General features: G+C 33.1%; 3 protein-coding genes across 15 annotated transcripts; 2 read left to right on the top strand and 1 right to left on the bottom strand.

The window, feature by feature from the left end:
- Positions 1-60,773: 60,773 nt before the first annotated feature.
- On the top strand, positions 60,774-271,739 carry LOC149780859 (uncharacterized). Its single transcript, XM_089937960.1, has 7 exons — positions 60,774-61,135; positions 70,658-70,833; positions 77,533-77,599; positions 247,052-247,116; positions 254,933-255,154; positions 257,972-258,172; positions 262,774-271,739. Exons 1-7 carry the CDS (start codon positions 61,108-61,110, stop codon positions 263,035-263,037), a joined length of 1,023 nt encoding a protein of 340 aa, XP_089794086.1. The 5' UTR covers positions 60,774-61,107; the 3' UTR covers positions 263,038-271,739.
- Positions 271,740-282,773: 11,034 nt separating this feature from the next.
- Positions 282,774-366,786, top strand: LOC149780858 (uncharacterized protein C18orf63-like). 7 transcript variants are annotated; one of them, XM_089937955.1, is made up of 17 exons: positions 282,774-282,961; positions 285,944-285,972; positions 292,666-292,844; positions 294,495-294,573; positions 306,906-306,962; positions 314,661-314,775; positions 319,470-319,511; positions 324,862-324,938; positions 329,973-330,082; positions 332,210-332,306; positions 339,627-339,709; positions 343,197-343,377; positions 347,773-348,432; positions 350,420-350,497; positions 353,361-353,457; positions 355,081-355,217; positions 358,291-358,513. In XM_089937955.1, the coding sequence occupies exons 3-17, from the start codon at positions 292,681-292,683 to the stop codon at positions 358,294-358,296; spliced, it is 1,983 nt and encodes a 660-aa protein (XP_089794081.1). In that variant the 5' UTR covers positions 282,774-282,961; positions 285,944-285,972; positions 292,666-292,680; the 3' UTR covers positions 358,297-358,513. The 7 variants fall into 7 exon arrangements, with proteins under 7 accessions (XP_089794081.1, XP_089794080.1, XP_089794078.1 ...); XM_089937954.1 differs by lacking the exon at positions 358,291-358,513 and having other exon boundaries at positions 314,661-314,772; positions 355,081-355,746; XM_089937952.1 differs by lacking the exon at positions 358,291-358,513 and having other exon boundaries at positions 355,081-355,746.
- Positions 366,787-368,289: 1,503 nt separating this feature from the next.
- On the bottom strand, positions 368,290-541,282 carry LOC149780857 (maestro heat-like repeat-containing protein family member 1). 7 transcript variants are annotated; one of them, XM_089937944.1, is made up of 42 exons: positions 541,118-541,282; positions 534,569-534,714; positions 529,901-530,032; positions 526,563-526,725; positions 523,187-523,285; positions 520,335-520,486; positions 518,220-518,360; positions 516,482-516,574; positions 514,263-514,341; positions 511,490-511,603; positions 510,401-510,474; positions 508,083-508,205; positions 502,841-502,945; positions 499,271-499,415; positions 497,896-497,936; positions 496,321-496,462; positions 494,274-494,291; positions 481,706-481,872; positions 481,046-481,165; positions 479,479-479,601; positions 477,103-477,252; positions 471,009-471,131; positions 464,691-464,770; positions 452,588-452,828; positions 445,249-445,356; positions 442,009-442,144; positions 437,111-437,223; positions 436,365-436,517; positions 432,005-432,159; positions 431,513-431,675; positions 426,499-426,636; positions 420,840-420,919; positions 415,678-415,815; positions 405,268-405,388; positions 402,670-402,816; positions 399,825-399,860; positions 390,644-390,832; positions 387,027-387,182; positions 384,349-384,483; positions 377,623-377,725; positions 374,936-375,001; positions 368,290-371,427 (listed from the first exon to the last, which is right to left on the bottom strand). In XM_089937944.1, the coding sequence occupies exons 1-42, from the start codon at positions 541,167-541,169 to the stop codon at positions 371,345-371,347; spliced, it is 5,043 nt and encodes a 1,680-aa protein (XP_089794070.1). In that variant the 5' UTR covers positions 541,170-541,282; the 3' UTR covers positions 368,290-371,344. The 7 variants fall into 7 exon arrangements, with proteins under 7 accessions (XP_089794070.1, XP_089794071.1, XP_089794073.1 ...); XM_089937945.1 differs by having other exon boundaries at positions 420,840-420,916; XM_089937947.1 differs by lacking the exon at positions 399,825-399,860.
- Positions 541,283-542,857: the final 1,575 nt, after the last annotated feature.

Below are 542,857 nucleotides of genomic sequence, written 5' to 3'. Positions count from 1 at the left end.
TAGACCACTCGGCCACATAAGAGTTAATAAAAGTGGGATATAACATGGGCTTCGTAGAGAAAAAAGAATGAATTAATATTGCTCTTTATGCAGTAGCTAAATATATGTAGCTTGAGACTGCAGATTTGAACTGTTTTGAAGATGAATTCACCCGAGCTTTAGATCTTGATACACAAATATCGCCAATCAAAATGGAATTTTCACCTTTGTGTGGTTTTTATTATCCTTTTGTTGGCTCATTTTCATCATGCCTGTTTTCTGATCAACCAAAACAGATGTTGATTTATTTGTACAAATTAAGTTAAACATACTTTTCTGCACTTTTTTAAACAGTCTTTACTGATACTGCAGTGCCCTGTAGCAGTTACAAGTAGTTAAATAGCAGTGACTATTATTATTATGTTTTATTTTATGCTAAGCAGTGAATTACTTGATTTTCTAATTAAAATAATATTGATATTTCACTAGTGAAAAAATAATATTTTTTCACTACTGGAACTACTTTTTTGGGTCAGAACATACTTACCTCCCTTTGATTTTGCACCTTAGCAAATTAATAATTAATTATTAGCAGATTAATAATCCCTGTCTGTTATCCTTGTAGTTTGTTATTCTGGAAATATCAGTTAATTTTTATCAATCTGATTGGACCTAATTTTGTGCACAGGTGCACATAGCACAGCAGAACATGTACATGTACGGTAAACAGCTGACATTACCATAAGAAACCTGCTAATTCACTGTGTCACAAACTTTAGGTAGCCAATGTATGTGAGCATAAAATAAAGAGAATATTTGCTTGAAATGAGTGAATAACGGATACAAACTCATCTCGTGGGTGAAAAACTCTAGATTTGCCACTCGTGAAAATATTGAGATTTTCATCCACTTGAAATATATCCTTTATTCATTCGTTTCAAGCAAATATGCTCTATATATCCGTAATTTAACAGTATTTATATTCGCATCATCACCAATTCAAATACCATTATAACAAAATAGGGCATTGTTTATTTGCCAATCAATTGATTGGTGCTTACATACATACTCAATAGAACACTGTTTTTATGAATTATGTCAAAATGGCATTTTTATGAATTATGCCAAAATGGAATTCAGAGGAGCAGTCCATTTCACAAGATAATTGCAATGATAAGGATTTACTGTTAATTAGTCACACTGGCTTCATGCCTCTTTCTGCAAGTCTAGCTTGTTGCTATTTCTGCAGACTGGCCACTGCTAACCAGAATATGCAAAGGGGATTATCCTGTGGACAAATCAGGCATGTTGCAGGAATGCATCACAGGGAGAAATGGTGTGTCCTTTGAGAATTTCATGCATATTTGACCTGAAGCTCTAGGTCCCTGACAGCCCTGATGACTGCTAGATCAAACATAGTTGTCCATATGTTCAGTTGTCTGTCTCGGTTCAGTTAAATTTCTAGATCATTTGGAATTAGTACCATATTATACATATTAGAAAAAAAAAATGTATTGCAGTAATGGTCTCATCAGTGTTAGCACCAGAAATCATTGACTTTTAATTTTCCCCAAATGGCTATTAAATTTTACTGCTTTTTTCATTCTTGAACAATTACTCTGAGACTATTGACATAATTTTGCCTACTGCTAGAAAGCTTTAGTGGGAATGTAACAGAAAGTTCTCGTGTACATTTTTCTCTCATACTAATTATTTGAACCATCTTCAGGGTCTATGAAATTCGGAGACTTGTGAACTAATCAAAATTTGGCTTAAGAATCGGAATATTATTTTAAAAAATTATAGGGATGCTTATACATGAACAAATCTAATCTGCATATTGCATATTAAGTCCAGGAATAAAGGTTGACATGTAAAAATGCAAACAGACTCTGTAAATTTAATACATATTGAAGCCTGCAAATTAAAAGCGCTCCTTGGCTGACAAAATTTATCCTTAATACAAAAGTTGCATTTTATAATTGCATATAGAAAGGTTCCATCTGCAATCTGCATTGACCCATATATGAGTAATTCAATGATTGGATCAATCAGTAGAAAAAACGTGTGATGACAGATCAGGGTCATTGCAGTTTGACCCACCTTATAAACAAACATATATGGTAACTGAAAACAAAGACTAGTAAATTTTATCCTCAATGAACATGCCCCTTCATTATAAAAAAATTTGACTCAACTGCAAATCTTGAAAATATTCTGACCAATCAAAAGGTGGCAGTGGTACATTCATATCATCATTTGCAAGCATATGTAACAGTTCTTACTCGAAAGTCTCAGCATTGTTTTATGACTAAGTTGTCAGCAATATTGTATGTCTAAGGAGCCTTATTGTATGGATGTGTACCCTAACACGTTTTAATGTAATTGTTAATGATGCATAGTGAAGATTCATTACAAGGTTGTATGTCTAAGGGGCTTTGTTCCCTTTATTATATGGATATGTGCCCTAACACAAATATTCATTACAAGATTGTATTTTTTAAGGGGCTTTGTGCCCGTTATATGGATGTGTGCCCTAACGCACGTTTTAATGTAATTGATTATGATGCAGTGTGAAGATTAATTACAAGGTTGGATGTCTAAGGGGCCTTGTACCCTTTATATAGATGTGTGCCTTAACACAAAGTTTGATGTATTTGATAATGAAAAAAAGCAAACATAAAGTTACTTGAAATCAGGCCAGTAGCATAGTATTCTTATTAGTAAAAAGTTAACAGTTAACATTTGTGGAGACCTTTTGGTTAAGGCGAGGGAGAATCTCAAAATGGACGGCCATTTAATGTGAAGGTAAACAAAAAAAAAATCCAGGGCAAAGTCGATTTCCCATTCCTAACAGAAGAAGGCAAAGTTTACATTTTTAAAGCGACTTAGTCCCCCATTTTGCCTGGTAGCGTGACCCATGCAGTCACTGGAAAGAAGAAATAGATAAAGAAAGTGGACCATCTTTGGTCATTTTATAGGTGGAGTATGCATTTTTGACTTTCGGGGCATATTTGTAATAGATGATCTAACTAGACAGGGAACACTGAGGCATCATGCCGCAGACATGTAGCATATGTCTCACCCAGTCACATTATCCTGACACCAGGCCGACCCGTCCGAATACTAACCTCTTAATGCTGAGCACCAAGCAAGGCAGCTGTTAGTACCATTTTGATAAGTCTGGTATGACTCAGCCGGGGTTCGAACCTGCTACCTCCCGCATCTGAGGCGGACGCTATTTCTGCTAGGCCACCATTCAATGCAATGTGTTCTCTTTATGGCACCAATGTTTTAAGCTGTGGTACCTCTGGGCTATAAGAGCTTTCGTTGTTTTGAAAATTTTCAAACGGACATACATTCATCAACTACCCACTAATCAGAAAAGTTGGGATGCTACGACTTCATTGGACAAGGTAGCTGAATTAGAGGGTTTAATAAAAAAGTATACATGAAGTATCGCGTCAAGGGACTTCCTCACAGCACGTAGTGTGCAGCTTACTGACTCATCATGATCAATATCATTCACCATCAGATAACTTGGGGCAAACGTATGGATATTTCCTCCAAAAGAAAGATATTACTGAGAATTATTAGTTTAGAAGAGCACATTCAGAATTCACCTTTGGAGCTGTGAGAACACATTTACAGAGATTCAAGTGAGACACAAATTCAGAATCATATCTCTATTTTTAACTATTTTTATTCCCAAACTATTCAATGACTAATTATTGGAAGACTCTATTTCAAGCACAAAACGTGATGTGGGTATAAAAGCTTGCCTCCATGCCATGCCCTTTATAAATAATGTTGCAACAGATTCCGTGAAAGGAAGTCAATGACAGTATTCAGACATCGGAGGATTATCTCTACCTTGTAGAATAAATGCTTGCATTGAATTTTGGAAGACATCTTGTGTGCTCGTGACTACTTTTTTCGGAGTTTGTTTACCAGTAGATTCACTGTGGACAATTTATGAACAGTACCTGCAAAGAGATCATCATGGTTACTCCTCCCTCTTTGAATGTGTACAAGACACTTATTCTCTTAAAATTATTGCGATTTCTGATCGATACTTCCCTATCTCTATGTGAAGAAAAGATTTGTGCTTATTGGCTGTTTACCAAAAAGTGTGTGTAGCTTGTTACCTACACGAATGTTGAAAAGATGTTCATGACTGGATGAATCTGCCAAAGATTTGTGACTCTGCCAAATTTTTGTATCACTGAAATTGATGTAAGAAAAAATGTTCATTTAGAACAAATGCCAGAAGTGAACACGACCATGTTATGCATTTGTAGAAGAACCCGACACAGAAGTAAACCTGTTACAAGTTCAGGACAATACTGTCGTACACAACAAAATGAATGAGGCAGAAAGACAGGAGGAGAAATCAGATTATTCTTGGTTTAGAGAGAAGAATGTTAGAATGTGTGCCTAAATTTCCTGAGGCACACTTCGATCGAGTATTTTGTACATTGACTTGTTTGTGTCTTTGGCGAATCTGATTCGTGTTTTCTTGACGTACAGAGTCCTTTGTCTCTTATATATTTTTGTATTTCAAATTCTTGACATGTAAAGTTATTTGAAAACACACTAAACGTGTCTCCAAACTATAAGAGTCAGTATCAAAATCAGCAGTTGTTGGTTAAAGTCAAAAGGAAAAAAAATGTGTGCTTACAATCCAATCTTTTTTAGTTAGATGCATTGTATTATGTTCCAATACATTAAAAACATCAAAAATGACAACTTGTTGGCCCTTTTTTGAAACCTTTCAAGCAGTCCTAACATCCTTCACAATTCAAAATGTTCTTCATGTAACAATATTTAATTTTGATCAAAAACATGGAAATGTTTATATTTACCATAATAGGTATAATGATTGGAAAAATTGCAGATAGTGTATTTCATGTAATGAAAACCAAACTGTTCTCAGATAAGGGTCCTTTCAATAAATATGAACATTTACTAATTGTAATTCGTAAACCCCATTATATTCATGTAAGAACATAACAATTAGATATCAGTTATCACATTTGATTTCATCAGAAGGCTATATTAGTAACAAATATGGACATTTTGAATTAAACTATTCGCATATCATATAGATGTGCTCAACTATCTGTAATCAAAATTTGCAACTGTTGCAGGAAGGAAAACTCGGTTACAGGAGAGACATATTTTGGACAGTTTAGACATTTCATTCAGTTTTCATAAAAATGATTCAAATACAAATTCAGTCATTATGTAGCATTATGAAATTCTTGATATTTATATTGATATACATGTATCTGTATTACTATTTTACATTCTGAAATGTTGACATGTTTTATACAATTACGTTATGGTATTTTAAAACTGTTACAGGATGGACAGTTGTTAGGGGAATGACTTAACATATCATTACAGATTACTAAACCGTAAATTAGTTCTTATTGTAAAGTTTATTATTAGTATACATATGTCTACTGATTGAAAGGATGTAGGATGTAAATTACAAATGAGCCCTCACCTCCAACACTCTTGTAAGATTCCATATAATAAATCCGTGCAGCATATAAACTGTTCTTGCTCGTTTTATTTCATTTTAATACACTTATGGACTGCCATACTCCATTGTCAAATTCATAATGTGATGATGAACCTTCTATTCGTTGAGGTTCAGGTATAATGGCCAAAATATCTTTCATAATTGTACCAGCATTTATCTTTAATTTTTCTTGGCCAAAAAGAGAAATTTTGATTTTTTCCCCAATCTGGTGCCTCAATCAACATAGAGATCTTCCTCCTCAGCATCCTTAACATAACGTGGTTAAGCTCTTTTACAATGATATATTTCCCACATATAAAGCAGGTTCAGGTATATGTTTCCATGTGCCTACATTCTTACTGATCTTTTCCTCTATCTTCTAGCCTGTATGTTCCATCACGTTCTCATCTGTCTGAACCTCATCCATCTTTCCATTACCTATCTTACTATCCTCCAGCCTTTCTTTACATGTTTTATCCTCCTCCATCTTTTCTTCATCTGTCTTACTCTCCATCTTTTCAGCACCCATCTGACTCTTTTCCCTCCTTACTTCACCCACCTGAACCTCTTCTTTCTTTGTTTCAACTATCTTATTGCCTGTCATTTTATCGTCACGTATCTTACCATCCTCAATCATTGCATTACTTTCTTCCTTTTCTTCACCTGTATCACCCTCCTACATCTTTTCTACACCTGTATTACCGTCTTCGTTCTTTTCTTTACCTCTGCCTCCCCCCTTCGTATTTTCTTCACCTGTATTACCCTCCATCTTTTCTTCACCCCTCTTACTATCCTCCATATTTTATTCAACCACCGTTACCTTTACCAGTTTGTTTACACCTGTCTTAGTATCTTCTATCTTTTCTTTCATTTTGCTATCCTCCACATTTTCTTCACCTGTATTACACTCCTCTACATTTTCTTCATTTGTCATACACTCATTTATCTTATTTGCTTCTGGCTTAGTCTCTTTCACTTCTTCCGGGGCCCCGAGTGGCCGAGTGGTCTAAAGCTCTCTTCGTTACGGATCACTGCCATCTCACCTCTGTCTGCGGCGGTTCGAGTCTAAGATTCAGCCAATGTGGGCATGTGAGAAAGCCTGCCAGTAGCTTCTCTTGGGTCGGTGGTTCTTTCCGGGGTTTTCCGGGTTCTTCCTCCACCATTAATACTGGCCGCCATGTATAGCCTATCGTGCTGAAAAATGGCGTTAAACCCCACAACAACAACAACTTTTTCTTCCCCGTCTTGTTCACCTTGCACATTTCTTTACCCATCTTACCTTTCTTCATGTTTTCGTCACTTTACTTCTGTCTTTTTGTCACCTGACTCTTCTCCAGCGTTTCTTCACATATCTTGCCGATCTTTTCTTCCAGATAAGACTTTTCTTCCATAGTCGTATCGTCCTTGAACTTTTCTTCACCCATCTTACCTTGCTTCATCTTTTCTGCGTTATTCCCGCTTATTGTCCATATATCCTCCTCGTACTTTGCTTTTATCTCTGCATCTTGACATGTAATGGGCAAAACAAAAAACAAAATGATTAGGAATCCAATGTTCCTTTCTTAGTTCATCATTTCTTGTACTGGTCTATAGTATATGAACTGGATGTGATGACAGATAATTTGATTTTGGAATGATTAGTCTGTTCAGATCCTTTCTAATATTTGGTTTTGCAAACTTTGGATAAATTGAATAGATTTGTGTTTTTAGAATACTTGCTAGTGCATGCAACTGCTAAATGCCATATAAGACTTGTGAATTTTTATTGATAAGACCTCTTTATGAAAAATATTTCTCAACTGTATTATCTAATGCCATTCCTGGAAGGAAAATAAACATGTCTGAAAAATGCGCATAAGTGTTTGGTAAATTTCGTCTCTTCTCCGCATGTTCTAATCCTTGTTCTAAAACTGTATTATTAAGGTAGGTGTCCTCGTTCAATACAAGTTCAGTCACTATTCGAACTCGCATTTCTATTGTCTTGTCCGTTGTCTCATAGGCATAAACACTTGCAGTAGAGGGAAGACAATTTCCATGTTCTCTAACCTCACAAGGATATAGAATCGTTTTATCTGGAAGATCTTCAAGTATCACATCCAAAGCATCAACATCTACTTCCATGTTGTACTCTGTAATATTTACTGAACCTGGATTAGAGTGAAAGTCAGTGAGATGTTCTGAAACTTCACTGCATTTCGTTTTCAAACTTTTGAAGCTTCGACACACTTTCACGTCTCTCAAGCACTTTTCTTAATCTATCTCGGCTGATTTTGGCTCGTTTGGTTCTTTTTTGCTGCTATTTTTTTGTAATTTCATTGCATGCCTTTTGTTTGATGTATTTGCATTAATTAGACTTCTTGGTAACTTTTTCGTCAATGAATATAAACATATTCAATTCACGACCAATGCATTCATTTCCCATTTTACAAAACACAGCTTACATTCCTATACAAAATCACACCTGGAGAATGTGTAATGAATTGGTTGAGTTTCATTCTGCCTTTGATTGATTTTAACGTAGCTTTGTCTACCTTAATTTGTTAGGACATAATTTCTTTTTGTGTGATCACTGTGTAGATTGCCTCACTATCTTTCATGCTGTCCACAAATATTTCTGCTGATGTTATATCATGTCCATATTTAACTTTTCTGTCTGCATTTCTTTCCGGCACCACCAAAAGCATCCGGTATTCAGGCATTGGACATTGTCATTTTACCTGTGAGCGTATCTTATCAACAATTCAATAACATTACATGGCATAACGTTCACGTTTTGTTAATGAGTTTCACTTAATATTATTACTAGTATAATGAACTTGGAATTTACTAACAATTATTCGCAAAACAACAAATATTGAACGTAATTCTAAAAATTCTAAATTGCGCCAAATGTCTAAAGAAGGGACACAGTAAATACAAGAGTGATATGATACGGTAAACATAATAATGTGAATCTTGTATAAATTTAACTTTTATTGCCGATATTTAGCAACATTATGACATGTTCTATCATATTTAAATCAAATGTTATATAATAGTTCCCTTTTTTATGCTTTCACGATGAAGACCCAATTATTGACATATTTTGATATTGACTCATTAAATGTCTTGTGTTTTAGATGCTATTCTCAGAATTCTCAACACCGCTGCTATGGTTACATCATCCTTCTACGTCTACTCTCAAAGTGATTGACTAAAAGTGGTTCAGGCAAAACGTGTTATCAAACAAGTCTCATTGTTTAATTGTTTTCGCTATTAACACACCTTATGGCATGTTTCCAATCAGAACAAACGTTCAGAACAGATACAAAGTGATGTATATGAACAGAATGTCCCCACTGGGGTGAGGCTTTAAACAAATTACAGGGTGTTCGAACTTGAAGGGAGCTTGATGAAAGCCCTTGATTTTATGTCCCTGCCCTGAAGCAAAGTATCTCACATGTGTAAACCATAGTATGCGTTACCAGAGTTATCGGTCACGGAGGAGTTGCACGAGGTGCCAAGAGTGATTGAACTCATCTGAGCCACAGGTACCCAGAAAGGATGGAATTCCAGCAGAAGTGCTCAAGTGTGGAACGTCCAAGACGCTAACACACGTGTATGGCATCATTCTCCTCTGTTGGAAGGAGTTATCAGTAACACGGTATATGTGCGAAGCCTGCATCATCACGTCATGCATGATTACGGCAACCATGGTGACTGCGACAACTATTGTGGCATGGTGACTGCAGCAACTACTATGGTATTTTTCTCTTCAGTATTGCAGGGAAGACCTTTGCAACCGTTATCTTTAAGAGACTCCAACAGCTCGCAGACCGAGTGACTCGGGAGGCGTAGCGTGGCTTCAGAGCAGGTCGATCAAGAATGGATGTGTTATTCATATGCCAGCTGTAAAACAAATGCATAGGAGAAACCACTCTACTTATCCTTCATCAATCTTATCCCCGAAACACCTCAGTCTGATCCATTCATTCAGCAGCTTGGAGATCAGTAGTGGAGTGAAACGAGGCTGCGTCCTGACGTCATATATATATATATATATATATATATATATATATATATATATATATATATATATATATATATATATATTCTTCTCTGTACTCCTTACCATGCTATCAACGCTGAAATGGAAGGTGTCTAAGTAAACACAATATCCGATGGAAAATTTGTACAGTAGTGAATGGGGGCCGTTTACGGACAATGGGAAAATACATTACAGACCCCCCTTGGCACGTTTACGGACAAGCTTTTTCAGCACACCCTGGGCACGTTTACGGACAAGATTTTTCAGACCCCCCACCCCACCCGGGCACATTTATGGACAATGGGAATTTAACAAGGTGAATATTAGGACTGTATAGCGACAAGAGAAAGTTGGGTTTAATAAGAATGGAACAGGCAGAGATATATATATAACACACGCATAGATTGATTCTATCATACCGAAACGATAAAATCGACTACAACATTTTTAGGCAAGAGAATAAATGTTTTGGAGGCAAACCTAAAATATAAAATCGACTAAAAAAAATGTAGGCAAGAGAATAAATATTTTTTCGAGACAGTGGAGTGGCCCTGAAAAGGGCCTCTGGTTTTTGTTTTGTTCTTCTAGTTTCTTCTTTTTCTCCACCATCTTCTTAGTTATTTTTATCATATCACTGTTGTCTTCTTTTTTCCCCATTTTTTCCTCCCCCTGTTTTTACTTCTCTTCCTCTTTCTTCCTTTCATTTTCTTCTTCTTTTTCTATTTTATTATTCCATTCTCTCATCCTCTTTATGTCCTCTTCATCCTCCTGCTCCTTTTCTTTTTTAAGTACCCGGTAGCTCCATTTATCATATCCTTAAAAAGGTAATGGGCCACTATAGCGTCAAGGGGAATTTAACATGGCGAAATCAAATGGGTCACTATAGCGTCAAGGGGACTTGAACATGGGAAATTGAAGGGCCAATTTGACGTCAAGGGGAATTGAACATGGAAATATTGGGGTTGTATAGTCGTTATGTGTTAGCTTAAAATGTAAGAGAAGGAGATAAAATCTCATAAAATAGACTAACTCATACACTGTCAAAAATATTAAGTGGAAAATGTTATTATCTATGTATAGTCACCACTGGTAGGAAATTCCTTTGGAAAAACCAAGTATTTATGTTTAGCTACAACTTATGCGAAATTTCTTTGGACAAACCCACTATCTATTTATAACCTCAACTTGTGTGACATTCCTGTTTAAAAGCCCTAGTATCTTTTTATAGCTACAACCTGTGGAAAAACCTAAGTCTACATTCATATTCCAGATTCAATGACGTCACTGTACTGTATACTGTGTTGGAAGTGGCTGACCTGAATATACGTTACTGTAGGTAGGTAGGTGAAATAATTTGATAGGGATAAAGGGAGTTTTATAGGGATAAACAAAGACCAATACATGAACACAAACAAACGTACGCACTCACACATACACAGAAACACACAAACCAAACTTACGCGTGCACAAAAACACATACACACACAAACGTACGAGTGCACACACACCACAGAGGGCAGAAGAAAAAACAAACGCAAAATATACTATCCACACAGATGGAAGAGGGGAAAAAACACAAATATAATAACCACACAAACGTACGCGAACGCATACAAACCCTAAATATACAATCCACACAAACCTATGAGAATGCATACAAACCCAAAATATACTATGCACACAAACGTACGCGAACGCATACAAACACAGTATCTACTATCCACACAAACGTACTCGAACGCGTACAAACACACACACACACACATCAGGAATGGAGTGAGTGTTTATAAATCACACTACTCCACACACATACCAATTGGCAACTTGAATAGTCTCTTCTAGAGATTTGTTTAGGCCTGAGAAGGGCTTTTCTTTCGTTTGAACTCCAAACACACCTGGTTAATGGTGACATTTCCAAGGCCTAGCACCACAGACACCACGACGGAGCCAGTCGTTGTCCCAATTGACTCTAACTGTTAGGAATGCGGAGGCAGCTTGAGTGGCCTCGTGATCCCAATATTCAGTTTGCGGGACCCTGAAGACTCTCTCCCTTACAATCCTTCGTCTTGCTTGTGGATGCTGCTGTGGTCTCCTTACTTGTGGCAGGCGCTGCTGTCTTTCCAACTTCTCCCAGTTTTCCATCTGGGGGATCATGACTCTTGGTAGTGGTTGTGGCAGTTGATGTAGCTGACATAGTTGTGGTGGTGCTGCTTATGTCTGTGGAGGTGCCCTCACCACAGGCTTGACCTCACACAGAGGTCTCAGCATGAGGTGAGGCAGGATCCCTCTCTTCTTATGCTTCTCCTTTTCTTTCCCTCTCTCCTCTTCCTCCTCCTCTATCCTGGTATTGTCTGCTATGGCCTCCATAGTCAGCTCATTTAGTAGGCGCCTGGCATACACCAAGTGCATTTGGAGTTCCACTAGTTTCGCTATTCTGTTTCTAATTCCTCGTAGTTCACGAACCAATGATGGGTAGCCAGACTGACAAACGCTTCCCTTTATATTTATGAAGCATGGACGTGAATGAAAACATACCCCTGATACCAAAACTTACAAGACTGATATTATTATCCATCACATGGAACGCGCGGACCTAAAAGAAACACTCACTTACTTTATTAACTACAAACACTAACTACAAAGAAAAACACAGACTATTAGACAAGCTACTGAAACGTGGTTTCAGACACACTTCTATTTTTTTATATACATAAAACAAAGAAACGCTTAAGTGCTTATGGACACACTTATATTTTTTTAAAGTACAGACAAAAACAAACGCACAAATGTTTGGCAACTGAACTCGCATGTCTTTTCTAGAGCATTGGGGTAGCCATGAAAATGGCTATTTTTGTGGACGGGGATTATGGCAATCTTTTATCGTCTAAGATAGCGTCCCCATCTGGTGGCATGCTTACCCACAGGATAGGGTCTGCTTCTTCGGAAAGAGAAGGAAAACTCTTTCGTGTCCACACGACAATCAACAAAACCTCTGTCTGGCTCCTGTTGTTGCTGCTACTGCTGTTGCTGCTGCTGCTGCTCTCTCTCTCTGCTTCTGAAGTCTGTACTTCTCCGTCCATTCATCTTTCTCCTTCTTTATTTCCTCTCTGATGACCTCTTTTATCGGGTCTTTGGCCACTTTTAGCATCCGGACATTCTCTATCTCTTCAGGCTTGAGTATCAGGCTTTGCCTGACACGATGCAAATGCACGTAGGCTTCGTTTAGTTTAGCTAAATTAGAAAGCATCTTCATAGTTGAACGAGTCAACAATGGATGGACAGACTGAAACTGAACTGGAAAAAAAACATTAAAAAACATTGGTTTTGTTTTTTCTTGTTTTTTTTTACAGGTAATGATAAGTCATCAATTCAACCCTGAATTTTTTCTTAAAAATCTCTGACAAATGGAGGAGAGGAATGATCACGCAAGTCTTTATACCACTGATGCAACACTGCTTCTTCTGAGACGAGACCCCAAGCGTCGTCCAGATACTCGTCCAATTTTTCTTCATGAATCATCATTATACATTTATCTTGTTGAAAATGACTGGGATGATCTTTTTAACATCCATTGCAATCTTTCTTGATCAATTCCGTATTTTTTCTGCCAGGTGTTTGGCAAAACAGGAGACTAAATGTTGTTCTTGTTCTGGCCATCTGGACCTAATCAGTATGCCCTCCACGGCTCCTTTGTCTTCAACGATTTTCATATCATTCCATTCCATTTCCAAAGAGTCTCCATCATTCAAAGAGGGATAAGAGTCTCCCATAGTTTCTAATAGTCTAGAATGACTTCTCTCAAACTGTTAATTTTTATGGTATTATCGAATTAGGCATATAGGATGACGTTCCCGTCTTATGTAGAGCTTTAATAAACTGAAGTTTCACACGAATCTGAATTGATTTTAAAGGGCGGAAATGTCCCTCGTCGCTGCTTTGGTCTGGAGTGAAATCAAAAGCCTACAAAACATCGCCTTCTGTATAATCCTCGTACGTAATGCTGACTGATGTTTGTCCCTAACTGTATGGTGGCTTTGTTTTGGGATAAGTACGACCTTCTTTTAATTCATCTTGGCATTAAAGTCAAGTTTGAAGGGTCTGGTACACAAGGTCTTGCCATAGCGACTGACATTCATCTTCGACACGTTGTAGTGCTGAAACTCGAAAGGATTTTGATTGTGGGCTCCGTTGAAGGACGGATCGCTAACGATAGCAACCATTAATCGCTTGGGTAACTGTCCTTGGAACAGATGAGCTTCGATCTTGGATCGGAGTCCAGTGGCAATGGTGAACGTTTTCACTTCCACGCGTAGTATCGGACACATGGCGGTTGTTCTGCTCAACGTGTGACTGATGTCGTTTCCCACTTTAGGTAATACTTCCACGCGTCACACGTAGAGTCTTGCTTTGTCAGTATAGGTTTTGTAATTGGCGGCACCAGCCGTGAAACGGAAAGCGGTACTGCTGAGATTCAGACTCAGACGAACATCACTTCTCTTATAACCACATGTCCATATGCAAGCGGTCCATCGGTTTTAAACTTCGGCTTTCAGCAGTTTTCTTTTGACGTGCGACGAAGCCCTTACTGGTGCAATATTTATCTGCCAGCTCATCGAACTTGCCCGCTATGTCAAGTTTCCATACCACCCAAGCATCCTGATGGGTATTTTTGGCTTCTTTTCCGTACGTCAAGAGATTATCCAGGTACGCTCGATAAGGGTAAATGCTGCTGCTTACTAGTTTGTTATTCAAGTACAAATCCACTTCGCTGAAGAAGGAATGCATGAAATTGTTGACGGAAGCTACTGCCTCATCGGCATCTAGATCGTTGTCACCCGTATCGTTCACTTTGACTTTCTGATACAAGTATCTACTGTTCGGATCGATATAATCTTCGGGCTGTCCTTTGATTTCAAATTCGATGGGATTTGAGGCCGTCAAAGAGGAGATGTAATTAAATTCTACCCATTGGGATTCTCGCATCGTCATCATAATGGGCGGTATGGCAAACAGATCCAGTTCTGACTTGGAACAGGCGCAAGACTCTTGATGCATAATTTTCCTTCTTTCTCTCTGTGATTTTGCTAATAATCAAAAACGTCTAAGTCTAGATCATTTTTTTTTATTTCTTAGTCTTTCTAACTTTATGAATGTGAAGTCATCTGGAGGGGTGTCTTTGCCGTCTCTTTCTGCCTTGTCCTTGCTGTGGTGTCAGGGAAGCTGGAATACCTGACTTAGCAGCGTCCATGGCATTTATAGCAATTTCTCGCCGACCCAAAATCTCTTTACCCTTTTTATGCAAGACGTTTTTGCCTGCTCTCAAGAAAGCTGTTTGGGGTTTTGTTAGTCGTTGATGACATTTTGAGAAATGTTTTACCTTGCGACAACGCGGCATCTTTCAACGCGTGCAATCTTTGTGTCACTATGAAAACGGGGGCCAACGAACGAAAGGCCAATTTCAACATACATCCTAAGTCCTGTCCTCGCTGTCGAGCGACGCCTCGGTACACTTGATACATGACTTACAACTCGTTACAGAATGTTTTCGAAAAAGGAGTTTTACCGTGACTTTTTCTTTAAAGAATGGAATATTTTGTCCCACATCTACTTTTATAACAATGTTGACAGTGTCTAAATACGACTTACTGACGGGCAAATAGTAAAGCTGTACAAATTCGCGGTGAACATGATATGTGTTTCCATCTTCCTCGTCAGTGTCTCTGGTAGAATCCACTTTGAAAGGAATTACACGCAGTAATGGTACGGAAGTGTGTCCAACCCCGTTGTACTCCACCACATCGGAGTACACAAACATCAAATTGAGTCCCTCTTTCAGTTCTACAGAGGATCCAAAAGCCCTGTAAAAAAAATCCATATTACTGTTGATCTTCGGGATCAGATTCTGTGCTACCATCTGAGAATGTCCACCCATAATTTCAAACAAACTACCATTAAACCTGATAGACAACTTTTCGGTATCCTGAAATCTCATCATTAGACGACGAGCCACTTTATGGTACTCAATCCTAACACTTTTTGGCTCTGTCCAGGGCTTTGCCAAACGCTGCCTGGAACCTGTCAGCAATCATGTCCACTAAATTTTCAACGCTAGAATAATAGCCTGCCGAAATTTTCACGTTATATATACTTAATAATGCATTGCATGCTGACTTTCTGTCACCTGAAAACCCGATTTTATTCATCTCTTTGATGCACTTGCTCGTTCAGGATTTCGACGTGGGAAGTGTTTTCAGTTTGATTGATGTTTTGGATTTGTGCAGGGTAAATCATTTCCACCAAAGCCACTTCCCAATGGGCTTCGTGATTCAATTTGATGGCCTGAAGTAATTTCGCCGGGAAACAGCACAAGGTGTTTTTGGGAGAACACCTCCTGGGTAACGTTAAGTAAACTTGGTTGTTGTTATTCATAATTCCAGAGTTCTGGAAGTGAGAGGATTGTCTAAAAGGGGATTGTTGGAGTGTTGACTGATGGGAGGATGACTGATGTTGGACACAAGGCTCCCATTGTTCCCGTTCGAGGAGTATTTCAGAGAAGGATTAGAAAGAAGGTAACCGATGAAACTGCTCAGTAAAATGGTCTACATTTGGTTGTCTCCTTGTTACAAACTTAAATTGGCAATGGCAGCACCGATGACACAATACACCAGAAAGATTTAGCAGAAAAAGACGATTTGCGTTTTAGGCACACATTCTCCAAAACACACACACAAGGGTTGCTTTTGTAGATCACGGCGGTAATGACAGCTCAGGCTGTGTTATAAGGTATGATGGTCACTTCTTTTTGTAGTTGATGACTTGCAGACCGTTGATCCAAGAATCAAAACTGGGAGGATATCCTTTCCAACGTACTTTGACTTCTTTGACAGGTCATTTTCCCACTATTCGGGTTCTTCCTGCGAGAATGCTTTCGATGTTGTACACTTCGTCTTCTTTTTTGATCACGCGTTGCAACTTCCGCAAGTAAAACGTTCCTTTTAACAAGTCTTCGTTCATGACTTACAATTTATAAACGGCAGGAGGAGGGCCACGCACTCATCCAGTGACACGAAAACAATTAAGTGGTCCAGTTGGGTAACTAACCTTTGTCGAAAGTGCGTTTAGTTTTGCCAATGCGCATCCAATCTCCTACTGCCAACACTCCACCTTTCTTCTGGACAGCCACCGTCAGGGACGTACCAAACAGGCGCTCAGAAAGAGTCACTTCCTTGGCGGGAGTCACTTCTTGTGGTCCGATGGTAAGATTGGTTGTACGCTTGTACCAGGTGCGGTAAGACGTCGATGTACTTGAGAGTGTGTTGATGCGTAAAATATTTCCACATGCTTTCTTTCAAGGTGCGTTGAAAACTTTCGACGATGTTGGCTTTAGTTGCGCGATTCTTGATGGAGAAAACAATTAATGTCACATTTCTTTAATTCTTTTAGGAAAGCTTGGTTCAGAAATTCGGTGCCTTTGTCGCTTTGCCATCGAAGAGGGTGACGACCACTTTGTTTCAACACCAGTTTTAAGCCTCGCACTAACTCACTTTTCGATTAGGAAGTCAATGGCACGACCCAGGCAGATTTGGAAAAGATGTCGAGGACACAAGCAGCAGAGGGGGCGAATCGGACATTTTGTCCAATCGTTATTTTGCTTAATTATTACTTTCTGCACTCAACGATCTAGTGTCGTCAGCGCCTGGTAAAAAAAAAACGACGACGACGTTGGGGGATTGTCGCGTCGTCATTTGGTTTAATTAACACCTTCTGCGCGCCGATCCCCAGCGTCATCAGCGTCCGGTAAGCACATCGACGACCGCGTCGATGTCATCGCCCCCTCTGCTGCTAAGTGGTTATTTACAATGATCTTACAAACAGAGTGATCACTAACTCCTCCTCCTGCAGATCAATTAGGTTATTTGACTGATCGGTGAGTTTAAAATTAATTCTCGTTAAAAACCGATCATGGCATCGCATATAGACCGGATTAATCGGATTCTCAACGATTAAAAATCCCGGAGGGGCTGTTGGTGAAAATGAATAAAGGATATATCCCTGTTGAGCTTGATTTGATTGATTGGTATCTACCTGGTAACTCCCTTCGATAACATCACACACTAGATTGATTGCTATCACCGATGCGATATTTACGTTGTATGGAGCAATATGCCTACCATCATCCCCGTTATCGTGTCTGAGGATATAAGTTGATGGACTGATAAAATCATTAAGAGACTTTCTTAGTTCTGGCGCGTTGTATCTTGGAAACTTAAAATCGGGTAAATCGGCTTCTGCGATATTATACTCGGTTAGGAATTTTTGTTTATCATTAGTTCTGCTAGCGGATATTACCCCGACGATTCGTTCATTGATATATTCCATGTCTGATATAAGTTGATTTAACACCTCAACGTGTTTTTGTGCTTTTGTTTCCCGTAGCTGTTCTAGTTGTGATTGGTAAATACGATTAATCTCGATAAAAAACCTATCGATATCATTTAAATTAATTTCGGCCGTCGAGACCGATCCAGGAGTTTTCTCGTCCCTAAAATACCAATACATGGTATTCCTGTCTTGAAATGTAAACCAGTCGGGGGGTGACGCGTTTTTCATAATAAACAAAACATCTCGATAACTGGGATTAATCTCATGATACGATTGCTTGTCCGCGGGGTTTTCATGAGGTGGGTTCTTAGGCCAACCTAGTATGGTTCTTATTGAACTGTTATAAATATCAACCATATACCCCGGTGTGCTTATTTCAATCGTCGACGATAACGTCGGTTCATGAACCGTAATAGCGATTTTTGATTCCTTTCCTGTGATCGATTTTATCCTGCGTTGAAATTCTTTATTGATTTGCTCTATTTGGTATGACCCAGTTGGTATTGTAACCTCCTCCCAGTCTGGGGTCCCATCGGGTTTATTTGTCCGTGCAAAAACCAGCGAGTTATTAGGTTGTTGTCCGTTAAATGCGTCCGCTCGGATATTAGGCCAACTGTGATATACTCGCAATTTTGCCAGCGCTATTTCCTTTACTGGAACCGGTGATGGAAAGTTTACACTGAATTCGGGTTTCGTTGATGTTATCGATATCATATTTGTTTGTACCGGAGTGGTATTCTCCGCGATCCGCTGAAGTAATTGAGACCCTTCGGGGTTCAGCGACATTATTATTATTCGTTGTTTTTAGTGTCTAATTTTAACAACCAGGTGGTTTCGGCTTCCAGTTGAAAATCCTCGATTTTTGACATCGCGGAGCTATATAACTGGACCATCGTGGAGAATTCAACATCGGATACGAACAAATTATCAATTGACAACGAGATCAACCCGGATAATTTCGAGTACGCGTCGGATACTATTTGATGTTTTACTGTATACTCGTTGAGTTTTTTCTGAAAACACGATGATATCTTCCTAGTGATTGCGTTGGCGACTCCAGCAATTGTTGTCATCGCGGAGACGGCGATTGGAACAGCGATCGGGGCTATCGTGGTCACCGTGGATAAAACGACGCCGGTACCGGCCACTATACCCGACACCGAGTACACGACCGTGTCGATGGCGGTTATTTTTCGGCGGTATTTTTTTATTTTTGCACGGTATTGTTCGGAAAGTGTTTTCAAGTTCGCGGAAAATTCTTTTGCGGTATCGAATCGATATTGATGTGACGTAGGTGATACCTCTGATTCAATTTTCTTGGTGGTCATTTTTATTTTAAAAGAGCTAGTGTTTTTAATTACTTAGATTCGCTACAAATTCCACATACCATGTAATGTTTGCCCTGGTTAAATTTCCATCAACGGCATAAATTGTAAACGGTTCAGTTGCGTCCTTGTCTATAATTGTTGATATTGTATTGTTAAACCCGGATGAACTCGACGATAATATATTAAACTGCATCATTGAAACCAGTGTCAGTCGATAAATGCCCTTAACAGTTGCGGTGATATTTACTGTATTCTGTGTAGGAGTCCAATCGAATGATCCATGCCGAATTGTGTATACTGTGTTAATGATGTTCTCATGAGGGGTTTTTATTTTTTCGAGTTGCTCTGCCATTCTCGGTAGTCTGTCTTTAATCGCTTCAACATCAGTTATAACTATTCCTACTCCCCGCCAACTCGCGTCTATATTATTCTTGTTCGCTGCAACATTAGTTTTGATTATTTCTATTTCCCGTGTATTCTCGGTCATACTTTTTTTGTTCGCTGCAACATCAAGTTTGATTGTTTCTATTTCATATGTATGCACGTCTATACCTTTTTTGTTCGCTGCAACATCAGTTTTGATTAATCCTATTCCCCGCCAATACGCGTCTACATTTTTTTTGTTCGCTTCAATATCAGTTTTGATTATTCCTATTTCCTGTGTATGCGCGTCCACACCCTTTTTGTTCGCTTCAATATCAGTTTTGATTGTTCCTATTTCCTGTGTATGCGCGCTCATATTATTTATGATCGTTGTAACATCAGTTTTGATTGTTTCTATTTTCCGTCCATGCGAGTCTACATTATTTATGATCGTTGCAACATTAGCGCCGATTATTCCTATTTCCCGTTCATGCACGTCTACACTCCTTTTGTTCGTTGCAACATCAGTTTTGATTGTTTCTATTCTCTGTCCATACGCAGTGATATCATTTATAGTTATTGTAATCTCATCCGGTTTGGTATTTTTTTTGCCAAGGAATTTATCAAAGTTGTCATCGATCCTGTTAACATTTTTTCGTAACGTGTAAAATTGGCCCGACAGCGTTGTAAACTCCGAAATAGTATTTTTTATTGTTGCAAGATTTGGTTCGGTTACCGTCGGGGTCCCAAAAAAACTAGCAGTAGTGAGTTGTATATCGGTGACAGATTTTTTCACCTGCGTGTCGAGTTTGATCACCAATTCATTCAACCTTATAAAACCGTTCTGGGCTAATATTACCCTATCCATCACATCCAATATATTTTCACCCGGTTTGAGTCGTCCGTCGACGGTATACAACGCGATAGTGCCCTCGCCGGCATCACGCTGTCGTGTTAAAACATCATTCAGTGACACATTACCGGATTTCAATTTACCCTGGCGGTCTTGAAATACAACTATTTCGCCCGGGTCAACACTTGTTAGATTCAACATATCAGCGATTTCATCCTCAATTAGTTTTTTTATGTCATCGGTGGCGGCCGTTTCCGTGGGCTTTTTCAGCGCCGAAACCGGTCGTCCCCAGATATCAATCATTATTATTGTAAATGTTATTCTCTAAAATCCGTTGAGCTTCTACGACCCCACTAGTGTATTCGTTTACAACCACATGAGGTGGTTTTCGCGATGATGAAATCGCCGCAAGTACGTTCAATACCTCGCGGCCACATATCGGTGGGTCACTTAACTGCTGTGTTGGCAGCGTGGAATAAAAAACCCGGGCCGAACACGCCCGGGCTGAACACGCCCGGATATACCGCATGAACTCTTTCGGCGGGGCTAACCCGTATGAATCAAAATAGACGATCGCACGCGGATCAATCGCGTATGCAACCCAATGAGTTCCCGCTCCGGAGGACCCATCGAGGTTAATTATGCCTGTTTCAATATTCCTTGGTGCCGCCGGTAATTGATCCCTCATAAAAACACCTCTGAAGTTTTTTATCGCTAGCGCGTTCGCGGCGTCTATTAAATCAAAATTAGACATAGGAGTCATTGACTCAGGAGTCATTGACTCCTGCGTTAATAAACGGTTCCCGGTAGTCTTAGACCCTTTCCCGAGTACCATGAATACGGGGTTCCCGGTAGTCTTAGACCCTTTCCGGCCACGGGTCGTTTTTTTTTGTAGCCTTTCCCGGTTGCCTTCTTCAATGCCATCCCCGCCGCGGTACCAACGGCTCCTAACGCCGCCGCCTTAGCCACTGCTGGTGCGGCCGCGGCAATCAATGCCGGAATCGCAGCTAACAGCGGAAATATCCCACCGGTCTTTTCCATGTTTTTAATTGCTGCGGCTGAAAAATCTATTTGAACACCCTTTTTATTCTTCATCGCATCATTGAAATGTTTTATTTGACGCGCCGTCAACGATATCTTATGATTACCACCCGCCATCTGTGACGGCTTCAGCGTTATTGTGATCCCGCATTGTTTAGCCGACTTTGATCGTAATTTCTTGACTTGACCATCAGTCAACTCTACATTGACGACACTATACGACATTTTATTGTAAACGCGTTTTGTGCTTTCAATTACATGTTTTCCACTGGCGCATCAACGATTCTCATTCGTCCACCAACACCTTCTAGCAGCATTGATTTATCGCTGAGAATGACAGCAACCGCTCTATAATTAACACCACCCGGGGCTATACGAGCTCGGAAGTGTATATCAACGACGGATTGTCTCGTTAAATCAAGATGTTCCAACGAAAAGTAATAAATCGGATACAGGTTTTTAAAATCAAGTTGTGATATTTGCAAACCAGTGTCGACGTTTTGATCACGACCCATATATGACAGCAATCGATGATACACACGTGCGACATGGTTATCACCGTAATTAAGCTGTATATCCTCGGATGGTTCCTGTTGTCCGTTTATTCTCAGCGAAACCTCCATGACTCCTAATCGATCAAATATCATATGGCTGCGTTCTTGACTACCCAATCGTTCCCTATTCTGCAGCGCTATGAATATATGACGCGGGGCTGAAACACCCTGTTTTGATGCTAGGTGCCATGTAAACGTATCGGCGACGTTATCCTCTTTAGCATCAGTTGTTACCGCTAGCCAACTCAACAACGATTTCCCTCCCTGTTCCATAAATGCTAACAATCGTGCTTCCGTGGTAACTGATGGAGTCAGCACCGGCATCCACAATGCCATTTTAGTTAAAATGACTTTACCAGCAGCGACGCCAGCAGCATGCCATATTGCATTGTTATCATCGCCCCTTCGCGTCAGCGCGATTGTATGCTTAGCCCCATAGACAACTTTTCTGACATTTCTGCAGAATCCAAATATGTGATGGAGTGGAATCGCGCATGAAAACTGTCGGCGTGGTCCTTGCAACATTCCTACTCGTGCTGCGAATCCTAGATTGTAATCATTGTTGGTGCTTTTTATAATATTAAAATTAGCACCTGGTCTTGCTCTGCGGTCTGGATTGGCTGCTTCAGCCTGTGGGTCAGTTGCGGTATCTCTTTCCGCCAGCACGTTGATGTACTGAATATGGTCAGCGTTATTGGTGGTGTCCTTCGCAAACATCATAGATGGGCCCGCCGATCTTGTATAATCATCCGAGTATCTCGCCAACCCAATTATCGTCGTTGCAACATCAACCTCGCGTTCTATTGATTCAATTTCTCGCCCGTCAATAAGATATCTGGCGCTCTCAAATAACGCCATGATACCGTTGTTGACGAAGCCAACTCGAACACGATGGTCATCTGCGTACGGTGCATTATCGGCGGCATTTGTCACGAGTTCTCCCTCAATTTCGATAAACGCTTCACACGGCAGAAAGTATTTACTGGTATCTTGGACCTGAAGTTCAATTCGCGATCGTAGGTCGGGTTGCGCTGCATAATAAGAATAATATTGATAATCACGGACAGAATCATCCCTGCGCACTGGGGCATCCATATCAAACGCGGGATCAGCGGTACGCGCAAACATTCTATTATTTATCATGTTGATGTTTTCAATTGCGATTTTTTCGTCGTAAATTCTTTGAATTTAAACCACTCCCCGCTATCGCGTTCATGAGCGCGTTGGTTGCCGCATCGGCGGATGGCGAAGTCGCCAACGACTGAGTCGTCGCCAACGACTCTAATTTTTCTTCCACGGCGTTATTTATTACTTTACTGACATTTGCAGGCATCACTGTCGTTGATGGCATCACCGGTGGTTTCTGTTTTTTTCTCCTGGATTTCACCAACGACATTAGTTTGTCTCGCGCGGCAGAAAGCGCCTTTCCGGCAACATCTCCAATAGCACTAATACCCTTATCACGAATAACATCAATAGCCTTCATTCCTAATTGTTTGGCTAACGGCGCTACTTTTGGAGCCATTCTTGTAAATAACCCCGCAATGGTGCTACCGAGACCATCTCCATAGTACGCGCGGTAAACAGGCAATCGCGAGTTTACCACGTAGACGAGTACTGGTTTATCATGGTTGTAGTGTATGATCATCCTTATTAAAAACACCAGTTTTCCAATTAATCATCCACGAGCTCGTCTATGAGCGTTCGATATGCATTAATGTCCATAATACCGCCTGCAAATAAACGCTTGCAAATATCAGCGGCCTCATTGATTATTTCCGTAGAGTTATTTCCGGCTCGTTTTCCTCCGATTAGTACTTCCAGCCGTGATATATCACTGAGAACACTATTAGGGCAGGTAACGCCGTAGGATTCTTTACCAACAGGGTATCCTTTTCCTTTTTTTGGTGTTATACTCTTAACTTCCTTGTGGAATGCGTCGTAATCGGATTTACTACGATGTGGTAATGCATCTTTATGTTTACTTGCTAAATACACTATTCTTGCCCAGTCTTTTAACGACTTTATATTTTTCTCGTAACCGCTATTGATATGCTTCTTATCTCGTATGTTCTTAGCAAAATTGTTGGCAGTAAAATTAATTAATTCTTCCCTGTTGCTGAAGCCTCTAATTTGATCTATTGTGCTCTTCTTGAGTACAATACGGGGTATATTCCCCTCTTTTTCTTCCGGTATTTCTTCTTCTGGTGTTTCTTCGGGTATTTCTTCTTCTGGTTCTCTTGCGGTGGCGCCTGGTTCTTCTTCGTCGGCCATTGTAACATAAGGTTCTTGTGGTTCGGTTATAGCGAGTGGTGGTGGCCTCCGTGTTGTAGCAGCCGCTATTTTTGCAGGGAGTGTTTCTAAAGACCTTTTTGTTTGTTCTGTCTGAGTTGCTATCTTTTCAAGCGCACCAAGAACGGGTACAGTTGCCGCCGTAACATCCTTAGTCGCTTTAGTTACCGGGGCAAATAACTGTTCACTTCCAACAGCAAAATCAGTTTGCATTTGTTGTCGCGTTTGAAGTTTCTCTCTCACTCTGTCTCGTAACGGTATAAACTTTCTAAGCGCTGCTAGCCGCTCTCTGGCTAGCCGAGTAGTAAGTGATTCACCTACCATTATTGTAAATTGATCCGCAATTTTCTAATTTTCCGCCGAGTGTACCATCGGGGGCTCCACGGAGTTTTCGTCTATAATCCTTCTAATGTTTTTGATCTTACTAGAAATCTCCCGGCGTCGTTCATAAACACGTCCGAGTTTTTTTCGTATTATTTCAACGGCAGTAAATAGTCCAATGAATGCATTTGCGTCATTGTGGTACAGGTTCTCATTAATCGTATGTTGTAATCGTTTTATAAAAAAATACTCGCGGGCCAGGGTAAAACGCCCCCGTTTCGACTGTTCGTTAATAATCTCATAATCGGATAATATTTTTTCACTGTCGAGACCATCAGATAATTCAATTCCTTGATTTTTTAATTTTGAAATCTCAGTTAATATATTATTGATGTCTTCGATATTCATTATTCTTATAAAACATCTTATTTCTAATATCAAAAATTTTAATAAAATTATTGGGCCATTTTTGACCCCGTTTTTTGTATGGACAGTACAATGCCGTAGATCTCCACTCGAGTGTTGTGGCAGATTGCAGGCATACATGGACAGTACAATGCCGTAGATCTCCACTCGAGTGTTGTGGCAGATTGCAGGCATATACATATACTTAATTAAGGACATTCACATCTTGGAACCCCAAAGCATACATCTCCGGGAGGGAGGCCTAGGGTGACAAACGTCATCGTAGACCGCCCAGAAGATATGCTTGGGGGACATCACTACATGTACTTAATTAAGGATGAATATATTTACAATGAAATGATTGATGGATGATGGGACGGCACAAGACAGCACAAACATAAAACGGCGGGGCGGAACTCTACGGCCAATTCAACCAATCAAAAGCAACCCAATTAAATTAACCCGGTTGCATGATTGTGAACAAAAGACAACCACACGCCCGGGTCAAGAGCGTGGGTTAGTTTTGATTAGTTGAATTGGCTTTCGAAAGCCCCAGGCTTATAACGAGTCATCTTGTATATAAAGTGACTAATACAGCGGCGTCAGTCACAAGGTGTGTGTTAATTTGAATTCCCTTGAATCGTTTGAATCCTTAAATACTTATTAATGGTGTTTCACGGCATTTAAATGAAACCAAATACTTGAATAAAACATTAAAAAAAAGAATACACTGTTAGATAATAGCGTGTATTTCATTAGTTTTCATCGTAAAATGATTAATTAATCGCAACATTAATTGGACTTGAAGGGACGCAACATTAATTAGACTTCAAGGGACGTAACTCTTGTCATGCGACGCTATCACAAAACGAGTTATCTCCCTTTGATGTTATATATGAAAATCGAATTCTATGACCCGTCTTTTTTGAGATCGCTGTTTGATATATTCGTTCTGCAACAAATTGTATTGAGGCGATACAAATGTCAAAATATTTTCCTGCCTCATTCATCGACTGAAATATTTTTTCCTCGTGAGTTGTTGTATCAAATGACTTTACGGGTTTTGCTTTCTTTGAGTATTTACCAGTTTGGCCTTTTTTACTATTTTCACTCTGAGAGATGGCTTGCAGATTACACAGTCTATTATTTTGATAATTAGAATCAATGTGATCAATAACGAGACTATCTTTGATCAATCCGTGGAAACATTCATAGATGATTCTGTGACAGAGATATTTTTTCCCTCCAGCAGTAAACATCAAATACCCGTGATTGTTTTTCCATCCAACCGGCTTCTTCAGTCTACGATTTCTAACAATACCGTCGCGAGATGCCTCGTAATTGACGAGCAGGGGATGCGGCTGAAATTCTTGGTCCATTTGTATAATAATACTACTTGTCTAATTTATTATTTGGTTTAATTATGAATCTTTCAACGTAGTCTTGGGGGGTTTTGATGACGAAGTCGGCGGTGGGGTTGATGACGGCGTTTTTAATTCGCTTGTCATAATAGCGTTTTAGTTCCCTGTATCGCTTTCCGCCACAATTGATACACAACTGTGATTTTCCTCTTACACCGACGTGGCAAACCAAGCACGGGAGGGGGCCAAGAGAACCATTACGAACGCTTTGTAAATGATACCCGCAGAATTCACCTCTACATGATTTATTGCACGGGGTTGTCGACCCAATCATCAACCATTTGCAGTGATTCATTATACTATATTCTTTCATTTAAATACTTGTTTTAATTATATGGATGAGTTCGAGAGATTGGCAGCAATTAAACCCCGGAAAAATATTAGGTTTAATCTCGATAGAGTCCTCAAGGACACACCAAAAGCGTTAATAAACGATAAAACCCTGTTGAGTAAAATACGCGATTGTATCAATGAATTCAAGCGTGATGGCGCATCTCACAGTTGGTCAACATTTCGAATTGATGGCATTGTTGATGCTACCATGAACGACAACCGCGCAGCAATGATAATATCACAACTTGACGGTAAAAGGTATTTCTTCAGAGTAAAATTCATTGTCCGGGTGGAATCAGGCGATTGGATCATACGTGATAAATTTGAACCAGTTTTCAGCGACAAGAAAACAGTCACTGTCAGCCGCGACTCCAAGCCGGGGTTGTTAACCGGAATTGACAGACCATACTATGAACGAGCGTATCCTGAAACAGCAGTTGTTTATGGAATATACCCGTTAAATAAGAAACCTGATATCGGAAAACTGAAACCGATGAAACAGTCAACGGGGATAAATTGTGTAGCAGAACGAATAATAGAGCATTTTACAAATGCATGTCGAGGAAACAAATTGACTGATTTACGACGTAGCAAAATCAACCAGTGGGAACTAACCGTAAAAGAGCGTGGAGCAACCATCAGCGACATAGCGAGATTAGAAACGTCGTTGAGATTTCCAATAACCGTTACAACGATAACCGGTGAAGTATTATACGAATCGAAGTATAAATCGAAGGGAGCCCCAATCAAAATTATTGATCATAACGAACACGCATGGACGCCCGCGATCACAATATTTCCACGGGATAGAACAGTAAAGTATATACCCGAAGAATTCCTGGGAGAACAATTCTCCAGGGATGGTTTTCTCGCGGAGAGGAAACTATTTGATGCTATTGCCTACTTGTGTAAAAACGACCCTGTATCAGTGTGGTTACTTCGCAGCGCTGAAAACGATGCGGATACCTTTGATCAGTTTGTAAGACCAAACGGTGAATTATATCGCACTGAAGCGTTTCACAACAGGATGAAAAAAACCGCCATGGAATTTGAAGAGCATGATGAACAACTGCTAACAAATTGTTTTACGATTCCATCGGTTGCGGCTCATGTTGCAGCAAGGAAAAATGCGTGGAGACCAACGCGCAAGGAATTTCTGCCGGATGTACAATCCAGTTGTTTGGAATACTATCACGGTGGACTATGGAACACTGAATACAGCCGCGACGCTATGATCTCGGTTGATATGGTTGCCTGTTATCCAGCGAGTTTTCTCGGGTATGGATCCGCCGCTGAGTACTTTAGACGATTTGGACACCCCAGTCATGAAATGATTCGTGTTGCTATTAATGGACCACTGCCTGATTTTGATTTAACCGGATTCGCTCGCATAGTATCATTTGAATTCGCGGCAGGACTCCATCGCTGTTGCTATATTTGGATCGGTAGACACATGGCTGAAAAGAGATGGCTGCCAATAGCGCTGCTACGGTATATGATTGATTGTAGCATGCTAGTTTCGTTGATTGTCAGTGACGCGATTATATCATACCGGGCACAGACTGAAGTCTGGTTACCAGAACCGGAGCGTCTAGATAGCATAATTGACGAGTCCAGAAAAAACATTGATGCCGACGAGGAATATATCATCGAATGGTCCAGGAGGATATTTAACCAACGAAACCGCGAGGCAAAAGATCTCGGTAGAAGAATAATTGGTAAGTTTACACAAGGTGGAAAAAACCACGACTACAAACGATATTGCTCACGGCTGATTATAGATGACGCAGAATATGATTTCGTAATCAAGGACGCAGTGGCGAAAAATAGATACGTGAACTGCAAAACAGCTTTCTTGTCCAATGGAACAAGGTTGGGTACAGTTGTTACCTACAGCGATGGAGACAGCCCGGCATACCCGCATTTGAGGGCGTCTATGCTGGGTTATGCCGCTATTAATTTATTCTCGATGATAAATAGATTTCCTGACACCGCGGTTAGAGTAGCCGTTGATTCATTTTATATTGACGTAGCGTATAAGGGAAACGTAGCCGAGTTTACTAGTCCGGACGAGAGTTGGGGTACATGGAGAATTAAAAATGAAATACGACGCGATTATTCCCCGTCAGCAGATGTCACCGTTGAGAACGACTACTTACGCGGTGATAAATTGTCAGAATGGTCTAATGCACCATCGTGTTCTGATCCAATTTGTAGACACAAGACGGTTTATTTAAGCGGCTGTGGCGGGTCAGGAAAGACGACTCGGGCAATTGAATTATTTCGAACGCGGGCAAGTATAATCGTGCTTACACCGACCCATAGACTAGCGCGAGAAATAAAACAACGAAATGTTGACGCCGTTACTTATCACAGCTTTTTTCGATACAGCGGCGGTGAGTGGACTCCTGATCGAATGGGTGAAAAATTTATTCCCGACATTATCATCTGGGATGAGATATGTACTGTTTCGTTAGATACTTTACAAATGTTTCTTGAGTGGTTGCTGCGCGCGAATACAGCGGTAATCATGTGTGGGGACCATGGCCAACCACCACCATTTGTCGGCGAGGGTCCACATGATTGGTTAAGGGGTTTTGTGGACTATTATGAAGAAACCGATACTGATTACCGAGCACTTGATGAACAACTGCGCGAGGTTAAGAAATTAATCAGATTACAGCCGGATAGAATTCAATGTGAAATAATTCGCGAGGTGATTCCGGAAACGCCGTTAAATGAATTCTGGGAAACATGGAGACCAAACGATTTGATTGTAGCGAGTAGAAAGATAGTCAGAGACACACTTCAGCGGAAGTTGTTTACGTTGCATAAGGAAAAGTTTCCAACGCGTCCAGTGCCGTTATGTTATAGACCCGCGGACACACGGCGGCAGAACATTGAAGTTGAAATTCCAGGCCGGACAGAAAAACAAATTCTCGTGCTGAATGATATCGTGCTCGTTGATATCAGCGTCGTCGAGGACGCGCTACGTGCTGATAAATCCCCGTGGACGCTAGGATACGCAACAACAATACATTCCTCGCAGGGACTAACCATCACGGACACAATTGTTTGGATAGTTGATAATCGCATCGAATGGTCGAATCTAGTCTATCTTGCAGTGTCCAGAGTACGAAGGATAAATCAGCTTCGAAGAATTGTTATTGACGAAGCCACCGACGAAGCCGGCGACAAAGTCACCATCGATGCAAGCGTCATTGATAGAAAACTCTCGGGTTACCGCCAACAGGATAAAAAAAAACAGCGGCGTTTTGATATTGATGCCGAATTAATAATCTCGCTACGACAACAACAGAATAATCACTGCGCGAGTTGCAATTGTATAATGAGTTGGCGTTATTCGGATAAAGACACTCGCCAATTTACCGTGGATAGGATCGATAACAGTCTCGGTCATGTCAAAAACAATGTGAGGTTGACCTGTCTTGAGTGTAATAGACGCAACGGCGCTAGTTAAGACCACGCGGGGGTAATTGAGTATCGTTAGGTATCACTTGTAGTTGCTCGCGTGTAAATCCGCGCTGAGGAGCAGTTGAATCCAGTCTATAGATCGGTGGTCTACCAGTTGATCGTGTTATCGTTGATATGTTATGTGTGGTAACACTCCAAATAGGATCGGTAGCCCTTTTTTTACCGCCTTCAAGCTCTCCTGGTTCATATAGATATCTAACAGTGACATCGCCAAGAATCGGCTTAGAAACGCTATTTATTTTTAATTTTCCGGGTATATACTCGTATTTAATCGCGTCGCTGGGCTTCATGTTGATTATTCGGGTAATCTCGTTATTTAACGCTGCAATTACACCTGGCAACCTTTTAACCCATTCACGAGATCGTTTTTCTTGGATGAATTCCTTCGCGTATTGATATCCAAATAACCGTTCAGCGAGAGTCCGATTGAATCGTTCAACAATTGCCTGATCACGATGTAGCGCAGTATGACCTCGTCGTATCGCGACGCTATGATGTTTCAGCGTTGATAAAACAGCGCCGCGAAATTCACTACCAGGATCAACTTGTAATAGATTTGGCCAGCGCAGAGGACCTCTTCGATAAATCCGCTCAAACGCATCGGCTACTTCAGTTGCTGACTTTGTTTTCAACGGTTCCGCTTGTTTGTATCGACTCGCAACATCAACTACGGTTAGCGCGTATTTGTAACCGTTGTCATGCGGCAGAAATAGTATATCAGCCTGATGAACTTCATTAGGTACGCTGACATCAAAGCGCGAGAAGTTGATTTGTTTAGGCGGTGGTAGATAGATTTGCCATATAGCCTGTTTGGATAACCAATTAGCCGCAGTGGTCTTTGTTACCTTTGCAGCGCTTGCAAGCTTACCAATTGCGGCCTTCCCCTTCCAGTATCCTCTCGGAGAATAATAGATGGAATCCATCGTTTTTCTTGGATGATTGTTATTAATTACCAGCGCCAATCATTAATTTACCTTTCATAGCCGATTTTACCAACCATGAGGCCAATTTTTCTTTGACGGATTTATCAGGAATAGCATTTAGCGCGTGAATTAATTTTACATCCGCGATATGACGCTGTTGCAGATCGCTACTTTTGTAAGCAACATCATGAGCATGACACGCCTTATCAATAGCATTTATCGGATACTCACCTGGATTGGGCTGATCCTGAGCATCGAGTCTAATATCTAATCGTGTTCCGGGGCCACAGTAGTTATATCCTGGGAGGTGTTTTTCTCCTGGATACTTTGCCCACGGTGTTCCGGGGAGTTTTGCCAATTTGGCTGCGATGTCACCTCCTCGCTTTTTTTTAAAACATCTCCGGGTCTAATAGAAATAAATCTAAATTTCTTTGTACCGCATTGTACACACTTACCAGTAAGCGCCGATCTGTTATTTCTTGTCGTAACGGTTGTCATATCATTTGTGCCAGTACGCACTCTACACTTCACACAATATAGATCCATAATTTATGTATAGAGATATGAATATAATTGATTTTTCGGCGACTAAAACAAGAGAACCAGTTAAGCATGTTGCAGCGTTACCAAACTCGATCCGGATGATTATCATCGGACCATCTGGATCCGGCAAGACGCAATTGTTACTCAATTTAATAATGAGATGGATGAAGTGGGATAAGTTGTATTTGGTTGCTCCTAGCGTAGATGATCAACGATGCTACGAGGTGTTGAAAGATTTCAACGAGAATGCATCAGCGATCGCTAAAAAGAATGTTATTGAGTTTATTACGGATATCAATGATGCACCGGGTATTGATGATATTGATGGCGACGTTAACAATCTAGTCGTGTACGATGATGTTATGTTAGACAATCAAAAGAACCCAGCTAGGATATTTTCCAGAGGCAGGCATAAAAACACTGACGTGATATATGTCACTCAACGATACACTCAGATTCCAAAAGTAATCAGAGATAACTGCAATATTCTTGCTGTATTCAACGGCGTTGATACACACACGCTACGAAATATTTGGCAGACATGGTGCGGCGGTGACATGGACTTTAATGTTTTTCGAAACTTTTTTAGTCATGCTCAGTCGACCCCACATGGATTCATAACGATAAATTTACATGATCCTCGGACACGATATCGTATCGGACTTGACCAAATATTCGGTTAGTTGTAAATAATTTTCATTGTAAATAACCACTTAGCAGCAGAGGGGGCGATGACATCGACGCGGTCGTCGATGTGCTTACCGGACGCTGATGACGCTGGGGATCGGCGCGCAGAAGGTGTTAATTAAACCAAATGACGACGCGACGATCCCCCAACGTCGTCGTCGTTTTTTTTTTACCAGGCGCTGACGACACTAGATCGTTGAGTGCAGAAAGTAATAATTAAGCAAAATAACGATTGGACAAAATGTCCGATTCGCCCCCTCTGCTGCTACACAAAACAAATATTTGTAGCCACGGTTATAGGTGGCCAAATGAAAGACATCGGCTTAATCTGCTTGCCATTGGTGCTCAATGCCCTCCACTCAGGTGCGACATCTGGAAAATTTAGGTCGAATGGGTTTGTGTAAAGTGTACGTGGCTTGTTCTTATAACCATCGTTGCACTTGAAGTAAACGGAGACTTTTCAGTCGAATTTTGGCAGCACGATACAAGTTCTGAACTACTCCGTATTCCACAGGATGGGCTGGATCGTAGCAAATACTGGCTAACACCTTCTCCAATTTTGTTAATAAGTCATCCACTCTTCACTGATGCTACTATTTTGTTTTTTGTGTGTATTTTCTTGGATTGTAATGCTTGCTTTGAGTGTCCTGCGAGCAATATGTGTCCAGGAGGAAGATGTTTGAACAGGAGTAATCGGTTCTTGTTTCACTTATGTCTTCATCTTCCTTTTCTCTTCTGTGGAAGAAGGGGTGGCCATTATCTTTTTTACCCATTCAATTCTGGATGTAGATGGTATTGTTAACCTGCGTACTTTTTCTGTTGAAGTATGATACTCTTCTTCTCATTTTTCTGTCTTGGCCACTGGTGGTAGCGATAGTGCTGGTAATGGACTTTTCATCAGAGTCTAAAATCTTTCAGTTTTGGTTTAAAGCTTTCTGGTGAAAGAGTGAAAGAGACACAGTTGACCGTACCGTTGCGATTTTTCTGTTTCTGACAAATCAATGCAATGCATCAACGAATGAAATTCGTGTTTCAACTGGGACATCTTGGTCAAACGAGGATTGGGAGGTAAATGTGGGGTCAGCTGTTCTTGCCAACGATGGCATTCCATCCATCGTTTGTAAGGCACTAAAACCAGTTTTCGTTCTTCTACCGAATTTTAATGGTCACGTCTGAGATCTTTTGACTCTAGAGGTCCCTTTTATCTTCAGGACCCTTGTTATCTTGGACCCATGGGTAAAACACCTAACTGGAGTCCTTCCAGCATGGCTCTCGCTATATCTTTGACAAGAGGTCCTAAAAAAATCCTCCGCGTTGCATTATCATCTTTTTCCTTTGACGGATGGGTATTTTCTTTTGGACCATTTGACAAAGAAAGTGTCGATGTTTGGCTAAGCATTCTTTCTGGTGTTTAGACAAAGGTATCGTTCCTTTCAAGACATTCAAACAAAATTCGCTCACGGTAGCAATGCCATATTTGGAGGCTGTTTGAATAATTTGTTTTTGCATGGATGAAGGAGCTTTGGACATGTCTCAATTCTTGGCTACACGAGGAGGTAGCCTTTCCTTTCCTTTTTTACCCAGAGAGTATTGTGCACTTCTTTTAGGATACACCTGTTTGGTTCAGGAGCAAAAATTGCACTGAAATGCATCCTTTGACATGCGTACTTTTATTTAATTTGTCTAATAAGTTCGAAAGACAAAATCCTCCTTTTTGGTTGCTTCTCTTTTTCTTAGACGACTGCATCTTTTCTGGGGGGGGGGGGGTGATGACGATGCTTGGCTAAGTGGTTTATTTTCTCCAGATGACGAGAGTGTCCTGTTCTCCTTTTCGGATAGAAGAACGACGATGGTAACAGTGTACGCTTGTTTTAGGGGACATCTTTGAGCGTTCAGGAGCACAAAAACACTGAATCCCATTCTTTATCCCATGTCTTTTTTTATTCTGGAATGCGTCATCACTGATTATCTATACGTCGTATCAACCTGATGACAGGTATCACGCGTCGTGGAGGGGTTCGCAACGGACTAAATCGGGACAGTTCTTGCTTGGATAAATCCAGTAAACTCTCCAACATGCCCAATCTCTCTTAGACTTTGATTCTGGGGGCAGATAATTTATGAGCAGCTGCTACTTCAGCTAAAGAGGAAGAGGGTGTCACCGCTGGAGGTGAAGTTCTTGGAGTCGCGGGGTTCCATTATTTCATCAAATGAGGAAGACCGGTTGTCAAATTGGATTCGGCAGGCATCACCAGCAACGGAGAAGTGGAAGAACCTGAGATTACTGGAGATACGGTCACCGTCGCTGCAGGTCGTAGTTTGCGAATGTAAGGTTGCGTCCTGGCCGAAGTGCCTCTCTTGCAGGCAGAAACTGTTTTCTGGGGACATTTCTTTTTCTGTGGCTGTGACCTGGTCTTGACACCGTTGCTCGTTTTCTTCTTCTGGGTCAGGTTGCCTTTCAAAATGATTTGCTTTTTAGTTTGAGTGTCGATATGGCGATCGGCCAGTTGCGTCAAGGCAATATTGTTTCCATCAAACAAGCATTTGGTTTGATGTGGAATGTGAATGATGCCTTGCAGTAATTTGCGTGCTGTCACCGTAAACCATCCTAAGACTTCCTTGAGACTCACTTCTAAGACACGAGCACGTATTTGTGTCAGACCCAAAATGTCCGAGGTTTTAATAGATTTTTGTTGTTGTTGTTGTTAATTTGACTACGGGTACATGTAAACGACATGCACTTTGTCTTGGCACCAGTGGTGAATCAGATGGGTACGAAATCACAAATAATCGAGGGTAGTGGTTTGAGTGGCATCGTCCTACGCATGAGTCAGCCTAGGCGTTCCTAACTGTTTGGCTAAGACTTGCAATTGCGATTTATCTCTAGGGCTTTTAAACAAGACCACGTAGTGAGCATTGAGACTGATAGTGCGATGGGCTTTACTTTGTTGAAATAAATTTTGGGTAATGATGCCCTTGCGCGTAAACCATTTTAATAGCCCATTTCATACCGAATTTAACCGAGTTGCTCCGTAATTATCCGAATAACCTCCCGAGGTACTTTATAATCCAGCCAATCAAACGCTGGTGGGCACATGTACATAACAAAATGGCGTCCATTGTTGTTTATAAATATTTCAGAAATAAAATTAATTAAAAGGTTTAAATTTATATGTAAATTATCCACAGCCTTTCAAAAACAAATCTGATAAACTCATATGAAACGCATTTTATTATAGTGACATTTCGGATGCACAGAAATAGTTTGAACAACTTGCTCTTTGCCTGTCAGGATTAAATTTGTTTATTTCGACACCGTTTCCTTACTTAATGTACATGTCCAGATGTAAACAGCTCAAAGCTACTCTCTCGTATGGGTTTGAAATCCGCCCTAGCTTCCAGAAAATAAGACAGAATGGTTCCAATATTAAATTTCGTCAATATCTGCGGTAGCATCGCTGTTGAATATGCATTTTTCAACTCGATAAACGATGTTGAAGTAGTTACAGAAGTTGATGTTGATGCTGAAGCGTCCGCCATATTTTGCATACCACCTATCGAGTGCCTATTACGGTCAGCTGACCACCCGCCACGTAATCAAAATTCCGAGCAAATTACGAAGTTCACCGAAGTCTGCATGAAATAGGCTATTTCTTCTTCGTCTTCTCCTAACCTGTCGTCGAAGATGACCAGATTGGTTTGACTGGGGTCAGACACGATCCCGTCGTCTTCGCCAGGAATGCCTTCGACAAACAGGACGGAATCGCTTTGACTTTCTCGCAAGAGGCTCTACTCCGATTGCCACTCTATGTAACACTCACCACACGATCCGTTAAAATGGAAGATCGATCAAATGATGTGTTTGTTCGATCAAACGTTTGACAAATGCGGTTTTGCCTGAACCGCTAGGTCCGGCAATTAACACGTTAGAGGGATGGCGAGGATACAAGGCATCCCAACTAGCACGATCTAAGTTTTCGTCGATGACTTTTGTTATGTATATTTGATTTAATTATATCTGATTTAATATATATATATATATATATATATATATATATATATATATATATATATATATATATATATATATATATATATATATATATATATATATATATATATATATATATACTTTAATTTAATTTTTATTTGTCATTTGGTTTTTTTAATAAATATTTTTCATTACATGCTATTGTAATGTAAATTTATTCACTGGAGATGATATTTTCAAGAAAATCAGTTGACCTGAATCATTCTTTCGTAAACAACCAAATTTTGATATAGATCCAGACCTTGGTTCAAAATTAGTAGCAGCCACGTAAATAAGTTCTTTTTTATTTTAAAATGATTGGTTGTTTTTGAGGTCATGATGGGACTACGTGATTTAAGAGTAAACCATTTTTAAAAAAAATTATTTCTTAGAGTAAAATGATTGGTTTTCGCGAGGGTCATGTTAGGCGCACATGATATAAACCCTATCACGTGACCCCCTTTTGGATTTCGCAGTTAGGGGATTTTCCAAACTGCGTTTTAGAGTACTATATAACCTTTGTTTTAGATAAATAATCTCAGCTGGGCTTTTTTCTTTACACTGGAAAGTGTCAGTCGTGTCGTTTGAAGTTATTTCAAATTATTTGGATTCAAAAGGATTAATTTTTTTCCTGGAGATATACAATTGCTCATACGAAATTCTCGAGAAAAAAACATCTTGGATTCTTCCTCGGGAATAGAACATGAATTCATTAGAACATTTTATTATTAGGACTTCTAAACTTTTATTCGTAGATTATTCTTGGATTATTTTTTAATTTGATTCTTAAAACCGTAAGTTCATATTTTTATTTTCATTTTTACAGTATTTTTCAGGGAAAAAAATTATTATATTTTTCGAAGCTTGTTGTTTTCACTCTTTCCTGTGCTGCTGTTTATTCGAGCCTAAACATGCAACATACGACTTTGAAAGCGGAGGAAGATGGATCAGAGACAATAGAGGTAGCCATAGTGCAGGGAATGTCACTTTTGACACGAAGACATAAAATACAAGATTTTTTAAATACTTTTTTTCAGGACATGTTTATTGCAAGTTAAAATGGAACAACACAAAAGACAAAAATACATAAAAGCCAACGGGTTAAGTGCATCATTAAAATACACATCACAATTATCTAAGTGGAATATAAACAAGTCTCTGTACAACACGTTTTGAGTGATAAAGGTGTCTTGTGGACAGTGTGTAATGTTCTTAACTTCTTTACACTGGATACCGTCACTCAAGTGTCCTCTCCCGGAATGATCTTTCGGGAATGTCCATGACAGTCCTGTCCTGAAGGGAGTGGTTCTCCTCGGTGTCGGCTTGTTCTTCTGACACTGTCGCTAACACAGCTTTAAAAGTTACATTTTGCACTAGACGTTTGAATTTAGGATCACAAATCTTGAGTATAATTGGCCACTTCTTTAGTCCAAGCCTCGAACCCCCAACTTTTCCAGTCACGTACATCTGCCCAGTGAAGGTGTAAGTCACAAGCTACACACACATCGTCGTACACATCTTCAGTACCTAAAAGTTGACAAATCTTTTCTTCCTGTAGAGGTAGCGATGTATCCAGATGCGCAAGGCTTTTAACAGAATTAGTCTCTCGTATACATTTAAAGGTACCACTTTCATGGTTGTTTGGTGGCAAGTACTGTTCGTAAAGAGCCCACTAGGAATCGGCAGGTAAACGAAATCCCAGAAAGGAAGTCACTAAGACACACACCACACGTCGGCCCCAATTCATGGGACACATTTCTCGTAATCAGTGTTGGTAATCCTCCACAGTTTGAGTACTCTAATTTATTTCCTTCCACGGAATCTGTTGCATCACGAGTGATAAAGGTCGTGGCATGGTAATCAGTTTTATACCCTCTTTTTTCGGAAGCAATAAGTGTACTTTCTACAAAGAGATAATCGTATTCCAGAAGTGAATCTAAATGGTTCGGTCACTAACAAGCACATCACACGCCATTCAGAAGATTCCTCTTGAGCTAAGTTTACATTGTGTAAAAGATTTTGACAACCCTCTAACTCTTCCTCTGGAATTCGTTGCAGTATGTCTACCTTGTAGTAAAAAAAAATCACTCACAACAATCCAATCCTTCTTGTCCTTGAGTAGCTGATCAATGTCTGGAACATTTTCATCTGAATCAGTCCTCTTATAACATTCAGATACCAGTGGTTTAAATATCGGTGACGTAACGGATGCAATTGTTCCTTGCGTTGAACTTGTATTTTGACCAACTCTCAGTAAATGCGTTCTCTCAACTCCTCAGGTAAACCACGAATTTTCTCTTGTAAAGTATCCATGACAATGTCAGGCAGTGTTTATACCCACGTTGAGGGTCACTTCTGACTGCCCCTTAGTTTTATTCAAATTTCCTTTATTGGATGAATTTGACAAACAAAAGGGTATAGTTTCTTCTGATGCACTTTCACCCTATAGCCTATTCTTACACAGACAGTATTTGTTGATACATCTAACATACGTTCACAAAAGGCTTCTCGTACAGGTGTGATGTCCGCTGGTTGATCCCACACATACCATGGTAAATTTAAACAGTCTTTGAAATTCTGTTCCGGTTCTTTGCCGTCTGGAACTTAACAATTTTTTTAAATGTTGAAATATATACATCGATATCCATTAATTAGCTGTTGAATTTCCGAAACACTTTCAAACGAATCAAGTCTCTTATGGCATTCAGATACCATGGATAAATTAAAAGTTGATGATTGTTAGGATGCAATTGTTTTTTGCTTTTCATTTCTATCTTGACGAACTATCGGTAAATGCGTTCTCTCAACTCCACGTGCAAACCACGAATGTTCTCTTGTAAGGTATCCATCCAGAGATTACTGAGGTAGTCCCACTGAAGGTAGGCAATGACAGTCCAGAGACCATGGAACATGTTCCAAGTAAGGGGAACCTTTCTGCTCCCACTCATGAAATGATGCAACTGAAGCACTTGACTTTATCCCCTTCGCCCAAGTAGATAAATCCGGCTCTGGCTAATTCTTCGGGGATAGGTCCTCACGGATATTTAGGCCATTTTCCTTTGAAGTTTTGGAATCGACTTTCAAAGTTGCAGTATTCAGGAAAACGCACAGGGAACGAATATTCGTCTTTCACAGGTTCATTTCGATGAGGGTACGGTGAAATCCACAGGAGTTTAGTTATTGTTGGATGACATATGTAGGGTGGTAGACGCATGGTTCACGTGGAGGATGACATCCACCATGAAAACCAATAAAGAGTCCACGATAACGAGTAGCATCGCTTTTGCATCCGTCAGGTTGGACACGCACAGCATCACTTCCCATGGTAGGTGAAGTGGTAGTAGTCATTGCAAAGTTCCAATGACGCCCCGCTGAAGTAGTCATAACAAAATTCACATGATGTGGTACTGAATCGCTGCGGTCAGAGCGTACGGCATCCCTGTCATTGCAAGGTACAGCATCGTACTCCACTTGCGAATCCCCGAACTTGAATTGTGCCTGTCTAAACTTGTTTCGTGCTTCTCTAAAAGTATTCATCTTTCTTCCTTGGCCTTGGCAGTTACAATGACTATCGGTCTTGGATGTTTTTCCTTTTTATACTATCCGTAATGAAGTCTCCTGCTTGTAAATCTTTCCTTTTTTATGCCTAATTTTTTGGAAGTCTTCCTTTTTTTCTTCCTGGAGAACGGTACTACCTTCTCTAATGTAACATCATACCTATACCATAGTGTGATGGGTGGAAAGATCATAGAAAGGTAAGGACAGCGTGGAGACCATTGAGTGTGTTCCAGAATAGCTGAATCTTTATGGATACGTCGATCCAGTCGCAACTTCAGACCACAAGAGAGGGGTTAAGAATAAGAAGAAATTGATGATGAGGAAGAACATGTGCCAGTAAAGAGATGGAAATGGAAAAATTGACAATTTGAGCCGATGTGTTGGCCCTAGGGTGAAATTTCATACTAACTTTTAAAAGAGAATATACCAGAAAGAAAACGTAAGTGTCTCTTGGTCTTGGCTTTTATACTATGGATGGTGTGTTTTGTTCTTATTGGCATTGCATGAATATGTGCTTTTTCACCTCTCTCTATCCCTCTGAGTCATTATTTTTAGTTAGAATCAAAGTGGAAAGGATGTTTTCCTTCACGCACGCACTTTAGGCATGCAAGTGGGTAAAAAAAATTAGTCATTCTGTTCATTCATCATCTTGTGTCTTGATTTTTTCTAAAATCACACACTGACGCCATAGAATGACGGGTTAAATGGGTTTTGCAGTATCTGTGTCGGTGTGCGTGTTTGGTAGAGTTGGGTATTGAAATTGAGGGCTTAGGTGCTTTAAAACAAAACATTTTCTTCTTCACTCTGTATTGATCGTATATAATGGATTCTTTTATTCACTCTGTGTTGATTATATATATATATATATATATATATATATATATATATATATATATATATATATATATATATATATAATGGGTTATTTCTTCTCTCTGTGTGGAAAGTATATATGGGGTTTCCATTTTACTTCTCGCCTCTGTGTGGATAGTATATTAAGTTTTTCTCCTTTTCCCGTGTGTGGATAGTATATTTGGGGCTAGATTTTTGTCCTCTTCCATGTGTGGATAGTAGAGTGTGCGTTTGCATGCGTTCGCGTACGTTTGTGCGGATAGTAGATCTTGTGTTTGTAGGCGTTCGCGTACGTTTGTGTGGACAGTATATTTGGGTTTGTTTTTTCTTCGTCCCTCTGCGTGGATAGTATATTCTGGGTTTGTTTTTTCTTCTTCTGTGTGTGTGTGTGCGCGCGTGTGTATGTGTGTGTGTGTGTGCTCACTCGTACGTTTGTGTGTGTATGTTTTTGTATACATGCGTACGTTTGGTTTGTGTGTTTGTGTGTATGTGTGAGTGCGTACGTTTGGTTGTGTGTAAGTATTGGTCTTTCTTTGTCCCTATAAAACTCCTTTTGTCCCTTACAATATCCCTAACAATATCATTTCACCTACCTACCAACCTACAGTAGCGTATATTCAGGTCAGCCACTTGCAACACTGTTGCCATTACGCCCCTAGTGTCCAGTACAGTGAGATATTGAAGCTGGAAATGTTGAGGCTATAAATATAGACTCGGGTTCTTCCACGCTTGTAGTTATAAATAGATACTAGGGTTTTTAAAAAGGAACGTCACACGAGTTGAGGCTATAAACAGAGAGTGGGTTTTTCCAAAGGAATTTCCCACATGTTGTACCATAAAATAAATATTAGGTTTATCCAATAGAATTTCCTACCAGTGGCGAGTATATATACGAGCGTTTTTCCAGATAATGTTTTTGGCAGTGTAACAGTTAATTTATTTTGTGTGGTTTTATCTCCTCTTACATTTTAAGCTACCACATAACGACTATACATCCCCAATATTCCCATTTTCAATTCCCCTGACACCAACGTCCCCATGTTCAAGTCCCCTTGACGCTATAGTGGTCCATTCAATTTCCCCAAGTTAAATTCCCCATGACGCTAGAGTGGCCCACTACCTTTTTAAGGATAATTTAAGAGAGCTGATTGAAGAAGAAAAGGAGGAGAAGGAAGCTGAAGAGGACATAAAGATAATTAGAGAATGGAACAATACATTAGAAAAGGAAGAAGAAAATAAAAGGAAGAAAGAGGAAGAGGCGAAGAAAAAACAGGAGGAGGAAAAAATGAAAAATTAAAAGAAGACAACAGTGATAACAAAACTAAGAAGATGGTGGAGGAAAAGAAGAAACTTGAATAACAAGAAAAAATCAAAGGCCCTTTTCAGGGCCACTCTACTGTCTCGAAAAGAAATTATCTTGCCTAAAAAAAATCATTTTTATTCGATTTTATACTTTAAGTTTGCCTCCAAAACATTTATTCTCTTGCTGAATTTTTTTTAAAGTCGATTTTATCGTTTCGGTGTGATAGAATAATGTTCATCACTCTATGTATGTGTTATATATGTATATGTCTCTACCTGTTCCATTCCTTTTAAACCCAACTTTCTCTTGTCCGTATACAGTCCCAATATTCCCTATGCTAAATCCCCATTGTCCTTAAACGTGTCCGAGGGGGTTCTGAAAAATCTTGTCCGTAAACGTGCCCAGGGTGTGCTGAAAAGGCTTGTCAGTAAACGTGCCCAAGCGGGGGGGGGGGGTCTTTTGTTCGCAGACTATACAGCATGGTTGCCCACGCAGAAAACCGGCCCCAGAACCGTAGAGACTGTCTCTCTGATGCAAGCTCCATCTTCTTCTGCACCATCAGCATCAAGAGATTGGTAGACATTGGGGCAAGGCGTTGCACGGTAGCCAACGATCACATTTGCTAGCATTCCCATCGAAATACTTGGCAAGTTATGGTACCTATAATTTACAGTGACGGACAACTTGTCATTTGACTATGAGATACCGTCTGCATGAAAGGTGGCAACCACCTTCGGCAGATTCACGTAACGGGCCCGAGATAACAACTCACTTAACATCAAGACTAAGATGCAAATCTATCAAACCTTCGTCCTCAGTATCCTGTTGTACAGCAGCGAAAGAAGGACTACCTATAGTCGCCGAAAGAAGAAACTCAACAACTTCCATCTCTGCTATATGCATTGCATCCTTGGTACCCCCACAGAAGGAGAAGATCACCAACACTGATATCCTTGCCTAGGACAAACTATCAAGTATCATGGCACTCATTAAATGAAGACGGCTGTGCTGGCTACAGTATGTGCACAGGATGCAAGACGGACGCATCCCAAAGGATTGCTCTACAGAGAAGTTGCCAATGCCCACAGACCAGCAGTGTTTTGGCTGGAGTGCGTAATCATGACAAATAGCTGAGTCAACTACACAAAAAGCTCCAAGTCTGGAAACAGTGCGCTAACTCTACTTATCACAGATACATCGTTTTGTAACTTGCGGCAGGCCCGGTAGTTCTACGATAGGACCTTTTAGCCACCAAATAAAATGCAGCAAGAACAAAAAAGTCATCACCAATGGCTACTGTATATCTATCGCCTTACGCAGAAGGACAGATATAAATTTTATACGGCAGAGAGGGTGGTGACATACAGGGTTGCTTGAATTGCATAGCAATTAAAGGGCCCATGTAATAAACCAAATTATTGCTTCTGGTGAGCTTTCCTCCTGGTTTTAATATTGTAACGTAACTGAGCTTGATGTATTGATTCGTTTTCCAGTATACTGTGTATGTCTGAACTTTGATACACGAACTAACATTATGTTTCGTCACTCCAAATAATGTGTAACATAACATTATTTCAGATATCGACAACAGAAGAAATACCTTGTCCTATTTATTTTCTCTTTTCTGGAAGAAATTAATACGTACCAGTATTAGATATCGCACTATATGAATTGATTTCAACGTATTAGTAAATTAAGTAACTGAAATTTACAAAACACTGCAGAAACTATGTGCAAGAAAACGTACACACGTTTGGTCGACTCACAAACCTGCCTGGTGGGACAACGAATGTGAAGAGCTCACCCCCACACTCCATCAATAATATGCATTGCTGAGAAATTTTCACCAAACAAAGTTTCTTAATCTTGTTCAAAAGATGATAGAGAGGATTCAGTTTAACAAATAGTAACGTGATATTAGAAGCAAAACAAGCAACTTTCTAAATGTGAGCAAACATTCATCCCCAATTTGGCAGCTCATACAGAATCCTGTGTATGTTATACATAACAAATCAAACACCAGAAAAACTATCTTATAGGTTTTCTTTTTACATTCAATAAATTTGTTATAAGCTTTTGTTAGAGTTTTATACCTGGGTTAAGACACCAACAAAAAAAAAAAAGATAGACAGAGCCGAAGGTCGATTTCCTGGAGGATATACTGTCGTAGGTACTATTTGCTTACTATAAGCAATGAATAATAAATAGAAGCCACGAAAGAACGAATGTTTCTATATTTGCTCACTAGAAGCAATACGCAAAAAATAAATCTCACGAAAGAAGGAATGTTTTTATATCTGCTCACTAAAAGCAATGCACAAAAATATATGCTACGAAAGAAGGAGCAATTTCCATATTAGCTCACTAGAAGCAATGCACAAAAAATAAATATCACGAAAGAAGGAGCAGTTTCCATATTAGCTCACTAGAAGCAATGCACAAGAAATAAATATCACGAAAGAAGGAGTAGTTTCTATATTTGCTCACTAAATGTAATGCACAAAAATAGATGTCAGAACAGAAGTAGTTTCTTTTGTCTATACGGCGATACTTGCGAGGCTTTTGATAAGGCTAAACATGACAGTTTAATCCAAAACAGAATTAATAAAGGTGTTCCTGATATATTGTTTTACTATTTGTAATGCAATATATACAAGTCTGAAATCACGTTTGCGAACAAGGCAGGGCTTGATCGATCTGTTCGAAACAAAACGAAGGAACATAAGCAATCCAATACTATAAAGTCCCTATTTATTTATAATTTATGTACCATGTTGAGGAAATCCTTGTGGATTGGAGGTTTTTTTCCAATTAAAGATGTATCGGCCATATTTTGTTAAATCTTTTAAAGGAAGTCTGTGATAATACTAGCTTGAAAGAAAAGAGAAATAATTTTTTAAACAAAAAGTCATCTTCACTAAAAATATGAAAAAGTAAAAAGGTACTTGATAAGGTGTGAATATTAAAGCGATTTTGGTTTATAAATAAATAGGTCTTCTTTTCGCTCAAAAGTGTCACAAATGCCAATTTCATCTTTAACTTCGATTGAGAGTTAGTTTAACAAATAATCAAATGGATTTTTTTCTTCAAATAAAACAAACGCATTAAAAATTATTATTTTTGGTACTGTGATAAGCCCTGTCTTTTGTTACGGGTCAGAAATCTTGGTTGACGAATATTATGATACTATTGAGACACAGATTGCTGACATCTATGCATATTTCCTGTGTGTTAACGGATCTTTCAACAATGATGTAGTATTAACAGAGCGTGGAAGACTGCCGCTTTGTATTAATTATGCAGCATGTGTAAAATATTGGCATAAACTTTTGAAAATGTCCAATTACTTAAAATCACTTGACAAAAGTGGATGCGAAGCATGGGTATCACATTTTTAATGATAACTGTTTAAATATGGTTATCCTTTTATCTAGGTATTGAAGAACTTGGTGATATAAAATTGACTATAAAAAGAAAATGTTGATGAGTTTCGGAGTGTTGTCAGCATGTGTTACTTGCCAGTGGCGTCACTAGGGGGGTGCGGGGGTGCTGACCACACTGGGTGACACCATCAGAGGAGGGTGACACCAAAATGAATGTCTATAAAAATTTTGATTTTTTGTGCAGGAAGGACGTCCATGGGGGTGACACCATGATTTACCGCATTGGGTGACACTGTTCCTTGCTATTGTCAGTGAATGTAGTAGACGTGAGTAAAATAAATAGCTTGAATGTTGCAAGATAGCATATATTAATGCCATTCTATTTCAGGAAAACACAAAACGTAGAATAGCAACAAACCTATATGAAAGATTATTATAGGGAAGACGGTGTTTGTTTTTATTGCTTCAAGCACGAAAATATATACATGCAAGAAAGCAATGAATTTGCTTTTGTCCAAAACATAACGATCTTGGAGAACGGTATTTATATCTCGGGAATATTTATCTGGACCCTACAACAGATTTTTACTTGCTTATGGGAAATGGTGAACCTACAAGTATTAAAAATTATGTAATTCTACATATTCATCATATTTTAGAAGAAAAAAAGAGAGAATGAAAAAGGAGTACATCTACTAATCAGAAGGAATTTATAATAAAATATTTCTCATTGATTCAGTGTACAACTATTATTATTAGGCTTGCTATATGAATGCTTTGTCTGTTTTGTATGTTTATATTTGGCCATTGAATTTAACAATAAAGAATTTGTTCCTTGAATCTGATGAATATTTATTGGTACAATGTATGTTTTAGACATAAAATCGTTATATTAACATTATTATTGTTGCTTGGAGAGGCCGGACTGTATACCAAACATGGCCATTTGCAAAACATGTATTTTAGAATACAATATATATATATATATATATATATATATATATATATATATATATATATATATATATATATATATATATAGTTTTATCAATATCTGTATTATGCATAATGCAACTTATTAAAGATATGGAAAATAAATAAATTTTAAAAAAATGTATTGAAAAAAATATATATCTTGATATTCTGGATAAATGTTAAATAGTTTATCAGAACTCAATTTATATAATAAAAAATTATGGTGTGCCAAATGCTTACTATCAAATGTTTTATAAATAATTAATCATATTATATTGAGAATTAATTTAGAAATGCACTTTCATTTTTAAAAAAATTAGTAAACTTATTTTAATGATATTAGATTATACTTTTACCAATTAAGTTTTTCTGCAAAGTAGAATAATATAAAAATATTCTTATCTAATTGTAAACAGGGGACATAATTCTTAAAAAAGAAGACAAAAGAAGAAGAAAAAAAGAAAAGAAAAACAGAATTAATGAATGTCATATAGTGTTGTTGAATTTAGACCTTTTGGATAAATCGTGTTAAGACGGTGAATCTAATAGGTTTCCTTTAGCAGACGTTCCATTTCAGAATCAGCTTTAACAATAGGTTGGAAGGAGAAATATTGCAAGGTATGGGAAATTTTGTTAAAACGTGCGGCAACATGAGATGAAAATGATTGATCGATATAATTTTTTAGATATTTGTTGACTGGTTTGTCCAATATACTGGATGCCACATTTTTTGCATGTTATCAAATAAGTAACATTTGATGTTGCCCAATTAGTATCACAACGCATATTAAAAGTTTCTTTCGTATTATTAGTGTGATGTTTTACCCCAACCCCTTGTATTATACATGTATTTATAAGTCTGTAAGTGGAGCCAGGTAAGCTTTGTTTTTCCAAGTACCTAAGTTGGCTGATCCTCTTACGTAACCCAGTCTTTGTTTGAGCTCTTGAGTGGAAATCTGGCGGGAATCTTTGTACATGGGAACACGTGACGTAGACAACTTCAAAGAGCCGGAAGCCGACAATGGTAGGCTGGACAGTACATGGGGACACACAGACTGACATTTTTATGATTGACAGTTCGATCAAATGACCAGAGTCCGTCGCCATCCAATCGGGATGCGCTGTAGGTGGGACTTGATTCGAGAAACTGGCATAAGACTTGTACAAGCCTGAAATTCGTCAGTTGGTGTTTAAGAGTCGCAGTGACACACACTCCGTTAGCCATTCGTAAAAATTGGCGGAATTTAGGAAATTCATGAAATAGCTTCGATCAGGAAGCTTTCAGGGGACGAAAGAATTTCAGAGAATTTCGGGGGACGAGAGAAGTTCAGAGAATTTCGGGTGACGGTGAGAGATACCGAGTGAATTTCGGGTGACCTCAAGGGATACCGTCAAGGGTTCCGGATACTAGAAGAGAAACCGGAAGTCAAGATAACGGCAAGGAACAAGGATTATAGAAGAGGAAGCGGAAGTGGAGATCACGAAAGGAGAGAAAGACAAGGGAACGAAGAGATTTAGATGAGTAGCACTCAAGAAGGGAAAAATCTCCTCACACTGTGAACTTAAATGATGATCAAAGGGATCATTGGGTGAAAGAGAGACATTGATTACTTTAAATTCTTTTAAATTTCATTTATTAAATTGTTATTGTTTAAATTTCATCTTTGTATTTCTTTTAATTTAACTGTCGGCATTGCTGACTGGGGGCTCGTAGCCATAAATATATTTAGTCAATAAATAATATAGTGTCCAGAATTAACCTTCTGAATAAGGACCAGGGGAACTTCTCATAACTCGTTAAAGTCTATAAGAAGAACCCCACCCCTAGACAACCAGGACACCCCCACAGTGGGCGCTTCGTCCGGGATATGAATTAGACATATATATTATTTTGGGACTTAAAGTTATTGGTAGAAGTATTAGTGAACAGTGTGAGATATTTTCCATTCTTTGTATTTGAAATTTTGTGATTTTCTCATCTTGTATTTTATTGTCATATGTGCAGGCTTTGTAGATCTTCCATTCATAGCAGTACGTGTGAAGCAGATATCGAACAAATATCTTACCTGAACGAAGCTAGTTGTTGTCGACAGGTAAGTATTTAAACTGGTATTACAAATATCTGTATATTGTTTGAATTTTGAGACAAGGTATCACTTTACATTAGTATAATGGCTACCGAACGACAAATGATAAAGGAATACCGCGCCATGGGGTCGGAAGATCTGGGATACGAGGGAGATCGCCTGGCAACCTTTATAGAAGAAAGGATCAAGGAATGGAAGGCCGAAAAAGCAGCGGAAAGAGAAGCCCAGAGAGAACTAGCCAAGATGGCAGCGGACCAAGAGTTAGCCAAGATAGCAGCGGACCAAGAGTTAGCCAAGATAGCAGCGGACCGAGACGCCCAGAAAGAGCTGGAGCTAGCCAGACTCGCTCACACTCTGGAGATGGAAAGGGTCAGAGTTGAAGCTAGGACCAACGGACGGGACGACGCCAGTACAAGCTCTGGAACAACCGGCCGACCTTTCACCGACCACCGGATAGTCCAGATCAACATGTCACGCTTCAATGATAGGGAGGAGGCTATTGACGATTTTCTCGTCCAGTTTGAGAAACTCGCACGCGCTCATCAGGTCCCTGAACAGCACTGGGCCATTAATGTCTCAGCCTTTTTGCAAGGTGCAGCTCGGGAAGTCTACCACGGCTTAACTGTAGAAGAGGCTGATGACTACACTGCCCTCAAGAAGGCGCTTCTCTGCCATTACCGGCTGACCGCCGAGACTTACCGGAAACTTTTCCGGGACTCGGTGAAAAAGGTAACAGAGACCCACTCTCAATTCCACAACCGTGTTCGAGGTTTATTTGAGAAGTGGATGAAAATGGCCGAAGTCGAACGCACGTACGAAGGGCTACGCGAGGTAATACTCAAGGAACATGTCCTGGGTACTTACCGTCGCGAGTTGACAGTTTTCTTAGCAGAAAGAGAACACCGGACGCTCGAAGAGATCGCTAACATGGCGGAGCAATACGAGCAGGCGCACTCGAAGAGTGGAGGTTCCGGGGTTGCTGACCGACCCCGACCCTCTGAGTCGCGTCGTATGGGGGAGGTTGAGCCGGCTGTCCGTAACCGTCAGGGCGACGGGAAGGTCGGAGGGGCACCTACAGGTAGGGCTGCCGCCTATCGACCTGGACAGGCCTCACCCACGAAACCAGGACTTGCAAGTCGGCGAGGGCCGCCGACATGTTTTAATTGCAAGCGCCTGGGGCATTTTTCCAGGGACTGTCCCAAGGGCAGGCAGACCCAGGTGAATGTCGTAGCTAAGAAGGAATGTGTGCCGGAAGCGAGTCGCAACCCAGCCAACCTTGCGGCCGCAACTGTCAATGGTGAAGGCGCCACCATCTTGTATGACACTGGGTGTAGCGTCCCCGCGCTTGTCGACAAGAAATATGTCAAGCCGGAGGACTATACAGGGGAGGTGATAGAAGTTCAGTACGCGAACTGCGCGCGTGACTCATTACCAGTAGCTGTCATTGACCTCGACTCACCATACGTGAAGGGGAAAATTGAAGCTGCTTGCTTGGAGGGGCTATCACATGACGTCATATTGGGTTGCCGTTATGTGTTACCCCAGCCGAACCCCGAAACCTGCACACCTATGCCAGTGAGTGCTGTTGAAACCAGGGCCATGAGTCGACAGCCGAAACAAAAGCGAATCCCAGTTACATCGACACCGGTTAGTAATGTTATTCCAGCGGAGTTAAGGAAGCTGCAACAGGAGGACGCAACTCTGGCGCAGTTGCACAAACACGCAGAAGCGGGAACAGAAAGGGAAACTCCGAACGGCGCGGTGAAGTTTGTCTACAAGAAGGGAATCTTGTATCGCCACGCAAGGAAACACAACGAACACTTCAAGCAAGTCGTCGTGCCAAAGGAAAAGCGTTGCGAAGTACTGAAACTTGCACACGAGAGTCTCATGGGTGGACACATGGGAATTGCTAAGACGCGTGACCGTCTTGTAAAAGAGTTTTACTGGCCAGGGGTCCAGGGAGACGTAAAACGGTTCTGTCTCTCCTGTGACAAATGCCAGAGAATGGCACCGAAAACGGATCAGCGACCCATCCCTTTGGGGAGTACGCCCCTTATCGATGAACCATTTAGACGTGTTGCCATGGATTTAATCGGACCGATAAAACCCGCGTCTGCGCACGGAAATCGATATATTTTAACGGTTGTCGATTATGCTACACGCTATCCGGAGGCCGTTGCGTTGCGTAACATTGACACGGAAACCGTCGCGGAAGCTCTGTTTGCGATCTGGTCAAGAGTCGGAGTGCCCGACGAGATCTTGACCGATCAAGGAACACAATTTATGAGTCGTGTGATGGCGGAGGTGAATCGTCTCATGTCGATTAAACACCTCACGACTACACCGTATCACCCCCAATGTAACGGATTGGTCGAACGGTTTAATGGGACCTTGAAAAACACGCTCAAGAAATTGTGCGAAGGCCGCCCCAAGGATTGGGACCGGTATATTCCGGCCATGCTTTTTGCATACCGGGAAGTACCGCAAGCGAGTTTGGGGTTCTCTCCCTTTGAACTCTTGTACGGGAGAACCGTACGCGGCCCAATCGCCGTACTGAGACAGCTGTGGACAGACGACCACGCTGTAGAGGAAGTACGCACTACCTACCAGTACGTCGCGGACTTGCGCAACAAACTGGAAGAGGTTTGTTCTCTCGCGCAAGAAAATCTCAAACGAGCTAAGGCGCAACAGGCGAAAAATTACAATAAGCGCGCAAAACCACGTCAGTTTGAGGTAGGGGACAAAGTGTTGTTGTTGTTGCCCCAGGAACACAACAAGTTGCAAGTTTCCTGGAGGGGTCCATACGTCGTCACCAAGAAGGTCGGAGGTCAAACCTACCGGATACAGCTACCGACGAAAGAGAAATTGTACCATGCCAATTTGCTCAAGAGGTACCGGGAAAGGGAGACCGCCAGCGATTTTGTTGTCGCAGCGATAGTCACCGAGGATATCGAAGGCGATACGGAAGGTGCTAACACTGTCCCGAGCTGTCCATTAACGAGGGCCGAGACTCCGTCGGACGTGGAGTGTGACCCCATGTTAACTGAAGGGCAGCGGAACGAGATAGAGACCTTGCTGGCCGGCTATTCCGACGTGCTAACAGAAAAACCCGGGAGGACGACGCTTGTCGAGTTCGGGTTAAAGATGGTGGACGACCGACCAGTTCAGCGTAAACCCTACCCCTTGCCCCACGCGAAACGACAAGTTGTAAGGGAAGAAATCGAGCAGATGATTGCTCTGGGAGTAATCGAACCTGCCGACTCTCCGTACAGCTCACCAGTAGTCTTAGTGCAGAAGAAGGACGGCACCCATCGGTTCTGCGTCGACTACCGGAAGCTGAATCAGGTGACAGAATTTCAAGTTGAAATGCTACCTGACCCCGAACATATCTTCGCTTCGGTCTCGAAAGCGAAATATTTTTCCAAACTGGATTTGTCCAAGGGGTATTGGCAAATTCCGGTAAGGAAAGAAGACCGACCGAAGCTTGCTTTTGCTACTCCCGACGGGACATACCAATGGTTGGTGATGCCGTTCGGGGTACAAAACGCGCCCAGCGTCTTTACCAGAATGATGCGGAAGTTGTTGGAGCCCTTGCGCGATAAGGGTGTCCACAACTTCATGGATGACCTCTTGTTAGCTACAGAGACATGGGGTGAACACCTCGCTCTGTTAGCTGACGTTTTGGAGCGGCTACGTAAGGAGGGCTTGACAGCCCGCCCTTCCAAATGTCACCTTGGTTTCAGGACATTAGACTATTTAGGACATACCCTGAGCCAAGGCACGCTGTCTCCAGAGAAGTCGAAGGTGGAGCAGTTGAGAAACGCCGCACGCCCCACCACGAAAACGGAAGTGAGGTCATTCCTGGGACTGGCCGGATATTACCGGAGGTATGTCGCTAATTTCAGCGCGATTGCGGGCCCGTTGTCTGACCTAACCAAGAAACGGACCCCGAGTAAGTTCGTTTGGACAGATGCGTGTGAGCACGCATTCCAAACGCTAAAGGATAGACTTACATCCGACGCAGTTGTTCGTCTACCGGACTTGGATAAAGAATTCGTTCTGCGCACCGATGCATGCGACACGGGACTGGGAGCAGTACTGCTCCAGGAGCATGACAAGACGCTTTTTCCTGTCGCATACGGCAGCCGGAAGTTGTCTGCTGCCGAGAAGAATTACTCAGTATCGGAGAGGGAATGTCTCGGAATCGTGTTCGGCATATCACGGTTCGAGCGATACCTATATGGACGTAAGTTCATATTGGAGACCGACCACCAACCACTCGCCTATCTGACGCAGGCAAAGTTGTCCAATGGTCGATTGATGCGATGGTCGCTGTTTTTACAGCAGTACCAGATGCAGATCAGATACGTGAAAGGATCTGAAAACGTAGGCGCAGATTTCATGAGTAGAAGCGCCGAAATGATATAGATCATTTGTTATATTTTCGTGTTCATACTCAGTTTAGCATTTAGTTCATTTTGCTGATTTTGTTCTTTATATCGTGTAACACTTTTGCTTTTTTAGTTTGAGTGAATAAAATCCTGATTTTATTCTCAAGCGTGGGGGGATGTGATGTTTTACCCCAACCCCTTGTATTATACATGTATTTATAAGTCTGTAAGTGGAGCCAGGTAAACTTTGTTTTTCCAAGTACCTAAGTTGGCTGATCCTCTTACGTAACCCAGTCTTTGTTTGAGCTCTTGAGTGGAAATCTGGCGGGAATCTTTGTACATGGGAACACGTGACGTAGACAACTTCAAAGAGCCGGAAGCCGACAATGGTAGGCTGGACAGTACATGGGGACACACAGACTGACATTTTTATGATTGACAGTTCGATCAAATGACCAGAGTCCGTCGCCATCCAATCGGGATGCGCTGTAGGTGGGACTTGATTCGAGAAACTGGCATAAGACTTGTACAAGCCTGAAATTCGTCAGTTGGTGTTTAAGAGTCGCAGTGACACACACTCCGTTAGCCATTCGTAAAAATTGGCGGAATTTAGGAAATTCATGAAATAGCTTCGATCAGGAAGCTTTCGGGGGACGAAAGAATTTCAGAGAATTTCGGGGGACGAGAGAAGTTCAGAGAATTTCGGGTGACGGTGAGAGATACCGAGTGAATTTCGGGTGACCTCAAGGGATACCGTCAAGGGTTCCGGATACTAGAAGAGAAACCGGAAGTCAAGATAACGGCAAGGAACAAGGATTATAGAAGAGGAAGCGGAAGTGGAGATCACGAAAGGAGAGAAAGACAAGGGAACGAAGAGATTTAGATGAGTAGCACTCAAGAAGGGAAAAATCTCCTCACACTGTGAACTTAAATGATGATCAAAGGGATCATTGGGTGAAAGAGAGACATTGATTACTTTAAATTCTTTTAAATTTCATTTATTAAATTGTTATTGTTTAAATTTCATCTTTGTATTTCTTTTAATTTAACTGTCGGCATTGCTGACTGGGGGCTCGTAGCCATAAATATATTTAGTCAATAAATAATATAGTGTCCAGAATTAACCTTCTGAATAAGGACCAGGGGAACTTCTCATAACTCGTTAAAGTCTATAAGAAGAACCCCACCCCTAGACAACCAGGACACCGCCACAATTAGTATTGAAAGAAGTATTTTCATTAATAAATGAACATTGTGAACATCTAGATCTATTACATTTAGTTGATGATCCTATTTTATATGATGTTTTTTTTTCTAATTTAGAATTAGTAAATCTTTACGATTTTTAGTCTTTTTATAAGCAAGTGTGGGTTTGCTTAGTGTAGCGATTTAACACTTGCTTTACATGATAAGTTTAATAAATCCCAATATTTATTGATAATCTTACCTATATTAGGCAAACTTGGATTATATTCAATAACAAAAGGAATGATATCTTCATTTCTACTTTTGATTTTACATTGTAAAGATTCAAGTTCTGTAAGAGAAGATACTTTTTGGAAAGCAGTATTAATTATGCCAATAGGGTAATTTCTATTTAAAAAATCCTGACCTAACTCTGTCAAAGATGATTTAAAAACAGCGTCATCCGAAATAATTCTTCTATACCTTTTTGCTTGACTATATGGTATCCCATTTTTACATGATTTAGGATGGCATGAAGAATATTGAACATATTGATAAATATTTGTGTTTTTAACATGAACCAACGTAATCATGTCATTATTTTCATTTTTCACGACATCTACGTCCAAAAATGACACTTTTATATATAATATGCTGATTTTTTTTCTCCGTTCACTTTACATTGTCAGAATCGTGCAATATTACCCGATACTGAACTCGCGTGCAAATACACACACTGCATTCACGAGCATAAAGGAACTACTTTCTTTTGTAAACAAACAATGGACGCAGACGCCAGCAATTTTGATTTGTAAACAAATCATGTATACTAGCGTAGTAGGCGCTTTACGTTGTGGTTGTTTAAATTTGTTTCTCAATGAAGTAAAGCGGATGTTTCGTGGACTGCCGCTTACCAGCTGCTTTGACACATTCCGCGCTAATTATTTTGATATAATGTTTTGGATTTAGGATAGCTATACAACAGACGCAAGAAAGGGTCCTTACAAATAACATACAAGTGACAAGGCATATACTGTCTTCTTTAGTTGGTGATAAGAATGGCAAAAAAATATACTTACAGTTTTACATCATGAATTTCCTCAAAATGTACTTTCTTAGTTCTGCAAATCCGAATTACATGAACCATATCATAGGTTCTTAATCTTGATTACACATTTCGAAATTGTACTGTAATTTCGAACATAAGTGCAATTACATCCTCCTTACTGCACTCAAAATGAAATAAGCATTAAATTCCATAGCGTCTTTTTGATAATTGCAACTGAAAGACTTCATATTTTTTTCCCACATTACGATTTCAAACATTCAATGACAGAAACAGAAACACATTTGCAGATGTCAACATACTTATCCCTCGCTTCTTAAATCCGATGTATTTCATGTGGAATTGTCAAATATAAATCCAATCTATAATTGCGAAATTTTGTAGAATCGACAAAAACACCAAACTCTATTCATTCCAGATCAAACGGAAAAGTTGTTGCAATGAGCATTCATTCACAATATGACTCCAAATTTCAATTGTAACCAGACACGCCATTTTCTTTCGAAAGTTATGTCCAGCGCGCGACTAAGTTCAAATTTATCTGGGCGGAGTTATGTGCGCAGTAATAATATTGTTGTTGTGTAATGATGAATCTGCGCTTGTGTATTTAGTTTGCAATACGGCATACATTCAGTTACTTTGTTTCTTGTAGTGTATTTTGTTAATATAATTAAGCATTAGGTAGAACAAAAAAAATGAGCATATAATAAAAAGGCTACTGCATTTGTATGGGAAAATATGAACTCGTTTTGTTGGATGGTCGTGCAGTATTCCCATTCGAAAAACTCGTTCATATTTTCCCATACAAATGCCAGTAACCTATATATATATATATATATATATATATATATATATATATATATATATATATATATATATATATATATATATAGTTACGATACTATTGTCATAAACTAAGTAAAAGAAAAAAGCAAAACTCACAAATTTTGTAAAACTTAACAAACAATATAATTATCAAAGTTATAAAACAAAAATATATGAGGAACTTAAAGTATTGTGAAATGAATCCAAAATAATCCTGAAAAAGTTCTATTATAGTCCAAAAGAATGAAATGTTCCGTAAAAATTTCAGATCCAAGAATATACTGGTCCACCAACAGTTCCGACATGTCAAAATGACCTTGTCCAGAACTCCTTTGAATAATTTGCATAGTTCCAAAATAATATTAAAGTCCAATGAGCACTTGCTATTTCCAATGAATAATACAAACCCATATTTTTCCTCTCCAAAAATATCTGAATGCCACACAGAATACGTCTGCAGACGCGAGGTTAAAACAAGAACACAAAAAATAAGAACAATAAAACTGCCCATTCCCAACAATTTATATTTTGGCGAAAAAGCTAAAACAAGCACATCATGAATATTCCAAAGTGAAAAATTGCAAATTTCCAACATTGTAAAAGAACTCACATTATTTAATCCATCCAATGGGAATTAACTTAATTTTTCTAATATATATAAGATACCACCTGACCGACCTGTCCAACGGGAAAAACGCCCGAATCTTATAAACATATTTACTAATAACTTTATTATTAGCAACTGTTAACACGTATATAAGCATCTATACATACATCCTATGCAATTTTGGCTCTTTAATATTTTAAAACAGAACCTATGCTCGTACGAAATTTCAGCATAAGAGGATAATCACTACAATTTACAGCCATGAATATATATATATATATATATATATATATATATATATATATATATATATATATATATATATATATATATATATATATATATATATATGTAGGGGGGGTGGGGGTGGGGGGTGTATTTATATTATATCCTAAAATGCATGTTTTGTTTGCAATCTAGCCTCTCCAAACAATCATAGGTTGGAAGTGCAGTATTATTCTGAAAAAAACGAGTTCATCTTGATAGTTTACTGCATTTATATTGGAAAATATAAACGATTTTTTCTGAATAATACAGCACGACAGTGGGAGTGAAGTATAATTCCGAAGGAAAAAAAGATTTCATATTTCCCTCATATAAATGCAGTAACCATTTTAGTATACATTCATTTCGTTTTCCTAACATGCTTAGTAATATAGGAATACTCAAGAAGAAAAAATAACTGAATTTATGCTGTATTTCAGTATACACAGTCAAAATATTAATGCGCACATAGCACCACCCAGGGACCTTTGAACTTCGTCGTGCGCTCGACATTAGTTTAAAAATTCTCAGTCTGTTCTGCTTAAAATTGAAATTTAGAGTCATATATTTAATGAATGTGCATTGAAAAAACTTTCGAAGTTGGTCTGGAATGGATGGAGTTAGTTTTTCTGTCGATCCAACTTAATTCTGCTTTTCTGATAAAGATGGACTGGATTTATTGAGTCAATTCAATGCACTAGGGAGAATGTTATTTCAGTTGGAAATGTAATCGAAATTAAAAAACAATTTCGGCATCATGTTTTCCATGACATGGGTCATCACATTCAGATTTGCAGAACTAAGAAATCAAATTTTAAGGAAATTCAAGATGTATAAATGTTAGTATATATGTTACCATTCTTATCGCCGACTAAAGAACACATGTTTATGCCCTGTCACTTGCACGCTCGCTTTTAGAGGGACCGCAGCTATACATGTAACATAAATTGTATGTATTCTATCGCAAGCCTAACATTATATAAAAACAGTTAAACGGGGAAAATCGCGAAGCAACTGTAGTGTGACAGTCTATTTAGCCAGCGGAAATAATACCTTTTTGTTGTCTTGGCTTTTTAACTCTGAGGTTCTTAGCTTCCGACCAAAATCTTCAGTTGCATTTTTTCTCGAATTTAGTGTTTTGAGTGATTCGTAATATTGTACTTCTCTGACAGATATACTATAGCCTTGGGTTCAGTATTCTTTTCTGTGCTATTTTTATAGACCCTAGAGGGCACTGGCCATAGTCTGAGCCATTCTATTTGCGAAAAGTTACGAATATTTCTCCTAAATAACTGCTTAAATTTTCAGAATGGTATTTTCAGTTACTGCGTCTTTCACATTTGTTGTTGAAACTGCGAATATCACGGTCAATCGTTTGCTGTTTGAAAGTTTTATTTGTGATCCAGTGAACTCGTCCACATCGTTAACTTCATGATCTCCATTTTAAAATGGACGAAACAGCTTGTTAAGTTCATCCACAAACAAATCTAATAAACCAAAAGCTAAAGCGTGTACTAAATGGGCGTACATTGTTGGTTTACAAACAAGTTCCTAAATCATTTATACACTATACTAGTTTTAGTCACACGTGTCGTACAGTATTAACAAATATGGAAAACTACTGCACGATTCTGAAAATGTAAAGTTAACGGAGGGAAAAAAATGAGTATATAATAATTTCCCATACAGATGCATTAACCTTTATATTATAAACCCGTTTTGTTACTGCATTTGCATGGAAAAATAATAATTTTTTTGAGTAATACAGCACGACTTTGGGAATACAGTATTATTCCGGGGGGAAAAACCTAGTTTATATTTTCCATACAAATTCAGTAACCTTTGTACTTTATACCCATTTCGTTTTCCTACCTATGGCTTAATAATAAAGAAATACACTACAAGAATCAAAGTAATTGAATTAATGTTGTAGTGACAAGTAAATAAAAATCCGTAGATGCATCAATACACAGTAAAAATATTAATGCGCACATAGCACCGCCCAGCGACCTTTGAACTTCGTCGTGCGCTCGACATTAATTTAAAAATTCTCATTTTGTTCTGCTTAAAATTGAAATTTAGAGTCATATATTTAATGAATGAAAAAACTTTTTTGAAGTTGGTCTGGAATGGATGGATTTTGTTTTTCTGTTGATCCAACTTAATTCTGCTTTACTGCTAATGATGGATTGGATTTATTAGGTCAATTCATTTTTAAAAAAAAAGTGAAATGGACAGTAACCAGTGCCAGTAATTCTCCATTAATGTCAAAAATGGACAGTAAACAGTCCATTGAGCTTATAATGGTGTCCATGCACAAATTAGCACTGATCGGTACATATCCTTTTGCTAATTTTTAAGGTCTGGATCACATAATTGGGGCCGTCATGGGGGTTGGTCGCTGTTGGAGGGACCCCAGTTATAACCTGTATCATACATTTTGTTTTCTATTGCTAGCCTAGCACTGTGTCATAATAGTTAAATGGGGAAAATTGCATAGCAGCTGATGTGTTACAGTCCATTTAGCCAGCTGAAATAATATTCGTCATCTTGGCTTATTGGCTCTAAGCTCTAAGTTTCCTACCGAAAGCTTCAGCTACATTTCTCAAATTTAGTGTTTTCACTGACAAGTAAAATGGTACGTCTCTGATAGATATACGATAGCCCTTCAGACCATTATGCTTTTCTCTGCTATTTTTATAGACCTAGAGAGCACTGTTCAAAGTCTGACCCAGTCTATTGCGAAAAGTTACGAGTATTTCTCCAAAATAACAATATAAATGATCACAGTGGTATTTTCAATTACTGCGTCTCTTGCATTTTTGTTGTTGACATTAGGAATATCTCATTGGTTTATTCGTTTGCTTGTGGCTTAGTGGTTAGAGCGTAGGATGCGGGAGGTCGCAAGTTCGAACCCCAGCCAAGTCATAACAAAGACTTACAAAAATAATACTAACAGCTGCCTCGTTAGGCGCTCAGCCTTAAGAGGTTAGTGTTAAGGCTGGTTGGCCTGGTGTCAGGATAATGTGACTGGGTGGGACATCATGCTACATGTCTGTGGCATGATGCCCCAGTGCCAAACATCACTATAAACTGTCACATTGCAGCCATCGTAGCGATACGACTGAAAAATTGTTAAAGCTACGTTAAAAATCTAAATCACACACGCGTTTGTTTGAAAGTTTCATTTGTGATTCAATGAACTCGTCCACATTGTTAACTTCATGATCTCTACTTTCAAATGGACGAAATCATCCTTGAAAATACCTTATATTAATATGTGATTTATAAGGATTTGGACACACTGGAAAGTTCATTTGGCTCCACAGAGAAGGAGTGCACAATCCACGGCCCGCGAGCGTGTTCTGTCCGGCCCTCAGGGCATATTAAAACAACAGTTATTATATTAAATAAATTAGTGTTTGCGGCCCTCTAGTGGTCTTAGAACATTCAGTCTGGCCCTTGGCCAAAAACGATGTGCACCCCTGCCATAGACGACATACTATTTTACAGAATAACAGTGATCCAATCTATCAATGGTGAACATAAAATAGAGATGTATCAATTTGTGGGTCCATGATTGGTTAATAATTACAAGTAGAACTTTAGTATAAAAAAAATTCTATTGAGAGCTTAACCTAGCTGTAATTAAAAAATGTATTGATGCAATTTTAGTATTTTTACAAACTTTACTTAAGAGCACTGAAGAACGAAAGGTGCACCCGATTCAATACGGTGCAGAATGGATAACACATTTCATGCACATGTAGATGAACAGATGCTGTGGCTCAAAACACAGAAGCTACCACCAACGATACATGTGCACTGAGAAATATAGGTCTTTTGAACACACATATATTTAACTTAGTTAATTTCTGAATATCACGGTGTTTCCATGTGTTTACTGTGTGCACTGAATTAGCACCACGAGTCCTTGAGGACAGTGACAACACGTCTAGCTGAACCTGAAAGTCTTTATCAAACAGCAACTTTGTGCGTCTTAGCAACCCTGATATGAGGACTTTTGAACTGGACTTCAGAAGGTTGAAATTTAATACGTTCGAATACAGAAGACAAATTACGGACAAATAGGAGTAAGGCGCCATGGCAGCGGATGACATTTTACGAAATGGTAGTTACTGCGACTTAAAAACCTCGGGATATTAATATCTGATTTTGATTTTTATAATTCCGCATTGTTTAAAACCAAGACCGGCCTTAGGTCGGCGCTCACAGGTATGGAGGGGCATTGCTGCCATACTTGTATGCGTGCATTTCCTAATCTTCTTTGATGCATTATTGTAATGGCTGCTTGCAAGTGCTACTTTCATAATTCTATCAATCCAGCCGCGTCGCTAGGGTTGGTGTCACCCAGTGCGGTAAACTCATGGTGTCACCCCTCCAGACTTCCACCATGGATTTCTTAAAATAAGTCCACAGTATAATATAAAAATAAGTACCAGACGCTCTGCAGACTGCATGGTGGCACCCTGTGCCTGCTAGTCATGTATTTAACTATGATCAGTTATCCGCTTATGAAATCCGACTAGATCGAGCAGTGTGTGCTCTGTAAAATTTGAAATTTTTCATTTTGGTGTCACCCCTCTGAGATGGTGTCACCCGGTACGGTCCGCACCCCCCTAGCGATGCCACTGTATAATCGATCTATATTGTATTTTCATTGATGCAAATTGTACGTGGCAGTTTTCAAGTGCTACATTCATAATTCTAGTCATGAATTTGCTATTTTCCATTGATCCCAGTTGTAAATGGTTGCTTGCATGTTTTTTGATCTACTTTCCTTCTGCGTCATTGTATCTTGCAATTTGCCAACTACTGAATTGATTCTCTAGTTTGTCGTATGACAAACGCTATGTCAGTTATTACAAGTTTTGTATATTCTCTTTATAAACTTTACAATTACATCACTCCAACTGCTGTTTTCATACAGATTTGGCCTCGCAACAATGTAAATACCAAGTTTTATCAGTATCATCTTTGTTGACCAACTCATGTCGCCAACTGTTATCATAATGGCATACTAGAGATTAGCATGGCATAATGACAACAGATAGTGCTCTAAATTTCTAAAGCTTTTCCTTTACCAGAAATAATGAATGCTCCCCATGACACTTAACGGCATTCATTTTGTGTCAATAACTATTCCAGTCCATTTTATAAGGTGTATGTTAGCAACAAAGTTCTAATCATCTTTAAAACCATATGCTTTCTCGAAGATCTAAGTGATTTATAGCACCTTACAAAAACAAAAACACATACACTACAGTAGGATGGTCCATCTTTTAATCCCCAGTTTTGATGCACTTAAGTATTTACCTTCACTGTTTAAGAAATCTACTTCTTAGTGATATCTCTCATTACTTTGGAAATATTAGTTATTTTGAGCAAAGTAAGGATCAGGAATGACAATGATATATTCCCTCGTACTCTTCTTAACGAGCTTTCATCAGACGCACCCTGGTTGTAAGGATTGTATTTTATGTCACCCATTTTGAGGCACCTCACAGACATCTATCTTTTCCTGTGATACTCTTGTACATAAGCTCCCATGAAAATAAAATATTTCAGCAACATCAATAGCACATACAAAAAGTTTATAGGTAAAATGACCTTTAAAATTATTTAGCATTCCTTAAAGATGTTCTCATTTATGAGTATCACGATCTTAATTTTGGAACATATTTTGCAGCAAAAACCAAAATAATCATGTTCGTATCATGATAAAAATGTTTACTTGCAATTAGAAGTATTAGATTTATTTTACAATTGTTTTCCAGTACTTAATCTGCATTGTTAATGTACAGAACCTCAATCTTTGAATGTATTTATGAATTATTTTTTTTAAAAACCAAACTTTAAAACTGGTTTGCATCCTTTAAAACTTTTGTCTCTAAAAGTGGAAATAATCAGAGACGAAAGATGTTACAGGAGATTTTACTTTATTTATTGTAATTCTTACCATTATCAAAACCGCTCCAGTGGCCTAGTGGTTAGAGCGTCCGCCTCGGAAGTGGTAGGTAGTGGGTTTGAACACCGGCCGAGTCATACCAAAGACTTACAAAAATGGTACTAACAGCTTCCTCGCTAGGCGCTCAGCATTGAAAGGTTAGTGTTAGGACTGGTTGGCCTGGTATCAGGATAATGTGACTGGGTGGGACATCATGCTACATGTCTGCAGCATGATGCCCCAGTGCTAGACATCACTATAAACTGCCACACTGCAGACATTGTAGCGATATGACTGAAAAATTGTTAAAGCTACATTAAATATCCTAATTACACACACACACCATTATCAAACTATTTAAAATTAATAATTTGGTTCAAGAATTTTAAAAATATAAATATAGCACCCTTTGGTTCTAATTGTTCAGCTGCTCTTTGTCACATTAAAAATTTTTAAAAAGCTTTAAAGAATTTTTGAAATATGCATGTAGTGATGCATGATTCTGACTTTTTAATTGTGCTGCTCTTTGCAATATGAAAGTAGTTTAGTGAATTATCTATGATCAAAGAAAGAGAGAGAAAGAAAGAAAGAGAGAATGCAGCAGAACTGCATATTTCATTAAGTTGTTGTAATTGTAAACATGTATCCTGGGTTGATGAGTGTGTTTTGGGACAGTCTTCAGCATGTATCAACAAAAGAATAAACTCTACTGATCTTACTCGATAATTATACAGGGTAGAATTTTACAGATCTCTGTCTTTTTATTTGGTTTTATTCTATTTAATTGCCTACATGTATCCTGGGTAGTTGAGGGTGTTTTGGGACAGTCTTTTGTTGTCTTAGGGTAGTCATTGGGTCTTTCATTTGGTGATAAATACCATTATGGGGGGAAAAACCTCTCCTGATCTTACTTGATAATTATACAATGCAGGATTTTACTGATAACTGTCTTTTTAAGGTTTGATTCAATATAATGGTATACATGTATCCTGGGCAGGTGAGACTGTTTTCGGACAGTCTTGAGCTAGCCCCATTACTTTCAGGGTGACAGATAGAAAAATTAAACTGTTGGATGTCTCATTCATACATAAGTTGTTGGAAATAATCAAACATAAAATTTGCTGGACAGATTTGGGGAGGCAAACAGGTGTTAATAACATTGCTGAACTTTTAGAACAGTTTTTGCTTTAATATTCTTCAAAGGAATAGACTATGGAAATCTTGAGGATGCACACATTATGGTCAACAAGTATTAGTTGCTTGACTTGGTATTAGGTAAAGAACCAACAGTCTACCATTTTTCACTTAAATGGCTTGTCAAATGGTCAAATGCAGGAATATGTTGCAGATGTTCCTTAGATAACTTCTGATTGGGATTTCCTACCATTTGACAAGAGTGATAAGATCTATGGTACTTATAAACATCACTTTTAAATTTTGGCAAATAAAAATGATTCAGGATCTTGTGATAAGTCTTATTGACACCAAAATGACCAGCTTAAGGAGTTTTATGGGCTAGACTATGGATTTCCTGTCTTTATGACTTAGGAACAATAATTTGATTGCTCACTGAGCACTCATCACCAGTAGCTACATCAGGTGTCTCCATTTTCTCATAATGACCCCATTTTTCACAAAGTAACAAACTGGTACTTGTGTGGCTTTAATTTATAAAACCCCGTCTTGTGTCTTTTTTGAGGAGTAGTACTTGGGGGCCTATAACTCACATTAAAATGACTTGCATGTTTAAAAAGTGGCTGTTACTTTTTGCTCAGATATGTTACAACTGCAGTCAAAAATTGGCTTGTGGTTTCTATTATGCTGTGAAGAGAATAACTCTCTCTCTCTCTCTCTCTCTCTCTCTCTCTGTTATCCATTGTTTCAAGGCACATACATTAGGGATATGAGGCCAGATTTAAAATTTCATCTCAGGTTCATAAATATAATAGTTTTGTGAAGGTCAGAGTATCAGAAATAACAAATTAGCAAATAAAATATAATCCTTTTCATGGTTTTTGCTCATAGCAAGTGCAAACAAATTTATTATTGCCCGCAAAATAAATTCTCCAAAAAGTGAGCAGTTTTGTACAGTGTATATATTTAATACAGATCCAGTAATAGAAAGTTTTTGGGGATTAATTCTTGAAACAGACACTAGGGAATATAACTTGACTGTTCTTGAGTCATAATTTACAAATGTATGTGGTATACAAAAGGTAATGTGTCTTGGCCAATCCAGAATTTACGGTTTTAATTCCTCAGAATTTACAGTATTGAGTGTATGTCCAATCCAAAAACCAGATTGTGTGAAAAGCTTGTCTCGTTCATGTTTTATTCATATGAAAGGGAAAAACAAAAGGGATTGGCAAAAAAATCTATAAGAGCAATGTAACGAGACAATCCAGGTATTTGTTCCTTATAATTGCCTACCTGTATGATAATTTTTGTTTCAGACTAATTTATCTTACAATATTGTTTTTATGAATGCCACTTTAAATTAAACTTTTTTTCTCTTATATTTTCTATGAAAAGTTAAACATAGGACTATATTGTTTTTATTTATTTATTTTGCTTTATTGCATAGTTGTATTGTGCTGATATTTTTTGTGTCATGACAATATTAACTTATATTTTAACCTGGGTAAAATAATGATAAAATCACAGACAAATGAAGATGTTTATGTGGGGGTGGGGGTGGTTGATGCTATAACAGCCTGAGCTGTGAGTAGCCTTAAAAACTTAACAAGTTTTTTAGAAAATTATGTAGGGGTATCTTACTCTTCTGACAGAAAACAATCCCATCTGTAGATGATAGATATAAAAATTTGTATTAATCATTTTAACTACGACAATAATTTCATATGCAGATGTATAAAGCACTTTTAGTACTGTATTGTAGCAGTAATAATACAAACAAATTGAGCTGGTTACTGGTAGTGGTAGCAATGTTATTTATATTCAGTATATTATATTTTTATAATTGCTACCAGAAGAGTATGATGTTTTATCAATGAGGTACCATACAATCAGTCATCTTATCTGTACTATACATATCGCTTCATATATGGATGAGTATATTTTGTATCCAATTATCTAACAAAATTTACACTAACTATAATCTAAAGATTTAAGTCGGTGATGTGTCCCATGAATATTGGAGTTAACAAAGAGGATTATCTGGGCCCATTATAACATGTCTGTTAAACACAATAAGACTTTCAGAGAACACAACAGATATTACACTGCATCATTGTATATCATATGCATGGTAACATTAGAACCAGAGATATTCATTGCTTCTTACATTTTTAATGAAAAGGTGTTCAAATTTAATTGCATATTCAACTTTAAACCTGAGTTAAAATTTTGAAATCAGGATGTTTTTAATCACAGGGCTAGTGATTATAAGTAGAGAAGAAAAACATGATTCGTTATTGTCTTTGATGAAAATTTGTTATCCTTTACATATTTTCATATATTGTATATTTATTATATGTTATAGGAACGGTAATGAGGAAAATGGCATAAAGAAGTCTGAAATCTGTCCCATATCATGGCATAAAGAAGTCTGAAATCTGTCCCATATCATGGCATATTTTATTTGGATTATAAGGAGTAGGAATACAAATGTGATGATGAAACACCTGTGTACTTCTTAGACCTATCTGTTTTCGGACTTAACTATTCCAAAACATATGTAAGCAAATTTAGTACAACTACATCCAGTGCACATGAATTTAATGTTGTGTCCTTATTTGTTTTTGTACACGCTCTGTTCCCATGTATGATAATTAATATTGTACATATTTTTAATGTTTGAAGACAAATATAGTATGATGCATTCAACTGAGTTGTTGCAAAGACTGCAGAATTAGCAAAGTATATACTTGTTAAAATCAATGTAAATAAGGCCATTCAACATTTAATGAATATAAACTGTTTTGACAACAGCTGTATTGGGGCTACTGCATCTTTCTGTCAGGTCCTATTTTCAAGACATGTTGTGAGCCCCACTGCACTTAACTGATGATTACCAATTATACCTTTATTTTCATCAGTCAGACATTTTGAAAAAATTTCATCATGCCACAGAATTTTTTCTTTTAAGACAAAATTTCTCCATACTGTTAATTTTTTGTTTTTCTAAGACAAATGATAATCATTTAAAAATAAAAATTAATTTAACATGAAAACATTTTCTCCATTTATAAACAATACTTTTATTTATTTTAATTATAAAATGTATTTTTCTGCAATTAAACCACCACATCTTGTATGTTTACAACTTGTTATGACTCTGTGGTCTTAAACTAAGTAACAGAAAGAATCAAAACAAAGAAGTTTTGTAAAATCAACAAATAATTTAATTCTCTAAGTTATAAAATGAGAATTTAAGAGGAATTTTCAGTATTATGAATTAAATTCCAAATACATGTATTATGAAAAGTTCTATGACAAGTCCAAAAGTATAGTGTTCTAAATGAATTCCAATCTTGAATGTGCTGATGTACCATCTGTCTTGATATATTACAACATTAGAATGTCTTTGAACGAATTCACAGTAATCCCAAAATAGTATTAATCCAGTAATGAACACTTTAGTGATCAGTGAACGTTAAGTAATGATTCCTCTCAAATTATATCTGAACACCACTACAAGTGATTCCACTAGACTGATATCAAAATAGGAAAGAATACTTTGTTGACAAAGATATAAATCCCCACTTGACCTATGTTGCAAATAGCATTTTCTGTTTTTAAAAATCATCTTAATGGAAAATTACAACAAACAGTAAGTAAGTTCACTTCCAGAACCTTCTAAGGTCATAATAAAAACGTCTTGAACTAAAATTCAGTTAATCATCTTTAAAAAGAATGATATTAGTCAGGTAGGCCTGGAATATTTCCCCCAGTTGTAGACAAAGGTCAAGCAATAAAAATGATGTTAGGTCATATCTGTGTTGGATGAGTCAGTAAACCAGGGAGTGTTCCACTTCCAACACATGTGCTCTGATGTGTGCTTGGTTTTTCCACATGCTTAGAAAATTCATGCAATTAGAAATTACTATCGAAACTGGCCACTATTTTTGTACCAAAATATGTATAAAACTATAATGCATCAAATTCATTGTGGTTGATGGAATTATCTTAATTATGGATTAGATCTCTTATAGACCACTCCGGTAGCCTAGTGGTTAAAACATCCGCCTCAGATGCGGGAAGTCATGGGTTCATTCCCTGGCCAAGTCATACAAAAGACTTTTTTAAAAAATGGTACTAACAGCTGCCTCGCTTTGCACTTAGCATTAAGAGGTTACTCTTAGGATTGGTCGGCCTGGTGTCAGGATAATGTGACTGTGTGGGACATCATGCTACATGTCTGCGGCATGATGCCCCTGTGCTAGACATCACTATAAACTGCCTCACCACAGACATCATAGCCATATGACTGAAAAATTCTTAATGCTAGCTTAAAAATCAAAATCAAAATCACTTCACAGATCTCTTATTCCAGACATTGTACTGGAAATACTAAAATTAAAGGTCTGTCCACCTGGTAAATTCATTTTTAAAATTTATGATTTTCAATCAAAAATGAAAAATGTTGCTATAAGCTCATTTCAGTTGCCACAACCTCGATACTGTATTATAAATAATACTGATCAACTACGGTATTATAAATAATACTGCAGAAGGTGTGCATTAAAATTTAATGACTCACTAGCCCCCAGTCAGCAGTTCTGACTCGCTAAATACATATAACAACTCAAGGTTGGATAAATAATAATTTTATCAAATATACGAATGCAAGAATTTCATGGACATAAATCTTCAGCTCAATATATCATAATACAGTAATGGCCAGGTTGATCAAATGCCCTTTACTCTTTACTTTGTCATATAGAAATTACTGTCCTATTGTGACTATGTGAGAGAGTCTCTGCCCAAGTACTCATCTAATTTCTCTTCTTTCCTCCTTCCTTCCTCTTCCTCCTTCTGTACTCTGTGCGTCCTGTGTACACACTGGAAGTCTCCACAGCTTTCTTCTTATTCTCTTGGTGTCGTCACTTCGTACACCCTGGAATATCTCAGCACTGACTATCACGGCATCCTGGGAACTTCCTTTGAGAAGCTTGTTTACCCAGCTCAATTCCCTTCTTTTTATGAGTTAAGTCTCAGAGTGGCTTTTAGCTAAAATTCCCTCCTCAACATAAGCTTCCTGCTTTACTAAACAATAAGTCTCTCTCCCCCGAGAATTTGCAGCTCACTGACGGGTCTGTGCGCATTTATGAATAAGAATGAAGCCTTTTCCCACCTAAAGTATTAGCCCCTCTCAGCGGAAGATCTAGCTTCTCTCATCCCTACTCTGCTCTTTGAAATTAACCACTCTCTCACGGACCTTCCATCAGACTGATGGGGGAACAGTTTTACCAGGCCCTATGTACATATAAATTTCCATTTATCGGATTCATGCATTGCACTCTACGCACGAATAGCATTACTCAGTGAATTTGTATAACATACTCATACTGTATATACCCATCGTTATTATGTAATCATTCCTACTGCATGTGTCCTAAGAATTACAGAATTATACATATAAATATATATGCATATAAATCCAACTCCTTCTAATTTCGTATAGTGCTCAATCTACATTCTGATAGATGTTAAGTACATGTCATAATTCAATTATTTAATAAATTCAACAATATGATGCGATTAAATATTCTAATAAATGCGACTAGACGTCATTATTCAGTATTCTAATATATTCAACTATCTACTCAAATCAAGCACAAAGACTTGGCCAAGATACCGTCTTACCTTTGAAGCTAATTTAGAGATCCAAAATTATGTAACTCCTAGTAAGACATCTGGCCAATATGCTCTGATTCTGCAAAATTCTGCCTTCAGTTTGTTACATCAATAAATGAAATCATGGTTTAATGAAACTTTTTTGTCTCATCAGTAAATAGTGCTATGATGTGTTTGTTATACAACTTTATGCCATCTGGGCCTGAAGTATATTTCTACATTTTTAAGGTGACTAATGGAGCCAGCATTTTTGTCCTGGATGAATCAGATGACCCCACATAGAATGTTTCAATAAATATGTGTGATACATAAATATCCATGAATAAAGATAGTTGATAAAGATCTAGTTGTTTACCTTCATTACCGGGGTGGGTGGGTATTCATTCAGCTTAAAAGTGATTTGCATGGGTGGCTAAAATTGTGTGATGTGACAGTAACACTATATTGAATGCATTAGAAACGGGAGTTCAGGCAGTTTACTTGATGTATACAGAATAGGCCTGATGTGTCTTCTTGCATGTCATTGGAGATGACTAATGGAACCAGCCTTTGGATCATGATTATGGTGCGTGATTATGGGATTCATGCAAATTTCTGAAAAGTTGATTAGAACGATGAATCAAATGCATGAAAAATTATGTACCATATTTTCAAGTACTGTTGTGTCTGCAGTAAAATTGATGTTATGTTTAGAAAGTTTCAAGCTTCTTGTGTTCAAAATTATGGGGAGGCGGGAGATTATTAGTCTGTTTTATTGTCTTTTTGGGAATACCCAAACTTACTTGGCATTGTATGACCAAAATTGTGCTGACGTACCTACCTACCCACCTACCTAGATGCATGTAAAAAATTAATTGTCATTAATAGGAGTACGCCAGAATTTGGATGCCTGGATCAAAAAGCTAGAGTGTGATGGAGATATTGAAAAACAACATGCTTTCAAAAAGAAGTTTCTGGAAAGACTGAAGACCTCTCCCATTGCCATAGAGACCGATAAAGCTAATGAGCAGCACTATGAGGTTCCAACAGAATTCTTCAAAATTGTGAGTTTTATTTTTGAATCAATACCCAAGTTAAGTGTTGATTGATAATTCAGATGTGTCAGAGCTGGGGTGGCCATTGCTGCCCTAATAATTCAGCAAGATAAAATATATATTTTTAAAATCCACTATTTATCTGGTACAATAAAACAGGAAATGTGCATAAATATGCCATGTTATTTGTCACATTGATGATGTCAGTTGTTTTTGGAAAACGGCCAGTGCATTAGGTCTGTGTGAAACAATGCATGACCAGTTATTGGATAATTCAAAGCGATTAGTGCACATGAGTAGATAACATTGACCGCCAGTAAGTAAGGTGAGTAAAACATCATTGTTCTGATAAAATGACAACCACCTGTCCTTTGTTTTTGAGACAAAAAGAAAGTAGTACCATCCTTACATAAATGACTACTTTGATCATGCTTTACTTGATACGACAATCTAAAGTTAATATTATGTAAATTACACTTTCTTTGAAATGGTAAAGTACTCTGAGACGTGCACACATACTCAGTGTGCAAACCCAAGTGAGCAGCTTTGACTTTCTGTTTGGTGTGAGCATTGGCTATGAAATACTTTGTCACACAGACAATCTAAGTAAAACTGCAAGACAAAGACATTAGCATCTGAAGGTCGGTGACCAGCACAGCTCACTGTTGTGACATTGAAAACCATGAGAGATGATGATGATTATGATAAGTTATGGGACTTTGTTGCTGGAAAATTTGATAACTTAGTTGTCAACAAGCCTACCTTGCCATGCCGCCGAAAGATGCCAAAACTATATGAGACAGGAGACATGCCTAACAAATACACAGCAACAGAGAAAGATCTGTACTGGCAGAAATACTTTGAGGTGATTGATCTGTCAGTTGTGTGAAAGACAGATTGACCGGCCAGAGTATCAGTCTTACCGGCATCCTCAAGGCATGCCTCTCAAATGTGTTAACAACAATGCAACATTCCAATAGTCAGGTTTTTTGTATGCAAGGTTTTTATTTTGCAGAATTTTCTTTTCTTCGATCGGTTTCTAGAAAAGCAAGTACAGTGTATCAGTTATATTGTGGTTATTGTGGCTTATCGGAGATGTAAAGGGATTAGTGGTCACATAAGCCAGGTCTTAGCAGGTAATGACACTAAGATGCTTGTTAATTGATTATCAGTGCCTTATCATCACACTGATGAAAAGACTTACACTCAGCTTAAGACTTAACTTTACCTACTTTCTTTGGTGCCAAGTACAAGGCTGCAGACATGTTGGATTCTTGAGAGACTGGCCAGCTGAAAGTAGTTTATATTGTAATATAATTTTGATAAAGAAAACAGAACACCCAAGAGCCCAAGTGATTTGTGGAATGAGTCTTGGAAATCAGTTACCATATGTACTGGCTTATAAGGGGAGTCAGAGTACAAACAACAGAGATCCTGATCTGCTGTATTACAATGTGCCTTCTGGATCAGTGTCTATGTTGTTTGTTCTACTGATTGCACTTAACAAACTGCACAGACCTAGATTGGCCAGCGCATTATGTGCCAGCAGATCTGGGTCTGTTTAGTTTGCAGTTGGACTCATAAGTGAGTTGAGATGGTATATGTTTTCACAACTGTGGAAGGAAATATTCAGTGGCAGGCCATGATACACCATACTTGTAAAGGTTAACATTAACTAGGCGTGAGGTCATAAATGGTCATTTATTTGTCATTTTGATTAGAAATCTGCAGTGTAATTTAATTTTTTATTTAAGACAATCTAGAATGTAGTATAATGTGTTTCATAAATATCAAACAAAAAAGTGTATGGAATATTGTCATATTTTTATCCTGGCAATTTTATTCAAATTGAAATTGTTTTAAGTGAATTAAATTAATTAACATCTTCCTTGAACCATGCCACATACAGAATTTAAGAATGATAAGCTCAAGCCATTGAAATTTGTAATATAGTTTTAACATCACAAACAATAACTTGTATAACTTCTCTTTGCCTTGGATTTTCATTCTTTCATAATAATTCTAAATATTTTACAGTGAATTGGCAGTCTGCTGATATTTATATGGTGTTGCAATAACATGTACAAAATGCTCTGAATTCTTGCAAGAAAAAAGGGTATTGTTATTGGAACTCCTGTTTTTAGGAAGGGCTTTCAACTTTATTCAGCAAATGAGTCCTGGACTCCAACTACCAAGAACCCAAGATTAAATTTACCTTCTTGGTTTTTGCATAGGTTGTTAAGGAAGCCACGTATAATTTGGCCAGTTCCAGAAAGGTTGCTCTAAAAATTCTAGTCATGTTATTCATATGCAACTATTTCCAGACAATACAACATAAATAGCTTTTTTATGTTGTGTCCTAGTTTGTGCCCAGCACTAGTATTTCTTGATGCATCTAAATGCAAAGCTAATCCACGCAACTTCATTAAAATTTTTTTTTAGAAAAATGAAGGAAATATAAAGTTTAGTGATACCTTTTTTATCTCAGACAATTGAATTTAATGAAAGATGTGGGAAGAGTATTGAATATTTTTTTTGTGCATATTGGTGCATAACAAAGAATAATTTGAAGCATGCTTCATATTTATCAATGAAAATAACAATTTTAGAATATGCTTTATTATTACCCTAGATTTTGTAGATCCAGACTATTGCTAGTTCTGTTCAGACTGACTGTTCGGTTGTCCTAATGATACAACCAGGCTTCATAGCCAAGAACAGGTTGTCATATGTGGTCAGCCAGAATGCAGCCATTCACTCTGCTGGATTCATATTACACTGGACAACAAATTTTTACAAAAGTCATGTTACTGAAATAAAATTAGTCAATTCTTATCAATTTTTATGTGCTGAACACGAATATGACAGTCAAATTGCAAAATTGGCTCTAGTTTTTTTGTAATCTGCAAGAAATTAATGTTTACATAACGAAATGCATTCCAATAGTAAAAGGTCAACTGTAATAGCCTACCTATAAAAAATCAAGTCATTGACTACATCTTAGATTTCTTCGCCTGTCTCTTGTACAGCTGTTCGGGAGCATCTCTGAGGAGTGTCCAGCAGTAGTCAGCCAGCATTGTAGTGGACCATTTTCCCTGGTATCTTTGTTCCATTGTTGCGATATCTTGATGAAAACGTTCGCCGTGTTCATCACTAACAATACCACAGTTGCTAGGAAAGAAATCCAAATGGGAATGAAGGAAGTGAATCTTTAGAGACATATTGCAGCCAAGTTTCTTATACTTCATCAACATGTCTTCTACTAGTTCCTTATAGTTTTCTGCCCTAACATTTCCGAGGAAGTTTGTAGAAACTAGGCGAAAAGCATTCCATGCTTGTTTCGCGTCACCTTCCAGCAAGTTGTTGAACCGGTCATCTTTGAAAAGCTCTCGAATCTGAGGACCCACAAAAACTCCCTCTTTAATCTTTGCTTCCCTGAGTCGAGGGAATTTTTCATGCAGGTATCGGAATGCTGGCAAAGTCCGGTCAATGGCTTTCACGAAGTTCTTCATCAAACCTAGTTTGATGTGAAGGGGTGGTAGCAAGATTTTCTGAGCCTCAACCAGAGCTGGGTGTTGGATATTCTTCTCTCCAATGGCTACATTCTGCCTGTGAGTCCATTCCTTCCTCATGTAGTGCATTTCCCTTGCTCGGCTATCCCACTCGCATAAGAAACACATGTATTTTGTATATCCTTGCTGCAGTCCCATTAAAAGGGCAACTACCTTCAAATCACCACAGAGGTGCCAGCTGTACTTGTTATACTCAATGGAATTCAGTAGCTGCCTTAAGTTATCGTATGTCTCTTTCATGTGGACAGCATACGCTACTGGAATAGATGGAAGAATGTTTCCATTGTGCAAAAGCACAGCCTTGAGACTCAGTTTCGAAGAGTCCACAAATAGTCTCCATTCTTGTGGGTCATGAGTGATTTTTAAAGCATTCATGAGGCCCTCAATATCGGAACAGAATATCAGATTACTTTCCTTTCTGAAGAAAGGCTCCAATTGCTGGTGGCGCTTTCGATATGCAGTAATTGTGACATCTTCTTCTAGAAGATTCCATTGTTGGAGTCTTGATCCTAGCAATTCTGCCTTGTTCTTTGATAAGTCCAAATCACGAATCAGGTCATTTAGTTCTTCCTGTGTTATTCTGTGTGGGGTTGATGATGCACCACAGTGAAAATCTGGATCACTGCATGCTGATGGACCAGGAGAAGAACAGGTCGACTCACCTTTGTCTTCGTCAGATGAATCAAGAGAATATTCTGCTGGAGGTTCTGGAATAGGAAGTCCCTCACCATGTGGAACTGGTCTCAATGCAGACGGAATGTTTGGGTAGACTATTCTCGACTTCTTTCGCTTCGTTATTCCGCCGGAAAGAGGAGGAACCAAGCAGAAGTAACAGTCATTTAGGTGGTTGCTTGGCTCTCTCCACACCATTGGGACTGCAAACGGCATTGATGACCTTTTGCAATTCAACCACTGTGAAAGCTGTGTTGTACATGTAGCACAGCATATATGCGGAGCCCAAGGCTTGTCTTGGTCACCAACCTTGCATCCGAAGTAAAGATGATATGCCTTCTTCACTTGAGAATTGATACTTTTCTTCTGGTTGGCAAATGTCACTTCCCCACAAATATAGCAAAAATTGTCCGCAGTATTAACACACTTTCGAGGCATTACTGTTCTTTATTGTACGTAAATGGATAAAATAATAAGTTTTATGTAACAGTAGCTTGAACTGTCTCGCACAACGTCTAAAATATTTTAAATGCTGAACCTATCTGATTGGGCTTTATATAGTACACTGCTTACGTCAGCTTCAGCAGCCGCCTGGCATTAGTATAATAGGCCTACACATGTATAGTACACTGCTGACGTCAACTTACTTCAGCAGCCGCATGGCATTAGTATTGCATTGCATCAGAAAATGATGCAATCAACTGTGGATGATGTGAGCATGATGGTATTATGCAATGTTACATCATTATTCCGGATGTTGCTGCAGTCCTACTGGAGAAATTTACACAGTGAAACATAGAAAATGAGGTATATGAATATCTTCAAAACGAGAGCCAATACAAATTTTTCACGGTTATATTCGTGTTCGGCACACCAAAATACTACAGATTAGGGCCTTTTCAAGTCAGTAATGATTTCACTGTTGACCAGTGTTACATGCTCTTGGTCACTGCTCAAAGTGCATTGAAAACAGTTATGTGGCCTCCAAAAAATATATAGAAACGTGACATAAACCCTCAAGCTTTGGCATCATGCCTTAAGTGAGTGGTACACTCAGTGTACATTTTACAAAACCTGATATACCTCATGAACATTTCAGCACATGAATTCAAGTGATGTCTGTGATCCTCACATTTGAACGTGTTGTTTTCACACTGACACCATCATCTTTCTGAAGTTTCAATCTTTGAGATCAAGTGTTCCTGAGAAGAAAGTTGAATCTGGCAAGTCCTGTGGTTGTAATCCAGATAACCACTAGACCCCCTCAGCAACTACCCAACTTCCTCATGCATGTTTGTTTATAATAATAATAATGATAACAATAATAATAAAAATATTGCTTTATTTAAAGTAGGTGACACAGTTAGTTGCTTGAACTAATCCTCCTTGTGGCCATCTATTACATGCATATTTACATACAGTTACATGTACACAATTGCACATGCAATAATAATAATAATAATAATACCAGACTAATGACAGAAAATTTTGTAAGAATGTGCTTCAACTATGTACATTGTGGATATACAGTACAAAGATAGTGAAACAACAAAGTTGAAGGTTTTAGAATTTGTTCTTTAAGTTGTAAGTTGTAATATTTTTGTTAAATCAAACAGGTTACACTTTTCATATGGCTTTTGCTGGATTTGCCCAGAATTTTTCTTGGGAAAAACTGCCATTTGTTTTTCATTTGTTATAAATGTGACATGTCAATGATCTTCTGCTACCTTTACATTAGTATTGTGGTTTTATTGTTCACATATGTAATCAAGTGATATTTCCTGCAAAAGGTCTCTGTGCTAGAGTTTGAATGTTCATGTATTTCTCCCTCCTATCCCTATTCTCCAAACATTAAAGTAATTTGATGATGTATTCCATGGTCAAAGGAATTTTATAATAAATGATTTTTACTGATATACTTCCCTGAACTTATTGCTATGAAACCCTCCCCACATGTCCCAACAAATACAAGCATTCTTATGATGTATCTCTCAAGCTAAACTAGATAACAATCAGTATATGGATGGACATCTAATTATAATGATATCTGGAAAGATAAAGATTATTTCCAAATGATAAATGTGATTGGGTAAGTACATGTATTTTTGGAGAAACATAAAGTACCATTTAAAAAATGCCAGATAAAAAAGCAAATATTCAGTTTAAATGGAAGATAGCATAAATAAATTTTGGCTTCATTTCTGTTTCACTACATTCCACATTGCTTCAGATGCTTATGTATGTCACTAAAATCCCATATGACACTATTGTTACTGTTTTTATTAAAAAAAATGTTTTCTAAATACAATAATTGTGCATACAGAGGAAGGAGATTACAAAAAAAATTTCCAAGGAAAGAGGGCAGATTTAGAAGACAGAATAGCTCATCCCCCTCCTTTTAATTAAATGGTTTGTGTCTAAGTATTAGCTGCAAGGTGTTATGATTATTTTATCATCTTTTTAGGTATTAGGACCCAGAATGAAATACAGTTGCTGTTACTGGCCACATGGAGTAAAGACTTTAGATAAAGGTCAGTCTGTCCCTCTCTGTTGTTAGGACATTTGTCTGTTATGTTCATGTGTCTTTAAACATATCCCCAAATTCTAAACTCTGAATTCATTTATTTCCATGGGTATACTATTTTAGGGTTTTTATTAGAGTGTCATTTTCCATGGTATGTAAATGTTTTGATCTACATTCATCCAGAATTTCTCTTCAAATCTAAGATAAATCATAGACTCTCAGAATTTAGTTGTGACTTTCCTTTTTAGAGATTTATCTTAAATATACATGTAACAGTTGTGGACTTAATTCTTTCTCAAATATACAAGCTATTTGGTTGTTTTTCAGTTGACATCTTTATTTTGTTTTGTTTTTTTCTTTCCTGTGTATGATGCTTAATCTCGTAAGTCGATAGAAATAAATTTTTCTTGCTCAGGCTTCTCTGAGAAACTGAAAATAACACACAACAAAATTGTTATAAAACAAATGTTAGATGTCCTAATTTGTGAATACATGTATTACATAACATTTTTACCATGTAATACTTTGTCATTAAAAAAATGCCTCTTCCCCACCCCCAAAAAATCCCATGCCGATTCTAGCAGGATACAAAGTTGCATATGGGAATGTTGTTGGCATGATGTGGTCAAAGATAGTCCGTAAATAGTAATAACAATATTTACTCCACAATTTTTCAAAGAATTGCTTATTTTACAACTAAAACATTCTTTTTCTTTTAGTTGTTGCCATGATTAATGATTTTAAAATTGTGTAAAATGTGAAATGAATGTCAGAAGGACCCAGTTTCTCAATAATTTAGGCTTGCTTACATTGTCAAAACTTTAAAAATTTTTATCTTTAATTTTAATAAAGTTACACTTGCAGGATCATTTTAACTTTGCATGTATATGAGCATAATAAACTTCAGTGATGTTGATATACTTCACTGATGTTCATATACTTCACTGATGTTGATATACTTCACTGATGTTGATATACTTCTGTGATGTTGATATACTTCAGTGATGTTGATATACTTCAGTGATGTTCATATACTTCTGTGATGTTGATATACTTCTGTGATGTTGATATACTTCAGTGATGTTGATATACTTCACTGATGCTGATATACTTCTGTGATGTTGATATACTTCAGTGATGTTAATATACTTCTGTGATGTTGATATACTTCAGTGATGTTGATATACTTCACTGATGTTGATATACTTCAGTGATGTTGATATACTTCACTGATGTTGATATACTTCAGTGATGTTGATATACTTCAGTGATGTTGATATACTTCAGTGATGTTGATATACTTCACTGATGTTGATCTACTTCACTGATGTTCATATACTTCAGTGATGTTGATATACTTCACTGATGTTCATATACTTCAGTGATGTTGATATACTTCAGTGATGTTGATATACTTCACTGATGTTGATATACTTCTGTGATGTTCATATACTTCTGTGATGTTGATATACTTCAGTGATGTTCATATACTTCAGTGATGTTGATATACTTCACTGATGTTCATATACTTCACTGATGTTGATATACTTCACTGATGTTGATATACTTCAGTGATGTTGATATACTTCAGTGATGTTGGTATACTTCAGTGATGTTGATATACTTCAGTGATGTTCATATACTTCAGTGATGTTGATATACTTCAGTGATGTTCATATTCTTCAGTGATGTTGATATACTTCAGTGAAGTTGATATACTTCAGTGATGTTGATATACTTCAGTGATGTTGATATACTTCACTGATTTTGATATACTTCACTGATGTTGATATACTTCAGTGATGTTCATATACTTCAGTGATGTTGATATACTTCACTGATGTTCATATACTTCACTGATGTTGATATACTTCACTGATGTTGATATACTTCAGTGATGTTGATATACTTCAGTGATGTTGGTATACTTCAGTGATGTTGATATACTTCAGTGATGTTCATATACTTCAGTGATGTTGATATACTTCAGTGATGTTCATATTCTTCAGTGATGTTGATATACTTCAGTGATGTTGATATACTTCAGTGATGTTGATATACTTCACTGATTTTGATATACTTCACTGATGTTGATATACTTCAGTGATGTTCATATACTTCAGTGATGTTGATATACTTCACTGATGTTCACATACTTCACTGATGTTGATATACTTCACTGATGTTGATATACTTCACTGATGTTGATATACTTCAGTGATGTTGATATACTTCTGTGATGTTGATATACTTCAGTGATGTTGATATACTTCAGTGATGTTGATATACTTCTGTGATGTTGATATACTTCAGTGATGTTCATATACTTCTGTGATGTTGATATACTTCACTGATGTTCATATACTTCAGTGATGTTGATATACTTCTGTGATGTTGGTATACTTCAGTGATGTTCATATACTTCACTTATGTTGGTATACTTCAGTGATGTTGATATACTTCACTGATGTTGATATACTTCAGTGATGTTGGTATACTTCAGTGATGTTGGTATACTTCAGTGATGTTCATATACTTCAGTGATGTTCATATACTTCAGTGATGTTGATATACTTCAGTGATGTTCATATTCTTCAGTGATGTTGATATACTTCTGTGATGTTCATATACTTCAGTGATGTTCATATACTTCTGTGATGTTGATATACTTCAGTGATGTTGATATACTTCAGTGATGTTCATATACTTCACTGATGTTGATATACTTCACTGATGTTGATATACTTCACTGATGTTGATATACTTCAGTGATGTTCATATACTTCAGTGATGTTGATATACTTCTGTGATGTTGATATACTTCAGTGATGTTCATATACTTCAGTGATGTTGATATACTTCTGTGATGTTGATATACTTCAGTGATGTTCATATACTTCAGTGATGTTGAAATACTTCTGTGATGTTGATATACTTCTGTGATGTTCATATACTTCTGTGATGTTGATATACTTCAGTGATGTTGATATACTTCAGTGATGTTGATATACTTCTGTGATGTTGATATACTTCAGCGATGTTCATATACTTCAGTGATGTTGATATACTTCTGTGATGTTGATATACTTCAGTGATGTTGATATACTTCAGTGATGTTGAAATACTTCTGTGATGTTGATATACTTCTGTGATGTTCATATACTTCTGTGATGTTGATATACTTCAGTGATGTTGATATACTTCAGTGATGTTGATATACTTCAGTGATGTTGATATACTTCACTGATGTTGATATACTTCAGTGATGTTGATATACTTCAGTGATGTTGATATACTTCTGTGATGTTGATATACTTCTGTGATGTTGATATACTTCAGTGATGTTCATATACTTCTGTGATGTTGATATACTTCAGTGATGTTGAAATACTTCTGTGATGTTCATATACTTCTGTGATGTTCATATACTTATGTGATGTTGATATACTTCAGTGATGTTGATATACTTCACTGATGTTGATATACTTCACTGATGTTCATATACTTCAGTGATGTTCATATACTTCAGTGATGTTCATATACTTCTGTGATGTTGATATACTTCTGTGATGTTGATATACTTCTGTGATGTTCATATACTTCAGTGATGTTGATATACTTCTGTGATGTTGATATACTTCACTGATGTTGATATACTTCACTGATGTTCATATACTTCACTGATGTTGATATACTTAACTGATGTTGATATACTTCAGTGATGTTCATATACTTCAGTGATGTTCATATACTTCTGTGATGTTGATATACTTCAGTGATGTTCATATACTTCAGTGATGTTGATATACTTCTGTGATGTTGATATACTTCAGTGATGTTCATATACTTCAGTGATGTTGAAATACTTCTGTGATGTTGATATACTTCTGTGATGTTCATATACTTCTGTGATGTTGATATACTTCAGTGATGTTGATATACTTCAGTGATGTTGATATACTTCTGTGATGTTGATATACTTCACTGATGTTGATATACTTCAGTGATGTTGATATACTTCACTGATGTTGATATACTTCAGTGATGTTCATATACTTCAGTGATGTTCATATACTTCTGTGATGTTGATATACTTCTGTGATGTTGATATACTTCACTGATGTTGATATACTTCAGTGATGTTGATATACTTCAGTGATGTTGATATACTTCAGTGATGTTGATATACTTCTGTGATGTTGATATACTTCTGTGATGTTGATATACTTCAGTGATGTTCATATACTTCTGTGATGTTGATATACTTCAGTGATGTTGAAATACTTCTGTGATGTTGATATACTTCTGTGATGTTCATATACTTCAGTGATGTTGATATACTTCAGTGATGTTGATATACTTCACTGATGTTGATATACTTCACTGATGTTGATATACTTCACTGATGTTGATATACTTCACTGATGTTGATATACTTCAGTGATGTTCATATACTTCAGTGATGTTGATATACTTCTGTGATGTTGATATACTTCAGTGATGTTGATATACTTCAGTGATGTTGATATACTTCTGTGATGTTGATATACTTCAGTGATGTTCATATACTTCAGTGATGTTCATATACTTCAGTGATGTTGATATACTTCTGTGATGTTGATATACTTCTGTGATGTTGATATACTTCAGTGATGTTCATATACTTCTGTGATGTTCATATACTTCACTTATGTTGGTATACTTCAGTGATGTTGGTATACTTCAGTGATGTTCATATACTTCACTTATGTTGGTATACTTCAGTGATGTTGATATACTTCACTGATGTTGATATACTTAAGTGATGTTGGTATACTTCAGTGATGTTGGTATACTTCAGTGATGTTGGTATACTTCAGTGATGTTCATATACTTCAGTGATGTTCATATACTTCAGTGATGTTGATATACTTCAGTGATGTTCATATTCTTCAGTGATGTTGATATACTTCTGTGATGTTGATATACTTCAGTGATGTTCATATACTTCTGTGATGTTGATATACTTCAGTGATGTTGATATACTTCAGTGATGTTCATATACTTCACTGATATTGATATACTTCACTGATGTTGATATACTTCAGTGATGTTCATATACTTCAGTGATGTTGATATACTTCTATGATGTTGATATACTTCAGTGATGTTCATATACTTCTGTGATGTTGATATACTTCAGTGATGTTGATATACTTCAGTGATGTTGAAATACTTCTGTGATGTTGATATACTTCTGTGATGTTCATATACTTCTGTGATGTTGATATACTTCAGTGATGTTCATATACTTCAGTGATGTTGATATACTTCAGTGATGTTGATATACTTCAGTGATGTTGATATACTTCTGTGATGTTCATATACTTCTGTGATGTTGATATACTTCAGTGATGTTGATATACTTCTGTGATGTTCATATACTTCTGTGATGTTGATATACTTCAGTGATGCTCATATACTTCTGTGATGTTGATATACTTCAGTGATGTTGATATACTTCTGTGATGTTGATATACTTCAGTGATGTTGATATACTTCTGTGATGTTGATATACTTCAGTGATGTTGATATACTTCTGTGATGTTGATATACTTCAGTGATGTTGATATACTTCAGTGATGTTGATATACTTCAGTGATGTTCATATACTTCTGTGATGTTCATATACTTCACTGATGTTGATATACTTCACTGATGTTGATATACTTTAGTGGGAGTTTCATGGTTTAGAAAATGTTTCGAGAATACTCTATCTGATCTATGGTGGCATCAGGGGAATTAAATTCACGTCAATGATTTACTTGGTTATTTATATATCCAGGAAAGATGCAAGTACATTGTATCTCAAAAATTAATTCCCCTGAAACTGAAATAGTTTTCTTGTCCCAGATTTACAAGGCTTTAAAGATGATGGCTTTGTGAAGTACATGTATTTAACTTAAATGTTCATATTTTTCAGTGGCTAAAGCTCAAGTACACCAGGATCAGTTAAATATGTACATGTTGATTTGCATTTTCTTTCACTGATCTTCATTGGATATCCCCAAGTAAGGATCATAACACAGAAAATTTTGTTGAAACTTTAACCTGTCACTTATTGTCCATTAAATTGTAGCAGAGTGAATCTTAAAAGTTCACCAAATTTCCACAGGTTGAAGATAATAGACTTTTTTAATCAAATAAATAAAGAAAAGGGTATATTTTTGAGTAAATATTTTTCATTATGACGCAGTTAAGGAGATCACATCAGATTTTCACAACTAAAACATTGTGCAACTGATTTATAGCAGCAGAAGCAATGACTTTCCAAATCTTGTTTACTCATTTTACATCCAGTCTCTAGCAGAGGTCACAGAACAATGATACACTGAAGTATAACATGATACCATATCAATGATTTCATAATGTACACCTTGGTATAACATGATACCATATCAGTGATTTCATAACATGATAATACACCTAGGTATAATGTGATACCATATCAATGATCTCATAATGTACACCTTGGTATAACATGATACCATATTGATGATTTCATAATGTACACCTTGGTATAACATGATACCATATCAATGATTTCATAACATGATAATACACCTAGGTATAATGTGATACCATATCAATGATTTCATAATGTACACCTTGGTATAACATGTTACCATATCAATGATTTCATAACATAATAATACACCTAGGTATAATGTGATACCATATCAATGATTTCATAATGTACACCTTGGTATAACATGATACCATATCAATGATTTCATAACATGATAATACACCTAGGTATAATGTGATACCATATCAATGATCTCATAATGTACGCCTTGGTATAACATGATACCATATCAATGATTTCATAACATGATAATACACCTAGGTATAATGTGATACCATATTGATGATTTCATAATGTACACCTTGGTATAACATGATACCATATCAATGATTTCATAATAATACACGTTGGTATAACATGATACCATATCAATGATTTCATAATATACACCTTGGTATAACATGATACCATATTGATGATTTCATAATGTACAACTTGGTATAACATGATACCATATCAGTGATTTCATAACATAATAATACACCTAGGTATAATGTGATACCATATGAATGATTTCATAATGTACACCTTGGTATAACATGATACCATATCAATCATTTCATAACATAATAATACACCTAGGTATAATGTGATACCATATCAATGATTTCATAATGTACACCTTGGTATAACATGATACCATATCAATGATTTCATAACATAATAATACACCTAGGTATAATGTGATACCATATTGATGATTTCATAATGTACACCTTGGTATAACATGATACCATATCAATGATTTCATAACATAATAATACACCTAGGTATAATGTGATACCATATCAGTGATTTCATAATGTACACCTTGGTATAACATGATACCATATCAATGATTTCATAACATAATAATACACCTAGGTATAATGTGATACCATATCAATGATTTCATAATGTACACCTTGGTATAACATGATACCATATCAATGATTTCATAACATGATAATACACCTAGGTATAATGTGATACCATATCAATGATTTCATAATGTACACCTTGGTATAACATGATACCATATTGATGATTTCATAACATAATAATACACCTAGGTATAATGTGATACCATATCAATGATTTCATAATGTACACCTTGGTATAACATGATACCATATTGATGATTTCATAACATAATAATACACCTAGGTATAATGTGATACCATATCAATGATTTCATAATGTACACCTTGGTATAACATGATACCATATCAATGATTTCATAGCATGATAATACACCTAGGTATAATGTGATACCATATCAATGATTTCATAATGTACACCTTGGTATAACATGATACCATATCAATGATTTCATAACATAATAATACACCTAGGTATAATGTGATACCATATCAATGATTTCATAACATAATAATAGACCTAGGTATAATGTGATACCATATCAATGATTTCATAACATAATAATAGACCTAGGTATAATGTGATACCATATCAATGATTTCATAATGTACACCTTTGTATAACATGATACCATATCAATGATTTCATAACATAATAATACACCTAGGTATAATGTGATACCATATCAATGATTTCATAATGTACACCTTGGTATAACATGATACCATATTGATGATTTCATAACATAATAATACACCTAGGTATAATGTGATACCATATCAATGATTTCATAATGTACACCTAGGTATAATATGATACCATATCAATGATTTCATAATGTACACCTTGGTATAACATGATACCATATCAGTGATTTCATAACATGATAATACACCTTGGTATAACATGATACCATATCAATGATTTCATAACATAATAATACACCTAGGTATAATGTGATACCATATCAATGATTTCATGACATAATAATACACCTAGGTATAACATGATACCATATCAATGATTTCATAACATGATCATACACCTTGGTATAACATGATACCAAATCAATGATTTCATAACATACTATTACACCTAGGTATAATATGATACCATATCAATGATTTCATAACATAATAATACACCTAGGTATAACATGATACCATATCAATGAGTTCATAACATAATAATACACCTAGGTATAATGTGATACCATATCAATGATTTCATAATGTACACCTTGGTATAACATGATACCATATCAATGATTTCATAACATAATAATACACCTTGGTATAACATGATACCATATCAATGATTTCATAACATAATAATACACCTAGGTATAATGTGATACGATATCAATGATTTCATAACATAATAATACACCTTGGTATAATGTGAAACCATATCAATGATTTCATAACATAATAATACACCTTGGTATAACATGATACCATATCAATGATTTCATAACATAATAATACACCTAGGTATAAGGTGATACCATATCAATGATTTCATAACATAATAATACACCTAGGTATAATGTGATACCATATCAATGATTTCATAACATAATAATACACCTTGGTATAATGTGATACCATATCAATGATTTCATAACATAATAATACACCTTGGTATAATGTGATACCATATCAATGATTTCATAACATAATAATACACCTTGGTATAACATGATACCATAGCAATGATTTCATAAAAAAATAATACACCTAGGTATAATGTGATACCATAGCAATGATTTAATAACATAATAATACACCTAGGTATAATGTGATACCATATCAATGATTTCATAACATAATAATACACCTAGGTATAATGTGATACCATATCAATGATTTCATAACATAATAATACACCTAGGTATAATGTGATACCATATCAATGATTTCATAACATAATAATACACCTAGGTATAATGTGATACCAAATCAATGATTTCATAACATAATAATACACCTAGGTATAATGTGATACCATATCAATGATTTCATAACATAATAATACACCTAGGTATAATGTGATGCCATATCAATGATTTCATAATGTACACCTTGGTATAATGTGATACTATATCAATGATTTCATAACATAATAATACACCTTGATATAACATGATACCATATCAATGATTTCATAATGTACACCTTGGTATAACATGATACCATATCAATGATTTCACAACATAATAATACACCTTGGTATAACATGATACCATATCAATGATTTCATAACAGAATAATACACCTAGGTATAATGTGATACCATATCAATGATTTCATAACATAATAATACACCTTGGTATAATGTGATACCATATCAATGATTTCATAACATAATAATACACCTTGGGATAACATGATACCATATCAATGATTTCATAACATAATAATACACCTAGGTATAATGTGATACCATATCAATGATTTCATAACATAATAATACACCTAGGTATAATGTGATACCATATCAATGATTTCATAACATAATAATACACCTATGTATAATGTGATACCATATCAATGATTTCATAACATTATAATACACCTAGGTATAATGTGATACCATATCAATGATTTCATAACATAATAATACACCTAGGGATAATGTGATACCATATCAATCATTTCATAACATAATAATACACCTAGGTATAATGTGATACCATATCAATCATTTCATAACATAATAATACACCTAGGTATAATGTGATACCATATCAATGATTTCATAACATAATAATACACCTAGATATAATGTGATACCATATCAATGATTTCATAACATAATAATACACCTTGGTATAACATGATACCATTTCAATGATTTCATAACATGATAATACACCTTGGTATAACATGATACCATATCAATAATTTCATAACATGATAATACACCTTGGTATAACATGATACCATATCAATGATTTCATAACATGATAATACACCTAGGTATAATGTGATACCATATCAGTGATTTCATAACGTAATAATACACCTTGGTATAACATGATACCATATCAATGATTTCATAACATGATAATACACCTTGGTATAACATGACACCATATCAATGATTTCATAACATGGTAATACACCTTGGTATAACATGATACCATATCAATGATTTCATAATGTACACCTAGGTATAACATGATACCATATCAATGATTTCATAATGTACACCTTGGTATAACATGATACCATATCAATGATTTCATAACATGATAATACACCTTGGTATAACATGATACCATATCAATGATTTCATAACATAATAATACACCTAGGTATAATGTGATACCATATCAATGATTTCATGACATAATAATACACCTAGGTATAACATGATACCATAACAATGATTTCATAACATGATCATACACCTTGGTATAACATGATACCATATCAATGATTTCATAACATAATAATACACCTAGGTATAATGTGATACCATACCAATGATTTCATAACATAATAATAGACCTAGGTATAATGTGATACCATATCAATGATTTCATAATGTACACCTTGGTATAACATGATACCATATCAATGATTTCATAACATGATAATACACCTAGGTATAATGTGATACCATATCAATGATTTCATAACATGATAATACACCTAGGTATAATGTGATACCATATCAATGATTTCATAACATGATAATACACCTAGGTATAATGTGATACCATATCAATGATTTCATAACATAATAATACACCTAGGTATAATGTGATACCATGTCAATGATTTCATAACATAATAACACACCTAGGTATAATGTGATACCATATCAATGATTTCATAACATGATAATACACGTAGGTATAATGTGATACCATATCAATGATTTCATAACATGATAATACACCTAGGTATAATGTGATACCATATCAATGATTTCATAACATGATAATACACCTAGATATAATGTGATACCATATCAATGATTTCATAACATAATAATACACCTAGGTATAATGTGATACCATATCAATGATTTCATAATGTGCACCTTGGTGTAACATGATACCATATTGATGATTTCATAACATAATAATACACCTAGGTATAATGTGATACCATATCAATGATTTCATAATGTACACCTAGGTATAATATGATACCATATCAATGATTTCATAATGTACACCTTGGTATAACATGATACCATATCAATGATTTCATAACATGATAATACACCTTGGTATAACATGATACCATATCAATGATTTCATAACATAATAATACACCTAGGTATAATGTGATACCATATCAATGATTTCATGACATAATGATACACCTAGGTATAACATGATACCATATCAGTGATTTCATAACATGATCATACACCTTGGTATAACATGATATCATATCAATGATTTCATAACTTAATAATACACCTAGGTATAATGTGATACCATATCAATGATTTCATAACATAATAATACACCTAGGTATAACATGATACCATATCAATGATTTCATAACATAATAATACACCTAGGTATAATGTTATACCATATCAATGATTTCATAACATGATAATACACCTTGGTATGACATGATACCATATCAATGATTTCATAACATGATAGTACACTTTGGTATAACATGATACCATATCAATGATTTTATAACATGATAATACACCTTGGTTTAACATGATACCATATCAATGATTTCATAACATGATAATGCACCTAGGTATAATGTGATACCATATCAATGATTTCATAACATAATAATACACCTTGGTATAACATGATACCATATCAATGATTTCATAACATGATAATACACCTTGGTATAACATGATACCATATCAATGATTTCATAACATGATAATACACCTTGGTGTAAGATGATACCATATCAATGATTTCATAATGTACACCTAGGTATAACATGATACCATACCAATGGTTTCATAATGTACACCTTGGTATAACATGATACCATATCAATGATTTCATAACATGATAATACACCTTGGTATAACATGATACCATATCAATGATTTCATAACATAATAATACACCTAGGTGTAATGTGATACCATATCAATGATTTCATAACATAATAATACACCTAGGTATAACATGATACCATATCAATGATTTCATAACATGATAATACACCTTGGTATAACATGATACCATATCAATGATTTCATAACATAATAATACACCTAGGTATAATATGATACCATATCAATGATTTCATAACATAATAATACACCTAGGTATAACATGATACCATATCAATGATTTCATAACATAATAATACACCTAGGTATAATGTGATACCATATCAATGATTTCATAACATAATAATACACCTAGGTATAAAATGATACCATATCAATGATTTCATAATGTACACCTAGGTATAACATGATACCATATCAATGATTTCATAACATTATAATACACCTAGGTATAATGTGATACCATATCAATGATTTCATAATGTACACCTAGGTATAACATGATACGATATCAATGCTTTCATAACATGATAATACACCTAGGTATAACATGATACCATATCAGTGATTTCATAACATGTTAATTCACCTAGGTATAATGTTATACCTTATCAATGATTTCATAACATGATAATACACCTAGGTATAATGTGATACCATATCAATGATTTCATGACATGATAATACACCTAGGTATAATGTGATACCATATCAATGATTTCATAACATGATAATTCACCTAGGTATAATGTGATACCATATCAATGATTTCATAACATGATAATACACCTTGGTATAATGTGATACCATATCAATTATTTCATAACATGATAATACACCTAGGTATAATGTGATACCATATGAATGATTTCATAACATGATAATACACCTTGGTATAATGTGATACCATATCAATGATTTCATAATGTACACCAGGTATAACATGATACCATATCAATGATTTCATAATAATACACCTTGGTATAACATGATACCATATCAATGATTTCATAATAATACACCTTGGTATAACATGATACCATATCAATGATTTCATAATAATACACCTAGGTATAATGTGATACCATATCAATGATTTCATAATGTACACCTTGGTATAACATGATACCATATCAATGATTTCATAACATAATAATACACCTAGGTATAATGTGATACCATATCAATGATTTCATAACATAATAATACACCTAGGTATAATGTGATACCATATCAATGATTTCATAATGTACACCTTGGTATAACATCATACCATATTGATGATTTCATAACATAATAATACACCTAGGTATAATGTGATACCATATCAATGATTTCATAATGTACACCTTGGTATAACATGATACCATATCAATGATTTCATAACATAATAATACACCTAGGTATAATGTGATACCATATCAATGATTTCATAATGTACACCTTGGTATAACATGATACCATATCAATGATTTCATAACATAATAATACACCTAGGTATAATGTGATACCATATCAATGATTTCATAATGTACACCTTGGTATAATGTGATACTATATCAATCATTTCATAACATAATAATACACCTTGATCTAACATGATACCATATCAATGATTTCATAATGTACACCTTGGTATAACATGATACCATATCAATGATTTCATAACATAATAATACACCTTGGTATAACATGATACCATATCAATGATTTCATAACATAATAATACACCTAGGTATAATGTGATACGATATCAATGATTTCATAACATAATAATACACCTTGGTATAATGTGATACCATATCAATGATTTCATAACATAATAATACACCTTGGTATAACATGATACCATATCAATGATTTCATAACATAATAATACACCTAGGTATAATGTGATACCATATCAATGATTTCATAACATAATAATACACCTAGGTATAAGGTGATACCATATCAATGATTTCATAACATAATAATACACCTAGGTATAAGGTGATACCATATCAATGATTTCATAACATAATAATACACCTAGGTATAATGTGATACCATATCAATGATTTCATAACATAATAATACACCTTGGTATAATGTGATACCATATCAATGATTTCATAACATAATAATACACCTTGGGATAACATGATACCATATCAATGATTTCATAACATAATAATACACCTAGGTATAATGTGATACCATATCAATGATTTCATAACATAATAATACACCTAGGTATAATGTGATACCATATCAATGATTTCATAACATAATAATACACCTATGTATAATGTGATACCATATCAATGATTTCATAACATAATAATACACCTAGGTATAATGTTATACCATATCAATGATTTCATAACATAATAATACACCTAGGTATAATGTGATACCATATCAATGATTTCATAACATAATAATACACCTAGGTATAATGTGATACCATATCAATGATTTCATAACATAATAATACACCTAGGTATAATGTGATACCATATCAATGATTTCATAACATAATAATACACCTAGGTATAATGTGATACCATATCAATGATTTCATAACATAATAATACACCTAGGTATAATGTGATACCATATCAATGATTTCATAACATGATAATACACCTTCGTATGACATGATACCATATCAATGATTTCATAACATGATAGTACACCTTGGTATAACATGATACCATATCAATGATTTCATAACATGATAATGCACCTAGGTATAATGTGATACCATATCAATGATTTCATAACACAATAATACACCTTGGTATAACATGATACCATATCAATGATTTCATAACATGATAATACACCTTGGTATAACATGATACCATATCAATGATTTCATAACATGATAATACACCTTGGTATAACATGATACCATATCAATTATTTCATAATGTACACCTAGGTATAACATGATACCATATCAATGATTTCATAATGTACACCTTGGTATAACATGATACCATATCAATGATTTCATAACATGATAATACACCTTGGTATTACATGATACCATATCAATGATTTCATAACATAATAATACACCTAGGTATAATGTGATACCATATCAATGATTTCATGACATAATAATACACCTAGGTATAACATGATACCATATCAATGATTTCATAACATGATAATACACCTTGGTATAACATGATACCATATCAATGATTTCATAACATAATAATACACCTAGGTATAATATGATACCATATCAATGATTTCATAACATAATAATACACCTAGGTATAACGTGATACCATATCAATGATTTCATAACATAATAATACACCTAGGTATAATGTGATACCATATCAATGATTTCATAACATAATAATACACCTAGGTATAAAATGATACCATATCAATGATTTCATAATGTACACCTAGGTATAATATGATACCATATCAATGATTTCATAACATGATAATACACCTAGGTATAATGTGATACCATATCAATGATTTCATAATGTACACCTAGGTATAACATGATACGATATCAATGCTTTCATAACATGATAATACACCTAGGTATAACATGATACCATATCAGTGATTTCATAACATGATAATACACCTAGGTATAATGTTATACCTTATCAATGATTTCATAACATGATAATACACCTAGGTATAATGTGATACCATATCAATGATTTCATGACATGGTAATACACCTAGGTATAATGTGATACCATATCAATGATTTCATAACATGATAATTCACCTAGGTATAATGTGATACCATATCAATGATTTCATAACATGATAATACACCTTGGTATAATGTGATACCATATCAATGATTTCATAACATGATAATACACCTAGGTATAATGTGATACCATATGAATGATTTCATAACATTATAATACACCTTGGTATAATGTGATACCATATCAATGATTTCATAATGTACACCAGGTATAACATGATACCATATCAATGATTTCATAAGAATACACCTTGGTATAACATGATACCATATCAATGATTTCATAATAATACACCTTGGTATAACATGATACCATATCAATGATTTCATAATAATACACCTAGGTATAATGTGATACCATATCAATGATTTCATAACATGATAATACACCTTGGTATAATGTGATACCATATCAATGATTTCATAATGTACACCTAGGTATACCATGATACCATATCAATGATTTCATAATAATACACCTAGGTATAATGTGATACCATATCAATGATTTCATAATGTACACCTAGGTATAACATGATACGATATCAATGCATTCATAACATGATAATACACCTAGGTATAACATGATACCATATCAATGATTTCATAACATAATAATACACCTAGGTATAATGTGATACCATATCAATGATTTCATAACATAATAATACACCTAGGTATAACATGATACCATATCAATGATTTCATAACATAATAATACACCTAGGTATAATGTGATACCATATCAATGATTTCATAATGTACACCTTGGTATAACATGATACCATATCAATGATTTCATAACATAATAATACACCTAGGTATAATGTGATGCCATATCAATGATTTCATAATAATACACCTTGGTATAACATGATACCATATCAATGATTTCATAAAAATACACATAGGTATAATGTGATACCATATCAATGATTTCATAATGTACACCTTGTTATAACATGATACCATATCAGTGGTTTATAACATGATAATACACCTTGGTATAACATGATACCATATCAATGATTTCATAATGTACACCTAGGTATAGCATGATACCATATCAATGATTTCATAATGTACACCTTGGTATAACATGATACCATATCAATGATTTCATAATAATACACCTAGGTATAATGTGATACCATATCAATGATTTCATAATGTACACCTTGGTATAACATGATACCATATCAATGATTTCATGACATAATAATACACCTAGGTATAATGTGATACCATATCAATGATTTCATAACATAATAATACACCTAGGTATAATGTGATACCATATCAATGATTTCATAATGTACACCTTGGTATAACATGATACCATATTGATGATTTCATGACATAATAATACACCTAGGTATAATGTGATACCATATCAATGATTTCATAATGTACACCTTCGTATAACATGATACCATATTGATGATTTCATGACATAATAATACACCTAGGTATAATGTGATACCATATCAATGATTTCATAACATAATAATACACCTAGGTGTAATGTGATACCATATCAATGATTTCATAACATAATAATACACCTAGGTATAACATGATACCATATCAATGATTTCATAACATGATAATACACCTTGGTATAACATGATGCCATATCAATGATTTCATAACATAATAATACACCTAGGTATAATATGATACCATATCAATGATTTCATAACATAATAATACACCTAGGTATAACATGATACCATATCAATGATTTCATAACATAATAATACACCTAGGTATAACATGATACCATATCAATGATTTCATAACATGATAATACACCTTGGTATAACATGATGCCATATCAATGATTTCATAACATAATAATACACCTAGGTATAATATGATACCATATCAATGATTTCATAACATAATAATACACCTAGGTATAACATGATACCATATCAATGATTTCATAACATAATAATACACCTAGGTATAATGTAATACCATATCAATGATTTCATAACATAATAATACACCTAGGTATAAAATGATACCATATCAATGATTTCATAATGTACACCTAGGTATAACATGATACCATATCAATGATTTCATAACATGATAATACACCTAGGTATAATGTGATACCATATCAATGATTTCATAATGTACACCTAGGTATAACATGATACGATATCAATGCTTTCATAACATGATAATACACCTAGGTATAACATGATACCATATCAGTGATTTCATAAGATGATAATTCACCTAGGTATAATGTTATACCTTATCAATGATTTCATAACATGATAATACACCTAGGTATAATGTGATACCATATCAATGATTTCATAACATAATAATACACCTAGGTATAATGTGATACCATATCAATGATTTGATGACATAATAATACACCTAGGTATAACATGATACCATATCACTGATTTCATAAGATGATCATACACCTTGGTATAACATGATACCAAATCAATGATTTCATAACATACTAATACACCTAGGTATAATATGATACCATATCAATGATTTCATAACATAATAATACACCTAGGTATAACATGATACCATATCAATGAGTTCATAACATAATAATACACCTAGGTATAATGTGATACCATATCAATGATTTCATAATGTACACCTTGGTATAACATGATACCATATCAATGATTTCATAACATAATAATACACCTAGGTATAATGTGATGCCATATCAATGATTTCATTATGTACACCTTGGTATAATGTGATACTATATCAATGATTTCATAACATAATAATACACCTTGATATAACATGATACCATATCAATGATTTCATAATGTACACCTTGGTATAACATGATACCATATCAATGATTTCATAACATAATAATACACCTTGGTATAACATGATACCATATCAATGATTTCATAACATAATAATACACCTAGGTATAATGTGATACGATATCAATGATTTCATAACATAATAATACACCTTGGTATAATGTGAAACCATATCAATGATTTCATAACATAATAATACACCTTGGTATAACATGATACCATATCAATGATTTCATAACATAATAATACACCTAGGTATAAGGTGATACCATATCAATGATTTCATAACATAATAATACACCTATGTATAATGTGATACCATATCAATGATTTCATAACATAATAATACACCTTGGTATAATGTGATACCATATCAATGATTTCATAACATAATAATACACCTTGGTATAATGTGATACCATATCAATGATTTCATAACATAATAATACATCTTGGTATAACATGATACCATATCAATGATTTCATAACAAAGTAATACACCTAGGTGTAATGTGATACCATATCAATGATTTAATAACATAATAATACACCTAGGTATAATGTGATACCATATCAATGATTTCATAACATAATAATACACCTAGGTATAATGTGATATCATATCAATGATTTCATAACATAATAATACACCTAGGTATAATGTGATACCATATCAATGATTTCATAACATAATAATACACCTAGGTATAATGTGATACCATATCAATGATTTCATAACATAATAATACACCTAGGTATAATGTGATACCATATCAATGATTTCATAACATAATAATACACCTAGGTATAATGTGATACCATATCAATGATTTCATAACATGATAATACACCTTGGTATGACATGATACCATATCAATGATTTCATAACATGATAGTACACCTTGTATAACATGATACCATATCAGTGATTTCATAACATGATAATACACCTTGGTTTAACATGATACCATATCAATGATTTCATAACATGATAATGCACCTAGGTATAATGTGATACCATATCAATGATTTCATAACATAATAATACAACTTGATATAACATGATACCATATCAATGATTTCATAACATGATAATACACCTTGGTATAACATGATACCATATCAATGATTTCATAACATGATAATACACCTTGGTATAACATGATACCATATCAATGATTTCATAATGTACACCTAGGTATAACATGATACCATATCAATGATTTGATAATGTACACCTTGGTATAACATGATACCATATCAATGATTTCATAACATGATAATACACCTTGGTATAACATGATACCATATCAATGATTTCATAAGATAATAATACACCTAGGTATAATGTGATACCATATCAATGATTTCATGACATAATAATACACCTAGGTATAACATGATACCATATCAATGATTTCATAACATGATAATACACCTTGGTGTAACATGATACCATATCAATGATTTCATAACATAATAATACACCTAGGTATAATATGATACCATATCAATGATTTCATCACATAATAATACACCTAGGTATAACATGATACCATATCAATGATTTCATAACATAATAATACACCTAGGTATAATGTGATACCATATCAATGATTTCATAACATAATAATACACCTAGGTATAAAATGATACCATATCAATGATTTCATAATGTACACCTAGGTATAACATGATACCATATCAATGATTTCATAACATGATAATACACCTAGGTATAATGTGATACCATATCAATGATTTCATAATGTACACCTAGGTATAACATGATACGATATCAATGCATTCATAACATGATAATACACCTAGGTATAACATGATACCATATCAGTGATTTCATAACATGATAATACACCTAGGTATAATGTTATACCTTATCAATGATTTCATAACATGATAATACACCTAGGTATAATGTGATACCATATCAATGATTTCATGACATGATAATACACCTAGGTATAATGTGATACCATATCAATGATTTCATAACATGATAGTTCACCTACGTATAATGTGATACCATATCAATGATTTCATAACATGATAATACACCTTGGTATAATGTGATACCATATCAATGATTTCATAACATGATAATACACCTAGGTATAATGTGATACCATATGAATGATTTCAGCACATGATAATACACCTTGGTATAATGTGATACCATATCAATGATTTCATAATGTACACCAGGTATAACATGATACCATATCAATGATTTCATAATAATACACCTTGGTATAACATGATACCATATCAATGATTTCATAATAATACACCTTGGTATAACATGATACCATATCAATGATTTCATAATAATACACCTAGGTATAATGTGATACCATATCAATGATTTCATAAATGATAATACACCTTGGTATAATGTGATACCATATCAATGATTTCATAATGTACACCTAGGTATAACATGATACCATATCAATGATTTCATAATAATACACCTTGGTATAACATGATACCATATCAATGATTTCATAATAATACACCTTGGTATAACATGATACCATATCAATGATTTCATAACAATACACATAGGTATAATGTGATACCATATCAATGATTTCATAATGTACACCTTGTTATAACATGATACCATATCAGTGATTTATAACATGATAATACACCTTGGTATAACATGATACCATATCAATGATTTCATAATGTACACCTAGGTATAGCATGATACCATATCAATGATTTCATAATGTACACCTTGGTATAACATGATACCATATCAATGATTTCATAATAATACACCTAGGTATAATGTGATACCATATCAATGATTTCATAATGTACACCTTGGTATAACATGATACCATATCAATGATTTCATGACATAATAATACACCTAGGTATAATGTGATACCATATCAATGATTTCATAACATAATAATGCACCTAGGTATAATGTGATACCATATCAATGATTTCATAATGTACACCTTGGTATAACATGATACCATATTGATGATTTCATGACATAATAATACACCTAGGTATAATGTGATACCATATCAATGAGTTCATAATGTACACCTTCGTATAACATGATACCATATCAATGATTTCATAACATAATAATACACCTAGGTATAATGTGATACCATATCAATGATTTCATAATGTACACCGTGGTATAACATGATACCATATCAATGATTTCATAACATAATAATACACCTAGGTATAATGTGATACCATATCAATGATTTCATAATGTACACCTTGGTATAATGTGATACTATATCAATCATTTCATAATATAATAATACACCTTGATATAACATGATACCATATCAATGATTTCATAATGTACACCTTGGTATAACATGATACCATATCAATGATTTCATAACATAATAATACACCTTGGTATAACATGATACCATATCAATGATTTCATAACATAATAATACACCTAGGTATAATGTGATAAGATATCAATGATTTCATAACATAATAATCCACCTTGGTATAATGTGATACCATATCAATGATTTCATAACATAATAATACACCTTGGTATAACATGATACCATGTCAATGATTTCATAACATAATAATACACCTAGGTATAATGTGATACCATATCAATGATTTCATAACATAATAATACACCTAGGTATAATGTGATACCATATCAATGATTTCATAACATAATAATACACCTATGTATAATGTGATACCATATCAATGATTTCATAACATAATAATACACCTAGGTATAATGTGATACCATATCAATGATTTCATAACATAATAATACACCTTGGTATAATGTGATACCATATCAATGATTTCATAACATAATAATACACCTTGGGATAACATGATACCATTTCAATGATTTCATAACATAATAATACACCTAGGTATAATGTGATACCATATCAATGATTTCATAACATAATAATACACCTAGGGATAAGGTGATACCATATCAATGATTTCATAACATAATAATACACCTATGTATAATGTGATACCATATCCATGATTTCATAACATTATAATACACCTAGGTATAATGTGATACCATATCAATGATTTCATAACATAATAATACACCTAGGGATAATGTGATACCATATCAATCATTTCATAACATAATAATACACCTAGGTATAATGTGATACCATATCAATCATTTCATAACATAATAATACACCTAGGTATAATGTGATACCATATCAATGATTTCATAACATAATAATACACCTAGATATAATGTGATACCATATCAATGATTTCATAACATAATAATACACCTTGGTATAACATGATACCATTTCAATGATTTCATAACATGATAATACACCTTGGTATAACATGATACCATATCAATAATTTCATAACATGATAATACACCTTGGTATAACATGATACCATATCAATGATTTCATAACATGATAATACACCTAGGTATAATGTGATACCATATCAGTGATTTCATAACGTAATAATACACCTTGGTATAACATGATACCATATCAATGATTTCATAACATGATAATACACCTTGGTATAACATGATACCATATCAATGATTTCATAACATGGTAATACACCTTGGTATAACATGATACCATGTCAATGATTTCATAATGTACACCTAGGTATAACATGATACCATATCAATGATTTCATAATGTACACCTTGGTATAACATGATACCATATCAATGATTTCATAACATGATAATACACCTTGGTATAACATGATACCATATCAATGATTTCATAACATAATGATACACCTAGGTATAATGTGATACCATATCAATGATTTCATGACATAATAATACACCTAGGTATAACATGATACCATGTCAATGATTTCATAACATGATCATACACCTTGGTATAACATGATACCATATCAATGATTTCATAACATAATAATACACCTAGGTATAATGTGATACCATATCAATGATTTCATAACATAATAATACACCTAGGTATAACATGATACCATATCAATGATTTCATAACATAATAATACACCTAGGTATAATGTGATACCATATCAATGATTTCATAATGTACACCTTGGTATAACATGATACCATATCAATGATTTCATAACATAATAATACACCTAGGTATAATGTGATGCCATATCAATGATTTCATAATGTACACCTTGGTATAATGTGATACTATATCAATGATTTCATAACATAATAATACACCTTGATATAACATGATACCATATCAATGATTTCATAATGTACACCTTGGTATAACATGAAACCATATCAATGATTTCATAACATAATAATACACCTTGGTATAACATGATACCATATCAATGATTTCATAACAGAATAATACACCTAGGTATAATGTGATACCATATCAATGATTTCATAACATAATAATACACCTTGATATAACATGATACCATATCAATGATTTCATAATGTACACCTTGGTATAACATGATACCATATCAATGATTTCATAACATAATAATACACCTTGGTATAACATGATACCATATCAATGATTTCATAACAGAATAATACACCTAGGTATAATGTGATACCATATCAATGATTTCATAACATAATAATACACCTTGGTATAATGTGAAACCATATCAATGATTTCATAACATAATAATACACCTTGGTATAACATGATACCATATCAATGATTTCATAACATAATAATACACCTAGGTATAAGGTGATACCATATCAATGATTTCATAACATAATAATACACCTAGGTATAATGTGATACCATATCAATGATTTCATAACATAATAATACACCTATGTATAATGTGATACCATATCAGTGATTTCATAACATAATAATACACCTAGGTATAATGTGATACCATATCAATGATTTCATAACATAATAATACACCTTGGTATAATGTGATACCATATCAATGATTTCATGACATAATAATACACCTTGGTATAATGTGATACCATGTCAATGATTTCATAACATAATAATACACCTTGGTATAACATGATACCATATCAATGATTTCATAACATAATAATACACCTAGGTATAATGTGATACCATATCAATGATTTCATAACATAATAATACACCTAGGTATAATGTGATACCATATCAATGATTTCATAACATAATAATACACCTAGGTATAATGTGATACCATATCAATGATTTCATAACATAATAATACACCTAGGTATAATGTGATACCATATCAATGATTTCATAACATAATAATACACCTAGGTATAATGTGATACCATATCAATGATTTCATAACATAATAATACACCTAGGTATAATGTGATACCATATCAATGATTTCATAACATGATAATACACCTTGGTATGACATGATACCATATCAATGATTTCATAACATGATAGTACACCTTGGTATAACATGATACCATATCAATGATTTCATAACATGATAATACACCTTGGTTTAACATGATACCATATCAATGATTTCATAACATGATAATGCACCTAGGTATAATGTGATACCATATCAATGATTTCATAACATAATAATACACCTTGGTATAACATGATACCATATCAATGATTTCATAACATGATAATACACCTTGGTATAACATGATACCATGTCAATGATTTCATAACATAATAATACACCTAGGTATAATGTGATACCATATCAATGATTTCATGACATAATAATACACCTAGGTATAACATGATACCATATCAATGATTTCATAGCATGATAATACACCTAGGTATAATGTGATACCATATCAATGATTTCCTAATGTACACCTTGGTATAAGATGATACCATATCAATGATTTCATAACATAATAATACAGCTAGGTATAATGTGATACCATATCAATGATTTCATAACATAATAATACACCTAGGTATAATGTGATACCATATCAATGATTTCATAACATAATAATAGACCTAGGTATAATGTGATACCATATCAATGATTTCATAATGTACACCTTGGTATAACATGATACCATATCAATGATTTCATAACATGATAATACACCTAGGTATAATGTGATACCATATCAATGATTTCATAACATGATAATACACCTAGGTATAATGTGATACCATATCAATGATTTTATAACATGATAATACACCTAGGTATAATGTGATACCATATCAATGATTTCATAACATAATAATACACCTAGGTATAATGTGATACCATGTCAATGATTTCATAACATAATAACACACCTAGGTATAATGTGATACCATATCAATGATTTCATAACATGATAATACACCTAGGTATAATGTGATACCATATCAATGATTTCATAACATGATAATACACCTAGGTATAATGTGATACCATATCAATGATTTCATAACATGATAATACACCTAGATATAATGTGATACCATATCAATGATTTCATAACATAATAATACACCTAGGTATAATGTGATACCATATCAATGATTTCATAATGTGCACCTTGGTGTAACATGATACCATATTGATGATTTCATAACATAATAATACACCTAGGTATAATGTGATACCATATCAATGATTTCATAATGTACACCTAGGTATAATATGATACCATATCAATGATTTCATAATGTACACCTTGGTATAACATGATACCATATCAATGATTTCATAACATGATAATACACCTTGGTATAACATGATACCATATCAATGATTTCATAACATAATAATACACCTAGGTATAATGTGATACCATATCAATGATTTCATGACATAATAATACACCTAGGTATAACATGATACCATATCAATGATTTCATAACATGATCATACACCTTGGTATAACATGATACCATATCAATGATTTCATAACATAATAATACACCTAGGTATAATGTGATACCATATCAATGATTTCATAACATAATAATACACCTAGGTATAACATGATACCATATCAATGATTTCATAACATAATAATACACCTAGGTATAATGTGATACCATATCAATGATTTCATAACATGATAATACACCTTGGTATGACATGATACCATATCAATGATTTCATAATATGATAGTACACCTTGGTATAACATGATACCATATCAATGATTTTATAACATGATAATACACCTTGGTTTAACATGATACCATATCAATGATTTCATAACATGATAATGCACCTAGGTATAATGTGATACCATATCAATGATTTCATAACATAATAATACACCTAGGTATAATGTGATACCATATCAATGATTTCATAACATGATAATACACCTTGGTATAACATGATACCATATCAATGATTTCATAACATGATAATACACCTTGGTGTAAGATGATACCATATCAATGATTTCATAATGTACACCTAGGTATAACATGATACCATACCAATGGTTTGATAATGTACACCTTGGTATAACATGATACCATATCAATGATTTCATAACATGATAATACACCTTGGTATAACATGATACCATATCAATGATTTCATAACATAATAATACACCTAGGTGTAATGTGATACCATATCAATGATTTCATAACATAATAATACACCTAGGTATAACATGATACCATATCAATGATTTCATAACATAATAATACACCTTGGTATAACATGATACCATATCAATGATTTCATAACATAATAATACACCTAGGTATAATATGATACCATATCAATGATTTCATAACATAATAATACACCTAGGTATAACATGATACCATATCAATGATTTCATAACATAATAATACACCTAGGTATAATGTGATACCATATCAATGATTTCATAACATAATAATACACCTAGGTATAAAATGATACCATATCAATGATTTCATAATGTACACCTAGGTATAACATGATACCATATCAATGATTTCATAACATTATAATACACCTAGGTATAATGTGATACCATATCAATTATTTCATAATGTACACCTAGGTATAACATGATACGATATCAGTGCTTTCATAACATGATAATACACCTAGGTATAACATGATACCATATCAGTGATTTCATAACATGATAATTCACCTAGGTATAATGTTATACCTTATCAATGATTTCATAACATGATAATACACCTAGGTATAATGTGATACCATATCAATGATTTCATGACATGATAATACACCTAGGTATAATGTGATACCATATCAATGATTTCATAACATGATAATTCACCTAGGTATAATGTGATACCATATCAATGATTTCATAACATGATAATACACCTTGGTATAATGTGATACCATATCAATTATTTCATAACATGATAATACACCTAGGTATAATGTGATACCATATGAATGATTTCATAACATGATAATACACCTTGGTATAATGTGATACCATATCAATGATTTCATAATGTACACCAGGTATAACATGATACCATATCAATGATTTCATAATAATACACCTTGGTATAACATGATACCATATCAATGATTTCATAATAATACACCTTGGTATAACATGATACCATATCAATGATTTCATAATAATACACCTAGGTATAATGTGATACCATATCAATGATTTCATAATGTACACCTTGGTATAACATGATACCATATCAATGATTTCATAACATAATAATACACCTAGGTATAATGTGATACCATATCAATGATTTCATAACATAATAATACACCTAGGTATAATGTGATACCATATCAATGATTTCGTAATGTACACCTTGGTATAACATCATACCATATTGATGATTTCATAACATAATAATACACCTAGGTATAATGTGATACCATATCAATGATTTCATAATGTACACCTTGGTATAACATGATACCATATCAATGATTTCATAACATAATAATACACCTAGGTATAATGTGATACCATATCAATGATTTCATAATGTACACCTTGGTATAACATGATACCATATCAATGATTTCATAACATAAAAATACACCTAGGTATAATGTGATACCATATCAATGATTTCATAATGTACACCTTGGTATAATGTGATACTATATCAATCATTTCATAACATAATAATACACCTTGATATAACATGATACCATATCAATGATTTCATAATGTACACCTTGGTATAACATGATACCATATCAATGATTTCATAACATAATAATACACCTTGGTATAACATGATACCATATCAATGATTTCATAACATAATAATACACCTAGGTATAATGTGATACGATATCAATGATTTCATAACATAATAATACACCTTGGTATAATGTGATACCATATCAATGATTTCATAACATAATAATACACCTTGGTATAACATGATACCATGTCAATGATTTCATAACATAATAATACACCTAGGTATAATGTGATACCATATCAATGATTTCATAACATAATAATACACCTAGGTATAATGTGATACCATATCAATGATTTCATAACATAATAATACACCTATGTATAATGTGATACCATATCAATGATTTGATAACATAATAATACACCTAGGTATAATGTGATACCATATCAATGATTTCATAACATAATAATACACCTAGGGATAATGTGATACCATATCAATGATTTCATAACATAATAATACACCTAGGTATAATGTGATACCATATCAATGATTTCATAACATAATAATACACCTAGGTATAATGTGATACCATATCAATGATTTCATAACATAATAATACACCTAGATATAATGTGATACCATATCAATGATTTCATAACATAATAATACACCTTGGTATAACATGATACCATTTCAATGATTTCATAACATGATAATACACCTTGGGATAACATGATACCATATCAATGATTTCATAACATGATAATACACCTTGGTATAACATGATACCATATCAATGATTTCATAACATGATAATACACCTAGGTATAATGTGATACCATATCAGTGATTTCATAACATAATAATACACCTTGGTATAACATGATACCATATCAATGATTTCATAACATGATAATACACCTTGGTATAACATGATACCATATCAATGATTTCATAACATGATAATACACCTTGGTATAACATGATACCATATCAATGATTTCATAATGTACACCTAGGTATAACATGATACCATATCAATGATTTCATAATGTACACCTTGGTATAACATGATACCATATCAATGATTTCATAACATGATAATACACCTTGGTATAACATGATACCATATCAATGATTTCATAACATAATAATACACCTAGGTATAATGTGATACCATATCAATGATTTCATGACATAATAATACACCTAGGTATAACATGATACCATATCAATGATTTCATAACATGATCATACACCTTGGTATAACATGATACCATATCAATGATTTCATAACATAATAATACACCTAGGTATAATGTGATACCATATCAATGATTTCATAACATAATAATACACCTAGGTATAACATGATACCATATCAATGATTTCATAACATAATAATACACCTAGGTATAATGTGATACCATTTCAATGATTTCATAATGTACACCTTGGTATAACATGATACCATATCAATGATTTCATAACATAATAATACACCTAGGTATAATGTGATGCCATATCAATGATTTCATAATGTACACCTTGGTATAATGTGATACTATATGAATGATTTCATAACATAATAATACACCTTGATTTAACATGATACCATATCAATGATTTCATAATGTACACCTTGGTATAACATGATACCATATCAATGATTTCATAACATAATAATACACCTTGGTATAACATGATACCATATCAATGATTTCATAACATAATAATACACCTAGGTGTAAGGTGATACCATATCAATGATTTCATAACATAATAATACACCTAGGTATAATGTGATACCATATCAATGATTTCATAACATAATAATACACCTATGTATAATGTGATACCATATCAATGATTTCATAACATAATAATACACCTAGGTATAATGTGATACCATATCAATGATTTCATAAGATAATAATACACCTTGGTATAATGTGATACCATATCAATGATTTCATAACATAATAATACACCTTGGTATAACGTGATACCATATCAATGATTTCATAACATAATAATACACCTAGGTATAATGTGATACCATATCAATGATTTCATAACATAATAATACACCTAGGTATAATGTGATACCATATCAATGATTTCATAACATAATAATACACCTATGTATAATGTGATACCATATCAATGATTTCATAACATAATAATACACCTAGGTATAATGTGATACCATATCAATGATTTCATAACATAATAATACACCTAGGTATAATGTGATACCATATCAATGATTTCATAACATAATAATACACCTAGGTATAATGTGATACCATATCAATGATTTCATAACATGATAATACACCTTGGTATGACATGATACCATATCAATGATTTCATAACATGATAGTACACCTTGGTATAACATGATACCATATCAATGATTTCATAACATGATAATGCACCTAGGTATAATGTGATACCATATCAATGATTTCATAACATAATAATACACCTTGGTATAACATGATACCATATCAATGATTTCATAACATGATAATACACCTTGGTATAACATGATACCATATCAATAATTTCATAACATGATAATACACCTTGGTATAACATGATACCATATCAATTATTTCATAATGTACACCTAGGTATAACATGATACCATATCAATGATTTCATAATGTACACCTTGGTATAACATGATACCATATCAATGATTTCATAACATGATAATACACCTTGGTATTACATGATACCATATCAATGATTTCATAACATAATAATTCACCTAGGTATAATGTGATACCATATCAATGATTTCATGACATAATAATACACCTAGGTATAACATGATACCATATCAATGATTTCATAACATGATAATACACCTTGGTATAACATGATACCATATCAATGATTTCATAACATAATAATACACCTAGGTATAATATGATACCATATCAATGATTTCATAACATAATAATACACCTAGGTATAACGTGATACCATATCAATGATTTCATAACATAATAATACACCTAGGTATAATGTGATACCATATCAATGATTTCATAACATAATAATACACCTAGGTATAAAATGATACCATATCAATGATTTCATAATGTACACCTAGGTATAACATGATACCATATGAATGATTTCATAACATGATAATACACCTAGGTATAATGTGATACCATATCAATGATTTCATAATGTACACCTAGGTATAACATGATATGATATCAATGCTTTCATAACATGATAATACACCTAGGTATAACATGATACCATATCAGTGATTTCATAACATGATAATACACCTAGGTATAATGTTATACCTTATCAATGATTTCATAACATGATAATACACCTAGGTATAATGTGATACCATATCAATGATTTCATGACATGGTAATACACCTAGGTATAATGTGATACCATATCAATGATTTCATAACATGATAATTCACCTAGGTATAATGTGATACCATATCAATGATTTCATAACATGATAATACACCTTGGTATAATGTGATACCATATCAATGATTTCATAACATGATAATACACCTAGGTATAATGTGATACCATATGAATGATTTCATAACATTATAATACACCTTGGTATAATGTGATACCATATCAATGATTTCATAATGTACACCTTGGTATAACATGATACCATATCAATGATTTCATAACATAATAATACACCTAGGTATAATGTGATACCATATCAATGATTTCATAATGTACACCTTGGTATAACATGATACCATATTGATGATTTCATAACATAATAATACACCTAGGTATAATGTGATACCATATCAATGATTTCATAATGTACACCTAGGTATAATATGATACCATATCAATGATTTCATAATGTACACCTTGGTATAACATGATACCATATCAGTGATTTCATAACATGATAATACACCTTGGTATAACATGATACCATATCAATGATTTCATAACATAATAATACACCTAGGTATAATGTGATACCATATCAATGATTTCATGACATAATAATACACCTAGGTATAACATGATACCATATCAATGATTTCATAACATTATCATACACCTTGGTATAACATGATACCAAATCAATGATTTCATAACATACTAATACACCTAGGTATAATATGATACCATATCAATGATTTCATAACATAATAATACACCTAGGTATAACATGATACCATATCAATGAGTTCATAACATAATAATACACCTAGGTATAATGTGATACCATATCAATTATTTCATAATGTACACCTTGGTATAACATGATACCATATCAATGATTTCATAACATAATAATACACCTTGGTATAACATGATACCATATCAATGATTTCATAACATAATAATACACCTAGGTATAATGTGATACGATATCAATGATTTCATAACATAATAATACACCTTGGTATAATGTGAAACCATATCAATGATTTCATAACATAATAATACACCTTGGTATAACATGATACCATATCAATGATTTCATAACATAATAATACACCTAGGTATAAGGTGATACCATATCAATGATTTCATAACATAATAATACACCTAGGTATAATGTGATACCATATCAATGATTTCATAACATAATAATACACCTATGTATAATGTGATACCATATCAATGATTTCATAACATAATAATACACCTTGGTATAATGTGATACCATATCAATGATTTCATAACATAATAATACACCTTGGTATAATGTGATACCATATCAATGATTTCATAACATAATAATACATCTTGGTATAACATGATACCATATCAATGATTTCATAACAAAATAATACACCTAGGTATAATGTGATACCATATCAATGATTTAATAACATAATAATACACCTAGGTATAATGTGATACCATATCAATGATTTCATAACATAATAATACACCTAGGTATAATGTGATACCATATCAATGATTTCATAACATAATAATACACCTAGGTATAATGTGATACCATATCAATGATTTCATAACATAATAATACACCTAGGTATAATGTGATACCATATCAATGATTTCATAACATAATAATACACCTAGGTATAATGTGATACCATATCAATGATTTCATAACATAATAATACACCTAGGTATAATGTGATGCCATATCAATGATTTCATAATGTACACCTTGGTATAATGTGATACTATATCAATGATTTCATAACATAATAATACACCTTGATATAACATGATACCATATCAATGATTTCATAATGTACACCTTGGTATAACATGATACCATATCAATGATTTCATAACATAATAATACACCTTGGTATAACATGATATCATATCAATGATTTCATAACAGAATAATACACCTAGGTATAATGTGATACCATATCAATGATTTCATAACATAATAATACACCTTGGTATAATGTGATACCATATCAATGATTTCATAACATAATAATACACCTTGGGATAACATGATACCATATCAATGATTTCATAACATAATAATACACCTAGGTATAATGTGATACCATATCAATGATTTCAAAACATAATAATACACCTAGGTATAATGTGATACCATATCAATGATTTCATAACATAATAATACACCTATGTATAATGTGATACCATATCAATGATTTCATAACATTATAATACACCTAGGTATAATGTGATACCATATCAATGATTTCATAACATAATAATACACCTAGGGATAATGTGATACCATATCAATGATTTCATAACATAATAATACACCTAGGTATAATGTGATACCATATCAATCATTTCATAACATAATAATACACCTAGGTATAATGTGATACCATATCAATGATTTCATAACATAATAATACACCTAGATATAATGTGATACCATATCAATGATTTCATAACATAATAATACACCTTGGTATAACATGATACCATTTCAATGATTTCATAACATGATAATACACCTTGGTATAACATGATACCATATCAATAATTTCATAACATGATAATACACCTTGGTATAACATCATACCATATCAATGATTTCATAACATGATAATACACCTAGGTATAATGTGATACCATATCAGTGATTTCATAACGTAATAATACACCTTGGTATAACATGATACCATATCAATGATTTCATAACATGATAATACACCTTGGTATAACATGATACCATATCAATGATTTCATAACATGGTAATACACCTTGGTATAACATGATACCATATCAATGATTTCATAATGTACACCTAGGTATAACATGATACCATATCAATGATTTCATAATGTACACCTTGGTATAACATGATACCATATCAATGATTTCATAACATGATAATACACCTTTTTATAACATGATACCATATCAATGATTTCATAGCATGATAATACACCTAGGTATAATGTGATATCATATCAATGATTTCATAATGTACACCTTGGTATAACATGATACCATATCAATGATTTCATAACATAATAATACAGCTAGGTATAATGTGATACCATATCAATGATTTCATAACATAATAATACACCTAGGTATAATGTGATACCATATCAATGATTTCATAACATAATAATAGACCTAGGTATAATGTGATACCATATCAATGATTTCATAATGTACACCTTGGTATAACATGATACCATATCAATGATTTCATAACATGATAATACACCTAGGTATAATGTGATACCATATCAATGATTTCGTAACATGATAATACACCTAGGTATAATGTGATACCATATCAATGATTTCATAACATGATAATACACCTAGGTATAATGTGATACCATATCAATGATTTCATAACATAATAATACACCTAGGTATAATGTGATACCATGTCAATGATTTCATAACATAATAACACACCTAGGTATAATGTGATACCATATCAATGATTTCATAACATGATAATACACCTAGGTATAATGTGATACCATATCAATGATTTCATAACATGATAATACACCTAGGTATAATGTGATACCATATCAATGATTTCATAACATGATAATACACCTAGATATAATGTGATACCATATCAATGATTTCATAACATAATAATACACCTAGGTATAATGTGATACCATATCAATGATTTCATAATGTGCACCTTGGTGTAACATGATACCATGTTGATGATTTCATAACATAATAATACACCTAGGTATAATGTGATACCATATCAATGATTTCATAATGTACACCTAGGTATAATATGATACCATATCAATGATTTCATAATGTACACCTTGGTATAACATGATACCATATCAATGATTTCATAACATGATAATACACCTTGGTATAACATGATACCATATCAATGATTTCATAACATAATAATACACCTAGGTATAATGTGATACCATATCAATGATTTCATGACATAATAATACACCTAGGTATAACATGATACCATATCAATGATTTCATAACATGATCATACACCTTGGTATAACATGATACCATATCAATGATTTCATAACATAATAATACACCTAGGTATAATGTGATACCATATCAATGATTTCATAACATAATAATACATCTAGGTATAACATGATACCATATCAATGATTTCATAACATAATAATACACCTAGGTATAATGTGATACCATATCAATGATTTCATAACATGATAATACACCTTGGTATGACATGATACCATATCAATGATTTCATAACATGATAGTACACCTTGGTATAACATGATACCATATCAATGATTTTATAACATGATAATACACCTTGGTTTAACCTGATACCATATCAATGATTTCATAACATGATAATACACCTTGGTGTAAGATGATACCATATCAATGATTTCATAATGTACACCTAGGTATAACATGATACCATACCAATGGTTTCATAATGTACACCTTGGTATAACATGATACCATATCAATGATTTCATAACATGATAATACACCTTGGTATAACATGATACCATATCAATGATTTCATAACATAATAATACACCTAGGTGTAATGTGATACCATATCAATGATTTCATAACATAATAATACACCTAGGTATAACATGATACCATATCAATGATTTCATAACATAATAATACACCTTGGTATAACATGATACCATATCAATGATTTCATAACATAATAATACACCTAGGTATAATATGATACCATATCAATGATTTCATAACATAATAATACACCTAGGTATAACATGATACCATATCAATGATTTCATAACATAATAATACACCTAGGTATAATGTGATACCATATCAATGATTTCATAACATAATAATACACCTAGGTATAAAATGATACCATATCAATGATTTCATAATGTACACCTAGGTATAACATGATACCATATCAATGATTTCATAACATTATAATACACCTAGGTATAATGTGATACCATATCAATGATTTCATAATGTACACCTAGGTATAACATGATACGATATCAGTGCTTTCATAACATGATAATACACCTAGGTATAACATGATACCATATCAGTGATTTCATAACATGATAATTCACCTAGGTATAATGTTATTCCTTATCAATGATTTCATAACATGATAATACACCTAGGTATAATGTGATACCATATCAATGATTTCATGACAGGATAATACACCTAGGTATAATGTGATACCATATCAATGATTTCATAACATGATAATTCACCTAGGTATAATGTGATACCATATCAATGATTTCATAACATGATAATACACCTTGGTATAATGTGATACCATATCAATTATTTCATAACATGATAATACACCTAGGTATAATGTGATACCATATGAATGATTTCATAACATGATAATACACCTTGGTATAATGTGATACCATATCAATGATTTCATAATGTACACCAGGTATAACATGATACCATATCAATGATTTCATAATAATACACCTTGGTATAACATGATACCATATCAATGATTTCATAATAATACACCTTGGTATAACATGATACCATATCAATGATTTCATAATAATACACCTAGGTATAATGTGATACCATATCAATGATTTCATAATGTACACCTTGGTATAACATGATACCATATCAATGATTTCATAACATAATAATACACCTAGGTATAATGTGATACCATATCAATGATTTCATAACATAATAATACACCTAGGTATAATGTGATACCATATCAATGATTTCATAATGTACACCTTGGTATAACATCATACCATATTGATGATTTCATAACATAATAATACACCTAGGTATAATGTGATACCATATCAATGATTTCATAATGTACACCTTGGTATAACATGATACCATATCAATGATTTCATAACATAATAATACACCTAGGTATAATGTGATACCATATCAATGATTTCATAATGTACACCTTGGTATAACATGATACCATATCAATGATTTCATAACATAAAAATACACCTAGGTATAATGTGATACCATATCAATGATTTCATAATGTACACTTTGGTATAATGTGATACTATATCAATCATTTCATAACATAATAATACACCTTGATATAACATGATACCATATCAATGATTTCATAATGTACACCTTGGTATAACATGATACCATATCAATGATTTCATAAGATAATAATACACCTTGGTATAACATGATACCATATCAATGATTTCATAACATAATAATACACCTAGGTATAATGTGATACGATATCAATGATTTCATAACATAATAATACACCTTGGTATAATGTGATACCATATCAATGATTTCATAACATAATAATACACCTTGGTATAACATGATACCATGTCAATGATTTCATAACATAATAATACACCTAGGTATAATGTGATACCATATCAATGATTTCATAACATAATAATACACCTAGGTATAATGTGATACCATATCAATGATTTGATAACATAATAATACACCTAGGTATAATGTGATACCATATCAATGATTTCATAACATAATAATACACCTAGGTATAATGTGATACCATATCAATGATTTCATAACATAATAATACACCTTGGTATAATGTGATACCATATCAATGATTTCATAACATAATAATACACCTTGGTATAACATGATACCATGTCAATGATTTCATAACATAATAATACTCCTAGGTATAATGTGATACCATATCAATGATTTCATAACATAATAATACACCTAGGTATAATGTGATACCATATCAATGATTTCATAACATAATAATACACCTATGTATAATGTGATACCATATCAATGATTTCATAACATAATAATACACCTAGGTATAATGTGATACCATATCAATGATTTCATAACATAATAATACACCTAGGGATAATGTGATACCATATCAATGATTTCATAACATAATAATACACCTAGGTATAATGTGATACCATATCAATGATTTCATAACATAATAATACACCTAGGTATAATGTGATACCATATCAATGATTTCATAACATAATAATACACCTAGATATAATGTGATACCATATCAATGATTTCATAACATAATAATACACCTTGGTATAACATGATACCATTTCAATGATTTCATAACATGATAATACACCTTGGGATAACATGATACCATATCAATGATTTCATAACATGATAATACACCTTGGTATAACATGATACCATATCAATGATTTCATAACATGATAATACACCTAGGTATAATGTGATACCATATCAGTGATTTCATAACATAATAATACACCTTGGTATAACATGATACCATATCAATGATTTCATAACATGATAATACACCTTGGTATAACATGATACCATATCAATGATTTCATAATGTACACCTAGGTATAACATGATACCATATCAATGATTTCATAATGTACACCTTGGTATAACATGATACCATATCAATGATTTCATAACATGATAATACACCTTGGTATAACATGATACCATATCAATGATTTCATAACATAATAATACACCTAGGTATAATGTGATACCATATCAATGATTTCATAACATAATAATACACCTAGGTATAACATGATACCATATCAATGATTTCATAACATAATAATACACCTAGGTATAATGTGATACCATTTCAATGATTTCATAACATAATAATACACCTAGGTATAACATGATACCATATCAATGATTTCATAACATAATAATACACCTAGGTATAATGTGATGCCATATCAATGATTTCATAATGTACACCTTGGTATAATGTGATACTATATGAATGATTTCATATCATAATAATACACCTTGATTTAACATGATACCATATCAATGATTTCATAATGTACACCTTGGTATAACATGATACCATATCAATGATTTCATAACATAATAATACACCTTGGTATAACATGATACCATATCAATGATTTCATAACATAATAATACACCTAGGTGTAAAGTGATACCATATCAATGATTTCATAACATAATAATACACCTAGGTATAATGTGATACCATATCAATGATTTCATAACATAATAATACACCTATGTATAATGTGATACCATATCAATGATTTCATAACATAATAATACACCTAGGTATAATGTGATACCATATCAATGATTTCATAAGATAATAATACACCTTGGTATAATGTGATACCATATCAATGATTTCATAACATAATAATACACCTTGGTATAACGTGATACCATATCAATGATTTCATAACATAATAATACACCTAGGTATAATGTGATACCATATCAATGATTTCATAACATAATAATACACCTAGGTATAATGTGATACCATATCAATGATTTCATAACATAATAATACACCTATGTATAATGTGATACCATATCAATGATTTCATAACATAATAATACACCTAGGTATAATGTGATACCATATCAATGATTTCATAACATAATAATACACCTAGGTATAATGTGATACCATTTCAATGATTTCATAACATAATAATACACCTAGGTATAATGTGATACCATATCAATGATTTCATAACATAATAATACACCTAGGTATAATGTGATACCATATCAATGATTTCATAACATGATAATACACCTTGGTATGACATGATACCATATCAATGATTTCATAACATGATAGTACACCTTGGTATAACATGATACCATATCAATGATTTCATAACATGATAATGCACCTAGGTATAATGTGATACCATATCAATGATTTCATAACATAATAATACACCTTGGTATAACATGATACCATATCAATGATTTCATAACATGATAATACACCTTGGTATAACATGATACCATATCAATGATTTCATAACATGATAATACACCTTGGTATAACATGATACCATATCAATTATTTCATAATGTACACCTAGGTATAACATGATACCATATCAATGATTTCATAATGTACACCTTGGTATAACATGATACCATATGAATGATTTCATAACATGATAATACACCTTGGTATTACATGATACCATATCAATGATTTCATAACATAATAATTCACCTAGGTATAATGTGATACCATATCAATGATTTCATGACATAATAATACACCTAGGTATAACATGATACCATATCAATGATTTCATAACATGATAATACACCTTGGTATAACATGATACCATATCAATGATTTCATAACATAATAATACACCTAGGTATAATATGATACCATATCAATGATTTCATAACATAATAATACACCTAGGTATAACGTGATACCATATCAATGATTTCATAACATAATAATACACCTAGGTATAATGTGATACCATATCAATGATTTCATAACATAATAATACACCTAGGTATAAAATGATACCATATCAATGATTTCATAATGTACACCTAGGTATAACATGATACCATATGAATGATTTCATAACATGATAATACACCTAGGTATAATGTGATACCATATCAATGATTTCATAATGTACACCTAGGTATAACATGATACGATATCAATGCTTTCATAACATGATAATACACCTAGGTATAACATGATACCATATCAGTGATTTCATAACATGATAATACACCTAGGTATAATGTTATACCTTATCAATGATTTCATAACATGATAATACACCTAGGTATAATGTGATACCATATCAATGATTTCATGACATGGTAATACACCTAGGTATAATGTGATACCATATCAATGATTTCATAACATGATAATTCACCTAGGTATAATGTGATACCATATCAATGATTTCATAACATGATAATACACCTTGGTATAATGTGATACCATATCAATGATTTCATAACATGATAATACACCTAGGTATAATGTGATACCATATGAATGATTTCATAACATTATAATACACCTTGGTATAATGTGATACCATATCAATGATTTCATAATGTACACCTTGGTATAACATGATACCATATCAATGATTTCATAACATAATAATACACCTAGGTATAATGTGATACCATATCAATGATTTCATAATGTACACCTTGGTATAACATGATACCATATTGATGATTTCATAACATAATAATACACCTAGGTATAATGTGATACCATATCAATGATTTCATAATGTACACCTAGGTATAATATGATACCATATCAATGATTTCATAATGTACACCTTGGTATAACATGATACCATAACAGTGATTTCATAACATGATAATACACCTTGGTATAACATGATACCATATCAATGATTTCATAACATAATAATACATCTAGGTATAATGTGATACCATATCAATGATTTCATGACATAATAATACACCTAGGTATAACATGATACCATATCAATGATTTCATAACATTATCATACACCTTGGTATAACATGATACCAAATCAATGATTTCATAACATACTAATACACCTAGGTATAATATGATACCATATCAATGATTTCATAACATAATAATACACCTAGGTATAACATGATACCATATCAATGAGTTCATAACATAATAATACACCTAGGTATAATGTGATACCATATCAATTATTTCATAATGTACACCTTGGTATAACATGATACCATATCAATGATTTCATAACATAATAATACACCTTGGTATAACATGATACCATATCAATGATTTCATAACATAATAATACACCTAGGTATAATGTGATACGATATCAATGATTTCATAACATAATAATACACCTTGGTATAATGTGAAACCATATCAATGATTTCATAACATAATAATACACCTTGGTATAACATGATACCATATCAATGATTTCATAACATAATAATACACCTAGGTATAAGGTGATACCATATCAATGATTTCATAACATAATAATACACCTAGGTATAATGTGATACCATATCAATGATTTCATAACATAATAATACACCTATGTATAATGTGATACCATATCAATGATTTCATAACATAATAATACACCTTGGTATAATGTGATACCATATCAATGATTTCATAACATAATAATACACCTTGGTATAATGTGATACCATATCAATGATTTCATAACATAATAATACATCTTGGTATAACATGATACCATATCAATGATTTCATAACAAAATAATACACCTAGGTATAATGTGATACCATATCAATGATTTAATAACATAATAATACACCTAGGTATAATGTGATACCATATCAATGATTTCATAACATAATAATACACCTAGGTATAATGTGATACCATATCAATGATTTCATAACATAATAATACACCTAGGTATAATGTGATACCATATCAATGATTTCATAACATAATAATACACCTAGGTATAATGTGATACCATATCAATGATTTCATAACATAATAATACACCTAGGTATAATGTGATACCATATCAATGATTTCATAACATAATAATACACCTAGGTATAATGTGATGCCATATCAATGATTTCATAATGTACACCTTGGTATAATGTGATACTATATCAATGATTTCATAACATAATAATACACCTTGATATAACATGATACCATATCAATGATTTCATAATGTACACCTTGGTATAACATGATACCATATCAATGATTTCATAACATAATAATACACCTTGGTATAACATGATATCATATCAATGATTTCATAACAGAATAATACACCTAGGTATAATGTGATACCATATCAATGATTTCATAACATAATAATACACCTTGGTATAATGTGATACCATATCAATGATTTCATAACATAATAATACACCTTGGGATAACATGATACCATATCAATGATTTCATAACATAATAATACACCTAGGTATAATGTGATACCATATCAATGATTTCAAAACATAATAATACACCTAGGTATAATGTGATACCATATCAATGATTTCATAACATAATAATACACCTATGTATAATGTGATACCATATCAATGATTTCATAACATTATAATACACCTAGGTATAATGTGATACCATATCAATGATTTCATAACATAATAATACACCTAGGGATAATGTGATACCATATCAATGATTTCATAACATAATAATACACCTAGGTATAATGTGATACCATATCAATCATTTCATAACATAATAATACACCTAGGTATAATGTGATACCATATCAATGATTTCATAACATAATAATACACCTAGATATAATGTGATACCATATCAATGATTTCATAACATAATAATACACCTTGGTATAACATGATACCATTTCAATGATTTCATAACATGATAATACACCTTGGTATAACATGATACCATATCAATAATTTCATAACATGATAATACACCTTGGTATAACATCATACCATATCAATGATTTCATAACATGATAATACACCTAGGTATAATGTGATACCATATCAGTGATTTCATAACGTAATAATACACCTTGGTATAACATGATACCATATCAATGATTTCATAACATGATAATACACCTTGGTATAACATGATACCATATCAATGATTTCATAACATGGTAATACACCTTGGTATAACATGATACCATATCAATGATTTCATAATGTACACCTAGGTATAACATGATACCATATCAATGATTTCATAATGTACACCTTGGTATAACATGATACCATATCAATGATTTCATAACATGATAATACACCTTTTTATAACATGATACCATATCAATGATTTCATAGCATGATAATACACCTAGGTATAATGTGATATCATATCAATGATTTCATAATGTACACCTTGGTATAACATGATACCATATCAATGATTTCATAACATAATAATACAGCTAGGTATAATGTGATACCATATCAATGATTTCATAACATAATAATACACCTAGGTATAATGTGATACCATATCAATGATTTCATAACATAATAATAGACCTAGGTATAATGTGATACCATATCAATGATTTCATAATGTACACCTTGGTATAACATGATACCATATCAATGATTTCATAACATGATAATACACCTAGGTATAATGTGATACCATATCAATGATTTCGTAACATGATAATACACCTAGGTATAATGTGATACCATATCAATGATTTCATAACATGATAATACACCTAGGTATAATGTGATACCATATCAATGATTTCATAACATAATAATACACCTAGGTATAATGTGATACCATGTCAATGATTTCATAACATAATAACACACCTAGGTATAATGTGATACCATATCAATGATTTCATAACATGATAATACACCTAGGTATAATGTGATACCATATCAATGATTTCATAACATGATAATACACCTAGGTATAATGTGATACCATATCAATGATTTCATAACATGATAATACACCTAGATATAATGTGATACCATATCAATGATTTCATAACATAATAATACACCTAGGTATAATGTGATACCATATCAATGATTTCATAATGTGCACCTTGGTGTAACATGATACCATGTTGATGATTTCATAACATAATAATACACCTAGGTATAATGTGATACCATATCAATGATTTCATAATGTACACCTAGGTATAATATGATACCATATCAATGATTTCATAATGTACACCTTGGTATAACATGATACCATATCAATGATTTCATAACATGATAATACACCTTGGTATAACATGATACCATATCAATGATTTCATAACATAATAATACACCTAGGTATAATGTGATACCATATCAATGATTTCATGACATAATAATACACCTAGGTATAACATGATACCATATCAATGATTTCATAACATGATCATACACCTTGGTATAACATGATACCATATCAATGATTTCATAACATAATAATACACCTAGGTATAATGTGATACCATATCAATGATTTCATAACATAATAATACATCTAGGTATAACATGATACCATATCAATGATTTCATAACATAATAATACACCTAGGTATAATGTGATACCATATCAATGATTTCATAACATGATAATACACCTTGGTATGACATGATACCATATCAATGATTTCATAACATGATAGTACACCTTGGTATAACATGATACCATATCAATGATTTTATAACATGATAATACACCTTGGTTTAACATGATACCATATCAATGATTTCATAACATGATAATGCACCTAGGTATAATGTGATACCATATCAATGATTTCATTACATAATAATACACCTTGGTATAACATGATACCATATCAATGATTTCATAACATGATAATACACCTTGGTATAACATGATACCATATCAATGATTTCATAACATGATAATACACCTTGGTGTAAGATGATACCATATCAATGATTTCATAATGTACACCTAGGTATAACATGATACCATACCAATGGTTTCATAATGTACACCTTGGTATAACATGATACCATATCAATGATTTCATAACATGATAATACACCTTGGTATAACATGATACCATATCAATGATTTCATAACATAATAATACACCTAGGTGTAATGTGATACCATATCAATGATTTCATAACATAATAATACACCTAGGTATAACATGATACCATATCAATGATTTCATAACATAATAATACACCTTGGTATAACATGATACCATATCAATGATTTCATAACATAATAATACACCTAGGTATAATATGATACCATATCAATGATTTCATAACATAATAATACACCTAGGTATAACATGATACCATATCAATGATTTCATAACATAATAATACACCTAGGTATAATGTGATACCATATCAATGATTTCATAACATAATAATACACCTAGGTGTAAAATGATACCATATCAATGATTTCATAATGTACACCTAGGTATAACATGATACCATATCAATGATTTCATAACATTATAATACACCTAGGTATAATGTGATACCATATCAATGATTTCATAATGTACACCTAGGTATAACATGATACGATATCAGTGCTTTCATAACATGATAATACACCTAGGTATAACATGATACCATATCAGTGATTTCATAACATGATAATTCACCTAGGTATAATGTTATTCCTTATCAATGATTTCATAACATGATAATACACCTAGGTATAATGTGATACCATATCAATGATTTCATGACAGGATAATACACCTAGGTATAATGTGATACCATATCAATGATTTCATAACATGATAATTCACCTAGGTATAATGTGATACCATATCAATGATTTCATAACATGATAATACACCTTGGTATAATGTGATACCATATCAATTATTTCATAACATGATAATACACCTAGGTATAATGTGATACCATATGAATGATTTCATAACATGATAATACACCTTGGTATAATGTGATACCATATCAATGATTTCATAATGTACACCAGGTATAACATGATACCATATCAATGATTTCATAATAATACACCTTGGTATAACATGATACCATATCAATGATTTCATAATAATACACCTTGGTATAACATGATACCATATCAATGATTTCATAATAATACACCTAGGTATAATGTGATACCATATCAATGATTTCATAATGTACACCTTGGTATAACATGATACCATATCAATGATTTCATAACATAATAATACACCTAGGTATAATGTGATACCATATCAATGATTTCATAACATAATAATACACCTAGGTATAATGTGATACCATATCAATGATTTCATAATGTACACCTTGGTATAACATCATACCATATTGATGATTTCATAACATAATAATACACCTAGGTATAATGTGATACCATATCAATGATTTCATAATGTACACCTTGGTATAACATGATACCATATCAATGATTTCATAACATAATAATACACCTAGGTATAATGTGATACCATATCAATGATTTCATAATGTACACCTTGGTATAACATGATACCATATCAATGATTTCATAACATAAAAATACACCTAGGTATAATGTGATACCATATCAATGATTTCATAATGTACACTTTGGTATAATGTGATACTATATCAATCATTTCATAACATAATAATACACCTTGATATAACATGATACCATATCAATGATTTCATAATGTACACCTTGGTATAACATGATACCATATCAATGATTTCATAAGATAATAATACACCTTGGTATAACATGATACCATATCAATGATTTCATAACATAATAATACACCTAGGTATAATGTGATACGATATCAATGATTTCATAACATAATAATACACCTTGGTATAATGTGATACCATATCAATGATTTCATAACATAATAATACACCTTGGTATAACATGATACCATGTCAATGATTTCATAACATAATAATACACCTAGGTATAATGTGATACCATATCAATGATTTCATAACATAATAATACACCTAGGTATAATGTGATACCATATCAATGATTTGATAACATAATAATACACCTAGGTATAATGTGATACCATATCAATGATTTCATAACATAATAATACACCTAGGTATAATGTGATACCATATCAATGATTTCATAACATAATAATACACCTTGGTATAATGTGATACCATATCAATGATTTCATAACATAATAATACACCTTGGTATAACATGATACCATGTCAATGATTTCATAACATAATAATACTCCTAGGTATAATGTGATACCATATCAATGATTTCATAACATAATAATACACCTAGGTATAATGTGATACCATATCAATGATTTCATAACATAATAATACACCTATGTATAATGTGATACCATATCAATGATTTCATAACATAATAATACACCTAGGTATAATGTGATACCATATCAATGATTTCATAACATAATAATACACCTAGGGATAATGTGATACCATATCAATGATTTCATAACATAATAATACACCTAGGTATAATGTGATACCATATCAATGATTTCATAACATAATAATACACCTAGGTATAATGTGATACCATATCAATGATTTCATAACATAATAATACACCTAGATATAATGTGATACCATATCAATGATTTCATAACATAATAATACACCTTGGTATAACATGATACCATTTCAATGATTTCATAACATGATAATACACCTTGGGATAACATGATACCATATCAATGATTTCATAACATGATAATACACCTTGGTATAACATGATACCATATCAATGATTTCATAACATGATAATACACCTAGGTATAATGTGATACCATATCAGTGATTTCATAACATAATAATACACCTTGGTATAACATGATACCATATCAATGATTTCATAACATGATAATACACCTTGGTATAACATGATACCATATCAATGATTTCATAATGTACACCTAGGTATAACATGATACCATATCAATGATTTCATAATGTACACCTTGGTATAACATGATACCATATCAATGATTTCATAACATGATAATACACCTTGGTATAACATGATACCATATCAATGATTTCATAACATAATAATACACCTAGGTATAATGTGATACCATATCAATGATTTCATAACATAATAATACACCTAGGTATAACATGATACCATATCAATGATTTCATAACATAATAATACACCTAGGTATAATGTGATACCATTTCAATGATTTCATAACATAATAATACACCTAGGTATAACATGATACCATATCAATGATTTCATAACATAATAATACACCTAGGTATAATGTGATGCCATATCAATGATTTCATAATGTACACCTTGGCATAATGTGATACTATATGAATGATTTCATAACATAATAATACACCTTGATTTAACATGATACCATATCAATGATTTCATAATGTACACCTTGGTATAACATGATACCATATCAATGATTTCATAACATAATAATACACCTTGGTATAACATGATACCATATCAATGATTTCATAACATAATAATACACCTAGGTGTAAAGTGATACCATATCAATGATTTCATAACATAATAATACACCTAGGTATAATGTGATACCATATCAATGATTTCATAACATAATAATACACCTATGTATAATGTGATACCATATCAATGATTTCATAACATAATAATACACCTAGGTATAATGTGATACCATATCAATGATTTCATAAGATAATAATACACCTTGGTATAATGTGATACCATATCAATGATTTCATAACATAATAATACACCTTGGTATAACGTGATACCATATCAATGATTTCATAACATAATAATACACCTAGGTATAATGTGATACCATATCAATGATTTCATAACATAATAATACACCTAGGTATAATGTGATACCATATCAATGATTTCATAACATAATAATACACCTATGTATAATGTGATACCATATCAATGATTTCATAACATAATAATACACCTAGGTATAATGTGATACCATATCAATGATTTCATAACATAATAATACACCTAGGTATAATGTGATACCATTTCAATGATTTCATAACATAATAATACACCTAGGTATAATGTGATACCATATCAATGATTTCATAACATAATAATACACCTAGGTATAATGTGATACCATATCAATGATTTCATAACATGATAATACACCTTGGTATGACATGATACCATATCAATGATTTCATAACATGATAGTACACCTTGGTATAACATGATACCATATCAATGATTTCATAACATGATAATGCACCTAGGTATAATGTGATACCATATCAATGATTTCATAACATAATAATACACCTTGGTATAACATGATACCATATCAATGATTTCATAACATGATAATACACCTTGGTATAACATGATACCATATCAATGATTTCATAACATGATAATACACCTTGGTATAACATGATACCATATCAATTATTTCATAATGTACACCTAGGTATAACATGATACCATATCAATGATTTCATAATGTACACCTTGGTATAACATGATACCATATGAATGATTTCATAACATGATAATACACCTTGGTATTACATGATACCATATCAATGATTTCATAACATAATAATTCACCTAGGTATAATGTGATACCATATCAATGATTTCATGACATAATAATACACCTAGGTATAACATGATACCATATCAATGATTTCATAACATGATAATACACCTTGGTATAACATGATACCATATCAATGATTTCATAACATAATAATACACCTAGGTATAATATGATACCATATCAATGATTTCATAACATAATAATACACCTAGGTATAACGTGATACCATATCAATGATTTCATAACATAATAATACACCTAGGTATAATGTGATACCATATCAATGATTTCATAACATAATAATACACCTAGGTATAAAATGATACCATATCAATGATTTCATAATGTACACCTAGGTATAACATGATACCATATGAATGATTTCATAACATGATAATACACCTAGGTATAATGTGATACCATATCAATGATTTCATAATGTACACCTAGGTATAACATGATACGATATCAATGCTTTCATAACATGATAATACACCTAGGTATAACATGATACCATATCAGTGATTTCATAACATGATAATACACCTAGGTATAATGTTATACCTTATCAATGATTTCATAACATGATAATACACCTAGGTATAATGTGATACCATATCAATGATTTCATGACATGGTAATACACCTAGGTATAATGTGATACCATATCAATGATTTCATAACATGATAATTCACCTAGGTATAATGTGATACCATATCAATGATTTCATAACATGATAATACACCTTGGTATAATGTGATACCATATCAATGATTTCATAACATGATAATACACCTAGGTATAATGTGATACCATATGAATGATTTCATAACATTATAATACACCTTGGTATAATGTGATACCATATCAATGATTTCATAATGTACACCTTGGTATAACATGATACCATATCAATGATTTCATAACATAATAATACACCTAGGTATAATGTGATACCATATCAATGATTTCATAATGTACACCTTGGTATAACATGATACCATATTGATGATTTCATAACATAATAATACACCTAGGTATAATGTGATACCATATCAATGATTTCATAATGTACACCTTGGTATAACATGATACCATATTGATGATTTCATAACATAATAATACACCTAGGTATAATGTGATACCATATCAATGATTTCATAATGTACACCTAGGTATAATATGATACCATATCAATGATTTCATAATGTACACCTTGGTATAACATGATACCATAACAGTGATTTCATAACATGATAATACACCTTGGTATAACATGATACCATATCAATGATTTCATAACATAATAATACATCTAGGTATAATGTGATACCATATCAATGATTTCATGACATAATAATACACCTAGGTATAACATGATACCATATCAATGATTTCATAACATTATCATACACCTTGGTATAACATGATACCAAATCAATGATTTCATAACATACTAATACACCTAGGTATAATATGATACCATATCAATGATTTCATAACATAATAATACACCTAGGTATAACATGATACCATATCAATGAGTTCATAACATAATAATACACCTAGGTATAATGTGATACCATATCAATTATTTCATAATGTACACCTTGGTATAACATGATACCATATCAATGATTTCATAACATAATAATACACCTTGGTATAACATGATACCATATCAATGATTTCATAACATAATAATACACCTAGGTATAATGTGATACGATATCAATGATTTCATAACATAATAATACACCTTGGTATAATGTGAAACCATATCAATGATTTCATAACATAATAATACACCTTGGTATAACATGATACCATATCAATGATTTCATAACATAATAATACACCTAGGTATAAGGTGATACCATGTCAATGATTTCATAACATAATAATACACCTAGGTATAATGTGATACCATATCAATGATTTCATAACATAATAATACACCTAGGTATAATGTGATACCATATCAATGATTTCATAACATAATAATACACCTTGGTATAATGTGATACCATATCAATGATTTCATAACATAATAATACACCTTGGTATAATGTGATACCATATCAATGATTTCATAACATAATAATACATCTTGGTATAACATGATACCATATCAATGATTTCATAACAAAATAATACACCTAGGTATAATGTGATACCATATCAATGATTTAATAACATAATAATACACCTAGGTATAATGTGATACCATATCAATGATTTCATAACATAATAATACACCTAGGTATAATGTGATACCATATCAATGATTTCATAACATAATAATACACCTAGGTATAATGTGATACCATATCAATGATTTCATAACATAATAATACACCTAGGTATAATGTGATACCATATCAATGATTTCATAACATAATAATACACCTAGGTATAATGTGATACCATATCAATGATTTCATAACATAATAATACACCTAGGTATAATGTGATGCCATATCAATGATTTCATAATGTACACCTTGGTATAATGTGATACTATATCAATGATTTCATAACATAATAATACACCTTGATATAACATGATACCATATCAATGATTTCATAATGTACACCTTGGTATAACATGATACCATATCAATTATTTCATAACATAATAATACACCTTGGTATAACATGATATCATATCAATGATTTCATAACAGAATAATACACCTAGGTATAATGTGATACCATATCAATGATTTCATAACATAATAATACACCTTGGTATAATGTGATACCATATCAATGATTTCATAACATAATAATACACCTTGGGATAACATGATACCATATCAATGATTTCATAACATAATAATACACCTAGGTATAATGTGATACCATATCAATGATTTCAAAACATAATAATACACCTAGGTATAATCTGATACCATATCAATGATTTCATAACATAATAATACACCTATGTATAATGTGATACCATATCAATGATTTCATAACATTATAATACACCTAGGTATAATGTGATACCATATCAATGATTTCATAACATAATAATACACCTAGGGATAATGTGATACCATATCAATGATTTCATAACATAATAATACACCTAGGTATAATGTGATACCATATCAATCATTTCATAACATAATAATACACCTAGGTATAATGTGATACCATATCAATGATTTCATAACATAATAATACACCTAGATATAATGTGATACCATATCAATGATTTCATAACATAATAATACACCTTGGTATAACATGATACCATTTCAATGATTTCATAACATGATAATACACCTTGGTATAACATGATACCATATCAATAATTTCATAACATGATAATACACCTTGGTATAACATGATACCATATCAATGATTTCATAACATGATAATACACCTAGGTATAATGTGATACCATATCAGTGATTTCATAACGTAATAATACACCTTGGTATAACATGATACCATATCAATGATTTCATAACATGATAATACACCTTGGTATAACATGATACCATATCAATGATTTCATAACGTGGTAATACACCTTGGTATAACATGATACCATATCAATGATTTCATAATGTACACCTAGGTATAACATGATACCATATCAATGATTTCATAATGTACACCTTGGTATAACATGATACCATATCAATGATTTCATAACATAATAATACACCTTGGTATAACATGATACCATATCAATGATTTCATAACATAATAATACACCTAGGTGTAAGGTGATACCATATCAATGATTTCATAACATAATAATACACCTAGGTATAATGTGATACCATTTCAATGATTTCATAACATAATAATACACCTATGTATAATGTGATACCATATCAATGATTTCATAACATAATAATACACCTAGGTATAATGTGATACCATATCAATGATTTCATAAGATAATAATACACCTTGGTATAATGTGATACCATATCAATGATTTCATAACATAATAATACACCTTGGTATAACGTGATACCATATCAATGATTTCATAACATAATAATACACCTAGGTATAATGTGATACCATATCAATGATTTCATAACATAATAATACACCTAGGTATAATGTGATACCATATCAATGATTTCATAACATAATAATACACCTATGTATAATGTGATACCATATCAATGATTTCATAACATAATAATACACCTAGGTATAATGTGATACCATATCAATGATTTCATAACATAATAATACACCTAGGTATAATGTGATACCATTTCAATGATTTCATAACATAATAATACACCTAGGTATAATGTGATACCATATCAATGATTTCATAACATAATAATACACCTAGGTATAATGTGATACCATATCAATGATTTCATAACATGATAATACACCTTGGTATGACATGATACCATATCAATGATTTCATAACATGATAGTACACCTTGGTATAACATGATACCATATCAATGATTTCATAACATGATAATGCACCTAGGTATAATGTGATACCATATCAATGATTTCATAACATAATAATACACCTAGGTATAATGTGATGCCATATCAATGATTTCATAATGTACACCTTGGTATAATGTGATACTATATGAATGATTTCATAACATAATAATACACCTTGATTTAACATGATACCATATCAATGATTTCATAATGTACACCTTGGTATAACATGATACCATATCAATGATTTCATAACATAATAATACACCTTGGTATAACATGATACCATATCAATGATTTCATAACATAATAATACACCTAGGTGTAAGATGATATCCTATCAATGATTTCATAACATAATAATACACCTAGGTATAATGTGATACCATATCAATGATTTCATAACATAATAATACACCTATGTATAATGTGATACCATATCAATGATTTCATAACATAATAATACACCTAGGTATAATGTGATACCATATCAATGATTTCATAAGATAATAATACACCTTGGTATAATGTGATACCATATCAATGATTTCATAACATAATAATACACCTTGGTATAACGTGATACCATATCAATGATTTCATAACATAATAATACACCTAGGTATAATGTGATACCATATCAATGATTTCATAACATAATAATACACCTAGGTATAATGTGATACCATATCAATGATTTCATAACATAATAATACACCTATGTATAATGTGATACCATATCAATGATTTCATAACATAATAATACACCTAGGTATAATGTGATACCATATCAATGATTTCATAACATAATAATACACCTAGGTATAATGTGATACCATTTCAATGATTTCATAACATAATAATACACCTAGGTATAATGTGATACCATATCAATGATTTCATAACATAATAATACACCTAGGTATAATGTGATACCATATCAATGATTTCATAACATGATAATACACCTTGGTATGACATGATACCATATCAATGATTTCATAACATTATAGTACACCTTGGTATAACATGATACCATATCAATGATTTCATAACATGATAATGCACCTAGGTATAATGTGATACCATATCAATGATTTCATAACATAATAATACACCTTGGTATAACATGATACCATATCAATGATTTCATAACATGATAATACACCTTGGTATAACATGATACCATATCAATGATTTCATAACATGATAATACACCTTGGTATAACATGATACCATATCAATTATTTCATAATGTACACCTAGGTATAACATGATACCATATCAATGATTTCATAATGTACACCTTGGTATAACATGATACCATATCAATGATTTCATAACATGATAATACACCTTGGTATTACATGATACCATATCAATGATTTCATAACATAATAATTCACCTAGGTATAATGTGATACCATATCAATGATTTCATGAGATAATAATACACCTAGGTATAACATGATACCATATCAATGATTTCATAACATGATAATACACCTTGGTATAACATGATACCATATCAATGATTTCATAACATAATAATACACCTAGGTATAATATGATACCATATCAATGATTTCATAACATAATAATACACCTAGGTATAACGTGATACCATATCAATGATTTCATAACATAATAATACACCTAGGTATAATGTGATACCATATCAATGATTTCATAACATAATAATACACCTAGGTATAAAATGATACCATCTCAATGATTTCATAATGTACACCTAGGTATAACATGATACCATATGAATGATTTCATAACATGATAATACACCTAGGTATAATGTGATACCATATCAATGATTTCATAATGTACACCTAGGTATAACATGATACGATATCAATGCTTTCATAACATGATAATACACCTAGGTATAACATGATACCATATCAGTGATTTCATAACATGATAATACACCTAGGTATAATGTTATACCTTATCAATGATTTCATAACATGATAATACACCTAGGTATAATGTGATACCATATCAATGATTTCATGACATGGTAATACACCTAGGTATAATGTGATACCATATCAATGATTTCATAACATGATAATTCACCTAGGTATAATGTGATACCATATCAATGATTTCATAACATGATAATACACCTTGGTATAATGTGATACCATATCAATGATTTCATAACATGATAATACACCTAGGTATAATGTGATACCATATGAATGATTTCATAACATTATAATACACCTTGGTATAATGTGATACCATATCAATGATTTCATAATGTACACCTTGGTATAACATGATACCATATCAATGATTTCATAACATAATAATACACCTAGGTATAATGTGATACCATATCAATGATTTCATAATGTACACCTTGGTATAACATGATACCATATTGATGATTTCATAACATAATAATACACCTAGGTATAATGTGATACCATATCAATGATTTCATAATGTACACCTAGGTATAATATGATACCATATCAATGATTTCATAATGTACACCTTGGTATAACATCATACCATATCAGTGATTTCATAACATGATAATACACCTTGGTATAACATGATACCATATCAATGATTTCATAACATAATAATACACCTAGGTATAATGTGATACCATATCAATGATTTCATGACATAATAATACACCTAGGTATAACATGATACCATATCAATGATTTCATAACATTATCATACACCTTGGTATAACATGATACCAAATCAATGATTTCATAACATACTAATACACCTAGGTATAATATGATACCATATCAATGATTTCATAACATAATAATACACCTAGGTATAACATGATACCATATCAATGAGTTCATAACATAATAATACACCTAGGTATAATGTGATACCATATCAATTATTTCATAATGTACACCTTGGTATAACATGATACCATATCAATGATTTCATAACATAATAATACACCTTGGTATAACATGATACCATATCAATGATTTCATAACATAATAATACACCTAGGTATAATGTGATACGATATCAATGATTTCATAACATAATAATACACCTTGGTATAATGTGAAACCATATCAATGATTTCATAACATAATAATACACCTTGGTATAACATGATACCATATCAATGATTTCATAACATAATAATACACCTAGGTATAAGGTGATACCATATCAATGATTTCATAACATAATAATACACCTAGGTATAATGTGATACCATATCAATGATTTCATAACATAATAATACACCTATGTATAATGTGATACCATATCAATGATTTCATAACATAATAATACACCTTGGTATAATGTGATACCATATCAATGATTTCATAACATAATAATACACCTTGGTATAATGTGATACCATATCAATGATTTCATAACATAATAATACATCTTGGTATAACATGATACCATATCAATGATTTCATAACAAAATAATACACCTAGGTATAATGTGATACCATATCAATGATTTAATAACATAATAATACACCTAGGTATAATGTGATACCATATCAATGATTTCATAACATAATAATACACCTAGGTATAATGTGATACCATATCAATGATTTCATAACATAATAATACACCTAGGTATAATGTGATACCATATCAATGATTTCATAACATAATAATACACCTAGGTATAATGTGATACCATATCAATGATTTCATAACATAATAATACACCTAGGTATAATGTGATACCATATCAATGATTTCATAACATAATAATACACCTAGGTATAATGTGATGCCATATCAATGATTTCATAATGTACACCTTGGTATAATGTGATACTATATCAATGATTTCATAACATAATAATACACCTTGATATAACATGATACCATATCAATGATTTCATAATGTACACCTTGGTATAACATGATACCATATCAATGATTTCATAACATAATAATACACCTTGGTATAACATGATATCATATCAATGATTTCATAACAGAATAATACACCTAGGTATAATGTGATACCATATCAATGATTTCATAACATAATAATACACCTTGGTATAATGTGATAGCATATCAATGATTTCATAACATAATAATACACCTTGGGATAACATGATACCATATCAATGATTTCATAACATAATAATACACCTAGGTATAATGTGATACCATATCAATGATTTCAAAACATAATAATACACCTAGGTATAATGTGATACCATATCAATGATTTCATAACATAATAATACACCTATGTATAATGTGATACCATATCAATGATTTCATAACATTATAAAACACCTAGGTATAATGTGATACCATATCAATGATTTCATAACATAATAATACACCTAGGGATAATGTGATACCATATCAATGATTTCATAACATAATAATACACCTAGGTATAATGTGATACCATATCAATCATTTCATAACATAATAATACACCTAGGTATAATGTGATACCATATCAATGATTTCATAACATAATAATACACCTAGATATAATGTGATACCATATCAATGATTTCATAACATAATAATACACCTTTGTATAACATGATACCATTTCAATGATTTCATAACATGATAATACACCTTGGTATAACATGATACCATATCAATAATTTCATAACATGATAATACACCTTGGTATAACATCATACCATATCAATGATTTCATAACATGATAATACACCTAGGTATAATGTGATACCATATCAGTGATTTCATAACGTAATAATACACCTTGGTATAACATGATACCATATCAATGATTTCATAACATGATAATACACCTTGGTATAACATGATACCATATCAATGATTTCATAACATGGTAATACACCTTGGTATAACATGATACCATATCAATGATTTCATAATGTACACCTAGGTATAACATGATACCATATCAATGATTTCATAATGTACACCTTGGTATAACATGATACCATATCAATGATTTCATAACATGATAATACACCTTGGTATAACATGATACCATATCAATGATTTCATAGCATGATAATACACCTAGGTATAATGTGATACCATATCAATGATTTCATAATGTACACCTTGGTATAACATGATACCATATCAATGATTTCATAACATAATAATACAGCTAGGTATAATGTGATACCATATCAATGATTTCATAACATAATAATACACCTAGGTATAATGTGATACCATATCAATGATTTCATAACATAATAATAGACCTAGGTATAATGTGATACCATATCAATGATTTCATAATGTACACCTTGGTATAACATGATACCATATCAATGATTTCATAACATGATAATACACCTAGGTATAATGTGATACCATATCAATGATTTCATAACATGATAATACACCTAGGTATAATGTGATACCATATCAATGATTTCATAACATGATAATACACCTAGGTATAATGTGATACCATATCAATGATTTCATAACATAATAATACACCTAGGTATAATGTGATACCATGTCAATGATTTCATAACATAATAACACACCTAGGTATAATGTGATACCATATCAATGATTTCATAACATGATAATACACCTAGGTATAATGTGATACCATATCAATGATTTCATAACATGATAATACACCTAGGTATAATGTGATACCATATCAATGATTTCATAACATGATAATACACCTAGATATAATGTGATACCATATCAATGATTTCATAACATAATAATACACCTAGGTATAATGTGATACCATATCAATGATTTCATAATGTGCACCTTGGTGTAACATGATACCATATTGATGATTTCATAACATAATAATACACCTAGGTATAATGTGATACCATATCAATGATTTCATAATGTACACCTAGGTATAATATGATACCATATCAATGATTTCATAATGTACACCTTGGTATAACATGATACCATATCAATGATGTCATAACATGATAATACACCTTGGTATAACATGATACCATATCAATGATTTCATAACATAATAATACACCTAGGTATAATGTGATACCATATCAATGATTTCATGACATAATAATACACCTAGGTATAACATGATACCATATCAATGATTTCATAACATGATCATACACCTTGGTATAACATGATACCATATCAATGATTTCATAACATAATAATACACCTAGGTATAATGTGATACCATATCAATGATTTCATAACATAATAATACACCTAGGTATAACATGATATCATATCAATGATTTCATAACATAATAATACACCTAGGTATAATGTGATACCATATCAATGATTTCATAACATGATAATACACCTTGGTATGACATGATACCATATCAATGATTTCATAACATGATAGTACACCTTGGTATAACATGATACCATATCAATGATTTTATAACATGATAATACACCTTGGTTTAACATGATACCATATCAATGATTTCATAACATGATAATGCACCTAGGTATAATGTGATACCATATCAATGATTTCATTACATAATAATACACCTTGGTATAACATGATACCATATCAATGATTTCATAACATGATAATACACCTTGGTATAACATGATACCATATCAATGATTTCATAACATGATAATACACCTTGGTGTAAGATGATACCATATCAATGATTTCATCATGTACACCTAGGTATAACATGATACCATACCAATGGTTTCATAATGTACACCTTGGTATAACATGATACCATATCAATGATTTCATAACATGATAATACACCTTGGTATAACATGATACCATATCAATGATTTCATAACATAATAATACACCTAGGTGTAATGTGATACCATATCAATGATTTCATAACATAATAATACACCTAGGTATAACATGATACCATATCAATGATTTCATAACATAATAATACACCTTGGTATAACATGATACCATATCAATGATTTCATAACATAATAATACACCTAGGTATAATATGATACCATATCAATGATTTCATAACATAATAATACACCTAGGTATAACATGATACCATATCAATGATTTCATAACATAATAATACACCTAGGTATAATGTGATACCATATCAATGATTTCATAACATAATAATACACCTAGGTATAAAATGATACCATATCAATGATTTCATAATGTACACCTAGGTATAACATGATACCATATCAATGATTTCATAACATTATAATACACCTAGGTATAATGTGATACCATATCAATGATTTCATAATGTACACCTAGGTATAACATGATACGATATCAGTGCTTTCATAACATGATAATACACCTAGGTATAACATGATACCATATCAGTGATTTCATAACATGATAATTCACCTAGGTATAATGTTATACCTTATCAATGATTTCATAACATGATAATACACCTAGGTATAATGTGATACCATATCAATGATTTCATGACAGGATAATACACCTAGGTATAATGTGATACCATATCAATGATTTCATAACATGATAATTCACCTAGGTATAATGTGATACCATATCAATGATTTCATAACATGATAATACACCTTGGTATAATGTGATACCATATCAATTATTTCATAACATGATAATACACCTAGGTATAATGTGATACCATATGAATGATTTCATAACATGATAATACACCTTGGTATAATGTGATACCATATCAATGATTTCATAATGTACACCAGGTATAACATGATACCATATCAATGATTTCATAATAATACACCTTGGTACAACATGATACCATATCAATGATTTCATAATAATTCACCTAGGTATAATGTGATACCATATCAATGATTTCATAATGTACACCTTGGTATAACATGATACCATATCAATGATTTCATAACATAATAATACACCTAGGTATAATGTGATACCATATCAATGATTTCATAACATAACAATACACCTAGGTATAATGTGATACCATATCAATGATTTCATAATGTACACCTTGGTATAACATCATACCATATTGATGATTTCATAACATAATAATACACCTAGGTATAATGTGATACCATATCAATGATTTCATAATGTACACCTTGGTATAACATGATACCATATCAATGATTTCATAACATAATAATACACCTAGGTATAATGTGATACCATATCAATGATTTCATAATGTACACCTTGGTATAACATGATACCAAATCAATGATTTCATAACATAAAAATACACCTAGGTATAATGTGATACCATATCAATGATTTCATAATGTACACCTTGGTATAATGTGATACTATATCAATCATTTCATAACATAATAATACACCTTGATATAACATGATACCATATCAATGATTTCATAATGTACACCTTGGTATAACATGATACCATATCAATGATTTCATAACATAATAATACACCTTGGTATAACATGATACCATATCAATGATTTCATAACATAATAATACACCTGGGTATAATGTGATACGATATCAATGATTTCATAACATAATAATACACCTTGGTATAATGTGATACCATATCAATGATTTCATAACATAATAATACACCTTGGTATAACATGATACCATATCAATGATTTCATAACATAATAATACACCTAGGTATAATGTGATACCATATCAATGATTTCATAACATAATAATACACCTAGGTATAATGTGATACCATATCAATGATTTCATAACATAATAATACACCTAGGTATAATGTGATACCATATCAATGATTTCATAACATAATAATACACCTAGGTATAATGTGATACCATATCAATGATTTCATAACATAATAATACACCTAGGTATAATGTGATACCATTTCAATGATTTCATAACATAATAATACACCTTGGTATAATGTGATACCATATCAATGATTTCATAACATAATAATACACCTTGGTATAACATGATACCATGTCAATGATTTCATAACATAATAATACACCTAGGTATAATGTGATACCATATCAATGATTTCATAACATAATAATACACCTAGGTATAATGTGATACCATATCAATGATTTCATAACATAATAATACACCTATGTATAATGTGATACCATATCAATGATTTCATAACATAATAATACACCTAGGTATAATGTGATACCATATCAATGATTTCATAACATAATAATACACCTAGGGATAATGTGATACCATATCAATGATTTCATAACATAATAATACACCTAGGTATAATGTGATACCATATCAATGATTTCATAACATAATAATACACCTAGGTATAATGTGATACCATATCAATGATTTCATAACATAATAATACACCTAGATATAATGTGATACCATATCAATGATTTCATAACATAATAATACACCTTGGTATAACATGATACCATTTCAATGATTTCATAACATGATAATACACCTTGGGATAACATGATACCATATCAATGATTTCATAACATGATAATACACCTTGGTATAACATGATACCATATCAATGATTTCATAACATGATAATACACCTAGGTATAATGTGATACCATATCAGTGATTTCATAACATAATAATACACCTTGGTATAACATGATACCATATCAATGATTTCATAACATGATAATACACCTTGGTATAACATGATACCATATCAATGATTTCATAACATGATAATACACCTTGGTATAACATGATACCATATCAATGATTTCATAATGTACACCTAGGTATAACATGATACCATATCAATGATTTCATAATGTACACCTTGGTATAACATGATACCATATCAATGATTTCATAACATGATAATACACCTTGGTATAACATGATACCATATCAATGATTTCATAACATAATAATACACCTAGGTATAATGTGATACCATATCAATGATTTCATGACATAATAATACACCTAGGTATAACATGATACCATATCAATGATTTCATAACATGATCATACACCTTGGTATAACATGATACCATATCAATGATTTCATAACATAATAATACACCTAGGTATAATGTGATACCATATCAATGATTTCATAACATAATAATACACCTAGGTATAACATGATACCATATCAATGATTTCATAACATAATAATACACCTAGGTATAATGTGATACCATTTCAATGATTTCATAATGTACACCTTGGTATAACATGATACCATATCAATGATTTCATAACATAATAATACACCTAGGTATAATGTGATGCCATATCAATGATTTCATAATGTACACCTTGGTATAATGTGATACTATATGAATGATTTCATAACATAATAATACACCTTGATTTAACATGATACCATATCAATGATTTCATAATGTACACCTTGGTATAACATGATACCATATCAATGATTTCATAACATAATAATACACCTTGGTATAACATGATACCATATAAATGATTTCATAACATAATAATACACCTAGGTGTAAGGTGATACCATATCAATGATTTCATAACATAATAATACACCTAGGTATAATGTGATACCATATCAATGATTTCATAACATAATAATACACCTAGGTATAATGTGATACCATATCAATGATTTCATAACATAATAATACACCTAGGTATAATGTGATACCATATCAATGATTTCATAAGATAATAATACACCTTGGTATAATGTGATACCATATCAATGATTTCATAACATAATAATACACCTTGGTATAACGTGATACCATATCAATGATTTCATAACATAATAATACACCTAGGTATAATGTGATACCATATCAATGATTTCATAACATAATAATACACCTAGGTATAATGTGATACCATATCAATGATTTCATAACATAATAATACACCTAGGTATAATGTGATACCATATCAATGATTTCATAACATAATAATACACCTAGGTATAATGTGATACCATATCAATGATTTCATAACATAATAATACACCTAGGTATAATGTGATACCATTTCAATGATTTCATAACATAATAATACACCTAGGTATAATGTGATACCATATCAATGATTTCATAACATAATAATACACCTAGGTATAATGTGATACCATATCAATGATTTCATAACATAATAATACACCTAGGTATAATGTGATACCATATCAATGATTTCATAACATAATAATACACCTAGGTATAATGTGATACCATATCAATGATTTCATAACATAATAATACACCTTGGTATAACATGATACCATATCAATGATTTCATAACATGATAATACACCTTGGTATAACATGATACCATATCAATGATTTCATAACATGATAATACACCTTGGTATAACATGATACCATATCAATTATTTCATAATGTACACCTAGGTATAACATGATACCATATCAATGATTTCATAATGTACACCTTGGTATAACATGATACCATATCAATGATTTCATAACATGATAATACACCTTGGTATAACATGATACCATATCAATGATTTCATAACATGATAATACACCTAGGTATAATGTGATACCATATCAGTGATTTCATAACGTAATAATACACCTTGGTATAACATGATACCATATCAATGATTTCATAACATGATAATACACCTTGGTATAACATGATACCATATCAATGATTTCATAACATGGTAATACACCTTGGTATAACATGATACCATATCAATGATTTCATAATGTACACCTAGGTATAACATGATACCATATCAATGATTTCATAATGTACACCTTGGTATAACATGATACCATATCAATGATTTCATAACATAATAATACACCTTGGTATAACATGATACCATATCAATGATTTCATAACATAATAATACACCTAGGTGTAAGGTGATACCATATCAATGATTTCATAACATAATAATACACCTAGGTATAATGTGATACCATATCAATGATTTCATAACATAATAATACACCTATGTATAATGTGATACCATATCAATGATTTCATAACATAATAATACACCTAGGTATAATGTGATACCATATCAATGATTTCATAAGATAATAATACACCTTGGTATAATGTGATACCATATCAATGATTTCATAACATAATAATACACCTTGGTATAACGTGATACCATATCAATGATTTCATAACATAATAATACACCTAGGTATAATGTGATACCATATCAATGATTTCATAACATAATAATACACCTAGGTATAATGTGATACCATATCAATGATTTCATAACATAATAATACACCTATGTATAATGTGATACCATATCAATGATTTCATAACATAATAATACACCTAGGTATAATGTGATACCATATCAATGATTTCATAACATAATAATACACCTAGGTATAATGTGATACCATTTCAATGATTTCATAACATAATAATACACCTAGGTATAATGTGATACCATATCAATGATTTCATAACATAATAATACACCTAGGTATAATGTGATACCATATCAATGATTTCATAACATGATAATACACCTTGGTATGACATGATACCATATCAATGATTTCATAACATGATAGTACACCTTGGTATAACATGATACCATATCAATGATTTCATAACATGATAATGCACCTAGGTATAATGTGATACCATATCAATGATTTCATAACATAATAATACACCTAGGTATAATGTGATGCCATATCAATGATTTCATAATGTACACCTTGGTATAATGTGATACTATATGAATGATTTCATAACATAATAATACACCTTGATTTAACATGATACCATATCAATGATTTCATAATGTACACCTTGGTATAACATGATACCATATCAATGATTTCATAACATAATAATACACCTTGGTATAACATGATACCATATCAATGATTTCATAACATAATAATACACCTAGGTGTAAGGTGATACCATATCAATGATTTCATAACATAATAATACACCTAGGTATAATGTGATACCATATCAATGATTTCATAACATAATAATACACCTATGTATAATGTGATACCATATCAATGATTTCATAACATAATAATACACCTAGGTATAATGTGATACCATATCAATGATTTCATAAGATAATAATACACCTTGGTATAATGTGATACCATATCAATGATTTCATAACATAATAATACACCTTGGTATAACGTGATACCATATCAATGATTTCATAACATAATAATACACCTAGGTATAATGTGATACCATATCAATGATTTCATAACATAATAATACACCTAGGTATAATGTGATACCATATCAATGATTTCATAACATAATAATACACCTATGTATAATGTGATACCATATCAATGATTTCATAACATAATAATACACCTAGGTATAATGTGATACCATATCAATGATTTCATAACATAATAATACACCTAGGTATAATGTGATACCATTTCAATGATTTCATAACATAATAATACACCTAGGTATAATGTGATACCATATCAATGATTTCATAACATAATAACACACCTAGGTATAATGTGATACCATATCACTGATTTCATAACATGATAATACACCTTGGTATGACATGATACCATATCAATGATTTCATAACATGATAGTACACCTTGGTATAACATGATACCATATCAATGATTTCATAACATGATAATGCACCTAGGTATAATGTGATACCATATCAATGATTTCATAACATAATAATACACCTTGGTATAACATGATACCATATCAATGATTTCATAACATGATAATACACCTTGGTATAACATGATACCATATCAATGATTTCATAACATGATAATACACCTTGGTATAACATGATACCATATCAATTATTTCATAATGTACACCTAGGTATAACATGATACCATATCAATGATTTCATAATGTACACCTTGGTATAACATGATACCATATCAATGATTTCATAACATGATAATACACCTTGGTATTACATGATACCATATCAATGATTTCATAACATAATAATTCACCTAGGTATAATGTGATACCATATCAATGATTTCATGAGATAATAATACACCTAGGTATAACATGATACCATATCAATGATTTCATAACATGATAATACACCTTGGTATAACATGATACCATATCAATGATTTCATAACATAATAATACACCTAGGTATAATATGATACCATATCAATGATTTCATAACATAATAATACACCTAGGTATAACGTGATACCATATCAATGATTTCATAACATAATAATACACCTAGGTATAATGTGATACCATATCAATGATTTCATAACATAATAATACACCTAGGTATAAAATGATACCATATCAATGATTTCATAATGTACACCTAGGTATAACATGATACCATATGAATGATTTCATAACATGATAATACACCTAGGTATAATGTGATACCATATCAATGATTTCATAATGTACACCTAGGTATAACATGATACGATATCAATGCTTTCATAACATGATAATACACCTAGGTATAACATGATACCATATCAGTGATTTCATAACATGATAATACACCTAGGTATAATGTTATACCTTATCAATGATTTCATAACATGATAATACACCTAGGTATAATGTGATACCATATCAATGATTTCATGACATGGTAATACACCTAGGTATAATGTGATACCATATCAATGATTTCATAACATGATAATTCACCTAGGTATAATGTGATACCATATCAATGATTTCATAACATGATAATACACCTTGGTATAATGTGATACCATATCAATGATTTCATAACATGATAATACACCTAGGTATAATGTGATACCATATGAATGATTTCATAACATTATAATACACCTTGGTATAATGTGATACCATATCAATGATTTCATAATGTACACCTTGGTATAACATGATACCATATCAATGATTTCATAACATAATAATACACCTAGGTATAATGTGATACCATATCAATGATTTCATAATGTACACCTTGGTATAACATGATACCATATTGATGATTTCATAACATAATAATACACCTAGGTATAATGTGATACCATATCAATGATTTCATAATGTACACCTAGGTATAATATGATACCATATCAATGATTTCATAATGTACACCTTGGTATAACATGATACCATATCAGTGATTTCATAACATGATAATACACCTTGGTATAACATGATACCATATCAATGATTTCATAACATAATAATACACCTAGGTATAATGTGATACCATATCAATGATTTCATGACATAATAATACACCTAGGTATAACATGATACCATATCAATGATTTCATAACATTATCATACACCTTGGTATAACATGATACCAAATCAATGATTTCATAACATACTAATACACCTAGGTATAATATGATACCATATCAATGATTTCATAACATAATAATACACCTAGGTATAACATGATACCATATCAATGAGTTCATAACATAATAATACACCTAGGTATAATGTGATACCATATCAATTATTTCATAATGTACACCTTGGTATAACATGATACCATATCAATGATTTCATAACATAATAATACACCTTGGTATAACATGATACCATATCAATGATTTCATAACATAATAATACACCTAGGTATAATGTGATACGATATCAATGATTTCATAACATAATAATACACCTTGGTATAATGTGAAACCATATCAATGATTTCATAACATAATAATACACCTTGGTATAACATGATACCATATCAATGATTTCATAACATAATAATACACCTAGGTATAATGTGATACCATATCAATGATTTCATAACATAATAATACACCTTGGTATAATGTGATACCATATCAATGATTTCATAACATAATAATACACCTTGGTATAATGTGATACCATATCAATGATTTCATAACATAATAATACATCTTGGTATAACATGATACCATATCAATGATTTCATAACAAAATAATACACCTAGGTATAATGTGATACCATATCAATGATTTAATAACATAATAATACACCTAGGTATAATGTGATACCATATCAATGATTTCATAACATAATAATACACCTAGGTATAATGTGATACCATATCAATGATTTCATAACATAATAATACACCTAGGTATAATGTGATACCATATCAATGATTTCATAACATAATAATACACCTAGGTATAATGTGATACCATATCAATGATTTCATAACATAATAATACACCTAGGTATAATGTGATACCATATCAATGATTTCATAACATAATAATACACCTAGGTATAATGTGATGCCATATCAATGATTTCATAATGTACACCTTGGTATAATGTGATACTATATCAATGATTTCATAACATAATAATACACCTTGATATAACATGATACCATATCAATGATTTCATAATGTACACCTTGGTATAACATGATACCATATCAATGATTTCATAACATAATAATACACCTTGGTATAACATGATATCATATCAATGATTTCATAACAGAATAATACACCTAGGTATAATGTGATACCATATCAATGATTTCATAACATAATAATACACCTTGGTATAATGTGATAGCATATCAATGATTTCATAACATAATAATACACCTTGGGATAACATGATACCATATCAATGATTTCATAACATAATAATACACCTAGGTATAATGTGATACCATATCAATGATTTCAAAACATAATAATACACCTAGGTATAATGTGATACCATATCAATGATTTCATAACATAATAATACACCTATGTATAATGTGATACCATATCAATGATTTCATAACATTATAATACACCTAGGTATAATGTGATACCATATCAATGATTTCATAACATAATAATACACCTAGGGATAATGTGATACCATATCAATGATTTCATAACATAATAATACACCTAGGTATAATGTGATACCATATCAATCATTTCATAACATAATAATACACCTAGGTATAATGTGATACCATATCAATGATTTCATAACATAATAATACACCTAGATATAATGTGATACCATATCAATGATTTCATAACGTAATAATACACCTTGGTATAACATGATACCATATCAATGATTTCATAACATGATAATACACCTTGGTATAACATGATACCATATCAATGATTTCATAACATGGTAATACACCTTGGTATAACATGATACCATATCAATGATTTCATAATGTACACCTAGGTATAACATGATACCATATCAATGATTTCATAATGTACACCTTGGTATAACATGATACCATATCAATGATTTCATAACATGATAATACACCTTGGTATAACATGATACCATATCAATGATTTCATAGCATGATAATACACCTAGGTATAATGTGATACCATATCAATGATTTCATAATGTACACCTTGGTATAACATGATACCATATCAATGATTTCATAACATTATCATACACCTTGGTATAACATGATACCAAATCAATGATTTCATAACATACTAATACACCTAGGTATAATATGATACCATATCAATGATTTCATAACATAATAATACACCTAGGTATAACATGATACCATATCAATGAGTTCATAACATAATAATACACCTAGGTATAATGTGATACCATATCAATTATTTCATAATGTACACCTTGGTATAACATGATACCATATCAATGATTTCATAACATAATAATACACCTTGGTATAACATGATACCATATCAATGATTTCATAACATAATAATACACCTAGGTATAATGTGATACGATATCAATGATTTCATAACATAATAATACACCTTGGTATAATGTGAAACCATATCAATGATTTCATAACATAATAATACACCTTGGTATAACATGATACCATATCAATGATTTCATAACATAATAATACACCTAGGTATAATGTGATACCATATCAATGATTTCATAACATAATAATACACCTTGGTATAATGTGATACCATATCAATGATTTCATAACATAATAATACACCTTGGTATAATGTGATACCATATCAATGATTTCATAACATAATAATACATCTTGGTATAACATGATACCATATCAATGATTTCATAACAAAATAATACACCTAGGTATAATGTGATACCATATCAATGATTTAATAACATAATAATACACCTAGGTATAATGTGATACCATATCAATGATTTCATAACATAATAATACACCTAGGTATAATGTGATACCATATCAATGATTTCATAACATAATAATACACCTAGGTATAATGTGATACCATATCAATGATTTCATAACATAATAATACACCTAGGTATAATGTGATACCATATCAATGATTTCATAACATAATAATACACCTAGGTATAATGTGATACCATATCAATGATTTCATAACATAATAATACACCTAGGTATAATGTGATGCCATATCAATGATTTCATAATGTACACCTTGGTATAATGTGATACTATATCAATGATTTCATAACATAATAATACACCTTGATATAACATGATACCATATCAATGATTTCATAATGTACACCTTGGTATAACATGATACCATATCAATGATTTCATAACATAATAATACACCTTGGTATAACATGATATCATATCAATGATTTCATAACAGAATAATACACCTAGGTATAATGTGATACCATATCAATGATTTCATAACATAATAATACACCTTGGTATAATGTGATAGCATATCAATGATTTCATAACATAATAATACACCTTGGGATAACATGATACCATATCAATGATTTCATAACATAATAATACACCTAGGTATAATGTGATACCATATCAATGATTTCAAAACATAATAATACACCTAGGTATAATGTGATACCATATCAATGATTTCATAACATAATAATACACCTATGTATAATGTGATACCATATCAATGATTTCATAACATTATAATACACCTAGGTATAATGTGATACCATATCAATGATTTCATAACATAATAATACACCTAGGGATAATGTGATACCATATCAATGATTTCATAACATAATAATACACCTAGGTATAATGTGATACCATATCAATCATTTCATAACATAATAATACACCTAGGTATAATGTGATACCATATCAATGATTTCATAACATAATAATACACCTAGATATAATGTGATACCATATCAATGATTTCATAACGTAATAATACACCTTGGTATAACATGATACCATATCAATGATTTCATAACATGATAATACACCTTGGTATAACATGATACCATATCAATGATTTCATAACATGGTAATACACCTTGGTATAACATGATACCATATCAATGATTTCATAATGTACACCTAGGTATAACATGATACCATATCAATGATTTCATAATGTACACCTTGGTATAACATGATACCATATCAATGATTTCATAACATGATAATACACCTTGGTATAACATGATACCATATCAATGATTTCATAGCATGATAATACACCTAGGTATAATGTGATACCATATCAATGATTTCATAATGTACACCTTGGTATAACATGATACCATATCAATGATTTCATAACATAATAATACAGCTAGGTATAATGTGATACCATATCAATGATTTCATAACATAATAATACACCTAGGTATAATGTGATACCATATCAATGATTTCATAACATAATAATAGACCTAGGTATAATGTGATACCATATCAATGATTTCATAATGTACACCTTGGTATAACATGATACCATATCAATGATTTCATAACATGATAATACACCTAGGTATAATGTGATACCATATCAATGATTTCATAACATAATAATACACCTAGGTATAATGTGATACCATGTCAATGATTTCATAACATAATAACACACCTAGGTATAATGTGATACCATATCAATGATTTCATAACATGATAATACACCTAGGTATAATGTGATACCATATCAATGATTTCATAATGTACACCTTGGTATAACATGATACCATATCAATGATTTCATAACATGATAATACACCTAGGTATAATGTGATACCATATCAATGATTTCATAACATAATAATACACCTAGGTATAATGTGATACCATGTCAATGATTTCATAACATAATAACACACCTAGGTATAATGTGATACCATATCAATGATTTCATAACATGATAATACACCTAGGTATAATGTGATACCATATCAATGATTTCATAACATGATAATACACCTAGGTATAATGTGATACCATATCAATGATTTCATAACATGATAATACACCTAGATATAATGTGATACCATATCAATGATTTCATAACATAATAATACACCTAGGTATAATGTGATACCATATCAATGATTTCATAATGTGCACCTTGGTGTAACATGATACCATATTGATGATTTCATAACATAATAATACACCTAGGTATAATGTGATACCATATCAATGATTTCATAATGTACACCTAGGTATAATATGATACCATATCAATGATTTCATAATGTACACCTTGGTATAACATGATACCATATCAATGATTTCATAACATGATAATACACCTTGGTATAACATGATACCATATCAATGATTTCATAACATAATAATACACCTAGGTATAATGTGATACCATATCAATGATTTCATGACATAATAATACACCTAGGTATAACATGATACCATATCAATGATTTCATAACATGATCATACACCTTGGTATAACATGATACCATATCAATGATTTCATAACATAATAATACACCTAGGTATAATGTGATACCATATCAATGATTTCATAACATAATAATACACCTAGGTATAACATGATACCATATCAATGATTTCATAACATAATAATACACCTAGGTATAATGTGATACCATATCAATGATTTCATAACATGATAATACACCTTGGTATGACATGATACCATATCAATGATTTCATAACATGATAGTACACCTTGGTATAACATGATACCATATCAATGATTTTATAACATGATAATACACCTTGGTTTAACATGATACCATATCAATGATTTCATAACATGATAATGCACCTAGGTATAATGTGATACCATATCAATGATTTCATTACATAATAATACACCTTGGTATAACATGATACCATATCAATGATTTCATAACATGATAATACACCTTGGTATAACATGATACCATATCAATGATTTCATAACATGATAATACACCTTGGTGTAAGATGATACCATATCAATGATTTCATAATGTACACCTAGGTATAACATGATACCATACCAATGGTTTCATAATGTACACCTTGGTATAACATGATACCATATCAATGATTTCATAACATGATAATACACCTTGGTATAACATGATACCATATCAATGATTTCATAACATAATAATACACCTAGGTGTAATGTGATACCATATCAATGATTTCATAACATAATAATACACCTAGGTATAACATGATACCATATCAATGATTTCATAACATAATAATACACCTTGGTATAACATGATACCATATCAATGATTTCATAACATAATAATACACCTAGGTATAATATGATACCATATCAATGATTTCATAACATAATAATACACCTAGGTATAACATGATACCATATCAATGATTTCATAACATAATAATACACCTAGGTATAATGTGATACCATATCAATGATTTCATAACATAATAATACACCTAGGTATAAAATGATACCATATCAATGATTTCATAATGTACACCTAGGTATAACATGATACCATATCAATGATTTCATAACATTATAATACACCTAGGTATAATGTGATACCATATCAATGATTTCATAATGTACACCTAGGTATAACATGATACGATATCAGTGCTTTCATAACATGATAATACACCTAGGTATAACATGATACCATATCAGTGATTTCATAACATGATAATTCACCTAGGTATAATGTTATACCTTATCAATGATTTCATAACATGATAATACACCTAGGTATAATGTGATACCATATCAATGATTTCATGACAGGATAATACACCTAGGTATAATGTGATACCATATCAATGATTTCATAACATGATAATTCACCTAGGTATAATGTGATACCATATCAATGATTTCATAACATGATAATACACCTTGGTATAATGTGATACCATATCAATTATTTCATAACATGATAATACACCTAGGTATAATGTGATACCATATGAATGATTTCATAACATGATAATACACCTTGGTATAATGTGATACCATATCAATGATTTCATAATGTACACCAGGTATAACATGATACCATATCAATGATTTCATAATAATACACCTTGGTATAACATGATACCATATCAATGATTTCATAATAATACACCTTGGTATAACATGATACCATATCAATGATTTCATAATAATACACCTAGGTATAATGTGATACCATATCAATGATTTCATAATGTACACCTTGGTATAACATGATACCATATCAATGATTTCATAACATAATAATACACCTAGGTATAATGTGATACCATATCAATGATATCATAACATAACAATACACCTAGGTATAATGTGATACCATATCAATGATTTCATAATGTACACCTTGGTATAACATCATACCATATTGATGATTTCATAACATAATAATACACCTAGGTATAATGTGATACCATATCAATGATTTCATAATGTACACCTTGGTATAACATGATACCATATCAATGATTTCATAACATAATAATACACCTAGGTATAATGTGATACCATATGAATGATTTCATAATGTACACCTTGGTATAACATGATACCATATCAATGATTTCATAACATAAAAATACACCTAGGTATAATGTGATACCATATCAATGATTTCATAATGTACACCTTGGTATAATGTGATACTATATCAATCATTTCATAACATAATAATACACCTTGATATAACATGATACCATATCAATGATTTCATAATGTACACCTTGGTATAACATGATACCATATCAATGATTTCATAACATAATAATACACCTTGGTATAACATGATACCATATCAATGATTTCATAACATAATAATACACCTGGGTATAATGTGATACGATATCAATGATTTCATAACATAATAATACACCTTGGTATAATGTGATACCATATCAATGATTTCATAACATAATAATACACCTTGGTATAACATGATACCATATCAATGATTTCATAACATAATAATACACCTAGGTATAATGTGATACCATATCAATGATTTCATAACATAATAATACACCTAGGTATAATGTGATACCATATCAATGATTTCATAACATAATAATACACCTAGGTATAATGTGATACCATATCAATGATTTCATAACATAATAATACACCTAGGTATAATGTGATACCATATCAATGATTTCATAACATAATAATACACCTTGGTATAATGTGATACCATATCAATGATTTCATAACATAATAATACACCTTGGTATAACATGATACCATGTCAATGATTTCATAACATAATAATACACCTAGGTATAATGTGATACCATATCAATGATTTCATAACATAATAATACACCTAGGTATAATGTGATACCATATCAATGATTTCATAACATAATAATACACCTATGTATAATGTGATACCATATCAATGATTTCATAACATAATAATACACATAGGTATAATGTGATACCATATCAATGATTTCATAACATAATAATACACCTAGGGATAATGTGATACCATATCAATGATTTCATAACATAATAATACACCTAGGTATAATGTGATACCATATCAATGATTTCATAACATAATAATACACCTAGGTATAATGTGATACCATATCAATGATTTCATAACATAATAATACACCTAGATATAATGTGATACCATATCAATGATTTCATAACATAATAATACACCTTGGTATAACATGATACCATTTCAATGATTTCATAACATGATAATACACCTTGGGATAACATGATACCATATCAATGATTTCATAACATGATAATACACCTTGGTATAACATGATACCATATCAATGATTTCATAACATGATAATACACCTAGGTATAATGTGATACCATATCAGTGATTTCATAACATAATAATACACCTTGGTATAACATGATACCATATCAATGATTTCATAACATGATAATACACCTTGGTATAACATGATACCATATCAATGATTTCATAACATGATAATACACCTTGGTATAACATGATACCATATCAATGATTTCATAATGTACACCTAGGTATAACATGATACCATATCAATGATTTCATAATGTACACCTTGGTATAACATGATACCATATCAATGATTTCATAACATGATAATACACCTTGGTATAACATGATACCATATCAATGATTTCATAACATAATAATACACCTAGGTATAATGTGATACCATATCAATGATTTCATGACATAATAATACACCTAGGTATAACATGATACCATATCAATGATTTCATAACATGATCATACACCTTGGTATAACATGATACCATATCAATGATTTCATAACATAATAATACACCTAGGTATAATGTGATACCATATCAATGATTTCATAACATAATAATACACCTAGGTATAACATGATACCATATCAATGATTTCATAACATAATAATACACCTAGGTATAATGTGATACCATTTCAATGATTTCATAATGTACACCTTGGTATAACATGATACCATATCAATGATTTCATAACATAATAATACACCTAGGTATAATGTGATGCCATATCAATGATTTCATAATGTACACCTTGGTATAATGTGATACTATATGAATGATTTCATAACATAATAATACACCTTGAATTAACATGATACCATATCAATGATTTCATAATGTACACCTTGGTATAACATGATACCATATCAATGATTTCATAACATAATAATACACCTTGGTATAACATGATACCATATCAATGATTTCATAACATAATAATACACCTAGGTGTAAGGTGATACCATATCAATGATTTCATAACATAATAATACACCTAGGTATAATGTGATACCATATCAATGATTTCATAACATAATAATACACCTATGTATAATGTGATACCATGTCAATGATTTCATAACATAATAATACACCTAGGTATAATGTGATACCATATCAATGATTTCATAAGATAATAATACACCTTGGTATAATGTGATACCATATCAATGATTTCATAACATAATAATACACCTTGGTATAACGTGATACCATATCAATGATTTCATAACATAATAATACACCTAGGTATAATGTGATACCATATCAATGATTTCATAACATAATAATACACCTAGGTATAATGTGATACCATATCAATGATTTCATAACATAATAATACACCTATGTATAATGTGATACCATATCAATGATTTCATAACATAATAATACACCTAGGTATAATGTGATACCATATCAATGATTTCATAACATAATAATACACCTAGGTATAATGTGATACCATTTCAATGATTTCATAACATAATAATACACCTAGGTATAATGTGATACCATATCAATGATTTCATAACATAATAATACACCTAGGTATAATGTGATACCATATCAATGATTTCATAACATGATAATACACCTTGGTATGACATGATACCATATCAATGATTTCATAACATGATAGTACACCTTGGTATAACATGATACCATATCAATGATTTCATAACATGATAATGCACCTAGGTATAATGTGATACCATATCAATGATTTCATAACATAATAATACACCTAGGTATAATGTGATGCCATATCAATGATTTCATAATGTACACCTTGGTATAATGTGATACTATATGAATGATTTCATAACATAATAATACACCTTGATTTAACATGATACCATATCAATGATTTCATAATGTACACCTTGGTATAACATGATACCATATCAATGATTTCATAACATAATAATACACCTTGGTATAACATGATACCATATCAATGATTTCATAACATAATAATACACCTAGGTGTAAGGTGATACCATATCAATGATTTCATAACATAATAATACACCTAGGTATAATGTGATACCATATCAATGATTTCATAACATAATAATACACCTATGTATAATGTGATACCATGTCAATGATTTCATAACATAATAATACACCTAGGTATAATGTGATACCATATCAATGATTTCATAAGATAATAATACACCTTGGTATAATGTGATACCATATCAATGATTTCATAACATAATAATACACCTTGGTATAACGTGATACCATATCAATGATTTCATAACATAATAATACACCTAGGTATAATGTGATACCATATCAATGATTTCATAACATAATAATACACCTAGGTATAATGTGATACCATATCAATGATTTCATAACATGATAATACACCTTGGTATGACATGATACCATATCAATGATTTCATAACATGATAGTACACCTTGGTATAACATGATACCATATCAATGATTTCATAACATGATAATGCACCTAGGTATAATGTGATACCATATCAATGATTTCATAACATAATAATACACCTTGGTATAACATGATACCATATCAATGATTTCATAACATGATAATACACCTTGGTATAACATGATACCATATCAATGATTTCATAACATGATAATACACCTTGGTATAACATGATACCATATCAATTATTTCATAATGTACACCTAGGTATAACATGATACCATATCAATGATTTCATAATGTACACCTTGGTATAACATGATACCATATCAATGATTTCATAACATGATAATACACCTTGGTATTACATGATACCATATCAATGATTTCATAACATAATAATTCACCTAGGTATAATGTGATACCATATCAATGATTTCATGACATAATAATACACCTAGGTATAATATCATACCATATCAATGATTTCATAACATAATAATACACCTAGGTATAACGTGATACCATATCAATGATTTCATAACATAATAATACACCTAGGTATAATGTGATGCCATATCAATGATTTCATAACATAATAATACACCTAGTTATAAAATCATACCATATCAATGATTTCATAATGTACACCTAGGTATAACATGATACCATATGAATGATTTCATAACATGATAATACACCTAGGTATAATGTGATACCATATCAATGATTTCATAATGTACACCTAGGTATAACATGATACGATATCAATGCTTTCATAACATGATAATACACCTAGGTATAACATGATACCATATCAGTGATTTCATAACATGATAATACACCTAGGTATAATGTTATACCTTATCAATGATTTCATAACATGATAATACACCTAGGTATAATGTGATACCATATCAATGATTTCATGACATGGTAATACACCTAGGTATAATGTGATACCATATCAATGATTTCATAACATGATAATTCACCTAGGTATAATGTGATACCATATCAATGATTTCATAACATGATAATACACCTTGGTATAATGTGATACCATATCAATGATTTCATAACATGATAATACACCTAGGTATAATGTGATACCATATGAATGATTTCATAACATTATAATACACCTTGGTATAATGTGATACCATATCAATGATTTCATAATGTACACCTTGGTATAACATGATACCATATCAATGATTTCATAACATAATAATACACCTAGGTATAATGTGATACCATATCAATGATTTCATAATGTACACCTTGGTATAACATGATACCATATTGATGATTTCATAACATAATAATACACCTAGGTATAATGTGATACCATATCAATGATTTCATAATGTACACCTAGGTATAATATGATACCATATCAATGATTTCATAATGTACACCTTGGTATAACATGATACCATATCAGTGATTTCATAACATGATAATACACCTTGGTATAACATGATACCATATCAATGATTTCATAACATAATAATACACCTAGGTATAATGTGATACCATATCAATGATTTCATGACATAATAATACACCTAGGTATAACATGATACCATATCAATGATTTCATAACATTATCATACACCTTGGTATAACATGATACCAAATCAATGATTTCATAACATACTAATACACCTAGGTATAATATGATACCATATCAATGATTTCATAACATAATAATACACCTAGGTATAACATGATACCATATCAATGAGTTCATAACATAATAATACACCTAGGTATAATGTGATACCATATCAATTATTTCATAATGTACACCTTGGTATAACATGATACCATATCAATGATTTCATAACATAATAATACACCTTGGTATAACATGATACCATATCAATGATTTCATAACATAATAATACACCTAGGTATAATGTGATACGATATCAATGATTTCATAACATAATAATACACCTTGGTATAATGTGAAACCATATCAATGATTTCATAACATAATAATACACCTTGGTATAACATGATACCATATCAATGATTTCATAACATAATAATACACCTAGGTATAAGGTGATACCATATCAATGATTTCATAACATAATAATACACCTAGGTATAATGTGATACCATATCAATGATTTCATAACATAATAATACACCTAGGTATAATGTGATACCATATCAATGATTTCATAACATAATAATACACCTTGGTATAATGTGATACCATATCAATGATTTCATAACATAATAATACACCTTGGTATAATGTGATACCATATCAATGATTTCATAACATAATAATACATCTTGGTATAACATGATACCATATCAATGATTTCATAACAAAATAATACACCTAGGTATAATGTGATACCATATCAATGATTTAATAACATAATAATACACCTAGGTATAATGTGATACCATATCAATGATTTCATAACATAATAATACACCTAGGTATAATGTGATACCATATCAATGATTTCATAACATAATAATACACCTAGGTATAATGTGATACCATATCAATGATTTCATAACATAATAATACACCTAGGTATAATGTGATACCATATCAATGATTTCATAACATAATAATACACCTAGGTATAATGTGATACCATATCAATGATTTCATAACATAATAATACACCTAGGTATAATGTGATGCCATATCAATGATTTCATAATGTACACCTTGGTATAATGTGATACTATATCAATGATTTCATAACATAATAATACACCTTGATATAACATGATACCATATCAATGATTTCATAATGTACACCTTGGTATAACATGATACCATATCAATGATTTCATAACATAATAATACACCTTGGTATAACATGATATCATATCAATGATTTCATAACAGAATAATACACCTAGGTATAATGTGATACCATATCAATGATTTCATAACATAATAATACACCTTGGTATAATGTGATACCATATCAATGATTTCATAACATAATAATACACCTTGGGAAAACATGATACCATATCAATGATTTCATAACATAATAATACACCTAGGTATAATGTGATACCATATCAATGATTTCAAAACATAATAATACACCTAGGTATAATGTGATACCATATCAATGATTTCATAACATAATAATACACCTATGTATAATGTGATACCATATCAATGATTTCATAACATTATAATACACCTAGGTATAATGTGATACCATATCAATGATTTCATAACATAATAATACACCTAGGGATAATGTGATACCATATCAATGATTTCATAACATAATAATACACCTAGGTATAATGTGATACCATATCAATCATTTCATAACATAATAATACACCTAGGTATAATGTGATACCATATCAATGATTTCATAACATAATAATACACCTAGATATAATGTGATACCATATCAATGATTTCATAACATAATAATACACCTTGGTATAACATGATACCATTTCAATGATTTCATAACATGATAATACACCTTGGTATAACATGATACCATATCAATAATTTCATAACATGATAATACACCTTGGTATAACATGATACCATATCAATGATTTCATAACATGATAATACACCTAGGTATAATGTGATACCATATCAGTGATTTCATAACGTAATAATACACCTTGGTATAACATGATACCATATCAATGATTTCATAACATGATAATACACCTTGGTATAACATGATACCATATCAATGATTTCATAACATGGTAATACACCTTGGTATAACATGATACCATATCAATGATTTCATAATGTACACCTAGGTATAACATGATACCATATCAATGATTTCATAATGTACACCTTGGTATAACATGATACCATATCAATGATTTCATAACATAATAATACACCTTGGTATAACATGATACCATATCAATGATTTCATAACATAATAATACACCTAGGTGTAAGGTGATACCATATCAATGATTTCATAACATAATAATACACCTAGGTATAATGTGATACCATATCAATGATTTCATAACATAATAATACACCTATGTATAATGTGATACCATATCAATGATTTCATAACATAATAATACACCTAGGTATAATGTGATACCATATCAATGATTTCATAAGATAATAATACACCTTGGTATAATGTGATACCATATCAATGATTTCATAACATAATAATACACCTTGGTATAACGTGATACCATATCAATGATTTCATAACATAATAATACACCTAGGTATAATGTGATACCATATCAATGATTTCATAACATAATAATACACCTAGGTATAATGTGATACCATATCAATGATTTCATAACATAATAATACACCTATGTATAATGTGATACCATATCAATGATTTCATGACATAATAATACACCTAGGTATAATGTGATACCATATCAATGATTTCATAACATAATAATACACCTAGGTATAATGTGATACCATTTCAATGATTTCATAACATAATAATACACCTAGGTATAATGTGATACCATATCAATGATTTCATAACATAATAATACACCTAGGTATAATGTGATACCATATCAATGATTTCATAACATGATAATACACCTTGGTATGACATGATACCATATCAATGATTTCATAACATGATAGTACACCTTGGTATAACATGATACCATATCAATGATTTCATAACATGATAATGCACCTAGGTATAATGTGATACCATATCAATGATTTCATAACATAATAATACACCTAGGTATAATGTGATGCCATATCAATGATTTCATAATGTAGACCTTGGTATAATGTGATACTATATGAATGATTTCATAACATAATAATACACCTTGATTTAACATGATACCATATCAATGATTTCATAATGTACACCTTGGTATAACATGATACCATATCAATGATTTCATAACATAATAATACACCTTGGTATAACATGATACCATATCAATGATTTCATAACATAATAATACACCTAGGTGTAAGGTGATACCATGTCAATGATTTCATAACATAATAATACACCTAGGTATAATGTGATACCATATCAATGATTTCATAACATAATAATACACCTATGTATAATGTGATACCATATCAATGATTTCATAACATAATAATACACCTAGGTATAATGTGATACCATATCAATGATTTCATAAGATAATAATACACCTTGGTATAATGTGATACCATATCAATGATTTCATAACATAATAATACACCTTGGTATAACGTGATACCATATCAATGATTTCATAACATAATAATACACCTAGGTATAATGTGATACCATATCAATGATTTCATAACATAATAATACACCTAGGTATAATGTGATACCATATCAATGATTTCATAACATAATAATACACCTATGTATAATGTGATACCATATCAATGATTTCATAACATAATAATACACCTAGGTATAATGTGATACCATATCAATGATTTCATAACATAATAATACACCTAGGTATAATGTGATACCATTTCAATGATTTCATAACATAATAATACACCTAGGTATAATGTGATACCATATCAATGATTTCATAACATAATAATACACCTAGGTATAATGTGATACCATATCAATGATTTCATAACATGATAATACACCTTGGTATGACATGATACCATATCAATGATTTCATAACATGATAGTACACCTAGGTATAACATGATACCATATCAATGATTTCATAACATGATAATGCACCTAGGTATAATGTGATACCATATCAATGATTTCATAACATAATAATACACCTTGGTATAACATGATACCATATCAATGATTTCATAACATGATAATACACCTTGGTATAACATGATACCATATCAATGATTTCATAACATGATAATACACCTTGGTATAACATGATACCATATCAATTATTTCATAATGTACACCTAGGTATAACATGATACCATATCAATGATTTCATAATGTACACCTTGGTATAACATGATACCATATCAATGATTTCATAACATGATAATACACCTTGGTATTACATGATACCATATCAATGATTTCATAACATAATAATACACCTAGGTATAATGTGATACCATATCAATGATTTCATAACATAATAATACACCTATGTATAATGTGATACCATATCAATGATTTCATAACATAATAATACACCTAGGTATAATGTGATACCATATCAATGATTTCATAAGATAATAATACACCTTGGTATAATGTGATACCATATCAATGATTTCATAACATAATAATACACCTTGGTATAACGTGATACCATATCAATGATTTCATAACATAATAATACACCTAGGTATAATGTGATACCATATCAATGATTTCATAACATAATAATACACCTAGGTATAATGTGATACCATATCAATGATTTCATAACATAATAATACACCTATGTATAATGTGATACCATATCAATGATTTCATAACATAATAATACACCTAGGTATAATGTGATACCATATCAATGATTTCATAACATAATAATACACCTAGGTATAATGTGATACCATTTCAATGATTTCATAAAATAATAATACACCTAGGTATAATGTGATACCATATCAATGATTTCATAACATAATAATACACCTGGGTATAATGTGATACCATATCAATGATTTCATAACATGATAATACACCTTGGTATGACATGATACCATATCAATGATTTCATAACATGATAGTACACCTTGGTATAACATGATACCATATCAATGATTTCATAACATGATAATGCACCTAGGTATAATGTGATACCATATCAATGATTTCATAACATAATAATACACCTAGGTATAATGTGATGCCATATCAATGATTTCATAATGTACACCTTGGTATAATGTGATACTATATGAATGATTTCATAACATAATAATACACCTTGATTTAACATGATACCATATCAATGATTTCATAATGTACACCTTGGTATAACATGATACCATATCAATGATTTCATAACATAATAATACACCTTGGTATAACATGATACCATATCAATGATTTCATAACATAATAATACACCTAGGTGTAAGGTGATACCATATCAATGATTTCATAACATAATAATACACCTAGGTATAATGTGATACCATATCAATGATTTCATAACATAATAATACACCTATGTATAATGTGATACCATATCAATGATTTCATAACATAATAATACACCTAGGTATAATGTGATACCATATCAATGATTTCATAAGATAATAATACACCTTGGTATAATGTGATACCATATCAATGATTTCATAACATAATAATACACCTTGGTATAACGTGATACCATATCAATGATTTCATAACATAATAATACACCTAGGTATAATGTGATACCATATCAATGATTTCATAACATAATAATACACCTAGGTATAATGTGATACCATATCAATGATTTCATAACATAATAATACACCTATGTATAATGTGATACCATATCAATGATTTCATAACATAATAATACACCTAGGTATAATGTGATACCATATCAATGATTTCATAACATAATAATACACCTAGGTATAATGTGATACCATTTCAATGATTTCATAACATAATAATACACCTAGGTATAATGTGATACCATATCAATGATTTCATAACATAATAATACACCTAGGTATAATGTGATACCATATCAATGATTTCATAACATGATAATACACCTTGGTATGACATGATACCATATCAATGATTTCATAACATGATAGTACACCTTGGTATAACATGATACCATATCAATGATTTCATAACATGATAATGCACCTAGGTATAATGTGATACCATATCAATGATTTCATAACATAATAATACACCTTGGTATAACATGATACCATATCAATGATTTCATAACATGATAATACACCTTGGTATAACATGATACCATATCAATGATTTCATAACATGATAATACACCTTGGTATAACATGATACCATATCAATTATTTCATAATGTACACCTAGGTATAACATGATACCATATCAATGATTTCATAATGTACACCTTGGTATAACATGATACCATATCAATGATTTCATAACATGATAATACACCTTGGTATTACATGATACCATATCAATGATTTCATAACATAATAATTCACCTAGGTATAATGTGATACCATATCAATGATTTCATGACATAATAATACACCTAGGTATAATATGATACCATATCAATGATTTCATAACATAATAATACACCTAGGTATAACGTGATACCATATCAATGATTTCATAACATAATAATACACCTAGGTATAATGTGATACCATATCAATGATTTCATAACATAATAATACACCTAGGTATAAAATGATACCATATCAATGATTTCATAATGTACACCTAGGTATAACATGATACCATATGAATGATTTCATAACATGATAATACACCTAGGTATAATGTGATACCATATCAATGATTTCATAATGTACACCTAGGTATAACATGATACGATATCAATGCTTTCATAACATGATAATACACCTAGGTATAACATGATACCATATCAGTGATTTCATAACATGATAATACACCTAGGTATAATGTTATACCTTATCAATGATTTCATAACATGATAATACACCTAGGTATAATGTGATACCATATCAATGATTTCATGACATGGTAATACACCTAGGTATAATGTGATACCATATCAATGATTTCATAACATGATAATTCACCTAGGTATAATGTGATACCATATCAATGATTTCATAACATGATAATACACCTTGGTATAATGTGATACCATATCAATGATTTCATAACATGATAATACACCTAGGTATAATGTGATACCATATGAATGATTTCATAACATTATAATACACCTTGGTATAATGTGATACCATATCAATGATTTCATAATGTACACCTTGGTATAACATGATACCATATCAATGATTTCATAACATAATAATACACCTAGGTATAATGTGATACCATATCAATGATTTCATAATGTACACCTTGGTATAACATGATACCATATTGATGATTTCATAACATAATAATACACCTAGGTATAATGTGATACCATATCAATGATTTCATAATGTACACCTAGGTATAATATGATACCATATCAATGATTTCATAATGTACACCTTGGTATAACATGATACCATATCAGTGATTTCATAACATGATAATACACCTTGGTATAACATGATACCATATCAATGATTTCATAACATAATAATACACCTAGGTATAATGTGATACCATATCAATGATTTCATGACATAATAATACACCTAGGTATAACATGATACCATATCAATGATTTCATAACATTATCATACACCTTGGTATAACATGATACCAAATCAATGATTTCATAACATACTAATACACCTAGGTATAATATGATACCATATCAATGATTTCATAACATAATAATACACCTAGGTATAACATGATACCATATCAATGAGTTCATAACATAATAATACACCTAGGTATAATGTGATACCATATCAATTATTTCATAATGTACACCTTGGTATAACATGATACCATATCAATGATTTCATAACATAATAATACACCTTGGTATAACATGATACCATATCAATGATTTCATAACATAATAATACACCTAGGTATAATGTGATACGATATCAATGATTTCATAACATAATAATACACCTTGGTATAATGTGAAACCATATCAATGATTTCATAACATAATAATACACCTTGGTATAACATGATACCATATCAATGATTTCATGACATAATAATACACCTAGGTATAAGGTGATACCATATCAATGATTTCATAACATAATAATACACCTAGGTATAATGTGATACCATATCAATGATTTCATAACATAATAATACACCTAGGTATAATGTGATACCATATCAATGATTTCATAACATAATAATACACCTTGGTATAATGTGATACCATATCAATGATTTCATAACATAATAATACACCTTGGTATAATGTGATACCATATCAATGATTTCATAACATAATAATACATCTTGGTATAACATGATACCATATCAATGATTTCATAACAAAATAATACACCTAGGTATAATGTGATACCATATCAATGATTTAATAACATAATAATACACCTAGGTATAATGTGATACCATATCAATGATTTCATAACATAATAATACACCTAGGTATAATGTGATACCATATCAATGATTTCATAACATAATAATACACCTAGGTATAATGTGATACCATATCAATGATTTCATAACATAATAATACACCTAGGTATAATGTGATACCATATCAATGATTTCATAACATAATAATACACCTAGGTATAATGTGATACCATATCAATGATTTCATAACATAATAATACACCTAGGTATAATGTGATGCCATATCAATGATTTCATAATGTACACCTTGGTATAATGTGATACTATATCAATGATTTCATAACATAATAATACACCTTGATATAACATGATACCATATCAATGATTTCATAATGTACACCTTGGTATAACATGATACCATATCAATGATTTCATAACATAATAATACACCTTGGTATAACATGATATCATATCAATGATTTCATAACAGAATAATACACCTAGGTATAATGTGATACCATATCAATGATTTCATAACATAATAATACACCTTGGTATAATGTGATACCATATCAATGATTTCATAACATAATAATACACCTTGGGATAACATGATACCATATCAATGATTTCATAACATAATAATACACCTAGGTATAATGTGATACCATATCAATGATTTCAAAACATAATAATACACCTAGGTATAATGTGATACCATATCAATGATTTCATAACATAATAATACACCTATGTATAATGTGATACCATATCAATGATTTCATAACATTATAATACACCTAGGTATAATGTGATACCATATCAATGATTTCATAACATAATAATACACCTAGGGATAATGTGATACCATATCAATGATTTCATAACATAATAATACACCTAGGTATAATGTGATACCATATCAATCATTTCATAACATAATAATACACCTAGGTATAATGTGATACCATATCAATGATTTCATAACATAATAATACACCTAGATATAATGTGATACCATATCAATGATTTCATAACATAATAATACACCTTGGTATAACATGATACCATTTCAATGATTTCATAACATGATAATACACCTTGGTATAACATGATACCATATCAATAATTTCATAACATGATAATACACCTTGGTATAACATGATACCATATCAATGATTTCATAACATGATAATACACCTAGGTATAATGTGATACCATATCAGTGATTTCATAACGTAATAATACACCTTGGTATAACATGATACCATATCAATGATTTCATAACATGATAATACACCTTGGTATAACATGATACCATATCAATGATTTCATAACATGGTAATACACCTTGGTATAACATGATACCATATCAATGATTTCATAATGTACACCTAGGTATAACATGATACCATATCAATGATTTCATAATGTACACCTTGGTATAACATGATACCATATCAATGATTTCATAACATAATAATACACCTTGGTATAACATGATACCATATCAATGATTTCATAACATAATAATACACCTAGGTGTAAGGTGATACCATATCAATGATTTCATAACATAATAATACACCTAGGTATAATGTGATACCATATCAATGATTTCATAACATAATAATACACCTATGTATAATGTGGTACCATATCAATGATTTCATAACATAATAATACACCTAGGTATAATGTGATACCATATCAATGATTTCATAAGATAATAATACACCTTGGTATAATGTGATACCATATCAATGATTTCATAACATAATAATACACCTTGGTATAACGTGATACCATATCAATGATTTCATAACATAATAATACACCTAGGTATAATGTGATACCATATCAATGATTTCATAACATAATAATACACCTAGGTATAATGTGATACCATATCAATGATTTCATAACATAATAATACACCTATGTATAATGTGATACCATATCAATGATTTCATAACATAATAATACACCTAGGTATAATGTGATACCATATCAATGATTTCATAACATAATAATACACCTAGGTATAATGTGATACCATTTCAATGATTTCATAACATAATAATACACCTAGGTATAATGTGATACCATATCAATGATTTCATAACATAATAATACACCTAGGTATAATGTGATACCATATCAATGATTTCATAACATGATAATACACCTTGGTATGACATGATACCATATCAATGATTTCATAACATGATAGTACACCTAGGTATAACATGATACCATATCAATGATTTCATAACATGATAATGCACCTAGGTATAATGTGATACCATATCAATGATTTCATAACATAATAATACACCTTGGTATAACATGATACCATATCAATGATTTCATAACATGATAATACACCTTGGTATAACATGATACCATATCAATGATTTCATAACATGATAATACACCTTGGTATAACATGATACCATATCAATTATTTCATAATGTACACCTAGGTATAACATGATACCATATCAATGATTTCATAATGTACACCTTGGTATAACATGATACCATATCAATGATTTCATAACATGATAATACACCTTGGTATTACATGATACCATATCAATGATTTCATAACATAATAATACACCTAGGTATAATGTGATACCATATCAATGATTTCATAACATAATAATACACCTATGTATAATGTGATACCATATCAATGATTTCATAACATAATAATACACCTAGGTATAATGTGATACCATATCAATGATTTCATAAGATAATAATACACCTTGGTATAATGTGATACCATATCAATGATTTCATAACATAATAATACACCTTGGTATAACGTGATACCATATCAATGATTTCATAACATAATAATACACCTAGGTATAATGTGATACCATATCAATGATTTCATAACATAATAATACACCTAGGTATAATGTGATACCATATCAATGATTTCATAACATAATAATACACCTATGTATAATGTGATACCATATCAATGATTTCATAACATAATAATACACCTAGGTATAATGTGATACCATATCAATGATTTCATAACATAATAATACACCTAGGTATAATGTGATACCATTTCAATGATTTCATAAAATAATAATACACCTAGGTATAATGTGATACCATATCAATGATTTCATAACATAATAATACACCTGGGTATAATGTGATACCATATCAATGATTTCATAACATGATAATACACCTTGGTATGACATGATACCATATCAATGATTTCATAACATGATAGTACACCTTGGTATAACATGATACCATATCAATGATTTCATAACATGATAATGCACCTAGGTATAATGTGATACCATATCAATGATTTCATAACATAATAATACACCTAGGTATAATGTGATGCCATATCAATGATTTCATAATGTACACCTTGGTATAATGTGATACTATATGAATGATTTCATAACATAATAATACACCTTGATTTAACATGATACCATATCAATGATTTCATAATGTACACCTTGGTATAACATGATACCATATCAATGATTTCATAACATAATAATACACCTTGGTATAACATGATACCATATCAATGATTTCATAACATAATAATACACCTAGGTGTAAGGTGATACCATATCAATGATTTCATAACATAATAATACACCTAGGTATAATGTGATACCATATCAATGATTTCATAACATAATAATACACCTATGTATAATGTGATACCATATCAATGATTTCATAACATAATAATACACCTAGGTATAATGTGATACCATATCAATGATTTCATAAGATAATAATACACCTTGGTATAATGTGATACCATATCAATGATTTCATAACATAATAATACACCTTGGTATAACGTGATACCATATCAATGATTTCATAACATAATAATACACCTAGGTATAATGTGATACCATATCAATGATTTCATAACATAATAATACACCTAGGTATAATGTGATACCATATCAATGATTTCATAACATAATAATCCACCTATGTATAATGTGATACCATATCAATGATTTCATAACATAATAATACACCTAGGTATAATGTGATACCATATCAATGATTTCATAACATAATAATACACCTAGGTATAATGTGATACCATTTCAATGATTTCATAACATAATAATACACCTAGGTATAATGTGATACCATATCAATGATTTCATAACATAATAATACACCTAGGTATAATGTGATACCATATCAATGATTTCATAACATGATAATACACCTTGGTATGACATGATACCATATCAATGATTTCATAACATGATAGTACACCTTGGTATAACATGATACCATATCAATGATTTCATAACATGATAATGCACCTAGGTATAATGTGATACCATATCAATGATTTCATAACATAATAATACACCTTGGTATAACATGATACCATATCAATGATTTCATAACATGATAATACACCTTGGTATAACATGATACCATATCAATGATTTCATAACATGATAATACACCTTGGTATAACATGATACCATTTCAATTATTTCATAATGTACACCTAGGTATAACATGATACCATATCAATGATTTCATAATGTACACCTTGGTATAACATGATACCATATCAATGATTTCATAACATGATAATACACCTTGGTATTACATGATACCATATCAATGATTTCATAACATAATAATTCACCTAGGTATAATGTGATACCATATCAATGATTTCATGACATAATAATACACCTAGGTATAATATGATACCATATCAATGATTTCATAACATAATAATACACCTAGGTATAACGTGATACCATATCAATGATTTCATAACATAATAATACACCTAGGTATAATGTGATACCATATCAATGATTTCATAACATAATAATACACCTAGGTATAAAATGATACCATATCAATGATTTCATAATGTACACCTAGGTATAACATGATACCATATGAATGATTTCATAACATGATAATACACCTAGGTATAATGTGATACCATATCAATGATTTCATAATGTACACCTAGGTATAACATGATACGATATCAATGCTTTCATAACATGATAATACACCTAGGTATAACATGATACCATATCAGTGATTTCATAACATGATAATACACCTAGGTATAATGTTATACCTTATCAATGATTTCATAACATGATAATACACCTAGGTATAATGTGATACCATATCAATGATTTCATGACATGGTAATACACCTAGGTATAATGTGATACCATATCAATGATTTCATAACATGATAATTCACCTAGGTATAATGTGATACCATATCAATGATTTCATAACATGATAATACACCTTGGTATAATGTGATACCATATCAATGATTTCATAACATGATAATACACCTAGGTATAATGTGATACCATATGAATGATTTCATAACATTATAATACACCTTGGTATAATGTGATACCATATCAATGATTTCATAATGTACACCTTGGTATAACATGATACCATATCAATGATTTCATAACATAATAATACACCTAGGTATAATGTGATACCATATCAATGATTTCATAATGTACACCTTGGTATAACATGATACCATATTGATGATTTCATAACATAATAATACACCTAGGTATAATGTGATACCATATCAATGATTTCATAATGTACACCTAGGTATAATATGATACCATATCAATGATTTCATAATGTACACCTTGGTATAACATGATACCATATCAGTGATTTCATAACATGATAATACACCTTGGTATAACATGATACCATATCAATGATTTCATAACATAATAATACACCTAGGTATAATGTGATACCATATCAATGATTTCATGACATAATAATACACCTAGGTATAACATGATACCATATCAATGATTTCATAACATTATCATACACCTTGGTATAACATGATACCAAATCAATGATTTCATAACATACTAATACACCTAGGTATAATATGATACCATATCAATGATTTCATAACATAATAATACACCTAGGTATAACATGATACCATATCAATGAGTTCATAACATAATAATACACCTAGGTATAATGTGATACCATATCAATTATTTCATAATGTACACCTTGGTATAACATGATACCATATCAATGATTTCATAACATAATAATACACCTTGGTATAACATGATACCATATCAATGATTTCATAACATAATAATACACCTAGGTATAATGTGATACGATATCAATGATTTCATAACATAATAATACACCTTGGTATAATGTGAAACCATATCAATGATTTCATAACATAATAATACACCTTGGTATAACATGATACCATATCAATGATTTCATGACATAATAATACACCTAGGTATAAGGTGATACCATATCAATGATTTCATAACATAATAATACACCTAGGTATAATGTGATACCATATCAATCATTTCATAACATAATAATACACCTAGGTATAATGTGATACCATATCAATGATTTCATAACATAATAATACACCTTGGTATAATGTGATACCATATCAATGATTTCATAACATAATAATACACCTTGGTATAATGTGATACCATATCAATGATTTCATAACATAATAATACATCTTGGTATAACATGATACCATATCAATGATTTCATAACAAAATAATACACCTAGGTATAATGTGATACCATATCAATGATTTAATAACATAATAATACACCTAGGTATAATGTGATACCATATCAATGATTTCATAACATAATAATACACCTAGGTATAGTGTGATACCATATCAATGATTTCATAACATAATAATACACCTAGGTATAATGTGATACCATATCAATGATTTCATAACATAATAATACACCTAGGTATAATGTGATACCATATCAATGATTTCATAACATAATAATACACCTAGGTATAATGTGATACCATATCAATGATTTCATAACATAATAATACACCTAGGTATAATGTGATGCCATATCAATGATTTCATAATGTACACCTTGGTATAATGTGATACTATATCAATGATTTCATAACATAATAATACACCTTGATATAACATGATACCATATCAATGATTTCATAATGTACACCTTGGTATAACATGATACCATATCAATGATTTCATAACATAATAATACACCTTGGTATAACATGATATCATATCAATGATTTCATAACAGAATAATACACCTAGGTATAATGTGATACCATATCAATGATTTCATAACATAATAATACACCTTGGTATAATGTGATACCATATCAATGATTTCATAACATAATAATACACCTTGGGATAACATGATACCATATCAATGATTTCATAACATAATAATACACCTAGGTATAATGTGATACCATATCAATGATTTCAAAACATAATAATACACCTAGGTATAATGTGATACCATATCAATGATTTCATAACATAATAATACACCTATGTATAATGTGATACCATATCAATGATTTCATAACATTATAATACACCTAGGTATAATGTGATACCATATCAATGATTTCATAACATAATAATACACCTAGGGATAATGTGATACCATATCAATGATTTCATAACATAATAATACACCTAGGTATAATGTGATACCATATCAATCATTTCATAACATAATAATACACCTAGGTATAATGTGATACCATATCAATGATTTCATAACATAATAATACACCTAGATATAATGTGATACCATATCAATGATTTCATAACATAATAATACACCTTGGTATAACATGATACCATTTCAATGATTTCATAACATGATAATACACCTTGGTATAACATGATACCATATCAATAATTTCATAACATGATAATACACCTTGGTATAACATGATACCATATCAATGATTTCATAACATGATAATACACCTAGGTATAATGTGATACCATATCAGTGATTTCATAACGTAATAATACACCTTGGTATAACATGATACCATATCAATGATTTCATAACATGATAATACACCTTGGTATAACATGATACCATATCAATGATTTCATAACATGGTAATACACCTTGGTATAACATGATACCATATCAATGATTTCATAATGTACACCTAGGTATAACATGATACCATATCAATGATTTCATAATGTACACCTTGGTATAACATGATACCATATCAATGATTTCATAACATAATAATACACCTTGGTATAACATGATACCATATCAATGATTTCATAACATAATAATACACCTAGGTGTAAGGTGATACCATATCAATGATTTCATAACATAATAATACACCTAGGTATAATGTGATACCATATCAATGATTTCATAACATAATAATACACCTATGTATAATGTGGTACCATATCAATGATTTCATAACATAATAATACACCTAGGTATAATGTGATACCATATCAATGATTTCATAAGATAATAATACACCTTGGTATAATGTGATACCATATCAATGATTTCATAAGATAATAATACACCTTGGTATAATGTGATACCATATCAATGATTTCATAACATAATAATACACCTAGGTATAATGTGATACCATATCAATGATTTCATAACATAATAATACACCTAGGTATAATGTGATACCATATCAATGATTTCATAACATAATAATACACCTAGGTATAATGTGATACCATATCAATGATTTCATAACATAATAATACACCTAGGTATAATGTGATACCATATCAATGATTTCATAACATAATAATACACCTAGGTATAATGTGATACCATTTCAATGATTTCATAACATAATAATACACCTAGGTATAATGTGATACCATATCAATGATTTCATAACATAATAATACACCTAGGTATAATGTGATACCATATCAATGATTTCATAACATGATAATACACCTTGGTATGACATGATACCATATCAATGATTTCATAACATGATAGTACACCTTGGTATAACATGATACCATATCAATGATTTCATCACATGATAATGCACCTAGGTATAATGTGATACCATATCAATGATTTCATAACATAATAATACACCTAGGTATAATGTGATGCCATATCAATGATTTCATAATGTACACCTTGGTATAATGTGATACTATATGAATGATTTCATAACATAATAATACACCTTGATTTAACATGATACCATATCAATGATTTCATAATGTACACCTTGGTATAACATGATACCATATCAATGATTTCATAACATAATAATACACCTTGGTATAACATGATACCATATCAATGATTTCATAACATAATAATACACCTAGGTGTAAGGTGATACCATGTCAATGATTTCATAACATAATAATACACCTAGGTATAATGTGATACCATATCAATGATTTCATAACATAATAATACACCTATGTATAATGTGATACCATATCAATGATTTCATAACATAATAATACACCTAGGTATAATGTGATACCATATCAATGATTTCATAAGATAATAATACACCTTGGTATAATGTGATACCATATCAATGATTTCATAACATAATAATACACCTTGGTATAACGTGATACCATATCAATGATTTCATAACATAATAATACACCTAGGTATAATGTGATACCATATCAATGATTTCATAACATAATAATACACCTAGGTATAATGTGATACCATATCAATGATTTCATAACATAATAATACACCTATGTATAATGTGATACCATATCAATGATTTCATAACATAATAATACACCTAGGTATAATGTGATACCATATCAATGATTTCATAACATAATAATACACCTAGGTATAATGTGATACCATTTCAATGATTTCATAACATAATAATACACCTAGGTATAATGTGATACCATATCAATGATTTCATAACATAATAATACACCTAGGTATAATGTGATACCATATCAATGATTTCATAACATGATAATACACCTTGGTATGACATGATACCATATCAATGATTTCATAACATGATAGTACACCTTGGTATAACATGATACCATATCAATGATTTCATAACATGATAATGCACCTAGGTATAATGTGATACCATATCAATGATTTCATAACATAATAATACACCTTGGTATAACATGATACCATATCAATGATTTCATAACATGATAATACACCTTGGTATAACATGATACCATATCAATGATTTCATAACATGATAATACACCTTGGTATAACATGATACCATATCAATTATTTCATAATGTACACCTAGGTATAACATGATACCATATCAATGATTTCATAATGTACACCTTGGTATAACATGATACCATATCAATGATTTCATAACATGATAATACACCTTGGTATTACATGATACCATATCAATGATTTCATAACATAATAATTCACCTAGGTATAATGTGATACCATATCAATGATTTCATGACATAATAATACACCTAGGTATAACATGATACCATATCAATGATTTCATAACATGATAATACACCTTGGTATAACATGATACCATATCAATGATTTCATAACATAATAATACACCTAGGTATAATATGATACCATATCAATGATTTCATAACATAATAATACACCTAGGTATAACGTGATACCATATCAATGATTTCATAACATAATAATACACCTAGGTATAATGTGATACCATATCAATGATTTCATAACATAATAATACACCTAGGTATAAAATGATACCATATCAATGATTTCATAATGTACACCTAGGTATAACATGATACCATATGAATGATTTCATAACATGATAATACACCTAGGTATAATGTGATACCATATCAATGATTTCATAATGTACACCTAGGTATAACATGATACGATATCAATGCTTTCATAACATGATAATACACCTAGGTATAACATGATACCATATCAGTGATTTCATAACATGATAATACACCTAGGTATAATGTTATACCTTATCAATGATTTCATAACATGATAATACACCTAGGTATAATGTGATACCATATCAATGATTTCATGACATGGTAATACACCTAGGTATAATGTGATACCATATCAATGATTTCATAACATGATAATTCACCTAGGTATAATGTGATACCATATCAATGATTTCATAACATGATAATACACCTTGGTATAATGTGATACCATATCAATGATTTCATAACATGATGATACACCTAGGTATAATGTGATACCATATGAATGATTTCATAACATTATAATACACCTTGGTATAATGTGATACCATATCAATGATTTCATAATGTACACCTTGGTATAACATGATACCATATCAATGATTTCATAACATAATAATACACCTAGGTATAATGTGATACCATATCAATGATTTCATAATGTACACCTTGGTATAACATGATACCATATTGATGATTTCATAACATAATAATACACCTAGGTATAATGTGATACCATATCAATCATTTCATAATGTACACCTAGGTATAATATGATACCATATCAATGATTTCATAATGTACACCTTGGTATAACATGATACCATATCAGTGATTTCATAACATGATAATACACCTTGGTATAACATGATACCATATCAATGATTTCATAACATAATAATACACCTAGGTATAATGTGATACCATATCAATGATTTCATGACATAATAATACACCTAGGTATAACATGATACCATATCAATGATTTCATAACATTATCATACACCTTGGTATAACATGATACCAAATCAATGATTTCATAACATACTAATACACCTAGGTATAATATGATACCATATCAATGATTTCATAACATAATAATACACCTAGGTATAACATGATACCATATCAATGAGTTCATAACATAATAATACACCTAGGTATAATGTGATACCATATCAATTATTTCATAATGTACACCTTGGTATAACATGATACCATATCAATGATTTCATAACATAATAATACACCTTGGTATAACATGATACCATATCAATGATTTCATAACATAATAATACACCTAGGTATAATGTGATACGATATCAATGATTTCATAACATAATAATACACCTTGGTATAATGTGAAACCATATCAATGATTTCATAACATAATAATACACCTTGGTATAACATGATACCATATCAATGATTTCATAACATAATAATACACCTAGGTATAAGGTGATACCATATCAATGATTTCATAACATAATAATACACCTAGGTATAATGTGATACCATATCAATGATTTCATAACATAATAATACACCTATGTATAATGTGATACCATATCAATGATTTCATAACATAATAATACACCTTGGTATAATGTGATACCATATCAATGATTTCATAACATAATAATACACCTTGGTATAATGTGATACCATATCAATGATTTCATAACATAATAATACATCTTGGTATAACATGATACCATATCAATGATTTCATAACAAAATAATACACCTAGGTATAATGTGATACCATGTCAATGATTTAATAACATAATAATACACCTAGGTATAATGTGATACCATATCAATGATTTCATAACATAATAATACACCTAGGTATAATGTGATACCATATCAATGATTTCATAACATAATAATACACCTAGGTATAATGTGATACCATATCAATGATTTCATAACATAATAATACACCTAGGTATAATGTGATACCATATCAATGATTTCATAACATAATAATACACCTAGGTATAATGTGATACCATATCAATGATTTCATAACATAATAATACACCTAGGTATAATGTGATGCCATATCAATGATTTCATAATGTACACCTTGGTATAATGTGATACTATATCAATGATTTCATAACATAATAATACACCTTGATATAACATGATACCATATCAATGATTTCATAATGTACACCTTGGTATAACATGATACCATATCAATGATTTCATAACATAATAATACACCTAGGTATAATGTGATACCATATCAATGATTTCAAAACATAATAATACACCTAGGTATAATGTGATACCATATCAATGATTTCATAACATAATAATACACCTATGTATAATGTGATACCATATCAATGATTTCATAACATTATAATACACCTAGGTATAATGTGATACCATATCAATGATTTCATAACATAATAATACACCTAGGGATAATGTGATACCATATCAATGATTTCATAACATAATAATACACCTAGGTATAATGTGATACCATATCAATCATTTCATAACATAATAATACACCTAGGTATAATGTGATACCATATCAATGATTTCATAACATAATAATACACCTAGATATAATGTGATACCATATCAATGATTTCATAACATAATAATACACCTTGGTATAACATGATACCATTTCAATGATTTCATAACATGATAATACACCTTGGTATAACATGATACCATATCAATAATTTCATAACATGATAATACACCTTGGTATAACATCATACCATATCAATGATTTCATAACATGATAATACACCTAGGTATAATGTGATACCATATCAGTGATTTCATAACGTAATAATACACCTTGGTATAACATGATACCATATCAATGATTTCATAACATGAAAATACACCTTGGTATAACATGATACCATATCAATGATTTCATAACATGGTAATACACCTTGGTATAACATGATACCATATCAATGATTTCATAATGTACACCTAGGTATAACATGATACCATATCAATGATTTCATAATGTACACCTTGGTATAACATGATACCATATCAATGATTTCATAACATGATAATACACCTTGGTATAACATGATACCATATCAATGATTTCATAGCATGATAATACACCTAGGTATAATGTGATACCATATCAATGATTTCATAATGTACACCTTGGTATAACATGATACCATATCAATGATTTCATAACATAATAATACAGCTAGGTATAATGTGATACCATATCAATGATTTCATAACATAATAATACACCTAGGTATAATGTGATACCATATCAATGATTTCATAACATAATAATAGACCTAGGTATAATGTGATACCATATCAATGATTTCATAATGTACACCTTGGTATAACATGATACCATATCAATGATTTCATAACATGATAATACACCTAGGTATAATGTGATACCATATCAATGATTTCATAACATGATAATACACCTAGGTATAATGTGATACCATATCAATGATTTCATAACATGATAATACACCTAGGTATAATGTGATACCATATCAATGATTTCATAACATAATAATACACCTAGGTATAATGTGATACCATGTCAATGATTTCATAACATAATAACACACCTAGGTATAATGTGATACCATATCAATGATTTCATAACATGATAATACACCTAGGTATAATGTGATACCATATCAATGATTTCATAACATGATAATACACCTAGGTATAATGTGATACCATATCAATGATTTCATAACATGATAATACACCTAGATATAATGTGATACCATATCAATGATTTCATAACATAATAATACACCTAGGTATAATGTGATACCATATCAATGATTTCATAATGTGCACCTTGGTGTAACATGATACCATATTGATGATTTCATAACATAATAATACACCTAGGTATAATGTGATACCATATCAATGATTTCATAATGTACACCTAGGTATAATATGATACCATATCAATGATTTCATAATGTACACCTTGGTATAACATGATACCATATCAATGATTTCATAACATGATAATACACCTTGGTATAACATGATACCATATCAATGATTTCATAACATAATAATACACCTAGGTATAATGTGATACCATATCAATGATTTCATGACATAATAATACACCTAGGTATAACATGATACCATATCAATGATTTCATAACATGATCATATTCCTTGGTATAACATGATACCATATCAATGATTTCATAACATAATAATACACCTAGGTATAATGTGATACCATGTCAATGATTTCATAACATAATAATACACCTAGGTATAACATGATACCATATCAATGATTTCATAACATAATAATACACCTAGGTATAATGTGATACCATATCAATGATTTCATAACATGATAATACACCTTGGTATGACATGATACCATATCAATGATTTCATAACATGATAGTACACCTTGGTATAACATGATACCATATCAATGATTTTATAACATGATAATACACCTTGGTTTAACATGATACCATATCAATGATTTCATAACATGATAATGCACCTAGGTATAATGTGATACCATATCAATGATTTCATTACATAATAATACACCTTGGTATAACATGATACCATATCAATGATTTCATAACATGATAATACACCTTGGTATAACATGATACCATATCAATGATTTCATAACATGATAATACACCTTGGTGTAAGATGATACCATATCAATGATTTCATAATGTACACCTAGGTATAACATGATACCATACCAATGGTTTCATAATGTACACCTTGGTATAACATGATACCATATCAATGATTTCATAACATGATAATACACCTTGGTATAACATGATACCATATCAATGATTTCATAACATAATAATACACCTAGGTGTAATGTGATACCATATCAATGATTTCATAACATAATAATACACCTAGGTATAACATGATACCATATCAATGATTTCATAACATAATAATACACCTTGGTATAACATGATACCATATCAATGATTTCATAACATAATAATACACCTAGGTATAATATGATACCATATCAATGATTTCATAACATAATAATACACCTAGGTATAACATGATACCATATCAATGATTTCATAACATAATAATACACCTAGGTATAATGTGATACCATATCAATGATTTCATAACATAATAATACACCTAGGTATAAAATGATACCATATCAATGATTTCATAATGTACACCTAGGTATAACATGATACCATATCAATGATTTCATAGCATTATAATACACCTAGGTATAATGTGATACCATATCAATGATTTCATAATGTACACCTAGGTATAACATGATACGATATCAGTGCTTTCATAACATGATAATACACCTAGGTATAACATGATACCATATCAGTGATTTCATAACATGATAATTCACCTAGGTATAATGTTATACCTTATCAATGATTTCATAACATGATAATACACCTAGGTATAATGTGATACCATATCAATGATTTCATGACAGGATAATACACCTAGGTATAATGTGATACCATATCAATGATTTCATAACATGATAATTCACCTAGGTATAATGTGATACCATATCAATGATTTCATAACATGATAATACACCTTGGTATAATGTGATACCATATCAATTATTTCATAACATGATAATACACCTAGGTATAATGTGATACCATATGAATGATTTCATAACATGATAATACACCTTGGTATAATGTGATACCATATCAATGATTTCATAATGTACACCAGGTATAACATGATACCATATCAATGATTTCATAATAATACACCTTGGTATAACATGATACCATATCAATGATTTCATAATAATACACCTTGGTATAACATGATACCATATCAATGATTTCATAATAATACACCTAGGTATAATGTGATACCATATCAATGATTTCATAATGTACACCTTGGTATAACATGATACCATATCAATGATTTCATAACATAATAATACACCTAGGTATAATGTGATACCATATCAATGATTTCATAACATAATAATACACCTAGGTATAATGTGATACCATATCAATGATTTCATAATGTACACCTTGGTATAACATGATACCATATTGATGATTTCATAACATAATAATACACCTAGGTATAATGTGATACCATATCAATGATTTCATAATGTACACCTTGGTATAACATGATACCATATCAATGATTTCATAACATAATAATACACCTAGGTATAATGTGATACCATATCAATGATTTCATAATGTACACCTTGGTATAACATGATACCATATCAATGATTTCATAACATAAAAATACACCTAGGTATAATGTGATACCATATCAATTATTTCATAATGTACACCTTGGTATAATGTGATACTATATCAATCATTTCATAACATAATAATACACCTTGATATAACATGATACCATATCAATGATTTCATAATGTACACCTTGGTATAACATGATACCATATCAATGATTTCATAACATAATAATACACCTTGGTATAACATGATACCATATCAATGATTTCATTACATAATAATACACCTAGGTATAATGTGATACGATATCAATGATTTCATAACATAATAATACACCTTGGTATAATGTGATACCATATCAATGATTTCATAACATAATAATACACCTTGGTATAACATGATACCATATCAATGATTTCATAACATAATAATACACCTAGGTATAATGTGATACCATATCAATGATTTCATAACATAATAATACACCTAGGTATAATGTGATACCATATCAATGATTTCATAACATAATAATACACCTAGGTATAATGTGATACCATATCAATGATTTCATAACATAATAATACACCTAGGTATAATGTGATACCATATCAATGATTTCATAACATAATAATACACCTTGGTATAATGTGATACCATATCAATGATTTCATAACATAATAATACACCTTGGTATAACATGATACCATGTCAATGATTTCATAACATAATAATACACCTAGGTATAATGTGATACCATATCAATGATTTCATAACATAATAATACACCTAGGTATAATGTGATACCATATCAATGATTTCATAACATAATAATACACCTATGTATAATGTGATACCATATCAATGATTTCATAACATAATAATACACCTAGGTATAATGTGATACCATATCAATGATTTCATAACATAATAATACACCTAGGGATAATGTGATACCATATCAATGATTTCATAACATAATAATACACCTAGGTATAATGTGATACCATATCAATGATTTCATAACATAATAATACACCTAGGTATAATGTGATACCATATCAATGATTTCATAACATAATAATACACCTAGATATAATGTGATACCATATCAATGATTTCATAACATAATAATACACCTTGGTATAACATGATACCATTTCAATGATTTCATAACATGATAATACACCTTGGGATAACATGATACCATATCAATGATTTCATAACATGATAATACACCTTGGTATAACATGATACCATATCAATGATTTCATAACATGATAATACACCTAGGTATAATGTGATACCATATCAGTGATTTCATAACATAATAATACACCTTGGTATAACATGATACCATATCAATGATTTCATAACATGATAATACACCTTGGTATAACATGATACCATATCAATGATTTCATAATGTACACCTAGGTATAACATGATACCATATCAATGATTTCATAATGTACACCTTGGTATAACATGATACCATATCAATGATTTCATAACATGATAATACACCTTGGTATAACATGATACCATATCAATGATTTCATAACATAATAATACACCTAGGTATAATGTGATACCATATCAATGATTTCATAACATAATAATACACCTTGGTATAACATGATACCATTTCAATGATTTCATAACATGATAATACACCTTGGGATAACATGATACCATATCAATGATTTCATAACATGATAATACACCTTGGTATAACATGATACCATATCAATGATTTCATAACATGATAATACACCTAGGTATAATGTGATACCATATCAGTGATTTCATAACATAATAATACACCTTGGTATAACATGATACCATATCAATGATTTCATAACATGATAATACACCTTGGTATAACATGATACCATATCAATGATTTCATAATGTACACCTAGGTATAACATGATACCATATCAATGATTTCATAATGTACACCTTGGTATAACATGATACCATATCAATGATTTCATAACATGATAATACACCTTGGTATAACATGATACCATATCAATGATTTCATAACATAATAATACACCTAGGTATAATGTGATACCATATCAATGATTTCATGACATAATAATACACCTAGGTATAACATGATACCATATCAATGATTTCATAACATGATCATACACCTTGGTATAACATGATACCATATCAATGATTTCATAACATAATAATACACCTAGGTATAATGTGATACCATATCAATGATTTCATAACATAATAATACACCTAGGTATAACATGATACCATATCAATGATTTCATAACATAATAATACACCTAGGTATAATGTGATACCATTTCAATGATTTCATAATGTACACCTTGGTATAACATGATACCATATCAATGATTTCATAACATAATAATACATCTAGGTATAATGTGATGCCATATCAATGATTTCATAATGTACACCTTGGTATAATGTGATACTATATGAATGATTTCATAACATAATAATACACCTTGATTTAACATGATACCATATCAATGATTTCATAATGTACACCTTGGTATAACATGATACCATATCAATGATTTCATAACATAATAATACACCTTGGTATAACATGATACCATATCAATGATTTCATAACATAATAATACACCTAGGTGTAAGGTGATACCATATCAATGATTTCATAACATAATAATACACCTAGGTATAATGTGATACCATATCAATGATTTCATAACATAATAATACACCTATGTATAATGTGATACCATATCAATGATTTCATAACATAATAATACACCTAGGTATAATGTGATACCATATCAATGATTTCATAAGATAATAATACACCTTGGTATAATGTGATACCATATCAATGATTTCATAACATAATAATACACCTTGGTATAACGTGATACCATATCAATGATTTCATAACATAATAATACACCTAGGTATAATCTGATACCATATCAATGATTTCATAACATAATAATACACCTAGGTATAATGTGATACCATATCAATGATTTCATAACATAATAATACACCTATATATAATGTGATACCATATCAATGATTTCATAACATAATAATACACCTAGGTATAATGTGATACCATATCAATGATTTCATAACATAATAATACACCTAGGTATAATGTGATACCATTTCAATGATTTCATAACATAATAATACACCTAGGTATAATGTGATACCATATCAATGATTTCATAACATAATAATACACCTAGGTATAATGTGATACCATATCAATGATTTCATAACATGATAATACACCTTGGTATGACATGATACCATATCAATGATTTCATAACATGATAGTACACCTTGGTATAACATGATACCATATCAATGATTTCATAACATGATAATGCACCTAGGTATAATGTGATACCATATCAATGATTTCATAACATAATAATACACCTTGGTATAACATGATACCATATCAATGATTTCATAACATGATAATACACCTTGGTATAACATGATACCATATCAATGATTTCATAACATGATAATACACCTTGGTATAACATGATACCATATCAATTATTTCATAATGTACACCTAGGTATAACATGATACCATATCAATGATTTCATAATGTACACCTTGGTATAACATGATACCATATCAATGACTTCATAACATGATAATACACCTTGGTATTACATGATACCATATCAATGATTTCATAACATAATAATTCACCTAGGTATAATGTTATACCTTATCAATGATTTCATGACATAATAATACACCTAGGTATAACATGATACCATATCAATGATTTCATAACATGATAATACACCTTGGTATAACATGATACCATATCAATGATTTCATAACATAATAATACACCTAGGTATAATATGATACCATATCAATGATTTCATAACATAATAATACACCTAGGTATAACGTGATACCATATCAATGATTTCATAACATAATAATACACCTAGGTATAATGTGATACCATATCAATGATTTCATAACATAATAATACACCTAGGTATAAAATGATACCATATCAATGATTTCATAATGTACACCTAGGTATAACATGATACCATATGAATGATTTCATAACATGATAATACACCTAGGTATAATGTGATACCATATCAATGATTTCATAATGTACACCTAGGTATAACATGATACGATATCAATGCTTTCATAACATGATAATACACCTAGGTATAACATGATACCATATCAGTGATTTCATAACATGATAATACACCTAGGTATAATGTTATACCTTATCAATGATTTCATAACATGATAATACACCTAGGTATAATGTGATACCATATCAATGATTTCATGACATGGTAATACACCTAGGTATAATGTGATACCATATCAATGATTTCATAACATGATAATTCACCTAGGTATAATGTGATACCATATCAATGATTTCATAACATGATAATACACCTTGGTATAATGTGATACCATATCAATGATTTCATAACATGATAATACACCTAGGTATAATGTGATACCATATGAATGATTTCATAACATTATAATACACCTTGGTATAATGTGATACCATATCAATGATTTCATAATGTACACCTTGGTATAACATGATACCGTATCAATGATTTCATAACATAATAATACACCTAGGTATAATGTGATACCATATCAATGATTTCATAATGTACACCTTGGTATAACATGATACCATATTGATGATTTCATAACATAATAATACACCTAGGTATAATGTGATACCATATCAATGATTTCATAATGTACACCTAGGTATAATATGATACCATATCAATGATTTCATAATGTACACCTTGGTATAACATGATACCATATCAGTGATTTCATAACATGATAATACACCTTGGTATAACATGATACCATATCAATGATTTCATAACATAATAATACACCTAGGTATAATGTGATACCATATCAATGATTTCATGACATAATAATACACCTAGGTATAACATGATACCATATCAATGATTTCATAACATTATCATACACCTTGGTATAACATGATACCAAATCAATGATTTCATAACATACTAATACACCTAGGTATAATATGATACCATATCAATGATTTCATAACATAATAATACACCTAGGTATAACATGATACCATATCAATGAGTTCATAACATAATAATACACCTTGGTATAATGTGATACCACATCAATTATTTCATAATGTACACCTTGGTATAACATGATACCATATCAATGATTTCATAACATAATAATACACCTTGGTATAACATGATACCATATCAATGATTTCATAACATAATAATACACCTAGGTATAATGTGATACGATATCAATGATTTCATAACATAATAATACACCTTGGTATAATGTGAAACCATATCAATGATTTCATAACATAATAATACACCTTGGTATAACATGATACCATATCAATGATTTCATAACATAATAATACACCTAGGTATAAGGTGATACCATATCAATGATTTCATAACATAATAATACACCTAGGTATAATGTGATACCATATCAATGATTTCATAACATAATAATACACCTAGGTATAATGTGATACCATATCAATGATTTCATAACATAATAATACACCTTGGTATAATGTGATACCATATCAATGATTTCATAACATAATAATACACCTTGGTATAATGTGATACCATATCAATGATTTCATAACATAATAATACATCTTGGTATAACATGATACCATATCAATGATTTCATAACAAAATAATACACCTAGGTATAATGTGATACCATATCAATGATTTAATAACATAATAATACACCTAGGTATAATGTGAAACCATATCAATGATTTCATAACATAATAATACACCTAGGTATAATGTGATACCATATCAATGATTTCATAACATAATAATACACCTAGGTATAATGTGATACCATATCAATGATTTCATAACATAATAATACACCTAGGTATAATGTGATACCATATCAATGATTTCATAACATAATAATACACCTAGGTATAATGTGATACCATATCAATGATTTCATAACATAATAATACACCTAGGTATAATGTGATGCCATATCAATGATTTCATAATGTACACCTTGGTATAATGTGATACTATATCAATGATTTCATAACATAATAATACACCTTGATATAACATGATACCATATCAATGATTTCATAATGTACACCTTGGTATAACATGATACCATATCAATGATTTCATAACATAATAATACACCTTGGTATAACATGATATCATATCAATGATTTCATAACAGAATAATACACCTAGGTATAATGTGATACCATATCAATGATTTCATAACATAATAATACACCTTGGTATAATGTGATACCATATCAATGATTTCATAACATAATAATACACCTTGGGATAACATGATACCATATCAATGATTTCGTAACATAATAATACACCTAGGTATAATGTGATACCATATCAATGATTTCAAAACATAATAATACACCTAGGTATAATGTGATACCATATCAATGATTTCATAACATAATAATACACCTATGTATAATGTGATACCATATCAATGATTTCATAACATTATAATACACCTAGGTATAATGTGATACCATATCAATGATTTCATAACATAATAATACACCTAGGGATAATGTGATACCATATCAATGATTTCATAACATAATAATACACCTAGGTATAATGTGATACCATATCAATCATTTCATAACATAATAATACACCTAGGTATAATGTGATACCATATCAATGATTTCATAACATAATAATACACCTAGATATAATGTGATACCATATCAATGATTTCATAACATAATAATACACCTTGGTATAACATGATACCATTTCAATGATTTCATAACATGATAATACACTTGGTATAACATGATACCATATCAATAATTTCATAACATGATAATACACCTTGGTATAACATGATACCATATCAATGATTTCATAACATGATAATACACCTAGGTATAATGTGATACCATATCAGTGATTTCATAACGTAATAATACACCTTGGTATAACATGATACCATATCAATGATTTCATAACATGATAATACACCTTGGTATAACATGATACCATATCAATGATTTCATAACATGGTAATACACCTTGGTATAACATGATACCATATCAATGATTTCATAATGTACACCTAGGTATAACATGATACCATATCAATGATTTCATAATGTACACCTTGGTATAACATGATACCATATCAATGATTTCATAACATGATAATACACCTTGGTATAACATGATACCATATCAATGATTTCATAACATAATAATACACCTAGGTATAATGTGATACCATATCAATGATTTCATGACATAATAATACACCTAGGTATAACATGATACCATAACAATGATTTCATAACATGATCATACACCTTGGTATAACATGATACCATATCAATGATTTCATAACATAATAATACACCTAGGTATAATGTGATACCATACCAATGATTTCATAACATAATAATAGACCTAGGTATAATGTGATACCATATCAATGATTTCATAATGTACACCTTGGTATAACATGATACCATATCAATGATTTCATAACATGATAATACACCTAGGTATAATGTCATACCATATCAATGATTTCATAACATGATAATACACCTAGGTATAATGTGATACCATATCAATGATTTCATAACATGATAATACACCTAGGTATAATGTGATACCATATCAATGATTTCATAACATAATAATACACCTAGGTATAATGTGATACCATGTCAATGATTTCATAACATAATAACACACCTAGGTATAATGTGATACCATATCAATGATTTCATAACATGATAATACACCTAGGTATAATGTGATACCATATCAATGATTTCATAACATGATAATACACCTAGGTATAATGTGATACCATATCAATGATTTCATAACATGATAATACACCTAGATATAATGTGATACCATATCAATGATTTCATAACATAATAATACACCTAGGTATAATGTGATACCATATCAATGATTTCATAATGTGCACCTTGGTGTAACATGATACCATATTGATGATTTCATAACATAATAATACACCTAGGTATAATGTGATACCATATCAATGATTTCATAATGTACACCTAGGTATAATATGATACCATATCAATGATTTCATAATGTACACCTTGGTATAATATGATACCATATCAATGATTTCATAACATGATAATACACCTTGGTATAACATGATACCATATCAATGATTTCATAACATAATAATACACCTAGGTATAATGTGATACCATATCAATGATTTCATGACATAATAATACACCTAGGTATAACATGATACCATATCAATGATTTCATAACATGATCATACACCTTGGTATAACATGATACCATATCAATGATTTCATAACATAATAATACACCTAGGTATAATGTGATACCATATCAATGATTTCATAACATAATAATACACCTAGGTATAACATGATACCATATCAATGATTTCATAACATAATAATACACCTAGGTATAATGTGATACCATATCAATGATTTCATAACATGATAATACACCTTGGTATGACATGATACCATATCAATGATTTCATAACATGATAGTACACCTTGGTATAACATGATACCATATCAATGATTTTATAACATGATAATACTCCTTGGTTTAACATGATACCATATCAATGATTTCATAACATGATAATGCACCTAGGTATAATGTGATACCATATCAATGATTTCATAACATAATAATACACCTTGGTATAACATGATACCATATCAATGATTTCATAACATGATAATACACCTTGGTATAACATGATACCATATCAATGATTTCATAACATGATAATACACCTTGGTGTAAGATGATACCATATCAATGATTTCATAATGTACACCTAGGTATAACATGATACCATACCAATGGTTTCATAATGTACACCTTGGTATAACATGATACCATATCAATGATTTCATAACATGATAATACACCTTGGTATAACATGATACCATATCAATGATTTCATAACATAATAATACACCTAGGTGTAATGTGATACCATATCAATGATTTCATAACATAATAATACACCTAGGTATAACATGATACCATATCAATGATTTCATAACATGATAATACACCTTGGTATAACATGATACCATATCAATGATTTCATAACATAATAATACACCTAGGTATAATATGATACCATATCAATGATTTCATAACATAATAATACACCTAGGTATAACATGATACCATATCAATGATTTCATAACATAATAATACACCTAGGTATAATGTGATACCATATCAATGATTTCATAACATAATAATACACCTAGGTATAAAATGATACCATATCAATGATTTCATAATGTACACCTAGGTATAACATGATACCATATCAATGATTTCATAACATTATAATACACCTAGGTATAATGTGATACCATATCAATGATTTCATAATGTACACCTAGGTATAACATGATACGATATCAATGCTTTCATAACATGATAATACACCTAGGTATAACATGATACCATATCAGTGATTTCATAACATGATAATTCACCTAGGTATAATGTTATACCTTATCAATGATTTCATAACATGATAATACACCTAGGTATAATGTGATACCATATCAATGATTTCATGACATGATAATACACCTAGGTATAATGTGATACCATATCAATGATTTCATAACATGATAATTCACCTAGGTATAATGTGATACCATATGAATGATTTCATAACATGATAATACACCTTGGCATAATGTGATACCATATCAATGATTTCATAATGTACACCAGGTATAACATGATACCATATCAATGATTTCATAATAATACACCTTGGTATAACATGATACCATATCAATGATTTCATAATAATACACCTTGGTATAACATGATACCATATCAATGATTTCATAATAATACACCTAGGTATAATGTGATACCATATCAATGATTTCATAATGTACACCTTGGTATAACATGATACCATATCAATGATTTCATAACATAATAATACACCTAGGTATAATGTGATACCATATCAATGATTTCATAACATAATAATACACCTAGGTATAATGTGATACCATATCAATGATTTCATAATGTACACCTTGGTATAACATCATACCATATTGATGATTTCATAACATAATAATACACCTAGGTATAATGTGATACCATATCAATGATTTCATAATGTACACCTTGGTATAACATGATACCATATCAATGATTTCATAACATAATAATACACCTAGGTATAATGTGATACCATATCAATGATTTCATAATGTACACCTTGGTATAACATGATACCATATCAATGATTTCATAACATAATAATACACCTAGGTATAATGTGATACCATATCAATGATTTCATAATGTACACCTTGGTATAATGTGATACTATATCAATCATTTCATAACATAATAATACACCTTGATCTAACATGATACCATATCAATGATTTCATAATGTACACCTTGGTATAACATGATACCATATCAATGATTTCATAACATAATAATACACCTTGGTATAACATGATACCATATCAATGATTTCATAACATAATAATACACCTAGGTATAATGTGATACGATATCAATGATTTCATAACATAATAATACACCTTGGTATAATGTGATACCATATCAATGATTTCATAACATAATAATACACCTTGGTATAACATGATACCATATCAATGATTTCATAACATAATAATACACCTAGGTATAATGTGATACCATATCAATGATTTCATAACATAATAATACACCTAGGTATAATGTGATACCATATCAATGATTTCATAACATAATAAGACACCTAGGTATAAGGTGATACCATATCAATGATTTCATAACATAATAATACACCTAGGTATAATGTGATACCATATCAATGATTTCATAACATAATAATACACCTTGGTATAATGTGATACCATATCAATGATTTCATAACATAATAATACACCTTGGGATAACATGATACCATATCAATGATTTCATAACATAATAATACACCTAGGTATAATGTGATACCATATCAATGATTTCATAACATAATAATACACCTAGGTATAATGTGATACCATATCAATGATTTCATAACATAATAATACACCTATGTATAATGTGATACCATATCAATGATTTCATAACATAATAATACACCTAGGTATAATGTTATACCATATCAATGATTTCATAACATAATAATACACCTAGGTATAATGTGATACCATATCAATGATTTCATAACATAATAATAGACCTAGGTATAATGTGATACCATATCAATGATTTCATAACATAATAATACACCTAGGTATAATGTGATACCATATCAATGATTTCATAACATAATAATACACCTAGGTATAATGTGATACCATATCAATGATTTCATAACATAATAATACACCTAGGTATAATGTGATACCATATCAATGATTTCATAACATGATAATACACCTTGGTATGACATGATACCATATCAATGATTTCATAACATGATAGTACACCTTGGTATAACATGATACCATATCAATGATTTCATAACATGATAATGCACCTAGGTATAATGTGATACCATATCAATGATTTCATAACATAATAATACACCTTGGTATAACATGATACCATATCAATGATTTCATAACATGATAATACACCTTGGTATAACATGATACCATATCAATGATTTCATAACATGATAATACACCTTGGTATAACATGATACCATATCAATTATTTCATAATGTACACCTAGGTATAACATGATACCATATCAATGATTTCATAATGTACACCTTGGTATAACATGATACCATATCAATGATTTCATAACATGATAATACACCTTGGTATTACATGATACCATATCAATGATTTCATAACATAATAATACACCTAGGTATAATGTGATACCATGTCAATGATTTCATGACATAATAATACACCTAGGTATAACATGATACCATATCAATGATTTCATAACATGATAATACACCTTGGTATAACATGATACCATATCAATGATTTCATAACATAATAATACACCTAGGTATAATATGATACCATATCAATGATTTCATAACATAATAATACACCTAGGTATAACGTGATACCATATCAATGATTTCATAACATAATAATACACCTAGGTATAATGTGATACCATATCAATGATTTCATAACATAATAATACACCTAGGTATAAAATGATACCATATCAATGATTTCATAATGTACACCTAGGTATAATATGATACCATATCAATGATTTCATAACATGATAATACACCTAGGTATAATGTGATACCATATCAATGATTTCATAATGTACACCTAGGTATAACATGATATGATATCAATGCTTTCATAACATGATAATACACCTAGGTATAACATGATACCATATCAGTGATTTCATAACATGATAATACACCTAGGTATAATGTTATACCTTATCAATGATTTCATAACATGATAATACACCTAGGTATAATGTGATACCATATCAATGATTTCATGACATGGTAATACACCTAGGTATAATGTGATACCATATCAATGATTTCATAACATGATAATTCACCTAGGTATAATGTGATACCATATCAATGATTTCATAACATGATAATACACCTTGGTATAATGTGATACCATATCAATGATTTCATAACATGATAATACACCTAGGTATAATGTGATACCATATGAATGATTTCATAACATTATAATACACCTAGGTATAATGTGATACCATATCAATGATTTCATAATGTACACCAGGTATAACATGATACCATATCAATGATTTCATGATAATACACCTTGGTATAACATGATACCATATCAATGATTTCATAATAATACACCTTGGTATAACATGATACCATATCAATGATTTCATAATAATACACCTAGGTATAATATGATACCATATCAATGATTTCATAACATGATAATACACCTTGGTATAATGTGATACCATATCAATGATTTCATAATGTACACCTAGGTATACCATGATACCATATCAATGATTTCATAATAATACACCTAGGTATAATGTGATACCATATCAATGATTTCATAATGTACACCTAGGTATAACATGATACGATATCAATGCATTCATAACATGATAATACACCTAGGTATAACATGATACCATATCAATGATTTCATAACATAATAATACACCTAGGTATAATGTGATACCATATCAATGATTTCATAACATAATAATACACCTAGGTATAACATGATACCATATCAATGATTTCATAACATAATAATACACCTAGGTATAATGTGATACCATATCAATGATTTCATAATGTACACCTTGGTATAACATGATACCATATCAATGATTTCATAACATAATAATACACCTAGGTATAATGTGATGCCATATCAATGATTTCATAATAATACACCTTGGTATAACATGATACCATATCAATGATTTCATAAAAATACACATAGGTATAATGTGATACCATATCAATGATTTCATAATGTACACCTTGTTATAACATGATACCATATCAGTGATTTATAACATGATAATACACCTTGGTATAACATGATACCATATCAATGATTTCATAATGTACACCTAGGTATAGCATGATACCATATCAATGATTTCATAATGTACACCTTGGTATAACATGATACCATATCAATGATTTCATAATAATACACCTAGGTATAATGTGATACCATATCAATGATTTCATAATGTACACCTTGGTATAACATGATACCATATCAATGATTTCATGACATAATAATACACCTAGGTATAATGTGATACGATATCAATGATTTCATAACATAATAATACACCTAGGTATAATGTGATACCATATCAATGATTTCATAATGTACACCTTGCTATAACATGATACCATATTGATGATTTCATGACATCATAATACACCTAGGTATAATGTGATACCATATCAATGATTTCATAATGTACACCTTCGTATAACATGATACCATATCAATGATTTCATAACATAATAATACACCTAGGTATAATGTGATACCATATCAATGATTTCATAATGTACACCGTGGTATAACATGATGCCATATCAATGATTTCATAACATAATAATACACCTAGGTATAATGTGATACCATATCAATGATTTCATAATGTACACCTTGGTATAATGTGATACTATATCAATCATTTCATAAGATAATAATACACCTTGATATAACATGATACCATATCAATGATTTCATAATGTACACCTTGGTATAACATGATACCATATCAATGATTTCATAACATAATAATACACCTTGGTATAACATGATACCATATCAATGATTTCATAACATAATAATACACCTAGGTATAATGTGATACGATATCAATGATTTCATAACATAATAATCCACCTTGGTATAATGTGATACCATATCAATGATTTCATAACATAATAATACACCTTGGTATAACATGATACCATGTCAATGATTTCATAACATAATAATACACCTAGGTATAATGTGATACCATATCAATGATTTCATAACATAATAATACACCTAGGTATAATGTGATACCATATCAATGATTTCATGACATAATAATACACCTATGTATAATGTGATACCATATCAATGATTTCATAACATAATAATACACCTAGGTATAATGTGATACCATATCAATGATTTCATAACATAATAATACACCTTGGTATAATGTGATACCATATCAATGATTTCATAACATAATAATACACCTTGGGATAACATGATACCATATCAATGATTTCATAACATAATAATACACCTAGGTATAATGTGATACCATATCAATGATTTCATAACATAATAATACACCTAGGTATAATGTGATACCATATCAATGATTTCATAACATAATAATACACCTATGTATAATGTGATACCATATCAATGATTTCATAACATTATAATACACCTAGGTATAATGTGATACCATATCAATGATTTCATAACATAATAATACACCTAGGGATAATGTGATACCATATCAATGATTTCATAACATAATAATACACCTAGGTATAATGTGATACCATATCAATCATTTCATAACATAATAATACACCTAGGTATAATGTGATACCATATCAATGATTTCATAACATAATAATACACCTAGATATAATGTGATACCATATCAATGATTTCATAACATAATAATACACCTTGGTATAACATGATACCATTTCAATGATTTCATAACATGATAATACACCTTGGTATAACATGATACCATATCAATAATTTCATAACATGATAATACACCTTGGTATAACATGATACCATATCAATGATTTCATAACATGATAATACACCTAGGTATAATGTGATACCATATCAGTGATTTCATAACGTAATAATACACCTTGGTATAACATGATACCATATCAATGATTTCATAACATGATAATACACCTTGGTATAACATGATACCATATCAATGATTTCATAACATGGTAATACACCTTGGTATAACATGATACCACATCAATGATTTCATAATGTACACCTAGGTATAACATGATACCATATCAATGATTTCATAATGTACACCTTGGTATAACATGATACCATATCAATGATTTCATAACATGATAATACACCTTGGTATAACATGATACCATATCAATGATTTCATAACATAATAATACACCTAGGTATAATGTGATACCATATCAATGATTTCATGACATAATAATACACCTAGGTATAACATGATACCATATCAATGATTTCATAACATGATCATACACCTTGGTATAACATGATACCATATCAATGATTTCATAACATAATAATACACCTAGGTATAATGTGATACCATATCAATGATTTCATAACATAATAATACACCTAGGTATAACATGATACCATATCAATGATTTCATAACATAATAATACACCTAGGTATAATGTGATACCATATCAATGATTTCATAATGTACACCTTGGTATAACATGATACCATATCAATGATTTCATAACATAATAATACACCTAGGTATAATGTGATGCCATATCAATGATTTCATAATGTACACCTTGGTATAATGTGATACTATATCAATGATTTCATAACATAATAATACACCTTGATATAACATGATACCATATCAATGATTTCATAATGTACACCTTGGTATAACATGATACCATATCAATGATTTCATAACATAATAATACACCTTGGTATAACATGATACCATATCAATGATTTCATAACAGAATAATACACGTAGGTATAATGTGATACCATATCAATGATTTCATAACATAATAATACACCTTGGTATAATGTGAAACCATATCAATGATTTCATAACATAATAATACACCTTGGTATAACATGATACCATATCAATGATTTCATAACATCATAATACACCTAGGTATAAGGTGATACCACATCAATGATTTCATAACATAATAATACACCTAGGTATAATGTGATACCATATCAATGATTTCATAACATAATAATACACCTATGTATAATGTGATACCATATCAGTGATTTCATAACATAATAATACACCTAGGTATAAGGTGATACCATATCAATGATTTCATAACATAATAATACACCTTGGTATAATGTGATACCATATCAATGATTTCATGACATAATAATACACCTTGATATAATGTGATACCATGTCAATGATTTCATAACATAATAATACACCTTGGTATAACATGATACCATATCAATGATTTCATAACATAATGATACACCTAGGTATAATGTGCTACCATATCAATGATTTCATAACATAATAATACACCTAGGTATAATGTGATACCATATCAATGATTTCATAACATAATAATACACCTAGATATAATGTGATACCATATCAATGATTTCATAACATAATAATACACCTAGGTATAATGTGATACCATATCAATGATTTCATAACATAATAATACACCTAGGTATAATGTGATACCATATCAATGATTTCATAACATAATAATACACCTAGGTATAATGTGATACCATATCAATGATTTCATAACATGATAATACACCTTGGTATGACATGATACCATATCAATGATTTCATAACATGATAGTACACCTTCGTATAACATGATACCATATCAATGATTTCATAGCATGATAATACACCTTGGTATAACATGATACCATATCAATGATTTCATAACATGATAATACACCTTGGTATAACATGATACCATGTCAATGATTTCATAACATAATAATACACCTAGGTATAATGTGATACCATATCAATGATTTCATGACATAATAATACACCTAGGTATAACATGATACCATATCAATGATTTCATAGCATGATAATACACCTAGGTATAATGTGATACCATATCAATGATTTCATAATGTACACCTTGGTATAACATGATACCATATCAATGATTTCATAACATAATAATACACCTAGGTATAATGTGATACCATATCAATGATTTCATAACATAATAATACACCTAGGTATAATGTGATACCATATCAATGATTTCATAACATAATAATAGACCTAGGTATAATGTGATACCATATCAATGATTTCATAATGTACACCTTGGTATAACATGATACCATATCAATGATTTCATAACATGATAATACACCTAGGTATAATGTGATACCATATCAATGATTTCATAACATGATAATACACCTAGGTATAATGTGATACCATATCAATGATTTCATAACATGATAATACACCTAGGTATAATGTGATACCATATCAATGATTTCATAACATAATAATACACCTAGGTATAATGTGATACCATGTCAATGATTTCATAACATAATAACACACCTAGGTATAATGTGATACCATATCAATGATTTCATAACATGATAATACACCTAGGTATAATGTGATACCATATCAATGATTTCATAACATGATAATACACCTAGGTATAATGTAATACCATATCAATGATTTCATAACATAATAATACACCTAGATATAATGTGATACCATATCAATGATTTCATAACATAATAATACACCTAGGTATAATGTGATACCATATCAATGATTTCATAATGTGCACCTTGGTGTAACATGATACCATATTGATGATTTCATAACATAATAATACACCTAGGTATAATGTGATACCATATCAATGATTTCATAATGTACACCTAGGTATAATATGATACCATAGCAATGATTTCATAATGTACACCTTGGTATAACATGATACCATATCAATGATTTCATAACATGATAATACACCTTGGTATAACATGATACCATATCAATGATTTCATAACATAATAATACACCTAGGTATAATGTGATACCATATCAATGATTTCATGACATAATAATACACCTAGGTATAACATGATACCATATCAATGATTTCATAACATGATCATACACCTTGGTATAACATGATACCATATCAATGATTTCATAACATAATAATACACCTAGGTATAATGTGATACCATATCAATGATTTCATAATGTACACCTTGGTATAACATGATACCATATCAATGATTTCATAACATAATAATACACCTAGGTATAATGTGATGCCATATCAATGATTTCATAATGTACACCTTGGTATAATGTGATACTATATCAATGATTTCATAACATAATAATACACCTTGATATAACATGATACCATATCAATGATTTCATAATGTACACCTTGGTATAACATGATACCATATCAATGATTTCATAACATAATAATACACCTTGGTATAACATGATACCATATCAATGATTTCATAACAGAATAATACACGTAGGTATAATGTGATACCATATCAATGATTTCATAACATAATAATACACCTTGGTATAATGTGAAACCATATCAATGATTTCATAACATAATAATACACCTTGGTATAACATGATACCATATCAATGATTTCATAACATCATAATACACCTAGGTATAAGGTGATACCACATCAATGATTTCATAACATAATAATACACCTAGGTATAATGTGATACCATATCAATGATTTCATAACATAATAATACACCTATGTATAATGTGATACCATATCAGTGATTTCATAACATAATAATACACCTAGGTATAAGGTGATACCATATCAATGATTTCATAACATAATAATACACCTTGGTATAATGTGATACCATATCAATGATTTCATGACATAATAATACACCTTGGTATAATGTGATACCATGTCAATGATTTCATAACATAATAATACACCTTGGTATAACATGATACCATATCAATGATTTCATAACATAATAATACACCTAGGTATAATGTGGTACCATATCAATGATTTCATAACATAATAATACACCTAGGTATAATGTGATACCATATCAATGATTTCATAACATAATAATACACCTAGATATAATGTGATACCATATCAATGATTTCATAACATAATAATACACCTAGGTATAATGTGATACCATATCAATGATTTCATAACATAATAATACACCTAGGTATAATGTGATACCATATCAATGATTTCATAACATAATAATACACCTAGGTATAATGTGATACCATATCAATGATTTCATAACATGATAATACACCTTGGTATGACATGATACCATATCAATGATTTCATAACATGATAGTACACCTTCGTATAACATGATACCATATCAATGATTTCATAGCATGATAATACACCTTGGTATAACATGATACCATATCAATGATTTCATAACATGATAATACACCTTGGTATAACATGATACCATGTCAATGATTTCATAACATAATAATACACCTAGGTATAATGTGATACCATATCAATGATTTCATGACATAATAATACACCTAGGTATAACATGATACCATATCAATGATTTCATAGCATGATAATACACCTAGGTATAATGTGATACCATATCAATGATTTCATAATGTACACCTTGGTATAACATGATACCATATCAATGATTTCATAACATAATAATACACCTAGGTATAATGTGATACCATATCAATGATTTCATAACATAATAATACACCTAGGTATAATGTGATACCATATCAATGATTTCATAACATAATAATAGACCTAGGTATAATGTGATACCATATCAATGATTTCATAATGTACACCTTGGTATAACATGATACCATATCAATGATTTCATAACATGATAATACACCTAGGTATAATGTGATACCATATCAATGATTTCATAACATGATAATACACCTAGGTATAATGTGATACCATATCAATGATTTCATAACATGATAATACACCTAGGTATAATGTGATACCATATCAATGATTTCATAACATAATAATACACCTAGGTATAATGTGATACCATGTCAATGATTTCATAACATAATAACACACCTAGGTATAATGTGATACCATATCAATGATTTCATAACATGATAATACACCTAGGTATAATGTGATACCATATCAATGATTTCATAACATGATAATACACCTAGGTATAATGTAATACCATATCAATGATTTCATAACATAATAATACACCTAGATATAATGTGATACCATATCAATGATTTCATAACATAATAATACACCTAGGTATAATGTGATACCATATCAATGATTTCATAATGTGCACCTTGGTGTAACATGATACCATATTGATGATTTCATAACATAATAATACACCTAGGTATAATGTGATACCATATCAATGATTTCATAATGTACACCTAGGTATAATATGATACCATAGCAATGATTTCATAATGTACACCTTGGTATAACATGATACCATATCAATGATTTCATAACATGATAATACACCTTGGTATAACATGATACCATATCAATGATTTCATAACATAATAATACACCTAGGTATAATGTGATACCATATCAATGATTTCATGACATAATAATACACCTAGGTATAACATGATACCATATCAATGATTTCATAACATGATCATACACCTTGGTATAACATGATACCATATCAATGATTTCATAACATAATAATACACCTAGGTATAATGTGATACCATATCAATGATTTCATAATGTACACCTTGGTATAACATGATACCATATCAATGATTTCATAACATAATAATACACCTAGGTATAATGTGATGCCATATCAATGATTTCATAATGTACACCTTGGTATAATGTGATACTATATCAATGATTTCATAACATAATAATACACCTTGATATAACATGATACCATATCAATGATTTCATAATGTACACCTTGGTATAACATGATACCATATCAATGATTTCATAACATAATAATACACCTTGGTATAACATGATACCATATCAATGATTTCATAACAGAATAATACACGTAGGTATAATGTGATACCATATCAATGATTTCATAACATAATAATACACCTTGGTATAATGTGAAACCATATCAATGATTTCATAACATAATAATACACCTTGGTATAACATGATACCATATCAATGATTTCATAACATCATAATACACCTAGGTATAAGGTGATACCACATCAATGATTTCATAACATAATAATACACCTAGGTATAATGTGATACCATATCAATGATTTCATAACATAATAATACACCTATGTATAATGTGATACCATATCAGTGATTTCATAACATAATAATACACCTAGGTATAAGGTGATACCATATCAATGATTTCATAACATAATAATACACCTTGGTATAATGTGATACCATATCAATGATTTCATGACATAATAATACACCTTGGTATAATGTGATACCATGTCAATGATTTCATAACATAATAATACACCTTGGTATAACATGATACCATATCAATGATTTCATAACATAATAATACACCTAGGTATAATGTGGTACCATATCAATGATTTCATAACATAATAATACACCTAGGTATAATGTGATACCATATCAATGATTTCATAACATAATAATACACCTAGATATAATGTGATACCATATCAATGATTTCATAACATAATAATACACCTAGGTATAATGTGATACCATATCAATGATTTCATAACATAATAATACACCTAGGTATAATGTGATACCATATCAATGATTTCATAACATAATAATACACCTAGGTATAATGTGATACCATATCAATGATTTCATAACATGATAATACACCTTGGTATGACATGATACCATATCAATGATTTCATAACATGATAGTACACCTTCGTATAACATGATACCATATCAATGATTTCATAACATGATAATACACCTTGGTATAACATGATACCATATCAATGATTTCATAACATGATAATACACCTTGGTATAACATGATACCATGTCAATGTTTTCATAACATAATAATACACCTAGGTATAATGTGATACCATATCAATGATTTCATGACATAATAATACACCTGGGTATAACATGATACCATATCAATGATTTCATAGCATGATAATACACCTGGGTATAATGTGATACCATATCAATGATTTCATAATGTACACCTTGGTATAACATGATACCATATCAATGATTTCATAACATAATAATACACCTAGGTATAATGTGATACCATATCAATGATTTCATAACATAATAATACACCTAGGTATAATGTGATACCATATCAATGATTTCATAACATAATAATAGACCTAGGTATAATGTGATACCATATCAATGATTTCATAATGTACACCTTGTTATAACATGATACCATATCAATGATTTCATAACATGATAATACACCTAGGTATAATGTGATACCATATCAATGATTTCATAACATGATAATACACCTAGGTATAATGTGATACCATATCAATGATTTCATAACATGATAATACACCTAGGTATAATATGATACCATATCAATGATTTCATAACATAATAATACACCTAGGTATAATGTGATACCATGTCAATGATTTCATAACATAATAACACACCTAGGTATAATGTGATACCATATCAATGATTTCATAACATGATAATACACCTAGGTATAATGTTATACCATATCAATGATTTCATAACATGATAATACACCTAGGTATAATGTGATACCATATCAATGATTTCATAACATGATAATACACCTAGATATAATGTGATACCATATCAATGATTTCATAACATAATAATACACCTAGGTATAATGTGATACCATATCAATGATTTTATAATGTGCACCTTGGTGTAACATGATACCATATTGATGATTTCATAACATAATAATACACCTAGGTATAATGTGATACCATATCAATGATTTCATAATGTACACCTAGGTATAATATGATACCATAGCAATGATTTCATAATGTACACCTTGGTATAACATGATACCATATCAATGATTTCATAACATGATAATACACCTTGGTATAACATGATACCATATCAATGATTTCATAACATAATAATACACCTAGGTATAATGTGATACCATATCAATGATTTCATGACATAATAATACACCTAGGTATAACATGATACCATATCAATGATTTCATAACATGATCATACACCTTGGTATAACATGATACCATATCAATGATTTCATAACATAATAATACACCTAGGTATAATGTGATACCATATCAATGATTTCATAACATAATAATACACCTAGGTATAACATGATACCATATCAATGATTTCATAACATAATAATACACCTAGGTATAATGTGATACCATATCAATGATTTCATAACATGATAATACACCTTGGTATGACATGATACCATATCAATGATTTCATAACATGATAGTACACCTTGGTATAACATGAAACCATATCAATGATTTTATAACATGATAATACACCTTGGTTTAACATGATACCATATCAATGATTTCATAACATGATAATGCATCTAGGTATAATGTGATACCATATCAATGATTTCATAACATAATAATACACCTTGGTATAACATGATACCATATCAATGATTTCATAACATGATAATACACCTTGGTATAACATGATACCATATCAATGATTTCATAACATGATAATACACCTTGGTGTAAGATGATACCATATCAATGATTTCATAATGTACACCTAGGTATAACATGATACCATTCCAATGGTTTCATAATGTACACGTTGGTATAACATGATACCATATCAGTGATTTCATAACATGATAATGCACCTAGGTATAATGTGATACCATATCAATGATTTCATAACATAATAATACACCTAGGTGTAATGTGATACCATATCAATGATTTCATAACATAATAATACACCTAGGTATAACATGATACCATATCAATGATTTCATAACATGATAATACACCTTGGTATAACATGATGCCATATCAATGATTTCATAACATAATAATACACCTAGGTATAATATGATACCATATCAATGATTTCATAACATAATAATACACCTAGGTATAACATGATACCATATCAATGATTTCATAACATAATAATACACCTAGGTATAATGTAATACCATATCAATGATTTCATAACATAATAATACACCTAGGTATAAAATGATACCATATCAATGATTTCATAATGTACACCTAGGTATAACATGATACCATATCAATGATTTCATAACATGATAATACACCTAGGTATAATGTGATACCATATCAATGATTTCATAATGTACACCTAGGTATAACATGATACGATATCAATGCTTTCATAACATGATAATACACCTAGGTATAACATGATACCATATCAGTGATTTCATAACATGATAATTCACCTAGGTATAATGTTATACCTTATCAATGATTTCATAACATGATAATACACCTAGGTATAATGTGATACCATATCAATGATTTCATGACATGATAATACACCTAGGTATAATGTGATACCATATCAATGATTTCATAACATGATAATTCACCTAGGTATAATGTGATACCATATCAATGATTTCATAACATAATAATACACCTAGGTATAATGTGATATCATATCAATGATTTCATGACATAATAATACACCTAGGTATAACATGATACCATATCAATGATTTCATAACATGATCATACACCTTGGTATAACATGATACCAAATCAATGATTTCATAACATACTAATACACCTAGGTATAATATGATACCATATCAATGATTTCATAACATAATAATACACCTAGGTATAACATGATACCATATCAATGAGTTCATAACATAATAATACACCTAGGTATAATGTGATACCATATCAATGATTTCATAATGTACACCTTGGTATAACATGATACCATATCAATGATTTCATAACATAATAATACACCTAGGTATAATGTGATGCCATATCAATGATTTCATAATGTACACCTTGGTATAATGTGATACTATATCAATGATTTCATTACATAATAATACACCTTGATAGAACATGATACCATATCAATGATTTCATAATGTACACCTTGGTATAACATGATACCATATCAATGATTTCATAACATAATAATACACCTTGGTATAACATGATACCATATCAATGATTTCATAACATAATAATACACCTAGGTATAATGTGATACGATATCAATGATTTCATAACATAATAATACACCTTGGTATAATGTGAAACCATATCAATGATTTCATAACATAATAATACACCTTGGTATAACATGATACCATATCAATGATTTCATAACATAATAATACACCTAGGTATAAGGTGATACCATATCAATGATTTCATAACATAATAATACACCTATGTATAATGTGATACCATATCAATGATTTCATAACATAATAATACACCTTGGTATAATGTGATACCATATCAATGATTTCATAACATAATAATACACCTTGGTATAATGTGATACCATATCAATGATTTCATAACATAATAATACATCTTGGTATAACATGATACCATATCAATGATTTCATAACAAAGTAATACACCTAGGTGTAATGTGATACCATATCAATGATTTAATAACATAATAATACACCTAGGTATAATGTGATACCATATCAATGATTTCATAACATAATAATACACCTAGGTATAATGTGATATCATATCAATGATTTCATAACATAATAATACACCTAGGTATAATGTGATACCATATCAATGATTTCATAACATAATAATACACCTAGGTATAATGTGATACCATATCAATGATTTCATAACATAATAATACACCTAGGTATAATGTGATACCATATCAATGATTTCATAACATAATAATACACCTAGGTATAATGTGATACCATATCAATGATTTCATAACATGATAATACACCTTGGTATGACATGATACCATATCAATGATTTCATAACATGATAGTACACCTTGTATAACATGATACCATATCAATGATTTCATAACATGATAATACACCTTGGTTTAACATGATACCATGTCAATGATTTCATAACATGATAATGCACCTAGGTATAATGTGATACCATATCAATGATTTCATAACATAATAATACAACTTGGTATAACATGATACCATATCAATGATTTCATAACATGATAATACACCTTGGTATAACATGATGCCATATCAATGATTTCATAACATGATAATACACCTTGGTATAACATGATACCATATCAATGATTTCATAATGTACACCTAGGTATAACATGATACCATATCAATGATTTCATAATGTACACCTTGGTATAACATGATACCATATCAATGATTTCATAACATGATAATACACCTTGGTATAACATGATACCATATCAATGATTTCATAATGTACACCTTGGTATAACATCATACCATATTGATGATTTCATAACATAATAATACACCTAGGTATAATGTGATACCATATCAATGATTTCATAATGTACACCTTGGTATAACATGATACCATATCAATGATTTCATAACATAATAATACACCTAGGTATAATGTGATACCATATCAATGATTTCATAATGTACACCTTGGTATAATGTGATACTATATCAATCATTTCATAACATAATAATACACCTTGATCTAACATGATACCATATCAATGATTTCATAATGTACACCTTGGTATAACATGATACCATATCAATGATTTCATAACATAATAATACACCTTGGTATAACATGATACCATATCAATGATTTCATAACATAATAATACACCTAGGTATAATGTGATACGATATCAATGATTTCATAACATAATAATACACCTTGGTATAATGTGATACCATATCAATGATTTCATAACATAATAATACACCTTGGTATAACATGATACCATATCAATGATTTCATAACATAATAATACACCTAGGTATAATGTGATACCATATCAATGATTTCATAACATAATAATACACCTAGGTATAATGTGATACCATATCAATGATTTCATAACATAATAAGACACCTAGGTATAAGGTGATACCATATCAATGATTTCATAACATAATAATACACCTAGGTATAATGTGATACCATATCAATGATTTCATAACATAATAATACACCTTGGTATAATGTGATACCATATCAATGATTTCATAACATAATAATACACCTTGGGATAACATGATACCATATCAATGATTTCATAACATAATAATACACCTAGGTATAATGTGATACCATATCAATGATTTCATAACATAATAATACACCTAGGTATAATGTGATACCATATCAATGATTTCATAACATAGTAATACACCTATGTATAATGTGATACCATATCAATGATTTCATAACATAATAATACACCTAGGTATAATGTTATACCATATCAATGATTTCATAACATAATAATACACCTAGGTATAATGTGATACCATATCAATGATTTCATAACATAATAATAGACCTAGGTATAATGTGATACCATATCAATGATTTCATAACATAATAATACACCTAGGTATAATGTGATACCATATCAATGATTTCATAACATAATAATACACCTAGGTATAATGTGATACCATATCAATGATTTCATAACATAATAATACACCTAGGTATAATGTGATACCATATCAATGATTTCATAACATGATAATACACCTTGGTATGACATGATACCATATCAATGATTTCATAACATGATAGTACACCTTGGTATAACATGATACCATATCAATGATTTCATAACATGATAATGCACCTAGGTATAATGTGATACCATATCAATGATTTCATAACATAATAATACACCTTGGTATAACATGATACCATATCAATGATTTCATAACATGATAATACACCTTGGTATAACATGATACCATATCAATGATTTCATAACATGATAATACACCTTGGTATAACATGATACCATATCAATTATTTCATAATGTACACCTAGGTATAACATGATACCATATCAATGATTTCATAATGTACACCTTGGTATAACATGATACCATATCAATGATTTCATAACATGATAATACACCTTGGTATTACATGATACCATATCAATGATTTCATAACATAATAATACACCTAGGTATAATGTGATACCATATCAATGATTTCATGACATAATAATACACCTAGGTATAACATGATACCATATCAATGATTTCATAACATGATAATACACCTTGGTATAACATGATACCATATCAATGATTTCATAACATAATAATACACCTAGGTATAATATGATACCATATCAATGATTTCATAACATAATAATACACCTAGGTATAACGTGATACCATATCAATGATTTCATAACATAATAATACACCTAGGTATAATGTGATACCATATCAATGATTTCATAACATAATAATACACCTAGGTATAAAATGATACCATATCAATGATTTCATAATGTACACCTAGGTATAATATGATACCATATCAATGATTTCATAACATGATAATACACCTAGGTATAATGTGATACCATATCAATGATTTCATAATGTACACCTAGGTATAACATGATATGATATCAATGCTTTCATAACATGATAATACACCTAGGTATAACATGATACCATATCAGTGATTTCATAACATGATAATACACCTAGGTATAATGTTATACCTTATCAATGATTTCATAACATGATAATACACCTAGGTATAATGTGATACCATATCAATGATTTCATGACATGGTAATACACCTAGGTATAATGTGATACCATATCAATGATTTCATAACATGATAATTCACCTAGGTATAATGTGATACCATATCAATGATTTCATAACATGATAATACACCTTGGTATAATGTGATACCATATCAATGATTTCATAACATGATAATACACCTAGGTATAATGTGATACCATATGAATGATTTCATAACATTATAATACACCTAGGTATAATGTGATACCATATCAATGATTTCATAATGTACACCAGGTATAACATGATACCATATCAATGATTTCATGATAATACACCTTGGTATAACATGATACCATATCAATGATTTCATAATAATACACCTTGGTATAACATGATACCATATCAATGATTTCATAATAATACACCTAGGTATAATATGATACCATATCAATGATTTCATAACATGATAATACACCTTGGTATAATGTGATACCATATCAATGATTTCATAATGTACACCTAGGTATACCATGATACCATATCAATGATTTCATAATAATACACCTAGGTATAATGTGATACCATATCAATGATTTCATAATGTACACCTAGGTATAACATGATACGATATCAATGCATTCATAACATGATAATACACCTAGGTATAACATGATACCATATCAATGATTTCATAACATAATAATACACCTAGGTATAATGTGATACCATATCAATGATTTCATAACATAATAATGCACCTAGGTATAACATGATACCATATCAATGATTTCATAACATAATAATACACCTAGGTATAATGTGATACCATATCAATGATTTCATAATGTACACCTTGGTATAACATGATACCATATCAATGATTTCATAACATAATAATACACCTAGGTTTAATGTGATGCCATATCAATGATTTCATAATAATACACCTTGGTATAACATGATACCATATCAATGATTTCATAAAAATACACATAGGTATAATGTGATACCATATCAATGATTTCATAATGTACACCTTGTTATAACATGATACCATATCAGTGATTTATAACATGATAATACACCTTGGTATAACATGATACCATATCAATGATTTCATAATGTACACCTAGGTATAGCATGATACCATATCAATGATTTCATAATGTACACCTTGGTATAACATGATACCATATCAATGATTTCATAATAATACACCTAGGTATAATGTGATACCATATCAATGATTTCATAATGTACACCTTGGTATAACATGATACCATATCAATGATTTCATGACATAATAATACACCTAGGTATAATGTGATACGATATCAATGATTTCATAACATAATAATACACCTAGGTATAATGTGATACCATATCAATGATTTCATAATGTACACCTTGGTATAACATGATACCATATTGATGATTTCATGACATCATAATACACCTAGGTATAATGTGATACCATATCAATGATTTCATAATGTACACCTTCGTATAACATGATAACATATCAATGATTTCATAACATAATAATACACCTAGGTATAATGTGATACCATATCAATGATTTCATAATGTACACCGTGGTATAACATGATGCCATATCAATGATTTCATAACATAATAATACACCTAGGTATAATGTGATACCATATCAATGATTTCATAATGTACACCTTGGTATAATGTGATACTATATCAATCATTTCATAAGATAATAATACACCTTGATATAACATGATACCATATCAATGATTTCATAATGTACACCTTGGTATAACATGATACCATATCAATGATTTCATAACATAATAATACACCTTGGTATAACATGATACCATATCAATGATTTCATAACATAATAATACACCTAGGTATAATGGGATACGATATCAATGATTTCATAACATAATAATCCACCTTGGTATAATGTGATACCATATCAATGATTTCATAACATAATAATACACCTTGGTATAACATGATACCATGTCAATGATTTCATAACATAATAATACACCTAGGTATAATGTGATACCATATCAATGATTTCATAACATAATAATACACCTAGGTATAATGTGATACCATATCAATGATTTCATGACATAATAATACACCTATGTATAATGTGATACCATATCAATGATTTCATAACATAATAATACACCTAGGTATAATGTGATACCATATCAATGATTTCATAACATAATAATACACCTTGGTATAATGTGATACCATATCAATGATTTCATAACATAATAATACACCTTGGGATAACATGATACCATATCAATGATTTCATAACATAATAATACACCTAGGTATAATGTGATACCATATCAATGATTTCATAACATAATAATACACCTAGGTATAATGTGATACCATATCAATGATTTCATAACATAATAATACACCTATGTATAATGTGATACCATATCAATGATTTCATAACATTATAATACACCTAGGTATAATGTGATACCATATCAATGATTTCATAACATAATAATACACCTAGGGATAATGTGATACCATATCAATGATTTCATAACATAATAATACACCTAGGTATAATGTGATACCATATCAATCATTTCATAACATAATAATACACCTAGGTATAATGTGATACCATATCAATGATTTCATAACATAATAATACACCTAGATATAATGTGATACCATATCAATGATTTCGTAACATAATAATACACCTTGGTATAACATGATACCATTTCAATGATTTCATAACATGATAATACACCTTGGTATAACATGATACCATATCAATAATTTCATAACATGATAATACACCTTGGTATAACATGATACCATATCAATGATTTCATAACATGATAATACACCTAGGTATAATGTGATACCATATCAGTGATTTCATAACGTAATAATACACCTTGGTATAACATGATACCATATCAATGATTTCATAACATGATAATACACCTTGGTATAACATGATACCATATCAATGATTTCATAACATGGTAATACACCTTGGTATAGCATGATACCATATCAATGATTTCATAATGTACACCTAGGTATAACATGATACCATATCAATGATTTCATGATGTACACCTTGGTATAACATGATACCATATCAATGATTTCATAACATGATAATACACCTTGGTATAACATGATACCATATCAATGATTTCATAACATAATAATACACCTAGGTATAATGTGATACCATATCAATGATTTCATGACATAATAATACACCTAGGTATAACATGATACCATATCAATGATTTCATAACATGATCATACACCTTGGTATAACATGATACCATATCAATGATTTCATAACATAATAATACACCTAGGTATAATGTGATACCATATCAATGATTTCATAACATAATAATACACCTAGGTATAACATGATACCATATCAATGATTTCATAACATAATAATACACCTTGGTATAATGTGATACCATATCAATGATTTCATAATGTACACCTTGGTATAACATGATACCATATCAATGATTTCATAACATAATAATACACCTAGGTATAATGTGATGCCATATCAATGATTTCATAATGTACACCTTGGTATAATGTGATACTATATCAATGATTTCATAACATAATAATACACCTTGATATAACATGATACCATATCAATGATTTCATAATGTACACCTTGGTATAACATGATACCATATCAATGATTTCATAACATAATAATACACCTTGGTATAACATGATACCATATCAATGATTTCATAACAGAATAATACACGTAGGTATAATGTGATACCATATCAATGATTTCATAACATAATAATACACCTTGGTATAATGTGAAACCATATCAATGATTTCATAACATAATAATACACCTTGGTATAACATGATACCATATCAATGATTTCATAACATCATAATACACCTAGGTATAAGGTGATACCACATCAATGATTTCATAACATAATAATACACCTAGGTATAATGTGATACCACATCAATGATTTCATAACATAATAATACACCTATGTATAATGTGATACCATATCAGTGATTTCATAACATAATAATACACCTAGGTATAAGGTGATACCATATCAATGATTTCATAACATAATAATACACCTTGGTATAATGTGATACCATATCAATGATTTCATGACATAATAATACACCTTGATATAATGTGATACCATGCAATGATTTCATAACATAATAATACACCTTGGTATAACATGATACCATATCAATGATTTCATAACATAATAATACACCTAGGTATAATGTGCTACCATATCAATGATTTCATAACATAATAATACACCTAGGTATAATGTGATACCATATCAATGATTTCATAACATAATAATACACCTAGATATAATGTGATACCATATCAATGATTTCATAACATAATAATACACCTAGGTATAATGTGATACCATATCAATGATTTCATAACATAATAATACACCTAGGTATAATGTGATACCATATCAATGATTTCATAACATAATAATACACCTAGGTATAATGTGATACCATATCAATGATTTCATAACATGATAATACACCTTGGTATGACATGATACCATATCAATGATTTCATAACATGATAGTACACCTTCGTATAACATGATACCATATCAATGATTTCATAGCATGATAATACACCTTGGTATAACATGATACCATATCAATGATTTCATAACATGATAATACACCTTGGTATAACATGATACCATGTCAATGATTTCATAACATAATAATACACCTAGGTATAATGTGATACCATATCAATGATTTCATGACATAATAATACACCTAGGTATAACATGATACCATATCAATGATTTCATAGCATGATAATACACCTAGGTATAATGTGATACCATATCAATGATTTCATAATGTACACCTTGGTATAACATGATACCATATCAATGATTTCATAACATAATAATACATCTAGGTATAATGTGATACCATATCAATGATTTCATAACATAATAATACACCTAGGTATAATGTGATACCATATCAATGATTTCATAACATAATAATAGACCTAGGTATAATGTGATACCATATCAATGATTTCATAATGTACACCTTGGTATAACATGATACCATATCAATGATTTCATAACATGATAATACACCTAGGTATAATGTGATACCATATCAATGATTTCATAACATGATAATACACCTAGGTATAATGTGATACCATATCAATGATTTCATAACATGATAATACACCTAGGTATAATGTGATACCATATCAATGATTTCATAACATAATAATACACCTAGGTATAATGTGATACCATGTCAATGATTTCATAACATAATAACACACCTAGGTATAATGTGATACCATATCAATGATTTCATAACATGATAATACACCTAGGTATAATGTGATACCATATCAATGATTTCATAACATGATAATACACCTAGGTATAATGTAATACCATATCAATGATTTCATAACATAATAATACACCTAGATATAATGTGATACCATATCAATGATTTCATAACATAATAATACACCTAGGTATAATGTGATACCATATCAATGATTTCATAATGTGCACCTTGGTGTAACATGATACCATATTGATGATTTCATAACATAATAATACACCTAGGTATAATGTGATACCATATCAATGATTTCATAATGTACACCTAGGTATAATATGATACCATAGCAATGATTTCATAATGTACACCTTGGTATAACATGATACCATATCAATGATTTCATAACATGATAATACACCTTGGTATAACATGATACCATATCAATGATTTCATAACATAATAATACACCTAGGTATAATGTGATACCATATCAATGATTTCATGACATAATAATACACCTAGGTATAACATGATACCATATCAATGATTTCATAACATGATCATACACCTTGGTATAACATGATACCATATCAATGATTTCATAACATAATAATACACCTAGGTATAATGTGATACCATATCAATGATTTCATAATGTACACCTTGGTATAACATGATACCATATCAATGATTTCATAACATAATAATACACCTAGGTATAATGTGATGCCATATCAATGATTTCATAATGTACACCTTGGTATAATGTGATACTATATCAATGATTTCATAACATAATAATACACCTTGATATAACATGATACCATATCAATGATTTCATAATGTACACCTTGGTATAACATGATACCATATCAATGATTTCATAACATAATAATACACCTTGGTATAACATGATACCATATCAATGATTTCATAACAGAATAATACACGTAGGTATAATGTGATACCATATCAATGGTTTCATAACATAATAATACACCTTGGTATAATGTGAAACCATATCAATGATTTCATAACATAATAATACACCTTGGTATAACATGATACCATATCAATGATTTCATAACATCATAATACACCTAGGTATAAGGTGATACCACATCAATGATTTCATAACATAATAATACACCTAGGTATAATGTGATACCATATCAATGATTTCATAACATAATAATACACCTATGTATAATGTGATACCATATCAGTGATTTCATAACATAATAATACACCTAGGTATAAGGTGATACCATATCAATGATTTCATAACATAATAATACACCTTGGTATAATGTGATACCATATCAATGATTTCATGACATAATAATACACCTTGGTATAATGTGATACCATGTCAATGATTTCATAACATAATAATACACCTTGGTATAACATGATACCATATCAATGATTTCATAACATAATAATACACCTAGGTATAATGTGGTACCATATCAATGATTTCATAACATAATAATACACCTAGGTATAATGTGATACCATATCAATGATTTCATAACATAATAATACACCTAGATATAATGTGATACCATATCAATGATTTCATAACATAATAATACACCTAGGTATAATGTGATACCATATCAATGATTTCATAACATAATAATACACCTAGGTATAATGTGATACCATATCAATGATTTCATAACATAATAATACACCTAGGTATAATGTGATACCATATCAATGATTTCATAACATGATAATACACCTTGGTATGACATGATACCATATCAATGATTTCATAACATGATAGTACACCTTCGTATAACATGATACCATATCAATGATTTCATAACATGATAATACACCTTGGTATAACATGATACCATATCAATGATTTCATAACATGATAATACACCTTGGTATAACATGATACCATGTCAATGTTTTCATAACATAATAATACACCTAGGTATAATGTGATACCATATCAATGATTTCATGACATAATAATACACCTGGGTATAACATGATACCATATCAATGATTTCATAGCATGATAATACACCTAGGTATAATGTGATACCATATCAATGATTTCATAATGTACACCTTGGTATAACATGATACCATATCAATGATTTCATAACATAATATTACACCTAGGTATAATGTGATACCATATCAATGATTTCATAACATAATAATACACCTAGGTATAATGTGATACCATATCAATGATTTCATAACATAATAATAGACCTAGGTATAATGTGATACCATATCAATGATTTCATAATGTACACCTTGGTATAACATGATACCATATCAATGATTTCATAACATGATAATACACCTTGGTGTAAGATGATACCATATCAATGATTTCATAATGTACACCTAGGTATAACATGATACCATTCCAATGGTTTCATAATGTACACGTTGGTATAACATGATACCATATCAATGATTTCATAACATGATAATGCACCTAGGTATAATGTGATACCATATCAATGATTTCATAACATAATAATACACCTAGGTGTAATGTGATACCATATCAATGATTTCATAACATAATAATACACCTAGGTATAACATGATACCATATCAATGATTTCATAACATGATAATACACCTTGGTATAACATGATGCCATATCAATGATTTCATAACATAATAATACACCTAGGTATAATATGATACCATATCAATGATTTCATAACATAATAATACACCTAGGTATAACATGATACCATATCAATGATTTCATAACATAATAATACACCTAGGTATAATGTAATACCATATCAATGATTTCATAACATAATAATACACCTAGGTATAAAATGATACCATATCAATGATTTCATAATGTACACCTAGGTATAACATGATACCATATCAATGATTTCATAACATGATAATACACCTAGGTATAATGTGATACCATATCAATGATTTCATAATGTACACCTAGGTATAACATGATACGATATCAATGCTTTCATAACATGATAATACACCTAGGTATAACATGATACCATATCAGTGATTTCATAACATGATAATTCACCTAGGTATAATGTTATACCTTATCAATGATTTCATAACATGATAATACACCTAGGTATAATGTGATACCATATCAATGATTTCATGACATGATAATACACCTAGGTATAATGTGATACCATATCAATGATTTGATAACATGATAATTCACCTAGGTATAATGTGATACCATATCAATGATTTCATAACATAATAATACACCTAGGTATAATGTGATACCATATCAATGATTTCATGACATAATAATACACCTATGTATAATGTGATACCATATCAATGATTTCATAACATAATAATACACCTAGGTATAATGTGATACCATATCAATGATTTCATAACATAATAATACACCTTGGTATAATGTGATACCATATCAATGATTTCATAACATAATAATACACCTTGGGATAACATGATACCATATCAATGATTTCATAACATAATAATACACCTAGGTATAATGTGATACCATATCAATGATTTCATAACATAATAATACACCTAGGTATAATGTGATACCATATCAATGATTTCATAACATAATAATACACCTATGTATAATGTGATACCATATCAATGATTTCATAACATTATAATACACCTAGGTATAATGTGATACCATATCAATGATTTCATAACATAATAATACACCTAGGGATAATGTGATACCATATCAATGATTTCATAACATAATAATACACCTAGGTATAATGTGATACCATATCAATCATTTCATAACATAATAATACACCTAGGTATAATGTGATACCATATCAATGATTTCATAACATAATAATACACCTAGATATAATGTGATACCATATCAATGATTTCGTAACATAATAATACACCTTGGTATAACATGATACCATTTCAATGATTTCATAACATGATAATACACCTTGGTATAACATGATACCATATCAATAATTTCATAACATGATAATACACCTTGGTATAACATGATACCATATCAATGATTTCATAACATGATAATACACCTAGGTATAATGTGATACCATATCAGTGATTTCATAACGTAATAATACACCTTGGTATAACATGATACCATATCAATGATTTCATAACATGATAATACACCTTGGTATAACATGATACCATATCAATGATTTCATAACATGGTAATACACCTTGGTATAGCATGATACCATATCAATGATTTCATAATGTACACCTAGGTATAACATGATACCATATCAATGATTTCATGATGTACACCTTGGTATAACATGATACCATATCAATGATTTCATAACATGATAATACACCTTGGTATAACATGATACCATATCAATGATTTCATAACATAATAATACACCTAGGTATAATGTGATACCATATCAATGATTTCATGACATAATAATACACCTAGGTATAACATGATACCATATCAATGATTTCATAACATGATCATACACCTTGGTATAACATGATACCATATCAATGATTTCATAACATAATAATACACCTAGGTATAATGTGATACCATATCAATGATTTCATAACATAATAATACACCTAGGTATAACATGATACCATATCAATGATTTCATAACATAATAATACACCTTGGTATAATGTGATACCATATCAATGATTTCATAATGTACACCTTGGTATAACATGATACCATATCAATGATTTCATAACATAATAATACACCTAGGTATAATGTGATGCCATATCAATGATTTCATAATGTACACCTTGGTATAATGTGATACTATATCAATGATTTCATAACATAATAATACACCTTGATATAACATGATACCATATCAATGATTTCATAATGTACACCTTGGTATAACATGATACCATATCAATGATTTCATAACATAATAATACACCTTGGTATAACATGATACCATATCAATGATTTCATAACAGAATAATACACGTAGGTATAATGTGATACCATATCAATGATTTCATAACATAATAATACACCTTGGTATAATGTGAAACCATATCAATGATTTCATAACATAATAATACACCTTGGTATAACATGATACCATATCAATGATTTCATAACATCATAATACACCTAGGTATAAGGTGATACCACATCAATGATTTCATAACATAATAATACACCTAGGTATAATGTGATACCACATCAATGATTTCATAACATAATAATACACCTATGTATAATGTGATACCATATCAGTGATTTCATAACATAATAATACACCTAGGTATAAGGTGATACCATATCAATGATTTCATAACATAATAATACACCTTGGTATAATGTGATACCATATCAATGATTTCATGACATAATAATACACCTTGATATAATGTGATACCATGCAATGATTTCATAACATAATAATACACCTTGGTATAACATGATACCATATCAATGATTTCATAACATAATAATACACCTAGGTATAATGTGCTACCATATCAATGATTTCATAACATAATAATACACCTAGGTATAATGTGATACCATATCAATGATTTCATAACATAATAATACACCTAGATATAATGTGATACCATATCAATGATTTCATAACATAATAATACACCTAGGTATAATGTGATACCATATCAATGATTTCATAACATAATAATACACCTAGGTATAATGTGATACCATATCAATGATTTCATAACATAATAATACACCTAGGTATAATGTGATACCATATCAATGATTTCATAACATGATAATACACCTTGGTATGACATGATACCATATCAATGATTTCATAACATGATAGTACACCTTCGTATAACATGATACCATATCAATGATTTCATAGCATGATAATACACCTTGGTATAACATGATACCATATCAATGATTTCATAACATGATAATACACCTTGGTATAACATGATACCATGTCAATGATTTCATAACATAATAATACACCTAGGTATAATGTGAGACCATATCAATGATTTCATGACATAATAATACACCTAGGTATAACATGATACCATATCAATGATTTCATAGCATGATAATACACCTAGGTATAATGTGATACCATATCAATGATTTCATAATGTACACCTTGGTATAACATGATACCATATCAATGATTTCATAACATAATAATACATCTAGGTATAATGTGATACCATATCAATGATTTCATAACATAATAATACACCTAGGTATAATGTGATACCATATCAATGATTTCATAACATAATAATAGACCTAGGTATAATGTGATACCATATCAATGATTTCATAATGTACACCTTGGTATAACATGATACCATATCAATGATTTCATAACATGATAATACACCTAGGTATAATGTGATACCATATCAATGATTTCATAACATGATAATACACCTAGGTATAATGTGATACCATATCAATGATTTCATAACATGATAATACACCTAGGTATAATGTGATACCATATCAATGATTTCATAACATAATAATACACCTAGGTATAATGTGATACCATGTCAATGATTTCATAACATAATAACACACCTAGGTATAATGTGATACCATATCAATGATTTCATAACATGATAATACACCTAGGTATAATGTGATACCATATCAATGATTTCATAACATGATAATACACCTAGGTATAATGTAATACCATATCAATGATTTCATAACATAATAATACACCTAGATATAATGTGATACCATATCAATGATTTCATAACATAATAATACACCTAGGTATAATGTGATACCATATCAATGATTTCATAATGTGCACCTTGGTGTAACATGATACCATATTGATGATTTCATAACATAATAATACACCTAGGTATAATGTGATACCATATCAATGATTTCATAATGTACACCTAGGTATAATATGATACCATAGCAATGATTTCATAATGTACACCTTGGTATAACATGATACCATATCAATGATTTCATAACATGATAATACACCTTGGTATAACATGATACCATATCAATGATTTCATAACATAATAATACACCTAGGTATAATGTGATACCATATCAATGATTTCATGACATAATAATACACCTAGGTATAACATGATACCATATCAATGATTTCATAACATGATCATACACCTTGGTATAACATGATACCATATCAATGATTTCATAACATAATAATACACCTAGGTATAATGTGATACCATATCAATGATTTCATAATGTACACCTTGGTATAACATGATACCATATCAATGATTTCATAACATAATAATACACCTAGGTATAATGTGATGCCATATCAATGATTTCATAATGTACACCTTGGTATAATGTGATACTATATCAATGATTTCATAACATAATAATACACCTTGATATAACATGATACCATATCAATGATTTCATAATGTACACCTTGGTATAACATGATACCATATCAATGATTTCATAACATAATAATACACCTTGGTATAACATGATACCATATCAATGATTTCATAACAGAATAATACACGTAGGTATAATGTGATACCATATCAATGGTTTCATAACATAATAATACACCTTGGTATAATGTGAAACCATATCAATGATTTCATAACATAATAATACACCTTGGTATAACATGATACCATATCAATGATTTCATAACATCATAATACACCTAGGTATAAGGTGATACCACATCAATGATTTCATAACATAATAATACACCTAGGTATAATGTGATACCATATCAATGATTTCATAACATAATAATACACCTATGTATAATGTGATACCATATCAGTGATTTCATAACATAATAATACACCTAGGTATAAGGTGATACCATATCAATGATTTCATAACATAATAATACACCTTGGTATAATGTGATACCATATCAATGATTTCATGACATAATAATACACCTTGGTATAATGTGATACCATGTCAATGATTTCATAACATAATAATACACCTTGGTATAACATGATACCATATCAATGATTTCATAACATAATAATACACCTAGGTATAATGTGGTACCATATCAATGATTTCATAACATAATAATACACCTAGGTATAATGTGATACCATATCAATGATTTCATAACATAATAATACACCTAGATATAATGTGATACCATATCAATGATTTCATAACATAATAATACACCTAGGTATAATGTGATACCATATCAATGATTTCATAACATAATAATACACCTAGGTATAATGTGATACCATATCAATGATTTCATAACATAATAATACACCTAGGTATAATGTGATACCATATCAATGATTTCATAACATGATAATACACCTTGGTATGACATGATACCATATCAATGATTTCATAACATGATAGTACACCTTCGTATAACATGATACCATATCAATGATTTCATAACATGATAATACACCTTGGTATAACATGATACCATATCAATGATTTCATAACATGATAATACACCTTGGTATAACATGATACCATGTCAATGTTTTCATAACATAATAATACACCTAGGTATAATGTGATACCATATCAATGATTTCATGACATAATAATACACCTGGGTATAACATGATACCATATCAATGATTTCATAGCATGATAATACACCTAGGTATAATGTGATACCATATCAATGATTTCATAATGTACACCTTGGTATAACATGATACCATATCAATGATTTCATAACATAATATTACACCTAGGTATAATGTGATACCATATCAATGATTTCATAACATAATAATACACCTAGGTATAATGTGATACCATATCAATGATTTCATAACATAATAATAGACCTAGGTATAATGTGATACCATATCAATGATTTCATAATGTACACCTTGGTATAACATGATACCATATCAATGATTTCATAACATGATAATACACCTTGGTGTAAGATGATACCATATCAATGATTTCATAATGTACACCTAGGTATAACATGATACCATTCCAATGGTTTCATAATGTACACGTTGGTATAACATGATACCATATCAATGATTTCATAACATGATAATGCACCTAGGTATAATGTGATACCATATCAATGATTTCATAACATAATAATACACCTAGGTGTAATGTGATACCATATCAATGATTTCATAACATAATAATACACCTAGGTATAACATGATACCATATCAATGATTTCATAACATGATAATACACCTTGGTATAACATGATGCCATATCAATGATTTCATAACATAATAATACACCTAGGTATAATATGATACCATATCAATGATTTCATAACATAATAATACACCTAGGTATAACATGATACCATATCAATGATTTCATAACATAATAATACACCTAGGTATAATGTAATACCATATCAATGATTTCATAACATAATAATACACCTAGGTATAAAATGATACCATATCAATGATTTCATAATGTACACCTAGGTATAACATGATACCATATCAATGATTTCATAACATGATAATACACCTAGGTATAATGTGATACCATATCAATGATTTCATAATGTACACCTAGGTATAACATGATACGATATCAATGCTTTCATAACATGATAATACACCTAGGTATAACATGATACCATATCAGTGATTTCATAACATGATAATTCACCTAGGTATAATGTTATACCTTATCAATGATTTCATAACATGATAATACACCTAGGTATAATGTGATACCATATCAATGATTTCATGACATGATAATACACCTAGGTATAATGTGATACCATATCAATGATTTGATAACATGATAATTCACCTAGGTATAATGTGATACCATATCAATGATTTCATAACATAATAATACACCTAGGTATAATGTGATACCATATCAATGATTTCATGACATAATAATACACCTAGGTATAACATGATACCATATCAATGATTTCATAACATGATCATACACCTTGGTATAACATGATACCAAATCAATGATTTCATAACATACTAATACACCTAGGTATAATATGATACCATATCAATGATTTCATAACATAATAATACACCTAGGTATAACATGATACCATATCAATGAGTTCATAACATAATAATACACCTAGGTATAATGTGATACCATATCAATGATTTCATAATGTACACCTTGGTATAACATGATACCATATCAATGATTTCATAACATAATAATACACCTAGGTATAATGTGATGCCATATCAATGATTTCATAATGTACACCTTGGTATAATGTGATACTATATCAATGATTTCATTACATAATAATACACCTTGATATAACATGATACCATATCAATGATTTCATAATGTACACCTTGGTATAACATGATACCATATCAATGATTTCATAACATAATAATACACCTTGGTATAACATGATACCATATCAATGATTTCATAACATAATAATACACCTAGGTATAATGTGATACGATATCAATGATTTCATAACATAATAATACACCTTGGTATAATGTGAAACCATATCAATGATTTCATAACATAATAATACACCTTGGTATAACATGATACCATATCAATGATTTCATAACATAATAATACACCTAGGTATAAGGTGATACCATATCAATGATTTCATAACATAATAATACACCTATGTATAATGTGATACCATATCAATGATTTCATAACATAATAATACACCTTGGTATAATGTGATACCATATCAATGATTTCATAACATAATAATACACCTTGGTATAATGTGATACCATATCAATGATTTCATAACATAATAATACATCTTGGTATAACATGATACCATATCAATGATTTCATAACAAAGTAATACACCTAGGTGTAATGTGATACCATATCAATGATTTAATAACATAATAATACACCTAGGTATAATGTGATACCATATCAATGATTTCATAACATAATAATACACCTAGGTATAATGTGATATCATATCAATGATTTCATAACATAATAATACACCTAGGTATAATGTGATACCATATCAATGATTTCATAACATAATAATACACCTAGGTATAATGTGATACCATATCAATGATTTCATAACATAATAATACACCTAGGTATAATGTGATACCATATCAATGATTTCATAACATAATAATACACCTAGGTATAATGTGATACCATATCAATGATTTCATAACATGATAATACACCTTGGTATGACATGATACCATATCAATGATTTCATAACATGATAGTACACCTTGTATAACATGATACCATATCAATGATTTCATAACATGATAATACACCTTGGTTTAACATGATACCATATCAATGATTTCATAACATGATAATGCACCTAGGTATAATGTGATACCATATCAATGATGTCATAACATAATAATACAACTTGGTATAACATGATACCATATCAATGATTTCATAACATGATAATACACCTTGGTATAACATGATACCATATCAATGATTTCATAACATGATAATACACCTTGGTATAACATGATACCATATCAATGATTTCATAATGTACACCTAGGTATAACATGATACCATATCAATGATTTCATAAGGTACACCTTGGTATAACATGATACCATATCAATGATTTCATAACATGATAATACACCTTGGTATAACATGATACCATATCAATGATTTCATAAGATAATAATACACCTAGGTATAATGTGATACCATATCAATGATTTCATGACATAATAATACACCTAGGTATAACATGATAACATATCAATGATTTCATAACATGATAATACACCTTGGTGTAACATGATACCATATCAATGATTTCATATCATAATAATACACCTAGGTATAATATGATACGATATCAATGATTTCATCACATAATAATACACCTAGGTATAACATGATACCATATCAATGATTTCATAACATAATAATACACCTAGGTATAATGTGATACCATATCAATGATTTCATAACATAATAATACACCTAGGTATAAAATGATACCATATCAATGATTTCATAATGTACACCTAGGTATAACATGATACCATATCAATGATTTCATAACATGATAATACACGTAGGTATAATGTGATACCATATCAATGATTTCATAATGTACACCTAGGTATAACATGATACGATATCAATGCATTCATAACATGATAATACACCTAGGTATAACATGATACCATATCAGTGATTTCATAACATGATAATACACCTAGGTATAATGTTATACCTTATCAATGATTTCATAACATGATAATACACCTAGGTATAATGTGATACCATATCAATGATTTCATGACATGATAATACACCTAGGTATAATGTGATACCATATCAATGATTTCATAACATGATAGTTCACCTACGTATAATGTGATACCATATCAATGATTTCATAACATGATAATACACCTAGGTATAATGTGATACCATATGAATGATTTCAGCACATGATAATACACCTTGGTATAATGTGATACCATATCAATGATTTCATAATGTACACCAGGTATAACATGATACCATATCAATGATTTCATAATAATACACCTTGGTATAACATGATACCATATCAATGATTTCATAATAATACACCTTGGTATAACATGATACCATATCAATGATTTCATAATAATACACCTAGGTATAATGTGATACCATATCAATGATTTCATAACATGATAATACACCTTGGTATAATGTGATACCATATCAATGATTTCATAATGTACACCTAGGTATAACATGATACCATATCAATGATTTCATAATAATACACCTTGGTATAACATGATACCATATCAATGATTTCATAATAATACACCTTGGTATAACATGATACCATATCAATGATTTCATAACAATACACATTGGTATAATGTGATACCATATCAATGATTTCATAATGTACACCTTGTTATAACATGATACCATATCAGTGATTTATAACATGATAATACACCTTGGTATAACATGATACCATATCAATGATTTCATAATGTACACCTAGGTATAGCATGATACCATATCAATGATTTCATAATGTACACCTTGGTATAACATGATACCATATCAATGATTTCATAATAATACACCTAGGTATAATGTGATACCATATCAATGATTTCATAATGTACACCTTGGTATAACATGATACCATATCAATGATTTCATGACATAATAATACACCTAGGTATAATGTGATACCATATCAATGATTTCATAACATAATAATGCACCTAGGTATAATGTGATACCATATCAATGATTTCATAATGTACACCTTGGTATAACATGATACCATATTGATGATTTCATGACATAATAATACACCTAGGTATAATGTGATACCATATCAATGATTTCATAATGTACACCTTCGTATAACATGATACCATATCAATGATTTCATAACATAATAATACACCTAGGTATAATGTGATACCATATCAATGATTTCATAATGTACACCGTGGTATAACATGATACCATATCAATGATTTCATAACATAATAATACACCTAGGTATAATGTGATACCATATCAATGATTTGATAATGTACACCTTGGTATAATGTGATACTATATCAATCATTTCATAATATAATAATACACCTTGATATAACATGATACCATATCAATGATTTCATAATGTACACCTTGGTATAACATGATACCATATCAATGATTTCATAACATAATAATACACCTTGGTATAACATGATACCATATCAATGATTTCATAACATAATAATACACCTAGGTATAATGTGATGAGATATCAATGATTTCATAACATAATAATCCACCTTGGTATAATGTGATACCATATCAATGATTTCATAACATAATAATACACCTTGGTATAACATGATACCATGTCAATGATTTCATAACATAATAATACACCTAGGTATAATGTGATACCATATCAATGATTTCATAACATAATAATACACCTATGTATAATGTGATACCATATCAATGATTTCATAACATAATAATACACCTAGGTATAATGTGATACCATATCAATGATTTCATAACATAATAATACACCTTGGTATAATGTGATACTATATCAATGATTTCATAACATAATAATACACCTTGGGATAACATGATACCATTTCAATGATTTCATAACATAATAATACACCTAGGTATAATGTGATACCATATCAATGATTTCATAACATAATAATACACCTAGGGATAAGGTGATACCATATCAATGATTTCATAACATAATAATACACCTATGTATAATGTGATACCATATCAATGATTTCATAACATTATAATACACCTAGGTATAATGTGATACCATATCAATGATTTCATAACATAATAATACACCTAGGGATAATGTGATACCATATCAATCATTTCATAACATAATAATACACCTAGGTATAATGTGATACCATATCAATCATTTCATAACATAATAATACATCTAGGTATAATGTGATACCATATCAATGATTTCATAACATAATAATACACCTAGATATAATGTGATACCATATCAATGATTTCATAACATAATAATACACCTTGGTATAACATGATACCATTTCAATGATTTCATAACATGATAATACACCTTGGTATAACATGATACCATATCAATAATTTCATAACATGATAATACACCTTGGTATAACATGATACCATATCAATGATTTCATAACATGATAATACACCTAGGTATAATGTGATACCATATCAGTGATTTCATAACGTAATAATACACCTTGGTATAACATGATACCATATCAATGATTTCATAACATGATAATACACCTTGGTATAACATGATACCATATCAATGATTTCATAACATGGTAATACACCTTGGTATAACATGATACCATGTCAATGATTTCATAATGTACACCTAGGTATAACATGATACCATATCAATGATTTCATAATGTACACCTTGGTATAACATGATACCATATCAGTGATTTCATAACATGATAATACACCTTGGTATAACATGATACCATATCAATGATTTCATAACATAATGATACACCTAGGTATAGTGTGATACCATATCAATGATTTCATGACATAATAATACACCTAGGTATAACATGATACCATGTCAATGATTTCATAACATGATCATACACCTTGGTATAACATGATACCATATCAATGATTTCATAACATAATAATACACCTAGGTATAATGTGATACCATATCAATGATTTCATAACATAATAATACACCTAGGTATAACATGATACCATATCAATGATTTCATAACATAATAATACACCTAGGTATAATGTGATACCATATCAATGATTTCATAATGTACACCTTGGTATAACATGATACCATATCAATGATTTCATAACATAATAATACACCTAGGTATAATGTGATGCCATATCAATGATTTCATAATGTACACCTTGGTATAATGTGATACTATATCAATGATTTCATAACATAATAATACACCTTGATATAACATGATACCATATCAATGATTTCATAATGTACACCTTGGTATAACATGATACCATATCAATGATTTCATAACATAATAATACACCTTGGTATAACATGATACCATATCAATGATTTCATAACAGAATAATACACCTAGGTATAATGTGATACCATATCAATGATTTCATAACATAATAATACACCTTGATATAACATGATAGAATATCAATGATTTCATAATGTACACCTTGGTATAACATGATACCATATCAATGATTTCATAACATAATAATACACCTTGGTATAACATGATACCATATCAATGATTTCATAACAGAATAATACACCTAGGTATAATGTGATACCATATCAATGATTTCATAACATAATAATACACCTTGGTATAATGTGAAACCATATCAATGATTTCATAACATAATAATACACCTTGGTATAACATGATACCATATCAATGATTTCATAACATAATAATACACCTAGGTATAAGGTGATACCATATCAATGATTTCATAACATAATAATACACCTAGGTATAATGTGATACCATATCAATGATTTCATAACATAATAATACACCTAGGTATAATGTGATACCATATCAATGATTTCATAACTTAATAATACACCTAGGTATAATGTGATACCATATCAATGATTTCATAACATAATAATACACCTAGGTATAATGTGATACCATATCAATGATTTCATAACATAATAATACACCTAGGTATAATGTGATACCATATCAATGATTTCATAACATGATAATACACCTTGGTATGACATGATACCATATCAATGATTTCATAACATGATAGTACACCTTGGTATAACATGATACCATATCAATGATTTCATAACATGATAATACACCTTGGTTTAACATGATACCATATCAATGATTTCATAACATGATAATGCACCTAGGTATAATGTGATACCATATCAATGATTTCATAACATAATAATACACCTTGGTATAACATGATACCATATCAATGATTTCATAACATGATAATACACCTTGGTATAACATGATACCATATCAATGATTTCATAACATGATAATACACCTTGGTATAACATGATACCATGTCAATGATTTCATAACATAATACACCTAGGTATAATGTGATACCATATCAATGATTTCATGACATAATAATACACCTAGGTATAACATGATACCATATCAATGATTTCATAGCATGATAATACACCTAGGTATAATGTGATACCATATCAATGATTTCATAATGTACACCTTGGTATAACATGATACCATATCAATGATTTCATAACATAATAATACACCTAGGTATAATGTGATACCATATCAATGATTTCATAACATAATAATACACCTAGGTATAATGTGATACCATATCAATGATTTCATAACATAATAATAGACCTAGGTATAATGTGATACCATATCAATTATTTCATAATGTTCACCTTGGTATAACATGATACCATATCAATGATTTCATAACATAATAATACACCTAGGTATAATGTGATACCATGTCAATGATTTCATAACATAATAACACACCTAGGTATAATGTGATACCATATCAATGATTTCATAACATGATAATACACCTAGGTATAATGTGATACCATATCAATGATTTCATAACATGATAATACACCTAGGTATAATGTGATACCATATCAATGATTTCATAACATGATAATACACCTAGATATAATGTGATACCATATCAATGATTTCATAACATATTAATACACCTAGGTATAATGTGATACCATATCAATGATTTCATAATGTGCACCTTGGTGTAACATGATACCATATTGATGATTTCATAACATAATAATACACCTAGGTATAATGTGATACCATATCAATGATTTCATAATGTACACCTAGGTATAATATGATACCATATCAATGATTTCATAATGTACACCTTGGTATAACATGATACCATATCAATGATTTCATAACATGATAATACACCTTGGTATAACATGATACCATATCAATGATTTCATAACATAATAATACACCTAGGTATAATGTGATACCATATCAATGATTTCATGACATAATAATACACCTAGGTATAACATGATACCATATCAATGATTTCATAACATGATCATACACCTTGGTATAACATGATACCATATCAATGATTTCATAACATAATAATACACCTAGGTATAATGTGATACCATATCAATGATTTCATAACATAATAATACACCTAGGTATAACATGATACCATATCAATGATTTCATAACATAATAATACACCTAGGTATAATGTGATACCATATCAATGATTTCATAACATGATAATACACCTTGGTATGACATGATACCATATCAATGATTTCATAACATGATAGTACACCTTGGTATAACATGATACCATATCAATGATTTTATAACATGATAATACACCTTGGTTTAACATGATACCATATCAATGATTTCATAACATGATAATGCACCTAGGTATAATGTGATACCATATCAATGATTTCATTACATAATAATACACCTTGGTATAACATGATACCATATCAATGATTTCATAACATGATAATACACCTTGGTATAACATGATACCATATCAATGATTTCATAACATGATAATACACCTTGGTGTAAGATGATACCATATCAATGATTTCATAATGTACACCTAGGTATAACATGATACCATACCAATGGTTTCATAATGTACACCTTGGTATAACATGATACCATATCAATGATTTCATAACATGATAATACACCTTGGTATAACATGATACCATATCAATGATTTCATAACATAATAATACACCTAGGTGTAATGTGATACCATATCAATGATTTCATAACATAATAATACACCTAGGTATAACATGATACCATATCAATGATTTCATAACATGATAATACACCTTGGTATAACATGATACCATATCAATGATTTCATAACATAATAATACACCTAGGTATAATATGATACCATATCAATGATTTCATAACATAATAATACACCTAGGTATAACATGATACCATATCAATGATTTCATAACATAATAATACACCTAGGTATAATGTGATACCATATCAATGATTTCATAACATAATAATACACCTAGGTATAAAATGATACCATATCAATGATATCATAATGTACACCTAGGTATAACATGATACCATATCAATGATTTCATAACATTATAATACACCTAGGTATAATGTGATACCATATCAATGATTTCATAATGTACACCTAGGTATAACATGATACGATATCAGTGCTTTCATAACATGATAATACACCTAGGTATAACATGATACCATATCAGTGATTTCATAACATGATAATTCACCTAGGTATAATGTTATACCTTATCAATGATTTCATAACATGATAATACACCTAGGTATAATGTGATACCATATCAATGATTTCATGACATGATAATACACCTAGGTATAATGTGATACCATATCAATGATTTCATAACATGATAATTCACCTAGGTATAATGTGATACCATATCAATGATTTCATAACATGATAATACACCTTGGTATAATGTGATACCATATCAATTATTTCATAACATGATAATACACCTAGGTATAATGTGATACCATATGAATGATTTCATAACATGATAATACACCTTGGTATAATGTGATACCATATCAATGATTTCATAATGTACACCAGGTATAACATGATACCATATCAATGATTTCATAATAATACACCTTGGTATAACATGATACCATATCAATGATTTCATAATAATACACCTTGGTATAACATGATACCATATCAATGATTTCATAATAATACACCTAGGTATAATGTGATACCATATCAATGATTTCATAATGTACACCTTGGTATAACATGATACCATATCAATGATTTCATAACATAATAATACACCTAGGTATAATGTGATACCATATCAATGATTTCATAACATAATAATACACCTAGGTATAATGTGATACCATATCAATGATTTCATAATGTACACCTTGGTATAACATCATACGATATTGATGATTTCATGACATAATAATACACCTAGGTATAATGTGATACCATATCAATGATTTCATAATGTACACCTTGGTATAACATGATACCATATCAATGATTTCATAACATAATAATACACCTAGGTATAATGTGATACCATATCAATGATTTCATAATGTACACCTTGGTATAACATGATACCATATCAATGATTTGATAACATAAAAATACACCTAGGTATAATGTGATACCATATCAATGATTTCATAATGTACACCTTGGTATAATGTGATACTATATCAATCATTTCATAACATAATAATACACCTTGATATAACATGATGCCATATCAATGATTTCATAATGTACACCTTGGTATAACATGATACCATATCAATGATTTCATAACATAATAATACACCTTGGTATAACATGATACCATATCAATGATTTCATAACATAATAATACACCTAGGTATAATGTGATACGATATCAATGATTTCATAACATAATAATACACCTTGGTATAATGTGATACCATATCAATGATTTCATAACATAATAATACACCTTGGTATAACATGATACCATATCAATGATTTCATAACATGATAATACACCTAGGTATAATGTGATACCATATCAATGATTTCATAACATAATAATACACCTAGGTATAATGTGATACCATATCAATGATTTCATAACATAATAATACACCTAGGTATAATGTGATACCATATCAATGATTTCATAACATAATAATACACCTAGGTATAATGTGATACCATATCAATGATTTCATAACATAATAATACACCTTGGTATAATGTGATACCATATCAATGATTTCATAACATAATAATACACCTTGGTATAACATGATACCATGTCAATGATTTCATAACATAATAATACACCTAGGTATAATGTGATACCATATCAATGATTTCATAACATAATAATACACCTAGGTATAATGTGATACCATATCAATGATTTCATAACATAATAATACACCTATGTATAATGTGATACCATATCAATGATTTCATAACATAATAATACACCTAGGTATAATGTGATACCATATCAATGATTTCATAACATAATAATACACCTAGGGATAATGTGATACCATATCAATGATTTCATAACATAATAATACACCTAGGTATAATGTGATACCATATCAATGATTTCATAACATAATAATACACCTAGGTATAATGTGATACCATATCAATGATTTCATAACATAATAATACACCTAGATATAATGTGATACCATATCAATGATTTCATAACATAATAATACACCTTGGTATAACATGATACCATTTCAATGATTTCATAACATGATAATACACCTTGGGATAACATGATACCATATCAATGATTTCATAACATGATAATACACCTTGGTATAACATGATACCATATCAATGATTTCATAACATGATAATACACCTAGGTATAATGTGATACCATATCAGTGATTTCATAACATAATAATACACCTTGGTATAACATGATACCATATCAATGATTTCATAACATGATAATACACCTTGGTATAACATGATACCATATCAATGATTTCATAACATGATAATACACCTTGGTATAACATGATACCATATCAATGATTTCATAATGTACACCTAGGTATAACATGATACCATATCAATGATTTCATAATGTACACCTTGGTATAACATGATACCATATCAATGATTTCATAACATGATAATACACCTTGGTATAACATGATACCATATCAATGATTTCATAACATAATAATACACCTAGGTATAATGTGATACCATATCAGTGATTTCATGACATAATAATACACCTAGGTATAACATGATACCATATCAATGATTTCATAACGTGATCATACACCTTGGTATAACATGATACCATATCAATGATTTCATAACATAATAATACACCTAGGTATAATGTGATACCATATCAATGATTTCATAACATAATAATACACCTAGGTATAACATGATACCATATCAATGATTTCATAACATAATAATACACCTAGGTATAATGTGATACCATTTCAATGATTTCATAATGTACACCTTGGTATAACATGATACCATATCAATGATTTCATAACATAATAATACACCTAGGTATAATGTGATGCCATATCAATGATTTCATAATGTACACCTTGGTATAATGTGATACTATATGAATGATTTCATAACATAATAATACACCTTGATATAACATGATACCATATCAATGATTTCATAATGTACACCTTGGTATAACATGATACCATATCAATGATTTCATAACATAATAATACACCTTGGTATAACATGATACCATATCAATGATTTCATAACATAATAATACACCTAGGTGTAAGGTGATACCATATCAATGATTTCATAACATAATAATACACCTAGGTATAATGTGATACCATATCAATGATTTCATAACATAATAATACACCTATGTATAATGTGATACCATATCAATGATTTCATAACATAATAATACACCTAGGTATAATGTGATACCATATCAATGATTTCATAAGATAATAATACACCTTGGTATAATGTGATACCATATCAATGATTTCATAACATAATAATACACCTTGGTATAACGTGATACCATATCAATGATTTCATAACATAATAATACACCTAGGTATAATGTGATACCATATCAATGATTTCATAACATAATAATACACCTATGTATAATGTGATACCATATCAATGATTTCATAACATAATAATACACCTAGGTATAATGTGATACCATATCAATGATTTCATAACATAATAATACACCTAGGTATAATGTGATACCATTTCAATGATTTCATAACATAATAATACACCTAGGTATAATGTGATACCATATCAATGATTTCATAACATAATAATACACCTAGGTATAATGTGATACCATATCAATGATTTCATAACATGATAATACACCTTGGTATGACATGATACCATATCAATGATTTCATAACATGATAGTACACCTTGGTATAACATGATACCATATCAATGATTTCATAACATGATAATGCACCTAGGTATAATGTGATACCATATCAATGATTTCATAACATAATAATACACCTTGGTATAACATGATACCATATCAATGATTTCATAACATGATAATACACCTTGGTATAACATGATACCATATCAATGATTTCATAACATGATAATACACCTTGGTATAACATGATACCATATCAATTATTTCATAATGTACACCTAGGTATAACATGATACCATATCAATGATTTCATAATGTACACCTTGGTATAACATGATACCATATCAATGATTTCATAACATGATAATACACCTTGGTATTACATGATACCATATCAATGATTTCATAACATAATAATACACCTAGGTATAATGTGATACCATATCAATGATTTCATGACATAATAATACACCTAGGTATAACATGATACCATATCAATGATTTCATAACATGATAATACACCTTGGTATAACATGATACCATATCAATGATTTCATAACATAATAATACACCTAGGTATAATATGATACCATATCAATGATTTCATAACATAATAATACACCTAGGTATAACGTGATACCATATCAATGATTTCATAACATAATAATACACCTAGGTATAATGTGATACCATATCAATGATTTCATAACATAATAATACACCTAGGTATAAAATGATACCATATCAATGATTTCATAATGTACACCTAGGTATAACATGATACCATATCAATGATTTCATAACATGATAATACACCTAGGTATAATGTGATACCATATCAATGATTTCATAATGTACACCTAGGTATAACATGATACGATATCAATGCTTTCATAACATGATAATACACCTAGGTATAACATGATACCATATCAGTGATTTCATAACATGATAATACACCTAGGTATAATGTTATACGTTATCAATGATTTCATAACATGATAATACACCTAGGTATAATGTGATACCATATCAATGATTTCATGACATGGTAATACACCTAGGTATAATGTGATACCATATCAATGATTTCATAACATGATAATTCACCTAGGTATAATGTGATACCATATCAATGATTTCATAACATGATAATACACCTTGGTATAATGTGATACCATATCAATGATTTCATAACATGATAATACACCTAGGTATAATGTGATACCATATGAATGATTTCATAACATTATAATACACCTTGGTATAATGTGATACCATATCAATGATTTCATAATGTACACCAGGTATAACATGATACCATATCAATGATTTCATAATAATACACCTTGGTATAACATGATACCATATCAATGATTTCATAATAATACACCTTGGTATAACATGATACCATATCAATGATTTCATAATAATACACCTAGGTATAATGTGATACCATATCAATGATTTCATAACATGATAATACACCTTGGTATAATGTGATACCATATCAATGATTTCATAATGTACACCTAGGTATACCATGATACCATATCAATGATTTCATAATAATACACCTAGGTATAATGTGATACCATATCAATGATTTCATAACATGATAATACACCTTGGTATAATGTGATACCATATCAATGATTTCATAATGTACACCTAGGTATAACATGATACCATATCAATGATTTCATAATAATACACCTTGGTATAACATGATACCATATCAGTGATTTCATAATAATACACCTTGGTATAACATGATACCATATCAATGATTTCATAATAATACACATAGGTATAATGTGATACCATATCAATGATTTCATAATGTACACCTTGTTATAACATGATACCATATCAGTGATTTATAACATGATAATACACCTTGGTATAACATGATACCATATCAATGATTTCATAATGTACACCTAGGTATAACATGATACCATATCAATGATTTCATAATGTACACGTTGGTATAACATGATACCATATCAATGATTTCATAATAATACCCCCAGGTATAATGTGATACCATATCAATGATTTCATAATGTACACCTTGGTATAACATGATACCATATCAATGATTTCATAACATAGTAATACACCTAGGTATAATGTGATACCATATCAATGATTTCATAACATAATAATACACCTAGGTATAATGTGATACCATATCAATGATTTCATAATGTACACCTTGGTATAACATGATACCATATTGATGATTTCATGACATAATAATACACCTAGGTATAATGTGATACCATATCAATGATTTCATTATGTACACCTTGGTATAACATGTTACCATATCAATGATTTCATAACATAATAATACACCTAGGGATAATGTGATACCATATGAATTATTTCATAATGTACACCTTGGTATAACATGATACCATATCAATGATTTCATAACATGATGATCATGTCATTTCAAGATGCACAATGAACATTGATTTTACAAATGCAAACTACCCAAATAAAACTGACCCATTAAACTGAAAATCTCTCAAAATCAAAGTTTTTCTAAGTTACCTTAGGCTTTTGTTCCTGTGAGTTTGCACTGTCAGAGTGTACATTATGGTTATCATTACCCCCAAAGATTTCCATGAAAAATCCATGCTTGATGATGAATCACCCCATTAATTTTTTTTATAAGAAAATGTTTTGAAATAATGATCCCACTTCTTTTTAATGCATTACAAGGCAGACTGATGGACTTCTAATATTAGTTTAATGGACTTATAATATTAGTTCAATTTCAGCTGAGAACTTGTCCCTTCAGCAGTATTGTGACAGAGCTAAAGTCCAGGATGGTCAGAGTATCTTGGTAAGTAATGATTCAGATGCTATCATCATCATCATCATCATCATCATCATCATCACCACCACCACCACCACCACCACCACCACAGTCACACTAAATTTCAACAACCTAAGTTGCATGACATCAAAAATTTGAATCAGTATGCATTTAGATTTTTCTTCCAGGATGACATATGATGAAAGAAAATGAAAATTGTGTCCAAAAGACCTTTACATGATGATACTGTTACATTTCCGTAGTGAAGAATAAGGACTTTCATTTTAATGATAAGAATTTGTGTGCATTTAGTTTTGTTGCAAAATTTCCTACAGAATATTTTTAGACATTGATAAGGTTATTGTTGTTTTGTGTTTAATGCTTTTTCTCTACACATGATAGACTATACATGGTGGGTAGGATAACTTGTAGAGGATGAACCCCCCAAAAAACCTGGGAAGAACCACTGACCCAAGGTAAGCTACTGGCTAGTCCTACAATGTAAGACACAGCGCATGTTTTTTTTTAGTGCTATGTTTTACTATCCAAATAATAGCCTTGTAGAGCGTGTTCCGGTGTCATTGACATTGGAATGAGTAATCAAAGTTTCAGGAACATCTCACACACTTGGCAACCTATATCAACACTCTTCCACTAATTTATGTGTAATTAATATACTTACTGTGCTGTCTTTATCCTGGCGGAATGAAAATATGATACTAGCAAATGGATGCTTTTTCTCATTCCGTTGACATTTGAATTTGTTGCAATGCGACGGTAGTCGAGGTATGCCGAAGTAAGTTCAAGTAGGTTCATGTTGGGGATATGTTTCTTGAATGAAATGAACTTTTGCTTACAGTTCCAATAGGCATAATATATTTTTATTTGTTTCGTTAAAGAATATTTCAACACTTAACCCGATTTTGGCATTCCCAGCTTTCATCGCTTTCCACCCAGCTAAAATAAGTAAAGTCTGACTAAAACATTATGACTTTACTTTGTAGAAAAGCGTCTTCCTTTTAGTTGTCAGTTGTGTGAAATATTCCTCAAAATTTGACTTTTGTAACGATGTTAGTTGACATCAATATGCTACACATCGCCATTTGTCAGGATCTAAGACCTTGACGCCAATAACGTAAATATCAGCGTCGAGGCCTTACATGTAGGACTTACTACTGGCAAGCTTTCTCACATACCCACATTGGCAGAGCCCCAGACTCAGACCCACATGGACAGAAAGGAAATGACAGTGATCAGTAAAGGTGAGTGCTTTTAACCACTTGGCCACCCAAGGCTTCTTTTTTTAAAAATACCATGAGGGGATACAGTTGTATTGTGTTACAACTCTATGGTCTTCAACTAAGTAGCAGAAAAGAGCAAGAGCCAAGTTTTGAAAAATTCAATGGATAATTTATTTCCCAAGAATACAAAGTGAAAATTTAATAAAAGAACTTGTTGTGAATTAAATCTTAAATAGTTTTAAGAAGTCTATCACAAGTCCAGATATATGAAATTCCAGTTGAAGTCCAGTGGTTCTCCAAATAAATTCTGACGTTGAATATGTTGATGTGCCTGTAGTGTTGACTCTGCTAATGTGCCAAATGGCCTGGAGTGTGATGATGTACTATCAGTCTTTTGATGTATCACAGTAATGTAATAAGAAATTGTTCTTATCTGAATATGCTATAATTCCAAATTAATGTTCCAGTCCAAGAGTATTATTGAACACTTTTTAATTCTAGTAAAAAATATTTTTAATAAATAAATTCAACCAAATTAAAAACTGAACAACACAATAAAACTGATTCCGCTTCAGATGTTAAGGCAAAACCTTTTAATTTTTCAAGTAAACAACATTATATAAAAAACTAAGACACAATAATAGAACCAAAATGTAGGTCACTATCCTCTGTAAAACATTCAGAGTTGTCAACAAGTTTTTGAATTTCCAAGTGAAAAAAATTAAAATAAACATGTTCACTTCCAAATGTAATGATCAGAATATTTAACCTTTAATCTTACAGAAATGTTAGTTGTATATTATGTTGTTTACAAATAAATGTTACTGGTCAGGTGCAGCATGACCTTGATTTTTGGGCAAAGTGAGGTACACAATACAGATGTACATAACATATTATCATTAAGAAAAGCCAACAAATAATACAAATTAAATATACATACCGTATATACTTGCATATAAGCCCATTGGCATATGAGCCGACACCCCCACCCCACCCTGAACTGAACAGGTATAAGCATAAAAAAGTCCATGACCCCCATATAAGCCGACCCACAATTCTGAGACGACACAAGATGCACATAGTAAGTTCTAAATGCATTTATCTAGGCAAACTTATATTAACAAAATGTATGTATGATTCTTAAAAAGAAATGGTATAAACTTGTTTGAAAAGTAATTTATTTAATTTTCTGTTTTCTTATTGGTTTTGCCTAATTTAGATTTGTGTATAATTTGATTGAACGATGACAATAATTGAGCTATCGCAACTTGCTGCAACACTACCTCGCCCTCTTGAATGAATTATTATTGTTTGTTTATGCATCATTGCATTTGACATTTTATATCACTGCACCAGTAATTACATTTTTATTTTGCCTTGAAAATGTAAATACCTAACTCATTAAAATTTGATCCAAGTATGACAACACAACAAACAACAATACAGTTTGATTCAGTGCTCGCAATTAAGCTACTGAACATATTTACGTAATGGTGCCACTGCATGTTCATTGTAGGTTTGAACATACACTGAATGAAGTACATCCCTTAGTGTCGAATCATGGGTGCCACTGCACTAAACTTTAATGATATCTCCAAAATACAATAATGAAAGTTTCAGAAATAATCCTTCGAAAATGATGCTAATACTCTAAAAGCTGAGTTGTTTGCTTTGATGTAAGCGACCTTACACCATACTTGTCAACTCTAATGCCCGGAGAGACAATCTCCCGAATTATGGGATCACTTTATACCTATCTCCGAATTTCATAATATTTCCCAATATTTGCAGAGAACTCCCGATTATTACATTATGTCTTCGGTTTTAATTTCTCCTAAAAAAGGAAAAGTCCTTCATAAATAGATATATTGTTTGCAATCCATGGAAGGCATGTTCTGTTGTATCACTTGTGAATGTAGTCCCACATGTAAGACATATCACATGTTATTTATGTTTTAGTACTACGACCCTGACGCCCAAAACATAAATATCAGCGTCGAGATCTTACATGTAGGACTACTGTGAATATTATCGTGACGAAATAATTACTTTACTAGAAAGAAATTGCTTCTTCACTAAATTGGATGTTAAGTTTAAACATTATTCACGTACATTTATGATTTTTTTCCATCTACAACAATACAAAAGTCAGAAAATAAACCAGAACAAAAATTAAGCTGCAACAATAGAACTGTCGGTAATTAATTTCAGTCCCAAGAATGATCACCATGAATGATGTAGCTCCATTTTCTTAGCTCCATTCCCACCAAGGAAGCTTACATGAGTGAACATCTGGCATTTTTATACCATATATACGAAATTTAATTACCATCGTTAAATTAAAAGAAGGAAAATACATACCATGCAGCATGTGTCCTCAAAACATTAATTCAAAATACCTATGTTTTATAGTAGACAATAATAAATGCCTTGCGAGTTGACAATAAGGGAATAAGCTCGGATATACGAGGGGAAAATATTTGCCGCATGTATGGTACAATGAGGCTGCCTATTTAGGTACCTTTATTTCAACAAAATTGGTAATCCTTTATTTCCCAATCAATTGCTGGTGCTTGGGTAACACAGTAGTGTAGAACTTGGTTTCTATGAATCACAAAATAGTTGCATCGATAAGGATACTTTTAATTAGTCGCACTGGCTTTCTTGCCTGTTGTGCAGTTTGGCCATAGCTGACCAGAATATGAAAATAGTTTATGTTCTGGGGAAAAATAAGGTGCCTCCTTTGTGGATTTTGCCCATATTAGACTCAGAAGATGGATCAATATTAAGTGAAAACAAGGTTTTAAAAATAACATGAAAAACCTCCCGATATTAGGCAATTACGCATCAATGTACTGGTATAGTTGCTGGTCAAAATTCCCTCTTAACACAAGCCAATTTTGAGATTTTAGTGATCAATTGGCCTGTATTGCTGTCGGAAAACGAAATACAAATCCACCAGCTATCAACAAAGGAGATGCCAAAACATCAAGCTTTAAATTGTGTGGAAAGTTTGATGTTGTTCAGCCAAAACACAAAACTAACATAGATTGATGATGATCTTAGTTGATCTGTGATGAGAATTTTAGCCTTTATTATTACCACTCTTCGTGAACATTTAAGTTATGCTGGTTATGTGCCTTTACAAATAAACATGCATGCCTTTTCATAAATATTACCTTATTTTATAGGATCGCTTATATCATTGAATATGAGTAACTCGTGAGCAAGTGATTCAGCTTAAAAGAAATAGCTATTTAGGCCTTGCTGAAATGTTATCTGGAAGAATGCAATTTGGTCGAAACAATGAGTAAAGCAAAATGTGCATCTAATATGATTGGGAATAAGTAAGGATTTAAGTGATGCTATGCACGCTTTGCACTGTGTAGTACTGTACATTATAGTTCAGTCTGGTCTCCCGGGTAAACTCAACTGGTCTGCAAATTTTGAAGTCTGTATTTACCTTTATTTAATTTCATGTTGGACTAATCAGAAGATATGCACATGCAAAATAGTAACAAAATCAATCGTTGTAATTGATAACAGTTTAATGAGTGTCGGGTCACTGAATTGATCGCTTTTTATATGTGTATGTCCCAGGACACAGAAAAAATTATTTTGTTTTATATGTGTATGTCCTAGGACACAGAAAAAAATTATTTTGTTTTATATGTGTATGTCCTAGGACACAGAAAAAAAGTAATTTTTGTGTCCCAAGATTTACAGCCTTTACAGTAGTCAACAAAAAGACATTACCAACTGTCAAGTTTAGACACTGGCCCATGGGTAAGCTGACCCCCCCCCCCCCATCTTCCAGGCCTTTATTTTTCTAAATTATTCAGCTTATATGTGAAAATATATATATATATATATATATATATATATATATATATATATATATATATATATATATATATATATATATATATACATACACACACATGTATGATTACGCATTCATACACACTGATATGTGAAGTTTTAAAGGTTAAGATTTTGGAGAAAGGAACACCATATTATCTGCAATCAGTCCTAGAGTTGCAGTATACAAGCAGTACTAGAGCTCTTTTACTGTATATTTAAGAAATAGACTGAAGGAAAAATTGCAGTGATTTTATATTGCAGAATTGTATCTATCTTAAATTCTCAAAACATATTTTAATAATTGATCTGTTATAATGAATGTAGATGTAGGCTAATTTTTGTGTGCTGCTACTGTCAGATTTGAAATACTGTTCATTCCAGGCATAAATGTTAAAACATCTTTGGAGTTTTTAGTGTATTTGCAGTTTTTTCTCACTTGGTTATTCAGTATCTTTGATTATAAATGATTAAAATCTATGCTTGATATCTTGGCTATGACATGATTTGACATGAAATCACTATTGGCATTTCATTATCATGTAGAAAGATGAAAATCATTTTTATATTGGTCTTCACACACACACACACACATTTTATATATATATATATATATATATATATATATATATATTGCTGACATATTGCCATTTAATGATAATGTGTAGAAAGTAATCATTTCAATATAAACAGTGTAAGTTGTCAACTTGCTCTTTTTTATATTGATTCTTTAATTGAAAATAAATCTGTCCTCATTGTTAGCTGTCTTTTTTCTTATAAATTCTACTTGTTGGATTACAATTTGAGAAGAAAATGACCTTGCAATTTAAAAAAAAAAATCATAAATATCTATATTATATTGCAACTTGCAACAAAGGCCCTTTTCTCACAAAAATAATGCCCTTACAGTAAGAAACACCCATAACTGGCCCCACTCCATAAGAAATTTCTGGCTGGAACTTGCAGTTGTTGATGTGGCCTACCAAGACAAATACTGATACATCACTCAGGCTATGGGAACTAAAGATAGCATGTGCTGATATCATTTTCCCAATGTACATGTACATTGAATAGAATTGCAGAGGGCCATAATATCTGCAAGGTTTTGTTTTGAATTTGTCGATCCTTGCATATATTGTGTGTAAAATTTGACAGCTTAAGGTTTTCATTTGTGCATTCTTGATTGGATTCCTTTACCTGATAAATCTAAGTCAAAGGTAGAAGCTTGGTTCTTTTTGTATGAGGATTTTTTATATTTTGTATTTAAGCAAAATATGGTATGCACTTATTGGGGAGGTAAATTAATAATCATAATGTGGGTTGAGCATATATACCTGTTATTCAAACAGTACTCAGGTGACATAAATATTTACCAGAATTACATATATAGATTATTATTTGAAAAAGACTTTCATGGATTAATAATTCATACAATGCAAATTTTTTAATGTAAACAGAGTATTTGTGGCAGACTGCTGGTTAAGTACAGTAGGTACAATGAGAAAGTTTGAATGTTTGTTGTAAGCTTCCTTGTTTTCTTATTAGTTAAATATTGGTTTGGAAGGAATTATTAGTTAAATATTGCTTCTGAAAGGAATTATTAGTTAGATATTGGTTTTGAAATGAATTGTTAGTTATATATTGGTTCAGAAAGGAATTGTTAGATATTGGTTCAGAAAGGAATTATAGTTAAATATTGCTTCTGAAAAGAATTATTAGTTAGAATATTGGTATTGAAATGAAGTGTTAGTTAAATATTGGTTTTTAAAGGAATTTTTACATATTGGTTTTGAAAGTTGATAGTAATATTTTGGTTTTGAAAAAACTATTAGTTAGGTCTTCGTTTTTAAAAGAATTATTAAGTATTGGTTCTGAAAATAATTTAGTTACATATTGGTTTTGAAAGGAATTATTAGTTAGATATTGGTTCTGAAATGAATTTATAGGTCAGATATTGGTTTTGAAAGGAAATTTTAGTTAAATATTGGTCTTGAATGGAATTATTAGTTAAATATTGGTTTGAAAAAAACTATTAGTTAGATGTTGGTTCTGGAAGAACTTGTTAGTTAAATATTGGTCTGAAAGGAATTATTTGATATTGATTTGAAAGGAATTGCTGCTTTAAGTGTCACTGTTTCCTTGGGACATGATGAATAGTGATCCTGGAAGAACATAACTAACAGAAATAGGATACCATATAGACTGGCTCATAAGTTGAGTCCAGCTGCAAACTGCACAGATGGCATAATGTATGGTGGACGTGTTGATGCAGTTTGTTAGGAGTAATCGTTAGAACAAAAAACAGGTTCAGGTCTGCTAGCACAATAAGTGACAGCAGATCAGGGTCTGTATCATTTGCAGTTGGACTCAACTTTATATATAAATATTGTACTCATTCATTCAACATCCAGTTTTTCAGTTATAAGTGTGTGTGTGTGTTTGATTAGCCTGTAGGCTAATGCATAAGCTGGTAAATGAAATTGATGTATTAATAAAACTTGTACTATTATGAATAATCATATATTTAGTCCTTATTATGCATGAAATATGCTTTGTTTTCCATTGTTAATTTTGGGAAAATCCATCACATGATTGTCTTCAATACTTGATCTGTAGTAGCTTTGAATATTCATATGCAAACATTGAATAAGGACTGAAAATTGTATGTTGCATGCATTTAATACATGCTGGTTAAAACAATTACACAATATATAATGTTAAAGTTTGTTCTTTTTTTTCAGGACCTGGGTTGTGGATGGGGTTCTATGGGACTATATATCTGTGAGAAGTACCCTCACTGTCAAGTGACATGTGTCTCCAATTCTAACACACAAAGACAGTTGATTGAGTCAAAGGCACTTCAACAAGGCTTTCTGGGTCGTCTAGAAGTCATCACTGCAGATGTTAATGTCTTTGCATCCAGCAAAAGATTTGATAGAATTATATCCATTGAAATGTTTGAGGTATTTGTGGGCTACTCTCTCTTTTTAGGATTAGTTCAACTGGCCATAAAGCCAGGTGGGTTACTGTATAACTCTATGATCAGCACACATTTCCCATCATGAAAAATCCAGTAAACATCTAGTTTTGTCATTTCAAGAAAGACATAAATGTCGTACTCATTTATGGTCTAGCAAGTTTGAAATAAAAGTATTGTTTCAAAGGTGTATTTGTGACTAACAGTTTTCTTACATTTTAAACATCTTTTACTGGAGGCCGCTGATGCCTAACTGAGATAGTACTGCATGTACTTTTAATGATTTTTATACCATCTCCATCCTCCCTCAACCACCCATTAAGAGGTGGCAAATATACATTAATTGCTTTGAGACTCCTCTATTTAACATAATATTGGAAATACTTTGATTATTTTGATACCCACCCACCCTCACCCACTCACTAAGATGTGATAACAAATACATCACAGCTGTCCCTTGTTATAATTCGGTATTCAGTGTGATAACAAATACATCACAGCTCTCCCTTGTTATAATTAAGTATTCAGTGTGATAACAAATACATCACAGCTCTCCCTTGTTATAATTCGGTATTCAGGGTCATGAACTGCTGAGCACGTTATGTACAAAACTGCATTATACCAAGCACACCACTCCCTCGATAACTCACACCCTGATAACTCGCAAACCTGCTTATAACGCAGGGTCATGCGTGGATCCCATTATTTTTTTTAACCAGAAAATACCCCAAAATATTAATCCCTATTTCTTGAACTTGAAGAAAATCGCAATCAAAATTGGTAACTGAAACATTGATACATTGTTCATTTTATGGTTGATAACGGTAGATATGACCTGGAAATTTTGATCCACATTTTGAAATTATCAACTTTTAATGTTGTTGTTGTTGTTGTTGTGGGGTTTAACGCCATTTTTCAGCACAAGATAGGCTATACATGGCGGCCAGTATTAATGGTGGAGGAAGAAGCCGGGAAAACCCCGGAAAGAACCACCGACCCACGAGAAGCTACTGGCAAGCTTTCTCACATACCCACATTGGCTGAATCTGAGGCTCGAACCCACGCAGACAGAGGTGAGATGGCAGTGATCCGTAACGGAGAGCGCTTTAGACCACTCGGCCACTCGGGGCCCCATCAACTTTTAATAAGAAGTTATATAATTGGTTACATTTTCTTTCTTAGTACACCATAATTAAACATATTCAAGGAATTTTCGATCAATGAAAATGTCACACTGTGTAGGAAGTACATTATTATTTCATTGCCAATTAAATACATTTTATTAAGTGAAATTTGTGTTTTAATTCAATCTTTTTGTTCCTCTTTAGTGTAACCATCGTAAATGCAATGTGTAGTTAAATTAAAGTATGTCAGCCTACAGTAACAGCTATGTCCGCAAGTGTTTCTCTGAGAACCTAATTAAGTGCCAACTGTGTTTTGATAATTGATATGAAGAAGTATTTGTTGCATTGTTGCACTGAATTAAAAGCTGGCCTCCTTTGTATTATCGCATTAATTGTGTACTATGAATCAAATAAATGAAGTGGAATAAAAGAAAACTTAAAGGCATGCAAATCCTACTTACTTAAAATCTAGCAGCCTTGGTCATATGTTGGGTGAACTCACTTCAGTTGATCAATTGAATACTGTTATAAATGTTATTGTGTATGTAACTTAATTAAACTACCTTAAATCAACCAACTCATTCATAATTTGTGATCAAAGCAAGGCAACCAAGCGAAATGAATACTTCATAAAATAGAGAGCTTAGTTTCACAGATATGGACCATTGAGGGCAAGCGAATTTCAGAGAATTCCTAAACTGGCACTTAGAGATATCCTCAAGGATAATAAGAAGTTTCACTGTTACTTCCAATGAAAACATGACATCAATATTGTACTAACTGAACAATACAAAAATTGAGTTTCGACTTAGACAATTGTCTAATGAAATAAATGTCACTAGTTTTTTGAGAAATAAAGAAATCTTGTTTGCTGGTGTATTGACAGTTAGTCCAGTTCCCTGCTACTTTGACTCCCAATTTGGCATTATATTGTTTAATACCACTCCAGGAACCAGACTAAGTAACAAAACAAAAAGGTGGAGGAGTTTTTTGCCCATCAAATAACATCATCCTTCCATCATAGATTTCATGTCTAGGCAATAAATTTTGATTGACTTCATAAACGGAAACAAAATTTGATGCAAGTCTTTTCATTAATAATTTCTATGTCAAGTCTGGTTTTCACCTTTTTTTGACATTATTCAGTAGCGTATGGCCTGTGTTTGAGGTGAAAACTTTTCCTTTCAAGATCATCACATTGACGTGGTTACCCTATATCCTATGGATACATTTCTGATTATAAAACAACCTATTCTAATCCTTCTATCCACTTAATGGCATCTCTACTTGACTGTAAACCTCAACTTAAAATAGTGATTAGGGAATAACATAAATGGTATTTCAGTTTTACTGGTGTGAATATAGTCCTATTAGCAGCACATGATTAAGTCCAATAAAGCATAAGATTTTTCACAGCATAGCAAAGGAGATATGTCACTGAATCTGAAAACATGATACATTTATCCTTATTCTAACATACTTTGGAAATTTTCTCAAAATGTACCTGAAATTGTAATTGCCTTTGGAACTGCATTACTGTAGAATGATGATATTATAACCGTATAAAGCATTCCAGTGGTATATTGTTAATTATAATGGCAGAATGTTTATGTTGAACCAAACAGAAAGCACATTACATTTGCAGATGTATTAGAATAATATTTCCTTGTTATTTTCAGCACATGAAAAATTATGAGATACTGATGCAGCAAGTAGCTAGCTGGCTGAAACCATCAGGCCTATTGTTTATCCAAGTATTATGCCACCGACTTCACCCATATGCCTTTGATACAAAGCCAGGCTCTGACACAGAGTGGATGGCTAAAAACTTCTTCACAGGAGGAACCATGCCTTCCACAGATTTGTACCTGTACTTTCAAGTAAGATAGTTACCAGAGGCAGACCTTTTAGAATAGCAGCTTAAGATTTTTTCCTGAATGCACGGTTGAATATGTATGAAGAAATTGAGATAAACAGTTTTACTTCCCTTTAAACATGTTATATATGTATAATGTATTAAATTATTAAAAATTGACACATTAATGAAGATTATAAATAATCATAGAATTGATTTTATTTAGGTATGCCTGCAAGTAATTGAATGTTGAATTTAATAGATTTTCTTCAAAATGTTTTCCATATCAGAATTAATGTTTTAGTTCTGCCCCTTTATGTGATTATTCTACAAAGCTTTTTCATTATTGTCATTATTCAAAACCTTAAATTTAAAATAATAAAAAATAAGATTATTGAAATGCTGTTTAATAGTATGATAATAAATACATAAGAAAAAAACTAGAGAAAATAATTTTTAAGATGAACAGTAATTTGTATTTATGTTATTGTCAGTTTTATGCAGATAATTATAAAACTTCAGTTCCAGTATATTCTGTTTGGTAATTTTTGTTACATATAACGCACTATGGAGATAAAACATAAGACTAAATATTGTGAATTTGTTAATGAATTTTACATATCTTAGAATTTAGACCTTTTGGATAGATATTATCAGGATGGTGACTCTAGCATTATTTTAACTTTTTTGGACTGTACATTGGAATTCATAATTTAACAAGAAAAAAATTACATAGATTTTAAAATTATTTGGATATAACTTAGTAACTGAGCTCTAGATGAGGTTTTAATGTACTGGGTATGTTCCTTCCTGGTTTGGAACTAATTCTCTTCTGTATAGATTTCATGAGGGCAGTTTATAAACATCACAACTTAGTGTTACCCATCCAGATGATTATCGTGCCATTTAGACTGCATCAAACAGCATAGTGACCAAGACTAACTTGTTTGTCTTTGGTCAATATGTTACCATAAGTGTGTGGATATACTGCTTTTCTAGAGCTCTATAATTTGCCATATTGTTTTATTCACCAGTCATTACTGTTTTTTTTGGTCTATAAAGATAGGCCTAAGTCTGCCATATCAAACACCTTTAAATTATTCTGTGTGATGATTTATGCAACATCAGAAAATTATGATCTGATGTGATCAGTGGTTATCAAAATGTTTTTTTTAACCTGTCATGAATATTGCCCCTAGGCCATGTGCCATTTTAGCAGTTTCAGTGACAAGAGTCCATTGACATTACTGGGAGAACCCCACATTATGAATCACCATATAAGTCTCTGCTCACAGCAGCTCAAGACATGTGAATCTTGAATCATTAATAATATTTTCACAACATATGCAATATTTCCCCCCAAAAATTATAAACAATACCCTTTATAAGATGAAGAGGCTTCCGATGGAGCTGTTATTTGCAAGAAAAATGCATAACAAATTAATTTGTGAAAGTGTGGTTCTCTTTAATCAGTATGTCTTAGTTAAACATGGTGTCTGAAGTAGATGCATCAGTATTAAAGTCCCATTGTTGGTGAAGATTTTCTTAGTTATATTTATTAATATATTATGTGAATATTAAAAAACAAAATAAACCATAGGTTCAAATCACAGTATGGACCGAAAGATATGTCACTGGAAAGTGCACTGAAGGATAGAGTTAAAAACTGTGTATTTCACTAAAAGTAAATAACGATGATTGAGAATATAATGGAGTAAAATTAAACTGTAAGAGTAACAGTGAAGGAGGGAAGAAATAGCACAAGAGGTGGAATAAAGTAGAGGGTTAAACAAATGTGTCTGACAGTCTCAACTTTATGAAAATAGAATATCAAAAGCTATAGATTTTATCAGCTGAAAGTAAACAAAACATTCAGTTTACCCAATCCTCACATTCTGTTGAGATAGAGAGAAAATATGTATGTTTGTAACCTTTCAACACTGCAGACTGCTAATGTGGTCCAAAAACAGTAAGTCCTGCTCTACACTGAAGATCAGTATACCAGTCTCATTTTCATGTCACATTTTGAGAACTATTCTGTTTTGTCAGTTACGGAGACACCTAAAAATCAATCAGTTTTACTTTATTATGATTGATTAGGGTACATTCAGACCTTTGGTAGGTTATTAAGAATTAGGTGGTGTTTTTCAATCCATTATTGTTAATCTTCAAGGTCTCCTGAATCAAATCAAAATTGGCTAACTCATCTTATGAGGAGTGTGAATGGTCTGAGGATGGCAATTTTGATTTTGACTACAGATGAACATTTGCTAGTCTTGTTTCTTTAAAGGTTCATCCAGAGGGTCTGGTAGTATGGACTATAATTACTTAAACAGATGATGATTATTTAACACATGTGAACTTTTGTGGGTCACAAACTCAAAACCTCGTGCGCCAGTCACACTTCATTGAATTAGCCAAAGAATTTGTAGTGCACAAAATAAAATGGAATTAATAGTATTGAACTGAAAGAATTTGAGTGGCCTTATTTTTGAAGCAAATCAGCAGGCTAGTGTTCAGGTGTTATATATTTTAGAAACGTGTATATTGGCAAATATATGAAACTTCTATTAAATGTTAGGAACTTATCTGCAGTCATAAATACAGTTTGTACTTGCTTATAAGTCAGCTTGACCTGCCAACTGTCCAGATCCTGATCGGCCATCACATAATGCTCTGGCTGATCTTGGTCTGTACAAATTGTTAGGAGTAATCAGTAGAACAAACAGCATAGACCCCAATCTCTCTGTATATTATGTTATGACAGACCAGAGTCAATGCTGTTTGCAGTTTGAATCAACTTAAACATGAGTATATAGTGTACATTCTAAACATGTATAATATGTGTGGTATAATGTGTATTAGTGACATATTTATTAATATCTTCTGTTCATAGATCAAAACATCCATTATGTTTTGCATATATGTTATTATTTATATATGTAATATACATTATCATGCATGTATTTCATAACTGACCACTCCAGTGGTCTTAGTGGTTAGAGCATCTGCCTAGGATGCAGGAGGTCATGGGTTCAAATCCCAACCGAGTCATACCAAAGGTTTGCAAAAATGGTTCTGGCAGCTGCCATGCTAGGAATCGAACCTGTGACCTCCCACATCCGAGGTGACACTCTAACCACTAGGCCACCAGAGTGATCCACTAAAAAGAAAAGCAATATGTCAACACATAAATTGGCACTACTCTACCATGGACAGACCTTGTAACGATGAAAAGACATTCAGGTATATATTGTGTATCAATAGTGTATCATTAATCATATTGATATATGACAGAGGTGTATTGTTTTGCCCCAAACGTTGTATTTTCACAAAAACATTATAGAACTATGTAACTGATTACAGTTTAATAACTTTTTTTCATGAAAAAAATTATTATTATAGATTTAACCATATTTTTCATGTGGGTATATCTTGACATTGTCTATGACAACTAAGTTCATTGACCTTCTATCAGGTTTAAGGTCAAAATCTTTGACAAAGAATTTTGTGATGTACTTAGAGATATGTTGTGAGCAATTTAACTCGAGCCTATAAGAATATATTTTTCTTGTTGATGTTGGAGTTTCTCATATCATAGATGGTTTCAGTACTCAATAGTTAAAAAGAATACTAGGAAAGAAAAAACAGTCTTATTGTGGATTCCTGGAAATTCTTTGCAGCAGTGGAGCATAAGTCTCAGTTGAGGACACTTGTTAAGAAACCATAAATGGAGTTACAAGTGCAGTTTTATTAGTAAAATAAAGTTATACAACCTGTTGTATAACTCATCTTTATGTTATTCTTTGAAGTAATCAGGTAAAAAATATTTGTTTGTTTTATACATATATGTCTTAACTGAATTTCTTACACAGACAGAAGTTCTAGGGCTTACACACATCCCTAGCATAGCTATACTGCTAAGACAATGTCGCCTATAATGACTTGGATATGTACACCCAATGGATGATGGCACATACCTAAAAAAATAAGGACATCTCTACATCGAGCTGGCCTCTGGAAAAAGGATGCCAGGTCATCCTTACCTTCTCTTCATTATATGTTTGCAAGAGAGACTTCAGAGCTTTGGGCATCTATGTAGACAGCTGAAAAGCACTTGCTGAGGATCAGAGTAGCTCAGATGCAAGACTTGAGAGATGCAAGTTGCATTTGGCAGAGGAGAAAAGAACCCGCAGAATGAATGAGATGAAACAACATGTGGAAACAGAAGACACAGGTTCAAATGTGTGACAGATGCAACAAGATTCCAGTGTAACGGGCAGTTCTTTTCAGGCACAACAGACACTGCTGGTCAACTAACTGACTACTTCAGAGTGCAGTTTCATAGTCTTTTGAGACTGAAGCATGCCAGTATATGCATGAGTATTGGTTATAGTCTCAGAAAACTACTTATCCAGCGTGTTCTTTCTTTGTTTTTACCTTTTTATATTAGTTTGTCATAATGGTAAGTATGAACTTTAACTTTGAAAACTCTTATTTCTTATTTCTTTAATAGATCAAAGGTAGTAATCAAGGTGACTAATATTGTTAAGATTACTATATTTCAGGCTCTGTTTACTATAGTCAGACAGTCTCATCAGTTTCACTTTTTAATTTATTTTTCAGAATGACCTTAAAATTGTGGAGAACTGGGTGTTGAATGGCACACACTACTCCAAGACACTTGAGTACTGGCTATCAACTATGGATCAGAATATGGATCAAGTAAAAGAAATATTTCTCAAAGTTTATGGTGATGATTCAGACAAACAGATTTTCAACTGGCGGTTGTTCTTTATCTTCTGTTCTGAGGTTTTTGGCTTCAAGGGAGGTAATGAGTGGCATGTGTCACAGCATCTCTTCAAAAAACAAGCACGGAGTTCATTATGATGGATTGATTAACATGGAAACAAGTGTGGGGTATATTATGATGGCTTGATGACCTCAAATATTAGTACAATGTCAGTTACCAGGACTGTCTGGGAGAGAGGTTTCTGCATTAATTTTGCAAGTACATTATAACTCATTTATGCATTATAATGGCTATAATAACTAGGAAACAAGTGTGGAGTTCATTATGATAGCTTGGCTTGCATGGAGTATGTAGTAGAATGTCTTTTACCAGGATTGCCTGGGACATTAATTTTGCAAAGATAGTGTTACAAAACTCTCTGATAATTGTTTCATAATTAACATAGAAAATAAGATTCTAATGAAAGTTTTGAATAATGATAATATCTTGGAACTATTTATGTGCCAGTGCATTTTGATTTACTAATGTCCATCCTACTGTATGTCTGTTGATCTATCTGTCGACCTTTCCCAGAATAGTTATTCAGCAAATAATTGTAAAAAGCCACAAAATGTAGTGAAATGAAATCTTTCAAAAACATAAGCAGATGACCTGATTAGTTTTTAGATAATTTTAGATGAGTTGTCTAAAGCGCTCGCCTTGACCCATCACTACCATTTCACCTCTGTCCACATGGGTTAGAGTCTCGTGCTCTGCTAATGTGGATAATTGAGAAAGCTACTGGTAGATTCCCATTGATTGCTGGTTCTTATGGGGGTTTTCCTGGTATCTTCCTCCACCACTCATTCTAGTCACCATATTTGTCTATCTTGTGCTGAGAAATGGGATTAAACTCCAAAACAACAACAAACAATAACAATTTTAGCAGGTTTTTGCTCTTTTTTTTGTGAGTTGTTTGCACATTATAACGTTGTTTTTAAAAAAACAAAAATCCAACAAGCAGTTCAATAATCCAAAGTATAAGTTTTATTTCCCTAAAATGTCAAGTCAATTAGAGTGAAAGACTTAAAAATAACTTACAGTATCAATTCTTAGAATCTCCTAAATGCACTATCAATTTCACAGTAATCAGAAAATGCTTCAAAAGTCCATATGAAATGTTCTAATGTGCTTATGTGCTTGCACCACAGAAGAATCGCTGTTCTAATATCCAACAGTTTCTACTTGTTCAAGGTAAATTCATTGAAAGTTGAATGTCACAAATGTCATAGAATGTTTTACGATAATCCAACATTAAAAAATATACAAGTCCTTGACTGTTTAAACTCTACAATTTCAGTTAACAAATTATAAATAAAATTTCCTCTCATATCACTCAAAAGACTGGTGCCGCATCAAATAAGAATGTTACATATTTAATTCCTTGATATAATCACTGTATACACAGCAGATAAACAAATCTAATTCACTAGACTATAATTCCAAGTATTGTTAAAATTATTCTATATTGTGAAATACTTGACATTTTTAATAATTTGATCAATCATGACACATCTACAGTACAAATGTACTCCCCAGATCACTTAATGTTTTTCTGACCTCCATTCAATATTCTTGGTCTGTTTAGACTGAAATATAATGTTGACCTGAACTTGGCAATTTGACCTTGATTGAGGAATGGAAATTACTCTTATAGTACAGGACATTCATTGAATTCAAGAAATCAACAAATGTCTTTAACCAAATGACTTTAAAAAAAACATATTATAAATTAATTTATGTGATATAGGTATCCATAATATTAAATTTACAGAAACCACTTAACATAATTAAAGTTTTGTATCTGTAGATGATCGTATTTTATTTTAAAACTTTTAAAGGTTTTGCAAGGTATTTAGACTTTCTCGATTAAAATTATTTATACACCTATATTAAGTTGGCCATTTTATGTTATGGTCCATCTGTCTGTCCACTCATCCAGCCCATAACTTTGTGACAGTTGGAAAGATGTTCAGGAAACTTCACCCAGTCACACATCATGACAGGAAGGTGTGTCACATACAGTGATTGTGACCCCTGTATCAAGGTCAAAAGCACTTGTATATCAAAGTGAATTTCCCCATAAGAAATGATGGAAACTCAGATGATTCGTTCCACAACCCAAACATATTCATATAAAAATGATTAATACAAAATACCTTTTTATATTTTTATTATTTAAATTTAATCGTGGCTGGTGTGAGGGAGACAAGAGAGAGAGGAGAGGAGGCGGAGGAGGTTTATTGTGTAGGATGACTTTCACTGTCACTGGAATCTTCTTCTTTTTGTGTGACTTTAACAAGGAACCTATCCAGTAACACTTGCTTTTGCCTCCTTTTCAGGATTTCGCAGAAATGTAACGTTGCATTGTAGTTAAACAGATTCATTGCTCGCACTGCTACAGCCTTATTAGGGTGGTGCTTTTCTACAAAATTTTGCACTGTTTCCCACATTTTACACATCTCCCAAATCTCATTTGAAGTAAGGGATTCTTTGTCTTTTTCTCCTCCTCAGACAAGATCTCCTCCATAACCTCTTGCTGTTGCTCACGATGCAGATCCATCAGTTCATCGGTGGTCAGCTCCTGGCCATGTAACTCCACCAGCTCTTGAATGTCATCCTTATTCACCTCCAGTCCCATGGTCTTCCCCAAGGACACAATTTCATCAACAACTGGCAGCTCCTGTTCATGAGCAGACCCATCAACGCAATCAGGCCACAGTTTTCTCCAAGCAGAATTGAGGGTTCTCTTGGTGACCCCGTCCCAGGCTTTATCAATGATCTTGAGGCAGTTTATGATGTGGAAATGATTTTTCCAAAACTCTCGGAGGGTAAGGTTTGTTCCTTCAGTCACCTCGAAGCATCGCTGAAATAGTGCTTTGGTGTAAAGCCTTTTAAAGTTCGAAATGACCTGCTGATACATGGGCTGGATTAATGGAGTGGTGATGGGAGAAAGGAACTTGACCTTAATGAACTCAAATTCCTCCAGTAAGTCGTCCTCAAGGCCTGGAGGATGAGCAGGAGCATTATCCATAACTAGCAAGACTTTGAGTGGCAAGTTCTTTTCTAAAAGGTATTTCTTCACTGCAGGACCGAAGACCTCGTTGATCCACTCCACGAACAAGATACGAGTGACCCAAGCCTTGCTGTTGGACCTCCACATAACGTTTAACTGGCTCCTTGCATTTCTTGTAGGCTCGTGGATTCTTGGAATGATACATGAGCAGAGACTTGACTTTGAAATCACTGCTTGCATTAGCACACAACAAGAGGGTGAGACAGTCCTTCATGGGCTTGTGACCGGGCATTGCATTATCTTCTGCTGTAATGTAGGTCCTCTTTGGCATCTTTTTCCAAAAAGGCCCCGTCTCATAGCAGTTAAAAACTTGCTGTGGCAGGTAACACTCAGAAACCATGAGCTTCTGGAACTTGGCAGTGAACGCCTCAGCTGACTTAGTGTCCGAACTTGCAGCCTCTCTGTGCCTCACAACACTATGTATGCCACTTCTCCTCTTAAAGTTATCAAACCATCCCCTGCTCACCTTGAAGCCTTCTTCATTTTCTGTTGACGTACCTGGCAGTTTACTTACAAGGTCAGCGTACAAGGCCTTTACCTTCTCGCAGATAATGTTCTTGGTCACAGTATCACCTGCTAGTTGCTTCTCATTTATCCACACGAGAAGCAACTTTTCTACATCTTCAAGAACACATGGCCATTGCTTTGATACTCTCGTGACTCCTTTTGCTGCATCCAGCCCCCTTATTTCTTCTTTCTTCTTTAATACTGTGCAAATTGTCGACGTAGACTTGTTATAAAATCTTGCGATGTCGGCCACCCGCATACCTTGTTCGTGCTTCTCGATGATTTCCTTCTTAACTTCCACCATAATCATCTCCTTCTTCTTACTGCCTTCCTTTTCTTCATGGTGGCCATTGTTGCAGTACAGTTACTAAAGAACAGTCACTACACTTGGACACAAAATAAAAAAATGCTTTGCACACACACACGTGGTCACAAGACTATAGTAAACAGTATACGCTCGCACGGATGTTGACTATATGAGTGAGGCACGCTGACTGAGACCAAGCATGGGAGACGATTACCCACAATTCTGCAGCGAGAGAGAGAAGAACCATCAGCTCAGTTGTGATCACTTAATGCTCGGCAGACAAAGCGTATACGTACACTCTTATTGCAAGACCTCACTCGTTTATCAAGTTAAAATTTATTAAAAAAATTTTGCTTGTCTTGCAAAACACTCGCAGACCAAGATACTACTCACAATCCAAGGTTTTACTGTGTATATATATATTGTAAGGTGCTCACCCAGGTTTAATTTCCAGTGCAAGCACACTTACGTTTAGAGGGGTACTTCCTGTTTCTGGGCTTAAACAATCCTTGAATTGAAACCTTGCTTTGGTTGTAATATGATGTAGTATATCAAAGGTCATCTGGTACGAAGTTCCAGACGGAATTATGAGTGTTACATTAGCTACTTATATGTGAAGAAATTATATGTCTATCCAAGTATATAGACAACAGAAACTCTGAATGAGAAAAATAAAGGGTTGGTTTTATTCTTCAGATGCCTGTAAATAAATTAATGTAACAGAATTTATAATTTTACTTATTAAACAGTTTTAAAACATGTCACTATAACTAACAGTCTCAACCATTTTTTATTAAATGATATTGATCACAAAGAATTTTCTAACAAAATGTAATGATATTGATAGTAGTAACATAAAATTCCCGATAACAAACAATTCCAAATAAATAGAAGTATCATGTGAAATGGATGACCATTTCTGTTATAATAAAAATACAAAGTCATAAAAAATTTATTGAAATAACGTATTATCTGTAGATTGGTTTTTGACCTTGGATGCCTTCCAGAATGATTCCATGAGACCATTTGGATCTTCAGCAGAGGTCACTATGTGTCATAGGCACAGAATATATGGAACTGCATAGAACAGATGCTGTCATATCAACAATGTTTGGCTGGGTGGTCCCTGGTGGAGGAAGGAAGTTAAACTTCTCAAGCAGGGTGTTTCTATGTGGTTAATCATTTTGGTTCAGCTCTTTTTCCAAGAGGGCAGCAGCCATCTTCCATGGCATGAGCTTGGAATCTGCCATCATTCATCACTTTCTTGGAGATCATGTCAGAATCCTGCCCGCCACAATGGACTCCTCTTCAGTTTCAGTCCAATTTCTCACTGCAGGAGGATAAGGAGGCATGCGCCCAGTAGTGAAAAAAAACCCAAGGCTTCATCTTTTGGTATCTTGGTAACATGTAGTTTGGGTCTATCCTACACAAGGGCAGGGTCCTCCTCCTCTGGGCAACTAACATTTGCTGGACAGGAAGGTAATGGTATCTAATTGATGTATGAGTACACTTCCTTCAAGCTGGCCAAAAAATCAGTTGTTACTTGAGTTGGAACTTTTGTGCCACTATTATCTTTAACTCCAGTGTACTGTGGTTGTTTGGTCTCCTCCAAAGGTTTATATGCCACATTACTCAGAGATGGAAATTAGGGTTCCCCAAGCTCATTGGATTAGGGAGAAGATAGATAATTTATCCCATAGTACAGGTCACTCTGATCAGCCAGAACTGGATGACTGTCCAAATGATCCATCTCCTTTTCCTGGTTTCCCCTGTCTCTGCTCTGCTTGTGCCTTGCTTTGGCTGATCTTCGTTCCTCATCCTCCTCACACTTTCTGTGCTCCCTGGTCCCTCCAGCCTCCTGCTACAAACTGGGAGTATGCTTAACAGCTCCCACCTAGCACATTGTTTATGTGTGAATGTAAATGCTGTGGTCTGCTCTTCACACACATGTGTATACATCCATCGTAAGCGCAACTGATCCAGTCTCCACGCTTGTCTTTGTGATGCAGCCATAGACTTTTATTGCTGGTGTAGGTGGCAAAGCACTCACTGCATTTGAACAGCTTCATTTTACCTGTAATGACAAACACAACACAAACTTGGGTTATGCCAATTTCTTCACCAGGAGAACCCTGAATTTATTGTTATACTTTTACCCTATCAGTGAAACTGTTGCTTACCTTGACATTAGATGTGGTAATTAAAATTAAGAAGAGTAAGAAACAAAATAATACAAACATAATATATCCTTGCATCCATCTGCTTTATTTAAACATCATGCATAATACCAGATCATCATACTTGGTAATTGCAATCATGCCCCAGTTACATATACAACTGTATACTCTCCAACATTACCAATATCAAGAGCATGGGAATACATAGGTATTTCACATAAGGTAGCTTCCATTATCTGCCATACTCTTAAAAGTTGCAAGTTTTGATGATTTGATTCAAGGGTATACTCTGACATCCATTGAGGTAATCTTCTGCAGCAGGCTCATCTGTTTTCAAAATTGCATTAACTTGTTCCATTTCCTTTTTTGTATCAGACTGTCAATGATCTTTGCGTACTTCTGTATTTTTTTTATCTTTGTTTTTCCCCCTCCTTCAGGCATGTCAGTCTGTTGCTTAACCTAATTGTGATAGTCCCCCTGAAAAGGCATCAGAGTGTCATGATGTACAACTTTCTCTTTGGTACTCAGGCTATTCTTGATAAACCAAATCTGAGATCTGTCTAATGACAATATACAGTCCTTTCCATTTTTCCTGCACCTTTGGTGATTTTGCCTTTGTTTTTGCAAATCGCTTTTCCTACTTTGTACTTGATTTGATTGCTCTATGGTGGTATCTTCTTTTCTGCCTATTGCTTGCTTCAGTCATATTTTCCCTCACTTTTTTATGTATATCCCACATCTTGTCTTCTAGCAACAATATATGTATTCAAAACGATTGTTATCATCTTCTTTGTGTATTGGTTTTCCATAGAGAAAATCAACTGGTAATTCTATTTCTCTGACCATCATCTTCATGCTTGGAGAGTATCCAGTACTCTTATGGACTGATGTCAGATCTGCAGATTTTGCTAAGCATAACTGGGTTTCCCAATCACATTGATCTGCTGAGTTGTATCTGCTGAAAATATCCTCCACTGTTAAATTTAATCTTTTGACCATGCTGTCACTTTGGGGGTTGAACGGTGTAGTTCTAATTCTTGTCAATACATAAAATATCACACAAACTCTAAAAGAGCATTGATTCACATAGCCAGCATTGGTGTGTATGCAGCTGACGTGGCACACCAAAGTGGCAGATGAACTGAATGAAATATAACTTTTCATTGTCTTGATTTGGCATAGCATAACAGTCAGTCCGTCTAGTGAATTGATCCATTATGCTGATTATATTATTATGCTTTTAATTACAAATATTTGACCCTACACAAATCATTGTGTCAGATATATTACAGTAAATATTAGCCAGCAAATGAGTTGAGTGTTTGGGAAAATTAGAACATGCACATTGCAGATTTGTCATCTTTCCAGGAGATGGTGAGTACAATCAGTTATTGTTAAACAGAACTTACTCTGCATAAAAACCTTTATATAAACTGTTTATTAATGTTCAGTTATACTCGCACACACAACATAGTGAAAACTGGAGGTGCCTCCAAGACATAAATTGCCTCTAAAACAAAGATGGCAGACGTCTTAAAATACATTAAAAGCAACACATAATATCAATTGTACAGAACATTCTTTGGCTAAACATTGCACTTAACATAATCCCCAAATACCCATCTGAAACTATTATGCTTGTAATTTACAGCAGTCGAATAATGTAAACAAACAATGTTACCAGGCAACAAGAGAATGGTACATTTCAATAAATCACATCAAAATCTCTCCCAAAAAATAAAAGTTTGAATTCCTGTTAAATTTGCATTACCCATGATAAAATGGCATGTGAAAATGTTATTATAACAATGACAGCAATGGTCAAGGTTTTTCCCACTTTGTATTTGTTAATGATTTCCTATCTATGATCCTTGTTATGGGAAGAAAGATTAAATGAAGAAGTATTATCAAATACAACAATAAGCTTTTCATATAATCATAGTATATTCAAACTTGATTTAAGTTTTTGATCTCTTTGAAAATCAGTTTAATCACAAGTCAGAGACTAAAATGAGTTACTGTGATAAAAACACAGTTAAAATATATACAGGTTTCCTAGATAGCTCCAGTGGATAAATAACACCTTAGTAATATTGCAATGTAGACAGGAGTGAAGACAAATTAAGGGTAATTTGTGATATTTGTTAACAATATTACTATTGGCAATAGTTAGAATCACAAGTATAAACTTAATAAAGGTGGAACGTTTTTGAGATGTTGACAGTAGTTGCCTTGAACAAACTTTGTCACTGATACTTTTCTCACTTTTTTCTCATATTACAAATAAAAATCATTATGCATGCAAAATGTAAAAATGAATTTGGTCATGGTAGTATGCTATGTTCTCTCAAAAGACATACAGATGGATGAGCTGGAATTAATTTTATTGAAGGTTTGAAGTTTTGCTAAAATAATATTTGCAATTGATATTTGTTTGTATTTTGTTTATATATGTTTTGAAGGAAAATATATATTGAAATTGAAAATCTTTATTGAAAATGGCAGTTATTAGTTTAATTTGATCATTTCAAAGTAGTTAATGAATTAGTTAATTAAAATGCTTATTAATGTTTACATTTTTATATTTTTGTGGAAAAGTTAACAATCATTTTAATTTCAAATTAGGAAAGTATCAGTTATCATAGATATGGTAAAACGTGATCCAGACTGAAACCATTTGTTAATGAGCCTTTTTTATTTTAATAAAGGAGAATAAAGAATATTGATACTTTATCCTGCTTTGTTTTTCTGGCATAAAGTTTAAGAGTGAAGCTACCAAATTTTTCACTAGTTTTTATACACCTGCCATGAGATGGAGTGTATCATATTATGATGTTGTCATTCTGTTATTGGTTCAATTTCTGCACAACAACTAGAGTTTTCTACCATCCACAATTACCAGACTTAGTGGATAATTTGTACTTGGGGAAAGGAACCAAGGCTGATCATTTCCCAAGTCTGACATCCAGGACTACATTTGCAAAGTCAAGCAAGTAAAATTTAAAACAAGCCAGGCAAGTGATAATCTTCATACTTTAATCACTTTATCTACTTTTATCTGGGGATACTGAATACTTGAATCTACTCCCATTTATGTAGTCATATCCTGTGATGCCAAATTAAGTGGTCATAGATTACTGCTTCATGGCATATTGTGCTAAATTGCCAAATTATCAGCCAATAAAAGCACTTGAACAGCATAATTAACTAACAGTGCTTTTAACAACCTTGTTGTATTGTGTTTACTCAGAAGATGCCCATGAGCTGATCACCCCTTGATTTCAGTCCACTGAATTAATGAAATGAAATTAATAAAAGACACTTTATCAACATAAGTGTCCATTTCCAATATGAACTAATTAGACAATGTGTCTTTAATTTTATTTTATTGATTGTAAAGTGGGTCAACTTTAACATGCAGTATTGCTTTTGAAGTGAAACAGTTATGCTGAAGTAGCAGTCTGTATTTGCATTTAAAGGACAAAATGTATGCTATGATCTTTTTTTTAAAGTAGTTGATAAATGAGGTGATCTTCTCTCAACATGGAGAAAATATTTATTAAACTATTTTAGTAAGGAAGATCATAAAGAAGATTCACAGAGGGATGAAGGATGAAGCGTGTGGCTACTGCTGAGTCTGAGGTAACTATTTCTCCAATAGGAAATAACCCAGGCTCTGTGGCAAAATAAAATGTCAGATATGATGCAGATAAAAGACAAAGCAAATTTCAACCACATTGGATTGATAAATTATCCATGGTTTGAACTCATTAACTCTGAAGTAAAGATGCTTTGCAGTTATTGCAAACAATATCCCAAACTGGCAAAGGTTGGAAATAAAGCTGTCTTTGTCAACAGAACTGATAAATTCAGGATTTAATTAAGCAAGTCTCATGACAGTTTTGGACCCCATAATGCCCGTGAAGCACAGTATATGCATTACACTAGTCAGCATGTGCAGAAAATCCCTGAAGTTACAGTTGCTAACACTCCACTAGAAATTGCCATTTTACAACTGTATGAGAATTAAATGCAAAACATATAAAATGAGAGCTCTTTTAACGGTCAACACCTTAATTCAATATGGAAAACCTCTTTTTGATACGGAAATGCTGTGTGCATTCCTGAAGAAGTATAGTATTAAACTTGGTGCTGGTTCCAAGAACAAACTTGGGTATGGGACTTTATGTCAATTAATTGAGTCTTGCGAGAAGAAGTTAAAGAAGATCTGAATTCCAGTAAATTCCTTTCCATTCTGGATGCTGGAAGTACTTATCCTACCTTACCATAGCATATGTAAGATATCTTGACAGCAACAAAAACTAAACAGCTAAGCCCCTTGAAGAAATAAGTATGTTGCACATTGCATCTTGTCGAACCTAGGCAAGAGATTGAAATTTTGGTTCAAGTGAAAATGCAGATGTAGTTTTAAAAAAATTGATGAGTCCTGGCAAGACACATTTAGATTTCAGGCTAAAAAGGGTTTAAAAAAACACGTAATTCTGACTGAGGGAAGAAAAGGTTTCAGCACATTAAGTTCTTCATCATATACCTGGACCAAACTTTAAGGATTGTATACACATGGGATAAAAAAGAAGCTATACATTTAAGCAGTGATTCTCAAACTGTGCCGCGGCACACTAGTGTGCAGTGAGAAATTTTCAACTGTGCCGTGGGAGTTTTGAAAAATATTTAAAATTGCTAGCGTTCTGAAACCTTGAACATATCGAAAACTTAAATGGTAAATCAATGTCGCAGAAGTTAAAAAAGTAACATATATAAAAACACAATCTCTGTCAGTCTGTCATTCATTGGTTTCTTTCATAACACTAGAATTGTGCGAGATCTCGGAAAACCCGATTGCTCTAATTATAATAATAGTCTTATAATAAATACATGCAGCCCATTATACAATGTTCTCGAATTTTCCACGCTAAAATAATAAATACACAACAGAAGAAGAACAGCTCATTGATTTAAAAAATGATAAATTTTTTCATTCAACATTTCCCGAAAAGAGCCTGGATGAGTTTTGGATCGCAATCAAGAAGTCGTATCCTGCAATCAGTTCAAAAGCAATCAAAGTAATTCTGCCGTTTGTGTCTTCGTGGTTTTGTGAGTTTGGATTTTCAGCATTGACTGAAATCAAATCGAAAGAGAGAGAGAGAGAGACTTCTTAAAATCGACGATGAAATGCGCGCTTGTTTGTCGACTTTGGAGCCTTGCTTCAATCTGATTTGCTCTCGAAAGCAGGCACATCCTTCACATTAAATTTAAAATTAAATATATATGTAAAAATAAATAAGTTCTTCACCACAAAAATTGTTAAATCTTTTCAGGCGTGCGTTGAACATTTTTAGATCTTTTTGATGCGCCGCAATACAACATAGTTTGAGAAACACTGCATTTAAGGGTCAAAAGGTCAAAGTTACTAAGAGAGAAGGAAGGAAAAATGGTTTCTGCACAGCAATATTAGTTGTACTTCATTTACAGGGACCAAACTTTGTGAATGGCTTACAAGAAGCCTATTGATTTTGAGGTCAATGTGTCAGTTCTCAAGGTCATGGATAAAAAGATGTGAAATGGTTACTGAACAATAAGATTAGTTATACATTACAGACTTGGACCAACCATTTTGGTTGCACCTGGGATAAGGAAAAACAACTACTAATTTTGGAGGTCAAATGGTCAAAGTCACTGACTGAAGAAAGAACAATTGTGTTTGCAGAAGTGGCTTAGTTCTCAAATATGTATCTTCACCAAAGATTATATATGACCTTCACCTTGGATATGAAGAAACCTATTAATTTTATATTCAAAAGGTCAAGGTTACCAAAACCAAAATTTGAGGTTGAAAAGAGGCCTATTGATTTTGGGATCCAAAGGTCAGTTTTTCAGTCATAGCACTACGATGTCTGCAGTGTGACAGTTTCGAGTGATGTCTAGTACTGGAGCATCGTGCCACAGACATGTAGCATGATGTCCCACCCAATCACATTATCCTGACACCAGGCCAACCAGTCCTAACACTAACCTCTTAATGCTTTTGCACCAGGCAAGGCAGCTGTTAGTACCATTTTCATAAGTCTTTGCTGGAGGATGAATAAATAAAATATAAACAGAATCAGGGCTAAAGACTTGGAAAATAACTCTTTGAAAGTATATAATCTTATAGCAGGTGTATTGAAGATTTGTATTAATTGTTTAATGACATTTATTATATCTCTGATAATATTATATCCAAGCTCATATAACATAATGGGTATATTCATCTTGATGGTACACTGTTCAGTTATGGTATTATATTAGTTGGCAAATAGTTCTTAAATACGTCATGAGCACCGAAAATATTTTTTCGTAATCAATCTGTTTTTTTAGCTTAGTGATTTTGTTGGCTCTCTCAGTAATACCCTAATGTTAATTTACTTTTTCTCCCCCTGTCTTGATATCTTTAAAAGTATCATCCTTTACATTATTGACTTTGAGTATCAACATTAAGTGTGTAGAAGTTCCATTTGTTGATTTAACAGCATCATTAAAATGTGTGCTACTGAGATTGTTGAGATTTAGGTCGTTGCTAATCGTTTTACCTGTTGATATTGGATCTTTTTCCAGGTTCAATCTGAATGACTAAAGGTAAGAATTCAATGGGACAACATAAATATATCTTCCATAATTGTATTAACGATAAGTAAGAGAATTTTCCGCTGCAAACAAATCCATTGATAAAGGAAGTGATTTGCACACACTGTTTACTTTACATGGAGAAAATAGGTTCCAGTCAGGGTGAAAGATTCTATCACTTTTCCAGCCTCATCTTTTGTGATGATAGGCAACCGGTGTAATGTACCTCTTTATGATAACCCTTAACATGGAATAAAAATTGAAAACAATTTCACAACGTTTTGGGCTAAGCAAGCTCTTTGTCAGGAGAGAAAAAAAAACGAAAATTAAAACATACAGAACAAACACTTAACACAAAATTTAAGAAAACTTCTGGACTTGTACATGTTAGAATCGTTTTGGGACATTTTCAACAAGAGATATAACGTTACAAAGTTGTGCAGAAATAATAGACGAACGGGTTCTTACGTCTTTCACATAAACAAACCAGGCAATATGTTTAGAACTAATTCTAAGTTGTGAACAAAGGACGAGACAAAGTGTGGTGGGAGACTGACGCCAGAAATTATATGCCGGTAGATTTATGCAAGGAGGTTAGAGGGAAAGATATTAATATAATTGTGTGTCGGGATATTTCACAATAATAATAATGATAATAATTATATTAATAATAATAATAATAATAATAATAAATGTAATTACTTGGGGAGATATTAGCGCAAATTTTGCGCTGGGTACAAAACTAATGACTGGCTATAATTTTGACAAGGCTGCACCGGGAAGGTTAGATATTTCCTTTAGACCAAATTCCCCATTGGTTTTCAACTATTATACATTATCATTCCTTACATGTGTGTTCTGTGTCTGTCCATCTTAGGTTAGATTCAATCGGTAACATCTCGAGCGACTAGACTCAATGTCCATTCCATTTGTAATGGTTTGCGACTTTCGCGTTGATTTTGTGGTGAATGTGGCTTTTGTGATTATTCATTTGCTTTCAGAAATCTATGGTTTCACCAACATATTGAATTGCACAAATATTGTATATCAGAAGATAGACTGCATTATTGATTCCACATCCTAACTTCTTATTGATATTGTACTTAACTCCTGCTGACGAACGTCTGATAGATTTGGTCTGTTTGCAAATTAGGCAACGCTTGTCTTTGTAATGGTATGTGCCTGAATCTGTGGTCTTGCTTGAAGTTACTCTTGCATGTACCAGATGGTCCTTGAGATAATTAGGTCTACGGTACGCAACCATAGGAAGTTCTTGAATTATACCATTGAGACGTTCAGACGATTCGGTATGGTACCAATGCGCGCGTATGAACTGTTTGTAGGTATGGGGTATCGGGGTGGAAAGTTAACACGAAGGGGACAAACTTGTTCGTTTTCTTAGTTTTATATTTCGGGAGGGTTCCTCTGTCGATGAGTCTGTTTTTATTAATAGCATCCTCATTGTAGCTCCTTTTGTATCCGCCCTGAGCTCTCTGAGTCTCTCAAAGGTGGAGGATCAGAACAAATGCGTTTGGTTCGAACGCACATACCATCAGGGAGATTTTTTTAAAATTACGTGCTGATGGTGGTTGCTGGTTGGGAATAAATACTGGTGAGAGTCAGTAAGTTTAGAGTATACGTCAGTTTTTCCCTTCTAGAAGGGTAGGTAGAATACCAAGAAATACTGGACCTTTTCGATCACTCAGACAAATGTAATCGTAAGGTGAAAGTTATATTTAAATATTTTGAAATTGTGGCATGTTTCCATCCATTTGGATTCTATGTCATCAATGAATGTACACCAGCTTATGGGTCTTTTTGGTGCTTCGTTGATGAGCCTTTGCTCTAGTCTTCCCATGAAAATGTTGCCATATGAAATTGCCATTTTAGTGCCCATTTAGTCCCATCGATTTCTAATTTTATTATATATAATAAACACTCCTACAAATTAGAATAGTTTCCATTTAAATCTTTCTGTGTGGTTGGGTTTTTATTGTTTTATTTTTTGTGTTTTTGAGGCATGGGGTATTGATTTGATCGAGATAAATGCATTAAACTGGGTTTCAAAACCTGGCAAACTGTTTTAGACTCGGTAGGTAATCGTATAGCTCTCTATTAAATCCAAGCAATTTAACATCGTAATTGACATTTATTATATTATAATTTCAAATATATTATACCATATAAAGATTACCTGATATCATTCAGTACTGAATAAATATCAAAACGGTACCCCACAGACCCTGTTCAAAATCCATTCCAAAGAAGACTCCTGTCCAATTTAATCAAAACTGAGCATGCGCATTTTTGAAACGTTGCTCTACTGTTATTTATTTAGCAATACTCTCCGTAGTGATTTTACTGTTTTTTATTTAGTAATATTGTCCGTAGTGGTTAGCATATCGAAATCATTACAGATACAATTTTGTCAACATTGATAAACTAGAAACAGTTTTCAGTTTAGACCAGTTTGACCACTTTATGAATCATAGCCATATTTTATTTGTGGATACTTTTCCGTCTTTCACCTCATTGCGTCCTACAATTTTAAATGCTTTTAAGTGTTTTTTATCCCCACCAGCTGATGTTTGTTTTCCAGTATATAAAATAATCAAAATGAATTGACAAAAAATTAATTGAGATATTTTTGTTAGTGGTTTCTTTATAATTTGTTAGTAAATTTTAATATAATAAAGTTGAGTCGTACTTTTAGGATTCCTGTCAGAAACAGGTCCCCCTCTTCTGCTCTCAAAATTGTCAAAACAATACACATTTTTTTAAAATGACAGTACTTACTTCCGCCGACACTAAAATGTTTGGCAAGTTTCCATGTTCCATTCCTCGGATTCCATAATGTCCTTTTTTCTTTTCGCATTACCGGGAGTCGAGGTTATAAAAACCTTCCGGTTTCCCTGAGTTGTCCTCTGCTTTTTCCCCCGTCGTTCTATACTTCCTCTGTGTTTTCTTCTACGTCAAAGGACTTGTCATCTTCATCTGATATATCGTGCAAGAGATGTATTCTATTTAGCAGCGTTGCTGCTCTGCTCTCTATCGCCCCTTTTCTTCGCCTTTTTTTTTTTTCCTTCTGTATGTGACTGGTTGGAACTCTGCTACTCCTACGTTACTAAAATTTTCCTATTCTATCTCTGGATTGACAGGGAAATTCAAATGTTCCAGCTTGGCCATATTTTCCCGTTACTTTTAATAATCTGAAGTTACTGATGTTTGCGAATGGAAAGTTAATTTTGCATAGCTTTACAGACTTGTGCCTATTCTATTATCAACTTGCCACGAAGCACTAGTTTAAGCAAGCAAGTGCAGAGCACAAACAACAAAGCATAACACTATTGTTTCCAATATTTGCAAGATATGAGCATCCACAAAGCACACAATAAATTGTTGAAAGCAAAAAGCTGCACCATTTATCATTTACGGAAAAACTACAAATGACTCAAATATGAAGAAAAACTCTTAAAACGGCAGTTTCATCCAGGAAAACAAACAAAAAAAGGCAAAAGCAAAAAAAAAAAAAAAAGACCTGGTCTAGTTCTAGATCGAGACCTGGCTAAATACAATTCGACCAAATTTAATCTCTTTTTATTACTTTGTAGGAAAATAAATCGAAAGTAGTCAATTTTGGCCAAACAGTCTGGAATAGACAACTTTTGTCTGATTTTTTTATAAACTGCAGATACAAAATATGACTAAAAGGCACAGCAAAAATGACAGGCCAAAATTAAATCATAAACTACTTGAAAAGAACAATGTGCAAATTGAAGATAAAATGTCTGCATTATCAGTTTGTGGAAGTGCAATACTGAGTGCAATAGTTTTATAACATGTTGGCTTCCAATTGTTTCCTCCAGGCATTTCTTCCGATGGACTTGGTACGAGTCGTAGCTGGTAAATAATGCGAGGCTTTCCTTCTTGAGAATGAGTGCTAGAATCCATAGATGTATACGTATATCACATTTCTCCGTTTGCTTGTCGGGGCATCTTCTAGGTGAGGTAGAATGAATATAGGGGCCAACTCTGATCATGCGTTCAATGCATGTGGGGACTTCTACATTTGCGATCCATAACTTATCCCCACACGTAGTATGGGAGACAATGGTGGCTTAAACTGGCGGAATTAAATCGACATACCTGGAAGAATGCACAGCACGAGGCCAAGACCTTCAAATGTAACCTATACAACATTTGCAGGACTTGAACTTGGAAAACATCCGTCTGTGCCCTAAACGCATCAATTTACAAACCAGTTTGTAACCGAGTCAGTAGTATCTGAAGTCATATCAGCCCTCTTTGTACAAAGTGTATTGCCTTGATACCGCATACTTAGCTGTTGCATAAAGGACATTATAACACCCACTTTAGTCATACGTGTAAATATTGTACATTGTAAAATATCTTGACCCTGTGTGAGATCAGCCTTTGGCTCTACAGTCCATCATCATCAAGTCGTTTATTATTATTATTATTATTATTATTAACAACTTGTATTGAAATAGAAGTTCAATGATTTTTGTCGAACTCGGCTTGGCATCTGTTTCCGCGTTTGTTCGTCCATACGTCCTTTAACACCCATAATTAACCTCATTCTTAATGTATTTTACTCAGCGAAAATAAAAAGAAAAAGGAGGGGGGCTCCTGTGTGAGGTTAAGTTTAGGACTCACCGTACTTATTCAGTTCACATAGTAACCTATGCAAACACCATGTTATTAAAAATTCAATAACTTCAAATTTCTAAGTGCTCATGATCAAACCTATACTTATCAGTATAGATTAAACCTGTGTGTCAGCTTCTGTGTAGAGAAAAGGCTATGAGTCGCAGCATGTTCTGGACTTACTTGTGTTTGAAACATGTGCTTTCAATTCCGCACCAAAGAGTTAGATGCCGATATTAGTAATGAGTGTTCCAAACTCAATACTGTTAGATGATATTCGATCAATAAAACATTTTTCCATTTTTTTAAAAATTTATAACTCGGATAAGCTCTGAAAAGATTCTTTTTCCCAACAATTTTTTTTACTTGCATTATTAACCAATCGTGGCCAGCCAAACCCATATAGACTCTATTTTATATTCACCCATTTCCAGTCTGGTTCCCATTTTTCCATTCAATTAGTACCGTGTGTCCTGTAGATGCGGTAACCATTTGATTTGGAAGTCGAATTTAAAGGTCAATGGTCAGCGGAGTTCACCGTATGATTTTGGGAGTTTCTGCATAATCCGGCATAATTTTTATTTTATGCTTCATAGATTTAATTTTTCCATCCTTTTTACCTCGAATAGTATAAATACAGTTTATGTGATTTTGATGTCTTAAGGAGGACGTTCTCCCCCCCCCCATCTTATTCACATGTAATCTCACTGGTATTGACATTTTTATTTTTAACTTTGCGCGATTAGTCCAGCTTCAAACAGCTGTTTTTCCTGAACTTCTCGTGTCGACTATTCTTGCGTTATTTATGGGGTTATAATGTGTTACAGGAGCAGAAATAACGCTTTTAGTATATGTACAATTAGTCGAGTTTCCTTCAGCAACTTTCCATCATACACTTTACTTGGACTGCACATAGGTAGAGACATTCTGAATTATTTACGTGTGAAAATACCAAAAGTCAATGTAGTATCAGGTTGGACTACTCGTGAAGATCAGCTACTTAGGATTGGAGGGGCCCAGGGTGGCCGAGTGGTCTAAAGCGCTCTCCGTTACGGATCACTGCCATCTCACCTCTGTCTGCGTGGGTTCGAGTCTCGGATTCGGCTAATGTGGGTATGTGAGAAAGCTTGCCAGTAGCTTCTCGTGGGTCGGTGGTTCTTTCCGGGGTTTTCCCGGGTTCTTCCTCCACCATTAATACTAGCCGCCATGCATAGCCTATCGTGTGCTGAAAAATGGCGTTAAACCCAACAACAACAACAACAACTTAGGATTGCAAAAAAATCTTTTAAAAGTCGATTTTATAGTATAGTTTGACCGACAATCCGTGAAAACCGGAAGACCAAAGCAGACTATAAGTGTACTCGTGTGCACGGGAGAATTCCTAGCGGATGATCATAGAATGATGCCACACATATTGTTGTTTTTTTTTTCTTCGACCTTGTTTATTTTGATTTATGTATGCAATATAATTTGTCAAGTTTGTTGTATGTATCTTACTATTTTATGTATATATTTTATAAAGTTGTACCGTTGCACGAGAGACCGCTCCGGTGGCCTAGTGGTTAGAGCGTCCTCCCCGGATGATGGAGGTCGTGGGTTCGAACTCCAGCCGAGTCATACCAAAGACTTATAAAAATGGTACTAACAGCTGCCTCGCTAGGCGCTCAACATTAAGAGGTTAGTGTTAAGACTGCTCGGTCTGGTGTCAGGATAATGTGACTGGGTCTGCGGCACGATGATCCAGTGCTAGACATAAACTACCACACTGCAGTCATCATAGCGATATGACTTATTTTTTTTTAAAGCTTCGTTAAAAATCCAAATCACACACACACACACACACACACACACACCGCTGCACGAGTATTAATATTTTTATGTCGGTTAATTATCAATTATTAATAAGCATGGGCATTAACTTCTTACGTATATTGGACTGTTTGTATGAATCGTTTTCATTTTATTTTCAAGCATGCCGTTATCCAGGGGTCTTTCGATAATACCGATATAAAAGTTCAGTAGGTCTTTTCTAACTGTTGCAAATTCAGACTTGAAATATTTTGACTTGAGGCGTTGTCTTCTCCGCGACCACCTTTACTCCGCGAGATGTGTTATTTGTGATGTATAGACACAGGGGAACACATTCAGCTGGAATCCCAATAGTTGCATTGAAACTGAATGGAGTTGTAAAACTTATTTATTGCCTGAACACAACGAAAAGGGCCTAATAACGATCGTCTGCCCCCCCCCCCCCTCTCTCTCTCACACACACACACACACACACACTATATATATATATATATATATATATATATATATATATATATATATATATATATAACCTGAAAATATATTATCTGAAGTCGACTGTATTAAGTCGCATTATCCGAATTCACTGTAGAACATAAACTCGTGTAAGTAATATGATCGTGGTAGTGGCGTAATAGTTCTCACCAGGCGAGAAGCTCGTGCACTTCGTGATACCTGAATTGGATCTGTATAAAGCGACCAATACGCAATGTAAAACTTTGGCAGTGTGTACAGTTACTATGGACAGAAGCTAAAACCTGGACATTTAGAGCAGACAGATTCAGTTAGGAAATTTCTTTTATTTCGAATAATATCGGGAAAAGTGTTGCAACAGGGAATTATACTATTGGGAGGTAAAAAAAAATTGTTTTGTTTGTGTTTTTTTGTTGTTGTTTTGTTTATATAGAATATGAGCAGTGTTTAGAGGATTCTATTTGATTCATTACAAATCATTCTAGTAGATTACTTTTTACTACTTACATATTTATTAGTACAAGTCATTGTCTTTAATAACAACCTAAGAACATGGGGACATGGGAGCCCCAGTCACAATTACCCCGTAATTCATTGCACAGGCACTTGATTCTGTGGAAACTAATGCGTAGTGCTTGTGTGGATAAGCCATAGGAAGGCGCACCTGCACAAATCTTCGCTAGCCAAGGTTCCGATAATCCTATCCACACCTAGGCGTATCAGCAGATATCACTGAGTTTCAAGGCTGTGAATGTCATTGGATGCGGCGGCAAGCCACCGCATCCAATCAAAAGTAAGTTGTTAAAATTTAAGTTCCTGCGTCACATGGGCTCGTATCGTTGCCTAAAATTTACCTGTCAAGCATGTATTATATATATAACAACTACAAGCGAGGACACTTCTCTCCTTTCTCGCGCGCGACTCATTTAAGAATAAACTGTTTGTAAAAGCCACATTTCGTGTAGCGTAATAAATTTGGTACCGATGTTTATCTCGGGCATTCGACTTTATATGCGTATATAAAGTTCGGCTTACCATCATACCTTAAGGAATGCCAGACCATTTTCCCACGCTACCTTCTCAATGGCCAACTGAAAATAAGTTGTAAATAAATGCAAGACGTCATTTTCTTAACAAATGAGAGAAGTATTCCATTAAGCGGGATTTCACTGGCATATTAAGCGACGCGATCACGGCCATGTTGAGCAGTAGCGTGTGAAAATGGTCTGGCATTCCTTAAAGGTATAATAATAAGCCAAACTTTAGAGATGTAAAAAAAAAAGAAAAGTCGAATGCCTGAGCTGAACATCGGTACAAAATTTATTACGCTACGCGAAATATGGCTTGAAATAACAGCGTTTATTCTTAAATTGGTCACCTGAGAAAAGGCGTACTTGTTATTATATAGTAAATGTATGACATGTCAATTGTAAGTAACGATACGAGCCCCTCTGGTGCTGGTCCCTGTTTGCACAAATACCGTTTCACTGAAATATATATAATGGCTTACTTCGGGTACGTAGTGATACTCCGGATGTTAAATTTAACATAGTATCCATTTTAGGTCAATTGCCACCGCTGTTTTCGGCCGATGTACAAAGCACTAAGCTAATGGTTAGTTGGAATTACATACTAAGGGAGGCAACACATGAAATCAAATAGATGTCGCTAGGACAAGGCATCGACATAGCTGTTCGATCCGCCAAGGTATATGTAAGGTTATCGGAACCTTGGCTAGCGAAGATGACCTGCACAATGAAGGTGCGATTGGATGGCGTATATTCAGCGAATACTTGTTTAGTGCGGAAGTATCAGTGAACATAAAGTGCTCTTAAGATTATATTTAAGAACGTTTCAGCTGCAGTTTATGTTGCAACACTTGCCTTCTACTCGCAGAATAGACAATGCAAGTCCAGTATTTGTTATAAGAAATTGGATTTTATTGTGTACGAGGTTGGTAAATGGAGATAAATACATTTCTCCAGCTTTCTTACACACGGCAAATATTATAAAAATACATTTACTATAAATAATGCCATCATCAGTGCATAGTTCTGCAATTATATATTTATTCTGTTTACAGTACATTCAATACGAATGACTATATATTATCCATCTATAGAGATAGTGGACCGAATAAACCTAAGTGCAAGCGCAACAATCGGTGTGTAGAGCGGACAGACAGACAAGGATATGGAAATAATTATAGGCTCAGAAAAGTATATGCAGGTTGATACTATGCTTTTTTGATGTATATGCATTTTGATATAAAAGGTACTAAAATACATACTAAAAAAGTTACATTAGCCATATTATAAATCTGTTTACATTATCATATGGGGCAAAGGTCAAGTCACATTTTCCTTGAAGTAAAAGGATCAACAGGCACTTTGCTTATTGCGATCCAATGTCCAGCACCCTTCATAAACTTCAATGGAATGATCAACACTAATGTTATGTTATTGATACAAATAAGTAGCAAACTAACCAGTTAAAAAGTTACTTGCCACTGTCATACAAAAGAACAACCCAGAATGAACAGTAATCAGGGTAGCTTAATTGCTCAGCGTGAACAAAACTCGAACAGGTAATCCTCGTTCAAGGTTGCCTAAATGGCTAAATATTTGTAAAATGAGAATAACACAGTAATTGCAACTGACTTTATTTCAGTCATCAATGAACATTAATTACATAAAAAAAATTAGTTTTGCCTAATTAAAACATGAATGTATAAAATATATGATCCTGTTACATATTTTTATATTGTGCGATTTATTTTATTCGTCATTTAATCTTAATTTTTGGCCCGTCTGTACTCCATAAGCAGCATTTCAGCCATTCGTTCCGAGACAATGCGATGTCATGTACATGTATACAGCATTCTAGTATACGATCTCGGTATAATATAATGACTGTTGGAAAGAAATCAAGAAAATTATACTCTCTCTGTACAAAAAGAGAAAGTAGGAAATTCGCACATAATTAACTAAACTTAATAATTCGATCGTTGTAGACTAGGTCATGGTTAGACCAGCAAGTTGTTCTCCACCTTTTTTTTTGTTTGACTGGCGGCGCCAGTCAAAAAAAAAAAAAAAGGTGAACAGCTGGCTGGTCTAGGTGATGGTGTAATATTTTCGTAATTTGCACTCCAGATGGGTTAAATATTTATTTATCTCGCTTGTTTCTTTATTCGCGCATGTTTGAAACGATACCCTGTGTATGATGAAATTAATAAAGGTTGTTGTATTAACCCAATATTGCCATGACTTAATCTGTACCCGTGTAATCCAAATAGGACGTAGAGCGCCACATTGGTGGGAGTTAATTCCCTTTGACTAGTCGTCTGTATTCTTTCTTTGCAGACGACGTACAGTGCATCAAGGATTGGATGGTAAGAGTGTTAGGCGTAATTTCCATAAGTAAAATTTGTATTTGTCATTTTTGGGGGTGGTGGGTGGGTGAAAATCTAAGTGGCTTGCACTGAAATAATTGCATGCTGAAAAGTTGCTGCGTAGATGAACAGCAGGTCATTTCAACACTCTACAATGAAGTCTCGTGCAATGTCTGGTCAATATACTTTTGTAGTTGACGATGCATCTTTTTTTATTCGTCACCGTCCCTTCATGTCTCTTCTGTGCGTTTACATACCTGTCAACTGTTTAATAGCCAGGTAGGGAGATTGAATATAAAAAAGGAAGATTGTGACCTAATATCGGGATTTTCTTAAGCGGCAATTTGTAAGCGAAGGTTTAAATAAATATTGACTAATTTTTGTTTAGTCCAATACGCGTTAAATAATCAAACTACGCGCCAGGGGCACACGCAGGAAGTTTAACTGGGGTTGAGCGGCAGACGTGGTTAGCAGTTAAATTTTACGGACGTAGGCCTAAATGTTTAAAGGAGTAATGTGGGTAGCTATAGTCCTACAATGCAAGACATAGCACATGTCGTTTTTGTTTTAGTGCTATGTTTTACTATTCAAATAACTGCCTTTTTAGCGTGTTCCGATGTCTTTTCACATCGGAGTGAGTAGTTTCAGGAGCATCTCGCTCACCTATATAGACACTTTTCCACTAACACTGGACAACAAATTTTTACAAAAGTCATGTTACTGAAATAAAATTAGTCAATTCTTATCAATTTTTATGTGCTGAACACGAATATGACAGTCAGATTGCAAAATTGGCTCTAGTTTTTTTGTAATCTGCAAGAAATTAATGTTTACATAACGAAATGCATTCCAATAGTAAAAGGTCAACTGTAATAGCCTACCTATAAAAAATCAAGTCATTGACTACATCTTAGATTTCTTCACCTGTCTCTTGTACAGCTGTTCGGGAGCATCTCTGAGGAGTGTCCAGCAGTAGTCAGCCAGCATTGTAGTGGACCATTTTCCCTGGTATCTTTGTTCCATTGTTGCGATATCTTGATGAAAACGTTCGCCGTGTTCATCACTAACAATACCACAGTTGCTAGGAAAGAAATCCAAATGGGAATGAAGGAAGTGAATCTTTAGAGACATATTGCAGCCAAGTTTCTTATACTTCATCAACATGTCTTCTACTAGTTCCTTATAGTTTTCTGCCCTAACATTTCCGAGGAAGTTTGTAGAAACTAGGCGAAAAGCATTTCATGCTTGTTTCGCGTCACCTTCCAGCAAGTTGTTGAACCGGTCATCTTTGAAAAGCTCTCGAATCTGAGGACCCACAAAAACTCCCTCTTTAATCTTTGCTTCGCTGAGTCGAGGGAATTTTTCATGCAGGTATCGGAATGCTGGCAAAGTCCGGTCAATGGCTTTCACGAAGTTCTTCATCAAACCTAGTTTGATGTGAAGGGGTGGTAGCAAGATTTTCTGAGCCTCAACCAGAGCTGGGTGTTGGATATTCTTCTCTCCAATGGCTACATTCTGCCTGTGAGTCCATTCCTTCCTCATGTAGTGCATTTCCCTTGCTCGGCTATCCCACTCGCATAAGAAACACATGTATTTTGTATATCCTTGCTGCAGTCCCATTAAAAGGGCAACTACCTTCAAATCACCACAGAGGTGCCAGCTGTACTTGTTATACTCAATGGAATTCAGTAGCTGCCTTAAGTTATCGTATGTCTCTTTCATGTGGACAGCATACGCTACTGGAATAGATGGAAGAATGTTTCCATTGTGCAAAAGCACAGCCTTGAGACTCAGTTTCGAAGAGTCCACAAATAGTCTCCATTCTTGTGGGTCATGAGTGATTTTTAAAGCATTCATGAGGCCCTCAATATCGGAACAGAATATCAGATTACTTTCCTTTCTGAAGAAAGGCTCCAATTGCTGGTGGCGCTTTCGATATGCAGTAATTGTGACATCTTCTTCTAGAAGATTCCATTGTTGGAGTCTTGATCCTAGCAATTCTGCCTTGTTCTTTGATAAGTCCAAATCACGAATCAGGTCATTTAGTTCTTCCTGTGTTATTCTGTGTGGGGTTGATGATGCACCACAGTGAAAATCTGGATCACTGCATGCTGATGGACCAGGAGAAGAACAGGTCGACTCACTTTTGTCTTCGTCAGATGAATCAAGAGAATATTCTGCTGGAGGTTCTGGAATAGGAAGTCCCTCACCATGTGGAACTGGTCTCAATGCAGACGGAATGTTTGGGTAGACTATTCTCGACTTCTTTCGCTTCGTTATTCCGCCGGAAAGAGGAGGAACCAAGCAGAAGTAACAGTCATTTAGGTGGTTGCTTGGCTCTCTCCACACCATTGGGACTGCAAACGGCATTGATGACCTTTTGCAATTCAACCACTGTGAAAGCTGTGTTGTACATGTAGCACAGCATATATGCGGAGCCCAAGGCTTGTCTTGGTCACCAACCTTGCATCCGAAGTAAAGATGATATGCCTTCTTCACTTGAGAATTGATACTTTTCTTCTGGTTGGCAAATGTCACTTCCCCACAAATATAGCAAAAATTGTCCGCGGTATTAACACACTTTCGAGGCATTACTGTTCTTTATTGTACGTAAATGGATAAAATAATAAGTTTTATGTAACAGTAGCTTGAACTGTCTCGCACAACGTCTAAAATATTTTAAATGCTGAACCTATCTGATTGGGCTTTATATAGTACACTGCTTACGTCAGCTTCAGCAGCCGCCTGGCATTAGTATAATAGGCCTACACATGTATAGTACACTGCTGACGTCAACTTACTTCAGCAGCCGCATGGCATTAGTATTGCATTGCATCAGAAAATGATGCAATCAACTGTGGATGATGTGAGCATGATGGTATTATGCAATGTTACATCATTATTCCGGATGTTGCTGCAGTCCTACTGGAGAAATTTACACAGTGAAACATAGAAAATGAGGTATATGAATATCTTCAAAACGAGAGCCAATACAAATTTTTCACGGTTATATTCGTGTTCGGCACACCAAAATACTACAGATTAGGGCCTTTTCAAGTCAGTAATGATTTCACTGTTGACCAGTGTAATTTGTGTTATCAATATACCTACTGTGCTGTCTGTATCCTGGCGGAATGAAAATATTACACTAACAAATGGACGCATTTTCAGTTCTGTTGACATTTGAATTTGTTGCCAAAGTGTTTTAAGTAGGTTCACGTGAGGGATAGGTTTCTTGAACAAAATGTAACATTGTTTACAGTTCCAATATCCATGTTTTTATTCGTTTCAATAAAGAATATTTAAACTTAACCAGATTTCATCATTCCCAGCTTTCATTGCTTTCCAGACAAATGAAATGTAGGCCAATGAAACTTAAAAATGGGTCCATTTCTTTTGTGAGAATTTGAATTTATTAGAGAAAAGACAGAGTAAGTAAAGTCGGATAAAAACATTACTTTGTAGAAAAGTGTCGTTATTGGTTGCCAGTTGTGTTATTCCTGAAAATTTGACTTTTGTTACAGTTGGTAGATATCAAAACAGGCTACACAGCGCTGTTAGTTGGGCAATAAGACCCATCACCCCACCAGAACAAAAATATCGGGTGATGATTTGCCTTGAAGGATTAAGGGCGGCTAGTGCCCTTCCCTCCCCCTTGCCCCTGTGCGGAATGCGCCATTTCTCCTAGTGACGTGCCTTATTTCCACCAGAACATGCCCCCTTTTCATATTCTGGTCAGCTGTGCCTAAACTGCACAATAACTAAAGGCTAGACTGAGTACACAAACAATAAAGTAGTGACTAATTTACAGTTAATCCTTATCATTGCATTTATCTTGTGAAAAGAACAGCCTTTTTAACATACTTCAAAGAAACCATGCTCTAAATTGTGTAAGCACCAGCAATTAATAGGCAAAAAACAATGCCAGATTATAGTATTGTTTTGTATGGTTAAGAAAATTCTGAAATTTATAAACAGTATTTAAACTTGACAATCTATTTACTGAAGTTAAAAAAACTTGTGTAATCTTGTAATATTTTTGTCAAAACAATAATTCAGTTGGTAAAATAGAACATGGCCTCTGTGGATTGCAAATATGATATATCTATTTATGTAGGATTTTTTGAGAAATGAAAAAACAGACATAGTGTAATAAGTAATCTTGAGTTCTCTGCAAAAAATTGGGCTATATGAGATTGGGAGGTAGGTGTGGAATGACCCCAGAAATTGGGATTTTTTTCCTCACGGTGTGGGAGTAGGTCAGGTTTGTTTATTTTCCTGGCATTTATTTTGTTGGATGTGTTGATGTACCAAAAGTTGTGGTAATGATAAAGAACAGGCTGCAGAATTACCACCAGTTATAACACTTCAACAATTTTTGAAGTTAAATTCTAAAGGACTGGTCTTTGGCAAATGTGTGTTCACAGCTCAGTATTGGTCAGTATTAGCAGCAGTCTAATTCACAAGTGGCATAAGTAACAAACTTTTATAAAGAATCACAGAAAGAATCCGTGTCCGATGCATTGTACACAAAAGTAATGCATTACTTTCAAAAGTAATTGTATGGGTGAATTGATTATTAATTTTGCCACATCAATACAAGAGGTGAAGATTTGATACCAGGTGATTGTTAAAAACCCAATATAGGTTATTTTAATCTTAAACAGTCGTGAATAATAATTGGTTCTTTGCCTTTTATATTCTTTAAATTGAGAATTCATCACAGAGCCATCACAGGCACATGAACTCGTTTGTCTATAAAAAGAGAGCTATTGACAGCACATTCCTGTTCTTCAGATGAACAGTGACTAATCATCCCCTCCCCCAACACCCTTGCCAGTTCCTGCTGAAAAAGTTTAGTAACATTTGAGCACAAAAAACATCACCATAAAAAAGACATTCCAAAATTGTTCCCCATTTATGATCACTGATCATTCAAAAGCCACTTTTATGCACAGTAAAATAACAGCATTTTGACCAAATTGAATCCTGCATCCAGTCAAATGGAGCTGCCTGAAATGGCTAAAAGGTTTAATTGGAATCGTGGTTGACTAGTTGGTTGATTGTCTTTTTGAAATTGTTTTTATTTTTTTTTGACAAGATTAAGAACATTAAAGTGTTTTTGTGATTTTGTCAAGGATGAGAATGTCATATGACAAAAAACGATAAGTCTAGGACTTTCTGCAAATTGCATACTCAAAATATAACCATTATATTGATCCATTTGAAATGGAACCACCCTACAGTTAGCAATCTTAACAAAAATGACAACACGTTCAAGCTGATGTGTATCAAGAATGTAATGTATCATAGGTTGTATATCATGATTCCAACCGCTCTGGTGGCCTAGTGGTTAAGAGCATCTGCTTTGAATGCGGGAGGTTGTGGGTTAGATACCCTGCAAAGTCATACCAAAGCCTTACAAAAATGATACTCACAGCTGCCTCGCTTGGCAGTCAGATTAAGAGGTTAGTGTTGGGACTGGTTGGTCTGGTGTCAGGATAATGTGACTGGGTGGGACATAATGCTACATGTCTGCGGCATGATGCCCCAGTGCTAGACATCACTATAAACTGCCACACTGCAGACATCGTAGCGATGTGACTGAAAAATTATTAAAGCAACGTTAAAAATCCAAATCACACACACACACATCATGATTCCTATCAGTATGCAGCACAGGGGTATTATTTCTCCCTAATGCATTACTTTACTTTATCCCTACTTATTTGCAAAGGGTTGCAAGAAAGGCCTTGTTTAGTTCACTACTGTGACGTGGTTTATTACTCATATTTGGCATGATATAAAAAAAATAAACAAAAAGAATCCCACTGGAAGGGGGCATTTCTTGCTTTCCTCACTTTCCCATTCAATCCAGTCCTGTATAGATTGACATATTTGAATTGGATGACTTCCTTTGCTTGAACCTGCTAAACAGTGTTGTTGCAATTAGAAACTTTGTGCTGTTTTGGTTACAAAAACCATAGCAGATACTATACATTGGTTTAACTAAAGTTTTACTATTGTGAAACATTCTTGATTATTGCATTAGTGCTGAAATAGACCAATTAAATGATTCGTAATCATTTTAATTGGTTGAAACATATTGGTACAATTCATTGTTTAAGCTTAAACATGCACACTACTTTTGTAACAGGTTATTTTTGCCCCAAAACAGTACTGATTTCTAATATGTTACTATTTGAATCTAATTAATGAATTTTTTAACAGAATAGATTTTTGAAATTTTGTTCCTGATGCATTTCATTTTAGAAGTACTATTTTAAGAGTACTGCACTACTTTTCTAATGTCTTGCCTTTGCCACTTGTGAACAGCCACTGAAAAGTTACTGGCACATGGCCTTTTAAAAGTAATGAATTACTTTTCTCAAACTTTTTCTTTTGCATTTATGATGTGAACTACCACTAATAAGTCAGCACCGTGTTACTTTTTAAAGCAATTTATTACTCTTCTAACTTATTTAAGCCAGTAAATGCCATTCAGTTTAGTTTCACTCACCCATGCTCTTTGTTAAATGCTTGTAAATAATGTCGGCTTTGATATGGAATACGTACTGTGTTAAATGTTCATGGACCTGAAATGCTACATTAAAGGAAGATGATAACTGCAGTTTGACAATTTATATATGTGTAGTATCCGGTCCATTGTTTTCATTTGCTCATGTCTTTCAGGTAAAGTATTGATTCATGATGCATGACAGCTTAAGGAATGGTGGTGGAGGACCTTTGATTTTATTTGCAACTCCTCCCAGCTTGGAGGATCTCCGTGTTGTCAGTGCCTACATCAACAGTTCTCAGATTCAGTCTACCCAAACAGCATCCAGTTTTCAGGCCCAAATTATCAAGTGCAGGTTGAGTCAAGAATTGAAGAATTTGTTGCTTCAGATTTTTCAGTGATGAATTTTAGATCATGTTTTGGCAATCTTTTGAACTGTTGAACCTAACTCCAGATTCACTCGATGTTAATGTAACTTAAAACCAGTCACTGATTCTCAATAATAATTCTTTAGATTAACCCAGTTGTTTACCATGTTGTCTGTAATGTGTATATCCTCTGTTTTTGTACACCATTTATCCATTAAAATACATTTTCTTTCTTGCATTCTTTTGTATAGATAACTATTCTTATTACTATTGTGCATATTTTCTCTACTAAAGAAAATTATACCTAATATTGGTAACTCTTAATTATTTGTTCACCTGAAATTATAACTAATAAAAAGCATGTAAAACGTACAGACATAACAGAATATGCAATTTAATTTCATTGCAAGATTATCACAAACACAGAAAATTTAAGTAGAGTTGCCAAATGTTCATTATAAGTTATTTTCAGTCTAAGTACTTGATTTGTTTTGTATTGAGGTTTCTATGTTTCAAAACAAAATTGAAAGTGAAATGCTTCCTATTTGATTAGTACCTACCTCAGCATGAGATAACACAAATGTATCACATCACCTCCAACTAATTAATTGATTTCATTTAAATTTTGAAATTAAGAGTGATGAAATATTAATTTACTGCACGATGATAGTGCCAGGTAATAATTATTAAGCTTGGAAGCCATAATTGTATTAGTTGGAGTGTACTGTATAGGGTTTGATATAATATGAAAAGCTTTTCTCAATTGCATCTTCATTAGTACTGATAAGTATGATGGTTGAGATTTTTAATTATGATGCAGTTGAAGGAAAAAAAACTATGGATCAGTTGAATTCAGTGAAGTCTTTCAGCTGTGTATATTCCAGTACTGGGTTCTAATTTCAATAATACAAAGTGTCTAAACCTTCTGATTTTTCTACATATTGTGGATTTCTTGCCAAAATCATGGATCCATGGCAGATTATTCAATATTGCAGATTTTTCTCATTTTTAAATGAAGTTTCTTTAGCCTTTACAGATGTCTTTGTGCTTTTGGCCAGTGAATATCAATTGCATGTTGATTGTGATACTAAAATAGCAGTAGATATTAATAAGTGTAATGTTTTGGTAGAAGATGAACTTGCCTAGCACTTGTGTTTTAAAAGAATGGATTTCACATGTAGTGAAAATTTAGATTTCTTGAAATTGCAGGGTATTTTGTTGTAAGTTTGTGAATATTTATGAAATGTTTGTGGTAACACTATCTTTTATATCGGTTGAACCTATATATATTTTTATATATCAGATTGTTCTAATTTTTTTACAATTTTATATTTATCTTTGCAGAAAGAAAACTGAAATTAGTTATTGAGTTATAATAAAGATGATAGGAAGCATTGCAAATATTTAGATCAGTGATGAGATAAATAAAGCAGGTCTTTTGTAAATACACGTAGATGTATTAAACAAAGTACTTGTTTTCATTTCATAACACCAGTCATCTTGATTTGGAAATTGAATGTGTCCAGCAAGTTGTAAAACTTGACCAGGTTCAAAGAATTTTGTAAAAGAAATGTAAAAAAGGTTTCATTTTGTGCATAAGGATTATTTATACCCAACTTTGTCATTTTATTCCCTAGGGAATTCATATTCACAGAGCCAGATGTAATTGGAAGTCCAAGTTATGAGTCAGAAAATTGTTTTCACTTGATTGCACAGGTACATAGTTCCATATATTATATCCAAGGTAAATACTTAGATTAAATATTGTTTATATGGTAAAATCTGCCAAACTTCTAGAACTTCTATATTAATTTTTTCATTGTTCAGACGTTTAGAAATGTAACTTTCTGAATAATTGTGCTGTTGAATTTGTTAATTTTCCAGAAGAAATGACTGCTTTCAGATCATTAAAATTATGAAAAATCCAAGCATACAGAAATGACAAATGTTTTTTCTGGTTCTGAAATTTCTCAAATAAATGAACAAAAAAATTAACTTTCTGAGATTGGTTTGAAGGTGAATTCATATCATTTTGTCCTTTAGTGATGTGTCGAGTCCAGTGTTACATCACTTAAGGTTGCATAGTTTTTGTTAACCCTGGTAGTGCTGTGTTGTTTTGGGATGACCTTGAAACCAGTACCGATTTGTTTCCAAGTGCTCTCTTTGTGTATGCTGAATTGTTTTAGAACAATAGACTATTTTGGCCAAATCCATATAACAACTACAAAACTAGTGTTTATAATCTGATTGCTTTGAAATTGTACTAATTGCAAACGCGAAAAATGTCTTAGAGTGATAAGTGTTCATGGTTACCATAGCAACCAAATAGAGAAAATGGGTGGAAAATTAGTTTTTGACCAACAAAATTTGAATATAGTGTATACTTTTCCATCAGATATAGTTATTCTGAATGTGTACATGGCCAGTTAATTCGTTTCTACATATTACATATCCTCAGTTCATTACTTTTAGGCCTATGCTAGATAATTAAAACGTTCATTTCAAACATGTCTCTACATTTCAGTATGGTACAATATTTAAATGGTGCAGTATTTATGTAGTCATTATTCACAAATTTTCTCCACATAAAACATAATTCCATTTGCTTATGTAGTTAATTGATAAGATACAAATGCTAATCATACTGAAAATGATAAATAATTATAAATTTACTTTGGTTGCCATAGCAACCAAAAAGTAATGTTAGTGTTTGAAATGTTTAAAAGATTGTTTAAAATAATGTTGGCAGAATCTTTTATCCAACTAAATACAGCAGTCATTGTTCAAAGAACTAAAATCAAGTTGTTTTAATTATGAAGGTAAAATAATAATTATCATAATGTAGAACAATTATATTTGTCATGTTTTAGGGTGAAGAGAATACTGCTTGTGCAGTTAAGCAAAACTAACAGAGAACTAGTTATCTCATTTGAAAATTGTTGAAAGGCAGATGTCTTACATATTTTTATGTAGACATCTCTATAAGCAATTACTGTTGGTTGCAAGAAGAAATTTGATGAATACAAGTATCTACATGTGACATGTAGTAACTGACACAAAATCCATCTACAGGTTATCGACTGCAGTGGACTATTATTTCATCACATCATGTAAGTGAAACACACACATAAGTTCTTTCAAAATAAAAACACTTAAAAAAGTTGGGATTTCACACATGGAATTAACGACTTTTAGGATTATTTCTAGACTCGGACTATGTAAACTTTTATTTTTGCCAACTTCATTACTAAATCTCATGTACATAATAACTTTGCTTTACTATCTATTAACATGCAGACAAATTTGATTTCTTTAATAGCTTTTATAATTAATGCATTCTTTAATATATGACAGCAAATATAGTTTTTGAATAACTTGCTTTACAACTCAAGTTTTAAATTCTCATTTTTAATACATCTTACAATGTTCAGCTAGTTGTTTTTGGTGGGGGGGCATCCCTCTTCTGATCTTTTCAGACCATTAGAGTTTGGCCCACCTTCCTAACTGTACTTGTACCTGTAGGCTTAGTGTATTTGTCCAAGGTGAATGCTATTCTTTAGTTTTGAATTTTTTGTTTGTTTTCTTTAAGTATTTTTGGGGTAGCTTGTATGGGTTGTGCCTGTGCACTTTCTCATATTTTATAAATTTTTTTGTTTTCCTTAATTAAGTATTTTTTGGGGTGTAACTTTTATGGGTTGTGCCTGAGCGCTTTCTCATGCTGTATTTTTTTTAATTCTATGTTTTGGGTCCTTTTGGATCCTCTTTTTAAAAAAAATTTATTCATTTCCACAACTGTAAGTGGCCTACCAAATACTTATTTAATTCTTTTACATTCTAGTGGGGGCCCCTGAGTGGCCGAGTGGTCTAAAGTGCTCACCATTATGGATCACTGCCATCACACCTCTGTCTGCTTGGGTTCAAGTCTCGGGTTCGGCCAATGTTGGCATGTGAGAAAGCTTGCCAGTAGCTTCTCGTGGATCGGTGGTTCTTTCCCGGGTTTTCCTGGGTTCTTCCTCCACCATTAATACTGCCCGCAGTGGCGTTAAACCCTACAACAACAACATTCTAGTGTCTACATCTGAATGATTTGAATGCAATATCATCAGATAGAGCAATATTATCGCATCCATTAGTTTGGGTCTTCTCGCAACACAAGAGTAGTGTACCAATTTTCAGTTATATATGGTAATGAAACAGCCAAAAAAGGCCAGTCTGCTACCAAGTTGGCTCTTTGATCTTTACCACCAAGTGAGGTACAGATAAACAACAGTATGAACACTGAGATGGAGTTTAAAACACTGGGGAGCTATTGTGTCCGGTACACGTGTATGATAGCGATATTCGTTATCAGGTATTCTTTTGAGTGGAGCTGTACATTTGAGAGGCCTGAAAGTCATTATTACCAAAAATTACCATAAATATTTCTCATTGATTATAAATTATAGAGCAAGAGTTGTGAGGTTTTCAATGATAATTAATAATTGCAACTTGCCAAAAATATTTGAAATTAAATTTCTCAGAAGCAATCTTAAGATATCTTCTACGTTGTCAAACATTTGAGGGAAAAAAAAGAGATAGAGCTTTTTATGTCCATTGTCCTTCCTCAGAAACTAGCTCTGTTAAAACGAAACAAAAACTGATGAGGAAAAAAAAAAAAAGATTTCTACTGGGTCAAAAGTTCAGATATAGGATGAAAGTCTCGATTATTAGATTCCAAAGTCACAAACATTTCACATTGCTGTTGTAAGAGTGGGTTAAATTAAGAAGTGAATCTATCTCTCTCGTCCATTTCTTTTTCAACTTGATTGTTGAGAGAGAGAGAGAGATATAGAGAAAGCAGAGCAAAATGAACTTTATAATGCGATAGAAATATTGTGATTTGTTTTATATAAATGATAGGCAAGGAAGTAATGTTGGAGTCAATACTTGTTCCCCCCACAGTAAAATAAATGGTTGGTCCCTTTCAAGCTAGTACAGTTCTCACCCCTGATGATACAATGTATCACCCAATATAAGAAAAGGCTCTGCACATGACAGACTCGTTGATAAACTTGGCTACTATATAGTTCAAGCTCAATTTAGTGGAACTTTAAGTTGTTACAGAATGGGATGGCCATGTTATAGCACTTATATATCAACACTTGATAGTGTCAGAGCACTTTCTTATCAACACGTATATTCCTGCAGAAAATTAATTCTCAGATTTGAAAAACCCTGTATATTGTTATTTATTCCTCCACACAAAGCCCTAACAAACTTTATTCTAATTTGGACTATACCATACATATATACAGTATTCAGCGCCAACTGGGTATGGGACAGCTGAGAGATTGCAACTACTTAACAGCCACCATATTGTTTACATCAATATCCACTGTTGACAACAGACTTTAATGGGCAAATAAGTCGGTTTGAATATTTGTTTCACTGATGTTCTGTTACAGTGATGCAGAGCTGTTATCTTCGAGACAATTACATGTGCTATCTTCCTGTTATTATTAGCATACGATTAATGATTGGCCTAGATTGGACATCTGTAGACATCACTGTCCTGTGCCATAAAAATATGGTATCCGTACACAGAGCAAGATGACGTTTGACCAGAATTATATGGTTCCCGCATACACAGCCAGGTGATGTCATCCATAAATATATGGCTTCCGCACTACCAGGGTTAATATGCAAACTTCTTTGATAGATCACAGGTGTACCACATTTTCCAGTCATATAATGGTAATTGCTACAAACCGAGCCTAGGTGATACCATCTGGTACCAAATATGATATTAAACAAATAACCATAACAGATTTGACTTTGTGAAAGCATCTTCCCATACAAGAGTGCTGCCACTCCCATTATTTTTAAATTTAAAATAATTGGGAAATTGGTACAAGTTTATACTTGGAAAACTAGATATCATTCAGAAGTTCCATTGGGTAATAAGGCTTCATGGATAGAATCACCTTGGTCACTTTTCAGCTTTACTGGTAAAAGAGTATAAGAGTTTATATGATGGGTCTTTGTGCATAATTCAGCATCCATTAGCATTTGTTTGTTATTGCTACTCCACCTAAACTGCTTGGAGAAAAGTTAAGAAACTTGGAATACAATTTCTTCCCGAGTTCTATCTGGTTTTGAATGAAATTAGTGCTCCTCAGACATCCAAGAAGGTGTCCACCTTAAAAATCTTCTTTTCACCACTCCTTCTAAATGGATGGTTGTATAACATCAGGATTTTCTGTGAAAGTTGGTCTGAAATGAAAATGGTTTCACTGTGTCACATAATAAAGCCGCCATATATGGTCATCTTGATAAACTTGTTGCTACTCCTTCAAAGCAGATAGTCTGCTTATGATACCTAGTTTGGCCTATATGATAAAGGTGATAATCAGACCTCCAGCATGGCCACCATGGGATCCATCTTGAAAATCTTGTTACAACTACTTTTTCTTATATGAATATTTTGACATGGCTTTTCACTTAAAGACATGATACCTAATTAGTTCCAAATGAAAATGGCGCAGGTCAGACCATCATTATATCTGTGATGGTGGCCATCTTCAAAATATTTTTACTGCTACTCTTCCTGAACTGACAGTCATGTTGTCATACTTTTTTTAGTAAAGGACTTCTTAATCTAGTTGGTCCTAGATGAAAATGGTTCCAATCGGTCTCCAATATAACAGCTACAGTCAGTGGTGATCTTGAATAATTTATTGTTGCTACTCATGAAGGGATAGTTGTATCGTTTTTTTCTCACTAAAACACTTGTTATATTTTAGCTGGTTCTAAATCAAAATGATGTCCATATGACCTCCAAAATGGCCACCACAAGTAAAAAAAATCTCATTACAGCTACTTTTTTGCCACAAGTAGGTGTTCCTTTATTGAAATGATGCTGATCCAACCACCAGATAGATTCTTTGACAGACATCTTGAAAATCTTTATATGGCTACTTTTCCTGAGCAGATAGTCGTATCAGCATGGTGTTTTCATCAAAACAATAAAATGTGTAAATAGCTGTGAATGAAAATGGTGCTTATCAGACCTTTAATATGCCACCATGGTGGTCATCTAAAAATTTTGCTATCATTAAACGTCTTGAACTAATGGTGGCTTTAACATGGATTTTCACTACAGCACTTTTTTGTAGTATGTAATTTATTCAGATTGAAACTGGTGCCGATCTGACCACCACGTTGCCAACATAACTGTACATTTGTGAAGCAGTTTGAAAACCAGACCATATTATTCTTTGTGTCAAGTTGGTCTTTGCTTACATTCATTTACATATACAAATAAATTTAGACCTCAGTCTGTATTTTGTTGCATTTCAATAAACAAGTTGATAGCACACTGACATTATATTATAGTGAAGTCTTGACTCGGGGGGGGGGGGGGAGTGTTTCGTCGTTGTTATTGCAGTATGGACTTGCAAGCTTGATAACACAAAGAAGTATTAATGGATTTTTATTAAATCCAGGTTGTGTATATATCAGTAGAATACTTTCCTTGAATGATGCTAGTTTAGTAACTTGCTTGTATACCAAAACATTAATTACTGGCATAGAATTTTAACCAAACTTAGACTGGGGGCATACCTTGACAGTGTTTGAAACGTGTTCAGTGACCTTCTATCCATGATATCAGGTGCCATGACAAAGAATTTCATACTGCATTACAGGTATCTTATGCACATGTTAATTCAAAACAAGAAAATATTTTTGCGATCAGATTTTGTATGTTTGAGTTTCTTGTGAATATCAAGCTTGGTTTTGATATGCAGAAGATAAAAATAATAAATGGACAGAAGAAAGAAACTTGTCATGCAATCATCAAAATTCTTTTTGGCCAGTAGATATTATTTCCAGGGATCATTGATCATTTAGTACTTTGATCTTTAGATATACAGCAAAGGAAGCAAAAATCTGAAAAACTGCATCTATTGCACATACATGTCTGAAATACAGACCCCCAGCTCAGATATAGAAAGGATAAAACCAACGAGTGATAGGTTGCTCCTGTTCAAAGGCTTGTACCATTCAGTTTTTTTATATGCCTGACATGAAGTGGGGCATTTTATAATATGATGTTATCCATCCAACCATCTGTTTGTATGTTACCAATTTAAGCTTCTCCATAGTACTTAGTTTTCCACCAGTTTTCCACCATCTACAGTTATCAGACATTATGGTTGGCATGCACTTGGGATATGGAAGAAACCTATTGATTTTGGGGTCCAAAGTCAAATATCAGAGTCACTGTGACTGAAAAAGCATAAATGGTTTTTGTACATTAGCTTCAATGCTACATAAGGTACATACACCACGTTTGCTGATGGCTTGCATTAAGAGTAATGAGAAATCATTAATTTGGGATCAAAAGTCAAGGTCACTAAATGGATAAAAACAGTTTGTGCATAATTACATAGTTTTACATCATGTACCTGGAATAAAGTATGTGGATCACAATCATTTACAGTAAGGAATGAAAGTTATTCTGTCAGGGTTACTTTGGTTCAAGCAAAAAAGAAAAAAAGGTTTCTGCACACAGAAAATTCAGTTTTCATCTATATACCTTGACCAATGTTTGTGGATCACTTACACGTTGGATAAGAAAGCAACCTATTGGTTTGGGGGTTTAAAAAAAGTCAAAGATCAAGGTCACTTTCATTGTTAAAGCAAAGTTTTCTTGTATAGCTTTTGTTTTAAACCATGAGCAAGGTTTGTGGAGGCATGCACTTAAGGTATTGAACAGATGTAAGGATTTGGAGGTAATGAGATCCATAGCAAGGTAATTGTATCTTCACTAGCCAAAGTTCCAATATGTTAACTTATCTACACCTTTACAGACTGATCTGATATTGTATTGCTTCAGGGCTATAAATTTCATTGGATGCAGTGCCAATCAGAATCATTTTGATCAGATTTAAAAACTGTTACTCCATGATCGAGACAAAGGGAGCTTGCAACTGGAATGGTCCCCTAAATAAGCGATTTTCAGTTTGCTGGTCCATGTTTGCACAAATACACCCTTACCTCAAATATGCCTGTAATTGCTTCTCTCTATTGTGTAGTCAGACTTTCAATGTTAAACTTACTAAGTATCCTTTTGATATCATTTGCCTCTTCCATATCCAGCTAATGTACAATGCACCACTATTACACTGTCTTTATCATGGCATTGCACATTTTGGGAGGTAACTCATGAAATCCAGTGGATGTTGTTAGTGCAAAGCACTGAAATATTGGATCAATCTGCCAAGGTATAGAAAGGTTAACATAGAAGAAGATGAGGTAATTAGGCTCTAAAGAAAATGGGTGTTGCAGAAGAATAACCTTTGTTTTGGAGTAAGTTTCTTGACAAAACTTTGTACACGGCTTGCATTTAGGCTTATCAATATATTTGTAATTTCTTAAGTCTAAAAGTCAGAATTCACGGTCATGAATAAAAAAATTAATAACAGTTTAAGACTGCACATCTTGTCCAAAGGTCCAGGTGATTGAGATCCATTGATCAATGATCTACAGAGTTAGCTATGCCCTACCAGTGCCTACATAGAGGATTTCAGTGTGCTATTCACAGTTCCATACTTGCTTCTTTAGTTTTCACCCTGCACATGTTATGGGGATTTGACTCAACTTTTATGTTCTCCCAAATTTAGGCATAGCATTTCTTAAAAAGTTTCAACCATCAGTAAATGGAATAATGGCTATCATGTCCAGTATCTCGACTTGGTTTTAAAGTGTTGTTTTAGGGTTTAACGCCATTTTTCAGCACACAATAGGTTTGAAAGGATTTTGGTATTGTTGTTGTGGGGTTTAATGCCGTTTTTCAGCACACGATAGGCTATGCATGGTGGCCAGTATTAATGGTGGAGGAAGAACCCGGGTAAACCCTGGAAAAAACCACCGACGCACAAGAAGCTACTGGCAAGCTTTCTCACATACCCACATTAGCCGAATCTGAGACTTGAACCCACGCAGACAGGTGAGGTGGCAGTGATCCATAACGGAGAGCGCTTTAGACCACTCGGCCACTCGGGGCCCCCAGTTTTAAAGTGTAAACATCAAACATCAGTGGACACCTGTAAACATTATCATATCTAACAAACTGGATATTTAATGAAAGTCGGGATTGTATCATAAGCTTACCTATTCATTTTTACTTGGGACCATACTGAAATTTACCAACTTTTCCATACTGTTGTAAAATATGCAGATTTTTTAAATTTTTGCAGCATTTATTTACATGCATTAATGATCATGCTCCATTCCAATAGAAATAATCACTGTTTGAAAGCTTGATTTTTGTTGTTGTTGCATTAGGTAGGAATGAATGTAGGAACAGCTCACCGCAATCTTAATCCCCAAATTATCATCAAGCATTGCACTAATATAACATTTTTTAATTAAGACAAAGTTACACACACAGTCCTGTTTTCCATTATGTAAGAGATTTTGATTTTAATCAAATCGCCTTGAGAGAGTCCCATGTCCTGATAACATTCTAGTGTCCTGGACCTTACTTTTAAGTTCACATTATAGCACTTTACTTTGAACAGGCTGTAAATTAGTTCAGCATGATATCTCCAATATTATATTAACTTGGAACTCTTTCTTTGTGTGTGTGTTCTGTGAAAATTTTTTTCAGACAAGTTATAGGATGTCAAGTTACAGGATTACTGCACCACTTTTACATTTGCATATGATTTTTTAAGTTACTGGTATGTGTGTGTGTATATGTATGTATGTATATATATATATATATATATATATATATATATATATACACACACACACACACACACATACATACTGAATGTAAAAAGGATAACTTCAGTAGTGAGTAAACATTGTTCCTATAAATTGGCACCCAAATCCCCGATGCAGGTTTGGGTGCAGATTTATTGGACTAGGTTAACATGTACCTGGAATGTAACAATGATCATTTAAGTTGTTAGTGAGTTAACATGCACCTGGAGTGTGACCAGAATCATTTCAGTCAGTAAATGACTGGATTCACTGTTTTGTGGTTTACATGTACCAATTTTTGGGGATTTTGTGGTTGCTTCAGTCCACAAATTTAAATATAAACCACTCATCCAATAGCTCATGCCCTGACAATCCGTAAACCCACTTATAATGCGGGGTCAAGCATGGATCCCATTTTTAAAAATTGATACTATTTCTTGAACTTGAAAAAAATCGTGATAAAAATTGGGAACTGAACTGTTGATATATCACTCATTTTATGGTAAAAAACAGTAGATATCTGGAAATTTTAATGAACATTTTGAAATTATCAACTTTAATAAGAAGTCATATAATTGGTTACATTTTCTTTTCAAACGACATTCTTAGTACACCGTAATTAAAGATATTTAAGGAAATTTTGATCAGTGAAAATGTCATGCCTAGTGTAGGCAGTACATTAATATCTAAGTGCCAATTAAATAATTTTTATTGAGTGAAATTTGTGTTTCAGTTCTATCTTTTAGTTTCACTTAAGTGTAATCATCATAAATGCAGTGTGTATGTAAACGTAAAATGTGTCCATCTACTGTAACAGCTATGTCTGCAAGTGTTCTCTGAGAACCTAATTAAGTGCTGACTGTGTTTTGATAACTGACTTGCGGAAGTATTTTGTTGAATTGTTGCACTAAATTAAAAGCTGGCCTCCTTTGTATTATCATGTTATGTCTTTGAATCAAATACAGTAGGTGGAATAAAATGAAAGTTAAAAGGCATGCCAATCCTACATACTTAAAATCTAGAAACCCCGGTCTTATGTCAATGAACTCACTTCAGTTGATCAATCGAACACTGTTATAAATTTTATTGTGTATGCAACATAAACTACCTTAAATTAACTCCTTCATAACTGTGATCAAAGATAGCAAGGCAACCAAGTGAAATGAAAACTTCATAAAATAAAGAGCTTGGTTTCACAGATATGGACCATTGTGGGCAAGTGATTTTCAGAGAATTCTAAACTGGCACAAGATATCCTCCAGGCTGATAAGAAGTTTCACTGTTACTTTCAGTGAAATCATGACATCAGTATTGTACTAATTGTACAATACAAATTATTGAGTTTCGATGTAGGTAATTGTCTCATGAAATAAATGTTGCTAGTTTTTGGTGGTGTATCAAGAGATAGTCTAGTTCTCGGCTAGTTTGACTCTCAATTCGGTAGTTTACTATTAAATACCACTCCGAGAACCAGACTAATCAACAAAATAAAAAGCAGTGACATAATAATACACAGCTGTTTTTGCATACATGTGATGGTTGTTGAAACCAGTTGGAATGATTTTTCACATGTTAGACATTTTGAAAGTAAATTTTATACAGAATAAGAAACAACTTCATTAGAAAAAGCGAGTTAACAATTATTATCAGTGTGATTGCAAAAGGAGAAAAGGAGGATTCAGTCATTAAACATCCCAGTTCCCTACCCCACCCCATCCCCGCAGTTTTCTCAATGTATAAGTGGGATTTTTCAATATTTGGAGGTCCCTCTGTAACTCGCATCCTCATTGTGTGTGAGTTATCAAGGGAGAGGTGTATAATGAAAAATGAGCCACATATGATGAAGAGATTGCCCCACCCAGTCTACCCCATTTTTCTTACTGATACATTCCTAGCAATCCAAAAATATCAGCTACTTCTAATTCATCGTGAATGCTATAATAATAAAATTTTATTTTATGGTAGGCTGTGAATTACTTGATTCAGTGAGAGAGAAAAATTTGATATTTCACTGGAGTGAAATAATGATAGTTTTCACTGGCCATCAATAGACACTCAATTCTCCTGATCCAGAAGCAATTGCCAGATTAATAATCTCAAGATAGCAAATTATACAAATCCAGTTTTTTCAAATCCACAGATAATTAGATGAAATCTCAGACAGTTTCTCAAGTTGTGATTTTCTGTTTAAGATGAATTCCCCAAGTGTTAATATGGAAGGCCCACTAAAGTGTATTCATCTTAATCGATGACGCCTCCTTTTCCTATCATGGTCTTTATGACCTGTCTTACATATCTATGGAAGTGTGATTTCCATTTTCTTTGCAGTGTTAATGCCATGGTCATCAGAAGCAAGTAAATAGAAATGGTTTAAGTACATGATCATGTAGATGTATGTCAGTAAGCACTTGGCTGGAAATTGTTTGCAGAATGGGCTCCATTCTGATCATGAGCACTTGATCTTAGCAGGTGTTTGATTTGTATTCATACTGGTGGGTGTTTTGTTTTAACAACCATTCAAGCGATCACCATTTGATGTTGGCATAGTTTTGTTTATTTGTATTATTAGGTATTTGTAGAAGTGATTCCACAACAGTTAAAACCTGTAAATATGCAAACTTTGACAAAGGTGAATTTGCAAATTTAAGTACCTATGAAAATGTCCTTTTTTTTATAAAACCATGAAAATTTATACTAACAAAAATAAATAAAGCTACACTGTGTGCACACATTTTTGCAATTTGGTTAAAGTGAACTCTGATGACAACTTGTTGGCAGATTGAATTGGACAATCTGTGAAGAAAATCAGACTTGATACTCTTGTCAGATCTCAGTCTGGCACTGTAAGTTTTACAGGCACGAATAAGCCCAAGCTTGATATTGGCCCACGTCCTTCATTTAAATGTTTTGCAGATATTTACTCAGAAAAATGTATTTGATAATAAGCCCACCCCCTTCTATTTGGATCAATTATTAGACTGGCCTCTCTACCTCTTCTCCCCTCGCTCACTTTTCTACAGTTTATTAACATGGGAGAAATACTGTATTCATAATTTTGGCTTTTTGTTGATACAGTTATAGTATATTGTGTATTGCCTCAACCATAATACATTGCGATCAGTTGTGAGATAGATCACTTGTCTTGAGAGACATGAATCTTAATGAACCAGTTTGAGTGTATGGTGTCATCTGTGGTGAGAGACCACCTGTCTTGAGAGACCATGATTTTTGGCTGAATTGGTGATCTTTCAAGAAAGGCCCTACTGTAATATCAAACTATATTATGATTTCAGGTTTCCATATGGAAGATGGGAAGACTGCATGCAAGATTTAGCAAGATTGGCTTGGAGGTAATTTTGTTAGTGTGATCTCCTGTTTTTAAAACATGATCTCTTTCTTCAGTATGGATTATGAAATCAAGAAGACTTGCAGGTTTTTACCTACTTTCTAGGTTAGACCACCAAAATTCAAAGTTGTTTAATGAGAACTTTGATGATTAAAATATTCTTCAAAGCAGAAAAAAATAGTGGCAACAGTTTACTTTTGGTAATAGATTATCATATATGAAATATTTTTCAAATACATGCAAAGCATGGGCACCATATATGTTGGTAGATAAGTTGCATCTATTGATAAGTCACACCCCAATATTCAGTCTCAATTATGGCTGTGAAGAAAGTGCTTTGTTGATGAGACACAAGTTCTCTACTGTTTCAAGATAGATGATGCCCCATGTTGTTTTCTTTAGGACCTCAGTTATACATTTTTTCTCAAACTGACAATTGATGGATGTCTTGAAAGTGGAAGAATATAATGTGTTTGTAAATGTTCACCTGAAGACTACTTGCATGTTTTAAGAAATTGTACAAAAATTTGTTGGAAATAAACCTCTTGTTTGAACCTTGTAGTCACATTTGCTTTAAGGACATATTAAATCTAGGAATTAAAGGAAAAGGTCTACACATTGCTCATATAAATATACAGAGTATGAATAATAAGATGGACCAATTTAATTTAATTATTATTATTGTCTAAGGTTAATAATGTCCATATTCAGGGTGTAACAGAAACAGTTAAATGATAGTCATATAAACGACTTTTTGATGGCTGTGGCACACCAGTCAGACATGAAAGAGGTTCAGGGGGTGGAGTTGGCATTTATGTGAGTGATGGTTTTTTAGTTGAAAGGAGAAATGATCTAGAATCAGATGAAATTGAAGTAATATGGATCCAGGTAAATCAAATACAAATCTATTCCTTGTTGACTTTGTCTATAGGTCCCCTTCAGTGGGGCCTGAATGGAATGAGCATTTTAAATTTGAATAGCAACTAGATAAAGTGATTGATGACCAAAACGAAGTATACATTGTAGGTGACTTCAGCAGAGATCTTGTGAATATTCATATTAATAAAGATTGGTTGAATTTCAGAAACTTGCAGTCAAACCCATTTAGTTGACAAACCAACACAAGAAACTGAGCACTCAAAAACTCTGATAGATCATATCTATACAAATATGGAAGAAAATGTGACAAAAGTACATATTCCAAGGATAGGTCTTAGTGACGACTTTCCTGTTTTCTTAACCAGAAAAAATTGCTGAAAAACAGCTGTAAAATCCAAAAACTAAAACCATAACATATCGGTCATTCAAGCATTATGACAAAGGCGAAATCTCAGTAATGTTCCTTGGAGTATAGTATCTATGTTTAATGATGTAGATGATGCTCTTGATATAAGGACCCAATTTCTTATACAGGTGGTTGATAAACTTATAGCTGTGAAAACAGTAAAACTAGACTTCCAGTCTGATTGTTGACTCTGGCCATTATAGATGCCATGAAAACTCGTGATTATTTCAGATCTGTTGGTCAACAAGCACGTTACAACACATGGAGAAATAAAGTCACCAAAATGATCAATCAGGCAAAGAATTACTATCAGTCAACTTATAATTGCAATAAGAATTCCATGTGGAAAGGTTTTAACAAACTAGGTGCAGGTAAGTATAAACTTATCCAGGAAGGCCAGATTATTGATGAGGATGCTGAAATAGCAAATACATTTAATTAATAGTTTTGTCAGCATAGCCTCCAGCTTTAAGGAACCCAGTGTCCACTCGTATCACAATGAACTTCAGTTCAGAAAAAATTCCACTAGAAACAGTTTTTTTTATCTTAGCAATATCAGATAAATAAAACTATTGCAACAAGGAAATAAACAGATCTGGGTAATATAAGACCACCTCTCCTGTGGGCTGCTGCAGATATATCTGACAGCATAGCTTATATATGGAATCTGCCTCAGTGTTTCCCCAGACATCTTACCAACTCTGTCCAAACTACTTTAAAAACATGTTCATGACACTCTTTTGATATACCTATAAAACTTTAACTTAATTGATAAGAACCAATCAGGTTTCAGAGAAAATACCCCTGTGAGACAGCTTCGGTCTCTATTGATGGATTACTGCCTTTGATAAGAAAAATTAGTTGGATCCATACAAGTTGATCTTTGAAAAGCTTTTGATCTTGTTCGTATTTTTATCAACAAATTTAGAACTTATCAGTGTGGTAATTCAGTGATTAATTGGTTTACATTATATTTAAAAATGAGAAAACAGTACAGTGTGACCCCACTGTAACATGGTAGTTTGGAGCCATAGAACCTGACGATGTTATAGACTGAACCTTGTTATAAGCAACCAGATCAGTTAGCTGAAGATTATGCATATACTCAAAAAATTTGTAGCAGGGGTTGGTACTAAATGCAGGCAGTAAAATGTGTGCCTCATTGGCACAGCTACCTTCTTAAATCGGTGCATATTATAAGAAATACAACTGTAGTGAAAACTGAAGGCATATATAATATTTTACTTTATTTAGAGAACCATGGATTGGTACATATACATGTATGCTGTTTATATATACATGTTTAATGTATAGCATGAATAGAGTATCAACACCATGTACTCGCCCGCAAATCTCATCACGTACGTTGAATCCACAATACAAGTAATTCCATCGAAAATATGCACACATACACACACATTTAAAATATTCTATAATTTTGTCACAGGTCATATAAGTCTGAATTCAGTTGAAAAACAGCACAATCACATAATGAATGATGAAGCACATTTACTTTTAAGTACGTCCCAAGTTGGTAAAAGTTAGTTTGCCTTTTAAGCTGATGTTGGTAGTGTTTGTAAGCATAAACTTTTTCCCTGCAAAAAGGAAACTTTAACAGCACAGTTAACATGTTCCAGTCATATTGGAAAATGAAAGAAATCCATTAGATTCCATTGCTTTTATTTAAGTTTGGTACTGACTTCCTTTGAGGAAAAGTTGAAGTTGCTGCTAAAGGACAGTTTTGGAGAACCAAACAATTGCATGTTTCTTATTGTGGTGGCAACATCATATAATTGTATCACTTGAATGAGACTGAATTTTTTTTCTCCATTTGCTTAGTACGTTTTCATAACAATTGGTGCTTCAAAGGTAATCTGTTTTCTTTGAAATTTCATCAAACTAATTTATCTGGCTATATTTTTATAAAAGGAAATGGTCATCATTTGGTCAATTGTAGTTACTGTACCTCTTTGTCTATTGTACCTCCCTGCCTATTGACTAGACCAACAAGTAAGATGTTTCTTTTTATTGTTTTGTTTTTACATTTGTGGTGCTGCCTTCCACACATGCATCAGAAATTTGTTGTTGTTGTTGTTGTTGTTGTAGGGTTTAACGCCATTTTTCAGCACACGATAGGCTATACATGGCGGCCAGTATTAATGGTGGAGGAAGAACCCAGGAAATCCCCGGAAAGAACCACCGACCCTCGAGAAGCTACTCATCAGAAATTTAACAAAGGGTCAAAGACAATAGAGACACGTGTTCTGATCTGATGACATGGATTACTACAGAAAATATGAGTGTTCTGAAGGATTTAATTCTAAGTGAAAAGAAGAGGAATTTTACTTACCATGCATATGCAAATGTCATTCTATGTATAGAAAGTGATTACTAGCGAGCTGCCTAAAATCTGATGAAAGATAGATTACAATATAATGCCATGTCTGTTTGATATCCGCTACCAGAAATGTCAACAGCAAGAAAAGCGGATATCTCACAACATCTTTTGATAAGCAAGGATTAATTCAGGAATCACAGTGTGAATGCACAGCAGGAGTGGGTCCTCCTGCCCACTGCAAATGTGTCGGTGCTGTACTTACAGCAGTATTTGATTTGTAATTTTGAAGTCATTGCTTTGTAGAAGATATTTGTACTCAGAAATTACACACATAGTACAATGGATCACCTATCAAAAGAGGAGACTTGAATATGCAGGGTGTAGATGAGGTGACAAGCTTGGACTTTGATCTGCGCCCTAAAGAATATCAAACTAACAAGGGATATCAGGACTTCTTCAGAAATACTTATTTGAATATGAAATCAATTTCAAAAATGCCATTTTTCAACTTATTTAAACCTGGGGCTAATGTTATTGCAGTTGCCCTTGACCATGATTACTTTGAATTAACTCATGAGGACTGTTTTCTTAAGGTAAACAATTTAACATACTTTGTTTGACTTGGAAGCAGCTATGACAATTGAAAGAAACACCCATGATCAGAGTAAATGTGCAACATGGAAGGAAGAAAGGTGCAAAAGACTGTTCCTCAAATTTTGGGAATACATGTATATATAAATTAACAGAATGTAGACAAAATTACATTGGCCCATACATTTACAGAATATAAAAAGTTATGGGCACCAGCAACACTTCATGCACAAAAATATGAAGGTATTGCTTTCAGAAACTATATGAAAGTTAACAAAAGAGTTGTGGACAGATTTGGAATGTACATCAGATGGGCTGCTAATTGAAGCGAAATGCCCTTTCTCACTAAAGATACACCTATCTGTGAGAAGATAGTGCCTTATTTGAAAGTGAATGAGGATGGGAGTTTAAGCCTCAGTACTCATCATGACTACTATTATCAGATACAAGGACAGATGTACTGTGCAGATAAAACTGTGATTTTATTGTTTATACATTGTGCAACATGAAAGTTTTTAGAATTCTATGATTCTTTTATAGAGAAAATGGTGAAAAGTGTTTTCTATGATTTTTTCAAAGATATCATCCTTGAAAGGTATTATTACAAATAATTTAAATGAAAAGTTCTTATATATATATATATATATATATATATATATATATATATATATATATTTATTTATTTATTTATGAGAGACTGGAGCAAGTGTGATGTACAAGTGTACTTGATTCGATAATTGTGAATATTATGTGAATTCTCTTTTTAAAAAATTTAACCCAACATATACCCAAAATATTTCTTGATGTGAGAGAAAAAAGCAGACAAATTATCATGGAGCAATCTAAATAAAGTCATGTGGTTCTTTGTGTTTACAATTTTGCACTGAGAGTTATTACAATGTAATGATTTAGGAAACTATACTGTATTTTGAGCAATAAAAAGTCTGAGGGAATTTTTAAACTGTCTTCGCACTTGCTGTGCATACATATTTTGCCTTTAAAAGAGTAAATAAAAATATTTCTTCCATGTACTGAAGTGTAAAATGCAGTATGTCATTTTCAACTATTATCTAGATTTTCATTAAGCCACACTATACAGCAAGTAAGAAAATAAAGTTAATAAAAATGGACTAAAAACAGATGACAAATGACAATTTCATTTAATTTTAAAAATAATGTAGCGTATCATTTGATTCACCAAAAAATAAAATAAGACATTATTTGTTTTCAGTGATATATGTAATGTGAATCATGAATTCTTAGAGATAATACAAGATCTAAAATAGCATAACATATAACAAATGACAATTATTTCAGATGACAATTTTGCCTCAGTAGCCAACATTGGTTCACATAAAATTTTGTGTTTCCAAGTCCAGTTATGTGCTCTATATGCACATGTTTACTTGCAATTTATCTGTCTTTCATAACAGTTTCGCCAGGTTTTCAATTTTTCTTTTGGAAGAAAGTATTAATGTTTAATGTGACATCTTGTCAAGGAAACAGATCTTGTACATTAAATCCCTTGTCTGCCATTACTGAACCTTTGAGATCACACGTTAACCAGACTGACCCTCTCAATAATTTGCCTGTCACGAGTTGACCCTCCGTAGACTGGGGACACACAAGTTATCAGTCCGCCTGGTGTGGCTTCAATCAATGTTTTGACTGTACTTCTGTTTTTGTAAGTTGAAAAGGTGGCCTTCTGTGATAAGCTGACTTTTTCCATCCAAAATTATCCTAGTTGTAGGATATTGTTGTTTAAATTCAGATGTGGAATAATAATGTACCAGTTATTTTAATGGCCATAGCTCAACTTTTCTTCACTGCTTTGACATGAATATTATCCATGTTTGCACAGTATTACTTATAGCTGATTCAAACACCCCAAATAAATGGGAGAGTTCAGAATTTTGTTGTGTCTTCGCAGCTTGATTATAAATCTGAAAACTGATCCATTACACTGACATTCACTACTCCTCGGTGCACATAATTAAGGCTATATGCTGCTGGGTCAAGAGTGCAGAGAACAAATCTGAAGCGTTCAAATGTCTGGAGTCCAGTATAGAACTGTATGCCCGCATCATCCTTTTCAAAACTGAAAATTGAGAACACAGATTGCTTTTGAGGTTTGCATCTCAGATGAAGTAAATGTATTCTGCGATTTCCCAGCAACTAGTTCATCTGTAAGGTCAGTATCGTTGTCAACCAGAATCTCCATCAGATCTATGTCAGAGTTAATATCTGATTTAGAGAATAGTGTGGATGAGGAGTTTCCAAACATTGGGACTGGATTTTTCTGTAGCACCACATATTGAGCAGATAACTGGCTATGATCCCTGATTTCAAGGTACATGTACAACACCCCTATCCAAGTGTTAGCCACTGACTAAGCTTTATAATTTGAGATTACATCATCTTACTACACTACCAGTTCATCCCTTAATGATCATTATCAGACAAATCTTTTGGCAAAACTGGCAATATGTACCTAAAATAATTCAAGATCATCAAGTTGTGCATAAACTAAAATCTAATAAATCATCATTATAATTATAACTTGTTATCAATGTTTTGTGTGTTTGTTAAATTTTCTGTTTATTAGTGTATAAATATAACTTTTATCAGTGGTATCAGTACTTTTGTGGGTGTTTATGTGCGTGTGTGTGTATTTTTAATGTAAATCTGCATATAATAGAGGGCCACAAAGATGATTAGTTCCATGCAACTAATTGTGTCACCCTCATTAAATAGTTACTATCATGTGGCAGTATTGGTCATTATAAAATTAAAATATCAAGTTCATCCACCTTTTTTTAGAGCATCCACCTTGGATACAGGAGGTCGAGGGTTCAATCTTAGACCGAGTCATATCAAAGACTTACAAAAATGGTACTTACAGCTGCCTCACTTGGCACTCAATATTAGGAGGTTAGCATAAGGACTGGTCGGCCCAGTGTCAAGATAATGTGACTGGGTGGGACATCATGCTACATGTCTGCGGCAGACATCACTATAAACTGCAACACTGCAGACATCGTAGCGATATGACTGAAAAATTGTTAAAGCTATATTAAAGATCCAAATCACACACACATCCACCTTTTTTTACTGAGTTTTTGATATAATATATATGCAATTTATCGATATGTATGTATAGAAAGCCAATAATTTATCAAGAGACATTTTTATTTAAAAGTATTTTAACATTAAATATTTTGAAATAAAATTTACTTATTTAAGACAAAAATTTGGTATATTAGCACATCTGAGATATTCCCAACCATAGAGACATATTGCCAGGACATGTAACAGTATTGTAATGAAGTCTGTTACATTCCCTCACTCAAATGTATCTATTTTATTCTCTATTAAGAAGATTGTTAACTAAAACTTTTGCATTGGAATATTGGGTGAGGTGTGATTTCTTGTTCTCTGTAGATCAAGTTTGTATTGTAATATAATGTTTTATGGTTATACACTACTAGGTTAGCAAGCCTCTTCAGGTAACACCAGCCATGTACCAAGCCTGTTTGAGATACACCCTGCTTGCTAGAATAGCGCCTCTGTGGAACAAAGCTGGTGACTGGCTTGTCCAAGGTGGTTAAGTATTATTGGTATTTTTTCTTCGTATTATTTTATCTTATCCCAGATTACTAGCTTATTTGCTGACCATTGTCCACAGACAGCAGTACATCACATTGTTAGAGTTCTGAAATAAAATTTGGCTGTCAAAACATGCAATGTTGTCAAAGTAAGCTCTCATAAGCTTTACTAAGATAATGATATCATCTCTTATCTGCTTTTTCATCAAAATTGAATGGAATTGAAGAAATTGCTAAACAAATAGACAATATACAATGCAGTCTATGGCTCTTTCAATTTTCGCAACATATAAAGAAAACACCATGTGCTTCACCTTTAAGAATAAGAGTTATTTGCTTTTCAGTATAGGAAAGATATAGTATTCATGCATCCACCTTTCTGGATGTAACATTTTTGTGTCCACCTTTCAAATTATATAATTAAAGTGCTTATTCATAATATTTTTTCAGCTATTGTTTCTTGACATAAGTAATTGGCATTTAAACTTCACATTTACAGTGTTAATAAAATTACTGATGCATATTAATTTTCTTTTTTTGTTGTTGTTGTTGTTGTAGGGTTTAACGCCATTTTTCAGCACATGATAGTCTATACATGGCAGCTAGTATTAATGGGGGAGGAAGAACCCGGAAAGAACCACCGACCCATGAGAAGCTACTGGCAAGCTTTCTCACATACCCACATTGGCTGAATCCGAGATTCGAACCCACGAAGACAGAGGTGAGATGGCAGTGATCTGTAACGGACAGTGCTTTAGACCACTCTGCCACTCAGGGCCCCTTTTCCTTTTTGTAAACACTGCTTTAAAGATACTCAGAATGTTGTGAAAGTAGTATAATTTATTCTCAAAAGATCAGTGTATGCAACATTATAAATAATTTCATGAATATGTTTGCAGTAATGAGATAGTTACATTTGTATTATTAATAATGACATCACCAAGCTGTACCAATTTTTGAATTATAGATATTTATAAATATTGTTCTTTAAGACCATAGTACAATTTAAAATAATTCCTTATAGCAAAAACATTTTAAAAATAATATTTTAGATGTATCTTATCAATGGTATACAAAAACAGAATAAACAAAAGTTTAATAGATTAGTAAAAAAACATACAGATATATTGACACAGCTAAGAATGACCATTAATTCATTCTGCCCCAATCCTGCCTGTAGGCGTAATGAGGCTGTATCCTACTTCCGAGCTCTGCAGCATCAAGATCATTTAAGATACACCAAAGTGGTGGTATTACAAAAAAGCAGACAGATATAACTCTACAATGATACCCAAATAATCTGGACGTTCTAGTTGCACTACAAAATACAGATGGAAAAAGCTAAGTTTTTGGACCCATTTTGTTAACCTAAAATTCGCTCGTGGTCAGAATCCGATTTTGTGTCTGGATTTGAGACCTTTTGGCCTCAGATCTAAGGCCGACCGGTCAGAACTGCACACAGACAGGTGAACCTTTGCAAAAACTAGGATTAGATGGTCATTTGGAATAAAGAGTGATTTCCATACGAAAATGATGGGTCCATTAAGCAAAGAAACCACACAAAAACGCAACTTTTACCCTTCTGCTCTTGCGCAGGCAAAATAACCAATGTAAAACTATGTTTCTAATACAAGTAGGCATTAGTCTAATGGAAAATCTGTTGAAAGTCAATGCATTGCGATGTATTCAGAAATAGCCTCCAAAATGTCTTTCCTACTCTTATTTCAGGTGAAAACGACAAAAACCTCTAGGGCCGAATGAGTTAAAGTCTTACAGACTGATTTCCAGTCAGATCCTTAATTCAGTCAAGATATTGAGGACTCGAACAGAACAAATGCCTTTTTGCATTTTATTGTGAAAAAGCCCTAACAATACTATAGTTGAAAGATATTAGATAGAAATTCCAGGGAAAAATTACCCAAGCACTTGTCCCTAGGAAGAGAGAGTTGCAAGAGTTACTCATCCCATTCCTCCTTGTTCTCAAAAATGCACTTCACTACACTGCTTAGGCTTGTAATTAAGAACCACATGTACCTATCCTGATGCAAGCTTGATACTAAAGGGTAAAAGCCATGAAATATGTTCTAATACATGACTCTTTAATATATAATAACATATAATAAGAAGCAAGGTTGTTAACTTGAGAAATTGTTTTGTACGCATAGCCCTTTCTTAGTAGTATTTGCATTTACAATGAAACCTTTCAGTAGTCTTGTATCATAATTTTTCTTTTCAGCAAGCTGTCAGACATCTTATATGAGTTGGATATGGTAGAAATTAAGCATCAGTGAGTGTCATAATTTGTTTAAGTCTGGTCAGACACTGTTACACTTGCCTCTCAGATTACCAGTATTTTTTAGAGTGCACCATTCTTTATACATTCGAATGCCAAAGTAAAGGTGGCAACAGTTATTTATGTAAGTATGCAGTTTCTTTTTGAAAGAAAACTGTCAGCAACCCACATTTGAATTTCCACCAACTTCATACTAAATAGTGCATTTTGGTCAGACCTCCAGTCTAGAGAACTACAAATGGGCACAAGAGAATAGGAAGATTGCTGATTGACTTAAAGAATTGGAAGATTACTAGGTTAGATTTTGACAAATTAGCTGTTGTCTCCACATTGTACTGCTCCAGTGGCCTAATTGTTGGTAGAGCTTCCATCTCAGATGCAGGGGTTCATGGGTTTGAAACCCTGGCTGAATCATACCAAAGACTTATCAAATTGATACTAGCAGCTGCCTCACTAGGTGCTCAGCATTAAGAGGTTAGTGTTAGTACTATTAAGCCTGGTGTCTTGATAATGTGACTGGGTGGGACATGATGCTACAAGTCTGCGGCATGATGCCCCATGCTAGATATTAATATGAATTGCCACACTGCAGACATCATAGTGATATGACTGAAAAATTGTTAAAGCTACATTAAATATCCAAATCACACTCACACACACACTCATGATTGTGTGGCATTTTCAATAGATCAACGTGCTAAAGTGAAGACATGGGAATTGAATGAGACACTTAAAATACATATTTCAAATCAAAAGTTGACAACTATTTTCATGTACTTACAGAAATATATTTTGGCATCTTCTCTTCAGCATAACAATGTATAAATAAAGCTACAATCTTGAATAAACCAGTTATCTAATGCAACTGTAACATTACTTGACCATATGAAAATAATAAAAAAATTGCAACATTCTCTGTCTGAAGTTCTCAGAGGTTTGACTTGAAAAGATGTTTGATTGCTCATTAAAAGGGAAACTTTCTTTACATCAAAAAGATACCTAAATTACTGAAAAGTTTCACTAAAATGTGAATGCCATTAAATTTACATCAGGCACAAAGCGTAACAAATCTTTGTCATTCCGTTGTGACATGTTCTATACTGACAACAAGTAGGCAAAGGTTATTTATATTTGGCACACCAAATATTAAGTGATGTTAAACTGTGGCATCACTTAAGGGTAGAAAATGAATGGCTTTATTCTCATGGTGCAAATCTGCATCTACTGAAGCAAGGGACAAGTATGTAGTAATGTTTTACTTGGCCCAGCTAATGTTTATCTGGTCAGGATGAGTGGATGAGTGGTTTTCCTGACCCCTGAAACATAAATTAGTAAATCCAGTCACAGATCTAATAGATAACCTAAAGCAGTATTTGGAGTAGAGATGTTTCAAATTAATGTGTCCGGTTGCACTCTATAAGAAGAATAAAGATATTTATTATAGCTTTTACACACCTATATAACCTTAAACACATAATCTGGCACCCCACCCCCAAATGAGAACTACTTGGGTGTCTTTGATGTCCATGCATCAATATTGTTTGATGCATCAACTCAAACTTTTACAATTCCCAGTTAGTTCTGATTTACATTCTTACTGTTTAAGGTAAAAAATATTTTGAGAGTGTACAAGAGGGGATTATTTAATTAAAAAATCCCACATTTGTGGTTTCTTCAGAGATGGCAGAAATAACTCTTTTTAATATGGCTAATACATATACATCTTGGCCAGACATCCTTGATGTATCCTTTTGCCATATTAAATTGTTCTTTCCGCTGACCCTGAACAACCTGCATGTAGTTTTTGGTATGTATAATGTGCATAATTATAGAATACAAAGCATTGTTTTCTTCAGTGGACATTTGTGTCAGTGTGTACTTTAACAGCATCTTTAAAGGTATGTAAATGGGAAGTACTTTTAACTGAAGTTGGATGAGTTTTTTTTATGGCATTATAATAGAAGGTTGTAGGAGTAACTCGATTAATATGGAGAACAATACAATTATAGCAGATAAATCTATTTGAATATCTGTGTTAGCCTGATGTGCACTCGAAATAATTTGAAAGTAGGATAGATTTATTATGTTGAATTTTGAAAACCTGGATAAGTCTTAATCTATTGACTATTTTCTGCAGTTAGCATGCCAATTACACTGACAATGTTGAAGGCTATTCCTGGGATCCGTTTGTTGGCCTGTACGTAAAGTGTACTTAAATGTCTTTCTCCTTCCTCCACAAAATTGTACTTTAATTTGCACTGGGGTAACTGTATTGTAATACATGTGTATTATGTAATAGAGATATTGATACTATATGGGGAGCTTTTTTTTTTGGTTGTTTGCTTTGTATTTATGTTTGTTTTCTCATGTGTTTACATTTATTTTGTTCCTTCATACAGGAAGAGATTTTCTAATGCAAACTGGATACACCAGTGCAGTTAGTAAGTATCATATTAATCAAGCTTTTTGCAGTCTCTGCAGTTACAAAAAATGTCATATAATATTTGTTGTGCATGGATTATAAATTTTCATTAATTTTTCTAATGTTTTGAGAAGTAATTCAAATATAGTGATTTTTTAAATAAATATTGTGCTTCATGGGAATCATAAAAGTGTTAGACTTTATAGGCAATGCAATATTACTTGGGTGTTTTATGCAGAAGGAAAAACAATATGTTATGTGAAATAATAAACTATATAGTGAGCCTTCCATAGGCTTAAAAAATACCTTTGATAAGACTTTCTAGTAGCAGCAAGTATCCATGCTTGATTGAATCCTCATGGAGAATTATTAATGATTGGGGTGGGTGCCACCCCTGATCATGCCTTTTAAGTGTGCATAAAATGAAGCAAATACAACACTCACAGGTCATAGGCTTTATTATCCGTCAGGAAGACCTACGAAAGAAAAGAAAAAACCTGCAATAAAACAAAATGAATACTTAAATATGCAATACTACAAATGAGACAGACGCGACTTCTAGACTAGATGTCTTTGTAAATGTCTTGCATTTCAGATAAGAAAGACATCTTTTGATTTGGGGATCACAAGTTAGAAGGTTAAGGTTACAGTGACTTTAAGAAGGAAATGGGTCTTGATCTTTTTCTTTCACCTACATAGACCATCCCGTGTGCATGGCTTGCATGCAAGACATAAGATCACATGTCAACATTGATTTGAAATAGAATTAAGCTAATTAAATAGAATAAATAAATAATTACATAAAAGAAAGTACAGTCTCTTGGTTGATTGTTTTCTAGCTGCACATAATATTTAACAACAGTAGGGTAAAGGCATTTGAAATTGTTATAGTTGTAATATCACAAACTATCATGGTTATCAACTGCCTTAATTTGTTATTAATTTATTAGTATTAATAAATATTTTGCAATGAGCATTAACAATATGGTGACATTTATATTTGTGAAACAACAACACACTCATGGTATCCTTAATTATTGCAAGGGAAAAGAAAAATAGTATTGGGACTGCAAGTTTCAGTGCTGGGACTACAACTTAAAATAGTCTGGCCAAACTTTATGGATGGCTTGCTCTTAAGAATCAAAAAGCACTGATCAGTTTTGGGGTCAGTGGGTTAAAGGTCAATGTAACAGACTCCAAGAAAAAATGGTTTCAGCAAAATAACTTGATTTGTTTTTTTAATGTGACCAGATTTTGTGGACGGCTTGAAGTTAAGACAAGGAAGACATCAGTTTTTTTAAATAGGTAGTTGGTGTTATATTTAGTACTGTAGTATAACTAAATTGCTTATAGTGAAAGAGTTTCATAGTGTATTCAGACAGAATATATACGAGTCCTGACATTATTTTTCATGGCTGTGCTGAGAAATGTTTAGTAAACTAGGTATAGCTAGAATTGTCTTATTGCAGTTTATTGCTTTACATGACAGTGTATTGAAATGTAGTGGAAATCTGTAGAAAGTTTAAAACAATAGTAAAGAGAAATATTTCTTATAACTTTAATTTCTTTTAAATTTTTTTAAGTGAAACATTTGGGAAACATCCTTGCATGTAGATGAGTCCCAGCAATTCAAGATAGGCTAATGTTTAAGTTGCATCTTCTAAGGTACACATAAAATAGAGTAATATCAGTGCCTTCTTTTCTATTTCTATTGTTGTTGAAACTTTCAATCTGAGTGTGTTTATATACATATAACATCTGTCTACTATGAGAGATCGAATCCATAATTAGAATAAGTTGACTCAGAAAAATGATTTGTGTGTAGGAAGATGAACTGTGGATTCCAGCACATAAATGGTGGAAATTTGAGAGATTTATGGGGATTGTTCTAGTTGGTGGTGAGACCAAGAACATGTCATAACGTGTGTGATACAATCAGAATATCCATTTGCAGTCCAAAACACACATAACCTGTCATTGTGGTTTTTCCCACAGACTATAAAATATCGAGGTGTATCCTACCAAACCTAGTTTTTCACAGACTGGTAATTGATTTGTGAATAGACTGATTAGCTCATTTAGTAGTAGTAAAGTGGGGAACTGAGATCACCATACATGACAGTTTGTAAGGTCACTAAGCAGCAGTGTTTTTGCTAGACTCCTTGAGCCTCTGGTGGAGGTGGGAAAGACTCTTTTCTTTAAAACCTCAAAAGAAGAATGTATGGAGCATGTAGATGGGCTCGAAGACCCGTATAAAATGGGCCAGCTTAAAAGGGCTGTCAGTCTGATTAGCTAAGGCTCATAGGCCAAAGGAGCATTTGGCATGGGGAGGATGGGTAGGCTAGAGGAATGATAGTTATTGCAGCTAGGGCAACACCTTCTCCTAACCTTTGAAAACATTGGCATGGACCTCTGACCTTTATTGAGGCAACACTGATGACTACCACAACATTGGCTGTTCTACCAGCTACCTATATGTCATTCCTAAAGGTTGAATAATTGTTTGTCAAAAATGTGTGTGATCTCATCCTCAGACAGGGAGGCATCACAAAGAGCTTGTGAGACAGGGAGGCATTACAAAGCTTGTGAGACTAAGTCTGAGATTGCTCACCTTCTGATCATGTTTCTTTAGCCTGGATGCTGAATTGTCAGACAGTAAATGGACTAGTCAGCAAGAAGAGCACACAAGTGAAACACCTTCCAGGCTGATAGTGGGAGGGACAACCACCAGAGTAACAAGCACATAAACACCCACAATCCCAATGCATATGGCAACCGTGCTAACCCACCCATGCTTTTTACAGAGATCACATCGCTGCTCGATCTCCACCTTCAGATGAGCTGCAATATTTCCAATCTTTTTCAGGTGATAGTTATGGGGGCTGTCCTTGGGTTTTACAACATGGAGAGTGGGATACATTATAGTTGGATACTTGGTGGATTGGTCTAAGTGACAAGTTCAGAAAGTAGTATAACCTTAACAAGAAGCAAAAATATAAATGAGGTTTGTACTAGTCATACATAAAATACATATTTAAGAATTGAGGCTTCATTGATGGATGGTTATATAAAGAGTTGCACCAGTTGTTACTGTATATTGATCTGATATTTCCATCATACTATATGTGACCCTAGGATTGTCACTCTCTTGGCTTATATATATCAAACTCATTATTGGAAGCCACCTCCACCCCCAAACAGTGCCTCCCACAACCACATGTTGATGCGGATGCTGCTCCTTATTGATGGAATTGATCTCTTAGGTGCCAAATGTCAGCCTAATGGATTTCCAGGTTGCACCAACATGGGAGTAAAACAATAGCTGATTGTTGTCTGGGAGGCTAGCAAATTGCTTGACCTGGATGATGAACCAGCTATATATTGCATTATTACTAGAGGTGCATTAGGTTGGCCAGTGCCCGTCGAAGGAGGGTATCATCTTCCTCACCTGATTATGATTGCATACTGGCTGCAGAACAGGTCGAGGTACTGGTTGTGGCACTGGCAGTGGAATAAGTTGTTGTACTGGCTGCATCATTTTGGGTCTCACCCGATCATTGAGTTGAGGCAGCACTGCTGCCTCCAACGGTTATGTAACAAGAATATGCCCAGCAACTGCCACATTAGTAGGTTGAGCCATCTTTCCCCTTACACTGATGACCCTTTTTACAACTTTTTATAATCAGAATTTTTAGCTTTGTGCACCCATTACCTTGTGATGTATTCACTTTGGTCACAAGTCATCAGATCATGATATTGATGTTCTTTTATTGTCTTTGTGTAATAGAAACCTTTTCCAATTGGTTGGAACAGCAGCCACAGCCATCAGCAGTCCTTTGCTGGTAATGTAGTGATGATCCTCTTTAGTAAACTTTGCGGTGTGGTTTTCATTAGAAAGACATACCAGGGATGGGGTTGTTGCACTTGCATAGAAGTGGCCTTGCCTTGAAGTACATCTTCTAACATTGCCACTGTTTCTTCTCCTGCTTGACGTGTGTGGGTTTCTTCAGTGGCCTTCATGGCAGCCTTAATGTGGGGTTTTGTTGACATCTAAGATTGTCTCTTCCAGCTTGAACTGCATGGTGGCTAGCTTATCACAGTGTTCCTCCTGTAGGCATAGTTTATCTGTGATGTTAATCTTCATGAATGGCATTTTTTGCACCAAATCTAGGAAGTACTGGTGGACTACTGCACTGAAGATTACTATCACCATGTTTTCTCTGATTACATATCCACATGCTGGCCAGGCCAGACTGAAACTTGGACAAGCCGGTGAGGCTGACAGTAGCAATACTATGTGGTGCTGCAGTTGCAGGTTTATACAGGGAGAGATTTAGGCCAGGCTGGACACATGAAAAAAGAGGCCTTAATGCTTGTGTTGTAACAGAATATACATGGGAAAATACTGCAATATTGCCTTATAAAGGTTGCAATATGCCACCTGCCACAAAGCAACCACATGGTGGAAATATCTCTTGGTTTTGCTTTGATGTAGTTTCAGTCAGTGCATTAATGACTTATTCAGGAGACTGGTCACCTAACCATAAACTTTTTACAAAAGAAAAGAAAGAAATCAGAAACAACTGGATTTTTTAATTCTGAATTGCTCTTGCACAGCAATAGATAGAAACATTCAGAGGATGAGGTAAAAGAAGGATGCCATCTCTATTAAATAATTGAGAAGATGCACAATGATCCATACAAACTAATAAATCAGGGTGATGCAAACAATGTTCAGAAAATAAAAGGCAGCATAAGGCATCCATAATGTGCAAGCAGTCTGATACCTTTCTGTGTGTAAAGGATAGCTGTTTATAAATTTAATGCCAAGTGTAACTTAAGTAGTAGAACATTGTGACCAGTTAAATATTTTTAAATAATTATTTGTACATATTTGACCTGTAGCTTTGTAGAAAATAATGGTAGATAAAGTTTAGTGTTCAGAATTAGTGTTCCATGTTCAATTTGTGGATATTAATACCAATCTTGTAAATGTCGGCAGAATATATATATATATATATATATATATATATATATGTCAGTAAATTATAAATGAAATAACTAAAAATACTGGCCCATGTGCCAAAATCATCAGCCAAGAAGTTATTATCTGGCTGCAACAGCACCAGGCTCCAGTAGTTAGCCCCATTAATGAGTTGTAGTAATAACCCCAGCAGCAGGGCAGAGCAAGGAGCCACTAGTACTTAAGAGTTTGATATTAGACTATTGTTGTTTTATGGGGGTGGGGTCTAGAAACTTGTGATGAAAATTTGCAAATTGCTTCACTTCAGTTTTGATTAATTAGATTTTAATTTCTAATTTAAAAGAAGTCTTATAAAATGTGATTTTTCCTGTTTTTTCCAAATTAGAACTGGACATGACTGTGAACAAGACAGAATTATATTTCTCAATGGAGGCAACTGCAGCTAAATTTTCTCCTTTGAAGGTACAACTGCATGAAATGAATTTTACAGAATTATTGCTAGAGGGAATATAATTTTGAGAGCATGAAATAACTTGTACAGAGGGAATATACTCTGAGCTGAGTTTGATCTTTTCTTAATATTTTTCATTACAAGCGTTGTATGTGTTACTTTTCTGACAATCTTGATTAGTTCATTATCAGTGCATGAAGATCAAAAAAAAAAGAAAGAAACTGCCTAGTATTTTAAAATGTTCTATACAGTAAAACCTCTCATGAGCGACCTCTGCTATGAGCGACCACCTGTCATTTCCGACCACAATCGTAATGCACGGATCGATTTTACTATATAAACGCTGTTATGAACGACCACCTGCTGAACGCGACCAGTGACCGCGATTTCTTGGCAAAATATGCATTTTGACACTGCTATGAACGACCGCATCGCCAAAAAATCAAAACAGATTGACACCACTGACCTTAACTTAATCGTTTGTAAACACTAGAGCTCGGGATAAATGTAGTATGCAAACAAAGTGCACATTAAATAACACTATAGTTGAACAACCATATATCGGGATAAACACCTCTAACCATCATTTGATCCTTTGTAACAAAGACTGCATAAATAGCAAAGATTTCTCTAATAAAGTATTTAAAAATAATTTGTCTTGCTACAGTACCAGTTTTGTGAAATTTACAACTCCAGCGTACGGTGTCATTTATAAACTGCAGTAAACCAGACTAAAGTACATGTCACTAACCGCCATTGTAATGCCGAAGTCATGTGAATAGCCAGTAAGAGTAACATCAAAGGGAGTAATGATGGATATATGCAGTCAATTTAGAGGTTTGTATTTTTTCTTTATCTTTATGAAAACACACAAAACGCCGGTAGTCCTTATGTCCAAGTGAGAAATCGTTTGAAAGGGCTTCAGTGTTGGTTTGAGTACGTCGTTTTCTTTCCAGTTAATCCATAATGCCTGGAGGGTGAATGAGCTCATTGACTTTAATACTAGTAAGTGAGAATCATTTCCGGATTTTTTTTAAAATTATTTTTTATTTCTTTTGTTAGTGTTTCACCAAGCCACAATCTGTTTACATGGGTGCAGATGGTCAGAACATTTGTTTATCGAGCTATAACGCTGTTGATTTAAACTTCATCTCAGAATAAATGTATTGTTTCTTGATGAGTTAATTATGTCTTTTGGTTTCATTCATTGGTACATAATATATATTTATTCCACAATTCCCCAAAACTTGATCAAAACTGATAGTCTTTATAACGTCAACACTAATAACAACGGCAGAATCTCCGCTGAAAAAAAGAAAAATTTTAACACTGGAAGAAAGGATTAATGTCATTGAAAGAAATGAAAAAGGCAAGACCACTCGCAAAATAGCAGTCAGCTTAAGCGTCGGTAAAACGCAAGTTCAAAATGTAATCAAAGACAAGAAGTCCATTAGAAATGAATGGCAGAAAGGTGCACAAGCACAGAGGAAATATGCCACGGCACGACGGACAGTTTACGGAGATCTGAACGAGCGAGTATGGGAGTGGTTTTGTGTTGCAAGGAGTAAAAACATATCAGTAAGTGGGAAGTTGATTCCGGAAAAGGCAATAATTGAGATACATGTTCAGACCAAAGAGCTGAGTAAAACATGTCAACAAAGAAGTATAATGGATTTCTTTTAAAAAAACAAGTGAATAAGTGTATAAAATAAGATATATACATCATATCTAACTGTTCAATTTTTGTACATATTAATGTGATGTTGAAATATAAATTTTATTCTCGTTGTTTGATAGATGTATATCTTTATTATATAAAGATATTTTGAGAGGAATGCATGCAATATTTAACAAGATTCATGAATACAGGATATGATACATGTACAGTGAGTATGGGTATTATTTATTTTTCAACAATGCTAACTATTGACCCTGAAAACCAGTGCATTTTCACACACCTCTTATGAGAGACCACCTGTCTTGAGAGACCGCTTTTGGTTGGCAGAAGGGGCGGTCTCTCATAACAGGTTTTACTGTACCATATTTATGCTCAATAACTTGCTAATTAAGTCCATTAAACAGTATCCTTTAAAAAAGTCAGAGCAGACACATCTGGTCTTAATGTTAAAGAACATAGAAGCAGTACATTTTCTGATACAAGGAAATATATTTTTAGGTTCCATTTTTTCCATAAAATCTGTCATTGTTTTAGTCCTAATATAACATGATACTGAAGCAAAAATTTGATCTGAATAACCAATAAAAAATGTTTTGGGGTGATCATTTTTGCATGTGCTAATTATCATATGAATATATAATTATTAGCTAATATTATGGTGTACTCAACATTAATCATGCCTGGGTTTAAAAGGGGGAGGGGGCATCTTGGCCTGAACCCAGTCATTTGGAATGTCCTTGTTTTACGGTTGTAGATTAGGATTCAGCCATACCCTGTTCCCGGCAGACTTGTCCGTATTTTTTCCCACCCAGTTTTTCTGCCCTACATATTCTCCCTACTACTACATGGACCCCATCTATTATTTGGGCTGTCATATTTGCTTATAGTTTTTAGCAGCAAATTTACAGAAATGGTCAACGCATACTTGATTAGGGTAATGAGAAAGGTGCAGAGCATCCCGTTTAGCTTTTTGTTCCAGTCACAAAACCTCTAGTTTTTATATTTAAAAAGCTTTTACTGTCTAGTATGAAGGTCCCAGTGACCGAGGGGTTGCCTTTATAGATCACTGACATCTCACATTTTTCTGCATGGGTTCGAGTCTCGGGCACTGCCAATGTGGGTTTGTGGGAAATCTTGACACTAGATTCCCATGTGTTGATGGTTCTTCTTTCTTTATACTGAGAGCCATGTGAAGCCTGTATGTAGGGGGGTCTGGTTGGTGTTGGTGGGGTTGATTGGCAGATTGTACCTTCTTACAAGGTGTCCACTTATTTGGTTATCATTATCTAGAGGGTGATCGCCCTCGGTGTTGTTGCATGGATCAAGTAAATATTAATATAAAGTGTTAACTTATAGATGGAATATTTAGAGATCTGAGCAGATATAATGAACAGAATGACACGAGCACCCGTACATGAAATACAGTTTAATCAATTACAATAAACAACTGTGAGAATGCATTACATTTCTCTTATGAAATAAATCATTCACTGAATTTCAAACACAAATATACTTATATAAATAGCCATTCTGTTTTAAAAGATAGAATTAGTTATCATAGAAGCAAGTGAACAGTCGAAGTCGTTGCCTTGTACCACTTCATAACCTGCTTATTTCTGGTTCACTACAACTTCGCTGTGACTGTTCTTCTTGGTCCTTTAACTTTTTTCTTCCCCAAACTCTACTGTCTCGCCTCTTTTGGCCATCTAACTTTGTGTGGGAAGGTGGATATGTAAGTATGTAGATACTGGGATAAGTAGGTACGTGGATACATCAGTGGAGCTATTTCCCCTTTCAAAATAAATAGAGAAGCAACCTAAATCTTCTGTCAGATATTCTACTAGGAATAGATCATTACTCCCTCTTGTTATGTCAAATATTGTCCTATCGGAATTCAAACAGATACCAAAGGCTATCTGGTCCAATCCAAACATGGCAGACCATAAACAAACCTAGTTTCATAAGATTAATGTACTTCCTAACAGCTGTTTCATCACTGACTCACATTAACATCACACAAGACATAACAGTTCCGTTCGTGTCTCAATTACACAAATAAATGAATGAAATTCATTACATGGCTTAACTACATTTTTTTAGTGAATACACACATTCACGTCTTTAGCATACATGAAATCTCACTTCTTGACTTGCAACATTAATTTCAGTCAATATGCACTCGAGTCTTTATCATATGCAAATAATCCAAGATCAGAGAATTTACATGGATTATTGTAACTCATTAACTAAAGTAATTGAAGAAATTCTCCCTATAACAATCAAGACGACAAATTTAAACAATTCGTCCAACTTATATAAAGATCATTGTATGAATTCAGATAGATGAACTCAGTTATGCTCATATCAAGAAAATTGATCTACGGATTTAAACAAATTCATGTAAATATAAGCAAATGAATTGAAGCAAATCATTATATTGGTATCAACAAATTAAATGAGATCAAAGTTAACCTTTTCCTTCTAGTCTGTCTGATGGTGAAATATAGGAAGGCTTACTTAAGAATCACTTCCTCTCACGACACAGGCATTAAAAATCATTGCAGTATAGCAATTTAGCACACACCTATCCCATAAATCTAATTAATTGTTCTTTTGCCCAAATTAATGTGCTCTTTATAGATCAACAGAAATTTGCACCCTTACACAGTAATGTGCTGAAAAATGGCATTAAACACGTACCAATCAACTCTCCAGTGTGATTACCAGTACCATAAGATAGCAGTGTGTAGCAATAAATACAATCAACATCATCAGGTGTACGTGGAATCATTCATGATTCTGTCATAATGTGCAGTTTCTCTGTAATATTTTGTTAATCACAATATTTCTTAATAAGCATCTGAATAATTAAAGCATGGGACATAATGCTCAAAAGTAAAATGAATTGTTATTTCAATATTATTCTTTCTACACATCAATTCTTCATGCAGTGACTAAAATAAACTTTGAAATTGGTAATCCCAGCTACTTTTACTCTTAATATTTAATTAGGTTTCTTCTGGGGGTCCAAAAAAGAAAGCCAGTATAATATTTATAATAAGTGTGAGTTTTTGAGGTACCAGTGTGTCACAAGTTTTTGAAGAACAGACAGTGGTTCCTGAGAAGGTTCTTAGAATTTTTTTGGTGAAATTAAGAAAACAGCATAAGAAATTAAGTTGAGTTGACTATTATTCATTGTCGTTAATGGCAATAAAATGTATCTAAATGAAAAAAGTTAGTGTTTATGTTGTGATCTATATTTGAACTGGAAATCAGAATTTAATTCCATGTAGCCACTGATGTTTCTAACACTCACCGACCTATTTTATTTAGACAATGCATTTAGCGTGATCTCATGCACTTACAGGTAATAGATCTGGACATCACTGGAATGAAAGTGGATGACTTTCTACAGAACACTACAGCTGAAATTCCTCATTCATGTATTGCTTCAGACTGGTGTTTTGTTCTTCCAAGGTAACACATTTGTTGAAATATTTTTAAATGTTCAGTGTTATTGTGTGTTATCCTGTCTGTTCATCGACCCTCAAATCTGTTAGTATGAGTATGTCAGGACTTGTGATACTATATGATTTTTCTGTTCAGAAAGTGTCATTGTATTGACATCATTAATGGAGGACAGTTATCAGTAGGTTTAATACTGTTGAGATCAAATAGAGGACACATTGCAGTAGGACTATAAGACTATTGAGATCAAATAGAGGATGCATATCAGTAGGTTCAAGCTTATTGAAATCAACTAGAGGATACATATAAGTAGGTTTAAGAGTGTTGTGATCAAACAGAGGACACATCCTTAGGTTTAAGACTATTCAGATCAAACCACATATCAGCAGGTTTAATACTATTGAAATCAATTACATGATGTGGATCAACAGGTTTAAGACTAATGAGATCAAATAGAGGATGCATATTAATAGATTTAAGACTACTGTGATCAAATAGAGGACACTTATGTATGTTTTGGACCTTTGAGATAAAATAGATGATGCAGATCAGTAGGTTTAACACTAATGAGATCAAATAGAGGATGGATATCAGTAGGTTTAAGACTGTATTGAGATCAAATCAAGGACACATATCAGTAGGTTTAAGATACCTGATTAGAACATACATTTCTAGCTACAGGTGACAACATTTACTGAGCTCAGACCAACTCAGTTTAGTAATTTGCAGGTCATTTAAAGCAAGTCTTGAAAATCATGAAAATGTTATTAAAATGGCACTAATTTCTCCATACACAAAGATAAATGCTTATTTTGGCACTTACTTGCATTTCATTGTCGTAGTATGGACAGTACAATACTGTAACTGTTTTACAACATACTGATAAAGTTGTAATTGCCAATGAAGTTGAAGGAACTTCAGTATCAGGATAGTACAGAGTAAAACATTTCTTCAAGTAAAGAAATCTTGATCTCTGATCAGTTAGTGCCATATGTGATATCTATTCCAGAACCTGATGGTAGACTTTGATTTCTGACATTTTTCATTGATATTTAACAAGGTTATTGGCCCTGTTTGTCTTTGAAATCTTTCTATTTTATGCTCTCTCTCTCTCTCTCTCTCACACACACACACACACACACAAACTACTACGAACTCTTCAATCTTCAATGTTTATCAGCATTTTGCATTGTTTTGGGATGAATCCTGTTTATCTTTTATTTTGCATTTTATTTCACATTGCATGGGCATTAATTAGTTTTTGTAATTTTCCAGATCTTCATAAGTGCACCCATTTATTTTACCAGTAATTTACTTATCTGTCTTTGGTAGTGATAAATTGTGAATAGTTTCATCTACATACTTTTGAGAAATTTACATCTGGCTGATCCATGAATGTGAAAAAATGTGCAGCAGTTTTGATTTGCCCAGCAAAGAAATTCTTAAAATAATTCTTTTTGTCTTTCAGTGTATTTTATCTTCAATTTGTAGTTGTTGTTGTTGTTGTTGTTGTTATAGGGTTTAACGCCATTTTTCAGCACACGATAGGCCATATATGGCGGCCAGTATTAATGGTGGAGGAAGAACCCGGGAAAACCCCGGAAAGAACCACTGACCCACGAGAAGCTACTGGCAAGCTTTCTCACATACCCACATTGGCTGAATCCGCGACTCGAACCCACGCAGACAGAGGTGAGATGGCAGTGATCCGTAACGGACAGCGCTTTAGACCACTCGGCCACTCGGGGCCCCTCAATTTGTAGTAATCTGTGGAATAAAAATTGTGCCTTGTCTCATCATTTCATGTCTTTTTCCATCTGTCATGAATTCTAACATGTCATTGAACTAATTTGAAAACTTGACAAATAATTTCCAATAATATTTTGAAAAATTTAAATGTGAATCTCACAATTTCCAACAAACATTTTAGATTGAAACCATATTTTAATGAAATGCAAATGTAACTTGTATCCCTGTTCAATAACGGAATATTTGTTAAATTTGAGCTTGTGTTAAGTTCTGAAGATACTTTCATTGAATTTAAGGTTACATTTTTAATTGTTATTTCATATCAACTGTTCATGTTTGAAATAACAATACTTTACTGGATTTCTTGAGGTTTTTCCTTTTACATAGCATGAAGAAAGGAAGGATTATAAAGATATCACATGATTTGCCTAGTGATTGCCCATTCCGAAATTACAAAGAATTGAAGAGGCACTGGAAAAATACTGTAAGTAAACCAAATAAAATTTCTTTATTATAAGATCCTATTATAAGATCCATCAGAGACTTTGTGATGTTCCTGGGGTAAAATTATACATCCATTTTCTAACAACTGAAGAATCATACCCAAACATCATTTGAAAATAGATCTATTTGATATTTTGGTGTTTATCTGTGTTATTGAAAATCATCATACACAAAATGAAAAATAAATTATCCACCATTTTTTAAATTCACCATCTTTGTATCATTAAATATTTGCAAATTATAGGTCATGAATAACTGCATTGTGTATCCTGCAGTGTATACTTGAGCTTGAATAATATTTAATGTAAAAAAGCAACTCTTTATTGATACAGATGCACCATGCTTGTTTGAACCTTAGGTATTTTTAAAAATTTTAATGGTCACAGGAAAGAAGTGGTGATTGTTTAGGACTGTCTGAAGAATTGTTTTATTGATGCCAAGTTTTAGGCTCAACTGACACCTGCATCTGGAATGTGTTGTCCATCAGAATTTTATATTTGCAACTTCCAAAATCCACTTGACCACGTTCATCAAAATTTGCATGGGAATAGATTGGGTTGTTCCACTTTGTTGTTTTTGTTGTTGTAGGGTTTAACGCCATTTTTCATCATATGATAGACTATACATGGCGGCCAGTATTAATGGTGGAGGAGGAACCTGGAAAGAACCACCGACCCACGAGAAGCTACTGGCAAGCTTTCTCACATACCCACATTGGCTGAATCCGAGACTCGAACCCACGCAGACAGAGGTGAGATGGCAGTGATCCGTAACAGAGAGCGCTTTACACCACTTGGCCACTCGGGGCCCCTGTTCCACTTTGTGTATTTTGCCTATGCAAATTAGCCTAATGGACTTTATGTGCACATTAGCCTAATGTATTTCTTTGTTTCTGTGAGGGAGTGTCAGACATGCAGTGGTCACACTAGTTACAATATTTTACCATGTTAGTTACTTATCAGATTGAGCTCTGCATTGGTGTGTTGTCCCAATGCTGTGTGAATATTACTGTGTCAGTGTATGTCATATGCATCAGAATAATGAATGTCAAATATGGTGTTTACAGTATGTGCAAATAATAAAATGCTACCCCTTACTGCTGCATTTCACCAAATCAAACTCCATGAACCAAGAATTCTACAATGTAATTTGCCCTGCTCACCAATGGTTCATCCATAGCAGAATCACAGCCGCATTTAATTATTTTGCCTTAAAATGAATCACTCCCACTGTTCTAGATCCTAAAATAATCATGTTTTGCATTTTAAATATGGAGTAAAATCTCACTTTAAAGAAATGTTGCAACTAATTATAAACTAGCCAATAATCTTTAATAAATCTTCTTTTTAACATTATCATTCATTAGGCAACAAAGATCAATACCTTTTGCTTCTTCAACATGCATCTCTTTGATTTGCCTAACGTGGAACAGATTGGATTTTTCCGCTTTGTGTATTTTGCCTAAATTAACCTAATGGACTTCCCACAAAGGGTTCGTAAAACAACGTCACCCTATCTATTGTCAGTCAATTATCAATGCAATGGTGGTTGTTTACTTCTGAAACCAATAAGTTTAATGGCCTTCATGACAGATTAACTGTATAAACTGCCCCGTGAGAGTTTTCATGAGCATTAAGCACAAGTGTGTACTTGTATTCAAGTTATACAGGGTTGACGTATGCATACTTTTCATTTTTTTGGATTCATGAAAATTCCAGGAGTTCGGTCCATGGTGTGCAGGTGTTTTTGTTGGCAGAAATCTGTTTAATTTGAACTATTTTCACAAAGAGAGTATCATTCGTATTGTGTTCCTGCTATTAAGCAAAGTTCAAGCAATTGTAATGGGATTGGGTGAAACTGTATAAGTTTGATCTTAATAGACAAGGAGATTAAGACACGTGTTAATTGATTGCAAGTTCCCAATGATCATTTTGGTCACACTTGCATGTGATGTGACATCTCTCTTTGATAAACATTAGTCAGCATCTGTGTTTTATTATATACCATATTTAGAAAAATAATGCCAATATTTTAGGACTTGTTTTGTTAGAGGAATTAATGTATGAAGTTCCATGTTAAGTGTCTTGAAGGGAGCTGTTTTTCAGTTGTCATGTGTAGATATTGTTTCTTTTTCAAGTGTTATATGTTTTTCTATTCCTATGGGAATTTTACATAATTTCATTTGTAAAAATTGAAGGCTGCAGATGAACACGATTCATGTGATACTGGCCAACATAATTTAATAGATGCAATTACCGTATTTACCGTATATACTGGGACACCATAAATTAATTTTGAAAGTAATTTTTTTTGTGTAATGTATGTTCTGGGACACATTGGTTTTCTTTGAGTCTTAAGTTGTGGGACAATATTTAAATAATTCAGAAGTTATGTCAAAAAATAAACTCCAACTGAAATTTTATATTAAAAAATATAAAACTGTGTAAATTTAATCGCTGCAGCTGCATCTCATCAACACAACCCTTCTCCTGCACACACATGATCCATTCTTTTGATGCATGAATATTTTTTTTAGTTTTATCATATCGTGAAAAATTGTTAGAGGCAACACATCACCTGAGCGAAAACTGCAAGGACTAAAGTCAGATTTTTTCAAATCTTCAACAATCTTGCTAATTCTCACACGTTGACCTCCATCTTATCATCAGCCTGCCCAGGAATGTAATCAAAGTACACTAGAATTCATCCATGTTAATGATCCTATTGTCTGTGAAATCATCTGCTTCTCTTCTGGCTTTCACAAATTCATCACGTGATTTTATTTTCTCCAAATATTCTGGGCAATGCTGTGTCATCGATGTCCATGCATGAAGCACTACATTGTGTCATTTTGAAATTTGTTACATTGTTTCAATTTATTTTCAAAATTCCCATGAATACCAGTGTAAAGAAACCAAAGTTAGCTTCCATACATCTTTGTATATTCAAAAATGAAAAAATTGGCACATTGAAAAGAATCTAAAGTCAGCGTCCGATGTCAGCCTTGCTTTGCAATAAAATAACCTTTGTATTGATATCCTTTAAAAAAAGAAATACCAGCTTCAAAGTATCTAAAGTCAGCTTCTAAGGTTGGCTTGCTTTGTAATAAAAATAACCTTTGTCATTGATGTTCTGTTGGTAAGTTTAAAGAAGGAGTTTACTGCTTGCTGCTGGTTGTATTTATTCACCACCCAGGCATCTGTGTGCTTGGCATCTGTAGTTATAATTAATACAAACAGGTATATAGTATATACAGCAATAACTTGCTTTAATGGTACTTTTGTAACCTGTGCTAGCATAAAGATTGTCACTTGCACTCAAGTGAATGTATTTTCAAAAAAATTATTTTTATTTGCAAGATATTGTCATATAGTTGACCTGGATATAATTCGATCTTGGTTATTTTGCACCTAAGACCATGTCATGCATGAATGGCTGTTTTCTTCAATTTATCAGTTGATTATTTCCCTCTCATTTCAAAATCGTTTGCTTGTCTTTCTGGCCTTCACAAATCCTTCACATGATTTTATTTTCACCAAATATTCTGGGTGATGCTGGGTCATCGATGTCCATGCACAAAGCACTATATTGTGTCCCTTTAAAATTTGTTCCATTGTTTTCAATTTATTTTCAAAATTCCCATGAATACAGGTGAAAAGGAACCAAAGTTAGCTTCCATACATCTTTGTATATTCAAAAAAAAATAAAATTGGCACACTTGAAAGAATCCAAAGCTGGCTTCTGAGGTCAGCTTGTTTTGGAATAAAATAACTTTTGTATTAATATCCTTTAAAAAAAGAAATACCAGCTTCAAAGTATCCAAAGTCACCTTCCAAGGTTGACTTGCTTTGTAATAAAAATAACCTTTGTCTTTGATGTCCTATTGGTAAGTTTAAAGAAGGAGTTTACTGCTTGCTGCTGGTTGTATTTATTCACCACCCAGGCACCTTTGTGCTTGGCATCTGTAGTTATAATTAATACAAACGGGTACATAGTGTATACAGCAATAACTTGCTTTATTGATACTTTTGTAACCTGTGCTAGCAAAAAGATTGTCACTTGCATTCAAGTGAATGTATTTTCAAGAAAATGATTTTTATTTGCAAGATGTTGTCGTATAGTTGACCTGGATATAATTCGATCTTGTTTATTTTGCACCTAACACCATGTCATGCGTGAATGGCAGTTTTCTTCAATATATCAGTTGATTATTTCCCTCTCGTTTGCAAAATCATTGCTTCTCTTCTGGTCTTCACGAATCCTTCACATGATTTTATTTTCACTAGATATTTTGGGTGATGCTGGGTCATCGATGTCCATGCATGAAGCACTACATTGTGTCCCTTTAAAATTTGTTCCATTGTTTCAATTTATTTTCAAAATTCCCGTGAATACCGGTGGAAAGGAACCAAGGTTAGCTTCAATATCTTGGCCATCTTTGTTTATTCAAAACAATAAAAATAAATCAGCACACCTAAAAGAATCCAAAGTTGGCATGCTTTACAGTAAAATAACCTTTGTATTGATATCCTTAAAAAAAAAAAAAAAGAGGCTTAAAAGTTTCCATAGTTGGCTTCTGAGGTCAACTTGCTTTGTGCTAAAAATAACCTTTGTCTTTGATGTCCTGTCGGTACGTTCAAAGAAGAAGTTGACTTCTCACTGCCAGTTGTGTTTATTCACCACCCAGGCATCTGTGTGCTTGGCATCTGTAGTTATAATTAATACAAAGGAGCATGATATCTATGAGTAAATAGTATACAAAGCAATAACTTGCACTCATGTGAATGTGTTTTCAAATAATGATTTTTATTTGCGAGATACTGTCATACAGTAGACCTGGATATAATTCAGTCTTGGTTATTTTGCACCTAACACTGTATCATGTGTCAATGACATTTGTCTTCAAGATATCAGTTGATTATTTCCCTCTTGTTTGCGATTTTGTTTGATCCACTTTTCAGTCAGATAACATATTTAAACCTTTGAACACAACCAAACACGATTTGTTTCTCAATGTTCATGTCAATGACGAACGTGTCATGTGTTATTGGACATTAGCGAAACACACTACTGTATGGAAGCCTATGCTACATATACAGATTTTGTGGATATATTTTAGTCTTTAATGCTCAGGTTGAAAAAAAGGAATAAATGATAACAATACAAGGTTAGTTTCATTCTTTTTATTATCCAGTAAGCATTTTGTTTATTTGGGGTGTCACAGCTGTGGAAGAAAGAATGCATTGGGGGTGGGGGGAAGCACAGATACAATACAAATTTATTTTGTTACGTCTTGGGACATATGACCTAGGTGAAAAAGTTTCACTGTAAGTTCTGGGACAGGTAAAAAAAAAAATTATTTTATCATGTCCCAATATATACAGTAAATATGGTAGTTATGATAAAGAAAACAAAATGCCAGAATGATAGTCACAGGATGAATCATTGGAGAAAATTTGGGCCAAAAAAATAAGAACTCATTGGAACATTAATAGTTTTATGCTCAGGGTGTCACAGCTGTGGAAGAAGGAATGCAGTGGCAACCCAAAGAATACCAGGTCTAGAACCTTTGGATTTTGATCCTAAATCTGCTTTGCAGAAATTTGTTACAGTTTGTTAAGCATAAAGTGAATGTAGGATGCTGTGTTGCTTAAATATTAAATGAAAAACTGTGAGCAGAATATAGTCATTTCTTCTTCTAGTACTTGGAAAATGTATTGATTTCAATTGGAATTAAGCTGATGAAATAAATTAATATAGAAAAGAAAGTGTAATCTTGATACCTTCTAGCTGGACATAAAATTAATGAATGGAAAGGCATTAAGAATTGTTATAGATGTTATCATCTGTTTTAATTTTTCTTTTTATTTATTCTAATACTAAATATTTCACATTAGAAGTATCTGATGACACATGTTAATAATACACACATGATCCTGATTATTGGAGAACCGTAGTATGAAAAATGGCACATGGGTCAAAAAATCTCTTTCTCTCTTTAAGATGACTTTTAAACTTGACTGTTGAGGGATTTAGGAATAAAAATCATGTTCGTTACATGATACATGTTCTGACAGGTATGTGTGAGACATTCAGATTTATACATGAAATGCCAGTTTGCCATCATGTATATCGAACTGTTACTCTAAATTGAAATTCTTTTTAACACATTAACCCCAACGACTTAACGGGGCATGAGGTAGTAGCCTACTGTCGAGCTCTGTAGCGTCATGGTCATGCATGATACACTAAAGTGGGTGGTATTATAGAAAGGTAGACAGACTTAGCTGTACAATAATACCAAATGATGTGGAATATCTAGTTGCACTATAAAATACAGATATAAAAAAAACATTTTTTTGAACAGACTTTTTTCTACCCAAAATTCATCCGTGGTCAGAATCCGATTTTGTGTCCAGATTTTAGACTTTTTGGTCTCAGATCTAAGGCAAACCGGTATGAACTGTAAACAGACAGATGAGCCTTTGCAAAAAGTAGGATAAAATGGGCATTTGGAATAAAGAGTGGTCTCCATAAAAAAAATAATGGCTCCGTTTAGCAAAAAAAAACACCAAAAAAAAGAAAAAAGAACTCCAAATTTTACCCTTCTGCTCATGCGCGAGTCAAACAGCCAATGAAAAACGATGTTTCTAACACAACTAGGCAGTATGTTATTGAAAGATCACCGGGGTTTTGGTGTTTTCGGATCTGTTCAGAAATAGCTTTCAAAATGTGTTTCCTACTCGATTTTCAGGCGAAAATGACAAAAAGCTCAGGGTTAATGTGTCAAACATCTTTTCAAAAAGTGTCCAAAATAAAAATAATAAATTTGACACAAAGCACTATGGCTTAAAAGGTTTCAAAGTTTGTACCTAAGTTTCCATCTGCAGTCAAGAATGGTTGCAAATACTAAACAGAAAAACCTTTAAATGATTTCTCAAAAACTGCTCAGTAGAATTTGACCAAATTTGACAAAAAATACTCAGGCATAAAAGCTTTCAAATTCTTACAATTTATTTCTATATACCATCAAATAAGGCTGCAACCATTAAATTTGAAAGATTTTTTTTTTAACTCTAAAACTGCTCATCAGAATTTTACAATTTGACATGTATCCTACCTTAAGGACCTAATGTTGAATGATTGGTACACAAATTACTGAGCTTTTTGCTTCCACTACATATCTTATGTTGATGGTATTGTTTGATGTTCTGTATTTCACTTAATGATGTTCAGTTATTATACTCCATGCCTTTGTATTGTTTTTAATCTATATAACCTGATATCATTTGCATTTCAGTATGGGTACAGATTGCCAGAATCAGAGGATGGAATGCTCTATTATCAGGTCAATTTCAGGCCCCTGGGGGACAGGTTATATTCATATCCTTTTTAGTTCCACAGCAAATTATATTTCAGCATCATTATTTCAACATTTCACAGAAACGTGGGGAGATAGGTGTGTAATGCCCTTGAACTCCTTGTATGTCTCGTATGCCTGATAATTTGCAAATGTGATCAGTGAGCCAAGTGTCAAAACATTTCAGACTTGGAACCTTAGGTGCTGCCTCAGATTCTATCCCTACCCATCAGTATAAAAACATTTTGGATTCCAACCAAGTAGCCATATATATACTTACTGGGAATGAAAAGACAAATTTCTACACATAACTGATTTTCACCCCTTGGTTCCATACCAACCGCAAGAGAATACGCCCCAGGGTTATTGCTTGCAACTGTTAAATCCCCACACTATAACCATATATGCACCTGATGGGCATGAAAAGACAAATTTACACATGAAACTGAAATTGCCCCCCACACCTACATCCGTGCCCTGAAAGATATAGCCATTAGGTTATACACCTCTCCCTCAATAACTCGCACACAATGGGGTCCACAAACATAGACTGCACTATAAGCAAGGCGCAAGTTGCCAAGGGACCTCATTGATCAAAATGTCCTTACATATCGTTAAATATTGCTTGGAAGGAAAATGTAAAAAAAAAATTATGACCTTTTTTAAATTTGATATTTCATAGTGCTGATTAAAATTTCCAGGACCTATCATTTTCAACGATGTAACAAACGATACATCAGAGTTTCCGTTACCAATTTTGAACACGATTTTCGTCAAGTTTAACAAATAGGGATCAATAATTTTGAGGGGTATTTTCTAGTTAAATAAATGAGATCCACGCCTGACGCCACATTATAAATGGGTTCGCGAGTTATTGAGGGAGTGGTGTAGCTTGAAAATTATTAAAATCCACACCCTATCAATATGTATATACTTGCTGGGCATGAAAATGCAAAATGCACATAATCAACTGACATTTGCCCATGGGGCAGCCCGTACTGACAGGATCTATATGTATTTTACAGATGCATAATTCTGTTGTTATATTTGTGAATTAAAATTTGGGACTATTCATAATATTAGGTCTGTGCAAATTGCTGATCAACTCTGAAGCATAATTTACTTTGATGTGAATAAAACTTTGACGATAAAGTGATAATGCTATTTTCAATATTTAGAATTTAGGTTTAGCTGTGAAATGTGAACATTCCTCCAACCATTTTCAATTCTTAAAGTTTCCTCCATTTCTAAACATTTATAATCACATCAGCATGTCGTTTGATTTCATACATGTGAAAGAAACAGGGATAAATGATATATTTAATTTTTATTATCTCTATTAGTAATTTATTCTCTCATCTGGCCATAGACCAGAAGAGCTTATGTTATGGCCTGTGTACATTGTCCAGCATCCAGCATTCATCAGCATCAGCTTGTTATTGCTACACTGCCTAAACTACTTTGAGGATTGCCACCAAACATTACAGACCTGTTTATCCAAAGATCTGGTTAGTTCTTAATGAAAATAGTGCCCCTTAGTTATCCAACATGGTTGCCATGGCAGTCATTTTGAACATTTTGTCATTGCAACTACTCCTAAACAAATGGCGAACATGAGGTTTTTGTTAAAAGGCTTCTGATGTCTCCTGGTTAAAAAATGAAAATGGTGCTGATCTGAGCAAAATGAAAATGGTGCTGATCTGATTTCCAATATGGTGGCCATCTTGAAAATCTTCTTAACACTAGTCTTAAACAGTTGGTCATATCAACATGGGGTTTTCACTAAAAACACTTCCTAAGATGTCTTTTTGGTTCTGAATTAAGGTGTTGCCATCTGATAACCAATATGGCCACCATTGCATTCATATTGAAAATCTCATTGCTACTCCTCCTGAGCAAATGGTTCACATAGAGAGAGGTAACTCACTTAATGACTTATATAGGACATGAAGTTTTCACCAAATAACTTTTTTGATACCTTACTAGTGCAAGATAAATGGGTGCTTTTTTGACATCCGTGAAAGCCACTATGGTGGACATGAATCCTGTTATCACTTGTCCTTTTTAATGGATGGTCATATCAACAATCATATATAGGTGCATCTCCTGAATGGATAGTTGTAGTGGCATGTGATTTTTATTACAAGACTTCTTATCTAGTTGATCCTAAATAAAAGTGGTGTTGATCAAACCATCAGCATCTTGAAAGCTTTGTTATACAGATCCTCTTTAAGGAGTGGTCATATTGACAGTTGGTTTCCACTAAAACGCTTCTTTCTATATCTTATTGGTCATAAATATAAATGATTTAAATGTGACTTAGCTCTCAAAAGTTTGAGAAATCTAACAAAAGCTGGTTTTCCAGAACAAATGGCTACACCAACATTCTTTTAAAAACTGCTTCTTTCTTGTATATATAGTTGTTCACATATTATAATGATGCTGATACAACTCCAAAATGGCTGCCTGGATGGCCATCCTGAAAATATGTATATGTCTTCCTCTTGAACAAGCAGTCATATTATTTCTGAAAAATACAGTTGCAGTATGTAACTAGTCTTTGAGGAATACATTTTTAAGTTGTTTCATTTAATATTTGAGAAGATTTATCTATTTATATTATACTTTGGAATTACAAAATACTAATCAATAATTTCAGACTAAATCACTATTTTGGACTTTTATTGTGAATTCTTTTAGAGACATTTTAGATTATATCATGGTGATACATGAAGACTATTAGCACCTTAATTCAAGGCTATTGGTAAATCAGTACTTCCAAGATTGGAATTCATTCAGAACACTATTGAAATTCATTTGGAATATACTCTATACTTTTGGACTTGCGATAAAACGTTTTTACTTTTGGGGATTTAATTCATAATACTGTAAGTTTTTTTAATATATTTCTACTTTGCATTATAGGAAAATAAATTATTCGTTGAGTTTTACTAAACTTGTTGCTTTTTGTTCTTTTCTGTCTCTTAGTTTAGGATCATAGCATCACAACACATTTGAATGAATAGCTTTCTGGCATTGATTTTAAAGTCGCAGTCTTCACTTAGGTTTTAAGCAGTATTGGCTTCTGAGCATGATAACACAAACTAGGCTGGAGTTTTATAATTTAACCTTTTTGTGGATATATCAAAAGAATACCTTGAATGATACCACTAAGCAGCGTTAAACATTAAACACAGGCTTGCAAGTTCACCGCACCTTTTCATTCTATGCCCTCCAAATCTTGACCCTAATTGTTTTGTTTCAAATTTAGTATATTGAAGAATATTAATACTTGGCCATTAAAAGAAGAAATGTCTGGAAATTCTTTGAGCTGATAGAGCATCCATCCCTTCAAGGGACTCAAGGGACTCTTATTAATACATGCCCAGTGATTTTTTAAGATAAGAACATTGATGCTTCTATTTTAAATAAATCTAAATCAACTTGGGATATGATAACCTACATGACAAAATATTAATTGCAAGAATTGTCTCCTTAACACACCCTTATTTATCCTGAGGTTTGTCTTAGAGCCAGGGAGATGCAGAAGATGTCAAGAGTTGATCCAAAACCAATCCTCAGAACTTTCTTGCAAGATCTCCAGAATAAACTGCCTTCTATCTGTGGACAGCCTCTCAGGCTTGTATCCAAGGCAAAAATAGCCACTCTGGAAGTATATCAGAGTAACCAGGTACATGTCAAATCAAACTTTAAGTTACACTAGCCTTCCAGTAACGGTCACATTGTCTATTCAGTGTCTTGTCTAGTTTTATAATCTATCATTTTCTTTTTTCATATTTCACTACTTTCTTTTTTTTCAAACTGTTGACTTAGTACCAGACTTTGAGAGTTGACAAGACATGTTGTGAGATTGTAGTAAATTCTTTGAGATTAATTTTTTATTGATGTATTATTTTGATGAAAGAGTTTGGGATTAATGTGATTTTAGTGTAATACTTATAGAATTAAATAAGGAAATGTTAATCCCGAGTTGTAACATGAACATATTTTATCTTTTTTAAAAATACATGGAGAAAAGGAATTATTTCTCTTACACACAGTAGATACATATTTTGGATGACTGCATGCCCACAACACATGTTTAAGGTCAAAGGATGAGCAATATGCTGTGTACTAGAGTACTTGGTCAGAGAAATGTAATTGTTATAAATAAGCCACATTTTTTTTTTTCATGTAAAGAAGTATCTGTTTCATCAGCTCATTTTATCCTGAATATGACTGTGGTTGTAATACCTCATTCTGTCCTGAATACGCCTGTGGTTGTAGCATCCCATTTTATGCTGAATACGAATATGGTCGTACTCTACTAGGTATGTGTGTAGTGTCTCTAAAAGTTGTTACACATCACAAATATTTGTGTACTTCTTCACTTATTCACCAACACAGGAAATAATTAAAGCATGCATGCACAGTGAAATTTTAAAAAAAGTGGTTGGAATGGTTGGAAAAGAAATTGTTGGTTTGAAAATCAATCGATAAAATGATGGATGACAACTCAGATATAAACATGGATGTTGAAAACAAGGATAGCGACATTGAAGTTGATGATTTGGATGATTCTGATGATATTGAGTTTAATGTTGGGTTAGAATTGAATCTAGTTGATGAAAGAGATGATGCATGGCTTCCTACACTTTTCGACAGTGATTTGGAGAATGAAGCTGACTTCGAAGACTTTCAAGAGGAATGAGTCCGGGATGTTTTTCACCTCGGTTGCAGACACAATTTAAAATGATAGAAGGGGCAACTACCACCTGTTGGGTAGAATTGCTGACCTGGGCAAGTCTAAGGCTTTCTATTCAGGAAGCCAAGTACCAGCAACATTGTTAGCTTGCCAGTACAACACTTGCTCAGATGCCTTCAATACTTATATTCCTGGCCCTTGAACAATCGAGCAGCAGGCCACATGCCCACTCCACTATTTTTTAAGTGGACAAGAATGTGTTCATGCCATGTCAAAGCTAGTCTAGAATGTACTCACTATGTCTTCCACATTAGATTTAAAGGCCAATTTCTTCACTGCTTCAGCCAACTTCAGTCTGATATAATGTGATGCATGTCTGTGGTCTACATCACTCTTGCCTCATCATACCCTGGCTTTATGGATGACCCTGGTTTGGTCACCATTCCTTTTTGGAGGAAAAACTGAAGAAGTTTGGAGGCAGGCAGCTCAGGAACTGCCTCTCCCACACAGGCGTTTTGAAATAATCAACCCCTACCACTGCTGAAGGATGATAAACAGACAAAGGATAAGGGATCTTTTCAATCAGTTGTGCAATATAGATCCCAGCACAATGCTAGGAGACAACAGTCTAACCAGGCAAAGAGGCAACCAAATAGAAGTTGCAAGAAACTCAGTTTCTCCACCTTTAAGCCTCCTAACTCTAAACATTGACCAACCCTCCCCACTGTCTACAGATAGCTGACCAGTGGACATCTGCTTCCTTCAATTTCAGATTTACTGGATCTCCCTATTCCTTCAGACCAATTGAGTGATCCAGTTCATTTTGGAGGGGCTTCTGATTTCATTTATTCAAACCAGCTCCTTTCTTTCTCTCCCCTCTTCACGGACATACTATATGTTAGGATGCCTTTCTACAGCTGGGGATATGGTCACTGATAGAAAAACAGGTGGTGGAGATTGTGCAAAGACCACAATTGCCATGGTTTTATTGAAGGCTGTTTCTTATTTGGAAGGCAAATGGCATGTTGAAGCCATTCATCAACCTGAGTTGCCTCAACTATTTTATTTCACCACCGAAATTCAAGATGGAAATGATGAGATCAATCCATCTCTATTTGATGGGACAAGTATGCCATCAGTCTTGATATGACTTATTTTCATGGCTCTATACACCCTGCATCATGAGAATTTCTATTATTTTACTTACATGGTCTAAGTCGTATCCTTGGCCTCATCATCAGCCCTCGGGTTTAAACCAAAGTTATGGGGTTTATTGTCTTTCAGTTCTGATTGACTTCAGAAACAATCTTCTCTCACTTTTAGATCATCTAGGCTTTCTAGTGAAGTAGGAAAACTCCAACCTCCTTCCGTCCCAGCTTTTCGTTCAACTGGGTATAAAGTTTATCACCAACTTGAATCTGGTACAGCTTCCTCGTGTTCACATAATCAGGATTTTAGAACTTGTCAAGTCTGTTGACAACAGGATTTGGATTTCACCAGGAGAATTCTTGCAACTCCTCAGATTATTCTGTGCAGCAGCAGACATGATCCTTCACAGCTGTCTTACAAATGATGTTGCTAACACAGTTATGGGAGCCAGGAGAGCAGCCTCTACACATTAACTTTTTAGAAATGAAGGCTATGATCAACACCTTTTACTTCTGGAAGAATTGACTCTTAGGCAAAACGGTACTCCTTTAGTTTGACAACTCTTTAGTGGTGTCCTGCCTCCTCAACAAGGAAGGTGGCACCAGATCTCCCCACCTATGTGTTCTGATTTAGCAGTTTCTACATTGGCATGACAATCTCCATATCAATGTACAAGTCAGACTCACTGTCTTGGCAAACACTGTACAGGAAAGGTTAAGTCCTTCACATGGAATGGTCACTGCATCAATTGGTCTTTATTTGGATCTGCATACTCAGGGGGTATCCAGTGATCAATCTTTGGTAACAAGCTGGAATCACAAGTTGCCCACCTTTGTCTCTCCAGTTCCATACCCAGAAACACTGGTTGTAGATGCTCTGTCAATCAGTTGGGACAGATTGTGTATTTTCCTAGCTCACCTACCTCCTATCCCCAGTCTTGGTACCAAATATAATTCAGAAGTTACTGGGTCAGGAATGAAAGATGATTCTGATAGCCCCTCTCCTTGGTTTTCAATCTACTGGATCTAGTGGTAGATCTGCCCATGAAGATTCTGGCCAACCCGAATTTCTCAAGCCAGCTTAGTCACTGGTGTTCCATCCCTGCCCAGACAATCTTGTTTACCTTTGGCTATGGTCTGGACAGCCTTGTGAGACAAACAATTTAAACCTTTGATTGTGGAGAGAATCTCATGAGCTGGAAGGCCCTCCACACTGTGTTGCCTATTTAATTAGGAGAATGGGTTATCATTCACATGGGGAACCCAGCCATAATTCCTAGAAGGATACCCAAGGTAAAATTTGGATGCTTATCATTCCCTCCTCCTATTACATATTCTCTTAATATAATGTGATTGGGGAAGCATTTGGAGGAGAACGCAAATTTTTTAAAAAAATTGTGTTTCTACAAGAATACTTTCCCAGTCACATTACTTAAAAACTCTTCCAACCACCCCGCCATTAGAGTGAGAGCTTCCTCATTAGTATATCACTCAGCTATAAAAAAAAGTGGCAACACCTGGCAATGGCAAGGATAAGTAATTGGCAAGAGTTATTGCCCTTTGTGTTTAGGAGATAGAAAAAGATGATTTTGTTGTATAGTCGGGCTGGATTCACGAGGTAGGAGGCTAATATTCCCAGCATAATGTGATTGGGTAAGTATTCTGGGAAAACATAAATTACTTAAAAATTTGCTTTTATAGTATACCACAACTGCTTCTGAATTGAAACTTAAAAGATTAAGTTCAGTCTTCAGTACCATGCCTTCCTTTTTCATACTTCACCTCCTTTTAAACCATACTTGTAGCTGATCAAAACAAAATTAGCACTTTAAGAGAGTGATAGGCTTGAGAAACTGTACTATGAAATTTGATTTTTTACATTTTGTAAAGTATTTTCAGATTTTTTAAAAATTGTTGGCAAGATAGAACAGGGAAATAAAGAGATGTGAAAAGCGTGAACTTAAATTTTTCCAGCAAGAAATAATTTCCATGTCTGAAAGGTAATGTAGTTTCATTTATTCGTTCTAGTTCACGAAGTGCTAATTTTTCTTGTTGCAGATATAATTTCTGAAGGAACACACAATCAAGCATCACTTGGCATGATCAGAAATCTTGTATTTTCACAAGTGAAAATATAGGAGTTAAAAATTTGACATACTTTGCCAATAAATTTCTTTATTTTTCACTGAAGTAAATAATAATAGATTTTATTTCTTTTTCTTGACTATTTCAGGCAGAACAAACCGTGCCAAACCTTACAAGCAGAATTCAGAACTCCCAAACTTTGTATAGAGGTAAAGAAGAAATGGAGAGATTATTCGCTAGGACACAGTTTACTTCCAAAATCTATCCTGTTAGTAGAGCATCCTCTTCTTTCCCCTCCTCTGGGTACATTACAACACAGATGGAACAAACTGCTTTTCACAGTCAAAATCTGACACCCCACAATGGTATTCAGAGCAGCTCAAAGGACATCATGGATAAAGACTCTCTTTTCACACCAGGTGGATTGTCAAAATTGTTTAGACCAGATTCAGTGCAAAAAGTTCTGCATAATAAATTAGAAAAAGACACGCTGTTTGGGGTCCAAGACCAAAGAGTCCCTGATCAGGCAATGAAAAACAAACCAAGAATCATACCGGTGTTCAAACCAATGAAGCTTGCACAGTGTACTCCTGCAGTAAGTAATATTGGACCAAGTACATCAACAGGGCCACGCATAGTTCCAGTCTTTACAGCTAAAACAATGATGGCTGGTGCCCTGCAGAAGTTAGAATCAACAGGCAATCTTGTACAAAGAAAGTCTGTCTTCTCTGGTCATAGAGATGATGTTAAGCAAAAGAACAGTTTTGTTTCCAATAGTGATCAGAAGCAGAAGCAGGTGACAAAAAGGGTAAATTCATATTGAGGACTGTTTTGAAGTTTGGATATACAGTAAAGTCTGAACTATCCACACCAGTTATCTTAACTTACAGTTCATCCAAACTAACTCCATGGTCCCTAAAAAACGTGTGTATATGTGTTTATATATATATGTGTGTGTGTGTATATATATATATATATATATATATATATATATATATATATATATATATATACACACACACAAATATGATCTTGTTTGCTGTGAGTTTGTTTTGTGCGGTATCAGTTTTTGTGGATTTTGTGGCTGCTACAGGCCATAATATATAAACAATTATCTTTCTTTGGAAGTACTAGGACCCCATTCCTCCAATATATATTTTTAAGCACTGAACATATTCTAATTTTGTTTATTTGCAAAACCAGGAAAATTCATATCCACAAAAATAAAAGAATTCATTGTATAGTGGTATTTCAACATAAAGCCCCTCACTCTACTGATGCCCTCTTACAGTGCATTTAAAAGCATAGATGATATTAAAATGGTCATTTGGGGGGGGGGGGAGGATAAATTGTTACTTCCTAAAAAATTTAACTTATTTGTTTGATGCCAGTTTCAGGGCTGCATGACCTGACACTATTGATTTATTAAGCAATATTTAGGTTGACCAGAAATTTGTGAATTTGGTTGAAGTGTAATGTTGCAAATGGAAAGATCTAGACTGCATACTTAGTCGATGGCTGAATGTGTGTGTGTGATCTGGATTTTTAATGTAGCTTTAAGTATTTTAGTCTTATTACTACAGTGTCTGCAGTGTGGCTGTTTACATTGATGTATAATACTGGGGCATCATGCAGCAGAAATGTAGCATCATGTTTCACCTATCCACATTATGCTGACATCAAGGTGACCAGTCCTAATACTAACATCTTAATACTGAGTGCCAAGCAACACAGCTGCTAGTACCATTTTTATAAGTCTTTGGTATGACTCAGTTGCGACTTCCTGCATCTGAGGCAAATGCTTGAACCCCTTAGGCCACTAAAGTGGTATAATCAATGGCTGAAGAACAAATGGATAATCTGAATGTTCATTTAATTAAAGCCGAGATAATCCTTTGCCTGACAGAATGTTTCATTAAATTAAATAGATAATCTCACAATATACACAAATTTGTTTACAGTGCCTTGTGCTGTCATTACTAGGAACACAAAGGATGAACAAAACAACAATCATTGATAATAATGACAAGAATAATAATCATAAAATTAATAATTTTAACAACAACAAATAATGGACCTAAATTAGGATTTAGTAATCACTTAAACATTTATTCATAGTATCTAGACTAAAACTAAATGTATATTCCACAGGTAAATTACTCGTAAATAATTGCACGTTTTTGCAACATTTAGATTTAAATCATGCAAGTTGATGCATTTAAAGTGAAATGTTGAAAAGTTTACTTAACAAAGGTGAATCAAAAATTTAAATACTTTTAAAAAATGGTGGTGAGTAAGTAGTTTATTGGGGTTATTTTGCATGGGGGAAAAAGTCATTGTATATAAAGAAAACAATTTTTGCAGCCAGGGCAAGTTTAGTTTTTTTTGTTACTGGGCAGTTAAGTTGAATTTTCACTTGACCAGTGGGCAACGGGTAATACAGGACATTTTTCCAGTCCAGCTAAATAAAAGATATGACTATCATTCATTTACTAAAATATTTAAACTGTTATTGTACAATATGCCAAATATAAAGCTGAAATAATTCCTTATCTTTTTTATTGAAATCTCCATTTTGTATGACTGCTAAAATAACCCATTGGATAGTATTTTCAAAGGGGAGTTTGCGTCAGATTTAAGAGATTATATTACTTTCTGAGACTTGTTGTTTTTAAAGATGGTCACAAGTGTTCAAGATCACTGGTATTTAGATAATATAAATTTTCCTGTATTTTTTTTCCTGAGGGTGAAAAATGTTTTTGTTCTGCATACATGATATTTTTATACCATTTCAGAAATCAACTATTAAAGAGGCCAGGAGTAATCCTTCAAAGTTGAAGAAACCAAGAACAAAGGGAAATGCAGTCATTGAGGTGATTTAGAGTCTTTTTATCAAACCAGTTTTAACAATAAAGGCAGTTACCTTAACATAATGCTCACTTTGAACTCCAAATTTGCTTTTATTCCTTGCTGGAAAGACAAAAGGCCAGTTTCTTAATTACTGGCTGGAGATGTTTGCTAAGGTAGCTCAGGTGACGGAGTCATAAATAGCATTGTTTTGGCTGTCACAGCTTTGAATCATGGTCTGGCTCTGAATTATTCACCACTGTGACATTTGTGGACATACAAACAGCCATCATACTTGCTGTAGAATTTGATGCTCATTCTCAGTAGGTCTGTCTGGTCATAGTAGATGGAGGAAGGGCTTTGTTTTAAAAGCATGGGGAATATGTAACTGGAACAGGTGCAGGATCTCAGTTCCAATAATTTGGAGCCTCCAACCCATACAATTTCTTTAAGGATTACTGAAAGACCCTTAAATTACAGACTTGTGTAACAGTAGCATAAAATATAGGAAAATATAGTCACAGTCAGTTCCATACATTGACTTGTCGTAGTTTGGTTAAGATGTTTTTTTCTTCTGCATATTAGACTCAATGGAGTTGGCCATTAAATTAGACTAACTTTACAGAGGATGTGTCATGCACTTTAATCAACCTGTGTTATTTTATATATTATATCTTTGTAATCAAGCACTGCTTTTAGATTATACCATTGTCTGGAAATGTTATCCATTAAACAAAAATACACTGAAGGTGAAGGAGGTAGTCAGATATTAAACGGTCCAAGGAATCAGTACAGAACTTGCCAATCTGTACATTTTCCGAGGTTATACTTGGAATTTTGACCTAAAATCTTGGAAACCTGGGAAACCTTGGAAGATGATATACTTTGTCCAAGGTTTTATAAGCAAACCTCAGACATTATATTGTACATTAACAAAAACCTAGGAAATACCATGGACAAAGCCTTGGACCTGAGAACTTAGTTTATTTTTGGCTCGGAAAAACCTTGGAAATAAGAACTTAGTCTTTTTTAGCTTGGACATAGCTCAGAAATGTAGACTTAGAAATTTTTTAGCTAGGAAATGGACTTGGTCTGTTTTAACTGTGCACATAAGAGATATCTCTATATTTATTCAGAACGCACTTTTACAATTTATTAAAATGAATAATGTTTGTCATTACCAAAACGACTAACAAGTCTAGGATTTGAATTAAAAAATCGACTTAAATAATGATTGATTGATGTGGGTTTTACAGTGTACCATCTCAGTTCAGGCATCATGGTACCAAACAGGATCACAGATTTTGGTTTCACAACTTATCTAAATGGAGATAAAATTTGAGATAAAGAAACAAAACCTATATACACACTAGAAACCCACCCACCCCCGTTAGAAAAATTCTTAGCATCCATATAAAAACTGTATGACACTATTTGTCACATTAGTTACAAGAATAATAATTATAAATATACAACCGAGTCTGAAAAAATTGCATGGATGATTGGCATGGCACTATTTTTAATTCTCATTTTTAATATGACAACTGATAATAGTACAGTTACAAAGAAGTTTAATCCCTTTCAGAATGATTTGGGAGGAATACACCAAACACTTGATTCTCTTTTCTGACAACAAAATGGGGTTGAACTCTGCTTGTACAGCACTGATTCCATCTCTGAAACACATAATCCATTTGTGGATTTCAAAAATATTAAATTTGGAGATTTTAAAAATATTAAATTTTACAAAGAAAGTTGGCTTTGATGTTTACATAACATGAATAATTACTTCCAGAGTTATTGATGACATAAATTTGAACAATGTTTTCACTTTGAGTTTAAACTAGTTCATATACGATTCAAGTATTCATGAAATGTAGACAAACAAGGTACTGTACAATACATTTTCCAAGTAAAAAGGAATCCTCATTTAAGCTTTGCAAAGCCACATCTGTCCTTTCTGTGATCACATAAAAATGTATGTCAATAGTTAAATTGTAGCTAAATTATGAGTGGTAAATGATGAAGTAAAAACACAAGCTTGTGTTAGTGTACTTGATAAAAAATTTAATTTATACACCTTAATTCTAACACCTGAAGACGAACTCTTCCCTCTTTATTTCCTTTGGACACAAATAGTTTATCAGCTACAAGTACATGGCAAGTTATCTGTGAAGGAGGTATCTCTGAACTTCAGTAGCTTCTCCAATTTATTTTGTTTCTTCAAATGCATTTGTAAATGAATTCTGCTTCTTGACCTTGCTTGTCTTTTAAAAACACCGATAATGTCACTGCTTTGTTAATGTCTCCTTTGTATATATGTTTATGAGAACACCGCACCCCACCCCATGTGTATTTCCTATTGCATTGGTACTAAGCACTTCAAGTTTTGCCAGGAATTTGTTTATATTTTTAACCCAAGGAAAAAGTGCTAGGGTTGGCAGCTTAAACAACAATGGTTGACCGTCTATGAACTTTTATTTTTTTTGGCCTGATATGGCACTTCTGGTCTGCGGACGATCAGAATCTGGGAGATAATTTTATCTTATAGAACAAAACTTAGATAACTGAAGGACCCTACGTATGCTCGTAGCCGGTGCTTATCTACTTACTGCTTTTAAATTTAAAAAATACTTAGTTCTGGGAAATATTTCTTTTGCATTCTTCCATTGGTTGCAGAGCATGGAATTATCGAATCACAGCAGTTGATTCATCAATCAATTTTGTATGCACCATAATAATAAATTCAAAAGTGGTCCGTTGAAAGCTAACTGGTCTGTGAAAACTTGCCTTTTAAAGGAGTGGATTCATTGATGCCATAAGTTGTTTGTGTTATGTATATGATAATCCTAATACTGGAAATGTTTGTAATTCCAAAACATTGTTCAGCCGAGAAAGGCTCTCAAAGATTACAAAGTCAGAGATTTGGTGTCTGCAAGGTTGCCAAGTTTTGGGATTACAGAAGGAATTATTGGAAGGATTGTAGGTAAGTTCATTTCTTTTTTTATTATATTACATTAAATTTGGAAACAATAAGAACATTTATTGGCTCTCATTTCATAGGACTTAAGTACACTGCATCAGTTTTTCAGTCGATTGCATCTGTTTTCCGTGGGAATGGGGTTGTTTGGCTAACTATAAATACTGTATGATGTCCTTTACCCACTAGGCATTGCGCCATCAGCCGTATTGTTTTCGGACAAGTAGGTCTACAGCATCAGTAAATTTTATTGTTTTCATTCTTTATCTCATTGATAGCTTGTGTGTGTTGTAGAAGAGGGATTTTTAAAAAAAAACAATTGTCATGAAACAATGGTAAGGAAATTGGACTGAGCGTTATGCTTCTATGCATTGTTTAATCCTTATAGATATATGATAATAATAATAATCATAATAATAATGATGATAATAATCTCTTATTATTGTCATTGTTTTTCTAATTTTATCTTTGTATGATTCAGTTGTAATTCTTTGAAAGTAAATTACAAGACTTTAGTGCTTTTTAATTATAAAAATTATTTAACTATGCCCGTTTTGAATAGAACAGAGCAAACTAACCCTTTAACATTATTTGTATTTAGAAGAAAAGAATTAATGGTTTTAATTATTTATTATCATTATTAAACATGAAAATTAAGTCATGCTTAAAATCATTGAAAGAACAATAAAATCTGAAAAATATTTAATGACTCAGATGGATCTTAGAATAACTGTGTACGTAATTAAATGAGAAGAATAGGTTTATGAATAGTTTTTAAGACATGTAAGAATAGAATAGAACATCCATGCATATAGGTTGTTAGGCAGCAAGAAAATCTACAAAGCAATCGATCATATTCATTACTGCTTAAGTACACTGATAAAAAGTTATATAACTTTATCCATTTTCTTTAAGTACAGTATTATGATTTAAATAATTGTACTGGCCTTCAAGAACAAACTTAAAGACCTAATAATGTTTCCTACCTTAAATATTTTCAGCGTGTTTTTTTGTTTTCTAATTTCATGGTGTTTGTTTTTTGTAATCATATCATTATATATGCTTTTTATGTTATAGGTGCTGTCTAATGTTGTAAAGCGCTTAGAGCTTCTAAAGATTAGGTGCTATACAAAGTCCTCATTATTATTATTATTATTGTTATATTATCGTGTTTGTCTGAAATTGATGCTGCATTCTACTTTATAGACCTTGCAAACCCAAATAGTATATGCCCTTCAATTTGTGCACCATATTAAAATGATTAATGCCCATGCATGTCATATATTGATGATATTAAATAGTACATAAATTGGATTTCTTTTGTTTGACTAATCTAAAAGGAAATATGGTGTTCATGATACTGATCTTATGCTCTATTTTACCTGTTGCATATGAATTAGCAAAAATGCAAGCATCACTGATCTCTTAACTTTATAAAGGATGTCAGGTTACATAAAATGATTATTATTTTTATTTTTAAAGGCCAACCTGCTAAACCACCTTTTTTCCCAGCAATAAACATGGATATATGTATTTGTTTCCCCAAGTAATCAGTTCCCATCACTAGTATGTGGCATGGAATGTATTGCATATTATTTGAAAAGTTTGCACTTTTTTTTGAAAATGTAGGGTTGAAAAAAAGTAAAGATGCGAATCCACAATCACCAAAACCACCAAAAAACAGCCAAGACAATGGCAACAAAATAGACCACCAAGATGGTATCACCAATACTAGACTAAGACTAAGTAACACCAAAAAGTCCAAGGTAAGATAAAGATGCAGCAATTTCAAACTTTCTGAAAACTTTATAAGAAACAAACACTGTGTATCTTTAAAGGTTGATTACAGCAGCCTGGAACACTGTATTATCACGGTACTTAATGTTGTTATCGGTGCATATTAAAACTGATCTGTTATTGCAGTGATTGTCTTCAGTAATTCTGTAAACTGCATATGGTGGCTGACCCAGATTACTGTATCATGGGGGAACAACTCTATTATGACAGTATGTACCTAACTTACATATTGTTGCATGCACATATTATAATAAACATAAATTTCAACTTAGTGATAAGATGGAATGTCCACGCTTGCACTGGCTGAATATATCCACCAAAATAAAGGATGCAATGACTCAAATGAATGCACTTATGTCCATTTAGGTTGAAATCCACAATAACAACAAGAGAAATTAACAGTGAAAAAATATATATCACTTATTATGCATTTTAAGTGCAGTGTGGGCAGAGAAATCTATATAATAATAATAATAATGAGGACTTTGTATATAGCGCCTAATCTTTAGAAGCTCTAAGCGCTTTACAACATTAGACAATACCTATAAGATAAAAAACATATAATGATGTGATTACAAAAACGAACACCATGAAATTAGAAAATAATTAAAAATTCATGCTGAGAATATTTAAGGTAGGAAACATTATTAGGTCTTTAAGTTTGTTCTTGCAGTCGAAGTAAGGGAGTTTTGAGAGCCCTTTTGAATGTGATCACTGTGTCTTTGTGTCTAAGTTCAGTGGGCAATTCATTCCACATTGCTGGGCCCTGGTATGCAAAAGAACGCTGTCCATATGACTTTGTTTTCATAGTAGGAATAATGAGTATACGATTGTCAGAATCTGTTAATAATATTATTATTAATACTGAAATACAGTGTGACCCTGCTATAACGTGCCCCGCAATAATGCAGTTGTGGTGTGCCTCTCTAAATTTCATATTCATTCACATACGAATTTTTTTTTTTAAAGTACATGAAATAGTGTATAAAAATGTATTATAATTTTGGGGAAGAGATCATGTAGGAATTTGAATATAATACAATCATGGCATGGTTCCTGAAAATTTAAATGTGTGTATGTGTATTTTTCTTGTACCTGGATTTTTTTTTTTTTAGTACAAGAAATAGTGTGTAAAATGTTTATTATCATTTGGGGGAAAGAGTTCACATATGAATTTGACCATAATACTGTTGTGGCATAGCTTCTGAAATTTAACAATTTCACTAGGTTCTTGAAGTGTTATGCCAAAATAAACATTATCGGAAATGTTACTTATTACTGATCCATGAGTAAAGCCAGGAAGTCGCCTTTGTGATTGTCTTCAATATATCTTCAGTAATTCTGTATACAATCATTGCTGAAACAATAGCCGACATGTGTTTCTTCTTTAACTGCATACACAACCAAGCAGCAGACAAAGCAGTGGTTGATAAAAAATTATCACAGTTTAAAAAACATCAAAAAATGAAAGCTGCCAACATGTTTGCTGGGCTTGGCGGTGTTATTTGATGCGATCAGTTGACCAGTAAATAATGTCTACTTTATTAGCTGGAAGTTGAAAGGGTATGAAATTGTACATGTGTTCAGCTTAAAACTCTTTATAAAAGTATTTTTCACATGTTTCTTTCAATATTCACAAAATCTGAAGTAAAAGTTAATTGCATGCTAAAAGCATGTGTTGTTTGTTAATTATTCTTGCTGTAGTCATTCAAATGAATAGGTGTGAAAATGTTAATTATTGGGAATTTACAGTGGATAAAGGTACATGGAAACACATGAGAAAATTTTAGCATTATGAAATTTATATAGAGACCAATCATAGACCCTGGGACGTGTACTTGGTCTTTCTTAACATGATTTTGCTGTTAATTTTTCCCATTTAGACACATGATGATCTGTGACAATATTACTGAACAGTTTAAATATATATGCATTTTTGCAATGGAATTACATGTATGCCACGACAGTACAATATCAGATGGCAAGTAAATGGTGTTAATACTCTGTTTGTGCTATATATTAGACGCTGAATTCAGACACAAGGATCTGTGACAAAATTATTGAATATTGTAAATCTGTGTGCAATTTTTCAATGGAATTACATTACATGAATGAATGAATTGCATGCCACGATGGCATCATAGTAAATGGTGTTGATATCTTATTCATGATATACATTAGACATGAATAAACGTATATGTGCCAATGCATTGTTCTCTGAAAAAGTAAAATACCGTAAAACCCAGCATTAATGCGACCCGCTATTAACACAATCCAATTTTTAGGGCCCCAATTGTCACTTATAGTGGGGTTCCACTGTATTACCGATTATAAAAATAGTTATTATTGCTTTCCTATTTGTGTAAGATAAGTAGGATCATAAGTAACGTTTTGTCAATTTTGGTCCATATTGGCTACCATGGAATTAAATTCCAAGTGTAACCGTGTAAGGACATGTGTGTCACTATCAGTATATGATTTACAATCATCAAATGGTACACTGAATATTTGTTATCAAAGCCAATGCAGGTATAGTAAGTTTGACTGGAGTTTTTTATGATCAATATAATTGCATGAACTTTACAAAAAGTGACGTTTATTCTTTTCCACTGTAAACCTGCACACAAAAATATTTGCATCCTTACTAGCTACAACTTTACCTCTGTAAACAACTGATAGATGGCGCATATCCAAAATTAATCGGAAAATCCTGTTTGCCGCCATAATAAAGAACCCGTGATAATACAGCGTTGGAGTATACAGTAAAATAATGATACATTAGTTTGAACTTCTCAGGCATTGAGCCAGGAACAAAATATAATTTGTTATAAAAAGTTTAGAATGATGGTCCCAAATTCAAAGAACAGTCAGTTATAGAAATATAGCGTTTTCAGGTTCAGTACCGTGTGTTCTGAACTAAAGGATTGCAAACACGATTTGTAAATTTGAGGCTGCCAATAACAGTTATGTTATATGCGTACTGTTTGTGTTATTAATTCCTCACATTTTATATTTTCAACCAATATTTTTGTTTTTTTACAGGACTGATTCAAAGAAATGGGAGAATATCAAAGAGGCAATGATAAACAAGAAAATCAGTCAAGTGCTAAAACCATCATAAAATCAGTATATAGATGGATGGATTTTCAAAATTAAATGGACAATTTGGCAGTAAAGGAACCTTATGGGCATTCTTGATATTTGGACCTTTTAAAATTTTTAGTTGTATATGTTGAACAGATTAAAAATAAAATGTATACTTATATTCTGTAATATTTGCTTCATTATTGTTGGCCTGATGTTTTATGGAGGTGTCTGAGGATACCTTGGACAATATGTCCTAGGAATCCTCGGATGATATGTACTACGAATCTTTGAATGATATGTCTGAGGAATCTTTGGAGAATATGTAAGAGGAATTCTCAGAATGTTTGAAAACCATGAACATGTCTAAGGATTCCTAGGAAACCTCAGAGTATTGGTTTAAAAAAATGTTTGACAATAAAAACTTTGGACAGTGGTTGGAGAAAAAAAATTCTTCGACTAATACCTCAGAAAGTCAGCAACCAATACTCTGAGGTTTTTCCTAGGAGCATTTGTGCAAGGTTTCCTAGGAAACCTCGGAATATATACAGCCGGGAGTATACAAAAAATATTCAGATACTTTACCATGTGTGGATAAAAAGTGTGAAAGGCAAGACTTACATGTCAATTTGAGTATTGTCTGTGGTGGGAAAGGTTGTTGCCATTACGTGAGTTAAAAAATAAACAATGAAGATTATGTCAAGTTGAGATGTAGCATGAAGTCACTGACCTCGATGACATTGGAACTGCACTTTCTGAAACAGAACTGGAGATCATTAAAGCCAAAGTGTAGTTTATGAACTTTTTAGTAAACATAATGCTTCATGCATCAGACCACACTTCTATACTCAAATGCATGCTTTCCAATTCAAAAATAGCAGTACATGACATTTCATTAAACCTGACTGAAAATTGGTGTGACTAAGGATATATATCAACTGAAAAAGTCTTTTTAGGGTTTGCAGGTCTGCAGATAGCTCAGGTGGTACAGCTAGAATTGCTGTTAAGGCAAGGCTGAATTTCATGTCCAAATCAAGTACATGTAGTGCATTATTTTTTATTATGACTCGTATTTTAGCTTTTAACAAATTCCACCTATTGTACACATCTTCTGCATATTCTCTGTTCATCAAGCATGCAGCATTTCCTCTGACATGTGCCACAGACAACTCAGAGCAACAACTGGTTTGATCAGCCATTTATGTATTCACAGAAAACAACCCATTTAGTAATGTCAAGGTCATGTTCAGGCTCAAAGAACAAACAAAATTTTATGTAAAATCTTTTCTTTTCCTCTTAAGTAAAAGTTCAACATACAAACCTTATCTGTTTGGTGCTGACAAGGAAAAATAATAATACTGTACTAATAAAGTTTTGTGAGATTTTACATTTTAGAAATTGAATTTCATTTCTACCACTAGTAGGGCAGGCTGGGTCCATTTTATTGGTTTTTCATGGATATTGGCATTACATATAAGTATCATAAACTTTATTAAACCATATATTTTGGTGGTGGTGGTAAGGGATTGTTTCAAGGTGAAATGTTTGCTCATTATTCATTACACATTCTAAATACTGATGAAGGGACATGCCTTATGAGCATTACAACATTAGCTCTTAAAAGCAATTTATTTTGACCTACATTTATTTCTCACATTATTGGCTAGAGTAAATTTAAACATTAAATTTCTTTTCAAAGTATCAATGATGGTAGAATTTTAAATTTGGGAATGTAAGTCTATAATTACATTTCGGAGGTAGATAAGTTCCATTAGATTTAACAATTCCTGGGAAAGCGGGTCATTATAGTTAACACTTTTCATGTATCCACTGCTAGCATCAGGTGGTATGTTGGTTTGGTCCTCTTTTCATCTGTATACTTTACATCCTTCCATCCAAAGAAACTAATTAGTAGAGTTTTTTGTTTTTAGCTGAGCAAAATACTAATGCAGAGGGTTTTTAAGTAATTTGATTCGGTAAGTGTTCTCAGAGAAATATAATTTACTAAAAAATTTGCTTTCTCCTTTGAATACGTTACTCAATCACATCATGTTAGGAGAATAAAAGGAGGAGGGGATGCTGAGCATCTGACCTCTACCTCGGGTATCCTTATGGGGGATGAGTGGTTGGATTCCTCATATTAACCCATTCTCCTAACAGCACAAGCAACACAGCCTGGGATCCCTTGATCTAGGACTCGTATATGGTTGAGAAGATGAAGTTGAAATCTGTTTGAGACCTTGCCGGTAGCTTCTCATGGGTCGATCTTTCCGGGATTTTTCTTTGTTCTTCCTCCACCATTTATACTGGCCACCATGTATAGCCTATCTTATGCTGAAAAATGGCATTAAACCCTATAACAGCAACATCATCATCATCCACGAAACAAGGGCTTGAAGGGTGATGTATTGTTTTCTGGCCTTGACCGAAAGGAAGAGACATTTGCATGTGCCACAACTTGTCTCAGTGTGACTGAGTATTGCTTGAGGGTGCAGACAGGATCTTTTATGGCTGCCACTCTCAGTTTGTCTATAGGAGAGAGGATGAATGACTACAAGTTGGTTACCTACCGACAGCAACCAACTCTTGGCAACTAAGCCTGGTTGTGTAAGGAGGAATACCAATCCATCCAAACTGAACTGAAGATAGTTTGGATGCATGCGGAAGCTAAAGCAATCAGGAAGCATGTCTTGTATGATAGAAGTATTAGCGAAACATGAGCGAGAGGTTCAGACTTTGAGTTGAACCCAGTTAGAACCCCATTACTAATTCCACTTGGAAACAATGTTGTGGATTTTAGTCACTGAGGATCAAACTTGTCAAAAAGATACAAGATTTGTATCATGCTCAATGTTACATCTGCCACGATGTCTGAATGTGTCAGAGATCATATATCCATGGCTGCTGTTCTCGTCTGGCTATGAAAGAATGAGCAGGGATGCTTGTTTGACTACCAACAGAAGGTAACCTGTTCTGAGCTACGATCTGAACTGAACTGAATGTAATTTGGGTGATCATAAAGTGATCATGCAGCCCTCTTACCTTGTATATGGAAGCCAAGGCTATCAGTAAACATGGTCTGTATGATAGTGATGTGTAGGCTAGAAGTTAAAGGGGTTCGAATTGAGCCATGTTGAAACACCAGATTGGATCCCTTTGGAGATGAACAAGGGAAATTGGTCAGAGAGACCAGTATTGTTAAAATGATCCAATAGGTCTCTAACCCACCCAAACATGTTGCCATGATGCCAGAATACATCTAATATCACGGGGCAGTAGCAATTGGGGTCTGAATGTTTCTCCTCTAAGAACACAGCCAGAGAAAGTCTGCCAGTTATGGGATAGAGGCACACAGATGGGCAACATATATATATATATATATATATATATATATATATATATATATATATATATATATATATATATATATATATATATTCTTTCCACAAATGAAGATTTGAATTGTCAGACTTGCAAAGGCTGTCCTGGTAAGAGCAGAGAGTGTAGAAGAAGAGGGTGGTTGAATAGGTGGCCAGAATCTTCCTGGGGGTATTATCATTAGGAAAAGTAGATCGGTGATACACGGCTTGTCCCTGCCAAGAGGGGCTATCATAATCATCTTCCCATTCTGACCCTGTAACTTTAGTACCCTAGGTGGGGTGGCAGAAACCCACAACCCCTCCTAAATGGCTGACAGTGCATCCCATGACCCAAGCTGTTGTGCCTGGAACTGGGGAGACGAAGGTTGGTAGCTTTTGATGCCACCTCATTGCCAAGAGGTCAATTATTGGATACCCAAGTGATGACCATTTGATGGAGGGGCCATTCTGAGTGAAGGACATGACCACCTCTGGATTGAATCTCGGCCAAGCCACTGATGCAGCCAGAAGATGTCTGATTGTATGTTGATATGGAAGTTGTTGTACCCTCATAAAAAATGCCAAATCAGTGCACACTGGACAAGTGGTTTGGTACCTCTCTGTTATCAGACCATCATCTCCCCAGGTGCGATCAATGATGTGAAAGGCATTGATGACAACCCTCATTTCCAAGATGTTTATGCTTAGAGGGCGTTTCCCAGGTGTCACTGACAGTAATGAAGGTCAGCAATGGGTGGGCACTCCCAGCATGCACACAAGCAGTGGTACTTCACATTTTGCCTGATGTTCTTCAGTGGGATTTCAATTGTCAGCCAACCTGGATTGCCCCACTGATGTGGGAATGATTGAATTTCAGGAGTGAATTAATAATGGTGTGGCAGTAAGTGGAAATGGGAAACTAGTGATCGATGTGGCGGTAGGGACATGAAAGCATGCATATGTCAGATTAAGATTGATGGCATATTCGCCTGTCTCACGGAGAGGTGGGATGACCTCACATCCCAATCTTTAATAGGGTGAGGAGACTAAAGTCAATGATGGGCCTCCACCTATTGTTTGCATTGTGAACATCAACAGTCCTGAATAAAACATTGGGGAATGTGGCCTCAGCACAAGCTCCCAAAACCTTTTATGACCGACCGTATTCTCTGTTGTCAAATGGCATCCATCTCCTGATCTGACAGTGCATTTGTGTAGAGGGGTGATAGGATTGTTGATGAATGAAACCCAAATCCCATCTGACCTGGTTTAGCCCCTCCCCATTTCTGAGGGAACAGGGAGGTCCAGTTAACTTGAAATCAGTTTCATACTTCCACTGTACTATTGTATCATATGGATTGATGTGAGTGCACGTGACTAAGAAGGTCCCCATTTTTGAGGCTACTGAAAATTCCTTCACACTGATGGGGACTGAGTGGTTCCAAACGCCCATGTGGGTGCTCTTTGGCTATCTAAAAATAAGCAGGTAAGCTGTTTTTCGTCTTTAGTAGGGCTGGACGTGCAAGGTATCTGGCTAATATTCCTAAAATAATGTTATTGGTTAATGAAGGAGAAATGAAATGTGGTATGTATGCATAATAGAGATAAACCGCTTAGATTTTCAGACAATTTCAGCAATTCATTTTTTTATGAAGACAAATGAAATTTAAAGGTAAGTTTGTGTGCATATTTATTTTTGGCTTGGACTTTTCAGTCTGTAGTGGGGGCATAAGTTTTACACTATTCTAGTTTACTTGGTAATGATTTTAATGAAACAATGCATGTAACTTCATCTGTTTGGGAGTGCAAAGGGTAGAGTTGAAGATACAGTCATACAGTAGAAGGCCTTTTTGACTTGTATTTTAGGCATTAGCAGCCAGTGGAATTATTACAGGTAGAGAGATCTGTTTTCATGGCCATACCTCTGGTTTACTCTTGATATTCAGATGTTTAAAACATACCTGCAGTGGTTGAACATTTTTCTACAGGTTGAGGAGGAAATTAAAGCAAATCTGCTTAAAAAGTGCATGGGTACTACTACTAATGAAGTTCAAAAACATAATTAATAGTACATTCAGATTAGCTATTGTTACTAACCAAAGAAATAGATGAAAAAGCATTGTTGTTCTAAATTGTTAAATATATATTGTTATCATCCAATAATTTTCATCTGGTCTTGATGCATTTTACATTATTGGAATAAAGTTCTGTAGTTATAGCTTTGTATTTGTATGACTAATGCTAAACTTTAAATTCTGTTCATATTTTTACAGACATTTAAAAGTTGCTTGGAGGTCTTTTTTTCCACATGGGTATTTGTAGCTCAAGCATCTTTGAAGTCATGTCTTTGCTATTAAATGTCATGAAGTTGTTTAATGATCATTTATAGAAAACAATCAGTCCAGCATACAGTGCAAGTCATCAACTGGCTCCTTTTATCTTGAATGTTTATTTTAAAATAAAATCTCATTGTTAGCCATATTTTTTCCCTCATAAATTCTACTTGATATATTACACAATTTGAGCAAAATTAACAATGTAAATTTGTAGTTTTAAATTTAAATGTCAATATAATCTTGTGACATGTGATCAATCCTCTTCTAACAAAACAAGTACCCTTATGATTAGAAGCACTCTTAATGCCCCATCTCTGTAAAAAAAATTTCTGGCTGGAACACTGTTCTTGCATTTTCACATTAATTACAAGTAATAACCTATGTATTAATGTTACGTAAAATGGACCTCACTATTTCTGTGGTAGATTGATAGCGTTTTATTGTAGCAATTTGGTGTGATGAACCTTTTTGTTTTCTTCCTAAAGATTCGATCAGAGAGGAGTCAATGAAAATGAGCCCTGATGCCAGTTTTTATGATTATGGGACCTAAGACTTGAAGATTTTTCAAGTACTGATTATTGTGCCTGAAATGTATCTAAGACAATTTTTATCTTTTCTTTTCAGGAATAACTAATGGGAAAATGGTATTTTAAGGAATTTCCTGATGTGATAAGCAATTTTATCCTGCAAGATTAATGTCACTGACATTAGAATGCATTGACAGCTGAAATTATGTTTGCGGTAGAATATTTTAATGTTGGTATTAAGTTTTTGTTTGTATAACAAAAATTTGAAAATACATCCATTGGCCAAGACATATAAGTACTAAAAAGATGCAGATAAAGGGAAAGGTTCCAAGTCCAACAGAGGCCATAACTCCATAAAATATTGCCCACAAAACTTTAAAAATGAAACAATTACTTTACAGTGTTTTGTATACAAAGCCTCATCTCAGATTTTATTTCAGTCCAAGAATTCCTTCTAAAGTTTTTTTAATATAAATCTAAGGGCAAAGTTCTTAGTTAAATGGGATCAAATATCTGTAAAATATAGCTTGAAGAAGAAAATCAATTTTGAACTTGGTCTTCAGGTAAAAGAGTGGTTCCCAACCATTTTAGGCCACAACCCTAATCAATATTTTTCTTAGCCTCACAACTACATTTCCACATTTCCTCAAAAAAAAAAAAAATATTCTGGCAACCGTTCAGAACATCCTCTCAACCTGGGGGTTGGGGACCACTAATGTAAAACCTAAATCCAAATTTGTTTTTAATCCATGAAATTGTTCAGAAGATATTGAGCAAAAACAAAATTGAAGGCAAAGTTCCAAATTAGACAGGAGGTATAACTTTGTTGAAGTTTGGCATAAATGATTGGTGATAATCAAACATGACATGGGAGGTGAGGTGAGGTGACACAGACATGGGTAACACTATATTCCCCCTGCCTTTGATATGCAGTTGCATAAAAATGTATATTAAAGAAGTGGTATGCATATTTATTCCTAAGTCCAGCAGATATTAACAGCTTTTAAAATTAGACTTGAAAGGGATTTATCAAATAGTATGTTGAACCTGTTGGAGTGACTTGAATGATTTTTTAAACAACAAATTTATTAAATCCAGTTTTTGCAAAACTTTGACACAGGTCTTTGTAGATACATATATGTTCACATAACATTAACGAATGATCAATGCTGAAATGTTAGATTCCTGATATTACCTTTTTTCCCCCTTAAAATAATGATATTCTAATACATTGTTGTTTTTATAGTTCTTTATTATTGTACTAGTCTACAACCAATGATTTGTAAAAATTTGTGAATATTCCTGTACTGACTTACTGGCATAAACTGTATTGATTGCAAAAATATTTTGATCTATATGTACCAATTGAAGACATCCATCTCGGTCAGCAGTCATCAAAATAATCATCCAAGATTTCATTAACGCGTTTTTCAGATGTTGAAAAGTGAGTAGAAATAACATCCTGTAAATTCTTTAAAGCTGCTTGAAATTTTCATGGACAAAAGAGCTCTACATCCTGTCCTCTCTTTTGCCAACAAAAGAGCAGAGTTGGACTTGCAGCCTTGAAACTTGCCAAGGTGGGCCATTCCAACCCTGCAAAAGTGTGTACAACATTAATTAATTAATCTTTACCATATTATGGCAGATCAGTCTTTATACAAGGGGTTGTACATGGCCTATGCAGCTCCATCTTAAACAAGTACTGCCATACAACTGTTGTATATGGCAATAGCTGATTTGTTTTTGATGTTCTACACAAGCGATAAAATAACTGATTGGGCAGTTACATGAACATAACGATATATCATACAAGATTAGTTAATAAATACTTCATTAAGTTGATGGTTTCCATGGTTCACCTGTTTGCATAGTCCATGGCCAAGACAAACTGACCTTGAACTTGTAACAAATTCGAAAAGAAAGACACATTCCCAGCATGTTAAACATGCCTGGCTACATCTGATTTGAGTAAAAGAAGGACATTAGAGAGAAAAAAATAAGTATCAAACTAAGATTAGTTTCAATCAAAAGAATCACAAACTCAATTTCTGACATTTACATATTAATTAACAAAAAGCTTTATGCTACAAGTCATGTTACCTAATAAATATTGCAATCTCAATTACATATTAACTATTTGTTCTGTGATAAGCTTCTAGCTTACATTAACATTTCATAACAATTTTACTGCTGTACAATTGCAATTGCTAATAAAAGTTGATGAATACATAATAGCCTTGCTATTTTTGTGACAAGCAACACTTGTGGCTGCAATAGCAAATGTTACAGTTTATGCATGTACATTGTAAGTTTGTTGCTGGAGTATAACCGTCCTTATAAGAACCTTGTCGCCTGAATGCTGATTGTCATTAGTTGTGGCAGCATTTAACACAGCTGTATGAACACTAATGTAAATATATATACACACACATTTTCAGTGATATTGGAATGTTTTTGGCCCTCTCTGCTGTCCATCCATTGACAAGATTCACCTAAAGCACGTGATGGTCACACAACTTAAGAAAAAATTAGTTTCATAAAGTGATGGCAATTTGAATAATATAAATAACACAACTGGCAGATGGCAAACAGTCATTTCTGTGGCTAACAAATGCTTTCTGTACTTGTACTAGTGATGGACTTAGAACATTTGTTCTCGGACTCGTCTGATTTGGTGTACAGATATGTCATCTGCCTTAGTGATTTTTTTCAGATGGTGTACTGTAAAATGTCAGTGACAAAAGATAACTAAACTGCATTGCATATTGATTCTAAAAAAATATGGATAAACAGATATCCAAATAAATACAACAAATTTTGTTTTTAGATTGAAGTATTTGAGACATCCTACACTAGTTTATATTGTGTATAAAGTTTGAAGTCGTGCACTGGGGAAATTTGCTTACTCATATAAATACTAATATTGCCAGTAATTGGATAAAACTCCTAAATCTCTAATCCATGATATGTAGCTCAGTTTTGTCCATTCAAAACTGATTTGCTTTTTAGATAAACTGATCAGACTTGAAATGAGCTGCATGATATTCTTTTCTTTACGGCATCATTGAAGGATTAAAAGTACAGATGTTTTTCAGGTTTCTATCATCATTATCAATTACATCAGTGGTTCTCAAACTTTTGTTTTTGTGGGCAACTTGAACATTGCTGAGCATTATTGTAAAGCACTTTGCATTAAATTGCCACATATATAAAAATAATTAATTCTACAGAATAAAAGCATACAACTTGTTATTTAATATAAGTAGTCTTTCCTTTCTAATGCAAAGGATGTGCTTATGTTTTGGGGTTTCTTTTACAGCAAAGTGCAGATTCTCAAATGTTCTAGAACCTTTTGGCAGATCACCTAAATGGTGATCTGTGGAACAGTTTGAGAACAACCAATTAACAATGTTCATCTAAACTTTGATGAATTAGTTTGACAGCTCATCCAATTTAAATGGAAATATATTTCTGCCTAAATTTGACTTTATACATACAACTTAAACATGCAGCTGTACTTCAGTTTTAACCTTAGTGTACAATGTTTGGTTGATAACATTTTTAAAAAGGGGATGAATTGAACCATCAGCTGCATATGAAAACGGATGCAAAGGGATTTGTCCGTTTGATGTGTGAAAAGGAAACTCTGAACACAATGTAACTTGTGATAGTAAATGATATCCAGTGCTTCAGTGATTAAAATAATGTGCTTACATACAAATAAATATTGATCAGTTAAGTTTTTGTTCCTCATATGTTGCAGATGGAATAAAAGTTCTTTTATTAACAGAATAACAAGGATATGTGTCCAGTTTTATTACATTTGGATATAATGGTTCCTCTTTGCACTCAGGAAAATATATTTTTAAATTCTCTTTGGTAGAAATAATTTTTTAAAAATTTATTTCTAAAAATGGCTCAAATGTTCTATTTTCAACAATTATTTATCCCATCTGTTGTAATACCAATTAATTATCCAAACATAAGCTCCGGAAAATCTCTTCTTTTGCTAACATTGGAAATGGGAACTTTACTGAATATAAATGAAAACAAAAAATTCTCTTTGCAAGAGGTGTAATTTTTAACTCACCTTACCATGGGTCAGAATGTCTATTTTGCACAATAATCAGTAGGACTTCATATATTTTTTGAGAAAAATTGTCAAGTGATACCCACTTTTTATTCATTATTTCCACCATACATAATCACTAAACATGGAAAAACTGGTGATCTAATTGTACCCTCCATACCCACAACAGTTAGATAAAACATTAAACATTACCACATGTATATATGTGTAAGTGGTGGAAATCAACATAATATGGAAACTTGAAGTTGGGCTTGAAAAATCAAGATATAACAATATTGCACCTATGGTGTTACTGAAAGAGAATACCAAATTTAAGTGTACATCAGTGGTTCCCAACCTTTTTAGGCCATGACCTAAAAAAAAACCCAATCTGAGCATCATGTCCACATTTTTATAAGTTTTGCCACCCTCAAAAAAATGTATGGTGACCCTTTGCAACCCTCCAGAATGTCCTTGCAACCCTGATTTGTGTCATGATCTGGGGGTCAGGAACTACTAGTGAACATTTATTGAATTAGACCAATAAATAGCAAAAAATTCAATTAAATTGTGGGGAAAAGTATACATGTATGCATATTTTTGCATATTATTCATAGATTTAGGTGTACACAGACTAACTATTCAAGAAAATTAAAGCCCAAGAGTACAAATTACAAGTCATTGCTTTAGGATATGGAACTTGTAGTCCATATTTTAACTTTAATTTATATAGCCCTTTATATTTAAACTTTAATTGCTGCCTTTACCCTCTTCAGATGAGTATTAATACTGAACTGTTCATCTGCAAGAAGAGACAACATCTATGAATCTGTCCTGCATCAGTTTCTATTCTCCCCCCTTCAAATGTTTCATTCTACCTGCATAAAATACTACTATTGGAACATGGAAGACACTTTGCAATTATCTGGTGTTTAAAATCAAATCCATTGGTGATAGAGGCCCAGGCATAGTGTCAGCATTTAATGAAGATGAAGCAACACATTTACATATTAAATTGATAAGAAGAAGGCATACATGTTTATCATAAGCTAGCTCTGCTAGGTTGAATGTACATAACATAATCACTGCAAAATTTACTTGGATTCTAACAGATTTCATCTGATTTTCACAGGCATTCATACCAACAAAGAAATATCTTGACATTTAATTTTCACAGGCATTCACATAATAAAGAAAACAAGTCAAAATTAATCAAGAAACATGCAGTAGCAATAGGTTTGGATAATCAAGGTGTAGCTTGTATCCTAACTGAATTGACTCTAAATTAGTACAAACTGCATTAATACCTCATTTCACGCAAGCATTAGCAAACACTACTAAGAAATGAAAGCAGTCTATGCAAGACGATACCTGTCTTGGAAATTGCCTGGATCAACTCTCTCTTTTGGCCAAGTTGAACTCTGCTAGCAGCAATAGGTCGAAATTATGTAACAGTTGCCAAGCCACAATATTGGAGTATTTTAACAAATAAAATTTTTCAATTTCATCCAAACAGGTGTGTTTTAAATTTCACATATACGAGGTTATAAACTGTGATGGCCCCCAGGGATACATTTTTGAGATTTTGATCTGAGATTGTTAAATTTCTAAAATATCTTCACTGCTAAAAATCTCCTAATTACAGTATTCAATTATTTAAGTTGTAACTCTTGTGACCTAAGCTGTTACTTGACACAGAATCAAACTGTCTAAATATTTGGATGTTAAGAAAAAATGGGTAGGGAATCATGAGATATTTGGGGAATATGCTTTTAATTTACAGAAAATTATAATTCAAAGGAATGTTTTGTAACAATAGAACATGGCCTATTTGATTATCAGCAAACCTATCAGGATTTGCTCAAGATAGGATGCTATAAAAGATTACAATATGGTAAACAGTTGCCATCCATCATCAGAGTTAAGTGTACTCTGGCTAGCATTACTGCACGAATTTTACCGATTGGTACCCATAAATCTCCTTTGTAAAGCCTTGCTCGGTTATGATCCATTACCAATTCTAATTAAATTTTGGCCAAACTTCATTTTCAAGAAGCTACATCCAGAAAAAGGATACCTCGGTTTTCAAAAATTAATTAACTGAATCCCCTGAACTGGAATATTTTCATGCATTCATCCAGGAGCATTATTGCTGTACCATTACATCAATTGTGACCTATAAATACATATGCAGTCTTGCAATTTCCATGGAAATTTGGAATTGTCTGTATAAAAATATAACTCGAGCTATTGGTGATGTGTGCATCGTAAAGAGCATTGGTAACATCAATTTGCACAGGTGCCTTAACCTGAGAAACAGTTACAAGAATGGAGCATTCAGGGCCCATAACTACTCTAGTGGGAATGCTGTAAATCAAAATCATTCAAGATCTCAATATAAAGCTGCAGGTTAAGTATAACTGAAATCTGACAATCCATGGTCAAGTAATGCAGCAAAAACCAAAGTCCTGATGATGGATAATCCTCTTCTAAATCAAAGGTGGCTGGATGAAAGAGAGGGCTGTTTCAGGAAGTTTTACTGTCACATATCCTTTTATTATTTTGTACTCTCACTGCTCCTCTTCTTTCGAATATTGTTATTTTGTGTGAAAATATGATTTATAAGCATCAAGTCATGCTCTGGTGGCAAGGCTAAAAAATCTGTAACAGCAAGTCACAGCAGTCCATTATATAAGCAAGACATGTCGACTTAGTAGGACTTCAGTACTCCTGCAGCAGGCTGATGGCTTCAGCTGTCCTAGACCTTACAGAAGATGATTGATCTTTCAACAACATTATCAAAGCTGGAACAGAAAATGAACAAGATTGAACATGCTCTTGCATAGAATATACTGTTTTTCATACAGTATCCAAAAATTTGCAGTTGACCTCTTTCAGTTACTTGTTATGTGTGAGTACTTTGCTGCCATTGTTTACTGCAATAACAACAGCTACTACTACTACTACTAAAGCAAATGACATATGAATATGCTAAATGAATCTTTAGTTATGCCAGCTACTTATATGAAACTGATTGTGAAGGGCCACCAGTGTAATCAACAATTGCATAGCTCACCTCCATTTTCACTAGTCTCCAGTAATCGTAAATATTATCATGCTGAATATAAATCAGACAAAAGTGATCTTGGTCCCTTTTCCAGTCTTCTGTGCAATCTTTCATCATTACATTTGAACTTTTAATTTGAATATGGAGAATATTGTGCTGACATATTTTGAAAACACCTACCCCATCCACCTACTGTAATGGGACAAAAGAATAATCAAAACCCATTATTTTCTATCATCCCAAAGTAGAGGTAATATGCTGATAATGAACAAATTGGTATTCTTTTATAATTTTAAAAAAATTATAGTTCCTAAATCTTTTTGAAAATCTGTTGTCACTGTCTGCTCCTAGAGGTCAGATACTATTGGGTTAAGAACTCACAGTCTGTGAATATTCATTGAGTGACAGCTAGTAGTACATAGTTCCTGCATCTATAACTGATTAACCCACAGGTGAAGTCTCACATGAAAAGCATGTAGTACTCACCTAATTCCTATACTAACCTGCTGAGGGTAACATATCACAATATGTAATGTATAGTCTTTAATATGTAAAGTTTACCATTTACTATTAAAAATCAAAAACATTTATTCCTACTCCAACTGTCTTGGTCACATGGCTTCCAAGTGAGGATGTATATTAGGTCTATCATGGATGGATCAGTGATCATAAACACAAATACATGACCTTTCATTTTAAGAGCATTGTAGTAAGAGAGCTGCATCAAATTATTAGGTTTTATGATTGGAATAAACCCCACCAAAGACATGAACTTGTAAAAAAAAATTTGAACAAAGCCAATAAGTATGAAATATTGGTCACAAGGATGACTTCTGGCAAAAAGAATGTTGAACTTGCCAAAATGTAACCACAACTCACCAAATTTAATGATTCTAGGTAGTAGAGATGCCAATGGGTACTTGGGTACCCACCTGTTGGTAATAACCTGGGTAATGAACCAGGTACCCATTTTAAAAAAAGTTTTCCAAGTTCAAATCAGGACAAAGAATAATGATTACAGTTCGAGGCTCGTGTTGTGTGCACTTTTATTCATCATCACAGGGGCATGTATGGATGCTTAGAATTTACTTGTCATACATGTACTATATAATAATAAAAGGGAGGAAACTTCTCTCCCTTCTTGTGCGACCTATTTAAAAATTAACGCTGACATTTCAATCTAAACCATCCCAACTTCATGCCTGTCTATGGTTCATGCACCATTTTTCTCACGACCTAAACATGATTGTTTTGAGATCCTGATGACATCAACTGGGTCAATACCTTTCAACGATAGTGACTAAGTACTGATTAAAAAATATTCGATGAAATAAAATTTAAATACATACTACAATTCAAATAAACGAAAGCACAATAGAAATGTCCAGTTTAACTAATGCCATTTTTGCCTAAAGTTTGTGGCCCTGAAGCGCATGTTAACTATTCAAGTCAGGGCCATTGTTCACTTTTTTTTGTTTGTTTTTTTATTAGTGGCCCAAGACAGGTATTTTTGTCACCACAAAGGCAACACAAAAACTTGGTTACCATAACACTCACTTCATATACCATCTTACAAAAAAAATAAAAATGAAATGTACAACTATACAGAATGAAATTTTTTCAATGAAATATTTAAATATAAGGGAAATCATTGCTATTTAATAACACTGAAAATAATAAATCTAATAAAATTTCACCATGTGTGTAAATATGGCAATTTTTTCATTAATTTTATGAAACAGTTCCAACAAAACAGACAGGATTCTTGAATGTGAAACCACTTGTCATAAGATTCATTCTATTTTGATAGAGCTATAATGGACCAGTATAAACTGATAATAAATGGCACCAGATACAAAAATAAACGGGCTGTATCGTGATTGATGGATGTTATATGATTGAAATTTTTAGAGGGGAGGGATTTTGTTATACTTAAAAACATGCTGCACAAGACTGTCATTAATGGATGAACCATGTTAGGTCAAGGATACCACAAAAGTCATCATTTGTGGACTTTACATTTATTCTCAAAAGTTAATGCAGACATATAAACTAGTTAAAGCGAGTGTTATGCATAAAATTTTTGACATCTCTACTTGGTTGGACAGTATGCATATATGTCAAAAATTTATGAGGACATGAGCTAAATAAAAAATACTTTGGAAAAGATGAAATGTAGGTCACACTGAGTAGCATGTTGTAAGAGCACAGTAGTAATAGAGATGCATTTGGTCATCAATTTCATGATTACAGCATGAAGAATCCTTAGAATTGAACATCAAACATGAAATGAATATGGTCAATATTGACCTACTGCTGACAAAAGTAATGTTCATAAAGATGTACCCAAAGTTTCATGAATTTAAATATAGTATAATATGCAGAAAACATACCAACTATTATAAGGTCATGAGCAAAATGGAACAACGTAACCTAAGCCAGTAGCATGTGAAATATAGGTTACAGTGAACAGAATTGGGATGGGTAAGATACTTAGAAATATGGGTCACTGTGACCTACTCTTAAGATGAGTGTTAAGTACTTATCAAAATGCACCCTCTCACCAGGTTTCGCGATTCCAGATGTAGCAGTATTATACAGCAGATAAAGCCAATGTGGTCATACTGGCTGCCATGTTGAGCCTATCAGATGCTGGAAAATGGTGGTGTTGTTGTAGTTGTTGTTGCAGGGTTTAAGGCCATTTTTCAGCACACGATAGGCTATACATGGCGGCCAGTATTAATGGTGGAGGAAGAACCCAAGAAAACACTGGAAAGAACCACCGACCCTCGAGAAGCTACTGGCAAGCTTTCTCACATATCCACATTGGCCGAATCCGAGACTCGAACCTACGCAGACAGAGGTGAGATGGCAGTGATCCGCAATGGAGAGCGCTTTAGACCACTCGGGGCCCTCGGAAAATGGTGTTAAACCCAAAACAACATAAAGAAAAGTCAGTACAATGTGGTAAACTAACAGAGACATGTTCATTCATTTAACTTAATGATTCTAGCCTGAACAGTCACATGACCTCATCTCGTGTGGTCCCTTATGGTACAGAAGATTCAATGAAATCATATTCAAAGAATATCCCTACTGCATTTGGAGTCCAAATATATAGATCCTTGGCCCCACTTGTTTACAGTTTATTTACATTTTGGAAGTCTTCTGGTTCACAGAGTAAGACTATAAAACATACTTATAAAGCTATACTAATTATAGTCACCTATAATTCATAAACTTACCTGAACAAACATGTTCTTTAGAAATACCAGTCTGTCGTTCCTTTGGAAGATTTCCTAGCAGGTATCCTGAATAATAATAATAAAAATAATGATAATCCAGCTAAAACTGAAATAAATGGCGTAATAATCCTTTACTGGCCAAACCTGTGACCCGAAATTTGTGTCCTAAGATTTTACATCCATGAGACATTGCATTAAGTTTTAATTGGCATGCCTGATTAACACCGTGAACATTTACTTGTAAAATTAAATCAGCTTGGCAACAAGAAGGCCAGAACCTTAATGTTGATCTCACAAATGGAGGCATGACTGCTGTAAAATATAGGACCTCGGATGAAGGTCAAATGGTTGAGCAAGTGTATTTGAGAATAAATAGTCTTGCTTCATTATGATTCATCCCAAGTATGAACCAAATCTATCATGGATAAATCATTCACAAAGTATTACATTGTGAGACCTTTAATTGGACTTTCTGCATGAAAATGGACAAATCTAAAATGTTTAGAAGCACATTTACAACCCTAAAAGATTCTTCCAAATTAAGAGGTCGTTGTACAGTGCGTAATGTTATTTACTTAGTCACCTGCCATTTCTGTGGGAAACAATGTGTAGATGAAGCCAAATGCACACCTTAGGAACATCTGAAATAAGGAGACTCTAATGTTTTAACACTTTAACCAACTAGACCACAAAATAAATTGTGTTCAGTATCAGATTATGAGTAACAGAAATCATCCAATCTGATGCAGAGCTCTCCAGTAGCAACATTAACTGGAAAGATGGCAAACTTTGCTGGATACACCAATTTTAAAGTCTACATCTGGTAGAGATCAACATCTCTTTAAATGGAGCCCATGCATTATTAACAAATTCTATCACGGAGTTTAGGAAATATAAGCAAACAAAAACTTTAATCAAAACCTTAACAAACTTTTGATGTTGCCAATTCTGCCACTAGCTTTTCCTACTAACATAGGTTTCAATGACTTCTATGGCTCTCTTGCCCAATAACATGGGATCAATGACTGCTATGGCTCTCTTGCCCAACAACATGGGATCAATGACTGCTATGTAGCGCTTTCCCAATAACATGGGATCAATGATTGCCATGTCTCACTTTACTACTAACATGTGATCAATGACTGCTATGTCTCACTTTCCCAATAACATGGGATCAATGATTGCTATGTCTCACTTTCCCAATAACATGGGATTAATGATTGCTATGTCTCACTTTCCCAATAACATGAGATCAATGACTGCTATGTCTCACTTTCCCAATAACATGGGCTCACTGATTGCTATGTCTCATTTTCCCTGCAAACATGGGACAGATTTCTTGTCTTGGAAAGCAAACATAGGAGAATGGGCATTCAGGGGCCATAACTCCTTCAAGGTCTCAACACTATTAAGCTGCATGCCAAATATAGTTCAAATCAAACAGTCTCTGATAAAGTAATGCTGCAGAAACCAATATCAAGAGGACAGGCAATCAGGGGCCACAACTATTCAAAATATAATGTATAACACTTGAGATTAAATTTATTTAATGGTCTCATAAAGCTGCACACCAAAATTTGATTAAACTTATAAAAAAAACTTTCATAAAGTCATCTTGCAGAAGCCAAAATGATGATGATGGACAGACACAAATGGACAGTTGGGCACGATTACAAAGGGGTTCTGCTGAAATTTGATCAAGTGGGGCCCTAAGAAGAAACCTGCATTTGAAAACACATCCCCCCACCAAGTATTTTCACCATTATATCCCAAATATTAATACTTTTAGGTTGAAATTAACTATATATACTAGTCCCTTGTTTTATTGTGCCCAGATCAAAGGCAAACTTCTATAATGCAGAAGGAAGTAATTGGTGAATGAAAGCTCATTTTATCTTCAAAAATGGCAAATAATGTGTTGAAATTTGGAATGATCATGAAACTAGGAAACTTTTATTCTGAACTCATATATTTTGTAAGATTTTCTTTAAAAAATCTCTATAAACAGCACAGTAGATGATGAGACAAATACCAATTAATGAAGTCTTGTTGAGGGAAATTAATTTTTTAATTTTATTTCCTGAGTTTCAATGTTATCATCATAAATGTGATGTGCCCTCATCTATTAAATCATTAATACATTAACTGAGTGTCATGGTGATGCCCATGAGCACTACTTTGAGAATTAAGTGTTTTTTTCCAGAGGTTTTTCTGGCTTTGTATTGTCAAATGAGATATGAATGGTCCTTCAACAGGATGTGATAAACAGATTAGTTCTCTCCAACAAATTAAAGCAACAAGAACTGAACTGATATCTCATAACACCCAGGCACAAATCGACCATATTTCTTATTAAAATCACACACCAAACACAACTCCTCTGCCATGAATTTTAGCACTTAAGATGTCTATCCTCTATGTCTCTAACTACACAAAGAAACTGTAATCTTGACCACTGTAGTCTTGGCAATGAAAACAACCCATATCTACACATCTAAAATTATGTATTATAAGATGGAAGCCTAAATTGCTAAAAACTACTGGATTCTATTCTATGTCCATTGTAAGTAAGTGACATATTTTGCCAATTTTTTCACAAATAACCAAAGATTATAAAACAAATTATTTGCTGAAAGCATTTTTCCTATGCAAAATAGGAAAAAGGGCATCAAAAAAAATACAAGTACCTGCAAACAATGCTGCATTGCTCTTAACTTCAGGCCACATGCTTTTGAAAAAGGACACACAGCCCATGATGTAAAAGTTTACCTTGTCTGGAAAATCTTGAATCTGTTTAAAAGAAAAAACATAAAATGAAGACAGATTATCTACTTTTTCTTTGCCTTGCAGGTCAATTTCTCGTTGACCCAGAAATCTGCCACATAAGATCATATCAACTAGCTTTTAAAGTTATTTCTTTCCTCAAATTCCACTACCAACTCTAATTTCAGTCCATCAAAAATACAGATTAACTCCAATTATACCCTATTGTTCAAAGTCTTTATCTTAACTCATTAACCCCTGGAGGTTTTTGTTGTTTTTGCCTGAAATAAGAGTAGGAAACACATTTTGGGAACTATTTCTAAATACATTCCTAATAAATCGACTTCCACGAGATTTTCCATTAACCTTATGTTTAGTTGTGTCAGAAACATCATTTTTCATTGGCTATTTTGCTCGTACAAGAGCAGAAGGGTAAAAGTTGAAGTCCTTTTTTTTGCTTAATGGACCCATCATTTTGGTAGCATAAACATTTTCGGTAGAACGTCCAGATTAGTTGGTATCATTGTAGAGTTACATCAGATTATTTTGTATCATTGTAGAGCTACATCTGTCTACCTCTCTATAAGACTACCCACTTTAGTGTATTGTACATGACCTTGACGCTACTGCACTCGGCAGTAGGCTACTACCTCCTGACGCATAAATGTGGCACCAGGGGTTAATGAGTTAACAAGGATTTTGGAAACTTTTTACAAATTGTCAAGGAATGGCTAAATTTAAATTTATGTGCAATGTCAATGCACAAGGGATTAAACATGCAAGGAATATTCCAATTTGGTGATGTCATCAAAATGAACCCATTAACTCATTAACCCATAAAGGTTTTTGTTGTTTTTGCCAAAAATGTGAATAGGATTTCCCGTTAACCTAATGCCTAGTTGTATTAGAAACATCATTTTTCATTGCCTATTTTGCTCACACATGAGCCGAAGGGTAAAAGTTGGAGTTCAGGTGTTTTTATTGTTTCTTTTCTTAACGAATCCATCATTTTTATATCAAGGCCACTCTTTATTCCAAATGCCCATCTTATCCTACTTTTTGCAAAGGTTCATCTTTCTGTGTGCTACTCAGACCAGTTGCCTTAGATCTAAGGCCAAAAATTCTAAAATTTCAGTTGGAAAATAATCGGGTCCAAAAAAAATTGGTTTTTCCCTCTGTATTTTGTAGTGCAACTAGAACATGCAGATTATTTGGTATCATTGTAGAGCTACATCTCTCTACCTCTCTATAATACCACCCACTTTAGTGTATCATACATGACCTTGAAGCTACAGAGCTTGGCAGTAGGCTACTACCTCCTGACGTGTAAACGTGACGCCAGGGGTTAATGAGCTAAAAAGTGCTGGAGTTATATTAAATATGCACAGATTATGTTTTTTGCCAAAAGTCTGGGAAATAAAGACAAGATAATAAAAACATTAAAAGAATAATAATAAAAAATATTTTATAAAATAATAAAAGGCAGAAGTAGAGGAATAGTACACAATTTGAAAACTTTTTTGTTTCTTTGAAGCTGTCATTAAAATGTAATGCCAACTGAGAGACAAAGTCTATAAAATGATCTACATCTGCAAATGCTCCATACCGGACACCTGCATGTGATGTGACATAGGTAAATGACAGTAATGTAAAAATATTGGAGAAGGAAACGCTACTGAGTGAAAAGAATACAGTAAAATCTGGGTGATTTTAGATTACTCTCCAACTGATATCAAGGTTGACTTTGATGAAGTTAATGGATGTAATTCTCTATTCTAACATTTTAAGTTGGTTTGATCATTTAAAGATGATTGTGAATCCATGGAAGATGACTCATGTTCTGGAAGACCTCTGTCTGCATTTAGTTTGCAGAAATTGTGATAGAGCAACTGATGATCGTGTTTAATACAAAATGGAAGATATTGCTGTTATCATGGGCATTCATTTGTTTTCTGTTTTTAATACACTGAAGAATCATTTGAAGCTCAGAAAGGTTTGTGCAAGATTGGTTCCACATCTGTTGATAGCTGATAAAAAACAGACTTGAGTTACCAGACATTTGCAAGAGATTGTCACAGATGATTAAATAGATCTACCTTTGGAACCGGACTCAAAATAAAGTTTGTATTGGAGAAAATGCGCATGAACAAAAATAAATCGATGAAATTAGAAAAACATTACAAAATAAAAAACATGCTGAGAATATTTCAGGTAGGAAACATTATTAGTGAGTTTTGAGAGCCCTCTTGAATGTGATCACTGTGTCTTTGTGTCTAAGTTCAGTGGGCAATTCATTCCACATTGCTGGGCCTTGGTATGCAAAAGAACGCTGTCCATATGACTTTGTTTTCATAGTGGGAATAATGAGTATACGATTGTCAGAAGAGGAGTGTAAGTATCTTGCTGGTGTGTACACATGGGTGAGATCGAATAGGTATGTTGGACTAGAGTCTGACAGTCAAACGTAGCACAAAGAACAAATTTTGTGTTTGATTCTGGATCGAATGGATAGCCAGTCTAGGGTACAGAGCAGCAGGGAGGTGTGCTCTGATCGTGGTACTCGAAGTATGAACCAAGCAGTTGTGTTTTGAAGTTTCTGGAGTAGATATTGAGATGAACCAGACAGAAGTGAGTTACAATAGTCCAGTATTGAAAGTACTAATGAACACACAAGTGTTTTAGTGGCATCAACTGAAAGATATTTGCAAATTGAGCTGATGCGTCTCAGCTCAAGATATGCAGCCTTGCATATGTTCATGACATGTTGGTGCAATGTGAGAGTACTGTCCAGAATAACACCTAGGTTTCGTACTGATTGTGTGAGTTTAATGTTGGCGTTGCTGATATTTATTGTTTGAGGTAAAGGATGTGAATGAGAAAGTCTTTGTGTTGTGATCAGAATGGCCTCAGTTTTATCATCACTCATCTGCAGCTTGTTCCATGTCATCCATGATTTCACATCAGAAATGCATCTCTCTACACCTTGGATGGTAGCATCAACTTTAGTTGGGTGGCTAGATTTGTATATTTGGGTGTCATCAGCGTACAACTGGCGAGACACTGGATTATGATCTATGACACTTGAGAGCGGCTGAGTGTACAGAATGAAGAGAACAGGTCCAAGAACAGACCCCTTTGGAACACCACAACATAGATCAACTGGGCTGGAGTGTATTCCATTTGCAGATACAATTTGTGTCCTGTTGACCAAGTAGGACTTGAACCACAGTAAGGCTGTATCATGAATGCCAAATACATGCTGGAGATGGTGAAGTAATATATCATGGTCTATTGTGTCAAATGCTGCAGACAAATCAAGGAGGGTGAGGACTGTAATCTTTCTGCTATCCAACGCAGAGAGGATGTCATTAACTACTTTTAGAAGAGTAGTTTCAGTACTGTGGCAAGGGCAATATGCAGATTGTACATTGCTAAAAAGACTGTTCGAATTTAGATGAGATACAAGCTGGGATAGAACAATATTTTCTAAAATTTTTGATATGAATGGGAGATTAGAAACTGGGCGGTAGTTCTTTAAATCGTTATGGTCTAGTGTTGGTTTCTTCAGCAGAGGCTTTACAATGGCAGTGTTGAAAAATGATGGGAATTCCCCGGATGAGAGAGAGGTATTAATAACATCAGTTAGTGAAGGCAATACTGGATCTAAGCACTCAAGCAGCAGTGATGTTGGAATTGGATCAAGTTTACACGACTTTGGTGCACTCTTAATCATGATTGTACGTACAAAATCCATAGAGACAGGTTCAAATGCTGCTAATGGTTGCTGCTCAAATTCTGTATCCCAACTGTATGGTGACGCTGAGTCAATTGAAATTGTGGTGTCAAGCTTATCTCGAATGGTTTGTACTTTGTCATGGAAGAAATTTGCAAACGTGTCTGGAAGGACGACTGGAGAGAAGGTAGTTGGAAGTGGTGTTGATTAGTTCCTTGACATTAGCTTGTTAGTAATCTCGAAGAGCTCTTTGCAGCTGGAACTTTCCATGATCTTAGTAGTGTAGTGGGCTGATTTCGCTGCATGGACTATATTTGTTACATTCTTCTTAGCAACTTCATAGATTTGCTTATGAATAGTGAGTCTGGTGGAAAGCCAGAGCCTCTCAGCTTTACAGCGGTCTCATTTAGCAGTGCAAAGCTGGTCCTTAACACTGCTATACCATGAAGAACACTTCTGAATTGATACTCTGTACTTGGTAGCTGGGGCATATTTGTCAAGCAATGAACGCAGACAGTTATTGAGTTGTTCTGCGGTAGGAAATAAGCAAGTTGTTAGGTTAGCTTGGATGTCGTGCATTAGTTTGGTTCTATTTATCATACAGAGGTTTCTCTATGTAGCAGATAAAGGTGGAGGGTTAGGGACTGATATGTTGAGATGGCATATAATGCAGAAGTGATCTGATGCAAAGTCATGGGATACCAGGGGGGACCGTAGAATGTTTTCATCAGGTCTATGAAGAATCCAGTCTAAAATGTGGCCATGTTTATGGGTGGGTAGGTTAACTGACTGTTTGAGGTTGAAAACATTAATAGAATCTATGAGTTTTGATGTATTTGAGTTTCCGGGACAGTCCAAGTGAAAGTTGAAATCTCCAAGAATAATCAGGTTGTCACCTATCGAATTTCCATAGTCCAGGTGATTTGGAAACTGCTCCAAAAAGAGAGAGTCAGCCAGCTTGTTTTTTCTACTAGGAGGAGGGCGGTATAGGCAGAAAAAATGGACTGACCTTTTCTCCAGTGTGAGTGTAGTTTGGACTAGTTCAAACGATGTGTGGTCGAAATTGAATGCTGTGGTGTAGTTAAGACATTTTATCATGGAGTTCTTTGAGATGATAGCAATTCCACCTCCGCGAGAATTACGGGGGAACGACTTGATGGAGTAACCAGTGGGTGTTAGATCTGCACACTTGGGTTCATCGCCTGATGTTTTTAGCCATGTTTCTGTCAGGAAAAATATGTCAACATTTTGGTCACTGATAAAATTAACAATTTCTGCACGCTTTTCTGGTGGTCCTACTGACTGGGCATTGAATAATGCAATGCATAGAGGTATTTCTTGGATAGTTGACACAAAGGTTGATGAATTAATAGGGATTTGAATTAGGTTATCTAAATTAATGGTCAAAATTTTTTAAAATTGTTGAGCCAAAATAAGGGAGGTAACTGGGATTCTTCTTCCTGTTCTACGCCGGCCAGCTTTGAAACAATATTTCTTTTTTCGCTTCTGTTTACATTTAGGTAATGATGAATGTAGTCCCAGTTCGTTTAGTCGAGAGCACAATGTAGAGTGGAGAGTCTAGGTGTGATCATTTAAAGCAATTAATGAGGGTCTATCATAGCATAAACGGTTGACTGGCGAGTATCACGTGATGGCGGTTTGTTCAAAAACAGTGGAGCAAGACAGCTGAGAAAAAGTCTAATTGTTCTTGTTTCCAAAACAAGGAGATGAAGAAACACATACAAATTTAACAGCCAATAAATAATGAACACAATAACGAAGATCAAAACAGGTAACAAGCACAAATAAAATGAAAATGGCACTAAAAAACGGAACAGCTGCTTCAAGCCAGTTAAGCGATAGCGGCCATCTTGTTTCATATCATATTTATGGGAGTTTTATATGCAAAAGGCCTGACATCAAATTCTTGCCAAAGGTAGTGTAACACTAGCAAACAACTTTCTGTAGTTGAGGTATTCATCTACTTCATGCATCATAACACAGATCTGCTGTCATGACAGCATTCCTGAAAAAGCACAGCATACAATTCTGATCTAGCTACAAGCGATTTTTGGATTAATCCAGTTATCAAAGAGCCACTCAGGGGAAGACAATTTGAAAGCTGCCATGTGGTTAAAGTGCAATTTTTCAGTGCACGAACAACATACCAAAAAGTAAATTCAAAATGGCATGTACTAATTGGATAATCAACCTGATCAAGTATGTATAGGTGCACGGGGAGTACTCTGAATGGATGAACTTGCATAATGTTCACTAATAAAGAACTCTGTTGCACAGTGCACCAATATTTTGAAATTTGTCAAATACCCCTCATAAAATTTTCCCTCACCTATCCTCCAACCTACCCCTAAGCCATGATGGAGGTGAGTTGATAATCAAAAAAAGGTACATACTGGAACAATTTATCTGCATGGTGACCATAATAAGTACTAAGTTTCACAGAAATCCACTAAAATTGCAGGAGTTGTTGCATTTATGAAATTCTGTAACAAACTACTTCCAGATGGACATCAAAGAGGTCAATAGCTCTCACACAAGTCAACAAAGCTTAAATATTTGTGAATAACTATATCTCTGAATAATAACCAAGCTTCACAGCAAAATGTGGGTTTTGTTTGATTTTTGTTTTATATGTAACCATTTTCTGAAAACAAATGAAGCAACATGAAACTATCTAATTCAGAATAGGAACAAAAATAGTTAAATAGATCAATAACACTTGATTTTCTTAGCAAAAATTTTTATGTGGAAATTACTTGTTTCATGAAAGTCGAATCATAACTGATCCAATTAAATAACATAGATAAAATAACTATTGGCAGAGAAAGCTGAATAAAAACCAATACAACATATTAAAGTGTCTACAAACTGATTTAGCTGCCATTTCAGAACTTACAATAAGTTTAGAGAGATCATTCATGAACTCTCCATAATGAAGTTTGGCATCGTCCAAAAGATGGCGCTGAAACTTGTTGTTGATAGCTTCTGAACCCAAGAGTGGTCCCAGTAATCTTAAAGAATATTTGCAAGCCTGAAAAATGGTAAATGAAACATACGATACACAAGTGCAAATATATGAAAGTTAGTGTTGTAAATGTGTGTGTGTGTGTGATTTAGATTTTTAATGTAGCTTTAACAATAATTCAGTCATATCGCTACAGTGTCTACAGTGTGGCATTTTATAGTGATGTCTAGCACTGGGGCATCATGCAGACATGTAGCATAATGTCCCACCCAGTCACATTATCCTGACACTAGGCTGACCAGTCATAACACCATCCTCTTAATGCTGAGCACCAAGTGAGGCAGCTGTTAGTACCATTTTTAAAAGTCTTTGGTATGACTTGGCCAGGGTTCGAACCCATGACTTCCCGCATCCAAGGCAGACGCTCAAACCCCTACATCACCCAAGCGGTCTAGTGCTGTAAACAATTAAATTCTATTACAATTTTTAAAGCCTTGCTGGCCTTAGTCTTCTATTACAAGACTATCCTGTAGCATTAAGAGATATACCAGTACAAACATAATTTACAAACGTGAATTTGACTTTAGTCCAAAATAGTGTGTAGTCCAACACTTGTGAGGTTACTTTATTGATTCCATTCATCAAAAGTGTATTAGAACTGTGACAACCATAGAAAAACAGTTTAAAATTTACAAGTATTACATAAAATTGGTTATTTTTATTCCCTAGTGTGACTTTGCTAAGCCAAAATTTAACTGAATGAGCAAAGATTATGTTTTCCTTTTTCTACGTATTCAGTGCAATGGTTACTCGTAAATGTTTTGATCAAGACTGGTTCCTCTTATTTCATAAGTCTATTAAAATCTCATAAGAGTAAATTAAAAGCTGATTACTAAAAAATTTAATACCAGTATTTTTACTGTGATAATTATCTTTTTAAGTTGCATATTTAGTCATAAGCAAAATATAAGTAAATAAGATCAGCTATACAATCTACTTGAAAAATAATAACATGGAAATTCTTGGATTGGTTTCTAAAGTTTATGAAAAGGCAATGATGATGGATCACATCCGTGTTGGATGAGTCGATAAGCAAGGGAGTGTACTAGTTGCAATAAGCATACTATGGTGTCCTTGGTCACGCCAGCTATAAGAACAAAACCTGCAAATGGAAGTTACTCTTTGAACTGGCCACCATTTTTGTACCAGAATCTAAGATAACCATTTTATACTCCAATCACTTTGCAGAATGGTATTATTCTAATCCCAGAAAGATTATACAGGTGAATACTAAAATGGAAGGAACAATTAATTTCCAAAATGTGCCTTTCCAAAGACAATGTGGCAGTCAACCCTGGCTGGTCTGGGAGAGGTACTGAACCTGCAACAATTGGGTTATAATAATAATAATAATAATAATAATGCTTTATTTATAGAGGGTGACTCATTAGTCAAGGACTATTCTCCCTTGAGGCCCTCTTAAGGAGAGTATAACAATGCACATTATATGAAGATAGCAGTAATTAGTGTTTATTTTAAATGTTTAGTATTAAAATACTAAATTCCATTATCTATTAGAAACACATACATGCTCATGATATCTTTTCTTAAATACTCCAATATTTTCAGCAGATTTTACATGTAGTGGAAGCTTATTCAACAGAACTGTACCAGAGTATTGAAAACTCTTTTTAAATTGCTCTGTTTTTGGTTTTGGTATTAGAAGGTTTCCATGTGATATTGATCTCAACTGGTATTTGCTGAAAAAGGCCCGAGTAAGTCCTGAAGATACTCTGGTGCAGCATTACGAGTCCAATGTTCTACCAATTCAACTACTGTGACTCGCAAAAACATGTGGGTCAAAATCAAAATGGCATATTGAGAATACTTATGTAACTTTCAAATAGCAAAACACAAAATGAAAATTTCCTTATCTTAAGACTGAGGTTAAAAAGTCAGATTATACAGTGAAGAATATTTTGCTAACTTTAAATGACTTTTAAGTACATTTGAAAAAAACAATGTTTGAGACAGTTATAGTAATCACAATACACAGCATTAGAATTATATACTGCAGATATCTTACACAATGATACAAATGTGAACAGGTCAAAGAATAAAATTCACTCTTATCAATAAGATTAACAGACAAACAAAATTATGAAATAGTTCCCGATTCAACTTTGATCAAGAATCGGTTTACCCTTCAGAAATGATAATGAGAATATGAATACAAAAATAAATAACAATTTAAACAATGGTTTTTCACATCTGAAATTTGACTCAAGAAGGTCATCATGTAACTGCATCAATCAGAGCAAAATGGCATGCTTGTGGGAGACTTAATTTCAACTGCTGCCCATTCTAGTGCTTAAATATGTAATAATTATTCTTTATATTATTGTGAAAGAATGTAGAAGTGATGATGGAAATTGAGAAATCTGTGCTACTATGTGTACAGTAGAAGGTCAAAATAGTCCAAGAGTCCAGATAAAGGTCAGATGTAAAGTAGAAGAGAGCTATCCTGCACTCAGTGGTATTCTACAATGGAAAACAATCACACATATAAAGATGTGAGAATCAGTCTATTTTTAATTGGAACACATTACCTTGATAACATCCTCTTCTGGATCATTCAAATGTAGGAGAAGACTAATGAAATTGCTGTGGATTTGTTCCAGGAAGGGTTCTTTAGAAGGCCCATCACCAAATCTGGCCAAATTTCCAAACAAAGTGATGGCCTGGGAACGTACTGCTGTTTTCTCCTGGTAGGTGAAAATAATTAAGGGTCAAACTTGTTATAACTTTCACCTATGTTTAGCAGTCACCTATATGTAAAGGTCATATACAAAAAGACCCCTTTTAGTTCGTATTTAAAGGCTGACTGAGATTAATCTGCAATGTATTTATGTAAAATTTTGTAAACACACGATGATATGATCACATTTCTGGAAAAACAGGTTCTATTATTTTACTGAAAACAAGAAATAAATCAGAACTTATTTATTATTACAGATGGAAGACGTGAGACACATCATACATCCATTAGGTAACTACTTTACAGCAAAGACAAAGTTCTCTGTAATTAGCTGAGATTCATTATTTCCTCAATAAAAACTTGTAAGATGAACTTGACCATTGCATTTCTTACTGCAGATTCATCTCTCTGAGTCATATTTGTAAATAAAAATTACTTCATATAAAGAGGACATTTCTACCTGAGTGATACTTGTAAATAAAAATCACTTCATATAAAGAGGATGATTTCTACCTGAGTGATACTTGTAAATATGGTTCACTTCCTATAAAGAGTATGATTTCTACCTGAGTGATACTTGTAAATATGGATCACTTCATATAAAGAGGATGAGTTCTACCTGAGTGATACTTGTAAATATGGATCACTTCATATAAAGAGGATGAGTTCTACCTGACTGATACTTGTAAATAAAAATCACTTCATATAAAGAAGATGATTTCTACCTGAGTGATACTTGTTAAATAAAAATCACTTCATATAAAGAGGACATTTCTACCTGAGTGATACTTGTAAATAAAAATCACTTCATATAAAGAGGATGATTTCTGCCTGAGTGATACTTGTAAATATGGATCACTTCATATAAAGAGGATGAGTTCTACCTGAGTGATACTTGTAAATATAAATCACATCATATAAAGAGGATGATTTCTACCTGAGTGATACTTGTAAATATGGATCACTTCAAATAAAGAGGACATTTCTACCCGAGTGATACTTGTAAATAAAAATCACTTCATATAAAGAGGATGATTTCTACCTGAGTGATACTTGTAAATATGGATCACTTCATATAAAGAGGATGATTTCTACCTGAGTGATACTTGTAAATATGGATCACTTCATATAAAGAGGATGATTTCTACCTGAGTGATACTTGTAAATAAAAATCACTTCATATAAAGAGGATGACTTCTACCTGAGTGATACTTGTAAATATGGATCACTTCATATAATGAGGATGAGATCTACCTGAGTGATACTTGTAAATAAGGATCACTTCATATAAAGAGGATGATTTCTACCTGAGTGATACTTGTAAATAAAAATCACTTCATATAAAAAGGATGATTTCTATCTGAGTGATACTTGTAAATATGGATCACTTCATATAACGAGGATGAGTTCTACCTGAGTGATACTTGTAAATAAAGATCACTTCATATAAAGAGAATGATTTCTACAAAACTCATGAGTGACCTTTATAGTTAAGCTTCACTGTAGTTAAAGTGAACTACAGATAAATTTGCACACTCTGAATTAAAGCATGTATCTGGAAACAAAACTACATGTACATAATTTTTCTCAGTCATTCATTAGTTGTCTCAGTTCCAACAACATACTATTTGCACAAACATGCCTCCAAAAGCAAGATCAAATTTCACTTTCACAACCGTCCTCAGTTATGGAGTTTATTTCAAAAATATTCAGGATTAACATGTGTATAAAATTGGTCCTTAAAATGAATGGCATGAGAAGAAAATAGATATATCATCATGGTGGCCGCCATAACAAGTGGAAATGGTTCCTCCCTAATATAAAGCCTGTTGTTACCTATTCAGTTTCTTTTATGCCTCTGGACAATAGAAGCATGCTAATTCCACACATATTTGTGATTTTAAAAAAATTACTTCTACAAATAGTCAAAATAATTATCGATGTGCTAAGTGCTTACACTATTTGGAACAAGTTTACTCTTCAGTTAGTGAGGAGTACGTCAAGTTTTTAAAGTTAATGTTAGTTCTTGGTATTTGATTCATAACAATTACTGTACCAGTTACATGGGTTACCTATCTGAATGCATGTATATGCACCAGGGATTTAAGTACATGAATCAAACTGAGTAGAGGAGATGCATACAAATACATATGAATAATGTATGTAAGCACAGGTGGGAATTTGTACCAAGTAACTTCTTAGAAAAATATGCTGGGACAGACACTATACATAACACCAAATTTCAATAAGCTGCAAAAGAAACGTGTTCCATCCATGAACAGAATTATGATGCATCTTCTGCACCATAATAAAAAGTATGGTCTCTCAAGACAAGTGGTCTCTCATGACAGGTTAAAACATGATATCAACAAATCTGTGGTCAGAGAACCTGGTCTCTCACGACAGGTCATAACATGATATCAATAAATCTGTGATCTGAGAACCTGGTCTCTCATGACAGGCCATTACACAATATCAACAAATATGTGATCTGAGAACCTGGTCTCTCAAGACAAGTGGTCTTTCATGACAGGTAATAACACGATATCTACAAATCTGTGATCCAAGAACCTGGTCTCTAAAGATAAGTGGTCTCTCCTGACAGGTCATAAGATGATATCAACAAATATGATCTGAAAACCTGGTCTCTCAAGACAAGTGGTCTCTCATGACAGGTCATAACACGATATCAACAAATCAGTGATCTGAGAACCTGGTCTCTCAAGACAAGTGGTTTCTCATGACAGGTCATAACACAATATCAACAAATCTAATCTGAGAACCTGGTCTCTCAAGACAAGTTGTCTCTCATGACAGGTCATAACACGATATCTACAAATATGTGATCTAAAAACCTGGTCTCTCAAGATAGGTGGTCTCTCATTGCAGTGGCTTTCAAGGCAGGTTTTACTGCAAAGGGTATTTTATAAAGTTTTTACATCAATTGAAAAAGCTCATAGGGTTTAGTTTACATTTTCTTTAGAAACAAGCATTTATTGTTTATAGGCAAGTAAAATTGGTTTGTTGAATACTAAAATTGTAAGAAACATTGCAGACTTTTATGACATTGTAAGATTAATGATACAAGCTACAGTGTCAGTAAGTGCATTCGAGTGGGATAGGCAGATCCCATATGACTTTCTCACGTGGGCAAACTATATCTAACACAAATAGGAATGAGAGAAAAATTGTTTCTACTTTTCAAACAATTTCAGCTATGTAAGTAATTGTATGTATGCTCTGCAAGAGTTACATCAGGGGATTATATCAATTAACAATGTAGTGAAAACAGATATCTTGACCAACCTTTTTTGTATAACATTAAAATAATAAAAATATCTTAAAAAGGTTTCTTTTATTTTCCTGTCATATTAGACAGCTAGACTGTATTGCCCCATTTTTCATCTATTACCACAAATTAGTCTTACTAATATAATAACCTACCATAACTAACACATTTCTTTGTACCTTTTCAAAACATGGCCGAATCCTTAAAGCTACATTGATTAAAATCGCTCTGATATGGCTCTCATCAATCTCGGTAAGAATCCGTGACAACCCACTCATGGCCTCAATGGTAATGTCATCTTCTGGGTCCTCCTTGTCATCCATTCCTGCCATCATAGCTGACAGCACAGTTGTCGAGTACTTCTGAACCTGAAAAGCAAGTAGGATATATATGTATGTATTAGGTTTTAATGAAAATTCAGCACAATAGTGGCTACCTGGTGCTTATTAAAAGTTATAAAAATGTAAAATTAATATACCATAATAAATTGCAAAATAATTAAGGAAGATAACTTAAAAATAAATGACAATATAATGACCTACCAGATGAAATATAAATGATAAAGATGTTGCAATTCTACACAAGGTAGTGAAAGATAAAGGTAAACAATAGTCCCAATTGTCAAGGGTTTGAGACCAGTCCAGGCCCGCCTGGGTAGGATGCCTTGGCGTGTTCTTGGCAAAGGCAGATAACTCCCTTCCTAAACAATATATGGCATAATGTGCCATTAAAAAACAATCAACAGACAACTTCAAAGTATTGGAAACAAGCTTAAAATTTCCAAATTCCTCCAGATGACTTGTAGTCAACAAAGTAAGCAAACTTTATCTACAGTTCTTTCTCATTACAATGCTGTTCACTGACGCTATAACAGTATAAAGATGTTTATATGTGGTAACCATATAATGAGGTATGTTAAAAGCCAACCTGTGGCATAATAAGGTATAAAGACGTTTGAGTGGGTAACCTTATACTGAGGTATGTTAAAAGCCAGACAGTTAGAATAAGGTATAGCAATGTTTGAGTGGAGTAACCTTATACCGAGGTATATTAAAAGCCAATCTGTGGCATAATACAGTATACAGATGTTTCAGTGAGGTAACCTTATACTGAGGTATGTTAAAAAACCCAGAATGTCATAATAGCAGTGTTTGATTGGGATAACCATATACTGAGGTATGTTAAAAGTACACATGGTTTATGTCCTAGTAAGCCATGTTAGGCATTCTTATCATATTGCTTAATTTGAATATATAAAATTGGAATTTTAATGTTTAGCAATTCCCTGAATATACTTAAATAGTTACAAAGTAAAAAAATATGTATTCAAAAATCCCTATAATATTCCACTAAAACATATACCAAACTATATAATCATTAAACATATGCCAAACTATATAATCATTAAACATATACCAAACTATATAATCATTAAACATATACCGAACTATATAATCATTAAACATATACCAAACTATATGATCATTAAACATACACCAAACTATATAATCATTAAACATACACCAATCTATATAGTTATTAAACATACACCAAGCTATATAGTCATTAAACATATACCAAACTATATAATCATTAAACATATACCAAACTATATACTCATTAAACATATACCAAACTATATAATCATTAAACATACACCAATCTATATAGTCATTAAACATACACCAAGCTATATAGTCATTAAACATATACCAAACTATATAATCATTAAACATATACCAAACTATATAATCATTAAACATATACCAAACTATATGATCATTAAACATACACCAAACTATATAATCATTAAACATATACCAAACTATATAATCATTAAACATATACCAAACTATATGATCATTAAACATACACCAAACTATATAATCATTAAACATACACCAAGCTATATAGTCATTAAACATATACCAAACTATATAATCATTAAACATATACCAAACTATATGATCATTAAACATATACCAAACTATATGATCATTAAACATACACCAAACTATATAATCATTAAACATACACCAAGCTATATAGTCATTAAACATATACCAAACTATATAATCATTAAACATATACCAAACTATATGATCATTAAACATACACCAAACTATATAATCATTAAACATACACCAAGCTATATAGTCATTAAACATACACCAAGCTATATAGTCATTAAACATATACCAAACTATATAATCATTAAACATACACCAAACTATATGATCATTAAACATACACCAAACTATATAATCATTAAACATACACCAAGCTATATAGTCATTAAACATATACCAAACTATATAATCATTAAACATATACCAAACTATATGATCATTAAACATACACCAAACTATATAATCATTAAACATACACCAAGCTATATAGTCATTAAACATATACCAAACTATATAATCATTAAACATATACCAAACTATATGATCATTAAACATACACCAAACTATATAATCATTAAACATACACCAAGCTATATAGTCATTAAACATATACCAAACTATATAATCATTAAACATATACCAAACTATATGATCATTAAACATACACCAAACTATATAATCATTAAACATACACCAAGCTATATAGTCATTAAACATATACCAAACTATATAATCATTAAACATATACCAAACTATATGATCATTAAACATACACCAAACTATATAATCATTAAACATACACCAAACTATATAATCATTAAACATACACCAAACTATATAATCATTAAACATACACCAATCTATATAGTCATTAAACATACACCAAGCTATATAATCATTAAACACATACCAAACTATATAATCATTAAACATATACCAAACTATATACTCATTAAACATATACCAAACTATATAATCATTAAACATACACCAATCTATATGATCATTAAACATACACCAATCTATATATTAAACATACACCAAGCTATATAATCATCATACATATACCAAATTATATAATAACTAAAATATATACCAAGCTATATAATCATTAAACATATACCAAACTATATAATCATTAAACATATACCAAACTATATAATAACTAAAACATATACCAAGCTATACAATCATTAAACATACACCAAACTATATATCATTAAACATATACCAAATTATATAATCATTAAACATATACCAAACTATATAATCATTAAACATATACCAAACTATATAATCATTAAACATATACCAAACTATATAATAACTAAAATATATACCAAACTATATAATCATTAAACATACACCAAACTATATATCATTAAACATATACCAAACTATATAATCATTAAACATATACCAAACTATATAATCATTAAACATATACCAAACTATATAATAACTAAAATATATACCAAGCTATATAATCATTAAACATACACCAAACTATATATCATTAAACATATACCAAACTATATAATCATTAAACATATACCAAACTATATAATCATTAAACATATACCAAACTATATAATAACTAAAATATATACCAAACTATATAATCATTAAACATACACCAATCTATATAATCATTAAACATACGCCAAACTATATATCATTAAACATATACCAAACTATATAATCATTAAACATATACCAAACTATATATCATTAAACATATACCAAATTATATAATCATTAAACATATACCAAATTATATAATCATTAAACATATACCAAATTATATAATCATTAAACATACACCAATCTATATAATCATTAACATACGCCAAACTATATATCATTAAACATACACCAAACTATAAATCATTAAACATATACCAAATTACATAATCATTAAACATATACCAAACTATATAATCACTAAAACACATACCAAGCTATATAATCGCTAAAACGCACCAAACTATATCATTACAAAACTTATTAAATAGAAAATAAAATATTAAATAGATGACTGAGAAAGTTTTGGTTCAAAATATTTTAAAAAGTTTAACATTTTTTAAATTCAGATTTCAACATTTTCTTTCCTTTTGAGCAAAACATGTTGAATTTTAATTATCTTGTATTTTAGACAAAGTATACTTCCATACACTTAACAGATGAAAGAGAAAAGTTAAAAACAAATATTCCTTAAAACGTCACTCAGTCATCCTTTTGACTTTAAAACCCAATGCTAAGCAAATGACATAGATATTTGTATATTAACAAACCCCAAATCATAAAACTAACAAGTAATGGCCAGATATCCCATTTCAAAGCAATTAATTAAAGGCCAACTGTCCCATTTCAAGGATGTTGTCATGTGGTCAACATTGGTTGATTATGTGCCTCCAGTCCAGAAGTCATTCCTCAGATGAAGACCTTGTGACAAGGTCGAAAGCTGTGTAATAATCTATTATGCTGCAAAAAGGTATCTATTTTTAGTTTCTTTGTTAGACATATTTTCTCCAATCATTCAAGCAAAGATTTTACTGAAGGCATGCAAATATAATTTAACAAAATAAACAGCTGCCCATGCAGGTGTCTCAGTCAGTCAATGAAAATGTCTATACCATTTCACATGCAAATTTTACACATGATGTCATCTTAGCATCACAGTGACTAAGACATCTCTTTTTAACAGCCAATCAAATCACTTTTCCATTGTTGGGAACACCACTAAGTGGCATTACAAGACAAACTCTGGTTTTTGTTACCACACCATCATATGGCAGAGAGATCATGAAGCCATGCAAGAAGCATGAAATTGTCACTACTAATAAAATGTATAAAATTTCTTGAATAATTTAAAGTTCTTGCTTGTTAACAAAATAGAAAATCATCAATTATGCCACAAATTTAAAAATAGTATGGTTTACTGTATATAATGAGAGTGATGAGAAGAACAAATAAAGATTTGCAACAAAACATTAAAACAGAGGATTAGTGTTGATTTGATATTAAATTTATGGATTTCACAATCCCCCTATCACCCATTAGCAGAGAAAACTAGATTCTGAAGATGGCTGCTGTAGTGGTCATTATAGATATCAGATTGAAACCATTTTCATTTTCAATCAATCAAACATAAGAAGTCTTCTGGTGAAAACCCATGTCAATATGACTTTCTGTTCATAAGCGGTAACAATAACAAGATTTTCAAGATGGCTGCCCTGGTGTCTATAATGGATGTCAAATTTGAATGATATTCAGATCAAATAAGACACGAGATGTTTTTTAGTCAAAACCCCATGCTGATTTGACAGTTATTTAGGAGGAGTAATGATAACTAGATTTTTCAATATGGCTACAGTGGAAGCCATAATGGGTGTCCATCCAAGCAGTGCAATTTTCATCCGGGATCAAGTTGATATGGAATAAATGTGTAAAGATTCATGACAATCACCCAAGTAGTTTGAAAGTTGTAGCAATAAAAAAAATCTGCTAATGGACAGATGAACAATTGCCAACAGACCATACAATGAGATGCCTTGGTCTAGGACTAGTTCGGATTATATAAACAAAAATCGCTAAAATTATTGAAACATAAGGATTGTGAATAGGAAAAGGCACATCAGGATCATCTAATCTAATATGTGTAGGAAGCTTAACACAGATGAATGGTTCTGGAGATCTGCTTCAGAAAAGAAAATGGATGGATGGCTCAACCAACAAGCATATGAAAAACAAAAAATATTGAAACTAAAGAATCATAAATAGCAAAAAGGCACATCTATACTGTCATATCTGGACTACTAATGGCTCAACCAACAAGCATATGAAAAACAAAAAATATTGAAACTAAAGAATCATAAATAGCAAAAAGGCACATCTATAATGTCATATCTGGACTACTAATGTCATATGTCTACTAAGATTCATAGATATCTTGAACAATTTTGGAATTATGCTCTGGAAACAAGTGTGCACAATGGATGGATACTTGAATACACCAATATATGATAACTAATAATACTGAAACAAAAGAATTTTGGATACCAAAAGGCACATGAAAACCACCATAATTCTATCAGTGTATCAAATTGCATATTTTGCTTAGTTTATCTCCAGAAGTGTAAGTATAGATAATAGACCAATTTACCCCACTAACTTAATAGATATATTCCAAATTTCAAAGATATTTTAAATGGTTTTGGAGTTTCTCCCTGGAAACAAAAGTGTGGGTAGTAGACTAACAAATGGACAAAAATATAAACAATAGTTCCTCAGATAGACCGGAGCTCTACATGTCAAAAAGAATCTCCAGAAATTCAGCTAGACCAAGGGATTAATTTGTGTGTCAAGTATCATGGCAATCCTCCAAATAGTTTAAGAGCAGCAATAACAGACATGTGCTAATGGATGGATGACAGACTACAGACATCAGACCATTCCATGAGCTCTGAAAAATTGTGAATGTCAAAAGGCTAATTCTTAGTATGTGTCAATTGAAAAATCTTCAAATGACGATAACATCATTCTTCTATTTGTAGGTAAACTAATCAAAGAGCAACAGGCTTCTAAACCTGACCTTTACTGGCCCACTTGACAGAATCCAAATGGTCATATCCAAATAAGAAAGTTATCATTAATCCTAAAATTAATGATGATGATGCAATATTTGAAAGATGCAATATTTTAAAGAATTCATAGCTTGGACAACCTTAAACCATCAAAAATGCAACCAATACATAACTTTCAACAAACAAACTAATAATGCAACTTCAAACAAAGAAAATGGAACTGATATGTATACATTTGAAGATCCAGACATCCAGGTGCCTCTGCCACTTAGTATGCAATCCCAAACCTACTTTTCTTCATGTGCTATTTATTTTTGTGAACTTCATGGAAGGGTCTGTCATGGTGACATCTTTGAAATGTGTGGACTTCTTAGGAGGGTCTGCTATGGTGACGTGAAATTAGCATTTTAGAAATGAACTGGAGTGAATTTATTTTTATATGTGGGGTATCAATTTTTTTAATACAAATTTCTGGGTTGTTAAGTGCCAAAGACAAAGCAAACAGTTATCTTTCTGTGGAATTAATATGACCCCTCAAAAATTCAAAAATGTTAAGCTACAAATGAATTTACAGCACAAAAACAGTGAGAGATATCTGCAAAGTTAATCTGATGCAGACTTGTAAAACATCTGGAAAAAGTGAAATTTAGTAGTCACAAAGAATGATTTCCACTGAAATCAAATTTAAGACTTGATAAATTTTATTACAGTAAAATCTGCATACTACATAGTTCAGTTAAACATTTCTTAAGCAAAAAAATTAAAAATAAACTCCCAAGTTACTTAATGCTGGAGATTGTTGATATTTTTCAAATCTTTAACATTTGCAAACTGTACTACACAATTTTCCAATGTAAAACTGCATTCATTTACTGACTGATGATGTAAAACTTTGTTGATTTACTAGTACTGACAGATCATGCAAAACTTCATTGATTTACTAGTACTGACAGATCATGTAAAACTTCATTGACTTACTAGTACTGACAGATCATGTAAAACTTCATTGATTTACTAGTACTGACTGAACATGTAAAACTTCATTGATTTACTGGTACTGACAGATGATGTAGAACTTCACTGTTTTACTGGTACTGACAGATCATGCTCCTCATGCTTTCAGTAACCAGCATTATATAGCAATACTTGACGTTCAAATTCCATGATCTTCAAATGTTAAGTTTGATCTGTGCTATTGTTGTAAAAAAAAGTAACTTTATTTGAAAAAATGCACTCAATCTCTTTCAACTTAAAATAAAACAATATCTGCCAAAGTTTGAACATAAACTTAAAAATATATATGATATATTTATCCTTGACACCTTAATGTAAAATTGTATGCAGATTATCCATGACTCAAGCAACTTATTCAGTGTATTGCATAGAAAAATTTCCAAACCGATTAAACATATTTTATATAATTTCATAAAAATTACTTAAGCAGCATAGCAGTGAATATTGCTGCATTTGTCCCTCTCACTGTTTTTTAACCTAACATTTCCCATTTTATCATGGCTGGCAAGACATGGTGTTCAGGGCTGGCAAGACATGGTTATCAGGGCTACAAGACAAGGTTATAAACTCACCCTTTCTTTTAAACAAATACTAAAATGGCTCCCTGATCTTTTCATTTGAAATATGTGATCTGATATTTGACTCTTTGCAGTATTTCATGCCCTTGATGTCAAATTGCTTAAATTGTCAATGAAAGAAGGGTAAACTGAAACCAAAGGGAACATGTAGCATCATGCAGTGTAAAAATGACAAGAGGATAAATGCTCAAGCTTATGAAATTTTCTAGCTTCTGGCATATGTCATATGAAAGGTTTAGTTTACCATGGAAGTTATAGCTTCCTGCATATGTTAATTCTTTACCTACTGTCATCATCGTTTTTCTAATGCACCATACTGCATATGATACATTCTTTACCTACTGTCATCAGTGTTTTTCTAATGCACAATACTGCATATGTTACATTCTTTACCTAATGTCATCATTTTTCTAATGCATGATACTGCATGATACATTCTTTACCTAATGTCATCGTTTTTCTAATGCATGATACTGCATGTTACATTCTTTACCTACTGTCATCATCATTTTTCTAATGCACGATACTGCATATGATACATTCTTTACTTAATGTCATCATTGTTTTTCTAATGCATGATACTGCATATGATACATTCTTTACCTAATGTCATCATCATTTTTCTAATGCACGATACTGCATATGTTACATTCTTTACCTAATGTCATCATTGTTTTTCTAATGCATGATACTGCATATGTTACATTCTTTACCTAATGTCATCATTGTTTTTCTAATGCACAATACTGCATATGTTACATTCTTTATCTAATTTCATCATCATTTTTCTAATGCACGATACTGCATATGTTACATTCTTTACCTAATTCATCATTGTTTTTCTAATGCACGATACTGCATATGTTACATTCTTTACATAATGTCATCATTGTTTTTCTAATGCACGATACTGCATATGTTACATTCTTTACCTAATGTCATCATTTTTCTAATGCACGATACTGCACATGTTACATTCTTTACCTAATGTCATCATTGTTTTTCTGATGCATGATACTGCATATGTTACATTCTTTACCTAATGTCATCAGTTTTTCTAATGCACGATACTGCATATAATACATTCTTTACCTACTGTCATCATCATTTGTTTATCTGACATTACAATGATGACACTACACAGCACAATGTCAAACCACTTGCAGTTCATGGCATATACTATTATTTAGCTTGCTTGTTGTATCATTCTCCAGCAGTAAGTAATGACCCACAAAACTATATTCACACATGCAACACTATAAAGAAAAATACCTTAGATTCAGAGGTCATCTCATGCAAATTGCACAGCTGGAAAAAGAGGATGGCTAGTTCTAATTAGTTAAAAAGAGGAAATTCAGATTGCTAACCTTGATCCACTGTGCAATAAATATCTCCATTAATACCATACTCCCTCACTATAAGGCCTTTCATTATAATACATTTCCTGATATATGTTGTGTATGGTGATGGATTCCATTGTATTATATAGCAGTAAAATTATATATATTATCACATACTTCATTTTAATGAAGTCTCAATATAAGGCCATTCATTATAAAACATTTCCTGATATATGTTGGGTATGGTCATGAATTCAATTCTATTATGTAGTAGTAAAATTATATACATGTATTATCATGTACTTCATTTTAATGTAGACTCAATATAAGGCCATTCATTATAACACAATTCCTGTTATAAGGTAAGTATGTTCATTAAGTAGTAGTGAAATTATATGTATAATGTACTTCATTATATGATAGTTTCACTTTATGGTGGTATACCCTAGAGCTCCCATAGACATTCTGATAATGAGATTGTACAGTAATTATTTACTGAACTGACCATTATTAAAGGTTCCTTGTTCGACAAATGTATGCAACAACATTTACTGTTCGTTTTTCAAATCTCCAATAGAGCTGCAACATTTATCAAAATCTCTAAATGTGAACATGGTTACAATAGCCAAAACACTGCTGTTTAATTGAAGCAATTAGAAATTCAACCATCCCCCCAATCTACCAATTAGGCTTACTGAACTGACGATAGCTATTATAATGTGCATGCCGTTACCGAGTTGTGATTTTTGTTCAATAACTGGGAGAGTTTTTTCTTGCCATTCCAACCAATACCATGTTCTGCACCTGTGTCTCAACCCTGACCCTGATACTGTTTTATTGATATTAGTATGACCAAATCAGCATCATCAAATGCATGTATTCTACATAGGTTGATCCATTTTTAAGTGCTTTGCTGACTCTGACACTGTTTGAAAATGTTAGAGAATGCTTTATATATGTCCTTCAGGCTCAATCAAGACAGAAATTTGTTACAAATAAACTTCAAAAGTTTTCCATTTCAGTACATGTGTGAAGAAGTTATTATTGATATGGAGCTTAATGACCAACCAGGTCATAAATCACAAGAGCAAGAAGGTTCATATGGCCACAGCTAGTGTGGCATCAAACTCATTCTGCAAGATGATGACTGGTTGGTGCTTTAAGGCAAGGAAGCACAATTAGGTGACTTGGTGACAAGGCAACTGGAATAAAATTATTGTACAAAAACACCATGGTATCTGACCTGGGCTGATCTGGTGGTAAGTATTGACCCACATCCTTTAAGCTGAGAGTAGAGCATGCTAACTGCTGCATCACTGCAGCTGCTGTCATCACATTACTTGCCTCTTATGACATATTAGAGGGCACATTGGGCCTATTTTACATCCCAAGCCCTAAGTGGGCTTCTTCAGCTTAAATTATACAGGCTAGTTGGCAAACATACTGGACGTCTACAGAGGCTTGAAATATTGAGATTTTACAGTTATAAGCTGCTATACAAAATTTTGACAAACAACCCAAGTGTTATAAAAGACAGGATGCGTTTCAAATGATGTCTGTCCATTCTGGCATTAAAAATAAGGCAATCGAAAAAAGTCCAGGAAGCAAGTGGGAGATTCCAAGTACTACGTTTTTGAGTTGCTAGTCCCTTAAGTCAATAATTTATTGATTTAACTGGTAAAGATATTTTTTTTAATGTTTTTGGATACAACATTTACTATGTAAGAACATTTGACTTTAATTTCCATTGCTAAATTCCTAATTACTTTTTATCCCATAGGCTCTACTACATCATTTCTTTCTAACAATGTTTAATTGGTTATAGTGTTTAATTTGTGTGGTCCACCTGAGAATATTACCTCAATTATAACCTTTTTATCATCTGATATGTTGAAGCAAGATAAACAATGGTCATTTAAATAACAATAAAGGTAACAAAAACCTGATAAATACAACTTATTGCATTTTCATTTATGACTGGGTTTTGGTTAGGTATTTCATTATAAAGTGGTTACATAGGAAAGTAGAGAACCAGATAAATTCAGTATTGTGTTGAATCAATATGATTTTAATTGGTATATTCAGAATGTCTAGGCCTAATTCTGTACAAGTGTCAGCAAAACAATGACAAATGTCAAGAAAACCAACAACGCTTGCTAAGATAATTTAAAATGATCATCATGATCCATGCTATATTTCTTTTGGGAGATTTTATTGACATTCATATTTTTATCAATTCATTCATTTATATTTGTATTGTACATATTCCCAGATTTAGAAATTATTACCTTAATATCATTATGATCACCATCTTCAACATTATCATCATCAATAAAAACATTAATTAATTAATTAATTAGGTTAATTAATATGATATTATATTGTTTTAAAACTGATGTTTACTTAACTTTATCTGATATCTATATTCTACCTATCTACCTTTTGCAACTTCCATTTGTCCTTTCTATCTTTCTTTAATAACCAAAATTATATAGATTTATTAAAATTTGCTAAACATTTTGAGTGGCACAAATAAAACACACTGACTTATAGACAATTAAAAAAGTAAGCGTGACAAAGTGAACAGCAAGGTGTGAACAGAAAGCAGGTAAAATCTAATTAATAATTCACACCCCCATCCCCTAAAGGTTGTTTCTTAGGGTAACAGACATAAAGAGTCAATATACATGTCATGGGGGAAACAGCAAATGACTGAAAGAAGTTTGCAATTCTATTTGAGAAAGGAATATGTGCACATGAAAATGAACGATGCTAACCTGATCAGTGCCAACATTGGCCACATTTCCGAGGCCCCGTATGCACAATTTGCGGACAATGTGGGACGAGTCTATGAGTCTCCCAAGAAGACTATTCATCACCAATTCCACAAGAGAAGCATCACCCATGCACTTCTGCTGCACAAGCTGCAAAAAATGGATATAACTGTTATAAGGATAGGCATTCACAGATATGTGGTCTTGTTTAAATATCAATGATCAACAGTTGTACATTGCTGTGTTGCCCCTCAGCCTTACTAATTAACAGGACCACTCTAGTGGCCTAGGTCATTAGAGTATCTGCCTCAGATGCAGAATATTGCAGGTTTGAGCCCTGGCCAAGTCATTCGAGTATCTGCCTCAGATGCAGGATATAGCAGGTTTGAGCCCTGGCCAAGTCATACCAAAGACTTATAAAAATGGTACCAGCAGCTGACTCACTTGGCACTCAGCATTAAGAGATTAGTGTTAGGACTGGTTGGCCTGGTTGATTGATTGATTGATTGATTTAGTTTTAATGATGCATCAGCACTGTTAGGCTATTTAGTGCCAAACAAAATGTTATATGTATAATCTTTTACAAATTATATAAAGTCTCATATCGACCAGCGATATAAAAAATGAACAGTTGAAATTAAAACGATAAGATGGTAACAGTGATGGTTGGCCTGGTGTAATTATAATGTAACTGGGTGGGACATGATGCTACATGTCTGCATCATGATACCCCCAGTGCTAGATATCACTTTAAACTGTCACACTGCAGACATCATAGCAGTATGACTGAAAAATTGTTAAAGCTACATTAAATATCCGAATCACATTTGCACAAACAAATTAATAGCTAGTTCCTTACTTTGTTCAAAACCTAATCCACCCTCATCTGCATAACATTATTTAAAATGTTTCTTTGAAGCATCTATTACACTTCTAATAAAAAAAATGCTGACAGACTTGGCATTATAATATACCATGAATGTGATCACACACTCACATAATCATACAGACATAACACAGAACAATACATGAAGGTTTTGTCTTTCAAATCCAGTGAGCTGTGGAATACAGTACTAACATGTATTTATTCAATCTGATGGTCTCAACAGCCCAATGAAGGGTTTGAAGATTATGCAAGAATCATTAAGGACTGACCATTTCAATGAGGGTGGAGGTGGGGGTGGGGTCAGATTTTCATTACAACATTATGTTTTCTTCTTCTAAGAACTTTTGTTTATAACTGATATGATTGTTAGAATTAGTTGTTTTCTTCAGAACAAGAATATTTTTTTACAAGCTATTTAGGGCTAGGACGTTTTAAAAAAACCACATTCTTAGGAACTCACCCCCACCATCCCCAAAAATTAATGGTTGGTCCATTACTGTTCATCTTTGCATTAATCTAAGACTTGACAGTCAAGCGGAAGTTGTTTATCTTTTAATGATTGTACCATAAAATTGCCTTTGTGAGAATAAACCATATAAACTATATATATATATATATATATATATATATATATATATATATATATATATATATATATATATATATATATATATATAAAAAGCTATACAATTCATGACTGTTTACTGCTGTCTATACAGGCTGCAAATTATGGCCATATCTCAAAGTGTCAAGAAAGGACAGTCTCCCCCACTCTTCATTTTATTATATTTACTGGAAATGGTGATTTTATAAACATGATTATGCCAGAAGTTTATGAGTTAAAAATCATGTTTCCTGTGTATAATAATCAAAACTAACGTAACAGTTCATCATTCAAAGTCTCGCCACAAGTGTAAAGATGGTAATAATTACCAATCACATCTTGAAGCATAGTAGTATAGTAGTGCAAGAAACTTCTTTTGTTGAGTTAGTTGCCTTCAACTTTCTCACCCACAGCCACATACACTGATATTTTATCCACATATAGTCTTTATGGAGTGTTGAATATAGTCCAAAAATACAAATAAACATATCAATCCTACATAGAATATAGTCTATAAAACCAACATATCAATCCTACATAGAATATAGTCCAATAATACAAACACACATATCAATCCTACATAGAATATAGTCTATAAAACAAACATATCAATCTTACATAGAATATAACCCAATAATACAAACAAACATATCAATCCTACATAGAATATAGTCCAATAATACAAACAAACATATCAATCCTACATAGAATATAGTCTATAAAACAAACATATCAATCCTACATAGAATATAGTCCAATAATACAAACACACATATCAATCCTACATAGAATATAGTCCAATAATACAAACAAACATATCAATCCTACATAGAATATAGTCCAATAATACAAACAAACATATCAATCCTACATAGAATATAGTCTATAAAACAAACATATCAATCCTACATAGAATATAGTCTATAAAACAAACATATCAATCCTACATAGAATATAGTCCAATAATACAAACAAACATATCAATCCCACATAGAATATAGTCCAATAATACAAACACACATATTAATCTTATAGTCCAATAATACAAACACATATCAATAACTACATCCTGAAACTAATTCTAAAAGTTTATGATAAAATGAAAGCTTACCTCTGCAAAGAAAGAAGTTACAACAATTCTCTGATTGTCATAGAGACTGGAAAGTGAAGAGTTAAGGCAGGCCACAATCCTTGACACATACTGAGAGCCAACACTGCTGTTCACAACAGCTCTGTTAAAGGAAAAGTTATTTGATAACAAACAATAAAACATAATATATTTATATAAATTTGTATAGAATTTATCACATATCTACTTTGTTTTTTTATATAATACACTCTACCTTGATAACTTGCACACAATGGGGTCCACAAACACAGACTACACTATTAGCAAGGGCGCGAATTACTGAGGGTCCTCCAAATATTAACAAAATCAGCTGAGACAGTGAGAAAACCGCTGGGGAGAGGTAGGTAATTGGGCTGTTTAATGACTGAATCCTTGTTTTACAATCATGTTGATAATAATTGTTAATAATGTTCTTTTTCTAATGAAGTTGTTCATTATTCTGTATAAAAAAACCATTTACTTTCAACATTTGCAACATATGAAAGATCATTCCAACTGGTTTCAACAACCATCATGTGTATGTGAAAACATCTGTGTATTACATCACTGCTTTTTGTTTTGTTGATTAGTCTGGTTCCCAGAGTGGTCTTTAAGAGTATACTGCCACGTCAAGGCGTTTAAGTAGCAGGGAACTACACTAACTGTTGATACACCACCAAACAAGATTCCTTTTTTCCCCAAAAACTAGCTACATTTATTTCATGAGACAATCATCTACATCGAAACTCAATTTTTGTATTGTTCAATTAATACAATATAGATGTCGTGATTTCATTGAAGTAATAGTAAAACTTGTCAATGTTGAGGATATCTCTAAATGCCAGTTCAGGAATTCTCTGAAAACTGCTTGCCCACAATGGTCCGTATCTGTGAAACCAAGCTCTTTATATGATGAAGTATTTGTTTCACTTGGTTGCCTTGCTATCTTTGATCACAGTTATCAATGAGTCAGTTAATTTAAGGTAGTTTAAATATGTTACATACATTAGCATTTATTAAAGTGTTCGATTGATTAACTGAAGTGAGTTCACCTGACATACGACTGGGGCCACTAGATTTTAAGTATATAGTATTTGCATGCCTTTTAACTTTTCTTTTATTCTACCTCCTTTATTTGATTCAAAAGGCATAATTAACGTGACAATACAAAGGAGGCCCACTTTTAATTCAGTGAAACAATACAACAAATACTTCCGCAAGTCAATTATCAAAACAAAGTTGGCACTTAATTAGGTTAATAGAGAAATGCTTCAAAACATAGCTGTTACAGTAGAGTGACACATTTTACGTTTAAATACACAGTACATTTATGATGATTACACTTAAGAGGAACAAAAAGAATTAAAACACAAATTTCACTTAATAAAAATTATTTAATTGTCATTTAAGTATTAATGTACTGCCTACACTAGGTGTAAGTGACATTTTCATTGATCAAAATTATCTTGTTTGGAAAGACAATGTAACCAATTATGACTTCCTATTAAAAGTTGATAATTTCAAAATGTTAAGTAAAATTTCCAGGTCCTATCTACCAGTTTTGACCATAAAACGAGCAATACATGAACGTTTCAGCTACCAATTTTGATTGCAATTTTCTTCAAATCTAAGAAATAGGGATACACTTTTGGGGGTATTTTCTTATTTTAAAATATGGGATCCATGCCTGACCCTGCATTATAAGTGGGTTCATGAGTTATCAGGGCATGAGTTATCAAGTAAGTGGTGTATCTATATCATAATATTCATATATGAAACAAATGTAATAACACCTTATTACACAAAGGCAAGAAATAATGACATAGGCATCCAATTTTATTTCCGAGTTTGAGAGTTATTTAACTACAGTGTATAAGATAAGATTTCTTTATTTCAGACAGCTTAGTCCATACACGTAAACTAAAAATATAAATTAAAAAAAAAGTATTTTAATTGTAAATGATCACATATCTTATGTACAAATATACAGACACATCTACAGCAATGGACTTTGTCCAGCATTGTTAAGAATGAAATTATGTAAGTAACTGAATGAGAAATTTATTCCATCTAACTACAATTTGAGAATTTAAATAATTGTCACAGTTCCACAGAGATTTCAAGATACAATTCTTACTATTAGATACTAGACATTCCTCTCATCCTTAGCAACATACTTTTTCTCATTACTTCTTAAGAACTGAATATATTATAGTTTACAAACATGTTAGAGGCACTCTTCCATCTTAATAGAAAAAGAAGCCTATTTTTATAACCAATAACTAGCTTTCTTTTCATATATTCACTAAATACACTCCTATATGATCTAGTTGATTACTTATACAAATTTTGGTATTATCACATCATAATTTTCATATGTGTAACAAATGTAATAACAACTCATGACATCACAATCACACAAAAATATCATGCTAATGAAAGACATGACTGCCACAGGCACAAAGATTATAAATGTGCTAATATCATGACATCACGATGACATAAAATATCATGCTAAGGAAAGACATGACTGCCACAGGCATAAAGATCATAAATGACATATCATCATGCTAAGGAAAGACATGACTGCCACAGGCACAAAGATTATAAATGTGCTAATATCATGACATCATGATGACATAAAATATCATGCTAAGGAAAGACATGACTGACACAGGCATAAGGATCATAAATGACATTAAAGCCTCATGCTAAGGAAAGATATGGCTGATGCAGGCATAAAGATCATAAATGACATTATATCATCATGCTAAGGAGAGACATGACTGATGCAGGCATAAAGATCATAAATGACATTATAGCCTCATGCTAAGGAAAGATATGGCTGATGCAGGCATAACAACCATAAATGACATTATAGCATCATGCTAAGGAAAGACATGACTGACACAGGCATGAGGATCATAAATGACATTATATCATCATGCTAAGGAGAGACATGACTGATGCAGGCATAAAGATCATAAATGACTATGACTGACACATGCATAAAGATCATAAATGACTATGACTGACACAGGCATAAAGATCATAAATGACATTATAGCATCATGCTAAGGAAAGACATGACTGACTCAGGCATAAGGATCATAAATGACATTATAGCCTCATGCTAAGGAAAGATATGGCTGATGCAGGCATAAAGATCATAAATGACATTATAGCATCATGCTAAGGAAAGACATGACTGACACAGGCATAAAGATCATAAATGACATTATAACCTCATGCTAAGGAAAGATATGGCTGATGCAGGCATAACAACCATAAATGACATTATAGCATCATGCTAAGGAAAGACATGACTGACAAAGGAATAAAGATCATAAATGACTATGACTGACACAGGCATAAAGATCATAAATGACATTATAGCATCATGCTAAGGAAAGACATGACTGATGCAGGCATAAAGATCATAAATGACATTATAGCCTCATGCTAAAGAAAGATATGGCTGATGCAGTCATAAAGATCATAAATGACATTATAGCATCATGCTAAGGAAAGACATGACTGACACAGGCATAAAGATCATAAATGACATTATAGCATCATGCTAAGGAAAGACATGACTGACACAGGCATAAGGATCATAAATGACATTATATCATCATGCTAAGGAAAGATATGGCTGATGCAGGCATAACAACCATAAATGACATTATAGCATCATGCTAAGGAAAGACATGACTGACAAAGGAATAAAGATCATAAATGACTATGACTGACACAGGCATAAAGATCATAAATGACATTATAGCATCATGCTAAGGAAAGACATGACTGACACAGGCATAAAGATCATAAATGACATTATAGCATCATGCTAAGGAAAGACATGACTGACACAGGCATAAAGATCATAAATGACATTATAACCTCATGCTAAGGAAAGATATGGCTGATGCAGGCATAACAACCATAAATGACATTATAGCATCATGCTAAGGAAAGACATGACTGACAAAGGAATAAAGATCATAAATGACTATGACTGACACAGGCATAAAGATCATAAATGACATTATAGCATCATGCTAAGGAAAGACATGACTGACACAGGCATAAGGATCATAAATGACATTATATCATCATGCTAAGGAGAGACATGACTGATGCAGGCATAAAGATCATAAATGACATTATAGCCTCATGCTAAAGAAAGATATGGCTGATGCAGTCATAAAGATCATAAATGACATTATATCATCATGCTAACGAGAGACATGACTGATGCAGGCATAAAGATCATAAATGACTATGACTAACACAGGCATAAAGATCATAAATGACATTATAGCATCATGCTAAGGAAAGACATTACTGACAAAGGCATAAAGATCATAAATGACTATGACTGACACAGACATAAAGATCACAAATGACATTATAGCATCATGCTAAGGAAAGACATGACTGACACAGGCATAAGAATCATAAATGACATTATATCATCATGCTAAGGAGAGACATGACTGATGCAGGCATAAAGATCATAAATGACTATGACTGACACAGGCATAAAGATCATAAATGACATTATAGCCTCCTGCTAAGGAAAGACATGACTGACACAGGCATAAGGATCATAAATGACATTATATCATCATGCTAAGGAGAGACATGACTGATGCAGGCATAAAGATCATAAATGACATTATAGCCTCATGCTAAAGAAAGATATGGCTGATGCAGTCATAAAGATCATAAATGACATAATATCATCATGCTAAGGAGAGACATGACTGATGCAGGCATGAAGATCATAAATGACTATGACTAACACAGGCATAAAGATCATAAATGACATTATAGCATCATGCTAAGGAAAGACATGACTGACAAAGGCATAAAGATCATAAATGACTATGACTGACACAGACATAAAGATCACAAATGACATTATAGCATCATGCTAAGGAAAGACATGACTGACACAGGCATAAGAATCATAAATGACATTATATCATCATGCTAAGGAGAGACATGACTGATGCAGGCATAAAGATCATAAACGACTATGACTGACACAGGCATAAAGATCATAAATGACATTATAGCATCATGCTAAGGAAAGACATGACTGACACAGGCATAAAAATCATAAATGACTATGACTGACACAGGCATAAAGATCATAAATGACATTATAGCATCATGCTAAGGAAAGATATGACTGACACAGGCAAAAGGATCATAAATGACATTATAGCCTCATGCTAAGGAAAGATATGGCTGAAGCAGGCATAAAGATCATAAATGACAATGACTGACACAGACATAAAGATCATAAATGACATTATAGCATCATGCTAAGGAAAGATATGACTGACACAGGCAAAAGGATCATAAATGACATTATAGCCTCATGCTAAAGAAAGATATGACTGACACAGGCATAAAGATCATAAATGACATTATAGCATCATGCTAAGGAAAGACATGACTGACACAGGCACAAGGATCATAAATGACATATCATCATGCTAAGGAGAGACATGACTGATGCAGGCATAAAGATCATAAATGACATTATAGCCTCATGCTAAGGAAAGACATGACTGACACAGGCATGAGGATCATAAATGACATTATATCATCATGCTAAGGAGAGACATGACTGATGCAGGCATAAAGATCATAAATGACATTATAGCATCATGCTAAGGAAAGACATGACTTGACAAAGGCATAAAGATAAATGACTATGACTGACACAGACATAAAGATCATAAATGACATTATAGCATCATGCTAAGGAAAGACATGACTGACACAGGCATAAAGATCATAAATGACATTACATCATCATGCTAAGGAAAGATATGGCTGATGCAGGCATAAAGATCATAAATGACTATGACTGACACAGGCATAAAGATCATAAATGACATTATAGCATCATGCTAAGGAAAGACATGACTGCCACAGGCATAAAAATCATAAATGACTATGACTGACACAGGCATAAAGATCAAAAATGACATTATAGCATCATGGTAAGGAAAGATATGACTGACACAAGCATAAAGATCATAAATGACATTATAGCCTCATGCTAAAGAAAGATATGACTGACACAGGCATAAGGATCATAAATGACATTATAGCCTCATGCTAAGGAAAGATATGGCTGACACAGGCATGAGGATCATAAATGACATTATATCATCATGCTAAGGAGAGACATGACTGATGCAGGCATAAAGATCATAAATGACATTATAGCCTCATGCTAAGGAAAGACATGACTGACACAGGCATGAGGATCATAAATGACATTATATCATCATGCTAAGGAGAGACATGACTGATGCAGGCATAAAGATCATAAATGACGTTATAGCATCATGCTAAGGAAAGACATGACTGACAAAGGCATAAAGATCATAAATGACTATGACTGACACAGACATAAAGATCACAAATGACATTATAGCATCATGCTAAGGAAAGACATGACTGACACAGGCATAAAGATCATAAATGACATATCATCATGCTAAGGAAAGATATGGCTGATGCAGGCATAAAGATCATAAATGACTATGACTGACACAGGCATAAAGATCATAAATGACATTATAGCATCATGCTAAGGAAAGACATGACTGACAAAGGAATAAAGATCATAAATGACTATGATTGACACAGGCATAAAAATCATAATTGACATTATAGTCTCATGCTAAGGAGAGACATGACTGACACAGGCATAAAGATCATAAATGACATTATAGCCTCATGCTAAGGAATGATATGGTTGATGCAGGCATAAAGATCATAAATGACTGACTGACACAGGCATAAAAATCATAATTGACATTATAGCCTCATGCTAAGGAGAGACATGACTGACACAGGCATAAAGATCATAAATGACATTATAGCATCATGCTAAGGAAAGATATGGCTGACACAGGCATAAAGATCATAAATGACTATGACTGACACAGGCATAAAGATCATAAATGACTATGACTGACACAGGCATAAAGATCATAAATGACATTATAGCATCATGCTAAGGAAAGATATGACTGACACAGGCATAAAGATCATAAATGACATTATAGCATCATGCTAAGGAAATATATGACTGACACAGGCATAAAGATCATAAATGACTATGACTGACACAGGCATAATAAAGATCATAAATGACATCATAATATCATGTTAATGAAAAACATAACTGATACAGTCATTAAGATTATAAACATGCTGATATCATGACATCACAATGACACCACAAGATCATGCAAAGGAAAGACACAACAGACACAGGCATAAAGATTATAAATGAGCTGATAACATGTTCTAAAAGTATTACAAAAAATTTTCAAAGAATTCCCCATGAGTGCATTGATAAAGGTAATTAAATAACTTGCTTCCTTCACTTAAAACAAATGTGAAAATGAAGCCTAATATGAAGTCTACACCTAATTAAATATGGCACTCTTCCATAATGGAAACAACAAAGTAGCACATTTTATCACAAATAACTAACTAATATTTATATATATATATATATATATATATAAACATTTAAATAAAACCTTTATTTTAAAAAGTTTCTTGTTATATGAAAGTAAAAAACAATAAAAATGCACTGAATGGAGCACATTTCACTCATGTACAAAAATTAAATACATGGTCTCCTTGCACAAAGATTGTTACAGTACCTATTTAAAATGGCCTAAAAGAGTCTTCCATAAGCATGTCGCTTAAGAAAAAAACCCTGGAATTACAGGGAATATTTAGTAACAAATTCAAGCATAATTTTTTCTTCTTCTGAAAATCTGTGGCCACTTAATTTTGCTTTCTAAAAAAGGTCCTTGCAAGGCTTTTCAATTAATCTACATATTGTCAATATTGTACAATTTCCATGCAACACCATCTGACCTGGTGTATGGCGAGATATTATCTTATTTTTTTTTTGTAATATCATAACTTTAATTGTATTTATTTGATTCTATTACATTTACAAGTATAGGTATATAAATAGAGGAAAAAGAAAAACAAATGGATTCATACAAATTTTCATTCACAACCAACTTTTACTAAATTATAAGATTATCACAGAATACTAACAATACAAATTTATGGGCAATGTATGGTAAACTGTCTTTAAGTTTTAAAATCTTTTTAATTTTAATTTTATTACATATCAAAATAATGTAGTTTTGTTTACTAGGAACTATATTTTTTCAGAAAATAGTTTGACCTTGACTCTTCAGTTGTAAACACCTAAAGCTGACCTAGTACCCAACCTTGATTTCAGAAATCACTGAGACAAGTATACAACTTTTTATTTTTTTATCCTATTCTTAAGAGTAAAACGATTGGTTTTTGTCAAGGTCATACTGCGATGTGTTTTTAGATGTAAATACTTCTTGAAGATTCTGGAAAGTTGACCCTCATCCGGGAATCTGTTATGCATTTCCAGCTTCTGTATAATCTTTGTTTATAGAGATATCTCTCAGTTGGGCATCTAAACACTGGGACATAAAAGGTGTTTCTTTTATTGTGTCATTTTGGGACTTACATTTTAATGTTTATTCAAATTATTTGGATTCAAAAGATTCATTTTTTTGCTGGAGATATAAGATGTAAGAGTGCTTATACAGAATTCTTGGACAAAGACATTTCATTAAATTTATTGGGGAAATTCAAACACCGGATTATTGTTTGTAAATAACACAGAATTGTAGACAAAACAGCACAATAATAGCTATAGTAAACGACATCGCCTTCCATCTTGATTCTTTGTTGGCACTCAAATTTGAATTCAATAAAACATTTCATTATTAGGACTTGTAAAATTTAATTTGTGGATTATTCTTGGATTATATTTGGATTTGATTCTTAAAACCGTAAGTTCATAGTTTTTCATTTTTATAGTATTTTTCCAAGCATATAAATATTTGTTAATTTTTCAAAGCTTGTTGTTTTCACTCTTTCTTGTGTTACTGTTTATTCAAGCCTAAACAGGTAACATAAGACTTATTAAAATTCTCATTTAAAAAATAACTTTTTGAGAAATTATAATATTTGGAGTACACATTCTGATCCCCACAAAAATATAATATCCCAGTCTCCTCAGTACATGGACAGTACCTTCAAGTTTTTAAAAGACCTGTATAAATTCCACTGCAACAACTTGCCTCCTGTCAGTTATTACTATTTTTGTCTGAGGATAAAATTGTCAATTTAATTTTAAACTATTCTTCTAGACCTTAACAATTAAAGTTTTTATTAATTTTCTTGCAGTGGATAAAGTATTTTTAGTGATCTCAGTGGTGTAGTGGAACAATCTTTTGAACTTAAAAGCCTTGATGAAAGACTCTAAAGAAATGACAAAATTATCAAAACGGCTCCATAGGATTTTGGAAAATATGAATGTGAAACAAACATTATCAGTCTTTCGTTACGTCAACTTAAGTTATAATAGCAATGTCATTTAACTTATTCGGACAAGTGGTTTCTATGGACAAGATATTTTATATGCAAAATGTTCAAAATTATCTAGTACACTTTTAAAGAAGTCAAAAGTAGCCATAGTGATAGGGGTGTTCATGTTGGATTATTCAATTTTTAAAATTTTTTATATTCTGACAGTTTGTCCAAGCAATCACAACTCACGAAACAAATGTATCAGTTGGTGTGCATTTTCTTCCACTACTCTTAGCTAAATATCTATCCTCAGGTAAGAGTCATTACAGAGAAAAGTATGGAAAACACACACTATCACTATTCCCTAAACATTAGCTGAGGAAGTATTACAAAAAATTTAACAAATTTGCACAGGCTGAAGATTATCAACTTCTTTTATCAAATACAAAACGAAAACTGCTATGTTGAGGAGTGAACAATTTTAGTACAACATACTTATCAGAACAACATTGGTTTTCTGCATCTGCAACATAGAGCCTGTGCAGTCAATTTACAGCAGGTCTTAAATCAATAATGATTTCATGAAGTTTTGTATAATTTTCATTAACTTTATTCTTTTTTTACAGGATTGTTATTGTATTTATTAACATCATATAAGTATTTTTCTTTTCATATTTGCCTCAAGTTGCAACCATATCATATTATATCTAATCTCTCCCTATGCTTATACTGATAACATATTGCAATGATCACATCATTTTGAGCTGCACAGTAAGTGATGAATTTTCAAAAGTTGACATGCTTAATAGATATTAAACAACAATAATGAAAACATGAATACACGACCAACTAATAAGCACACGTAATCTTTGGGTATGCTTATGAGTGTGAATGGTGGGTGGATGTGAATGTACGTGTACACCAGTTTGCACTTGCTATAAACTCAATCTTAGACAATGAAATCTGAACTGTACAAACTGATGTAAAACTTACCTGCAAAGAATGTTGATTGCTTCAGGAAATTCCTCCTCATCCTCAAATTTTTCCCAACATCCCTCAGTATTTAAAACCTCAATTATGTCTTCTGACTTTGTCCTCTCCAAAAATGCCCTGAAAGCTGCCACAGCCACACTGCATAAAACAATGATCAGGCAAGATATAAACATTATGATAAAATATCTATAGCATTTACAAAGTACAGGTAACCCCTTTTAGAATACAAAATGACACTGTGATATACAAGGGATTAATTTACTAAGTACAGGTGGCCCCATCTAGAATACAAAAAAACACTGTGATATACGAGGGATTGATTTACTAAGTACAGGTGACCCCTTTTAGAATACAAAATGACACTGTGATATACGAGGGATTAATTTACTAAGTACAGGTGGCCCCATCTAGAATACAAAAAAACACTGTGATATATGAGGGATTGATTTACTAAGTACAGGTAACCCCTTTTAGAATACAAAAAGACACTGTGATATACAAGGGATTAATTTACTAAGTACAGGTGGCCCCTTCTAGAATACAAAATGACACTGTGATATACAAGGGATTAATTTACTAAGTACAGGTGGCCCCATCTAGAATACAAAATGACACTGTGATATACAAGGGATTAATTTACTAAGTACAGGTGGCCCCTTCTAGAATACAAAATGACAATGTGATATACAAAGGATTGATTTACTAAGTACAGGTAACCCTTTTTAGAATACAAAATGACACTGTGATATACAAGGTATTAATTTACTAAGTACAGGTGACCCCTTTTAGAATACAAAATGACACTGTGATATATGAGGGATTAATTTACTAAATACAGGTGACCCCTTTTAGAATACAAAATGACACTGTGATATACAAGGGATTAATTTACTAAGTACAGGTGGCCCCTTCTAGAATACAAAAAGACACTGTGATATACGAGGGATTGATTTACTAAGTACAGGTAACCCCTTTTAAAATACAAAATGACAATGTGATATACGATGGCTTAATTTACTAAGTACAGGTAACCCCTTTTAGAATACAAAATGACACTGTCATATACAAGGGATTAATTTACTAAATACAGGTGACCCCTTTTAGAATACAAAATGACACTGTGATATATGAGGGATTAATTTACTAAGTACAGGGAACCCCTTTTAAAATACAAAATGACACTGTGATATATGAGGGATTAATTTACTAAGTACAGGTAACCCCTTTTAGAATACAAAATGACACAGTGATATATGACAGATTAATTTACTAAGTACAGGTGACCCCTTTTAGCTGATAAAATGACACTATAATGGATTAATTTACTTAGAACAGGTGAACCCTTGTAAAACACAAAAGAACACTGTGATATATGAGGAATTAATTTTAAAGCACAATTATTCTAAAAGATAAAACAGCATGATTATGAATGGGGGCACGTGCATAACAGATATATAGATACACATCAGCTAATAACCAGATTTGTATTGCATTTTAAGAACAATGCTCAGTGAAAAGGACATTTCAAGGAAAAAGTTAATGTATTTTTAAACAGCACATATTAATTCAATAACAAAAATTAATTTTGTTTATTAACAATCCAAAGCAAGACAGATGGCAAACAAGACACATGGTCAAAGAAAAGAACCACTCCTAGTCTAAAGTAACAGCTGATCTAGACATCAAAAAAAAACGATCATTACTAAAATTTTGACAAAATGTATTGCTGCTTGTATGTGCATTTATGGTCACAGATTTTGTGAAGTCATGATTCATCCTTGAACTCTAGACTGGTCTCATGTCACAAGTAAAATATACGCCAAAATGGATCAGATAGTTTGAGATGACAATTGATCATATGTTCATTATGATGGTACAAGAACTGACCCAAAAATGTTTATATCGCCATTTCAAGGTAAGCAAGGATTATTCAGCATTATTTATGATATGTTTGGCACATTTTTTGTCCGATGGAACTGAGCAATGCTTGCTAAAGCCTCAATGCTAAATTTGCTTCCTGTCAATTTATATACACAGATCGAGATTAAGAAAACTGCAAGCTCGATGAGAATTAATCACTGATATACAAGAACATTATTAACAATCTGTATCCTAAAGATTTGCCAAACTTTACTGAATTATTGCACCTGTTCATCAGTATAGCTAATGTTTGTTGCAGTTGTTGGAAACAAGAATATCTTTAAAAGCAAAACTGTTTACCTTCAAATGACCATGTTATATGCAAACAGGATTCATGATTATTAATCATTTTACTGCCATTTTATTTACTCAAGAAGTTTTCTTAAAGATTTACTACTAATACATTGCAGTGATCTAATGACTGGAATTAAATTGGGTAATTGGAAGTGTCCCACCAAATTTTTTGAAACTGGAGACTGACTGTCCTGTGTCACTGCCATGTTATACGCAATCATGAAACTTAAAGATTTGTCTGAAATATAAAACTTGTAACTGTCTTAGAGTACAACATACAATGTTTCTTTTAAAGTATCTGCTATGACACAACATTGATTTGAGACAAACCTCCACAGCTTTTTGACTTTAGAGTCAATGTTACTCTAAGAGATCTTTAATTATAATACAGTCAATCAGCTTCTTTCTTACCCAATAATTAAAGTCATTCACAAACTTAGGTGAAGGTTCATGATCAAGAACTGCCCTTTTTGTTCAAAAAACATTTTTCTCTTTCATCCAGTGTCCTTAACACTCAACTTTTGACCCCAAAATCTTCTTCTTTACCCTGTGTGCAAGCCATCCAGAAAGTATGGTCCTGGTCTATGATTTAGAACTCATTGTGTGGAAACCAATTTTCTTCATTTAGTCATGACCCTGACCTTTGACCCCAAATCAACAAATATCTTCCTTACCCCATGTGCAATCCAACTAAAGTTTGGTCCAGCTTTGTGATGTAGAACTAATGTTGTTGTGAAGAAATTTGATATTCAAGAATAGTTTTTAAAAAAGATATTGCAAACTACTAATTTTGAAGTGATAATCAAAGATTCTATCCAATATACTGTTTTTTCATAGTTTATCATTCAGCATTTATTTCATTTAGCCCTGGAGGTTTTTGTCATTTTTGCCTGAAATGCGAGTAGGAAGCACATTCTGGGGGCTATTTCTGAATACATCCTAATACATTGACTTTCAACAAATTTTCCATTAGCCTAATGCCTAGTTGTATTAGAAACATCATTTTCCATTGGTTATTTTGCTCGTGCATGAGCAGAAGGGTAAAAGTTGGGAGCTCTTTTTTTATAATATTTTTATTATTTTGCTTAATAAACCCATCCTTTTCGTATGGAGACCACTCTTTATTCCAAATGCCCACCTTATCCAAGTTTTTGCAAAGGTTCACCTGTATGTGTGCAGTTCAGACCGGTCTGTCTTAGATCTGAGGCCAAAAGGTCTAAAATCAGAACAAAAAATCAGATTCCGACCATGAGCAAATTTTAGGTGAAAAAAACAAATGGGTCCAAAAAATTAGGTTTTTCCCTCTGTATTTTGTAGTGCAACAAGAACGTTCAGATTATTTGGTATCATTGTAGAGCTATATCTGCTTTTTGGTGTATCTTAAATGACCTTGATGCTGCAGAGCTCAGAAGTAGGGTACAGCCTCATCATGCCTACAGGCGCAATTGGGGTTGAATGAGTTAACCAAGTTTTTTGAAATTTTTTAGAAATTGTCAAAGAATGGCTATTTTTGTAATTTATGTGCAATACGGATGCACAAATGATGAAATAGATAAGTAATATTCAGATTTGGTGATGTCACCAAAATTCACCCATTAACTCGTTCAGCCCAGGAGGTTTTTGTCATTTTCGCCCGAAATGTGAGTAGGAAACACATTTTGGGGGCTATTTCTGAATACATCATAATACATCAACTTTCTACAGATTTTTCATTAGCCTAATGCCTAGTTGTATTAGGTTTTTCCCTCTGTATTTTGTAGTGCAACTAGAACGTTCAGATTATTTGGTGTCATTGTAGAGGTATATCTGTCTGCTTTTTTGTAATACCACCCAATTTGGTGTATCTTAAATGACCATGATGCTACAGAGCTTGGAAGTAGGGTACAGCCTCATCACACCTACAGGCGGAATTGGGGCAGAAGGAGTTACTGCTTGTGCTAAGTAGCATTTGTCTTTCATTTTTCATTCATTCCACATTTGTCTTTCATTTTTCATTCATTCCACATTTGTCTTTCATTTTTCATTCATTCCACATTTGTCTTTCATTTTTCATTCATTCCACATTTGCTCTGCATTCATTTAGTGTTTTTTTTCCATCCATTTTCTGTTCACTTACCATTCTGTTTATATTTCAAAGTCGTATAAAATGTTTCAGGATTCTTTTGCAGTCCCTAAGATCCTCAATATGTTTTTCTGATTTTTCCAGAAGATTTGCTAACCAAAGTTATTCCCATTTAATAGAAAGCAGCACTAAAGCATATACAGAAAATAACTTGTTTATCGAGGACAGCCTCTTTTTAGCTATGTAGGATGACAATCCAAACAGGTGTCAGTTCCAAAAAGGTCGTATACACTAACAATTCCAGTCATTTCATTTAATTGCAAATATTTCCAGAAAATAGAACATAAATTACACTGATTTAATGTTTTTTTCTAAGATATAAGATGGTCTTGATGCATCTGAACTAGATTTCATAAAAACTAAAGAAAAGTGAAGGCAACAAAACTGAAATGATGCCCTGAGAAGAGGCTATAATTCTATCAAAAATGGAGTTGGAATAACAAAATTTTAAACATGCTGATAAAAGGAAATGTACCAACCAAATGGCATTAAAAGAATAGGATCTATACCAATTGCAAGAATTAAATGTGCACAGACAGACAGACAGACAAACAAACAGAAAAGGTGACTACAATCAGACTATACATTTCAACACAGGCTCAAATTAAAGTTACTATCATGACTGCAAGCGTCATGACAATTGTAAACAAACATAATCTTATATTATGGAGTATAACAAATTTGTGTAATGTTCTCATGATTAAATGCATAAATTACACTTGTTAATGATCATGACAAATTCATGTATCTGTTTTTATTCAATAATGCTGCACCTGTTATTTGAAATAAGTGCAAGAAAATAACGAAATACATAGCACAGATCTACCTGGAAGGTTTTACAGCCTTGTCACTACTTGGTAGTGGAGGTTTCTTCTTTCCTTTGTTTTTTTCATCTTTTTCTTTCTGCTAAATAGATATATGTAAGGTCAGTGATGGTCTCATTGCAAAAATGTTTATAAAGTATAATGTCCCAAGTTGTCCTAAGATTACAAACCTGACTGACATTAGCCTAGTAGTATGAGTACATGCCAAGTAATACTATATATACTCGCATATATGTCAAACAGTTTTACTAAAAAATGTATAATGCAGAGATGGGGTTGCCTTATAAGTGAGTGTGATTTGGATTTTTAATGTAGCTTTAACAATTTTTCAGTCATATCACTATGATGTCTGCAGTGTAACAGTTTATAGTGATGTCTAGCACTGAGGCATCATGCTGCAGACATGTAGCATGATGTCCCACCCAGTCACATTATCCTGACACAAGGCAAGCCAGTCCTAACACCAACCCCTTAATGCTGAGCGCATAGTGAGGCAGCTGTTAGTATCATTTTTATAAGTCTTTGGTATGACTCGGCTGGGGATTGAACCCATGACCTCCTGCATCCCAGGCGGATGCTCTAACCACTAGGCCACCGAAGCGATCTCTAATAAGTGAAATATTTAAAAAATGAAAATCTGACCTTAATTCCTTAGCTTGTAAAAGAAACTTTCTTTTCTCAATTCACAATGTCTTGATAGAGGTGCTAATTAGCTAAATATGACCTTAATTCTTTGACATGTAAAAGCAACATTGCTTTGTTTTTCCCAGTGGACAATCCTTTGTTTGTGCCATCAATCTGATAGTTGTTCACTGCCGTGTTGAGTCCCTTTGATCATACCATGCAAATGACACCTATCCAGTTGCAGCAATCCTTTGATAATATTTAAAAGACCATTAGATCAAAGTGTCTCTTACAGACCCCAAGCTCAACCTCTACATAAATAATGGTCAAAATTTAGGAATAGTTCTGTCATTAGATAACATACATTATAAATTGCTCAACTTAGGTGTTTTCACCAATATGAGGAAAAGAAAATGTAATGTACATAATGGAGCATTTAAGTTCTAGTTGATAATGTAAGACATCAGAAGAAATCTGAATAATGGAAATCCCTTATGCAGGTTGGGAGTTTGGTTTCAACAAGTGGGTTCAAGAGCAGTGTGTTTTGGGCACATTTGATGCAGTCTGTGAAACAGAAGTTGCAACGACATCAAACATACCAAGCTGTGATCCCTTACAGAACCACAACAGTACTGCAACCATGGCATATTTCCTAAATAAACCAACCAAAGGAAATATGCATAAACAGTGGCACAATTAGACTGTAGACTGGGGCAAAGAATTTACAGACGGAAGGAAATGTGAGGTGTCCAGGGCTTGAGTTTGTATCTCAGTGGGTAAGTAATGCATGGGAAGACATTCCAAATGAGATGCTTGTCAAATCATTTAATAAATCTCAGTGGGTATGTAATGCATGAGAAGACATTCCAAATGAGATGGTTGTCAAATCATTTAATAAATGTGGTATTTCAAGTGAAATGGATGGGATAGATGATGACTAACTCTTCATTGATTTCATTCACGATAATCAGACAAGGAATCCGAGTTGGACAATGTTCACCACAACTGGATGACAGTGTAGGAATTCAGAATTTTATCTTGTAACTTCAATGAAGAAGATGCTTGGACTTTGAACCAGATGATATCAGAGTGTAAATCACAAAAATGTTGACTTTACTTTGTTTATTATAATATTTTTAGAATTAACATATCATGTGATATTGTGAATTGCATCAGTATGAATTACCATTTTCATACTATGTATGTCTTATAATTCAATGCATTGATTTATTGTATAAACGGATTATAAATGTTAAGCATTATGGACATCATAAAGATGAACAAAATGTAATTTGTCAATTCATTTTTGTTATAGTCAACTCAATAATATAAATGTATTTATTCTACATTGGCTTTGTCTTTATTTGTCCTATCTCCATGTCTATCCATCCATCCATCCAGTCTGACTTATTTTTCCCCAACTCCAACTCACTGACCACATCATCCCTTGCTGATGGATCTGACATGCAAAGAATATCTCAACTTAAAAAGAGGGTCAGAGAGAAATTCCTATTTGCAGCCCTAAAATGGGGGGGGGGGGTCAACTTATAGCTGACTTATAAATGAGTTAATATGGTATACTGTCCCAAGTGGTTCTGAGATTGCAACCTCTGTGTGTTTGTGTGTGTGTGTGTGTGTGTGTTTGTGATTTGGATTTGTAATGTAGCTTTACATTTTTTTAAGTCATATTGCTATGATGTCTGCAGCGTGGCAGTTTATAGTGATGTCTAGCACTGGGGCATCATGCTGCAGACATGTACATATGTCCCACCCAGTCAAATTATTCTGACACCAAGCTGACCAGTCCCAACACTAACCTCTTAAAGCTGAGTGCCTAGCGAGGCAGCTGTTATTGCCATTTTTATAAGTCTTGGTATGACTCAGCCATGCATCAAACATGCAACCTTCCACATCCAAGGCAAACATTCTAACCACTAGGCCACTGGAGCGGTCGAGATTCAAATTTGGATAATACCAGCATAATAGTGTGAGTGCTTTGTCATTTAATGTGGATTAGAAAAACGTTTTAAACAGTCCTGAGATAACAAACCTGGCTGACATCTACCAAATAGCATGAGTGCTTTGTCATGTGATGTGGGTTAGTATAACATCTTAATAAATGGTCCTGAGATACGTGGCTGACATTTATGTAATAGCAGGAGTGCTGGGCCAAGCAATGTGGGTTAGCATGTCCCATTTTGTCCTACCATACCTATAGTCTAATTTTTTCAAAAATTGCAGAATTTTCCATGTATTTGCATATTCGTGGCAGACTTGTCAATCATGCAGATTTCTAATCATTTTGAATGTATGGAATTTCTTTCCACTTTACAGAATTTTCTTAGCTTTTTAAACCAATAAATAAATTTCAAAAAAACTATATAAATTCCATGTAAATTATAATAAAAAAGAACATTTTAAAACATTGATGCCTGAATGTTTTTTTCAAAATTAAGCCAAATTTTGTTAATATGTTTCTGATTCATTTTAAGATTCTGTCATCAATGGTATCAACTTGAAAGGAATTCATACAGGGATGCTTTCTGATGAATCTGATAAATATATGTTGATCAGTTCTTCAGAGTCATTAATTATTGTAATGACAGCCATATTTAATGACAGAATGGCACTAACTGTACACCCTTGGGAGGTCTTAATACAAGACATCATGTCATCAACCTTGGAGCCATATTTAAAGACAGACTGGCACTAATTGTACACCCTTGGAAGGTCTTAATACAAGACATCACATCATCAACCTTGGAGCCATATTTAATGACAGAATAGCACTAACTGTACACCCTTGGAAGGTCTTAATACAAGACATGTCATCAACCTTGGAGCCATATTTAATGACAGAATGGTACTAACTGTACACCCTTGGGAGGTCTTAATACAAGACATCATGTCATCAACCTTGGAGCCATATTTAAAGACAGACTGGCACTAATTTTACACCCTTGGAAGGTCTTAATACAAGACATCACGTCATCAACCTTGGAGCCATATTTAATGACAGAATAGCACTAACTGTACACTCTTGGAAGGTCTTAATACAAGACATGTCATCAACCTTGGAGCCATATTTAATGACAGAATGGTACTAACTGTACACCCTTGGGAGGTCTTAATACAAGACATCATGTCATCAACCTTGGAGCCATATTTAAAGACAGACTGGCACTAATTGTACACCCTTGGAAGGTCTTAATACAAGACATCATGTCATCAACCTTGGAGCCATATTTAATGACAGAATAGCACTAACTGTACACCCTTGGAAGGTCTTAATACAAGACATGTCATCAACCTTGGAGCCATATTTAATGACAGAATGGTACTAACTGTACACCCTTGGAAGGTCTTAATATGAGACATCATGTCATCAACCTTGGAGCCATATTTAACGACAGAATGGTACTAACTGTACACCTTTGGAAGGTCTTAATACAAGACATGTCATCAACCTTGCAGCCATATTTAATGACAGACTGGCACTAACTGTACACCCTTGGAAGGTCTTAATACAAGACATCACGTCATCAACCTTGCAGCCATATTTAAAGACAGACTGGCACTAACTGTACACTCTTGGAAGGTCTTAATACAAGACATCATGTCATCAACCTTGGAGCCATATTTAAAGACAGAATGGCACTAACTGTACACCTTTGGAAGGTCTTAATACAAGACATCATGTCATTAACCTTGGAGCCATATTTAAAGACAGACTGGCACTAACTGTACACTCTTGGAAGGTTTTAATACAAGACATCATGTCATCAACCTTGCAGCCATATTTAAAGACAGACTGGCACTAACTGTACACTCTTGGAAGGTCTTAATACAAGACATGTCATCAACCTTGGAGCCATATTTAATGACAGAATGGTACTAACTGTACACCCCTGGAAGGTCTTAATATGAGACATCATGTCATCAACCTTGGAGCCATATTTAATGACAGAATGGTACTAACTGTACACCTTTGGAAGGTCTTAATACAAGACATGTCATCAACCTTGCAGCCATATTTAATGACAGACTGGCACTAACTGTACACCCTTGGAAGGTCTTAATACAAGACATCACGTCATCAACCTTGCAGCCATATTTAAAGACAGACTGGCACTAACTGTACACTCTTGGAAGGTCTTAATACAAGACATCATGTCATCAACCTTGGAGCCATATTTAAAGACAGAATGGCACTAACTGTACACCCTTGGAAGGTCTTAATACAAGACATCATGTCATCAACCTTGGAGCCATATTTAATGACAGAATGGTACTAAGTGTACACTCTTTGAAGGTCTTAATACAAGACATCATGTCATCAACCTTGGAGGGATTTCCCTCCAGCATCCCTCCACACCTAAAAGATGTGCAAAGGTTTTCCTTTGCTGGTAATAGGAGTGAAATTTTATGGTAGATTGGCATCTTTTGTCTAAAACTCAAAAGCTTTAATAATGAACAAATAAGTCAAGCATTTTTGAGAAAGCTGAAAATGGACAATAGCAATAGCCAATGCATACTACAAAACATATGACAAGGAAGGCAAGACCATGCATTCATTTGTTGGATTTAAGGCTCTGTGAAATAAAAATCAAGATAAATGATAACATTGTGAAAGCTCATCAAATGGTTGTCTAGAAAGAAAGGGTCACTTTATCTAACAATAAAAGGTATTTGATATTTCATATTTATAAACAAACTTACAGACAAAATGTTTTTTTTGTACAAAAAACAAAATTACATGATTTATTCTGTAATGGACAGTATGCAAGGTTAAGTTTCTTTTGATATTCCAGTGATATGTATGTATCCACCTTGAAATATCTCAATTGTTTTACAAAACATACAGGTTAATTAACAAAGTTAAAATTACTCATTTCAATGTGCTACCTTTAAAGTATCTTTCATTCTCTTATTTGCAGAAATAGTGTTAGAAAATGTGGTAAATTATACAAGATGAAATAACATTTACTTACACTAATAATATAAAGTGAAAAAGGAGCAGAGTATAACACAACTAACCTGCTGTTTTGAGAGTGGCTTTACACCATTAGCAGAACCTATTCGTAGCATAAGATCGGCAAAGAGTCGGTGATATTTCTTGTTGACTTCTTCTTCTGTCTCCTCCACCTTGAAAATCTCTGTCAAGGCACATGTTACCTAAATAGAACAATGTATTAATGCTACATCTACATGCATGTAATCCTGTATGGTTGATCTGGTGCACATGACAGATGTTCAATCCATACTGGTTTAATCCTGTATAGTGGTGTAAAAACAGATGTTCAACCCATGCTGGTTTAATCCTGTATGGTTGATCTGGTGTAAAAACAGATGTTCAACCCATGCTGCTTTAATCCTGTATAATGTAGTATAATTTAGTTTCGTTGGGCTCAATTTTCACGGTTTTGTATTTAAAAAAAGGCATTTTCGTGGGCACTTAAATTCATGGTTTTGCCTGTCAAAGTTTGTATATTAGTAGGTATTTAATTTCATATTTTAACCACTACAAATACCCCCTCAAAAAATACAAAAGAATAAAACTTTGCCGACACAAACAGTGGTCACTTTAATTTTTAAAACAATACCACACCTGTATGAGGACAAATGAAAGACCTGGCAAGTTCAATACTTTAACCGTGCTTTTGACAGAGTGAATAACATCAGTTGAAGTGGACGCAGCCAACAACACAAAAATAATAAATCCATTTCTATGAGCGCAAATAAAACACCTGTCAAGATTAATCATTTTTCACCATGTATCCGTTTGAGTGCTCAACATCAAAGAAAGCTGTATGGTTTATCTACTGTTCAAAACAGATTTTCAACCCATACTGGTTTAATCCTGTATGGTTAATCTGGTGTAAAATCAATGTTTAACTCATACTGGTTTAATCCTGTACAGTTGATCTGGTGTTCAAAACAGATGTTCAATCCTTACTGGTTTAATCCTGTATAGCTGATCTGGTATTCAAAACAGATGTTCAACTCATACTGGTTTCATCCTGTATGGTTGAACTGGTGTAAAAACAATGTTCAATCCATACTGGTTTAATCCTGTATAGTTGATCTGGTGTTTAAAACAGATGTTCAACCCATACTGGTTTAATCCTGTATGGTTGATCTTGTGTACATGACAGATGTTCAAACTATACTGCTTTAATCCTGTATAGTTGATCTGGTATTCAAAACAGATGTTCAATCCATACTGGTTTAATCCTGTATAGTTGATCTGGTGTTCAAAACAGATGTTCAAACCATACTGGTTTAATCCTGTATAGTTGATTTGGTGTTCAAAACGGATGTTCAATCCATACTGGTTTAATCCTGTATAGTTGATTTGGTGTTCAAAACAGATGTTCAAACTATATTTCTGTATTGCACAAAATGGAACTACTGCAGCATTTTCACTGACACACACATCATTATTCTAATAATGCACTGAATTAAAGTTCTATATATACATATCTCAATTTTTAAAAAATTCCATTCACAGTGTAGAACTATAAAACTTTTGAAAGCATAAAAAGATGGGATATGTAATAAATACAAAACCACATTCATGTTGTTCCAAGATGGCAAAAGAAATCATTTGATATAACTTATGAATACATCTTGGCTTGATGGCCTCTATATAGCTCTATGCCATATTAAGTTCATTCTTTCAGCTGACTTGGGACAAAACACATGTAGTTTTGTGCCACTCCAGTGGCCTAGTGGTTTCAACTTCCATCTCAGATGCGGGAGGTCATGGGTTCGATCCTTGGCCAAGTCATACCAAAGAAATTACAAAAATGGTATTAACAGCTGCCTCGCTTGGTGCTTAGCATTAAGAGGTTAGTGTTAGGACTGGTTCGTGTGGTGTCAGGGTAATGTGGCTGGGTAGGACATCATGCTACATGTGTGATGGAAAACTTAAAATAATCACCCATGACGCTGACCTTGATAAATGGACCAACAACATGGTGCTCACAATATCTTCTATAAATGTGATTATGCCAAGATCCATTCTATCATCTCAAACAGCTTGAAAGTTAAAGGGCAGAAAAGAAAGTGAGGGAAAGACAAAAATATTGACCATGGCCATGATATTAAAGCTAGAATGCCAAATCTGGTACACGTTACATGTTCAACTAATAATGCACGAATCTATCAAGTTTCATCTCTTAAACTACTTGAAAGTCACAGAGTGGAAAGGACAGCACAACCTTAATACAATACTGACTCATGAAATTTAAATTAAAGTTGTGACCACCAATAAGGAATGCAACACACCTTTTAATGATGATGTAAAAGTAAGTCAAGCTTTTATCCATTATTTCAACAATGGCTTTGAAGTTCAAGAGCAGAAAAAAAAGGTGAGAAATGGACAGATTGTTGGAAATGTGACTACTATATCCTAAACTTTTTTACAAAAGGGTGGGAGACAAAAAAATGAGCTGTCTCCATTTTAGACCACATATATATGTTGTTGTGGCAAAAATGAAAGGAATGGTCTGATGAACAGTCATAAGCAAATTAATAAAAAATATGGCTAAATCACCATTGCAATCCAAAATATGTTCCTCCTAATTAATGGAGCGGAAATCTCACCTCATGCCGCATCTCATGTGTTTATCTCCAAATTAATGGAGTGGAAATCTCACCTCATGCTGCATCTCATGTTGTTGTCGTTGTCGTGGGGCTTAACGCCATTTTTCAGCACACGATAGGCTATACATGGCGGCCAGTATTAATGGTGGAGGAAGAACCCGGGAAAACCCCGGAAAGAACCACCGACCCTCGAGAAGCTACTGGCAAGCTTTCTCACATACCCACATTGGCTGAATCTTAGACTCGAACCGCCGCAGACAGAGGTGAGATGGCAGTGATCCGTAACGAAGAGCGCTTTAGACCACTCGGGGCCCCTGCATCTCATGTATTTATCTCCTAATTAATGGAGTGGAAATCTCACCTCATGCTGCATCTCATGTATTTATCTCAAGCTTATCTTAATTGTACATTTACTAAAAATCTATCCAACAATGAAGAAAAGATGCCATTCATAATCAGTGGGCAGGACTAAAATAACTGAACATCTAAACCTCTCCCTCTATAATGTGTAAACAACATGGTCCAAAAACAAAGACTGCAGCATAAACCTGGGAGCAAGTTACCACATTTTAAGAAAGGGATCAAGCTTGACAGAGAAGAGAAAGAGTGGTTTGGGAGGGGGTATTAAATGGTTGAATATTCATTTAATAATCACATTATGAATACATGTCAATTAAAAATCATTTTCCTTAATGAAGTTCTGTATAAATAACCTTGATCATCTTAATTATCTATGATAAACCATTCATTAATGTTATATACTTTAGTAATGTTACTTGCATCTTAACTAAAACACTGGACATCTGAAATTAACTGACACACAGCCATGACCACTAGTTCTTTGATGGTTAAGATTTGAATGCCTTTTAACTTATTGTATTCTACCTCCTTTACTTGATTTCAAAGAAAAGATGTAAGCTGCATGATAATACAAAGCAGGTCTACTTTTAATTGACTGTAACAATGCCACAAACAATTCTGCACAACAGATATTAAAATACAACCAGTACTTAAATATTACGCTCTCATGGAAACACCTACAGGCATTGCTCTGACAGTGAAGTCACACTTTCATGTATCAGGCATATTTCATTTATGCTGATTACCATGAAACAGAATTAAAATATAAAAATGAAACACAAATTTAACTGGACAAGAGTTATTTAACTGGTATTAATTCCTTACAGTGTTGCTATCAGTAGGCATTATTGATGTTTTGTCATACATTGTTATTTAATTGGTATTAATTCCTTAGTGTTGCCATCAGTAGGCATTATTGATGTTTTGTCATATACTGTTATTTAATTGGTATTAATTCTGTATAGTGTTGCCATCACAGTAGGCATTATTGATGTTTCGTCAAATACTGTTATTTAATTGGTATTAATTCCTTACAGTGTTGCCATCAGTAGGCATTATTGATGTTTTGTCATACATTGTTATTTACAGTTTGTTGAGAACATTTTTATTTTAAAAAGTAAATGGAACAAAATTTTGATTTCTTCTTAAAAGTTGTGAATTTTATGATAATGAATCAAAATTTTATGTGCACTAACTACCATTTTTTATGATAAAATGAGCAATATATATATTTTTCATTTACCAAGTTTGAAAGTGATCTTATTCACATTCAGCAAATAGGAACCTATTTTTGGCAATTTCAGAATCTGGGTGCACTAAAAGCAAGTAGCAGTTTATATGGTAGCCCAAAGGGCTACATGAAAAATGAACCTTTTAGTCTAGATTAAAGTCAACAATGTAGAAAAGGTATTTTAATGTCGCAATATTACTTAAAAATTTCATTTTCACTGCTTTATGTCATTAATAATTATTCTCCTTTTTGTTAAATTATTTTATAGTTATCTTTTGAAAAAATTAAGATCTCATCAATATCAAATTCAACACACAGCCTGGACCCTGCATTCTAGTAGCCACTGGATTCATGGCACATGATTTGCCTAACCTTGGCAGTGCATAACACTCCAAGAATCTATTGTATTGTAGACCCATCAGTGGAGAAATTAATTTTCGGGGGGGGGGGGGGCAAATTAATCCATCTGTCAACTGCATACTAGTTTCTGACTAACAGATGCTTGTTTGGGGTTTAAATTTGCTCTGCACCACATAAAAGCCAAAGCATGCTAAGTGACCACATCTACTGACATTTTTTAACATGGATTCAGATATAATGAGATCAGCTGTTGAGTAAGTGTACTCTGATTATTCATGCTATTCATTTCCCAACTTTCAAATACATGTATGGATCATTTCATGATTCTCTGCATAAAATTAAATATAAAGTTTGTAATCATTTTAATTTCACTACTCCTCATTTAAGATACATTAATTTAAATAGTAACTGCATCACACATAAACAGACAAACAGTGATGACAGAACCCCTTCCACTTTTAGTGATTAAGGTATTAATTAAGTCATACTTACAGCCAGAGGTATTGGTGTAGCAAACTTGACTGGTTCTTCTCTGCCACCGTCTCTCTTCTCCTCATATGGAAGACTTTTGTGTAACAGTTCTATCATCTCATCCAACATGGCTGATGTTAGGTGAGCATCTTGGGATAGGATTTTCCAGATCTCCACAGTATTTCTGCAACATTTTACAGAATTAAAGCAAAATCCATCTTAGTTGTGATCAAAAGTCTCATAAAATGTCTTTTACTTCACATGTTCCTGTAGCAGTCATTCATTTTAAGTGCCATTTTTTATGATATTCTCATTCCCATAATCAATACATTATAATTCCTCTAACATTCATATGATAGCCTTTATACTAAGAATCCCTCTGAAGGGATGGATAACAGTTCTGAAATAATTTGACATTTTGAAAACTACCAAAATCCTATCCAATGATCCTTAAAAAGCATGGGGACAATAAATGGAGAGAATTTAATTTCATAGGAGGCAAGCAACACTTACTCATCAAATGGGAGGGAGTAGCTGAGCAGGGACATAAGGACAGCTTGAAGATGATGAGTAGCCATGGTTCTGATTGTTCTCAGGGTTCCTGTTTTTGTCTGGGCAAACTGGATCTGAGATAGCTTTTCATGAAGAGAACCCAAGATGTAATCCACCTGCAAACATTTCACAGGAAGAAATTTACAACCTTTAAGTTTTATACAGCAGTCAAGATTAAACTTTGGCTTATACTAGTCAATAATATAAACCTTACATCAAAAACACCTTAAACTGATCAACTATACTGCATGACTTGACTTCTTTTGCAAGAATGATCCATAAGGCTACAGGATATTACATACTTCTTTTATCAGGAACAGTGTACCATGTACTATTGATATCATAACCTTTACAGTCAGGCTAAGAGATGAACAGAAAACATGTTACAGTGACAAGAGTTTATATAAAATTAAAATGCGAAGAATGGTGAGCAATGTGTTCATACCCCCACCCTCCCACACCAAACCCCCTATCATATGCCTGCACTGTGTTTAAAAGTCCCCCATGTAGATAGCTGACATTTTTGTGCAGAAATTCTTAAAAACACAAGGAAGCACACAAATTTGTCAACATCTGCTCCTTACATTATGACCTAATATATACTGATTCTAACACAATTCCTAAAAACTGCAGGATAAATTCTTTTCACAAGATTCCACCTTAGAATGCATTCTGATGCAAGACAAAAAGGACAATAACAAGATTTTCAAGATGGCTGCAGTGGCAACCATACTGAATGTCTATGTGGCACCATTTTCGTTTAGGACCAACTAGATCATGGGATGAATGTGTGTGAAAAGTTTCATGTAAATCCTACAAGTACTTCAGGAGCAGTAATGATAAAAAACTTGTGCTTATGGACAAAAAAACCACAACATTAGCTCTTACATCCTATAACTAGTAGAACTATGAATATTTATTTTAAAGCAAAGTGATTTCTTGATATAATCTCATCTTTGGGCAATAATCATAACATTTACCAACTTTCATGGCATTGCATCAAAGAAGTGGGACTAGTTTTGCTGATGAAATTGTGTTATACATTATATTAAGCTCCAAAAGAAAAAGAACAAAACCTCTAACATCAAGAGTCCCTCAGTGGGACTGATGCTTTACTGGCCCAAATGAATTTCTAGGAATTCAAGATAAGACCATTTCTTACTTTCATCTGCTGAGGGTTGAATCTACCTCTGATATTCTTCAACAATAACAACATTTTCAAATTAGCTGCTGTGGTGGATATACTGGATGCTAGATATGGCACCATTTTCATTTGGGACCAACAAGACAACACACAATAAGATGCCATCTGGTAAGATCCCCATGATGATAAAACTTATTGTTGTGGAGAGTAAAATGTTAATATTTTCAAGACAGCTGCCATGGTTACCATACTGGATATAAGATTGCTACCATTTCCATTTAAGAACAACAAGACATCATTAGAATTTTTCATGAAAGCACAATGTCAATATGACCAACAATCAGGTAGCAGCAGCAAGATTTGAAGATGGCCATTGTGGCGACCAAAAAGGAAGTCAGACTGGCATCACCATTTTCACTGAAAACGTACCAAACATTATAATAAGTTTTTAAGTGAAAACTCCATCCTGATATTTAGGACCAAAGAGGAAGCCAGACTGGTGCCACCATTTTCACTGAAAACATACCAAACATCACAATAAATATTTATGTGAAAATTCCATCCTGATATTTAGGACCAAAGAGGAAGCCAGACTGGTGCCACCATTTTCATTGAAAACATATCAAACATCATAATAAGTCTTTATGTGAAAATTCAATCCTGACCAAAGAGGAAGCCAGACTGGCACCACCATTTTCATTGAAGACATACCAAACATCATAATAAGTCTTTATGTGAAAACACCATCCTGACCAAATAGGTAGCCAAAGAAGTGCCACCATTTTCAGTGAAACCATACCAAACATCATAATAAGTCTTTATGTGAAAATTCCACCCTGATATTTAGGACCAAAGAGGAAACCAGACTGGTGCCACCATTTTCACTGAAACCATACCAAACATCATAATAAGTCTTTGTGTGAAAACTCCATCCTGATATTTAGGACCAAAGAGGAAGCCAGACTGGCGCCACCATTTTCATTGAAAACATACCAAACATCATAATAAGTCTTTATGTGAAAACTCCATCCTGATATCTAGGACCAAAGAGGAAGCCAGACTGGCATCACCATTTTCAATGAAAACATACCAAACATCATAATAAGTCTTTATGTGAAAACTCCATCCTGATATTTAGGAAAAGCACTGATAACTAAATGTTCAAAATGGTCACTGTGGCAGCCATATTTTATATCTAAGCAGCACCATCATAAGAAGTCATCTGGTGAAAACCCTGTCAGTCTTTCTTTTCAGGCGGAGTAGCAATAACAAGATGTTTAAGATGGCTTGTGCTGCAAGCTGTGAGGGAAGGGCAATCAGTGTCCATAACCCCTTTATATGATGACAAAGAAGACTGGAAACTGAACTCTTCTGAGGTCTAATCAATATAAGCTGTGTACCAAATATGATTAAAACACAAAATAATTCCAAGTTATATGGACAATGTAATTACTGAAGGCAGACCTGCCAACCCTGATGAGTCCGTCTCAGTAAGGCAGTTGATTTTTTCCGTAAGTATGACCAGTTTTCGGTAAGGTGTAACAAAATATCATAAACTGCTACTTTAAAGCTGGAAAACATAATTAAAAATTCGGTGTTCAGAACATGCAGCAACGATAAACAGCATGTTCAACTGAAAAGTTTGTTAAGTACGCGTAGACTTTAAATACCACTAGTACAGTTGCACAAATTTTAGTTCCAAACCCTATGCAGCTCAATGGCTTGTCGCTGTCTCTCAACTTGAAGTAATTTCTGGAAATTCTTTTTCCCTTTCATCTTAAACATGAATCGCTTGCTGGACATCATTTTTAAAACAATTCTATGATCAACAGTTTAGGTGCAATTTAAAGCGTCTGATGTACTGCTGCAAAGTTAGTCTGGTTCCCTGAAAAATTTTACTACCTCTAATATGAAACCCAGATCCAAATCAAACACGGATGAACAAATTTTCCAGATTTTTCTGCAATGATCATTTTTCCGTAGTTTTTGCTTTCATACCATAAGTTAGTACTTTAAGGGTAATTTTCGTAAGACTTACAGCAAAATCTAAGAGTTGGCAGATCTGTGTAGGGCTCTGTTAACTTCAATGAGCAGGGACCTCATTACGCACATATAAAAACATGGTATGCAGATCTGCAAATATGCTAGCAGGCAACAGACAATAACAATTTTCATCTGCACATAAATAAGCCTTTTGCAAGAAAATGAAAAGGACGCAAATGGCCAATAATTTAACCAGCTTGAAGGTGTAACAAAAGGTGTAATAACACATAAGCCATTAGAAACATATAACAACCATATTCTATGTGCTTTAAAAATCATGATTTGGGTCAATATTTTTATAAATTATGCTCACGATAATAAGCATTATGCAATAAATTTATAAACAAGGTCCTTATTATATACATGTAGAAGAATTTACTCTATTATCTATGTTGGGAGCTCTTGACTGAGGAGGTTAATTCTTTCTCCCAATTTGGTCATTCTGAATAAGATCAGATTTTGAGACTGGTTCACCCAATAATGTCAAGTGGTATTGAGACACTAGTAGTTGTGCATGGTGATAAGTTCCAAGAAATAATGATGTGCCAAACTTACAAACTTCTCATATACAATCCCCAAACTGCTTTAGAGCACATGTTCTTATATCATTTGTTCCCAACCCATGGGTCACGACCCAAATCTTGGTTGTCAGGACATTCCATAGTCACAGAGGGTTGCAAGGGTTTTTTTAAGGGTAGCACAGCTCATCAAATTGTGGAAATGGGGTTGTGAGGCTCAGAAAAAAATATTTTTTAGGGTCATGGCCAAAAAAAAGGTTTGGAACCATGGGAACTACTTGGAAGATAAAGGACATCATTTATGACTCAACTTATTTTCCTTTATTTTAATTATCATTTTTCACTTATTTAGAAGGTACACTTGTACACAAGGAACAAAATTGTTGTCCTTGGACAATACTCCACAGACTGGTTTCACTGCATTATACTAACATGAATACTGTTGTTTATGAATTAAGACTAAAAATGCAATAATGTTTGAGAACCTTAATGAGTGCATGTGAAAAACACCTGAGTGGGGGCACTTGCTTATGTTTAGAAGTCCCTTTTGCATATACTAGTGTGCTTATTCACATGCAAACATGTATTCAGTGGTCTTTTAGTGCATATATCATACCTGCTTGACCACTTCACCCCCTCTGTTCTTCATAACCCCATTAAGGACCACACATGCCCCTGAGGAACTGTGGGACTGGGGGTCAACAAGACCCTCTTGTAACAACTCTATGAATGACAGCACCTGTCCCATGGGCAACTTTTTGGCTATCACCTATAAACAAAACAAACAAGAAAAACATACACACTTTTAAAGCAATATCATTAATTTATATTTTCTAAAATGTTTAATTCTTATTTTTTGCCATGGTTAGCGCTATATTTTTTCTCATGGTTAAATACTATTGGTTGTAAGGCAAACTACCTATGATCCTTTGTTTTCTCATTTTCAACCAATATGGACAATGTTGCATTTTAACATATAACCTGCATTCTTCCTTTATGAAGCTGCTAGACCTTTTGAATTTTTAACGTAGTTCGTTCTTTCTTAAAATGATTTCTTTCTATGAGTAAATCAAGCAAAAGTACTGAGGAAGTTTTCAGCAGAGTAATTTAAAATTGACTTCCAGTCATATGACTTTAGGCACAAGTTAATTTTATTTGCAAATGCATCAATGCATTAATAACACCAGCATAGCCTGTAAACAATGAACATATATGTACACAACTTAAACTGTTTTACTTACAGCAATACATGTCTCATGTTTTGTATGGCAACATTACATTACTCAAATATGCATTCAATGCCTTTATAAACAAAATGAAGTTTGGCACAATTTGCTTAACTTAGAACAAAATTATTCTAACCTTTGACAAATCGTTAACAACACTATACATGATGTTGGGATCTCCCTTTCGAAGCCTCTCCTTTAGTGTTGGCACAGCTTCTATCATGGAGTCTTTGTGGTCAACTGGGAATCCTGATAAAATAAATGTCACAAGAGATGTCAGGAAAACATTTCTGTAAAGGCATTACACTGTCCCCCAAAAGGTCCTCAACAATTAGTGTAATTACTCTTGTATTACAGATCCTGAAATGAGTCAATTTACTGAATGTGCATTTGTTTGCCCTTCATCTGCATTCCGTTCATATTCAAATACATTGTTTTCTTGACTGTGAATGTAAAAATGGTCTCACAGTCTGATCACTAATGAAATGTCAGAATACTGAAAAGTCTGAAAAAAGAATCACTGCGAATTCATTTAGTATCATAGATGCCAGTATTCATTTCTATGTTAAAATTATATTTGTGCTGATACATTCACAAATTGGGGAAGGAGTCCTAATGTTTCCACAAGATAATCATTGTCATTGTTAATTGGGCCTTCAAATTCACTGTTTTTTAGCAGCTGTGCAATCCACAGAAACTGATACTTATTGCAAAATAGTGACTTCACAGTACTTTTACATTTTAAGGCTAAACATAATTGACATTAAGTTTGGAGATATTCAATTTCTACTGTGAAATTTGTCACATTAACCTTAATATCCAATATGTCTAAAAACAAGTTTCATGCATATATCACCTGATCTCAGTTGTATAGTGTCTAAAAACAAGTCTCATGCATATACCAGATCTCAGTAGTATAAAATGTGTCTAGAAAAAGTCTTATGCATATATTGTCAGATCTCAGTAGTATAAAATGTGTCTAAAAACAAGTTTCATGCATATATCATCTGATCCCAGTAGGATACAATGTGTCTAAATACAAGTCTCGTGCATATACCAGATATCAGTAGTATAAAATGTGTCTAGAAAAAGTCTTATGCATATATTGTCAGATCTCAGTAGTATACAATGTGTCTAAAAATAAGTCTCATGTATATATAGTCAGATCTCAGTAGGATAAGTGATATGTAATTGTAGTCCATTCTTGATACAATATTCATTACAAAGGAATATTTAGACTCCAAATGAAAACTGACTGGGACAAACATGTTCATGGTAAATTTGATCTTCATAATGCCTCCTACAGCAATTTCCAGGTAAAACAGAAGCACATTTCCTGTATATCATATATATCACTTTTAAGTCAGGTCCAACTACAACCAATTTAGACTCAGATCTGCCATCACATAATGCACCAGCAGATTAGGGTCGATGTTGCTTGTTCTACTGACTACACCTAACAATCTGCATTAACCCAGATCTGCCATGTCACATAATGCACCAACAATCTGCACTGACCCAGATCTGCTGGCACATTATGTGATGGCAGATCTGAGTCTATGCAGTTTGCAGTTGAATTAGACTTACAAACATGTATACAAGTAATACTGTTCTATACAACAAAATGGTAATTCCCAGGAATTTTAGTATCACCAGGAATATGTTACAAGGATAGTATATACATTTTCTACTTGAGAAAAATTAGTTTTTAATGTAGACAGATAATATATGAGATTTAATAAATGAGATTTAGAAATAACTAGGACAATATCATACATGATAAAGAATAGATTAATATTTCTGACTTCTTCTCTTTTATAAAAACAATATGAAAATTCATTCTTCTCTTTTATACAAACAATATGAAAACAATTCAAAGACAGTATCCCCTTTAAATTAAAGGCATGATTTCCACAAGTTTTCATTATCATGACAAAAATGGCTGAAAATAAATTTGGTTGCCACTAAGAGCATTGACTGTAACTGGAAATCAATGAAATTTTAAATGGATGAACATCATATAATCGTCATACTAAATGCAAGTGTTATGCTGTTTAGTTAAATTTCTACTCCAACAGTGTTCTCAAGATCATTATATCAATGCTGGAAAACAGAAACTGTGAAGTCAGTTTCTAGCAACTTGTAAACATCTGATAATTTCCGAAAATTTTAGACTTTCAATGAGCTTGTTTTCTGTTATTTACAAAAATGTAATCCTTATAGCTTATTTTGCACCTAAAATTTTCCTTTGTATTATTTCATGTCAAGGTATAGAAATAATTATATGTAACCGCACGTTAAATTCTCTCCCACAGTGATCTGTATGAGGTCTAATCTCCTTCACAGTGATTCCCATTATGCCCAATTTCTCCTAGTGTTCCCTATGAGTGTGTGTGTGTGTGTGTGATTTGGATTTTTAACATAGCTTTAACAATTCTTCAGTCATATCGCTACGATGTCTGCAGTGTGGCAGTTTATAGTGATGCCTAGCACTGGGGCATCATGTCGCAGACATGTAGCATGATTTCCCACCCAGTCACATTATCCTGACACCAGGCCAACCAGTCCTAACATTAACCTTTTAATGCTGAGCAGCAAGCGAGGCAGCTGTTAGTAATATTTTTGTAAGTCCTTGGTATGACTTGGCCAGGGATCGAACCCACAACCTCCTGCATCCGAATCGGATGCTCTAACCATTAGGCCACCAGAACAGTCTGTTCCCTGTGAGGTCTAATGGTCTCTTTCATAGTGATTCCTGTGATATCCAATCTCTCCCATAATGATTTCTATGAGGTCTAATCTCTTTCATAGTGATCCCCGTGATGTCCAATCTCTCCCATAGTATTACTTATGAGGTCTAATTATCTCTTTCATAGTGATCCCCATGATGTTCAATCTCTCCTATAGTATTAATTATGAGGTCTAATCTCTGTCATATTGATGCCCATGATGTCCAGTCTCTCCCACAATATTAATTATGGTGTCTAATTATCTCTTTCATAGTGATCCCCATGATGTCCAGTCTCTCCCGCAATATTAATTATGGTGTCTAATCTCTTTCATAGTGATCCCCATGATGTCCAGTCTCTCCCACAATATTAATTATGGTGTCTAATATATTTATTAGTGATCCCCATGATGTCCACTCTTTCCAACAGTATTACTTATGGAGTCTAATCTTTTTAATAGTGATCACAATGATGTCCATTGTCTCCCACAGATTAATTATGGTGTCTAATCTCTTTCATATTGATCCCCATGATGTCCAGTCTCTCCCTTGATGCTCTCTGTGCAGATGTACATCTTAGCATATAAATGAAGTGTCACAGAACATCTAAAATGTTTGAGATTTGACTTCACATTCTGAGATATGATGCAGAGTGGTCTGTTCATGTGTACGATTTCATGGAATTTCTATCAATACCCCAGCTGAGGAGCTTCAGGGTGTGGGAACGTTTATGCAGATATGTATAATGGAAGAGTAGCGATACAAGCATTAGAATATTTATGATTTGCTGCAGACTGCTAGCTAATCATGATCTTTTACCATGATGAATTAATTACATCATAGTGTTAATGTAAAGACATTAGAATTATGTCATACTGACATGCACTGACACATGCAAAAATATTTAATTTTATCAGCTTTATACTTCTAATTTAGATATATACTGAATCACTTATTATACAACTGATAACCAAACCTGACACCAGTTACTGCTCTGATGTGTTTTGTGATTCTTCAATTTAAAGTAAAGCACATTATGAAGAAAAGAAAATTCACTCCTTTTCTGGATAAGAAATTGAGTTGTCCTGAATAAGAGGCAGCCATAATTACCTCTCAACCATGTAAGTGTCACAAAATAACTTCGAATTACATGGTTATAATGCTATCCATGTCTACTGACAGCTGGTGAAAAATTAATATACCTTTTCAATCCAGTGAAATATCAAGATTATTTCTCAGAGAAATTCCAATAATTCATGGCCTAGCATAAAATAAAATAAATCTTGGTTTTATTTATATTATTCATAAAAGTACACTGCAGATTCTTTCTATTTAAATGCAAGTAACTCGACCCTTAAAAACTGTAACTGTTTTAATGAGCCACTAACACTGAGGTGTTCTTTACCATACCTTCAAAACAGATTCCTAACTGTAATGTCAGCTGTATAGTTTATGCTAACTTTACCATATCTTCACAATAGATTCCTAACTGTAATGTCAGCTGTATAGTTTATGCTAACTTTACCATATCTTCACAATAGATTCCTAACTGTAATGTCAGCTGTATAGTTTATGCTAACTTTACCATATCTTCACAATAGATTCCTAACTGTAATGTCAGCTGTATAGTTTATGCTAACTTTACCATATCTTCACAATAGATTCCTAACTGTAATGTCAGCTGTATAGTTTATGCTAACTTTACCATATCTTCACAATAGATTCCTAACTGTAATGTCAGCTGTATAGTTTATGCTAACTTTACCATATCTTCACAATAGATTCCTAACTGTAATGTCAGCTGTATGCAGTCCATGCTAACTTTACTATACCTTCAAAACAGATTCCAAACTGTAATGTCAGCTGTATACAGTCCATGCTAACTTTACCATACCTTCAAAACAGATTCCTAACTGTAATGTCAGCTGTATAGTCCATGCTAACTTTATCATACCTACACAACAGATTCCTAACTGTAATGTCAGCTGCATACAATCTATACTAACTTTACCATACCTTCAAAACAGATTCCTAACTGTAATGTCAGCTGTATACAATCTATGCTAACTTTACCATACCTTCAAAACAGAAGTATACAGTCCATGCTAACTTTACCATACCTTCACAACAGCTTGATATCTGTAATATCAGCTGTATACAATCCATGCTAACTTTACCATACCTTCACAACAGCTTGATATCTGTAATGTCAGCTGTATGCAATCTATGCTAACTTTACCACACCTTCACAACAGCTTGCTATCTGTAATGTCAACTGTATACAATCCATGCTAACTTTACCATACCTTCACAACAACTTGCTATCTGTAATGTCAGCTGTATGCAATCCATGCTTAGCAATCGTACTTCTATACTAGGATCTGTACAACGAGGTACAAGTCGAGCTATGAAGAAGTTTTGTGACTCAAACTGCTGTGGATGCTGCAATAAATTGAGTTGAACTTCTTCATCTCTTTCTATTATACATACTATACAAGAATTTATATATGTAGTTATGTATTGGGTTTAATGGCAAGACATCAAAATTCAGACTATAAAGTGTCAATCAAAAGTCCAATTTCAGAAATAAACATGAAAGAATATAAAAAATAATTCAAATAACTTTATGAAGATAAACCCTTTCATAATATAGTAAAACCTCTGATGCTGTCTATGATAGGAAACAAAAATCAACTGTTCCCTTAAAGCTATCAACTTTCTTCAACACCCCCTCCCACATACACATACAAATTAACTCCAAAAAATTCTAATAACAAGTAGAGGACTTCAGGATGTAAAATTTAGAGCTTACAAAATGCTAAATTATTGATCTCAGAAAAATCCATGACACCAATATTGTTTCACTTTCTGCTCATCTCTTTCAGCAACTGATTCCAATATTGTTTTCATTGTTATTCACATGTTTTGGCAACTGATACCAATAGTGTTTCAATTTCTAATCTTCTCTTTTGGAAACCGATACCAATATTGTTTTAATTTTAAATCATTTGTTTTGGCAACTGATTTCAATATTGTTTTCATTGCTCATCACATGTTTTGTCAACTAATACCAATACTGTTTCAATTTCTAATCATCTCTTTTGGAAACTGATACCAATATTGTTTTCACTGCTATTCACATGTTTTGGCAACTGATACCGATATTGTTTTTGTTGCTATTCACATGTTTTGGCAACTGATACCAATATTGTTTTCAGTGCAATTCACATGTTTTGGCAACTTATACCAATATTGTTTTCATTGCAGCGAATCATGTTTTGGCAACTCATACCAATATTTTTTTTATTGCTATTCACATGTTTTGTCAACTGATACCACTATTGTTTCAATTTCTAGTCATCTCTTTTGGAAACTGATACCAGTATTGTTTTCATTGCAGCTAATTATGTTTTAGCAACTGATACCAATATTGTTTTCAGTGCCATTCACATGTTTTGGCAACTGATACCAATATTGTTTTCATTGCAGCTAATCATGTTTTGGCAACTGATACCAATATTGTTTTCATTGCTATTCACATATTTTTGCAATTGATACCAATATTGTTTACAATGCAGCTAATCATATTTTGGCAACTGATATGAATATTGTTTTCATTGCTATTCACATACTTTGGCAACTGATACCAATGTTGTTTTAACTGCTAATCATCTGTATTAACAAATATGATGGACATAGTATCTTGAACTTGAAGAAATATGTGGTGAAAATTTGTTGAATAATCAAAAGCTTAAAAAAAAACAAGTACAGTAAATTCAAAAAATTTGTTCAATGTGGTGTGAAACAGTATTAGGTATCAACAGAAATTTAGCTTATAGAATACCAATGCAAAAAAGCCATTTTTCCCTTTACATTCTGTCAATTATGACTAAATTGCTGTAACTTAATGACTTTATTTCCAGCTACTAAATTTTACAGTTTTTCAATGTGCATCATTTATGGACTAGTTATATCAACAGGGACTAATACATCAGTAATCAAATTGTTATCAATGTCTGTGCTAATCATACTGATATCTGGGAACTAACACACCTAAAATCAAACCTTTATAAATGGCCACCTCTACATAAAGGTTACCTATAAGGGTTAATTTCACACAGGCCTGTCACTTTTTCCTATGTAACTGTCTTGCATACAGTGGTCACCTGTTTCATGCAATCGGTGGTTACCAAGCAGAGTCCAAAATACACAGTTTCTGTAAATAGTCCGATTTGCATAAATCCATGCATCTTTCCTGTCTTAAATGCCAACAGTTCTGGGTTTATTATCTTCTTAAATAGTGAAATAGCAATTATTAAATGGCTGAACCCCTAACCCCACCTCATAAATATTATTAAAATGGTTGAACCCCATACCCCTCCCCATAACTATTAAAAATAACTATGCAATTTCACATTCAGTGACCTATAATAAACTGCAGACTCAACTAGGAGCTGCCATTACTCAAGCGTAATACAAGCATGAAGTAGATTAAAATTTACATGGAAAACTGGAGGAAAGCGGACTTGTTATGTAGACCCAAAATATAACAGATTTAGTAGCATTTACCCATGCCATCTTTTAACCCTAGGCCCAAGAATCATTAGGGAGATGGCTCAGTCCTAGTGCTTACTGCTTGTAAAGACAATATAAATTAACAAATGGAAACTTATTAAATGGAAACAAAAGCTGTTGAGCAAGTTCAACAACTAATCTTTACAAAACTGTTAATGACAGTACAATACCAAGTTGTAAGCTGCTTTTCAAACATACTGTTCACGTTAGTCACAATAACCATTAAATGACAATAATTCATACCCATTTTCAACCTAATAATCATTGCTTTATAAAGAAAGCCATTTATTTCCATCATATTAAAATGGTCCTCCTCTTTTAAGTCCCTCAGTATACAGCTATAGCTTTTTATAATGTACCTCGTTATAAAGCAATTCCAATACCACTATGTCCCCCATGACCAAAATCTTGACAATATGGATTGAAAGAAGACCAGGTGAAGCTACATGTTTTATCTTGATTTCTTTTTCAAAACACTACTATTTAAAAATTTCTGATGTTTCCTGCTATACAACAGTTTAGTATATTATGCCATTCCAATATATTGCAGTCATGCGCAGTTCTTGCTACAACATGATTCAGTACATAATGCCATTGGAGGTTATTGACCCTGACTACTGAGTTACATTATAAGAAGTGAGATCGGTAATGCTGTTCCACTTAAATGGTGAGTATATGTATGGGTGACACTGAATTTATTATAGTTCAATGCTACTTTATCTGTTTCACTAACTTTCAGTTTTTGGTTAATGGGAATCAATGTTGATATACTTAAGTGTTGTACATAATATTATGACACTGCTTTGTCAGAGCTTCCTTCAGTGTATGATGACATGACTTATACTGTGTGTCACCTTTTTGATACCCATGGAGAGTGTCATAAATAGGCAGCTAAGTATATTGTCTGGAATCAACACTAAGTTCCTAGTGACAGATGAAAAGGAAAATTAACATTTCAGGATAGTTCTTACCTTTTCCTTATTGTAATTCTCCAGTAGATAGACCTGAAGGGTTTGACAGGTTTTCAATGCTCTCTCTCTTTCATGATCTTGCAAAGACAGAAGCCATGGTGCTAGGTGCTATCAAAATAAAACAAAATTGTGCTTATTTTTCCCACAATGATCTTACAGAATGTTCTGAATTACACTATTGATTTACGTGAAATAAGTAAAAATACACTCAATTGCAAAATATCTTTCACCCAGATCTACTGTCATATAAGATGCCAATGGATCAGACTCAAGGCAGTTCCCTTTATCAGTGACACAACAGATTCAGAGAACAGGGGAGAGCCTGATCTGCAATGCATTATGGAAAGGAAGATCTTGCCAATAGTATTGGCTCCACACTTAAATTCTATCACTGACAGTCTTTTTCTTGGAATATAACATATTTAGAATAACATAACTTTCTGGAATTTGCTCTTCTTCTTCAAGTGAGAAAACTCTCAAAAGCCTCAACTGATGGTTACCTCCCTTTCAGATATAGACTAATACCACTTTCCACAAGACTTTACATTGGGTGGCAAAATCCCACCTGGGGGAAAACTGCATGCTTTGATAACTGCATCACACTAAATTTCAATTGCATCTGCTGCAATATTTTCTCTACAATGGCTTTAATACAAAAAATGAAGATTTTGCTAACATCTAGGAGGAAAAATGCAGGAATTCTTCAATTGCGGAGTTGGAGTATAGGGCTTACAATGTTACAAGGTAGCACATGGTGGATATCACAACTGACTAAGGATGTCACAATAAAGCACATCCCAGTCATGGCAAAGCACTGGTAAGTCTAGTGTCAATAAACTGATACAGATGAAGCACATAAAAACTGCAGATGCTGGCTATAGACTGAGTAATCACTTACAACTCCAAATAAAACTACATTCATTTTTCTGTATTACAATTTTTATTACAAAATTTAAAGTTTTGAAGTCTAGTATCAGTAGTACTTGACATTGACAAAGCCAGGTAAGTCTTATGTCAGTAGCAACTGACAAAGCACAGTTAAGTCTAGTGTCAGTAGTAACTGACACTGTCAAAGCCAGGTAAGTCTTATGTCAGTAGCAACTGACAAAGCACAGTTAAGTCTAGTGTCAGTAGTAACAGACACTGAAAAAGCACAGGTAAGTCTAGGATCAGAAGCATTTGACATTGACAAAGCACTGGTATGTCTAGTGTCAGTAGCAATTGACATTGACAAAAAAATGCAGATGCTGGTTATATACTTGCAACTCAGTAAAAATACTATATTTTCTGTATTATGATTCTTGTATCAAAACTTAAAGTTTGAAATAATGAAGGCTAATAGTTTAAGTCAAATCTAGACATAAAGCTAGCAGATGTGAACGCTGTGTTTCATGGTTCAATCAAGATTTCAAGTAAAGGAGGGGGCAAATGGTCCCTTGATAACTGATGTGGTACCCCATGTCAATTTTGTTGGGCTAATATTGTCCAAGGTTGCTGATAAAGTATGCATTGTGAGTTCATTTCACTCTTAGTGATTTACAATATGAATGAAAGTAAATTTGCCTTAAAAAAAGTAGACACAAATTAACTGATAAATAATCAGTATTTAATTATTTTATATGTTAAGTCTATCCATAACCTTCATTACCAAATAAATAATTTCTACATACAATTTAAGTCAGCATCTACCATTTCAATCACAGCAAAATTAGATGTACATCAAGCACAGCCTGCTGCTGTTAGTTTAGTCAAAAGTGAAGAATTCATAACTTCTGCAAATACTCACAAGGAATTGAATTTATTGCAAGCAGTACCCTCTCAATCATGGTTTAATTTTTCCTCAACATGGTTTGACTATGATATAGGTTATAGGTTTGAATATAAACCCATATTTATTTTACACTATCTGATATTCACTTCATTTTTAGGATGGCTGTTCTAAAAATTACTGTTATGCTCCATCAATGAATGATATTTATTGTGTGATTCAAGATTACATATTTTAAAACAAAATTTAAATACCATTCTTTTAATGATCATAAGCAAGGCATGGTGACTACTTTATATATTGTATTAACACCCACTGTTTCCAAGAATTCTTTGTCTGCTGTTCAAATCAAGGGAAGCCTCCTTAATTGGTTTGAGCTGGATAGTATTGTTAGTTTGTGTGATTTAGCTGCAGAAAATTGGAGAAGATGTTTGCAAATACACCAGTAAGAAAACATTTGTTTACATATGCTGTGACTGGTTACTGTTTTCTACAGTATTTGAAACAAAACTGCAAACAGAATGTGCTGAAAACAGTCTTGCTAAGCCATCTATTTGATGCAGTAAAATGGTCATACAAATAATTCATGTTACAGGCAAAAGGCTGACTTCGCATCCTTGGCAAAGAAATGAATGGAGACATACAAAATTACATCAACTAGTTTGATACTGTTCCCTCCACCCTACATGTATGAGTAGACCATCTATAACTTTACTGAGCTACTGGTGGAAAAACAGACTAGCATGAACCCTTGAAATGAAGATTTAACATTTACAATATTTTTTTCCATGTATAACATATACAGCTGCAAACAATGTGGACTCTGTTTTCAAATAGTGTGGATCCATATCTGTCTTCAAACTGTGCAGACTTAATGTCAAACACTGTGGATCTATATGCTGTCCAAAACTATGGACTTGTATCTGTCATCAAACACTGTGGACCTATATCTGTAGTCAAACACTATGGACCTATATCTATAGTCAAACACTGTGGACCTATATCTCTCATCAAACACAATGAACCTATATCTGTAGTCAAACACTGTGGACCTATATCTGTAGTCAAACACTATGAACCTACATCTGTAGTCAAACACTGTGGACCTATATGCTGTCCAAAACTATGGACTTGTATCTGTCATCAAACACTGTGGACCTATATCTGTAGTCAAACACTGTAGACCTATATATATCATCAAACACAGTGGACCTATATCTGTCATCAAACACTATGAACCTATATCTGTAGTCAAGCACTGTGGATCTGTATCTGTCATCAAACACTATGAACCTATATCTGTAGTCAAGTACTGTGGATCTGTATCTGTAGTCAAGCACTGTGGATCTGTATCTGTCATCAAACACAGTGGACCTATATCTGTCATCAAACATAGTGGACATATATCTGTCTTCAAACACTGTGGACATATATCTGTCATCAAACACTGTGGACCTATATCTGTCATCAAACAAAGTGGACCTATATTTGTTGTCAAACACTATGGACCTATATCTATCAAACACAATGGACCTATATCTATAGTCAAACACTATGAACCTATATCTGTAGCCAAACACTATGGACCTATATCTGTAGTCAAACACTGTGGACCTATATCTGTAGTCAAACACTGTGGACCTATATCTGTCATCAAACACAGTGAACCTATATCTGTCATCAAACACAGTGGACCTATATCTGTTATCAAACACTGTGGAGCTATATCTGTCATCAAACACAGTGGACCTATATCTGTCATCAAGCACTGTGGACCTAAATCTGTCATCAAACACAGTGGACCTATATTTGTAGTCAAACACGATGGACCTATATCTGTAGCCAAACACTATGGACCTATATCTGTAGTCAAACACTGTGGACCTATATCTGTAGTCAAACACTATGGACCTACATCTGTAGTCAAACACTGTGGATCTGTATCTGTAGTCAAACACTGTGGACCTATATCTGTCATCAAACACAGTGGACCTATATCTGTAGTCAAACACTGTGGACCTATATCTGTTGTCAAACACTATGGACCTATATCTGTAGTCAAACACTGTGGACCTATATCTGTAGTCAAACACTATGGACCTATATCTGTTGTCAAACACTGTGGACCTATATCTGTCATCAAACACAGTGGACCTATATCTGTCATCAAACACTATGGACCTATATCTGTAGTCAAACACTACAGACCTATATCTGTTGTCAAACACTATGGTCCTACATATGTAGTCAAACACTGTGGATCTGTATCTGTAGTCAAACACTGTGGACCTATATCTGTCATCAAACACAGTGGACCTGTATCTGTTGTCAAACACTGGACCTACATCTGTAGTCAAACACTGTGGACCTATATCTGTCATCAAACACAGTGGACCTATATCTATCAAACACTGTGGACCTATATCTGTTGTCAAACACTATGGACCTATATCTGTTGTCAAACACTATGGACCTATATCTGTAGTCAAACACTATGGACCTATATCTGTAGTCAAACACTGTGGACATATATCTGTCATCAAACACAGTGGATCTATATATGTTGTCAAACACTATGGACCTATATCTGTCATCAAACACAGTGGATCTATATATGTAGTCAAACACTGTGGACCTGTATGTCATCAAATACTGTGGACCTATATCTGTCATCAAACACAGTGGACCTATATTTGTAGTCAAACACTATGGACCTATATCTGTAACCAAACACTATGGACCTATATCTGTTGTCAAACACTGTGGACCTATATCTGTCATCAAACACTTTGGAGTTATATCTGTAATCAAACATTATGGACCTTTATTTCTAGTCAAACACAAAACTTATAACTGTGGTCAGACACTGCAGACCCATATACCATATATACTCGTGTATAAGCCGATTTATTTAGGAAAAAATAAAAGACTGGGGGGGGGTAGGCTTATCCACGGGCCAAAGTCTAAACTTGACAGTTTTTAGGTCATTTTGTTGACTACTGTAATGGCTGTATATCTTGGGACATGAAACAGTAATTTTGTCAGTGTCCTAAGACAGAGGCATGTAAAAAAAAGAGTAACTTTCGGTGTCTCATCAATTATTAAACTGTTACACAGTACTATGAATGATTTTGTTATTATTTTGCATATGCATATTTTCAGATTTCTCCAACACGAAGTTAAATAAAGGTAAATACACACTTCATAATTGGTGGGCCTGTTGAGTTTACCAGAGAGGCCATGCTGAACTATAATGTACAGTACTTACACAGTGCAAAGCATGCACAGCATCATTTAAATCCTTACTTATTCCCAAACATATTAGATGCTGATTTTGCTTTATTCATTGTTTCAACCAAATTGCATTCTTCCAGATAACATTTCAACTAGTCCTTAATAGCTGTTTCATTTGTGTTTAATCATGAATCTCACGAGTTACTCATATTTTTAAAATGTTACGCACATTAAATTGTACAAGGCATATAACCATCCTAATTTACATGTTCATGAAGAGTGGTAATAATAAAGACTATAATTCTCATATAGTTCAACTAAGATCAACACCAATCAATTTTAGTTTTGTGTTTTAGTTGAACAAACATCATAGCTTTCCCCACGATTTTGTTGTTGTTGACTTTTTTTGTTTTGGTTTATTTTTTTTATTTTTGTATTATTGTAGAGGTAACAAATTCATTACTTTATGTGAATAATGTTTAAACATTCTATTTAGTGAAGAAGCGAATTCTTTATAGTAAAATATTTTTTCGTCACAACAATAATTCACAGGTGATACAACAGAACATGCATGACTTTTCTTGTTTAGAAGAAATGAAAATCAAAAATGTAATGTAATAATCGGGAGTTCTCTGCAAAACATCGGAAGATATTAAGAAATTGGGAGGTAAGCATAGAGCAACCCCAAAAATCGGGAGTTTTTTTTTCCCTCCCATCTTAAAGTTGACAGGTATGGTGTAACGTCGCTTACATCAAACTACAACTCAGCTTTTATGATATTAGCATCGAACCTTACTGTTTGTTCATTGTGTTGTCATACTGGGATTACAAGTTAATGAGTTAGGTATTTACAATTTCAAACCAAGTAAAAACATAATTACCAGTGCACTGATATAAAATGTCCAATGCAGTAATGCAAAAACAAACAATAATCGAGTCAAAAGAGAGAGGTAGTCTTACAGCAACTCGTGAATGTTAAATTCCTGTCATCGTTCAATCAAATTATACACAAATCTAAATTAGGCAGAAACAATATGAAAACAGAAAATAAAAACATTACTCTTCAAACAAGTTTATACCATTTCTTTTTAATAACACCAACCTCGAAATACGTATACATGCATTTAGAACTTACCCTGTGCATCTTGAGATGTCTCGGAGTTGTAGGTTGGCTTATACGTAGGTCATGCACATTTTAGTGTTTATACCTGTTCAGTTTTGGGGGTTGGCTTATACGTGAATGGGCTTATACATGAGTATATACAGTATATGATCAAACACTACAGACCCATATCTTTAGTCAACTAGAGGACCCATATATGTGGCCAAATACTGTGAACCCATATATGTGGTCAAATACTGGACACATATATGTGTCACATAATGCACTGATAGATACAGGTCAAGGTTGTTTGTTTTTAAAATCATCCATAAAAAGATCAGTATAGACCGATAGTGCCAGCACACAAGACCTGCCAATCCAAAAAGAATCTCTGTATGGCAGCCTATATTTATCAATAAGTTACATAAAGTTTTGGAAAGGTGTAACAAAATATACTTCTATACAGATTGTTTTTGACTTTTAAAGAGGCTGATAATATCTGGGCTTTTAAAGTGCTTGAGATTGGACTTTTAAAGAGGTTGATACTGTTTTGGACTTTTAAAGAGGTTGAGAATGTCTGGACATTTAAAGAAATTGAGATTGTAAGGACTGTTAAAGAGGATGAGAATGTCTGGACTTTTAAAGAGCTTGAGATTGGACTTTTAAAGAGGTTGATATTGTTTTGGACTTTTAAAGAGGTTGAGAATGGACTTTTAAGGAGATTGAGATTGTTTTGTACTTTAAAAGAGGTTGAGACTGTCTGGACTTTTAAAGAGGTTGAAATTGTTTGGAATTTTAAAGAGGCTGATTGTTCACTTCACCTTTAATGTGGTTTTGTTTGCTGGACTTTTCCATATTGTTCTATAACAAAAAAGCAAAATCCTTGGAACAAAGTTGTTTTGCATAAACATTACTAGATTAAAGCATCTTAGGTACCCCTTTAAAGTTAATCTAGTTCCCTGACCAAAACTGCAGAGTATTATAAAAACCTGGCATCTGACCAGATCCAAGCAAGTCAATATACTGTATTTTACTTAGTTTTTGCTAGTTTTCTTTATGTTCATAATTTAATGCCAATTTCAGTAAGTATTACAGTAAATTTATAACAAATGGCAGGTCTAACACATTATGTAACTGCAGATCTGGCTCTAAGCTACTCCCAGGTGTGTGTGTGTGTGGTGTGTGTGTTGCCTTGCAATTCATGATCTGCAATAAAAAAAATGTAAATTACCTACCTTAAATATGACAGTTAGGTTGGCTGGTGTACATTCTTTTCTTAGTATCTGTATTAGGAGGTCATGCAGAGCCTCAGTTGTCGACTCCAGTAATACCTCAGCCTCAAGGTGTTCCTCATATGTAGTCCCCTTCCCTGATTTTTTACCAGTGATTCCCTCAAAAGGAAGACCATATATACAGTCTGTGCTTGTCTTTATCAGGTCAAATATCTCAGCATCACTCAACTTGGGATCAAGTTTTCTTAATTTGTTAAGGTTAATGATATTAGTATGATAATTCTATACCACTGGACTTGACGGTAACTCTACCTAAACAGATATAATAAGATACACTAATGGCATTTCTTTCACCTGAATAGAAGGTCTGATTCACCTTTAATATGAAAATTTAACTCTGCCATTGTGTCAAGTCGTTGAAAATTTCATTGATAATAAAGGCATAGGAAACATTGACACATGTTAAAAATACAGCAGATGCATCCTTATTATCTATATTACTTAGTAGAATGACCGCTAATTGGATGCAAAATCAGTATCATTGTTTTACATAATACCTATAAATAATTTGTTTTAAATCCTTTTGGCAGCAAACACAGAAAAAGAGGTCCAAAGTAACTGTATTGATTGACTTTCAGAGTACACTACACTGACATACACAGCACTATACAATATATTACATGACACCAGTGTATTGATTGACCTTCAAAGTACACCACACTGACATGCACTGCACTATACAATATATTACATGACACCACAGTGTATTGATTGACCTTCAGAGTACACTACACTGACATACACGGCACTATACAATATATTACATGACACCAGTGTATTGAATGACCTTCAGAGTACACCACAATGACATACACGGCACTATACAATATATTACATGACAGCACAGTGTACTGATTGATCTTCAGAGTACACCACACTGACATACATGGCACTATACAATATATTACATGACACCATAGTGTATTGATTGATCTTCAGAGTACACCACACTGACATATATGGCACTATACAATATATTACATGACAGTACAGTGTATTGATTGACCTTCAGAGTACACCACACTGACATACACAGCACTATACAATATATTACATGACACCACAAATAACCAACTTTAGATACTTGTAATACTTGAAACATAAATTCTTACAATGATTTTTATTTTTCCTTTCCATGCCATATTATTGAGACAAGAAAGGGGCTGGCAGTCACCCACTTTGTTATGGAATACAACTGACAACTCTCAACCACAATAAAATTTGACTAGCATTTCTGTAAAATGAATCTGAAACTTCTGCACTTCATTTTAATTATTTATTATGTGCATTTAACAATTTCCCCTAATTCTGCTATTAGTATCCACCATAATTATGAAGTATTATCTGTGAAAAAGAATTTAGTGCCACATCTACACTGAATGGACTGCTTTGCTCCCTTTGGTCAAAACTATACACATTTATCAGCTACTTTTATCAGTCAAGTTACTAAGGTTTAGATCTGGCAATACGAAGTACCAAATTAAGCAAAGAAAAGTAAAATTCAGGATAGTAACATGTCTTCCGAAAACACCAACTGCCTAATGTTTTGTTATACAGTAAAGCTTGTTATGAGAGACCGCTCCTTCTGCCAACAAAAAGTGGTCTCTCAAGACAGGTTGTCTCTCATAGCAGGTTTGTACAAAAAGACCAGTTTCCAAGGTCCAGTTTAAGAACAATTTCAAGAAAAATGTCCACAATCACTGTACATATATTCTATTCTTTATTAATAGTTCTTGCTAAAATATTGTATACACTCATCTAAAACCAAAATTATATAGCAATAAAGATATACTTCTATCATTAAACATGAAATCACATATTTTGGCATATGAAATTGTTTTTGAATTACATTTTTTCCTTTATAACAACCTAAATTTGTTTTACCAACATTTAAACTACTTTTTTGTGAGTGGTCTGTTCCTTTTCACTTCTTTCAGTTACAATAATTATTAACTCCAGCCTTGAAATTTGTCTCTTTTTAGTTAAAATTATTAGTGCTCAATTGTAATATTGAAAGTAAAGACAGTTTTTACTGGGCTGTGGGGAAATATGACAAATCTATACATATGCATTGCATATCTAACAATTAATGAAACAAAAAGAAAAAATTATCTCATCCAGAAACCAAACCATTTACTCAGAGACAAAGATGACATACAGGGATTAACTCTATAAGCAAAGCGTGTAACCCGGTCACACCAAAAAGTTGAATAGACGACAGCTTTGTGATTGGGATGTAACACTTAAGATCAGGGGGAAATAAAACAAACATCACAAGTCTTGAACACTATCAATCGAATCCCACAAACAATTCTCTCTTGCTAGTTTAATAGACAATGGCCTTATTCACCCACCCACCCCAAAATGGATTAACTCTAAAGACAAACAATATATGCAACCACTACATCAACTTCAGCACTACAATGGCAATCTGTGACATGTACATTTGCCTGGTCTACGGACTGTAGCATCTATCACCGGTTGCAACAATCCTTTATTTATATATTCCTTTTATGTTTGTTTTTTATCAGAATTAATCAAGCAGCCATTGTAACAATTGATTACATATAGGTCAGTGGTGTCTAGCTGTTCTCGCGATACAGTTGTTGATAGAGATGCTGAGTCCTACGATAAGGCAAGGAAGCAGGCTAAGTGCAGGAATAATTAGTTTGCTTCCCTGCTTTTTATGCTCCCTGCATTGCTCACCCCTATACAAATAGCAGAGAACACAAGGAGCATACGAAGCATACAAAGCAATGAACCAGACTAGGAAATAATCTACACATACTTTAGTCTTGTTTACAACAGAAACTACAAAACACTATAGGCATAGCTAAACAAATTCAGACATTGGTAGCTAGCCGATGTTTTCATTATTATTTTACAAATTTAGAACGGTATGAGCAGTCATTGTTACAGGGATTAAATAAAGGTCAGGGGAGTTTATCCTCATTTTTGTGATGCAGTGTCAAAATGCATATTTTGTCAAGACATCGTGGTCGCTGGTCATGTTCAGCAGGTGGTAGCTCATAACAGAGCATTTATATAACAAAAGTGATCCGTGTATTACGATTGTGGTTGGAAATGACAGGTGGTCACTCATAGCAGATGTTGCTCATAGCAGTTTTTACTGTACTTAAAATAATTTCTGCCAGGTATTTTAAAATCTTAAAATTTCAACTGGCTAAAGATCACATATTCTTTTCACTTTATGTGTATTAAAAAAAAAACAACGCAGCAAAATTTTAAGTAATTATGTTTCTCTGATAATATTTACCTTATATTACATTAGGATAACTTTTTCTGCTACCTCCAAATGGTGCTCTCTCAGAAAAAAAGAAAAACATCTTTCTTTCCTTATATTGTATAAAGACAAAGAGAAGCAACTCTTATTGATTAATTCCCCTGCTAGGTGGCTACTGTTATACCCAAATGTAACCAGTTTTACTTTTGGTTTTCCATTCAAATCCAGCAAAAGTGGCCAATATCCCTGGTTCCAAGCTTGTGCTGTCATAAAATGGGAGTGGTTACTATTAGTGTAGATACTAATGGCCTGACAAGTTTCAGTTCTCTTTCCTGTGGGGCCATGTCCTGATGAGAAAAGAAAACTGGATAAAGTCATCAACTAACTCCATGATGGCTCAAATTAAGACTTTACGTTCGAATGCAAGGCTTATGGGAACTAATTTTGGCACCATAACTGATGGAGGAAGGCACAGGCCCACATTCCCTTTCAGCTGACTGATAGAGCAACAATAGACCACACTTACAGGTCTGGAAAAGGGAATTGAGGGTGGGAAATTTGATGTTCCATCTATCAAGATGTCCAGATATAGGAGCTTGAATTGACAGATGTAGGGGGCAATTCCTGTGCAGCCTATTTCTGACCTCCTCAATCTGACCCCTAAACAATGCTGCCACATGATGTGGATTTAGAGAAGAAGAGTGCAGGAGTGCATCTCTTCTGACTAAGTCCATGTAGCAGGACACCATCAGGACATTAGCCATGGTGTGGCGAGAAGCCCTATTCACAACCTTAGCGATACAACTCAATTAATCACAGGCGTGATCACTCCTAGCCTTTCACAAGGCAAGAAATCACCATGGATCTAAGTCATGTAGTGAGGAAGTTGATATAATATTCCTCACTACTTTGGAGGTGGCATTTAAAGCTTGCTGATCGAACTTGTAACAATGTGGGGCTGTCATGCCAAAAGCAGGAATATGTCATGGTTAGGCAGGTCCAAACAGTATGTATCAGCGTGTGACTTGTGCCAGTGAGACAAGAAGCTTGCTTGCAATTAACTCAAAAAAATGAAGGCTTCTGCATTAATGAGGTCATTCATTTTTTCACCCAAGAAATGCCTGGTGATTTCTGACTTTTTGATGACTTAGGCAATGCTCTAAATGGTTGACTATTAGAATCATCCGCAGAGGTTTTGACCCCTCTAGGTAGGGATGACAAGGTGGAGGAGTGCATTCAGATGGAGGCAGGATACAGTAGATTTCTTCTATTGCTGTCTTAGAGCTGAATTCCATCCATTCCACTGATGGATCATTCAGGCATTTTTATTTAATCCCATTCATCAAGCTGGGAATTGTCCTCCTCTTAAACACCTTGGTTCCATGAGTAGAATATTCCATCTGGTAATGCCGTATCACCGGCATGCATCATTTGGACTATAGGATATGCTGTTAATAGTGGTTGAATACAAGGTTTGGTGCAGCTAATCTGGCTCAGATGTATTGCTTTTTGAACTGGTATAATAATAATCTGTCTGTCTGTTTGGTTTCACTGTCTGGCTGTTTCACTGTCTGGCATTTTTTGGCTTTATGAACTGGTATAGTAATAATCTGTCTGTTTGGTTTCACTGTCTGCTATGTTTGGCATAAGATACCGTAGCTGTTGGTATAGGTTGACTGTCTGCAAGCTCGTCAGTCTGAGATAACTGACTTGTAACCACAGTAGTCATATATCACATGTCTGTATGTCTGGACTGGTTAGTCAAAAGCTGGAATGGTATATGGCAGATGATAACTGACATGATTCTTTGGCTGTATGACCAGATGACCATTGTCCCTTCCATACAAGTAAACTGCAGCTTGTTTGGTCCATCCTTTCATGTGAGTAAAAAAGTATGCTTTTACATCTGGCAAGGATGTTGTTGTTCACAAACTTAGTACAGGGTACTGAATATTCATGCCTCACATGTGGAGATAGGTATGACTCAGCATGATCTATAGGTTGGGTAATATCTGACTTTGGACTGTCAACTCAATGACAGAGCTAAATGCTCATTCCCAAGATGATCAAAACAATTTCTTCCTGCTCCATTACCAAAAATCTTAAAAACAAAGCATATTGTTCTGCAAGAGCATGCATAAATCTAATTCTTGGCTGGAATCATCTCTCATTCCAACTGCATTAAGACCTGGGGCTGTCATCTGTATCTTCATAGGGGTGGATGGTGCATCTCAATATCCCCCCACTGAGATGTATGAGAGATTCTGACATGGGACATAAGCTTAGCACTTGACAGTGAGAAGAAATAGGGTTCTCTTTTTGCAGTCCTTGAGCTGTTTCTTAAGAACATTAGTCCATATATTGTCTTTTCATTAAACATGCTTATGATGAAGAGCATTTGGTACAGACCAGGTAAACTTCATGGACACCCTCCTTTGTGGACTCTGGTTCACTTGCATTTATTGCACCATGTTGTCATAGCTGTCAGAAAGGAAAGAATAAACAAGTGCATACAGCTACAGATACAATTTGAAAAAATATCCAACTGTGCAATAAAAAATAGTTATAATTAGAGTAAATGCCTAAAATCAGCACCTGAGAAAGCAAATTTTTAGTAAATTGTGTTTCTCCGAGAATACTTACCTGATCATATTAACGTTAGGGATATAAGCCTGCTACCTCTCGAATCCAGCCCTACTAAAAGACGAAATATCGTCTTTTCGGTCTATCTCGTATAGACCAAAGGGCAATAACTCTTGCCCCTTACCTCCCCTTGCCACCGCCAGGTGTCACTAGTTTTTTTAAGCTGAGCGATATATATTATACGAGGATGCTCGCATAGCGGGGGTGGTTGGGAGGGTTTTTAAGTAATGTGATCGGGTAAGTATTCTCGGAGAAACACAATTTACTAAAAATTTGCTTTCTCCTTCAAATACGTTCCCTGATCACATTAACGTTAGGAGAATAAGTAATAGGAGGAGGGAATGTTGAGCATCCTACCTCCACCCCGGGTACCTTCTAGGGAATGATGGCTGGATTCCCCATTTGAACGATAACCCGTTCTCCTAATTTCATCAGCAACACAGCCTAGGGTCACGTGATATGTGACCCCTATATACGGTTAAGAAGATAGTTATTGAAATCTTCTTGCCTACGAAATTTCACTGGCGAATCCAGCGAAGCTGATAGGCTGTGCTGATTGTTTTAAATGGGTCTGGTGGTCAACTGGGCTGCCGACACCAGACCTACCAGATTCAAGGTTTGCCTCTGAGAAGCCAAATCTCTGAGATAAAAACTGGAGAAGGTTGACTCTGCATGCCAGTCAACAGCTTCTATTATATCTTGAATCAAAACATTGCGTTCGATTGCCAGGCTCGCCGAGATTGCTCTAATCTCATGAGCCGTAATCTTCATGAGGCGACTCTGATTTTGTGAGACCTCAGAGTACGCTGAGTGTATATCCCACTTCAGCCATGAAGCAAGGGCTTGAAGGGTGATATCCCGTTTACCAGCTCTGACCGGACGAAAGAGGTGCTTACGTGTGTCACGACATGCCTCTGTGCGTTTTAAATAGTGCTTGAGTGCACGAACAGGATCTTGCATGGCTGCTGCTCTTGACTTATCTATGGAAGAGAGCGAGCGAATGACGATTCTTTGATTGCCAATGGATGGTAACCTATTTTTGGCTACAAAGCCTGGTTACGTCAGGAGGACCACCAAATCATCTGATCTGAACTGAAGAAAGTTCGGGTCACTGGAAAGGGCATGTAACTCACTCACCCTGCATGCTGAAGCTAAGGCTATCAAGAAACATGTTTTGTATGATAGTAGCTTTAACGAAGTGTGGGCTAAAGGTTCAAATTTGTCTGAATTGAGCCATGTTAAAACCCAGGATAGATTCCATTTTGGAAACAGGGTGAGGGATTTTGGTTGATTGAAATCAAAATTGGCTAAAAGATCTGATAGATCTTTGTTATGCCCAATATCACATCTACCATGATGGCGGAATGTGTCTGATATCATGGAATGGTAGCCTTTGATAGTAATTGGGGCCAACTGTTTCTCCTCGAAAAGCCAGAGAAAAATGTCAGCCAGTTGAGGGATTGAGACACTCAAAGGGACAATGTTATTGATATGGCACCAGTCCCTGAAAACATGCCACTTTCCCTCGTAAGCCTTCAGAGTGGAGGGCCTTCTTGCTCTTGAGATTCTCTCCACAATTGAAGGTTTAAATTGTTTGTCTCGCAAAGCTGCCCAGACAAGAGCCAAGCGTGAAGAAGAAGATGGTCCAGGCAGGGGTGGAACACCTGTGACTGCAGTTGTTTGAGAAGATTTGGGCTGGTTGGAATCTTCCTGGGTAGATCTATCGCTAGATCGAGTAGATCGGTGACCCAGGACTTGTTCCATCTGAGAGGGACAATCAGAATCATCCGACAATTCTGACCCCTTAACCTCTGGATTATCTTTGGTACCAAAACCATGGGAGGGTAGGCGAATGCCCACAACCCCTCCCAGCTGTTTGACAGAACATCCACGGCCCAAGCCTCTGGGTCTGGAACCGGAGAGACAAAGTGGGCAACTTGCGATTCCACCTTGTCACAAAAAGATTGATCATCAGATGCCCCCAAAGTGTGCAAATCCGAAGAAAGACTGATTGATGGAGTGACCATTCTGTGTGAATGACTTGACCGTTCCTTCATAGAGTGTCGGCCAAGACACTGAGTCTGCCGGGAATGTGTCTGATTTGTACGTTGATGTGGAGGTTGTCACACCAACGTAGAAACTGCCAGATCAGAATGCACAGGTCTGGTGATTTGGTGCCCCCTTGTTTGTGGAGGTAAGTCACCACCACAGAGTTGTCTAACATAATGAGGACAGTTTTTCCTGAGAGATGATCCTTCCAGACATGAAAGGCATTGATGACAGTCCTCATTTCTAAAAGGTTGAGGCGGAGAGGCCTCTCCCCTGGCTCCCACGTGCCGCTGACTGTAGCAAAGTCCGGCAACAGGTGGGCACCCCAACCGTAGGTACTGGCGTCGGTACATACCGTTATCTCCGCTTGGGGCATCTCCAGAGGAATCCCCATGGACAGCCAACCGGTGTTGTACCACTGAGGCAGAAATGATCGTATCTTGGGCGTGATCATTATTGTTTGATTGAGGGGACTTGAAAAGGGGTGCCATTGTGCCAGTAATGTCATTTGTAAGGGACACATAAAAAGACGGCCAAGCGGGATCAAGTCCGCCGTCGCATTGAATAATCCGAGGAGTTGCAAGAATTCTCTCGCTGAAATCCACGTCCTGTTGGAAATGGACTCGATGAGTTCGACGATCCGGATTACGCAAGCGCGAGGAAGCCGTACCAGCTTCAGATCGGTGAGAAACTCCATACCCAGATGGACAAAACGCTGGGAGGGACGGAGATCGGACTTTTTCCAGTTCACGAGAAAGCCTAGATGATCTAAAAGTGCTAAAAGATCGTTTCTGCCTTTAAACAGAACAGAACTTACCATATGTTTCTGGAGGATGTCATCCAAGTACACTGCCATCCCTGTAGATGAAGTCGAGCGGAACAGGGTGACGACGCAATCCATAACCTTGGTAAAAGCCCAAGGGCTGATGTTGAGGCCAAAGGGTAGGACCTGGAACTGATAAACCACGTCGCGGTAAGCGAATTGGAGAAATTTCCGTGACACGGGGTGGATAGGAACGTGAAAATATGTGTCAGTCATATCTAGACTGACAGCATACTCGTCCCGCCAGATGGAAAGATGGATTGATCTCACCGTTTCCATCTTGAATTTCAGTGGTAAAATGTATTGGTTGAGGTGTCTCAGGTCAATGATCGGCCTCAACTTGCCGTTTGCCTTCTGGATAAGAAACAGCCTGGAATAAAACCCTGGCGATTGCGTTTTTTTTTTTTTTTTGTTCACAATCTCCACCGCCCGTTTTTCTATGAGCGACCGTATCTCCTGTTGTAGAAAGGTATCCTTCTCCCGATCGGACGGTACGTCCATGAAGAGGGGAGAGGAGGACAGGGGAGGGGGTTGGATAAATGAAATCCGAAGTCCCTCCGAAATGATCTGGATCACCCAACTGTTCTGAGGAAAAAAGGTGGTCCAGTGGTCCTGAAATTGCAGGAGACGGCCGCCCACAAGTAGGCTGTCTGCGGGTGGTGGAGAGGGTATGTCAATTTTTAGAGTTAGGAGGCTTGAAGACGGAGAATGTCGCTGGTACTTGGCTTTCTGAAAAGAACGCCTTAGCATTCCCCGGATCACCTATTCGTCCTGATAGACGATCATTGATCTCCTTAATTTTTGCCAACTGGGGAAGGAGCGGGATGGATGGCGTCTCTTCCTCCCTGTCAAAATCTACAGACGCCTTAACTTTGTAGTCTTGAGTGGCAGTAGGAGGTGGAGGGCATTCTGAAGTTGCCAACACCCTATACATTTCTTCCACTGCCGCCTTGAAGCCAAACTCAGTCTGTTCCATGGTTGGATCTGTGTACGGCTGATTTGCAGGAGTTTCGTCACCCTCACTATGTGCCGAGTCGTGCTCTGTAATAGCTTGCATTTCTGGATAGAGCACACCAGGTGGCATAGATGACGCGATTCCATCATCATTAACACTGTCACTAACTCTCCCTTGTGGATAAGCCATGAACATATGGCCGGCCGGCCATGCCAGCTGGTTTGTCTGGCTTGTGGTCGGTCTGAATGTTGGCGACGGTCCTGCTATCACTGGTACCGGCTGCTCCAATGGCCTGGCTGGACGGACAGATTTCTCACTAAAATCTCCGCCATAGTAATGGTATGCTGCTGGCGGTACAGCTTGACGGACAGATTTATCACTAAAATCCCCGTAAGTCATGTTTGGTCGGACCGTTTTAGCAATAGGGTCCCCATGCTGGGACAGTTGGACAGCTGGTGACGTAGAGGTTGTATAAAGAAATGGATCCGACGGATCTGGTAGAAAACCCATGCGTCCTGACTTACAGGCCCGAAGGCCATGCTCGGACATGCGGGGGGACTTACGCCCACTGGGCAGCCTAAAATTGGGGGAACATTCCCCCAAAGAGTCAGAAAAAGCCGTGGAAGCGAGCGAGGGAAATAAGGGTAATATCTGGCCTGATGTCAATAGCTGCGTCATCGTTTCCTGGACCAAACGACGCATCTGTTCAAAGCTGGACTGTTGTATCCTGTCAACATTATTTTCCTCCATTGCCGCCGATGTTACTGTGGCTGACGGTTGCAAACGACGAACTTTAGGTGGAGGGGGGACTCCAACGTCCCCCACAAGGCTCGCAATGGAGGCTGTCTTTGGATGTATACTGAGGACATCAATGCTATCTTTCTTCGACTTATTCCGTCTATCCCTCCCTTTTGCTGCCTTCTGGACTACATCAGCCCATGTTTGCTCTGTCCAAGTATTACACATGCTGCATGGTATAGATGATGTACACTTGGTACATACAATACAAGAGTCATGGTTGTCTTCTTTTGCTTTGAACTTTTTGCATTTCATGCATTTGGTTGACATTTCTATTGAAACAACACAAGAAAAGAAAACAAAGCACAAATTAGCAATTCAGCATCTTATTAATTCGCTAATACCACAACCGTTAGTAACAGAGTAAGCGAAATTAGTCAGTGTCGCATTACCTCTTAATTGACAACACGAGTTCCGCGATAGCGTGTGTAACATGGTCTTCAGTAAACGAAATCCATAAGGGTGACAAAGTCACTCAATTTTGAAAAAAATTGTTAAAATAATGTATACAACCTGTAGAAGAATGATTGTTCAACGCAATAAATCCAAATTTAACTTTGGATGGTCCAAATTAACACTAAGATGGCTTTGATTGTTTGGAGGCATAATGTACGTGTTATCCGTACAAGCAAAGCTTAAAAAAACTAGTGATACCTGGCGGTGGCAAGGGGAGGTAAGGGGCAAGAGTTATTGCCCTTTGGTCTATACGAGATAGATCGAAAAGACGATATTTCGTCTTTTAGTAGGGCTGGATTCAAGAGGTAGCAGGCTTATATCCCTAACGTTAATGTGATCGTGGAACGTATTTGAAGGAGAAATTCCACCACCTGAGCTATAATTAGAGTAAAAGCCTAAACACAACACTTGGGGAAATTCCAACAGTGAAAATGTATGTTGCTTTCCTAAGTCATAATTATGATGAAAAGAAATGGTATAAAATTTTTAAAAATAGTAATAAATTCACTGGATTTTTTGAAAAAAATGTTGTATGCACCATACACAACAAGATTTTGACTTTTTTGTACCAATGAAAATAAAATGAGGATGATTAAATTTAAGGTACAGTATTTAACTAGACTGTCTGAAGGTACAGTATTTAACTAGACTGTCTGAAGGTACAGTATTTAACTAGACTGTCTCAAGGTACAGTATTTAACTAGACTGTCTGAAGGTACAGTATTTAACTAGACTGTCTCAAGGACACGTTTACAGCAAGGCAAGGGGAGTTACCAGGTAAATATGAATTTGTCAACTATGGGTATCCTAAAATACCTTGGGTAATTTATAAATATAGTGGATAAACAGGAAAAATATTACTTTCAAGAAAGGTTGAGTCAACAAGAAAGAAGAACAAACAATTCTTAATAACAGAGAACAGATAGGATGTCATAGACTTTAGAGAGTTGAAATTTTGCCAAGCCCAAAAATCCAACAAACTTTAAATGGGGAATATTTTTACCCATTGATCTGGCTAAAAACACGTGATAAAAATCTTACTAAGTAAAGCAAAGATTCTCATATTCAAAAAGGATACACTAATGTAGCACAAGCATTCATGGCCAAAGCCCTTGTTTCATTGATTATAGCTGTCATACTTTCTGCCTTCATATAGGACTGGAAGATAGAAAATGTAGAATAATTAATACATTTAATATGAAAACCATAATGATAATGCTACTGATGATGACAACAGAAAAATGAGTATAATGAGACTTGCACAATTTGTTCAAAAGAAGGAACCAAGCAAATTCAGTAAATTTTTGGCCCCTGTCTACTATGGTAACTAAGATCGTACTATGATGATCTCTATGATCTTTCTGACAAGTTATGGGGCAGACAAGGATTACAGCCAAGTGTCATAAATCCATCTCAAAGGGGCATAATGCAGACAGGTCAGTAAACTTTTACCTCAAAGATACAACCCTGACAGTATTAATGTGTAAAGTGTAGTAATACATGATACGCCATAAAGCTGAGAAATAAAAGTGTGATAATGATCACCCCTGTACTCTTGTGAGATATCAAGCACAAATTGACTTTGGGAGTAAAATGTTTCTTTGATAATTCATCATTAGAAAACCACCTACCTCACAAATCCAGCCCTCCCTTGCAAAAAAAGATATATAGTACATCTTTTGGTTTGCTTTAGCAAAACAAGTACTTAAGCTACATCAGGTTATCAAGATGGAAGTCATATAAGAGTGGTTTCCCTTTGGATATAGAGATCAGTGCCAAATCCTATCATTTATTGGTTACTGTTGGAGTGGAGGTGCTTGATCTTCAAGAGATGAAACTGAGAAGGGCTTGAGAGAAAGGGATGATCCCATAAGTATTATGAATGAAACATTATTTTGAGTTAAGTATGAGCTGAAATATCATCCTTTCCTTCCTGGAGTGGTAAAAATGAATGCAATATCCCTCGTCTCACTCACTCGGTACCTTTCAGGTAATGCTTCATTGCCCTGATTGGGTCCTTGAGATGCCCTTGGGAAGAAAGGTTGAAATGATGCAGCTGCTTTGAAAAGAAAGACTAATTTCCTATGTGTGGGGTCTATTTCTTAGCAATGAAACCCAAGGCCATCATGAGAGAAACTGAACCACTATGACAGAACTGTAGATATTTTCAGGTCAACCAATAAGGCATGAATTTTCACTTACTCTACCCTGCTAATGTTAGAATGACTAAGAGACAGGTCTTATATGAAAGAAAAGTCAGTGTTGAATTAGACACAGTTTCAAGGAATTCCTTGTTCAACCATATCAAAATCAATGACATGTTCCATTTTGGACAAAGAACCAAGGTCTTTGGTTAAGACCAAATGTAAAGTAGCATAAGATATAAGATGTCTTTGTTCTACCCTATATCCTTTTTCAATAATAGTGATACATGTCAGAGATTATGGAAGAGTAGCCATTGCATGTGGTCAGAAAATCATAGGAGGAAGTTAGCTATTTTTGGTACCTAGGATTTAAAAGAAAAGATGCTTTTCTACTTGTACCACTTGAAAATAAGCTCCATTTCTCATCATATGCTTTAAAGAGGCAAGTCTTCTCACCTAAACAAGTCTGTCCACATATTGACAGAAATGTTTATTTCTGTGGGTTTTATTATTGTGAACCAGGTGTGCTAGTTCTGCATTTGTGGGGCGGGATACAAAACCTGCATGTTCAGTTGTTACAACTGGCATGAAGGCAGGACTTTACTGAAACCAGATTTAATAGGTTGGCAATCTACAATTTTTCCCACTTTAGTGGAGCAATCAGGATTAGTCTCCACTAATCAGATTCCACCACCTTTGGAATGACCTTGAGAATCCAGGTGTTAGTGGGAAGAGCATACACAGGACCAATTTAGATCAGAATGAAACAGTCTCTGTGAATCATTTGATTTTTTTCGGAACAGCAAGTTCACAAGGATGTTGAACTTGCCTTGGGTGTGGCTGACTTAAGTGTGGGTTTGTCAATGATGACACCACCAAAGAAAATCCCAATCAAAGGGCCAGGGATTTAAGAGGTAACTGATAACAGAAGTGGTTTCAGAAACAAATGGAATGCCCTTTTCATATTGTGTCTATTGCAGTTATCAAAAGACATTTGCTGTTGCTTGCATCTTAAGGAGGTTGGAGTGTGTGGATGATTTCTAATGGGATCAAAGTTCTGGACAAAGGACACCCTAGCCAGTCATGCTTGCATCAATGTGAAAAAAGATATGTGCAGCTAAGTTGAACGGAATGCTTTCTTTGTTCTGGATGACAAAGTTTCAGCCATCATTGAGGTAATAGTATTTTGAACCAGGGTCTCTGTATGTTGGCTGTCCATGGGGAGGAAGATTCATGAGTGTGTTGAGGGTAGAAAACACCACAAGAGTGAATATCAAAGTACAAACCTGATGGAGGTGAACACAGCTGAAAAAGTCTCTGAACAGCATGTCTAGATAGTGAGAAGCTGGGACATGATAACATCAGATCTATTCTCTATGAAAAGTAATCTAAGGTGAAACAAAAATGGAACAAGCAAATTTGTGTCCTTGTTAAAAAAAGTTATTTGACTTCTGATTTCGGAAGATGTTGTTCATGTAGTTCATTGACTGGGAGGAAGGGTCCCTAGGAGCAAGCCTCAGAAAGGATCCCTAGGAGGGACTCAGAAATATGCCATGAAGAGCTGTGAATGGGTATATGAAGGCATACATCATGCAGATCAAAGATGACCATAGGAGACCCTCCCAGATGGTGCTAAGGAACAATCTCAATATCTCTATCCTTAGTATGGGTGCTTGTGTGAACTGTGAGTAGATTCCTTGTGTGTTTGTGTTGCAAGTGATCTCTTGCCCTTTTCTGGGAGACAGCAGCCATGGTGAGTTGTTGAAGGTTTTTCTCCCACTGGGATGTCAGAAAAAGGCAGCACAAATAATGCATAATTTTCTGCAAAAAGAATGGTAGCATGGAGAAAAATGGGGTTAGAATAGGGCCTTCTCTTTCTGTGTTTTCTCTTGCTCCAGGAGACCAGGAACTTGCCAAACACAAGATTTTGAGGGGGATCGCCTAATCCAGAGACCCATCTGGTCCCGCTTGGAAAATAGAGGGATGAACTCTGGGTTGCAAGGCCCATGAGAGGGTTGCCACTTTGGTGGCCTGTTTTCTGACCAATTTTATGTGGCCTTAGAATAGAATCTTGGAAAACAAAGGTTGAGATCTGACAGCTTCCTTGAGATGATCTTAGAGCAGCGTGAAAGAGGACAGGAATGCTGTGAGGGGGTGTTAAATGAAGCTACAGTGGAAATGGAGACTAGAGTTGAGCTGATTTGCTGAGGACATGAATTATACGTGTGACTGACTCCCTTGTTTGTCTGTCAGCAGGGATTAGATGGTTCAACTGAATAAAACAGCCATGGAGACCAGATCAAGCTATTACATTGTGAACCAGTTGTTGTGTGTCGTCACTGTTGTTGTTGTTGTGGGGTTTAACACCATTTTTCAGCACACGATAGGCTATACATGGCGGCCAGTATGAATGGTGGAGGAAGAACCCAGGAAAACCCCAGGAAGAACTACCGACCAACGAGAAGCTACTGGCAAGCTTTCTCACATACCCAAATTGGCCAAATCCTACACTCGAACCCACACAGACAGAGGTGGGATGGCAGTGATCCATAATGGTGTTGTGTGTCAAGGAAAGGTTTTCATGTGTACACATAATAGCTTTGAAATTACAATGCCTGCAAAATCTCTGTTGATGGATAGAATTTTGGGGTAGAAGACCAGCATCTGTGCTTTGAAAAAGACAGATTAAAGAGAGCCAGGAGACATTATTGTGATATAGAAACAACTGTTAACGTTTGGGTCCTGAATTACCTTTCAAAGGCAGTGCAACATGTTAGAAACACAACTACAAGCGAGGCAGCTGTTAGTACCATTTTTAAAAGTCTTTGGTATGACTCGGCTGGGGACTGAACCCATGACCTTCCGCATCCGAGATGGACACTGTAACCTCAAGGCCACCGGAGCATTAAAAGGTTGGTTGATATGGGAATTCTATTGGTGGCCACTGAGAGAGCAGAAGAAGGATAGAATATCAGAGGCAGGAGTCAAAACATTTCTATAATGAGTGCACAAAAAGGTTTAGTTTTTCCTAGAAATCTGGTGAAGCCAGGAAGATGGCATTTGAGAATCTAGGTCTTCAAAGTCAGAGTACTCAGCAACAAAGAAGACTTGTGTGATGGAGGTGGGAGGTGGCAACTAGGGGAGAAGTGGTCCAAAATGGATACTAATGACAACTAGGGTGTATTCATGTTTGAAAACAGTAATCTCCAGCAAAGACTTTGTGCCCTGTTGAAATCAGAGATGGGGCAAGGGTATTCATGAAAGGGAAATCATTGTAAGTGGTATATAGTCACAACAGAGCTGGGACCTGTGCCAGACCATGATGCCATGAGAGGTTTCATACTGAATACCAAGAGGGACTTGATTACGTAGGTCCAAGACTGTATATTTCAGAAGAGATATCACCATACCCATTACTGGTGATATTGGGTGTAAGCTGAGATGCTGAATGGTGTAGACAAGGTACACAGCAGCTGATGTCTGGTCTCAAGGTCAAGTACTTGCTATCAAGAAATAAAAAAGTCCTCCAGTCAGTACCAAGGGGCACATACAATTGTATGTTGGATTGCACAGACTAGTGTGTCTGGGTCACCATAATGTGTCAGTGCTGGCCTTGTTGTCTAACCAGTGCTGGCATGACTGGAAGAGAGACACGGTAAATTGGGCTACTTTCAGTCATCTGCAGCAAAGGTGGCAATGGCAGCAAGGCTAATAGTATCCAAATCCTCTGAGGACCGTTTTGTGGTTCTCTCACTAGCCCAGGACAGCTGTTTAGCAGAAACATTCACCCATCTGTCCTCTGCCCAGTGAGTACAGATTTCACAAGAATGGTTTCACTGACACGCCATACAAGTAATGCAGGTAGGGTGATTATCTTTAGATAGCTAAAATCATTAACAAGAGGATTGCATAATGCGTAACATAATAGATCTTCTAATGATGATATACCAATATACCAATCTCAGTCGCTTATCTTAAGTAGCTTTAAAGTTAGAGAGTGGAAAAGCAAGTGTGACAGAAAACTTGAAATAGTAAGCACTCAACCAGTGACTTTGAGATCGAAAATATAACCACCACAACTAACAAAAGCCACAAATTACACCTATTCATTGCATTCAAGCACATTAAGTTTCAGCAATTTATCTGAAATAGTTTTAATGTTAATGAACAGAAATAAGTGTGATCAATGCACAGATGTCTCCTGCTTTTCATTAAAATTTGGTGAACAAAACACATAATCACAATTTACTAACTGAAGATGGAGATGATATAAACAAAAACCAACAACATGGTAAAATAAAAATGCTCAAGTTCTCTAATTCTGCATGAAATCATCGTGCATCAAGAGAAATCTGCATTCGGAATTTAGATACATTTCTAACCCAACCAAACTGGGTACCTAATGGAGTTTAAATTGATTCAAAACAGATATCACAGTTTTCCAACAATAAACCATGACTGATCTTTATCCAAAAATCAATTTTTACAAACTTCAAGCAAATTTTGTCTAAAATAACCTTTCCCAATACTAAGCGTCCTCACAGCCATTCATTACATGTACACTAAACAGTATGTGCTCTTTGTAATGATGTATAAAACTTTCAGAAATGATTCCATTTTTTAAGTCACAACCATAATGATGATATGCTTTCATTTATTTCCGACACTGTTATCAAGTGAGAAATGACAAAAATAATCCATCATATATATTAATATGGGATAGGGAAATCCAACATGCAGCTGTGGTGACTCAGCAAAGCATCATTCTTGCCTGCAAAGTCAGACACTGGAGTGTGATTTCTCTATCAACTATATCAACGATGGATTCATATTCTGCTTAAAGCAACTGAGACAAATATCTCTACAAAAATGAGGCAACATATATCCAAGGAGTTTCCAGTATTAGCTTTCAAAAATGCTTGAAGGCTCCATTATATTTATTTCATTGCTTGGTTTGGAAAGAAACTTGAACAAAAACTGTATTGGCCTGGGAAAGAAATATGTTTAGCAATTTGCAAAATACACATGAACTGGTATATCAGTGTGTCACTTCAGCCAATCAGATGCCCTTTCTTATATGTAGTTCAGGTACATACTGGTATATACATATATATCCACATGTCTGAAATACCTTCCAAAATTAATATACTCCATCCCTTGATGTGGAGCGATGAATATGGAACCAGTTCCTAAAAAGAACTGTTGGTTTTACAGCAGTATAACTTAACATAAGTAGCTCTCCCATCATGTACCTGCAAGTGGTTGATGAACTCAATTCTGTTGGAGAAGTTATACTGGGTTCCTAGATGATCTGGATGAAGTGCTTTACCAATGAGATCTACGGTACGGATTAAATTGGTCTTCACGCTTGTGTCCTGAAATTTAAAAATAAACATTTCCATATTATCTGAATTGAAATGGAGCCTGTTTTCTGATGAAATTGGATACAGGGAATTCATGACTGTAACAAAGTCCTGATATGAGCCCTAACTCGATTCTAATCTGATACTGACAAAATTTGTACTTGTATTTACAACAAACTCCATCCACTGGATTCTTATGGTTCATTTTACCCTGTTTTCAAAATGTTCATGTTAAAATACTGAGAGATACTTGCAAATACAGCAGAAGCAACTGAATGGAAATGATATTTGTAAAAATAATATGTCATTTTTTAAACAAAAATGATGAATTATTCATCTTTATTTAAGCAAATTTTAGGAAAACGCTAATAAAAGATGTATTTATTATATATTTTTAGGATGAAATATATTGAAATATCTCTGTGGGAGAAAATGATATAGTCACTGTGGTGATACCACTTTTATCACCAATGTCAACATCACTTTCATTTAGGAAATATATCTGCCTTAAGTAGGATATAAAAATCTGTATTTTCATATTTAGGCCTATTTCAATTTCTTCTTCTTCTTCGTCTTCTCTCTCTCTCTCTCTCTCCATAAAAAAGAATAGAAATTAAAATGTGTAATGACTGTAAACCTTCTAGTACACATTCATTTAATCAATAAAGAAAACACCATAAAAATGCCTAAAACTGAACTCCAATGAACGAAAGAATAGGCTTCACAATTAGTGACTGAATATATATGAATTATTGCTAATTAACACTCTGCCACCCATGCAGCATCATATGCCATTTATGATTCATTTAATAATGAAATTGGTGAAATTAGTGATTCTAACACAATCATATCAATGCTTGAAAATGAAACAGGAATCAGATATTGACGAGTGCCAACTCCAAACCAGAATAAGTGACAATCAAACTGGGTGCAGGGTCAGTTACCAAACAAGACCGCATATTTGCAAGGGCCAAAATATCACAATTTGAATGCATAAAATGAGCAAAATAAAGAATCAAAATCCATACAAGTAAACTCAATCATCAAAATACTTTGTTTCAAGACATTACACTCTTAAGTCTGTCAGACATGACCATTTTGTGATGTTTCAACAGTACTTCCATCCCAACAATATTCACTGTATCAATACAAGCAAGAAAAGTGTAAACTAAAATAAAAAAACTCTTTCACTTGAAAATAGTCATTAATCTGACAAAATTCACAATTTGAAGCATTGTTGTATAAACTTTGTATAAACTAAATTTGTAAAAGGTCTCTGCCTTAAAATTACACATACTGGAGTTTTTGCCTTAAAAGGTAAGTAATAAAAAGAAAATATATGTCATTTTTTGTACAGATATAAGAAATATTAGACTTGTGAAGTGGAAACATTATGTACTGTCACCCATGGTTTTGATACATCACAATATTTCTCACTTCACTCATCAAATATTTCTAACTTTACTCATTAAATATTTCTCACTTCACTCATTAAATATTTCTAACTTCACTTATTAAATATTTCTAACTTCACTCATTAAATATTTCTCACATGATTCATCAAATTTCTCTCACTTCACTCATTAAATAATATTCACTTCTCTCATTAAATATTTCTCACTTCACTCATTAAATATTTCTTACTTCACTCATTAAATATTTCTCACTTCACTCATTAAATATTTCCTTATCTCTACTAAAAAGGTGTAGATATCCACTATTTATTTGTGTTCTAAAAGAGATTTATACAAAGAATCAGACCATTAGGAATATTAATGGTTTGTAGAGTTGGACTGATTTTAATTTGCATAAGATCAGATGGAAGAACACAGCTCCAGAAATACTATCATTCTAGGTCTTTTTTTACATACAGTACTGCTATAATAGTCTTTATAAAAAAATTTCTTTCCTTTACATGTCATTAGAGAATTTATATCAAAATGTTAAAGGTCAAGTTTTTATAAGATTTTAGTGAGAATTTTCATCAAAATTTTAAGGGTCAAGTTTTTATAAGATTTTAGTGAGAATTTTCATCAAAATGTTAAAGGTCAAGTTTTTTATAAGATTTTAGTGAGAATTTTCATCAAAATTTTAAGGGTCACGTTTTGTCAGATGTTACGAAGTGAAGTTTGTGATAGTATAATATCAAATGTATTTGATGACACATGTCCAAGTGGTCATTGGTTAATAAATGTAAAAGGGTTGTTTAATTATGATTTTGAATAACAACCATATACCTAATAGGTTTCTGGTAAAGACGACTAGCAGAGTTATCATTTTGAGTGTGACATCACTAATGACACTCTTGATCTTAACGTTATAACAGGACATCAGTTAATAATTAAAGACCAAAACTTTACATGATTTTATATCAATACTCAATTTCACCCAATCTTTTAACTCCAACAAAATAAGTTAAACACACTATTTCCCAAACAATGATCTACTTTAAACTAATTATATTTAGATAATATTCACACTCATTAAGTCTAATTTTAAACTGCAGGGTGTGCAAAAAGGCATAAGAATAAAATAAAATACCAGATGTGGCATATCAAATAAAACACCAGCTGATGTACATTAAATAAAATGAAGTCGTGTTTTATTGTCTAGTTAAGGAGGGGAGTCTAGTGACTTGTCAGCTACGTTGAAGTTAATGAGTGCAGTTGATGGTAACATTCCAAGATGTTTCATCTAATGAAAACACCAAACCCTTTTTTTAAAATCAGATCTATAATTCATGGTTTCACTAAAAAAAAATGTCCATTTGAAAATGAGTTTCTTTTTAATCTCATAACTTACTCTTATAATATTCATTTCTTTATTGTCATGTTTGTTCTCATTTGCTTGTACATTCATATATACATCTGCCTTTTCATTTATCTGTCTATACATTCAAAATTTAAAGAATTATGAAACTGAATTAATCAGATCATTATTGGCAGTCAAAGTTAAAACAATTCAGTTGTCAGCCAAACCTTTATGCATGCTTTGCTGAAGATTCTTGTTTACAAAATAAATCTCTCTCTCCCTCTCACACACACACACACACACACACACACACACTTATCCTGACCATCCTAGCCTTGTTAGTCACTGAGAAAAATAACACACATTTTTTTTTTTTAAATTTCTCTTCCTCTAAATGAAAGCCCTTCTTCATAACTAAAGACGATTTCTTGCAATGAATGATATATTCTGGATGAGGTAATCAAGAACACTTACAAAATGGCATAAAAACTTCATTCTTTTCTTTTCTTTTAAGGGATTAATATAACAGTCATTGTTCTTAGTGAAGATTATGTGTGTGTTTGTGATTTGGATTTTTAACATAGCTTTAAAATTAACAATATTTCAGTCATATTACTATGATGTCTGCAGTGTGGCAAGTTTATAGCATTATCTAGCACTGGGGCATCATGCTGCAGTCATGCAGCATTATGTCCCACCCGATCACATTTACCTGACACCAAGCCAACCAGTCTTAACACTAACCGCTTAACACTGAGCACCTAACAAGGCAGCTGTTAGTACCATTTTTATAAGACTTTGGTATGACTAGTCCAGGTTTGAACCCACAACCTCCTGCTCTAGCCAGTAAGCCACCAGAGCAGTGTCTCTATGAAGATTAACATTTTAATGTAATTCATACTCACATTACCAGTGAACTCATAAAACTTTCTCAGCATACATAAAAAATCAGTAAGAAAATAAAAATAGCAATCAATGCAACTTTTATTTGGAGACATTTTATTTACCAGATCAATGGTGGAACATTTTTTTAAATGTTCTTTTCATCATTGATATTTTTTTCTAATAACTATATCTGTCTTTAAATAACACAAAAAAATATTTTGCTCTGATTTACACCAAAATAACACCATATTCGGTGCATTGTACTATCTGAAGAATTATTTTATCTTCAGATGAAAGAATATAAAAAAGCAACATAAAAACAAAACAACATAGCAGCTGGCCCCCCCCCCAATTAAATGCTCTGTACCTTCTATCTGATGAATTTACTATGTGTATATTCAATGTTGTATACACTGTAATGTAAAAACTGTAATCAAAGAGGGATGACTAAATTTACACTGTACATGACAACCTGTTAATGTTCTGACATTTGAGACCTTTTTGAATACATACGTGATCCTACATTGACTAGCTACTCTACTGATGTAACAGGAAACTCTTCTGAATTATTTATTTATTAATTACCTACAAGGACTATTTTGTATCAACAAATATATTTGACTTACAAAACATAAAATCACTGTAGTATTACATAAGGTACTTGTTGTTTCTGCATTGACGGCATATCATATTGATGATATAGCTCCATTCCTGGTGGGATTGTTAGCCAAATCCAAAAAAATTACCTGTACTGGTAGAGAGGTACTTGTTGTTTCTGCATCTAATGGCATATCATACTGATGATATAGCTCCATTCCTGATGGGATTGTTAGCTCAATCCAATAAAATTATGGATCTTGTCAAGGAATGAATGTTCTCCATTTGTGTTCTCCAGCCATAGGGGTAAGTGTTACATTTGTATTTTATTTGATATGTGAAGCGTATTCAGTTTTTAACATCATATTGTGAAATGATGCCTATACTACTATGCAGATTTGAAACATTGTCAACTTTTGAATTACAAGTTGCTATTAGAGTTTAATTTAGTAGCATGTACCTAGAGATTTTAATTCTGAACCTATTATTATGACCAGTTTGGTTTTACTGTAGCTGTTTAGGGCTGTCTGAAGCTATTTAGGGCTGTCTGTAGGTATGTCTATACGTATGTCTGTGCGCACAGTGGATACATGAAGGATGGGCATGGTCAACACAAGTGTGCCAATCCAATTTAGGAAAACTGTGTGCTGTCAGTGCGTATATGTGTGCGAGTGTCTCAGGCTATCTGTACGGCAGTCTGTGTGTCGATATGGAAGATGATGTAACCATCAAGACCATATGAAGATGAAATCGCTAGTTTGTAAACCTGTGCGCATGGTAGATCCATGAAGCGTGTGTATGGCCAATACAAGTGAGGACCAACACATGAAATCAGGAGAGCTGTGTGGTTTGTCAGTGGACACATTTGCAAGTTTTACAAATATTATGAATCGTACGGCTATACAAATGACTGAGTCATGTTTGTTTCAATTGGTTGTCCTTTCAATTGAGTACAGCTGAGTCATTTTGATTACATAAGATTATTTGAATCTTTATTTTGATTACATGAGATTATGTGAATCTCATTTTCATTCCAGAAGATTTTTTGAATCTCACTTTCATTTGAATCTTTATTTTTGTTCCATGAGATTAGTTGAATCTCACTTTCATTACATGAGGTTACATAAGATTATCTGAATCTTAGTCATCCATGAATACTTTAATCATTTTTTTGTTTTCCTATTTGTGAATGTTTGGGTAGAGTATCTGAATGAGATGTATGTTTGGAGCATAAAAGAATCACTGTATTTGTTATATATATATATATATATATATATATATATATATATATATATATATATATATATATATATATATATATCTTTATTAATTCATTTTATAAACTTTCATCTTTCATCACACTGTGTTGTGTTGTCATTTGATCCAAGCATCCATTCAGGTCTATCCTGTTACACTATTATTGTTTCAAGTATTACCATCTGCAGAACAATATCCAGGGCTGATAACTACATTCAGGGCTATTAAATTTGGGTTGCCTCCATTGACAGATACAACTAACATGAAATGTTAGTGGGGCTATACTTTGTTATGTTGCTAATTTTAGTACAACCATGAAGTTTGCTACATTAGCAACAAAAAAAGGACACTATGGAATGAAATCCCTCCAAGACAAAAAAGTTATAATGTGAATTATTTAAAGGCTGTATAATTAAACAATGTAAAGAATACTCATATTCTCAACAAGTTAAAGAAGGTTAGTATTTCCAGATTTCTGACTTTACTGACTTACCTTGACATTTACAAAATGTGGTATAAGGGACCTAAGAATTGTGGCTTCCATTCTGGACACAATGAGGGATGGAGGAGAGAAAAGAGCTACATAACCATAACACAACATCACAGTCGCCTTGATTTTCTCAACATCACCCTCAGATTTGTCCTATATGAAATGATACAAAAATGTCTTTGAGAGATACAATTTTTTTTATTTGTATAGTGAAAGTCAGTTTAACAAAGTATTTGACTGCTTCCTTTCTATGGTATAGATCATTATGGTTTAAGGTAACATTATCAGTCACTTGAATGATAATGTACAATAATTTCTGCAATAGATAATTTCCAAAATATCAAGAGTTACATCCCTTACCAGACCCTTCAGTTAGCTTCAGAGCCTGCTAATGTACAAGGACCACTATTCAACAAAGTCACTAGTGGCTGTGTTGTCTGTCAGAACTCAGCCTGCCTTAATGTAGTAATGAAGTCACTTTTTAATTTCGATGTACAGGACAGGCACACTGATTCCTGATTAATACAATAAAAAGTGATCTTATATTTTACAATTTCATTAGTGCTGTCTAAGCCAGCAGATAGTTCAGTACAAATGTATTTGTCAAATTAAAAGAAGAGACTTATATTAAATTAAAATTTTCTTTACTCAAAATATTTTAAGAAGGCATTTGTCTATAGTTTTGCCTGTTGGAGACTGGCAGAATGTTTCCATGTCTTCTGCTCATTTTCACAAAATTTAACCTGAGAATTGAATCATTACATAAACAGTTTTATAAATATAAGAATAAAAATTAAATTGCCACATTCACATTAAAGTAAAAAGTATTCCCTAAATAATATTTACCTGATCATAGTACATTATTAGTTCATCAACTAACTTACTAATCCAGCACTCCCAAGCCAAAAAGATGCTCACCATGTCTTTTGGTTTGTATTAGCAACAAAAAAGCCAAAAAGATCATCTGTTGACCTGGGCAGAAGTCACACAAGAATGGCCTTATTTTCAAAACTGGGACTGGTGCTAAATCCCATCAATTATCAATTACTACAGAAGCAGATGTTTTGGGTCAGTCAATAGGGCACTGATTCAACTGTAGCTAAAGTGACTAAAATTGAAGTCTTGTATGAGAGGCTGAGTCATGAAGGTTCCATGCAGTATTTCAAAGGGTGTCTTATTCAGCCATGAAAGAAACTGAAGTTAAATTCTGTTTGAGACAAAATGCCAAGGTTTTCAGTCAGAGAGGTCTTCTGGCTTGTATCATACCTTCTATGATGAAGAAACATGTGATTGTGGAATGGTAACGATTGATTTTGATGGATGCTAAGCTAACTTCTAGAAAAGTCACAGGAAGAAGTGAGCTATTTGTGGTACTGAGCAACACAACTAAGAAAATTCACAATATCGCTTCATAAGCTTTCAACGCAGTTCAAGTCCTTCCTTGAGGAATTCTGTCCACCACTAATTCAGAGAACTGTTCTTCTAAACATGTATTTGAGATGTGCAAGTTCAACATCTTGTTTGGATGCAAAGACTTTACTTATAGGGGTTTCTTGCAGGTAAGACAATACAGGATTTTGGTAGTAATCTCCTCTGCTAGACTGTTGATCCATGATATTTCCTACTTGGAGGAACAATCTGAATTAGTTGGGACTACAATTCTCTCACTTTCTTCATGGCTTTAGGAATTGGTGAGGTTGGGTGAAAGGTTTAATATGCAAGTTTAGCCAATCTGAGTCACTGAACTGACATAATTTTAGGATGGAATTCCACCACTGGATAGATGTGATAGCTGATCCATGTTTCTTCCAGCCTGAAGTACAAATCAGGATTATTTTGAACTTGGATTCTCTCACATTCTTTACAATTTTGGTAATCAGAATGGTATAGGAAAATATGTGTTCATTTGAACCATTCCATTCTGTGATGAAAGATCATCAGATGATCAGACATTTGGAACTCTGACTTGCAAGAGGAGTGCCTGGAGCCCATTATGATGGTTGTTAAGTAGCATGGATGTGGATAAAATACATCTCATTTCCACAAACTTTAGCTTAATGCAAATAGCTATGTCATGAACAGTTTATTTTCAAAGGTCTGAACTGGGTTCTGTGTCTCATGGTATGGAGAGATGCTATACTGACAGAAAGAGAATGAGGAGTAAACCAAGAAGATATGAATGACAGAGAAAAAGAGAGAAAGTGAGATAATACATAGATAGAACACTCAATTTAGAAATAAAGAACAGATATAGACAGAAGGAAGTGAGCTGGATTAAAAATATTAAATTTCAACTGGGATTCCTATTTTGCTAATTCTAGTTTGTACATTTGCGATGACATATTCAAAGATTGTGACAGAAATGTGCAATAAAGATACCTTCATAAAACTTAGGATTCCCGAGGACTTGCGCATCAGCTCATTTTTGGTCACACTTTCCAATTTTGTCAGGACAGCATCAAGGTGAGAGGCAGCACTGAATCCCATAGCAATGGCACAACCCTGAAGAACAAATTAAAAGACCTAGCATAACAGTTCAAATTCTTATGAAAATTACTGTTTTAAGCTTCTATGTATTAAAGTCACAGTTCAGTCAGAAAGAGCATTCAAATAAATGCCAGCACAGAACCAAATGTGAATAACACAATTATGTGAAACAAATTTAGAAATCAATGACATGAACAGGGCCTCATTTGAGAAGTCATCAGTCTTGGTGTCTGTTATAGTATCCCTTCGACTGTAATGAAGTAAAAGAAATGAACCTAAGAGTGACTGAAGTTTCATTAAAATTAAATAAATCTCCATTCAATTATTTTTCAGCAAAAAGCTACACATAATTATATTATATACTATATTATCTGCATCTAAAACAAACTTGCAACATAAAAGATATTCATAAAAGTGGACAAGAACTGAGGCAGAGGAATTGTTTTTTGAGACCCCAGTGTGCTCTAGCAGTTTTAAAGTTGGGCTTTATCTTCAGGCAGGATCAGATTTGCAGAATAATAAAACTGTACAGCCTGGTCTCATGACATTAACATGACTTCTATGTCACAACAATTTCCATTAGTGGAAATATCAACAAATATCACCTCTCTATCTGATCAGTGTGCTTGACAGAAATATCAAAGCAAACCTCTCTCTCTATCTAATCAGTGTGCTTGACAGAAATATCAACATAAACCTCTCTCTCTATCTGATTTGTGTGCTTGACAGAAATATCTGCACAAACCTCTCTCTATCTGATCAGTATGCTTGACAGAAATATCTACACAAACCTCTCTCTCTATCTGATAGTGTGCTAGACAGAAATATCTACACAAACCTCTCTCTATCTGATCAGTATGCTTGACAGAAATATATACACAAACCTCTCTCTATCTGATCATGTGCTTGACAGAAATATCTACACAAACCTATCTATCTGATCAGTGTGCTTGACAGAAATATCTACACAAACCTCTCTATCTGATTAGTGTACTTGACAGAATATCTACACAAACCTCTCTATCTGATCAGTGTGCATGAAGAAATATCAACACAAACCTCTCTCTCTATCTGATCAGTGTGCTTGACAGAAATATCTACACAAACCTCTCTATCTGATCAGTGTGCTTGACAGAAATATCTACACCAACCTCTCTATCTGATCAGTGTGCTTGACAGAAATATCTACACAAACCTCTCTATCTGATCAGTGTGCTTGACAGAATATCTACACAAACCTCTCTATCTGATCAGTGTGCTTGACAGAATATCTACACAAACCTCACTATCTGATCAGTGTGCTTGACAGAATATCTACACAAACCTCTCTATCTGATCAGTGTGCTTGACAGAATATCTACACAAACCTCTCTCTCGATCTGATCAGTGTGCTTGACAGAAATATCTACACAAACCTCTCTATCTGATCAGTGCGCTTGACAGAAATATCTACACAAACCTCTCTCTCTATCTGATCAGTGTGCTTGACAGTACTGAAGATCGTATCAAGCTGCTTATTCACAAAGTCCTTCTTGGTGGATTTCCTCATCGTGATTCCAAGACATTTGAACAAGATGTTCTGAAATAAAAAAAGTCATTATAAATACAGACCTATAATGGTTTATATATCATGAAGAATCATGATACAATTTCAGCCATAAGCACAATGAAAAAAGTTAGTTTCCTAAGTTGTGTTCAGCCAGATTCATGCATGCCTCCATTTTTTCTCCACCATATATCGGTTTTTCCCTGAAATGCCAGAACAAGGTTTCTGAAATTCTTTACACATGATTTAATTGACTAATATGACGAAGTTACATAAAATGTCACTGATAAGTTCTACCAAGTTTCACAGGCTGATTGAGACCCACCTCCTGCATATATTATGCTTCAGAGTGATGGATTTATGAAATATGAAAGTAACCCTCAACACATTATATTTGGGAGGGATGGATTTACGAAGTAATGTATGTACCACCAACATATTATGTTGGGAAGAGATGCATGTATGAATGTAACCCCAACATATTATGTCTGGGAGGGGTGGATGTATGAAGTCATGGATGTAACCCCAAAATATTATGTTTAGTGTTAAGTACTGATGAAAAATGACATTTACCTTCTCATCTGGCATATTGTTATACAGTGAGATTTGTGCAGCAAATGTCTCCCCCAGTTCTGATGTCCATTCCTCCAAATCGATCACTTCCAGAGTCTTGGACAGAAGTTTTAGTAGCAGATCCTCCCATGTCTTCTGGGACCAGTTCTCATTCTCATTCTCAGGATCTGTGGGCAAATTATGTGTCTACAATAAGCCTAGGATGCCTGTCTAGTACATGTGTTAAAAAGGAGGGAGGCTTATATTATAAGTAAAAGATTTCTTTCAAGAAAACCGGTTACAATTCTTTAAAAAGGGAATAGGCTTATCTTAATAACCTGATGGACCAAACTAATTATACACCTATAGCTCTTATGACAATTATGTGAAAAAATATTTGAATGCATCATACTACAAAGATGTGAAGTCACAATCTTCAATATAGTTCAGTTTTAAAAAGCAGCATTCAACAGATTTATGCTTCTATGCCCTTAACTGTCAACTATTATGTAGAACATGGCATCATGGTGTTTGCATGTTTTTCTGATGCCAGTAAGGCATCTGATAGGGTCAATCATTGGACGCTCTTTAAAAAATTGCTTGATACTCAAATACTCATCTACATAGTTCATACTTTAGTTAACTGGTATGGCAAACACTTGTACCATGTGAGTTGGAGAAGTATAAAGTCTAGCTCTTTCCATGTAATCAATGGGGTGAGGCTGGGATTTAGTTACGATCGACACCAATTGTGTCATTTCTTAACAATATTGTCTTTGATAAGTCCATCTATCTCAGGTTTAAGGAAATTAATAAAGATATTAGAACTTGCAAGTAAGTTTTAAATGTATCACAGCAATCCATATGTTAGCAAATGTAAAAAAAGTTTTGTTGTCTAAGGTGCGTGATATTAAGAAGAGTTTTCTCTGGTGTGTGATTTTAACAAGAGTTTTCTATGGTATGAGGTTTTGACAAGAGTTCTCTATGGTGTGTGATTTTAACAATAACTGTTTATGGTGTGTGATTTTAACAAGATTTGTCAATGGTGTGTGATTTAAACAATAGTTCTCAATGGTGTGTGATTTTAACAATAACTGTCTATGGTGTGTGATTTTAACAAGATTTGTCAATGGTTTGCCATTTAAACAATAGTTGTCAGTGGTGTGTGATTTTAACAAGAATTGTCAATGGTGTGTGATTTTAACAAGATTTGTCAATGGTGTGTTATTTTAACAAGAGTTGTCGATGGTTTGTGATTTTAACAAGAGTTGTTGATGGTTTGTGATTTTAAAAATAGCTGTCTAAAGTGAATAATATTTACAAGAGTTGTATATGGTATGTGACTTTTACAACAGTTGTTTATCATGTGATTTCACTCCTTTCAAGTACTGTAATTAGCTGGAGAAATGAATCTGCAGACTAGCTTGAATGCGTCACTGTATCAAAGGACCATTAAGTTCTCAACAGTTAATTTTAAAAAATAAAAACCCAGCTTAGCTGCTTAGTAAGCTTCTACTTAATTACATTTTCACAGAACCACTTGATACAATGCTACATTATACCATACACATACAGCTCACACAGGACAATATGATAAATCATTGGCCCAGATCACAGAACCACCTGATAAAATGCTACAACATTATAGCATACACATATAACACACACACAAAGGACAATAGGATAGATCACTGGCCCAGATCACAGAACCACTTGATAAAATGCTATAACATTATAGCATACACATACAGCTCACACAGGACAATACGACATATCACTGGCCCAGATCACAGAACCACTTGATACAATGCTATAACATTATAGCATATACATATAACACACACAGGACAATAGGAAATATCACTGGCCCAGATCACAGAACCACTTGATACAATGCTGCAACATTACAGCATACACATATAATGCACAAAGGACAATATGACAGATTATTGGCCCAGATCACAGAACCACTTGATACAATGCTACAACATTATAGCATAAACATATAACACACAAAGGACAATAGGAAATATCACTGGCCCAGATCACAGAACCACTTGATACAATGTTACAACATTATAGCGTACACAAATAACAAACACATGACAATATGATAGATCCCTGGCCCGGATCACAGAACAATAGTGACAATGACAGGAAAACCAAAGAGTTCAGTGTTGGCAAAGGGAAGTCCATGTCATAAAAATATGACACCTTTTCAACATTGAGGGGAGGAAAATAATAGGACCTGTTCTGTCAGGAACCTTATGGGTACAGCCCACCTAAATTGAAAAAATATTATTAAAAAATTATAGAGAAAATTCTTTCTGATTATTTTACTGGAAAACAAACACAAACCAATCCATGGGGGATACAAATACATATAAAAGCCTTTATAAACTTCTGATGCAATGGGGGGGGGGCTTCAAAAAACCAATAGTTTTACATAGCTAAAGGATGGAAAAGTGCCCAGAAATAAATCTGATACAAAATCTGAGTCAACTGAGTCTTTTCGCATTTGAACCACCTGATGCAAAGCTGAACTGTCAACTGACTTGTGTCCTATAGGACCCACTTTATGCAATGCTCTGGCAGTCAATTGGCTCATTTCATAGAACCATTTGATGTATTGCTGTGATAATAAATTGCCTCTTTTCACATTTAAACCACTGTATGCAATGCCGATACAAACAATTGCCTCTTTCCACATCTGAACCACTTTGTATATTCCTGTGACAGTGAATTGACTCTTTCCAAAGAACCACTTTATGAATTTCTGCGACTTTCAACTGATTCTTTTCACAGAACAACTCGATGCATTGCTGTGACTGTCAACTGACTCTTTTCATATTTAAAATGCTTAATGCATTGCTGTGACTGTCAACTGACTCTTTTCACAGAACCACTTAATGCATTGCTGTGACAGTCAATTGACTCTTTTCACCAAACCACATGATGCATTGCTGTCACTATCAACTCACTCTTTTCACAGAACCACTTAATGCATTGCTGTGAGTCAATTTACTCTTTTCACATTTAAATTGCTTAATGCATTGCTGTGACAGTCAACTGACTCTTTTCACCAAACCACTTGATGCAATGATGTGAGAGTCAAATGATTTTTCACAACTGAACCACTTTATGCAGTGATGTGACAGTCAACTGAATCTTTTCACAGAACCACTTTATGCAACACTGGGACTGTCAAATGTCTCTTTTCACAAATGAACCCCTTTATGCAATGATGCAACAGTCAACTGAATCTTTTCACAGAACCACTTTATGCAACACTGGGACTGTCAAATGTCTCTTTTCACAGAACCACTTGATGCAATGTGAGAGTCAACTGATTTTTCACAAATGAACCCCTTTATGCAATGATGCAACAGTCAACTGAATCTTTTCACAGAACCACTTGATGCAATGATGTGAGAGTCAATTATTTTTCACAAATGAACCCCTTTATGCAATGATGTGACAGTCAAATTAATCTTTTCACAGAACCACTTTATGCAACGCTGTGACTGTCAAACAGCTCTTTTCACATTCAAGAAAAAAATTACATATCATACTGAAGATAACTGCAATAAAACCAGATTAAAACATGAATTTCACTTGAAATGACTTTTTATATGGTATTTCTTAGCACTGCTACCTGAAAGCATTTACATTTTCATTGCTCAATAATTTGTTGTAAACAGTTTTATTTATTTAAAAAATATTTTTCTTACTAGAAAATACTACAAAACATATGATTTCCTATTAAATAAGCTAAATTTCAAAATGTCAAATTCAAATTTCTGTGCATTAATCACAGTTTTCAACAATAAAGAAAATGACATATTGATCTTTCATTTATCAATTACAATCGTGACTTTTCAGCTATTTTTCACCATTTTTGCAAGAACAAAATGGACTACACAACTGCCTCCATATTATAAGCAAGTTTGCTAGTTATTTGGCCCTGTTAAAATGTGTGCTAATTATTTGACCATGCTAAAATGAGTGCTAGTTATCTGACCATGCTATGAGTACTAGTTATTTGGCCACGCTACAAGGAGTGCTAGTTATTTGGCAATGCTACAATGAGTGCTAGTTATTTGGCAATGCTACAATGAGTGCTAGTTATTTGGCCATGCTAAAATGAGTGCTGGCTATTTGGCAATTCTAAAATGAGTGAACAGAATGGTTAGATTTTTGCTTACATCTGTAGCAATACATACAATATGATGATCCTGAAATTGTAATCATTCTCAGCTACAAGTTAAATTTCAGCAGGAGTTCCTTTTTTGGCACAGAATTCCATGACAAAAGTGTCTGGATTTATGGTGTTCTCTTGAAATGTTATTAACCAAAGCCGACCCTGACCAGCAAGCACACTAAGTGATAACAGATAATGGTCTATGCTGCTTGCAGACTGACAGAGTGTACACAAGAAAACATCTCAAGAACAGAACTGACCAAATTTCAAGAAAGGAACTGACTGACCAAATCATTTTGTGCAACTGCAACTTAATGGTAAAAGACATTCAGCTGTATTACTTTTATCTAAAACTTTTTAACATCAAGAAAAATATACTGAAAACTTCCTTGAACATAAATGAATTATTTAAATTTTCTCATTTTCAAACCTCTGCAACAGAACATAAGACCTTGAAAATGAAACAGTCTCAGACTGAATCCTCTTTCCTATTTAAATGTCTAAAAGAATAATATTAAAAATATAATCTGGTTTGAACAAAATCTTTTGGTGTCTGCAAAAATTGGTTCTGCACATTTTGGTGTTTAATTTATACATAGGTCTATATTTTATACCCAATGTTGCTGAGCCATACAAACTTCAACACCAAATCCTTGGTGTACGAGAACAATGGTTCTGAAGAATTTGGTGTTCATCTCTACATAGGTCTATGTTCTACATCACTTTAGTGGAGTTTTAGCTAATTCAACACAAAATCCTTGGCATCAGAGAACAACTGTGTGGTGTCTTATCTATTAACAACTATAATGCACACCCACTGCAACTGAGCTGTACAAACTTCAACACAAAAACCATTAATGACTGAGTTCTGCAGATTGTGGTGCTTCATCTATACATAGGTTGATGTTCTATACCCACTGTGGCTCAGTTGTACGCACTTCAACATCAAATTCTTGTTGTTTGAGAAACAACAGTCCTGCAGAATGAGCTGTTTCATCTATACACAGCCCTTTTCTATACCCACTGTAGCCGAGATATATCAACCTCAACACAAAATTATTAACACAGAATCTCAATGCTTAATTGCCATAACTGATGGAAGAATGTACATGTCAAAATTTGCTAACGTGGGTGAGACAAGAAAAGCAATCTCAATCTGGGATTTTATGATTTCTAAACTGATTTTTTATACACAGTGATTGAAACTTCTACTGAAAATAGTGCTCAAATTTACAATGGATATAAATTATTATACATATTTTAAACCGTATTTGCAAATGGTTGACAGATGATTCTTCATCACAACAGAGGTTTGGTTTCGATTGGTTTTGTGGAGTTTAACACCATTTTTCAGCACATGATAGGCTATATATGTTGGCTAGACTATTTGGTGGAGCAAGAACCAAAGAAGACCCTGAGAAGAACAGCAAAACCATGGGAAGTTACTAGCAAGCTTTCTCACATACCCGGATTGGTAAAGTCAAGACTCAGGCTCACATGGACAGGTGAGATGTGTGAATGATCTGTAAAGTCAAGAATAAAACTCACATACACAGGTAAGATGTGTGAATGAGCTGTAAAGTCAAGACTCAAACTCACAGACACAGGTAAGATGTGTGCATGAGCTGTAAAGTCAAGACTCAAACTCACAGACACAGGTAAGATCTGTGAATGATCTGTAAAGTCTAGTAGCTAAAGCATAATGCAGTAGTATATCTCTTTGCCAACTGCCTCTAACTATGTTACACACTGGTTTAATAAGCTCTTCATTATTATTATTATTATTATTATTATTATTATTGTTTTCATTATTACTACTACTACTACTATTATTATTATTACCATTATTATTATTATCATTACTATTATCATTATTTTTTTAAATTATTATCACCATCATCATTATTATTAAAACCATTGTTATTAGTATTATTATTATTATTATTATAACCATCATTAATATTATTATTATTATTATTACACATTGGCAGCCATGTTTTTAAATAAGCTTTCTATATATATATATATATGTATTGAACTCACTGAGGTGATTTAAAAGAAAAAGAACCAAACAATTCTGTCAAAATTATGCAGAATTATAATTCTTTGAGCTTTCTGGCAGTAGCTTTATGTCTCAGCCATTCTCATTCTCTAGTATTGGTCTAGGTGTCTGAATGATTCAAAACCAATCTGACCAAAAGTCAGCCATGATAAACAGCTACTTTTTCTACATCTTTGGTGCACTGCTTCAGTTTCTCAAAATGCTGCAGAAAAGTAATGGTTCTGTCAGATCATCCCATCTTGAGAAGCATGCCTAATTCACATTAAGTTTTTGCCTCTAACTCTGCTATAAGCAATATTTTTTTAAATAATGCATTGCACACAACTGAAGTGGTAGCTATTTATCTCAGCTGGTTTTCTAGTCCCAGCAACTAAGATTTCTAAAATGCATCAGAATCAATCAAATGTTCAGCTGGCCCTGATTCAAAGCCAATGCATAAAATCCCAAAGTGATAAAAATGCAGATGATATGAGATAAGTGAGATTAAAAGATTCAGATAAATATAGAATATAAGTGAAGAGATACACAAAGGCCACACAAAAATTGATGCATTACAAAAATATAATGAAGTAATAGACCTTCCCAATATTTATAAGCTGTATGGGAATGTAACCAAAACTGACACTCAATGTTACTTAGGTGCTTGACACCATTACTGTGACTTAATTAAATCCAATGATGTGAGAAGGATTTATGGTAGTACCTCCCATGACTTTAAGTTATGATGGAAGTGATCCGCTGTGAGCTTTTTATTACAGTTAACAGAGAAACTTGGTTAAATTTGTTAACATAACAATGGCACTCCTTCTCTTTGCATCTATTAAACTAATGTATGTTAATGTTAATTCCTCTGCCAAGTTAAATTTCTAGTTCATAATAACCTGTGTAAAACAATGCACATTTTTAAAAAACATTCTGCCATGTATAAGCTGTGTGCAAGATCTGTTAGTTAACAAATTCAAATCTCTGTTTTAATAAGTACATTAGGAAAACGTACCATATTAATTTTTTACTTCCAACTATCAAAATAGCAAACAAGCTTATATTAAAATATTCACCAGTACCAAACATGAACCCAACTGCAAAAACAGCATAGACCTAGATCAGCTTAAAGCACTGACATAAGATGATCTGCACTGCTATATTTATGACATAGGAAACCAAACAGGAGAAATGGCAGATCATTGTCTTGCTTTTATTACAGTTGTGTGTACCTTTAATTACATACCCATATTATTTTACATAATTGATCTGACAAGAAATATCGATTTTCAATCCATATTTTTGTATCACATACCCCAAATGGAACTATTTAATAGGTCTTTTCGCTGATGTCTCTGCACCAGTTATTCTTTGATACAATTACCTAAACTTTCATAAATCCCAAACTGTTTAAGATTCCATTCACAAAGTATATCAAAGCAATGTGGAACATGGGATAGCATGTAATGCATACAAAACTACACTGTGTTGTAAGACAGGGGAAATAACTCATCTGATGATGTAAGAATATGCCTTGACCTGACAGATTCAATATATTATTATGACACATTAAACTTGGAACACAAAACGTAGGTATTTGATGTATATATGCAAGCAACTTCAGTATCATAAGAAACTGAAATAGAGTTTCAATGTTTGCTTTATGCTGTCATTTGTTACAAGAAAAATAATAACACTTGTATAGTACAATATTTGTTATCAGAATAAATAGTATACTAATCAGTTTGTATTTTTCCCTAGCAAAGCTGAAATACATTTGCAAAGCTTGTCAAAGTTTGTCCACTCTTGATTGTAAAATGTAGTTTTTGGGGACAGAACTAATTGTAATTGTGAAATAATTACCTGTTGCTACCATGCAGCTGGTACTTCACAGAGTGGAAAATGCTCTGACCACTTGACAAGAATTAGTCCTCTCATAAGGGTCAAAAAGAGACTAGGGATTTTAATCAAAAGTGGAACAACCGAAAGAAGCTAATATCTGTTAAAAACCTGGTTCACAAAGGAGAAAACCAACTCATAATTCCACTGAATCTCATACAGACTAGATAGGCCATGAAGTCATGAAGCACATTCCTTCATCATGCAGATTATAATGGCAGCAAAAAAACCAGTTGCTGGGAAAGGTTTTCAAAAGAAGCTTCACCCAATGGTTCATAGGGGTTTTAGTTAAAGACCACATGATGCAAGAGACATTCCATCTAGGCCTTAGACAGCAAATCATGGCAGCTCAAATACATCAAAAAGACAATAAGACCATCTAACCACAGAGAGGCTAACACAAGGAACTAAGCAGTGGAGTTCATATTTTTGAATTACCAGAATAATGATGCTGATGGATGGGGAAACATAAGTGAACAGACAATTGCACTTCTGGCTGAAAATGTCCACTCCTCTGAGTGGTGACTGAGGAAATAAAAAATGGGAGCTTGTTGTTTAAACTTCAAAAATGTCCAAATACAGTGTCCCCAAAAGTTGGAACAGAAAATCTGCTATGGATTGGAGTAGAGACCATTCTGTGAGGACTATCTTCCCATACTTGTCAAGCTGTACTCCAAAATATCTTTTTACAAGGAATACGGCTAGCTCACAAGATAACCCTTATACCCAGCAAAGGAGGTTCCAATCTCTGTATTGTGAACAGTGTATATGTGCCTCCTCATCTTCTGAGGTACTCTACCACTGATATGTCATCGAAGGAAACCTTCACACAGTGAACTCCCATTTAATTCAGACTCATGAGGAGCTAAGAACATTGCCCTCATTTCCAAATTGATGACATGGAGAACAGATTCTTCTTGGAATGTGAAACCTGAAGATTCAGCCATTTCATTTTCAGTTGAGCACCACACCCTGAATCTAACAAGTCTGTAAATCAACAGGAGTGGGGTTTGCAGACATGCATTGAGATCTCTGCTCAGAAACTGGCCTAGATTTAACCACCAAAGTAGATGATGGTGAATACCTACACCAAGAGAAATCTGAGCATTTAAAGAGTCCTGATGCAGTTTCCAGTTCTACAAAAGGGGAACCAGGAGAGGGCACATGTACAGCCTGCCTAGGGGAACCACATCCATTGCAGAGTATGAACTATTCAGCAGAGAATGTTTTGCTGTTGTTGTTATGGGGTTTAACACCATTTTTCAGCACAATATAGGCTCTACATGGTGGCCAGTATAAATGGAGGAAGAAGAACCTGAGAAAACCCATGAAAGAACTACCGACCCACAAGAAGCTACTGGCAAGCTTTCTCACATACCCACATTGGCTGAGTCTGAGACTCGAACCCACCCAGACAGAGATGAGATGGCAGTGATCCATAACAGTGAGTGCTTTAGACCACTCAGCCACTCAGGGCACCCCAGCAAAGAATATAGAGTCCAACACGTGGTCAATGCTTTCAGCACATGTAACTGGGACAGTTTCTAAACAACGTTGTCGCATGGGACAAGACTAATCGTGTTTGTGAAAAATTTTTAAAAATTTTGAGTTGAAGTTTCCAATTTCTCCAGGTTCGGTAGAAGATCTAGCCTGGTCACTATGGACCAAAAACAAGAGATCTAATTTGAGGAACTTTAGTCAACCATTGTGGATCGACCAATTATCAAAAAAGGAAGACTAGGATATGTACTGACCTTAAATGGACTGAACAACCTTCCTCTTATTGCACCCTTCTGAAGAAGAGAGTGCACCTCCTTCTTTATTTGCACTAGATCTGACTGAAAGAAAAACATGGGGGACCTAAGGAGAGAAGCAAAATCTTGATACCCAAGTTGGGCTCACCTGTATAACAGAAAGAACCTAGCCACTGACGTTTCTGCCAGACCATACCCTTGTCCTTAGGACAGGGGGAAAGACCTGCAAATTTCCTATCTGGTCTTTGCAGCATGCCCTTCTGGGACCTAACTGCTAAAGAAGAGTTCTAAAATGGGGTTGTCACTTGGTATGGGGATGCATGGCTTCAAAGAATCTCACCAAAAGACTCTGTGGTGAGTCAGGATGATTTTGCATTTTGACTGGTTTGATGGGCCATGCATGGATACAAAAGACCAGTGTTGCTGGTCTCTGAGATACTGCAAAGCCAAAGAGGCGATCAGCCTTCCCCCCCCCCCCACCAAGATAGTCTCTGCTTCCAGCAAAACATTCCTTAGAAAGTTCTTACTATTCTCTTTTTGAGACCTTGAATGTGTCCAGAGGGGCTACAATGACAAGGTATGGACAAGGGCAATACCTGCCAATATGTTTTCATAGCTGCCTCCAACAAACAATCAAAGGCAAATTCTATAATCAGCTGGGTGAATAGCTGTGCTGAAAAGTGGTCAGCATGTGAGGCTAATGGTGCTAGTTACCTAGCTATTTGTCTTAAAGTTTCCAGTGTCTAAACTGAGAAGCAGGCTCAGTTCCCAATGGAAATACCCACATTTCTTTTTTTTCTGGAGGAAAGTTCTGGTACTTACTCACTCACTCTACCAACTCACTCTCCACTCATATATAACTTCCCCCGGGAGGTGGACCACTAACCCTAAAACAGTCTCCAAGAGACTATTGGAATCCTCTCTGAAACTTGAGAAAGCCAGAGAAAGAAAACTCAGATTTTATTTTTAAGGAAAAAGACTGTTACTAGCTCTCAAGAGAGCTCAAATCAACCAGAAAACTTAAATACTGACATAAAACATGAACTCAATTTCTGTTATGACAAAGAATTTACAGCCCATAATGGCTGCAACTGGGAAAAGACTGAAGGACAGTTTGTATGGGTATGGTATCTGGGGTTGGACCAACATCTCATGATCTACAATGTTCTGGTTCACCCCAATGATAGGATGAATTCTTGTTATATGGTAAGGGTATTTTCCACCTAGGGAAGTTAAACCATAGAAATCTGTCTGCGTGGGTTCGAGTCTTGGATTCAGCTAATGTGGGTATGTGAGAAAGATTGCCAGTAGTTTCTCGTGGGTCGGTGGTTCTTTCCGGGCTTTTCCCTAAGTTTTCTTCCTTCACCATAAATAATGACCGCCATGTATAGCCTATCTTGTGCTGAAAAATGTCGTTAAACCCTACAACAACAACAACAATACCATAGCAAATGTTTCTGTTTGCTGATATTAAATGATGTTGTATTTAAAAACTACATTCAAACTGCAGAAACAAATTAAAGAAAAAACACAAAGATGGCATGCAATATTTTGTCTAAGTTTCACTGAATATCTCAAATAATAGTGGACTCAGTTTTATATTTTGTAATGCCATGATAAAAGTATATAATCAAACTGATAACATTGTGTTGAATACTAAAATCTACATGACGGGTAATATAAATATAATTTTCTTCATCTGCAGTGTTTCTTTCCTTAAATTAACATAATGAATTTTGACATAAAAAAATTATCTATGTCTTTCAAAATTTTCAACAGAAAATCTTGAAGTTGACAACACTAGTGGAAAAGCAGTGCAATGAATGCTTTGAAATTTACTGTATTTAACCTGTTTGAGAATGACATGTTCCAGAAGCAATTATTTCTTGACGTGATTCATTAATACAAATCCTGCATTAAACCTTAGGAAAGAAATGTCTGATTAGAAGGGTTTTACTTTTATTTTCTTATATGTTCAAGACATGTAGATATGCCAAAAATCACAACTTTTGATGTTTTTTTTATGTCCAAACAAACTATTGTGAAATATTGTGGCAGAAATTTGAGAAATAAGTGAAACCAAGAACAAAATTAGGGTAGAAAATATTTGATTAACCCAAGCACAACATCCAACCACCTATAAAGAGTACAAACCCTGACACCAGTTTCACTAAATTTCTCCAAAATTTTCCTCAAAGTGAGATTTTGCACTAACTTGCAATATTAGATATTTTTTTGTTTTAGGTAGATGAAGATACATACAAAAAAGAAAACTCATTAGATTTAAAACTTCACCTACAAGTATTTTTATTCTTAAAAAAAAATTGAGAAATTCCTCCAATCTGAGGCAAACCTCACTTTTCCCTGGAGTTAAAACAAGACAAATTCCAGGAAATCACAGGATGCTCTGAGTGATGTCTAATTCTTAATGCCTGTTCAATGAAAGCTTATAATTCCAATCTAAGATATAAAAAAGGTAACTTGAGGAAAAAATGCAAGATGTTTAATGAAACCAGACCCATATATGCCATTGTATTCTGCACCAGCAAATCAGGGTCTTTGCTGTTCATTCTCCTACCTGATCAGCAGTGAACAGAACAAACCCTAACTGACACATTATTCAATGGCAAACTTGATGTGTCTAGATTTTGGTACAAATTACACATCTAAATACAGTACTTTAATACCTACCATTTCCTTGACTCCTCTCTGTAAAAATCACAAACCTTATACAACTGCATTCCAAAATCAAAAATGAATTCTATCAATATATAAGACCCTACAATTTATCAACATCATGCATACTGTTACCATTCCAGCACAAGAGTAAGCATTCTAGAATTCAAATTTTAAAAAATGTCTGGGCTTCACTCTATATATGTTTATACTTACATTTTAAAACTTCAAATTCGATTTTTGTTTGGAGTCAATCCCAAAAGAGTTCATATTGCTGGAGAAGTCACTGGACTTGTTCAGAAAAATGTTAATAAATGGAAAAAATTCTGCATTGTTCACAAAATGTAACAAATGGGAGAAAATTCTAAATGAATAAATGAATAATGTAATTGCTTCCTCTTTTTCTCATATTTATTATGAATTTTCCTCTTGGAAAGCAGAATTTTAGCCCAATTACCAATGCCTAAAATGGGCATATTTTCTCAATTTTGCCCTCTATGAAAATGGGTATATTTTCCCAATTTTACCTTTTATGAAAATGGGTGCATTCCAAACATTACCCTCTACAAAAATGGGAATATTTTACCTATTTTACCTTTCATGAAAATGTGTACATTTCCTGAATTCTACCTTCTACAAAATGTGTACATTTTCCCAATTTTACCTTCTATGAAAATGTGTGCATTCCAAATATTACCCTCTATGAAAATGTGTGTATTCCAAATTGTACCTTCTATGAAAATGTGAAAATTTTACCAATTTTACCTTCTATGAAAATGTGTATATACCAAATTGTACCTTCTATGAAAATGTGCATTCCATATATTACCCTCTATGAAAATGTGTGTATACCAAATTGTACCTTCTATGAAAATGGGTATATTTCCCCAATTTTTCCGTCTATAAAAATGGGTATATTTTCCCAATTTTACCTTCTATGAAAATGTGTGCATTCCAAATATTACCCTTCATGTAAATGGGTACATTTTCCCAATTTAACCTTATATGAAAATGTGTATATTTTCCCAATTTTACCTTCTATGAAAATGTGTGCATTCCAAATAGTACCCTCTATGAAAATGGGGATATTTTCCCAATTTTATCTTCTATGAAAATGTGTGCATTCCAAATATTACCCTTGATAAAAATGGGTATATTTTCCCAAATTTACCTTCAATGAAAATGTGTAGATTCAAAATACTACCCTTGATGTAAATGGGTAAATTTTCCCAATTTTACCCTCTATGAAAATGGGCACATTCCAAATATTACCATCTATGAAAATGGGGATATTTTTCCTTATTTTACCGTCTATGAAAATGTGTGCATTCCAAATATTACCCTCTATGAAAATGGGGATATTTTCCCAATTTTACATTCTATGAAAATGTGTGTATACCAAATTATACCTTCTATGAAAATGAGTACATTTTCCCAATTTTACATTCTAAGAAAATGTGTGCAATCCAAATATTACCCTTACTGAAAATGGGGATATTTTTCCCAATTTTACATTCTATGAAAATGTGTGCATTCCAAACAGTACCCTCTACGAAAATTGGTATATTTTCCCAATTTTACCTTCTATGAAAATGTGTGCATTCCAAATATTACCCTCTATGAAAATGGAGATATTTTTCCCAATTTTACATTCTATGAAAATGTGTGTATACCAAATTGAACCTTCTATGAAAATGAGTACATTTTCCCAATTTTACATTCTAAGAAAATGTGTGCAATGCAAATATCACCCTCACTGAAAATGGGGATATTTTTCCCAATTTTACATTCTATGAAAATGTGTGCATTCCAAATAGTACCCTCTAAGAAAATTGGTATATTTTCCCAATTTTACCTTCTATGAAAATGTGTGCATTCCAAATAATACCCTTGATGAAAAATGGGTACATTTTCCCAATTTTACCTTATATGAAAAAATGTGCATTCAAAATTTTTTACCCTCAATGAAAATGGGTATGTTTTCCCAATTTAACCCTCTATGAAAAAGTTTCTACTATTAATTATTATTAATATTATTATTATTGTTCAAATCAAAACACACCTTCTAGATAAGATATCAGTTTTGGAATGACAGTATCCCATAACTCCACAAGATGTTCATGCAGATTAGGTGCTATCCCCTGCATCAACTGCAGCACATGGACTCCTCTCCCCCTGCCACCCTGGGGCCTTCCTGCCAGTACCTGGTGAATAGAGGGACTCAAAAATGTTAAGCTATAAAAAAAATTCAAACTACTTATACTAGGACAATGCACTCGTAAACTATGAAGAGCTGACCCAAATTAGTCACACGCAGTAAGACAGCAGAGTCTATGCTGTTTGCATGAAATCATTAAAGTTTATTTCATTTGGCATTGTGAATGGTATCCAGTGTTGCATCTAAAAATGAATTAAGGCAAACAGTCTGAAATATAAATAAATTCCATTTCTTTTAAATGAGCTTCAATTATTTCATATCATTCTTTTTTCCATTAACATGGACAGCCTGTGCATGATTCCAAGGCGTCTGTACTCTACATTTTTAGCACCAAAAAAGAGTGGCCAACTTATGGCTATAACTGTCAAAAATGTAGCTGATGAGATGGACAGAAATGTAAAACAACATTCACATTAAACTAAAACAGAAAATTGGACCAGAAAAGATAAAAAGACACATCTATGTATCACAGGTAATTCACCTACTAATGACATTTCAGTATGTATAAGGGATAAATAGTACTATGGGGTTAAAATCAGTGTGAACGAACAGACAGATGGCATGAGAGACAGACAATGATGGAAAAGGCGATTATATTTATATATTGCTGGGGTTTAAACCAAGACAAGGAAATCCCAGTCAAGGAGTTACATTATTTGTGAATGCCATGAGGCTTGCCAAGTTGGTAGATACATATTGTAACCCCATGACTGGGATTTTCTTGTCTCATGCAAACCTCAACATAGATTGTTTATCTCACCCAATTATTTCCTTTAACGTGAAAAGTACTGCAATACAGTTCATGTACAAATGTTTACATGCAACACATTAATATAAATACATTAATGATGGCTGTTGCGTGACCGTTCCATCTGAAGTACACAATTTTTAGACAAGACCAAAAAATAAGGAAGACAATGTCTACCATAACACTGCCTTTTTTCAAGAATGCTGAATAAGAAGGCAAGGCCCTCTATGTCCATGCTCAAACCATCAGTGTGACCTTGATCCAAAGGTCAAATGGGTAAACAAATGTGTAGAAGAATAATGTGTTCTTGTTTCAGAATGATTCAACCAAAGAATGTAAAGGGTTTAGAAAATAGAAGCTAGGAAAATCTTTAAGCAAAACCTGAGAAAAACTGCTGGTGCATTAGCAACTGTGAAACAGTCAAAGAAGTAACCACTTGGTTTTGAACGTTCCATTAACAAGGATTTTACAAAAATTGCTACACAAGAAATGTGTTTTTATTGTTTATGACTATTAGGAGTTGTTTTTATAACTTTCCATAGCACATGTACATATTACTCTAGAGATGATCCATCCAAAGAAAATTATTTGATTTAGACTTTAAAAATATCTGAGATTTTGACAGCTCCACAAAAACATGACCATTAAAATAAAATAAAAATGGTACTTACCATAAGTCGAGCTATAAGGACAGGTGGCTTTGGAACATTAGCTGAAATAAAGTAATCGTTTAATACAAATTTTGATAAGTGTGGCATCATAATACTTTAAAATTATAACTCAGTCACTTTTATGCAAAATTAATATCACCTGTACAGCATTAATCATAAATGAAAATGGTAAAATATGAAATGGCACAGTTCCTAAAAAAAATTCTAATTCCCTATCAGTATAGATGTAGAATTTCCATTAAGAATACCAATGCATAAATCTTTATCCTACCATGTGACCATGATTGTAACTCATGTGACATCAAAACAGAATTCTGACTGGTTCAATGCTACTTACTTTTATGATGTCATCACATATATGACGTTAACTACCTCGGATGTGAGAGGTCACAGGTTTGAACCCCAGCTGAATCTTACCAAAGACTTATAAAAATGATACTAACAGCTGCCTCTCTAGGCACACTCATAAAGAGGTTACTGTTAGGACTGGTCAGCCTGGTTTTGGGATAATGCGACTGGGTGGGGCATCATGCTATGTCTGCGGCACAATGCCTCAGTGCTTGACATCACTATAAACTGCCACAGTACAGACATCATAGCAATATGACTGAAAAATTGTTAAAGCTATGTTAAAAGTCCAAATCACACATACACATGCACGTGACATTAAAATATTTGCTATTTTCTATCTCATAAATACATTTATTAGTTTACACTGAAATCTTTAGTGCATATAAATGCATATATGCTCTTTTTAAGCATCCAAACTGGCTACTTTGTCCATGAAGGCGCTAACTCTATCAACAGGGTACATGTTGATTAAAATCCACATTTTGTTACCAGGACATGTGCGAAAAACAATCAACCCTGTTTAAGTGTATGGGATAGGAAAATTTCACCCTTGGGCCCATAGTTTGTTTAAGTGTGTGGGACAGGAAAATTTCACCCTTGGGACCATAGTTTGTTTAAGTGTGTGGGATAGGAAAATGTCACCTTAGGGGTCATAATTTGTTTAAGTGTGTGGGCCAGGGAAATTTCACCCTCAGGCTCAAAATCTGTGCGAGTGTGTGAGATAGGAAAATTTCACGTTTGGGCCCATAATCTGTGGGTAGGAACTCAGCAAGGCCTCATTCCTCCCCATGTATTATGACAACAGCTTAGATTTCATTATTCCACATCAGTACATTATGAGAGATTCTATTCTTCCAAACCTTCAAATTGTTTTTCTCCATTCAGTCTCTCTCTCTCTCTCTCTCTCTCTCTCTCTCTCTGTGAAATAAATACCTTTAAAAAACTAAACTTTGAAGCAGTTTGAGATAAAAATCATATAATGCTCCCAACAAATGATTGTTTTTAAAAATAAATAAATTTCAACCTTGTGTTTCAAAGTCTATTTCATAGTCATCTGCTTTTTCTGCTCTCTTCTTGGTTGCTAGTGTGGCCAGACATTTGCATACTACCCCTATGGCATCAGTGTACTTCTCTGGCATCAACATCTCCAGCAAGAAGGGCCACAATACCTGTAATAAATGCAAGAACAGGGAACCAGTCAAAAATGCTTACAGAAGACAGGGAACAAGTTTAAAATGTCACTTCATTTAGCAATCTCCTTCCAATTTAATTTAAATCAGATCTCACAATCCTACAAAGAGATATGATAGACACCAATAAAAGTTCATGTTTCATGACCTTTGAAATTCCCAGTCCACTCATTTTCAGTAGCCTATCAGACAAACACTGCAAATGCAACAGGATGAGTTACCATAAGTAATGATTTGTTCTGAATGACATGTGCCACTTTCAGAAATTTCAAAGTTGTGATTTGATTGGTGAAGGACAAAATCAAAAGAACCTGACCTCTTACTTGTGTCCATCGGATCTCCACCTAGGGCTGAGGAGAGCGTATTTTAATTAGATTGAACCTCACTCATAAATTTCAATTACTATTATCTGAATGCATGAACAAGTGCAATCAAAACAAGGCATAGGCATATAAAATGCTGACAGAGGTATAGGCCGATGCCAAAGTTTACAATTAAAAAAAAGAAATTACTGATCAAGTCTTTTGTATAAACAGTGAAGAAAACAACTGTGATTTCATTATTTTCAAAGGTATAAATTGTCAAGTTTTTGCAAGAACCTATTTTGGAATTATGTGTGTTTCTTTGATAATATCTATCACATCAAAATATTTTAGGAATACATCTTCTATCTCACAAATTCAGCCCTGCCATGCTAAGAAAGACATCTACCACATATTACAGATTGTTTTACAAATACTAAAGAAGTCACATGCTTGCCAAAAATCACATGAGAGTGATATCCCCTAGAAAGGGGTCAGGAAAACAACTTATCATTTCATCCTGACCAAGTAAAACTTTATTCTGTAATCAATCTGAAATGCACAGATGCAGAATTGTATTTTGAGAATGAATCTGTGTGCATCTTCCAGCATTTCCAGTACTGAAGATCAACACTGCTTAACATCTAGTGTCCATTCATGTACCCAATGTAAGCTTGATGTTAATATGCATAAAACTAATGAAAATACTACATTCAGAGTGCAAAAAGCTTATTTATGACAATTTTATATGTGACTCTTTGATAAAATATAAGGTACAAAGTTTGTATTTTATCTCAGAAATTTGCAGTTTCAAATCTAGCTCTGATTTCTTAATGATATTTGCATTTTAAGTAATTTGGAATCATTTTAAAGTGGAGTTTTATTGCAATTCATATTTAGTCTGATCCATGAAAGGATAAGAGCAAAAGAATATCAACATAATATTATGATCATATAAATAAAAAGTAGAAAGAAAAGAATTTCCCATTTTCCTCACTAGTTATAACATTTATTTAAAAAAGACTTTGTATACCATAGTTATTATTAAAAGAATTCCCTTTATTTTGGTTATGACTGTTGAGCGTAAATTATACTGCATGACCATACTTCAGATGTGCATCTATAAAAAAGAACTGCTAGTTCCACTTGGTCATTTTCACTTCCTTGACTTCAGAGGTAAATTTTCAAAAAACAGAAAACTCTTTTACAATTTTGCAAGGAGATGACCTTTTAGCTCTTTTGTTGCTAAAACAACCCCATAGATGTGGTCAATGTCTTTCTTAGCTTGGAGTGCTGGATTTGCAAGGCAGTGGATGTATTTCTGACTTATAATGAATGGGTAACGTTACTGAAGAAGGAATGACAATTTCATAGCTTTAAACATTCATGGATGTAAGAAGAGAACCTATTTGTCTTAAATTTTTAAAATACCTTTATCCATGTAGCAAGCTTAAAATCCATGAAAATTAACACCCAATAAAAAAACAATGAATTCACAGCATTAAATGGAACGTTGGCATCACCTGTACAAAACTGACAAGCTTTAAGACATGCATACTCTTTTAAATTTGGTCCAAATTATTCATGTGGTTCTTGAGAGCAATAACAGCTGTATAGGAAGATGGATTTAGCATCAATACATAAAGCTTAAAGATCTTCCTGGAAGAATGCTGTTGAACATAGCCATAAATGGTTCAACATTTTATATGAAAGTCTAAGTCCAACTTTTAATAATGGAAACCATACTTGATGTTAAATCAGCATTACTTTCATACATTTGAAAACCAAAGATATAAAAATGCACTCTATTAAATTTGGTGTAAAAAATGAGTAATGTGGTTTTTTAAAAAAAAGTCCAAACAGAAAAAGCCAATTCTGAAGCACCATGAATGATTCCTACACATCATGTACAATGCATAATGGACTCCGAGTCATGCTGTAAGCCCAATTTGCCATCAATCAGAGTACTAAACATGACTAAATACTAAGTACTACACATCGTGTACAATGCATAATGGACTCCAAGTCATGCTGTAAGCCCAATTTGCCATCAACCAGAGTACTAAATATGACTAAATACTAAGTACTACACATCGTGTACAATGCATAATGGACTCCAAGTCATGCTGTAAGCCCAATTTGCCATCAACCAGAGTACTAAATATGACTAAATACTAAGTACTACACATCGTGTACAATGCATAATGGACTCCAAGTCATGCTGTAAGCCCAATTTGCCATCAACCAGAGTACTAAATATGACTAAATACTAAGTACTACACATCGTGTACAATGCATAATGGACTCCAAGTCCTGCTGTAAGCCCAGTTTGCCATCAACCAGAGTACTAAATATGACTCATAATCATACTGATGTCTACCTCGGACATTAGTATATATTCCTCCAAACTGGTCCATAAATAGTCATGTTTTAACCTCATCCAAATTCATAATAGTATAATATTACTCACAGACTCCATCTCTTAATGCTGCATATTCATTCCATCTATTCCACTTTGTTGGATACTGTTATTCAGACTCCATCTGTTGTACTGTATTGGGTAATGTTACTCACCGATTCCAACCACTCTACAGTACTGCATAATGTTAAAAATTCCATCTATTCCACTTTGTTGGATACTGTTACTCACTGATTCCATTTGTTCTAATGTATTGGATAATGTTACTCACTGACTCCACCTATTCTACTTTGTTGGATAATGTTACTCACTTATTCCAACTATTCTACTGTATTGGATAATGTTACAGATTCCATGTATTCTACTCTATTGGATAATGTTACAGATTCCATTCATTCTACTATATTGGATCAAGCTACTCACAGATTCCATTCGTTCAACTGTATTGGATAATGTTACAGATTCCATTCATTCTACCGTACTGAATAATGTTACAGATTCCATTCGTTCTACTGTATTGGATCAAGCTACTCACAGATTCCATCTGTTCTACTGTATTGGATAATGTTACAGATTCCATTCGTTCTACTGTACTGAATAATGTTACAGATTCCATCTGTTCTACTGTATTGGATAATGTTACAGATTCCATATGTTCTACTGTATTGGATCAAGTTACTCACAGATTCCATCTGTTCCACTGTATTGGTCAGCAGCTGCAACACATTCTCACACATGTGCCTTAGGGCCTGGTTACTGATATACTCAGGATCTGGGGACCTCTTACCCTGAAAACAATGAATACTCAACATAAACATTTCATGGAACCCAATACTTTGTGTTTTGATTATGTAACTTTTTGTTTAAGATGCTGAGGCTGGAAATTCCAGTATAAAGCATTTTTTTTAGCAAGCTATAATAGTGTATGATGTCATTTAACTACTACACAATGTGCCATCAGCCATGCTGTCCAAGAGGCACTTTTATATAATGGTTGCAAAACAGTTATGAAAACTTGACTGACTTTTTCTGCCTCTATGCATTGTTTTTCCCTGCAAATAAATATAAGGAGTTGTTTATACACAACAAAACACTGATCCAGTTAAGTTTTTATTTATAATTATACTGTTTGCCTAGGGGGACTGTCTGCTGCTACTTATGAAACTGTTTTGGTTCATTGTGTCAGTGAGTGATTCAGTGGCTACTGAATGGCACAACTTGGTTGTACCGAGGTCACAGCTGGTCTGTGAAACTCCTTGACAGAATGTTATGGATAACCCTTGAGTAACATTTCTTCAGCGGAAACTGGGCTGTCCAACGAAGGTTGGGATGACAGCAGCAACTGTGTGGACTTCACTCAATGGTTTAGTTTGAATACACCATATAGTGCTGACATTAGATTCTTGGGTGAATAAACTGAATGGAATTAGGTGAATGCCCTAGGACAACTGCTTTTTCATGGTAAGCAACATGCAGTAGCAGACACTCCTGTGTCCACTGAACACTGTAGGTGGGGATGGCAGCGGGTTTTTCAACCAAAATATGCATGCTGTCACAATCAGCTCCAAACTAGAACAAATGAAACAAAGAATGCTGTACATGACAGCTGGGACTATTTTGATTGGCTGACAAGTGATGTATTAATACATCTCATGCATATTAATGCAGACTATTTGCAAGAATGGAGGTAAGTGGGTCACCAATTGCTGTGTATAAACTATGCTTAAGTAAGCACTTAAGCGACAATTGTCTTCATCATCATCATAACCACTGCCACCATCATCACCACCACCACCAACACATCAACATCATCATCATTGTTGTTTTTATAATCTGATCTTTGTACAATTCTGATGAAAATCTTTGGAAGTGAATTACAAGAATAAAGTACATTTTAATTTAAAAAAGTGGTTTAACTGTGCCCATTCTGAATAGAAGAACACTTTCAAGTTTATCTTAAACACTCCATACCCCTCAGAAAAATCCACTGATTTTAACTAACAGTAAAAAAAAAATGTTTTGTTCTCCATGTTACAGCACAAGCTACTTCATCATGTAATTGCTATTATGTTACAGAAATGATACAGAGACTCAAGGGCCTGGACTTATAAAAAGACTAAGTTCACAATCTGTTTTTACCATGCACTTTTAAAAAAATGTTGACTGAAATTATGGTGTGAGAGGGAGTCCAGCTGGGTACACACGTCACTTCATAACCGGAATGTTTCATACCCAGACTTTGTACACATGCTATGGTATTTTCCGTTAACATTAGTCAAATTTAGCAAAGAAAAATTTCTGTTAAATTTGAAAAAGTAAATTTTTTAAATCTTTGAAAAAAACAATAAAACAATTAAATCAGAAAAAAATATAATGAGTCTAAAATGGATCTTAACAGTTTGTGTATGTATGTATTATAATGTATTAACAAAATTCATGTATAAAAGTGTTAAAAGACATGTATGAATAGAACAGGACAGTCTGATATACAGGTTGTTAGGCAACAAGAAAAGTATTTACAAAGCAATCAATCAGATTAGTTACTGCTTCATTATATTTATTAAAACTTAATTTACTTTATTCATTTTCTCTAAGAACAGTATTTTATAACTGGAATAATAGCACATGCCTGCCATATTATTATGTCTTTCTGAAGCTGGAGCTACATTCTGTTTTTAGAAACAAGGTAATCTCTGTATCATTTCTGTAACATCTCACTGTTGGAGGGACCCCAGCTATGACCTGTATCATACAGTGTGTCATCTATCACTAGCCTAACATTGTATCAAAATAACTACAGGGGGAAAATTGAAAAGTAGCTGTTATGTGACACTCCATTTACCCAGTGGAAATAATACTCTTTCATCGTCTTGAATTATTTACTCTGAGGCTCTTAGTTGGGGAAAAGTTTCATGAAAATCTCTCCAATGATTACAAAGTTATGGCTTGAACAAGCAAATTTTAATGGACAAAGTCATTACAAAATACATCAAGACATGCCCATAAAAACAAGTAAACCTCATCATGACTGGCAAAAAGCAAAGGTCCATATAACACATTTACCAGTTCACAAAACTTTATATTCAACTAAATAAAGGTCTGTAATTGTTTTATTACTGACATAATTTTATTCAGAAGTTTTAAAAATTTGTTTTGTATTAAAGTGAAAAATGATCTCAGATGCATGATGAAAAACTAATACATCATGATCGTGTAAGATGATGAATTACTGCAATCCGATGATGCTGTGTCATTGAAATAAAAGCCAATGATTGGAGTAAAATATATTTCTTAATTAATGCTTACCTCATTATAATAATACATCGTATGAGCACCCATTACCTCCAAATCTGGCTCTCTTAAGCTAAAACAAAAGTTAACATCGTATGAGCACCCATTACCTCTAAATCTGGCTCTCTTAAGCTAAAACAAAAGTTAACCTCATCTTTTGTCATGTTTTAGTAAAAAGTGACTGCCAAAATGAAGTCAGACAAGACAGGTGTCCAATTAGACATCTTCGCTAACCAAGATTCTGATATGTTAACCCTATCTACACCTTGATGGACTGAACAGATATTTTTGTGCTTTGTCCTAGCAACATCTATTGGATTCCAGGAGTTGCCTCTCTTAGTAATGCCAACTAAACAACAGCATGTAACAGTGTTGCATTGTACACAGGTCCCAAATGGTGGAGTCAATGCACTTTAAAAGGATAATTTGCATATTTTGCATTAAAAGTATGACTACATAACAGAAAAGTAAAAGGTATTTGTACAAACATGGACCGGCAGTGGAAAATTGCTTTTTTATGCGTCCTTTCAAGTTGTGTGCTCCCCTTGTTTCAATGATGCATTAACAGTGTTAAAAAATTTTAACAACTTAATTTTCATTGCTTGTGGAGGCTTGCCACCACATCCAATAAAATTCACAGACCCAAAGCACAGAAATATTTGCTCAATCTGCCAAGGTGTTGATAGGGTTAACATCAGAACCCTGGCTAGAAAAGATGCCAATTGGATAGAAGGACAGGTAACCAATCCCATCAATCATCAGTTACTACTGGAGTAGAAGCATACATGTATCCCAGGTACAACTGCTGGTGAGCTTGAGAGGGTGTGCACATATAATAGGGTATGTATTTTCAAAGACATATTTAAAACAATTTAAAAATTGCTTTATTCTTCAAACATTTAGTTGATCATAACATATCTGATAAATAGTTAAGTGATGGGAGTTACATCCCCTTACGGCAGGGCTGGCCTCATAATGTATGAGAAGCAGCTTTGAGTCTTATGTGAGATATGTAAGGTTAGAATGCATGTGAGATATGTAAGGTTAGAATGCATGTGAGATACGTAAGGTTAGAATGCATGTGGTTTTGAGAAAAAGAATTCTACTACAAATCCTGCTGATGAAATCTTGGGAAGCTGGCTATGATTCTGATCCATTCAGGTTGAGATGAGCAATTTAGAATTAAATATTTCTGAGGTACAAGATGGAGAATGTCACCTCAGATCTTCCTGAGTGATGTCAATCAAGAAGAAGCTGCACCTGAATGCCATGCTGGTGGCAACTGCCAAACCTCATTAACCAATATGTATACACAATTTATCTGGTCAAGAGATAGGTCTTTGTAATCTGAACAGATCACCCAATGGTTCAAGAATGAAAGAGCAGGAGCTGAAATGTCTTCCTGTCATTCTGTGAGTAGTACAAACCAAATGAGAGCTCTCTTGTCTAATTGACTATGAACCTTATTGGTACCAGTTCAATGCTCTGATGGGGTCCCTTGAGAAGGCTACCCCAAAAAGTAAAATAGTCTGAAAAAACCCAGATTGATTTCCCATGAATAGGTCGTGACTGGATCTCAAGGATTGGTAAGTAATCTGCTCAGTGCTGGCATGATTTGGCTGTGCCACTGCTGGTGATGGCAGAGCTATGGCAGTGTGGAAGGTTGGAGACAGCCGAGATTTCTGACCCTCTCTGGATGACAATATTTCTTCCTCATGTACTCAAGGCATAAAATATTAACTGTGGCAGCATCAGCAACAATACTGATGTTGTCAGTAAATTTAGAAGAGCACTACTTGGCTCTCATGCTGGACAGCTTTTTGGCTTTCACTGGTACTCATCTCTCTTCAGACCAGTGTAAACAAATATGGTCCAATCAACACCCCATACAGTCATTACAAGCTGGGTGATTATCATTTGTACAGACCCAGAATTTAATCCTTCACAGTAATGTTGATACCTCTAATAATAAAAAATCAAAGTAATGGCATACATAGGTGAAATTAGTACAGCGCTGCACTATGCTTAGAGTGAATGGACACTATCAAGTAAGATAATGCAAGAGACAATTACAGAAATTGTCACATCTCTAGGAATAATTATCATTTATTTGATACGCCTTACAAGTTCTGAAATAAACTGTAAGTACTACTGGCCATCAGTACTGGACAGCCAATTTAGACAATAAACTCCCTGAAGTGCATAATGTACAATAACGAGAGATAATTTTAGCACACATAAAACAGAGTATAGTTTTCTGCTCCGAGAAATCTCAAAGATTGTTCAGAATGATGAATAGGCACAAGAAGGATGGTATCTGCAAAGCCTCTTGTGAGACACTATAGACCAGACATGAACAGAAGCAGTAACCAAGCAAATTATGGGATTTGGTACATGTCCCTCAAATCAAGAAAAGACAACTCTTGTCTGATCTCTTTCTCAGCAAGCAAGCAGACATTTTATTACTTTTTTTATTACTGAAACATGCCAAAATATCAAAAGATGTGGTTACCATTTTTTTAAAGCCTGGAAGGTTTGGATTTGCAAGGTTGTGGATGTTCTACAAATGTATTCTGATCAGGGTAACATATTTTAATTGTGTAATATATAATTTGGGTCACACTAGCTACTCACAGCTGCATCATCTTGCAAAGCACACTGGCTGACAATGAACTCTATCATCTGCTGTCCACCCTCCAACTCCATGTAACCATGGTGACCCATTGCAATAATCACTTGAGCAAAAACTTTCTTCACCTACATGGAAATAATGTTAATGTTTATAATAAAAATAATAATGTTAATGCTAATAACTACAGTAATAACACCTCTAACAAGAATATATTAACAAATGGTAATCAAAATATGTACTTGTAGGTGGACTGAGTCACAGTGTGGCCTTCAATGTATGTGTGTGTGTGTGTGCACGCATTCATGTACGTATGTACAGATCGATTTTATTATATAAATGCTCTGTTGTGACCGACCACCTGCTTAATGTAACCACTGACTATGATGTCTTGGCAAAAGATGCATTTTGCCACTGTTATGAATGACCACATCACAAAAATGGGGATAAACTCTGCCAACCTTTAATTAGATCCTGTAAAAGTTATCGCTTATACCGTTCTCAATATGCCCCTCCCTGTCCCAAATAGTCTGGCTACCAATACCTGATATATTTTAGGTATGCTTATAGCATTAATATTTTCTATTGTAAACCAGACTTAAGTACATGTAGATTATTAAAGCACTTAGCCTGGTTCCCAGCCATATTGTTGTTACCACACAAATGTATGAGAAAGACTAAGTATCCCTGTGAGTGACCATATTGCGAGAACAGAGACAGACACCAATGACCTTTATGTAATAATTTGTAACAATGAGGCTTGAACAGCAAAGATTGTTCTGATTAAAAAACACATAAAAAAATACACACAAAAATGGAGTTTGCCTATATTGTTTTGTCTTTAGATTTAATCCATTTTCCCTGGGGGCAAATAAGGTTTTTGTCTATTAAACCAGCAAGTAAGAATCATTTGCAGGATTCGACTGATAGTGTTAAAGGCTTTGTGATGTATGTTGTTTTTTCCCCCCGATGTTACAGTGATTACATCCCAATCACCAAGCATCATCAAGTTGGCATGACCCGGTTAATACTTTGTGTGTAGAGTTCATTCCTGTACAGCATCTTTGAATTCAGCCATGGACTCTGAGTAAACAATTCTGTTTCTGGACGAGATGACTGTTTATTTTTATTTCATTAATTGTTAGATATGCAATGTACATGTAAAGATTTTTCATATTTCCCCAAAGCCTTGTCAAAACCATCTTTACAGTCGATATTACAACTGAGCCCTAATAAGGTTAACATCTAGTACCTTAATAATGGAAATACCTCAGACAAATTTTAACGCTGGAGAAAATAATCGTTGTAACTGAAAGAAGTGAAAAAGAGCAGACCACTCAAAAAAGGAGTAAATCAGAAACTATTTTATATGCTTATACATGTACATGTGCTCTTCAAATGTAAGTAAATCTTTGTTGCTACATAATTTTGTTTTCAGATCAATGCATGCAATATTTTAGCAAGAACTATTAAAAAAGAATAGAATATATGTACAGTGATTGTGGTTATTTTTCTTTAAATTGTTCTGAAACTGGATCTTGGAAACTGGTCTTTTTGTGCAAACCTGTCATGAGAGACCACCTGTCTTGAGAAACCAATTTTTGTTGGAAGAAGGGACAGTCTCTCGTAACAGGTTTTACCATGAATACCACAACTATTAGTGTGTGCTTATGGGTTTATGTGTCTAGGGTGAATTTGTATATGAATATGAGCACAGCCAAATAAATTACTTCTGTGTGTGAACATGGCCAAATAAATTACTTCTGTGTATGAGCATAGCCAAATAAATTACTTCTGTATATGAGCATAACCAAATAAATTACTTGTGTATGAGCATAACCAAATAAATTACTTCTGTGTATGAGCATAACCAAATAAATTACTTCTGTGTATGAGCATAGCCAAATAAATTACTTCTGATACTTATTGATCTTCAATACTTTCAAGATTTGCCTGACACTAAATAAAATCTTAGCTACATGTCATTTTCATTTTAGTGAAATAATTTTTTTTAAACCATCCATTATAAAACCTCCATTCTAAATAATGCAAATTTATTTCTTTTATGAGTTGGGAAAAATAAAATTTTCATAAGTACTTCAATTTAAGAAATGTGAAAGTAGTTTTATTGTTTTCATAAAAGAGCCATATTGTTTTTTCTTCTTTTAATTCACGGTATAAAGCAACCATGAAATCCATGAAAATTGGAAGGCCATAAAAACTGGTAGGCCACGGAAAATGGCAAACCATAAAAAATAATAAATTCATATTTTGTCTTTTCTATGTATATAAATACTGATACTAAAGACTATTTGTATGTCACCTTATTATTGGTCTCACTAGTCATCATCTTCAGCCCTGACACAACCACCTCCTTCTTGTCATCCATCTCTTTAGCTGCAAGAAGAGAATCAGACAGAATACAGTAAGTTGATGGCTATGAAGACAGCATAGAAAACTATCTGCCACCCATAAGTGATATGACATCGAGGTGTTCTATTGCTGTATGTCACATAGGCAGAGGGCAGGTGTATTATATATGTGGCTGTCCACAGCAATGAGAACCAAATAATTTGGTTTGTTCCCATGTAACAATAAATGTTTTATTGCCTAATTTAGTTAAAAAGATGTCATCTGCTTAAACAAATTAATTTCACCAGAGTGCTTGCTTCATTCTTACAAACAGTTATAAATTTCAGCCACATGTATGATATCACATGTAGCAGTAATTCAAATTCAATTCTCTCTCACCTGTGACTACTGCTGTCACTACGTTTCAAGGAAAATAAACAAAATATTGACAGGAATAGGAAATAAATAGTTCACTACTAATAAAACAGCAATTAAGTAATAAAATAGTTTATCACTGATAACAATAATAAAGTAACACTTTGTGCTATCAACACAAAATTTAGATAAACAACTACCCATCATGGATGGATTTAACATAACCTATTTTATCATTTTATACTATGAAAACCTTTACTTATCTATTGAGACAGACACTTGCTCATAACAGACAGAATAAGTCAATTTCTTGGATGTCCACTCAATGTAGTACAATTGAACTTAAAAATCAAACTGGGTGATGGATATGCTAGATAAACTATTTATGACAAGCTGAGATGTTACAACTAGATGAAACTATTTATCATAGTAAAAATTCAGAGAACATTATTCTCCATAGATTTAAGAAAAACGGACACCAGCAAAATGGTTGATCCCCCTGAATAACTGTAGCTATTACAAAGCTCAAACCAAATTTATGTGTACAACTTCTACATTCAGCAATCAATGGACTGAATGGTCAACATGAAGGCTCAGGCCAGATTAATGAGTATAATACTCACATTCTGCAGTCATTGAGAAAAAAATGAAAGCTAAAAGCATATTTGATGTGCTTCATACTCACAGGCAGCATTGATCAGGTGCTTGAAAATGATAAGGACTCCAATTCGTATCTTCTCATTAGAACTCTCCAGCTTCTGTAGCAGGGCACCAGTCAACTTCCCTGAGAATGACTTCGCTATAATACAAAATGAAAGTGACACAAAAAAGTAAGAAACGTGAGAAGCTGTTTGAACAGTTTTCAATTATTAGTAATTGGGGCCATTACTTTTAATCTGAGAGATCACTGTAATTGGTATAAATTCAAATGTCTTGTGACAAAATGCTATTAAATCCAATAACAGTGTTGTGCGTTTTTAGGGATTAAGTTATAATAAATATTTTATATTTTCAGCAACAGTAGCCATTTCTGTGGTACACTGGCATCATAGGTATTGCCTTCAGATACTGATGTTGAAATCCTTTCTGTCAGATATGGTCAAATTCAGTCATGCAGTTTTTATGAAGTTGTTGTCTAAATGATTTTTAATTCTTATATTTAGCAATTACAGACATAACTAATGGTAGATTTACAAATCTGAACAATCATGATACCAGGATCCTATCTTTCAAATTGGTTACATTTTGCTCCATATCTTTTGAGAACAAAACCTTTTCTTCATTTTCAGGAACAGTGGTCATAACTGATGACGGATAAATGTCATTTTCAAAATAAATTCAACAGGCACTCAAGCAAGAATGATCTTAGCAGAATTTGATTCAAACTGGTCCAATGGATCCTTACAAAAAAATCTTTATAGCAGACACACAACAAATGATGCAGGCCAGAGACAAGTCTATGTCATATGCTCATGGGACCATCTCCTATTGAGTAACTGGTAACTATTAAACATAAATGGCCACTGAGCAATGCTTCTTATAAAATGTAGAAAGATCTATTTTGTTATCAGCACCCCTTGTACAGTAAAACTCATTTACCGCTAACCTCTTGGAGACCGAAAAATTACCAAAATACATCCATAATTCAATGCATATTAATTATAAAGTATGTTATGCTTTGCTGGGTATACAAATTCTCCTTGTGCTAATCCTGTAACTTTATTGTATCATTTTTGTAACAACTGTGTTTTACTATTAATTATTCTGAACTAATGTGTCCAATAAAAGCAAGTCAAATACAACATTCTTACTTCAGTTTCCAAGAGTGTAAAAAATTAAATATATCCTACCACAATCAACCTAAAATAAATTCCATCTTATTTTCATCAGACCTAAACTTCAGTATGCATTGAGGTGGGGTCTTTATCATATTGACAGAAACACTTGAAAGGGTTAAACTACAAGCTGCTCTATTAGGAAAGATGCTACCAGGATCTTATCTAATAGAGTGATCTCCCCCTTATGACCAAAACATCAGGAGAGTACAAAAAAGGGGTAAGGTTGGAGTAAAAAAAAATGTTATAGCTCATTATTTACACAAGACTTAAGTATCCATCCATCTTTCTCCTTTCTATGCCAATTATATGAATAAGCATTAGTATTTCAAATGTTTGAGTTTAATCTGTTCTTCATCTGTGTATGAATAATGTTCTATGCCAAAAGCTGCCATTCACAGTCTACCAGCTGCCAAATGGAACTGATGAGACAAAACCTACAAAAGGAACATCTAGGTATGTGAGACACTGTACAAACAAAATTGTGTCTAAATACTGTAATGTATATTTCATTTATATGTGTGCTTGACCTTTGTCAATAATTGAGGATAGGCATTTGGGGGCCTACCTCACTAATATCATTTTTTAAATAATGTATACTTGGATTTTAGCTCAGGATCTTGGTTTTTCCCTTAAAAATTCTATTGTCCTCTTGATTTTTGTCATGATGTTTACTTGAATTTAAGTTCAAGGCCTGAACTTATTTACCAGTTTGGTATATTCTGGAAGTGAACTTGTTTACGAATTTGATGGAAAAATGACACATAACATGGGGATTTTGTTATGTAATACGCCATGAGAAAGTCTGTAAAATAGGAATCTGGGTGGGCTATTATTCATTCCTATTTTAATATCAGTATGTGGAATCACTTTTAGTTGTGTTCAGATATCATTTGAGAGGAATTATTTAAATTATTCATTGGAATTACAAAGTACTCATAAAGGTTTGAACTAAAACACTGCTTTGGGATTACTGAGAAATCATTCAAAGACATTCTGGATTATATCACTGTGATACATCAAGAGTACTGGTATATCAGCACATTGAAGATACTTGGAATTCATTCAGAACATTCTATACTTTTGGACTTGTGATAGAACATTTAGGATTATATGGATTTAATTCACAATACTGTAAGTTCCCTTTATATTATCACATTGTATTCAAGGAAACTAAATTGTTTCTTTACAAAACTTGTTAGTTTGGTTTCTTTCTGTTACTTAGTTTAAGACCACTGAGTCACAGCAATATATTTAATTAAAAACTGATTGAAGAGGTCAATAATTCCATCACAATTTCTGAACCTGACAAGACCTAACATTTAACAGACATATATACATGTGATAGGCAGTTCACTACCAAATGGTATTGAATAATATGTATGGGTTGCGAAGCTAAGGTATTTGAAATAAGTGTGAATGGATGGAGAGATTGCCAAACAGATGGAAACAATGATTAATGTGGGGTTCCTGTGTCTTAATGTGGGACCCTAATAAGCAATACAGACCCTAATCTGCTGGAGCATTACATAACTGAAAATCCGGGTCTACATCTGTACAACTCCATGCATTCTGTTTGTAAATTTAACTTCAATTAGAGATGCATTTATAGTTGAAAATTACCTAGAATAGCAAAGCACCTCAGGACTTCATTATGATTCTTAACATTCAGTGGATTGTTAAAATCAGGTGGCGTGAATATCTGAAATACGAAATACAAGAACAATTACCTGCAATATAAAAGAATAACAAAGCTTAAATTTTTCTGGACCCAAACTCCACCTCAAAACATCAATATCTAATATTTTAAACAAGACTTAATATTCATAAATCCAACTTCAAAACCATATGCCTGATGTGTATGTACCTTTAGTTTCAAACCCTCCCCAATCTCTACTTATCTACAACATGGAAATTCCATTTTCAACTTTGAACCTCATTGCTCCAATGCTCATTCTGATGTTCAGTAACATGCAAGGCTAACTGGCTGCCCACCAAATGCATATCTGTGAAATTTCAGCTTTAGGAAAAATCTAGAAAAAATAATTGGACCATTTCAAAATCTCACTCATTTGAGTTCAATTTCTCAAAGAATTAGACCTTTCCTATTCTAAAATGATTTTTTCCTGATTATATTTTAAACTAAAAGAACCTGTCAGCAAATATTTTCATATTAAATTGGATGTCTGAGTATACTTTTGGATGGAAGGTAACAATGATCATTTTAGTCAAGACTGTTTGCATTTTCCACACAATCAGCAAATTACTAACATATGGCAAAAGTGGGCCTTAAAGGTACTGTGCATTTTGAAACAATTCACACTGATGACCTCAACAACATAAAATAGATTTCATAGAATTTACGTAAACTTAAAGAATATTTTGTAGAATTACAAAGTATGGTATTCTAAAAGAATTCACGATTTACAAATGTCAGTAATTTTCTCCAGATTTACAAATTTTGTCCACCACCAAAGTCCCTTGTGCCAATATCTGAACAATCGAATTCTGTATATCTGATTAGTTGGAAGAATATGTTACACAACTATCACAAAATTAATATAAATTAATTTTTAAGGAAAGAAAACAACTTCAATTTGTACCAGTAATTACCATTATTTCTTGTGTATAACAGTAACACACAAAGAAAAAGTGAAAAAAAAAAACACAGGCCCAGATCTGCCATTACATAATCTACCAAAACATCATTCAGGCTCTAGTCTATTCATCATAAGTTGTTTTTGTTGTTTTGGAGTTTAATGTCATTTTCCAACACAAAATAGGCTATATGTAGCAGCCAATGTAACTGGTAGAGGAAGAACCAGGGAAAACCCCAGTAAGAAACACTGAAAAATGGGATGCTACTGGCAGCTTTCTTACATACCCACATGGACTAAGCCTGAGATCTAAGAGGTAAGATAGCAGAGACTGGTAAATGCAAATGCTTTAGACAACTTGTCCACCCAGGGTCTCATTAATCATAAGTTAAAAAAATATAAGCCATATATACTTGATTATAAGGCAGATCCAAATGCAAACTGCTTCAACCCTGCTTCCCATCACATAATGTGCTTGCAGATTTAGGTAAATACAGTTTGTTAGTGATAATCCGTATAACAAACAACATAGACCCTGATCTGCTGACACATTATGTAACTGCAGATCAGGATCTGTGCTGTTTGCAAGCTAGTATATACAGTTGATCCCTTAGTCTATGTGCATGTTGGTGCACAATATTCAAACAAAAATGGACCACCAAAATCATGTATATCCCTAAGTAGCACCAATCAGTAAATTCTAATCATACAAGGTGTGTGCACCTGGTATTATCTAAAACTGACTGAAAGATATAAAATGTTGGACACAACTAACTGTATGATCCCCACATTCAATGAATTATGGACACAGCTAATTGTGTATGATCCCCACATTCAATGAATTATGGACACAGCTAATTGTGTATGATCCCCATTTTCAATGAATTATGGATGTGGAGGTATTCATGGGGTAAATACCAATTTGTAAGTTTTATATTTAACCAAAATAATAAAGGTTCCATTGCATTTGACTGAGACAGTAAATGCTGTATCACATTTGACTGATCAACCTCACATACTATGCAAATTTCAGCCAACAAGTTGGCCTAATGCAGCATAGCAAATACCAACAATGGTTGAAGATAATACAGCACATGCTGACAATGGTTGAAGACAATACAGCACATACCATTTTGGTTGTATGTCATAAGGTTATTAACATCCGAGTCCAATGCAAAAATTGCTAACAGGTCCTTGCCCCAAAACTAATTACCTGCATTAATATACATGAAGCAAAATTTTTACCTGTGGAAACAAGGATCCTAAGAGTCCCTCCAGGTGAGGTTCCAAGATTGTGCTGCCCTCTGTACATGCAGCATCCAATACATTGCACAAGCCCTACACAATCAAAAAGTGACACATTAACAATAAAATACAATGAAAATGTATAGAACAAAGTTAAATCATATAACTGACAATTATGAATCTAACTTTATGGCAAATATTGCCTTTGGACTAAAAGAAAATTGAACACTCTTGGCTTGTTTGCACATTATATGCATATTGAGAATAATTTTAACAAAGAGACCACAGTTTAACTGGTCAGTGTTTACATGTTGTAACATGCATACACACATCATTGCTTTCAACAGATTTTGTAAAACTATCAGAAAAATGTATATTAAATTTTGTACCTATCAGTAATCTACTAAACTTTTGTGTCACTAATATGCGAAAATGAAATATTCATTCAAATTTTATGATATTAAAATACAGCGTTTATCATGCTAAAACATGATTGCTGGGGTCCAGAGTGCCATTCTGCTAAGGAGTGTATCATAAAATATCCCAGAAAGTCTGTTAACTTTAGAAAATAAAGTATGCATATCCACTAACCGATACTGAGGGGAGGGTTTTAAAAACTAGTAGCTTCAGTGACACATTTACCAATTTAAATTGATGCATATTAAACAAAGTATGCTTAAAACAGTTATTTCATATTTAATATTTAGCTTGGAGGCAGAGAAACATGCATTTTATATATATATATATATATATATAAAGAATACAAATCATATGGCGAATAACAATCCTTTTAAGTGCACTGGATCCAGCAAGGGATTACGTATCAAGAATTTATTAATGATTTGGAAAATAGTGTTTTATAAATTAATATCATCGTGTATTTGTAAAATATTGAGTATTTGGATTCAAGTGGAAGCTAGCTGGGAAATTCTAGAATTATGCTTCTTTGTGTGTAGTTTTGATGGAATTACTAATATGAATACAATGTTAATGGTTTGTGAGTATACATACTCTATTTACAATTTTAAGTTGCACATTTTCTGATATATGTACTGTGTATGTATATCTATATATATATATATATATATATATATATATATATATATATATATATATATATGCAATAAACTGACAACAAACAGTGCAAAACTAGTATCTAACTAGCCTGAGCACTTTCAATTCTTTAATGAGTATTTTACAAAGGCAAGTACAAAACATAGACAAGACAAACAAATAAAACAGAAAAATGGTTATTTTTGCAAAATGGTTATGTTATAACTGTTTTTCTGTTTTATTCGTTTACTTAATTTCTTGCAAATACACAATCACATTAATTTATAAAACACTATTTTCCAAATCAGTAATAAATGTTAAATATGTCCTAAGGGGATGATTTTTATGCTCCATAAAATGAATAAATCGGACCTTGATAGTTTCTAAAATGAAATTTGTATTTAGACTTAAAAATAGTTATAATGAAATTCATATACAAGGGTCATAATGTACTTGAAACAAACAATTCTGCAGGTTAAAACTGCCTCAACCGAATCTTGGTGTAAAGCATTCAGCCTGTGTAAAAAAGTGGTATAAAAAACATTTTAGTCATTCTCTAAAAAACAGAAAAAGATTTAACTGAAACTTGTGTTGATAACTATGATGTTGCACTACTGCTAAAAAACAGGGAACAGAATGTATGACTATAATAGCAAATCCATCCACCGCAAACACTTAAACTTACTTGTGTGATATGTAGTGGGTGTGTATGTCTCTTGTATAAATTCATTATCCCTTGAAGCATTTTGGGTAAATGTTCTTCCAGCTTGTCCCGTGCCATAAGATGAGTCATGTGACCAATGGCTTCCACTATTGCAAGTCTTAGCTGAAATGCAATGAAATGAGATCTGTACATGCATACCAGGAATCATTGGGGTTGAGGTGGGGATAAAATGTACCTGACTGGAAACAGAGAAACTTTTACATTCTTGGTTTATTTGCATCATGATAATTTGGATATCTGGTGTGGTGTTTTATGACACAGCAACACAAGTAGTCTAGTTTGTGTTGAGACAATTCGTGTAAAGTGCCTTGTCCTTAATACACTCAATACTTGCTGATCCTGATTAATCTGATGGTAGGATTCAACTCCCACCCTTTCTGGCATGCTATGCACTGAGTTACCCTGGCTCCTAAAACCTGGAATAAGTTCCAGCCTTGTAACTGAGCTATTTGTAGGCTCAAAATAACCTTAACTTATACTTGTAACACACATGCAAATGAAAAGTGCTTTTTGAATGGTTGAACGTTAAAATATGCCTACCATATATACTTGCTTGCAAGTAGAATCCAACTGCAAACTGCACAGAACCAGATCTGCCACTGCATAATGCACTGGCAGATCCAAAGCAACATATACCCTGATTTGCTGGTGCATTATGCAATGGTACATCAGGGTCCATACAGTATGCAGTTGGGCTTGGCTTATAAGTGAATGTATGGTTAGTAAAATCTACAACATACCATCAATCTACAATAGACTTTTACTGTGATGTAGTGCCACAAAGAATTAGATTTTCTGCTATATTTCTACAAAAAAATTTCCAAGGTTCAATAAATGGAGATACTGGTTATACTGACACAATGCCAGTCAAACTTAATTCGAGAATATCCATTTAACTGGATATGCTGACACACTGCCATCAAACTTAATTTGAGAACATCCATTTTATTGGTAGGCGGCTGACACACTGCAAGTCAAACTTAATTTGACAATATCTGTTTTACTGTTTATGCTGATACATTACCAGTCAAACTTAATCTGAGACATTTAAAACAAGGTCATACATCTTACAACTAGGGTGCTTGGCTGCAATGGTGTTTCTCTAGAACAGCATTTTACTCCCATCCCCTGACTCAATAGTTTTTCATGTGCAGATGTGCCACTAAACACGAATCGATCAATCAGCCAATCTTACACTTTTATACGTGACACAGTACTTTGTTTATCAAAATGTTCTCTCATTATTACAATCTGCATGGCAAAACTTCAGTCATAAAGAACAGAATACAGCCTATGCTACAATTTTCAAAGATAGTACAAATTATCTATCTACATGTTTTATTTCTCCTCTTGGTCAATGAAAGTTGAAAACATGAAAGAAATTTAAGACATTGCTCCATTTTCTTTTTTACTGTTAATGATCACATCCCTAGATTTTATAAATTCTCTGAGCTGGCTTAACATGGTAAAATTTAAGAGAATAGATTATACAGATATAAATGTGTACATGCTGTAAATAAATTTACTGGAAAGAAGTTTAGAATTTATAACAGAATATAATTCATACTTAACAAATTTGCATCATACAATCCAGCCTTGAGACTGTAAAAACCCTCCCATGCTCAAGCTAGACTCAACCCAAGATCCTGATGCCTGACTGGTTGTTTAAAAAATTCTTATGCCTGATTGGCCAATGTCATATCAATGACCAATCAGATGCCAGACTTTTGTGTCGAGTCTGAATTTGAGTGTGATAATATTTTTATATGTACTAGGGTATTGGTATCGGTGAAAAACAAGTTACTACACATCTCTATTACCATAAATAACCTCTTCCAACATGCTATTTATTTTGGTGAAGTTTAAAAGATGTTCTTTTCTGTAACTGTTAAATAGGCACAATTATATATTTTAAAAAATCAGACATAAATGCAGTGAAAGAACCCCAAAATTAAAATCATTAGGAACTTCTCAGATAATGGAACCCCAAAATTTTAGTAGCAACCAAAAATATTGTGAACTCCCCTACCACCACCTCCAACCTTATCCAGTGAACTAAAGCAGCACATTTCTAACCTTTTCCTCTTTGGACTGCAACCAGACATTAAACAGTATATCATAGGCTGCAAGTATTTCTGATGAGAATATTTCCTTCTTAACTGTGGGATCTGGGGCCTTGTCGATGTTGGCAATGTAGTCTATTACTGCTTCACAAAACTTGGATAATGCTGGAATAAATATACGGATTATGGCACTTACCATATATACTCACTCATAGGTCAAGTCCAACTGCAAACTGCACAGACCCAGATCTTCCATTACATAATGTGCCTACAGATCTGGATCTGTGCAGTTTGTAATCAGTAGAACAAACAACATATACCCTTGCCTGCTGGAACATTATGTTATGGCACATCAACATCTTTGTTGTTTGCAGCTTGACTTGACTTATAAGCAAGTATATACATTTAATAATTAACAATTCTGAAGTACTGTTTCAGTGCTTAAATCAAAACCATAATGACACTGAGCACTTTATTTATTTGACACTGATACAACAGTGACCCTAATATAGTGACAACCCTCAGTATTCAGCACCCCCTCATATAAGGTGCCAAGAACAAAATTCAGTTCGATAACTACTATTTCATCTCTTTCAATACATTAAGTTCCTGGCCGATGAGTGTCAACTAGAGTTATTAGTGATAGGTGAACCACCTTCTTACTACAATTGGATCAGCAGGGTCCTGAACAAGCACACTTTGAAGAAATAAAACAGGTTTATTCAACAATAATGACCCACAACTCTACAGGATCTTATCTTATCTCCTATGCAGGAATTTAATATTTTAAAGACTCAGATGAAAATCCCCTGAAATCCATTGATTCCTGGTAATATTAGAGTGTAAAAATGTGAAAAATCGTCCATCACTCAACCAATTAACAACTATGTAGTATTAAAATTATCTCACAGGATGTGGACATATGAAAGTTTAACTCATCTGAGATCTCACAAATATAAAGCTGCACACCACAGTTGGTTGAAACCCATAAATTCTAGGTAAAGGTATGCTGTGGAAAACAAAGTGAAAGAGGATGGAGAATAAGGAGCCATAACTCCAAAAATCATGATGAAGAAATCTGTCAAAGTGCATACCAAGTTTAGTTCAAATGCAAAAGGGATTAATAAAATTATGCATCAAAAACAAAGTTGAGCAGGTCAAGCAATCAGGGGCCAGAACTCTTCTAAATGATGCCATGCTGGAAATCATGTTCATTTCAGGTTTAATCTATATGAAATGCATGTCAAACCTAAATGAATTCCAATAATTCTCGGCAAGTTATAATGGGAAACTTTAGTCAGGAGAACGGAAAATTTGAGGTCATAACTGCTCTAAACGATGACCTGGAATGCTGGAAATCAAAGCCTTACAGCATGTCATGAGTGCTAAATTTAGGTGAAATCCAACAAGCCAACTAAAGTGATGCTCCAGAAACAAAAGTCTGGAGGATGGGCAATCAGGGGGCCATAACTCTTCTAAATGATGCCATAGACTGCTGTTAAACAAACTCAATAAAGTTCTCATCAATACAAAGATGCATGATACAACTGGTTGAAATCCAACAATCCTTAGAAAAATTACACTGTAAAAACCAAGTTTAGAGGATAGAAAATCAGGAGCCATAACTACTACAAATAAAGTTGCCATCAGATGAAAATTAAACTCATTAAATCTTATCCAAATAGAACTCCATGCCAAAACTGGTTGAAATGCAACAACCTTATCTCGATAGAATTCCATGCCAAATTTGTTGAAGTCCAATAGCCTTATCTCAACATAACTCCATGCCAAATTTGTTGAAATCCAATAACCCTATCTCGACAGAACTCCATGCCAAATTTGCTGAAATCTAATAACCTTATCTTGATAGAACTATATGCCAAATTGGTTGAAATCTAGTAACCCTTGGTAAATGTATGCTGTGGAAATTAAAGTCAGATGAACAGACAATAAGGGGCATAACTCTTGTAGATAATGTTTTAGAACACGAAAACTGAACTGATTCAACATCTCATCAATACAATGCTGAAAGAAAAGACAAAATTCTGGGAAAGCAGGAAATTATGCAAGCAAATGTTAATCAATAACGGTAGTACAACATTTTCCCGTTATACCAAATAATCAAATATGTATTTTTCAAAGGAATATTTGATGGCTACTTAGGAAATTCAAGCACCAGCTATGAGCAGGCATTGAACCCAGAACTGCATGTTATATCACTCTGCTACCAAGAACTCTTCAAAGTCTTTTTTGTTTAGCAATTATATTTTGAAAAGTTCTGGCAGAATTGCTTATTTCACAGCCATTTATTTCAGTATATAACAAAGCATTGTGAATTGATACATGTAGTTAACTCATTAAAAACAAGATAGTCACCAATCTCACATTTGAGGACAAATTTTGAGTATCATCAGCAAATAGTATACAATCTTAAACTGAGGACAAATTCTGAGTATCATATGCAAGGTAGTATATCTCAATTTGAGGACAAATTTTGAGTGTCATAAGCAAGATAGTATACAATCTCATTTTGGGACAAAATTTGAGAATTTTGTTGAGCATAGGGCTAAGACATTCTGCCATAAAACTTTACTAAACAGTTAGAGTTAAATTTTAATTCAGACTCAAAAGTGTAAGTTACAATGTACAAATGCATGTTTTTGATTGGTCAGAATAATTTCAAGTAACATTAAGAGGTCTCACCTTGTCAACAAATGTCCTGAACACATAATCTGAAAGCAGACTCAAAATTAAAAATGGGGTCACAAATATTGTCCTTTATTATCAGGCATCCTTTATAAAGTTGTCTGTAAGACTGTACAGGCTAAATGGAGGATTTCAAAAATACAGGGCCTAATCGTATACCTGTGGAGAAGACCCATTTCATGTTTTCTTGTTTCGCCATTCCAAGCATTGGAAGCATGGTACCAAGTACTGCGGTCAAGTGTGGGACCATCTTATAAACTGTGTAAAATAAAGATAAAAATAAAGATATAATATGAATTCACCTCATCCTTGTGAGTGCCAATTTTCATTTTGTTGTGGTTTCTAAACCGACAAATTAAAAACCCGCCAAAAAATATACTTTTGTGAAGACAATAGCGCTCCATCAGAGACCTACTTTATTTATTCTCTTTTACAGACATGATTTTGGTCTTCCATAAAAAAAAGCCAAGAATTTTTTAAGGTTTTTTTTGTGATCCTCCCCCAACTGGGTCTTGAGGGTCAGTGCTGATAAAAAACTGCTCCTGGGGCAACTTATGATCATAATATAAAACAAAATAATCATCTGAAAAACTAATAAACTTACCAAAAATGTTCAACTTGAGTTGAATAATTTTACAATATTTATTGTCACATGAATTTGTTCTCCAATACTAATGATGCTGAAGTTATTTCATATGCATGTCAGTGTTCGCATCATAATTAAGTCACAATACTTTGTCAATTTTTGCAGCAAACATATTATACTTCTCTCTTTTCATAACAAATCTGTAAAATAAACACCCACGTACATCAACAATATATAAATAATCCCATACATTCACCTGTCTTTTTCTCCAATGGACACAACCTGTTGATATGCCAGTTGAGCTCTTTTTGTGGCTTTGGCAAAGATTTTTTTACCCTTCCTTTTTGTCACCACCGACTTTTTTTGGCTCAATGTGCAATCATTTCTTTTCCTTCTCAACGAGAACCTTTTTCCTTTCAAGCTGGTGCTTATATTGGCGACATGCAGTACGCATATTCTGACAGAGGGCTATACATGTATATGTTCTCTCATGCAAGAAATCTTTCTTCTTATAGTAATTAATTGCACTTTTTCCAGATACCCTCTGAGCTTCAATTTTTCTGTATGCAGCGTCTTTTGTAGGTGCTATACCAAACTCTTCCAACTGCAATTACCGTAATTCAGATCTTTCTTGCAGGGGTCACAAAATGCCAGTCCTCTAGCATTCAGTTTTCTTATAAACTGACCAGCTAAATTTCCGTCAACTTTTCACCCTAGCCATTCATATTTCATACATTTTTTAAACCTTTATCTAAACTTTTTGAGTCTTGATCTCTCTCAACAACTTGGGACACCATGTTTTGCAAGCATGCCTCTTCTTTCCCTTACCATAAGTTTCCATTACACAAAGATTCATTGGATGAATTTAAACTTTTCAGCAATGAGAATAGTCTTTACGAGGCTCTTGTGCTAACTAATATATGGAACAAATACTTTACAAGGGTCATTGCGGAATGGGACCAAACACTGTTTTTTAAAAAACGGATCAGAGATAATATAAAAAACAGACTATATAAAGAAAACTCAGATTCAAGTCAGAAGAAAAGCAGAATTCCACTTTAAAATGGAGAAAAAGTATGTCTGCTTTTAAGTTGAGCCCAACCGCAAACTGCACAGACCCAAATTGGCTGTCATACAATGCATCAGTATATCTGGGCCCATGCAGTTTGTTGGGAGCAATAAATAGAACAAGCAAGACAGACCCTGATCTGTCAGCACATTATACAATAACAGCTCAGGGTCCATGCAGTTGGAACCATCTTATATGAGTATATATAGTATGCATACATTTAAGTACAGTTCAAACAAAAAATTTAGCTTTTGCAATAACTAATTTTTCGCAGTAAAATATGTTTCTTCGAGAACACTCACCCAATCATAATACCTTAGGAGAACTACTACAACCTAAGGTATTATGACTGGGAAACGTATTTGAAGAAGAAACCAAATTTTCCTAGTAAAATATGTTCCTATGAATACTTACCCAAACATAACATCTTAGGAGTACTACTATCTACTTGACTAACATATTTAAGAAGAACTACAAAGCATAGCAGACCTGCCAACCCTAGCAAGACATTTTCAGCATGGCAGTCAAAAATTTTCAATAAAATTTTAACTGATTTTCAGTCAATTATAACAAAAATTTAATGTACTGTTATTGTCCACATCCAAATATGCATTAAAATGCTAAGGTAAAAATAAACTAAAAAAGTGTGACAAGTAAACAGACTTTTATTACTGCTAGTACAGTTTCATAAACTGCAGTCCCGATCCCAAAGACTTTTTGCTAGATCTCTCAGCTTGACATAATATTTTGATTTGTTGTGCTCTGGTTGTTTTTAAAAAAACCTGTTTCTTCAATTTCGAGTGGCAACAGCAATTCTCCCATCAAAAGATACTCAAATCAACACAAAACATTATCCAATAAATATAATGGATGCCTTTCCTGCTATTTCCCAAGAATATCAAAATTCCTTTTTATACTTCTGGCTGTTTAAATATTTTATGAGGTTTGTTTACCCTTTCATCTTTACACTGTTTTTGTTCCTTGGACACTATTTCTAGAAAATTCTAAACACCAGCTTGCTCATGCAGGCATTTTACATAAAAAATATGGGTTCTTTAAAGCATCTGAGGTACTAGTGTAAAAGTTAAAACTGTTTCCTCAATAACTCCACTAAACCCAATGTGAAACCCAGATCAGGATCAAACAGAGACACACCATTTTTGCAATTTTTTCTATTATTCCATAAGTCCATAATTAACATGTCATTTCAGTATGACCACTGTTAAAGTTGGATGGGTTTCATTTCATGACCAACTTTGCTAAAACCAATGTGAAATTTCTGTAAGACATACAGTCAGATCATAAGGATTGATAGGTCTGAGATAAATAAAATAAAAGAAATACATCCACTGAACAAATAATCAAGCTGTAATTTGATTGAAACATAAATAATTTATTCTTTCAAACTAATGAAAAAATGCAATGCCATCTGAACTAAAGTTCAAAAGCTGCTAATAGACATTCCTGTGAAGAGACCTAAACAATAAATTTCACCACTTTATTACTGCATTCAAGGAGTCCTTTATTTCTAATCTCTGAGTTTAATTTAAGTATGCTTCAAGGAAGAAATTACTCTCAGCCACAGAAGTGCAAGCCTCCTTATAAAATTTACAAATAAAAACTTCTGCATAACATAAATGTCTGCCACAATTTAATATCAACTACAAACATTCTAGCAATGTTGACTGATGACTGACATTCATCTATAGACCCTTCATAGTATATGATTTCAAGAGCAAATAACTCTCACAGCACTTCATGCAATGGCTTTGTTTATAACTTATTATACACAAATATTTCAAATATAAAATAATACACAATATGTAATGAGGCATTGTGTAAACAATTTTTTATCTTAAATAAGGAGTCTGGGATCATACCATTTGCAGCAGCTAGGTTTCCTATGGTCTGCACAACAAAGAAATGAGGCATGACGCCAGGCTGGAACTTCTGAAGCATTTCATCCATCACCTCATTACAGAACCGGGTGCCAAGGGCAACCAGAACCCCACTGGCTGCTGTCTGCCATTCTGGAACAACTTCCTTTTGAAATAATAATAATAATAACAATAATACTTATAAACATGTTTTTTTATTTACTGAGGTAATTAATAAAACTAATCTTACCCTTGAGATGCTCTACTATATACAAAAGTATCCAAATGCATTCTCTCTCTTTTCTCCCTCTCTCTCTCTCTCTCTGACTGAAAACATAATCTGTATTTTTGTTCTGTTGTTACAAAATATACCATTTTTTAAAAAGATTTTGTAAAATTTCATTAGTTTCTGAAAGAAAACTCTTTAAGCCAAACTAAAATGAATATAAAAAGAAAGCTTTCAATTAAGTTAATAAAATGTTAATCAAAACTACATTCCACCAGGCAAGCTTGAATGGAATGCATTACTTTACATGTAATTCAGCCAGTATTCAATTCAAAATACATTACAAAAAGTGCTATTCATGAATCAGACTTTTTAAATACAAATAAATGATATTATTATATAGGTTACAGAATTTTTAATTCGTATTTTATTGAGATTCAAAACCCAGGTCTACAGGTTACAGCATCCTTTTTGATACCACAACATGTTGGTAGCTTTTGTTTTTTGATGTTTATTAAATTGTGAGAATCTTTTATCAACCACCGCATTGTTTGCTGCTTGGATGTGTATGCAGTTAAAGAAGAAACACATGTTGGCTATTGTTTGAGCAACAATTGGATACAGAATTAGTTGAAGACAATCACAAAGACGACTTACTGGCTTTACTCATGGACCAGTAATAAGTAACATTTTCGATAATGTTTATTTTGGCATAACACTTCAAGAACCTGGTGATATTGTTAAATTTCAGAAGCCAAGCCACGATTGTATTATATTCGAATTCATAAGCAAATTCTTCCACAAAATGATAAATAAACGTTTTACACACTATTTCTCTTACTTTAAAAAAGTATTTTTTCCGGGTAGGAGAAAAATACATATACATGTATTTAAAATTTCAGGAACCACACCACAATCGTATTATATATCATATTGTATTCAAATTCATACACGATCTCTTCCCCAAAATGAAAATCAATTTTTTTGTGCAAAGTGCAGAGAACGAATTGCGTTTGTGAACTTGCTTTTCCATAACGGTAAAATATTTTTATAAAAAAAATAGGAAATTAATAACGAGTTCATAAGCCAACCCCATGCACATGTAAAACCCGAGAACTAAGTGTAGTAGGCCTGCAAACGTCACGAGTTACTTTTATATCTTTTTTTAAAACCTGAACGCATGTACAATTTCATACCCTTTCAATTTCTAGCTAAAAAAGCGGACATTATTTACTGGTCAACTGATTGCGTCTAATAACACCACCAAGCCCAGCAAACATGCTGGCGGCTTTTTTTTTTACTGGATCAGTAATAAGTAACATTTCCGATGTTTATTTTTGGCATAACACTTTAAGAACCTGGTGTTACTGTTAAATTTCAGAAGCTACGCCACAATCATATTATATTAAAATTTATACGCAAACTCTTCCCCCAAAATGATAATAAACGTTTTACACCCTATTTCAATAACCACGCCACGATCATATTAAATTGGAATCCATACGCGATCTCCTCTCCATAATGATACTAATTTATTTATACACTATTTCATGTACTTTGGAAAAAAAATATTTTTTTCATGTGTGAATATATGAAATTTCGGGAGCCACGCCACAACCGTTATATCCGAATTCACGTTAAATCGGGGCACGTTATAGCGGGGTTCCACTGTATATAAATATATATATATATATATATATATATATATATATATATATATATATATATATATATATATATATATATATATGTAGTATCATCAATTTTCATGGGGTGCCAATTTTTGCGATTTCAGTTTTGCTCTAATGCAACAACTTAAAGACCCAATGGTACATTTGCCACAAATGATAATAAAGGCCACCCCCCCCCCTTTGCTTTCTACATTTCATTCCTTGAGATTAACAAAGCTATTTAATAAATCAACATCACTTCTGCAATCTAGCAAAATAAAATATTATTGTTTACATGTGTTTTTATTTTATTTTTACCCTTATAATACATTTTGTACAGTTCAATGCAATTGTATCTTTATGACACCTGGTAGCTATAATTTCCACTTACTGTTTTAAATCAATATGTTGTAACAATGTTAGAATCGAGAGAAATAAGAAAACGCACAAGATATTCAACACTAGCATTATTAAAAATTAAAAAGAATAATTCTTGTAGTTAAAAATTTGACTTGATACTTATTCAAATCAATTTTTCATTGAAGTGAAACCATTGCTAAAAAGTTTATATCCTTCTGAAAGCATGTCTCATATTATCTATGCATAATCCCAATGAAACACTTGGTATATACACTAATTATGGCAGAATACTGAAGCTCACACTTCAGATTTTTTTGACAAAATGAATCGACATCATGTCAGTCAAGTCTCTTGTATACACAAATGTTTGTCAAGTATATAGTCATGAAATTACTGAATTAAATATACATCATTCTTAGAGCCATGGATAATTTGGTCTAATCTTTCATACATTTCTGCGTGATCGGTAATTATCTATTCAACATTTATCAGCTGGATGAAGTATCAAGAAAAAGTCTTGCGGTTGAAGTTGATTATTACATTAGAGAGGATCAAACAAAGGAGAAATTCAATTTAGTTAGCACCTTTGTAATGTCATGGTCTTTGCACACATCAAATGTTGATGATGCAAGAGAGTGTGTGTGTGTGTGTGTGTGTGTGTGTGCACTTGTGTGTTTGTCTTGCCTGATGCACAATATTCATCCTGCATTATCAACGTATCTCATCAAAGTCTTTGCCTCCTAATGTGTGAGACATTGTCTTCTGGAATCTTATGTAAACAGGTCAAGCTTTTATCCAAGATACTGTCTGAAGCAACTTCAAATAAGAAGCCAGAACTTGAGGCACAGTTCCAGACAGAATACATATTTTTAAGACTAGCCAAGACAGAGATTTCAGCTAACTAATAGCCTGAACTTGAATCTGAGATTAAGATTTTCCTAACGTTTTAATTTAATCAGAACTATAGCATGATCTCTGCCATATGATTATGCAGGATGGTTAAAATCTACCTGCTGAAATCAAGAAAGAGTGCACACAAAATTAATAATACAAATACATATTAATAATGCTGTAATAAAATTTACCTTTGACTGGGTCAATTCATTGGAAGCCTGTTTGATTAAGTCCACAGCCAGTCCTAGGTCAAGGCTATCAAGAGTTTCCTTCACAATCCGTTCAACACACTGAAGAATGACAACCCTGTGACCTTGAGCCAACTGAATGAAAAATATTTTAAAACTTATGGTTTCCAAAGACTGTAACAATGACTCATGAATGTGTACCATCTTTAACTTACATAAAACAAGTTCTGAATTATGGTGTGATTTGTAACACCTGTAACTGACGTGACTGTGACCTTTGATCTGTCACTGCTTTAACCATGACATTCACATATTCACCATTTAATTCAAAATCTGTCACATTCTTAAGTGAACTTCATACAAAATCATGCATATTTGTGGGATTATGATTTTCCTTCAAGCACAGAAGTGAATTTGAGGGAAGAAATTGTGAAGAAATTAGTTCAACTTCCTTTTAGTTGTTCACCGAGACAAAGTTTTGTTTACCTTTTCATTTCACAGATGATGTAATGACAAAAATTTCATTCCACAAAAATATTCTTGATCTAACTCAAAGATTTTAAACATGAAAATTGTAACCTGATTCTTCATAAAAATTAATCTCGTGTGGCACATAACTAAGTAAATAATGACTGAAAGCAAACGGTCTGATTGACATCAAAATTATATCAAGAATAGTTTCTACCATCAACCATTCATATTACATGTAAGATCTAAATCAATTTATCAATTCAAAAGATTACTAAATAACCAGTGCTCTAAATAACCAATGCTCTAATGTTACTGTTACTACACAAGCAGCAAAAGATTAGGTTTGATTTTTCATAGTTGTCTCCACCTCGAATGTATCTTATTTAAAACCCATTTACTTATGAGAAATATCATGTAAGACTCATAATGCAATTGCAGCAGCTTAGAGATGATGATTATTATTATTATTATTATGAAGGTGTGCCAGAGGATGCATTGTATTTCAATATTTATTCTTCTGGGTAACCAGTGACTGCCAGGAAAGGCTGGATGGCAACCGAGGATAGATTGGTGTTGCAGGAGAGATACATGATAGCTGGGAAAGACTAGCTCAGGGGCTTAATGGGGTGGCATTTCTTCATGCAGCCCTCATAAGAGGGGACCACTACACAGCTGGACACCCTATTGAGCCTTCCAAGATGGAGGGATGAAAGGCTCAAGACGATGGATATATCAGTGAGTTCCAGATGATACTGAGCGTATAAGGAAAGATATTCTTCACAGTCCTGGCAAAGGGAATAACCAAGGACATGACACGTAACAAGTATATTGATACATCAGTACAGAAAGAAGGAGCCAAAGGATTTTCTGGGTGTAATGAACATACCAGCAACATACGTCAACTTGTCAGAGAATCCAGGATTCAAGATGCCAATTTGAAAATTGTACAGTTGGATCTTGCCAATGCCTATAGTTCAATACCCAACAAGTGGACTGAGTTAGGTCTTGACCATTACCATACCGTGTACCAGACACCTTACAGGAGGTGTAACTACAACATCCAGCTATGATTTTTTGCACAGAAGTTCACCACTTCATGGTGTTATGACTCTATCGTTATAAACTAAGCAACAGAAAGTGAAAGCAACAAGCTTTGTAAAACTTAACAAATAATTTCATCATCAAAGTTATAAATTAAAATGCGAGAGAAGAACTTACTATTCCCACTGAACAGTCCAAACAAATGCTTTTCCTCACAAATAATTTCCAAGTACAACTAAAAACTTGTCTGCAGACTTGATATTTCATGTGACCAAACTCATCCAATGGGAAATTACTCAATTCTTCCAAGATACCATCTGACCAATCTGTCCAATGGGAAAAGGCAGAATCTCATAAACATATTTACCAATAATTCTATTATTAATAACTGTCAAGACATACATATATAAAATATTTAAGCACATCTTAAAATAGACCCTATGCACATATGAATGAAATTCAGCTATAAGAATTCACTACAATTTAAAGTCATGAATAAAAATTACAAAAATTAGACAAAATCATGAACTGGGAGTAAGAAAAAAATGATATACATAACAATGGATTGCACTGGAAAGATGGATTATTGCAGGCTATACCATCTATGTTATACTATTTGTTATACTATTTATCATGGGAATCAACCTCATAATCAAAGCAGTGGAAAGGAAGACAAGAGGGCCAAAAACAATTTCTGGGATACCTGTACCAACCAACAGGGTTACTGACGAATGAGCTAACAGCCACCACTGACACTCATGTCCAAGAAAGATGGGTGTTGACAGCACTGGAGGAGACTGTATCATGGGGTCGCATGAAGTTTAAACAGTTGAAGTCCAGTAGCTTGGTGAATAAATCAAGACTTCCGAGGACATTCAAGGATGTACCAGAATGAACTACTGCCCAAACTGGTCTGGTAGTTGATGCTATACGAGATAGCAACCACAACTGTAGAAAGCTTAGGCAGCACAACAATCAGCAAGTATCTGCACAGATGGCTTGGAGTCGAATTATAATAATAATAATAATAATAATAATAATAATGACCTTATTTAAAGAGGGTAACACAATTAGCTAAAAACTAATCTACCTTGAGGCCCTCATACAAAGGAATTTATTTATTTAAGCTGCATCTCTGAAGCCACTGAATATATTGGGTTTGGAAGAAGGAAATAGAGTGGGCATTTCTAATCTCAGCTGGAATTATCATTCACAGGTTCTGGTCTTAACAACAGGTCTGGAATGCTCCGGCTTCCACTGTCATCAGTGATGGAAGAGTACAAGGTAGCCAAGGCAAGGGTACTTATGATGCTGAGATAGCAACCACAACTGTAGAAAGCACTCACAGGGCAAGAAGATCACTAATGCTGGTTGAGAGTGGTCAGCTTCCCAAGCAACTGGATCAGCAAAAGCAGACGCTTGCATAAGGATACAGTAGAAACAACTACCAAGAAAGACACGGCTCTGGAACAGGTCATACTCATCAGTGCTGACCAGCTACAAGTTCAATGATCCCCAACAAGCTAAGGAAAGAGAATGAAGAGAGTCAACAATCAAAGACTGTCCAACTGGGAAGCCAATAAGATGGATTTGGTGGTCTTCACCAGAGGGGAAACTAATGTGGTCTGATATCTGGAATTATGAGCCTCTATGGATCCAGATTTCTGCTGAGATGAGTGTATTATCTTTTGTCATCTCCAACAAACTTGCACAGGTGGAGCATGACAAGGTCACAGAGAACTAACAGTTATCTGGTAAGGAAGATAAAGAAGAAAATACCAGCACCAATCACCAGGCCAAGATTTATCAACTTTGTCAAAATCAAGAAATAAGTAACACCTCACCACAAAGGAGGGGAATCCTTATTGAAGCAGAGAGCTGAGACATGCCTCTTGATCTCGGGGAATAACTGGTCTTCCCAGAAACTGTCCAGATGTCTCTACGTTCAGATGTAATGATTTGGTCAGACTCTAGGAAGAAGCTCACAACCATGGAATTGACTGTACCTCGGGAGAAGAATTGTGATGGGGCTCATGAAGGAAAGTTTACTAAATATGCAGAGCTGACACACAAGTGCTGGGTATGGAGTACTTGGCTGTTCCCAGTAGAGGTGGGAAATTGTTGTTGTTGTTCTTGTTGTTGTTGTTGTGGGGTTTAACGCCATTTTTCAGCACACGACAGACTATACATGGCGGCCAGTATTAATGGTGGAGGAAGAACCCGGGAAAACCCCAGGAAGAACCACCGACCCACAAGAAGCTACTGGCAAGCTTTCTCACATAAGCCGAATCCTAGACTCGAAACAACGCAGACAGAGGTGAGATGGCAGTGATCCATAACGGAGAGCGCTTTAGTCAACTTGGCCACTGGGAAATTGTATCGTCTCCTGCTAAAATGATCTGGAAGATGCACAGGGTTCTAGAGATAACATGGAAAAACCAGAAAGTCGCTGCTGAAGCACTGGGAAAAACTTTCATTGCAACCTTCCCAATACCTTCAGTAGGAGTAGCAATAATAAACTTGTACTAATTGACAGAAGGATGATGGATTACGAATGTCATACAACAGAAAACAGGAAATTCCCAAACCTTGCCTAATCTATGACCAGCAGAGCTAAAAAGAAAAAACAAAAGACACATGTTTGTATACTATTTTTCACAAGCCAATGGATGCATATTATTAACAGATTAAGGACGAAAGCTCCAAAAAATACAAGCAAAATATGTTTATCTTCAAACTCAACTAAATCATTGTTAGGATAAAATTTCACAAACAATTTGTTTGAAATAAAAAAAAATACTGATGCTGGAGTGTTCACATGCACAGACTGACAAACAGAACTGTTTCTATGTCTACTGCCCCACCCCACCAAAACGTGACCCATTTCAAATTAAATTGAATTCAATAGCAACATACAAAGATTGATTAAAAAAAACAGTAATGAACTTAAAACACTGCAAAATTATGCTGTTTTTTTTCCCCCCACCTATTTCTATAAAGAAAATTTAGAAGCAATGAATGTATCACAGTTTTTGGGCAACAGCCAGATATATATATACATACTGGTACTAGTCATGGACACTTAGTAACACAAGCTGAAAATGTCTCACGGGAACTACAATAAAACTCATCTCTTGTAATTTCATATACTTTATGCACCTTTGAATGTTTCTTAAGGTAGCCGTGGCAGAAACTTAGCACCAGTCCTGGCTTTTTCTTGCCGAGGTTGACCAGTGAGGCGCAGATAACATCCTGACATTCCTGATTATTGTCGTAAGCTGCATCAATCAGAGCCAAGGTCATCTCTGAAAATAACAAAAAAAAAAAGGCTTTAACAGGTTTCCATTAATTTTTTATTTTTGGAAATGTTGGATTTCAATGGTTGGAAATTTCAAAGTCTCACACCTCTAACTGCTTTACTGCAAATTCATGATCAAGAAAGTCTAAAGTTCAGTATAATGACGACCATGTATAATGACAGAAAAAGATCTGCAGACCTGTGTTGAGAAGCAGCCTTGGACTTAGTTAATGCATGGGAGTGGTTCTTGAGAAGCATTTTGTTCAACCTATTGCCAGTTTATTAAACAAGAATAGAACTAAACAATTACCAATCATACAGAACATGTCTTTGAGATAACAACAATATCACCAACATTTTTCTTAAAATCTGACAAAATATCCAAACCCTAATATAAACCTACTTAAGTTAGTAGGATACCATAATCTACAGAAAAAAACAGATACAGTACCTTCACATGAAGCCATTTTATTAAGATGTTTTTCATATGTATGGTTTCCCCATAATGTCATCAATATTCAATATGATGTTCAGTCCATTTCAATATGGTAATGCTGCAAGTTCATTCTGACCATTTAACTTCTTAAAACAATAAGGCAATATGACAATCTAAAAACATAACTTTTAGTCCATATTTCTGGCTTTCTCATAATCAGGCTCATATATATATATATATATATATATATATATATATATATATATATATATATATATATATATATACATACACTAACACTAACATATGTAAACTAAAATATTATACCCTAAAAGAAATATAATTGTACTGCTTGTACAAACTGCACCATTTTAGTATGATTAAGGTCAACTCAGACCTGTACTATTGATAAGTCTTCAAATTAAAGTCCATAAATACCTTTCCTTACTATCCAGGCTTTCATTGTCAAAATATTCATTATTGTTATGAATCAGGCCTTCAATGTCACCACATAAATTACTGTTATTAATTAGGCCATTATTTATATGAATATATCTTCAGGACAACTTTCCAAGGCCTATTTCCTTTGTTCATCACAAATCTCTGTAATTTTGTTAGTTTTCCACCATTACCAATGCAGTCTTGTATGGTATGTACTGTATTCAACCATATGAGCAGTATCGGTCTCAGCAGAGTTGAAAGTGACCATATGGCTAAACTGAGGACCCAAGATATGCATAAACTGAGGACCCGATATATGCATAAACTGAGGACCCAATATATGCCTAAATTGAGGACCCAAGATAGGCCTAAAACTGATGACCCAACAGGAAATAAACTGAGGAATAACACTACAGATTCACATAACTGATATGACAATGGTCACTAGGCAGGAAATGAAACATGTATTGGCATTGTTTCCTTTTTTTAGGTATTGTAGTCCACTAACAGGCACAATTAGCTGGTGCTGATGGCAGAGATAATTTAAAAAGTTCAGCGTATAACAAGGTCGGACATCATTAATGTAAACTCTGCTGAATACAGCTGAACCGTAATGTATCTGAACTCCTTGCTGTAATTGAAATAGCTGTTTATGAATCTAAATGATCTAAGAATGTTTTTTAAGGCAGCATTTGCTATTTATTCAGATAAATAAATAATTTTTCCTGTAAATACCTTTTAAAACAGCCAAATTAATACCATAAACTATAAAAATCAAAAGTTTTCAATATGAGATGAGCCACTAAAAATAAATAAGTTGCAGTTATGGTGTGAATCTCATCTGAATCTTATTCTGAGGAACAAGTGCCAGCATGTGTCTGTCTCATTTGAGACTGATGACTCATATGAGATTTTCTATGTGCCACTAAGATCAAAAGTTAAGCCACCAAATCGACATTAATCAAGAAGACCCTGTTGGAGGAAATAAGGTAGTAACACTGCAATAATGTTACAATCCTGCATTTGGTAATTTCATGTTATTTATATATATGTGTGGTGTGAAATCAGGTGCCACCTGGACAGGTAATGGTTAGCAGTTTCTTCCCTTTGTCTATATAGTATACAGACATAAAAATACAGAAGATTTATCACTCTGTGAATACTGATTTTGAAAGGTAGTGAAGCTTTTATTTCTATCATAAATGTGATTAAGGAACATATTTGAAGGAGAAATACAAAACATACAATTCCAGAAATATCTGACATTTTTATGCAAAGTAACCTCTCTTCCACTTCCTAATGGTGTGATAAAAATTCAAAATGTGTTGGCATAATCGATATCCATAGAACTTTCACTTACCAAAGTTTCATGTGTCTAGTTTTAATGGTGTAGAAAGAGTGTAAGTTTGAAGAATATAACATAGAATCATCCATATGTACATAAAGACTGTAGCAGAATGAATATTACACACAACCATCCATATGTACATACTGTACAGTCTCAGAATGAATATTATACACAACCATCGATATATACATACTGTACAGTCTCAGAATGAATATTACACACAACCATCCATATATACATACTGTACAGTCTCAGAAAGAATATTACACACAACCATCCATATATACATACTGTACAGTCTCAGAATGAATATTACACACAACCATCCATATATACATACTGTACAGTCTCAGAATGAATATTACACACAACAATCGGGGCCCCAAGTGGCCGAGTGGTCTAAAGCGCTCACTGTTCCAGATCACTGCCATCTCACCTCTGTCTGCATGGGTTCGAGTCCAAGGCTCGGCTAGCGTGGGTACGTGGGAAAGCCTGCCAGTAGCTTTTCGTGGATCGGTGGTTCTTCCCTGGGTTTTCCAGGGTTCTCCACCAGTTATACTGGCCGCCATGTACAGCCAATCTTGTGCTGAAAAATGGCGTTAAACCCTAAAAGAACAACAACAACACACAACAATCCATATATACATACTTTACAGTCTCAGAATGAATATTATACACAACCATCCATATGTACATATAAACTGCATCACAATGAATATTACATATAGCCATCCATATGTATCCAGACTATATCAAAATGAATATTGCATATAACCATTCTTATGTAAATACTGTCTCCCAATGAATATGTACAACCATCTATATATACTGTAATAAATACAGACTGTTATCACAATATTTGAGGACTTGCAAATATGAATATCTCAACTGGTTTCTTGAAAACAGAGTATCAGTGGATATCTGATGCAAAGTCAAACTTTGATTTGACATGGATGGAGTAGTGTAGTGCAGTGGTTAAACCAAAAACTCTTAGATTGATCCACAGTGCCACCAAGTGGATAACACTGTATGACTAGATGTATACTTACTCTTAAGATGTTAAAACTTGAAAATAAGAAATTATATTTTGGACAAGATCATAGGTTATTTTGACAAGAAAAATTAAATTCTGGACATCAATATATTTTATTTTGAATGTTTCATATATTTTATGAACATTCATACCCTGCATCTCCAGCTGAAAATAGGACAGGAAAATGGATTGCATTGAAAGCTTATACCAGTGCAGGAACATGAACAGTAGTAGTCTCTTGTTTATTTCTATTTTTCCCCACAATTAAATTGTTATCTCTTATCTAAAATAAAATGTATTTTACTTGCTCTGGTTGAACAATAGCCTCTTGGTGTCTATAAACAAGGGTTTCACAGCATGTCAATACAATCCTGCCTACACAGTACCACTCGAAAAAAAATAAAGTTCTAAAAAATTAACAATGATAAAGCAAAAGACTTTAAGAAAACAAAACCTTCCAAATAGATATATATATGTTGTCCTCCAAGATAAAAGGCAAAGATCTTAAAAAGTATAAAGGTTAAACACTGTTAAAATCTTCAGTAAGATAAACCTTTCAAACAAAAGCTGGTCGACATGCTGTATTTTCATGGTATGCGTGTGTGTGTGTGATTTGGATTTTTAACGTAGCTCTAACAATTATTCAGTCATATCGCAATGATATCTGCATTGTGGCAGTTAATAGTGATGTCAAGTACTGGGGCATCATGCCACAGACATGTAGCATCCTGTCCCATCTAGTTACATTATCCTGACACCAGACCAACCAGTCCTAACACTAACCTCTTAATGCTGAGCATCAAGCAAGGCAGCTGTTTGTACCATTTCTGTAAGTCTTTGGTATGATTTGGCCAGGGTTCGAACCTATTTTCATGGTACTAAACAAGAACAAAATGCTTAAAAAGTACAGTAACTTACCAGCAATAAAAGTCACCATACTTGTTTATTTATCATTTATCTCCAATCCTGTATGCAACAAATGTTGTAATTGATGCCAATTTTGCAATGAACAACAACTGATGGAACATACCATGTCTACTGACATATAAAACAGGATTCTTGTATTCTTGCTGCAAATGATGTAATGCTGTACATGGGCACCAAGAGGTTATAAAATGAACATGCCATCAACTACTAACACAATAAGGCATCATCCTTAGCAGAACATATAAAATCTACAATTTTAAAAGTATCTATTACAATCATTATAAGTCTATACAATTTTATATCCAGCTATTCTCTGAAGAGATAATGCAGACATCTGAAAACACTCTCCACAATATTTGCATTTCTGAAAAGTACAATTAGTCCACCACATTTATTTTAATTTGCAATAATCAAATGTTTGCCTTAAGCTTCGATCAGCAACCTTTGACTCATCTACAGTTCTGCTCTCACATAAACTGCTATTGTGTTTGTCAGATTCTCTTCTATGGATGATTTTGTTTTTTTAAATTATATTTCATATTTCATAAATAAAAAAGCTTTTATTTGCAATCTTCCTCCGTCCTCTTGATTTCATTATATGGTTGATGGTGCTACTTGCCTTCATTTATGCTCATCCTATTAGAGGAACTGGTTCTGTACTTTTTAAAGGCTGCTTTTTTATTTTGTCTTTCTTAAATTTAATATTCATTTATCTATTATTTATTCATTGTAGGTTTTCTTTTATTGTGAATTACTGTTACAATTTCATTTATATATTATGGCGTATCATGAATTACATCATTAATGAGCCATAAATAGTTGCAGCATTCTGGGACAATGACCATGTTTTTATATAATGATCCTCAATGTTATTATTGGCAATGAACAATATGTAAACAAGCAATAGTAATTACATACCACCATGTCTGCCAATTCCACGCATTAGATAATTCTGCACAGTGATACATCATTTCGGTAAACATTGGATCATGTGTTATCTTTTGTCAAAAATCCATTTTTAATCAAGAAAGAATGATCATACTTTAATTAAGAAACGTGATATTCATAAAGTTTACAAATATATCCTACATTTTAACTCAAAATGCATATGAAAATGTGATTTCTAAATGTCAACATGAATACCCTCTACATGACCTTCTTGAACCTGTAACCCAGAAAGTCCTATTTACTATGTATCTGTTAGACTCATACAAATATACAGATTATATAAAAGATGAAAATGTATACCTTACAAAATTCTGCATTGTAATCCAAGTTTCCAATTTTGCAAGAAACTGTCCCACATGCACAATATTGTCTGCTACCCAAGGTGTCAACTTGCCGCTAGAATGGTATTCTCAAGAAATTCCCTGGCGTAAAGTCTGTTTCTAAATTCTTTAGCAATTTTTCCCCATTAACAAGATGTTGTAAACATGTTACATCATATTCATTGTTGTTTCTTTTCCACATAAAAGCTTATTTTTGATAAAATGTTGAAGTTTACAAAATAATTTACAAGATCAGTTTAGTTACCTTAATATCTCTTGCCATTTATTGGCATTGTTAAACTGAGTTTTGTCAAACTAGCTATAACTCTGACCTAATTACTCGACTGAACTGCTCACAGAAACAGTCCAAAGTAATGTATTTCATTTATATAGCCCGATAGATAAACATTACATCTTTTCAAAGATGTGCGCAGAATTGGCCGACATATCGCGAGACATGAAAACACTCGGGTGGTATCCCGTGTGTCCAAAATTAATATTATTTTGAACAGAATATTCTAGTGACAACTGCCTCTTTTCAGATGGAAAGCATTGCAGAATTTTATTTTCGTCAATCGGTCGAATTCGGTATGCGTTTTGCTTCAATCTTGGAGACGGAAACCGTAAGTGCGCAGAAATGCCCGATAGCATTGTAATTACTGCGAAAACGAAAAGAGTACATTTGCTCTTACAACGGAATGGGTAAAACATGCCAAAGTGGTGTAAAAAATATCGAAAAAGAAAAAGGAAAATGGGAATATTCGATAAAAAATATCATCCTTTCTATTCTATAAGTAATTCTGACTGATTTATTTAATAAATAAAAATTTGTTGTTGTTGTTGTCCTGTAACGTGTCCCAAAACATTCAATCAAATAGTTTCCGCCTCCTGTCCGGGAGCAGGTATTATTTGATTAGCTTATTTTAGCATTGGTGCATGCTGCAGCAACGGACTCACCATCCACTTGTCCGCCAGTTGAACGTTCTAAATCTTCTTCAGGTCCAGGCATTATTGTCAGAAGAAAGTATTAACTTAATTACTCAAAGTTGACAGGTATAGTCAGCTGGACTTCCGTCACATGATGATTGCTACAAAACCTTCCGCATATAAGGTGTGTAGACTGGTACCTTGTGTAGTGGTGACTAAAGTTCTTCCGAGGATCATTTTGACCTTGACATTGGACTACACGATTAGGGTGGTGCTCTGCAACTTCGTATTTTCGCACACGGACTTTCCCATTATTTCGACTGGTTATAACTGCTATATAAAAACGACCTATATGTCTTAGGTATTATTAAAAGAACTTGTAATATCCTTATTTTGGCATGTTGTTGATATTTGTAATTTGGATTAAAGAGTTTACAGTTTGGCCTTACGTAGGATGTGCATTCATTAACAAATGCTAGCTCCGCATGGTGAGTTGGAGGTAAATTGTACCAACAAAAATAAAATAACAAAGCGCCAGTAACTTTTTTTAAAAAACACTTTATATATTTGGTGGTAATTCATTCACTACACTTTTAAAAGCTGGTGTTCTCTAGTCTGGCAAAATTCGTTTCCCTATTTTAATAACTGCTAAAGATAGTATACTTTATTTTATATAATTCAGGCTGATTTTTTTGAGCTGATGGGAGCAATTATTTTGGTTAGCTGTGTGCTTAGATCGTGTACAGTTACCAGCACGCCAGCCACAGTACATGAAATTAACATAGAGGTGTACCAAAATACTTTATACTGTGCATATTGCAAATGCAAACAGCTTCACCTTACAACTGTCACTCTCTTAGAATTTCGTAACTGTACAGCTCCCCCTAGAGACCAGCATTTTGTCTAATTAGACTGGTTTCCCGTCGTATTTTGACTGTGAGGTATCTAATGTATACAATAAAGACAGGTGAAAAAGATGATCACATAATATTACATAAAATTCATGAAAAATATGGATAAACTATTTCATTTTAAGAAATCAGACTAAGTGTATTTTGACATGTTGCAACGGGGATGTTTTTACCTGTTTGACCATCTAGATATGGCAAAACAATAATTACAGAGAAATGTCTACGAATATTTTTAAAGGCTCTTCACACTGCCTCCGTGCGGTGCGTTCCACCCCAAGTATGTCCCAAAACACCCTTAGCTACCCAGGATATACGTATACGGTTAAATAAAAACAAAATAAACAAAAATCTTAATATTTTTAGTTGTTGACAAAATTACTAAATTTACTCCATTTCACTAATTAGCAAGTAAGCTCGGTGGAGTTTTTCTCCCTTGTGCGGTAATCGTCTAGGGAAATAACTCTTCCAGTCTTAATTCAGACCTGGCAAGATTATGCAAAATTTCAAATAGAAATAGGATTGATGTTCACATTTCTCAGAAGAAACCGATAACTACGGAAATTATTTAATCTCTCTCTCTCTCTCTCTCTCTCTCTCTCTCTCTCTCTTTACATATCATCAATTTCAAGTTTGAATTAAGATGGAGGGAAGCGGCATATGTCTATTTCGTACAGGGCACCGCATTGCCTCGCCCCAGCCCTGCCCAGGAGTAAAAGGATGCATCTATCATCCACCTGTACTAGAAGCGGAAACGCAAAAGAAAGTCTTGCAACAGCCATCGGGGCATCCCTCTACTGTTATAGCCGGCAAAATCCTTGCCAGAACTCTGCTGAATCACCTCGTGTATATCATTGAGCAA

The sequence above is a fragment of the Sinohyriopsis cumingii genome, chromosome 16, assembly GCF_028554795.1.
Source record: "Sinohyriopsis cumingii isolate HCF-2022 chromosome 16, ASM2855479v2, whole genome shotgun sequence".
In the NCBI taxonomy this organism is placed as follows: domain Eukaryota; kingdom Metazoa; phylum Mollusca; class Bivalvia; order Unionida; family Unionidae; genus Sinohyriopsis; species Sinohyriopsis cumingii.
Note: the sequence above shows the minus strand (reverse complement) of the source record. Positions and strands in the feature narration are given on the sequence as shown.

Excerpts from the sequence above, each read along its gene's own strand:
- LOC149780859 (XM_089937960.1), top strand. The coding sequence starts at position 61,108 with ATGGCAGCGGATGACATTTTACGAAATG. Across the intron at positions 61,136-70,657 it reads GGATGACATTTTACGAAATG|GAGTACGCCAGAATTTGGAT; the intron begins GTAGTTACTGCG and ends TGTCATTAATAG. Across the intron at positions 247,117-254,932 it reads AGGATGGTCAGAGTATCTTG|GACCTGGGTTGTGGATGGGG; the intron begins GTAAGTAATGAT and ends CTTTTTTTTCAG.
- LOC149780858 (XM_089937953.1), top strand. The coding sequence starts at position 292,681 with ATGATGCATGACAGCTTAAGGAATGGTGGTGGAGGACCTTTGATTTTA. Across the intron at positions 343,378-347,772 it reads AAGTATATCAGAGTAACCAG|GCAGAACAAACCGTGCCAAA; the intron begins GTACATGTCAAA and ends TGACTATTTCAG. Across the intron at positions 353,458-355,080 it reads AATTATTGGAAGGATTGTAG|GGTTGAAAAAAAGTAAAGAT; the intron begins GTAAGTTCATTT and ends TTGAAAATGTAG.
- LOC149780857 (XM_089937944.1), bottom strand. The coding sequence starts at position 541,169 with ATGCCTGGACCTGAAGAAGATTTAGAACGTTCAACTGGCGGACAAGTG. Across the intron at positions 496,463-497,895 it reads TCCTTATAGCTCGACTTATG|GTACTGGCAGGAAGGCCCCA; the intron begins GTAAGTACCATT and ends TCTATTCACCAG. Across the intron at positions 399,861-402,669 it reads CCAATGTTGGCACTGATCAG|CTGTGCAATTTGCATGAGAT; the intron begins GTTAGCATCGTT and ends CTCTTTTTCCAG.